Source organism: Dromaius novaehollandiae, chromosome 9, assembly GCF_036370855.1.
Source record: "Dromaius novaehollandiae isolate bDroNov1 chromosome 9, bDroNov1.hap1, whole genome shotgun sequence".
In the NCBI taxonomy this organism is placed as follows: domain Eukaryota; kingdom Metazoa; phylum Chordata; class Aves; order Casuariiformes; family Dromaiidae; genus Dromaius; species Dromaius novaehollandiae.
This window is the reverse complement of record NC_088106.1, coordinates 7221730-7785328: the sequence shown is the minus strand read 5'-3', so window position 1 is coordinate 7785328 and position 563599 is coordinate 7221730. Positions and strand designations below refer to the sequence as shown.

At 40.9% G+C, this 563599-nt stretch overlaps 6 protein-coding genes and 2 long non-coding RNA genes across 18 annotated transcripts; 4 read left to right on the top strand and 4 right to left on the bottom strand.

The window, feature by feature from the left end:
• Positions 1-140400: 140400 nt before the first annotated feature.
• On the top strand, positions 140401-220370 carry SPATA16 (spermatogenesis associated 16). Its single transcript, XM_026105774.2, has 10 exons — positions 140401-141018; positions 155342-155487; positions 166919-167008; positions 177136-177220; positions 190608-190755; positions 193672-193818; positions 194036-194148; positions 201171-201335; positions 205726-205809; positions 219053-220370. Exons 1-10 carry the CDS (start codon positions 140401-140403, stop codon positions 219173-219175), a joined length of 1719 nt encoding a protein of 572 aa, XP_025961559.2. The 3' UTR covers positions 219176-220370.
• Positions 220371-231149: 10779 nt separating this feature from the next.
• ECT2 (epithelial cell transforming 2) lies at positions 231150-262746 on the bottom strand. Of its 5 annotated transcripts, none has more exons than XM_026105769.2 (25): positions 262595-262746; positions 259446-259605; positions 258878-258957; positions 258683-258775; positions 257493-257675; positions 256852-256941; positions 255740-255847; positions 254534-254607; positions 254284-254414; positions 253152-253267; positions 252894-252956; positions 252226-252448; positions 250549-250685; positions 249701-249820; positions 247404-247472; positions 246317-246427; positions 245236-245332; positions 244042-244123; positions 242904-242982; positions 242600-242719; positions 240385-240523; positions 239344-239498; positions 237222-237329; positions 235950-236081; positions 231150-232805 (listed from the first exon to the last, which is right to left on the bottom strand). In XM_026105769.2, the coding sequence occupies exons 2-25, from the start codon at positions 259573-259575 to the stop codon at positions 232716-232718; spliced, it is 2730 nt and encodes a 909-aa protein (XP_025961554.2). In that variant the 5' UTR covers positions 259576-259605; positions 262595-262746; the 3' UTR covers positions 231150-232715. The 5 variants fall into 5 exon arrangements, with proteins under 5 accessions (XP_025961554.2, XP_025961555.2, XP_025961556.2 ...); XM_026105770.2 differs by lacking the exon at positions 262595-262746 and adding an exon at positions 261476-261545; XM_026105771.2 differs by lacking the exon at positions 256852-256941.
• A 652-nt stretch (positions 262747-263398) lies between these two features.
• Positions 263399-281176, bottom strand: LOC135329154 (uncharacterized). 3 transcript variants are annotated; one of them, XR_010390451.1, is made up of 6 exons: positions 281053-281176; positions 276960-277088; positions 275033-275181; positions 272828-273484; positions 272174-272331; positions 263399-264262 (listed from the first exon to the last, which is right to left on the bottom strand). It is a non-coding gene; the product is annotated as an uncharacterized LOC135329154 (long non-coding RNA). The 3 variants fall into 3 exon arrangements; XR_010390450.1 differs by lacking the exon at positions 263399-264262 and adding an exon at positions 271506-271723; XR_010390449.1 differs by lacking the exon at positions 263399-264262 and having other exon boundaries at positions 271506-272331.
• Positions 267381-287504, top strand: NCEH1 (neutral cholesterol ester hydrolase 1). Its single transcript, XM_026105752.2, has 5 exons — positions 267381-267804; positions 276234-276462; positions 278434-278503; positions 281072-281243; positions 282615-287504. The coding sequence occupies exons 1-5, from the start codon at positions 267667-267669 to the stop codon at positions 283230-283232; spliced, it is 1227 nt and encodes a 408-aa protein (XP_025961537.1). The 5' UTR covers positions 267381-267666; the 3' UTR covers positions 283233-287504.
• A 66-nt stretch (positions 287505-287570) lies between these two features.
• Positions 287571-291350, bottom strand: LOC135329155 (uncharacterized). Its single transcript, XR_010390452.1, has 3 exons — positions 291202-291350; positions 289709-290170; positions 287571-288122 (listed from the first exon to the last, which is right to left on the bottom strand). It is a non-coding gene; the product is annotated as an uncharacterized LOC135329155 (long non-coding RNA).
• Positions 291351-309972: 18622 nt separating this feature from the next.
• On the top strand, positions 309973-320624 carry TNFSF10 (TNF superfamily member 10). The gene is made up of 5 exons (XM_026105775.2): positions 309973-310191; positions 313775-313927; positions 315601-315643; positions 316480-316596; positions 317316-320624. The coding sequence occupies exons 1-5, from the start codon at positions 310069-310071 to the stop codon at positions 317759-317761; spliced, it is 882 nt and encodes a 293-aa protein (XP_025961560.2). The 5' UTR covers positions 309973-310068; the 3' UTR covers positions 317762-320624.
• Positions 320625-324905: 4281 nt separating this feature from the next.
• Positions 324906-331043, top strand: GHSR (growth hormone secretagogue receptor). The gene is made up of 2 exons (XM_026105765.2): positions 324906-325659; positions 328642-331043. Exons 1-2 carry the CDS (start codon positions 324906-324908, stop codon positions 328944-328946), a joined length of 1059 nt encoding a protein of 352 aa, XP_025961550.2. The 3' UTR covers positions 328947-331043.
• Positions 331044-339158: 8115 nt separating this feature from the next.
• On the bottom strand, positions 339159-563295 carry FNDC3B (fibronectin type III domain containing 3B). Of its 5 annotated transcripts, none has more exons than XM_064516612.1 (26): positions 563079-563295; positions 519200-519338; positions 506185-506260; positions 449629-449705; positions 441446-441689; positions 438188-438496; positions 416893-416951; positions 410684-410841; positions 408370-408429; positions 404668-404806; positions 404278-404331; positions 395510-395634; positions 392698-392872; positions 391794-391880; positions 388292-388430; positions 387605-387676; positions 386715-386833; positions 385707-385812; positions 383801-384006; positions 382345-382458; positions 379695-379844; positions 375718-375998; positions 368759-368971; positions 355135-355301; positions 351946-352073; positions 339159-342625 (listed from the first exon to the last, which is right to left on the bottom strand). In XM_064516612.1, exons 2-26 carry the CDS (start codon positions 519308-519310, stop codon positions 342314-342316), a joined length of 3681 nt encoding a protein of 1226 aa, XP_064372682.1. In that variant the 5' UTR covers positions 519311-519338; positions 563079-563295; the 3' UTR covers positions 339159-342313. The 5 variants fall into 5 exon arrangements, with proteins under 5 accessions (XP_064372682.1, XP_064372684.1, XP_064372685.1 ...); XM_064516614.1 differs by having other exon boundaries at positions 519200-519334; XM_064516615.1 differs by having other exon boundaries at positions 383834-384006; positions 563079-563294.
• Positions 563296-563599: the final 304 nt, after the last annotated feature.

Sequence of the window (563599 nt, the reverse complement as noted above, 5' to 3'; positions counted from 1 at the left end):
ATAAAAAGAAAGTATATAACTGGTAACAGAGATAAGCCTATATAACACGGTTTTGTGTTGTGAGAGGCTGAAAAGGAACACTTGATCCAGATGGAAAAAGTGAGCACGATGTTTCAGACAGACTTTTAATTCACTTTGGATTGTATTGAAACACCAGCATCCTATAAACATCCTGATTATGCTTTATGACTCGTCTCATGGCCATAAATGATCAGCTGAGAAACACTGAGAACATTTCAAAAGGGACTAAATAAAACGCTGTTGAAGAAAACATTGCTACTGTGGCAGGATGTAAAGCTAAATCACCTACAGTTTTCGTTGCTGAGTGTCTTCAGTCAGAGTCCCGTTCTCTCAGGATTCTGAGGATATTTCTTCAGATGAATGGAGAGGGAAAACGAAAAGGTTTTAAGAGAATAATAATATAAGCTGAACGCACAGATCCCAGATTAAGCAACAGATACCTGCGCTCACACACAGCATCCTTTCTTACCAGTTCAGTTCCCTCATGCGTTTCCTCTGCTCGCTTTAAAAGGGCTTGTCAAGACAAATTGTCTTCCAAGCAGAAGAGGTAATTCCTAAATATAATTTCAAAATAAGCATTTCCCAGAGAAATGTAATCAATTCCAGCTTCTCAACCCCTTTCCATTCCACACCCATACTCTTCCTTTCTTTTTCTGCTGTTCATTTCCCAACATACCCTCTCTTGCTGATGTCTGTGCTGTTCAGGCTGCCAGAAGATGAGGGCAGGACCTATTCTATGCTTTTTGTTTTACACTTTCTGGAGTTTCTACAAGAAACATCCAAACAGTTTCTTACTGAAAACCTCTGTTCCTGACACTTTATCAATTGCTCTCCTTGGTTTTATACAACTCTGGTGAAAATCTGACATAGATGCATTCTTCACAGAATCTTCTCAGGCCCCTGTGGTCTATGAAATTATGATCCACAATTTAAAGCCCACATTACATCTCCTGCATCTGGTACTTCATGCATTAGGTTTAAAAAACTCTGTGCAACTCAAATGCATATAAATATGGATGTGCTCATTAGCAATGCTCCTTCTGTAACTAGTATTAGAGCACCTTAGGGAGTAAAATACTTAATGCTAAGTGTTTGGGATGGACAGATTCTCAGTTGTGTTGTTTGAACTTTCTGAAAACAAAGCACTCGTTTCATATGTACAGTGGTCAACCCGCTAACTATAAATTGTAAATGCAAGAAGCAAATCCAGCGCTCAGAAATCCTAAAACTGTTCTGCTGGTAGACTACCTGATCAAGATTTTGCCCTCACTTTTTCTCACCGTCTACCTTAAAGCTGCAACTAGCATGCAAAAAAGAAATTAGCAGTGGCCACCTCTTCCTTATTTGTGGTTTGGCCATGTTTCCATAACTGATGAAACTGGAAGAGCTTGTGATAATTAGAAATAATGATTAAACATGATTGTGGATAATACAGTTCTCACATTCATATGGATAGTATCAATACGTGAGTGAGCAGAACACTGGACGCAGGAAGAGAGAAAAAAAATTCCTGTGCATGCATTTTAGGTTATGCTATTTGCCATAAAAGATGGTATCATGAACCGAAAAGGATTTTATCTGGTTCTGGTCAACACAATGTATTACTGCAATTAAACTAGCTTGGGCATACTGTTCAGCATATAACACCTTGACGGATTAAGATAATGATTCAAAATGGGGCAAACAACGATAAGATCATTTTTCTCATATCTTCTGTGAGTTTGGGGACTCTGAAAAAATTGTAGGTGGATATTATTTGGGAAGAGATATACGAGATGATGCTCATCACATCAATGTTAGCATAAATTGCATCTGATTTATAAAAGAATTTTGCTAGAAGGAATATTTAGAGAAATCATTCAGACTAGCTATCATCCAAAAGAAGATTTATATGCTTTTAAGTTTAGATCATTACACACTGGCAAAACACAATTGTATACAACTTCCAATTTCACCCTCCTTTTTGGACAGTTCTCAGAAAAAGACATACAAAACAGCAATTATTTATCTTTGATTTAAGCACAATTTGATGCCTACTTAATCTATATACAAAATAATTCAGAAGAGAGCAAAATGAATATTTGACAGTTTTCTCAATAATACCAGTGCATATTAATATTTTGACATTTACAGGCATAATTTCAGGGATGGCTATCATGCTAGATGACTTGAAAAAGTCTTGGTGATAATATCTTGTATAAAGATTATTTGTTTATCCAATAGTTTAGTTACAGATTTTTCATGCATTATTTCATATAGTGCTTGCAGGATCATGTCAGTCAGATACTCCGTTATTATTTTACCCATTCAATGCCATTACTATCCTTGAAATGCCAAGAAAATGCTGATTTGCAGAGTTTTTCTACAGAACAGATTGTAATCATTAAAACAGTCTACGGAAACTCTCTGTAAAATATAATTGACTTAACTATGCCCTAGAGAGTAATAGTTAAATAACAACATACATACATAATGTCATTGTTATATTGATTCCTACAGATGTGATCTTACCTAGACTGCATGTGAAGGGAAAAAATGACAACTGTTAATAAAAGGAAAAACTAAGCATGCAATTTATGCAATCAAGAAAAAAAATTAAATGAGAGTTAAACATCATTTATACATTATTCTCAGCCTCACATCTGTGTTTTGAAACATTACTGGAGCCTGCAAGCATTTGATAAATAAAAGAACCAACACACCTCTAGAATATTATACAAGAGCAAACTTCTCGCTAATCACAGCGGGCTTGATTTGACTGGGCCAGAAGAAAGATTTCTCCAGACAAAGCATTCTAAATACAACCCCTTTCCTCTCCAAACCTGCCAGCTGTATTTTTTTTTCTTTTGAACATCCAGATCGTATTTCCACATTGATTCATAATCTGAATCTCTCTCTCTGTTATGATGGAATGGTCAGACAGTAAATACACTTTTGCTCAGATTATGCCCCAGTGTCTTTACTGATTCCTTAATCCATCTACTACATAGGTCTTTAAAGACAATGCTTGGTTGGAAAGGACAGAAAATGAAAATATTAAGGGAGCCATAATGGAAGACATAAATCCTTACCCTCATTTAAATTTAATATTTGATTGCTCCAGTGATATCATTCTGTAAGACTTTTAAGGCATGTGAAATGGGATGAAGACAGAAGGATCGTAACCTTAGAGGAAGAACATAAAAGCCAGAGCTGGATTTTTCTGCACTCTATTCTTATGGAAAATGTAAATATTTTAGAGCTTATGTATCAAACTTACACCTCATTTTCTATGTATGTTAGTATATGTGCAAGATACAACTTCATATACTGTGTCAGATTCTCAGATGGACAAAAATCTTCAGATTATGCAACAGACGAAAATAAGACACCAGCTTCACCTGACTTCATGATGACCAGTGGCCTGAACATGGTAAAATCTAATATAGGTTGGAACACACAGATATAGTAAAACTTAACAACTAAAAAATGTACTTAATCAAATACACCAAAAGAAACACAGCATATATAATCTTAGCATATATAATCTATGTGTTAATACCCAGACAGCTGGGATAAACATTGAAATAGAACACACCAGCCTACACCAGAACAGGTAAATCTCATTATCAATGATAAAATCAAAATCATTAAGGATAGTCAATAAATACTTGTTCCTGGCAGTGTGATACTAGAACTGAACTGTTTCTAGGTTAACTAAAAACAGAGAATGAATCAAGAAGAAGAGAACTTCTAAGGTGAACAGGAATAAAGGCAGATAAAATGACTGTTACATCTTATAAAGTTATGTCGAAAATCTGAAAAATATTGCACAGCATCTGATTTCAATACTTTAGAAGTCAGGCAAAACTATTCTTCAGCAACATTTCCCAAGCACAGATGTCTTGTGGGGTTGGCAAGTAAAGAAGCCCTATTGACTGTATCAAACGTGTTAGTTGGGCAAAGGAAGTCCCACCTCCCTCTGACAAACAGAAGTGAAATCAAAATAGAATAAACATTCATTTTCTCCTGGTTCTAAATCCATCTAACAAGGTAGCACTGTTAATGATATAGCCGTGTAAGGCTATATCCAGGACAGGTCCTACTCAACACCTGGAGGACTTTATTTTAACAGTCAAATTGCAAAAGATGACTGATACTCTCCTTCAAAAGCTGCTATGTTCAGTTGACAGCCGAGATGATTTACAGCAGCCATCAGAAATGTCAGCCTGTGTGTGCTTCTCTAAATATTTTCAGCGCTATTCTTCTAAAGTAAACCAAGCCAAAACAACCTTTGTACCCAGTTAAAAAAACCCTAATACCAAAAACAAGACTTTCTTTCCACTAAAAGCCAAAACAGTATCACTCCCCAACTGATAACATCTGTGAAAGGAAAACATCAAGCAGCATTTAAACGCTATATATCAAGTGGAGACTAGACAGGGATTCCCATCAAGTCCTCCTTGATAGTAAGGAGAAGACCTTCAAAAGAAATTTGATTGGTGATATATTTCTCAGGTTTAGAGGGGTTTCATACTGTGCCCTAATGTATTACCTCAGTTCATCATTTATATGGTTCCACTAAAGCATCAGTCATCCCTAATGGCCAAAGAACTTTCCCATCTTTCACGCAGCATTCATCAGAGCTGGCTCCTTGCAGTGTTATTGTCCCTTTCTGACCACAGTACCAACAGCTATCGAAATTCATTAGCATCAAAATGTGACAGTTACAGTGTTAGTTGTTGAAAAGCAAGATTAGATTCCTGAAAGAAGAATTCTGTTACTTCTCTCCGATTCCAGTGGGGAACTGTGCGCTATCGCACTCGGACTGCAGAGGTCTTCACCCCTCGGACCACGTTTCTGACGCAGTAACAGCTGCTCTGAAACACCACTAGTGCCATTTACTTGCAGCAGTCTTTCCATTTCAAAGCAAAATGCATGAAAACTTTTTAACATACCCCATGCACAAACCCCTCATTGTATTACTCTGGAGAACTGTAAAGGGCTTGCATTGCCAGTCACGCTGGTCTCAAGAAGGGGATAGAGGGACCTAGATAAGGTGTCTGATTCTTCCTTCCATAGCATGAAGACCAGCACAGTACAGCTTTCCAGTTGCTCTTCAGCCTCTTCCACAGTATGCTTCCCTAGAAGCTGCCAGAAGAAATTCTCTTCTGCCTTCTCCAAATCTTTCCCTGCTATAGGCTAGAGTTTTATCACAAAAAATTGACAACTTGTTTTTGGTTGGAATTAGTTTAGTACTGAAAGGAGAGCTTCCTAGCTGTCACTCCAGTCTTTCTGATAATTCCCAAAGAAGCGCACAGGTATTCTTCAGCAATATTTACCAAGCGAGATGTGTTTTATATTGCCAGTATCTGTCCTATGCTTCAATCCAAAGACTAATACCACCATTTTGGTATAATTGGCTTAATACTGAATAATTTGCCATTATAAATCAGAATGTCCTAATGGAGGATGAAAAGGAAAAGAACATTCATGTGACATACGTAATTCCCTGTGCATTTATATTACTATTTTTTGAGAGCTGAAGAGGTATGTGGATGGAGGGTATGAAAAGAGAAGTAAAATAAGGAGCTGTATGATATACTCGCAGGATGTCTGTTCTGAGTGAAGGCAAACTTCTGAAAACTTTTCATAGATCATGGACACTAAAGTTTGCACTGAAAACTTCAGGGTTTTCCTCCCTTTCATGCTGGTCTTACTGAATATGTCCTCCTGCCTGATTTCATGCCATGCCAGAGCTAGTTATTAACTTTCTCGGGCTTGTTGTTACTATTCAAGAATTATGCATGCTTATGATGCAATGTATTACTAATCATTAATTATAATTTACTTCAATTAGCATGACTGCTGACATGAGATATGATGCAGAACTTATCAAAATAATAGTAATAGCAACAACAGGAGTTGTAGCTGTCTGTACAGTAAGGGAGATGGCATCTCTTTTAGGAAAACTTGCTGTTTCTCGGGAGGATTTACTCAGCATGGTAGGAAACCTCCTACAGGACCTGTGAAATTTGAAGTCTGTAGAATCTTTTATTTCCGTGTAATTGTTTTATTTCCTTTCTCCCATGCCATTTTGAAGGCTTTGTTGTCACTAATACCCCATATCAATTTCAGTAATTGAAACCCTTAATTTTACCAAGCTCTAAAAGGGCATTTAAATCATCAATCTCGCCATGACTTTACTGGGAGTCCCATGGACAGAAGCCTTGCTACTGACAGTTTGGGGGCAAGTGTTAAATAATGTAGGAAAATAAATATACTGTGCTTCACAGAAAATGATTGGTGTCACAGAGCCATTACAACATGTGGCATGGCTCTCCCAAGCAAAGGTTGCACTGTGCCATCTTTCTTTTTGAAGGAAATTTAGAAGCAGGTATGTCTGACCCTGCTGTTAACCCACCCCTGGCAATCTCAGGCAGTCTTTCATTTCTCTGCGAAAGGTGAAAGCAACGTGCCCATCTCTACAAATGCTCACATGCAATGAGTTTGGCTTCTTGATCTTCATGCTTTTTAAAGACAGTGCAATGCCACATCTGTAATCACAGCCACAGCAAAATGCCACATAGCAGTTAATGCTCTTTTATAGGCTTCAAACATTCTACTTTTTTTTGCCTGCTAGGATAACGGGATTGTTCACATTTATTACCGGTGAAAGACGAGCAGGTTAATGACAAGACTGTAAAATAAAACTCTGCCTCAAGTCAGAGTAAGCATAGCAGCAAGTACTGGTCTTCTAAAAACTTAAATGAGACTGCCAAAATGGTTACGTATGTAGCAACAGCTGAAAGTAAATCCAAGTCTATGGTCCTAAAGAGTAAGTGTAATCACTATTTTATCTCCATTTAAGTGATACATTAGGACAGAAGGAACACCACTGTGTTGCTAGCTACACAAACATATTTAATAGTGGTAGCATTTTATGCAAACTACCTATTAAGCTACTAGGAAAGGGGCAAAAAATGTAGCAAAGTAATTAAATAATGGACAAGGCCTGAATTTTATCGTAAGCTTTCCAAAGCACAAAAAGTATGCCAAAAGATAGTATAAATTCAGTACAGTTTGAAATTCATTTGTACTCTGGATTCTTGAAGTTCCAGACTCTGATCTACTCTTTATTACTCATCCACAAAACATCTAGTGATTTTTATTACAAGTCCCATCCATTACAGTATTAAACTTAAATTCAATATACACTGCAAGGTCGTGATCCCACTGGTGATGAAAATCTGCGTCTGCTACAGCCTGCTTCATTTAAGGCTTAGATCTCTTGACCTACTAAAAAATGAGACTTATAAAAGGCAGGCTTGGATGTCACAAAGAGTTGGCTTGGCCTCAGAGTGAAAAGTTTACCTAATATCTGCAAATGGTTTAATTGCATGCCGGATTCTATTTGTGAAGCCCTTCTGATCTTAGTGTGCTGGTAGAAACCCCCTCTGTTTATCCGATGTCAAAGTTGAAATTAGTCCTTTGGATCAAATAATGATGACAAACAAATATTTACGCCAAGCTGCATGCACATTATACCTGCCACCAGCTACAGTAAGTCTGTAATCTTTAGAATCACTTCAATTTTACTCAGTATTTGCTAACTTAAGTTGTACTTCAGACTTTGTAGTACTGCACTGGCAGATGTAATAACTTGAATAATAGTACTGTGCAGAAGGTAAATAGCACATTCTAGGCTGAATATGTACTAAGGCTGAGACCAAAGTGCATAGCGTGACATGCAACATTATTAAATTACAGAGGACATCATAGTCTTCATACTTGGAAACAATTAGGTACTTACACAGAAAAGCACTTGATTGTTTAAACACTTTAACATCTTTATCTCACTCTTCTTCATTCTATTTTTTTCCCTCCTCCCATCTTTTGATTTTCTTTTTTAGCATCTGAAAGTTAGTAATTGCTTTATCTCACATACACTGTGATACTTCAGATTGTTTACATTTTCCTTCTGGAGCAAGAAGCTGGAAACAATGTAAAGTACTTTATGTATTCTAGATATATAAGGTTAATTAATAGTTGATATATTAGGTTAATTAATACTAAATGTAGCACCCATGTTATATCACCATCCTTGTCTCTTGCCATGAGTTGTTCAGATAAGGGCTTCGGTGAGACAGCAAATCTAGATTAGTTACATCACCCATCAGAAGGTAGAAAATTGCACAAAACTGTGCAGTTATTGCCTAGCAACAGCATAGCATTGCCTTAGTATTCTGATTTGCTAAGGCAGTTCTTTTTGAGAGCAATAAGCCAAGAAGATGAAGGAAATGCAGTGTATATGGATGCAAATGGACATCCTCCCAGTCCTATGCCCTGGAGTCAGAACAGGTTGACTGTGTTTAGCAGAAATCCTGAAGGTTTACGCAGTTTCTTTGGACTAAATTGCTGCTGAACTCGGGATAGGAATACCCGAGGATAAATAATATAAATTCTCTATACTGTTTTCCTTTCCTGTCTGCACAGCAAGACAATCTTTTTACTTGCCCTCTCACACACACAACTCTCCCAACAGAGGTTTTGGAGTGGGCTAGTAAGACTGACCCTTTCCAGTTTCTACCATCTCCAAAACTCATGAAAAAGAAAGTTGCAATTTAGCATTTAGCAACATTTTTACTGCATTAGACACACAATTTTTCCCTCTCCAGTAGGAAGAATTATTTTCAAGTCAGTCTTCTGTAGCAAGATACCTGCTCATGCATAGCTATCAAGAATGACCATTCCTAATCTGATCTAGTGAACTGATCTAGAATAAGAAATAGAACTAGGCTTTGAGCAAGGACCCTGGGATTTGTAAACCACACTGGCAGTGTAAGGACATATCCTACTAAAACACAGCCACTATTGGTTACATTGCTGTTACCGTGAAAACAATAGTAGCGGCCACTCCATAAATTAAACTAGTGAGGGCATAATGAAGGGTGGAAGCCACATTTTATAAATGAAAACTAAAGAAAAGAATTTTCAAACACTTAGGGACTATATGTGACACTGCCATTGTTAAGGATGGGAGCTGTGCCAAAATGGTTATTCTCAAAGGGAAGAGACAGTTTGGAACTGTTAAATGGAAATATTTTGTACAAAACGTGTAATTAAACTGTGGAATGCTCTTTCATTGTAAAATACTGAGACTAATAGCCTAGAAGGATGTAAAAAAATATCTAGGTATTGTAGATATAAGGACACCTGAAATGCATCATATCCCATTACTCTAAAATAGCATATTAGTCCATATTGATGGCACAGAAAAATACATCTTACTGTTCAAGGTACAGCGTGATCAAATACAGTTGTAAACATTAAGATTGCTCCCTAGAAATACACGTCCACAACTGACAAAGCAAAAAAGAAGTGAGGAGAGTTACACCTTTCCCTGAAACATCAGAAAATGGGCTAGCATGGATCTTGGTATGCAAAGTTGAGTCTCAAGTTCCCATTAAAAGGATGCATTTTCCAAAGAAAGATAAGGAAACCGAGTAAACAGCAAAGTGAGTTAATTCACAGTTCACAGATGGAATCCTTGATTTATTGAGGAAAAACTGATTAAATAATTGGCTACCTAAGCCACTGATGAGAAAAGGAATATGATTTGTAGATGGTTTAAAACTGAGATGCTCTTCCAGAATGAGCAGGCAGACAAGTGACAAACACTGAATAAGCTTTCTATTTCATAGAAATAGATGGGTAGGATAAAAATAACGAAATACTCCATTATGACAATTATTTGGCAGTACAGATTTTTTTGAAGAGAGCGGAAGAAAAACGCAAAGTATAAGAAGGCAGGGAAAGTTTGATTTCTTTTCACCAAAAGAACACAAAGCTTGCCCTTCTCTCATATTAACAGTAGCACAGTGACACCTCATTATTTTGGAAGTCACTACTACAAACGATTCCACCAAACAACAAGGTACTGATGTACCTGCTTCTCTTTTTGCCTTTTTCTCTACAAAAAGCATCAGGCTTAGTATATGCTCTTTAGACTTGTTTCTTTTGTTTTGTCTTATGCCAAAATACCCATTTTCAGGTGAAAAAAATAGCATATCTGAAACATGTAATAGCACTAGCAACAACCATACTGCAGTAATAAAAACTTTCTCTGAGCAAAATGGTAGGTCTGTCTCAGAGTGGTAGGACTGTTGAGTCATCTGTGCAAAGACACCAAAGCAGTTAATCTAATGGTTACTTTAAATAATAAGATATCTTGTTTTCAAATGTTTATTATATTTCATAATGTTGGTTAAAATGGTCTTTCCTTGGATTATGTTCATGATATTTTACAAGGGCAAACAACATCAAGACAATCTCTTCTGAGATTTCAGGTATAAATCTTTTCTGAACACATTCAGCGATATCTCGTGAGAGTGCAGCGGACCGTAGAAAAGCCCAGGTCACTGGTGACATCAGAGTAAATTTTATTTCTCTCTGCTGACAGACCCAACATTGACTATAAAAATTTCATTAAGATCCTCCAGAACCTCAATAGCAGGCACAAAGGAAATTGCACGTGTGAGAGAGATGCCAGTTTTGTGGTATGAGTTAGGCTTTTTGCTTGCTATTGTAGTCAACATCTGTGGCAAAGTATTATAAAATGAGCATAGGCAGCTCTCAGACCCAACAGGGAAAGTTCCACACTCACTTTGCTCCAAAAAAAAGCTCTACATCAGATGAAAGACAGCGGTTAAACTGATCCAAACAGCTGTATGTAAATTGTCCTACTATGAGTGAACTCTGATTTCAATAGGCAGTAAATTTATTTACTGTTATTCCATGATTGTTATTTATAGTTACCAGGCTTAAGAATTATCCAGCGTTGCCTTACGTGACTTTATCTCAATTTCAGCTATAGTTCACATAAGCAAATATTATTTCATGATTTAAGGAGAAGAGCAGGAAAGCCTAATTTGCAACACACTGCACTTTTTCTTGAATAAAAATGAACTGTTGAGAAGAGATTGAATTTCCTTAGAGGCTCCTAAGGATTTAGAAAGTGAGACGTGTATGTATACTCAAAATATTCATTAGATTGTCTTAAGAAAAAATGTGCAAAAATAATGGACTTTACAAAAGTTGCATTTTGAAGGAGTGAGTTTAGGAAAATTGATGTGATTTAAATAGAGTCCAGAAAATCAAGTGTAGTAAAGGAAGGATATTACTAGTTATGCTTGTTCCAATAAAACATCTACAGGATGTGTCACAAATGACAGCAGAAGTTGGTGTGCAAAAGCAAAGGATGAGTAAAATAGTATCAAGGATAAAATGACAGCGTTAAAAGGTAGCAAGGATCTAGAATACAGGAGGATTATGTAAATTATAACAGGAGCCTAAGGCAATCAAAACTACATGAGAAAGCCAAATTGAAAAATGAGCATCAAATAGTGCAAGGCATCGCAACTAATACTAAAAGATATTTTAAGCCTAATTATACACCAAGCAACTGACAGGAGAAAAAGGTGACGGAGTGTAAAGGACCAAGAAGGCTATGCCGCAATTATTCCTGTACCTATCTTTAAAACTGAAGAGGGCAGACGTTTGCCTAAGACTCAACACACAGAAATGATGGTGAGGAATTAAAGAAAAGGTGATAATACCCAAGCTGTCAATTAACTGGATTGTTGTTCTTAAAACTGATAAGAGACCAGAGCCGAACAATGCTCATCTAAAAGTACTACATGAAGGACACACAGAAATTGAAGAAGGTGTAATGAAAATTTATATTTAGTACCATTATTTCAAGAGACTGGCATGGGGCCAAGCAGACACACAGCAAGAAATTACCAGTCAGTTCATTTCCCATTAGTTGTCGAGCAAATCTTAGACAACCATTAAAAGGATCACACTGGGGCTGGGGAGGAAGGGAACATGAAAATTCAGAGCATAATCAAGGATAGCTAATATTGTTTCAGGTCATGCCTCAGTAACTCAGATTTCATTGAGCCTATTACTGCCTCGCCTGGCAAAGGGGTGCAGTAAATGTCAAAGATGTTGGTTATTTAGATTGTCAGAAAACATTTGACAAAGCTCCACATCTAGGAGGAACTTATCCATGTTATAAGCTAACAGACAATAAGCTCTAATGTGTGTCAGCAAGTTTTAAATTTGGTTATTAAGCATGGAGTGGCACTGCAGAGTTCAAGGCGTTAGAAACCAACCTAACAGCAGGCAAAGGAAAATCGACACTAGATCAGGAGTGACTAAAAGACAGGCTACAGCTCCAAAATGCTTCACGGGGGTGAAGAGCTCTTCTGCCAAATCACTCGCGAGGGCAATTTAGAAACAGGGCAATTAATGCTGCATCACCTTGACAGATGAATCCAATTAGTTACAACCAGGATACGGAGGTGAGACACTGGAGAGGACAGTGGCCCTGGAAGGAAAGGGAAGGAATTCAGGTCAAGTTTGCTGTTGTACCTGCACTACCAACAAAGCCCCAGACCTGCCCTTTCTCCTCGGCAGGAGACACATCTGGACACCTCTGCAACGCTGCCCCACGCGCTCCCGCCTCGCGGTAAGGTGGTGGCAGGTGCCCTTGGCGACGGGACAGCGGGTAGTGTCTGTTCTGCAGGACAGTCACTCTCAGACTCCAGTAGATGAGGACTGTTTGCACCTTCGTGTGGTGCTAACGCCTGTTGGCTGCCTCTCCTTTTCTTACCTCATTGTTACGGGGTATTTTAATGCTAGTCATCCAAGAAAAGGACTTCATCCCATAACCAAGCAGAAAAGCCATTTTCCTCTTCACAAAAGGCCTTTACGCATGACCATCTGCATGATCATAAAGATCAGGAATATTTAAATCCCCTTCTTGAGTTTACCAAAGCTCCGGCAAGGCGAATTCAGCAGGGGCACTCCCGGCCCTGGCGCAGAAGCTGCTCCGCAGGCCGCGCGCGGGGAAGGCAGGCGGCCATGGCCTTTCGGCTGCGCCCCTGCTCGTCTCTTCAGCGGCAGCTTGGGAGGCAGCATGTTTTATCCCTCATTCCCACACACGGTCTCCACGGATGCAATTGTGAAGGCGTGGGGTGAGGGACCACAAGCGCTAGCGCGTGAGTCACGCTGCCACACTGACAGGGGCGTCAACAGAACGGGGAAGAAGTCACGCGCTCGCTTCCCTCCACCCTGCTCCGCCTCCGCCTGGTGCTTGACAGGGCTTTCCGCGCTCGCTCGTGCTCCTCGCCCGCTTGCTCGAGGGCAACACGACGTGACTCTTCCTAACCGCGCTGCCAGACGTTTCCCACGGAGCCGGGTGCAGGGCTACGGGGAGACGCGGGAGGGGGACCACGGGGTGTGAGACAGCTGTGGCAAGAGGACGAGGGGAGGGACAGCGGGCAGAGCCCCGGCCTCCAGGGAAAAAGGGATCAAAGACAACGGGGGCTAACCGGCAGAGCTGGCGAAGAGAACAGCCTCCAGAAAAGATTAGCAGAGAACGGTCAAAAAGAAGAGTCTTGGCTCCAACAGGACTGCGCATCTGCCTAATGTGTATGTTGGATCCCGAACTAATGCTGGAGTAATTGCAGTGTTCCTTCAACGCGGGAAGCTGAGGGATTATTTCAAGTAATCATTTAGTCTTTGATGTCCTTCACTCAGCTATTCCTGAAGCTCCCATTTTAGGCAAGAGCAGAACTCTGCTACTGAATAAAACGGCATAGGGCTTGCATATGAGCAGATTAGAACTGGTACCTAAGAGTTAATATTTCTATGTACAAGTCGGTGTGCTTTGTGCATTGTCCCAATTATGGATAATGACTAATCATGACCAGCAGTCACACTGGAATAGCGGAAAGATTACTCGATTTGGATGAGCAGAATTTAAGAAACTGAGCTGATATCGCAGTCCACTGTGTTATCAATGTGTCTAATGCCACATCCAGTTTCTAGGACTGTTTTATTTAGAAACAATCCTTGTGGCAAGAATTGCAAAACACATGCCAAAGAATTTTAGAAAGAGAAACCAGGATAGTTTCAAATAACTCACCAGCTGACAAGGACAAAAAATGAAAGACACAACAGCATTTAAGAGAGTGGGATGGACAGATCTTCAGCTGGAGTCAGTTAATGTAGCATCCTTGATTTCCACTAAATAAAGCAGTTTACAAAAACCAAGCTCCTTGCTCCATATCTTTAAAACATAAGATTTGATGAGCAGTTCTCTTAAACTGTGCTCAACTGCTAAGAAACAGTGATGTGTAATTTGTAATGAATCAGGCCTACACCCTGTGTTAAGGTCTTCTGACATTTTTTATTGTATTTTTCTAAAAGGGCAAGTGAATAACTCAAATCCTGTGACAGGTTTTTTGCAGAAAGAAATGGAAGCAGTTTGCATCATAAACCACTTTTTTTTCCCTTGGAAACTGGTAGAGAACTATAGAAGAGTATTTAAGTCATTTCTGGGCTGAACTGAACAAAAACAACTGTAAGACAGTGTTAAAACAAAACAACCCCTTCCCCCCAACACTATGCATCCAGGTCTTGCTTTTGCAAGATACACTCTTCTATCACCAAAACTCTGTATAGCAGATTGCACTAATAAAATTATTTCACTGGAATGATCTGGTTTACGTAAGAATTCTTAATCTTTTCTTTGCCTTTTCAAAGAATATATGAAAGCAAATTAGGAATTAGTTGCTAGGTTAAAACTGTGGAGTGTGTTGGGAAAATGCAGATGTGTAATCCTGTGAATGTACAATAATTTAACATAAATAATTCTGCAATTAATTAAAGGATTTACAGGTTTGTGTTATGTTCCTTCTGCTGGCTTTTCTTCTTATAGCATGACTCAGAATGATCATCCTACATATATCTGGCTCATGTAGCCATATGAGTGGTTTTAGCACACAGCCATTTTTCAGCAGAATTGCAAATGTTTTGGGGACCTTCCCATATTTTGTGAGGATCCAAGTGCTAACACTTTCTCTTACCTAGCCCTCATGGCTCTGCCATCTTTCTAGGCAAGTGCTGGACAGATCCAAAAAACCTAGCAATTAGCATGGGTCTTTAATTGGCTCGTGAGGATCTTAAGAAATGAGGGGCATTTCTTGTCTCACCGTGAGCAGAATGTATAGATTAGATTCAGAAGTACTGTTAGTCCTTGCCAAATTTTGCGTGTCTAGAGGAAAGGAGAAGAAAAGATGGATTTTTTTTTAATGTTCATAAGATCTGGATGTAATCTTTTGACTGTAGAACAAAAGCAATGCCTCATTCAGCATGATGACAAAAGGTTATTTGGCACCTGGCATCAAGTACACTTCTTGCAAGAACCTGGCATGAAAGCCAAAGTGATAATGAGTAAAATGCCAGCGTCTGTTCAATAAAATCATTGGTGCTGAATGTTAAACAATCATAAACAGAATACTAACCCTTCTAAGAACATTACTGTTCTGTGAACACCCCAAAATTAGGCAAAGCTAAGCTGACAACTTCCCTCATATTAAGAAAATAAACAATCCTACTGTCCCAAGACTTTACCATTACCTTTAATGTCCTAGGACATTAGGTAAACTGTAGGAAACATACACTGTTACTTGTTAATGAATCATACAGGATAGAATGACATCAGCTGAGTTAATGGATACTGTTCTTTGCCAAATCTATGGCTTTAAGTTTAATTATAGTTGAGTTTCATCAGTCATACAGGAAAAGAACATGGTGATGAACACTTGAACTCCAAGGCTAGCCCTTAATCAACACACTTTTGCCTCATACCCACCTAATACACTTGACAATAGAAACCACTTGGGAGAGAAAAGAGAACTGTGGTCCTTGAAGCTTTATAATTAATAGCTGCATTAGAAGGAATCAGTTCTTGTCCTAGAGCCAGCTCCTCCCCACAAACATAGACACAAACCACAATGTTTAGGCTCAGACCCAAGAGTTCTCTGATGTTCTGATTGCTTTACTCCGTTGCTGCTAAGCTATGTCTCCCTGGGACAATCACTTTTGCTCAAGTATCCCATCTGTAAAAAAGTGAATGGTATTGTGCTGCATCTTGATTGTGAGGACTAACATTTATAACACATTTTGCAGACTGAGGGCCACTGAGATGTGTGGAAAAAGTTTTATTCACATCAGTGGTCTGGATTAGCACTTCAGAGAAAAACTGTTCTAATATAACTGTGAAACACCCTTATCTCTATATAAAATTCAGTGGAAGCAAGATTGGGTATTTTCTTTTTCTCCTTTTAAATACCTGGCATGACAGGCAAGGAAATAGAGAAAAAAAATACAGTTTATTAATAGTTGAATGTTATTCATTTAAATATGCAAAATAGCTTCCAGCAGTTTGGTATCATACCATGTGGAGAACAGGTTATCCTTAGATAAAATCTGAGGAATTAAGGACTACCGTTTTTTCCTATAAACCTTGTCTCTGATTCAGCAGTGACCCTAACAGCCATGCTCCTTGAACTTCACAGAGCTTTGAGCAGCAAATATTCAAGATGGAAAATGCTCTAGATGTGACCTGCATCTCCCTCTTCTCCATTCAACAAACACCTGCCAAGTTTCCTATATCCTGCTACTCTCATCAGCTACACATAGAGCAGCAGAGAAACAAAAAACAAGTTTTCTCGACTAAATGTACGTATCCACAGAAATCTACGCATTGCCTACATGCCAGTAAACTAAGAGTACAGTCCTGTCATCAGTACTTAGCCATAAGTTTCTACTAACCACAGGTGACTTACTTGAGTAAGCATGGGATTCATCTCAGGAATACTCTAACGTGCAACCACTTTCAGTAACATGTTTATCTTCTGAGCAGTAGATCTCTTGATATTATTCCCCTTCTTGTATATAATTATGAGCACATTATCTTGATTTTCATAATTACATGTTAAACCAAGAAGTGTCCACTTCCCCATACTTAAACTGTAGTGGAAAATTTAGTGAAAAGAGAGTGTTTTTACTTTCAAAATATATTTGTATTAAAACAGCATATAACATAAATATACATATATATAAACATACTCTCTCCTAAAGACCATTGCTAGATGATTATGCGTTTCAAAAGAAATGATTATCAACTGAGTTAAAAAAATTTTAAAAAGCAGTACTTATGGATGCCACTTCTATCAAACTTCATACTAAGACTGTGTTGTATCTGCAGTGCTAATTAGTAGCTATGATGAATACTATAAATTCGCATATGTTAATTAATCCTATTTTTCCTGAAAAATAAGGCATATTACTGACTTTGCCATAACGGACACTAAGATTTAGAAGCTGTTCTGGGACTGCCCTAGAGGCAGGTGGGCTGAGAGGGGGCTGGAGCATGCTGTATTCTTAGACTAGCTCTTCTCACATCCACACTGTCAGCAAATGCATGACCGCCGACCGGCTGTCTACATCTCTCACATTGTATTACACCAACATGACAAGAGATCTACACTGTCCACGTGGTCTTTGCTTCCTGACCCCATGCCACAGGGGAGCATAACCAAAATCTCCATTCATTCCTTCTACCGAGCCACAGAGGGTGCCCAGAGCCCAGCACGTGCTCATGTCCAAGCAGTCTGCATGCACGGCACGCTTGGGTTGAGCATGCGCAGTGCTAGCACAGCCAGGGATAAATCACTACGTACCCAATATCACTAGAGATCCTGAATCTACAAAAAATGCAGGATTACACCTACAGAGTGCACTTTTGGGACCCAGAGTGACCCTACAAAACACGCCAGCCCCTACATAATATTGTGCCTAATGCAGCACTGATGATGTTTAGTGAACAAGTACTGACAAAATCTCATAGATACCTGTTTCTTTCATGCAACCTTATTATATTCAGAGCGTAAAGTTCATAGTCGAAATTAATCTTAAAATATTGTTTTAATAACTAACACATGATAGTCTCTGGAATACCGATACATTCAAGAGAGGGGGAAGAAAACCAACAAGAATATTGTAAGCTAAGGAAGATCAAAAGGAACGAAGAGTGCAATTAATTTCATCCATTTTTAGAAGTAATTGTCTTTGCACCTTATCCAAAATTTAATGAGCATTATTTCTCCAGCATGTAAAAAAAGCTTTGTTCTTTTGACTTAATTGATTTGTATACTCGGTAGGAAAAGTGTATCTGAAGTTCAGTAACCTTGATAATTGAAAGAAATGGAGCATTCTGTGGGTGTAATACACAAGACGACTGCAAAACTGGGAAATGTAACTATGAAATTGGTTTACTGTTCGCTAAAACTCCCTGGCAGTATACACGCGTTTCACAATTTCAGTTATCTTCCTCATATACTCAAACTCTTCTTATAATTATTATTTAACATCTTTCTTTCCTTCCTCATGATTTAGCTCTTCATTCTCAAGGATTTCATGACATATATACTGTTTCCAGTGAAAACAATAAGAACTGAATGGCTAATGAAAATTTTTCCCACAGACAAAGAGATCAGTATCTTCTGGACAGAAAAACACGACAAAAATCCTTAGGTTACCACTGGCCTGAATTTTATACCTTGCATTGTAGGGAATTAGTTTGAATGTGGTCAAGAGATTATGGGCTCAATGCATCAAAAACACTAAACTAAGCTAGTAGAGGAAAGAAAGGAAAGGCTGTGGCTGCTGTCTGAGATGAAGAAGAAAATTATTTTTAGTGAATATATTAAGCCCAGAAGGAGCCAGGTTTATGTTTCATTTTTGCTCCTTAAGGAAAGATTTAGCTTGGTATTGTTCAGTATGTAAATTCTAGTTACAGTCTAATGAGATTCCTACAAAATATCCTATTAACACTAAAGGTTCTGTTCTGAGATTGTACTTACATATGTCGCTTATCTTTTTCTCATCAGGGTTCTTTTATGTTTCTGGATGAGTTTCTCAGCTGGATCATCCTAAAGCGTACAAATTATGAGATTGCTTACCTGCGCTTTAGGAGATTAACTCACGCAGTCTACAACCACCCACCTAGACTCTGTGGCCATAAAAAAAACACCTTTGTAAGTCAATGAACAAATCCACTTAAGATTTATCAGTGGCCCAAATATAACATGCAGACATGGTATCATGTATAATATCAGTATAAATATCGCCTCCTTGCCCCTCCACTAAATTCTGCAGCATCAAAGCCAGTAGGTCTCTTGGGATAGTTTATAGAGAGGCTGGGGAATAGCATAACCATCTCATATCTGCAGAGCTTTCAAACAGCAGAGGTGTTGTGACATGAGACTTCAAACTGAGCCTCGTGTCCCTGGAGAGAAGTTAGAATTACAGCGTGTGATGCTTCATTACCATGTGTATCACTGTAACGAGAAGGTAGTATATTACTGAACTTGCACTATACAGGATTATATATGCGACACATAGGTGTGCTGTTAATATTAATGTATGCGTATATTCTTGGGTTAGAGATATGCAAAGTTTAGGTATTTATTTTCTTTCCTGATTAACTTTTACTGGTATTTGTACTATAAGCAGAAATGAAAACCAATTTTGAAACATGGCTACTTAATTTAAACTACAAGCATTTCTGTTTTTAAAATTATCATATTTAAAATTCTATGTGATATTATGATTAGTAATGTTAAAATATAAAAGTCTTATAATCTATTAAAATCTTTTAAATAATCATTTAAAAATATACTGAGCCAATAGCGCCTCACAAATCTTAATGAGCTGAAGAATATCTTCTCATTTGGATTGATTCCTTGAATGCTGGAAAAATGACTTTGAGCTGAAAAGCAGGCAGGCTTCCTTTTTCAGCCTATGACAAGAAACTGTTAAGAAAATATGTGATCTATTAATTATAAAATTTGAAAGAAGTGGATCCAGAATATCAAATACTTAGGTAGAGTTCCTGGGATAGTTGTCAGGTGTTTAGCCTTTACTGAATTCATTCCTACTGCTTTGGTCTAATTTGGCTCTTCTGACAACTGCACTTTCATTTTCAGGTATCAAAATACCTTTGAAAATGTTTCACATGATGACTAGAAAAAAAAACTAATTACAATCAATATTTCCTTTCTTAGTAATCAGTCTGTCATCCAAAACATATTTTGAAAATCTTATTTTTTTCTGTTCTTAATGAAATGCACTCCTTGGATGGTTTTCTGCAACTAATTAAAAATGATATTTTGTATATTTTCATCAAATTCCTATCCACATGTAGCATAACAGAATAAAAGCAAAAATTTCATTTAATGGATTAAGACACATTATTCATTATTTTTAACTTCTTAAAATTCAAATAATTTAAGTCACGTTACAAATTTTAAAGTTAAAATTGTGAGTAACTGTATGCTATATCCAAATATATAAATGTGAATACATAGTATGTACTCTTGCCTAAGCAAAAATAAATCCCAAATTTAATATAAAAGTTAGGGCTTTTGGAAGATCACATTTTATTATTGTTCCAATTAATGAGAACAAGCCTTGCTTTAAAAAAATAACTGAAACCTACAAGTGGATTTTTAGTCTATTATTCTAAATTAAAAAATCAGGGATTTAAATCACTTTCATTTAAATAGGTCTTCCCCAATTGTGAACCATTTCAAAATCCACCTCTAGTTCCATCACTCAGATATTGCCTGGACCATACGTTTCTGTCAGAAAGGCAAATCTGAATGTTTTGAATAATGCCTTTTTGGAAGCTGATCCTTGGAAGATGATTAAAGTACATAAAATACTGCATAATCCTGCAGGTTTCATGAGATGTACTTGCTGTTCCCAAAAGAGGTGTTCCTGGCACTTGGCACATCGTGTGGCCCGTTTCACAAAAACCGCAAGGTTTGCCAGTTCATTACGGAATTCACGACGGAGGTGTGGTGGGGAATTTCATTTTGCTGCTCCTGAACAGCTATGTCTTTTGGACTTCTCTTCTTCCTCAGCAATTGGCCAAACTGACTCCTTTGATACCGTTCTCTTCCAAAATGGAAACAGCAAAACAAATCTGTTGCCTAAGCCGGTGCCAAGCCACTGTCTGCTCGTAGCCCCGGAGAGTGCTGGCTGCGATGCCACCCCGCGTCATCACGCAGCTTCCAGCGCAGCTATTTTCAAGGGAACAATCATGCGGGCCTGCGATCTGCATCCGCCGCGCACTCATACCGAAAGAGGAAAAGCATCTCCAACACCAAACTGCATAAATATTTAATGCAATAATTTCATCTGTGCATCTGCAATCTCATTTTATGGAAAGCATCTTTAATCAACAGATTTTTATTCTGTTCCCTTAATTCATCAGATGGGAATTGAATATTGGCATGTTACCTTAGCGTATAGACATTTTGGCTGGTTAGAGAAAAGCAGCTCTGGCATGCTAGCCCTCAGTCCATGGCATTCTTACTACCCCAGTGATGCTCTGCCCATATAGCTTTGGGTAAAAGGCAAAAATCAGTAAAGATGCAAAACTGCATTTCTGAAAGGAAGTTGCTCCTTAGTTCTTTAGCTGCCTTAGTAAGGTGTGGGAGGCAAACTGGCAAGCGAAAAGGGGTGGAAGCTGCAGAAAAATGATGGTTTTAGAATGCAACCAACTCCCCAAGTATTTAGTACACATTTTCCTATATCAAAGCCAATTAATTTGTTCTTTCTAAATTTTCCAGATGCAATAAATATGTTCATTTTCCAGCTACGGCCAATTTCTTTGGTGGAATTTTGTGCCTCGCTACAATTTGTATTGTGCTCCATGTGGTCAAAATAAATATAAGAATTGCTGCTTTCCATATTTGAATGGTATAAGAAAACTGTGCATCAAAAAAAAAAAAAAAAAATTCCACCTAACAGTGAGGTCTAATAGGCTGTGAAACAACCTTCCAGGGAAACGGCATACTTAAAATGAAACCGCAAAAAGCCTAAGCAGCGTAGAACAGAGGGACAGTTCTGAAAAAGATATACAAGATGAATTCGATTGTCTTTTTTATCTCTATACTCAAGTAAAATATCAGTGAGAATAAAGCTTCAATAATTCTGCTCACAAATGTCATGTCATATGCAATACAATTCTTTAATCCCGTTGCATCTAAAATTTAATTGCAGTTTTTCACTGAAATTGGGGGAGGCGGAGCCCTCAGTGTACATATGGATTAGATCCAGTCTCCTCTCAAACAAAGCAGCAAATAAATACGCCATGTGGGTCTCAGTTTAACAGACCATATTAAAAGATAAGCAAGTTTTAAACTGTGAAACTCTAAAGAGTGATTCTGTTTTATTTTTTTCTTTTAGTGAAAAAAAATGCCCCTGGTTATCACTACAGAGTAACTTTTTTTCTTTAAAAAAAAAGCTAATACTTTGGAAATTGTAGATTTGATTTCTGTTTCTCTATAAAGCAATTTTCGTTTCATACATGTCTAGTTAATGCACTTCATTTCCATTTCGTGAATATCTTGTTGTACTATATCACTGTAGCTGGAGTTTTCTTTCAATTTTATCAATGAAAGTACATACCAGTGACGTATCGTCACTGATAAAAACGGCCATCGCTGTGTTAACCTCACTGCAGTAATACTAAAGTACGGCAGTGGTGGACGAGTCCCATAAACTTGTGTTCAAAATGTCAGCAGAAGGCAAAGACATAATCACTACATTTGGATGCATTATCTACCCGAATGATAAACTTCGGATCAGAAACTGTCTACTACTATGGTTTTGCAATGTTGCTAGTGTAGAGGATTTTGGCTGAGGTTTAAGTATTACTGCAGTAAGCAAGCTTTATAATAAAAAAAGCTGATTTTGCTTTTTAATGCTATTGTGATTTTTTGTCTGTGGCACTGCAGAGGCAAGGTAGCAGGATACTACTCTGCGCTAGCATAAGACAGGATACCCACGTGTTTATATTTCTGTCTCAGGGCCTTGGTAGTGCTGTGTACATGTCTTTCCTTCAGAAATCTTAAATATTTCCAAGCAAAATCTTTACTTGTTTGGGCAACACAGATGGACAGAAGGACGTAAGGAAGACAGTTCTCAAGTTCATTGCTTTAAGGCAACTCGGGTTTCCATTAAGAGTTTTGTGCCATGGATGCTTCACTGACATAGCAAAGGCTAAGGCACCACACAGAGCATATCTGGCCTTACAGGGAGAAAAAACAGATGCGTTGCATATTAACTTTCTGTTCAGCGGCCTCTTTCACTGTTGCTATTACTTGCGTTCTTCTGAGACTAATCCATCTACCTTTTTAGCAAGCTGTGTCAATTTTTAAATGGTTTTCTTTCCTTTTCCAAGCCCACAGTCTGCCCATCTTACAGCAAATGGCAAATTTTCCTAGCAGTACGTCCAGCTCTCACTCTACAAATACTCACAATATAATGATATAATAATACAGATAATAGCAAATCTGATTTTTACCATCTCTTTCTCATTCCATTTCTGCAAACAGATAACAGATTCATACCATGGGACAACCAATATAGATTTAAGAAGTTTAAAAATAATCTTAGCTAACATTTAATAAGACGACTTTGGTATAAGAACAGCCTAATAAATGTGCGCACACTCCCTCCTACTCCCAAAATGTATTGTGCAACCACTGCTATATTCTTTTCAAATAAAAGAAGTACTAGTCTTCTTTCCTTGAGATGTTCATAGAAGATTAACAGTCAGACTGGAAACAGATGGTTATTTGACCGCTTCTATGAAAAGGTTAACGGCCAAAATCTACACCTAATTGACTATTTCAGCCAAGAAACACAGTTTGCCAAAAGTCCTGTAGCACAGCCATTCCGCTATGATAGCACTGCATTTTAAAAGGTTGTAACAGCTAATAAAATTATATATTGGACTCTTAAAAATATTTATTTACCTTCAATATTAAAGAAATAGCTCTCTGAAAGACCAAAAGCATTATAAAAATCATGTTATGTCAGCCAATATACGTCAAACTTACAAACTCAGAAATAAAAACTAATACAGCTGGTTATTGAAAGAAGAGATGTACAGCTAAGACCATGTCTTAGCAACTGTCTAAAACCTCTAATTAAAGAGAGCAACCAAGACTTCTTGTTGCTCCCTTTTAAAAGGGAGCAACAATATGAACTTCGGTTGTAAAAAGACCTGGAATCCTTATGTTTATTTAGAAACAGTACGGTATTGAGAACTTAGTGCATTCTGAAGTTACACGACTCGTTTCAAGCTTCACTTTAAGTTCTACTTACAGCCCAGAAAACCTAGACTAAGTCTGCAGCTACAGCAGAAAACTGTTTGGAACGCATCAGCAGTGTGTTCTGCTTAAAATGAACTAAAAATTGCCATTGGAAAGCTTAACGTCGCAAAACATAATTTTCACGGTATGTGCTAACATTAGATTACTCCAATTAAACTAAAAAAAAAAGCTGTAAAAGAAATGTTTCAGGTGTTCCAGCTATTATTCACAAAAATGCAGCGCTTCTGAGCATCATAGCTTATCAAGTATAAACCAGAATCCTACATTTTAAAATGAAATGATGTGTAAAAGTTGCTATCTTTGTGAACACAAGATATTAAAATTTTCAGAGAAGAATGTGTGAATCAATTAGATTCAGCAAAATAGGTTCTTTAGCATCTGAATATTGTGGATACATTGAGGCAACACGTGTCAGAAAACAGTGCTGACAAACACTTTTCTAAATAAAGCACTCAACAGACACCATTTTCACTATGAGATATATAACTTCGTTTATGTTTAAATGTCACAAAACCAAGGATATTTTGATTAATTCGCTATGCAGTCGATTAAATAGCTATGTTGCCTACAAATGTTTGAGTTGATAAAAAAATTGTTATCTAATTCAAAAACCTGTTTTCGTAAATCAGATAAAAGTGTTTTCCTATACATCTTCCCTATGGAAAGTTTGGCTATCATAAATTATTATATTGTTAAAAAGGTCTTGAATAAAACCGAATTATAATATCTCATGCTGCTCATCCTTTGGCTTCTATCCCAGTAGGGGGTCATGGCTCTGTACTGAAAACACAGTGGGATAATAAAACTGCCTGGAGACACTGAAATGGTTGTTGTACAGCAAGGAACTATGTATGATTTCTCCTTAAAAATATCTATTTTGAACTTACTGACAAAGATTCTGCAGATTCAGCCCTCATCTACAGAGAGTAGCACAAAGCTATCAAAGCCATCGGTACTATTACAAGTCAGACTAAGTGATCTGGGTAGAAATGTAAAGTTGCCCTCTTTCTTGGAGGAAAAACAGATCAACTGTCGTGTCACAGATGTGTATGAATAATTTATATATCTGTTAGGGTGAAAAAAATTATGCTAACTAATAGTTTGGAAATAGTATATGAGATAGAGTTACAGGTGCAGAAGTGTTGACATTTGCTCCCAGGTGCTTATTTTTTATACTTTTTAAATATTCTTAATATTATATTTAGGGAAATTATATATAAGAATATTAGATTTAGCAGATAATAAAAATATTTAAGCACAGAGTATACACAGTGAGTTCAGTACTGTCAATAAAGCAGGATTACCATGTGTTAAAATGCGATATTTGCCACTCCACCGCCAAAGGGATGGGCCAAAACTCTCACTCAACAAGAAGCAAAACCGTTGCCTTTGCTGTATTGCCTGTAAGTTGTAAAGAGCTGTAAAGCATGGCAAACCAACCTCCCCCAGCCAGAAAACTGCATTACTCTTCCCGTGGGCTCAAGGCTGCTGGGCCACTAATATCTCAGTGGGATTTGATGGAAACGCATCTGCTGACACGGCCTGCTCAGTACCTCAAAGGTTCAGGTCTTTAGAGGAAGCTGAAAATTTAAAGGCGGTATCGCAAGGAGAAGCGAAGGACTGCTCCGGGCTCCGTGCAGGCTGCGGAGCTGCTCCGGGCAGCCATCCTAGTGCCTACTGCTTTTTTTCAATTCAGGAGTGTCGCGCTTTCCCAAATGAGATCCATGCTCTGTTGAGCACTTGCAAATGAAAGGAGATATATACATGTATTATTTGTGTTGACACCAATCTATTATGAATAAGTATAAGGTACATCCACTTATAATCTGTTTAGGGTGGCAGAGAAGAGAAACAGCATGGAAAGAGTAGCCTACCCTTCCTCAGGGAAATCTCCCAGACAACAACCCGATTGCTAATAATTTTTTAATTTGGTCGGACTCTGTGAGCAGATGTTTAACCTAAATCCCTGCTTTTGCAGAAATTTCACTGACACAGTAACGACACCGCATTATGTTGGTAAGCAGCAACCTAAACAGCTCCAAAAGCAATTAACTAGAGTAGGTGCTAGCGCGGGCGGCTGACACAGACACCAGGTCAGCCTTCCCGAGACTTCTGCTCCACAGCCACACGTTGCTTCTGCTCACACACCTGAGTTTCCTCCATCTGCCTCTGAGCTAGCGGAGATTTGGCTGTTTGCCCCTGACTATGCATCAGCGCAGGGTCCCAGCACGGAGTCAGCGATGTCTCATAAATTTCTTAAGGCTGCAAACTTATGCTTCTCCTCACATCCTCCAAACCAGCTTCACCGCGTCGGTGCCGTTTAGGTAATAACACACTTGTTACTGAGCACGTTCATTAGAAAGGGGCATATGTCTAAAGATCAGGTCTAGGGTCAGATTTCTGAACACCGCGACTGGGACTGGGTTCGGATCCAGGACGCCAATCCTGACAGACGCTAGAGACTAAAAGAGAAGGTAAACGGCACTAACCATTGAGATGAGAACGTGGCTTGCACAAACACAGAAGAAAAGGAGAAGATCCCTCCCTGCTTTTGGCAAAACAAAGGTGGTTGTACTGCTTTACACACTGTCTTTAATTAAACCCTGAAGCATGCTTATTAATAAAAGCACATACTCTCAAAAGTAAACAGTTTTGTATACGAGTCATCCTCTTGCCGTTGACACAGTTCAGCCTGGGAACCTGGGCTTAGATTTAATGATTAAAAAAAAGAAAGGAGAGGGAAAGTGTTTGATGCAATTCTCAAGGTGAATTTTCAGATAGCCTCTATCAATACTGCGCTCAGAGGAAACGTTTTGCATGCAAAAGGCAATTGCTTCACATGGCATTTTAGGGGGCTGTTCTATCTTCTGACATTTAACATTTGCTTCTCACTGGCAGCTGTAATAATTAAATGAGACTGGCAGGTCAAGTAACTTGTCCAAATAATATCAGAGCGGACCCTCCACGTTCTATACTGCTAAGACGACCTCCGCTGCCGGCAATTGTTTGTCAGGATGGAAAGAATTCATTAACTGTGACCCATTAACATTTCACCATTAAAGTTATGTAAAAAAAATCAAAATAGCAGCTTATCTGCTGATCCTGAATGCGATAGTTTTGAACTTGAGAGCATGGGTAGTCATGTGAGTGGCAAGTGAAGTTCTCAACCCCGAAAGGGATACGGGATGCGTTAGTGGATGCTGTGCTGATGAGCCAGAGACACTGCTCAGGGTGACCAGAGGAAAGCCAGGATTTTAATGGATGATGACTGTGACCAAAAATCAAAAGCAAAATCCAATGAGCTCTCTCTAGCCACTTCAGAGAAATCAGAAAAAACCTGCCATCATAATTGCGATATTTTGCAGTGGAAAAGACACTGCTTTTTATGGCTTCAAAGCACTTTAAAATTCTTATTTAAGCCTTGACAATAAATATTAGATGGATGAGAATGCACTAAAAACCCACTAGCTTTTGTCACTCGACGGCCGCAGCCCAGAACACAAATACGTACCCATGAAAAAGTCAGTAAGAATGAGAACAGATGTAGATCTAAATCAGATTTTGGGGTTGCCACGACCCAAGACATACCCAACTACAGAGTGTAGGAACCGTATCATGCCAGACTTGATCGAGGGCACTACAGGATGTACACAGAGTGCTCCCGAAGAGCACTCAGAGACATGTCCAAATCAAAAAAAAAAAAAAAAAAAAAAAAAAAAAAAAGCCAGGTACTGCTATTAAGCTGTATCTTTCCATTTTCTTTGGATAATTTCATATAGGTATTGACTTCTCTCATTCTGTCTGTAAAGCAGAAAAAAAAGAAAAAGTGAGCTTAACTTGTAGGAGATCAAAAAGGCACCGAGTTCCTAAAAAACAAACATCCAAGGATAACCCAGGAGGATTTCTTTCTTTTTTTAAAATTAAAACAAGAACATTAAGTATGTTCTTACAGGAATTTATAACAGCTGCTATTAAAATACGGAGGGAAAAATAGATTCTGTAACAAAATATATACCGAAAGCTAAAAAAAGAATCCATTATTTACTTATTTCTGTTATTATCCCCTCTATCTCAGAAAGCATACTTTGTGTTCCCAGTCACATTAATGTAAGCCCAGCCATTTCATGTTACATACAAATAATGAAGGACAATGATGGATCTATAACAGTAAAGACAGATTATAAGATTTAATACACTAGGTGAACTGAATGACTATTACTTTACATTTTTGGAATTTATTTTACTAGAAATTTTTATAAGAATGAGAAAAAATTAGAATGGCAAATTGTCTTGAGTTACCTTGTTAAACTTGGCACATAAAAGGGGCAAATGTTTATCTTTCATGAAGTATAAGATTGTACATTACTGTTACGGAGAACTAGCATATACTTATGCTTAACTTCTTAGATATTCACTTAGTTGTTAGGTCAATTCCAGTCCTATTATAATTAGGAACAGGCAAAGAAAATATACATCAGAGCATTAAAAATATTTTTAAATGACCCTCAGAGATAATGAATGGAAGTGAGTCGTGAATTTTGATCTAAAGAGAATTTTTCACTGGATGATCTTTCTTGTAAGTCTTTTTGGCAAGAAATAACTTCTTTCATAATGTGACATCTAAAAGAGCAGCCTTAACTAGTAGAATAATAATAATTTAAAAATTGCACTTTAGTAACATTTCTAGTCTTAGGAGCATAAAGAAATTGATTATTATCAATGAAAAGCATTCCACCAACAGACCTAAATAAATAGCTACAATAGTCATAGAATTTTTGCATATGCAGAATATCTTAGCAAGCTGTGCAAATTATATCGCTTTTGCTCTGGCAATAGACTGGATAATAGAACTGCTATCGTTTTGATCACATTTAGGTAATCTTTAATATTTTAAAACTCAGACTGACAGTCTAAACAGAGACACCAACGCACCGTGAAGCTACAAGTGCTTCATGCTTTATTAGCCCCATTTGTCTTCTCGTTGAAATTCTGCTCTGTTGACCAATCCGGTATATAGCTCCATCTGGCACATATGTGCCGCTGAAGCTACCTAGGGTCCCATCCATTAGTGTATTATGCACCGTTTACAAGCATGCGCACATAAAAAGTTCAGGACCCACCCAAAGGGTCGGCATGCTCCAGCTTTACGACACGCACAAGGCTTTTTCCTTCGCACAGCAATAACTCACTTCCGTAACTGCAGGGCAGGTAAACCAAGCAACAAGGGTAGTTTCCACTTGCAGTGTGGATACCTCTAATTTCAAAAGGAAGGAGTTTATTTTTAAAAAATTAAATATCACTTGGCTAAACTCATCTGCGCTGCTACCAAATCTGACAGACTTTCTTCCTAAAAAAGTAAAGGCTCTGATAAAAAAAAAAACAAACAAACATTTGTTATGTTATAGTGATTGACACTGTATTTCCCCTATTTACTGTATCATTATTTGCTCCTTTTGCTTTTAGATTCATAGAAGATAAGATGCATTGTGTGCTGGACCATGATATTTCTGCTACTTTTGAGGTAAAAGCACATGCTCAAAAGCCTGGATACAGTATATTAGAGACTCACCTAAACTTCTTCAGGTTTCTGCTTTCTGGTGCAATTAACGTTAATTAGGGAATATATTTTTTTCTTTATTATTGCATTACAGTTAGTGCATTTTAATGCACAGCCTTTTTATATCTTTTTAAAAGTTTAGGATGAACGTCAATGCTCATGAAACTGCCAAACCGATTCCATGTCCTGATTAGACGAAGTCCTGAACTGCAGTATCCAGGACAAACACAGTCTGGGTCCTGTGTCTAGCAAAGGTTGCTAAGTGTTTGCTTTTTCTACAATAAAGGTAGATAAAAAGCATCTCCCAGGAAAGCCAGGATAGGAAGGCAAACCGGCAGTATTCTCACTGAGGGATTATCTATTTTAAAAAATACAATTTTATACAACAGGTTTTCTTCATGTCTCCCTAACTCTTCCCCCCTCCCTCTCCAAAGTTGTGAAGATTTTCTCTTTTTTAGAATTCGGTAGTAGTCACACAACCTGGATATAATAGGTTTTGCACAGGCGAAGAGTAAGTATAACCCTTTTTGAAAGTTATAATACATTAACCTCCTTTTATCTTCAATGCTTCACAGTTCCTCCGCCACCCCGCTCCTGCCACAGTGGATGAGACTCTCCCACCCTTCGCTGCATAGTCCCTCCTTCCGCATCAAACCACGGACACTGACCAAACATTATTCCTCAACCCACACAGGCGACAGAATCAGGATCAAAGTAAAAGTTCTCACTAAACTAACTGTAACGACTAACTCATCGACACCTGGCAATATATCCGTACATTACAGCCACTGCAGAAACGCATCCTGGCCAGAATGCAAGACCGTCATCACAATTCTCATAGCTTCACTGGCATATGTATGCACAATACCCTTAAGTGCAAAGTAAGGAGGAGCCTTATGTAAGATCACAGAGTGAGCTGGAATGACTTTTGAGCTTTGAATCACTGGAAAAAATATTAAGAACACACCACAAAGGAGCTCAGAGATAACTCTACATGGATGGCAAGGTGTGCGTAACCCATACTAACAGCAAAATTCTCTGTCTTCTCAGGTGCTTCAGGATGGACTAGTGGTGGTACCTTCCTTTCACCTGTTTTGCAAGTTATTTTCTGCCCCAAAGGTTGAGGTGCCCTGACCTAACTTTCTCCCCACTTCTTCCTCATGAGGCAAAGTCTCATAAGATTTCAGGGCTAAAATAAGGAATGCAAAGATTACAAGTAAATGGTATATTCCTAATGATAGCGTCACATCTCTCCAGAAAGGATGGTGAACCAAGTTCTGCAAACATCCATTTCTGACAATGAAAGGCCAGAAACACTTACTCTTCCGAGGAGCTACCACTGAGAGTGAGTTGACCTTACCTTCCTGACAATGACGTGATGCAAAACTCCCAGTAAATTGCCAGCATGTGCTTCTTCCCCAAAATTTCTAGGTAGGCATAGCTTCCTGAAAAGAACTGTTCTTTGAATACAAGATTATATTTCTTCAGCCTAAGTTTATGCTGTATGGTCTTTCTTTCATGATGCTACATTGCATAAATTATGAGTTGAAGATTTGGCTAAGGAATATAAGAATTTATATGAGAGAAAGTAAATTAATGGGAATATCAATCAATATATAGCTGGGTTTTAGCTATTTTACGAGGATTAAGTAAATGTGTATCTATGTGCATGCCTGCTATAAAAATGTTTCAAGTGTTTTGTATACCATAATTTCAATGCTGTGAGCACTAATTATCTTTTAATATGGAAAACTGGAATGATTAATATAGTTTAACGTATTACACAAGACCTTGTTTTTGCAAGACAGCTTGCTTTCTGTTTATTCTCATCTAGATGTTTAATGAAGTGACTGTCATATCACACAAGTAGATGGGTTAAATGAATCAAACACAACATTTTGCCCAATGAGAAGAGTTTACAGAAAGCTTATGTAAAAGGTTAGAATTTTTTAAAACACAAATTTGTAACAGCAAGAATTCACAGGGGTCTGTGTTCCTCAGAAAGTCGAAAATCCTTATGAAAATATAATGATCAAAAGTGTCACACAGACAAACACTTTGTAATTATCAAAAACTTCAATATTGTCTATAAGTCATTACACAGAAAAGCCTAAAACCTGTATCCTTCCATTTTATCACTTCATCTCCAAACAAGTACAATAAAAGAAGACTGAAACTGCTGCCAGAACTGTCTAAAATGGTATGCTACTTCACATGAAAGCGGTAAGCTTTTCCAACGTGCCAACACGTAGCATTTCAGATTTCCTTAGTATAACTACAGCCTGAGAGAGATCATCAGCGTGGCTCCCTTAATGACATTTTCTGTATTATGCAGATCTGAATGTTATCACAGCTTGTAATCTGTGAGTCTGGTGACATCTGGAGTGCTTCCCCATGGGCTACGGTCAGAAGGTATCTAAGACTTGTGTCTACCAGAGGCCTTTGCAGGATGCAAGAGAAACAACCGTCTCTTCTGAACTTTGCTTAAGGCAAAACCTGCTACTTTTTAGCAAAGCAAGCAAACAAATTTATGAACAATTGGAACCATGAACAATGCAATAAATTTGGTGGTTGGGTTTTCTGGGGATCAGAAAGAAGGAAGAGAAAAAACTCTTTTTTAAGAGAAGGGAATAAAGTAACATACTCTAAGGCTAACTGGAAACCAGTTTTAACCAGTTCAGGCTTTTGCCAAGAACAAAAGAAACCTAATTCTAACATAGCTTGGTAATGGTCCAGATCAATCAATTACTGTCGCTAAAAATCAATTTAAAAGATTCACTGACAATAAAAAAAAAATCTGCTGCTTGGGTACAGAAACAGAAGGACTGATCTAGCACCCTCCAACCTGAAATTTGACAGGGCATCATGTCCCTGTGCCCGTATTCCCAGAACTGCTGCAATATCCTCTCCAATCAGGGAAGAGGTGGTTTCAGCTGCTCCTCCTGTGTAAGTGTAGGCCTGGAGTAAAGCTGGCAACTGCATCAGCTGCCTCTAGTTGTAGAGCTTGAGGACTCCAACTCTGCAATAGCATTTCTCAAAAATTCATCAGAAATTTGCAAACTACCTAGAACATAATATATGTTCTGATGGGGGTTTTGGTGGGTACCATGACTATATTAGCCAGAAACCCTTTTAACCTTCTCGGGTCAATGAATTGAAATAGGTGATTTCTCTCCTCTTGCAACTAGAAGCACTTTCAGCTTTCCGTAGAAACATTATGTCATAAAGAAAATATAGCATAGCTAATTACAAAAAAAGTATAATCAACTCTGTGCAATGCTGTGCATTAGGTAAGTACACACTGTAAACAGTAACAGCCTAGAACAATGAGCTAAGTGAAAGTGATTGCCTCTAATTGTAGGTTGACACCAAAATTACTGGCTTCAAGATTGAATTTGGTGATAATGTAAATCACTCCCTGCTAGTCTTTTCTAACAGTCTGTTTTATGACCTGCCTGAAAGAGGATCACTAGGTTCCTCTGTAAAGAAAATTAAGTAAATTCATAGTATTTCTCAGTTTCATTAAGATTTCTGCCATCAGCCTGTGTTAATGGTGTGCATGGTTTGAGGCTTGGTTTCCAACATCCCTGTTGCGATCTTGGTTGTAGATCCAGGCACTTTCATTGGCACAATAAAGGCATGCCTCTGCAGCCTTTCTAGTGGCCTCCTCTGGTGACTTGCTTTTATTACTAGTCCTCCTTTACAGGACAAATATATTTTTTGTAAATCACTGATTACAATTGTCCAGTGCAGTTATGTATCATGACTTATGATTTGGTATAATGACATGCTTTTTTTCCTTCCTTCGAGCTCCATTAGTATCTCTAGGCTCTCTCATGATGAAGCAAATGAGCAGCATCTGTTTTGGAAGACGGGGTGAACTTGCTAAAAAATTCCCTCACTGCAACTTCTATCACAGGAGCTTCTTGTAACCAACCAACAGCCAAACTGGGGTTAACGCAGATCCGATCACAAAGCTGCTGCTTTGTCAGATCTGCCTTCCCTACAAGTAATACAAAACGGAAGGAGAGAAAAGACAGCGGAGATACAGACACAACGGCTGTTTTTATATTCACGTTTTGGCTCAGAGCAGCAGAGCAATTTTGAAGCAAATCCCCTGATCTTCCCCACTTGCTGTAGGCTGGCATGGTTTGTAGAGCAGTTTTGGTGTGTGAACCAGATTTCTTTCAGAGGAGATGAAACGAGTTGCTCCTCTGCAGGTGCACAGCAACTGCACTCCACCCCTAATGAACAAGTGGACATCTGGAGAGCCTCTAATTGCATGACTGGTGGGGACGTTTGGCCTAGGGAACCAAACTAAAAATTTTAAATGGAATTATGCTACATTCAGCATAAGAAAAAGCAGAATCATTCCCAAGATCTCCAAAGCACGTGCATGTGCACGGCACTAAGTCGCTTGGTTCAGTGTTGCTGGCAACCCATAGCGCTTGGGTCCTACGGACCAAGGAATTTATCTGTTGCCACTTTGCTCTCCAGTAATTAGTTACAACGCACCTCAACACAGACCGAGTGCCAGAATACAGCATCTTCGTAATGGGCGGTATTGCGGAGGCATAGAGCCGTTTGGAGATAGCCCAAAAGAGTAATTACTTAATACCCAATTGATCGGAACACGCATGAAATAAACAGCATGGTTTCTGGCAGCGCGATAGCCATTATGAAAAGCACCTTAGTTATTAAACAATCAAATGACACTTATCTAAGGAGCCCACGACACCAGATAAGAGACTGAATAACTAAACACGAAAAGCCACAGGATACAGGCAGAAGCTATTATCTTGTCGGATCTCTATGAGATTTTCTGGAGATAACTTAGAAAACGTTCGGTATTACCCTGTCAAAAAAGTAAATACTTTGGCTGTATGCTATGCTGTGTGACATTGCACCGCAGACAGCAAACACAGTCAGGAAATGCCTACTTCACAGAAAGCTGACTTAATCATAAACCAGACAAAACCCAGTGCATTAATATAACGCTACAATTTACAAATACATAATATAACTTGATTACCAACCTCCTTATCTCTAAAGGTTAGATTAAAATTGGCACTTACATAAGCTACCATCGGGAAAAATTTGGGACAAAATCAGAACCATTCAGCTCAGATTCAAGCTACTTTACTGTGGCTAATATGCGGTGGACTTGAATTTGATTTTTATTCACAGAAGACTATGTTCACAAGTAACTGGATCCGTGCTTTAACAAATTCAAGGCAGCACAGCAAAAAGTTGTGGCCATAGAAATCTAGCCAAATCTATCTGATCAAAGTTGTTACAAAGCAGAGTTTGATCTTGAGAAAGGCTAAACACCTCATAAAAGCTGCTGGGAGACCTCAGCTTCTGTGGAAGTCAAGAGTATTTATAAGCATCTTGCAGCTCAAGCTCTTGGTAGGGCTGCACTTCTCACATCTGAATGTGAGGTATTAACTTTTGTGAAGGTCCATGCTGGCGGAGCTGACCTGTTCCTGGTAGCCTGGCTAGCTCTAAAAGAAACAGTTTCAGGTATCTCTATACTAAACCCTGATACTTTTAAAGTGGGAGTATCACTGTCACATCAGCTTTCGCGTGTTTTCACGTGCTGTGGTTAGTTAACTAATATAAATGAGAAGGAGTAGAAGGCACGGCTCAAACAGAGAAGGTTGCTCTCCTACGGCATAGCTGTAAGGCAGCCCAAAAGCTAGAGGTGGAGACCAGGGCCAGGATGGCTGGATCATGGAGATGTGTCTGTGGGCTCTCCTACTTTTTGGTACGTATGCTCTCAGAAAGTGCAGAAATACTGAATTTGTGACACGTGAAATCAGGGGCAATACTCCACAGCTACCTGCCAGCTGCGATGCATCTTTCTCTAATGCACCTAGGTACAAAGTGATTATCAGACTGGATAACCCATGAAGTTAACCCTGTATAGCAACGTTGACCGTCTAAACACACTGCTATGGCAAAAGTTCCCATTATTCCCTCGACAATGATCACGGATATCCTTCAGAGCAGAGAAAAGAGAAACTCTTTTTTGTGAACATACTTGTTCTGCAGCAGCAGCGGTAGCACTAAACTGTCATCTTCAATTCCCAGAAAAACACTATTATTATCTCTGATATTGAGGCACAAACACAGAAGTTAACAAAGTGCCACATTAACGTGAAGTCACATCAAAAGAGCAGGTGGGAAAAAGCCCAGCAAAGACATAAAGGATAAGTCATAAGAAAGGCTCGAAAGCTTTGCTCTCCAGCTTCTATAAGGCAAAATGGAATAGCATATAAATAAAATACAAATACATTGTACAGAAATACGGCAAAATCCATATAATTCCAGTACACTTGCTAGCTTAACAATTACGCAACATGAAAAGAAAAAAAATTTCTTGGTTTGACTGTTACACTTAATATTGTTAAGGTAAAATAGGAGATTGTGAGGTTTTAAAATAGACACAGACAAAACACCTCTGAAAGCAATACTGAAGATGTTCTTAACAGAAGTACACAAATGCTCTGAAGAAGCTAGGTCATGTAGAGCTATAACCCAACATGTAAAATAGAAACAACTGGCATAGTATCTTTTGCTCCCGTCCTCTCTACCACTTACGATTTTCACACCTCTCTGTCCCAAGTACTCATCAGCTTCACTTTGCCATATCCTGTTCATTATCAGATATACTCCCTCTGAATGAGACTCATGTGTCAACTAACTTAAAAAAAAACACATTTGCAATTTCAGCACAAGCTGGCATATGCCAAACTGAGATCAATCCCGAAGAATTTAAAAATATCACTTCTTTAGATCTACATGATTCTTAAAAATCATGTATATAAGTTTGTATATTCACATGGTGTTTTACAAAAGTGGAATAATACAACCTGCTGTCATGAAATGCTTGCCTGCAAAGGCAGACAAGAGTAACCAACATAAGACAAAACACAGAACGACAGTCAGAACATGCTGAATGAGGAGCGATTACTGGCGCGTTCAGCTAAGGAGGAAAGATTTCTGGCATAACTAGATTTTGAGGAACAGACTGAGGAGAGGTGAACACAAAACTATCACAAGCAGAGGATGGTAAAGATATGTGTATGCAAGCCAGAGAAAAATCATAGTAAGGTGAGATACCTGGAAAAGCCTTTTACATACAGATGGAATTTAGAATTAGCTTCAGCCTCCATTTAAGCAACAAAACGTTCATTTAAAAGCTGCTTCTTGTCAGCAATGAGTAGAGAAGCAGGGAAATGCAAACTGAGTAGAGGTGACACGACGCTACTTCCCGAGTCTGCGGGCAGTTTGAACACCACACTAGAAATGGACTAGTTACCACGTTTACCTCAATGGTGATTAACTCTGAAACCCAAAGATGATCATTTAAATGACACTTTTATTGTTTCAGCAGTGATCGTTTTGGCAGAAACATCTGTACTTCCATCTGTCTTGCTGATCATTTCGGATTACACAACTACAGTATCTGAACGCCCGTGCAGCTACCTGCCGCTCCGGTGGTTGTCTCAACGCCAAAGCTTCGAAACACCACTGTTGCTTCCAACGGGCCCATAGGGTCCTTACCGAAATTTCCAGTTTTGCCTCCGCCCTCTCAAGGTGCAACTATGTACTATCAATACCAGTATCTATGGAACATAGTGAACTGTAAATATAAGGCTAGTGTAAATCCAATGCAAGTTAATCTGAAAATAAAACCAGAGGAGTTACTATTTTAGTCGGACTTTCATTTTCACATTGAATTAATCAGAAACTTCCATTTCAAATTTAACTGGCGCTGTCGCAGAATTTCCCATCTGCCTCACAAGAATGCTGCAGGCTCTAGGAGTTTTGCCACATAAGGTAGCATCAGTTTGCTATGAAGCGTGTGTTTTTGCAGAACGGAAAGCAATTGGTAGTGCAAGAGAGAGCAGGCTCCACTGGAGATTAAACAAGCCCTCAGTACATCAGCTGGGACCGTGGGTGATTTCATTTGATGCAGCACAGGGTTGAGTAGGACAGACTTCTGTAGCAGCTCTTTGGATGGGCTAGGAGAGCATACACTTGGCCGAGGGAGAGAAAGGAAAAATTACAGTAAATAAGCCAAGGCGTAGCCAATATAGTCACGAGGGTTGGTGGTAAATTTATTTTCAAATCCTCGCAGAGATTTAAGTGCATATTCCCTGTTAAATACATCCTGAATTATTAATATCAGACTGGAGAAGGAAAACATTCAGAATATTGTATTTGATAAGTTTCCCATCCATTTTACACTAATGGCACAATTGATGTAAGTCAGTATGAAAATCAATGCTGAATATTTGGCACAGTATAGCAGCACATGGCAGAATCCACTGAGAGCTATTACATTCAAAAAATTAAGAACCTGCAAGGAAATAAATACAAATTATATGGAGGTAAATTACATAAAGGTTTACGGTTTCAATGACAAAAAATGGTGCCATCTGTTAAAATTAAAACAGCCCTTAACAGGACAGGAAATTGCTTTAAAGTCAAACATTATCAGTGGAGAAAACTATAAATGCACATATTTAATCACACAGTAATTTCCTTCTTTATAGTGTCCTCAGAAATATTTCCACGTCCTTAAAACACATTCTCAACTTTGAGCTCTTCAAACAACCAGGAAAAGAGAGAAGCAAGCATGGACAGAGGAAAGAAAAGAAATATTTATGATGAAAAAGATGCACAAAGTTCTACAAAGGGCAGTTTCTCTCACCTCTGTAAGTGCCTAGGTACCAATCTCAGGTAAGAGTAGGCTAGAAAGGAACCGGTTCTTACAGAAGCATTAACATCTTCATTGCACTTGAGCTGGTCTAACCATTCCCCAAAGCACGTCCATTTTTACAGATGAGCAAAGAGGACTGCAAGGACTAAAGATATTTGCGTTAAGATGCAATTATATGTTGAAAAATGAATCTATAAATGGTGTCAGTGAGCTGAATATACATTTTTGCAAGTGACTCCTGATGAAACTTATTTGATTCATAAGCGTGAAGACGGTTTTCTGACTTACAGCCCTAAAATTCTGCCTGAGATCGGAGCATCAAGTTGGGTTGTTTATGGTTCATGCGTCATCGTCCATAATAATGAGTCCACATTTTGGGCTTACTTAATACAGCCAGGTCAGAATCCAGCTCATTCCTTTCCAGAGATGTGGTGGCTCTGCAACGCAAACTGGTGCAAAGAATTTTCCCACTAAAGTCAGCACAAAGACTGAAAATCCACAGGACACAGATCTACTGTCATTTTTTTGCAGTCACTTTTCTGACCACATATATTAAAAACAAAAAAAAAAGAATATTTTTTTCACTCGTAACAGCATTTGCATTCCTTACTCGAGGGGTGTTTTGGCAGAGAACGGAAAATCGTTGGCACGGTTACACTGCATTTTGCAGCATTCTGCTTTTTTGAGGCTTGCTGGTTTAGAAGTGTAAATAATTCTTTTAAGTAATGGTTGATTTAATTTTTCACATTCATAAGTTGATGTCCTCCATTTTGCTTACACAATAATGTTCACATTATTCAAACATCTATGAGCTGTGGAGGGGGAGTGATTAGCCTTTTCTTTCTTTTCTGCTCCCTCCCTTTCCCGTTGTGAAGAGTTTGCCAACTGTGTGATGTTGGGAAGGAATACCTACGAGAAGGCCTTCCTGATGTCTACAGGAAGGCTGCTGATTAGGGGACGAGCTGGAGATATATTACATGCAAAACTTCGAGTTGGACCTGGATTTATGGATAATAACAGCACTTTGTTCTCCCTGCTGCTGGAAGACAGTGATATGGGCAGAGTTACCTCATGCCAAATTGCTGCAGACTGACAGTCTTAATTTTCAGAGGTAGGAAAACTGCCACCTCATTAAGAAGAACACTGTGTTATTAGTTTATTGGCGTGGTACCAGCACTGAAAAATGCAGCATGCATGTCCTTGTGACTAAAGGCAAAAACCTGGAGAAGCTTATAGAAAATTATTTCTTTAGACAGGAAGCGAGGAGTAGTAGCGTTAGACAGACTCGAAACAATAGTTAACTCTAAAGAACTTTCTACTTCTGAACGCATCCCCCAATCCATAATATCATTCTAGTTGGTTCATTTTCACCCACTTCAACTATTTTAAATACTCATGAATTTAAGACAACTGATTGGCATTCTAGCACGGAAACTTTACAGTCCAACAAAAGAGAGGGGGGATCACAAGCGGGTCAAAGCGCACTGCTGCCATAATGCAGATTCCTCTCCGACTCCTCCACCTTCTGCTCTCTAGTGACACATGGGAATACGATTAATAGAAAGAAAAAGCAGCTTTCATTCTAAACAGTCTTTCTGAAAATCAGCATTTCCAGCATTTCAATACTTATTAGCCACAGCAGGAAGCTAATCCTTTAAAAAAACCCAACCCAATCAGCCAACTGAACTGAAAGAATAATAACTTCTTTGAAGTTTTCTTTCATTCCACTGGGAAAATTCAGACACACTTGCTGGGACAGTTCAGATGTCCCAACCTGCACTAATTACAAGACAAGTCCTCCCCATTCATTTTCATTGTTAACTGCAAGAATACAAGGTAGGAGTAGGTTTATAATGAGGCTGCTGTTGATTCTTGCACAGGTATTAGTGTCTAGCCAAGAGCCAATTCTCCATCTGAAACACTTTGTCTTCAGGCTTCTGAAAATTCTCTTTCACTCCTAACGCGCTTTAATTGACATGGAAACGATCATACATCTTGTTTTTCTTTTACATGAAAGATTACTTGCAAATGGAAAGTATCTAAAATGAGAGGCTCTACTTCATCATTGCATACTGCCCTTTGCAGAAGAAACAGCTCGGCTCAGAGACGCATTGTTGCTGTTGGGATTTACGCTGAGCATTGTCCAATTATTCATGATGCGTGATCCATCATACTGCAAACTTCTTCACAGGACTGGCAAAAACAACGTGTTCCAGTCAAGGAAAATTGCTGTAACAGAGCTATCAAGAGCATATTCCATCTTTATAGATCAATGCTTGCAATTCTTTATTAATTTCTTTGGATACTGCACCTGCAGAAGTTCCCCATCTTTTTTAGGGTAATAGAAACTCACAGAATGATGGAAGAGAGAACATCATATGGTTAGCAGAATTAAGTATTGACTGAAAGTATAAAATTTATTTGATCTTTATACTAATAAATGATTTTAATTTTTTTTTCAGTTTGAAACATTATAATCTGCCTTAATTGACCATTCATAATTACAACAGTTGCGGAACTATGCCATTAATGAGTGAAAAATATCCATTAAATATTCCAAACTGACTATGAATAGGTTCAGAAATACCCACTGGTATTAGAAGGCTCAAGAAGCTGCCCCTGATTATAAAGCATTTTACTTTTAGGTCACCTATTAAATATAGGAAAGGTAAATAATGAATGATAGTGTTACCATTAATAGTTGCTTGGGGATATGAGGAAATGAACTTGTTTATGTCTGACCATTTTCCACTCTAGTTATATCCGTGTTTCAACCACAACTCGTGAGTGGATGGCTTTTTATTTGCAGTCTTAACTTTGTAGAGAGATCGTTGTTTGTTTGAGAAATGATATTAAATTCCACCGTCATCCCAGAGGTTCACTCTCTCGATTAGAAACGGCAAAGGGAGGAAACTCGTGTTGTATCTGCACCCAGGGCTGAGTCCTTGCAGTGCCTTCTAGTACTAGTGCAAATCATTTTTACAAAATTATTTCCCATCTATTTGGAGCCATGGCTGGCTGTAATGGATCATAAAGCAGATTGTCAGGCAAATGTTCTCCATATATCCTAAAACAAATGCATCCTTAAGGAAATAATTACCAATTTTGGCCAGTACACCAGAGTTAACACTTCCTCCCTGGCAACAGAAGAGGTGAGGACAGGACTCGGTTGCCTGGACACAGGTGCCTAGTGCCACGTTAGCCACGGTGGGAGAGCCCAGCTTCAGCTGCTGCTTCAGAGGCATGTGAGGGGCTGTAGGTCATCACTTCCACCAGCACTGTGAAGACGTCTTGGACACCCTGGGGCAACTCAAGTGGGCCTGGACATCAAAGTGTGGGCAACTGGATCAATTCCCTATTGTTTTCCTTCTGTTTCTGCTCTTGCTTTCATTTTTCTGCAACACTCTAATGACTCAACAACGAAAAGAGCTAGGTTTCTCCCAGGTTTCCAGCTCCTGAATGGCAAAAATATCATCAACAGAGTGCTCCTACAGGACAAAAGCTTTCAGGGACAGAGTACCATACGTACACTGTGCTCAGTTCACCTTCTTCTGCAGTCTTTAATGAACATGATGCCTGATGCTATCCGCAGCTTTTTTGGGGGGTGGGGGGGAGGGTGGGAAGGAAGAGACACACTGCTGTGCCTAAAGATACACATGTGGCATCCATACGGCTAGCCCCTGCTGCAAGGCTTCCAGAGTCCTTCCTGAAATTTTAAGCATTTCTAACTCCCAAACTCAGAGGTATAACCTCTGTAACTAGGAGTTTCTTGTGTCTCTCCCCACGCAAACTAAGATGCAAAGGCACAGCAACCAGGGCATTCATTGGGAAGTCTGGTTTATGCAGCCAAGCACACAGAATAGTTTTTTCTTCAGCTTGTAAAATTAACGCTGCTTAAACTGAACCACGATTTACATCCCCATTCAATGCTAATGATAAGTAAGAGTTCAAAGTGATTAGAGCATCACCAGCTGCAGGTCTTTCAGGAATTTCAGCAGCAATTTCCATGTTAAAAAAAGAACCCTCTACGCTCATCTCCTCTTCTCATTTCTGTCCTAGAGGTTGTGTTACACCGGCACATTTCCACACCTCTTACAACAGCACTGGGCCACATGCACAAAAAATAATCAAGAAGAGCAAAAAGTCACTTCAAGTTTCTTTTAACCTGTGTTCTAAGATCTGTCATGTTCTGCCTAAGGTACTGTCATTTGTACAGAGTACACTGTGCTAGAGCTTCAATCATGCTATCCAGATACGAGAGGCCTGCAAGCAGCCACAATGAAACTGCTGTCAGGCAGCCTCAGCTCATGCTGGATTCCCGCAGCTTGACATCTTCAAATACACAGGACATCTCTTTATTGCAATTTTGGACATGTGTCCATGTTTCTGACTGAAACTTATGTCTCGGTATCTGTGGTGATTTATTTTTCTTTCTAGCATTTGCAAAATACATGAGAGTACAACCCACCGTGCTGTTTATTTGCCATTTCAGGGAGGTCTGTGCCAGTCCATCAACATTCTTGAGAGCTTGCCCCACTCACTCAGCATCCTGAGCATGAAGAGGCACTATCGGTAATCTCCTGCACAAAAGCTGGCTGTAAATATCTTCTTGAGGATAAATTAAAATCATATCTCTACAGGGACAAATCCCATGCTTGTGCAGGTTACTAGCACAAATTTTCATTCTAGTACAGTCACTCTGAAGCAGAGGAATAGTTCCCAGGTCAGCTGGGTGGGCTTATACAAGCAAGAGAGTGAGCTTCATAGGGTGGGATGGACACTTCCACAGCAAACTTTGGAGGACGAAACCCCCACTACATCACGAGGATAACCATGCAGTGGAACATGTCTGACAACCCAAGAGAGATTTTAGCAATTTAATGGAACTCAGTTAAACATGTCAGGCAGTTTCTAACATAGAGTAAGATTTACCAGTTAAGAAACCCTACTAACTCAGGAAATACGATGCATCAAGGAGAGAAAGAAGGAAGGAAGGAAAAAAAGAAGAAAAGGTGTGCTATGAAAGCACAACGGCACAACAAACAAGACAAAACTGGTAAAATCATAACAGTCCCTAGTCTTTCAGAGTAGTTCGGAGAAACATTTTCATTAAGCAGTGTGCTCTAATCCTACCTTAACGTTTTTCATGGAGTGACAAGAGAATTAGTGCTTTCAGAGCTTCTAGGAAAACATGCTTATCTATCACTTCTCAGTCATCAGTCCAGTATTGGAGCAGGGTTCAAGGAACGATGACTTTCTAGTCCATGAGAACTCTGGGACTCGTCCATCTGCCATCATCATAACTCATGGATTTATAATGGTTTTACAGTCACAGAATTTAAGAGATTGCACTAATTTCCAATAGATCATGTGTTGTGGTTTACTTTATTTATCTGATAGCTACAGATGATTAATATAACCTATTCAGAAACCACATTATAAGATCACGTTGTTCTAGGGAAAGAAACCAGCATAGTGCAGAAAGCATGGCGCACAGAGGGACGCTCCTTTGAACCGTCACCCAGGAGCATGGCAAAAGGCTCATTCCCAGCGCAGGCACAATTAAGAGAGTGCTGTCCCTTTCGGCAAAGAAGTGCCTGCCAGTTTTGACATTTAGGCATAGTGGAACATAAAATTTGAATTATGAATATGAAAACAGAAATGAAAATTTATGCATATTTACATACTTTGCTCTTTGGAGGACTGTTTCTTTGGCCTAGCAATATTGCTAATAACCATTACCCCTTACACTAGGATTAAAAAGTCCAATGCAGTCAGCATTCAAGTTCATGGACTGTTTTGAGGAGTATGATATACTGAATAATCCGTTTACGTGTTTGATCCATACAGGTCTGTGGAAAGAGCTAGAGGCCTAGTTCCCTGCAGAAATCAATAAAGTGACTCAAAATTTATGTATGTGTGATGTTAAGCTTGTAGATTTATATATCAGCATTTTTATTACAATATCTGGTTGTTTTTTAGCATTAAATATTGTTACAACGCACAGGTGCCTAACCACATTCTCCCCTGTTCCTGCCATATAGCCAGTCAGCAACACTGCCCGAGTTGTGAATTTCCAGTACAAGCCTGCTTAAAACATAAAATATATCAGTACGTCAAAATAACTGTGAGGTCAAATAAAAGGGGCATATTAAAAACCATTGTAGAACCCACCTAGTATCTAAACGTTGTGACTGTAATGGAAGGCTTTGATCCTGCAGACAGGCATACACTTCACTTTGAGCCAGGAGGAGCTGGACTTCTTGCAAAAATTAAATTATACATGTGTGCCCTGAGAACTGGGTTCTCCTACATAGTGTTTACTCAAAAAATGAAAGAGTCAGAAAAACGTGCAAGACCTGAGAGAAACAAAGAACAGATTCCTCCTGGAAGTCTTACGTAGCTACCTATGCTAGCACTAGATCAAGTTTAGCTGTTCAATGTTTAGACCCTTGTGTACCACATATCTAAACTGGATTACAACTTGAAAGGGACTAATTACATTTTTCAAGTTTTGTGCTTCTATTGAAGTGCATGCTTATGCTGAACTGGTCCTTAAATATTTATAAATAAGGAATTCTATGGACAACCTTAAATAGACATGTCTTGCAAATCTAGCCAGTCTTTCCTAAAATAGTCAAAATCTTCATATTTACTGAAAATACAAGGAATGAGGATACTAGTATGTTGCAGGAGCTTGCCATAAAGCAATTTCACTTCGAGAACTACCACCTGTTTCCCACCCAATTAAAATACGCCTCATTTCATATTTGATCAATAGAAGATATTTTAATAAACAATTCAGAGACTTCTAATATTAGTAACATGGTTAAAGAAGTCTTACACAAATCATCTATAAGAGATGTCATTATCTTTTGACGAGCTCCTTAAAAAAAAATCTTCAAGGAGGAAAGAATATATCCAGCTTTCTAGCAAATTTCAACCTCTCATACATTGTAAAGGAACTCCTGTGTGAATGCAAGGCTTCCCTGCAGAAGTCACAGCATTAAATACAGATTTTTCCAGACTTCAATTTTAATTCATCAAAAAGGAAAAGAGAAGGAAATCTGGCACGTCTAGTCAGATCTTCATAGTAAGACAACATGCATCTTGGCATGTACAGAATCAAGATAAGGAGACCATATATTTAACTCTCCTCCTGGTTCTAGCAGCTTTACACCCTTGCAGTGCCACCGCCCCCGCGTACACCAGACCAGAAGGCAGCCGAGGCAGGCTCCTCAGCCTCTAAGCCCATCCATGCGCTGCGAAAACCTGCCAGCATCAGCAATGAGATGCAAACAGCCCATGCCGAGACCAAGCTTCTCTAGAAACCAGAAACATTTAGCGCAGGACTAGGCGAGAGCTAATGGACCCTTACTGAGGGTCAGCAAATAATAACCTGGCTTAAGTGGGTGACAACAGCACGGCCCTCAAAATGTTTAGGTCAAAGCTGACTCGCACTGAACTGGCTGTGGGTTGGGGATTTGATGCCTGTCTGCATCCCTGTAGGTAGATATGTCCTTTGGGACAGTACATGTTATCCTCTCTGGGACTTCTGATGGTGGCTGTAGTTTTTTGACTCACAATATACAGGTTTTTTTTCCTTAAAAGCCATCATCGTGGAAAATTATTTCCCTTATCATAGCATTATCACATACAGATTTATCTTTTTATTCTTCTAGGATTTCTACAGCTGCAAGAACTATGAAAATTTGAAATCCAAGGTACCAAGATATAGGTAAGTGTGAAATAACTTCAACCACCCAATCAAAGCAAATGTAATCTTCGAAGAAAATTCTGTGTAGACCAGCCATCTCAAGCTATTCACCCACTGATTGCAATAAATACCTAATTCTTGAATTTCTCCAAAATATATAATGCCTGTATTTGTTGACAATTTAGCCTGTCAACACCAGCCGACAAGCTGTCAGGAGTTAGAGCCATTTATGGTGGGCCCTAAGTGTTATTTTGCTGAATATCTAGGCAGTTTCGTTGGGTTTATTTCATATAGACAATATACAAGAGTATCTCTAAGGCAACAGAGCACTCCTGAGTACAGACCAAAAGGCTTTCACAAGCATATGCTAAGAATAGACAGCTCAAGAAAACACTTTATTCTAAGGCTTATTAGAAAGATCTCTTCCATTCAAATCATTAACAGCCTGCTGTAGACTCGAGAGGCAAGTTTGAATAATTTAGGCCATACTTTTAAAGCATTTGACTTTTCAAGATGCACACAATGAATTCATTTCAACATGAGCTAGGCTTCTAGGCACAACTGAATATATCAGTGGTGTCTAAAGTGAACCTTGAAGCATTTATCATTTACACACATTTCACATATCTCCTTTTGTGGCTAATGAAGTCAGTTGCACCTTGACAGGGTGAAATCAAGCCTCAGGTTTGAAACTACAGCCTTGTTTCAAGGATTGGGTGAGTGATTAAAGCCCAAGTTTGGGTAAGAACCAACACGAGGCATGCCTACAGACAAATATGTTTGTGTTGGGTCGGTCTCCCTACGAAGGCTAATCATATGTGATCAGTTAACAACTTTTCACATGGAAATGCTGAGCGAAATCTTCCCTGTGCAGTTGGGTCCGTCTTAGCAAGGCTGATTTTTTTACTCAGTCCTGTTCCCTTGAATCACATAGACCATTACTTTTCCTACTATGGTGATGGGCCAGCTAATTGTAAAATCTTAATTACAGACTGATAACTTTGAAAAGCCTGAATTCCTTTAGGAGAGAAACATATAAATGACCAGGAAATGAAATTACTCCATTTCCAGATCAAAATACTAAAACTACGAATGTCTTAATAACAGCCATGGTAAACTGTGCTGGTGTACTTTGAAGTGGAAATTCAGAGAATTTTATGAAATTCTGCAAATCTTGAGTCACACTTGGAATGCCTTTCCACTAGGTTATCAGAACTGAGCAGCTACAGTATGAACAGTAATAGGTACAGATAAAGAAAAGCAATAAAATGATTACCACTGTGTGGAAATTATGAAAATGTTTTATTAAAAGTATTCAGCTGGAGAGAAAAAAAAAAAAAAACCTGCTGCATACATTTCAGCTGTGTTATAGGTTTTCCTCCAGGCCCACATTTGAGGATGCTCACATGGATAATACGCCTGCTTGTGCTTTTATTGTTCTTAAGAGAGAAAAGAATATTTCTTTTCTCATTCCTGTGTGAAGCAGACATCTTGACTTGTACACAAAAGAAAAAAAAAACTGCAACAGAGCATTTAACAATACTCCTGCATCAGCTTGTTTGAGCTCACACTTCCACCACTGACAGGTAGAGATTTACGGAAGGTTGAGCTGAGCTGGGCCACTAAGGAGGCTCCAGACCTCCCATTAGTCCCGATCCTTAATCTGCAATAACACTCCAGTACTATATCTTTTTTGTCCCCTAGCTTCACAAATCAAATAGGAAGAGGCAGAAAGACTGCAGAGTCTACACCCTCTGCATGCCTTATCTACAGCCTTGCACTGCTGAGGTCAGCTCCAACTTGTTGAGTGACATGATCTGACTGCACCAACACTGAGGCTTTCAAGAAAGACACCTTGCCTCAGGCCTTCAGAAGGCAAATCATTCCTATAGCTTTGTAGCCTCCCTCCTAATCTCCGGGGTACATAACGTGTATATGTTAAATTTTAGTCACATACCCATAATCCTGAATACTAGGACAAAACTGCAGGCCCCAATTTTCTGTCGGAAACCCATTTGTATTGGTTAAAAAAAAAAAAAAAAAGGATGTTGCTGGCAGTAGACAAATGCACACTAGAGAAAAGAGTCTTGTAAAAGTGAAGCATCGGTAGCAGCTAAGCCTGCTACCTAATCAAACAGTTAAAGCATAAAAGCAACCCTAGACCACTTTGTCATCTAACATACTGGTGGAGCTGCAGGGCAACTCTCGTTCAAAGAACGTATTACACGATGTGGAAAAATCCAAATTTAGTTTAATAGTAAAAATACTAACAGAGTTCTACATAAATTACTCTGAAAACAATGGAATTTAATCTTATCCACTTTTTTTAAACATCCTGGAGAACTCTGCTTAGGATAGCTCATCGACTAGGGCTTTATATTTGGTTTTGCTAAGGGCTATAGGTCTTTCCTTCTTTCTTTTACAAGGTGCTGTGCTCTGCTGGCTTGGAGTGGTCTTTTTGCTCACCAGAGTGCAGGGACTGCACGTGTGGGCGGCTTCTACCAAGGGGGTGGGAGGGGAAAACGTTTACGCTTCCTTGCTTCATGCCCTCATGCCAGGATCCACCACAATCTGGCCCTACAATAACACAACATGGTCACTGAAATGAGCAGAGATTCAATTACAGAATTAATCCTTTGGAGCAGGTGGTTTCTGGTGAATCCACTGCCAGAAACAGACTCCATATCAGGTAAATCCAACTTCTACTGCCAGGGAGTTGATCAAAAAGCTATTACAACTTATTACTTGTCTAATTTGGGGCCTGCAAAGCATTGTAAACATTTTATAGCTATTTATGCAAGTAGCATATCCATTAGCTATGTCCAGATACCAGAACAGATAGATAAATAGACTATTTTGTAATTTAACATATGAATTAATGTGTGTGTGTGTGTGTGTGTGTGTGTGTGTGTGTATGGAGCTCTTTATCACAAAGACTGTTTCTTACATCAGTTGGTATTTTTTCCCACTTTTAAAAAAATGACAAAAACAAGGAACCCTTAAACACAGATCTGTACTCTCCACTATATAAAATGCAATAACTCATATTGACACAACTTTAAATCATGAAGTACAAAAAATAAGGTTCTAATACTGGTGTTAGCTTGCCCTAGTTACACATCATTTTATGGACACAAGAGCTGTCAGAAGGGAGCAGGAAACTCTGGTCAGTTAAATCCAGGATGCTTTCACTGAGGGTGGCTAGAACACAAGTTTTGGAGAAAGAGGACCTTCTATCCTAGCATAATGCACTAAACCAATTATGCTGAACCCAGCAGGTGATTAGCTTCTGCCTTGAAGCATGAGATTTGATTATTCTTATCTTGGTTTGCATACTGTAGCGACAAATATTATTAACGGCCATAAAATCATCCAGCCTTTTAAGAAAACCTGGCCTGGAAGTTTGGTTTGATGACTTCCCTATGTGGCAAATTCCAGAAGGTTTCTTTTATTTAATCTAAATGCTTTAGCTATCCCATGATCACTGGTATTCATTCATTCATATCATATGAGATAATTACAAAACCTAACTATTATCTGTGCCCTTTGCCAATAGTACGTTTGAGCTGCATCACGTCATTCGTGGTAAGGAGGCTCAGCAGAGCTCTAGATGAATAACTGAGCATATAATTTTGCCTGAGATCTTTCAGAGGTAAGTGACCAAAAATGCTTCTTCACAGAAGCACTATAGATGGAAATGTAACATTTTTTCATGAGAATGTCATTATTTAATGGAGAATATAACATCGCCAGAGCCAACAGCGATTCCGAGACAACTGACATCAGTGGGAAATTTTCCACCGATTTCGACAGACTTTGGATGAAGCCTCAGTCGAGCTAAATCACTTTACCTATTTTTAGTTGCAGCTCTAAACAAACTGGTATTGCTTAAACTAAGGGGAACCCACAAGGAACAATTCATAATATCTTTTGAGATTCTTCCCCAGAGAAGCCACAAGCCATAATTTGTCACATTACAGAGTATTTCTACCAATGTGTGTGAATTTACAATTATGCAAATTGGATTTCAAGTACTCTTTTTTCTGCCCAATTACTCTACCTTGATTTTTTCATCATCCTCCAGGTTTTAATATATCACCCTGCACAGAGAAGTGAATTAATGCAGACTCATTTTGTATAAGTAATAAATAATGTCTTTCATGGCACGAACAACAGCTACTGTTCTCTGAATGCTTGGCTGAGAGAAGGTTCTTGGATAAACAGCCTCACTTAGAAAACATATGTGCAAAATCCTTTAAGAAAGTGGAATGTAAACGGCAGTTTCAAATGGTGCTTTAAGAACACTGTACTTGACTCAATACGAGACAGAAAACTTTATATAAAGCCTTCTGATCTAACCTTCTAGATGTCCTTCACGTGACCAGTTAAATCATAATGAATTATTTATTCGCTTTTGGTCTTAGAACGAAAATGAAAGTAAAAACTGAATCAAAGACCAGAAACAAGATCACCTGCATTAAGGACACACTAAGGAGCATCTCTCAAATGTTTCAGGCAGATTGTTTGGTCCACTCCTGACAACCTTTCAGCATCCAAACTTGCAAGCGCAGAGAAGGAATATCTTTGAAAGATGTAACTGCAAAATTTGTAGCTTGAGGGTTGTGATGCACATTTTTAGACTGCCAGAGACAAGGCCTTCCTCTTACTTCAGAGCAGGAAATCTTTCAGTCTTGGAATTCGATAAATGGCTAAAAATTAAATGGACTCTGCAGTTCCCCATGACTTATCTTAAGAGACATTATCTTATCCAGAAGCAATGAAAGTCGTATTGACACTCAAACAGTTTTCCAGGAGAACTTGGAAGGAAAGGAAACCCATCAGGAGATTCGACTGGTGCCGAAGGCCACTTTGTTGCTCTGTCCAAGTCGTTCTCTGCGAGTTCGCTTGAGGACTTTGGTACCCGAGTTCAACATTTGGATACCAGTGAGACCCATATGCCTCTTTTCATCTGCATCCCCTGATACCCTGCCGGCCTGTTTCGGCTGGTAAGCATAGAGATTTACCTAGCACTGCGTTAAAGCACTTCAGGCTAAGACGATTATACTGCTTGATTCCTGATTTCTAAAGTCCAATTAACTGAACTACCAGATTGCTCACAGATTATGCAAATCATTTAATAAGGTAGACATTTCAGGCTGTACTATAGGTAAAATGTATTCTTGAAGCATACTTCTGTAGACTAAGAAGGAATTTGAAATCTAACTTAGTTTGCCATTTAAATCTGGCAGTATAACTTGTAAAATATTGAACTGTAGAAGAATTTCATTTATTCAAAACATGGGATTTATTCCAAACATGGGAAATTAGGAAGACGGCTGTTCACTTCTAAGGCCATAGTAGCAAATAAATTAGTCATTTAGACCTAAATTCATCAGATAAAAGAAAGTCAGGCCACTGTATCGGTTCAGAAATATCTCAGCAGCTACAGTCCTTCTAGCACATGTGGACTCCTGACTAAAATCAATCTCTAATTTTGCCTTGTAATAACTAAGTGCATACATATATACACATACATACCCTAGTAATATGTGCGTGCATGCATATACATACCCGTGCTCTCTATACACACCTCTGTGTATAGGTACCTGTCTTTGGAAATCTTAAGCAGGCAGACTGAATACACTGCCAAATTGCTACAGCTTAATAACTTTGCAGCTCCCCATGAATTGATTTTAGTACTATTACACTGCCTTATCAGCAGAGTCCCCGTCTAAGGAAAGGATTTGTGTGTGCATGTGTCTGTGCATGCACATGCCTGTAAACAACTGAGTTTTACTACAGCAGCAGCAGAACGCACAAATCCACTTTTAAAAGTATTATCTTCAGCATACAGAGATCAGTTTTTATGGCAGTAAGGTTAAGGGAAGAAGGAATATCTTGTGAGTAAGATGGTGGACAAGGACTTCAGATGTTCAGTTTCTCACCCTGCCAGAGGTTTCTTTTGTGCCCCCAGACAACTTGCACAGGCAGTTAAGCAAAGGCTTAAGTCCTCTTTTGTTCGAAGGGTAACATTTCCTTTCTCTCCTTGTTTGTGTGTCCTAGTACATAAGTTACAAAATGCGTTACACCAGGGCTTGGGAGGCGGGGAGGGATGTTTTATGGTTTTTTACTCTGGGTAAACACAGCACCGTGCACAGCTGAGCCCTCATTTCACTTTGCAGCCTATGAATTCCACTGTCACCCAAGTACTTGAATAATAATACTTTACAGATGAAATCTAGACTTGTACTGGAAGACTAAGACTTTCTCCAATGTTGTATCAGACACATTTCAGTTCTCTACAGTCCAAGAGAATATACATTAAAATACAGGATAGATGGACAAAGAAAAAAAAGTGGTAGCACAGAAGAATTAACCTTATCTGTTTTCCTATCAAGTATCACACAGTACTAATGAAAAATACAAATTTAAGGGTCCAGTATGAAAATATAAAATGTATCAACAGTATTATAGCAAATAGAGAATCTGAAGTTAGTTGGAATTGAAGGGGTTTTTTTTTAATATTTTCTTTGCAAGCTGCAAAATATTTGTATAACAACAACCTAGAAGGAAAACAGGCTGGCTATATCAGAATTTGAATGTAATTGATTAAGAGTATTCAGTGCAAAACAAATGCCAGATTGGGCCTACAGATCAACAGTCCAACTACAGCTTTGACTTTAAAATATTTTCCATATGTGGACAGTATTCAACTGCTTACCATTTTTTTCTGCCATTTTGTCCCTTTTTGTTGGTTCTTTCCAACCCTTGAGCTATTACGCAGCTAAGAGGTGGGCAAGCGGCTCCCTCTGGTGCCGATATCAATGCTGCTCTGCAGATTTTACAGATATTGCTGCATTTCAGAGTCTAGAACCTGAGAACGGAAACTCAGTCTGCAGGAGGAGGTTTGTCCGTCTGCAAACCAATTTCTTTTCATGCTTGTAGCATAGTTAAACAGTGAAATTGCGTCTTTACATAGATAGCTCCAAAAACACCACACTAAGCAAGGTGGGGTTATCACATGGTACCTTTTTCACATGTAACCACAGGTAATACATGACTTGGTGCTACTTACACGTTTCCCACTGCATTAAGAATCAGCTTACTTTTTTTAAACATCAGGTATTTTCCGAACTAACGTGCAATTACAAAACAGCAGCTCGAGTATATTACAGACCGAACTTCAAGTAGCTTGCTTCGGTAACACCAGGCACAACTAACCATCTTTAAGACTATTAAGTTTGGCTTACATATTTTTGGTGCTTACATACTTTTGAGTTCTGTTAGAAGTTTCTCTGTTTGCTGAAACCAAGCCACTGTAGTACAATAATTACTACTCCGAATTTCTGAAAGGTTACCTGACCCCAAATAAAAACATTAGGATAGGAAAAGAGCTGCAATAGTTATTATTATAGATGTTTTTATCGAAGTTCTGTGATAGTTAAAGTAAAGTAAAGATAATTTCCATAACAATTTACTAATTATTCAAAACTGTTTTTAAAACATTATGAAGTGCAAACGTGTCACATATAAGTTTCTACCCAGGAGGCAATAATTCTCAGGGGAATAAGTTTATATCCAAATAGAAAAATGAAAATTTAAATGCTTCATTATTACATATTGGAAGTGTAACTGGACACCAACTTCTTACCACAAATGCCAATTTCATTTACAAAAGCCTCAAGATTTTAACCCATCTAACTTTCTATTGAGCAATTTGCCAGCTTTTTAAAAGAAGCAGGCATTTCGCGAATGGGTAGGCCCATCTACATAGTGATGCTTTGTTATTTTGGAAGAAACATCCTTGAAAAGAATTAAATCCCACCATTTCACAAAGGCTGAACAGCGCTCATCACGGGCCCAACAAGATTTCCCCATGTGAAACTCCCGTTGCTTTCAAAGGGAGTTCCCAAGGAGAAGGCTCCAAGAATGGGACCATTCGTCCCACTGCCAGTCTCCGAACAAAGAGCGGATGGCAGAGGAAGAAAGACCTGTGGCTCCCCCATGGAGTTTAATAGGAAGCTTAATAGTTTCCTGCCTCTTCCGCGAGAGCCTTTATACAATTCTCATAACTTTCCAACTACGCAGTGTTATACATAAGGATCTGGGAGGCAGCGCTGTATTTTTCCATCTGCAGTGCACTTTCCAAGCATTCACTACTCCTCACAATAACTCAGTGAAATAGTTCAAGTTGTGGATGGGGAAAAAAAAGAGATTAAGTACTGGATTATATTTTAATGTACATGCCAAGCAAAGGCATGAGGTTGAAAGTGCCACCGGTGTTTCTTTCTCACTCACAGGGAGCAGCTAACGCCTTAGACACGAGCATGCTGGAATAAGGACGAACAGTGTAACCGCCACATCCCAGCCCCGGCAGCTGGGTGAAGAATGGCTGTGGGCCAAGCAAAGACCAGCCTATAGCCTTGGTTCTCCTTCTCCCTTTTGTACTCCAGTAAATGTTCCTAAGTGGTCCAAAAGGAAAGCTGTGGCATCCTTTTAAGATTTTCTCTATCATTAAGATCCCAAATGAAGTTGTTGTTGTATAAAAGTGTCATGAATGACTGAAGCAAATAAAAAGTGAAAAAAATTATCTGGAGGTAGTGATTTTGCTCCAGCACACAGACTAAAATACGAGGATCAAAGTCAACTTTGACCTCAACAGCAATCTACAAAAGCATCAGAGTTGCAAAAGTATAGAATGGTGGAGGTGAATGAAGAGCAGTGAAATCATTAGGTTTTACATTTCCGAAAAAAATTGTTCCATTCTTAAATGTTAGTTGCAGCAAATGTCCCTATACAATAGAGAAGCTCTTTTCTTTAATGGCCACTTTAAAGTAATGTTTCCCATTCAATTCTGTTCAACCTTTGGTTAGACCTTCACTTGCCAAATGGTATGTCTCTCTTGAACGGCTGTTGATTATAGACTAAAAGTCACTCTGTATTTTTACGATCAGAATTAAAGAAAAAACAGGAAAAAAAGCAGTGTTAACTATACATTTTTTATTAATTGATTAAAGCCACAGAAGTGCCTAAGTCAATGTCCAACTAAAAGAAGTGCTTTTACTTCACATACATTTTACTAACTTCATATACATTTGCTGTACATATTAACTCCAATAACTTCACTACAATCCCTGTTTACAGTGAAATTAGAATCAGACCGTGAATAATTCATGTATTTGCATTATCATATTGTAGAGTGCATGTGTATATATCTATATATGCACGTATATTTTTCAACTGAGTCTACCAAAGACAAGAAAAGTTTCCAGATGAATTGCTAGATCTTGTTTTAAAAACTGCCTCCAAATGGTTTTTCCACTGAATACACAGAGACCTGACATTTATTTTTCTGACCACTCTGGTTTTGCATTATATTTCAGTTCTTCAACCATTTACTGTACTTTCATATCCTGTGAACTCAGTGTGACACATGAACTCAGTGTGACTGTGGCAAACTACACAATAAGAACTTCTTGTAGAATGAAGCCTAAACAACTCGGGACACAAAATGTATTTATTTGTACAATTCCTTGCACTACCAGGTGATGGTTTTGACTGACCTCTCTGCTTGTTCCTGGAGTACAGACAATAACAATAAAACCTCAGCACTCAACTCTTGTTCTATAACTTGCCAACTTCTAATTTTCATTTTACTGTGGTATATATTGCTACCTGGCTACATCTTTCAGTAACACTTCATCTGCTTTTAATTTTAATTGTCCAATAAATACTAATTAATTGGAAACAGTCCCAATTTTTCCCAATTCAGGGTTTTTTCTTAATAAATATAGAAGCTAAGTATAACTCAGCTGGAGGTGATGCTTTATTGAAAATAAGAGATGAGCCAGTTCTGCAGAACTGTGAAATAAAAGAAAAGTCAGGAGTTAAAAATAAATGCCTTTAAGCATGTTCCTACTTTCTTAAAATGAACTTTCAGCCTACTGAGTGTTGGTAACTAACGGTATAAACATTAGCAGAATTTCTGCTTTGAGCTGCTCGCTGGCCCCTGGGATGGGAGGCCTCCCAGGCACTGCCAAGGAACAGCACCGCCTCCCGCTTTTCCTTCCTCTGAATGGTAAAGGTCCCCTCAAGAGGAAAAGCATCCAATCCTAAATAAGTAGGTGCATCTGGTATTTCCACAGTCTGTGGAAGTTTTATATTAACTGCTGTTTTGTTGTTCAGGCGCTGGAAAACATCTTATAGTTGGCTTTAAATTAAGCACTTTCTTTCCCAGTGTTTCTCCTCTTTCCTAATCTATGAGGTTAGAAAGCTGATAAACAATATAGCTAATCAACTACATCCTTCTTCTGTAATACAAAGTCCCATTAAGAAGTCCTGTGTTCTCAGCTGACCAACAGTAATGAAGACACCCCAAAAAAGTAAAATCCCAGCTCTCTATGGCTTAACTCCTGTTCTGAGCTAGTAACTCCACTGAAACGGATGAAGTCATGTGCATTGACACAGTGTCATCTCAGGACTGAACTGCTGCTTCTGTTTGCAAGGCAGCTTCACAGATAATGAAGCATTTATTATATTCAATTAGTAGCAATTTATCATCACTCCAAGTTCAGTACATTACCTTTTCTGATCTATGTCTTCCTTCTAGCTTCATTCTTCCTGCTTTCAGTCTCCTAATCGCTCCCACTCCCCTGTTCCCACTGCCCAGACAGCTTGCCTGGCCTACGCTCTTTTTCGGCAGCTGTCATACTAGGCCATGTGCCTCGCCGCTCCACAGAGAAAAGGCATCTGAAAACCTTCCCCAAAATACAGTCCCTCTCCTCAAGCAAGGTGCTTTCTTTTCTGCTGGGGGAATAAGGGGGTGGCCAAGGATTTGTTTCATAGTTTTCACCCTGATACAACTACCACAAAATTTCATTTTTGGAAATATACCTTGAGGTAGATACCTACTTAAAAAAAAATTGTCTTCAAACCATTTATTTTTTTTTCTTGCATTGCAGAAAGATCTCCAGTACACAAGAATCATGTGCGAGTGTTGCCATTTCTTAGAAAGTTGCAGAAATCAACTCAGTGTCCGATTCTAAAGAAGATATGGTCATTTCCATAACTAAAACTATTTTCTGTTCTCTTGTAAAATTGCAAATCCTATTCATGATGAAGGCATAGTCTTAACCATTTGGATACACATCCAATTTCTTGTAGTTGCTCCTCTCCCCGCCCCAGGTACCTCCACAGAGCAGCAGGGAGCTCAAATATTCAGACTCAAAGCCTGGACCACCAACACATGGAACCAAGAAGAAATCTCACCAGCTGTCACCAGTAGTAAACTCTTATCCTATACACTGAAAAGCCATGAAGTGAGTATGTGACATCCAGTTTACATGTTCTGACGTAACAAGTTTGTATGTCCTATATGCAAGGTTGTGCTTATAGCCTGGTCTTCTAAAGCAGTGAGAGCTGCACAACTGTGCTCTGTGTGCACTTCTACTAATTTCTTAATCAGCTGGCTGATTTCAGCCCAACATATCTCAGGAATGGCCACACTTCTTGAAAATAAGTGACAAAACAGACATGAGAAACTGCAAGAATCTGAATACTTCTCTCAACTTTTCGCAACAGAAAAAAGCTGCAAAATATTATTAGACACAAGAAAAATACACATGAGAGAAAGTGCTCTTGCCAGCGTATCATCTGGGGAAAATCTTCATCCAACAAAAGACAAAAACCCTTGGGAAAGCAGGTTTCATCAGTTCTGGCATTCATAAACAAATACAAACGAATATTTAGCAGCCATGACTTCTGCCAACTTTATTGATGTTGTCCTACTGGCTATGACGGGGTTATACGAGGGTAAAAGAAACAGAATTTGGCCACATCTTGCCCTCGAGTGCTCTGAACCTCTCTGCTGCGTCCTGGGGGGAGGTGGCAGTGCGCTGTCACCACGTGGGTTTCACGGCCAGGAGGAGAGGTGACTAAGGGGTCTGAGAGTGACCACATGCCTGAGCAGGTCCTGCCACTCACCATACCGGGGGGTTCATCACCCGGAGGTCTCCTGCTTCGAGCAGACTGACAACCCCCAGCACCTCCCTAGGCATTGAATGAGTGGTGCGTTTAACATCCTGCACCATTTACCGGATTTGTACAAGCTGCTATCAAAAGCAGATAACGGTTGTTATCCGCACCTCCATGTCTTTCAGTTAAGCTTATTTCTAACAGCTATCAAATATTTTGTTTCCTTAAGTATTCATTTTTATTCTTCCTCAGACATGCTTGCAATTCATCTGAAAGTTTCGTACCCATCTAGTGGCTACGGGCTGGAACTGAGACAAAAGGCACACGTGCTGTTCACACTTGCTGCTGAATTGCTGCGTAACCTTAGGTTAGCCACCTGCTCTGAGAGCTTTTCCAATCAGTTAAAAAAAAAAAAAAAAAAAAAAAAAAAAGTAGAATATCGATAGCTTCCCACTACTGAAAAGTACCTTGAGATTTCGAGGTAACAGTTGAAACGTCAAACAGTATTATCAGTAACCATACAGATTTGGATACAACAAATTATTTGATGCTTGAAAGATTGTATCTCTGTTTTTCTATTGCAAATACATACCCCCATCCTGTGGCATTACAGTAATACTATTTATCATGCACAAGAAGCTCATGAAGTTAACTTAAGAAGAAAAACATAGGAAATGTATTGTACCTCTCCCAGAAATAATGGTTGGAGATTTAATCTACAATACACCTTGATCAGCAACGTTGTCTGTCCAACAATGAATTACTATGTTGACCCATGAACTTGAGCATTTGTTTGCAGCTCACTGTCACTTAATTATTATTATTATTATAGCATATGCACCCTGGAATCAAGAATCCTGTTGCAGCAGATTCTATATCAAAAGACAGATAACCATGTTCAAATAAGAAAATAAACAAACTAATGAATAAACAAAGAATTTCTTCAATCAATGACCTGCCAATCCAAGAACTAGATTATGCTCAAATGCACACACACAATATAGAAGATTGTGAACTGTAAAAATGCATATGGAAAGGCCTTTAAATGAATCACCAGTTCATTTTTCTAAATATTCTTGACATTCAGAGGAAAGAAATTAAAAAAGCTCAAACCCAAGTCTGTCTCATTGAATAACTGTTCTTCAGTAAAGCGGGAATGACAGTGGCTGTATGGATGACATGTCAGTAAACACTCTGACCCTTTCCAGCTTGTGAAAATAAACAGGAAACTCAGTAACACTGACAAATTTAAATAAATAGTATTAGCTTCATAGTTACCATCTGAATTGTCTAATTACATAGTTAGAAAATCTCACTGAAACCATCTTCACAGATGGATTCATAAAGTCTATGGAAATTTTTGCTTGAGTAAGAACAGCAGGGCTGAACTCAGGATCTCCAAGATATTTCATGTTAATAAAATTTCTCAAGCTCTAATGAGAAAGTGCTAGAGAAAACAGCTCTGAAAAATCTACCCACATTTCATGAAATAACTTAGAGTTGGATTCAATTAGCCTTACTCACACGCCTTACTCAGTGGTCACAAGGAATTCAATCTTACCAGATCCTGCACATGCATATTCTCTAGAAAAGATGCATGGTAACACATTTATGAAGGGCTCAGCGTATCTATATAATTATATTAGGTTGAGTAGCTAGCAGTCCAATTAATCACATGGAGAATTGAACCTACATCTGTTCAATCCTTGATTAATGCTTTTTCACAGTGAATGATTTGTCAGCAACATTAAATGGAGCTCCAACTGAATACGTGCTGAACTATATGCAGTTCTCATGTAGATGTATACTACTTCTATCACCAGCTACAGATCACCTTAAAGATTATCAAAGGCAGTTGAAAGAAAACTCAGGTAAATGTAAACCCTGTATCTTAACAATTCTTTAAAACTATCAAACTTGATTCTTTTCCTCTGTAAGGACAGAGTTCTTTTTGTTCCAGTCTTTTCTATCCATCCTAACTGTAAATTATGGATCAGTACAAGTGCAGAAGAAGGTGGAAATAAAGCAACAGGAAAAGCTAACATGAAAGAGGAGCTTTCCTCGCAGCACTGCAAGAGCACTACAACACTCTGCTGAAGGGCTGAACTCCACACCTCCTGCCTCTGCCGACGGGACTGGAGCAGCTAATGATAGAATCAGCAAGATTATTAAAAAAAATAAAAAGTTGCTCTGTCTTTTAATCAAAACATGTAATCAGAAGGCCTAAATGATGATTACCTCCTGCTTCCAGCCTACGTCATTGAAACAGCCCGTTCAATGGAGTTTCCCTCTTTCCAGTGCTGAGGACGATGTAGAGCATCGTGTCCCTGAAAAGGCACGTCCATGCTCTACACTTACTTCACAATTTTCTGCTCTCTCCCTGTATTCCTAGACGGCAGCAGACATCTACAGTTCAGACACATTGTAGGAGTTCAGTAAACACGGGACACATGTGAAGAAAGTCACATTTTGGTAATGGCACCTTTATTACTACAAACGTGTTCATAATTGCTGGTGCGATTAATTAACGGGCAGATATGCAATAAAAGACTAAAACTGCCTTTACTGGAGCACGATCCATTCGGGTGATTTACGGAGCTCTTTATTGTCAGCGTCAGTAGGGCTTTTCCAAAACAGGGGAAATCATTGAATCCCATAAAACAGCCTCTCTCCGCAGTTAGCCGGTAATTGATATTCCTGCCCGTGCCGTTTGTATCGCTAAATGCAGCTGATACAACAAAAATGAGCAGAGCACGCTGACGGGCACCAAGCGCCGGGAGCATCCGCGGGGGGAGCGGGCGGAGGCGCGGGGCCCCCCCGCCTCCCGCAGCCCCGAGGCCGCAGCCGAAACGCGGCGCAGCTGCTGCCGGGGGCCGCGCAGCTCGCCTCGGCCTCCCCCGCCCCGGCGGCAGCAAAGGCCGAAACTTTGGGAGGAAGAAGAGGAGGAGGAAGAGGAGGAGGTTGGGGGGGGGGGGGGGACACCGGCCCCCGCAGCGCTGCCCGCACCGGCCCCGAAATCAGCCTCCGCCCCGGGGGGGTTAATTTGCTCTTAATTTGCTTTTAGTGCAGGGAGGACCTGGTCGCTATCCCCCCTCCCTTGCCCGGTTTTCCCCAGCGGGGGGGGGATTTTAACTACTTCTCGCTGCTTTTTTAAATGCAAATAAAAGCTTTTGTGTTGCAGTTTTCCACGGGGCTCTTCAGGAACCCTGCCGAGCGGGGAAAGTGCAAGATAAGAAAGCATTTTTAAACAGAGGATTGGTGGGTTTAAACAGTTACCAAATAACAGCCAAAACATGTGCACAGCTAAGAAACTCCGAAATACAGAGAAGGCAGGGAGGAGGAAGGTATATTTTAGTGCCGGAAAGCAAGCAGGCGTATTATCAAAGACCCAGAAGGGCAGGGGAATAGCACGGAGAATGCAAATAAATCAGCCCGGATTCTGTGGAAAAAGAGAAGCTGCCGGTAAGCCTGAGCAAATGCTGCTGCCTCAAAGATGGAAATAGCTCCCTTACCTTATTACTAATCCTCGCTTGCACCTGCTCTGCAATCATAAATAGTATGAAGCTAAATTGATGGCTGAATTTAAGCAATTTCTTCGTACACCTCTTTTACAGGTTCAAAAGGAGATTTTTAGGATCGTCCTCAGTATCCATTAGCTTCCCAAAGCATTCCGATTTTCTTGAAAAAGAGGCAAAAAACCCCGATATGTCTATGTACAGACGGGCACTGTAATAGATCCAAAAAAACAGGGAGTGGGGGAATCTGAGAGGTGTCACTACAAACTTGGCAAGCCAAACGTATCCTCGGCAGGGACCAGAGAGGGGGGGAAAAAAAAAAAAGCTGCAAAATACGAAATTCCCAGGGAGATTTCGAAGGAGAAGAAGAAAAAAAAAACACACACACACAGACGGAGGAAAGACGTATGCACAGAGCACAAATGGGCTGGCGGGATCTCTCCTAGCTCTCCATCCGTCAGCCAAGTGAGCAAGCGCCTGCCGAGCCGAGCCGAGCCGAGCCGCCGCTGCCACCTCCCCGCTGCGGCCGCTACCTGGGCGCGGACACGCGGCCGCGCACCCGCGCACGCACATGCACACACACACGCATGCACACACATATATAGATATATATATAGATATGTATACATACACACACGCATATATACACACACACACACGGAGCCGGGGCAGGGAGCACCCCAGCGCCGCCGCTCCCCCCGGCGGGCTCGGCCCCGCGGGGATCCCCGGCGTGTGCGGGGTGTGTGTGTGTGTAGTGTGTATATGTGTGTGTAGATGTGTGTGTGTGACTGTGTGTGTGTGTGAGTGCCCGCCCGTCCCCCCCCGGCCCGCACGTCAGATGTGACGCCGAGCCGAGCCGGGGATGCTGGAGCCGCCGCAGCCCCAACCCGCCGCCGCCGAAAGTTTCCCCGGTCTGCGCCCTGCGCCGCTGGGCTTTTTCCCTTTCCTTTTTTCTCCCTTCCTCCTTCTCCCTTTCCCCCCAAGGGCAGCAAGCAGCATGTGCTCGCGGTCTAGTCCCCGCGCTGGGTGTGGGCTTTCCCCGCTGCTGCCTCTCCCCGCTGCAGCATCTTTGCCTCTCCCTCTTCCAACCTCCCCAATTTCCTCGGGCAGCGGCTGCGTGAGGACAGAGGCAGCCCAGAGAAAGGCCACGGGCACAGCAATGTCCCCCTCGGAGCCTCCTCCCTCCAGGTCTGCTGCCTGCCGCCCCCAGACCCCGCCAGCTCCCTGCTGCAGGTCGGGTCCCCCGGCCACCGAGCTGCGTGGGACAGGCAGAGCCACAGACCTTGGCACAGACCCAGCACCTCTCTTCTCTCCCTCCCTCTCTCCCTGACCTGCTATACATTTCATCTGAGACTTTCAAGGACCTTTAATTATTCTATTAATGTAAACCCATAAATCTTCCAGAGCAGCATTTCATTAGACAAACATCAATATATGGAGCACAGAGATATAAACAGAGGCAACAAGGGCTAGAGAGGCAGCAGGTTGCAAACTGAAGCCATAACAAAAGCAAGAGCATAATTGTACAGTTTTGTTTAAGGGTTCTTCTAGGGAAGTTATTCTATCACAAATAATAATTAAAACATTTTCATGGGAACAACTTATGTCAGTAGATTACCAGGTTACTGGAGCAAGCTCCAGTCTACACCGTTATAACAAGTCTCCTGTGAGCTCTCACTGGCTCGCGGCTAGAACAGGAAAGGAAAACAAAATAAAAAGGCCACAGGTTTTCTGTTTTACCTGCTAGTGTTTTACAGCATGATACATTATTTACACGCTTAAACAAAGGAAAAGAAAATTTTTTTAAAACTCATCTTGACGAATTAGGAATCAGAACATGGCTCCCCAAGTGGGAGAAATGAAAGATGGGTCTGTCCAGCCAATGCAGAAAAGATCAAGAGAGGCACCTCGCCGACCACACTTGGGGGGTGATGCCTACACTGTAGAGGCAGTGAGACAATAACTTATTTCGCCTGTCATAAGGCACTTGGAGGTCATGATTAGGGATATGCAAGTGGACGGATGTGGAAGAACCTGAAGAGGAAGAATGGGATTCAAAGCAGGTCCCAGGCACCGGACCAGAGAGGGCAGATGCAAGGAGGTGGTGGCAAAGGATGTGCTGGGGTATCACTAAGCAAAGCGGAAGGGAGTGAAGAGGACAGAGAGGCTGGGAATAAGCTGTTCTGAGCTTCCTCACTGGAAAATATGTTCTGGTGAGGAAGTATTTTACACACTACTTTATAGTGAGGAAATCACAGAATTGCATCCCAGCAATTTGTTACATGCTTGAATTTTGAGGGTTATTGTACAACCAAAGATGTAGGGCCTTAATCTCTCTCAATGGCTTTTTCTCTGACAAAAGAAAAAGGGGGAACAAAATAAGATGAAGGACTGGTTTAGGGCTGAGCCCAGCAAAAATTCATCATAATTCTTGTATCAGACAGGCATGTTTACAGTAAAGGCAAAATATGACTACTGAGAAATTGGTACAATTGGAAGAACAGTTTATCCTTTAATGGTAGTGTAGCATTGTGGAGCAATCTGGAAATCCTGTAGAGTTTCCAAAGGCATCACACATGTGAAATATAATGCATTTTTAAAGCCCTCAAGGCAATGTGACTACAAGGGCTCCAACCCAGAATTCTTCTCCAAAAACTGAGAAGCTCAGTGCGCAAAAATGTTGGGCTCGTTTCTAAGTCAAACATAACCTTGATTTATCCTCTGGAGAAAGGTATGCGACTTTGGAAGATACAATCTCATCTTTAATCACTGTTCTAACGGTTGCAAAGCCAAGGACAGATGTTCCTATGTGCTATGTGGCATTGGGTGGAGCAGAACAAGCCAGTGCCCGCAGAAAGGGATTGGCAGACGCAGCTTCTCTACCACACCTACGAGGGTCTCCGAGAAAGGCAGTCACCTCCCCACCCCTTGCAAACCACTGTACCAAACTAACATATGTGCATACATACACCAACACCACTCGGGTCACAGCAATGGCCACTTTGGGGAATGGGAACCTATGGGGACAAGGGACAGAGCTGGGGAGCAGCTGGCCTGCACAGCGTGGTGCCTTCTGTGATGTGCCATTTTCAGCTGGAAATCTCTGTGGCTCTTTCAGCTTATGAAAAGTGATCAGTCCTTCACCTCCAGTCCCACCAGCAGCATGAGAGGTACCGAAGTGGAACAGGCATGAAGGGAAGAGGAAGACAAATGTAAGGGAGAGCTGTGCATGTCTGGAAGGTAAGTTATATACATTTCTGAAGTCATCAGTCTGGCACCACCACCCACCCTGAGAAACAGATTCAACCTTCTAGCCAGTAAGTTATCTACATAATCCTCACCACTGCAATATCTGTATGCCTTGAGAGCTTTGAACTGGGCAACCAGATAACAAAGTCCAAAGTCTAGGTGTAAGGCTCACCGTTTCAGACTCGCTCGGGTTTTCCTGTGGTAGGAGCTTGAATGCAAGGCAGTTGCACACATCAGTCCTACCTTTCAGCATGTGATTTGTCAGGATTAGCCTCAGGGGTATTTCTAATGCTTTCCCTTTGCTTGTGATGATTAAACAGGATTGAAGACATCTTCTAGTCCCTTCCAGCTTCTACATCTTTTCTTGTGGATTTATATAGGGAAGAGGCTGCAATATAGCTAATAGCTAACACATTTCCCACAGACCACATAAAGTTCCCTTATTAACACAAATTTAGCCCTCCTTGGCTTGTAATCGTAGCTCTCTGTTACCAAGTGGATCTTGCCAGGTTCTTTAACACTCAACCAGAAAAACCTCACTAGAATTTATAAAGAATAATGGAAATTAATTTCCATTATCACTGTCCAAAAGTAGAAGAAAAGATACTTCCATGCTTTGTGTAATCACCTTGGCGCATGTAACACACAGAAAATGAAGGTGCCCTAAACATGACAAACAAAATACATAGAAAAACAGGGGCAAGAGATGCATAATAAAGCTGTCTTTTGTTAACTGTCCAAGGGAGACTGAGGAAGCTGAAAATGAATCACAGCAAGGATAACTTTGAAGAGAAATTGTCAGCTTGCTTTCACAGAGAGTCTTTAGGCAAAAGCTGAACACTGATGCCCAGTAGATATAAGGCAGAGGATAAGACTGTGTGCTTTCTTCCCGTGTGTGTTACTTATTCGCTGTATGACCTTAGCTTAAGTTTCATAACTAAAGGAGTCATATGAATGTGAAGAGAAATACAATTCTGCATGTAAAATATGAATAAGTTATTGGCAAATATAGGACATGGTGCAACTTTAGACTTTCAACTTAATAATAATGGCTTGATTTTCAAGGGTGCTGGAGAGTGCCTGACATCACTGAAATGTGAGGAACATCTTTATCTCAGAAGGAACGCCCAGCATCTTCTTGAAGTACTTACATTTAAACTTTGATTCCATTTTCTCTTTCTTCTGTCTATATCTTTTTTATTTCTTTGAACAGTCCATACCCATTCCTCAGAGAAGTCTTCTAATTAACTCTAGTGGGAGCAGAAGTGGTTACAAAGATATTCTGTGTTCTGCTTGAACAGTATCAAAGATCAGTTTGGAGTAATAACATGGTTGAAATATTAAGGGTTAAAATTTCAAGGAAAATCATACTAGCTAGAAAAATGGAAAAAGTGAACTGCTTTATCCCATTTAGTGTTTGGTTTTTTTTAAACTAAAGCAGATGTTATCAAGAGTTAAATTAACATCTAGAACAAGCTTACAGGGAACCTTAAATAGTCACTGAAACATTATTATAAAGATGCTATAGAAATATAATAGATTATCTAGGGCATTCTATTTCCTATAAGATATTCCTGCATTTAGTTCTTACAGTTTTAACAGTGTCAGGATATTTTCTTCCTTCTTTAGATGTCGAGAGGCCCTTACTGAACGCCAGAAAAGGAATAAATGAAAACATTAAAATAAAGAAAACACAAATGTTCTAGTGTTCAAATCCTAGGGTGCCTTGAGGTGATTTGTCTTTTTCCCCTTACTTCAGGGAGCTCACAATTGCTTTGATTTCCTATGTTAATGTTACGATTCGAAAATGACACAGTGGCACATGATGTATAGTGTCTTCTCCTTGGACTCATGCAACCCATAATATTAAACAACTGTGTTGTCCTTATGTCAGCTGTGTTGCAAAGTCAAGTTTCTTCATAAAATGACAGGCACTGCTAGGAAAAAAGCTCCTGTTTTGGGGATTCTGAGGGCTGATTAGTCTCCTGTGCAAATCAGAGATGACCCTGGTGAAGTTTAACAAGCTGTCCTCATGCGGTTGTCCTCAACCTGACATGATCTGCATTGAAGCCTGGTACACAGATACAGACCTCAAAGATTAGCATGTTGCCAGCAAGTCAAATCGGCACTTCAAGGGATTTTGAAAAGCTTCTAGCTTTGGCCTAGCTTCCACCACAACCACAGGGCACCCCTCTTACACCAAACACAGCTCTGATAGTCCTGGTCAGGCACTAATCATAACTAATTAAAAGATTAGAATCTGCCCCTAGATTTTTAGTGATATATGTAATATACTTACATATAATGATTCAGTTAAAGATATGCTCATCTCTCACATCTCTACAAGCATGACTTGGCACCATGAACATTCATTCATGGGACGTGATCCTGTGAGGGGCTGGTGATCTGCAAATCTGGCTCTCACAAAGGACCCAGAGATGTTAAAACTAGCAAAAGCAGAAGCAAGGCCCAAACTAACCCCACACAATCTTCTGCATCCTGGATTTAGATCAAGCGTCTCAAAATTCATATTGGCTAGTGGCTAAACTTTTCCTTCTTCTTCACTACTGACTAACAACATTAGCTGCACAACAGTGAACACTGTATGGAATAAAGATATTCCAAAACTATGCAAAAGCTCATGGACAGGCGACAGTTTCCTGTCTGCATTTCTTGTGCACACACAGCCATCAAGCACAGTTTAGCCTTAAATACACAGCTAAATTAATGCAGATGTAAATAAATCCCAATCAATACTATAGCCCCCAAAATACCAGATATTAGCTAGATACAACTTTCAGGCAGGCAGTTTGAGGACTTTAAGTTTATGCCTACTCCTGATATTTGAGAGATCTTGATTTTTTTTTTTTTTTTGAAGTAAGGAAGCATTGTTATATATTAAAAAAAACTCTGAAAATCCAGGCACCTTCAAAAGAAAAAGAAGAAACCACAGTGATCATGAGATCATTGCTAAAGATACAGTCATCAGCAGTATGACGAATATAGTACCCCAAAAGAAGAGATGAAATAGCTACCCGGGTTTAAAATATTCTACATCATTCTTTGGCCTTTTTGCACTTTCTCAAACATTTTTAGTTGTCAAAAGTCTTATTTCCATATCTGAGACTGGTAGGTCTAACAGATGTAAAGAAGTCTTGTGATTATCCTTAAAGTGTATCTGACATTGCTATTAACGCTTTAAACTTGCCACCAGTGCATTTTTGCAGTTTCATCCGTTTAGCAGAACTGACACATAAAAGCTTTGAAAATTCAAAGTACTAATCTCCAAAAGCATATGTATAGTGATTACTTAACCAATAGGATGTTATTTTAGTTCCTTTACAAGTTAGCTCAGTAACCGTACAATATTAATAATGCTTTAGCTTACACTTTTATAACCTGCTCTCCATTTCTCCTATCTGTCAATAGACTAAAATTGTGTTTACAGAATCCCTACTCTACCCCCCCTCCCATTTTCTAAGGAGACTACAAAACCCCCAAACCTGAGGCTCAGCTCTGTTTTCAGAGCTGTTGATATAAATGTGAAATAGTTCCACTGATTCGAGAAGTGTTATTTTAACTTCATCCTGTGATGGAGAAGAGAATTTTCTTCTCATTACTATGCCAATATATCCTCTTAGTTCAGTTAACTATCTTTCTCAAAGCTCAAACTTTTAGTACCCTCTTTCTCACAAAGCTACAGCTTGTGGCATCCCTAGTGTCTGTTACATTAGTGGCTGCGTCTACATAAAAAGCAGGTAGTATTTGATGGGGAAAAATGAGCCAAAGGTGATTTTTCATTGTGACCCAAACCCTAGATGAGTCACCTTTGGTGAAGCCCCCTCCGAGAGGCCCGAAGGGTGAGCCGGCAGGGAGTAACCGCTGGTTTTGCCTGTGGCTCCATCAGAAAAGCAAGATCGGTACTTCTTACTCGTGGACGCTATCTACTGCTTTTAGATCGTCTACCAACTTTGATGCCATATCACCCTCCATCCACTGAGACTTCAAAGCTTCAGATAAGTGGTTCGGTAAAGATGGTACTATTTTGCATGGGAATTTCTTTATGGGATAAGAAACTGGGAAAGCTGAGGAGCCTACCCTCCCCAGGACCTGCAGAGCTCGTACTCTCTCCCTAGATGCCAACACCACTGCATGTCACAGGTGGAAGACCCCCATGAAGAAATTAAATCTTCACAAACAGCTCTCAGAGGTATAACTTAAGTCACAGTTTTTGCTTCCATTCAGTAGGCTTGCCTGAGTAAATATTGGCTTAAAAATTGCTCAAGGACCTCAGGATTGGGCCCCCCATCGATGTGTTTATAAATGACTTCATTTACCACTATGTTTTTATGCCAGATTCAATGTCAACAGCCTAACAGTGCATTGGATTTCATTAATAGGATTTGTTAATTTATATCTAATGGACAGTTTCATAAAGCAATTCTGCTGATCACAAGTGTGAGATGTTTGCCATGAGGAGCTGATCCTGCCAGCCTCACTTGCCTGTAGGGCCACTTATATTAAAAGTGACTGAAAACTATTGTACTTTAAAAGCACCAAAACAAGCAAGTTTCAAAACGTTAAGTCTACATGAGGAAAGGAAGTATACCAGCTATTGCAACAAGTTCTGAAGCACGTGTTGTCTCAGCGCTGGTAAGCACAGCTGAGCTTACTGGAAGAGTCTGACTTACAAGAAACACGACATTCGAAGGTGAAGACCACACCTTAGGGCAGAAATCCAAGTAGTGGTGTTTTGGCTTCTTTCTGTTCCCTATGACAAAAACCTTTCTTGTCCCTGTGACAAAAACCCCATTGACTACGACAGGAGCAGAATGAGGTCAAAGCTAAACATCCTAAAAATCTTACCTTATCACTTCAACAAATGTGAAAATTAAAGGAGCAGAACATTTCTTCAGTTATGTACCAGGGAGAACCAAAAAGTTTGGTTTGCTTACTGAAAGATTTTTTTTTTTTTTTAAACTGGTAGGGTTGTTTTCTTCTGATCTTGGAGTTACCCTACAAAGCTTCCATTTATAATTAATTACGTTTAGATGTCTTTTGCTTCGGTGTCTAGAATCTTCCAGCACGCACCAGTTCCCTAAAAACCATTACCAGCATTGTGTTCAGTTTACTTCCAACTCCCCTTCACCCCTCACCCAGCAGTAATTATATTTCTTTTGTGTGTTTCAGAAAACACAGATTGTTTGCCATAAAATTAACTTGACATGATTCAAAAAGAAATGCAAAGCATTTTGGAAGAAGTCTGAGAGCGTGAGAGAGCTGCAATTGTGAGCAGAGTTAAATGGGAACGGGAAAGACTTGTGCTTTCAGCCAGGGGAAGCTTCATTACAAATTAAGTTGTGTTTCCTTTGCTTGCTGCAGCACGGTGACAGCTTTGACAGACATATGGGTTGTTTAGAATCATAAAGGCTTTTTAGTTTAAAGTGCTTCTAGAATATATCTAGCTGCAGTATATGACGTGGGCACTTTTTATTTAGCTGAATTCTGCTGAATGTGGCTTGCAATTGGAACACCTTTCCATATATGCATAGGAAAGCATGCTTCAGTCTACCTCTGCATTGCTGAGCTCCTTATGCAGTGGGTCTTACTAATACCATAATATTATTGTCATTTACTTCTATGGGAACTGGGAGGGGCTTGAGGCTGTCTTGTGCCTGAACAGACAACCAAAACCACAAGGTCTTTCTATCATTTAAACCTTCTTCCAAAGAAAGGGGTCAAAGTCGTTGGGTTTTGGGCTTTGTCTTGTTGCAGTTTAAGACCTGTTGTAATGCTGCAAGGTTTTGCTTGATAATGTCAGATTCTCTGTCACTGTGGGCCCATCGTGCATTGTAGCTCAGTTACCCACAGACACTCTTTGCTTGGTTCAAAACTGAGTTTCTTCAAATGAAAGCCCTGTACATTTTGAGGGGGATTCTGATCTCAGTTACACTATCTAATACCCAGACTGAACCCATTGGCTTGAGTGGATTTACACTAGAAGGATGGCTGAGGTTAGACTGTGGCTGTTCATGGGATCTGCAGACCAAATGGTGATCTTTCTGGCTCATGAATTAGTCACTGCCAGTAAAGATGTTGCAGCTCTAACTCTATTAGTTCAGAATGCAGAAGTAACCCCGTGCTCCAGATAAGAGACCAGGAGACGCTGGACTTGCAAATGCTAAACACCGTTAACTACACCAGGACTGAACTTGGTTTTCTTTATCCAAATATTACTGGTTTTGCTAGTAGAATGTAAAATATATAAAAACAAAGTGATCCACAAAGCAAACAAAATGTCCAAAGGAAATTTCTATGAAGAAAGGTGGCTTTATTTATTTTTAAGAAATAAAAAATGGCCACTCGTTCCTCCTCTTCTGGTATGCATAATCTTACAAACTAATAATAAAGCCTTTCCTTCAGGATGAGGGGGGGGGACAGCACTGCCCCCACCTTATTTGGATGCTACTTCATATCTACCTCCACTCAACTCTGTGACTGTACCTTGGTAGCCAGCTTACTTTACAGTTGTAATCCCACTTGGCTCTGGTGGAAGACTGTCCTCAGTAGCAATTCCTTATAACTGAGTGTTGCTATCATAAGCTGTCCCAGTGCTACTACTGTTTGGAGTGTTTGTACGCCAATGCCATTATCAGGTTTGATTTAGGAGCCTGTATAAAACAGGATTTAAAGGGTCAGCCAGAAGTTTCTCCCCAAGCTACTACAGTGCTTCAACTCTTTTGCTGTGCCCTGGAAAGCCTTGCTAGAACTGGTACTATCCAGTCCAAGGTGAAGGAACAGCTGCCCTATATAGGCATCTGCAACAAATACTTTGTTTGATTTTCAGCAAAGTAACATTATATTGGGGGGTGGGGTGGGAGGAACAGGTAGAAACAGCTCAGCTGTAAGGACATTAGATCCAATAAAGAGGACAGATTCAAAAGCAACTGTAAGAATGAAACAAAAATTACACCCTGACTTTTCTTTTAAAATTTAAAAATATCTTCTGCATGAACAAGAGTCTCCTGGGTGCCAGCTTCAGAAGTCACTTAAAGAAAATTCTCATGTCATTCGTGCTTGATGTAATGTAAGAATTCTTTCTTGCAGTCTTTCAGTGAGATACAGGGTGGAAAACCAGACTCCCACTCAGGCAGAATATTTTCCTTTGCACACTTGTCAAAGAGCCTGTTTTTTCCTCTTAGAACAGCGAGGACCTATTCACGGAAATGCTGCAGGCAGAGCCTCCATCGCACCATCAGTGAAACAAGGGCAACAGCAGTCTAGCACATTTCAAAGATTGATTAATGAGTAGTTATTATATATAGTTATAAACACTGAGTATAAACAAACACATGCAAATCCTGAATTTTATTCTGTAAGGATTATTACAGGGGGTCACACCTCATTAGGTGTTTTTCCAGCAGTTGATTTTTTTTCCCCCCATTAATGGAACTGTCCCGGTTGACCATGTAATTCTGGGTTTGTAATTGAATCTGTACTCAAAGGCAGAAGATCAGATGATCTTGACAATATCCTGCAGTGCCACTGAACTCAATTTTTCCCAAGACTGGCGGGGAAAGGGTGAGGTGCTTTTTTTTTCCCCCCCCAGAAAAATTGCATAAAATACTTGGCAAGTACTTTCGCTAGGGCATGGTTCTCTCCCCATCTCAGTCTTAAGAAACCTTTATATACATCTGAGCTCTGATAACTGATGGAGAGAGAGATATCCTGCTGTTCTTACTCAGCTTAAAATTGCAGAATGTCAGAGAGAGAGCAGGAAGAACATTTGGCTGCTTCTGTCACTCCCAACAAAATCTCTAACATTTTGTTTTATTTAATGGCTTCACTTTTCATGAGATGATTCAAAACCCTATAGGGGACCTACATTAGTCTGCTGACATTTTTCTGCTAGTATAATTATTATGTCCCTCTACAGTCTGCTTCTCAGAATTTTTTCCTTGCACAGAAGAGTTTAACTAAAGACCTCAAGGTGGTAAAGCGGAGAAGCTACCATACCCTCCAACAGAAGGCAAGGTGGAGGGCAACTTATTTAGTATAACTGTGTGTGTGCTGAGATGTCTGGCAGCTGGTGGCATCAAGTAGCAGATGGGCACAATCAAGGCAACCGAGAAGAAAAGAATTTTCTTACACTAAAAAAGAAAAAAGGTTATTGGGATGAGGGGGAAGGTTTGTTTGTCTTTCCTCAACACCTCAGTAAGCAAAATATGTTGCAGGTTTCGGCCAGTTGAACTGTAACGGGAATGTGGGCATTTCTAAGAGTGCATACTGCAACATGTACACAAGTATATATCCCATTAATCACAGGTCATAACGATTGACTTGACTACTTCCACACAGAGACCTAACCTATTGGTTTGTATTCAAAATAAAGAGTTCTTTATTTTTAAAGAAAGAGACTCCATTGAAGTCTACTGTCATTATAACATAAGCCTACTGCTAAATGCTCAGATTGTTTTAGGATAATCATTCCTAGACTCAGCTTTACTTTTAAGCAGAGGCTGCAGCTAGCCCCTTGAACACGTGTCTTTGTTGCTAAGCAGGTGCAGATCTGAAATGAGAATAGAGCACTGGGGATAAAAAGAAAGCAATTCCACCTCCTCAGATTTAAAGACAATATTGCCTTGGTAACAGGTAAGGTAACATGTGAAGTACGTGGTTAATTAAAGCTTCTAGTTATAACAGCGACAAAACAGAAATGAAAATGAGACGCACGGTAGCAAAATATAGACAGTCCTTAATAGTCAGGTAGCTTAAAACAGATTAGTATACATCATTAGACAACTGAATAGACGACTGTGCAGGTCAGATAGAAACTTCATGAGCAAAACTCTAGAAGAAACTCAGTGGATTGGAGTGCTCTCAACAGGACGAAAAAGGAGAACACACTCCCCACGTACTGGTGAGGAAGAGGAAGAGTGAGACAGTGAGAAGATGAAATTGCCTTTAAGTTATTTTAAAGGAAATATTCGATTGCATTCATTGCTTCTAAACTCCGTCCACTGTTGTTATGTACAAGGGTTACATACAAAACTTAATGCACCATCAGTGGTGAACACTCTTCATTCATCCCCTGTTCCTTACTGATAAACTCTGACATCCCCTGCCCCTACGTGGAAAAAGTAGGACATGAGCACAAGGCTAAGCAGTATGAAACTGGAAGAAGTGAAACACTGCCCCTTTTGCATAATAATCAACCACTGACAGCAAGAAATGGAATAGGTAAATAAATAGCAGTATAGAAACAGACTCAGTTTACAGTGGAGCATGCAGCTCACTAAAATTAAAGGCTGAAGAAAAAGCCAGTGATAGTCTTCCATGAATGTTAAAGTGTGGACAGTACTACAATAAAGGAGCTGAAAAATCTAGCAGCATGATTTAAGAGCATGATCAAAACAATTTAGAAGGACATCTAAAAAGGAAGGATCATCTATATACTGGTGGAACTGCAGGATACTGAAACCCCATCATTCATGGAAGACTGATAACTCTGAATCACAATTAGTAACTTTCAACACAGCTGAAATAAGAAGCAACTTTTTAAAGCTCCATCTGATTAAATGGGATGCCTTAAAAGACAAGCAAGAAATACATTCATTTATGATGCACAATGTCTACCCAAAATTGGCACAGGTGAATTGATCTATCTTAAAAACTCTTCCACGTTTCTTTAGCACAGAAGTGCTGAAATCAATTTATGAGATGTATCGCTTACAATAAGTATGAATGCACTCAGGTGCAGAGGACTAACGCTGGGCATATGTACCAGTCCCCTCACATGTCCATTCGTACAGCTCCATTTATACAGCAGAAAGCTGGATCTCATGCCAGGACTGTGTCAACTGACAGATTTAGCCCAGTGTTGACAAGCTGAAGGAAATTATGTGCTTCGATTCCCTGTTTTGGCATGTTTGCTTTCAAATGTTGCATTGACACTTGTGAACAGCGTCCCAATCATGAGCTGAAAGGGGGTTTTTTTGAACATAAAAGATATGTAGCACAGCACAGTCACACAGTGACTTAATCAAGACCCATAGCTATGTGTTTTAATCCAGTTCAGTGGAAGAAAGTCAAAGCAGAGAATGCCTGCAGCACCTAAAATCTAGCCACTTGTGCGCCAAAATATGGAATTAGGTGCCTAAAGATTTGCAGAATTTGACTCGCTCAATGCTTTTGTTATGCTGTAAAAGGGATAACAGTTACCTGATTCACAGAAACGTGAACAAGATTTTTTTACGCAGAGGTCTCTGATAGCTTGTGGTAGCAGGCATTATTCACAGTTGTAGGGCTAAGCTAAATTTGACCCAGTAACCTACAGTTGAAAGGCAGGATCAGTCCAGCTAGTTACAAATCTTTTAAGACAGCCAACTAGTTTCAGATGCTATCAGAGTGCTAAAATATCAGCCATATACTCTTACTTCATATAAGTCTACAGCAGTGCTTTTCAGTAGATACAGAAGTCTAGTTATTGATCACTTGTAATGGTTAATTCAATATTGAGAGGAAATGGCCTATGTTTCACCAATACATTTCATTATAAGACTATTTATTCATTTTGCATTTTGTAAATGCTTTAGCAGAGATACTCAGTGCAAGCTCTTAGGGTAAACTGATGAGTTGGAAGATTTAATACCAGTCTCCAGCAAAATGTGAGCAAAATGATGTTAGTACCCTATAATCTCATAGTGTAATTAATAGAAACATGGAAAAATAGGGAAAGAATAGACAAGGAAAGGTCATCTTGTGCATCTTCTTGCCTTAAGGGAAGCTCAGCTACACTTATGTTGTGTCTGACAAAAGTTTTTTCTAATCCAATCCTTAAAGATCTCTACTGACAACTCTACAGCCGCCTCAGAAAAATCTATTCCAATGCTGCATTATCTGCACCATTAGAAAGTTTTGTTTTGTTTTTTAATATCTCGTCTGAATCTTCCTTGCTGCAGTTTATGCTCGTTACAATCTGTCCTGCCACCTTGGATATGGGAAACAGCTTAAACCCTCCTTTCCTACAAGGTCCTTAAAGCCTTCAGAAACTATGCCTGCAACATCAGTGTTCCCTTTTGTCTTCTAGACTACTTCCACATTGCATCATTCAGTCAGTCTTGATATATCATGTTTACTAGGCTCTAATCATTCTCAGTGCTAGTCTATATCTCGCTTCACATGCCGTGCCCAAAACTGAACACTGTATTTTCAACTGGGGCCTTACAAGTACTTAATTTAAAAAAAAGAGATTAACAGTAAACTGTACATGTCAAAGACTTCACTTTTCTGTTTCTTGTGCAATCTTGGTCACTCAGCATTCAGCTTGTGACCCAGTATAAAACCAGCTGTTCTCCATTTTGAAGCAGACCATTGGTAATAAATCTGAACGCATTTACACAGCTCGTCTCACGCTCCACCCGCTATAGTCCCAGCATTTCCCTACCCAGCTGGTGAGAACACCCCGAAAAGCAGGCTGACCTAAGTGAAGCTTCTGCAGTGTCTGACACCTACAGTGTCTTGCTTACCCACAAAATTTGCTGCTCTGCTGTAAAAGGAAATTAGACTGATTTCATGTGATGTGTTTGCAGTAAACCCATGGTAGGGTTATTCATTTCCTTGCTATTTTAGAGTTGCTTACAAGTATTTCAATTATTTATTCCAAAATTTTTCTGAGAATTCAGGCTGAGCTGCCCAGTCCATCAGTTTTAAAGACAAACACTGCATTTGTTTTTTGACAGTTTTCTGGTGCCTTGTCCACCTTCTACTAGTTCGTTAAGGCTGATAGCTAATGGTCCAATACTGATACGGACCATTTGTTTGTTAGCCTTGAATGAAGTTCAGCAGGCCCAGCTGAGCTGAGAATTTCTAATCTCTTGGATCTATTATATTTTTTACCCTTCTCCCTCCTTCCATTTCCAAGTGAAGGACATCACTTTACAGTTGCAAAGTAAAACTCCCTTTCTTTTTCTTGCCTGGCCTTACTGAACAAGATTCATCCTTTTTATATCAATATACCATCATATGACTTATCCTATCAAGTCTGTTACAGTAAGTCAAAATCTTGATGCGAGTTAAAAATTCTGTTGATTATACATAGATCTTGTGCAGACGGTTAAAAAAATCAGGTGTTCAGACACTAACATAGGACTTGCTAGATCAGATGTAGAATGAAAATAGAGAAACTGAGATGAGCAACGGGCTTGGAAATTGCAGAGTTTACTTAAGACTAGGAAGAACAAAACAACATCTAGTACTTGCAGAATATTGGAATGACATGAGCCATGTTTCACAGCACTGGAGAGAGAGAAATTGTCACTAAATATATACACAGTGTTTGTTATGTTATATGTTATATCTAAAGAGTTTGCAGGGCCCTGTGGACATGTGCCAGCCTAAATATTTAAATGCATCCATAACTACAGCCAATGGGAAAACCTGTATGAAGTTACATATACAACAGATCATCACGAAACTGGAGACTTAACTAACACAGTGTGACATACAGTTATGCCACACAAACATTTATGTAAACTTCTGCTTTAGCTTCTGTTTTCTTGGCATTAACCTCTTAGGTTCTGTATTTGAGAGTTATACAATCATCTTCCATTTAACAGTTCCAGCACAGAGAGACTGTTAATAATTAATTTGCTTTAAAAATCTATTCCATGAGCAGAGAAGTGACGATAACTGTTTTATGCACATACATATGTTTGTAAGCTTAGCCAGAAGCCAGTACAGAACAAGCCCCTGACCAAGGCTGTGTAGAGTCACACATGATTAGGGCCCTTATTTTTTCCCTATAGCTTTTATATTTTATGCCTCTTCCTGTTTTAGTGGTTTAGCTGAAAACTGCCTTGGGACTTTGTCAAAAAACACTATCAGCATTTATATTATTAAAAGCATTGGTGGTTACTGTAAAATTTGTTTACATTGCTATCATCTCTCTCTAAAAGAGAAAATGAATCATGTTCTCAGGCTCACAGTGACTTGAGCATCCAGTCTAGCAAGCTGCGATGGATCAAGCATGGCAGTGAGGCACGCCGGAGGAGGTCGGCCTCCTCTCCTCGCTCTTCCTTGAGGCCAGAGCACAGCGAGTGAGCACCCACGCCGGCAAGGCCAGCACCCTTGTTTGGGGAGGCTGGAAAAGCTGTGTGCTGGTGGATCCATGCAGAGACCTGATCACTACCCTTGCCTGTTGTGCAGCCTATATTCCAAAACACTGCAGCATGTAAATTCCTGTAATTATCTACTTTCATGCACATGTCCTGCTTTTGCAGCACTTGGGTTTCCAGGAGGTCAAGGGATTTTACACTAAATGTACTACTGTTATCAAACTGGTTTCTAAGGAAAAAGCACCATCCCTCACAAAAGCTGCCGCCACCACAGGAACCCACATTAGCTTCATTAGCAGATGAACCCACAAGTTACATGGAAATACGAAAATATAATTATGCTTTTTTCTCTAGCCATACAGCTTGTTGGAACAGGGGAACCTAAGTGAAGGAAGTGACTAAGACTTTGTATTGACAGTCTCATGGCAGTTAAATAAGGGAGGGAGACTGTGGAGCAAATAAGCTTACAAGATCTGAGGTCTTCTGATAAGTCTGTAGGGAGGCAAACTGCCTACAGGTTCATAATACACTGGCACACGCGTATCAAAGTAGTTATATAAGGCATTGGGAAAAGGTGGTGAATATAAGTTATTCTTCAATCTATAACCACATCAGAAAGTAAATGGACATTGCTTTGCTCTGCACTTTTTTTTTTTTTATATTAGTTACCGCAGCCATTTGACCAGTATATGCTTGTGGTTTATCAGCAGTCTCTCTTGTATTTTTTGTTTGGAAAAAACCTAGTAATTGAGAGAAGCATAACAGAGGAAAGTGTCTCCTTTATACCTGAGGTAAGAGCAAGGGGAATAGAGCAGTTAGTCAGCTTCGATTTGTTTGATATCTGGAATCAAATAAATAAAACCTGGCCTACAATTCATTGCTGTTTCTGTTACAACAGAAAAGCTGTATTTTTCCACTTGGAAAGGAAATTGTTGATGTGGCCACTTGCAAGATTTAAAGTCTCTTTCCTGTCAAAAGGCCCAATGTTCCTTCTAGTGAAGTCAATGGCAGAACTGAGAAGCGGCTGTATTCTTGTTTCTCTACCATCTCTTCATCCACGGGGCCAGAGACAAAAGAAAAAGAAAAAACAGCTTCTTTCTGATATTTCTAACCAGAACATAAAATATAAAAAAACTAAACATGATTTAATCGTTTTCTGAATGATTATTTCTGAATTTCTAAGGTTCAGTCTTTCTTCTATACGGGGAAAAAAATGCATCAGAGAAACTACTCACACACTACTCCCAAGTGCTTTTGTTCTGCAGTGGAAGCATGTGCTACTGATTACTAATCACTAGCTGACTTTTATATATTGTCTCCCCTAATCTGAACATGCAACATCTATTGTTGTAGGCTTCAAAGCAAAGGCGGAAGCTGATGAGTGTTAGCACAGTGCAAACAGACAATAATCTCTACTTCTGGCCAGCAGAAGCATCAGGGGAGCTAACTTGTTTTGGAGGATACCAACTGATTACATGCAGTTACCTCTGCATTCATAAAGCCTCATCTTTGTTTCCATTTTGCCAATTTGCTGACGTGATAATCTGCAATTGGAGAGAAGTGTCTATACAAATTTCTGAGTCCTATGCACATTTCTCTACAGAGTACTCAGTTTGGAGATATGCAGGAGGCTTCATCTGCCAGAAAACTTGCCTGCTGTTTTCAACTACTTCATTTAGGCTACTGCTTTTCATTTAGGCTATTACTTTTCCCTAGAGACTTTGCCTGAAAAGAAACCTTGGAAGATGAGAGTCAGAACTTTGACTCCAATCTTTCTTTCAGCAGATGATTTATATTCAGCGAGTTCATGCATTTTAATAATATAGCTCAGATATTAAAAGTGGATTAGGATTTTCCCCGTCTCTTAATTTTGATCCCGTGTGTATTTTTGTATGGTTTTCAAGGGACAGGACTTCATACAAAAATTTGAAACTTCACTGCATTGATTTTTTCGGTGAAGGATTCATTCCAGGAGTCCATTCCACAAATGTCTTAAACCCAGGATTTTTCATAAGCTGAGAAAGTTCTTTATGTATATACCAGAACTGCTAATTTTGAAAAAAAGGAAAATATGGTCTGGATGCTTTTTCTCAGCTCAGAGATTATATTTCAAATGCTGTTCTTATCTGACAATACCACGCATCTATCCAGGCATTAGTTTTCCTGTAGGCATACAAACTCAAAGGCCTCAATGAACCTAAACTTCTTGGATCCTCTGTTCCTGTTTTAAAATTTCAGTATACAAAAAGTTTAATATATGAAAAGGAGCACTATGAGCTTTCCTCAATAGTACAGAAAATGAGGAAAAAAATATAACACTGAAGCAGAATATAGTTTAGAGTTTATATACCCATTGGAACATATGGCAGGATTACACTGTTCTTGAGAAAGTCCTTTTATGAGGAACTGTGAAACATTCTATTATATGCAAAAATATATCATACTTGTTATCTATCTTTTCCTCCTGCTGGAAGAGCTCTTCCACTTTGCCAATAACAAAGGGCTGCTTCATAACCAATTCCTATTTCTCCATTTTTTCCCCCTCCTTTTTGTTGCCAGCAAAGCCCTGCTATCATATTTTCAGAGTCTGCTTTGAGAACACATGTTCGTTATTGGCTGGACTTTTTAAACAAAAAAGACGATGCCTGTGAAAAGCAGTACTGTTTAAAGCACAGGAAGCTGTGGAAGGAAGAAGATGCATAGAACATTTTTTCAACTAGTAGAAAAGTATCCTTCTTTTTACTGAAAACTTACCCCATGAAATTCATTGGTCACTGTTACATGGGAAAAATCAAAGTCAAAATAGTCTCTCTTCACCTTAAAAACCAATCTGTGGCCCAACAAAAAAATACTTGTGAGTTACAGCAAGCCCTGCTACCACCACTAACTCCTTGCTGCATGACTTCTGGTCCATTGTTTGGTGGTCTTCCCTGCTGGCCCATTCATAGCACGAGTGAATGCCTCTGTGCCAAAGCCCGGCTGAGACTTCCACTTTTCAGCCTTTCATGGGGATTCCTCACAACAGCATAAACCATTTTCGGATCAGACTTCAGAAAAGCCCTTTTTGGCGCTTGATCTCATCTGCATCCACAACTGAAGCACTCCTCATCAATTACAAACCCAACGCTTCAATAAGAAATTAAACACATTTACTATTAATTAATTGCTGAGATATAAGTACTGTCCTTTCAGCACACTGGAGAGAGAATACAAGTACAGAACATGCCACAAAGATAAATCACATACCTAACTCAGTAACTTAGATAAAAACAGAAGGTATTTGTGTTCAGATGATAAACTCCCCAGCATGCATTTTTAAGGTATTCAAACTTACGACATTATGACATCAAAGGCAAACTATCACAACTGCAAGGAGAGCAAGCCCAGGGAAGTGACAAAGATTGTCTACAATTCATATTACTTCTAGATAGTACAAGACCAGATTCATTATGGAATCTCAGAAAATAAACAGGTATAGATGTCTGAAAGAATGCATCTTTCCTAACAAGCAGGTACCTAAACTGTCAGGCAGTTGAATAAAAATATGAAGCAAGGGGTCTGATAAATAGTCTTAGAAAAACCCATTACAGATGCATGTATATTTCAGTGATAGACCAAAAATTGGAGAAAAACACAAGCCTACAAATCACATTAAGTATTATTGAATTAGTTTGAGAATTCAAAGGGGGATAAAAATGAAATAAAAAACCAAGCAATGCCTCTTGTTCTGTCCCCTCAGTAACACCCCAGTCCATGAGAAACAGAGCAACCAACGGCTAAAGTTTTTATTCTAGACATATATAGCAGGTACTATTGATTTCCATCAAAAAATTTAAACCTTGTGTCCTTACTGGTGAAATCTGACTCTTTCCTTCATTAGCCATCTGATTCGCACAAGCCCTTGCTCTTCCAAGTCAAGTCACAGATAAACTAAAAAGGAAGGATCACTTGTCTTGGTCTGGTCTTTGGGGAAAAAAAACAGAAAAAGCTTCTGCTGATTCCAGTGTGACATATGGCTCTTCTGCAGGTGTTTGTATGGCAAGGCTGCAACTGGTCGACCTTTTTATGGCTCAGTTGTGACTCTATATACCAGCCTTAAAAAGGGAGGTCAGCCTATTTCACCAGCCAACACAGGAACAATCCCAAGAAACGCTGCTTTTCAGAGACGCACTTTTCCCTTCACTTCTGCCTTCCAGGATTGGGAATAGTTAAGTTGTTTTTGACTCGTATTAGAAAAAAAATTAGTTCCTTCTTGGCACAGAATCAGTTATTCTGTCCAAAAGGAGGTTAGACAGAGCTAAGATTCCTCCTATGCCCTTTAGTGGGAGTATAGCCAGCAGCTTCTCTTGCTTTTTTGCTTTTCATCTGGACCTAAGGAAGTCAAAGGGAGTACAAACACAGGGTCAGTGGAACTGCTGTGGCATTTCCTTTGTGAGTTGTCTGAATTGCAATCAAGGCCAGAAGGAATGAGAAAAGAAAGGTAGAAATGCAATATAATATCAGTCTATTTGCTAGGATATCACCATCCTAGTTTACAGATATAGAGGAAAAGGGCAATACAACATGCATAGTTTAAGAATCAGGGCCTTTAGACTTCAGAACAGAATTCTTAATGCTTAAAATTAAACCTCTCTATGTGTTATAGTGACTGATTTAGCAATGTCTGTTCTTTGCATCAGAAATGATAGGGCCAAATGCACCTAAATGCCAGCCATGTCTTTATACTTATTGTTACCCATTGGCTGTGTTCCTGCAACAGCACACAGCAAGACAATAGGAAACACTAGTTAAAGTGCCCTGAGTGGAATTAGGTTTTATGAGCCTATAAGCCTGATTTTTTTGAAAGCAGCTTATGAAGCTTTGTTATGAACACATGAAGTTATAAACATCACCTGAATCTCTAGATCTCCAGTCTGTATTTCTGAACTGTATTTCAGTTTGACTTCACACAGCCCCAAGTTATAACTAAATCCAGAGTTTCTTCAAACTAAAACTGAACTCAAGCTGCTATGTTTGATTATTGAACGTGTATCAACCTAAAAATGTTTCTAGTTAATGGCTCAAAAAAAAACAATTAGACCAAAAATAGTATCGCCCAAAGCTTTTCTGTTTAGCACAGCAACAGCTTACAATCCTATCCTCCATCAGGCAGCATCACACCACAGCCTCTCCCTCCTCCAGCCCTAACCCCATGACAGGCTCCCCCCCACCTGCTCCAATGAACCACAGCTCCTGAGGGAAAGGGATCAGCCATATCTTCACTTCCTGGCCCTTCTTGAAGACCTCTGCACTGTTACTACTAAAACAGCACCATGTGAGCCTGTGCTTCCCCAGCAGTCCCTCTGACATGCCTTACTGTGCATATGTCTGCACCCATGCCTGCATATTTTTATACCTCTGTGTTTTATATGTACAGATTTACTTGCAGAGGGAGAAGATTAAGATGACTTTGGACATCCTGTCTTCCCCTCCTTGCCACTTTGTCACTGTAGCATCACTGCTGCTCTCCTCTACAGGACTTAGGGAGTTCAAAGAAGTGATGGCATTGAGATGGGCCCACAGCTGGTGCCAGACCTCCAGCAGCCAGGCAACAGACAAGCACTGCAGCCTTCCTCAGCCTTGGCTTTCCTGTTCAATTGAGTTTGCGGTTCCCAGCTGACCATCATTGGCCTAAAGTAAACTGAACCAGATCAGTATCATGACTAAATCCAAAACAAAGCTTAAACCATGCTGGTTAGATTCTCTTGTCACTTAGGAGTGAAGACTAAAGTCTTGCCCATGTGATCTTCACATTTTTTCAAGTGAAGACTCCATCCACTGCTAGAGTGAGGTTTTTCTACAAAAAAGACACTTTATGGATATTCAAAAAATGCTAGCAGTGCTGAATGTTCCTGCAGCAGTATAGGTCAAAACAGAATAAAACAATATTGTACTTTGCTCTTTCAGTTATGTACCCTTGATCAAATAAAGATAATCCTATTCACTTTGCTCATAACAAAATTATTTGGGATATTTGGTGGTTTAATATACCAGCGCAAGTAACAAATTAAAAGGTCACTCTAGAATACCTCATCCTTACCCATACCCCTCCCTTCTCCCAGCACAAATGCGTTTTTGCAATAGTTTTGCTTTCAACAGCATAACTTTAATGATGCTATTCCTAGACACGTATATACATCTCTATAGGCATAGAAGAAAGAAAGATGAGGTGCTGTGTTTGCAAGAGATAAGGCTCTGATTTCAGGCTTGCCTTCAATTTTGAGAGAAATTTGGCTCTCATATGTATGATATGACCACAGAGAACCATGTCTTTCCATTAACATGTGCAGTAGCTTTTAATGAACATATAATAGCCAATAAGGGGCCCACATACAAGACTTCTTAGTATTATGTTGGAGACATGACAGTTCATTGCTAATGCTGCCCATCTGGTTTCTGGAAGGCAAACCTGACTGAGAACAATTGTCTACTTTATTTGAACTGATTTGAGATGAATTTTTACATGTGAGAATGGCTGAAGGGCCATGTCAAAAGGGCCTTTGACAAGGTAATAAATACTGTACCTATAAATAGACTTTGATCCATGAGCAGAGAAAATGTCTCCAACAATTTCTTAGTGCAATGACAGTGAAATAACGAGAATGAAATCCAAGACTGAGCATCATTCAGTATGTTGTTTAACTCCAAGTACTTAAACAATTGCTTGTGAACCAATTTATTCATTATCTATTATGGATAGAGTTGGAAGCAATGAGATAGGTCTGTAAATAATAAGCTGAGTGGGCTTGCTTTCTCTTTCTTATATAGCAGGATAACATTTGTTTTCTACTACTCTGATGGAATTGTTCCAAGACACAGTGATAAATTGAGCATATAGGTGATAGGGCCCTAGTATTACATGAGCAGGCAGTTTAAAAATTTTTTGGAGATACACCAGCAACACATCCCATCAGAGCCTGCTGCTGCCATTTCTACATTTGCATAAGCCAGGCTGTCTCACAAACTGCTGCTCCTGTTCGTACAGCTTTCCCAAGCCAAACTCCTTCAATCTGTTGCAGTTTTGAAGGCCAAACCCCTTCAATCTGTTGGTGCTGTTTCCAAGTGTGGCTGATGCTCCAGCAGTTATCCAAGCCAAGCTCTGGAGTGGTCTTTTGCTGTTTATTCTTAGCTCGCTCAGCTCTGATCCTAGCTAGCTTTAGGCATCTAACAAGAGTCCTAAATTAGGAACCTACTCACCGTAGACCCCTCTCTAGTCAACAGCAAAGAGCAGCTAACCCTAAAGGGTTGTTCAGATCTTAGGTGAACTGAATCAGTGAGGTACCTAAAGGAGTTAGGATGAATCAAAGCCTGAGCCCCTCACTATGAGGATCATCTCTTTCCTACTGAAACATAATCCAAATGAGGATATAATTCCAATAAAATATACCTACTAGAATGATATTTTTGTCTCCCCCTGCCCTTCCTCCACTGCAGGAGGATTTGGAAGAATGAGATACACAGTATTTCCCAGTGTGTCTTGCAATCCCTGTCACATGACAAGGGAGAAGTAGTGCTCCTGCATATCCCTCATATGTACCACAGTCATATCTATCCCCAGGCAGTGCTTTAAAAGATTTGATTAGCCTCATCCACTGGTTTTGTTACCATGCAAAATTTCCCCTCCGGAAATAGCAAGCAAAGGCTTGCTCTAAGAGCTGCAAGAGCCCTTTTCCCTTCATAGCAAAGAGAGAGGCATGAGAGAAAGAAGAAAGTCTTTGCTTTACCTGAGCTAGAGTGGCATTCCAATGACTATTATATTTCCCTTGCCAATTCTAGATTTAAACTCTCTACTGGCTTAGGGCCCATGAAAACAGTGTTGGCTACTTTGAATTACAACAGGTGAGGGCCTAGCCTACAGTAAGTTTGTGTCTTGTTAATATATGCCATGCTAAAAAGAGGCTGGCAACGTCACTCAGCCAGGATTATCTTCTGCAGTTCCAAAAATGTCAGTCATACAAACAACAGCAATCAAAACTGCCGGCACCTGCCCCCTTTTGCTGCATCTCATCCCTGGGAGACCACCATACTGGTCAGCCGCACGGTCTGAGCCAGAAACCAAGATATTAAGACATTTTCCTTTGTATCTTCACTTACTGGATTCTATGTGCACAGTTACTATATTCTGCATCTTGATGAGCACACATCATATTTGAACAAAGAGTTATAAGCAGGTCATGTATTCCACACCAACATGTTCCCATTCCTGTCGGCAAATGCTTGGCAATAGTGTTTATTCTAGCTTTTGTCTGTTACTCTTAGATATGTGCTTTAATGCTCTCTTTTCTGCTGCTTTTCTTATGAGGTTACACAGCCAAGGTAAGCACTCAAACGCAGAGGACATCATTGGGAAGGAAGACATCGGTTTCTGAGGAGCCATTGAAATATTGGCCACAGCTTGAAAATAGTACATGTAAATTGGCAACAGAATCATACTAAAATTATTCCATCTGAAGCACCATGGAGATTAATAGCAGGTATAGCTTTAATGAAAAGGCAGTTTGTGTTTGTCTTGTCCTTCTTCACCACACTAAGTGTCAAATACATATGTAGAAAATGGGCAAAGAAAGGTCTGGGCCTTGAACATTTTTTTTTTTTTTTTTAATTTAAAAGCAGTGTTGTAAATACTGCTACAGATGTGACAAAACAATACCATCTTATTATTGTGAATGTTTATATATCTTTTCTGACCAAAGAACCAGACCTATTTTTCCATCTGCACAAAGCTTTAGAAACAGTACTGAGTAACGATCGATCATTATTTTAATATCAGTAAATATTAAAAATAGCAAATAGCTCTTCCATGCGTTCATTTTTTCCTGAAAAGTTGTTTGTTATGTTGTAATCATCTAGTAGACTATAGTAATCACCTGGTCCTGTATCTTTATCTGTCACATGATGAAAACACATTCAATAACCAAGCATACAACTTTGTTTTATAAATATTTCAGCTATTGAGAAAGATGACTGCTAGAAATCTGTTTCTCTTACTCTAGCTTATTCCATTGTGCCAACCTTCAAAGTGCACACTCTAATCTTAGGAGAATAACTACACAAACACACAAATACACTTTCTACTGGAATTCTACTTTTTTCCCCTCCAAGTTTTCTTCATATTCTCATGCATGGGTCAAATAATATATGACGTTTTCTGTAGGAATAAGTATATCCTGACACAATATTTAATAAATATTCATTTTTATCTGGATCATGAAGAACATGTTTAATCCCCTTAAGACCAAATGCACTATGTAAGATAGAAACCAAAGCTGAACCTAAGGCATACAACACATTAACCTGTACTCATATTCTGAATGATTAATACTCAGAAAAGCAGCAAGTGCTGAATACTGGGAAGTACTTTGATGCAAATGCAAAATACATATGTAAAAACACTGCTAGTATAACTGAAAGTTAATTTATGTTGAGAGGTTCAGAATGCTAAATACCTTTATTGGAGACAAATGATATTTTTTTCTATTCTCTGAGGGTGTATTTTACATCTCTTGTCAAGTTGTTGCTGAGATACCATGTTATCCAAGCACTTATATTGTGATTTATAAAAAGAGAAGACAGACTTCTGCATGTATTATCTTGGATCACCTACCCACTCCTTTGTTACTTGCACCTCTTGTTTACAACGGCTTTCCAGCACAATGAGGTATAGAAGGCGAACATTTCAGTAACTGCATTCGTGTATAGTTAGAAACCGAAATAACAGCAACTGCTTTGATGCTGCATAAGTATTGAGTAACTTCAGTGCAGTTTCACTTATTCAATGTTTTAGAACAAAAAACCAAGTGATACCCCTACAGAAAAGTCACTGTGAAAATTAAATAGTACTACAACAACAAAATAGGGACCACCCAGGACCATTAAAGAAAAGGGAAAAAAAGAAAAAAGGAAGCTCCGCAGCCGAACAACAGTAACGAACAGCTATAAAATTAAATGACTTGTCAGCCAAGATACCATAGTCAGAAACTTAAAAATTCCTTACCCACCCGTTTTTTTTTTAAATCCATGCCAGCATCATAGCCAGAACCTTCCCTTAAACCACCAAAAAATGATGCATTTTGCATCAATCTCAGAAGCTCATTTCAGTCACAGTATTTTGGCAGTTCAGAGGGGAAATTTTTCATATTTAACATATAGCTATGTAGCCCCTACATTTCATAGCGATTTCATAGTAAAGCAGGTGAAATTCTATCTTGTATGCGTGACAAAGATTAGTTGCCTCTATAAGAAACAGGACAAAGACAGTTCCTCACAAGTATCAGTAATATATTTCCATACAATCATTCCCATTACATTGAAATACCTGTCTAAAAATAAACAAGGCAGTTCATAATTTTTAGGAATCAGAGTAGAAAGGCACTACACCTAGCTATAATAAAAGTTAGACTGAAATGGTTTTGTTTGGGAAACAATGATACACCTGTGTCTTGTAACTGCTACTATCTCAAGGGCAAAAATCATGGCATTTCTGAGCTTCAAACAAGCTCTTCAATCATGTATACAGATTGTTAACCCCAAACAATTAATGCCATAAGTTCTGTAATGCCCGCCATATAAACTGTTTTCCTCAAGGGAAATGACTTAAGCATGATATGCTTTACACATAGTGTGCTTCTGATCAAGATCCTGGGGGGTTTTGTTTGTTTGTTTTTGTTTTGTTTTTTAATGACCAGCCCAACACCAAGACCTAGGCTTCTTGCTCAGTGCCATAACTCCAGAAATAGCTCCAGGAATCGGAGGGACAGTTCCTCCTTGCTTCTCAGTCTGTAAATCACTGTGTGCAGGGCAGCTCTCAGGCAGGCAGAGAAGGGAGGGTTCCTGAGGAGTGTTAGACCTGTTGTCTTTAGAAAGGGAGAAGATGCATCAAAGCCCCAAGTCTGGGTGGCCCACACTACAGATGCCAGAAAGAAGAACTTTACTTCTTAATCTATTGTACAGTCATATAGGACAATTACATAAGGACGCATTACAATACTGCTTTTTAACGTTTTACAAAGACTATACAATATTGTCCTCTTGAAAACAAAAGGATCACAGCACTTCAGTCTATCACTTGGAACAAGCAGTGTTAACTACTTCAAAGTTTCTCTCTCTCTCTCTCTCTCTCACACACACACACACACACACACAGAGAGAGAGAGAAACGGGCGAAAAAAGACACCCAAACTAATAGAAAGCAATCCTACTGCCTTAAGGCAGTCTTGGACAACAAGTGCCAGACTGCTGACTAACCACGATCCATATTACATCAACAAAGTTGTGGTAGATATTTAAAATCCATAGTACTTGTCTGAATGGTTTTTTGGGTCGTCAAAAGCAACATGACCCAAGTTGTATTTAATTCTATCTGAATTAATCTGAAAGTGACTTCAATATTTACTGATTTCATTTTTATTGTTTTTGGCCTTTAAGTAGGGCATTATAAAAAAACCATCTTGGATAGCTATTTCTTGTTGCTATTATATGCTACACTCTTACAACTTCTTGCAACTTTTGTCATCTTTTACCACTGCAGAGTCTATTTTATCTAAAATTGTTCAGTTTTACTGATACTTCTTGGCACCACGAATTATAAGGCTTGAATACATTTCCAAATTTGTATCACTGAAAACGAGGAACATTGTACATTTCTGAAGGCCTGATAGCAATTATTACTCATCCCCTTGCTCTAGTGGGTATTGCACTGTAGTCCTTCAAAGAGACAGCAAAGGAGATCTGCTTAAAATGACTACGTCTAAATAAACTAAGAGGAGGTTTCTTTGACAGAGTTAGATTCCCTTTAGTGCACCTCTAAGTCATGCATGTCTCAAGTCCTGAGTATCCTCTGCTATCATTCACTTCAACAGGAGACATTAGGACTTAGCAGGATCCAGCTTATAGTTCTAACAGCAAGTGGCATATCAAGAGCATATTATACTCCATCACTGGGATTTTGAAATGCTGAGCATTTTTTAATACAGCACCCCAGGTATTTGCTGCTTAAAACCTACTCTACATGAGCATCTGCAGATGGCCTGTCAACAGGGAGCCATCTAGATTCAAACGCACTAACATTCACTCTGGGACCTCATGCCGAGGCCCTCAACAAAAAACAATGGATTAGTCTGTATGAAATGTTCTCATGTTAGCAGATACAGGGCCTGGTCCTGCAGTCCTTATGCAGGGAAATTGTTCCAATGAAAATAGAGAAGAGAAGGGCAATTCAAACAGTCTACTCTGAAGGTAACATTCTCCCTGGATAACTCAACCATTCAGTATATGTTAAGTCCAAATCAGATCATTACTAATTGTTTCCATGTATGAAGGACTGATTTTCTTTACAGTATGAAAAATGACTGTGATTGCAGTGCCTCTAAAATGAAGACATAGCACATGATTTGACTGAAACATACTGCACATGACATAGCTACTTTTTGCTTCTTGCCACCCTGGTGGGAAGGAAAAGAGTTCTTTGTTGCATTTTGCAGTTATACTGTATGGCAAAAATTAGGTAAACACTACAGACCCAAAAAAGAGCATCAGGAAGCAAGGAAAAATTACACTGGTACTTCCTGCCACATAAGCTAACTAAAATATTTAGACGATCTAACTCCAGACAGAGATTGTTCAGCCTACAAAAGACTCTTATATGACCAAGAGCATCAAATAGTCACCAACTGCTAGTAACTTACACACAGCCTGTGCAGCCAGAAGACGGCACATGATGAATAAATGGCACATAAATGGAGACCGACATGTGAGCAGAGCACCAATCATATTTGACAGACAAAGATTTGTATCTTGACTGCATTGACTGCATACGGTAAGGTTTATATTCAACGTCTCACCAGAACAAATACAGCACTGTCCTGTATAGATTATGTTGTCTTTCTGAGATAGAGAATTGCAACTACATTAGGGAAAAAAAGTTGCTTTTTTTCAGCTATAGACAAGAGTTTTCTTTATATAACTGCAAAGTGAGCATCAATGGTAGATTTTTGGTTCTCATTTGTCAGTTAAATACACTTAGGAAGAAAAACAGCTCTAGAAATACAAAAAATTTAAATAAAATTAGTTGTTGATTTTCCATAATACCTTAATACAGTCACTTAACAGCATGAAAACATTTCAAACAGAGGACTATTACACTCTGAGATACTCTAGACTGTAAAAGCCATCCTACCAAAGCCATCATCACTTAATTTAATAATAATCTAAAATTAAGACAAATTGACACTAATATTAAAGGTTATTAGAATGAATTGTGATGGAAGAAATCACTTGCAGAAAAAGTGTTTTTAAATAATTTGTATTATTACAGTTCACCTTCAGGAGTTGTTTCATGAAATATCATCTACATATTTCTATCAGAAGTAATTGTTTTATTAACAGCTATCCTGTATTCATTACTCCAAAAAAATGTGGAACATGTTTTTTATATATGAAAATACATAACACTTTAAAAACCAATGACAAAAGCACAAGATATGTCTGAAATATTCCTGAATTGTCAGTGAACAATATTTGGTGTAAACCAATTTGCTCTACCCTTTATCGATTTGCTTTATATAGAATGAAGTCCCAGTATTTTTTCTGTCCCTATATGTTAGCTAGGATTTCAAATTCTCTATGAAGAAAAAAAAAAAAAAAACCACCAAGCAATTACTCTTCCCCTGCCCCCCCCCCCCAAAAAAAAAAAGTGTCTACCACAGAGGACCATTAGTTTATGGGAACTATCATGCCTAGTTTCAACACTATGATTGTCATGTACCATAAAGACTGGCATTAGTCTTACTCTACATGCAAAACCCTTGTTGCACGAGTAATGAATTTAGAATTTGTTGGGAAAACAACTCATTTACTGTCTGTGGGCAACACCTAGTAAAATGTAATTAGAAGCTGAGTTTAGGATTTGCACACTAAGTTATGCTGATATTGAGTAAAAAAATAAGCCTAAAATGTTTTGAAACATGAGTCTGTTCTCAAAATTGACTGTAAAGAATGACAGGGTTAAAAACTGTATTTATTGCCTCTTCATGTATCAGTGATGTCCAATACAGACTAGATGTCTTACATTTACAATACGGTTCTTTTGAGTGCCGGCCCTGTACATGTATTCTAATTCGCCCTTTTGTGCATCATCATACGATTCAGAAGTTTTATGCCGTTCCCGACACCTCTGCAGCACCAAGGGTTTCAGCGGTGTTACTCCTCAGGTAGGCCCAGTCCCTGGGCATGAAAGTGCTGGACGCCTGTAATCTACTAACATGCACTAAGTTAGATAAAAGCTATGCAGAGCACTGGACTGAAACCTTGCTATGACAAAACGGGGGAAAAACAAAAGAAATAACTTTCACACACAAGTTTTCAAGGCTGTCTCCTGGTGGTTCGTAACAGGACAAACTGTACTGTCCCATTCGGTAGTTTTTGTAATTTACTGATGCTATTGAAGATCCAGATTTGCTAAACTTACCCTTGAAACCTAATTTTATTCAGTCTTAATACATAATATACAGAACCTGAAGTAAGAACTACTGAAGCCAGTAGAAAGATTCCTATAAGCTTTCATAGGCTTTGAATCAAGTACATAGAAATCTTGCTTTGCTTTTCTAATTAACCTTGATTATGTGTTAACCTTCCACCATTCAGCAAATTCTTGGAACATAGATATGACCTGCACAATTACTAAAATTACTGGGATGGTCTTATTTCATGATCTGAAGTTACACTGTTTGTTCAAAACAGAGGTGAAGTGCATCTGAGTGGACATTTACTAATTCAATACAATTTTGTTGCAAGTCACTTGAGTTAAATATGCAGAAGAAAGCTTCATTCCACTTTACCAGTCCAATTTCTTCAAACTGTTTAAAAGTTTCAAAGCTAAAAGAATAGATAACATACCATTTCTCAGTCTCCTTTTCTATTTCTCTATGGAAAACAAACAAGTAATAAATCCTAACCAGAAAAAACAAACTCTTAACTTTTTTTTCATACCGTACACACTGTTACCGCTTTTTTTTTAATATATTTAATATAAGTACTGGGACAATTTATTACTTTATTATAATTATACATACTATATAATGCACTAAAATATGGTACTTAATAAAAACTAGCCTGCACTTGCCTTCCATTTGGCTACTGAAACAGCAAATATTCTGACCAGCCTAGATTCTGGGCAAGAATTCTACAGAAAAAGCTCCATAACAAAACTAAATATGGATTCATTATTTCTGATGTGAATATTATATTTAAAGGTTAGTTCAGTGATATTTTAAGATAATTTCTATGCATTTATTGCAAAGTTACTCTATTTCTGTACGATCACATTCTTGATACAAAATAAAAGATCATAATTTTGTATTTCTCATTTAGTCATTTAGTCAAGGTGTACTCCTCCATTCTCAACAATGTAACTGATGAACATATATTAGGACATTAAAATCCTTAACCTGAGAGAAAGTATCATTGGTAATTAAAAGCAGTGAAATCAGATCTTTGTTTTGGGTAACACTGTCTCCATAGTCATTAGCTGAATACATCCTGAACAAGTATAAAGTTATCTTCACAGTAGCCCTGTCTGGGAAAAAGCATATTTTGTAAGCTTCTGTAAGCTAGAGGGGTTTGCAAATATTTTGTTTGTTTTGTTTTGACCTAATAAGTTGAATTGTCTCAAGGATAGGTACAGATAAAGCTACAGCTGGCACCACTTGTGCAGATGCACCTGGAGAGCAATGGTGGAGGAATGAGGATGGAGTAGAAAATGGTATTCCCTTTAGTTGCAGTAAGATTGGCCTGAGCTTATGCAGCAACTTCTAAATGTCACCAATGGAAACCTGAGATAAAGAGCACAAAGAAAAGTCCCAGCTCAAACCAGACTAAGAGGTGAAGTCAAACACACAGTGCCCTTAGAGAGGTACAGTCCTTCTTTGGTCTCCCCTGGACCTTTTGAGAGCATAAAGCCCTTCAGCTAATACTGAGCATAGTTAAAACCAACCACATTTACTTACAGTGAAAGGTATAAGCATCCACTGAGCAAAAATGTACTGAGCTGCACAGTGTACTGCAAGTAAGTGGATATAAAAAATGGCAGCAGCTCTATAACAGTGACATATTTGAGAAGGGTTGGAGAGTTTGAAACATCATTTTCATTTGTCAAAAAAATCACCTCAGCTGCATAATTTGGTCATGATTACTTTTTATTATTTTAAACTGTGCATGCACTTTGAAGTTTGCCAAACAATACTACGAACAAATATTTTCAAGTGTATGCTGCCTTTTGCTTTGAAAGCAGGTTACTGTGGATGATGAAAAATGCTAAGCTACTTTCTAGATAAGGTGTCTCAAGAAAATAGATATTTGTAAGCAAATGGAAAGCTTCTAAATGAAGTGTTCTTGAAAACCCTTCCTAGAGGGACTGAATAGTTTAAAGGAATAACTTAAATTCTATTTTGCTTTTAATTTAGGAGTGCAAATCTAGCCTAAGTTGAGAGTAAAGGCAAACGGCTATTATTTGCTGGCTGCTGGGCAACCTATGCAAAATGAACTGTTAGTTTCAGACCTGTTCCTATAAGATAAATCCTCACTTGGTTTTTGGTTATAGAGGTGATTTTACATTCATCAGTAATCTCAGTGTCCTAGACATACGGAAATAGAGATGCACAGGAACTTATTACTGATGAATTAGTCAGTTCTTCCCTGTCTGTGCAGGAATGGGGTTGCTGCTGATGAACCATATTGCAGTTATGCCTAAAGTATTCCTAAAGTACCTGTGTTTTATCTGGGGCTTTCCACACACCGAGAAACAGTCTTTTCCATTATTTCCCAGTGGGTCCAGATCTAAGTGTAGTAAAGGATTTCACAATTAGTCTGTTTTCTCATGAGATGCAGCCTAAATTTTTCTTCTTTTTAACTCCATCACAGTTTCTTAAGTTAAACTCTTTTTCTGCTCTATATAAATCTTGCCCTTTCTGTTGTCTGAAACTAAGTGTTTAGGAAGTTTATAATAATTCTTCCTTTCTTCTACACTGCAAAACCAAGTGTTTTAGGGTATTCTCTTTTTCTCCTCCCCCTCTATCAAAATCCTCCATGATTGCCATTTCATCCCAACCTCACATCTCACTGGTAGTTCCAAGGATTCACTTCTGATTTGTACCTCTCTTCTTCCCAGACTCCACAAGCCCATGCGATGGAAAGGGACCGCAGACCCAGGAGAGGGATGCCAAGGCCTAGCCAAGGGACTGGCCCCCGTCAGAGGCCACAATCCTAGCTGCAGAGCTGTAACACAACTTCCACTGCAGGACACCAAGAAGCCCAGAGTTAAGACAACGCCGTAAACGTGTGAGATATAGGTGCAACAGCAGGGGAAGGAGGGGAGAAACTGGGCCAGATTCAGATGTGTTCAGCAACAGGAGCAGGAAACTAGTCAAGTGCACTGGGTTGTCCTAGCTTGAGAGGAGACATAGGCCCTTGATGTGCCCTGCTGTTCCTCCTTTTCCTTATGATTTTGCTTGATCACAGCTGTGTTTTAATAGCTTTTTTATTAAGTACCATATTTTAGTGCATTATATAGCGTATATAGTCTAATCGCAGCCTGCGCCATGCCCAAGCGCCAGGACACAAGGACGTCTCCTTGAGCTCCCAAAACTGTTCGAGGCAGCTTTCCCCTCCTCCTCCACCCAGCCACACCTCAGGCACCTAACAAAAACTATCTGGCCCTGATCTGCCAAGGTTTTGCTGGAAATTAAAAACTTCTTTGAGACCCCTTAGGAAGGTAGGAGCACACCACTTTTCTCAAACAGAATTGCTGCCATATTAAAACACAGTGCAGGGGACAGACTGTCAATTATTTTACACCTTCATTTGGGGCAAAGGGCTGTGGAAAAAAGCAGAAGGTGACCTGGAGAGCCTTTTGCTCTTGCTAAGCTCGGGGGTAGCCAGGAGCCTGCTGAACCCCCCACAAGAGGGAGGGTCACTCCTGGGCCATTTGCGTCCACGCCACTTCTGGAAACTTCTGTGACCGCTGCAGCAGTTCCCCCCCGCCCAGCGTCAGAAAGACAAACATACACTGCTCCAGCCTTCAGAAAACTCCCACCTCAGGTCTTTTCTTTCTAATCTCTTCAAAACACATAAAACCAGTGCTGACATTGCTCTTTTCCGGTACCTCTTTAGGGCCAACCCGGCCCGGCCCTCGCGCTGTGCCTGCGCTGCGACGCACCCGCTGTGGTACCGCCTGGGGAGGCTCCGGCTTCCCCCTCTCCTCCTCTTCCACAAATCCTCAGTTTATCCCAAGCCGCCTTTCTCACACAGTCTCTCGGAGCCACGTCCCGTTTGCAGCTCTGCAGGCGCCCGCCCCCCACCAGCCTGGGTGCCCCGGGCAGGGCCTGGCATGGCAGAGCAGCCCCACACTGCCCCGGCTCCCGGCTCCACAGCCCTGCTCTGGCCTCCTGTACCACTTCCTTCCCTTTTTAACCACCTGCCGCCCCTTGTGATTATTTCCTCTCTTCCCAGTGCTGGGGATTTTACTCCTTCCTCTGGGCTGCTCCGCAGCTGCCCCTCCAGGAGAAGCCCACAGCACGGAGCCCCCAAACCCAACAAGCCTCAGCTGACAGCAGACAGCATTAAAGCACATGTATCACAGCACCTAAACCACCAACACGTTAATCAGGCAAAGGGAGGAGGGGAAGCAGCCCGCTCCCCTGGCCACGCTCTCCCTGCCTGGCCACCTCCCTTCGGAGCAGACCTACAGCCTCAGCAGCCGGGAAGGGGACGTTGCTCCCCACTGGCAGCGAAGGCGAGGTGTCCCCAGCCCCAGGCTGTGGCCCTGCAAAGCCCGGTGCCAGTCCCTGGGAGCCTCCCTCCCTTCCCCACGCCTGTACCTTCCTGTTTTCCTGTTCCACTGGCTGGGAGACAGCCCTCCAGTTCCCCCCATGGGCCACTGTCACAGGTTGGAGGTGCCTCCCAAACATCCCAACTCCTTCCCTGGGCAGCTCCTCCAAAGCACTTCTAGAAGACTGACGCTTTGCTGCTTGCCCCAAGGAACTGCTGGCACCCAGCTGGAGGTCGTAGCACGCCCGCGTCTAGAGCCAGCTCCTTTGCTTCCCTCGCACACTTTTTCATTAAAAAAATTTTATATTTAACCTGGCTCAGCAGTTTACAGCATTCTTCATTGCTTTGCACCTTGTGGAGTCCCATCTGTGCGCGTGCAAAATGCTTCCAACTCCAAACGTTAGCGCTCCGCATCGCGGTTTAGCTGCTGGAGTTTGAGGGTTTGTGCTTTGGGGGAACAGGAGGTGCTGTCTGCTTTCCAGAGGGAAGCGCACCGTTTCTGTTCATTAATTTCTCATCTTTCAGTATGAAATTTGATGGATGGAAGGACATGTATGAGATAGTAATATACATCTATATAGAGGAACAGGGAAATACTACTGAAGAAGGAATTAAAACAGCAACAGATGAGTTCATCTGTTCACTGGCATTAACGCAGCAAGGGGCCCGAAGAGAACAATTCAAGCCGTGTCCTTTGCAAGTCTTGTAATAAACAGGAAGCCAACAGCCCCGTTACTACAGACAGTCGCGGTCACACACTTTGGTGTCTGCAGTGCACCCGTTGTATGATTCAGCCCCTACCTCAGCCCACATGGCCCTTGTGCAGGACCTGCATACCTTATCTATCATGGGCCATGCACTGCGGCAGCTGCCTGAAAGCTGCTTTATAAGGTCTTACTGCATATAGCAAATGCAAAGTCAGCTATAACATGACTGACTCCTTGCAACCTTGTAGCACTGGTTCTCCATCTTTAGGTTCTCCTTCTCAGTCTAATTGAAAGGGACATTAGAATCTGACTCTATAATATACTTTTTCATGTAGAGAACAAAAGAAAGGAAAAACAGAAAAATCAAGCAAGCAACATCATTTCAGGACTGGTAGTGTGAGATTTAAGCTCACTGCTGCATTGAACAATGCAGCTTGCAACAACCTCAAGTCTGAAGCTGTCCTCCAGCTACCAGCAGTGTTAATGTTAGTCAGGACCAGCCTGACTATAGGCTGATCAGTCCCATCTCTGAGAGCCACCCTTCCCAGTACTGCTGCTTCAAGAGGGGAATGTACAAAGATGCCCTCAGGCAAAAAGACTTATGGCCTGACAGAGTGAACTGCTTTTAGGGTACTTCGCTCCCCTCTAGCTCAGTCTGAAGTAGTATGTACATAGGATAGAAAACAATGAGTAAAGCATTTTACCCCAAATACTATATTGGGGAAGAGAATTAAGAAAGACTGTTAAACTGTCAGTCAACTTTTTTCAAGCTTAGTATAGAGGCTAGATAAGTTGAATGGTCAGCTGTTGGCTTTTCTTTAAATGTTTCCCTACACACGCTATGGAAGTGCTACACCAACCACCAGCTTCAGCAATTCCAATTCTGTTTAGTAAAGGGAGTTGTATGTGCTCCTTCTAATGAATTAGAATTACGTTCCTCTGAAGAGGAAATCTGGGAATTGCAGAGAATGAGGGGAAATGGATTTACTGGGTCAGTTGTAATTGTTTCAGACTTTAAACTCCAGAGAAAAAGAGTTTTAGTCCGTCGCTTTCCTTATAAAACTAAAGGTTCTTTACTTAAGGCTGATGGAAAATTTCAGAGTGAACTCTACCTGAACTACAGTAATTGTTTGTATGATAGTTAAAATGATGCAATATGGCATATTCTGAGATGTGCATGTAATTTAGATTAATTGCACAACATGTTGACCTTTTACAGCCTGCAGTGAGGTTGTAGCTCTGTGGCAATTTGTAATACAGTGAGGCAAAAGAACCAAGCTGAGGGTTAGTGATTTGAGTTTTCCACCATGTGTGGATACTGCTCCTGACAACAAATATCCTTGGTTCTCACTAATAAGTTGCAAGATCTGTCACTGCTTATCATTCTTTCTTGAGTGAGTCATTTTAGCAGAAGGCTCTGACAAGCCGTTTGGTCCATTCTAAGAGAAGGAACAGTAATAATTAGTCATACTGAACTGAATAAAAATGAAAGCAATTGATGTAAAAGGGGTTTTACAGAACTTACTCTAAAAACTGATAGAGCCAAATCTTCATACTGTGTAAGCAGGCTCCACTGAAGCCAACATATTCACCAAATTAATATAAGCTGACAACTGCCCCATTGAATTTAGTGCAAATTATCTCCTTTCTATAGATCTTTTTCTACTACTCATAATTATAGTTCTCTTTTGAATGCTACAGGATGATTCAATAATCAACTATCTCCTTTAGACCTTTTCTTAGAAATTGTTCAGCCCATAATTTTGGAAAGCAAGTAAGAGATTGATAGCAGCTTTTAGACTAATCGCAAACCGATGATTACTGTTTGTTACTATATGATGTCCAAAAGTTGATGTTCACTCGCAAAGCCATCGGTTCTGGCAATTAGATGGGCAAGCACCGACCCAAGCAGAACTGTGCTGGCAATCAGGGAGGTTCACACAGGTGCAGGAGTCTCATCACATAGCTCAAATTGCATGAGCTACAGTTCTCCCTTTGTCAGCAAGTATCCTTCAATGCCAGCTGAGTTTGTATGGTATGTATTTAAAAGCTGGATAGACTATATTAGAAATGCTTAATGGATAAGCAAGCATGTTGAGAGCTGAAGGAGATTTTGGAGTTTTGTTGCCAATATTGTTTTGGCTGGAATAAAGAATGTTTTGTCCTTTTTTTTTTTATACAGGGAAATTAATTTATTCAGAGATCAAAAAAATTAATTCAGCTGAACTACACTGACCTGCTCAAAGATGACACTTGATTCATTTAAAACAAAATGGTGGAATGTACTTTTAAATGCAAAGTGCACAGAGCGTGGACCCCCAGTACTGTAAGGAATTTCTATAGAATTGACTTTCAGTGGAGTTACAGATAAATTTCTCAAATTTAAAAGAGATTTCTGAAGCTGGTGGGAGTTGCTTTGCAAAGAACTTCAGTGCATTTAAAACACTCTTAAAGACATTAACCTCCCACATTTATGTTACAGTGTTCCCTAGGTAACCTTGGGACAGAAACACCTCATTTTGTAGTACATATTCCTCAAGATGCTGCTACAAAAGAATCACCCCAAGACAGCAATAGTGTTCAGACATCTCCGCTTTGTGTTACAGCCTCACATCTCCAGTTATATTAATGCACCTCTCCTTCAAATAAGGCAAATTACTACTGCTACAAGTTGTTTCACAAAAAAATGGTATTAAAAGAACACAGATAACTTAAAAATATAAACAAACCCCTCAGCAAGCTAAGGATAATTGTGTAGACAGATCAATGGTAAATCCCAGGACACTGGAAGAGTAATTAAAAATAAACAAACAGGAGCTAAAAATAGAACTTAAGCAAAAATATTTTCCCACAAGGGTTATAGAGTAGTCAAGCACCCTATCAAAAACAGCAGGAGAACAACAAATTCCTTTCTATTTTAAGTAAAATTAGATTCATTCGCCTGTAGAAAGCAGCTTGCAACCTCCAATTAAGCCAACTATCAAAACCAGACTAAATTCCATTTTATTTGGAGATTTGTAATTACTCATGATTACTGGAAAATTTCATAGGCATGGCCTGCCTTTGAGTTAGCAAAACTTGTTGGTACGACCCCTGCAATAGACATCAGTCACTATGCCAATGGCAGAAAGACAACCAGAGCAAACGGGGTGCTGAACGCCTTAGCTCAAATTGCTTTGCCTCTGCTCTTTGATGCAAAAAATCAGAATGCAAGTTCAAGTATCTTCTACTTAAATGACAGCCCCTTCAAAATGAGCGAGGGTATACCAGGGCACATCATGAAGTAATATAAACTGGAAACCTTGTTTAATTTTCTTTTCTATTGTACTTGGAAAAGTGCTGTGATCACGAACAGCTGACACAATGACTCAATAATTAACATAACAGACCAGTGAAACAGGCCCTCTAAAGGACACCCTGGCACAGTCCATTAATGATCCTTGTGCATATGGTCTTTATATTTTGTCTTTTGGGAGCAGATGCAATTTCATTTCAAGTGGAAAATTCAGGAAGAAAATAGAGTGAAGAAAACAATAAGGAAAATTCCTTCACAGTTCTTTCTGCTTTTACATATAATTTCTAATACTTAATTATAGATACAATGCTCTCTGCAGTTTTATTTAAATAGCTTTCATTAATGGTACACAGAGTAATTTAGAGTGCTAAGAGATGCTAACTTGTATCTAAAATTATAAAAAACCCAGGGTGCTTTATTTTTTCACTTCAGAAATGACGTATCACGTACTCAAAGCACCTGTAATGCATATGCAGAGGGGACAGACTTGAGTTCAGCATCTGGCATAGCTACCATTAGACTATTTGGCACTATCTAGTTTTATACTAGTATTGTCATAGTTAAACTACAGTTATTACTATTCCCTATCTTAAGTTTAAAATCAGTTTCCTGAGAAATATCCCTGTTCAGCAGCTGTGCTAAAACACTGTATCCCAGGAAGCTTAGATGCACTGTAGTTGAATTTTACATATTGATAGCATCTTTTCTTTCTGGACACTAAGTTATACATGAAGTACACAATAGATCTGCAGAAAGCTCTGAGGTGGAACAGGAACAGCAACAGAGGGCTCTGGACTACAGCTATGAAAAAGACATTTAGGATGGTAACAGCAGAGCCAATTGTAATTCATGATGAACACCTTAATATCCAGGGTTTTCATGTTCTGGTCTGAAAAATTTGCTCAATATATACCGCTTCTCTCTAATAAGATTGGGGCTCTGAGATGAGTCAAACCTACCTATTGCTTAGCTGGCACTGGAACTGCTAAAGTATTTCCTTTAGACTCATACCTACTAAAAGAGTCTTGAAAAGGGCAAATCTTGCTAAGGCCAGGGAATATGATAGGAATACTATAGTCCTATTCCTTAGTTCCAAAGTACACATCCAATCAGTTCTTTCTGTATCAGAGTGATGAAGCACAAATTGTTTCAGAATTGACAGAGGTGGCTTTGCATTAAAAAAGCCCCCAAAAGCCCTAAAAAGCCCAATGGCCCATATTACAAAGAGGCGGCATTTTCAGAAGGGCTCAGTGCTCTGCTCCCATTGAAGACAACCCTGTGGCCTATGAAACTTTTGCATTTTAGCTGGGGCCTCGGAGCAGAAGGCCAGAACCCATGGAGAAGTAAAAGGGCATTTAGATAAGCTAGATGTTTTCAAGTCAGCAGGAACTGATTTAATTTAGCTTAGAGTACCTCAGGGACACCTCATTCCCAGCCTTTAGCAACAGTCTTTGAAAACTTACTGAAGACAGGTGATATCCCCAAGGAAGACAGAAGGGCATGCAGTGATCTAAATAGCAAATGATTAGAAGCTAGACTTGTGATACTGAATGCTTTCTTAAATGAGTACAGAGTTAGCTGTTGCAAATTTTGATTTTTCAATCAATAGCTAAGTTCTCTAGTGACTAAAGGTCAGGATTCTCCTGCAGCAACTCATACTAATTCTATGGCACAGAAGCCTACCAAAAAGGCAGACGTTAACTAGCCATGCTTTTCATGCATTTCAAAAGCAGTCCCTGCTTAGTATGACACTTAAAAACAAAAAAGTGTTAGTGTAAAATAATTACGATACCAACAATCTGGAATTAATGAAAACACCTAAGCACGTGCTGGAATGTGAAACACAAAGGTATATGTAATCTCAGGCTACAAAATTAAGCTAACCTCTCACTCCTGAAGAGAGGAGATGCTTGCTACGTGACTGCTTACTGCAGGATTTGTTGCAGGTCCTCACTTTGTGTGTCGGCTTCTTCAAGAACCAGGGCACTAACAAGTTGATCAGCTATAGCCACTCCAGTGTCCTGTGGATGTTAATGGTCCACAGAAAAGCTCCAGCTGTCTCCTACAGACTCCTTTTTATTAGGGGGTTCTTTTTGGTTTATTTTTTAATGCCACGATGAAATGTTTTCCTGTTGTTTCTTCCAAACTTATACAGACAAGGGAGTGATCAGCAAAACCACTGGTAACTATAATTTACCTTTTTATCTTAACTAGTAGGTACACATAATGTACCTCTCTTCTGTGACCCAGGGAGACACGAGAACTCAAACCAGTGGGCAGGCAGGTGGTTATGCATTTATTTCTTATCATGCAATACTGTCATTTTACCTTTGAATATCTAAGTTATTAGAGAGTATGGATAAAATAAGTATGAAAAAAATACTGCATCATCCAAATCTACGACTGTGCACCTGCTAGCATCAGATACCTTTTCTGACTTAACATGCAGCAGCCCAAAAAGACATGCTTTAAACCTTGGTGTAATATTTCATGTAATCTTTATAAGACACTTGTATACTTGTCAAAGTATGCAGCTATAAATGAACTTGGCAGCATAAGAAAATTGGAGTAACATAGGGCTATATTAAATTATGCATAATACAAGAGCAAGTGGCAGATGGTATTGTAGAGTATGCCGAGATACTGGTATTTATACAATAAGCATTAAAATAAATGTGTCTAGATAAACGAGGTTATTTGCAGGTATGACGCACCTAACGCTGAAATAAATGTTTATTTTCGGGTTGCATGCATCACGCACAGGTTATTTTAGAGGCTGCATCTGTCAGATTGAGAGATTGATGTGACGCAGAAATGCAGACACTACTAAAGGCAGCTCACAGTAGCATGGAGAGGAGAGAGAGATGAGTATGAGGAGACAGACTTCATAAAACACCAGCATGGGACACAAAAAAGCCATCCTGACATCAGGAGAAACAGGAGGGACCAAGGGAGGAGGCAAAATGCTTCAAAATGCTTGAAAAATGAGAACAGGAAGTTGAAAGGGACATGCCTGGGGAATAAATGAAGGACTGAGGTATAAAGGAAGAAGCTACAGACTGTGACAACCATCTAGGAGAGAGGGGATAAAACCTAAGACAAGTTCCCAATGTTCCTTATCTCCCTCCTGCCCTTCACTCTAGTCCCTTTCTAGTGAACGTTGCCAAGAAATGGCAAGACTTAGAAAGATAGGAAATGCCATAACAAATCAGAGCAGTGTCCATCTACTCCAACACTTTTCAGTTCTCACTCCAGAGATGAGAACTCTTTTAAAACACCTAGAAAGGCAGACTGGTGCTCATATCCCATTACAGATGGGAGTTGCTGAGGTGCAGGTCCCACCTGCTGCCTTTCTGAAAAGGTAGTAATATATGACAAAAGCAGTACAAAACAGCTGGGGACAGCAGTGCTTTAAACTGCCTTGACAACACTTTCCAGTGCATCTCAACTGGTTTTTGACCATCTTTTACATTTTTTGCCCTAAATAGATGTCCGTGCCACGTCTGCTTATTAGAGGAGGTAAAGAAGGGCACACAAAAACCTCTCCTATTTTTGCAACAGGAAGCAGGAGCAGGGAGCTTTAGGAGGAGAAAGGGAGGAGACAGATCACATGGTATTCTGTCAAGTTTTGTTTACAAGAAATCCAAGTAATCACATGGGAATAAAATAGTTTGAAGAGAAATGCAGGTGGTGAAAGCTTGGAGAGGATAATTTTGGTGAGACTTGGTTATGAAGAGTATTAACGACAGAGGGAGAATGCAAATATCACAGCTTTGCCTGGAAAGGAAAAGTACCCCTCTGTATCACTCCAGACACACCAACAACCTTGGATGTTTGAACAGTTCTCCAGCCTTTGATCACTTTGTGATAATGTCATTGCTTAGTTTACCAGGCATGTAGCTCAGATCGCTTGGGTGCTAAGAGAGGTGAGGCGTCTACACACAAAATAAGAGTTTTTCTTTAAAAATTATCGGAAATAAAATGAATTTAAGCTCTCATTCCTCTGTTGCATTTAGAAGCTCCTCAAATAGTCTATTCCAATTCTAGAACATCTCTATAAAACAAAATGAATAGCACAAATCCAGCAAATATATCTCCTGCCAAGATGAGCTCTCCTGTTTTAAAATCTTTTATAGCATCTAATGTATTTATTTGCATCAAGAGGGCATTATGCCAGTTAACATCTGTGTTCTCTAGAGTTGGTAATTCTGCCTCCCATAACTAGTCATCAATTCTGCATGAAAATACACAACTGTCTTTCCACTATGGAGTCCATGTACTGCTCAATTTTTCCATGCACATTTGGAGAAATGTTTAGTGAAATACTTCTGCTAAAAAAGCTATAGACAGGAACACATGATTCAGATGTCTTTGGCTTTTTACTCCCCCTCCCTCTGCCGTAGATGTCATCTATGCACCCTTTGGATTCGTGTCAGATATTCCCCTATGAAAAAAAATAAAGACCAAATCTTCTGCTAATATAAATTGACATGGTGTCTTTGAAAAATACAGAAAATTTCCCAGATGTCTATCAGCTGAAGATCTGGTCCTAAAGCCCCAGGGCAGTTCACAGCTTGCAAATTAAGTAAATGCACATAAACTTTGATGCGAATTGAATGACCTCAACTACCAATAAAAATCAAAGCAGGTATCTCCTATTGAAAGACAGAAATACAAATCATAGCAAAGTAAGGAATTTTACCAATTTAAAATAACTTAAAAAACCAGATGCTAGAATTTTAAACACATTTAATGATCTCTCTTCAAATTTAGGTACCTGAACACATTTAATCACCCAGCATTAAATGACCAGGAAGGGAACACATACTTTGATTCTCCTTCATGACTTCTCATAGGCAAAGTCATAGAGACAGAGAGGAGCTGAGATTTGGGCCAAGATCATGAGCAACTGGGGGGATCAAAGGTGAACCACACACCAAGAAAAAACATGCAATTCATTACAGTGCAATGAAAGAGCCAGCTTTGTTTCCAGCATCATCACAAACTTTCCTTCCTCAGATGACGCTCCTGCCAGCCTGACCAGCCACAGGGTGCAATTGGAGAGCAGTACTAACTGGCAGCATCCGTTAAAGTCTGCAAGCTAAAACTCTGCCTAGGTGTCTAACTCTAACCCCAAAAGGTAAAATTCAGTTACTGGGACAAGTGGCTTGCCAATAGCTATACACCCTTTGGATCTGGTTTTATGAGAAAGGCTTACACTAGGAAGAGTACCCACTATAAAGAACTACATTGCCGTTACAAATCTAATCCCTCTTTATATCTATACGGCCATTAAACAGAACCTGCCCGTCTGAGAGCACTGTCAGGTGTCTCTCCTACTAGTTAGTGAAGTAACTATTGCCTAACTAGTAAGTAGTTCATAATTGCCACTTACAAACAGCCTGCACTGTATATATTAGCAGAAGGATGACCACTTTCACTGCTGCATTCAGTATTTGTAATGTACATTTTAGTGCTTGAATAAGCATAAGGCTCCCCCCGCCCTGACCCTTTATGGCTGCATGGTTGGGATCTTGCTTTGGCTTCTCCATAACTTCAGCTGTACAAGAAAATAGCTATATAACACTTCAGCAATCAGAACAAGAGATTTCAGTGCAAGTGCCGCGTGCTCTGAATATCCAGAGAAGAAACATCTTAGAACGATGAGGTCAACAACATGCCCAACTTCTCATCAAGAAAACACATAACAATTTTACTACTTCTTGAGAGGTTTGTGAGCCAAATTATAGTTCCTGTATTATTGTCAAACACAGTACTCAGGTTCCCAGTTTATTAGAGTCAGTCATTTTATTTCAGTTGCAGTGACTGGTTTTTGTTTTGTTTTTTTCTTCAGGTTTCTCTTCAGCTCAGTGTTTTCCCTTGAAATTGTTCATAGTTTGAACGAGAACACGTATTTATTTTCTGTGATATGCTTTCAATTGGTGATATCACAGAAGAAGTAGAAGAATGTGATATAGGTTTCAGGTTATGCGTAAGAGCCAATTTTCTAGGATTAATGTCTCAATTAAGTGGAAGTATAACTTCCATTTTCTTTTTAAAATGTGTATCAAATCACACTTTCTCCTTCCTGGCAAATGCTTTAGTTATTTTACAGACCAGTGAAATTCTGAGAGTCAGGTTTTATTTTGTGTCTGTCACAACAGGGCAGACTTAATTCTCAAGCTTGTATACAGATTTCTTCCAGGAAGATTTATAACAGTCCAACTTCAGTCAATACCTTAGCTAAAGAAACCACAGGACATTCACACTAGCTATAGCAGTAAACTAGCCTTCACCTCACCGATTAACAATTCGATTCATTCTTTTGCCCAGAAACACCACCTTATGCATGGTATTTATGGATGCTTTTCTAACACAGCGGAGTCTTTCAGCCAAGATACCTTTTGCCTTCACTATTGTGATATAACTACTGAAAATGCAGATAGTAACAACAGGCTTTTGTCATTTTCCCCAGAGTCAAAGTGCAAAAACCTTCCACAACTGATTTCTTGCCTTCAAACTTTAGATTCTCCTGGTTATCCTTAGACATAAAATATCACAGAACTATCAAACCACTGAACTTGTCATTCATTTTGTAATTACACATTTCAGCATTTTAGTTTAACAGTAATGAAGCATTTTTTTTCTTCTTTTGAACGATACTTTTTTTTTTTTAAACACTTTGTTGTTAACAAACTGAAGTGTGTTTCTGACTGCCGCACTATAAACAATTCAATTCAGCAAATGTTGTACCTGTCACTCTACGTTTTGTGCATCTCCACACAAGAACAGAAAATTGCCTTGGCGCAAATGTCTCCATTGGTCTGCTTATATCACCAATGCCTTCCTTAAAGTTTATGCTGGCATGCATCAATTCTCCTGAGTTCAATCAGATCATATAGAAAGATCAAGCATTCCAAATTCTGGCCACAGTCTGAGTTATACAGAATTAAATTATTACTTGAACTACATGCTGCAGCATCTGGAAAAAAAATGGCAACTACAATGCAGATTCTTGATGTATATTACTCTACTAGAAAAATCATAGAAGTTGTTTGTATGCATCAAGATCACATATTCTGCCCAAACCGGTAAAATATGATACAGGCTAATTGTTCTATATCTATCTCTCTCTCTATATATATATAGATAGATAGATAGATATCCCTGAATTCCTTCAGCGAAAAGGTCATTAGACATTTGAAATTGTAGTTACACCTGTGTCTATTCACTATCCCCTATGACGTCCCTAATAAGAGAGTTCTGTATCACGCCTCTTAATCTCTTTCATGGACACTGTAACAAGGAATGCAGAAACTTCTTTTTAATTATTTCTACATTTTTTCAAATAAAGTATTATACTTTTTAGATTTGGGTCTTTTATGAACTTTGGATGAGGAAGTGCAATACCTAGTAGCAGAACTATAGAGAACTCCAACAATATTTGTCATTAAGGCACCATTAATCAAACCCCAGTGCACTGATGTGAGTTAAAATAGCTATTACTAACTTCTGTATTTTAGAGATAGGAGGACACAGCAAGGGGCCAGAAGAGTCATCCAAGCCAGAGATATCGCATGATGCTCAGGCCATTAGACTCTGCTTCCTAGATGATGATCAGTTGTTTCATAAAAACAAGATCAGACTACCAACAAGAACAGTGCCAGCCTGGCTGAACTAACCTTTTCTTTTGTCCCTGAAAAGACACTTAATATCAGGTTTAATCATCCAGGATGGTCAAACCCAGGGTTCTCTTATAAAAGCTCCCCTCAGTGAAGGGATATGGAGCATTTTAAAAATCAAAGTCTTTCTACTTCAGATTTCAAATACCTTTTGCTTTTCCTTCTTTTCTGTACCTTTAGTATAAGCTAAAAATATTTTTAATAGTGATTGCCATGGCAATAAGTAAGCTAAGCTCCCAATACTTTAACTGCCAACTACCGCTCGACAGTTCAGTGTTTGCATTGACTCTGATTTATTTATTGCATCCAGTTTAACACAACAAAGTCCACACAACACTGAAGCCCATTGCGACTCCACAGGCCAACACACTGCAGAATTTGGAGCCAGATGGGAAAGAAATGGGGACATACAAAGTATAAATAATTACTTGAAAGCAGCAGTGCCATACTTTTATATAAGGAAAGCCAGCAGCAGTAGCTTCTGCTTTCTGGCAGGAGTCTGAGGAGTGGATGTGGAGGAGTTGCTCTATATTCCTTCCATGGGTGCATCTACCCAACCCTCCTGCTTTGCCTGTTTTTTTCCAGCATAAAGCCTTTTTGCACCTGTGTTTTTGCAGGGGTGATAAATCCTACCCTAAGTGAGGAGGCAGAAGTCTTTGGAAATAGATGTACTGAAAGTGCCTCCGTGCATTTTCATGAAATGTCAGGAAAATGAACTTCCATTGATATCAGAAGAAAACTGTTATCGATAATGCATTAGGAGCAATTTTATCTATCTGCTTTGTTTTTAGTAAAGAAATATGATACTTCTCTTCAAATCACTCTGAAATTTGGCACATGTTTGATTACAGGGGATATAAAAAATGGGTAATCAAAAAACTTCCAATGGTGGTTCCTGCTTGACTTGCAATATAAAGGGCAAGGAGCCCAATTTTATAGACCCTAAAATATAAAAAGGACTTGAAATCCAATATACAGCTTTTTGTTGTTGTTTGCTTCGATAAATCTACATTTTATCTTCTCTGCAGGGCACAACTTTATCTTCCAAACAACGTCCATTTTGAAGATGCACTCATCAACACTGCAGTATAATTTTTTTGTCAAGTGCTGCAGGATTTCTGACTCCTATGGAGTAGGAGTAACAGAATAATATTAAAGATTACTGCTTAAAACAGAAGTGCAGCAGAGCACATTTGCCCTCACCTTTCATACTAGATAGTGCTTTAATACACAGCTGCACAGTTAGAAAATGCACAGCCTTACTCAAATCTGTAAGAAAGAAGTATCAATATCATGCAGGTGTAGATTCATGAGGCATACCAGGTGCACACAAATATGCTGCATTCTGAAACTACACGTAGGTAGTCACCTGTAATTTATAGTTTTCCACTGACTCATAGCTTTGCATCTCTATTTAACTTTCTTCAATTCAACACCCTAGCTCATCATACTGCACATTACCACTAGGACCCATTACCACAGCTTGATCCTTCATTAAGGTATCAATATTCATCCCAGCACTCTTTGCTCCAGAATCACCAATTAAATTACTGCTTTAATTGTCTGCTGTCACTGACAGATAGGTAAGCGCATGTGCATAGTCCACAGCAGCAACTGAAGGTACTTTCCTTGTGCAGAATTTCAGTGCAGATTTAAATGTTCTTTCTTTATGCATAATAAATGGTCATAAATCACTGCTTCAGCACAGTCATTTTCGAATGGTGGGGATTTTTTTTCTTTTTCTTTTTTTTTTTTTTTGAGCTGTGATTCACAGCGTACTTGCCATTGGCCTGATTTGAAAGACAAGGTCACATGCTTTTGGACCTTTCTGATTTCCAACCCCTACCAATACACTCAGACAACCGGTAATCACAATAGTATTTCTCCAGAAACAACTCTTGATTGTAAGTACTAAGGGAAATAACGCAGTAATACTTTAGTAAGTAGCTGTCCATATCCTGAGAATCTGGGAACCCCCTTTCATATTTTAGTGAACACCCAAGAAGGAAGAAAGAGATTGGCATTTATACTTTGAACTTAGAAGAGCAAGATTAGGTGGTAAAAATTGCAAGGCCAGATTCACCAAGTTTCCTAGTAAATAGTACAGTTGCTGTCACACACTAAGCCTGACTGTCCATCATGTGTAGAACAAGACCAACGTGACAGTGGGGAGCAATGGCTTATACCTGCCCGTAGTTTTGGGGACTTCCTGCATTCTTAAATATGACAGTGCCTCCAACCACACAATATTCTTTTTATTCTGTTTTGATTGCTTTGTACTGGATCAGAGATTTAAACTGTGTTGAAGTGGTTTATAGTTCTAGCTAAGTTAAGAGTTGGCATTTTAACGGCCCCTTTGAGGAATTTATATAGGCAAGTCATGTGACCCTGATGTGATCGCTTGAACGTAGCCCTGAGTAATTCAGCCCAGACCCCAAGGGTTCAGGCAAAATCGTAACTCTCTTCCGTCTTTTAAACCATTAAAATTCAGATAGACTGTGAAGCTGACAGCTGTTTACTGTAAGGTTACCTCCTGCCTGCCAAATAAGAGGGCTGCTATTGGCACCCTTCCACCCTCTTAGCTGAGGAGAGACTTCCTCACACTTGGAGCAAAAGCATTACATTCCTCAAACCGGAAAGGTGTATATGTTTAAATAGACTGAAGCAAGTTTGCACTGATCCGTAGCACTGCTTTGGGCCTTTTCACAAAGGAAATTTCATCTCAACATTTGAGAGGAATAAGTGCCAAACTGCAATTCCACCTAGCACTGCTGGAAAATCCATGAGAAGATTAAGACTAACCGCAAGCACTCTTGGGGGCCTTTGGACAAGCTTCTTTCTCGAGGCCACCACATTTCTGTGGAAAGACGGCTAGGCTTCCTGTTTTGCTCCCCTAAGGTGCATACAGAAAAGAAATACTTTCTTCAGTGTCACATGGAAAAAAAGTCACCATTTTGTATCACCAGCTGCCACAAAGATGTATATTAACAATTAAAAAAAAAAAAAGTCATGCTGTGATTGAGAAATCTAGCACAGAAGAGTCAGCAAAATCCTCTCATTAGCATCCAAGCCCTCTCTCCTCTAATCTGGAACTTCCATTTTACCATTTGTAAAACCCTTCTCAGGGCTGATGAAAACAATTCACATTCCACCAGCATTGGCTAAGAACAGAGGGAAAATCTTCTTCCTTTCTGATTTACTTGCTCTCCTTGTGCTCCCTTTTAGGAGCCCCTAGAAGATGGCTCCTAGGAGTTTTCATCCCCTACCACAGGGTCTGCACCTCCCATTGAAGAGGACAGACCCTCCCCAGTTCCCCTCAGAGTCAAGCCACATGCTCAAGAGATGCTGTTTTGAACCACTCAGGCTGAGAACAAACAACTTAAACCTTTCATTTTCAGTGCCCTGCCTTCCAGGAGCTTATACCAAAGGGGTTAACCCTACAACTGGTTCCTCTAGCTGTATTTTAAAACAAAACAAAGAGATATCTGCTCAATTCTTGCAAAGATACAAACAAGGCACCTACCTGCAAGAGCGGCGCTTGGCTTTTGATCCTCAGTGAAGGGAGCTCCCATCCCTCTCTGCTACCCTAGCTCAGGTCCCTGAGGATAGGGAAAGGGTGGAGACCCAAAACACCCCTCCCTTTAGCATTTTCTCTTAATTGGCTCTAATTCAGCCTCTCCTTCAGCTGGTGCCCTGTTCTCGGGCTCTGTGTAAGGGGCCCAGTTCCCAAACTCAGTGCTGTATTTTCTCCTAGTGAGTAGCTGCTACCTGCCCTGTGGGTATTTCAGTGACTGACTAGGCAGCAGTGACGTGCTTACCAACACTTGTAGTTTTTAAGTCCTTTAATACCTGTAAAAATCTTATCTATGTGCTTTGAACAACACCAAATGTCAAGAAAACCAGACTATGATTAAGATACTCCTCGTGAATGGAGAAAGCCCTGTCCTGAATGGGTCATTGAGTGTTTCCACCTTAAAATCAACTGCAGAGCAGAGATTTGCATAGTCATATCATCGAGGCACCGAGCCCAGGCTTAGTGTCGGAGCTAGTGCAGCTCTGATACCAAGGGCTCCAGAGGAGCCTGGCTGGCGGCAGCAGCCCCGTGCTGTTGCATCCCTCTCCGCATTGTCTGGTGGACTTTGCTAGTCTGGGCTGATACGCTCGTGCTCTACAGCATCCATCAGCCGTCCACCACTGTGTTCCAAAAAAAGGCCATCCGCAGCCTTCCTGGGCACTGGGATCAACTGTAATTCTCATTTATTTTACTTGTCATGCTCATTATTATTTACCATTCCTTCCTTGGCTTTCGTATTGTTAGTTTCTCTATTTTCTGCGACAAAGATGGATGTTGAATCCTTTGCAAATGGGACTGTTCAACAGATGGCTGTTCAGTTCATGCTCTGTTGGATATGATTGTGTGGTCTTTTTGTAATTAGATTTTTCTGGTGCTTTGTATTATTTTAATGAATCCTTATTAATGGATTGAGCTAAACAAATAAAGCTTTCCACATGTGAAAAGTCTTTAAATAGTTAAGAGCACGCCTTGTTATATAACAGTAGTTTAAATCATTTTGGCCTGAGAAAACATCTTCCGAATGTCCTAGTGCATGCACATGAAATTGTTCTGGATACCATTATTTTAAAACAATTAATTTTCTTCTAAACTTAGATTATTTTCTTCCTCTAATGAGAGTTATAAAACCTGTCAGGTCTGGAGCTCCTATCTTTCACCATTTCTGGAATTATGCAAGTCCAGAATTTAAAATAGACCACATGGAGGCTAGCTCTTTGACTCAGTCCAAAAATGGCAGAACCAATTCCGTAGAAAGATTTCTCAGATAAAGCAGACTTTGAACTCAACTGCATCATGGAAAATTTTAGCAAAAAGTATATTTTGAGAAGGTATGGGTTGCTTAAAACACTGTGTTGTATCTTAATCTTAACTTTAGCATTTGCTATCAGGAACACTATAATAACATTATAATTATGTATAATATCAGAGAATTTTCTGTTCATCCTACTTAAAGGTAATGCAGTGTGAGTCACTAAAAATTATGAAACTAAATTGCCATTTTAATTCCGGGATATCATTACCTCAATTTGCACGACCCAGATATACCTAACTAAGAGGCAAGTTTTCTTTTATGTATGTGTACATATGTGTATTTACACAGACTGTTGGAAAAATTGACTCAAAAAATTTAGCATCCCCTATTTAAAAAGCGATCTTTCGGATATTATTGTACTGGACATTGAGATTAAGTTACCCTGTGATGCTTCTCTTCCCATCTGCTATTTCTCTCTTTGATTCTTGGCAGTGTTTCCAACTGACAACTCTGTGGTGAAGGTCTGAATCCAGCGATCTGAGTGGGTGATATCCATCAATCTTGTGCCACACGTATGCAATATTGCTAGGCAACAGGTAGCAGCTTGACACCCACATTCTGTAATTTCTTTTCAGTGACTTAGACTTTTACTATATTAATTACACTGAACTTTATTTCATATATTTCAGGCAGTAACTCCTATGGATAATATTTAAAATAATTCTTTGAGCTAAGATTACTTTCTATTGAATATTGAATGAACGAATACTGGCAACTGATAAAGTCATCATGCTAACAATTGTTAGATGTGAATGTGGTACATGAAGCCTTCTAAAATTGCATGTAAGTGGGATATCAGATTATTTTGTGTTGAAGATAACTATGCTATGAGGAACATTTTTTGCAAGGATTTCAAAACAAAAAAGACATAGAAAACATAAAGTGAGGCGATAACTAGAGAGGAAGTTCCTTTTTTCCCTACTTGCTTTCTCAAGCTTTTGCTGGCCTCTCTTATTCAGTGGTCAGGATGCTACAGAGGGAGTTAGCTACAGATTTACTTTTGTGCTCCATTATAGACTTTTTGTGTGACTGCAGGCAGATGAGGCTATGTCGTACTACCGAGAGAACGTAAGTAAGTGAGCTATTCTCACTTTACTTCTCCTGAATTAGCCTAGCCTAGGAAAAATAGCCCGAGCCTCAGCATTATTACACCCTCATAGGCAATGTGTTTTGCTATGGATCTGGGACTGCTGGAAGATGCGTTCCACAGTTATCTAAGCTGCAATAAACTGGGTCATTCTACACATTTAATTTTGAGATAATTTGTCTGTCCTTTCTGAATACACAAAGGAAGTCCCTGAAATGTACTCAGATGGAGCCAGTTTGTTTGTTGTAAAGTGCTTGTGCTAGCCACTGACGAGTAATAATAAGTTCAGCTTTAGTTCACACCCTCAGAGAAACCAGCCAAATCAAATTAACAGCAGCAGCATACTCCTATTCAAAGTTCAGCATGCAGATAGACTGTTGTTTGGGACAGTGCTTGAATTACAACCCAGACTGTCTTTGCAGCAAGACAAGGCTCTGTAAAGGCATGTTCAGATGATCACAAGTGACCAGCAGCAATCAAATTACCATTACTTGCAGAGTTACCATTAATTACTATGTCTCAGATAAAAACCAGTGGTTTAGTATGCCACTATAATCTGTGAGAATTTGAGTAAACTTTAATCTCCTTGGACTTCAAGTTATCACCTGTATCACTTTAGCTCACAGAGTATTTGTGAGCTGCTCATAACCCATGTGTGCAGGTATGTGGTTGCTTCATGGGGAGCATGCAGATACGATGCAATATCAAGGCATGTATTTCCATAACTAGCAGCTTAGTTCTTGCTGTATCAAGATGAAGGGAAAAAGAGCAAAGCACTCCAAATCTTTATGGAAGTTTTGGTCAAGAAGAGGACCACCCTTATATACTGTATTTTGTAACACAACAATTTTTATAAATGAAGTAACTTGTATCATTTTGCATAAGTGGCAATAAATTTTTAAAACTGGTTATATGCAACAGCCAGTGAATATTACTGGCCAGTATGGTGTTAGAATTGGCTCTTAGCAATAGAAGTATGTTTAGAGTTTCCATAGGTATTCCTTGAGTCCCAGTGCACACTAAAGCACATCTCGTGGTTTGATTTCCAAATAGCCATGCCTGTGCTTTGATTATCATACATCAACTAATTTCTCATGGTCTGATTGTGCTCTAATGTTGGTGTAAAGCTGGAAAAACTGCAAAATGAAATTCTTGACTCAAGTGCTTTAATTACATTGAGAAAACAGCTGGTATCATCTGTACATTCTGGTCACAGCCGAGTGATTTCCACTCGGTATGAAACCCAGTTTAGAAGCTACTTTGCTGTTAGTAATTTCTCATCCATTTCATTTCTCCTCGTTTAGGCCATCTCGGTGAGTCTGAACGTCCTCCAGTTCTAACCTCCATAACTGTTACTTATCCTGAGAAAAAAATGGGTATGGACCTTTTGCAGGAGATGAGGACAGAAATAAGTTGGATTTTGATGTCGTTGTAAATGTATATGTGGGACACTGAGTCTCAGTATCATGCAGTTACATTTCTACCTAATGACATTTTGTTTCTGAGACATATTCGCTGCATTTATTCACCAGGTTTTATGTTTCAGATTATATCCATGGCTGGAATGTGCATTCTGTATTGAATTTTTGTCTTTATACAAGGGGAACTTCAGGAATTTGAAATACATGAACAATTTCCTCTTTTCTCATGAAACTCTCCTCTCCTGACATTGGCAGGACACTGCAAAGGGAAGAAAATTCCACGGACGAGGATGAACTATAGGGTTGAACCAGATGGAAGAACTGTAGTTGCATAACTGTGAGGTGTACCAGGAGGAAAACTAGAGAACAGTTGCTTCAGGTGGCACTTTTCCTCTCCATTTAGACTTAAAAATCAACGCTGGGCCAGTACCGCGTGGGCCCCTTTGCTGGGCAGTGCATTAGCACACCTGCATGGCTGGTGGGCTCCAGAAGGAAAGTCCAAGCGCACGCCCTGTCCACCAGCTCGGGGTAGCAGGTCACAAAACAGCCTGTGTTTCCTTTGCTGGACTGCAGCCTGGAAGAGGAGTTGCGATACCTGTTACACATCTGGCTGCAATTAATGAAGTCAGAGAACAAGCTCTTCAGTTACCATATGCCCCTTTTCAACACTGACTCCCACTGGCCTTGCAGAGCTGGGGGAAAAGTGCAGGCTGACAACTGCACATGAAAATCTGGATGTGTTTTTGATTAATTTGTTCCCTCTTGCTGCACATTTTTGTGCCAGACGTGAACCCAGTGAGAGCAGAAAAGCCTGCCATACTTGCAGATATCTGTTGGTAGTCAAATATGAACATGGATTTGAGAGTCAGAATTTATTACTGAAATATACTGTTGTTTAAGCAACAGGACATTCTGGAATGTCTTGTTAGTATTTGGATTTTTTTTAGTTTCTGTTAAAAATTTAGCAGAAAGCATCGAAACCTTTAGCTTGGGGAATTCATAAGCAGGGATATGATTAATATAATTTCAGATGTATTTGTAGAAGATGCAGAACTGGCTGTGGGAAATGATAATTTAATTAGATTCTGGTTTATATGATTCATATACCTAATATTCTGAGTACTATATTAATAAATAAATAGGACTTAATTTTTCATAGGGCATTGCTTTTTTTTGCTATACAGGCAAACACTTGATTACATGGAAAGCACAGCTTCGACTGGCTGTAAAAATTAGGATCTCACTGTACTGTAATGTTTGAAATAGCCTTCAGATACAGCTAACTAAGATAGGCATGTTAATATACATAAATCCCCAAGAAAAATTTTACACCATATTTGGAAATTTTATTTTGAATCTCACAAATCCTACAAAGTTTTGAATACCAGTAACTTAACAGAAAAAAAGACTGTTCTTCATATACTACTTATAAAACACATTTTTTAAAATGTTAACTCAGTTTTGCACCAAAATTTAATGCAATTGGCGTGAGACTTTTAAGCAAACTCTCACGTGTATCTCTATGCTACACATAGTGATCAGCAAAAGTGCTGGCTTTATCATTTTCATAGATATGAGTCAGCTGTAGTTCTGTGGCAGTCAATGAAATTAAACCAGCGAAAATAAGAGAATCAGGCCTACCTTTATTAAGTAGAATAGAAATACTTCTTTATAGGTCCAGAAGACACTTAATGTATGTTTGGATGTATCTGAGATGCAGTTAAAACCAGTCTTCTCCTGGACTGACTGCATAATTTAAAACGTATACACACTGGGTATCTATAAAATTTAATGTAAAACAAGTTTGCTGTATTCGTGGATACCGTGAAGGTCAAAAGGATTTTATAGACTTTTTTCTTGTTTAAACAGTGCTTCAGTGACCAAACTCTGCAGACTTTTGCAACTCTGTAGCTATCTATAACTAAGCAAAATACTTAGAATATATAATAAATACGGCAGCTGAGAATCATAAATCTTGGGGTACAGAAATTTAAGACCTGAAAATCTAAACCAAAGAATTCTTTGGCAGAAGAGACAATATTTATACAGATTCTCTTCTAACCCCATTTCCACATGTTGTCTGTCTTTCTGTCCATCTGCCCTTACTCCTTGGAGCCGAGAGCATTCCACTTTCGGCTGCCCCTGGAAAGCACCCTGTGTGCCACCTATTGCGAACAGGTAGTAATATTTGTTATCATCTTTTAAAACAAATATGGTGCCGTCATCACTGCTGCTGGAGTCTGCCCGAGTCATGGTAGTTTTCTTGCTTGAGGAGAAGCAGTCCCTAGGGTGCAGTTGCAAAAAAAGAACAGTGTGATGAATCTGTCCTTTATTTTCTGAGGAGCCAGATCAGCTGAAAATATTTCTTGCAGCAGGTGTCATGACTTGTCCTTTTAATAGAAAGTTCAATGGGATTCAGTATGTTTATGGTGCATGATTACTTGGTCTTTGGTTTCTTTTTCCAAATACAAGTCTGAGAGCAATATGTTCCTAAAATTTAAAACAGCCTCTATCAGCACAGAAGTATTTTGGCATTGAAAAGACAGCAACATTTAAAGTAGCTTGTTTTTCTTTTGCCCTGCATCTTTTCCCATTCTTTATTCCTCGTCAGAGTGGATGTAGAATGCTACCAGATTGCAGGGATGACATTTTGCTTATGCACAGGGCGATTGAGAATTAAAAAAAGGCAATATGGTGATGTATCGGACGCATGTGGATTTTTTTCCAGTGTTTTACTGTCAGTTCAGCTTCAGAGAGTGATGATTTTTTTCTTTGTTTTTAAAAAGCTAAAATTATCTCGCAGCTATTTAGCCATTATATTTCCTCAGTACATATATGCAAACACAGAAAATATAACTAGAAGACAATGAAAAGATTGGCACAGCTTGATTTCTTATTCCTGTTGTTGAATTGTTTCAAGTTTTCTTCTTGGAGGAAGATGTGCTTCTAATAGTTCCAGTTGGAATATACAAAGCTAATCATTTACATTGCTAATGTACAAAACAGATTTCCTATTACAAGAAGGCTTAGACAGTAAACATATAATGAATCCGCAGGTAATTTCTCAGTGAAAGCTAATAGTTCCAGAGTCCTTGACCTAACTGTGGGGTTTTTTTGGTTTTTTTTTGTTTTTTTTTTTTGGTCAAGATAGCCAAAACCATTGCAAGTACATAAATTTGAAGAAGGGCATAATGGCTATATCAATACATCCAGCAAACAATTCAGACTCACGAACACAATCTATAGTAAGATCAGCCAAGGTTATCACCAGATGTTTCTTGTCCCACATGCCACAGATTGATTGTATAGTAATTAATTCAGCTGAAAACTCTTTCTGCAAGAACTGTGTCTTCAGCACAATTTCAAGCTTGATTTCAAATACCAGAAAGCATTTTAGATTTCTTAAAACATCCTAGACAAATGTGAAACTCTGCACCTAGTGTATGCCAAAAAGTCCTTACAGAAATAGAATTTAAACAGGAGTAAACGGATATTCTCAAAGCAGTTATAATTAAAACTACATCTTTTTAGTTCAGAGATTTGTGCACATATTGCACAAAGGCTTAGGCCAGATTCAATGAACTATTTGCCCTAGGCCATACCGCGAGTTCAGAGGTACAACAGAAACTAGAACTCAGGTTTCTGCACCAAACCATGCTAGTATTTGTCTGGTTATCCATCCAAAATATGAATGAACAACAAAATCTGTATTTCCCAAGATATGTTAGAATTTGTCCTCCATTTCCTTATGGCATATCAGACCAAATACCTACCACATTCTTGTTGTGAAGAAATTATGCTTTTAATTATTTAAAGTTTGAGGTCCATTTTAAAATAAATTGGATTAGAATCAGAATGAATGGCATGGAAGTAAGATATAAATAAAACAAAACATACTTTATTGCAATATACCCCTTCATTTTCAGGAGATAGTTGCAGAAGGAACACACAGAAATTTACTTCCAAACTACTCTAAACCTATTTCTGGACAATACAAGCCTGAGAAAAAACAGAAGATACAATAAAAATTATGGTTCTGGCTTTCAGAGATACTGACCATATTTAACTTCAGGTAGAATTTTGTTTAGTGTATCTGAAAACTGGGCACTAAATTAATAATAAGTGTTTTCACCCAGGTAACATCTCTTAAAGTACCACCCACGAATTATAGAGTTCTAGTTCTTCCCGTAGGAAAACTGTCTTTTGGATTATTTTAAGATAAAAGCGCAGACCAGTGTCAGCCCTCTTACAAGCTGCGTACTAATGGAACAAGGGGAAGCAAGGATTTATTTGGAATCTCCTAATTGACCTCAGAGGAATTGGGCTTGGAACCATTAAAACATTTATGAAAAGCAGTTACGGAGCATGAATAGTACCCAATCTAAAACATTAATGTCTAGGTAATATTAAAAGTAATTTGTTTAAAAATAGCAGGCAAGGGAGAGGAAGGAGCCTGGCTGTATTAAAGACTAAAATCCTCCAACTTTCTACCAGTCTTTTTTATTATTTTTTTACAGTTGTTGAGAGAGGATTTGCTTTTTTTCCTGAGGCTTCTCTTTCCCCAGCACCAGCCTGAGTGTTAGCGATACCCCTGAATTTCACTTCAGTCCTGCACTAACCTTATTTTAGAAAAAACACTGCTTTGACCTTTCTCAGGAATGATGTAGGCAGCTAAAGGCATTAAAACAAAGATGCCTCCAAAACTAATGTGGTTTGGAGGAAGCTGGAAGTGGGTCCTGGGGGAATCAAAAGCCAGAGGGTATCCCCTCTCCAAAAAAGGGAGATTCAGTTCCCGGGTGTCACTAAATGTTCGCCATCACTGCAGCATGGCAGAAACCTTTCCTTAATGCTATGAGAGATGCTACTACATATGCCACTTTCTCGGAGTAGTGGATATGGGAACTTGCAACTCTACCAATAACACAAGAGTCTATGCTTCATGGAGGGCACAGCTCCGAGAGAGGGAACTGCCTCCCTAAGGATTTAACATTAGCTGCGTAACTCCATGAAGTCTTCAATATGAGCCTCTGTTCATGTTCCTTAGTCTTGGTAAGAGAGGGGCCTACCTCCAGTAAATATCCTGATGCTAGGCCTCCTACGGCAGTGTTTCAGCTGCCTTCCAAAAAAATGCTGTTGCTTAGTTAATTTATGAGCTGGATCTAACACACACCTTCATGAAAGTCACCCAGGAAAAGATAGCCCAGTTAGGAATGAGAAGTTTCAGGTTAGAAAGCAAAAGTGAACCTACCAAATCACTACCTACAAATCATTGCCAAAAGTGGTTGGTAGGAACCGTCTGCAACCTTCTCCATCCAGTCTATCCTCTTTCCTGTTCCCAAAGCCCTGAGTACTCCTGTGATCTTTTAGGAATTATTTCCAGAACCTCCTCAAATGAACAAGGGCCATGTGGACATTTACCTTTGAACGCATGAAATACTGCATTGCATCTTTTCAAAAGTGGATAAGCCAGCCAAGAACCATAAAAATATTCTTTAACTTAATAATGTAGCAGCCCAGCTTTTGACAAGAAAAGATCTGCGAGTGTGTGTGAAGCCAACGCTGATGTCCTGTACTTCATTTAGCAGTCCCAGTTTGCAAATCACCTCGTGAGTGAGGAGCAGGACCTTCACGCTCTCCGCACACCCCTGGAGTATGTGAAAGCATCCTGGCTGACAAAGCCCCAGATGAAACATCAGCCCTTTGAGAGCATCTCTGTTGGAAAGGGGGGGTGGAGGGATGTCACAGCAATGTGACCGAGTCGTCTCACTGACTACCAGGGCTGTGACTGCTGTGGTCCACAGGCTGCTCATGCTGTAAGGTAACACCTTGCCGTCTGTCCTGGACACTCGCAGGGAGCTGGGCACACTCAGCACGGTGCTCCCCTGCCTACCCATGGCTACCTGCAAAAGCTGGTTTGATCGAATTGCTTCATTTTAGATGGACTCTTAACACTATCCTTTCAAAACAGTTTCCCAGCAGAGCTTAGTATGAGGCTCTGCTTGCCTCCTTTTCTGGTGCTGCATCAGGTACAACCTGGTCAGGAAATGAGGAAGATATTTTCTTTTCTCCAAAGAAGACAGAATATTTTTTCAGATGAAAATTTTCAATTTTTCATGGAAGTATTTAAGACAAAGCATCTTAGAGGTGAAAAGCTAAGATTTGATTTGGAAATTTTGCTTTAATGTCTCATGAAAGCTGCAGTTTGAATGCTTCATGTTCTTGTGCCTAATTTGTTCTCCCTGCTTGGGCTCGATCTCACAGAGACCACCACAGCCTGTTTCTCAGACCAGTCACGTTTCAGTCAAACACAACTACTCTATTTTCTTGTTTACTTTTCAGCAAAAAAGAATCCTTTTTTGGGAGGAGGGAGATGCATATTTTTTTGTGAAGAAACAAAAATCTCCACTAAAAAATACCTGACAAACATTTTCCACCTAGGCCTACTTTTTATTTTTTAAGGTCTGTTCCTAGTAAGGAATCTTTGATGTAGTCAGCAAGACTTTTCTTCTGCCTAGAAGCCCTGTTGATATATAGCCAAACAAAGAGCAGAGAAAAAAAGCCCACTCTTGTATGTCACTGGACTCTTAATCTATTTTATGAGCCTTAAACACTACAACTCTTTGCACAGTAGAAATTTCAAAAGGTCTAAAAACCCAATTTTTTTCTCCTTATGTGGCTTTTCTACGCCTGAAGTTTTACCTTTCATGAATATTTTTAACCAGCACAAACATTTTTAGGCTTTCCTTGCATCTATCCTCTGTCAGGGAAGAAAGAAGCAATCTCGTGAATCAGATCCCACGTGTATAATCACACAACTATACGAACTAATCGCATCCATAAACAGCATTTGGTTCCAACATTGCCATATAGGGAATGCTTATCCTTAAAAATTATGCTGTTTGTACTGGCAACTTGGAATACATCCTATGAGCAATCCATCTGTACTAGTACTTTTTTTCTAACTTAAATCAGGGGACATGGGCAACCTGAAGTGTCTGTACCAAGCATGCTGATTACTTCACCTTTTGTACTACTTTCTTCTCCTTTTGTTTCATATTTCTGTTTTTAAGATGCGCCTGGCCTAAGTAGTAGTAGTAGTAATAATAATAATAGTAATAATAATAATAATAAAAGGATCAGATCACAACTGACGACTAGGACGTTTAGAATAGTAACCTCGCCCAAATTGTCCGCGGGGACTCCGGGCACGGCGACGCCGGAATGTCGTCTTTCAAACCCCGTCGCATTCCAGGTCCCACGGCGCGGCCAGCCGACACGGGCGCCGTCGACGTGCAGACCCTGCCCGGTAAGCGCCCGCTGAGAAGGGCTCCCGACCGCCTCCTTGCCCTAGGCAGAAGAGGTCCACGTTGGGTCTGGGTTAGGAAGTCTGGGGCTTTTCCCTCTGAGTAACGCCAGCGTGTTTGTCTGTTGCTTTTCCTGAGCTGGCTGTCGCTTTTGTGCTTGCTGGGGAGGAGAGGCCTGAGAGGAAACAGCAAGGGCTCTTGGCCATACCAGAGGAGAACCGTGTCTCCTCCTCTGTTATCTTCACAATAACGGGGTAATTCATAGTAATGGGGTGGAGATTAATGAGGGAACAGTATGGAGCTATTTAGGCACCTATCTCAACCCCTCTTCATCCAGTCGCTCTCCATCCAGAGCTTTTCCTCCCATCAGTCACTTAGGTTTAAAAAGTTCAGCCTTGAACATCTAGGTGGAGGAGGGCTTTCTACTTTTTTGTTTCACTTTTGCTTCCATTTTGCAAATTCCTTCCATTTCCATTTCATTCTGACTAGAGCTTTTTTTTTTTTTTCTGAGAAAAACAATTAAAATTATTGTGTGTCCGGATCTATCTGGTCCCTGTCTCCAAATAACAACCCCCTAAATAGACACTAGGAAAATTCACATGAGAGAGGGAGAGAGACACGGAGTGCTCCAGCCATGGGGAAAGCTTCGTTCAGAGCTTGCACACTGCGAGACCCTGGAGAGCCCAGCTACAAAGGCACAGCAAACTCGCTTTCATTAGTTCTGCTGGTCATCCAGCTACGTGTTTCATACTCCTGTCACCTCCCATTCTTATCTTTTATATTTCAAAAAGTCTTCCTCAAGTCTTCTATGTTTTGCCACTCTAACTGAATCCCTAAATACTCCCGTTTTATTTCTTCCTTCTTGTTGCTTCAGCCCTGCTGCACTTTGCCCCCTATCACTGTTTTGCTCTGCTCTGCTCTTTTGAGCCAGTCGAACGGTAAGTGCGGATAGGACGCAATGATCCATACGTCTGGGTCTCACCTCAACTGCACAGCTAAAGTAGGAGAATTTGGGTGCCGTATCTAAGTTGCACCTGGGGAAGCAGGCACCCAGAGGAAGCATTAGGGCTGAAGCTGCTGCACAAAACAAATCTGGCTTGAGAGTAAATTTATTCGTTTATCTGCAGAATGACATTTTGTAGCAACATGGTGCATGTGTTCTGTTTGGAGATTTTTGGTATCTTTGTTACTTGACTAATTGCTCTGATTCTGTTTGCAGTTTCTTACTCCCTTGTCTCCCTCTGGTCATGGGATTCTGTAGTCCTCAGCGCTTAAGAGCATAGCTTGGCACCAGGGTCAGGTTGATGTCTGTGAGGTTTATGTCACTTTCTACTCTATTCTGAAACGCCCGTTGAACCCTCGTGGTGCTCCAAGTTGTCTGTGTGACTTCGGTGAGTCTTTCTGCATCAGCTCTGTTTTGTGGTCTGCACTTAGAAGGATTATTTCTTGGAAGTAGAGGTAGCAGAGACTTCATATTTTACCATGTTTTCTAAATGCATTTGCAGAATTTCTATAGAGTAAGATTAACAAGTTGCTCTCATTTAAATGTGTTCAGCAATTTAACCTCTTGACAAGTGTATAAGGACCTTATTCAAAACCCTATTTCAAACGTATTTTAGAATTTTCTTTTTTTTATCGTGTATAGTTAATGAGCTCAGGTGGTGATCAGCATGAAGGTCTCTCCTCCAGCGGGCCAGCATGGGGAGAGACCTCTGCTTATACTCAACGGTCTGAGGTGCAATCGGCAGGAGCAGGGTTGTGTGGATATAGATTTATTTCCCCTCCGGTGTTACATATGAATAAGACACACTCCATCATGTTCAGTTTCCTCCATTTTCAAAGCACTGGGCCTAAAGCAGGCACAAAGAGGTGAGGAAGAGCTGAGCCTGACTTACGAAGCTGGGCTGACCTGAAGAGCATGAAGCCCCATTTGTCCCTGCTGCATCCATGGCCCTTGTGCAGTCCCGAGGCTGAGCTGGCCTCTGAGCACCGCTTGCGTGCCTTCAGCGTGGACGTGGGGCAGGTCTGCTCTGGACCTTCCCGACGCTTCCCGACAGGGCTGGTTCCTCAAGAGCCCCGGAGACAGGTAAGAGTGGGCTGAGCTGGTTCGGCAACGTTTTTAGATTGGCCTTAGAGAGGACAACTGGCCTTGCAATTACTGTTTAACGGGAACACAGAAAGTGGGAAGTCAGTTCCTATATATGTCCTGGATCTCCTGTGTGTCTCTGAGTAAGATTAATTTCTCTGTGCCTCGTTTTCTTATCCCCGTTTGACTGCAAAGGACACTTCTTTCCTCTGCTCAGTCTATTTAAAAATGTCTTGTACTACAAATAAGTACTAGTACAACAGGGCCCTGATTTCAGATGGCACTATCTAATTGTATTGCAATCATAATAATAAATGGACTAAGCACAAACAGTGTCCTCAATGTGGAAATAGATTTAATACATTTAACTGGATTTTGAAATTGGTTCTTTCTGAACGGATACCTGCTCTTGTTCAGATCAGAAGTGGCATCTCAGATGCTGCTTTGGAAGATGACAGACTACCTGTCATCCTCATACCAGGATAAAGAGCAGAAGGAATATTAGATTTCCACTCCAGGCCTGTGAAAATAATTTTTTTTTCAGATACTTTGATTTTATTTCATTATGTTTCTTTTTCTTCATATAATTTAATAATATGTTCCAAATCTATTTATCCAAAAGCATCTGTTTAATACTTGGGGAAATACAATCTGAAAAGAAAATGTAACTTTTTTCCAGTAAAGTTTAAAGAATGGAAGGCAACTAATTTTAAAATATTGCCACTTAATGTCATCTTGTTTGCTGATAAAATACATCCTAAAGCCTTTTCAGTAATCACTTCTGGAAACTAAACAGAGCTTTCCTGAGGTAATGAATGGAGATACATTTATTTATTTATAGGACTTTCATCATTTTAATTCCTTTGTGTTTCACAAATATTAGTAAGTTGATCCATGCAATACTGAAAAGGAGAAAGGAAGACTTATTAGCTCTGCGAGGCAGAGAAATCACATGATCTGCCCACACTTACCAGAAAGATGCATGTAAAGCATAATTAGAATGAAAAAAAATATTTTTCTTTGCTCTTATTCTAATACCTGAGCAATAAAAACCTCCCTCTGCCATTCAATATTGCTAACCTTAAACATTAAACATCCTCAGGCAGGTACCTAGGTTCATCTCAGCAGATAAAAGTGATTTTTTATATTGTTACAAATAACATTCTTTGATTTCTTTTGTTTCCTGAGCCTTTACATGATCCTTGAGTTATATTTCCAAGCTTTTTCCTGCAGCCATGAGAGTTAGAAACATTACTTTAAAACAAACACTGAAATTGTCCTCTAATTGCATACCTTCCAGGAGGCGGGTGGTAAGCAGCATGCTAAATAAGAGGAGGTTTGTTGCATTGCAAGGTGGCCATGCTGCTCATTCTGTAGTTGCGCCGTTTATAGGAATTATAGTACTGTAATACATTACATTAAAAATCAATAAATGAAGTATTTTATTAGATATGTTCCCCTTATGGCTCCTACTCTTTAAAAGCTCTTTAGTTTTATCTGCGCAAGTTGGTGGTATTGCCAGGATACCCATACCACAGCTTGCAAAACTGTTTAGAAAATATAGATGAAATACTGTGGTAATATTATTCAAACGCAGCCCCTGACAAATTTTTATGGACAATCTCCAGACACATGTAAGAGTGAATCCTTTTAAAATGTTTAGCGTTGGTTTATCTTTGCTCTGACAAAATCAGTGAGGCTTTTACCAACTGCCTGAAATAGTAAGTCTGGCCAACAATGAGGAAACTCTACCTATCATCACTGTTTTGGAAGAATATGCAGAAAATGCAGTGTAAAATGTTTTGCTGCATTGCCACGTTTCTTCACTATCAATATAGGCCCTAGCTCTGTAACTGCTTGTTTGCATGTCTAACGTTACACGCCTCGGCGAGACTACTCACTGCCACAAAATTAGGATGCTGCATGTGTGTGTTTGCAGGACCGTGACCATCGGGAATACTTGCTCAATGTACTAACTACCAGTTGAAAAACAAAATAAGAATCAACTCTAATTGTGCCCATTTTAATTCCAACATTGAAAAATAGTTTAAATATGGTATTTCAGAATGTAGAATTCATAAGAAGGCTGAAGATTTTAGGATTCTGTCAGCTCTTTAATCCCTCTGTAACTGGGCTATTACATAGCATCACTCAGATGGATGTTGAAAATAATGCAGCTGCAAGAGCAGCTGCAGCAAGAATTTACAGAAGCCAGGATGCAAAGCTGGCTCTGCTTAAAGTCCCTGGCTTTAGCTTTAATTTTTCTTTCTGCTTATTTATTAGCTTAATTCCAGCATCCTCTAAAATTATGCTCTATCCAAGTTGGAAACAACAAAAGGTTAAAGCTGTAATGGCTTTATTTAGCCTCGCAAATGAAAAACCTGGAATTTACTGTCTTCTGCAAACCACAGTCACTCTGACAGCAGCAAATGCTGTTTTTAAAAATGAACAATTCAGGGATTTTCAACATTAAGACAGTAACAGTCACGGAAAAAAACAGTATCGAAAAGGAGGAAAGATACTTCTCAGCTAGGTATACAGATATACAATTGCATCTTTATGGTTTTGGTTTTTAAATGATGGTTATAGCCCTGGGCAGCAGCTGACTAACTCGAGGACTGCTGCCCTGAAACATTTCTCTGTTCTGTGGCTTACAGGCGGTTCTGAAGGAAGGTGAGGACCAGCACCCATCTCTGTGTTCCCCTTTTTTAACGACATACAGAGGGGGACAGGTATGAATCGTGTCAGCAGAGTGCAGGGCCCTGGTTAAACCCAAATTTTGCTAATCCGAAAGGAATTTGCCACTGTCCTTGACCCTTTCCTAACTCTTAAGCTCAGGAAAGATACCTGAAAATTGGGTTCAATATTAATTCCTCCATGGACATGTTGATGTTAGGGAAAACAACGCTAAGGAATTTTTGTAGCAAATCTGTACGTATGACTAGAAGGCAGCGTGACTAAGTCACATTGCTCAGTCTTCCCAAGCTACCTTGTAAGACCTTCAGAAGAACCATACCAGGGTGATTTACAGAAAAGGACAATGCAATGAAGCGAAACATCATTCATTACCAAATCTGAAAGTACAGTGCTCTATTAATTCAATAGGTTGGGTTACTGGCCAAAAGTGACCTGTATTTCTAATTCAGGATGCACAGCAATTGCACCTGCTCCTCTTTAAACCTAAATAACAGAGCGAACAGAACAGCTTGGGAGAGCTCTGCTAATGGAAAAGGTCTTGCTGTGGCAACAGCCGCGATGTTTGCATCCCAGGTACGGCCGTGCCTTACACGGCAGGTTTCTCCTGGCAAAATCAGCTGAACGAGGGAGCTGGCGCAGTTCTCTTTCCACTGATGCAACACATCAGTCACGTTATTACAAGTTAATATTCAGGTTGCAATATCCTGCATCCATTGGAGCTTTGCGGAATTTTCTCAGGAAGGTGATAAAATAAAACATTAGAGTAGTATAACTTAAAGGTTACAAAAGCATGGACTACAGAATCAGCATTAGTTTGTGGCAGCGTTGGCTTCATTCCAGATGTCGTTTATAGGAAATAAAGGCAAGGACCAACAGTACACTGAATAAAATGAACAAAAAGACAGTAGAATCGACTGCTAGATCGGATCTTTTTTTGTTGCTTTGCAGTGGCTCACAACTGCCACTGCTGTCACTGCTCCTAAAAAGTTGTGTCGCTGCACATAAGCATATTGAAGACCATGTTCACTAGCAAGTCCTGAAAGGGAGATTTGCCCCCACAGAAGTTGTGCCAGGTGCCTTCCTCCTGAGCAAGAGAAGAAAGAAAGGTTTCGCTAGTGTTCTTGTGACACTTCAAGGTTAAAATTCATATTGACAAAAATAATGTAGCAGAGGTAATAAACATTCAGAGAGATTAAAATAATTGCACAAAAGCAATTTCTTCACTGGAAAATGAAGACACTGATCTAAAAGAAGAAATTGAAACCAGAAGACATACTAAGAAACTAAGAAGCTGCTGAAGTAGAAGGACTGCCTTGAATGTTAATCTGAGCTATTTCAGATGGTTCTTTTTCACAACCTTTTATTTCCTGCTAACTTTTATGTTACAGGCCTATTGGCCTCATGAGGTTGTAGAGTTGAGGCTGTACCTGTCAGATGTCATCTGTGCATGGTTTAGCTCTCAGTTGTTACTGGATTTGCTTTAGCTGCCACTGTTAAAATGTTGTGTGACAAACTAGAAACCAATTAAGGGTGAAATGCATAGTTGTAATTCGAGGGTTAAAAAACCACCAGAAACCCTAAATGTAAATTTTCTGGGTTTGTTGTGATGGCTTTATAAAGTAGTAATGTAGCTTTTTAATGAGTATAATCCCTAAAATATTGACATGTGCTTCTCTTGGTGCCACATAAGTTTTTTTAATCTTTCTGCCTTTGTCTTCTTCCTTCCAGGTTTTTTTTGCCTAGGAATACAAAAAAGTCATTATTCCACGCTGTGTGAAATGGAATAATCATAACTTGAGTATTTGCTAAAGCAGCAAGTGAAATCAGGAGGTGGATAGATAAACTATTAAAATGCCTTATCATATATTCTAACGCTTGAGTTTTGCCTAGCTCTGGGCAACACTACCACTAAAATACCGACGGCAACGCTCGGAGGAATACCGTTAACCTAAGGCACCGGGAGTGCTGGTCTGGAGAAGATAAGCGAGTCTAGAGGGTCGGTCAGCGATAGCTGCCGCTGCTCCGCGGCAAGGAGGGGCCATGAGTGGCTAGGGCTAAATCGCTTAATATCTGTGCTTAATATCTCTGCCTCCCAGTGGGACCCATAACACTTAATTACATATCTAATGGCAAATTCAGCCTCACCCTGTGAGTTACTGTGCTGCCTTGGCTTCTCTTATGCTGTGAAGCACAGCACTCCACAGGATTGGGCCTGCCACGAAAATTAAGTAGTTTATGCCTGAACAAGGCTTTCAAAGTACAGATTATTCTGTATGACAAAGAAGTATTAGATAGCAGACCAAGTTATTCAATTGAATTGCGGAGTCATAAGAAAATCGTCGCCTTTTATTTTTAATCAAGCAGACTCCAGGCCAGATCAGTCCCTGCTGCTGCTGCTCTGGCTGTTTCAACAGGGCTTACTGCCGCCGGAAAAGTTCCTCCCTCTTTTCTCATCTGTGTACCCCTGGAGTTTTCACTGGTATTTAACCTGCTCAGTAAAACTAGCACTAAGGTTCAGGTTAGCCCTTACCTTTTCATCCCAACCGTGAGCAGTGATTGCTAGACAGCCTGGTGCAAGTGCACGGAAAGCCCTGGTGCTTTGGAAACAAACCTCCCCCCTTTACTGCATTTGTTTCTTACATAAATGTCGTGTTCAGCTGTCACTCACTGCAGGGACATCGGAGTCCAGAAACGGGTCTGAAAGTTTCACAGAGTTAAGCACCCGCATTTCTGCATTTCCTTTCACGGCATCAGAAAAGTCTCAGCTTGTAGGTGTGCATCTGATCTCGTATGCATGAGCACTTCGGTGCCCTCCCACCGGTCATCAGGCTCTTATTAACCCGTATAACCCGAGCAGAAGAATCCCAATACCGCCCTTAAGGGTCGCTTGAGCAGGAGCTTTGAGACAAATTGTATTGCTGGGGGCACAGAAATTCGGTACCGAACTTTGCAAAAGACAACTTTGTTTTGCTGGCTGCCGTGCAGAGCTGCCAGACACACCGTTTGCCTGCTCGTCTCTGCAAGGATGAATTTCTGATCATAGGAAATGATTTGTGCTCGAAAGCATCACCAGCTTCCCTATCTCCAGACGCACAAAATCTTTGCGATAGGTCAGTGTTAATTTATACTAGCAGAAGATCTGGTCTAGCTCGCTAAGATTTCCCAGTTCTCATTTAGGCTGTGGTCTCCATGGACCCTCCTTGCAAAAGCATCCTCATTACCAGGAGCGCGGGAGGGACTTGCCGGCACTTATTGTCTGCTGCATTGTTCTCTCACCCTGGATTTTACTCTACTGTTTTTACTCTTTTTCTTCCATTTATTGCTCTTACATTGGAAATCAGATACAACAGTCATAAAAAACAACAGCAACAAAGAAATAAAAGCCACAACAATAAAACATCAGAAAAAGGAATTCCAGTTAACGACATCTAGCTAGGGAGACCTGCGCAGGGAAACAGAGCCATATGGAAGGACATTCAGGAGAAGGACTATCCCTCAATCCACTTAAATTCACTTTTTATCGCAATGCGATGGCCATGCTGCGGTGGCCTTTTTAATCCTTTTCATAGTTTCTCAGACCCCTACTTCTGATTTCCTTTTCCTTTTTCCCTTCTCCTTCCACTTTTCCTTCTTCTTCCCATTCTCATGCCTTTCTTTTCTCCCTGTTTGTTCTTTTGGGTGTCTGTTGATTTGTGGAGCTTTTTGTGGTATTACCATAGCAAAGAATTAAGCTCACCAAGGTATTATATTTTTGTCCTAGCGGACGATAAAATTACTGCCTTAGGAAGCTCTAGCGCTTGTTTGCCAAGCTTCAAAATACCCCAATTTCATTCAGAAAGTCCATTTTAATTACATAGTACAGCTAAAAGAAAGGATATGCACAAAGTCTGTCTGCCTTTCCTTTGGCAAAATCAGAGCGTCCTCCTGAAGAGTCTGGGTGCTGGGGCTAACGTTTCCCCAAATCCAACATCACAGGGGACTGCGAGTTTTGTGTTTGGTCAACCCCAACATCAGCAGCTGAAGAGGTAGGTATCTTCTAACGCGGCTCCTTTTGATTAATGTGAGCTGAGGAGCAGAAGTGAGGGGACGGTAAGGGGAAACCCCTCCTGGGGTAACCTATTTGTCTGGTATAGCTGGAGCAAGAAAAGGAGCCGTATCCCTGGCCCACATCCCTCTAGCTGTGCGTTTGATCTAAATGCCGTGCTGGATATCAGGCACCTTCTTTGCCGTGGATCTGACAGCTGATATGTTTTGTGCGCTGTGCAATAGGTAATGGAACTGGTTATAGGCCTGCTAATGTCTCCTTTAGATTTGGGCTTTCCTGGGGCTCACTCCCACAGGAATGTGATTATTTTGTGAAGTGAAAGAGCTGTCTTTGTGTAGCGAGCTCTCATTGAATTCCTGCGTTATCCTGGAAGCAGGGCTGTCCAGAGCAGCTCGGAGATGCAGACCTCCTAATAACGTGTTGGCAGGTCTAATCAAGCCCCCAGCACAGTCTGCAGCAACCCTGCTACACCAAACTCTGCCCCTCTGCACTCCTCCTTTAGAAGTACTCAGCTCCCACCATTTCAAAGCAATCTTTTCAGAAAATCAATAGTTCTTCATCTCCTTCTGAACGAGAGCAAGTAGGACACTTGGACGTTTGCTTTGTAATCTCTTCAAAAATTGCTTTCTTGTCTTCCCAACAGAATTAGGAAATATTGCAGTAGCAAAAAAAAAAAAAAAAAAAAAAAAAAAAAAGCGCTTTTTCAGCACACCATCTCAGTTCTAGGACCAGTCTTTGCCTTGCTTTTCATTTAGAGATTACCTTAAGCTTACTGGTCTGTTTATACCTTAGGCACATGCATACGTCCTTGTTGATCAAACAGAGGAATTATCTGTTCTCACAGCTCCACATTTCAGGACTCTGCTGTAGAAATCTTTACCATTTTAAAATTTCCGTTTTTCCTTTCTTTTTTTTTTTTTTCCTCCCTTCTCTTTCTCTCTTTCCTTTCAGTGTCCCTTTAGCTATGGAAATGAACCACTCTGCTCCTGCAGGGCTGAGCTGCTGAATCCAATCTAGGAAGGCTGGCCGGGCTTCACATCCCCGTCAGACACAGCGGTGACCTTTTTTTCCTAATTGACAATGCTGGTCTTTGTGCTAACAGGATGACATCATTACGCAGAGCTCAAATGCTTTCCCTGCTGGCTCTTGTGTTTCTCAGTATTTTTCTCCCACACTTTCGGAGGAAATATTTCACTAGCAGGCAATGAAGGAAGACAGTTACACAGTGCCTAAAAAAACTTAGGCAGAAAACATCCTTAATTTGTCTCTCTTAATTTTTCTTTGGTCACATTAGCTACCAAGCACCCACTCTGAGTTCTCACAATGTACTATATCTGCCTTTTCCTTCCTCCAGATTGCAGTCATTGATGTTTCTCTTTTGTATTTGCTCTCCCTAAGTAGTCTGAGATAGGCTACTGGGGAGATTCTGCTTTCTTCTTGATTTTGAATTTTGAATTATTATTGTAGTTGTTAGTTTACTGTCCTTTTGCAGTTCTAATTTTATTCAAATAGCATGTTAATAAAACTCTTGTCTGTAATTCTAGGTCTGTAATTTCGTGTCATACTGTTGACAGTTAACTTCCGTTGCCATACTCAATAAAATTAAGTTTTAAAATAGCATTTTAAAGACTACATGGAGGGAAAGAACCCCCAAAAGAAATGTTAAATATTAAGGTCTTTGTTTTAACTCTGTCCCGAGATTTGGCTAACCTGTTTCAGTGAGTACTATAACTTTTTAAGATGCTGCCTTGAAGATATATATATATATATAAAAAAAAACTTAAGGATGGTTATTGATTCACAGCAATGTGGCAAAGCATGAAGTCTTTGCTAAGCCGAGCTACTAACCAAATAAATACACATGCCCTATTGGGTTTTACTGGAGGGGACGGAGAGAGAGCAGGAATTTTCTAGCCTTGCCTATTCCCTTCCCTTCCTCTCCTGCCCTGTGGTTGACATATTGGGTGCTCCTAGCTGCTGATATGTGTTTCCAGCCTGCTTCAGTGCCTAATGAAGTGGATTAGCTCAGATCACAGGTACTTCTGTGAATATATTTACCCAAAGCTGTATTAATTTGTGCTGAAATGGACTGGAAGCACTCATACTAGCAGTTAAAGAAAAGGGTAGTATTGACCAGCTGGGAGAAGCAGCCTCTTAAATCACTCAAGCTAGCTCTACAAGAGCATGGCTGCCTATAGCCTTATTTAAAGAAAAGCAAAAGAGAAAGATAAGAGAGAGGGAAAAATTGGGTGAGGAAGGAAAAAGATTCATGAGAGAGGGGAAACAGGCTCAGTCACTATTGAAGATCCAAAGTTGGTGGGAATGGGGATTTATCTTCTTCCCTTTTTTTGGCCAGTCAATGCCCAAAGCTTTTATGTAAGACTCCCAGATGCCTCGACATGTGACAGTGATCTTCACGCCTTCCTTTCCCTCTTGACTGACTGATTGCACTCACTGCAGCCTGACTATTCAAGCAGGGGATGACAACCACATTAATAACACACCTTGTCGAAACTTTTCTTGATTATTTCGATTGTATTTCCCATATATTTCTGCCCATTATCCTTAAAGACACACTAAGTATTTTAACCAGAACTTGCTGCTTGCATTGTGATTGTTTCTGTCAAATAACTTCGCCTTTAGATAAATTTCATAAGCTATTGTGTACAATAGAAATTGGACTTGTGTTATTTTGAACAGTAAGCCTAAGCCTCGGCATAAGAGCGCCTAGTGATCTAGCTGTCTGATAACTGAAGAATAATTGTTAGTACAGTTTAGTATTTCTCTTATGCCTATAGGCTAATGAGATTAGTGTCCTGTTGTACTTGGCACTGTACATACGACTAATTATGAGTTACAGCCTCAAAGAGCAATTAGGATAATATGGTTAAATCCCTGCAAACTACTTTAAGAAAACCACCATTTCCCATGCCAAATTTTAGCCCGGAGCCCAATTTATTATTATTATTTTTATAAACAGGTTAAATATAGTGAGTGAAAATAGTGTTTAGGGTGGAATTACTGCCAAAACCTTTACTGCAGAAACGTGGACAATGCCAATGGCAAGTGTGCCCTTATCACAGCAAGAAAAATGTAAGGAGTTCTGATTTCGCACTGAATGAGCCATTACTTATGTCTATCACAAAGAAATAAGAGTACCTGAACAAAAAAAGATACATTAAGGGTTTTTTTTCCAAAAGAAAACTAAAAATAAAAAAGATCAGATGTGACTCAGGCTTTCAAACAATAAAAATAGCAAGATAAAAGAACTAGGTTGCCTCATTGCCTAAAGAAATGGCTAGAATCTTAAAAAGTCTGAAACCTGATTGTGAGAGACTCACTTTATGGGCTGCTAAGAAGGTGCTGACCTTCGTCATCAATAGATTGTCTGAGCCTTTGTGGTGTTCAGCAGTAAAGGAAATGCCTAAAAGTCATCCCATTGAAAGATGGACTGGAAAAATCTCCGGTTCAAATCTCAACATAGCTGTTGTCTGTGCACATGCTCATTCAGAAAGTCTGGCTGTAAATCTAATACAGATAAATCTTGCTTCATTTCTAAGTGATAAAACTGGAGCATCCTCACCTTCAAGATGGATCAGGATATCTGGAATTCAGTATAAATGAAATTATTATAGAGGGCACCTAAGGGCCTGTCTGCTGTGGGGCTTTGGATATTTTGCTATAGTAATATATTTATCTGTCTGTACTAGAGGAAGAAACCGCTGGCAATTGAAGAAGTACACTTGTGCAAGTACCCATGGTATAATTTCCTTATTCTTATTTCATTGTTTTGGATGCAGTTTTGCCTGTTTTCACATTGGGAGTGAAATGAACTGTAGCTGATGACTGCCCTGTGACTTCAAATGGCCTTCTGGGAGGACAAGTCTATCACAGCTGAAAGAGTCAGCTCTTATAACTTTCTGGAAAAGTCCTGTCATTGTCTGCGTCTATACTCTAGGAGTATACTCATATGGCAGTTGTCATTAAATGTATCTTCTAGCGGTGCAAACTAGCCTGGGTGGGTATCAGGCTAACGTAACTTCACTGCCTCCGGTACACAAATGAGCTCGTTGAAAGACAGATACAGCCGTACCCTGGCTGCAAAACCTTGTGATGGTACCCTCTGGAAACTGTGCAGCAGCGAACAGTCGCAGAAAGGTGTTTTACCTCTCGGTAGTGCCGTGACGAGATCAGTACAAGAGTGCTGAGTACTGCGTCATGGTGTGCAAGACCGTAAAGGTCCCACCAGATCATATCATTTGACCTCCTGTGTATCACACGCTGCCGAATTTCACTCGCACACTTTTCTGTTGAGCACAATGAGTTTAAATCAAAGTATTTCCATTCTTGGGAGTTTTAACCGCCCTGTGGCACAGCAGAGAGCACAAAAGGACCACTAATGACTAGCTGCTGGGACGGCAGATGAGGTATAACCAGATTATCCTGAGCAGGCAGCTCATACCTTATGCTGCAGAGGAAGGGAAAACAAAACAAAACAAGAAGAAGAAGAAGAAGAAGAAGAAGAAGAAGAAATCTCTGCCTTTCTGACCAGGGGATGGGGTGGGGATTATGTTCATCTCCAAATCTGGTGACTAATCTGTCTCTGAGTTTTAGCAAGGCATTTATGGGGTGTGTTCAGTGTCAGAGCAGGGATCCGCTTTGATTGCTGCCAAACCGTCAGGGCCAGGAAGCTGGTTCAGAGGAATGAACTTAATCCTCGAGTCCCCTTCTTCCTTGCTGCTATACCATACTCTTAAACCTCCAAACCACGCAAGCGCATGATCCCGCAGGCCATCAAACCAAGACTGGGGAATCAGCGAGCTGGACCACTGCTGCTTACTCCTCGCCTGAAGCTGTGCTCCGTGCCATCCTCCAGCTACAGTGATACAGCTTAAGCTTATTCTGCAGAGATCCCTTTGGGATGAAATCCTTCCCTGAGATTGCTTCTTCCTCCACAGCCTCTGCCTTAAATGGCAGCTGTGAGCCCCAGAAAAAACTACTCGTGTTGTCAGCTGAAAGATTTTACTGAGATCAGGAAACAGACCTTTTTCTGAAGCCCGGCCACCCAGAATTCATGTCCAAAACAACTATTAACAACAATGTAATCGCCCAGTTTCGAGGCAGCTTAATCCCTTTTGAGAATAACTAGAGCACATTCCTCTCTCCTATCCTTGGACCAAAATCAATGCTGAATGCAGCCCCTTGTTCCTGCCCCACTGTATGTAGATGCAGGAGGACAGCAGACTCGTACGCTTGGAAAGGGTCCGCTTCACAACTATAAGGGCAAAAGCTTTTTTTTTGGTTGAAATCAAAGTTTAGATTCTGAAGAAAAAAGAGTTCGTCAAAGAACTGGCAGAAAAATTTAACAACGAGGTGCCAGCCAAAGTGCCAGTGTGATTTATCAGCAGGTTCTTTTTTAATCTGATCTGAGATAATAGGAGAAGGTGTTGAAAGCAGCATCAAACTAGATACAGAACAAAAAGCGTCAGTAATAGGGTTCATAAGATCCATGCACATAAGGAAGTTGACATTACCTAGCAGGCAGGCAGACCCCTGAGAAGAGGTTTCTTAGCTATATGGGGAAATCAACAGACAAAACCAGATTTTAAAAAGATAAATGATCTTATACTTTTCCTTTTGCATATCTTTTTCTTTTCCTGTAAGCTTCTCTGTTTGAAGAGATGTTGTTTCCCTAGTGATAGGCTCAACAAAACGCTTAGCCGTAGGACCTGGTAGTTCTGTGGACAGAGGTCTCTTGGCAAAGATTAACCCTTAAATACACGGAGACCTGGACTTTCTTGTAGTTGTTGAGGAAGATCATTCTAGAGAGCTCATAAATTGAGAGTAGTTGTCTTCTGACGACAGTGCTAAATTGTCTATCTATATTCCCCTGTATAGTGATTCATTAGAAGCATTTTACAGTAAATGCTTCCAAAATAGAAAAAATAGACATTTTAACAAAAGTCTCAGAAAAATACTTAACTGACAAAGATAATGATTTTCTAAAAGCTTTTCCCTAGAAGTGTTTTTTTATTGAGACAGTGATTAAAGCATAGCCTGCCTGAGTTATAACGTGCTTCCATTGTACAACCCTAAGTCATGTTAATCAGTTTGAACACCTAAAAGTACAACAGAAGCAGTATAAAAAAATCCGCTTGACACAGCAAAGTTCATTTCAGGTGCTGGTCCAGTGGAGAAATGTCTGTGGGTGATTAAGGAGTTATTGGTCTGTGTTTCACAGTTTGTGCTCTGCTTTTTTTATTCCATAATAAATTATTTTAAACTTGCTAGGACAATATCCTGGCAATGGCTTTAGTCCAGCCGTTCCCATTACGGGATAGCCGTACGGTGCAGGGCCACGTGGCGCTGCACCACAGGCCCCATATGTGACACTGATGTTGGCCTGACACGGCATCAGGATTAATAATCCCAGCCCCTCAGCTGGGTCTGGAGCATCCCTGCTCCACCACGCAATGAAGATGTATCATCATTTCCTAAATTACTGAGTGCTGAGGCCAGCACCAAAAAATTAGGCTTCCAGTCTTTAGGCTATGCCATAGTATGTTTTAAAAAGGGATTGAGTGTCCTACAAACAGGTAAAATTGCTGCCAGATCTAAGTACATTAGCCTTTTCCAGCTGCTTTACTGCTGCCATTCAAAATAGTTTGCTATAAATATGAATCCTTTGAGCTCTATTCTGACAAGTGCGGAGCACTATCCGAGCAGGGCCAGCGGTTTCTGTCCCCATTGAACTCCGTAGGAGTGGTGATTGCACAGCACATCGTTGAAGAAAGTCCTCTGAAGTTACCTTAAATCACGCGATTATCGCCTCACCTCTCACGCCGTCTGTTGCATCCATGGCAGCACGAGTAAGTTACTCCACAGGCACGTCTGCTGGAGCAAAGTTTTCAGCCTGAAGGATGCGAACAAATGTCAGAATCAAAAGGTTGCCTGTCCCAGGGCTAGTGGCTGGGTCCTGCTCACCATCTGCCTTAGCCTGGGGCAGCTGGACCAGGGTAAAAGCATGGCAAAGGCTTGAAACCCCATGTACACAGAAATTCATTTATCAGTGCCTCATATGGCCTAAAATGCCGCGACCCCTTTTGTTTACCCATTTTTTTCCTGTCTCTTCCCCATTGTCTAATGCCGATTGCCCTAAACGGTAACGATGCTTCACTGTATCGTATTCTGGCACATATTCTGGTAGCTTTTAGGATTCTGTAGCTTTGGTGAGTTCAATAACGCACAGTTCAGGCCTTTGCTAAAACTCAACGAAGTTGTAGTTTAAATCTGTTTATGACTACGCAAAACATTGCATTGTTATGTATCTTTCCTGTATACGATCTGCACCGTAGTTAAGCAAATTACACTGGTGATAAATGCGTGGAGGTCCGCTAAACGACAGCACAAGGTTAAAGGCTGACTCCTAAAGCTTAACAAACCACTCTGAAAGACGGTCATCACTAAAGCTATTTACAATTAAACTTTTCATAATTAATGGGAAAACTAAGAGGAAAATGACTGTGCCTCCCATCACTTCACAGGGAAGCCCGCAGAGGCAGATGGGACTCGGAAATGCCACTGAACCTGAGCTCTGGTACGGGTCTACAGTGCAGGCTGAGTCGCCTTTCCCTGTGCAAGGAAACTGGTGTTGAGATGAGGCTTGTGAACTTGATTCTGCCTCTTGATTTACAACTTTGAAGCCACTATGATTTCCCCAAATTAGAACAGAGAACTGGGCTGTTAACTACCGGGGGGTGCTTCTTAATGGCGATACTACAGCGTCCTTTGCAGACACTTTGTAAGAAATGGTTTTGAAAGCCAAACCCAGACCCGAATTTTCTGGAATGCAGCTCAGCCCGGGGTCCCACCTTGAGCTCGTGCCCCTTCGGCACACATATACCCCGCCGGACTTTCAAACAGCCCTCCCTGACCGCGGTGACGGTGCTCAGCGGCTCTTGAAAATCAGGCTACAGTGATTTTCCGCAGCCCGTAACAACGTACAATGCGAGTCAATCGGTCACAGGGTTATTGTTTGTTTTGGTTGTCTTTTTCCCATTAAAAGCCAGATTCTTCCCTTCTTGTTTCAGATATAACAGACTAACATTCTGGCATTACTCTAAATAAACAATCTTTATCAAGAGCTATCAAAAATATTTAAGCTACCTTAAATCTTTACACAAAAAAGAGAAAGTAACTGTGGTGAGTCTGATATTCTATGTAGTAGCTATTGAAGAGTTTTCGTTTATAACAGTGCCAACTATAGGTCTAGTGGAGACAGCTTTTACACACTTTTTTGGCTTTGCAGCATTTGAGAATTCTTAACTTTTCTGCATTTTCTCCTAGGACTTTTTTTGCTCAAGTTATGGAATCAGCGAGCAACACAGACTTCCAAAAAAATCTCATAAACATGGGTGGCCAGAATGATACCTCTCAGCAAATAAATACTAGCAAGGAGTCAAATGCAGCAGCAAGCAAATTGAATGATATTCCAGAAGCATGGCAAGAGGTTAAAAAGCACCTTGGGGATAAAGAAGGAGAAAACATAATGGAGAGAACAAAAATGGCAGAGAAAAAGAAGAGAAAACAAAGTAATGATGCAGTCAGAGCAAGCTCTAAATGGAAATTAGAAAATGAAGGAAAGCTAGCTGGGAAAAAAGCAGCAACAATGTTGGAGACTGACAATCAGTTAATCCCAGTGCCTCTATCTCATATTCCTCTGACAAGCTTAATGGATGTGGAAATAAAGTTGGTCTATATTGATGAGGAGGACATTACCTACGAGTTTGCAGAGCCTTTGGTGCCTACAAGTACACAATCAGCATGTCATAATTCCAAAAAAGCAGATGTTCTGAGTGCACCTAATTCCAGCTTTTTGCCACAGATTGACAAATGCCTTCAGGTAACCTTAAAGGATGCCAGCACTTGCTACAGGCAAAAGAAGTACGCGGTAGCGGCGGGGCAGTTCAGGACAGCACTCGAGGTACGAGACTAAAGATGTACGATCACCATAGCAGAGAAAATGGGAGGTTGTAATTGCACTGAGTGGGGATAACAGTATCAAAATGAACAAGGAGCACAAAATTGGAATGTGTATGATTTAACAAAATTCCTGAGATGCAATTTCATGTGAAATCTGAAAATTAGCAGCTATAAATAAATTGGGGGAGGAGGAGGGGAGGACGCCCTGGGCAGAACAAAAAACAACCTCTGGTGATTTGTGATGGGAGCACTGGGCAGAACAAAAAACATCTCAGGTGATTTGTGATTTTTCTCTAAGTCTTCAACTGTATTTATACTTTATGGAGAAAATTGCAGACACCTAGTATGAAAAAAAATGTTCTTCTTTTTAATCCCAGCTCTATCAGGAAAAACTGTCAATAATCAAGAGAGTTCCCATTCTACCCCCATTGTCCATGTGCTACTGGCTGAATTGTTTAGCTCTTCTGTGCCTTGGTTTTCTATATGCCACTGGGGAAAAAGAGGGAGAAAGAAGTATTTCCCTCTCTCAAAGGGATATACATACAGATAGCTCCAAGTATAGCAGGGACTATGTAATACTTATAAATACTGATCTTTGTTTATTGCCCTTATTTTCATAGCCATTGTCTTTACAAGATGCTTGTTGAGTTTATTATCTTTTGCATAATGTGACATGCAAACGCTGGGGGAATTTCCACTGCCTACTAGGCCTTGCTCAGGATCTCTGAATCCTCTTTGAAATACAGATATAGGACCAAAACACACTGTTTTTGCTGAATTCTATGATGCAAGGCAAAAATAATTTTAGTACTTCTACTCTATATTCTCCCTTCTATATAACCAAGGATCACTTTAAATCTGTTATTCACAGCATTGCATGGACAGTTCACATTGAAAAATACCAAAATAAATACTGCAAAATGAATGAGCTCCAAAACAGTCTCCCCTCCAGTAGCTCCTCTCTGAACTCCTCAGCCCCTCATGTATCAGTTTTAGCATTTCTACTGGGACTAGAAAAGGTACAAGCTGCCCTCTGTTGAGGTCTGCTTTGCTCTCTTTTTTTCTGTACTGCAGTGTCCCTCCACTTTTTCTTTAAGCCAGAAGATGACCGCTGCATCTGTGTAGAGATCCTTTTCTTTCTGTGTGAGAAAGAGCAGAACCACTAGTGAGCAAATTTCTCTGGACACAGTCCACTTTTTCTTAAGCAGCTAAGAGTCCAAAGTCTCAGGTTCTTTGTGGAAAGAAGCATCTCTTGCCTACTTCTCATACTAAAGAAATAGTATGACCTTGGCTATGATCTTTGAAACTGATCTGTGATTTTCATGACTTTCCATCTTTAAGTGCTCAAGCTTGAGCTGTCTTAAATAGATCTGTTCTCCGATAAGTGAAAAGCAGAGCCCTTTCTGGTTTCAGGCTGAGCCCCCAAAAAGGAGGTACCGCAAGACCTTTGACATTTTTGAAAAACTTGGCCAGCCTTGAGTTTCATCAGTATAATGTCAAACACTGAGAAGTGTAAAAGGAGTTTCTAGGACTCTGGCAAGGTTGCAATTAATTCCATGAGCAGGGAAAAAAAGAGAGAGGAGATGCAGGGAGCCGCAGCAGGTAGGTCACAGCTACACCCCCAAGCCTCCTGTTTCCTGGAAGTCAGAGCCACCAGCATTTACAGTAAAACTGATCGTTCAAAGTTGTGCCATTATTCCCAGATTTCTCTAGTGCTGCTAATCTCAGTTAATTGTATTGGAAATCCCTGGTATTATGACCATGTAGTTCATATTGTGCCAGTAGAAGTCATGGTTCATAATAATCACATAATGGGCAAGGACTTAGACGTAATCAGATTTTAGTTACCCTGTCGTGTTTCCATAATGCTGCTATAAAACTGACATAATCACAAAAAAGCACCAGTTATTTAAACATTTTTATCAGATTGACATACAGTATCTTTCTCTCTCTCTCTTTTTTTTAAAAACAATGTAAGATAACAAAAATTGGATTAGAATTGCTGGGAACAGACTATGATAAACTGTTTGCTTGTGTGCAGAATGAAATTTAACAGCAGCATCAGTCTCTCAATTTTTAGCAATGCTAAACCTGTTAAATAGTAGCACTCAGCAGCCAAAGGCTGCATTCGAAGAGGTAGCGTTAGAGCATTTTGAAAACAGCCTCTCCAAAAGCATAGCTGTCTTAAAAACCTTGGAAGATGCCCTACGGCCTCACAATTAACCCAGCTGCTAACATTTATTGTGCAGATGAGGGCTTGACTTTTTCCATGATAAATAATGCAAAAATTCACTCTTTGGTAACTATAAGGATTTTAAGGCCGGTGCCCGTTTCTTCAAGAGAGACAGTTTCCACTTGGCAGCAATATGGCAGGTGATTAAGAAATGAGCTGAAAACAGAAAACACTTTTCACTTAAGAGAAGAGGAGTACTTGTCCACTCCTAAGAGGAAATGAAAAGACTAGCTAATAGACATCCTGGTGAAAGAACGAGTAGAGATTAAATAATTTCTTCCTGGGATTGGGGGCAGGGTGCTTGGGAAACCACAGACCTGTAGGGCTGGGGATTCCTAAGCAGTTCTGAATCCAGCTCTGTACAGAAGCAAAACAAGTACACTCAGAATATCCCTGAAAGATGCTTATGTACTCTGTTTCCAGAAGTCTCCAGTGAGGGACTTCACATGTATTTTAGCTTTTAAGAAAGCTGACGGAAAGTTTTCCCAAACCTTCCATGCTGCAAAAGCGCCTGTAACTTCTTGCTGCATCCTTGTTTGACATGGAAAGCAATTAACCGCCCTCTCTCTCTTTGTATTTGCAGCCTCTTCGAATGTCTCTTTTCAGTCTTCTCTAAATTAAATATATGCAGTTCTTTTAATCTTTCCTCCCAGGTCATATTTTCTAGATCTCTGTGTCATTTTTGTTGCTTCTCTCTGCATCGTCTCCAATTTGTCTATTTGTTCACAGATAGACAAATTGGAGACGATGCAGAGAAAACCAAAAAACTTAAGATACGGAGACTGGAATTGCGATTGCTTCAACCATTGCTTTTTGAAGAAATACACAAAAAGTCCTCAGTATTTCATGTGGGTGAACAGAAGCTTGATATGTAACAAGCTCAAGGGTCAGGAAATTCAAAGTTATGGTTTCTGCGAGGTGAAAAATGTTTACAGACATTTTTCAGACATAAGGAAATTAAGATTTTATTCTGACATTAAAATGTGTTGAGGTGGAGACCCTGAACCAGAAAAGAATAAGCATAGCTTTAAATTTGAATAGGATCATTAAAATTAGTGCTATGTTACATATTGCAAATATCACAGGTTTCTCTGCTATTTTTTGTCAAAATGTCTTTCCTAAACCCATCTATATATTCATGTGGTATTACCGTTCTTTAGATCATGTTGTTTTTCAGATATGCAAATAACATGCAGTTCTGACAGTCTAGCTCTGAAATTATTGGATTTGAAAAAAAGGAAAATTATTTGTCAGAAAGGAAAATTGAAACACTTGTTTAATTTAGAGACCTTTATATGTTGGACAGCATGCTGCTGATTACCGCAGACATCAGGAAGGTGCTGTTATCAAGAGAAGAAGTGGTGGTTTCTCACTCTTTCTGCACTATTTAGCTACCATTAAAATAATCAGGAGGGACTTAGTGCTAGTCAGCTGCATTATAGGTAGCCTGAGATAGAAAAAAATAATGCTTCCTTGGAGGACTTTCGCTATCAGAGCTTACGCTATTAAGTACTTTGTGGTGCTAGCAAAGAAAATAGCTGAAGAAATTGGGGCAATAGTCCATTGCCTTCTACCTTGTAGCACAGTAATACAGTATAATATATATGCACTCTATTGAGAGAGAAACACTAATTTTCCCTAAATTTTTGGCATCCATCTGGTGGAACATAGCAAAATAGGGCTAGAGCATCTGGACTGGGATATGAAGGGTATAAGAAATGACTCTTTAGCTTAAAACCTCAGTGGAAACCATACACACATATCTATAAAATCTCGAGCCAATTATTAACAGCTCAGCTACAAAATGACATTAAAACTTTATGAGGATCAAAAGTTCTGGTCTCAGACTAATCTAATATCAGAGAGTGTAAAATACTTCAGAAACATCAGCCTGTTTAAAAACTGCACAGTTTTAAATTTCAGGCTCTGTTGTCCTGAAAATAATCTTCCCTGGTGATTAAAAAACAAACGAGGAAGGTTCATGACTGCTGTGCACAGAAAGAACTGCACAGTATCTCAGCATACAGTGTTCAGTGTAGGATATCTCAGCGGTACGAAATGCATCCCACGTGCGAGGTGAAGGCCTCGGATAGAGTGTGATTAATTCACAGGAGGGCCGTTGTGGTCCTTTCCACAAGCTGGAATATTTCCATTTTCCACAGATGGCTATTACGGGCACCATTCCTACGCCAGCGCGATAAACGCTAGTGCCATCTTTTTAGTGTACCTTCAGTTTTTAGATTAACCTTTCCTGGGGCTCATTGCCTTGTGATTCACTGCTTGGAAAGAAGGCTTTGACAAGACCATGCTCCCTCTTCCAGGCAACAATATCCATGAAAAGCAAACATTTTGAAAGAGGCCATGGCATCAGTGTACTGTGGACATAACAACACACCAACATAGCTAGACAGCATGGTTCAACCAAGCCTTCAATCAATGTCTTAGTATTTCTATTCAGCACAAGACGAGAAGCAAAAATGCGTATTTCCTATATCAATGCCTACATGAAAAGAGAGGCCCATCTTTAGTGCTCCGTTCACTGGTGGTGTGCATTGATAAGGCACAGGTGGCTTTCTTTGAGTCCTAGGAGACATAAAGCTCCCAGGATGTGATGGCCAAGCAGTGTGTCTGGGATGTTTGGTTATGGTCCCCGTTGCGGCCATTCAACCCGTGCCAGCTGCCGCAGAAAGATGGGGGTACAGCCAGTTCCTGCCCCCCTCCGCAGGATTGTCTCTCCTTTCAGATGGGTCTTGAGATCCAAGAATCACCATCAACATATAAATCCCTTGTTTTAAGGAGCACAGAGACTGGAGTATTGGTCATCCACACACCGGGATGGAAAGGAAAGAGAAGGCACCTCCATATCGTTTTCCCTACCGCTCTCACAGAGAAGGGCTGTACAAGGACTAGACACAGTTTAACACCAGGAAACCTGCACCCTCAAGGGCTAGCATGTGAAAGGCTAAATATTTTTAGCACTGGCTTTCTGGAGCTAAAAATCAGATCCATAAGTTATCAGGTGATAAGGATAGCCTGATCATCATCACAGGTCCTCTAGAAACCTCTTCCTGGGAGTATGCTAGATCTCAGAGAGAGAGCAACAAAGAAGAGAGTCACTGATCCCCAAAGCCTGAGCCTGAGATGCTGAGTTTATTCTTCAGAAATATTCTTTAGACCTCTAATAACAAAGTAGTTTCCTCAATATGACTGATGCATTTAACTCGCTTAAAAAAAGAAAAGAAGGAAAAGCCTGATAATCAGCAGTTTTTCTCTCCCTATAGTACCATCACTATATTTTTAGGCTGCAAAGCCAAGAAATTGATTTTTTTCTACTAATACTTATTGTCTTTTATGGCTGCAGAAGATTTTAGATCAGGAACATGAAGCTTACAGATGGCTCAAACCTGGCTTGTGGGATAGAGTGGGAATCTGTTATAATGATCCATTTGGGCATACTCCCATCTTTTGATCACTGAATTTGAATCTATTAATCTTCTAGGCATTTCCAGCATGCGCATCACTATGAAATAAAGCTGAAGTCCTACACAGCTATTTGTCCAGATGGAGTCATACCCCATTCTTCTTGCCCAAACTACTGTTACTTATCTGGCTCACAAAGTGCTTTTTCTCAAAGGAATACTACGTGTTGACCCATAAAACAACATGTTTCCTCAATCATGTGTGTATACAAGAGCAAAATCACTATTGCGAGAAGAACAGACCATATTTTCCAATCATTTCAGTGCCAACACACATCAGTCAATTTCTAATTAACTCTAATTGGCTTCCTCACTTGCTATTAAATTATTTACCTGGAGGTGATGGGTGCTCAAAAGCACAAAATATTTTCTTCGTACTTTGTAAATGTTAAGCAATAACATAGCTGATTTAAAAAAAAAAAAAAACCCACCACTTGTCACTTACAGTCAAAAGCCTCATTGATCAAAACGTGTGCAAACGACATGCATTACAACCACTGAAAAACTCAGGCTGGGCCCATACAGCCAATTCCTCAGTATGTAAAACAGGAGAGGGGAGGGAAAAAAAAAAGAAAGAAAATAAAGAGAGGTTGGGGTAGCCAGGGAGGAGGCACTAGCTCTGTCTTCAGAGCCGTGGGCTCAGCCCTTTGCTCACCCACCCACGACACATGTGGCTCAGGGCACATCACTTGTGGCTGCATGCATAAAGGTCTTTGCTAAGCTTTGGGCAGCTAAATATAAATAAATAATTCAATATAAGCAAGCTACGTAGGCCCCACAGCTCCCCACGTGTGTCACAGCGTTGTGGTACCAGATGGCAGATAAACACAAAAGCGTGATACTACCCCGTGTTTCTTGATGCAAAGCGATGCCTTAGAGCCCTGCTTGAAGTGGTGGTTCTGTTATATTATTCGGTGTCCTAAGTTTCTGGAGGCGGTTTTCCTGAGCTTCCCGGCTGCCATCTGCTCCTGGAAAGGATGTTACGGGAAGGCAGAGGGCACAGCAATTTGTGTTTAATTTGTGGCTCTGGGCTCTTCCCGGCCAGAGTCAATGCAGGGTGAAAACGCAATGACTGTCAGCTTAATTTGCAAGGAGAAAATCAGGCAAGTTAGGAGACGGTCCAAACACCGAAAGCAAGTACGGCACGTGATGGTCACAGAAGGTGTGCCGCTAATGTATTTTCTGTGGGAGGTGTCTTTAAGTCATATTGCTGCATGCCTACGTGGACACCACGGAGAGGAGAGACAAGGATGAGGGCCGAAGGGGGCACCGAACTGGAAAGTGTTCACGGACTGATTTGAGAGCAACTTTATCCATGAGGACAGTTTAGAGAAAAAGTATTATTAAAGTACTTTATTTCCATTTAGAGATTCACACAGGCATACACAGACAGTAGGTGGTGACAGCTGCTACCAGAACCATTTGTTATCTTACTCCTGCTCAGCTTTTGACAGTGTAAAATGAATATAAATGCTGGAAAGCTTTACAGAGGTGAACCAAACAATGAAAGGTGTGGGGGAATGAGTTCTGGTTAGGTTACTTTAGGGAAGAGCTTTATTTCTCTTTATTCCTAAGGCATACATGCGTGTCGTGTTTCTGATGCTGACAATAATGTTTAGGAGATTCTTGGTGGAGTTCACCAAACCCACAGATTCCTGATGTGGGGAAAGAGCAGCCCTGCAGCTAACTTTAACATCACATCCAGGAATGGCATGAAAATAAGGCTTCGGCAAATTATTGCTTTTCCCTAATAATCCTGTCCATCAAAATGAAGTGAACCTTTCGCACAGTTTGCCGTAATAAAAGTGCTGGTCAGATATCTCTGTGTTTGGATTTAGCAGCAGCAAATCTCTTGGCATCAAAGGGATTAAATTAGTTGGCCTGAAATTATATTGCTTTTTCCAAGCAATCATGACAGCTCTCAAAATCTAGCAACAATATAGTCATATCACACCAGCTGACAGCTCCCTCCAAAACAGAATTCATTTTGGCCGGCTCTTCCTGCAGACGCTAACAACAGACCGACACTCCTGCTTCAATGTCCTGTAGGTACCTTGAACTACAAATGGATCAAGAAAAGGTACTGGCATCGGTTTTGATTTTTGTCCGATTGATTTGTTTGCCCATGGAATATTTACACCATCCTTGGTTTGGCTTCATTTTGGAGGGACTCAGAGTAGGGGACCAACAAGTTTTGTATTGCAAAGGCAATCTATAAAGGAGATTTCAGTATTTTTGTGCAGAGTATAAAGTTTCTTGGAAACTGTTGTAGTATATTGATTCCACAATATATGTTTCATTAGAGGGCTTCGGGGTTTTTGCTTCTCTGACTACTCCTCTCGCCCTGGCAATACTGATAAAGGGAACACTCCATAAAACAGCAAATGGTAATGAGAGGCGCAGATTTATAATGCAGCACACAGGTTAAGCTGAAGTCAAATGGATGACATTTCCCTGAATTCTTTGTTCCTGATTTAATGCTTCTGAAGCAAATTATCTACCAGACGAGAATGAGACCCCTAAGTTTGTTCCAGGGGGAGGTAAAGCCTTAATCTGAAGTTGGGCCAATAAACTGTAATGATTTAGGTCTGGTAGTGCTGCAGGGAATGTAGTTATCTTCCATGGGAGGGAAAGAATCACATCAGGCTTATTTTTATAAAGCAGAAACCACCTGGAAATGAGTACAAACTAAAATGCTGTATCCTCTGAATTTTGTGGGCACTTGAAATCAATTTTGCAGAGAGCTCTTGTCTCCAAAAAAAGCTGAAACAGTGACAGAAACCCAAAGCCTTTCAGCCTTTGGAAAGCTTAAAAGCCAGGTCTGAACTTCTTTAAAGTTCTGCCCCACCCAGACACTAAATCCCTTTCATGCACCTCTGGTTACTGAGGAGACACCTGCAAAAAGGCTGGCTAACACTAAAAAAAAATTAATGTAAGGCTAGACAGAGACAGGGCTCAATATAAACCCAATAGAAATGTGGAGAGAAGGGACTGAATCCCACTCCACATCGGCTGTCATGGTGAGGACAGGCTGAGGCACAAACCCCGTTGTGTTCATCTGGTATGCCTGTACTCCTAGATTCATGCTTTTCTGGCAAATACTGTTTTTCTGAATAGAAATAGGGATTATCTCTTCATATCTGAGGTATATTTGGCTCTCTGCCATTATCATGTGATAAACAATGTCCTCAGTGATGGACAATGTCCTGAACACATACTACTGTCTTCAGAATCCTGTGCTGACTTTGCATAAAGCAGCTAATATGCCCAAAATGTCGTATGTACCTGTTATTTGAAATACCCATGGTAGATTGCACACATTCCTGCACATTGCAGGAAGCCAAGTAAATTCAGCTCTTATCTAACATTTGCATACAGATTTGACTGAATTATATAATATTTGCAATATGCTTTTTAGAAAGTTATTTACACAAATCTTATTAACAATAAAGACAGGGCTCTTGCACAGAATTCCTGCTCTGCTGACTGACGTGACACACTGAGATACCAGTATGACTTTGAATAGAAGCTGGAAAGTTATGCTGTATGCAATCATATTGAGAGAAAAGCCTTTCTCTTTTTACTCTTCATAGCAATTTTTTCCACAGAGACAATACCATTATTAACTGGCTCTTTGCTATCCTGCTTTTCTGCCATGTTTTTGATAGTGCCTAATAGCTGTAAGAACCGGAATACACTGCAATACACAAAAGGCAGTTTCCTATCAGCCCAACGTGGATGAACCTCTAACAGCAGTGCTTGCTATCAGGTTTTGAAAGCTGTTTTTTGCAGTAGCCTTCCTTAGCAGGCATTTTCTGGGATGCGGTTAGTGGAGAACTTGCCAGTTGCCTGATGTGCAGTGCAATGCCGCTTCTAGACTGAGCTCTTGGACCGCTCTGCAATGAAAGCGCCTGGGTAGGGCTGTTGGCGAGTCAGAAGGAAAGATGCTAACTGAATATATCTTGCCTCTTCAGGTTTGTCCCTCTGCTTAGTCACTCTGAAATCACTTCAGGGAAAACCACAAAGTTATCTTTAAAACTGAGAGGCACAATTAAACATTCCTCTGCTAATCAAAAAAAAAAAAAAAAAAAAAAAAAAAGCAAAGCAATGAACTCCAGCAAGGCTACCAGGTTATTGCTGTGGTCAGACTGGCAGAGGAAAGTGTAACTGATCTTGAAAGTGCCCAAAAATTCGCTCATTGAAACATACCATTTGACCCCATCTACTTGCTTTTCCAAGCACTTTCCTAGCTAGATTTGCTACCAGATGTATTATCTGCATCCACGCACGTAGATAGGTAGACAGACATCTACTCATCCTACTCTTAAAGGCAAAATGTTAAAATCAGGAATATGTCTACCAAATCTGTAGCAGTGATTAGTAACCTGTTACCATCACTGCTTTCTTACAGCCGAATCTTGCATTTTGCTGTCAGTCAAAACAGTTCTGGCAGACAAGCCAAACACCCCAACATATAGAGCATCAAGCTCTAATTTTATTCTTCCAAATACCAGGTGCTAACTAGGAAGCTAGCTTATGTATTAGCATTCCCACTGGTCTTTTATCAAAGCCAAGGTGGGTTTGTGGGGGGTCTTTTCCGCTCTTACTAGCTAATGCCTGGGAGGTCTTTATTCATAAAACTTCCTTACTTGCTACTGCCAAAATTAAAGCCTTAATATCACCAACAAGATCTATGCTAAGTTCAGAGCATCACAGACTTCCCTCCGTGACCTTTGACAAACCACTTTATCACTAGCATTTATATGACTATGGTTTCATTAATATATTAATAGGCTCATACACATTGTAAGAGATACCTCCTTTATCAGTAAAAGTACAATATAATTAATGCCTACACATCTCGGTTCCCTTCTTGCAAAATTGGAGGTAACACTTTGATTACACTTCATCTATATGCATAATAACTCTTGAGTGTGATAATTCAGGAGTCTTCTGTATTTTGCATACTACATGGATACAAAAGCTACAGTTGTAACAAGGGTCTCTACCAAAAAATAATATATTGTGGTATTTTTAACATTAAATATTATTGCCAAAAAAAATTCCCATCCACCCACAGGTAAGTACTCTTAGGTAGACTAAGGCTGAAAGCAAAAATACTGTTATATTTGCTAGCGATGGTAAAGAACATAAAACGATAAATTTCAGCTTTTTAACCCCAGATTGGCTGTAAAGCTTCAACTGTTCTAAATTGTTTTCTTCAGCTTCATAGTATCCATAAACTTTTAGACATCAGCAATATTTCTGTGGACCCAAAAGTGCTCTGAAGTCTTAGGTAAGATGTACCCCCAAATTTCCCAGTTTGATATTGAAATCAAGTTTTGTAACAGTTCTGTGAAAAGAAACCCTCAACGGTACAAGATATAACTACCTCTCTCCAAGATCACATCTCTGTCTCAGTGTCCTTGTGATAAGACCTTAAGGCAGTCCGAGCAGTGCAATGGAGCTGCTTCCACCTTGCACTTAAAGCAAGCACTCCAAAAAACACCAAGAGCCCGTTTGATCTTCAAAGGTACCATTATTGGACTGCAGACTACAGCAAGATAAAGAAAACTCAGTTCTGCTGGGCGAGACGTGAAAATTGCAAACAAATCTCCTCCCTGCTCATTATGTCTGTGCGTGGCACTCCCTTTCTTCCCTCTCGCTCGGTCTAGCAGGGTTTCCCCAGCTGCAACAATCTTTACCCACACACTTCCCTCTGGATCCCTAGGAATTTTTCCTTTTTCTCTTCCCCTTTGAAACTCAGATGCGAGTCTTTCTGCAGCTCTTTTGTTCATCTGTGCTGCACAGTCCCAGCCTACTGCCTCCCTCCCGCCCAAATCCTCCCTGGGGAGCTCCCCAAGGGAGCCTTCTCAGCAGCTTCCAGGTGCTGTCTCTGCCTCACCCCCCAAAAAGTCTCCATCTGACTCAATGTCCAGCAGCAGGCAGGACAACACCAGGGAACAGCCTGTCTCCTGCCACGTAGCCAAGTCCTTTTGTCAGAAAGGACAGCAAAACACAATAAAGGGTGAAGAAACATAAAATGCATCTCCATCAGAGGTTGGAGAATAACAGCAGGCTTGCTGGACTGCACCGGGATGGTTTGCCCAATGCAAACCTTTTGCAGTGGTTATATTGCTACCAAAAAGAGTTCCTCATAATGATGATATTACCAATAAGTACATTTAATTTATTGTGCATCTCATTAATATGATTTATACTTGGACGATTTTGTATATGCATAACAGTTCTGCTAAGTATAGAAGGAGCCAGTCCTGTAAGATTAAGTTCAAGCTTGCTTTTGGTGCATGTTGTTTGTATGGAACTAGTGTGAAGGGGACCAAATCAAACCCACTGATCCACTGGAGACCGGCTGCACAAAATTAGTAAGAGATCGTTCATGACCTAAAAAATATACAACTTAGATGTCAAAAAGACTAGAAAAAACCCTAAAACATTAAGCTGACGTTGTGAGATTAAAGAGTGAATTATTACTTGTCACTTTGAGACTGTTACTCCAAGATCACATGGAGAAGTTCTGATAGAACCAGGTCTTCACTGTATTTAAATATATTTGTTGAATCCTTATCTCTTTAGATATGGTTTTGAGACTTGTCCTTTGTCAAAGATAACTGAGAGGTTGTGCAGTTCTCAACATAACTCTTCACATCAGCCCTAAGATCTGTGGAAACTGTGAATGGTGACATTTTATTGAAGGGATCCCTAAACAATTCTTTTCTTCTCACAATCATTCAAGAACTTGGAAGTCTGGGGAGTAGCCTCTAACCTCCAGTTCCCATAAATTTAACAGAGGTCACAGCATGGCCAATTCAGCTGGAAAGTATTATTACAGAAAAACTTAATGATACTTTTATGTTCACTGATGTGAACATAATTCTCTGGGTCTTTTAGCTGCACATAGCATGTCTTACCCATAGAGACACTTCAGCAGATATATATGGTACCATGAGCACAGTTAAAAGTGATGAATCCTCTGATTTATAACTTCTACTGATAACAAGATGATGGAAAATTTTAAATGTATGGATGTTATTACATACACTGTGCAACTCCTCTTAGAGACGGGATGTGAAAGGGAAGCAATTTATCACACCTGGACTAGGGGGACACCACTGAATGACCCTTGTTGCCTGCAAAGAATTGAGCTGATCTCTAACCAACATGCAAAATGTTAAAGATGGGCTAGCTTTGTAGGTGTTAAGTGTGGATGTGGGTCTATAATCCCTCCCTGCTCTTTAGGGAGAAAGAACTGTATACAGAAGAGCTGTTTTCTTGACAGATTTAATCTTTCAAAGAAATCTCAAAATGCTGATGTGACACTGCACCTCCTAAAGATCAAACACTGCATCATAACCAAGTCGTAACAGGGAACTGGTGTTAGTAGTGAAGAACTAGACAAGCAAGGTGAATCCTCCTCCTTCCATTTTAAAGCCTGGCAAAACCCAACTGCAGTGAGACTTCCTTGGTTATACCCTGTTTAAAGCAGAGGCTGGGTTCATCCCTAAGGGATTGCTGTTGTGAGCCAGTGCTGTGAGGGTCCTCAGCACCGATCTCGGCAAGATCTCAGAGTTTAAGCATACAGCTAGATAAATATTAATCAGAAATCTACATTTAAAGTTGATTTGCAATGAATGTAGTTATCTTAAAGACTCTTGAACTTAATCAATACATGGTTTACAGTAGAGTTTTCTTACAAAATAAGAGCTAATTATTATTAGTCAGCATTACAAAATCAGGTCACCTGTCACTGCATAAGGACTTGAGGACTAACCTGCTGGGTCAGACCCAAGGCAATCCTGGCAGCTACTCTAGCTCTAACAGTGCTGAGGGCTCTCTGAAAACCTAAGGAGCTGGGTATTATCTAATTCTAGTGATGCATGCTATAAACTAGCCAGCAAATTTCCGATTAAATAGTTTTCTGTGATGAAAAGCAGGTGCTTTGTCTGTCCAACAGGAACAAATATTTTTTTTAAATGCAGAAAATATGATAGCTATTAAACTCTATATGGTTTGAGAAGATGGGAAAGATGGCTCATTCCATTCTGGTTACTTTCTACTGTAGTCTTCTGAAGGACAAGCCCTTGCAGTAAATGAGGGTGAGCGTTTCTCTTGGATTGCCTCATGCGGTATCTCTCTCTCTCTCCGCTTTCCTAACTGCAGGACAAAGGCAGTATCCTAAGGCAGAGGTCACCTACTGGCTGTGCTGAAATATATAAATAGCCATCTAAGACTACTCTTCCTTGGACCTTGATCTCAAGATACCCACTGATCCTGGGAGCTTGGAACTGAGCCTTTATTTTTGGAAATGGGGAAAAGATATGATTTCTTTCCTAGCAGTGTTTTTTAAGTTCTTAGCTTACTATCTGCTCTCTTGAATATCCCTTACAGAAAATACTGCACAATGGAAGAAGACATTGCATTTTATATTATATTCACATGTATTTGTATTGATCGTTGTTGTAGTGGTAACTGTAGCTAAAGTCTGGGTATATTTTACTTAGAAGTCTGTTTTCTTCTTTCAGTTATAAAAAGCATTTCTAACAAGAAGTATATTATAACATTAGTAAATAATTTTTCTGTTTCTTGTAAAGCTTTGCAGTAAAGGTGCTGCTATGGGCAAACCCTTTGATTCATCTCCGCATGATATTTCCAGTATTGCCAGTTTTATTGAGACAAAGCTTGCAACCTGCTACTTAAAAATGAGGAAGCCTGAGCTTGCTCTGAATCATTCACACAGGTAAAGATAAATATTGATTAGATACTCTGCTAAGACTGGAATCAAAAATTAAACAAAGACTATGAATACATTTTGTGCAGGAAGAATCTGTCTAATAATGAGAAAAGAGGAATCAATAACCCACCACTTGCACACAGCACTGATGTTTAGGACAAATTCTCAAAATTTGAGACATTAAGCCACAATAGCCATATATACATTTCCTGCTTTGATAATGCAGTAGGTGAGGATATGTGGGTGAGTCATGTAGCTACACTCCAGGGCATCTTTAAGATTAAAGCTAGATGAATATAAACATAGCTGGTCTCGTGTGACATTAATGACATTTTGTGCTCTTGATCTTTAGCTCTTGTTCAATGCTGGATTTGGTCATGGATGACTTCAAATTATTTTCAATTAGATAATTCCTTCATGGGCTCAGTTGTGACCCATGTCACAAAGACCACTAATGCACAAAGGAGTCATCAGCAGAACTCAAAAATGAATGGGAATTTCACCTCCACCATACGCAAATGAGTTAGGATCTTGCTGGGCTTCTGCTGCCTTTAGTTAACATTTGGGCATAATGATATTTTGTGTTAAGCGCATACCTTGCTGCAGATGACACACCAGTACTGAGGTCTCTGTTTTCCCCTCTGTATGAATATGGAAACTGCAATTACTGCAGGCTGAAGGTTTTTCCATAAAATCATGTCAAATGAATGTAACCAGAGAAGAGTGGTCACACCAAAAGCATAAGCATATCTTATGCCTAACATGCAGGAGATGGTGGTGAAGAGCAACACATCACTATAGAAATGTGATGCCATCATGGCAGGAGCTTTATTTGGTTATGGGCAAACTAAGTCACAGAAAAGTCTGAGAGTCCAGACTTCGTGAAAAGATTGTTGCCTCTTGTCCCTACTGACCCCCCACCCCTCTCTCAAGAGCTTTTTCTCCATAAAGCTATTCTTCCATGGGCCTAGGCACATTGGGGGTGCCCATCCTTCAGACTAGTTCCAGGTACCGTTCTGGTTTTATGGCCCAAATGTCCTTTAGTTTGGAGCACGTTAGGTGTGCTCCTGGGGCACCTCTAACAGGTAGGTAAATTGTATTCCTTCCAGGTGGAGCACTCATGTAATGCATGGGATGCAAAGCATCCAAAGCATCCGATGTGGGATAGATTGAGACACTCGCATAAAAAAAATGCCGTCCCACTCCAAACTGAAAACAACCAAATTTCTTCATGGCTTCTGAAAGACCAGCTTAGGAAAATAATATCTGAAGTCTGACTGGACTCCAGGTTTTGGAAAAATGGTAATGATCTTTCTCTTATGCCAACTGTTATTTCCAAGAATGCTAAAATAAAAAGGAAGCTATTTGGACAGTATAAATACAATTAGAATGAGAAAGATTTCTCTTTATCTCCTTTAAATTATATTGATTTCAAAATAGGAGTATGTAGTTAGCTCAGTGCTCTGGAAACTAAAGCCTATGCAGAACCTCTTTGGTTTCAATTGTCTTGAAACAGAAACCATGACCTACAGAGAAAGCAAATGCAGTCAAATTAGGATCACTGGAAAACTGAAAAAGGAAAAAAATTCTTCTCTTCTTTCTGTTATATAGTTATAACAATTTATTCTTTAACCCCTTTAGTCACATAGCACAAAGAAAAGCAGCAATAAATAATGCCTGTTTTCAATTGAATTCATCTAATAACATGCAGAATATGAATAAACCTACTGGCCATGATTGTTGCATTGTAAAGTGTGGAACATTATACATAATACACCACTAGAAAAATATTCTGAGATGCAATTAATATAAAGAGAACCTGAAATATAATCAGCAGCTATATTTTTCAAAATGGATAAATAAATTACTCTGATCTCTCCTACTAAAAATAACTTACTGCCATCAGTTAACCAGTGCACAAGGAATTTTTATTCCTATCGAGTTTTTATGCCATTACCACATTGTGATGGTTTGCTAGTAATCCTTTGGCATTAATCATGAATCAAAATTAAAATATTCATTTCTGCATTTATTTGCATTTACTAGACTATTCTTTCTTTGATTTCATGTAAATTTCATAGCTCCTGCATTCATTTTTGAAGCCTTATTAACCAAAAATCAGCTTTACTATCCTTTTACATCGTTGTACAAAGTATATAAGTATCTTTTGCTTGGAAGGAATCTTGCAAAGTATCACAACTAAACAGAGAGGAATTCCAGCAGCTACGTTTTATAAGTGTTCAAGAATAGGCATCTGCAGGGGAACAGCTTTCCCATTCTTAAGAAAGGAAAGGGAGTACATTTTCTATCAGCAGCTTTAGATCTGGTATCAGAAGCAAAGTCTGGGTCCTCTTGAAGACTGGAAATTGTATTCTCTGGTTTCTGAATATCAAGATCTGAGGCTGCCTTTAGCATTACTGGTAAAATGGAGGACACTGATTAGTTCTGGTCATTTGTCAGGCTGATATAAGAGATGTACCCTTTGTGATGAAACACTATTAAAAACATTTCTCATCCGTCACAGCCCTGAATAAGTGTGCCATACGTTGACCTAGCCAAACAACATCTGCAGTAACCTGCTTGACCACCACTTTTCATCCTAAGGTAGCCATCAAAATCATTCCTAACTTGCAGTCCGAAGCTATAAAACAAATCACAATATTTACATGCCCTCTGGTCCTTCTGGCCCAGGCATTATGGCATACCAGGGTATAATGATCTTAATAACCCCATATGGCTTGCTGAGAAATTAGATTTTCCCTTTGGTTGCAGAAGGCAATTTTCAATTATAGCAGATGGCAAAACAGTGAAGGTCTGAGAAGTCAAGAACTGACTAAGAAACCTCAGAATAGTACTTAGGCCTTATGTTGTTCAACCTAACATCAACAGTTGAATTTTTACCCCAAATTAAAGTAATCTTGAAGCAGAACACAGTATTTCAGCAGAGCAGTCCCTCAATTAAGTCTGCTCTTTAGAGGGTCAGGCCCAACAGAGAAATCCATAAAGCAGCAGTCACATGTGGAAAAACAACCCACAGTGCATCATGCACACAGCACTGCAACTGTTAAGATTCAATTTTGTTCGAAATCGTAGAGAGGGTTTTGTTCAAAATCTGAGAGAGGGATGCTGAACTCCAGGATAATTGAAGATGGAGGATCTTTCAGAACATGATACACATGACTCTCTCAGTGAGATCCTATATCCCTTTACAGTTTTTGTTTATTTTGCTTTTGCCTCCAAGTAAGCTAAGATAAATCTATATTGACACTGCGTGACTTGCCGTTTGCACAGGGGAAGATAACTCAGAACCTCTCTATTGGAAATGTATTTTTCCCCACTGCATTTATGCTTTCTCTGTTATTATGGTCCTCATGATGCACAAGAGGTGAAGAATGACAGACAAGTGGCTTTACTCAGTTACCTAAACATAGGCAGCTTGCAGCATTCGAGAGGCTTTCAGGTGCGATGCCTAGCAGATACTGCCAGTCTGGAAGAGCTTAGGTCACCTATCAGTTTAATGCTGTATTTCTCAGCCCCTTTTAAATAGTGAAATCTCAGCAGGAGAACATAGCTACCTGCCACATGGGTGAAAAGTAGTATCTCATCTCAGTAGGATTGCTGTTACTCAACAGAAAGCCCACCGCTGCTGGTGTGAGGTACGTTGGGAGATACCACCTGGAAGGAGGTTTACCACCTCCCTCCTCCCAGAGCAGCACTGGGCTTTGTCCTCCTTCCAGCAAACCTGGACTGGAAATTATGGACATAAGGGCCAGGAGAGGAAGAGGAATCAGACATCACGGTGTGTTTCTCTAACATTACCTCTAAGCAATGCCTGAAAAATATGTTAACTACCAAGGCCATCATGAGAGCTGCTGAGCCGAGCTATTCTGCAGTCTTTGGGAGTTAGCAAAGATCTTCCAGTGTCCTTTCATGCTCTACTCTGCGGGCATCACCCTCGGCTAATTCTGTCCCTCCCTGCCAGAAAGGCAATGCATAGAGAACGTAATAAATCTGTAAAGCCTCTTCTGCTATGCCTTTTTATGCGTTCAGTGGAAGGCAGGGCTCTCTGTAATGCCTCCTGCACAATTTATAGGGAGACACATGAAGTAGAAAATAGCACCTCTGTTAAGTAGTACAAGATTGCTTTAGAGATGACTTAACAGAGGGAATCTCTTATGGAGACACAGCAGAAAAAACCCTAAAACAGCTGAAGCCTTACAGATTCAACTCTAAATCCTCTGCGTTTTTCCCCCAATGACTTCTTAACACTTACAGAAGGTTTAAAATAATAACCAATGATCAAGCCTTATGCAGTATCTGTCATACACAGGCATCTCATCAGTGCATTATAGACAGGATAAATCAGGACTCTCTAATCCAGATTAATTCAGTGCTTTCAGACTAAAGATTCAATATTCAGCTACTTGTTTATTCCCCAATTTCCTTACTCGGCATCTTTAAAATAGAACTATACTAAAGTTGAACAATGGAATTCTAGTGAAATATTACTTAATCAAAAAAATCATGCAACGATGCTATGATATCAAGTCATCGGTGGGCATTAAAAAGGAGAGAGAAAAGCCTAGATCTCAAGATGAGAACAGAATTTTGGATAAAAGCAGAAAAAGTAAGACGTAATGGCTGGTGCTGCTAATCTGTGGGAGGCCTGTAACGTAAGGTATACTTTCCTCTAAACTACCCTCCTAATCACTTTACCTTCTCAAAAAAAGGGAAGAAAAAGAGAAGAATTAGTGTAATCTAATTACTTCAGCAATTGTTAGGCATATTGCAATATACATAATAGATGAGATATTATTAATACAAAGCTATTCCATCGAGATGTTCCGGATAATATAAACCAGAAGTGCTCTTAAAAATAATTTCTTTGCACACAGCATTTTGAATATTTCTCTGTACTTCAACTTTTTATTATTTTTTAATGAGAAACATTTTTTCTGAATTCTGATTCTCAGCTCCAAGTTGTACGTTATTTCCAGGTCAGTATATCTATGACATTTTTCCTATCTTATGGGCCACGCTTTCCTCCACTGAGGTCAAAGACTATATTCCCCTTGATTTTGATGATGCTGATATTATGAAAATGTTTTATCTATGCAGTGTATGAAGGGATCCAATACAAGAATCTTATAAAAAGACAACTTCCGAGATACACACAGTTCCTCTTAGGAAGAGGAGACTGGCAATGTCAAACTGTTTTATAGTGGCTGAGATACATAGGTCAGAGTTCTAAAGACATCACTAAAATTTGGTGGTCAAGAAACTGGTAGCTGCACAGCTGGAGAGTCAGCTGGCAGTACATTATGCAAACAAGACAGGGAATGCAGAATCTCTCCACGTACATCAAGACATTTTGCAAGCTCTGAAACAAGATCTTCCTGAATAGCTTTTCATTCAGGACAGGGGAACATTCTCCTTTTTTCCCCTCTTTCACAGCTGAGGAATCAAGACCTGTATAGCACATTTATCTCATGCTTGCAATTCAAAGCAAATTGCTGCTGCAAAACCTTTTAGCATAGCAGTTATATTTCACTTTATTGGCAGAGAAAAGGTGTGTGTGCAAAAGCTTTATTGGGAGCCCTTATTTCCTCCCTTTCTATCTGTTTAGATAAGAAAGCTTCAGGAGATGGTTTCTTCTGTGCAGTGAAGGTCCTCTCCCATAGATACCCTTACTGCACTTTGTTCTTCTAGGCTGTACTGCACCAAGACAAGTCAGTTCTCCTTCACCATGAAAGGATTTGGTGCTTGATCCACCTTCAGTTTGGGAGCAGTTTTTGTCTGTTACTGTTGGTTTGGTTTAGCAGTGACAATTTTATTAGAAGGAATTCTTAGTAAATTATCAGATTACCACAAAGAGACACCACTCTTCTCTGCCAGATAGTCCTCAACAAGCAGCCTTTGGTACAGCTACTACTGTGGTTACATCTACTGAGTGGTCCTGGGCTGTTTGCCCTCCAGCTTTTTCCCCTCTGTATAGAAAAAACATTGCCTAATTTTCCATGTCACTTCTCCAAAAGGGAGCAGCCAGGTCAGGAGGACCCTCTGGAGGGAAGGGTGCTCTTTCTCTCAGGAACCAAGCAGCTCACACAGAGGAAAGAGGTCCCTGAGCGCAGGGCTGGGTGGGCACAGAGTCGTAGCCAGGCATCAGTGTGATAGAAGAACCTCCCCAGGGACCAACAGGATCCCAGCCCCTGGAGTTTGGCTACTAAGAGACTGAAACCAAGCTTGGAAGAAGGGCTCTACCTCTTGCATTCCTCCACATGGCCATCTTCACTAGACCTCTCTGTAATTATTAATGTGCAGCAGCATTAAAACCACCACACTCTTGCCTGCTGGAAGCAAGTGCTTCTGCACACGTGTGTTTAACAGCCCCACCAAATATTTCAAACAGCTTGTTGCAATGGAACATTTTTCTCTCTTCAGAGCAGCAGATTTGGTAAACTCTCACGTATGGCAAGCAAGCAAGCATGTGGGTTTTTGCATTCTGAAACATACCTCTCAATTCTTTAAAACAGCACCAAGGGCCAACCTCACTTAGAATATGAAGCTGGCTGCAAGGAAACATACCACCACGTGCTCCCCAAATAGGACTTCCAGAATCATAATGTAGCTGCACACGCAGATTGCTAGAAAATACAATGAGGCTGATTGCTGGTACCATAAGGTTCAGGAGGAGTTCAACTGCCTTTAGTAGAGCTGTGCTCTCTTAAACCAGCTGGTGATACAGCCCTTGGGACTAAGATAGATCATGACAGAGTCAAACCGATGCAAGAACCGTACTACAACTTCAGATAATAAGCTACCTGCCATACAGATGGAACAAAGGGGGGAAAAAAATGAAGTTGAGGTTAAATCTAGTTGTATAGCAACAAGGATTTGCCAGGTTCCTCCAAGCATAGATTGGGGCTGTATTGCCAGCTGTACTGATTGACAGTTTTCCCTGAAGATAAAAGCATTGTATCAGTTTACAGCAGTTTGCCGTTACAGCTGCATCTGCTGAACGTTAGTTGACACATTACTTGCGCTGACATGGTATTTAATGTTGCGGTGAATAACACTTCAGCGACTACATTTGTACAGTCGTCCTGCGCCAGCGATGTGTGGATGTGCTAGCGTAGCGCACTGCCATACCTACCAGCTCTTTTTACCTCTTTCCACAGCCAATGCAGATACACATCTCTCTGGCACTGCATTTTTACTTCTGAGAAATCACTTATTTCCTCTCCAATAGTTGATAATAATTGTCTATTAAAATAAGTTTGCACAAAAGGACAAGGCTATATTATAGGCAGGCAGACAAGTGGGATACAGAAAAAGCTTCTGTCCCTGTAAGTAAGGAAATAACTCTATTTACCTCCAGGAGCAAGCTAGCATTTACTCACAGTACTAGCAAGAAATATGAGTTCATCTGCTTTAATACTGAAGTATACTTCTTTTTTTACTGGTTTCATGTATAGAATCATCTCATTAACTTTTTCTTGGCCTATAAAGGCCAAACAGTGACATGCTGAAGAGTGGCTGAGGCACTTTTTGCATCAGTCAGATCAGTAAAATTAAATCCCCATTGCATTTGGAAAGAACTTAAATAGAAGATTTACACCTTAGAGAAAAGGCAACATGACTTCTGACCGCCAGTTTTTATGTGGCAATCCAAGTTTCTTGCTACACCCATTTCCTTAATGCTGGACAGTAAGATTGAAAGAAAAGCTGACGAGAGAAAAACAGGGTAACGCATGCATCTTTGATTCACGTACTCAGATTGCTGTGATGGGAAGAGTGTTGATACCTTCCTCCCCTCTCTTTAGACTTTGAAGAAAGATAATAGGACAAACACTGTATTATTTTTAAGATAAGATGTCAAGATGAAAAAGTGAAAATGTCAAAAAAGAGGCTGATATACAGTATTACTTAAGGACTGTTTTGTCGAGAAAAACTGACCAAATGATTTACGAAAGGCTTTTAACGGGGCAGTCTTTGGATTACACCAAAGATGAAAAATAAATGAAAATCTATTTCAAGTTTACTTTAGCCTAGTCATTTGACAGATGGGGGCAAAACCTGGCAACAACACAAGTTTTAATCTTCAGACAAAGCGACTCTCTTTGCAGTTTTGTGGATTAGAAGTTCTCTGTGCAAAATAAGAAATCCATCTGAAGATGTTTTCCGTTGAAACTCCTTTCTCTACCTGAAGCTCCCACAAGAAGCAGATGAGCAAGACGACAAAGGAAAAGCCGCTAGACCTCATGACGCAGATCACCATGCACAGAGCTTGTCCAGCCTGCGTTGCAGCCAGCGTGCCCACCACTTTCTCCCCTTCATTTCTCTTCCTTCAAGGCACCATCTTGAAACACATCCCCCCCAGTTACTGGAGTAACCAGCTTCGCTTCAAGACTGCCCATGGCTGGAGGTGCATCTTGGAGCATGGGCTTGCTCTCAGCGTGCACAGCCTGGCCAGTTTCTGCTCAGCCAGATGGGTCCTCCATCTGCTCTTGTTTGAGGGATTACTTCCCAGAGTTAGGGTTTTCCTCTTAACCTCCGCTTATATCATTCCTTCGCTTCTGCTGTTCACCCAGTCTTTTCCTTTTCACCAAAGGTGCCTGCAATGCATCAGAAGTGGATATAAAGCCCAAAGGAACAGCTCCGCACAGTTTTAGTGAGCACATGGCATTAGTTAACACTGTTCTACATAAAGCCTACTAAACTGGAACGGTATCAGCTACTTTTGGGTAGAGTAGCACAGAGCAGCAGTTTTTTTCCTAAGGTATAGACTACAGAGAGCCCAGCAGCATTAAACCAGACTGGCAGATAGTCAAAAGTAGCTTTCTGATGTTTACTCATGACAGGAGATATTTGTTCAAAGTATTAGGGAATTCTATAGTATTTTTTGGTATGGAATTTATAGATTGAGAGAAGGAGTTGATCTTTTTAAGACTACTAAGGAATCAAGATGACAAGTGAAGAGCTGATATCTAATTCTTTGAAAATCTGCTACAGTCCTGTATTTATTATAAACCTATCACAGCACATCCTGCTCTAAGACTTACAGAAAATGTCTTGCTAACTACCAGGAAATTATTGATTTTTTTTAATCCCCCCCCCACACACACACACAGAGTGATATTGCTTGACTGTGGCAGAACCAATAACTTCAGGAGGGAGAGGAAAAATAAATAAATAACAAAAAGAATCAATAATACTATTATCAATTGTTGACTACAGTTTACAGCAGCAATAACATCCTTTAAAATAGCTTGCAGAAGTACCAGTTGTCATCCAAGTAAGGTATTAATGCCTTGGTCAAATCATTAAATGCTGATAGTATTTGATCTTTTGATGATTTCTTTTTGGCTAAATCAAGTTTTGGTGGCCATCAGTATTGTTTGAATTTCAGACTTGACCACGTTTGGCTGATAACTGCAGTGTTTGCTGTTAACATTATCTTTTTGTTACTGATAGGAGTTATTAGTCCCCCCCCATTAACAGCACCTATATTTTAACACCTATTACTGTTTTGTATGCTGAATTTTAATTCAGTGCCTCCCATCACCGATGTCTGCGATTCCTCCAGTAATACATTAAGCTATCACAACCATCACTTGTGGGTGTTTTTCTCCTCTACATCCTCTTCCCAGAAAGACGGTTCATGCAGGGTAATGCTTTGTTTCAATACAGTTCTACTTCTGAGCATTTTGTCCAGATGCTGGGCTGGAAAAGCATAGTTTTGTGACAGTTCCTAGTTCCTGGACTATCCTAGGATGGTCTTCAGCAGAGGTGAGCTCCCAGCACAGAGCAGTTCCACTCATACAGCATTAAGTTTTACTGTGCCAGAAGATCGACTCTGGCACTCAAACAGATTGATTTCAGAGAAAACTACTTGCAAGGTCTACTTCAGCTATGCACAAGATTCAATTAGCACCCAATGAAGACATGGGAATCCAGACCAACAACTGGCCCTCAAGACAGCTTTGAGCAATATACATAAGGACACCTGGTCCAGGGGACAAGACTAGTCTGAAATAAAAGCCCAAGCTGCCTATGATATAGATGTAGGGTCCTCAACATCAGCTTCTTTGGCCTGCTGATCCACTCATACACCAAACTACTTGCCATTGTGGACACAACCATTCAGAGCTCTAGGCCTTCATTTCTGTGCCTCAGAGAAAGAGCGTGTGAATTTGATTCATGAGTCTACAACATGTTGTAGATATTTCTTGGTTTTAACTGTTAGTCCTAAGGCTCCTTCTGAAGGTCACAGATGTATAGTCCATGAGTGCTGAACACAAAGACAGCTAGCAGTCTTCCAAAAAGCATAGGCTATTTGTATAAATCTGTTTCTATAGATGAGCTAACATATTCTCCACGCTTTCATCTGTATTTATACCAGTTTCAAAAAAATTAATAAGCTTTAGTAAATGATTTAGCTATGAAAAGGATTAGTTCTGGGGTTGCTAGTCAACTGGAATCACAAGAGCAGTAGTTAATCCTAACACGATATCCAAAACTTTTGGTGAGAAAAGAAAATAAAAACACTTGATAAATTTTCTTTCCAATAGAATGTAGTGTTAAGCTCTTTATTCATTTGATAAGCTACTACTAAATACTTTATAAAACATGTATGCAATAACAAATATGGAACTGCACACCCTAAAATGTGCTTTATGTACCTTTTCTCCATACAATGGGAAAACTGTTGACCAGAGAAGCAAGTCACTTGTTGGAGATCTCACAAGCAGAGCTAATTAGATGCAGAATGAGATGTCATGCTTGCCTTTCCCCTGCTTGTATCAGAAGGATAGCCGACCTGCCAATCTAACAGCTTAGCTTACAATACTTCTTCCTTGCATCTTTTACAGATATCGACTTAAAGCCTTTAATCTGTTATACTCTGAACTGCATTTGTTAAAGTTAAGGGTCTAAGGAACATGCCAAGGTCCACCCACATAGATCCAACCACTTACGTAAGAAGTATTTTAAGGCCCTCCAAGTTAACATTAAAATGCATTCTAGATGCACAGTTTTTCTAGGTAATGGTGTAAGACAACTGCTATTCATGTTTCTGGAGCTAGGGGTTAGCCAGAAGTAGAACTGTAGCATCTTTGTTTATGGTATGTGCAAGCTACAGGCAGTATAACATTACCACTGGAGCTTTTAGTAGGGGTTTCTGAAACAATACACAAAACTATAATGAAACTGCATTTATGGTATAACTTCAAAAGAAAATTTAATAATACTTGTTCATGCATCTCAGCTGTCAAGAAAGTGATAACTCATATTACATTTGGGGTACACAGTGTATCTGTTGAATTGTGTAGAAAAAGTGTATACAGTGTGCATCTCAGTCACAGTTTCATGTTAGTGGTCTTCTAATGAAGCAAGAACTTTACATTTAAACTTGTCTATCTTATTTTATCTTTCAAAGGAGCATTATTCTGAACCCCGCTTATTTCCGGAATCACCTGCGTCAAGCTGCTGTGTTTAGGTGTTTAGAGAGATACTCTGAAGCCGCAAGGTACTGTGGCCTATGTCACACACGGTAGTACTCCAGCCCCTCCAGTCTATCATGAATAGTCCCAACTACATCAACCGGTGCAATTTGCCTAATGCATGTCATGCACTCAGTCGTGAGGTGCGGAGCTGTGCCCTGGTCGGGTCCCAGCATCCCAAAGACCAAAAGACCCAACAGGCAGCAGCAGTTTTTACCACTGCACATGCTTAAAATGAAAGGAGGAGTGCATGGAGAAGTGTAGTGGTAACTCCTTATGGATCATTACCACCAGTAGTTCTAGGCACTTACAGATGACTGTTCAGCTGAGGACCACAAGGTATATCGCAAAATATTTCACAAATCATTAGCTAACTAATGGCAGACCAGTCGGTGCAAATTAGGCAAGAGACTGAAAAGGTCACTTTGCTCATCATTTAAGACGGGTGCTAGTGATAGAGCTCTGGAGCTATTAGAATAGCAACAAAACATTTTTTATTGGGGGCAGGGGGAAGAAAGCAGGGGTGGAAGATGACATTACCCAAGCAAAATTGCAGGGTGGATTTGGGAAGATGGTCTCCCATTTTCTGTGCTGAACTTCAGCCAAAAAACCCTGGGATGAACACTAACCTCCGTGGGACATAACTTTAGTGACATGATTTCACTTGTACCAGCTCCATTAGAGCTGTGCACAGCAGGAGCAGGAGAAAAAAATCTAAAACATTTTCCAAATTTTTTAGAAATATGAATTCAGATAAACCTAGAATGTTTCACTTGACTGTAAACATTTCTTCATTTTTCTTTTTGAATGCATCTGACTTTTCAGAAAACAGAGTTGTTTCAAACAGAGAAATTGAAAAGAGTTGTTCAAAAACCCTGAAGTGTTGTGATGTTTCCCAATCGCCTTTTGAGAGAGCAATTCCCTAGCGTAATCTGAATGGACAGATTCTTCAGAGCTCCATTTCAGCAGCATTATATAGAAAAATACATATTTACTTATAAAGCAAGTGCCAGACAGCTCTAACCACAGAAGCTAGCTTTTATATCTCACTGGTAATGGTCTCTTCTGCCTAAAATCTTGTTGCGATTTTGATTTGGACAGAAGTTGTTACCTCCTGGATCACCAACAGCTGATGTCCACCAAGCAGGCAGACACTTTAATGCTGTGTTAGGAGACTATGTTGCTCTGACAGGTATCAAATACAATACTTTCAAACCCACAAGCCACTGGCACCCCACCAAGAGGTGAAATGACACAAGGATTTTTTTTTTTTTTCTTCAAGTTAAATTGAAGACTAAAACACACCTTCAGGAACTAATATTTCCTAAAAAGCAATACATAAGTGCCCATATTTAAGAGAGTATGATCCAAGGTATTCATAAATATGATTTCAAAAATAATAAAATAGTCATTGTGTTACTGCAGATAAGCAATCAGCAAGTTTACTACATCAGCAGGCAAGAGTGAATTGCATCAGCCTTTTTTGCTCCTCTGCAACATTCAGCAGCTTTCATGAAACTGGATGATTTTAAATGAGATTTTTTTTTTGTAGATGAGGGCAACACTGACAGACTGAATCCAGAGTGGTTCCAAAACCAGTGACTCTAGCAGGATTCAGTTTAGCCTGTTTAACAGTGTTAACAGCTGCATAGAGCTTTCACCACAGATTGTGTTAAACCAAGCTTAGCACCACTTCCGTCACCTCACTGGAGTCATTGGTCTTAGTCGAACCCCATTAGTGGCACAAATGCACTCTGCCTGTTACAGACCGAGTGCAGCACCCAGACATTTTGTTGTAGTTTTCAGAAATATGAGCTTGGTTTTGGTAGCATGAGCTGTCATTTATTTCTGCTTGCTTTATGCCTATGAATGAGATCACTGTATATCTCTATCCACTTCTAAAATACCCCTCAGCTTCCTACCCTACCACGCACTTCAGACTTACATTGTCTGTTAAATACACCCAGAACACTATGGATCTGTGAACAGGAAAGGTTGGCTGTGAGCAGTACTGCTTGGCACAAGCAGCGCAGATAGTCCAACTTAAATTTGACAACCTGTGGAGCTGGGATCTCCTGCAATTTTCTGAGGACACACCAGACCAAATTCTTTCCAATAAGTTCTGGTTCCAGTTCTAAGATTTTTTTTTTTTTTTTTTTAAGTCATAAGGTAAAGCAGAGTAGGGTCAACTGGAATTTAAACATTTCCAAGTTTGTGTGCAATTTTCACTAGTACTTGTTGGCCCAGTATCTGTAGAGCAAGTGTATGGAGCAGACTGAATATCAGGACGCCTAGGTCAGTGTGGGGAGTCCAATATACCCATATCAGTATTGCTTCCAGGTTTTGTCAGCTGCATAGCAATTCCCTCAGGGTAGCACTGTGATAGGCTGCCACCATGTAAAGTGCAGCCCAAGGCCATTTGGCATTGTAAAGCAATCCTTGAAACGCCACTGAAGGGTCAGAGCATCTGCAAGTGATGAATTCCAAAGTGCCGCAACCACTTTCACTAAGATGTCAGCAAGTAAATATATTTCTCCTCCATCAGTATCTCTGATGTTAGGAGGCTGCTCTTGACAAACACAGTCAAGATTTAAGCCTCAAAAGGGAGAAAACCTATTTCAGTCAAAAGACCATCTTAGCCCTTGAACAAATGCGCATAAACACATTATACATAAATTTAGCCTGGGAGTTACATGGGAGTTTTCTAGAAGAACGAGGCTTGGGATCAGCCTCCAATAATAGCCACTAAAAGCATCCTGACATACAAGACCTGGTCACAGCTGATCAAAAGATCGCTTGATAAGCAGACATGAAAGTTGAGGAGAGGATCCTGGACTTGCTTCTATCATGAAGCTGAGAAAATGCTCTTGGGGGAGGCCCAGGAGAACCGTGCCTTCCTGGGAAGGCAAGGACTGCAACTGATGCCTTAGGGAAGGGCAAGATAAAGGACACAAGGGATGCATATGTGCAAGGGTATACATAAGCTACGCAAGATCCCAGGTGCCCAAGGGCAAGGCTGCCAAACCACGGGCTCCCACTGCTGAGGGCCAACGTGCTAGGAAGGGCACATGTACCCTAGGGGCGAGCCTGGCAACTCCAGAGCAAGGATGCACCTGGAGCCAGAGTCCCCAGATCCAACAGACCATGACCCCAGCGCTGCCTGATACGTATCAGCAGAAGGACTGACCAGATGAACAATAAGATATGAAAGCATTTTTTTTTCTCCTTACTCCAATAGCATAGGCTATTGCTGATGTTGAGGAACCTTGAATCAGTAGTAATGCGAAAACTTGTAATTTATAGAAAAATCCAATTTCCTATTTAGTTCAAAACTGAAGTTTAAAGTACAGGAGGGATTTTTACCCCCCTTTTTAAAATCATTAAGTGATACAGATCTCATCTTTCTGCTAATGAAAACACTGCTGATTTAACAGTGTCACTGCGTTCTGTGAAAACGCTTAAGATAGCTCTTTTATCACCAGCAAGAACAGTAGTGGCTTGAAACTAGCTGCATGCATGTAGGGGAAAACAGACTGTCTGTCCCTCTGCCAGAACTAACAGCTCATATTCATCTGACTGCATCAAGCAGGGGTGACCAGTCCTTAAGAAGGAAGGAGTCTTAGGACCTTAATAGCTCCAGTATGGCTGACTCAGCATTTTGACATTCCTATTAAAAAAATAAAGGCGGGGGGAGCAGCAAGCACTAGATAATCCCATCAGCTGTATATCAAGCTAGGTCTGCAAGTACTAAACCTCAGCCCTTTATACATACTCCAGATCTGTGTCATGTTTTAGCTAGAGGCTCAGAATTAGAACTGTAGTGGGCGAGAGCTAGGTGAATAGCTTGGGTTTATTGGTATTTAAAAAAGCAACAACAAAAAAACCCCAGCAGTTACTCTAAGGAAAGAGATACAAATACTGGACCAGGGCAGGGGGGAGATACCAGCTCAGAGAGTCACCAGCTGATGCTCTTTCACATGTACCTGCACCAGTGCTACCTGCCTTTCGATCCTGTCTGGGTTTTCTCAGGGAGAGGGGAAGTTTTGTATTCTTCTCTCCTAATTGTTTCAGTTTCCCCAAATGACATTAAAAAAATCCCTCAGTTGTCATGGAAACAGAGCCCCCCCAACACCAAGATCTCCCCCAGGGCTCACCACCACCACACGGATGTCCCCACCCAGGGGCCAAAAGGGCCCCACTGCCCCCTCACTTCCCAAGCGCGCGTTCCCAGCCAGGGTCACTGGGCTGAGGAGCGGGGAGCCCTCCCTCCGCTGGCAAATGTGTTGCACGGGGATGACAAATTGCCTGGGACCAGGGAAGAAAACGGTTCTGTCTTCCTGCAAGAAGAGACAGGGGAGCTCCTGCCACTTGCGTGGCCCCCACCCTCCCCGGAGCAACGCCGCGGAAGGAGCGCGCCATAAAACGGATCGGGGAAGGCAGCTTTGGCAGGTGCCGGGATCAGTCACAGCCCAGAGGAGAGGCCACACCACCTATTACTTAACTTGACACCAACACATAATGCCAGCCTGTGTCCAAAATTACTGGCTGTTATTTCTGCGCTACACACATTATCCTTTATTGCTCCAGATTGCCCAAGCATCAAACAACAGTTTGCTCCAGCAGGGTCATGCCCAAGACTAAGATGAGCCTTCGATACTTAAATCCCCTCCGCCCTTGCCAGAAGTAAATACAAATATCGACAGCACAAGTTATGTCCTTAACGCAGGGCATGTTAGGTGCATCGGAGATGGGAGAGAGCAGAGGAGGTACCAGCTATAGCCAGGAACGAGTGTAGCTTCAGAAAATTTCATTACATTGTCATTATTAACCAGTTCATCCCAGTTACGCATCCTTTCTCCAACAGCAAAGCTGCTAAGCCAATGGAGGCATCAGGACCTTCCACAGCCCTTGGGAGCGGGGCAGGCTGCTGCTGTCTTGGCACCAGGGCACGGAGAGCCAAAGAGGCTGCTGGGCTCGGGGACCTCTTTTCCTGAGCATCCCCCATCATTTTGAAAGACCTGTCCTTTCCCCTCAACTCACAGCTGCAAGGAATTCTCTTTTTCCTTACATGGGAGTTGCCATTAAACAAGGAACATTTTTATCACCTTATAGCCACTCTCAATGCAATGCACAAAGTTGGTACCTACATGCAGCCACAAGACAGATTCTTTAAAGAAAGAAAAGCCTTCTGTATAATAAGCATATTTTAAATACAGGTGCCTTCTTCCTCACAGGAAACAATGAATTAATGACCCAGAAGCAGCAATTTCAAGGACAGAAGGCTTATCCCATCACAGACTTGGGCAGCAAACAAGAGTTTTCCCAAGGCTTTGCAATGTATTTGGAGTTCACCAATGCTCCAAAGGGAGTTTTAGCTAGTTCTCTGCAGCAATTAGGTATTAAGCACAGACAAAAAACAAGGGAGTGCCACAACACCTTTCCCCACATTTTGGGGCTAGCCTACCCATAAGGAAATCCTGAGTTTAGTAATTTTATTCCTGCTCAGTATTCCAGAGTTCTGCTTACCCTTCCTTATCCAATGGTTTTCACATACCTTCATAAACCTCAGTATAATGAGAGCTCACATTTACTCAGAGTATATGGAAGATGTTTAGAAATTAACTGCTATTATTTTGTTCACTTTTCAAAGGGAATAATTACATTAAGAATGACTGCCTCCTACTTGTTCCAGTTATAAATATCATCTTCCTTTTCTAATCTCCAAAGAAAATAAGAAAGGTCACACAGAAGAGAGCAGCAGTTTATTTTGTACCCTCTATCTCAGACTCAGTAGTGGGAAAGTAAGCTAAAAATCACAAGAGGCCTCAAACACCCAGGTGTCTGCATCAGAAACAATATAAATAGGAATAGTAAAGGTCCTGTTAAACCAAAAAAAAAAAAACCCCAGAGATACACTTACCCCTCCAGCACTGCAGACCTGCACACTGCTAATACCCTGTGGCCTTGGCTGAGGCCTCCTATTTGTACCACTTACTGCAGGTCCAGGTGAGATCACTTGACGTGGGGAGGAAAGGTAATTTTCTGCCACTTATCAGCCTTCTTATCTGAGCAGCAATTGGGGCTGAATAGTGTAGAAGAGAGAAAGTTACTCTAATGTGCATAGGCTGTGATTATTCCTAAGGCTCTGCCGTCTGCAGGGAGATAAATACTCCTCTTGCTCAGGGTTTCTCTCCTCTCCATGCTGCTGAAGGGACCTAAGCAGCCGGCCTTGGGTCTTGCCCTTGTGTTTTCTGGTGTTTGCAGTGGTAAATGAACACAGAACCGTTTAGTAACAGTACCGGTATAACGGTTTGGCACATTGCAGAAAACACGGCGCGTTCCTCATAGCTGCCCCTTCCACGTGCTGCCACGCGCGCGGTTGCCGCGGTGGGCTTGGCTGCACGCTCGCTGCTCGTGTCCGCAGCTGCCGCGCAGCAAAAGCCACCTTTGACTCTCTTATTGCCAGTTCTTTAAATTTCTGCAGACGGCCTGAGGAAGGCAGAGTTCAGGATCCGTAGCGCGTTCTTCGGTCGTATATAAATATACCTTATTGTTCTGCACCACCAAGTGGCCGGATTGAGCAGATATTGCAGGACACTTTGATCTAGGCTTACTTCGGTCACACAGATGGGTTTGGTTATGTTGTGGAAGTCCACTCCAGCCCTGCTGGTAAAAAACATTTAAATTTAACACCTCCCGTCCTGAAAGATCAAAGTGCCGAGCAAATCCCCCAGGAGCTGCCCTAAAAGCCCCTGCTTGCTGCTTCACCTACCCTGTGGATTCAAACCCTGCTATGTTTGTATGTCTTCTTTAAGAGACTTCTGTTTTCTGCTCTTCCCAAAACACTGATAGGGACTGGAATTAACGCTACAACACATCCTCTTCTGTAAATAAAGAATAAAATAAAGAAGGCCCCTCCAAATAGAGAAGTAAATCTCCAAACAGCCATATCCCTGAAGGAAGGACTGTCAGCTTTGCTGCAATACCTTTAGACATGAAGCCTTAAAGAAGAGGTAAAAGCAAGTGTGGTGTCTTGAGATATATGCACAAGATGATAAGCTTTCACTCTAACGAGGGAGAAAGAAAAAGATGTTAATGAGTTTTGTCACTGGCTGAGAATCTTAAATAATAATTTCATAAACAATATTTTCTTAAATAATATTTTATCTAAGTTCCATTTTCAGAGAGCCTCATGGGCTCATAAGTCTCTAACCGAAAGTCATTGTTACTTTGATTTCTAAAGGCCAGATTCTCCAGGATATTTAGATGTGATAGGTACTCACTGGGACTTAGGGACCCAACTCGGTGCTTTGTGCCTTCATGTATTTCAATGGAAGTCAGGCTTTTAATTTGCCTAGATGTCTCAGTGGGTACTTTGGTTCCTATCTGAATGTTTAGGTCCCTAAATATTTTTGAGCGCCAGCCCTATAACCATATTCAGATAGCATAAATTTCACCTAAGTTTAGGCACATTTGGAGTTGGACATAGACCATCTGCGTATAGCTTTAATGCCTGTTTTGAAAGTGGAATTTTTAAGTCCCACATAAGTGACGAGGTCACAGGAGCAAGCATCAGCCCTGATCTGTATGTGCTCCCTGATGACCAAGAAAATGAAAAGTAAAATAGGGATGGAGGCACTCTTAAAGGCTCTGAGGGTTTTTACATTTCTGCCTTGCCATTCGTGATATACTGCAAAATGGTACAAGAGAAATCTAGCAGGGACAAAAGCAGACATTGAAAAACTAAGTACATGTGCTTAAAATATAAGTGTGAGTCTGATTATTCAAATAAGAACAAATTAAGAAGGAAGAATAAAGAGGAAAGGAGTTTGTCTGAAGTGCCGCGGTACCTAGAGACCTCTGCCATGATCAGAGTGCCATTGTGCTGAGCACTCTGATAAGAATTAGCAAAAGATAGTTTGTGCCAGGAGAATTCGCACACCAAATAGGTAAATCAGTCGAATATGATTGCCCTCATTTTACAGTTGATGCTAGGAAACAGCAAAAGATGAAGTGACTTGTCTAGGAATAGATTCCAGATTCATCCAGGGCTCTATGCACATCTCCGCCTCTGGAAGCAACGTGAAGCTGGGAGAAGAAAGTGCTACCGCAAGCGAATGAGAGGTCACAAGCTGAATGCCACGCTGTACCGTCAGCAGGACGGATCCTCATTTTGCCAGATGACGGACTGTGGCGTGCAGCAGGGATGGCAAAGCAAGCGGCTTGTGTCTGTGCATCCAGCTGATTGCGTTCGACCCATGGCAGCCCTGCTCTGAGACGGTCCCACAGCAATGGACAGTATGGGACAATGATGGGGTGACACCTGGGGTTAAGGACTGGCCAGATTTAATCTTTGAAATGACAGCAATTTGGGGGCATTACATCTATATGATGCCAAAATGCAAACGACCACTGGAAATTGTCCTTTGGCTCCAAATATACCAGGCTTCAGTACTTGAGAATTGCTCTAAATTCAGATTAATAATCTCTTTTTTCTTATGAGCTGGCCGCAGGAGTGCACCATCACTCAAACTCGCTATTAGTGACTGCAGTACTAGTTATTGCCATTGTCAAAGGAGCTGAAAGCTTTGTAGGCAACCTCTACTAGACCAAACACACAATAATATAGAATAATGTGACAGATTCATTCAAAGTCTTCTCCCACTTTTGTGCCACATTCTTATTTCCCTTTCGGGTCTCAGACACAGCAAACATCTCTTCTTAAAACTACGGTTTACAGTGGTCCTCAGGGTCAAGCAGGTAGTGTTGGAGACCTCTGCCTCATCCAGAGGTTACTTGCTACTTATGTCATTTTTAGGATTAAATCCTGGCACCATTTGGAGTCAACGAGAGTTCTGCCAATGAGGATTTCATCCTTTGTTCACCCTGTATTGGCTGGGCTGAAAATGTTCAATTAGAAACTGCTCTTTGTTCTATTGCAGTCAAGAGGGTTTTTGCCAATGATTTGAATGAGAGTTGGATAAGGCTTAGGGCTAAATCCAGTCCTTATGCAGAAAACTGTGGTCCTATTGAATTCCTTTTCTCCCGGTGAAATTAATGGGAGCTGTATGCAAACATCTAAGGGCAGATTTAGTTCCTGTTTGTAACAATATGTTGCCCCCTGATACCGGGTCTGCTTTGAAATGTTTGTTGTTAAATCCTTGTATTTTTGGTTATATCTCATTAAGAACATAATACAGCCTTGGAAAATACATTCTGAAAGGGTATTACAACAGGATTGGGATTACTGTTTGTAAGACACTTTTAACTAGGGGGAAATTTCAAATTCAATTTACAGTAATGTCAAAGCACAATTAATATATAGGCAATGATAAGGGAAACATGCAGAAGCACACATTGATAGCACTACATCAACAAATAAACTTTTGGTGCTGGTAATTAGGTACACAAGATTATTATATGTTTAATTGACTAAAGTGACAATTTGGAATTACATCTAGTCACATTTAATTGGATTTGGACTCTCTAGAGGAAAGGAAATGGAGAGCAGCGTGGAGAAGCAGCCATAAAAGCAAACCGATTTTCTAAAGTCTGTCAAGACTCTGCATTAATATCCATTGTACAATAGTTTTTAATATCCCCCACTCTAGAAAGAGTAATGCAATGGTTGTAACAGACAGTGGGAGTACTAAAGCATACTCAATTAGGTACAAAGATAGCTGATTGTTTTGGGTTTTTGAGTGGTTTTTTTAAGATACAGTTTAATCAAAGCTGAACCGTGTCTGAATTTGCCATAGATGGTGATACTCTTAGACTGACAAACTACAGGCTGCCATACATTTTGATGCTGTCCTAGAAGAAATTTACTTATATTTAGTCTATTCCACATGCAAATAGCGTAAAGCAAAAAAAGAAAAGCCGAACCAAAATATTCTTGAGCAGTCATTAAATATTTCCTCTCAATAAAACATGGAAAAGCCATCAAAGAGAAAAATGTAGGGTTGTTTGCTTCCACATAGTTTAGCTATCTAAAAATGCTTACTAATGTTTGTCTTAAAATTGGACAAAGATTGTTATGTGTAATCTTTTGATAGAAACTTCATGTTACAATCTTGTAATATTATCTCCTTTAAACATGGCTATATGCATCCTTCCCTCCCTATACACTCATTTATTCTGCTTTTGTCACCAGGAGCGCCATGATTGCTGACTATATGTACTGGCTGTCGGGAGGCACTGAGCAGCATATAAGCAAGCTCATCAAACTGTATTGGCAGGTAAAAATTGATAGCCCAACTAGGAAGGAGGTGCCCATCTCACTATTAAGACCAAAATGAAGGATTGCTGCTTAAAAGACTGCCGACAAAGGTAGCTCTTGGGCATATCAATCAACAGGACACTATATAGTACTACTGTATTTATAATGAAGTAGATTTTCTTGGACTAATTTTAAGGGCAAAATTCAAGGTTGTTAACCCTTGGCTCATACTTCAATTTTATAGACTGCTATAAAATTTAATTCTGGAAACTGTATAGTCCCCAAAGCTATTTTTTGTGAAGCCTTCCTACCTTAGTGACATTCTTCTTTTGCAATTTGCATGATAGGAACCCTCTGACACCTTTCCAAACTCTTCAGCTGGAAGGAGGGGGGAGGGAAGACCATAACAAATGGTCTCAGAGAAACCTAAAGTGCTCTGTGAAGGATGACTAGTTAAGACCCCAGTTCTACAACGATTACTTATGTGGGGAGTAGACCACTGACTTCCATGAGACTTGTCTCTTGAGTGATACTTTCTCATCTGAGGTAGCGGTTCAGCCACATCAGCACAAATTGAGTTTAAGAGTACCTCCTGCTGCTCTGAGGGGAGTTCTCACACACTCGAGGGTAAATGGATGCTAAATCCTTTGCTGGCAGTGGCTTATTGCTACAGGAGCTTATCGCTCCAGCTTGTGTCCCAGCCTTCACAAACCCAGTGCTGATGCAACCAAAGTCCATTTCAGAGGGGCCTCAGATGGTGGAAGACCTTTCTGCCCCACAGAGGGGGCCTAGGCTTGCCTTGTGGCAGTGACAGCTGGCACCCAGGAAAAAAAAGCTATTACCTTGGACCAAACCAACTCATGGGCTGTCCTTACGCTCTCTGGGGAGCTCACTTCTACTTGTGGCCCTACCCAGAGCTAATTTTGGCTCGTACAGCCTTCCCACAGGCTTTGCCTTACAACTGGCACGGTTCTCAAGGGATAATTTCATGGACTGCTCTCTGTGATTAGGAGGAGGAGGAGGCCAAGCACAAGTTACTTTGGTAACTTGGTAAAAATGTTTGATAAAAATACAGTAACAGAAATAATACATGTCCTTTGTGATAAAATGTCGGAGTCTGATTCTGATCCCACTTATTTTGGGTTTAACCTGTGAGAACATCCCTGACAGCAAGAGGGTTCGTCCTTGTTGTACTGCGGTATGTGAAGTAGTGCAAAATAGGTCTGAGATAAGCCAGAGTAATAAAGATCAGAATCTGGTCTTTTACTTTTGCACAGAAAATTCTTCTTTTGAACTATTATTAGTTGCATTCTTATTGGTAAAATGGAATAAATCTCAGGGCTGGGAGCTGCTGAATTTCAGTACTGCTGTGAGTGCAAAGTGCATCTCATTCAGAGAATTACCCACTGGGCTAGTGTTTGCAGTGCCTGTGAACTTTCTTATATGCTTTCCAGCAGAGAATTTCTTCTGTACAGAATAGTTTGATTTTTTTTTCCCCCACTGGGTCAGACTCATTTAAAATCTGGAGTTCACAAACAGGTTTTATGAAGGTGTCATTTCTTCGAATGGAATATCTTTTTTTGTCTCTTAACACTGGTCTCCATTGATTCCCCTTCTTGATGTCATGGCCATGAAGCTTCAAAGACTGAACCTGTAAAGAAGGAGCTGTCACCACTATCCTCTCACCCAGGGGTTCAGCGTGTCCTCCCATGCAACAGGGACCAGAAAAACAGTGTGAAGGACAAGATTCATGAAGATGCCTTCTCACAGGATCTGAACCAGAAGCCGTGGGGCTGGAACCAGAAGCTACAATGGGAACGACCCAGACCAGATGAAATGTTAGTACTAAATCACTTCCAGCCATTTGCATCAACTCATAGATAGAAAGGGCCAAAGGATTTTGAAAGTGATAGGCCTCTGGTTAATCTCTGCTCCAGTCCAGAGCTCATTCTGTTCCTGGTGGAGAGGGCATGCATGGGCCTCCCTGCACCTCCATGGTACCAACAGGCACCACTGTGCTGTTTGTGTCCCCTCTTACCACTTCTTTTCCTCCTTTCACCTGAACCTGAATTGCAGCCTTTGTCTGCAGAAGCTTTGAAATGTCAGTAGAGATCTAACCATTTGTTTGATCCCCCACTGTGCTTGATTTTCACTGGGAGATAGAGATTGCTCTGCAATTTTGTGCCTTTTATGCGTATGCTTGAGCGTGGGCTAGGCTAAGGATTCAGCGATATCTATATGCTGACACACACGCAGTACAGGCAGCTGGGTGCCCAGTACTGCTCCCACTCAAATTAATAGCTAGCACTTAAGAGACACTGCTCATGAAGATATCTCCCAGCACCAGTAACAACCTTTTCCTTCCCGAGTTGATGAATTCTGTACATTCAGCATCAAGGGCGACTTCAATGTCATTAGTGCACACAGCAACAATTATGCAGTATGACAGAGAACGTGACACTGCACTGGGACTTTCCACCACAGAGAGACCAAGCAGAGATAACATAAACTTTTTTATTAATATTCTCTCTATTTCACTGCGTAAAGCTGAAAATAACTTGTCACGACCATGCATGCTCATGTGCCTTTGTAACCAAAGCAACAGCTATTGATGCACGCTCTTCTTGCTAACTACTCCTCTTCCCCAGAGCTCTGCAAGGTTGCCTCACAAGCAGAAGCTACATTTTCTGAGGAGGAAGGGAATAGTTGCTGAACAGGACAGTTTGTTTTTCACTTTTATGAAGAAAGATTTTTAGATGAGGAAAACTTAAAGATCTGTCAGTCTTTGCTTTGATCAGTCGGTCACATATATAATCTCCTTGGGTGTCACTGACTACCTTTTTTATGTGCTTTTTTTCCCTGCTAGAAGAGGCTTTTCCTCCTCACAAGCTTGTGTTTTAGTTCTCTGATAGCTTCAAAACGTTGTACAGACCACTTGAGTCCTTCCACTGACTTCCCTACTGCATAAAATTCAGGCTCTTAATTCACATCTGCAAAGCTCTTTATTATTTATTTATCCTACTTCTAGATCATTGTCTTTCTCTCTTGATCTATTCCTTATGCTCAGAGCAGTCTTATATCCCTTTATCTTATATCTGCCTTTGTTTCCTTCTTCTGATATGCATTTTGTACTTTCCTTCTATCCCTGACATCAACTGCTGAGAATCCTCTTTCTTAAAACTCTTGTTAAAACATCCTCAAATCTTTTTCTCTGCCCTCCTCATTATTAACTCTTACACATTTCTTCTTCTTCAGTAGTCATCTATTCCATGTGATTGTTTATCTCCTCTTAGATGCACTGCAAGATTTGAACTGCCATAGAATTTTAAGGCCAGATGGGCTCATAATGATGAATGATCTGACTTCCTGCATAAAAACGCCACAGAATTTCACCCTTGCCTTCCTGCATCAGTACCAATAAATAAGAGGTGAAGCCGAGAGTGTCTTTGAGAAAGTTATCCAATCTCCATTTAAACAGTTTAATAATAGAGTATCTACCATATCCCTTCCAGAAGATGATTTGATGCATGGTTGTCCCTGTTTCTCCTTCCCAGTTAACAAATTGGGATCATACTTGTCCAGTACTAACTTCCAGCAATTTATATTATGCTTTCATCTTTGAAAGCTTAAAGATCCTGTAGTACTTGTTATCTTCTCCTCAAATACCTACCTATGGATTATGATCAAGGTACCTTTAAATATTCTTTTTGATTAGCTTTTTGATTAGCTTTCTTTGATTATCCCCTTTAAAGTAAATCATCTATTTCTGGAACTTCTGTATAGTGATATGTAATATCTGATGCCCTGTGTTGTTTTTGAATATTAATACACGCCTTCCATTCCATTCTGAGATAAAGGTATAATGTTGATGAGAGCTGAAAAAGTAATTTGCAATGGATAATGTTATTCAATAAGTTAGGCCTTTTCCTCTGTTCACTGAGCATCTTTTCAAATATTTTATTCCATGGGTTGAAAATATACATTTCAAATTAACATATAATCAGATGGATGAGTTTTTTTCACAACCCACTATGGAATATGCACTGGGTGATTTGTGTATTGGCTGTAGGATTAAAAATAGGCCAGTTAAATAGAATTCATCACATGAAATAATAATGTGAAAGTTATTAAATGTATCATGGTGCACATTTACAGAGTTGTAGCAGCAAGACAAAAGTTTAACCCTGTTTATTACGATTGTCAGGTAAGCCTTCTGGCATTAATTGTCAGCCTTTCTCAGCTGGAAACAGCAAAACAAACAATAGACTTGAGGCATTTCACGTTTTATTCTATTAATAAAAGTTATATCACTCCCATACTACAATATTGCCAAATGCATAATGTCACCAAAAATGAACTTTGCCAATATCTTGAATATCACAGCCTGACTTCACTAATATCTGATAGAGACATTTTAGTAGCAAGCGCCTTTATTACCTAGTTTATAAACATCTCAAGCCTGACTCATTAGCACACTACAAGTTTAATTGCTTTTATTATTTCATTACGAAAACCATGTGGCCTATTTCGTACTAAAGGTTCTGCACCAGAGTCCCTTCTGCAGTTATACCCAAAGTCATTCACAGCTTTCCGAAGTCTTACGCTAATTGCTTTTGCCCCAGCAATGTATATACTGTGAAAAATAACAGAATCTCAGGCAGGCATTTCGAAAGCTTTTAGGTTTCTATCTGTACACCTCCATAACAATTTATGCTAAAAGCTGTAATTCCTTAATGTAGCCAATATGTATTTGCTACAGCTGACATGGAGACCTTTAATTTCCTTTGGAGCAAACTGGGCTTTTAGCTTTAGAGATTTCCAGTTCAACCCTAGTGTTTTGGCCAAGATCGCAGCCACTGTATTGTTGCTCTTAGCACATTTAAAATATCGGCTCTGTGAGCACATGGAGCTCACAAACTTGCATTTCTGAGAATATTTCTGTCAGCTAAACTCAGCGTAGCAGAGAAAGCTGCCAGGAGGCACATGCACTGGCTGACGTGGAGGATTTAAGTATTCAGACATTTGTTTTGCTCTCTTGCTGCTATTATGAACATCAGGTGTTTCCAGTTCAAAAATCTGGGCTCTTTGAAGCACAGAATAACATACATATTGCGCAGGAAAGCAAATTATAACCCAGCCCTGCGAGGTGACTGAACACCTACGGTGCGGTGACAAATGCTGTCAACGTCTTCAGCCTTCAACTTTACCTTGCACCTTGCAGGGTCACGATCCCGGGCACAAAGTTAAAGGAAAAATACTGTTGGTGGTAAGAACATCCTCCACAGTCCCAGCCCATGACGAGGCCCGCCGGCAGCCCCGCGTGCGCTGCTTGACCCATGTCCTGGCACAGAGCGTCAGGTTTCCAAGCCGGCAACACCGTAGATGGTTTGCAGCCCTCCTGATGGGATGACTGATAGGAGCTGACAGGCGGCTGCTCCAGATAGCCTGGCCATCATATCAGTAAGAAAATACATTTCTCATCAATTCTTGAGGCTATTTCAGCATATCACGCTGTGCCACACTTCACTGCAGAAAAGTCCCTCCCTTAATCAAACCTGGGGGCAAATCCCCATTGAGGTCAATGACTGCTACATGCACAGGCAGAAGTGAATGCCTTAGTCCGCATCGTCTCAGAGGTTTGTGGAGTTTGTTACTGCCTTAAGAATTAATTTTAATTTTTCTCACGTCAGAAAAGAGATAATATTTCTCATACCCCTCTTCATAAAAACCAACAGGTACTCCTCCTTCTGTGACCATTTTGAAGGACACCACTTGCTTTGATGCACTGAGCTTTTCATTTTCTGGTGGAAAATTGGGATGTAAATCTTTTCCTCTTGTCTTGCACATTGCAAGAACAAAAAGATTTTGGCCCATAATGAGGAAATTGAATTTGTTCTTAAGGAACGGCATTGGTACCTAGATGACCTTAGCGCAGTCCTGACCAGTTCATGGATTTCCTGTGCTCTCTCTGTATCATGGCTGAAGTGACTTGTTAAAGTCAGATGAAGTCCTTTCTTTAATGCTTTTTCAGAGCAGAATGGGCTTCTTCCTCGGTCTGCCATTCAGGCACTCATACTGCTCTGCCTTGGGAGCTGCCAAACCCCTCACAAGCGGTAACATTTCTCTTGCAACAACTTCCCTGTGAAGCAAGAAAAGGCTTCCATCCATTTCTAACACCTCGGGGACGGAGAACACAAGGCACTGAATAACTCATGCAAGACTTAGCACAGAGACTGGGTCAAACGAGGAATTAAACCGGATCTCCCATAACCCCCACTCCAGGATCCACTCATCTTTCACAGGGACTAGTTTCCACCATCCCACGCCACCACCATCCCAGGGCTGACTGGAGCTCCCCACAATGTCTGCAGTGCACTGTAAGACATAACTCCCAGCTCCAAAAATACGCGTAATTCTACTCTCAGATACACTAGTAAAAATGTGCAGTAATTGAAAACCGGATTGATAAGGCAAATAACATAACAGAGAGTTTCTATCATGCTGATGCTGATTTGGGAGCTTTTTATTGCTGTTGTTATTGCTGGTATTTTCATTCCAGAAATAATTCTGTATGTTCAAAACCAAAGAATTTAACATTTTTCTTAGGCCACTTCTTCTTTAATAGCATCTACCTCCACATATTTTCTACCTTCTGCTATTTTTCCAGGACTAGATCATTCATAGTAAAATTAGTGTTGCTTGAATCATACATGTATTTACATACTAAGAAAAGTTATTAGTTTAAATGTCACGCTTATTAAAACAGATGGGTTAATTGTCCCTAATTTCAAGAGAGATGGATTTATTCAATACCAGCTGAATGCAATAGGCAATATGTATCTCGGTTGTAGTCGGTAGCTGTTGAAATCCCAATATGAAGCATAAAACCAATCCAATTAAAGTTTTAACTGTTAACAGAGGCCCATAAATCACGCCTCAAAGATGCTCGACGGGAACAACCCTGGTGAGCAAAGCTCCATACCAGTTAAAAAAAAAACATAGGGTAGCTCAAAAGTAATGTGCAAATTTCAGGAGTAGAATTTGGCTTTTACTGGATTGCGAAGCAGAGCTTTAAGATTTACAGAGGGAACCTGAGGAATCAGTATAGAAAACCAGCCATTTTGTGCCGTTCTCAGGCCTTTCTTGTCCACTGAAGTCGCACATTCATTATCCTCTTCCCTTTCTTTGTACCATCTCCTTTCTCCGGGGAGATGAAACTGCAGACAGGAATTTGTGCCGTACCAGGATCATTACTGCCTATGTGGTTTCCCATTTGGACACCCGCTCTTAAAGAGCTATAGAGGACATCACACAAAAAGAGATAAAGTCACTGTTCAAAAACATCTCTATATACAGTCAGGTTGTCTTCTACTAAATTAGCAGCCATTCAGCCACATAAAGTAGTTTGCTATTGCAACGACTCAGGCATGATTTTTCGCTGCCCCTTTGAACAGTGCTGTCCGTTTTACGGGCTAACCACATCAGTCACAATCTCTGGCTGTCTGATTCATCTCTTCACATTTAAGTTGAGTTCCCAAAAGACGTTGAGCTCGGTGCTAAGAAGGACTGACATCTTGTTCAGTCAGTTAGTACATTTTGGTTTCTTTTTTTTTTCTTTCTTTTTTTTTCTGTCTTTCTTTTTTTCTTTCTTCCTTCCTTTGGCGCTAAAAGCCCTGAAAAGCCCCTAAAGCAAATATTCCCCACTTCTCCTAGGAGTATTCCCTTGCCAGTGTCACGCCGTGTCTCTCAAATGCATGCCCAAATCGTGGGATGGGTTCAGATGCCAGGTTTTGGCCAGTGGGTATAATTGCATTCCCATGAAGCACTCAGCGACGCTTGACCTTTAGCTCTGCCTGTCTGAGTCAAGAAGTCTTTCCAAGTCCAGACTACCAAAGCTGTTTGACTGAGCACAGTTTATAATCCCCCTTTGTGAAAAAAGCCGGTGTTTAAGCTGTGACGGGTTCCTGACGCAGTGGGAGCAGCGTGGAGCTGGCCAAAGACCCGCAGAGCACTTGTGTTTGGTGAAAGGCGTCTCCCGGAGCGAGCCGGGCAGCCCTGCCGCTCCGAACAAAGCCTCCGCAGATTGCCTTACTGGAATTAAGGTGTTTCTCACTATGGAAACTCTTATCCTGCAGAAAGGGCTGGTATTAACAAAGCTGGTTGAAAGCTGTCTTTTTTGGCTAATGTCTGCCCACGGAGGATAACTGGCATGTTCGAGAGGGCTGTTCTTTGATTTTTGCATCCACTGACCCACTTCCCCACTGCAGATTTACAACTCCGTGTTGTTCTGCCAAGCAAGCCTGTCTACACGGCAGCTAGCAGGGTGGTACAAGCGGCCTGTGCCATCCCTCGCTCCCGCTGGCCACCAAAGGGCACCCGGCCCCCCTCGCCGGGCTGACCCTCGCGTTGCGGCATCGCCAGCAGGGAGACTCCGGATCAGCCCGTCACCGTAGTTAAGAAAAACTGCAGTCCTTCACATTCCCTCCTGCAGCGAGACGGAAAGGGAAGATCCTCAGCTGGTGGTAGGTGACACGAGAGCTGAGGACTCCCACAGCACGGTTCATGCAAGTTGGTTTGCGGGACCGAGGACGGCGAGCGTCCTCAAGCTAGAATTGCATTTCTGCATCTGTGCTGGGTGCCCACTTTCCCAGGTGCTGGCAGCACCTACAGGGACTTTCACTGGCAGCCTCCAGATAATCCTTTTCCTTAACCCATTTATTCCGGATGCACTTCTTTAATGAACAGTGATTGCTTTGGAAGGATATAAAGCATGGATTTCTTTTCTCCCAAACATAAAGAGATTCGTATTGAAATATCAATAGATCTTGAAGTTTAAGGTAACCCATCTGGAGTGTGTCTGCTTCTGCCTTTTACAGCTCAGCAGAATACATGGGTCTATCTCTGTGCTGCTCTGCAAATCTGCTTTTAAAAATATACAGCATACAAAATAACTGGCAAAGACTTAAATACATTAATAACTTAAGAACCCAAATAAGCTGATATTTGATGTGGCCTACATTAATGGGGAGGCATTACATGGCAGATAAGCAGAAAGTTCTCATCTATTGTATAATACATGATTTATTCGTTCCATAAACATATTGAGAAAAGGATGTGCTCTGGCATTCTGTCTACTTACTTTTCCCACAGAAAAAAATAAAAATAGTGTAAGAAGATCATGCTGGTGAGAAGATATTCATATCACAATAGCAACAGACTTAGTGGCAGAGCTGCCAGATATATCTCTATGGTTGGCAAGATATAGCGAAAAGCGCATAGGTTGCACCACAGTGCACTCGTAATTCTACCTACGAGCCTAAGAGTGGAAGCAGTTCATAGAAGAGGCTAATGGCTCTACCCTCACTGATGTCATTACATTAATAAAAATCATCAATAAAAGCATCAATTCCTGCTGTAATGCAAATGAGGCAGTGGCTGAGCGTGCGCTGCAGCTGCAAGATAAGGCACTAGAAAGATATCTAAATTTTGGGCTAATTCTAGATGTCAAGATAATTGGATTTTCCAAATTAAACCTTTCTGTAGTTAAAGAGGATTAAGGTTAGGGACTGTAGCAGAGAAAGCTACTGTCACTGTTATGAAGAATTTGCAGCTAGTGTGCCATTTTTCTTCTTCTGTATCTGCTATAAGTGAGGCAAAATGGCAAAAGCTTCATAAAAATATTGCAGTAGTTATATCATTTGCCATCAAAAGTTGGCATAGAAAAACTCTGTTTCCTGTGCATCTACCTATTCATTTTATGAGCTCTTAACAGAATTTTAGTGGGCATTAAAGGGACAATATAAGATTGTTTAGGCTGAAGTTTAGGGTTTATTAAAAGGTCTAGGAAATGTAATATTACTAGATATGGTAGAGTATAACGATATTGCAGAACCAAGGTGCTCAGAGCAGAGGGATATGTGGATTTAGTTCAAATTAAGGAATGTCTACTCAAACCCTTCATCAAAACAAAGTTTTGTTTAGGAATTTTTTTTGGCTTTTTAATTGTCACAATAGCAATATACGTTCCTCGTAAACCTTGTGAATGATTCTGTTTCATGAAAGAATTAACTGATATTTCAGTAGAAGTGCTGACAACTTAAATACTCCTTGAGACACTTTGCTTCCAGATGGTTTCTCTGTAGGCTTTCTCTGATTCCACACACTTCCGAAACAGAGATGTAAACCTCCTGACGTGGCAGGGCATGAGTCAAACCCGTAACTACAGAAAGAAGTCTTCCCTATGATCAAATTATTCTGCAACTTCTTCTCATAAGAGCTTTTTTTTTTCTTCCCTGAAGCAATAGACTTGGCCTACTGCTGAGAGGAACCACCTCATTGGATGAACTTGTATGATCAATGATACTCCTTATGTTACTGTATGTTGCCAAAGAAGGTCTTTCCTGTGGTTTAAGGGCATCTTAAGGCCTTAGGTTTTTTTCAGACTCTTTTGGGGTTGAAGTCTGGAGTGTTACACCACCTGATGAGATAGCACTGCAGATCTCACTTGCAAGAAACGTGGAAACCATCATCTTTATCTTTCTTCATAACTGGCGCCCAGAGATAAGTTTTCCTGCCACCTTCATACTCAAGAAGGAGCCTGGCAATTCCTCCACTCTGAGACTGTAACAGCAACATCCCCCACGTATCGGAGAGCAGCTTGCAGACATAACGCTTCTGGTGGAAAGACACCAAAACACATGAAAATGGAAAAAAAACCAGTTGTTCTATCTGCTCTCAAAAGACTCTTGTGAAAGTCCAGTGGAGCCCTTGCAATTCTCTCCACAGTCTGACTGTATCTTGAATATCTGAATGGTGTATGCCATGCCGGACATAATGTTCTGTATTCCCGTTTCCTAGACACATTGGCAGATATTTCTCTGTGGGTATGGACTTCAGTACATAAAGGCTTAAGCAGAAAAATCTTCAGGGATTTCATCGTATAAAGTTTTCTGCTCCAAAGTTTTTATGGGCTGAAGTTTTATATCCTCAAAGACTTTAGCCCATAAAAATCCAAGAGGATAATAAAACAAATAGCATCTATGTCCAGGGTCAGTAGCTTCGGGGAAAAAATGCTCTTGGGTAATAATACCTTCACCAGCAATATTGACCAGAAACTCCAGATCTGTTCCCCCCTCCCTTTACCTGACATTTTACCGTTATTGCCCTCTGAGCCAGTCACTATTTGCATGCTGTGCGGCGTATCTCTGGGTACCTGGCAATGCGAAGATATTATAGGCATGACTTTGAACTGCTCTCAAGGATGATGAATCCAAAAATGAACTTTGCAGGCAAATGCCAGGAAAGCTATTCCCCAACACCCACAGAAAACGTCTGGTACAGCCGCCCACCTCTTTGTCTCGCTGCCTCACTCCATATATTTCACATCTGAAGTGTATGGATACACCCAGAGATATACTCACATTAATTCAGATTAGAAAATGGCTGCTGAGCTATAGAAGGTCAGCTGAAAACCCAGTATCTTACACAAAATCTGATTTGGTGCCTATATTTACACATGAAATTGAGTAGCTACATCTTTGACTAGGCCTCTGGTTTTCTTAAAATTTACCTTGGAAAGCTTTATTGGTGCCATCGTTTTGTTACTTATCCTGTAAGAGCCCTGAATGATAGGCAAATTAAAGTCCATCGAAATACAGAAACTCCGAATCACTTTCCTATGAATCAGCGTAGGCTGCTGAGTATTTCTGGAGGGAAGGACAGGCCCAGCTCCATTCACGGGTCCCTGAACTCTTGGCAGGTAGACACACTTGCTATTTTCTGGTCTGATACCTCCAGATCTGTGGAGCTAGCCATGGATAGCGGGGATGTGTCCATGGAAAGCTGTAATTCCTTCTCATCCGAGGGGACATTACTACCACCCCAGGTGGTCATGGTACTATTACACACATTTTAAGCTTGTTATTTGTCCAGGGCCAAATACTGTCCACTTCAGACTGCTTCCACCTCAGTAAATGGGCAGTAACGGGCAAGTGAAATGCAGTGATGTAGAACACAACCATATCCCCAGTGTTGCCCTGGACGTCCTGGCAGAGCACCCAGTGTGACGGCGGCACGCGGGGAGCCCCCGTGGCAGCCTCTCCCAACATCTGCACGGAGCAACCGTGCCGTTGCTAGCGTATTTCTGCACCCCCCATGCCTATAAACAATAATATAACAATATCATGAACAATATCAGGCCATATCAGATGGCCTGTTGTCCAAAGCCATTAAAGAGAAGGACATGCTTAACTCCTGGGTACTTTCAGCTTTCCACTTTGGCTTAGCAGCTGTCAGCTGAACAAATGACTCAGAGGTGCACGTTATTCCTTGGATCATTTTACCTAGGTGGAGAATGAATTTGAGAACACAAGTGAGGACTTGTCAATAAAACACCTAGCTAGTCCCGTAACGAACCTTTCCGAGAATCGCTGCAGTGTAGAAGGTGATACAGGAGACTCAGACTCCCTGTTAAAATATGCATATCTTTCCCCTTCATGCTTTTCTGATTGTCTCTATTAACCTTGCGCCACGGGAATGTTTACGCTTTTGCCCAGATAAACTTGTGAAGTCCCACAGTTCCCCGAGTCTCCCGAAAGGACCGTCCACACTGGGAAGACAAAAACGTTTTTCAGCAACAGATGCAGCTGAAGCCGTGCCGGACACGGCCGTACGGAAACCGCAACCCAGAAGCAATCGCAGCCGAACCTCCCCCTTGCGCTGATGAACAGCGGCACGGAGCGAGGCGGTTTCCAGCCCGGTGGTTGCTCGAGCACTCGCGGCACCAGTTCATTTGGGTCCACTGAGTGTGAAATTCACCTCTCTACATAAGGCCGGCATAATGCATCATTTGAGTCATTTTTAAGGGATGACAAGGTTCATAAGCTTCATGTTGCCCTCTGCACAGGAGTGAATTTTACTCTTAATGCAAATGGTGTTTAAATGCAATATTTTAAGACTAATATTCCATACAGTGTCTGATTCATGCCAACCCAAGGGGTAATAGGAATGCTTAGTATTCTTTAACTAGCTCCCGAGGACTGAATAAAACCCTCAGATGAAAGACATGACCTTCAGAGAGCATGGAATCACTTTTTCTTTTCATCTAAAAGATAATTTGTCTAATATCTTTGTCCCCATTGAAGACATAGGCTTGCTGCACTGAAAACTGTTTACAAATGTTCTAGCTCCATTAAATTGATTTTCTGAGTATAGATAGGCAATGTTTTCTGGAACTAATTTAAATTCCCCTCTAATTAATATTCAAGACCAAAATATGTTATCTTTGCATGACTGTGCAATTATTAAAGGGAAAAATATAATCTGTGAAAGTAATTATTTTTCTCCTTTTTTTTATTTTAACTAGCCATCAACTGACATGAAATGTATCATTTCTTTGCCTTTTTTAGGCTATGATTGAAGAAGCCATCACTAGAGAAGAATCTTTTTCGGTTATGTACACACCATTAGCGACAAAAGCCAAGGCTGACAAAATAGACAAGATGAAGGACATTTTTGCTAAAAAGCACCCTGATTATGTACAGCACATATATACAGGTAACAGGAGATTTCACATGTTCTTAAGCACTGTGTATTGTTTGCATGAGTGCGACTGACCTAAAAGGAGATTGAGAGCTTGAGCCTTTACATTTCTACGCTTCCATGGGGTAAAATCAGCTTCTGAGATCTGCTATATATGATTGCACACGAATTAGGAAATCAAATCTGCACTGAGGCAAAGCACGGACTTGATACTGCTCATCCCCACAAAGATGATTTTTATCCATGAAGCCTCATGTTTCCTTTGCTGATTGTCATTATTGCAGCAATTGTCATCATTCGCAGGTGCTTTTGCAGTGTCTTGTGGAGACAGCGTGGCCCGCGTTCGTTCCCATCGCTGTGGATTTCCACAGGTCACTGGCCCTTCGGCAGGACCTTTGGTTTCCAGAAATATCCTCCCATAAATAAGCGCTAACGGACTGACTGCCACCTTTGAGAGCATCTCAGTTGCAGGGATGCGACTGCACAGCCAGTTTCCCCCAGGCTGTTCAAAACAAGTAGGATCCCGAGCGAGCAAGGACTTTATGGAGCCCGCCGCTGCCTCCTGGCAGCGTAGCATCTCCCGGAGCAAACACACGCTTAAATTCTCGTGACCACAGCTCTATTTCAAGAGGAATGGGCATGACATTTTGGAATAAGGCAGGGGGCTGGAAGGCATTTCTTACGCTCGTTAACCTGCTGACTTGGAACATAGTTGACTCTGATAATGCTTGGCTCTGAGCTGATGAGTGAGAAGTGTAAAGGGAAAAGCGCATTTCTCAGGTCAGATACTGGGAGGCCTCTGTGTTCATCACGCCAGCTAGCCCCGGAGCTCGCCCTCGCTGACACTTGCGGCGGGGTGGTCCGTAAGGCTGACGGGCTGTCACCTTCCTGCAAGAGTTACACCTGGCTCGCAGCTGAAAGGCTTATTTGTTACAGCACCTGCTAAGCCGCGGCACTTTCCAGATAAATAAGGCTTCCAAAACAATAGATATTGCATCTTTTAGGAGGAAAAGAAAATCTATTTGAAAAACACAAACAAACAGGAATTAGGAAAACAAGTGTTTACAACAAAACTGTGCAAATATTTATCCCCAGCAAGCTTGTTTTGTTCATTTCTTTTTGCTTTAGGAAATCATTATAAAACTAGATCATGTTTTGCAAGTTGTAGAACATGGCTATATTGGGGGTTTGGCAGTTTTTGGTTGGTTTGTTTGTTTAAAGAGGGAAAACAGGGACTCATGTATCATAGAGGTTTTGAAGTCCGTGTCTTTGGTTTACTTGCTGATGTGACTTTGTGGAGAACTTCCAGGAATAAAAGTATTGGCATTAAAAGGAGAATAATATAAAACTTCCTGAATCTGACTGGAAAGAAAGAGAAATTCCTATTTCACATATGCTCCTCAATTTATAGCAAGGGTGAGACTTTCAAAAGCACGTAAGCAGCAAAAGTGTGTAAGATTTGCACTGAAACACAGTAAGATTTGTATTCATAAATCAGGTGTTTTTGAAGATGTCACCAGCTACCCAAGAAGAAAAAGGAAGAAGGAAAAGAAGGGATGAAGGATAGGACCTGGTCCTATAGCACTTTAATCAGTTAAAAACAAATTGAATGGAGCCACTTCTGCTCTCAGAGATGTTTGTTTACAAAAATCCGTTGGTTAGAAGAACTGCTTCAGTTTTACACAAATTTTCCTGAGTGCAGATTTTAGGATCACTGAAGTTTCTAGGAATTAAATTGGGTAGCCACGATCATAAGCAAGCACGTTGCACGCAGGTTTCAGAGCAGGGTAACTCAGGCAGGATCTCTCGACCAGCCATCGCTATCAGCAAACGTAACTCATTTTCAGTGTGGGACCACTGAACATTTGACCTGCAGGTCCGTATCTCACGTAGGAGAAATTTAAAATACGAGCTAAGCCCCATTTTAGCAGTGGGTTTGAAATACCAGACATCTCATGAACATACTACTTAAAATAACCTTCCTACTCAATAGCAAGCAATCATCCGATCTTTGTTCAAGTTTTGGTATAACGTAAGGACTGTATTGGTTGCAAAGCTTTCCCTTATTGCCGAGGAAGAGAAGCAGATACACGCTGAAATCAAAGCGTACGATGCAGTTTGTTTCCAAATTGAGAATCTATCAGAAGCAGAACGCGCGCTAAGAGAAATATCAGGTCCGCTCTGCGTGATTTATGGGGGGGGAAGCCTGGGGAGCTCTGAACGGGGTTCTCCATTTGTCACCGCGACCATGCAGCCTGGCATCTTAAAAGCAGAGCTCACCGAGAACAGAGCACTCCTCTGTGAGAAGTGACACCGACGTTCAATCTGGGTTTATTTTCTGCAGGGCGAGGGGAGGGAGGAAAGGGCTGGTCGGGCAGGGCGGGCGACTCGGCTGTTACACACACGCTTTGGCAGCAGCGGTCACCAACTCTGGACTAGCCAGGGCACGTGCTATTGCCTGCCAGCTGGGTGTTTCAGAAAGGACGTGCGGGAAACCGAGGGTTAAGGTGGCGGTGATGGTAAAAAAAAAACCCCAAATCTGTAGGAAATCAGACTTTGCAATTTCATGGAACAACTGCAGCTCGTCTTTTAATAAAAAAATAAGGATGGTATGTTACTGAAGTGTTATGTTAATAATGCTTTGGATGATCAGCTCTGAAAAGAGCATAAATGGAAAGAACGTATTTCATCTTTTGTGTCAGCAAAATTTAAAATGTTGATGAAAAACATTGCAAAGTTTGGAATTTCAAAACCCAGTTCCAGCTGGAGGGGTTTGCTTGGTAGCTTTTATTTTGGCAAGCTTTTCCAGGTTACATTTCATTCCTTCTTTAGACTTTTAAGACTTCCTATTTTTTTCCTCCAGGAAAGTAACTTATATTGCGACTGAAAAGAAACGTGATAGCAAAAGATGCTTTCGTTGTCCTATTCCAGATCCTCATGGACTTCATATCTTGCCACAGACAGCTGACTGGTCTTCCCTGCCTCCTCCGCAGTATTTACTGACTCTGGGCTTCAGAAACAAAGACGTTGGAAGATTCTTGGAAAAGATGTCAAGTAGAAAGTTGACAATCTTTTCAGGTACGCTGACTTGCTTAATAGCTCTGAGAGATCAGGGATTAGCTCCGTTATCCTTGCTTTCTGAGCGAGGCGGGCAGGAGGGTTTCTCACCTCCCCGTGCCTGCAGCCCTCCCCATCCATTTCGCTCTTCCCCAGTTTACCTGTAACCTTGCTGTATCCTCTATACAAAACGTAGGTGAACAAACACAACATAGAGGTTTGTGGTTTCATTTCTTAGAATACAAAGCACCTTTTAGTCTTCTCACAAAAGAAGAATCAAGACGACATTTGGAGACCGTTGGGAAAAAGATCTTGCCAATAATGGATTTCATAAGAAGCACCAAATTAACTGTGGGTATAGAATTTGCTTAATCGTTTCTAGTGAACGTAGCATTAGAAGTCTGTGCGAGTGTGAACGAGTGTGCTGCTCTGTGCACAGGTCATCCTGCACGTTCTCCTTCTGTGGCAAGAAATGCTCAGCTAATTGCACGAGGAACTGGGTTAGACTGCGTTCCAGATGCTTTTAAAAAGAAGCACTAACTACTGTTAACAGAGTGCCCAGTTTACTTAACATCGCTTTGCCCATGATTTTCTCAAGCCTTTATAGCCTATTACATTATATTCCTACCTCAAATAACCACCAAAACTACGTGCTCTCTTTAAAACGCCTACTATTCTACACAGATCACAAAGCTCCCCATCAAGAGTTAATAATTGCTACTTGAAGTGTTTCTAGTGGTTTAGATCCTGATCCCTACACAGTGAAGTATGTGAAATAACCTTCAAATCTGTTACAGCCATATTGAAGGTATACTAGTTAATTCTACTCCATACTTTTTGCAATAATGTACACAGCTTTTTAGCACCGTGGCTTTTGATTAGCACAAAAGGTCAAAAATCAAATTTGCATGTAGACTAGACTATTTTAATGCAATTCTTAAATTATTCTCCAGAAAATAAGTGGAAGAAGCCTCTCCTCCCCAGACTGTAAATGCTAATGCTAACGCTTTTTTTCCCTAGCAATAACAGTTTTTTAGTTTCCTGTGTGTTGAAAGAACCAGAGCCATTTCCTCATCAGGGGTGTCTTAGCAAATCACAGGATTTATATTCTTAGGTTTTGCTAGCAGATAGGAGGTTGACAAAAACTGCTACTTAGCAACCCCTAGCAAGGGAGAAACATTAGCTAGGTATTTGGAGAAGCGACGTCTTCTTTACCCTCGGAGAGCAGCCGTTGCGACAACAGTAAGTGTTTGATCCCACACGCTTAGTGGGAGGTAAAGGTGCTCAGCGCTTCGCCAAAACGGGCGCTCCTAAAGCATTTGCTTCGGCATGAAGCAGCCCGAGGGCAGGCATCGCCTGGGAGATTTTACTCTTTTACTGAGGTGTGCGTTGTGCTCCCAACACGACGGGAACTGGAAGGCTAAACAGGCATTGGGCTGGATGGTGGATGCAGAATAAACCCCCAGTCCTCCTGAAAGCCCTGGTAAAACACCAATTTTAGGGGTTTTTTTTGGACCCTACAATTCCCTCTTTTGCTATCATATAGAGATTTTTAGAGGTAAGGTTTAACTGCTGCATTTTTTCAGTCTCTGAATAGTAGCAGGAAGAGAAGATTTTTGAAATTTCTGTTTTTTTCCTTTGAAATTTCAAAATCGAAATATCTTTTGTTTTCCCCATAACTGTCCCCTTCTGGAAACGAATTTGGAGGAACAGGACTGCATGGTTCAAACAGAGATGGATGATATCTAGTACCAAGAGTGTCAGGGGAAGGAAACAAACTGATAATTCAAGAGATGAGATGGGAGTGGTGTGTTAGGATTGCTCAAACCTGTCCCCACCAGCTGCATGAATTTACACTGCTTCTACACAGTAATATTTTCTACCAGCTCTAGACCTCACCTTGTACGTTTAGATATTCTTGCTGAAACCGAAGAGGGCTCCCACGAAGGCAGGGTGAAATGCCAGCACCAATGAAGTCAGCATCAAACTTGCGTTTTTCCAGGGAGGTTGGCACGGTGTCCACACGGTTTAGACTAGGTCTACCTGAGTGGCACCTCCAGGAGCAGCAAGACCCGGGTGAAAACAGGCCTGAATCATGTTCCTACTGACTTCTAACCCATTACCATGGGGTCACCATGGGAGCTTTGGTAGCAAAGAGAAAAACCCCAAGATGCAACAAATTATTACTGAGTTAGCACAAAACGGCTGCCAATCCGGCAGATAAGAACGAAGAGCCATGCACCCATTATTGGCGGAAACATACTCACTTTCCCTTCAGTTTTTATGGCATTGAATGATCCATGCAAGACAGAGCCTCCGACCCAAGGAGCAAGTGACAGATTGTACCTGATGATACGGAGAGGCATGGAGCCAGAACTGCTCTGCCACTGGTGATTAAAGCCTTTTTATGGGCCTGGCAGAGATTTGGCTACTTTTGCTTGCTTGAAAGTATTCCAAAATTCTCTTCAAGCTAGAAATAAGATTCCAACTGTTATCTATCACATACAAACTAAAGTAAATACTTCTGCAAGAGAAAGTTGTTGTATAGGTCACTCCTCTTCACATACAGGCACGAGGTTACAGCTTACTTTAAGAAGATAAGGGAATATATTTATTTTTAATAAGGCAAACATTCCTTATTTTTAATAAGGCAAACATTCCTTTCTACCTCTACATCTTCTTCATTTGCAAGTGCAAACGTACAATCCCAAATGCTTGTCTTAATCATATTTTTCTGATGAAAACATCTCAGTGCTAGAGCAGAGCTTATTAAGCCATGGCAACACACTTAATATAAGTCAATTCTGCCACCTCAGTTTTGCAACCATGCAACTTATGGTTGATCATATATTTTATACACACCTGACCGTTGGCAAGACAAGTCGTCAATGATTAAAGAAAATGGAGAGTATTTTTTATTGGACTCCATTCTTCATAGAAGACAGCCAGTTCTATTTAAATCAGAGACATTTTTGTATTGTAAAGAGCCATGTGAGTGAGGACATGACAGTCCACCCCCTAAAGCAGTATCACCTGCTGCTGATGGTGAAGTTCCATAAACCTGATCTGCCCACAAACACCTACCACAACACAAAGCTTATCTTATTTGCCTTACCGAAAAAAAGAAAAAGAAAAGAAAGAAAAATCAGTCAGACCTGAGGCTGCTCATATCCCAAGCAAGATTACCAGCACCAACAAGCAGTTACTCTGTCAAGTCTCTTCATTGGGGTAATTTCCGCCGCTTTCTACATATCAAGTTTGCCTTTCTCCTGTTGCAGTCCCATGGCGATTGCACGTGATGCTACTTAACAGGTGGAACAGTGGCCAGAGCAGGATTTATTAAACTGTTTGTATTATAAAGGTGAACCAAACTACCATATGGTTCACAGCACGCTCTGTACTTTTACAGATCCAATTGTTTTGCTGTCTATTTTTTCAGCTTAGGGAAAGTGTTTACTACATCCAGATTTCAGCATACACATTTTCTGGAGGATACCAAGGGCATTAAAGAAACATAATGATGGATTTTTCTGCTTGTTATTGCAATACACAACTGAGCTGCTTGCAAGGTATAGCTTCATTCAGATTTTGAGCTGAAAAATAGCGGTAAAGGCTCAACAACAGTAAAGAAGAACTACTGCAGGGCATTCCAGACCTTTGCAAAGTGGTGCTCTTAAAGCCAACGGTTAAACATGCCACATGCATTTGATGTGACAGATCCTGCTTTAAATCCAAGCTGACTTGCTTTATTTTTCTTTTTCCTTAGCACTCCTAGCACTCAGCAATTAAACCGCATTTGCAAACAGAGGTGGCATAAGAATGACTCCGTTCCTGAGTATAGGGAAAAGCAAGAAGCAGGGATGCCATCCCAAAATTCTCAATAATACTGATGCATGCAGGACATTGAGGGGACATGTGATTGCACCCTTCTCACAGGCTCTCCAGCTTCTTTTTGTAATGAAAGCCTGTCCTGTCTTTGCTTTGGGGTTAGTGCTGGATGGTTAGTTCCATCTAGAACAGACTGGTCTGCTTTTTATGGATGTTCTTCCATCTGAAAGACCGAGGAATGAAGGTCCCCCAGGGCTAATCCTTGGGCATCAGGACCTTATTGCTGTCTCTCCTAGCAGGTCTTCAAAGAGGCCTCTGGGGATAAATACCTATCTTTTCTAGTTTGAAGGGAATTAGGGGAAAGGGAATAGTTTAGCAATAAGCTTTCTGGGGAAAGCTTCTTCTTGGGAGGGTCCCCGACTCAGGTGGGAATGCCTGTTATGAGGAAGGTCATCAAAATAAAGGTCATCAGTTGTTCATTTTCACATTTTTTTTCTTTAAGATCTCCTTGGGAGACCAGATACTGAAGGTGGGGCCCATCTACAAAGGAACAGCATTATAATTTAGTTCCTTAACATATTACTGTGCTACCGCATTTCTAACTGAGGTGCAAATTTTACTCTACACACTGCATTTCTTGGTTACTTTGCTACCTGGTTTCTCAAACATATATCACTTTTCATTATTAAATGAGCCAGCTCTTTTCCACCGAAGTCTCCATTTAGGTTTGCTCTTTACTTAACCTTCACTGTACCTATCTGCGATGATTTCATCTTCATCTGATTCGCTGGCCAGTTTATTATGTTTTTTACTGCAGCTTAGTAGGCTCTCGAATTCTGCTATAGTTCATGTAATTCTCATCATGTGGTTCAGTTCCCCAAGGAATTTTTTCTCCTGCCAGCAGCAGTTATTTACTCTCTCTTCCTGCATTTTTCATTGTCACTGAAACACCACCTCTGACAATGTTCAACCTCCTCTAATCCCTTTAAAAATAAACCCTGCTGTCGGTTATTTATTTATTTATTTACTTCGAACCTACTATAAGCTTAAATAGCATTGCTATGTCCACAGAGTGCACGCTGGCACAGATGCCCAGTTTGTTTCCCTTAGCTACGTGGCATGTTCTCTCATTTTTCTGGAGAGTCAAGCAAAGAAAGAATTTTTTCTTTGCCTTTCCTTTCTTAATCATTGGAGAAGCCCCCAGCAGACACAGCATGATGAGAGAGGATTTTTACCTGCTTTATTAGCTGATGAGTCAATATATTCATTCCTTAGTGCTTGCACAAAAAAAAGAGTTTTGGGTGGCTTTCAAGAATAGCAGGGAAGAACCTTTTGCTGTATCTAAAATGTTGCGTGACTATTTCATGTTGATAAGAGCTCTCCTTCTCTCATTAACTGATTGCTCCTCCTTATTTTAATGAGCACAGATGTATCTGGGGACACAGCTCTCAGGCTTTTGAACACTGATGATTAGCTGGAGAAGGGGACCCATTTTGTTCCTTGCTCCTGTGCCATACTAACTAGACTGCGTCAGACTTACAACTCCACGTATCAGAGGTCACAGAAATCTTTTTTCTTTCTGGTCTCTCATACTAGGTCAGGTCCCCAGAAAACAGCTTTTCATTTGATAAAAGTAGTTCATAAAAAGGTTGTCTTGGTCTCCCCTCTAAGAGTTGGTTCAGCAGAACGTAGGACCAGAAGGGCTGTCCTGGCTTCTCAAGTTAAATCACCTCCTATTGTACACCCTTATGTCATATAACATCCTATTCATAACAGAGAAAAATGGAGTGGTTATGCTTTCTGTCATTTCGACTTTCGCTGCAACACATTTCAGATGCTCAAGAAACAGAATTGCCAGCCCAGTCTTATTTGCACCTATTTATACACAGTGATCCTTCTGTTATCATTGTCCTTTATCTCTCTCCTTCCCTCTTCAATTGCTTGTTCTTTTTGGAATTTAGCCCTTAGTGTATTTATTGAGATGACTAATAAGCTCTTGGCATTTTCATTAATAGACTAATCAAACCACAATTCTCTCAAAAGAGGTAGTCTTCCACCACGCTGGCATCTCTGCTCCATAATGCTTTGGTTTAAATTAACCTCTCCAAACACAGCTGACTGTGGGAGTACATGCAATATTGCAGAGAACTGCTTCCCATACCTTCTCATCTCTATGCAAGTGCATGGGGTCTTTCCCTCAGCAGATAGAAATTGGCTCGGGTCTTTCTTCTTTGGTTGTTTTCACATCTGGACTGCCCAGATTATACCCGAATTCCTGCTTTTGGTCCTCAGAGGCCTTTTATTTTGGGCTATTAAAATGGGTAAAATTAGCTCTACCATGATTATTTGTATTTTTTAGGGTTAAAAGAAAACTAATTTTCTTTTTTGTGATGATTCACGAGGTATAGAGAACAGTAACAGCATTGTTATCAAATTCTTAGATTAAATATATGAATTATTTTTATGCTCATTTTGATAATTTCCATAAACATTTGATGGTATTTTTGTAGTGCAAATTTTTGCAAAACCAAGAAAGGCTAAGGTCAAGGTCTTTGTAAAGAAAAGTCCATTTTAAAAATAGGACACACTTTACTGAAAAATAAATTTCATTTGAAACTTTCCATCCATGCTGTTCAATGTATGATTGGATTTAGAATCGTCTACCTAGGAACCAAAATGGATGTAAATTGCAGCCTGAGCTTGCCACTATATGTAACTGCCAGAACAAAGGTCTGCTAAAAATACTGGAAGTGGTTTTGAAAATCTATGCCAATATTTGGAATTTCAGGCATTGAAAACCCTGATTAAATGAATGGAAATTTCGCTCAGAAGGGTCGAACATTCGGATACGCGATGGCTACATCTCTTTGAGAATCTAGGCCAAATTGCTTTTGAAAATCTCAGTAGGGTGCTCATTTGCATTTTTGGCATCAGAAGACTTTTGAAAATATGGTACTAAGGCTGCCATCCATCAAATACTCCAGCAGGTGCTGAGATTTTATGCAAGCACTTGGCCAAGCTTCTGTATTTGTATGCTTAAAATTAACCATGCGCCTAGCTGCCTAGAGGATCAGAGACCACCTCTGCAAGTTTTAGTACACCAAGGTTATATATTTGAACACTTTGGCTGTCCCTAGTCTGCAAACAAACCATAGGTTTACATATTGCACAGCTGCCGTAACCTCTTCACTAAAACTTTAAAAGCAATCCATAAAAGTCAGATAATATTTAACAGAGGGGATTACAGAAAAGCCATTTCCAAATGAAAACATTGCATTCGTGTTTGTTATCTGCTGTCTCTCCTCCATATATATTATAACTGTGTATTTATTTCTCTAGTACTACTAGAGAGATTGTGCAAAGAAAGCCTTTTTTTCCTCTTTATAATTGTCAGAAGCACTATCTTAAAGGTGCTGGATGCCATATTGCTTGTAGCATTACCAGCACATATATATTTGATGATAAGCCTCAAGGCATAAGACTCAAAGGATAAGTGTGTTTGCTGTGACTCTCTTCTAACCCGCTTGCTTTTGCCGAGAGAACAGGACAGCTCCTGTGCGTGCTCACACGTGATAGAGAAGTTGCAGTACGCCAGCCTCCTTGGTTGCTTGCAGCAAGTCACGGAAGAGTCCCAGGTGATTAATCAAGCGATGGCTGAGCTAGCATCCATCCCCTACCTGCAGGACGTCACTCAGCAGGATGCTGAATTGGTAAGCATTTGTTTCTAAGCCTTGTTCTGGCCTCCGCAGGCAGGAAGCCAAGGAGGAAAGGTTTGGGGCAAAATATTGCACTGTTATTTGCTCTAAAAGTGAGTTTTGAGTGTGTGGACCGGGAATGGTTTTAAAATCCTGCTGCAGTGCCTTGTCGGAGGAGCTGCTCATCACCTGCAAGGATAACTTTCATAGAACCAGCATGACTCATCTGTGCGCATATATTTAAAGCCTCCTCTTTCCCCCCAAACCTCTCCAGATCAGTCTGGAAAAATGATTGCAATTATTCAGATCGTGCTACTTTAAGGTACGTGACATTGCAGGCCACCTGCAGCAAAAGAGGCAGAATCTCGTGGTTAAAAGCAGAGGAGTGGGGAGTAAGGAGAGAAAAGATTTTCACTCCTGGCTCCATTACGACTTGCTCCCTGTCTCCGAGTAAATCCGTATAATACCTTCTGTGCTTTTGTTTTTCCTTCGTAAAATTAGGACAGTGATATTAGCAGGGCTGTCGTGAGGCTGGAGTCATAAATATCTTGACACTATATTGATAACCTGCAAGCAGAAAGTGATGTAATTGTATGGTTATTCTTCCACGTGACTGTTGGGTTTTCTGATGGGGGGGGGAAAAGAGCTCAAGCACATGCAAGTTTTAAACATTTCACGCCAGCAAAAAAAAATTTCTCCACAGCCCCTTCATTTATATGCAGCCCAGCTTTGATGATCCAAGTGCAGTGCACTAAAAACTCCTGCTTTCCCCAAGCCGGTCCCTTGACGTTTGTTTGCAGTCCTGCAAAGCTTCCGAGCTCTGCAGAGTTACGGCTTCGCAGGGGCACTTTGCTTTAGGGAAGACGAGCAGCGGCTGCAACTGCGGGAGGGAGTTGCCAGACTTTGAAGTCTCGGCCAGGATAAGGGGAAACCACGTTGCGGAGAAACTGTTGTTAAAAGACATTCTCCTTTTGATGCAAGTCTTCTACCATTAAACTTCAGCAGTCCCACATTTCAAGGCTGACTGAAGGGTCTTGAGTTATTGGTACATATTTCAGTTAGAGGTTTTCTCCAGGGTACGATATTTTCAGTGCATCGCAGCTTTGGCACGGGCTATTACGCTACTCCCTATATCTTGTCATGTAGTAATCATAAGCCTGACCTCTCGGAAACCTTTTTGGGAGAAGGCTCTAGGCCACCTAATACAAAGGTCTTTAGTCTCTTAGGGGTAGGATTTGGCAGAACGAGGATCTGTTCTGGGATATTTCAGTGACGGATTGTAAATCTTTCAATGGGGACACTCATGCACGGTTTATTGGTAAAAATGATTTTTAAAGGAAAAAGGCAGAAAGTCTCTGCCAGCTATGCTGTCCACAGCATTAAAATGCATTAATTCAACATTCATTTATTTTCCTTTGTCTTTTCATCCTCCTGTAAACTGAATCTTTAATCCGTGTGTGTGAAAATCGAGGCTGGGACGCTTCGTAGCTGGGATGTTGTAGCAAACCTCAGGCCCCACGGTGTTGAGGCACAACGCTGCAAGCAAGAGCTCGCACAGTGGATTTGCCAGGGGTGATTAACGGGCTTTAACCTTCTCCTAGCACTAACCGGCCCAGCACATGCTTCTCTCCACGCCACTCCGGGCTCTTTCCCCAGCCGCACTGCAGTTGCACCAAGCCCAAGCATTGCTGCCCATAGCGGGTTCAGCACACCCAAGTCATCCGAGGAGCGAGCAAAAAAAATCCCTGTTGTTTGGCCAACGAGCCATCCTCCTCTTTTCATGGACATCCAGGCAGGAGCAACGATCTGCCGGAGGGGGCTGCACTGGCGTGATTCAATACTGCCCCTCGATAGACGGTGCAGCGGCGGCTTCCCCAGCATCCGTGGGGAAGGGAATCACCGCACAAGCACCGAGTCCACTTGTCTCTCATCCTTCAGTAACATTTCTAAAAGATATCGAAATACTTTGCAAGGTATTTTTCCATGAAGGAAGCAGAGCAGGCCAGATTTTAATCTCTTGTACTAATATAAATTTAAGTAATTCCTCTGAGGTCATTCTGAATTTAAATTGGTAAAACTGAGATAAGACTTTATGACCACACAAGCCCATTAAATTGTCTGGTTAGAAAATGCTAAAGATGCCAGATGTTTATTATCACATACAGTATAAGTTGTATAAAGTTTAAAACATGCTGAATTTATAACAGTGCAATTTGCACTGATACAGCATGAATCCCAAAGGCATTTCAGTTATAAACTCTCCTCTGTAAATGTCTTCCTGCAACTAAATAAATAGAGTCCTAATCTATGGCAACAAGAATCTCAGCTGAGGGCTTTTTAGGTTAGTATTTATTCATAGATCCTGGGAGAATAAAGATTTCAGTTAGTCTGAACAGTCGGATATAAGTGGTGGGGAAAACCTCAACAAAATCTTTCCAAGGTTTACGAGTGCCATGTCACCATGTTTGTACACCATAAAATCAAGATGAAAGATTGTTAAAAAACAGAAATCTACTCCAGCTTAAAATTGAATGACGACAAGACGTAAAAGAGAATGTAGCATTTTTGCTTGGAAGAGATTTTCCAGAAAAGATCAGCTTTAGGAGAATTACTGTGCCAACTGTCCTGCTCTTGAGCATTCACATATTCTGCCAGCAAAGCCGGTCAAAAATAGTGATAGAAATTAAAAGCAAAATACACACTGGGCACTTTGCACTGGGACATATCGATTTCAGCAAAACTTTAACTGGAAGGTTTTCTTCTGTTTCAACTTTTTGCCCAGAGCAGTGAACTCTCCACACTGGCCCTCGGGGGCGACAGACCCACGTCCTAGTCCCGGCTCCTGCTTCCCTGAACAGCTCCAAACCGCTCCGAAAAAAAGGCGCCGAGAAAACTCCCCTTCCCCTGACCAGCTCCTGCTCTGGCTGGCTCGAAGCAGGATTTGTGCTCTGCCCTTCTGCCCTTAATACCCTTAATCTCTGGGCTGTGTCTATTCTGGATTCATAGGAGATTATCTGTCATAAAAGTAGTCTGATGGAAAATTTCTGGCAGGTTCTTGACTCCTTTAAAGTCAATGGCAGAAATTTGCATTTTGTTTTTCATGAATACTGATGCGCAAGTCTTCAAAACAAATGTTTTCATCAAATGCTTGGACCAACGAGATTTAATTCAATGGCGGCACATGCACAGCGAACGCAAGCTGGAACCGACCGTAGCAAGCTTATTTAGAGATTCAAAAGAATTTTATTCATGCATGCTCTACCTGGTGTTGGGACATAGAGGAGGAATTTTATCTTGAAAACCCCCAACGTGAAGGTAAAATTACAGAAATACAGAGCTGCTCCTTCAGTCACAAGGCAACGTTTTTGTGCCTTGCTCAGATGAGCCTAAACACTGATATTTTACGTTTCGTCGTCTCGTGTGCTTGTATTAGACTGCTGCCCCATCTAGGTACAGGAGGAAGAACAACAGACGATTTCTGCGTGAATGCTTCAGCTCGTACTGTCCGGTCTATCCAGACTCGTAAAGACTAACAAATTCGGGAGGAGACAGCTGAACATTGCAGAAGAGACCTAATACAGCATAATATAGTATCACACGCATTAAATACAAGTTCCTCTAGTTTTTTGATGGTATTAGCCGCTGCCGAGCCGGGCTCCCCACGGGGACGGACAGACTGGATCCTACCCACCTCTCCGTGTTACCGAATTAAGTGCAACCAAAACAGCATTTAGGAAGCGTGCTGGCGTGAGGCAATACTACCACTAACCTGAATTTTAGGCCTTTCCCTCTAGCACTGATTAGCGTGTATTTTTCTACAGCTTCTTTTTATAGTTTGCACTAGAAATCATCAGCCCTGTTTTTATGCTCTGTTATGCTGAACGACGAGAGGGAGGGGGCTCTGTCAAAGAAAAGGATACTAAAAAGAGGGGAAATGAGCTAGATACTTTCAGCTACAGTAAAAGCTCCTCAGCATTAGTGTTGTCCTCTTGTGAGGTTTTACATGCTGCCTTAAATTATGATACATTAGCCTTGGGAGAAAATACTAAAAGGCATTCATGTACTACACAGAATATCCCAGAGAGCTAAATAATGAAATATGGAACCTTTATTCTTTACAACCCAAGTCCTCCTTTGCTAAATATGAACATTTACTGCATTAAAACCTATAGGCTCAAATACAAATTTTCCAGAGGATTTTTTTCCCATTGTTAAGTATTTTATAACCACCATAATACAGTGTAACGGCTGAAGCAAAGATGAGGTGGCAGTGCTCATTGTGTGAAAGATGAGTAATAAAATCATCAGCGTACAAATGATTTTTTAATTAGGTTTTAATCTGTGTATTTAGAGAAGTTATTTCTGTGTGAATTCCACACTGATAATTTTTATCTTGCTACCACAGCTGCAGTCGCTAATGGCAGATGCCATGGACACCCTTGAAGGAAGAAGAAGTGATAAAGAACGTGTGTGGAATAAAATTCAGAAGGTAAAACCTGCAGCTAAGGGCAGAGGAGTATATTGTTCCTTGGGGAGTAAATGTCCATCTGAGTCGTATCTGTTCAAAAGGTAGAGAAGAAAGTAGGTGCCATTTTAAACCAGACTGTATGTCTCGAACTCTGTTAGCACTCGGGCACTTACCACAAGTACGTACTTATTTCTTGCTTTAACTCCCGTGGTTGATCTTTTTCTATGTTAATAGTCTCATATGGTTATCAAATGGGAAATCCGAATAGCTTAGTTTTGGCTGATACTTCTACTTCTCTTCCATCTTTGTCATATGGGATCGTGCACTAATTGTCGGTGTGGGAGGGCGCGTCGTTAAGGAATAAAATTCAGGCCGGCAAATTAAGGCCCTTCCTGGAGCTCAAATGAGGCTTCAGCGATGTGAAATGTAGAAGACAGGCAAATGCCTTTCTGGAGTCTCTGCACAGCAACCGGTCTATTTAATTCTTAAAGGATTTGGGAAGTGCGGGGAGCCTTATGTTGGTTCTCCATACAGATGGATTTGACCTGATGTAATGAATAACGGCTCAGGCTGGGATGTAATAAGAGTATCTTACATTTTCCCAGAGCCTTTCAAACCAAAGCACTTCACAACTCTGGGCATTCAATGCCACTGACATTCAGCCACTTCTGAGAAAAAGGATAGCAACACATCACCAGGAAGGGAAAATTTTGCTAAAGGCTCAAAACATTGCTCTTACACTAATTCTTATGGCTCTGTCAGAGCCCAACCAGACACGCGCTCAGTCTGTATCGCAGCTCTCCCGGAAGACTGAACAGAGGATTTGGATTTAAAACCTGATAGGACTTGAAATGGGCCTTCTTTGGCATTTCGGGTTTGCAGACAGACCTCGGGGAAATTTCTGAAAATCCAAACTCTGACCGCACTGAGTCAGCATGAGTAGGATGAGTGGAAGGCAGACTGACACTGCTGCACTGAAATGAAACACGGCCCTGCTTATTCTGCGTGAGAAATCCAGGTCCCCATAGATACGTAAAAGAAATTCTGGAATCGATGGGCTGAACATCCCATGTCCTCTCAACCCACGAGATGTACCGTGATCATCGGTGCCACCAACGCGGGGCACTGCAAAACGCCCCTTGCTCAAGCCTCAGTAACCCCGCCTGCTTGCCAGCTGCTATTTGGCACTCTGGATCTATTCTTTTATCATTATTTTAAACAGTCTGAACTTTTCTAGATAAAGCAAATATGACAGAGGTGTCCGAAACAATTCAATTACAACAGCTGAGGGCCAAGGTACCTTCAGAATCAATATTTACAAGTCATTTGAATTAAAGTTTTGAGAAGGCAATGTGTCTGCGATGGAGTCTAACTAGGTGTAATGTCTTGTTGAGATGTCAGATCCGTGGCTCATAATAAAGTTTTCAAAGTACCGATTGTTTTTAGAAACTAACTAAAACCTAAATGCCCAAAATAACACACAGATTTGGTTTCATCCTGGAATGCTCATGAGGCAGAACAAATGATAAATGTGGATACCACTCTTGCATAGCACTCAAAGATTTTCTAAATCTCTCACACCTGCCCACAGATTGCATGAGAATCTTTTGTCACACATCCACTACATATGATATACAATCATATATATTTATACAATTTTACATGTATTTCTTGCCATGCTTGATAAACTTTGATAGCAATAAAAATGCAAAGAGCAAGTGACATATTTACAAATATCCAATCCCCTGTTCTCCTCTAACAGTTATCTTCCCCATTCTCAGAGCATGGACTTACGTACCAGAGACAAATTTTTTCCAAAATTTCTATCTAAAGTAAGTATTTCAATCCATCGTTAGGTGTTTAAATAACCCACCTGATTTCCAGACCTCTGAACAGCCACAGTCCAATAGGAGCTGCTGAGAAGGGAACATGGCTGAAAGCTAGACCAAGTAAACAGATATCTAAATATTTATTAACAGCTCGTTGAAAGCTTGTTGCTGGTACTAAAAAGATTCCCACATATTTCAACAGACACTAGCTAATATGTCATTTTAATTTTAGTAAAACTTCAAAATATTTTCATTCAGTGTATTTATGTGTATGTATGTATGTACGTTCTTTATATTTTTCTGGCTACTCTTACTTTCAGTGTAATCTTAACTGAAATCAAGCTAACATTTACAAATCGACTGGCATCCCATATTATGCCACATGAATTTGTGCAAAATTCCATATTTAGTAATAAAATTTACTGAAGCCCTGAAAATCTGCTCTCTGCCACTTTCAAATGTGGTGCTTAACAATTTGTTTGCAGTCTGAACATAGCTTTGCATTTCGTTTTTGACAATTGAATAACTGTACTTGACACAAGGCTTCACGTTCCAAGTGGAACTTACTGTTTGTTTCATACTATAAAAATATATTTCTATGTTATTTCAGAATAAAGAAATGAAAAGCATCATCAAATACTTCTTTTTTATTTTACTTTTCTTCCAAAATTTTAATTTCAGCATGTGCTCAGAGAAATTTTCTCTTTTAACAGAAGAGGAAGGAAAATGTTCTGGGAGCTTTCTCCACCAGCTCTAATTAAGGATGTTAGGCTAGGTTGAAGAACCCTAATAAGCAACTGAGAAAGAGGATTAAGGCAGATGATGAAAAGCTGATGTGGCATGGATTACAGCGTGTAACTTCTACGTGCTAGAACTATTTAGAAAAGCTCAGAATTTCTCAGTTCCTTCCTCATGTGACACTGATTGCAGGACCCTACAAAGGACCTTCACACAGATCTAGTTACAAGGTAGTTATTTGTATTTATGCTATTGAATTAATTTACATACATTGGAAAGAGAAAAAGAATATAAAAGGGTTTATGCAAGTAGCTATAAATGCTAAACTCCTGAAAAGCTGACAGCTACGCTACCACCAATGAAGTCTGGCTTTTGCAGTAGAAACAGCTGTTGCGCCTAATGAAAGCACTCAAAAATTTTCTCTGATGCAGCAGAATTATAGCTGTGCCTATTTTCCAAATGGTTAAAGGGTCTGTCAGAATTCCCATTACAAAACACTGTTTTCAGATCTCTATTTTCTAAGTCAGCCATAAAAAAATTCATTTAGGCTGAAGTGTGACACACAAGGGCACAAAGCCTGACATCCAAGCGCTACTCCTTTTGTCGGAGCAGAGGGCTTATCAAATTAGTTTGAAATTAATCTGGGCAATTTTGAATTTACAGGAGTGACAAAGCAGTAATGTATGTGCAGTTTCAAGTGTTTTGGGTGCTGCACTGCTCATCCAATCCACTGACAAATATATGTTTTTAAGTGAACTGCTTTGTCAAATGGGCTAATTATTTCTGGACGTTTTCAATACAAAGAAAAGAAAAATGGCCTAGTAGTTAGCCTGAGAAAAGCAAATGGCACTGGAAAGGAGATGCCTTTCTCAGCATTAGCAGGATACAGACTTTCCAACCACAAGGAGGACTGACCTAGGAGAGCCTGGATTACCTTGGGAGATTACGAAAAATCCACTTTACGCACGAGTTAGACGGATATCCCTGAAGAACACCCAGAGGCAGGCTCTCAAAACCCCTTTCACGTCTGTTCTCCAGGATTTCAAGGGCACTTTTCCTTCCAGCCCCCTGGCTAAAATTTGAGCGCAGGCTGTTGAGCCGCATGAGAAAGCCGTCAGCGGTCCGTGTCACCAAGGCCTGTCACCGGCGCTTCCAGCGAGATGGACGGGTTCGGAGGGACAAGTGACAGCTTGCCATGCCCTGCCTGGTTTCCCCCCTTTTCCCCAGCTTGTGTAGGTGGCCACGAAGAGTTTAGCTCTCCCATCTGTACAAGCAGTCTCATACTCTTTGACACATACTACAACACTTAACTGCCCTCCGTGCAGTGACTCTAGGGCAGGTCTCCTGCACAGACACCTGGATGTAAAGACCTTTCAATTAATTAAAGGAGGGACTGAGTCTCAGCTGACTTTGCTGGAAAAGAGGAGCAAGTGCATTCATGAAATGTATTTTACCTCCTTCCTTCTTTTCATAGTTGTCAGAAAATCTCAAATTAAACTTGTCACTTTCTAGACTGCTGGGCTTACAGAGGATTTAAGGCACCATAATAGGATGCCTAGGAATTTGTTTTTAGTTGCTGGCTCTGTCCAATTTGTGTTACGAGCTGAGTCGCAAAAGGACTTAAATATTGCACTATCAGAATTCCTTAAGAACAGTCTTCTCTGAAACCACCAATAGGAATGGGAAGCCCACATAAAATAGTCAATAGGAAATGCTATGGGAAAGAGCGCAGACCAAATCCCATCTTTTAAAGAGGCTCAAGTCTTCACCAGTGGATGGAGGCAGAAACGTATTTTTGCTTACCTCTCCTTAACTGATGATAAATTACATCTGAATTTATTAATATAGAGAGACTGACTTAGCCCAGTGGTTTGGGCAATAAGCTCAGACGCACAGTGCTCTGCAGTAATGAACAGGAGACTTCCAAGAGACACTGATGGGAACTCATTTGATAATTAGACTCTGTCCCAGAAGAGTTCTCCAGCCACTGGAGAGTTACGTACGATTAAAGTGAAACATGCAGTGAACAAAACACCGACATTAGCAGTAGAGCTCGACCCCGAGTAACTCAGAGAATCAAATCTCTGCACGGCCATTGCAGAAACATAGGCACCTCATAACTTTATAACAACTACAAGTAGAAGGGTTTAGAGGATCAGCCCTAAGGCTGCTCCTTTCCTTTATGGAGCCTTCATTTCTCTTCAGTTTTGTAAGAGAAAGAAAGAAAGGAGCGATTACTTTTCTATCCTATAAGAATAAATTCATTAATACTAATGAAGTCCCTCAATATCGTTACAGAGAGAGGCATGTCATTAAATAAATAGACACTTTAGAGCCTATCAACCAGAAATTTGACATCGAAAGAGGAGAGTCAAATAAGGCAGCGAGTGCCAGTATGGCTCTGCTTCCTTTATGAAGATAATAATGTAGTTCTACTTCTCTCCTCCATTTAGCCCCTAGGACTTCACAGTGGTTTCATAGGATCCTCTTAACATCATTTGAGCAGCCACAGGATAGACATGAGTTGGCAAATAAACACTTTCCTGCACTTCTACATGTGAGACACTTCATAAAACCTTCACATCTGAGTTTACCTCAAGGGCATCACATACTTTGCAATTTAGATAAGTTATTATGCCCATCATTTGCTGAGCTCAGTGGAATGTCTGTTTCATAAATCTGAAAGCAGAGCAAACATGGGTGAGTGAATAAAAGAACAGATGTAACTTACATAAGGATAAGTATATAACAAAAGCTGCACTAATATATGTGAATACGAAATGAAGTAAAATTAGTCTAACATATTATATAATCTTTTAGCCAGGCAAACAGATTTTCAATAGTTAACCTCTGCTTACTACATCTCTGCCTTTTGCAACAGCAGGGGAACACTATCTGATGAACTGTGCTCTTCACTGACATTATCTCTTAATTGAAAATCAAGCCATGGAAAAGGGCCATAGACTAGCTAGTCTTTAGGTCAGCCGGAGAAACAAGAAGGGAGATTCATAGGATGTTGACGGAAAGTGGACGTGTTGCTGAGGTTGGCTACTACAACAGTTATTTGATGTATATGACATTGAAAGGTCCTGTAAAGTCATCCAGGCCCGTGCCACAGCCGCTGAACGACTCAGCTTGCTCATGCGCACTCTGTGCTGAGAAGCTGCAGACTTCCAAACCTGACTGGGTTTTGGTGCCCTCTCATGAGCTGGCTTGGCTATCCCTAAACTGATAGAGGGAAACCAGTTCCTGGTCTGTTCTGCTCCAGGGGCCGCGTTACAACTGGATGTTCCACGAACGCTCACATCCATTGTGAAAAGGGAGGGAAAAAGGAAAGGATGGTGAAGGAGAGAAAAAGTGAATTTGCAGGAATAGCAGTGGAAGTCTATTCAAGTTCTTCAATGGAGAGAGAGGTGTGAAAATACAAGAGGAAAATAATATTAGTGGCATTGATACAGGTAGACTGATAGTGAAGGCAAGGAAGAGCAGAGCTACCAGGGAGAGGAGAAGAGCTAAACTTTTGATAAGAGTTGGCCAAAAATCAGCTTCTTGATAAAGCTGGAGAACACGTTAAGACATTCCATAAAGAATTAACTCATAATTAGTGACATCCTTGAGAGGGACAAGAAGTAACTGTAGCAAAGAGGTTTTTTAACCTTGCAGTGAGTGAAGTTCTCAGAACAGATGAAGTTAGAAGAGTGCTTGAGTAGAACAGATCTGCGCCGTTGAATCTGAGGTGATACAGGAGAATGGCGATAGAAAGGCAACACAAGAATCCCATTAATAAATTCAGCACCACTTTGGGGAGAGTAAAAGCATACGATAGAGTCCACAGAACTATTTGTGTAAGAGAGGTGACAATGGGATTTCATGTGTTATCAGTATTCCTGGCCCCTAAAATCAGACCCTGTGGGTCTTTGGTTTTATCCGTCTCACATACAAGAGAAGTAAAGACGTCGCAATGCCACGGCAGCATGACTGTCAGCTGCCTCCTCTCTGTGACCTCGGCAAGATGCTGAAAGTGTCCCCAGCTGCATGGGGAGAAGCAATTGCACCCTGCCTGGTTTCCCACCTCCAGGCACCAATATCTAACATAAATACGAGCTTCAGAAGTGACATCATACACTATACATTTTTACAAACAGCCGTACTTCCAGATCACTGATAGACTAGCAATATGAGATAAAAAACATAGGATGCTACTACTAAGAAACTTTGAGCTTTCAGGCATGGAAGCTTTTATTCAGGTCTGAAGTAGACACTGCAAGTTTCAAGTTTGCTGTTCTAGACCACAAGGAAAATTTGTATATGTAAAAGCCTGTCTTGTTTTCTCCAGCTAAATCAGTTGGTCTAAAAACAGATATCATCTTTACCCATAATTCTTACGCCATTACAGCTACAGCATAAGTACGGTGTACAGAGAAAAGGTTTTGCTATGAGAAAGGCCTTGCTCTGTTGCACCAAGCTATAGGATAACCTAGCTCACTGGAATCGTTTTAAAGAGCAGCAAATATGGCAATCGAGCAGTAAATGTCTTAAACGTTGGAATAATGTAGCTGGCTGTAGCTGCCAGGCAGTTAAATCACAGGATGCTGGGCATTAACAATCCCTGCGTAGGGATTTAGATAAATATTTCCCCAGCCCTTGCTAATCATGCTGTCAGTTATAAATGAGCAGTCTGCTTACCTGCTGCCCTCTACTAGAGAAGGTCTCCAGCCCTATAAACACTTGCTACTAGGTTTTCTTACTGCTGTTAAAAATAGCACGAGTCAACAAGACTGCTCATAGTAAGCACTGAGCTTTATAGTGATTTCAGGAGAGCTCATAAAGTAAAAAGGGACTTTTTCAGTTGTAAGGTGGTTACTGTATGTAATTCTTTACCATCATCGTTATTATTATTATTGTTATTCAGTTCCTCCTCAACAAACACTCTCTTTCCTCCATCTGCTTTTAGCATTGGCTGTTCGCTAATGTGCTATCCTCTTTCCTATAGGTAAACACTGGTTTTCAGTATTTCACTAAATTCAGTCCTTTCAGATGGAAACGTGCGACAGAGCTGTCTGTCATACTCCCTTCATTAGAGAAAGGCAGTGCATACAAACCAGGCGCGTGAAATTACAAAAATAGAGCATGAGGGGCAGTGTATTTATCTTTGGCATCAGCATCTAAAACCATGAAGATTTCCAAAAGCAAGTCCAAGGCAAGAATTGTGCAGATATTTGGATTACATTGCCAAACAAATGTAGCACAACGATTTTGGCCTCGCTACGGTAGCTAAGACGACCATGGGGCACTGTGCAAACCTGTCCCCTTCCAAAAGCAACTCTAACAGCTCAGATGTGCTTCACTTAACACACAAACAATAAAACCATGATTTTTTCCAGACACTGAGCAACCTTTGTTCTAATCAACCTTATTGGAAGGCACAGATGAGGACTTAATTTTTAATAAAAATCAGTAGTTCTTCCTCAAGCATCTACTCAACTTTCCTCCACACTCCATACAGTCATCCCTGCTTACTCTAAGCCCTTTAAGTACTGCTCTTTTGGTTACATTCACTCCAAGGAGTGCTTTAGTAAGTAGCTCTAGGAGACAAAGGAAAATGTTGAGAGGTACTTCATATTTAAAGGCAGCTCATTTGCTTTCTATTACTCATAGCTCCCAAGTAAAAAAAGATTCTGTATGCCAGAAGATCATTTTTGCCATTGCATGTTATTTATAGCTCCTGCAGACATTTTCAAAAGCTCCTATTACCTATTCGAGACTAACACCCCTAATTGCTTTTGGGATTTAGGAAGCTTGGATGTTTAGGCACTCTAGAAAACCTATATGCATGCCTTTACATGAAACATACTTTTACAGTTTTACCCTATTAATCCTATAACACTGGGAATGAGTCTGCTTGCTGCATATCCATCTACTTTTTTCTCTAAACAAAGTAAGCACTTTTCCTTCATCGGTTTGTCCTGATGGGGCATGGGCTCCTTCATTCATGCTATCCTAAACTCTAGCAGCTACTATAACTGACATTTTGTATTTCTATCCAGATTTATGCTGATCTTCTAAAAAACACATGTGCATTCAAAGTTAGTCTGTGACCAGAATGGCTTCCCCATGTTTTGGCTAAATCATGAAGCTTCCTTTGGACCATTAGTAAGTCATCGAACATGGACATCTATTCCTTGCAACAGAGTCCTTGCAGTAAAAATTGACACATTTAATGACATCTCTGATGCATCAGAACTTGCACCACCCTGAGAGATGGATAGTATCTCGGTTTCTTTCATTACAGTTGGTGCATATCACATAATTAAGAACCATATGCGGGATGTCTTATCCAAGGGAGCACACAGACAGGGCAAAGAATATACTAGTGCTGTGCACGTTCCAGGGCAAAGCTAGCTGCATGCAGGCAAATTCAGAAGTGACTGACTGGGCATTACCAGAAATGCAGTAACTTCTAGCAGCAAAGGAGGTGGTAACTTCCCATAAAGCCCTACTTTGAAGAGGAGGTTGGTCTAGGTGACCTCCAGAGGTCCCTTACACTGAAATCTTTCTATAATTGTAATTCAGCTGCAGCCAGCAAGTGCTGCTTATATATCCCTCCATGCCGCAAGAGAATCAATCAGGGTGACGTCCAGAGAGCAGAGCTGAACGGTCAAAGCAGCGAGGTGTCAGGGATTCGGGAGCAGTCGCTGCACTGTACCGCGAGCCCTCCTCCTCTGTCTTCCCTTTGTCTGTCCCTGGGCAACGTGTGCATGAGGGCAGGATTAGAAGTATTTTTATATGCTTCAAACAAGGCCTGTACTGTTCCTTATCTTTGTGTGAAATCCTATGTAATGTTGCTTTCAAAAAAAATCCCGTAGTTCTGAATCAAATGCTAAGCCAAAGAGAAACCATGTATTGCCTTGCCTGATGAGACCTTCTGCAGCTCGCCCTTCAAGCTAATCCTGCTACATTTCCTGTTATCAAAAGAATTCCAGATTTTCACTGCATGCATAAACCACATTAGATAAATGTGCCAAAAGTGCAAGCATTTACAGATTCTGCACAGCCTTAGAGAGCTAAGTAAACCCATTTCAGTTAAGAATGAGCTGATCACCTCAGCATCCACACGAACCACGGATCATTTTCATTTCCTAGTGAATTCAGAACTCGACTCTAGAGCAGACTAATTGACTTATAGCCCATCCAGTCACTTCTGGGGCCTTAATTATGCTTTTCACCTTCTCACTCCGTGTCAGAATGAAAATGCCTTAATGTGTGGCAGGGAGGGAAGGCAGACACAACCTCTCTCATTCAACCAATTTTCTTTGAGAATAAAAGAACAAGGAAATACTTTTTAAACGTACTCTGTCAGTGCTGCAGCTCTATGCCGGTGTCTCGGCAGCAGAGCAAAGGCTGTGCCATCGAGGTTGGCAGCTTATCGATCAGAGGGCATACGCTCCTCTCCAACACACGCGGAGGTTTTGTCCTTCCCAGGCATTGCTGGGAGCAACTGCACTGGCAAATACTTGGGATGTCTTGAAAGTGAGATGACATGGTAGCAGAGGACTAAAAACAGGCTGAAGTCCAAATTGGCTTTATAAGCTCTCTAGTCAGCAAGCGATGAAGAAATTACACTGAGCAAAAAGACCGTAAAGACCCTGCATACCTGGTTATGCTGGAGAACGGCATTTCACATGTCCAGGAGAGCTTTTGAGGGACTTCCCTCCAAGAAGGCCAACCAGGTGGCACGGCTGCTCGCGGTGCCTACGTGCAGCCCGCGCGGGACAGGCCCGACGCTGCCGACCGACTCCCGAGCGCGCACTGCGGCACGCGTTGGCACTGCGCTGACGGTGGGAGCGAGAGGGAGAGAAAGTCCCAGCACAAAGGCTGCGAGGGCCTGATCCAGCTTTGCTGATCCCTACGCGGTGTGGGATCGGACATGCAAGGAGCCTCCCGCGGGTCATGGGCAGCATGGATGCTCCACTGTGGATCAAATCCTGCGTTGCTCTTCACGTTGACTTCAGCACAGCTCTTGCCTGAGCAGTGGCTGAAGGGTTTGGCTATACCACTCTGAGCTTTGGCGTCAGCATCAGTCTGTGGTTAACTATTGCTTTGTCTAGGAATAAGTCACAAGCCTTTTCCAAGGAAATCCACTTCCCTCCAACAGCCGTGCTTCTAAGAGCAATCACTTTGGGGCTGGTTACGAACTATGTCCTTCAGCTCACTCCCATCCACACGGATTCCTTTTCAAACAGTTATTGGGAAAAAAAAGTGACACTATTGATTTAAAAAAATTTGCATTTCCCAATGAGAGCCACAGAGGTGGCTCACTGCAGTCCAACAGCAGAGGAGCGGGCACAGGGAGCTTCTAAATCACGGCGAAAAGGCAGAACATAATGCTTCCAATTTACTTTCTTAAAATGAAATGTGCAAGCAAAAAAGCCATGAATAAGCACTACTGAACATTGCAGCCACTGAAAAGACATTTTTAAACCATCCCCCCCCCCCAATCCTTTATCTTGTCAAGCGACTGTATTTTCATTGTGCTCGTATGGTAATTTAAATCGTGCTAGGGTTCAGAGCATACAGTGTAATTGTAAGTCAGCTAGGGTTTGAATGCCATCACTGCTGTGTAAATAACATCATCAGCTCATCAGCTGAGTCAGTAGCATTGCAATTATGTAAGCAACCATTATTTCCACCCTTGATATGCCATATTAGAACTTATTTTGGGGGCTGGAGTTGACAGGTAGTCTATAAATACAAAACGCACATAACAGCAGACAAGCTGTGACTTGGGGTATGAACATAATTCCGCCCAGAGCTTCCTGATGACATCACTCACCGTGTGGCCGCCGGTGTGTTGTCACTAAGGGAGCGACTGTAAAAATTTGTTCCTTGCCTTGTGCCTCTTTTCCACATCCCCCGCACCAGCCCCCACCTGCCCAACACGGGTGCTGCCCAGGGAGACTTTTCTGAGCAAGATTTCCAGAAAGAAGCAGGCAGGAGATCTCCAGCATCCCAGAAAATCCCCCCAGCAATGAAGGTCGCTTGCTCCCAGTAGCTGGAAAATACGAATGTTTTTGTTGTTTTTCTTTAAACACGGCTAAGGCCACGGACTGGAGCCTGGCACCAAGTGATTAGTCTTTCTCAGACTTCCTGTGTGCTTTTGGCCAGATCAATGATTTCCTAAGCTTTTATTTCAGCTTCTTAAAAATGAGGATAGCATAATGATTCCTCTCTCTAATCCGCCGCATGTTTGTATTGTGAGCACATCATACCAGAGCTAGCCTGCTAGGCTATCTTTAGCGAGCCCCAACCTCCGGATGTTCCTGCTGCCGAGGATCTCTTGGCAACGGAGGAGCTAAAGCCCACGAGCAAGTGCCCATCAGGTCCGTGAGCGCAGCAAGAAACTCTCCTCCGCGGCCTCACGCACAGCGCTGTGCAAAGCCGATCCACTGACCCTCCAAGCTTGGTGGGGACCAGGAGGTGGAGAATTCCTCTCCCAAATTTGTACGTTTTGCCCTCAGCGAGTCAGAAGCAATTGTCCATCATCTTTTGCGCCTGCATGGTTTTCTCCCTCTCCTATCAGACACACATCCCTCACCAACGCCAGCCATGACCAGAGTGCCCAGCACTGCCTCAGGTTCAAGCTTGAGGAGCGCTTTAGCAACAGCTCAATATATGAATAAATACAATAGTAAGCCACGCTCAGATTAATTCATAGTCAGCTGTTCTGTGTTGTGACTAAAGAAGCAACGCTCCACCGAATGTGTGTCAGAATGATAGATTAGGACTTTTTTTTTAAAGATTGCAGCTTAGAACGCAATTGGAAGATTGATTCTTTAGATCCTTGTATTATATAGGGTCTAGGTCTTGCGTATAACTCAGTGTGAAGGGAGATGATTCTCATCTTCAGCTTGCAGAAGTGCTGCACGTTGCAAAAGCTGACAAAGCGTATGAATAAAGGTAAGGTATGAAGACATAGCCATGAAATTATGAATGCCTGGTATTTACAGAATACCTATACACCGTACCATTACTATACATATTTAAGATTGTTTTGAAATCACCACTGCAAGGAAGATGCATATCTATCTGAATGTACTCTTGATTAGAATAATTATGTTTTTATTTTGGAAGGAGACTGAGGTTGTCTATAGGAATTATCATTCAGCATCTTTTATTCTTTTGCTGTATTCTCTAGTGAATTATATTTCATGGGAAAACATATTTATTCAGAACTTCATTTTGATTTAATAGAAAAATGGTTCTTGCCACGGCAACGTGAAATACTCATTTTTCTCCGTGTGTTGATTTTTGGCATATAAATGCCAGAAGCCTCTGTTCCCTTTCCTTATCAAGAAAAACTTGCCTGAGATTAATTTCCTCATCATCCCCTCCTTTTAAGGTGGCTGTTTTTCAATGCCATTTAAAGACAGAGTTGTGATAAATTCCTGTTTTCAATGTACAGATATCAATGAAAGAAGTCTATTCCACAGCAGTAAAGTAATTGAATCCAAATGGAAAGGGACAAAAAAAATTCATGAAATCATGTACTGTTACTCCAGCCGGTCGTATGACAGGTGCCTTCATGCCCTTTTCTTTCTAAAGACAATTAGTTTTGAAATAAACTAATTGCAAGAGTTTTTAATGTTTTTATACAGGGGAAGGGACATACTTCTGACACCGCTTCTTTATAATTGCAGGTTGGAATAATTGAAGACTTCTTATACCAAACAGAAGACAGTTTCTTAAAGAACAAAAAGCTTAGAATAGCAAGGAGGCAGAAAATGAAAATGAAGAAGCTTCAGAGCGCACAGCAACATTAGAGCCTAGGAAACAGAAAACTGTCCCCCACCAGCCCCAAAGACATGGCCACAAAGAGAACAAGAAAATCAACGCTGTAGATATTTGATAGATAGGTCAACAAAAGCCACCTTTCAACTTAATGAGCCTTCCCCCCACGATGGGGTACCTTTAGCAAGATATTCCTGCACTTCATTAGTCTTAACTGGCTGGAATAAACGTCCACAAAAGACTTAGCTTGATTCTTCTTGCAGATTGTCTTGTTTATTTAAATAGTAAACCCAGCAGCGCGCTTTTCTCTCCACCTCCATGAGGAAGAAGCTGGGGAGATACGGGTAGCATCAGACAACTGCTTGGGGTTGTAACTTCAGCTACCTGCTCATTTGGGGAAGCACCTTTGCACGAAGATTTACAGAACTGTGTGGGTGCATATAGCTGAAAGGGCTTAGATTTTTAGAGAAAGCCCATCTACTTCAAAAGGGGCTTATATTTTTCTGGCCTAAGAATAGTCTGTAGCCTAATTCTCCATAAAATCCTTGTGGCTTGATCACCACGCAAGAAGCAGTGAAGACAGGGATCCCTCCATGCTCAGCTGACAGGAGTTCAGCCTCACGTTGCCTACTTTCTAGATTAGTGCCTTACACTACAGATATCGCTACAAGTACAAGACACAACACTAGAAAAAGAGAAAGCAAAAACAGAGCCCAATTTCTGCCCTGTGGTTAAGAGTATGAAATCCCTTGTTCTAGCGTGTGCCATAAGAATGGTTTTCCCCCCTCCAGCAGACAGTGATCGTTTTTAAAAAAGGCACAAACAGTCCAGGGAGAATAAGCGCATCTGCCTTTTGCCAGTGCAAATCTCAGCAGCGTCTTGCACTCCGATGGCAGGAACCTGCAGGGCAGGCACACCTTATGTCCCTTTGGCCTTCAAGGGAAGACATTCCCACATCGCCTGGGACCTGTCATCAATGAGCACAGCAATGCCTGCTTTTACTAGTATTGACCTACTTTTCGATAGAGATCACCTTGTCAGATGATGCCTGACAGGCATCCTCAGCCGACACGTGCAATCTCTTCTGCGGTTGGCATTTCCTTTTCATTTACCTTGTTTACAAGAAAATAACCTCATCCCATAAAAAGAGAATTCAGTTCATTGCAATTTCTCATTCAAGAGTGACTTCCAAACAAAAAGATAGAAAGAAAGGAAGAATCCACCACCACCCCCCCCCCCCCCCCCGCCCAGCTTTAAGACTTAAGTAAAAATTCAGGACCTCAAAGGTATTTAGCCACTTAATTCCCAGTATCTATTTGTCGCAGATAGGAATCTAAACCCGACAGATTTTCAGCTGCTAGAGACCATCCTCCTAGGCTCTCAACAACGAACAAAGGACCATCAAAGCTTTAGCACTTTCTTTCTTAGTTCTCAAAAATCTTTTTTTTAACAGAATAAGTATAAAGAAATCTTTTTGAGAAAATCTGAGCCATCTAGAGCTCCTTAAACATGTGGGACACAGAAACAAAGAATTATTGCCCTTTGGAGACAGCATTATTTTGCTACGGAGTTGGTTTTGTCAGACGAAGTTTTATGACACATAGTGGCAATCATCCATCTTTGATGAGCAGACACACACTAAATCAGGAAGACTGCTCCCCACGGATCACCAAGTCACAGTGAACATACAGTTTGGTATATCATCAGCACGTTAAGCAAATACTCTTAATTTGATGTAAGCTGGCTTACGATTCTGCAATATTTAATGCAAACTGATGTGTTTTTACCTAGAATGATGAAAAAGAATTAAACACAAAGAAAACAGATGATCTTTGGGAACAAACAAGCAACACTGCCAGTGAGAAGGCAGTAGCCTGTGTAACATGGAAAAGCCGATACCAGCGTGCTGACAAAGTTGTAACAGCCTCAATGCAGGACTCTGTGAGCGACCCAGATCCTAGACGTGATCAAGGCATCACTGAGAGACAAGACCACAGCCCAAATCTACTGGATGTCTAAAACATCTAGGCCAACACCTAGCCACAGAGCCCCTTAACCTCCAGAAAGCCAGAGAATAAAACTGCCGTCAGAGGAAGAAATGAACTGAGAAACAACACAAAGCAAACGTGAAAGGAGCCTCTGTCGTGGAGAAATGGGTTGCCGTCTTCCCTAAAACAAAACATCCACAATGCACAGATTTCCAGGCCTAAATCTGCGGTAAGTATTTTACTTGAGACTCTTTGAGAATAAAAGCCTCTTATCAAATCACTGTCTGTTCTAGGAAGGGAGAACTTGTCATAACAAAGCAAGCAAGCAGTCTAGAAAATGCCGTGCCTGTTTTGGATAGGACACTCTAGAGAAAGACGCAAGAAAACATTCATTGACTTTACTCTATTCACACCCTTCATTTTGGCTGGACAATGGGGAAGGAGAGGGGGAATTTCTGGTGCTTGCTGCATGCAATATAGTTCCTAAAGTAGGAGATTCACTAGGCTCACCTACAAAATTAAAAAAAAAAAAAAATTAACTTGCCTTTTGAAGAAATTTAATAACTGTATTATATTGATTCCTGGCCTCTTAGCTGGGGAATTCCATAGGATGATGATATACACTGCAGCTCCTCTCATTCAATAAATATTATTAAAAGTTTGGATTCTACACTTTTTCCTCCTTTTTTTGAGAAAACATTAAAAATTGTCTGGCCTGTGGTTGCTGTGGCTATTTTAGTCATGTACACAAGGACACCTCTGAGACCACTCCCCTAGAGCTCCACTTTCAGGTCACTTTTGTTGCAAAGACTAGTTTCCAAATGAATGATGGGGGTTTTGCTTCCCTCCATCACATCATTCTTTTGTCACAAAAAAGATTTATCTGTTGACAGCTAGGTTCACTGGCCCCAGGCAACTGATGTCAGTTGAAACCACTCAATGAGAAACAGAGAACACTATACCAATTTAAAGGGGGGAAAAAAAAAAGATATAAATATCCATCTCCCCTAAGACTACCTCATAACTCTTTTGCTTGCTGTTGCAATCATTGCTTCCTTGTAAATGCCAGAATTTCTGTACTAAGCCCTGGAAGGGACAACAAACACAAGAAGAGTGAGCTTTTTCAGGTATTAGGTGTATTTGTCTGGCTACAACACTGATTATGGCTTAGAGAAGATACAGTATTTGAACTTAATAAACATTTTTCACTCTCCTTATTTGTAAAGTCTCTCTGTCAAAGGTGTTGCATATAAACACTTGGAAAATATAAGGTTGTGGTTCAGAATGGTAGTGAACAGCTCCACAGCTGAAGTAATAAACGAAATGCCTCACCAGCGGAAAAAACAGGAGATGCACTCGTGACATCCAGCGGAAGGGACTAGCCTAGGAGATGCGCTATTGACAGCTGCTGCTAAGGATTAAATCAGAGGTCTGCTGTTGCTAATGTCCCTCCATTGTCCCTGAGAGGGAGAGCGGTCCAGAAAATAATTCAGAGCACTTCAGTCACTCTCCTGCAAGCATCTCCCTCCACTTAAACTTCACACGGAAGACAAGAGAAAGAAGGGTTGCATCAAGTTTTCTTTGAAATTTGTCTAGACAGATTGCAAGCTCCTGAGAACAAGGACTGTCAACACATTTGCTCAGGGAAGCCCCCATCCTAGGCAACCTTTGTAGGAATTAGTGTGTTAATACCTTTAAACAAAATACCATTTAAAGAGATGTCTAATGTTAAGAAATCTATAATCGATCATGAGTTTAGCAATACGAAAGATGTAGAGATATTAGACAGCAAGCAGTATTTCCAAAACAAAGTCCATGTCTAAAATAAGAAACGAATCTTTATACACATACACACCGTATCATATTCGAATCCAACTGGGAAGTCATACAACTGTTGCTTATTCAGTGGCCCTCTCAGTGGCTACACGTAATCACACAGCTTTAATCTGAAAGCACAGAACGACAGCGGGCCACGATTCTACATTCCTCTATTTGAACTACAATCATTGTCACAAGAGCCAATTTCACACGGGGCTGTTTCTTGTCCTTGTTGCAATTCATCACGGGGAGACACGAGATCCAAGATACCTCAGCAAGGCATAGTCCATGAATAATACAGCGCGTTCGTTTGACCTTTTCAGTTCGCTTTGTAGTGCGATTGGCCAACCGTTCCTGTCCTCCCCTGTTAACCAGCCCATTAACCTGCGAGGAAAAGGTGGAACGGACAGACAATTATCCGGCAGAATACTAAAAAGGTTAACGTTGAACTGCACAGTCCTGGCTTTCTTGAGCTTTAATGGGTATTAAGAGTCTGCAGTCGCTTTCCTCTTTCAAAGCCTGCAGTGAAAAGTAAGAAACCACACAAGATGAACTTTGTTCTCATTGCAGATTATAATCATGTAGTTCCTTTCAGATGTCACACTTGGATGATTCCAGCTTATGCATGAATAAACCGAGAAGAATGTTTATTTTTACCCCTCTCATTATGGAGAATATTCAATTAGAGCAGTGAACTTTTTCTTTGAAGCTGGTCATTCATTGAAGAAAGCAGAGGCAAAAAGCTCCATATCGCAGTTGTCTTTAAAAAGGTCAATACTTGCTACACCAGCTCCCCTAGCTGAATCATTCTAGCCATTTCCTGGTCAAAAAGAGGAAATGGTGGCATTTTTCCATCCTGCGGGCTGCCAGCTGCAGAAAGCTTTCTCCCAGTGTTCACCAAGACTATCGGGGCAGGCAGACCTCACATTTCTCAGGCATGTAGAGAAACTGAGGCACAGTAGTTTGGGCACAGAAGTTTCGAAAGCAGCTGGTGAAAGCAGCTGCCCCATTTCCCTTGAGTATCCATAGATGTTTGCAAAAATCTTCCAGTTTTCTTCCAAAGATCACATCAGCATGAAAAATATTGAGTTACCTCAGCAAGTGTCAGAAAATGTTTTCAAGAAATCTTGTAGTCCAAGAAGTTGATATCAAGATTTCACATGATCTCTGCTTGTAAAGATTTTAAAAGCTTTCCTCTGGCACCCATGCCACACCAATAACATCTTGTGGTTCAGTTATGATCTCGGATAGTTTGTTTTTCAGATGCTGTCACACTTCTTTCTACAAAAGCTTTACTTTGAGTTGCTATTAATAGCAATGCTATTAAATACTTATTTTAGATGGAAGAAGCGGTGGCAAGAGGGGGGACCTTACCACTACCCATTAGAACTCCAAATGCTACATTTATTACAAGTATTGATGGCAATAATGCAGACTCTTTTTATTATCTCATAGTAATAATATAATCCCTATTTTGCTTCAGGTGAACAGTGATATTGAGACAGGAAGAATTACTAACAAAGAAAAGATAAAGCTTTAAGTTATAAAAATAACTTTCTTGGTTTCTCTCTTTAATACATTTTAAGGCCAGAAGGGACCATTATGATCATCTATATACCAGGAATTTTAACATTATGCTTTTTGATAGATGGGATCCCAAATAAATACCATTTCTCTTTACTATTGTATTTGAGTGACGGACTCACATAAACTATGTACTGAAATATTGGCACACTTAGGGGCATGCTCACAAACTACGACAGATTAGAGAAGCACAATTTTTTTCCAGAGGTACAGTGCGTCTTTTAAGGATAAAATTTTAGTGTATTTTTGTAAAGCTTTCAGTGGCCGAAATCAGCACAAAGTAAAGTTTATCAGGCCTCAACATCTTTAATGTGTCAATTTGGGAAGATTTGTAGCAATTTTAACAAGCCCTTGTTCTTGATTAAGTCTGGAACTGAACTGCATATTACCAGACATTTAGTGAGAAAACTGCTCTTCTGGCAGAGCTATATCCAGAGTTGACCAGCTGCCCATATTTCTACCCGTTACCATCGAGGACTAGAGGGAAAACGCCACAACGAGTTTTACAGATTGCTTTCACAAGTTCAGACGTATCACTCATTAGGAGAGTAGTAAAACTGTAAAGAGCCAGATTAAATTCCAACTACGTTGAACAGAACAGACAAGTGAAGAGAAAGAAAACGGAAGGAAATCCATTCCCACATTTGTTCTAGTGTCCAGGTGACCTAGCAGGTACCTATGGCAGTGAATGAATTCTCCTATCCTGCAGAAAAAGGGCTAAAAACCCTACTGTTCTTCGTGCTTGCTGAATGATGGCTGAGGCGATCCATAAGAGGATGGGAAGGAAACACGCTGAGTCCTTACGCTGCCTGCAACAGCTTCTCGCCAAACCCTCCTTTATAAGCTACACAGTAGTAACTTCATTTTTGCAATACACTTATCCACCACCACTGTTAAACGTGCCCTAAGAATTTTTGTTTTCCAGGGGAATGAGACCATCAGCTTTTACATACCAACAAACAAGCAGAGAAAAAGCTTTTTTTTGTTAAGATACAGAGTGTCACTTTTTCACAGGGGTAAGAGCTGGAGGTGCAGAAAACTGAATTCTACCATTTAATTAGCAATCAGCAATGATCTATCAGTCAGAGTTACTGTAATTCATGAACTGTTAAGTCAAAGCAGAAATGGCAAGTAATTAGACTGTATCCATTAGAGCTTCACTAGCACTCCCTCATACAGCTAGGGTTTCAATCCAAGGAAGAAATGGATGTGTGAAACTCCTTAATATATTCAGCTTTTTAATTAGCAATCAGTGCTGATTTGTCAGCCATACCAACTGTAATGCGCAAGCCATTGAAACACAGAAAAAAGGCACATTTTCAAAATCAGTTATGCTTATATTTACATTCCCTCCAGGCTGAAACATTGGAAAAACTCCTGAAATATCATCTTTGCCATCACAGAGCAGCAGAAAGCATGTAGGAGCTTGCAATCCAACATAGCCAATAAATTATTTGCTATTTGGGTAAAGATAGAAGTTGAATATTTATGAGAACATTGATGCTAAGAGGTAGTTAGTATCTCCAAACAGCAACAAATAAACATGACCGTTTTTAACTGTACATGAAACAAAATCTCCAAGAGAACAGGTAATACAATATTCCAGTCAATCCCATTTTAAAAGAATCGCTAAATAGAGCAATAGTGCACTTACCGGCTGTTATGCCTTCTCCATCTCTGGATGGGTGAGGAGGTGGTGGAAGAGCACTCCAAAAGGTCATTCTTCACCCAACAATCACAGGTGTCAGTGAGCCCTGAGCTCCCTTCTGGCCTCCAGCGTAGACCCAGCCCTCTCCTGAGCTTTGATGGACACAAGATGCGACTCCTCCTAAAGCAGGACGGGCTCTGCAGTGCTCCTGGTGGGCTGAGGAACAAAGATGTGGGCTTTCCACATCTCTGCCCAAAAGCCAGTCCCTCCTTCCACAACCCCCCAAGAAACTGGGGTGCTGGAGGGAGAGGGGGAACAAGAGGTACGAGGGTTCTCCTCCATCTCCCAGCATGAGCTCTGCTGGTTCTGCCCACCCCACTTCTGTTTGTCCTCTAGTCTGCAGATTCCTATATAAAGTGTGGGAAAGTGTCTAAAAGAGATATGTGAAAATAGGAAAGACCACTGAATCTTCTGAGTTTGTTAAAGAAAAGATATGAGGCAACTTAAGTTATCAATCTGCCCAAGCCAACTCAGCATACACAGGCCTTTGGGCTAAACTCATGAATGCTATGCAGTTTGTGCCTTTAGTATAAGTATCATAATTTTAACTGCTTCCAGTTAGGCCTCCAAAACTCTCCCTGTGTACGATAAATGGGTAAGAATGTTTCACACTTCATTGTAAGAATATTCTTTATGTCTTTATACATAACAGGCATCCCATTACTTTCTTCAAGATCAGAGGGTAGCTGCCATTACAGTGGGGTTCTGCACTTAGTCAGTCAGTGTTTGGATCACCTGATAAAGGCACTGAGACAGCTTGAACTAATTACGACTTGCAGGTAGAGAGGTAATTGTACTCCTACCTGCCTAAATTAGGCAAACAAATGCCTGGCTGCAGGTGTAGGGAGGGGGATAAGATACTTTGTGCCAGCTGAAAATTCAGCCCTAAGTAGGGGTAATGTTCTTGTCTAGAAATGACTTTTGTTTGCCTAATGTCTGACAGAGTTAAATCTACTTCACTAGATATTTAATTAGTTTGTTTTCGTGGCATTCTCATTTCCATTTTGGCTTTCGTTACTGTTGGGGAGAGAGCAGGTTTCTGACTACGTGCTTAAAACTGGTTCGAAGGCAAAGAACATGGCATTGGTTTGCCTTAACCCCTCCAATGTCAGCTGCATGGAGCATCCAGCCAATATTTTTAGCTCTCAGCAGCTTTTGTGTTTTTAAAGCGCGTTCCAGCTAGCCCCTGTTTTGTCTCTGATGACTGGCTTTCAGAGGCTGTAAACATCCATCTCACAGCGGAGTTTTCAGTTCCTATTTTTGAAACAGCAACTATTTTACTGCAAAATACAGGTCAAGCCGTCCTGTTGAATCTACAGCAGATTCACAAGCAGGTGCTCTCAAGCAGCTGTAATCTCTCCACCGTTTCTCTTTGAACAAAAACCTATAAAAGATTAATCATTTTAGTCCATAAATGCTTTAATAGCTTGCAGTGAGCAGACGTTTGTGAATTGTAGGTATAGGTTTTATGAATGGCTGGACCATGTAAGCCCAGGAAAAGCTGGGAAAGAACCTAAGAAAGGAAGTTTACCTGATTCAGATAAATGAGAAGAGAAGAGTTCAACTCCCACCTGTGTTCCAGACTTCTGTGGGCTCTCGGACAGTTACCTGCTTTTCCAGTATCTCAGTGGTAGATACTGGAGATGCTGGAGAAGCAAGGAAACTACTGCTTCCTCATATCTCATCCTACTAGAGCTCAAGCTTTAGGGTAAGTCTACCTACCCTCTCCAAACTACTACATAATACCAGTACACTGTAATATAAACAAACCTCTGAACACTATTACTTATTTTAACTTGTAACAAAGGTAGGTTGACAACATGATCCGGTTTTCTCAAAATGTCGAAGTAAACACCTGAACAAGCTCCAAGACAATGGGCAGGTAACGTACCTATGCCAAGAAATTTTCCTCTTAGAGTGCTAGTTCCCAGAACTTTAATGTATAGATACCTACAGGAGAAGAGAGCAAGCATGCAGTTAGAAGACTACATTTGCTTTGAAAGTTTGGATGAATAGCACAGAGTACTGAAACATCCCCACCAAACAACACCCTCACAACTGAAGACCCTTTCCTTTGATAGCTGTTCTTCTGTTTTAAAAGGCACCGATTTAGGACAATGGTTAAAAGTAAACATTCTTCGATCGATGACCACCAGCCCAAAAATGGAAAAATGAAATCTTACATGTTTTATCAGAAAGTTATTCCAAGTTACTCACAGAACTAGAAGGTTTAACTGGAGATTTCAATTTTTAAATAGAACTTCTTGATTTTGTACAGTCTGTAAGAAAAAAAGATTGTGTTTTAAATGAAGATAATCTTTTGACCTCCTCTTCAAATAGTTCCAGTCTTTCTGAATGAAAAAAATTCCTTTGTATGCTGAATGTGCACTGGCTAACTCTTTAGCAGAGCAGTAAGCGAATGAGTGAGGTTAAAAAGAAATATTCTCGTTATTCCAAGGCCTGATCCTTAAAGAGGTGCAGAGCGGCTCCTCTAGTTTCGAATGCTAGAAATCTCAGCATAAAGACTTAAGAAATCATACTTAATTCAACTAAACTCTCTGAAATGAATTAAAGTTTAAAAACTTCTTCAGGAGTTTCAAATTGTCCGTAACATGATTGGAGATAGGTGCTTTACAAAACCAGGTGACTACTGTTGCTCAACAGGGCAGCCCATAGAGGCTGAACAGTAAAAGCACTATTATTTAAAATTTGGGGGGCCAGGCACACCTAACATTTAAAAGAAGACCAACCAAAAAAACCCTCAAAAATACATACTTGCTTTAATGCCACATGTGCATATAATATTGAAAATGGAAAAGATAGGGGAGAAAAACCTCTGATCTGTACAACTTTCTTATTTTTCCTTGTTTCTGTTACTCTCTGTACTTCTCTAACTTAGAAAGCTTGGTGCTAACTGTAATCCTGTTCTGTCATGTTCTCAAAGTTTCTTGCAGCTTTGTGACAGCCGTCAAATTAATAAGCCCACTCTCCACTTCATTATCTGCTTAGTCAACAGAAACACTGAACAGACCCCCATGGAGCCCCACTCAATATGACCACGGAGGAGACTAATAAGATTTGTTTTCTAAGGGGTAGAAAGATCGGCTAGTTTTTATTCACCCACTAGTAGTTCCGTTTCTGCTACCAAACTTGCAAAAATGTCATATGCCTTACTAAAATCAGGTCACATGATACTTATTCCTATCTCCAGTATCCAAAAGGCTTGTTACACTGCTATAGGAAATTAGACTGAGACAAGCTGTCAAATCAACAAAACCTATATAAACTATTACTTACCATATAAAACCATTATATAAACTATTACTTGTTATTTTAAATCAAAATCCCACTAAATGTTTTCCCTTCCCTTTACCTCTCTGAAAAACTTCTAGTTCTCTTACAGCCAGAAGCAGAAAACTGGATAAGGACTTTCAGCACAGTCCTGAGATACACAGTGGCAGCTACTCTCACCAGTTTGGGACCAAACATGCCTTCAATTAATTGCTGCTAACGTGCATCACTCTGGAGTATAGTCAAAAAACAGTACCCAGAGATAATGAATACATCAGCTGTTTTAAATTATCTCACTTAATGATGATAAAGAGACACAGCTACCATTTTATCTTAGCCCTAACTCAGATTTTTTTTTAGAGCTGCCTTATAATAAAAATAGATGAAGTCATCTCAGGCTGAAACTAACAGGTTAAGATAATGATGTAATCAGAACACAGAAGAGGGCACAGTTGTTCAGGCAGCAGACAGTTTTCCTCATTTTTCTCTTTCTTAAAATGTTAGCAAGCCTGAGCCAACTAGTTCCTCCATTTGGAAGTGACATGCATTGAATGAAGAACCTCAGGACTCAGCCCTCTGAGCAACCATTTGCTATTCACCTAGCAACGACAGAGCTGGGCCATAGCAGTAATGGCAAGATTAGGCAACAGAAATACACCAGAAGTTGGATTGGTTTTGAGTGCAAGCGAACTTGAGATAGAAGTCAAACATGAATAATTTGGAAGTTAAAGGGGATCAGAGTAATAATGACAGGGTGATACTATCCTATGCTTGCTTGGAGAGGTAGCACAGGCAGTGCATGGAGGGGAGATGGTGTAGTTCAAGTTTTCAACTTTCATTTTTTAATGACATAGACAAATGGATTTATAAGAGGCACTTCCACAAATGAAAATCTCCCTTCCTCTGATACAATCCTCTGAGAACAGACTTTTGAGCAGCAGGTTTCAGCATATTTATTTTCAGATTTAAAAAAATAAAATAAAAAAACAACACAGAGAGTGGAAGAATTTTATTGCATGAACAAGCCTTTTTTAAGAAGGTAGTTAAAACTTACTTCCAGTTCTGAATTTCTAATAACGTTTAAGCTGCTTTTGCTTGAAGAAGCTTGCTGTATTACACCCTGATACTATAAACAAATTGCAAGGCTTGCTCCCTGCCACCCTTTTCCTTGCCCTCCCTCCCCCAAAAGCTAAAGCTACACCACAATCAGCTAGTTTACTTCTCCAAACCCTCATTCCATTTTTGGGTTATGTACCTATTGGAGGTCACTGAACCAGTTCAACTATCATTGTAGCAGTTTATTCATATTTTGAAATGAGAACAGTCTTCACAGTAGTTTGTTTAGTTAGGACTATACTTTAGAAGACTAACAGCAGCACCATCACCTATATTCACACACTAAGTAAAGCGTTACAATACAGAAGTGTTTTTGCAGCACAAGAAGAGTCATTTAGACCTTATGCCAAAAGTGAGTGCATGTACAATTATGTTGTGGGAAAGGGTATTAGAAGTTAAAGAGAAGCTCAAAAAAAGAGAAAAGAAATTTTGCAAGAACCTGTTTATCCTGGAGTTTACCAGGTTCCATTAAATAAATAAATAAAAATCCAACAGCTATAGTTGATTTTTCAGGATAATATTTATTAAACAATTTATTTCCTACAGCCACTTCATGGTTCCTTATTTGATAAACTTCAGTGCATATTTAACTCAGACGTTTGCTTCGAGTGGATAAGGACAAAAAGCCCCCCATATCCATATTTTTGTGGGGGTTAGGAGCAGGGCGGAGGTGAGGAGAACAATGCATATATAAAAAGAACAATGATCAGTTTTGGTAGATTTTGTCTGCTAGCTTATATATTACTAACTATAGCTATATGGCTAGCCAGAATACATTTGTAGGCTATAGCCCAACACAATATTTTTATAAAAAAAGTGGACTTTTATAAAAGTCTGTTTAGCAAAACTACAAGCAGTGTTATTTTAAACAGTTTATTTACATTGCTTGGACTGACAAAAAAAGCTATATAAAAACAGTTAACAGACAAAATATGACACACTGGGAAGCATCACTAATTACATATAGACATAAGACAGCGTTGTGGTGGTTAAAAAAAAAGAAAAAAAAAAAAAGAAGCAGAAGTTGAGAACTCCTAATACAAACAGACAGTTAAACCGTTAATGAAATGCAGAAATATACATATCTAGATGATTCCCGAGATAGTGTTGGATCATAGTGTCTGTTGAGAGGAGATGAAAGAAAAACATGGGTGTGCATGAAGACGTTAATATATGAGCAACTTGGGTAAAAGCCTTAGTAGTACTACACCTAAAATTTAACACACCAAAACCAGGCCCTCAAGTTTCAACTCCCCACCAATAATCTCATGTATTAAATGAAGAACTGTTAGCTATTTGGAGGTTCCTTTTTGTTATGGCTGTTTAGGGAGGGAGAGAGGGAGAGAAGAAACACCACACACAACAGCACAACAGAGCATAATTATTTTTCTTGGACTTCCACTTCAAAGAACTGAATTGTCCTGAATCACTTTGGGTGGTCAAAGCTAGTCCTGGCCTTTAAACTTACTGTTCAAATAAACCTAAATTACTTACCACTGTGTTACAGTGAGACTGCAGAAGACTATAATCGAGTCACTCAAATAAGAATATTTCTTTATAAACAGCTACATTTACAAAATATCCAGAATAAGCAGCTGTACAACAGGTCAACTGTCATACTTAAAAGGTCAGGTATTTCATAACGCATCTCCACTGAAGACATCAACAGCTCAGGTATTCGAGTGCTCAGCCAATTGATGACGTAAGGCAAGCACAAGCGTCATCCAAAACAGTGGTATGTTACATGAACATCATCTTCATTTCAAAATCTGACAAACTAGTTTATTGCCTAGAGGGGACAGTTTAATGAAAGAAAATGCTTCCATTATGCTGGTGAGAAAACAGATTTGTGCAAGAGAACTTTGTCTTAAACAAAGACCAAGTTGCTTGTTCCACTGATTAGCTGATCTGCTTCAATATGACTAAAACACCTTGTGATTAACTTAGTGTTATCTAACATTTTGCTAAGTGCTAATGACTAAGGTACCATTAATGTCAGTAACAGGTCATTCGAACAGCCAGCTGCTTGTCAGTCACTACAATATGGCATTGTATTTTAAAACTGCTTCATATCAAGTGGGTTGTTGATCGACTTAATGTGTGACTCCTTTTTTCAAAGATTGAAGGAAGGCTGACCAACGAAGGAGAAGGAACACCCTGTTGAGGAAAAATAAAGTTATTTGGTCACATATTATCAGCGTCAATAGTGCAGCAGTCATCCCTCAACCTTGAGACATAGCGTAAGGAACATATCAGTACAGAAGAAATTTAAGACTGGCAACTTTTGAAATTAATGATTCAGCATTTCTGAATTTTGAACAGCACCAAACCAGTAGAATGCATAGATTCAAAAATTTTAAAGAAAGATTTTCCTCGTGATCAGTCTGTTGAGAGAGATGCAGAATGCAAGAATGTTTTTGAAAAGTAGCCATTAATTAAACACTAATGCACATCTTGCATCATACTTTTTGCAATAATAGTCTCCTTCCATATTTAAAGCAAGGTATGTTACAGTATTTTCTTAGAAAAACAGAGCTCCCCTCAGATCCTGCAAGTTTCTATATTCTTACCAGATCTGAGCCCCAAACTAGATGCTGAACACGTGTCTTCTTGGCAACACAGAGTGATAGACTACATCACAACAACTTGTCAAAAGCTTGCTTTAGCTGTGCCTGTTTAGGTTAGGAAGCTAGGCAAAAGGCTGACTTTTCTAATGCTAGGAGTATTGGCTACTTCTGGGACTTACAATTACAGTGAAATTAATGCATCGGTGTGAAGCATTAAACATTAACCTCTTGGAACCAACTCAAATTTTATATTCATTTTACATTAGTCCTTAAAGTACTTTAACAAGCAATCTTCTGTTGCTCCTTATACCACAGCCAAGCTCTTCCAAGTATAAACAGGTCATGGTAGTTAGGTAGCTTGCTGCACCTGCATGCTTGAAGAACCTGTTAAATAGAGATATTCTGAGCAGGTAAGGGTATGCTGCTTCATCGTGAAGTCTAATATCTGTTTATGGCATATCTTTTATTTGCAGTCATTAGGCAATATTTCAAAGTTAAATCCTAAGCTTCTCTTTATATAGCAGTTCTCATTAGACTCTCCAGTACTGCATAAAGGTGATTTTTTTTGCTTTAGAGAGAAGGGAACAAAGTTAAAACACAGGTGAAACTAGTTGCTCAAGACCACCCAACAATCAAGACTTTAAAGTTCTGAGAACTCAGGCCAGCGAGACACACTGCAGCTTGGACACAAAGAACACCACCGTACTTTGCTGTTTGCACTGAACTGAAACAAGAAGTAATTCAATCATATAGAAATTAAGAAAAAAACTTGCAAAGAAACTAAAGAAATATCTGTGAAAGAATTTTGCACTCTGAACCACAAATAGCACCAGACCAATTATATGAGTGTTGACTCCAACCCTGCGCATCAGAACAAGTCAAAGGAAAATCCAGCACCAATTAACACATTGTTGATTCTGTGTTTTCTATAATTGTACCATTTTATCCTTGTTTATGCTACGTAGGATGTTTTATGCTCACTTCATGCAACGTGGACATTAACGGTCAGGATTTGGTGAATGGCAAAACCCCACACCACACAAGTGCTGTGCCAGAGTATTATTTAAACAGAACAATGTCTGAATAACAACTTTGACTCTCTCAATGGACTCACTCAGGCAGGTTTCTTGCAGCTTTAGTTTCTTACTCAAGACTGAATTAATTCACCAGCTTAAGGGGCTGAAATCCAAGCCTCACTTTTTCGCCGTGGAAACCAATATACATACTTAAGTCTTGAACCCATTCCCATTTCCTGTTTATTATGCATTATAATGGCCTGTACATAATGTGTAAAACTGCAGGTTTTTGAAGATACATTTCTGCTCTGACCCAATCTTATGATTCACTCAAAAGGGGTTTTATGCAAGTTCAGTAGAGTGGGACAGTATGAGTGTGGAGAGAGGAGAAGGGAAGAAAAAAGAAAAAAAAAAGAAAGAAAAAACCCAAACAACAACCATCAATACATGCCCTGCTGCTAAGCTATAGCTTACTACCTCAGAGGTCCTCCAGGAAGAATTTGTGAAATTTAATGGAAAAACAGTCTTTACTACAACCTCAGAGTACCTATCATTATGGGAAAAAGTAGTACATAACAGGGTGGAGATGGGTGGGAGGGAAAGTATGACTGGCATTTTCATGAGATACAGATACAGTGCTGTATCAGAACGAGGACAGAACAGTATGGTTCAAAAACAATTGCTGGGACAACTTTAACTGAAGAAAGAAAACCTCTAGAGAGAACTGGGTTATAACCACTCACATAGTTGTTTGTTTGTCCCCCCTGCCCCCCCTTAAAGCCAGGGGATCTACTGCGATACTTCTCTCAGCCCCTCTTATTAATTCATATTTGCGCAAGCCTACCTCAAGTGGGAGACCAGGGCAACATCTTTATGTTGTACCAATCTAATAATGGCAACTCAAGCACACCAAATCATCTCTGTATTAAGGTACTGACAATGTCAGGCAGTTAGAGAAAAATACACAGGACAAAGGCCCAAGAGCAAGATGTCCTATAAACTACAGGCTTAAGAATATATGTTTACTCAGCATACTGTTTACTCAAATATTAGGAGTGAAAGGGAAGATGATGAAAAATCCCTCCGGGTCTAGTCTGCTATACTAGACTGTACTAGGAAGTTGGGTTTGGGAGAATGTAGCAGAGAAGAGCTGCAATCAGTAGCATGGCACAGGAGAAGGATTGCAGTACATAGAACAATACATTCTTTTACTAGATTTTCTTAAATGCATATAGAGGACATAATTCACTTGCATTTTACAAGATTCTTAGGCTGCAGCATCCCTATTTTTCTACCCTTTCTTCACAGTTTGTTCAGTGTCATCTCACTGCTTTCATTGATGTTTTCACCATACTATTTGAAGTTTGTACACCACATCCGTGTGCACTGTCCTAAGATAAAAATCATGAACCACTTCTAAGACTGCATGTTGGGAGTTTCTCACTTGCTCAGAAGAGGAGGATACCTACGTCTGACAAACTTCCAATTCCACTGTACAAGTAACTACTGGTTTCTAGTATTTACAGCAGGTTTTTCTGTATTTTCAGCATGTTAAACCTTCTCATTAAATGACATTACTCAAAGTAACAAATGTCTACAAATCTAGTTAAAAAAATTCACTGTGGATCTTGAGACTGTTAGAATAAGATCTGCATCAGGCATTAAAACGATTGTGATCTTAAGGTTACTTATTTGGCCTGCTCAGCCAAATCACTTACCGCTAATGACGAGCTGCCTATATAACTCTCGTTAGTTGAGCAGGGACTTCGTCCTTCTGTTGTACTGTGTGTCATCAAAGCCCTTCGAAGAGCCCTCTTTGGTGTCTTGGTGAAAGAAAACGCTCTTGTAACCTGAGAAGTTTGACAAGCATTGTTATACATTGACAAAAGACAGGCTACAATAGCTACCACAATAGACTACTATTCAAATTTTAAACATTTGTAGGACAGGACCTGCGTCAGGAGCATTTGGTACCTCTTCCTTAATATGACCGTATCAAAAATAAAAATCATAATCCCTTGCGGGTTCTAGTTTTTGGGCTCCCCATCACCCCTTCTTTTTGGACACTTCTGTCCAAATACAAAGACAACGTTTGGAAAAATAAAACTCAGGGAGAAGTAAAAATGAGGTTGGATTTTGCAAAGTCAGGTCCCTTCCACTACATTGCTCTCAGTTCAGTCTTCTGCAGATTCCAGACTACAGCAGCCTCTGCAGTTTTCTCTAGGAAATAGTATTATTATCTTGAACATAGTGAGCTTTCTGGAAGGCTGCCAAGAAGGATGGGGAGCAGATTTCTTCCTTGCTGTGTCATACTCAGTCACCCCTTCTCACATCCATAGGCTTTACTGAACCTGACTCAGAGCTCAGCCAAGGCGACAGAGCAGACAGGCAACCCTACTCTCACCTCCCCAGGCAGACCCTTCCAGCAGAATAGGGTGCACTTCTCTGGTCAGGTACTCAAGAACAGATAAGCCACATGCAAAGGAGTGTATACTTCCACAGACAGAGACCAACATTCTGCACTTTCTTCATGGCATCGTAGAAATCTATTTTATTACCCAGGACATGCACTGTCTACATCAGTCCTACCTTTGAAGACATTTACAATTAGGTAATTGTGTATAGTTTTAAGATTTTAACTCATTCAATATGCTAAAAGCAGTTAGAGCTGAGGTCAGTTTTATATTTAAAAAATTCAAAATATTCCACTGAAAATAAGTTCCGTAACAGACTCGGGAACAACTACATATTACTTATGACCATAATACATAATACTTAGGACTATATACATGTACTCCAAAACTACTCAGTCAAAACCCCAAACACTCCCCCCTGCTTTCTTTAAGGAGCTTATACTTAGAGTTTTAGCTCAGATTAAGTTTTTCCTGTCACTGCCATAAGTCCTACAAAATTCCTGAAACAGGAACACTAACACAGTTCTCCGACTATAGCAGGTTTTACTGAGAAATACAGTCTTTGGAGTATCTTACCTTTTTTGACGTTTTCTTTATTGCTCTGGATGCTCTGCTTAATGTACTGTCCATATCTTTAGTATTTACTTCAATTGAATCAGGATCAACTGTATAAATGAGGTTTTCCTATAGACAAAGATCACCTTAATAATGGTCCACAAAAGTGCCAGCTCTTGTCAAAATATCATTCTCTAGCTCATTAGCGCAAATTTAGAGGTTTTTAATTGTCATATTCCTCCCTTGTTAACTCCTAATATACAGTTAAGCTGCTTTTCGCTTTCATGACATTTCATAAGATTAGCTACTGGTGCAGTCAGTTTATGGAAACACTTCATCCATCAGTTTTATGTTTGGTTTGACTCAGTTTCAAATGCAGGGTTGACCAAAATAAAGGTAACAGCTCTCAAGTGTGCCTGAGGGGTTTCATAACATACATATCCCTTTACCCCTCTAGCACACCTTTGGCTCTTTCAAAATGAAATCTTGATAGCTCCAGTTGTCAAATATTATGACTAAAACTTTCAGGTTAAGACCAGCAGATGTTTCAGAATACCCACAAGTTTTTCCATGCCTCATTCTTAAACTCTAGCATGTCCAAAGCAATCTCTGGCTAGCTATTTACAAGAAAGATGGGGGTGGGGGGGTTGGGGGGGAGAACAGAGGAAGCAATAGGGGTGGGAAGTTGCTGGGGGCCATGCTGAGTTTTTTATTTTAAGGAAAGATAGTTCACCTCAAAAATTGCTTTGAAATCATAAGCCTACCAGAGAGCAAGCTGTATGGTTCTTCCTAGTACGGACGGAACCAAGCAGCAGAGTTAAAGCCTTTACTGCCACCATGTGGTAGTCAATTAACCTCTCTGGCTCTTGCATGGTAACACAGACTTCTTGAAACATCCCTAAAAACTGGGGGGCAGGGAGGGGGCATGCTTTAACTGAAGTTTAATTTAATATTTAAATCCGTAGGAATGAAGTACAATATAGTTGCTATGAAGAGGCAGTTACAGAAATCATAATTAGAGGGACTGAGCATAGTACATTACAATCTATCAGCATGTGATTCTGAATGTGCTGGCGCGAGAGGGAATAGATACACACGCATTATATAGAGACTGAATTTTTATCAGAAAAATCATCTTCCACTCTTTTCTGTTGTTATACTTATCAAAATGGAGAGACTGAAGACAGGTGATTGAGCCAGACTGAAGTAAATTAGCACTTCTGTATCAATACTTTTTCCCCTTGCTATTTAAAAGGCAAAGGAAGAGCAAAATGCCAAGCTTCTTATTCACGAGTTCCTAGATGAGATCTAAACAAAATAAAACTAAGAAGCTATTTTAATATCTTAACTACCTCTCTTGAAATGAGTGTGTGTTTAAAAACCCAGACAGCCAAATATTGTACACTAAGACTATAGAGTGGAACATAAGCATTTCTGTCTTAAACACAAGTTGTTCCAGCTGCATGTACTGCACTTATATTCTGCAAATTTAGATGACTGATATACGTACATCCTGGCCTAATTAAAACATTAACTGAAAGTCTCTTGACCTAATTGGAGGGGAATCTATACTTCAGATAAGTAGTTTTCTGGCTGTAGAAACATACCAAGCTTCTAAAATGCATGGAGGCCAGTGCCTCCTTTATTTCCCTGTTTAAGGTTGTAGACCTCCATTTATAGGAGGAAAATGCTCCATGTCTCTTACATTAGGGAGCCCAGACAGATAAGGTGTAAAACAGAGTTCAACCTAATACAAAAAGAGATAAACCAAAATATGTAATTCTTAATGGTGGGATGGTAGAGTGCAATAAAACAGTGCAAGAAGCAAGCTGAAGGCAATTCTGTTTAGACCTGCTCTACCGAAGATCTGCAGTGCAGAGCTTAAATTATAAATAAACTTGTTTGTGGTAGGGGAGGGTGTGATTCCTGATTTCATTTTAAGTACTTATTAGCTTCTGCAGAAGCTAACTTCCAGCCTGTTTCCTATTCCACTTTAACTACTCAGCTGCAGACATGCTAGAGTAAAATGTTCTCTGCTCTATTTCTCCTGGAGCACATCCACTATTAACAAGTTCTTTAACTTTCTGCATTTCAAGCAAAACAGCGCAAAACATTTTCAATGATATGGTTCTAGAGCACTTACTGCATCTGCTTTACAAATTGTGTTAGCCACGTGCCGACACAACGTCTTCAACCAGTCTTCTTTAGGAGGTTCTTCAGCTGTCATCTGGAAACTGAGTAGCTTGTTGTTCTGTTCTGTAGGTGGCCGCACAACCAAGGCAAAAGCTTTGTGGCAATCTACAGTTTAAAGACATGGCAAGAAGTGAAGACAAAGAAGAATCAAATTTCATATAAACCTAGAAATAAAAAGCTTTGGAAGAGTTATCCCTCCATCTGCCTGTGACTAGAGAGGCAATACAACCTGGTGCAAGGATTTATCTTTATTTGCACAACAGCGCTGTCAGTGATACAACAGCTATGTGTTCTGTCTACATCCTTCACGTATTAAGAGGCTGCAATCAGCTGTTCAGACAACTTTAATCACCAAGTAGTTTGCATGCTATAGTTTGCAGACTAGTCAATACTACTGGATGTAACAGTAAACATCAATCTCATTTTATAATTTATGAAATGTCAGACAGATTATTTCTTTACCGACAGAAAACAAGGTGAGCAACATTTACCTATTTTGCAAGACAGGAATAAACAACAAAGAAGTCGGTATTAAGTATGACATATGAAAGTACTCAAGTTACAATGATTTTATTGTTTAAATCTGCCAAATGTTGCTCACTTCATAGTAGAAAATTAATCCACCACTGATACTCCTCTATAGCAGGCACAGTTGAAGTGTGCCGAGAAGAGAAATGAGATGGCACCATCTCCATTTCAGAAAAGATGTATCAGAAAAGCAATCCCATAAGAGGAAATAGCTGACCTCTCCCGAGATTTTCGTATACTCAAGCTCGTAACAATCAGTAAGTGGTATGCTGTAACTGGTTCCCATTGCCCAAGTCTCAAAGTAAAACTATTATACTGTAACAAGAACAAAACAAAAACACCCCACCCACGTAAATTACAATACAATTATACCTTAATTCTCTCCCATGACAGCCAACCTTCATCCTTTATACTCCGAACCACAGTTTTCAATAGCTACCATGGTACTTCAAAGCATACAAACCTTCCGTCTCCCTGATATCTAGCACTTTCTTGATCTGGGAGAGAGGCATGAGAACAACATGCTTGAGACACGCAGGAGGCCTGGTGTGGCCATGAGGACTCTTGAAAGCACCGATAACTTTATGCCGTTTCCTTGCAATCTGCGGTTAAGCAGAAGACAAAGAGGTTAAAGTTAGGCATATTGCTAATGCCTTGTTTCCCTTCTATCCTCTCATTTTTTAGTACATGGGAACACATAGGAAGCCTTGTTACAGAAAAATACTCTAAAGAGGTTACATTATCCCATCACATAAGTCTTCATAGAGCTCACTAACCTCACTACTATCTACAGTCTTCAAGTGGCCCAAAAGTACTTGTTACTTAGCATCAATACCCTCACCTCTGAAAAGAGTCAGAGGCAAAGCAATTTTGCATCATAAGCCTCAATTCTACCCTGCAGAACAAGGAAATGCCTTTTGAAACCTACCACAAGGCAGCCTAGATTTAAACAAAGAGGAATGTCTACGCGCATGAACCAATTTAGGCTGTGTTGTGTCCCAGAAGAACCACTTGCTGCTGTCTGCGCATACAGCCCTTTTTAATACAGGAAACAGCATGTGTTTTTCTGTGCAGGAATTACTGCAGGCTTTAACAAAAACAGTACATTTTTTACAAAAGGATGTACTAACAGGAGCACAGTAATCCTATTCAGAAAGGACATGTGACAGTTGCATAACGTACAGCAGAGAGCATGGTGTTCCAAAGAGGAATTCAGAACAAGCATCGAGAGATGATGACTGTAGGCTTGCCAGAAGATAAGCATAAGATGGAGATGAGCCAATTCACAGGACAGACCTAGCCTGAATATCTTTTTAAAAAAAGTTGTTACATGCAAAATAGCTATTATTTTAAAAAATACTTTTTGAACAGTATGCTGCAGCAGCAAATCAGACTTTTATTTATAACGGTATTGCAATCTCAATAGAATTACCCTCCTTCAAGTCAGTTACTTAGCAATGTAGACCTCTATGGCAAGGAAGACTGGAACAACCACAACCAGATGTCATGCAATAATTGTATCAAGTTGTGCGGGTTTTGCTTGGGTTGGGCAGCAGAGGCCTGTTGGTCAGTTTTTACTTTACCATGGCTATCTTCCTCAACTTATATCTTATACAGGAGCTAAGCTGAGAAGCTGTATTAAAAGCGTTTTCATTTTCCCTTCCTTCCTTTAGGAAGGAATGGAAACCGCACCAGTTCAACTCGCAGGAAGAGTTCATCACTAGTTAGAACAATAAGCTATTTTATCTTTAAGTTATGCTTAAACCACTGATTTCAGATTATTTTAGAGCGGTCTTCTACAAATCCCCAAAAGCATGTCCACCCAACATTCTTTACTGCTGGAGACGATAGGTGCTTTACCAGTATCCTTTACAACCTCAGTTTCCTCCACTTAAGTCTCCAAAACCCAGTTAGATTACTCTTCCTCCTAGTTCTTCCTAACAGCAATTACTGGCATACTGCTGCTGCAGACATTTTATATGTGCCTTCTATTATTTTTTGTAATCTAAGCACAAGCAGATAGGCCTACCTCAGAGGCCCAATATCACATTACTTTTAAATTTACTCATATTAAATACAAATAAACCTCAAAAAGACTAACATGCTGCTGAGGCAGGGACTCCAACACTCTTTTTATCCACTGGTAGTACTCAAAGTCCAATTCAGATAAGCAGTTTAATACTTTGAGAATTAAATATTCTGCTCTAAACAGAGCAAGAAAGCATACAAATACTTAATTTCTATTGTTCAGAGAAGAGTGGACACTAGCATACAATGCAGAAATGCTACTCTTGCCTTTACCTATGCAAAAAAAGTTTAGTGACTGGCAAGACAAGCATCAGTCATCTATGATGCCAGTTTTCAGAACAACATATTAGAATTACTAGTCTTATTTCCAGGAAGCAATGTTAATTCCCTTTTCTAGACAAGAATGCCTTTCATTGCCCTTCAATATCAACTTTTTGATCTGTCTGCAAGACAGCCATCCAGAACTGACTAGCTACTTGTGTTGGCTTATACAATAGCTACTATAAACATAACATCAGTGTGAATTGTACTATCAGATTGCCCTCACTTAACTAAGCTTCACAATGCTTCTAAATTTTACTCGTTTATACTGTTTAGCATCAAGCATTTTGTAATTCAATTTACGAGATGTACTTACATAGTAATCTTACCTCTAGGCAATCATTAAACAGAAAGAGTGTGACCTGCTCTCCCCTGTCACAGAGGTCATCACCAAGTGCAACAGTTTCCAAACGCTGAACTAAGCTTCGGTGAGAGGACAAGAGATTGGCCTAGGTGATAGAAGCAAAAAAGCTCATTAAGCATTTAATACAAGGGCTGGATTACCACTTGCAACTTAACACTGGCAATCTCTTTAAACATTACCATTGCCTTTTAACCTTAAGTACTTCTGCAAAGGGAGCAAACTAGTGCTCAATCATTTTACAGGTCCACAGCTTCAGAGAATTTACTTACTGGACATCCATCAACTTCATAGACAACATCAAAGATCTGCCTTTGTGCTTCTGTTTTTCTTTTGTCTTCATTAATGTGTCTGAGGGAAGCATATTACATTTATTTTCAGTACCAAGCAACAGTAAATGAATGCACTGTATTTAGGATGTATAAAAGTAATGAAGTTGAACATTAAGAGTTCAGTAACAGAAAACGCAAAAAATCAACTACACTTGATCATTTAGAAAGAAATGCCCAAACACCATATGCTAAGTATATAGGAAACTTCTAATCTAGAAAAACACTCTTTTGCATGTTATCAGTAGCTAATATATCATTTGGTTAATACGTAATTTTTTACAGACAGATTTTGAACTAGGGCCCAATCCAATACAATTCTTGACATCCTGTAGTTTTCCCCAAGCCAGGGCTACAGCTCACTGAGCTCAAGGATCAAGTACAAGCATAGTTACTATATTAAAAAAGTTTCGTTTTTAAAATTAAACGAACATTGGCCAGATAACAAAGGATGTCTCATTGATGGAAGCACACGCCACACTTCAAAGGAGGTGAGACTTATCTAACTAGCTTAAAGCTGAAGCTATTTAACTGGTGGAGTGATGCCAGGAGTAGCTAAGAAAGGACCACAAAAAAGACTAATCTTCCACCAGTAGTGTGTCCTTTCAGTGGAAACATGCATATACCTCAAGATTTAAAGACAATAATATTTCTTCCACTATGGAGGGAACATACAGAAATAAAAGGGCTGCAACAGAACAGAGAAGACTCAAAAATTTAACTTCATGCTGAGCCAGGGAGTCAGCAGTTGTTCAGGCAGAAGTACTGGATAACAATGCCACAGACTCCTTCAAAAGCTCTGGTACAGAATAAGCACGACAGCAGCAAGAGGGAGACTGGTCCGGTAAAGCACAGATATAGTTTAAACCTTTCATATTCTGTTTCCCCTCCACCCATTCTTCTGAAGGGGAATCCTGTAACAATCATGGTAGTCACCACACTCTGAAGAGCACGTACAGTTATGTATACTTATATGGAGACTATATGTACAGCAAAAATATGCTCCGAGTTACAGCAATATAGAAAGACCTGATAAATCTACACATATAGCAGTATGTTCAATAGAATGAATATCACTTACGTCATCACTTCCTTTAATGATTCAATAGCTCTCTCTAGAGTTACTTTGTCTGGGTTTTCTTCTGCTGTATGCTTCTTAAGATCTACAATTTGAGAAAGAATAGCATTATAAGTTTTCAGGCCCTTAAAAACTAATGATCTTGAGAATATAGAAAAGTAAACATAGGAAGACAGTTTGCTTTGAAGTTAACAAAATTTCACACTTAAAACCTATTTCATCCCCATGAATTACCACTGCAGCCCACTAAAGGTCAGTTTAGAGTGTTCTTCAAAAGTCACACACATGTTCAATTACTTATGCACAACTGTATTTGTAGGTTGATGCCGAACACTTTTTGTATCCAGTCTCCAGCTATGAATTTAGCCGGATATTAAGTGTACCATAATCGACCAACGAAGATGACCCTCTATAGGCATTATTACTCACCGAGACTTGCCTCTTACAGTCAGCATTATCTTCACAGCCCCAACACTATTCCCCCGTTTCCCCGCCCCACTCCCATCTCAAAAGAAACATGGAAAATTTCAGTTTAGCCCGTAAGGCAAAGGAGATAACTGAAGAAGTTACTGCTATCTTGGAGTTCAGATAGTCTTGATTAAGTGGTGAAGCAGGCTAAGCAGCAATTGTCCATGTATCTTATTAGAAAATCCCCTCCCATACACACACCCACCACTCAACTCCCAAACTATTAACAACAAAAAAAAAAAAAAAAAAAAACCACACACAAACACACAGACTATGTCCTGTTTTTCCTGAAGTGAGAAGACAGACACAGAAACCTTTTTCTAACTAAAACAAAAGGTTTTTAAGATTTTTTTTTAATAGATAATCACTATTATAGCAAGTGATTCATACCAAGTGGGACACGAAGTTGTAGCCTTGTCTCTAGTTTATGCTAGCTGCATTTGAATTTAAATTATATTCATATTTGAAAAGACAAGACTGTTATCAGAGCACACTTTTCCTCTACCTGCATGCTGCAGTCAAATATATGAACAACTGAAATTTAGCCAAAAGTATGCTTTACTCAGTAATTGGTCTTGTTGACTGTCACTTAGCACAGTTAACTCTCAGCATCAGACTTGTTTTAGGGAGGAAAAGCCATTCCTAATTATGAAAAAAGCAGCCATTTCCTTAGTCTTAACACCTTCATAGACAGACTAATGCAAAAAATACACAATTTCATTAGATTACCATTTAGAAGCAGAGCAACACTAGGCAGCCTCTGAACGGGACGGATAAGAAGTTCAGCTAGGCTTTGACGGCCACATTCTGGTTTAGCTTGGTTTATCTGTGGGAGAAGAAAGAGGAGAAAGCAAATAATTCTCATTTTTTTTTCCAAATGAAAAACAGGAGAAAAGTTGTTTTCCTTGAAACTGGTATTGTGTTACAAATTTGGGGGAATTGCTCAACACAGACGCTTTCGATGCTCAGTCACTAACAGATCACGTTAAAAAACACATTGTATTCAAATTTACACAGTATTTCTAGTATTCATCCCTTTATGTTCTCAGAATATCTAGTTTTAAACTGTCCACATTATCATCCCCTCACAGTCTGTATTCCAGATGCTGATGCTAAGGTCTGGGGGATGGGGAGCGTTCTCATTCACTTCCCCATCTTTTAGTTATCAATATTTGGATGTAATCCCCTGTATCTCAGAAAAAAAGGAAATTAAATTAGCCAGTTTGATTACCCCATTATTTGACAGACACTCGTCAGATACTAAAGAGGAATTTAAGTCCTATTGCACTATTAATGAACTTTACATATTTATAGATGAGGATCATCTTTTTCCCCTAGATCTCCACTGCTATGCTCCTATTCATTAGTCACAAGAATGTTGATAGATTCTACCTCCCTGAAACTTTACAGCTGATGAAGGTAAGTTAAGTTACTTTAAGAAACGTAGGTCATGAAGAGGGACCAATAAAAGAGAAGCAACTATCTTTACAGAAAAGTGAAGCATCTATTTGGCAGAGTATAATCAGAATCTACTTTTTCATTAATAGATTCATATAATCAAACTAGTTTGGAAGCTGCATAATTGGGGGGGGGGGGGGGAGGAGGGAGACTTGGACCTTTTAAGAAAAATGTCTTCTGAAGAGCTTGAGGGATTGGAGTTCAAATCCCTTCCTTTTTCCATCTTGCCAATACATGTTCACATTCCTCCAAGCTTTCTCAGTTCTACAGTCTTCTACCTTTTGCATTAAGTAGTTTACTTGGTGATGAGTCTCTACATTCTATTTAAAAACTTAGTTTTGCAGACACTTACTTTTAGGAAAGCGTGAAACCTTGGCTTCTGTTTTTCACATCTTGTAATAGTTTCCTTGCTCATTTCAAAGAAATTCACAAATGGAGGGTATGTTTTCAACAAGTCTTTTGACTGAAAGATAAACAACTGTTATGGCTCTTCTTTACATATCATACAGCATTGTACATATATTCATATGCCCTGAACTATACAAAGCTACTCAAAGGCACAGTTTAATAAAAAAAAAAAAAAGTAATAAAAAAGGCAAGCTCACAAAACAAGTTAGATATTTTTACATGCCAGATGCCCAAGATTTAGTGCTGTTGATTAAATGCAGACAGCTCTAAAGGAAAAGTCAAGTACTTATGATGTGACAAAAATTGCTGAGCAGCTCTCAAGGAAAAGGCAGGTCCTCACCTAGCAAGATATTTTTGGCAAGAATTTTGGAAGTTGCATACAGATATTTTCCCCATGACATATTATCATCTTCAAAACATTAGACCATCACAAGCAATGCTTAAGACTGAGAACTTTTGAAAGTGAAGCACCGTTTGCCCCAATATGATCAAGTCAGTGAAAGCACAAGATGTCTAGCAGACATATCTTAAAATGCATTGCAGTCCCAGACCTAGTTTCCCTGTTCTGCACATTCTGTAATGTGGAAAACAAGGCGTCCTTATGCACTTTTAATATTTCAACACTTGAAAGAGAAATGCAAGGCACTCCTGTGAAAAGCAGTTTTTCCAAGGTCTTTACTATTGATCAGAAGCAACAGACAGCTAAATTTATAGGAAGATTCCTTCTTAACATCTGAGGGAAAAGCATGTCTGTACTGTTTTGAATTAAAGTTCTCAAACCACATCTACTACAAGTGTACAGGTATATACATTTCAGCTTGATTGCGTAAGCTTGGATTACCTCTACAAGCTAACTGTATCATCTAACTTATAACTAATAATTCTAAACAGAAAACTCAGCGAGATAAACTAGTACTGTCTCACTCAGCAGTGCTTTAATTTTGTTCACCAGTTCCTACAAATAGATTATTTATCTATGAAAGATAATAGTTTATAACAGATCTAATGCATAAAATAAGAAACAAACTTACATATTTAAGAATGATATCACCAATACTTCTGCTTTCAGTCCAATTCATCATAAGATCTTCCAGGTCTTCCTAAAAATGTATGCAGAGGTGGGGAAAGAAAATATGAGCCATTCAACCAACCAAAACAGTTATCACAAGCCTCTGCACATATTTATGTACTATGGGATAGTTTGCATGCCATTCTAACTGCCACACTTTGCTTGCTACATAGAAGAGAACTCTTGAGTATAGTTATGCTGGGCAAGTAGACATTTACTACTCTTAACAGATATATCTGATCGACAGCTTGTCAAGTCCTCTTGACCAGACCTCTCCAGTTGAGTTTCTTCTCTACTTGTAACTCAAAATAAAATTTAAGTTACAACCAGAGTTATGAGACAGGAAACATGAACATGGAGAACTAATTTAGAAGAATATTTATCTGTAGGATACTGTTGCTAGGAACACTATAAATAAGGAGTGTAAAGTAAAGATATTGAATTATTAAATACTCTTATTACCAGAGGAGCCAAATAGTACTTGTTAGCATATGTAGAGTTAAAATAGTAATAAATAATAGTAATAAAAAATACCAGCATTCCAGATCTCTAACACTGCTCCATTTACTGCATATCTTAACCTTGCTAGAATGTGAACTCCATAAAGCTGTAAGATGGGACCAGTGTTCTGCCAAGTATATAGTCAGCATGGAAACATACAGCTAATAAAACAGGCAATCCTAAAATCTACACAACTTCAGATTAAGCCTCTTAGGCTGATGACAAAAGACCTCTGTCGAACGAAGCATACAGCTTTGAAGCAATGCAAGCAGAGCGTAGCAGTGCATCAGCACTAGCCAGCTCTGCCACAAGACAACACCATGTCCACTAAACTACTCAACACATCCCAAGTGAAATTTAAAAAAAGAAAAGTATATGCAGACTACATGCAGAGTTGAATTAATTGTAATTAGAAGAGTGCTAAACTAGTATCGGATCCCAAGTCCGTAACAGAAGGCAGGATTGAAGCAGAGCTAGCACAGATTTCCCTCACTTGCTGCACCAGGGTGTCAAGGAAAGTGAGATCAAGCTGTTAAGTTTGTACCATCTTAATAAGGATCAAGCTTATTCACTGTCAGCTTATAACAGGGCCACAAGGGCACAACTGAAGTCCAGGATTCACCTTAAGTGAAGAGGATCCATCATTAACATTGGTTTGTTTCTGCCATCTATCCTCTTATCTTAATCACACTGAGGAGGAAGGAAAGCACACAGTGACCACATCCAAGCAACTTTGTCTGCAGTGCATGCTGTACAATCCTAGCTGTCACAGGAGCAAACATGCTCTGCTTTCCTCTCCTTATCTCTGTGGGTACATATCAATAGCTATCAGTGATTAACTAGACACGATCCCAAGAATTAAAAAACAAAAAGCCCACTTTGGGTTACAAGCATCAGTCCGCAAGCCCCTTTATTTTAAGGGCCTATTGTTAAATGCAGACAGGAACAGACATATGCCACTATTTAACAGAGATTTTGACTTCATATTCAACGAACACCAGTAATGTAATCGGCTGTGAGACCTAGTGGTGGTTTCTTGCTTACAAGCCAAATCAAAACTTATTTTAAAAGAAATTAAGAGAACTCAAGAATATAATCTGATAGGGAACTTTAGTCAGCACTTAATAGGCTTCGGTGCCAGGTCAACATCTTTAGAGGTAGAAATCTAAGCCAATTTCAAGGAGCTGGTAATTTTTGAAAAATGGCTCAAAATCCTTTAAAGAAGAGTAAGTTTTTCCTACTAAGTGATAAAAGCCAATTTTATTTAACATAAAGACTTCTTACAGGAACATCTCTAGAGCACAAAAAAAAAAAAAAAAAAAATTTCTTTTTTAATTCCAGAGTTTTAGCTATTCTTGCAAGAGTCCTTGCTTTTTGCTTTAGTAGAAACACACATGTTAAAAGCACTGTGAGATTCAGCTTCCCATTTGAGACCACTGGCTCTTTTGACGAACTTTGCATCAGCTATGGAAGACCTCTTATTGGAAAAGGTAATGAAATGGGAATAGGACAAGCCAGGTCATGAATGGTGATATTAGTTACATGCAAAATACTCAAGATTCCAGCTCATATTTGTAAATAAGTGTTAAATCCTAAAATGCATTTTGGATTCATGCATAACTCCATAGGTTGAACAGTATGCAACACTACTACGTGAATTTATATCCATTCAGCAGATATGACTTAAAGCATGCAGATAACATTCTGAGTCAGTGTAAAAACTTCCCCTACAGAGGGGTTGTTACAGAAAAAGCTTGCCTTGATTTTAGTATGCACATCAAGAATATCTGGAATGCTGCCAAATATGGTCTTGATCTCTTCCTGTGCAAGGATTGGTCCTCCAAGTTGTCCTTCCTTTTCCAGCGGTACTTGAAACAACTGATGAATTAGAAGATGGGGGGGGGGGGGGGGGGGAAGGGATGGGGGGAGGATGAGAAAGAGAAAGAGATATAGTCATTTACTAATTTCTCTTCTCCCTCCCATCCTTCCCTTACTGGGTTAGGAATAGTTGTGAAAGTAGCGTTTTTCTTCCAGATCACACTTTTCTGCACAACCTTGAGGCATTCTGCACCCACTCAGCAAGACTGTTATGGAGGAGGGGTTTTAAGATACAAGCACTCTGTTCTACACGTTACTACAGCACAACCTCCTTTCATCTCTTTTTTCTACTCAGACACATTTTAACTCATCCTTTAGGTATTTGATCAGCTGCAGCGAAATGAACTTCCCAGAGCTGAAGCTTTTCATCTAAGCTGTTTGCTATTCTGATCTTCTTGGACTAATCTTAAAAACTAGCCCTTCACTAATAGCTTAAAAACCATAAAGGTACTATTTTCTTGAAGTTTGGTATTTCTGTACAAACTGCAAACCCCACTGCAGATCCGAAGTTATACGTTCAGCCTTTTTGATTTAGACAATAAATGTTTTTAACATGTCATTTACTGACATGAAACTTACTTTCCACTATCGTCTTCTATGCACCTTTGAAACACCCAAACCCTCAAAAGGCTGAAGATTACAGGTTGGGGACGGAAGGGGAAAAATACCCTAAAACACTAGACGTCTTATTGCAACTGAAGACTGTACCTGCTTTAAAACCAGCTTACCTGAATGATTGTTGTTAGAATATCAACATAGTTACTTTCTGTCTGATATAATTCCTTTGCAACCTGCCATCTTGCAGACTGCTTCAGTGGCAGAGGAGTTGAGTTTTTAGAAGGCCTTGCACAGGATTTGGGTGTTTCTGATGAGGAGATATTAGCAAAAGAGAGTAGAGTTCCATTACAATATAGCCCCTATAAAGCTCACCCTTAAAGACAGAAACCTTCAAAATTCTCAGGGGAAGAGATCTTCTTTATCAAGGCTATTCTGTAGGTTATTCTGCAGATAACAGAAGTCTTTAGAGAATTACTTTATTACAGCCATATTGTAGAATAGCAACAATAATGTATTATTCTTAAAAATTAATCTTAAACTTGTAGACCATTTATTGGTCATGCAATCACTTAATGTTGTCATGTTACATAGAAACTGGGGGTTAGATGCTGAACATTATTTATACGTATAGTATGTACATACGTATTTTTCTATTATCAATTTGCCATGTAAGCAATTATCTTTCAGCTGCCAACTACCCTTGCATTAAGTATGTAGCTCAAAGCCATTTATTACAATCAGTCTTTCCTTCCAAATTTACAATGTTTTATCCTATTAGAAAAAAATTAGAAACATGAGTCATTTTCTCTTAAAGCTAAAGCTGATGGGCACCTGGGGGACTCTGTTAGTTTTTAATACTTACATGTGTATTTGATAGCAGAGAACTTCACTCAATCATTCTGATGTCAAAGTTCATTACTATCACAGTTAGTCTGAAATAAGTACCTTACCTGCTGTTTTCAAAATAGCAATCTTTCTGAAACTGCCTGCTGATGTTGTACTAGAAGAAACTTCCGTGTCAGGGGATACAAGAGCATTAGCATTATCTAAGAAAGCTGGTCTTTGAGAGTAGGCTGATCCTTACTGCATTCCTTCCGAATTATCATTTACAGGCCGTGCCTCATCGAGATTACTTATTTGAGCTGTACAGTTTTCTATCAGCAGTAACTCTCGATACCTTCTCTGTATGATGGAACTGGGACTTCTTTTTAAAACACTCAGGTACTAGCTTTTGACTAATCCATGATTTTGCAGTTTCCTCTCTTCCACAAGAACTACGTATAAAAACGTTAAAAGCTCTTTGCCAATTAACTGATCAAAATAAGATGGTGACATATTCTTGTGAAGTTTTAAACGTAACAGTTTGTTGGCATAAATAGCGTTACCTCAACAGGACATTTCAAAGGTCCAGAAGGAGTGGGCTTTGCAGGAATTTTCCCTTTAGTTCCTTTAGGAAAGGATCCTTTGTCCTCTTTTCTTTGAGTATCCTACTGGAGGGGTTTTTACATTGCTTATTTGCTGCAGATTTTCAGCAGAGTATTCCAAGCATTTTTGAGTAACACTGTCCTGTGCTTTCTATTTATCAACTGCAAATCTTTTTCTTGTTTTCCTTCAGATCTGAATATGCTTATTACGATAACAGGAGGCAGCCTGGCCTCTGTGTCTGAATTCCTCACTCACTCTTATTTTGCTTTCTGCACACTTTGAAAAGGAGAAAGCCTGGAATTACTCAGGAAACCTGTAGCAGAACCTGTAAGACTTCCCCCACCACTACCATTATGACTTGTACAACTTGCAGCAAGCTCTTAATCATTGCAAACGTGTCTGAATGAAGGTTTTAGCTCTACCTCCATTGGTAGCGCTTGACTCTGGAGTGTTAGAAATATCCAGCAAGGACCCAATAGAAAGGGAATGTTCAGCTGATGGGCGTTTCCGAGGAGGGAATGGCGACATGTCAGTTTCTCTGGTCAGTTGGGCAAGAGTCTCTTTCAAACGCCGTCTTTTACGGTTGCTGTTTGGAGTATTCAGAGAAAGTAGCGACACTGACTTTTTGAGGCCCGGACTCTCCGACTGTAGAGTAAAAGAAGAAAGTTTAGCTTCATATTTTTTACTCGCTGTTTCCAGCTCAACTCAGTGCAGAGATGAGGGGTTAGTTTTAGAGATGAGTACGCAAAACTCTTCTTAGGGAAGTTTAGGGAATCCAGACAAAGCCCTTACTTTTAATTAGAAGCTACCCTAATATTTGGTAGAATAATAAGTTTGACCTTTGGGAAGCAGGAAAGAGGTTTTCCATTGCTGGCAAGTTCCACATGGCAAGCATAAGAGAACCACATATTAGCTGCTAAGTCAGGAGCAGACAGGCAGGCCATTTACATTCTTCAAATTAGCACGTTAGGTATAAAATTTATAATGGCTTATCTGGAATTTAAATGTTGCTTTAAAAAGTTAAATCTCTGACTCCTATCGCAAATGCTAATTTTATGAACTCCTTATGGCGTGAGAGAATGTAACATACCTTTTCAAATAAATACATGGACTCCCCAGCTCTGGCATCCATTTGAATGCTTCCCCAGAACCACTGAAGAAGGAAGAAAATAAACCCAACATATTATAGGGCTTCACACGAAGTTAAGAACATTCAAAATAATGTATTTAAATTAGGATAGCTTGCATACCAATACGCAGATATGTGGCTTATTCTGAAAAAGGTAGATTAGTCTCACATACTGGATAGTATATGGAAATATTCTTTTAAGAATTTATTAATACTTACCTCTTGCTTTACAACATAAAGCTTTTTTAAAGGTTGAAATGGGAGATCTTTTACTGTATTTTCTTCAACCACTAAGTGTGTGCACCTTTCATCACCAACTGGTAAATAACACCCCCCTAGATAAAGGAAATAAGATGAATTAGCAGAACTTCAGAAGATTACATTTAGAAATTAGTATCTTACTTAATAGTTCTGTGACACGTAGCATTAGTGGGAGAAGAACCAAGGAGAGATGAACTCTTTTGTGTACCAATCAGTTGCCGGGCTTACATTACACCCCTGATCCTAAAAGCTGTCTACTGTTGGTAGTAAGTAGGACGCAGCATGAAATAGTGAAGTACACATTGAAAAGCCAAGAGAACCTGGAGTTCAGAGGGCTTTAAAACCGCTCTACTGGTAAATCCAGCATTCATCTGAAAAGCTTTTCGTGTTTCTTAGAAGAGCAAGCCAGGAATAGTCACACTAACTATATCCACAAGCTAGACATACACAACCTGTGTATGTCACAACTTTATAAGTAGCTTCAGTAAAGGAGGTCAGGAAGAAAAGCAAAACCAGCCAACTTTCATATGTTTTGAGGAAGCCTTGCTGTTACAAGCTTGCTCTATTCCCATTTCCGCAGTTCTATTTGTACACTTTAGAAATACAAGACTGGAGACCATCAGTGATCTGTTAGGTCATTACTGTCAATAAGATTCTTTGTACTACACTACCTAAATAAGAAAATCTTCCAGTGAAGCGCTTTACCAGTGATGCTTCATATCAAAATTGTAAACGTTTTATAATTCACAGAAAGCATGTACAAAGTTACTTGCCACGAAACTGATGAGAACTTAAGCAGAAAATACATGGTATGTACCAGATTTTCCAGAATAACTTCAAGCATCCTGTAATTATTTCTTTTTTAAATTGTGTAGTTTCATTCAGACTTGGAAGTCTTTAATATTTACAGGAACTTATGCTCACACTGAAATCTAAAAAGCAATTTGGCTTTCAATGTTGAAGATTCTTCATTAAAACTTCAGGATTCGTGATCCAGCATTTTAGCATCAGTGAAATACTTGTACTAGTGAAATATTTATCAGATATAAACGCCATTCTTTTCCACAGGTTAACTTTCATAAACAATAACCTTGCATTTCTGTCATTTCTTCCATGTTAGCTTTCTCTTCATCAGAGAACCCAAGGAAACTTAACATGCAGTCCTGGAAGGGGGGAACCTTGAACTGATTTCTAAAGTCATCATCAGCTGCACAGAAATCACTGAAAAGAGATGCACAAAAAGAGTCACCAAGTCAATGGTATGTCACTATTTAAACACAAATTTACAACACCACTAATAAATAGAGTGTAAGTTTGAGGGAGGGAAAGCAAACACCTACATGTCATTTCTTCTCTCCCAAGCCTTATAAATCCACTCAGCTTTCATGATAGGAGTACCTAGACTCACCGCAATCTACAAAACAGGAAGGTACAAGCTGTAACAAATGAATTGTCCATTTAATTCCTTTCCATATCAAGAAAAATCCATAGCATTATTCTTGAAAGAATATATTCATCTTTTGCAGTATTTGTCTTGAAAAGTAAAGGTAATGTTTGACAGTACTTTTACAGTTAAAAGTTAGAATATATTAACTCTTCAGTGACTAAGAGATATTATCAATAGCTATTTCAACATTTACGCAGAAGTGCATTGTAACCCTGATATCCTTCCTCACTCACAAAAATGCAAAACCAAATCCCAGTTCCACTGGAGCACAGGATCTGTTCTTCTTCTTTCTATACTTTGTACAAAGACAAGCAGCCCAGCCTGCTTTCACTAAAGAGAAGGCAACTATTCCAAAGGTGACTTCCATGACTACTTGAGAAAGATTGTTTTTGTTTTGAGTTGGCAGAAAGGAATGTTTGAACAGAGTTAGAAAGTAGGTCTCCTCCTTCAACTGGAAGATTAGAAAGACAAGCTAGGAAAAAAGCAACAGCTGACGAACAATTCAAACAAGAGGGAGAGTCAAGAGAGGTTACACTGGCATTGCCACGCCCACTCATCTATGGTGCAAACTGCAAATTAACTTGTATTCACTACTTAACTGAAGATGTCCTGAAGGATGCCATTTGGTATTGTCAGCAGTTAGAAAAAAAAAGCAGTATTTAAGCTTTCAAGTCTTTCTTAATATAAGAAGTAAAAATATTTTTTAAAAGAAGATGCACAAAAATTGGGTTAAGTGTTTCACAAGTAACTTTGAAGCTTATTGCTTGGACAGGCAAACAAAGCAGGCATATTGTAATATAAACACTTTTTGGTTGATGCGAAGATAATATCAGTGCTTAAGCATTTTGGTTCTTGTTATTTACTATATTGGTCTATTATAAACTTTCCTGCATTCAAGCAATTTGTATTATTTGGAACAATATTAGAGACAAAAAGATGTCAAAGCTCAACACCAGATGGAGATAAGCTTACAATTACAATTCATTGCTGTTAGTACAGAAAAAGCAGTAACCTAGAAGCTGAAGTATAATTTACAGACTCAATCTACAGGAGCTGTATTCTGAAAGTTTCCATGAAGAATCAACTCAAGATTACATACTCTGAATTTGTCCCCTTGTGTTGAGTTAGCCACCAGATGTGTAACTTTTGAGCTAAAGTCTCTTCGAATAATTCCACCCATATGATGAACCAAGGTCACTAGCTTAACCTGAAAGGTAAAGGTGAAAAATTTTCAGTACACCTTTTGAAGTATATAGTGCAGAGTGAAAGAGGTACAAGCATGGCTTACAATGTCACTCACAGAAGGTTACACTAAATGACTAAGAATGAAATGCTCCATTTTGTTCTGGAGTTAAAACGAATTGTTAGGAAGATATAGCTGGTACACCAGAAGAACTATTGACTCCTTTCTTAACATTTTATACAGCCTTGCTATGCAGCTTGAGGAAGACCACCCAAGCCGCCACTATTCTCATGATCATCATACATAATGCCTTTGCCTTTTCACACACTAGAAAGGACAGTCACGTTATCCATCACCGATATGGCCAATTCTACCTGAAACAATCACCAAAAGTTTAAATAAATTAAAAAAAAAAAAAAAAAAAAGAAAGCAATCTGTCCAGTTTGAATCCAGCTAATCAAACCTAACTACTAGCCCTAACACTAGGGATAGTTTTCATACATCTTCTTGTCCAGATGAAGATGTACAGATTCCCAGGTGCCCAATATGGAAAGTAAGTGCCAACTGCATCACTGAAACAGACAAGCAAAGTGCTACAGTATCAAACCACTTAGTATTCAGATAATGCCAAGACAAATACAAGACAGCATGGCTGTAAGTGCTCTGAATAGAACTCCAAAGTTTTACTCAACCGCACTATTGTCTGTACAAGTAAGAGGATGTTATTGGGTAACTATCTTATCTGAAGTTTACACTGACAAATCTTTAAGCCCTGTTGAATTTCAACCATTTAATGGCATTCAAAAGCCATATCACAGGACCTGGACAAGGAATCAGTTCTGTTCACACCCTCAGAGATCACTGCTTTTGGGAAAAACAAAAAACCCAGACGCAACTCATTCCTCCATAGGACCTCTAGTCATGGTTAAACCCTAGGTGATAGATCCAAAGAGCGTTTTGAAAATTAGTTAAACATAGTTTTGCCAACCCAAAACAAAGGGGGGAGGGGAAAAAAAAAGAAATCTTACTAATTCATCTTTCTTTCTGAATCCTGTAAAGCACAGTACCAAGTTCAACATACTTGCACAGTACAGTGGACGACATGAGAAAGGTAAAGGCTGAAACAGAAGTAGTTGGTTTGTTAGTAAAAAGCATGCAGCTTCCAATAAAATTTTAACATCATCTTTAATATAGTTCTTTTGTTCCTAGTCTGAAAACACATTATACACTAGTTCAAGTCTGTGGACTCAATTAGGCTTCAGACTTGCCAGCATTTTGATAAATTAACTAGAGCATCCTCAAGTCCCAAAGGCAGTGCTCCATCTTTTTCCTTCCCCAACCCACCTCTTTCTATGCATAAAGGGTCTGCTAGACCATCATTTGCATGCTGCCTTTCATAATGGCATAATCCCAACTGTTCAATAACTTCCACAACTACAGCAGTAGTTGTAGTCTTACAACTTAGTTGTAGTCCACCTGTCCTTTCTCACTCAGTACTTTAACACAGTACTCTAAAACGGTATGAGAAATCTGCTTTCCTCAAAATTCTCTTCCTGAGAATAGTCGTGACTGGCAAAGCAAAACATACAAAGATTTTGTTTTGAACACTTAATATTTAGAACTCACTGTATGAGAGAACTACTCAGCTGATTCCACAAAAAGCACATACCTCTCCTTTCTGTGCACACTGCAATACTACTGGAGGTCCAACAACACGGCAATCTGCTTTGCAGAGGTTGTTAAAGATAGAATCTTGGAAGTCTGTTACAACGAACACTGTCTCAAGCTCTGGGGAATCAGAATCTCCAAGCTCTTCTATTGTGTCCATCTTTATGTAGGGCACCTTAATTTCCTTGATTTATAGAGGTTGGGGAAGGAAGGGAAGCATCGTTCAAGCAACATAGTTAAAGTAGCATTGTAATTCAACTCATTTTTATTTTGGACCATCAGAGAGGAAAAAAGCAAAGAAAAAAGGTAAATGCAAAGACAGTTCAGATTTCACTGACAGCCTCTGAAGATGTATTTGTCAAAGGTAGACGAGTTGCATCATTCCTTAGCATAAGAATAGCTATGAACCGCACTAAAAACATTCTTAAACTAATTCCTACTTTTGAAGAACAAAAATTGTAGTTATTTTAGCAGTTTAAGTATCAGTTCATACGGGCAACATAGTACTGGCAAAAATCTATACACTGAGGGTGGGGGAGAACTCCAGCTAAGTAAGCATGCTTAACGAAATTTCTCCTTCCAGATTGTCAGAGCAGCTTAAGGTACTTCTGGATGCTATTATCAACTACAGTTTAATAAGGAGAGCTTGCAGAAGCAAGCCTCATGCTGCATAAGATCTAAGGTACAGAAGTCAATTTAGTTCATCTCTTGATATTTCTAAAGGGCTCAAAAAAAGTTTGGTCTGTTCCAATTCAATCATTACTTCCAAATTTTATTTTCTAGGTTTTTCACATCAAGAAACAGAGAACCACTTCTCACACTTAATTTTAAGTGCAGCTCTCAACTGAAATAGAGAGGTCAATTAACCAATTATGAAGCCAGTTCATAGCAAAAACTTATGAAAGTGTTGATTGAATATAAGCATGCATCTGAATGCCTCCTTTGATCTTGTTATCCCCTTGTTAGAAGACACAGCTAATTAAGAGCTGCAGATATTACTTCCATAGTTGAGAAAATGTTAAAAAAAAAGTGCCAATTTTGACATGAGCTTCAAATGACACCATCAGAAACATTAGCTTATTTTGTGACCACTATGCCCAGTTAATAGAAAATAAACATATCTGCACATTTCAGTCCCAGTGAAGTGCAACATGCTGCATGCAATCACATGTGCTTAATTGCATGACATACCATAAGAATAATACTTTTTATTAGTTTTTCTTCTGATTTACCAGGACTAGTTTCCTTTATCTTTATAACTGGTACTTCCATTATCTTAATGGTCTGTGGAAGAGGAGAACTTTAGTACAAAATCAGCAAGTTACTAGGAGAGTCTAAAACTGTACCGTCTCATTGTGGTGACTGTTTTATGTTAGACCTACATACCTCCAAGGCTTTCAGAAGCTCTTCACGTTTCCCTGCTTCTTGAACCAGAATCACTCTTGTTTCTATCTGAGGCATTTCTTCTGTTTAGAGAAAACAAAGATAATATCCATACTTCAATAGACAAATCCATCTTAGTTCTAAATCAAGCAATAATGTAAAGAAAAGGTTGATTGTATCCTGTCAAAATACCTTTTTTTTTAATCAGGAATAAGCTAGACCTTAAAAATAAATGTTGCCCTAAGAAACCTGTCCTTTTGTTTAGGCAAACCTAACTGATCATACAGCCCAACTTTTAGAAGTGAAGTTAAATATCTTGTGCTTTTTCTCCCTTTATTGATACAGCTTTCAAAAATCTGAGGAGGAAGGGACAAGTGCTGCCTCCGTGCCCTTTACACCAGAAAAGGGCCACTGGATTTTGGCTACTGCATTACAGGCCAATAGAAATACTTTAGTTGCACTACATACAATTCTGTAGTTAAGCAAAACACCTTCAGTTTTCCAAAACTACTAAATATCTACAAAGTTACTGTAAAAATATAACAGTATTAAAACTGACTTCTCCCATTACCTTCAACATCTGAAACAGACCCAGGAAATATGTTCTCTTTTGAGTTTTCTATAATTTTTGAATCTAGAACAGAAGAATCAGCCAAGAGACTCCTCCCAGTTTCAGACATCAGTGTACTGTTGTCGGCCATGATTAAGTCTTAAGTCTCTCTCTTCAGTGCCTAGAAGACAGATGCAATAATTTAAGTTTCAACTGCAAAAAGCTCATTAATAAGAGTGCTATGAATAAGGCAATCTGAAGCAACTTTAGACTTCTGAAAAAACATTTAGACTCTTATTAAAATCCCACTCACACTGATAAAGTAGTTCTGAAAGAATACGAGGAGTCAAAATTGGTAGAAAGGACTGACAACAAACCTATTACAGAAGAAGTTTTAGGCAGGCTGCTCACCACAGAAATTATTCATTTGTACAGAAAGCTGCACAGAGGAGTTACTTGAACAGAGGAGCATGGAAACAAGGAGTCTAGTATTCATTTAAAAAGCATTTCATCATAAAACACTGACAAGGTGAAATCATTTGTTTGCTTCAGTGATAAAATTCATTATGAGCATGATATGAGACCAAGATTAGCACTGTTCATCTAGAACATTAGTAGAAGAATTAGGGTACATAAAGCATCTTGCAAAAATTTCAATTTTTAGGTGAACTGGGCAGGATTACTTTAGTTTAATATTGGAGTCAATGAAAATGACCACCCAGGGAGTATAAGCAGCAGACCTTAAACATAGAAATACTAGGTTCCTCAAAAGTAATGGAAGTCCCTACAGAGTTAATAAGCATATATATAGGTCTAGGTGTATGATCTATTGTACTGTCCTACATTAACTATAACAGAAGTACCCATTCACCATCAGATAAAGAGGTTCTACCTTCTCACAAATAGAATATAGCTGTGCCCTTCCTGCCCAAATAAATTTGCTGCACACTGGAAAATCTTAATCCTTTCATATTTTGTACCGGTAGCTATCTGAATCTTGTACCAGAAGATTTGTTCCAAGACATCTGCCCAAAATGTAGCACATTTTCTTCTATGCATCCAAAAGTATGCACTTCCTGTGACTCAGTCATGCAAGTTTAAATATTTGCACAGTGACAGCAATATCTGGAATACCCTCTGTATCTGAACTGCTGTAGTGAAATAACTCCTGTATTTCTTTCACAGAAGGAGCTCTCCTTACAACTGTAAATGCACTTTTAAAAACTCATCCCCAAAATAATACATTGAAGCATTGCCTGAAAGAGGACTGCTGGGGCAGTAAAACCCCAGGAGAGCAGCATGCACCATTTTTCCAAGTGTTGTAATGCCTGTCCAATTAGGCAGAAGAGGAAGACTGAAAATTGGGAGCTTTGCCATGACGGCAGTATAGGAAAAAAAAAAAAAATATATATATATATATATATTCTAGAGTTCAGGAGATCACATCAGAGACTTTGGATAGGATACATAATGTCTCCATACCACATGAGACAAGCTCCTGGCATTGCATTGAGCAATATGCCAATACTACAAACCTATCATAAGCCTAGGCATATTCAACTATAAAAATTGCCATCTTTGTTGCAATTATAATGTCACACACAGCTCTGCGTAGTACGGTCGTCTCTTCTGCCTATCTTCTCTCCACATCTGCAAGAATACCACAGGCACTACAATAATGAGGGAAAAAGGGAAGATGGAAGAGAAGGATAACTAAGAATAGGCTGGGAAGAGCTGAAGCAAAACAGAGCAGCATTCAGGCATTGAAGCAGTGGATCCCTGAAGAACATATGACAAAGAAGTTGCACTGCATCCAGGATCCCAAACCCTTAAAGGAGGAGGAAGTCCTCGTTTCTCCACAGCTACCTTGTCTTGCAGGCTCTATGGAACCAAATTTCCTAGCAGTAGGTCCTGGCCACAGAGCTAAATTTTATCTTTTCTAGAGGAGAGACCTAGCAAGAGGAGAAAGTAACCTCATCCAGAAAAGGTCTTTAGGCAATCACCTGTCCAGAGGGTTATAAAGATACTACCAGTAACAGTTATATATTTACCTTTTTATTTTGGCAATGTGGACAAGGGATTATCTCAGAAGATTCCACATTGTTAGTCATTATTACAAGAAAGGCAATTTCATGTGAAATTAGACAAACAACAAAAAAAAAAAACACAGAAGAGGTTCCAGTTAAGGGTGCAATTGAATTAAAATCCTACAAGCTCTTAACAAAAAAAAAAAGTCTGTCACAAAGGAGCACAGATATGATTCCCATTATGCTGCTGCTGTTATACATAATGTCTCGTACTCGAGCATGGACTTTAAAGAACTGTATAGTATATCAGGAAGAAGCCCATACTGTGGTCTGCACACAGATTTTTTTTTGAATGGCTTTTCCAATTTTTTTTTTTTTTACAATCCCTTATTACAGTGGTCACAGCCAACTTTTTTTTTTTTTTACTACTCTCTATTACAGCTGTCACAGATTAAATAATGACATAATACTACAAGTCACTAGCCTCCAACATTGACAGTTCCAAGAAGTGGAAGAGAACAAACAGCCCCCACAGAAGCTATGCACAACACATTTCCCCCTCACGTAAAAGGCAGCAAGAGGCACCATCACTACAGACATCAGGTAGTCCACCAACGCACTTACGAATGACACCCCAGTCACCTGGGGAATGCCTGAAGCTTACAAACACCCACATCCCCAAATACGTGTTTTTAAGCAAAGAGACAATATTAGTCTTTCCCTGCTGTTTGTTTCCCTCCAGAGGAGCCACCCAGTAGCGTGACCAGGCTGTCGTGGTGTTGGGAGGCTGCAGGCCAGGTTAGATGCCGCCACCCACTCCAAGGTTATGAAGCTAGCAGGTGCAGGGAGAGCCCGCTGCCGGCCCGCGGAGACCCTGGAGCGGCGCTGAGCAGCGGAGCTCCCCCCGAGGGCCTAGGCTTCGCAAGGGGCCCTACACGCACCCCACCCTACTCCCGGCCCACCTCAGCCTGCCCCAGCCCAGGCCGCCCGCAGCCCAGCCCAGCCCAGCGCCGCCCCCCTCGGGCTTGGGCTCAGCCTCCCCCAGCCCCGTCCCGTCCCGTCCCGTCCCAGCCACACCGCTCCACGTCCCTATGCCAAACCCGCCCGCTCCCCAGCACCGGCCCCCCCCCGCCAGCCACCAACCGCAAAGACAGCCTCCGCCATGAGCGGCCGCCGACACCAATTCAAAAAGCGAGCCGGCGCACTAAGCGCGCCGCGCATTGGCTGCCCGCCGCGCCGCGCGGCCGCCCCTCTGTAAGCCGCCACCTCATTCGGCTTCACCTCGAGATGTCCCGCCCCCTTTACCTGCTCTTTTTGGCAGCCGCTTCGGCTTTTGCGCTCTCGGATTGGCTGTTGCCCCTGCCGCTCGTTCCCACGCGGTCTCCCATTGGTGGGCGGAAGTTTCCTGGGTAAATGAACAGGCCTTGTTGTGGTGCCTGGGAGCAAGTTGCTCAAAGGCGGGGAAGGGGGTGGTGCTTTGCCCTGATTGGTCGATGGAGGGTTTCGAACGCTTCCAACGGCCGGGGCAGAGAGGCCCGGATGGAGGGAGCGGTAGTGGCCGGGCCGGGCCGGGTGGCGCTGTGGGACCGCGGGCCGGGGAGGGGCGGCCCCGCAGCGGGCTCGGGGCGCGTAGAGCGGGCCTGTCCCGCGGCTGTACGCACTCGCGCTGCAGACGTGTTACCTCCCTCGCCGTTACGCCCGGGTCGGCCTCCGGGACAGCGCGGAGGCGGCGGTTACCGGCCGCCGCGGCCCTCCCTGCCGCCGCTCTGGTTACCGCGTTGTAATTAACACCGTAATGTGGGATCATCAGGGCAGGCGGTTTGTAATTGTTCTTCCAACCGCCTTTAGGCAAACATAAAAGGGATGATAAATAATTATTCTGGCCATCACGAAAGTATTAATTTTATTAATAACCTCTGCCTTGCCGAGGATATTAGTGTCAATATATCACGCTGAGCCTCAGAATAATTAATTAAAAGCAAACAAGGGGGGAGAGAGCTGATGCATGAAAATGTAACAGGTTGACATGAAAGTCAACCAGCTGACTCAATGACACCAACCCCCACAACAAATTAATTACACCAAATGCTTTCTCTGGTCTCTTCTCTTTAATTTTATCTAACACTAAAACTTTCAGATCTGGAAAAGAATCCCCTGGCAGGTACTCAGCATCTCTGAAATCTGATTTAGTGTAATGCCTCACTGAATCAATGTAAAAAGAATATGAGTGATATAAAGAGTAATTTTGCACTACTTTCTATTACATGCTAAAGTCTTACATGCCAAATTAAGTTACTGGGTATTACTAAATTTTCTATTACAAATTTTAACTAGTACACGTATTTTCATGACTGATCCAGCACCCCTTAGTGTCAGTAAGAGTCTATTGACTTTTCGTGATTTGTAAGAAAAACAGAAATAGGAAAAAGCAGATCAAGATGATAGCTGATACTGTTTATGTGACTAAAGATTTGCTTGGTGAGGTACATATAAATTGGGATTACTTTCTTGAGGAAAAGATTCCAGAATAGCCTGGAAATCAAGGAGGTCATTTCAATTTTGACACTTGCATCAGCCAATTATTATACAGTCATATAAATACTGCATTTTGCACAGTAATTGCAACAGCGATAGTCAAAATAGAACCTTCTGTCCAACGTTCACTGACTTTTTCCCATCCTCCTCTTCGGCTGCACACTCGTCAGCTTGGTCTTCAGGCTCTCTCACATCCTGAGCCAAAGAACACATTTCTTCTAGGTTTGGAACAAGTTCTGCTTTAATGGAATCCATGTTGTTTCTGCATTGTAGTTTCTGGAAAAGAAATGAGTGATTAGACTTGCGCAGAAGAGCCATATAAAATGTTCTACCTGCAAAGGGAGGGAAGCATGTTCCAAAGCTGAATGGGATGCTGAGGTTTAACATGCAGTATATGCATCACTTCTCTGTTAAAAGTTTACATAAACTGTAAGTGATATATAAATTATCAGTATATAAACAATACAGGCTTACTATGCATATGAAAGGCAGCAGGGGCATTAGCCATTTTTTTGAATATATTTGAAAAACTAGAATTACAGTCTCATTAAAGTACTAGGTTATTCTGATGAAACACAACTTAAGCTATCCTTCCTGAGACTGACAGAACATAGCCAAATCTTAAGTAGCAATCACTTAAGAAAAGTGCATTTATTCCCACTGAAGATTCAATCAGAACTGACAACGACAAATAATTACTAATCTTTATACATGTAACATTTAAAAATTGAAATGCTTTTTTAAAAGTCTCTGAAGTACAAACACCTGTTATTTTTCGTTGTGCAGAATGTAACATGTAGATGAAACTTGCCGTTCCTTCTAGTTATCACATGAATATAACATGTATTTAATATCTAAATAGCTTCCTCTTGCGATAAAACCCACAGGGAGAAAATTCCAGGAGATTAATAAATGATTAAATGAATCCTGTCACATCATCTTCATGAGAGCAGAGATCCAATACCTTGTGGAAAAAGACCGTATGGCCACATTAGAAAAGCTTAGAGAACCCACAGAGGCCTGAGGAAAACTTTGGTTCCCTACATTGTCTCTGTAAGTTGGCTGTCTAGCAACTGCCTCAGATTTTCTTGGCTTCTGAGTGTGAGTTTACATAGGTAGACAACTTTTCCTCTAGTTATTTTGCAAGCATTCAGTTCTCGGGTTTGTTTTTAAATTACTTTTTTAAAAAAAAAAAAAATCTTTCTCTGACTGACATCTTTTATTTTCAACTGACTTCTTCATGAGTGCTTGGAAAAAAATGGAGTTCTCAAAGAACAATTGATTCTGTTTAGGCAGAGTAGTAGTTTTCAAGATGGGGGGAAGGAGGGAGATCAAGTACACTATGTATGTGGGGGTGCAGGGGTCAGCGGGAGCATGAGAATCCTCAGAAAAATTTCATCCAGCCTTTATCTCTTCTTCCTCCTTTCCCTGCCTTTGTTCTCTCTCTTCTCCCCATAAACATCCCCGCTCAACAGACATTGGAGAAAGTATATTATAAGAGATAAATAGATGGGAGATAAGTTTCAATTTATTACACTCAAGGATCCTGGAAACAGAGTTTAGGATGTAGATGCTTGGGAAAGCAAGAGAATGGGAGTATGCCTGGGAGGCAGGGGAGGAGGACACAAGATAAAAGAGGCTACTGGGAGCACAAAGTATTACAGAAAAGGAGGGCTCAATATGAAAAGCTTGAGAAGCCATGAATATCATCTTGTTCTGCTTTCTTGACAAAGCCCAATTCCTAGCAACCCTTTCACATTCATAGTTAGCTCAATAACCTGTCGCTGAAAACAATTATAGAAATTCAATCTGCTGTTGTTGTGGAAAAGATTTTAAGGTTAAGATGTCTGGGATGTCTATTTCCTCAAAAATTCCAGAAACTTTCTTCTGTTGCCTTCAGAATTGGTGGCGTTTTACTTCGGTTCCCATAAAGCTGGCTTAAAAGCTGACCTTTCACTCCTTATGAACTTATTTTTCTCTTATTACCATTTCATGACAATTTTAAAAGGAAGCTGGTCCTTTGTAGGATTCTGTTTAAATTTCAATGTGACTTTTTAATATTAGGAATTAGTTTTTAAAAACAAGGTTACTGTTAAAATCAGTGCTCACTCTTTTATCTGTATTAGATTAATAAAGCATCTGTATCTAGCCATTAAAATATTTGAATTTGCTGAGGATAGCTCTGTGACTGAGTTTAAGTATTAAATAGCCATTTAATTTGTGTCCACACTGAACATGATAGTATTTGTTGTGTTTCCTGCATGACGCAAAGAGAAGGTCTTTTTCTGAGAAGACAGTGCTTATGGGGATGAAAAAAGACCTATTTAGGAATTTTTGTTTTAGGTATGAGAAATCTTCCTGCTTTAAAACAAAATTTGTGTTATTGGCCTAGGGGAAAAAAAAACCCTAAGTTTTCAGCCCCAAAATAAATTGTACCCTTCCTTTTTTTAAAAACATCTCCTTCTGAGAATTGTTATTTGTTAAAAGGGTAACAGGAAAGTTTCTTCAGATTAAAATAAAGGTTTCCCCAGGTTCCTCTCAAAGGACATTAATTGGAATCAATTCCAATTATAGCCTTCATTTCTTCTTCATAGTCTGTCTGGTACTCAGTGGAGAAGGTTACATTTGCTGTCTGGACATTGGTGTTTCTATTCCCTCTGTTAAGAGAGAACTCCCACTCTGCTCATTTTCTGGTGTTACAAGCTCTGAAAGAGAAAAACCTGCATTTTGTGTGTCGCGTTCGCTGTCAGTTGGTCAAGCCCCATACAGCAACACAGATCACAGAGTGCAGCCACCCTCACGGTGAAGAGATGCTTTGTTGTGTTTAAGTGGAATTTCCTGCGTTTCAGTTTGTGCCCATTGCCTCTTGTCCCATCACTGGGCACCACTAAGAAGAGCCTGGCCCTGTCCTCTTGACACCCTCCCTCGGATGTTTATACACAGCGTTAAGATCCCCTGGAGCCTTCTCTTCTCCAGGCTGCACAGCCCCAGCTGTCGCAACCTCTCATGAGATGCTCCAGGCCCTTCCGCATCTCTGTGGCCCTTCGCTGAACTTGCTGTGGTAAATCCACGTCTCTCTTGCGCTGGGGAGCCCAGAATTGGACACCCATGCTTTGGCCAGAGAAAGGCAGGCTAGGGAAGCGGGCCTGGCCGCGGGGTGTTAACGGACAAGGGGCACTGCTGCCTTTGGTGGCGTCGGTTGGCCTAACGCGCACCGGCACAACCCCGCCATCGCGCAACGCCTCGGCCCCTCCGAGGCGCCGGACCCCTCTGCTCGTGCAGGGAGGCGACGACGGTGCGCGGCCGCTGCCGCAGGCTGCGACACCCCCGCCGCGGCTGCGGGCTGAGGCGAGGCCGGCCCGGCCCGGGCCTCTCCTTTAACCCTTCCCCTGAGGGACGCGCGGGCGGGCCGGGACCCCCCTCCCCGCGGCGGACAGGCGGAGCGGGGCCAGCAGCCGGCCGGGTCCGCAGCGCCGCGGCCTGCCGGCGGGCGGGGCGGCGGCTGCGCGGGCGCGGAGGCGGCGCGCAGAAAAGGCCGCTGCCACCGCCGCCGCCCCGCGCTGGCCCGCGGCCGCCGGGGAGGGAGGGAGAGAGGCAGGGAGGGAGGCGGCGGCACTTCCTCCGCGGCAGCCCGGAGGCGGCGCGCTGCGCTGCGCTCCCCGCGGGGAGCCGCGGCCGGCATGAGGGCCGCCTGGGTGCTGCTGACGGCGCTGGCCGCCCTGGCCGCCTACTACGTGTACGTGCCGCTGCCCGGCGCCGTGTCGGAGCCCTGGAAGCTGATGCTGCTGGACGCCACCTTCCGCGCGGCGCAGCAGGCGGTAAGGGGAGCGCGGCCCTGCGCCCCGGCGGCCGCTCACCCGCCGCGGGGAGCTCGCACGTGCGGTGCGCTTTGCATTCCGGCTGGGGAAGAGCCTTTGGCTTAACAAAAATAAAAGGGCGGGGGGAAGAGATGGTTATTCTGCTGCAGTAATGCCCCAGGGCGAGAAGGCATGGGGGGGGGTCTCTCAAATCCTGTCAGTGTAGCGTTGAAATTGGGTTATTGAACAGGATTCTCCTTCTGAATGCTCGAGCGCTGTCGTTAGATGTACGTGACAGTTCTGATCTCCTCCTTGTTTTCTAACAGTGTCTTATGGTGACATAAATTAGGTCAGAGATCACCAAAACTTTGTGATAATTGGCCTTAGGTGCCAGGACGGACTGATCTCCTGCAAGGACTGATTGGTCGTCATCAGGCCTGACTTTACCTATGACCTGTGTTAGAGTACTTCAGAAAACCGCTTTTCCTGACAGCGTTTCACTCGTGTTCTGAAACAGATGTGTGTTTCAAAACCACACTTTAAGCAGATGAGCCTCTTGGCAGAGTCCGGAAGGAGTGAGACGAATTAGCGCAGAGTGGGCCCATACACGGACACCAGAAGGGCCGGGTGAGGGGGAGCCTCTGATGTTCCTGACGCAGGACCTGTGGATGCGGGGAAGCAGGAGGAGACTTGCGTGCTCTCCCCAAATAGCTTCTCTGTCGGGCTGGACGGGCCATCTGAGCCGCCGGGCATGTTCTCACAGTCCAAACATACCACCGAGTCCAGCCTCTGGAGTGAAAGAATAAAATGCGTGCTTGCATAATCTGCCTTCAGGGGATGATACCTTGTGTGTGGTATGAAAACTATGCAAGCACGGCTACAGTTTGACATTCATTTGTTTTGTGTTGCTAACGAAAGCAGCAGGGCTGCAAGCTCCCACCTCAGCCAAACTCAGTGATAGTATGACCAGAAGGGCCGTGATGGGTACCCAGTGCACTGCCTGCAAAGCATCGTAATACTTCATCCAGGAACACCTGAATCGAGTCCATAACCTCTAGCTGAAGGAGACCTATCTTTAGAAAATCATATGACCATGACTATATATATGTATATTGTTACTGGCTTATGTACACGTTCTGTTCATTGATATGGTATGTTAGGGCACAGTCAGATGAATACTGATGTCTTTAGCTTTGGAGGCTGACAGATATCCCCTTTCGGATCTTCACTAGAGATCGTAATCCCAAGATTAGTTAGCAGAGCAAAGCCTACCTTTGTGGCGGTTTAAGCTAAACTGGCAGGCTGCGAGGTCCGTGCATCAGTCCCAGCTCCATGGGGTTGGGGAGGCCTCTGGTCAGAGGGGAGTGGGGATTTCTTAGACAGTTGTCTACATCTCTGGCTTTACAAATAAACTTGCGTAATGAGGACAGTTACTAACCAAGTAACAGTCCCTGCCGTGTGTCCTTTAAAGGCAGGAACAAGTGAGTGTTACACAGAAGGAGGACAAAGCAGAGCGAGGCATTAGAGGTGTCCTGAATCACAGAACAGGTAAGCCCTGGGGCATTTCTTTCAGGAGAGACAGACAAGGTGCTTTTTAAGTGTTCAGAAGTCTTTCCACCACTTAGAGGTAGCACAAAGTCAGGAATAAATGACTGCCATTAAGAGGGAACTGTGTGAACTGAAGCTAGGATTGTGAAAGTTAAGCTGGAGTACTTAGTTTGTTAGAAAGTTGGGGGGGTTGTGTGTGTATTTTTATAATAAAGTATATGTCCTTCTGAAGAGCTAAGCATCCCCTTTCTTTTGCAAGTGGCTATTGCCAGACCAAATGGTTTAGGATTTCTCTAAGTGTGACTGCTGAACTTTCCCCTACTTCTGAATGTATTTTCAGCTTGCTATTTATTCCTTTCCTTTGCAGGTGTGATTGCAGACAGAAGAAATATTTCTGACTATTTTTATTTTAAAATCTCTGAAGTGTACTGTAATCTTTTTCTTCTAAGATTGTAAAACAAACTTCAGGTGCCTCACGTGCAATTAACTGTCTTTTGCTTATTCTGAGATAGATTTGTAGAAATTTTGACAGTTAAGCATTACAGTTTCTTGTTAGGGATAATGTGTTTATTTTCTCAGTATATTAATAATCACTACCAATATAATATACTACGGCTGTCTTTGTCCCAGTCAGTTGCAGAGTATTTTACAAGCTTGGGACTCAGTGCTGTGGCTCAGGGCAAGACACACTTCAAGTGTTTTAAGTGTAATCACATGATTAAAAATACCTAACTCCTATGGGACGCTTTCTGTCAGTAGGCCTGAAAGCATGTGACAAAAGGGGACTGGACTCATTATCCTAATCTTACTTTGGGGGGGAACAGCAATGAAGAGACAAAATATCTTATTTGAGGTCACCTGAAATACCAGTGGCAAAGCTGGAAACTGAGCTTGTTTTTCTCAGCCTTGTTGCTGTACTCTGCTGATTATACCGTGCTGCCTCAGAATGAAAACAGAAACTTAGATTACGATAATTTAGGTTGGGACTGCACACATACACATACACGCACAGAACTTGGATTCGCTGAAATTTGGGCAACCACAGTAAACTATGCCGGATTATAGGACTGAGCCATAGGTTAAACCACAGGTATTGTTTTACCTAGTATCTCTATCAACAAATGTCTAAAGAAATATTTATAGCTATACAGCTAAGAGCGAGGTTAATGCAGGCATTTTTCCTGTCTTTGTCTAACCACTCTCCACCATCAGAGTTTAGAGGACAGCATATGCTTATTGAATGATCGCTTCAAAATAGGCTATTTTTGAACACCGCTGTTCAGAGACTTTCTATTCTGATGCATGGGAAGGAAGGGCTGAATTTTGGAACTGGGACACCTGTTACAGAGGTTAGGGAGGACAAATGGGTCGGCATAGAGGCCATCAGATAGGCTTATATGGCAGAAGTTAGGCAGCTGTACAGGGCACAAAAGTATCCTCATATTTCTCCTCATCAGCAAAGCAAGTCCTTCCTGCTTCCCTGCTACTCGTTTCCTTTCGGAATAAAATCTAGGGCCTGTGACATAAACAAATCAGGATCAGAGAAAACAGCAATTAGTGCTGTGTCTAACACCTTAATATCTAGTCTATTTACCCATCTATTTTAGGGTGTGTGACTGCCAGACAGATGTAAATCATAGTTGTAGCCAGCCAAATTGTTAATATTTTTGTATGCAAGAACACTGCCTTAGAATTGGCTTACATTAATCCTCTGTAAACTACTAGGTGTGGCAGATAAATTTCACTGAAGTGGCGCCTACGAAGAAACCGGGTGGCACTGCTCGTCTTATTTGCAATAGAGCCAAAAGCTATTAGTTACCCAGTATAAAAGCTCATCATGAATGAAAAGGTTTATGTACAAAACTTTAGATGTAATCCAGTTGTTGCTTCTAACTAATAGACTCTCTGTAAAAGGCTTTTCTTATTTTGTTAGCTCTAAAGGAAATTAATGAAGCTTAGTGCACTTCTCTTGAGTCCTAGAGGAATATCTTTATAACACAGTGTGGAAAAAGCCCATTTTAACATATTCTGTACTATGCAGTAATGCACCTGCATTAAGAAATAGTACCATAAAGTAAAAGAAGAGATTCACCTTTAAACATGATAAACTGTTTGAAATGCAGTCAAAACAAAATATTTTGCATGCAGCCAAATGGGAAAATCATCCTGTTTATTTTTAGTCAGTCTCAATTATTGAAAAAGATACTGTAGTTGGCATTTTAGACTCTAATGCTATACAAATGCATTCTGCAGAAGGATGCCAGAGCTGAAGACAGTGGCACTCAGGAGTACCTCCACCTCCTTTTAAGAGAGGAACTTCGTCTCAGAAGGTTCAGTTGCCAAGTTTCAAAGACTTTCCTCATTTGAGTCCTGAGTGGGACATGGCTCAGTCCTGAATAACGTTGTAGGTGAAGGAGAGAGTTAGCTGTTTGCTTAATTCCCTATCCTATCTAAGGCCTGGAAGGTCAGGGCAGAGCCTTGAGGCTGACCGGCTGGAAAGGCAGCCAGGGAGGCAGCTGGTGTGTCCCGCTCGCCTTTAGAGGCATGCTGCCTTTGTGTACCAGCTGAATGCAACCTGCTGCAAGAATTTTGTGACTAAAGGTCACAGATACGTGGCGTAGGACCGTTTATGTGGCACTTAGTATAGTGCCTGCTACGGGAGTCACATGAGGACAAAGACTCCCAAATGTTCTGAGTACTGTTAGAGAGTAATAGAAATCAGCAACAGAAATAAACTTTAAGTGTTTTTTTTTTTCCTAATATGGACTACCTGACTGGGTACAGGTCCATGTAGGAGGTAAGCATAGGAGCAGTGAGTATTTGGCATTCTTTATATAATCACCAGCTGAGGAGCCGATAGAAGAATCCTGACAGTTTAGGGACAGATGCTGATGATCAAAGGTGGTCACATTTGCCTCGCTCCTGGCTAGTCTTCCTCTGCCGGGGTCCTCCGGCTCATCCTGCTCCATCTCGCTCCGTGGGCAGCTGAGGTCTTTCAACCTGTTAATGCAGTGAAGTTCACTGACCACATTTCCCCAGAGATCTCAGTTTAGAAAACAAAAATATGTTTGTTAAGACTGATGCATAAAAATGCAGTTGTTATAAGGGATTGACTCAAACTGAATTATGTTCTCTACCTGTAGATGGCAGAGGAATTTTGGGTAAAGTGCAGACAGGGCTTTCATCTTTATACTATCTCCTTTTTTTCTGTAAATTTGTCACCTTTACTTTTCCTGCAGTCCCTTAACTCTGTAACTTCCCCCTTTTCCTCGTGTTTTCTCTTCCTTTTCACTGTCTGTTATTATTACAGTGCTGTGGTTTTGCCATAGAATATCACTCTTTCAATCTCCTGCGCATGCAAGCGCACACACACACACACACACACACACACATATATATAAACTACCATTCATGTCCATTCTATATTTGATAGCCTGCAACAGTCCTGTGTAGTGCCATAGGAAGAAAAAAAAATATCATGTAAAATCATGAATACCTGCAAAGATCAAAGCAGTTGTTGCTTGCATGTCATGTCTGGATACAATTTTTATGATTGACTTAATCCATCCCAGCTGTGGACTGCTGCCAAAAGGCTTTTGCTTGCTCCCTCTTCCCTTCCCTGAGTCATCAGCAGCACAGTGAGCTGGCTGAAGTTTGTTTTTCTGTGTTTTTGCTGAGTTCATATTCAGCTGACTCGGGGAGCTGATACTCCGAGGCTTCGTGTTCGTTAGTGCCAACAAAAGAGAGGTGTCAGGGGAGCGCGGTCAGCGGCAGAGCTCAGGCAGGCCTGCCCCTTGGGTGGCAACGCCATCCCAGGTGAGCTTGAGCCAAGCATTAAACACATCCTCTGCTGCCAGTAGTGGGATAACAGGGCACAGTAGTGATTTTGCTTCCAAAACCTTTGGACAAGACTGACTCTTTACCAGTGGAGAGTGAAATCCTGATGCCTAATAAATGACAAGGTACACAAGTTAGATGTATTTCCAAAGAATCTGGTTGATATGTGCTTGGCAAAAAAATTGCCTGGATCTAACAAATACTATTTCTGTTCCTTTTGTGCGCTGCTGTACAAGGCATCTCTTCCTGGGTGTCCTGTGATTCCTGGAAAGGGTGGTCTCCAACCACCCTTTTGATCCTTGGAAAGGGTGGTCCACTGTAGGGGGGAAAAGCCTGCAATAAGCAGATGGCCACACTGCTCTGCCACTTAAAAAACAGGGCAAAACACATCTCGGTAAACAACAGTAACTAACCTTGAAACTAAAACGTTTCTGACTGCAGGGAATGTGTGGTAATCCTGCGCACAACGAATGTGAACTAAAGTGGGAGAAAACTAAAATGGAATGGCTATTGCAGCCCAAAGTCAGGCCGAAAAATCTCACAGAACCACTTTTTCCTGGCAGTATTTTGGCAATTGAATCTAAATGGTTATCCTCCCTGAGAACCTCCCAGGGACACAGAGGACCAGATCTTCAGCTGGGTCAGCTGGTGGCAATCCCATAGATTCAGTGCCAAACTATTAATAGATGTATTGCTCTTCATATTCTAAAAAGTTGGGGCATTTCTTTTTATCTACACGTCTTTGCTTTTCTGCTAATATGAAATGTTTGAGGACCTCCAGTTTTCAAGCTTGAACTGGGTTTTCCTGTAGGAATTTTTAAAGAACAGCGGGAGAAAAGCATGATCTGAAATACAAAGATACAAACTGTCTTGTGAATTCATCATTTCTTGCTGCTGGCTGGATACTTTCTGCATTTTTCTTATAGGGAACGACCTTGTGCTATGAAGAAACTATTTAATCTGTAAAGTAGCAAACATTTTAAAAGTTTGATTCCCACCAAACTATCTCAACAGGGTGACATTATCACAAGCTAAGTGGGATAGGAAAGTCATTTTTGTAAATTCTCCTTGTTTTGGAAGCGCATTCCTCTCCCCACTCGCATGCAGGTCCATCGTACTTGGCATTCATAAAACTTTTAGGAAAGTGTCAAAGCATGTGTTTCTACATAAAACTGCAGTGGAAGTGGGGCTGTGCCAGCTTTTTTTTTTATACAGCACCTGACTGAAAGGTAATTTTTCCTTTTTTTTTTGTATTCAAACAAATTATTGCAGATCAAAGTACTGCATGTCTAAGGAAACATTTTTGGCATGGATACTGCAGAATGCAGAAAGTCTCTCAATCACCAGGGAGCGCTTCAAAATTTGCTTTCCCCCGGGGGGTTTTATTCATGGGAGTGCTGTGTCTCTGTTAGCTGTTCCTTCTCTCTTAGACAACTTTCCTAGGAGAGAAGCTGAAACTTGGCACTAGAAAGTGACTGTGGAGAATGATAGTGCAGAGGTATGGCAAAGAAAATGAAATCAAGAAAATGAAATAGCTATCCTTAAGGTAATAAAAACCAGAAAGACTGTAACATTCTTATATCCAAAATGTGGATATAAATGTGTATAATATGTTATATATGTCACTAAGCAACCTATACCTCGTGCTCCTCAGTAAGACTGGCTTCCACTCAGGCCTTGTACAGGTCAGACTGTGGCAGCTACCTATTCTTTGCAATGTGGGTGCAGCTAGACCAGTACCCAGATGCCCTCTCTCTCTCTGGCATCTTTAATTCATACTAGCAGGTTTGCACTGCAATAGCAATAATTTATTTTACATTCCAACTCCATTGCCTTGACCCAGAAGGTTTCACAAAAGGCTTACCTGGTTGCCCAATTTCTAGCCTTCCTCAGCAGCGTAGAGATTAACTTTGCAAATGGGGGAAAGACCCCTACTTCTTTTTTAATGGCCATTCTCAACACTGTAGTCCCAGCAATCCTTTGGCAGACCCTTTGCAGCCCCTTTTGCACCATCTAGGAAATGGGAACAAACAGTCATCGTTAGTCATGCATGGGGAGTTGACCATAACCATTCGTGCTAAAGGAATGCCTTAGCTCCTACCAGCCCTTGCTGATAGCAACATATTTTCATCTACTCAGAGCAAAGTTTTTTTAAAAAAAAATCTGGATAGCAGAAGGGGATAAAGTGTCTATCTTTCTAGCATAAAGTGATACGCTAGGTCATTCCTTATTTTCAGTGTTACATATGCATGCGAAGCAACCCCTTTTTAGTCTCTAGGGTTGGGAAAAAAAATCCCTCCCCTACTATGCTTCTTGGATATCACCTTAGATCCTTTCTGATTCAGTGGGCAAATGCAGGACAAGCAAATAAACAAGGACTATATTTCTTTGAGACCATTCCTGTTTTCCTATTCTTGGCAGCTATTGAGACCTTTCCTAATCTGGAAGTGGAAAGAATTATACTTTGGGGTAGAACAAGAGAAATGCTTTGCGTTCACGATACCTTCCCCACCACAAGAATTTTAGAGCTTTTTAACACCTCACAGTCATTGCTCCCTTGAGGAAAGTGTTACTCTAATCAATGTAGATAAAAGTAAACTGAGGCAGGCACTGAATAAGTGAGCCCAGGGAATGATCCCGTTTGTTTTTGTGTTATGAGCATGTAAAAATGACTGTGTATCACTGCCCTCTACTGGAAATGTTCTGAGAAGTTTCCAAGTCCAATAGTAGAAGCTCCTGGTGAGAGTCCTCTCCTTCCAGAGGTGTCTTTCAAGAGGAAATATCTGAATTCTCCTTCAGAGTTGTCTTGATCCACATAATGCTCGTGATTTGATTTAGTATGACAACAGAGAATCTTTTATGGACAGGGTTTTGTTTTAATACAACTTTAAAAGCTTTAGAGGTCTTTGATAATCATATTCATTTTCTGGTGACTGTTCAAGAATCCATATTCGTTTTTCTATAGGCACTGCCTTTTGAAAACTGTTGCATTAAACATCAATGCAGTATCATACGATATGCTCTGAAGTAAAACAAATCTCTCTTTTTTTTTTTCCTTCTCCTAGTGCCACCTGATTCACTACCTGAGACTCAGCCATCACTTGGTAGTTCTGAATTATTTGATTGGTACTTTTGACAAGCTGAAGTCCGTCTCTTCTGAACACATTAACATAACGGATGCTGTTTTTGATGGCGTGGAAGTCAGAGTGTTTGAACCTCCTGCAAAGCAAGATGAAACGCTGAAGCGCAGTGTTGTTTATATCCACGGAGGGGGCTGGGCCTTGGCAAGCGCAAGTATGTGTCTGTCAGTAATTAAATAGAATTCAGGTCTGTTTTCTTCACAGCAGGAGAAACCAAAAGCTGCTTTCCCTGCTAGGGATGACAATTTTGCTAAGACATATCTGCTTTCACTGGTAACTGTCTCGACTCCCTCTGGTAGATCAAATGCAAGGAGGGAGGGAAAAATACCACAGCACACAGTAGAAATGCATATCTCATCAGGATGTGAGCTGTAAAAGGACCAACAGCTTATTTTCATTATATCCTGAGAGGACAAAATAGCTTGTTTAAATTGCTGGCACTCCTGGATGAACATGCTGTATGGGCCAGTCCCTGCTGTCTGCGATAACTGTTATGGCACTGTGTAAATATTGATCCTTGGTGATCAGGAACCAGTGACTGGGTAGGGTTTTGCCCCATTTTCACATAAGAATTCCCAGAAGAATGTGCTGAAGTTGTTCAGAATTGCATGTGACAGCATTGCTAATGTTCAGCTCCTAAATAACACTTACCTGGGAATGCATGCTGCTGCTTACAGGATATATGGGCAGCATGATGAAGGAAGCTGGTAGAGGTGGGTACCAGTCGCTCTGTCTGGCCTGCTCCCTTCAGGAACCACTCCAGTCACTTGCAGAAGTTACCTTGGAAATGAATACTATTTATGACAGAATTCATTTAGAAGCCACAAACATAATCAGAGAAAGTAATTTATAGCTACAGACAATAAGATAGCCATTGATCCTTCCACATTGTACAGAATGAGAAAAGTTTGGGAAGAGAAAGGGTGTGCAGTTCTCACAGCTGTCTCGAGATGACGATCAAATAGGAGATGTGTCCCTTTTCCTTCCGCATGGCTCCTGACATATCACAAAGCCAGTACAGCACAGATGTATTCTGAAGTACCTGTGGCCTGATCTATAGAGAAAGAACATTCTGAAATATTTTAAGAACAAAATCCCTATTGATTGGGATCAGTGCAGTTGGACTGTACACGTATAAGTCCCTTAGACCATGATTTAAATGAGATTTAGGTTCCTAAATACTTTTAAAATCTGGCTTTCAGGTGCCTTTGGAAATCCTAGTCTCTTTGTCCTATAGCTGCTAAATAGCAATTAGAAATATTGCTTGTCATCCTCTTCCTTCAGAGGAATTAAGATTGGGGTTTGAGATGGATTTTCTTAGACCTAGCTAAGGGATGTTTGCTAGAGCTCTGCCCTTCATTTATTTACAAACTTCATTTGTTCTGTAATAATCTGCATAAGACTGTAGCTCTGCAAGAAGTTTATATTACTGTGCTTTTTTGGATGACTGTAACACAGCTATGTCAGACACTGTTCTCTCTTCCAAGATACAAAAGTTAATGGCACAAACATTACTGCTAAACAATAAATTCTAAGACTATAGATACTTTAGAAAACGCTTAACGCTGTACTATATTTGATAGTACCAGGAAACAACGATTAAGTGACTGGAAAGGAATAAAATTACAGAAAATCAGTCCCCTGATAAATAGGATAACTGTGATTAATTGTCCCTTAAATGAGTAGTTCAGTTGACATTAATAGGGCAACTCATTTGAATCAAAGCAATTTTGAGTCCAATGTACATGCTATAATAAAATGAACAACACACAGTGACTCATACAATAACAGCGTCTGGATACTAATGCCCCCAGGCCACTGGGTAGCTTAAGTTTTGCCTAAGTGGGAGAACGGTAATAGGTGGATGAAATGACATGCCCTGCGTTGCTGAGAAACAGATGAGAAAGGAAGTATTAAGACTGCAGGACTTTGGGACTTCTCAAGGCATGAATTATGTTCCTTCTGCTAGAATATGTATTTGGAACTTGATTGCCAGCTGGCCTCATTTACTTTGCTTATATTTGTATGATATATTTATATTTTTTGAGAATGCTTCCCTACAGCTTTGTGAAATACTGACATAAATGGACTAATATGTCATTAACACTATGTCATTTCATTCCAGGAACAAGCCTTTATAACAATCTCTGCAGAATTATGGCTGAGTCTCTCAACGCTGTAGTTGTCTCAGTTGAGTGAGTAATTTAACATTGATAAGTAATTTTAAGGTATTTAGTTGTAATTTAGTTCTTTTAGCTATTTGCCTTTTTCCTTTGTTACTCACTTGTATATAAGGTTTTAACTTGGAAAATAACTTTCTTTACCAATATGGTATTTTTATCCTTTTAAAATGACAACAAATCAAAATGGTATCAAAAGCTAATTTGTATTTTTAATTATTGTAGAGGTCATTTTACAAGGCAGAAATGTGGAAAAGGGCAATAGCATTTTAATCAGTTGGACAAATAATAAAATGCAAATCTTAGTGCATCTTGCAAATGTAGCTACATACAAGGAGTGCTGCTAAAACCTGAGATCACTCAAGTGACTTAAGTTACAATTCTATAAATACTTATCAACATAAAAAAACCATATGCACTAGGACATTATATATACCTGAAAGAAGGCTGAACTACATCTGTCTTAATCTCCCCATGCAGCAAGAGGGACTTTTACCCTCCTCAGTGGCCACTCTTACTGCTACAAGGTATATTCATTATAAAATACCTCAAGTCTGTCTATAAACCAGAGTTTCTAAGTCATATTGAGGAAGGGTCTGCAACATAAAAATTAGCAAGTGATTTTACCACTGCTCGTTAACCAATAGTAACTGCAACAGTGGAGTTGAACAGTTTCCTGCTGTTTTCTCAGTCGCACACTGTTCCAGTGAATTTAACCTGTGTAATCTAATTTAACCCATGTACTCTACTCAAGAGCAGAGGACAACAAGAGGTGCCAGACAGCACAGAAACAGGACTGCTTTTTTGACTAGCTAAACGATTCCAAGGTAAAAAAAAAAAAAAAAAAAACCTTCTTAGCTAGCTAACTACATTACCTGGATCACTCCAACTTGATTGATACTTTTCTCATCCTTATTGTCAACTTTAATATTTTAATTCACAAAAGCAATCACTTGATACAACTACTCAAGTTTCCCACTTACAGTTGATTACATACCAAGTTCTGTGATCAAATTACAACTTAATTATATGGAGTTGATGTTACTGCTTCAAAACTCATTCTAGTATACTTTAAGGGGTAGTTTGTTTTTTTTTTTCCTTCTTTGGTGTTTATCAGTAGAAACAATAAAAAGTAAAAAGCAGATGTTGGCCATTCCAGACAAGCAGTGATCGCAATATTGAGAAGTTCTTTATTATTCCTTTTTTTGTTTATGGCAGTATAATTCTGCCAGTTTTTCAGAGTTGTTATTGTTTGTCTCTTCTCCTTTGCCATTATATCTCTCAATCAAGGCTTTTGTACTCAATTAGTGAAGTCTAATTTGATTTCTCATTGGTTTAATTGTACATCTCACTTTCATGATCTATACACAATCTGTTATGCAGTTTTGCAACGAGTTCCCAAAGGCCTGTCTCATATTCCTTTGGAGTTGATGCTATACATAGATTGCTTCCTGAAAGCAGGACAGAGTTAGCGTTTGAAACACTTGTTATTTAACTTAAGTCTGAAATTTATTTTGCGTATGGGATTTTGTTAGCTTAGATTTCTAAAGATGAAATATTTAAACCAGAAAGTTGGATTTTGTTTTGCTTCAGGAATAATGGAAAACAAAACATTTTTGACAAAAACTTTCTTCATTTGAACGAAGAAACACTAGCCTGTGTAAAGATTTGTTTTCCGTCAAGCTGACAATAAAAAGTATTTTGTCATAATATTCTTAATCAGCCCCACTGAGAATATGTAAAGTCCATTAAGAATATAAAAGGCCACAAACAGAAAAGTGTGCTTGGCATCATTATGCCCAACAACAATTCTTATGTTACATATGATCCAGTAAATATGAACTGACTTCTCCTGCACTGTTATTTAGAAACTGAAAAAGTCTAGTGAATGGGACTCAGGAGATGTGGTTCTTGGCTGCTGGCTGTTCTTGGGCAGACAGTTTTATCTAGCTGCACTTCAGTTTCTCTGCCTATGAACTGGGTATATTTCTGCTTGTCTCCTTGATAAAGGAGTAGAGTTATTGAATGTGTTGCATTAGGGCAAATCGGTATTACTTCAGTTCCTGGCTATTGTTCCTTTCATGGTATATAGGCATACCATTGCTGAGCCTCTACTGAGTGTACGTAAAATTTGGGAAACAGAGAACTGCTTAGGTACATGATGTCTCAGTTGAATCTGTTGGGTGTATATGACTTACTCTCCCTCAGGCTGGTTAAGATGGGGATTTGGGATTGAAAACACGATGATTGCAATGACTCCTTTGCCAAGGGTGTTTTAAATATTCATTCATTTTTTGTAACATGATGAAATCCTCTACTGGGAAATCCTAGGAAAGTGCTGCACGATTTTATACTATCTCAGTGTTATTCATATCTAGTTGGTTAGTATTAATCTTTCAGAATTAGAACGTTAATTATAAGATCAAGTCTTACACTGGTGTTACATGTCTCATATTTTTCCCGTAGAACCTATCCTAATGAAATAGCGATTAGTCATTAAGCTATACCTGGTAGTATATTAATCCTGATAGAGAGGTATATTCATTGTAATGATTGTCTCTCACCTCTTTTCTTCCTTTGTAGGTACAGGCTGGTACCAGAGGTGTGCTTCCCTGAGCAATTCCATGATGCTCTGCGTGCTACCAAGCATTTTTTGCATCCTGATGTCTTAGCTGAATATTCGGTTGACCCGAGTCGAGTTGCAATTTCCGGTGACAGCGCAGGAGGAAATTTGGCTGCTGCTGTATGTCAGCAGGTAACATGTAGTGTCTGATACGTATTACACTACAACAGTCCCTAACTCAGTGATGCGTATAGGTTGACAGGTTATTTGTGCTGCATTATCACAAGGTGATGTGCCAACTTGAGACAAAACCGTAATGCTTGCTATTCAAAGTCAGCATCTAGATATTTTACAAAAGAAAGATGAGTCAATTATATATGAATTAAGCGGCTTTGCAATGTATTACTGGAGTTATGAGTTGTTGTGGGCCAAATTTTAAGTGAGTAGCTAAATGACTTTTTTTTATCCTGTTTGCTGGTGAATTCTATATTTGCCTGAACAGGTAACTAGATGCATAATACATAGATGCATAATTTATCAATTTATTTTCCTATTTTGCAGATGCTTGTCTTTGAAAGTATGTTCTTATTTCTTTCAAATACAAATGAAGGACAAAAAATATAATAAATGAAGCCAACTCTTCTGTTAAATTGCCTTCCTATAGCATTTTGCAATTTTAAGGAAAGTTCTTTCATGTATCTCTAGTTTGAATGTAATCTCAATTTAATCTAGTAAAGAAAGATTTGAAAGGCAGCCTGGGGCAAATAATAATATTTTCATGGCTGAGTGAAATACTATTATTAGCTTTTTCATATCATCATTAACCATTGGTGATAAGAAAGCTGATATCATGTGCAGGCAACTAATTATCATGACAACCTTGCAATATTGAATTAGGATGAAAAAAATTAATAAGGGACAATTACACTAAAAGTTTCAATCTTGAGGAGTGATAAACATGATAGAACCATGTTTTGGAAACAGCATTCCTAATTTCTTTGTCTGATGCATAATACTTTTTAAATCAATGCTATAGGATTGTTTCAGGGAAAGATTACATAAGCTAAGAATCTTCAGCCTGAAGGAGAGCCAAAACTGGGTATGATAGAGAGATCTAGAAATCTCATACAGAAGGTGAAGAGAAACAAGTGTTTGCTGACTCTTCCACTAAAAGAATTAGGGTGCGTCAAATGTATAATTGGCAAGTTCAAATCAAAAACAGACACAAGAAGTCCCTCAGTTGCAAATTGTTAAACTGGGGAAGTGTATTAGAGGAATATCACTACGTGCTTTTTCTGTTTTAATACTCTTCCGTAAGCATCTGCCACTGATTTCTGTTGGAGACAGGATACTGGATGTGTCCGAAATGGCCATCATTACAGTAGAAGAAAAAGGTCAGGTTGCTCATATTTCAGCCAAAAGAGCAGCATCTGCCAGTGGTGTTGTATCAGAGCAGAATTTGGCCTAAAATTTGTGAAATGATTGCTTGTATAAAGATCAAGGTTGGTAGTGTAATGTCAGTTTTCTTTATAATCTCAGTTCTGACCTATATTCTTCCTGCAGCTTAGCAAAGATGAGCATGTGACCATCAGACCAAAACTGCAGGCCTTAATTTATCCAGTCCTTCAGGCATTTGACTTTAATACACCTTCGTATCAGCAGAACATGAATATGCCTGTTCTTCCTCGTTACGTCATGATAAACTATTGGATAGACTATTTCAACGGTAACTATGACTTGGCTCACTCGCTGCTGATCAACAATCACACTGCTCTTGACGTAAGCCAAGCTCTGTCTTTCAGAGGACGTCTGAACTGGACATCTCTACTGCCTTCATCATTCAGAAAGAACTACAAGCCTGTAATACAAACTACAGGCAAGGCTGAAATCGTCCAGAAGATACCAGCACTGCTTGATGTACGAGCAGTCCCACTGCTTGCAGAAAATGAAACTTTGCAGCTACAACCAAAAACTTACATCCTGACTTGCGAGAATGATGTCCTGAGAGATGATGGGGTGATGTACGCAAAACGATTGGAGAACGCGGGTGTGGCAGTCACCCTTGACCACTTTGATGACTGCTTTCATGGCTGTATGATATTCACGATATGGCCTACTGATTTCTCTGCAGGAATTCAGACCAGAAACAGCTATATAAAATGGCTGGATGAAAACCTCTGAGGAGAGAGTCTCTACAAGAGCCAGGCTGTGCAGCTCTAGTGTCCATTGTTGCAAAGGAACAAACAACAGAAAAGTGCACTTTTCTAAATTCTGACTTCCTCCGTTCAGCTGCACTTCCTGGGGGTTACAGACCACTAACTACAACATTCACTAGCTTATTGGCCTTGCCCAGGAAAGTATTTTGTGAAATACTTTTTCAAACTTCTGTTTTTGTTCTTTTCCCTTCAGATGACACAAGCTATTGCCAAACATGAACAAATGTTGAGCAAGGAGATCAGCATTCCTAAAAGATTCTTAACTGGCTGAGTCTTTAGAGCTTCAACCCCTTAATATGAGGCCCAAAGGCCACGATTTTCAAATGATGTGATATAAAGTCAAACACCTACAGCCACATTTGGATATGTAAAAAAATGAGAACTCATTTTCAACAGTGTTGAGCACTTGATGTCAAAGAAAGTGTGAGCATGCTCACCTTTGTCAGCAGAGCCGTGCCTCTGGTTGTTAAGCATGGATTTAGGTGTTGGTTTTTAGGCACATAGACAAAGAGAATTTTAAATTAAAAAAAATAGTTGTCACTTCTAGGCAGTTAAGATGATGCTAGACAAGTCTCTCGGCCGAACATGTGATTCAGCTTTGGAATTTGGTCTTTATTGCCTTTTGGTTATTTATATTTAAAATAAGCACAGGACTAAATGTATTTTCCAAAAACATATTATAGCATACCTACAGATATGTAGTATGAAGTATTATGTGTAGCAGCAAAACCCAGCTTGCTTATGTGAGCTTCAAAATTGACCACTTATTTGGCTAAAGAATGTGACTTTAAAGCATCAGTTTTATGACCTCCTTAGAGAAAATATTGAGCGTACTAAAAATAATTTGCTGTGTGGTTTGCACTAATGTTTGTAATTAATATTAGAAGTTTTTGTTCATTGGCTTTCTTCTGTGTTCGTAGTGTTTAATTCATTATATTTCATGCTTCCTGGAAGGAAGCAAGCAAGCAAATAGAAGTGGGCTTTAACCTACACTGAAGATTTAAATCTGAACTTTGTGGCTATACCACGTCTCTCTTGTAGAGTGAACCTAAATGCTAGGTAAGATGATCTGGCTATTATGCAGCACATCTTTGCAGTTTGAGCCGGTCTCTAAAATTAAGACAAGCAGGACAGGGAAGTGAAATGACTTGCGACAGGGCATATTGTCCAGGATGTTTACCATGCAAAAACGAAGGTTGTGTCAAAAGCCCCGTGTTTCTAGGCAAAGCGGAAAGAACGGCAGTCCCATGATTAAACTAGGAGATTAAACTCACCCTCAGCTTTACCACAGACTTCCTGTAGGACCCCAGGAAAACAGCGTGATCTCCTTGTGCCACGCTTTCTTCTTCTGCAAGAGAGGGAGTAGTCATTTCCTACCTCACGAAGGAGTTGTGAAGATAAATGCGCAGACATTAATGAAGCACACTGATACTACAGTAACTGGCAGGCACTGAACAGATCCCTTAGCCTCTGACTTTTCATCATTCTTTAATACCTGGCTCAGAACAGCTTGCCCCGTGACAGATGGTGCTGTTGGACTGCTTGTTCTCTTAGGATGTTAATTAATTTCTGGCCTGGCTCATCTGAAAGGACACTAAGGTGGGGCTTTTTAGCTGTTGTGACATCATGATGAAGGCAATTTTGTTGGAGCATTTCCTGTGGCAGGGTTCTGAAAATCCTTTAAAAATGCACTGGTAGATCAAACTAGCTTCTGTAATTTAAAATACTTATAGAGAAATCCACTCTCACTGGCAGACAAATAAGAAAATGGCTTTGCTGAATCATTGCTTCCTAGAAATATCAGGATGTTAATATGGTTGTCTGCATTAAGAAAGGGTATTAATGGGACAAGGCCTCAATGTAGACTTGCTTGTGCAGGCTGAAACCAATTTCTGAGCATGGGTTCACATGGAGGTCACAAGCTACAGCTTTTTCACCAGCGGCCTCAATTCTTCTCCCATTTAAATCATTACAAAGACGCAATGGGATTAGATCAACTGAATGACAATCTAAATCAGAACGAATTTTGGCCAAGATATCCAAATAACTTATGCTGTGGAAGAATTTAAACTCTTTTCTGGATTTAACCCTCTTTCTTCCCTTCCACTATAAATGCACCTTCAGTAGATAAAATTTACACTTAAAACAAACACCAGCCAAAGTTACGTCCTCTCAAAAGACAGATTGCTAGTCTTAAAATACGGCCTGTTCCAAAGCTCATCTCACTGCATGGAAACAGTTCCATTTACCTGGCTTTAGACTGCGACTTCTAGGGTCAGAAATTATTTTTACACTGAGTTGTAACAATAGGCTTCCCATTGGTTCTCCCACTTAAAGAATAAAGCAATGTCAAAAAAAAAAGTGTAATTTATATGCACCTGCAGTCATTAAAAGATAGTAGTAATTGTAGGACCGGGAAAGAAAAACCCAAGTGGTTAATATTGCTATCAATTCTATAATAATTAAGTTTTCCTGAGAGCTGCCTGCAAAGCTTTAGATCAGCATTTGTTTATGGCTAAGTTATAAATATCTGCTATAAAACTATAATATAATTACTGCTGTGGTTTTTTTTGAGCGAAATGAAATGGAGAGGTGGAATATATATTCCCGGTGTTGGCTGTAAATTTCATTCATGCACTGAAGCACATTAAAGTCTCGGCACAAGAAGTGGTAGTAAGTCTGTAACTGGATTGAATGTATATACTAAGTCATCACCAGCTTGAAGTGACACTCAAGATGGCAGCACAACTTGGATGAGATGTTACAGTACAAACTTGTGTATCAAAATATCTGGACTACTTTTATCGTGCAGCTATACAGTTTAAGTACACGATAGTTGGAAAGATGTGTGACATAGCCTATAACAGAAGAAAGGAGGTCTGAGTTACAGCTATAAAAAGACCTTGTTCTATATAGCAGCACAAGACACTTGCTTCAAATTCCGTGTAAACCTTGAAATAAGCCTTAGTCACATTCGCATGGTTACTCCTACTTTTCCTTGTTCTCTTTTGTGCACACGGTCCCAGTGACCAAAGTTCAAAGTTTATCATTATTTTCCAGTTGAACTGCTGTAAGCTCCCAGAAAGGGAGCACTAACTCAACTGAGCTCAATTTGGCCTGACAGGCATTGTTACACAAATCCCATATCTGCTAGGAAAAGATTAGGATTAATGCATGTTACAGTACCTCAGTCTGTTCTTTTTCTAAATGATCCTCGTTCAAACAAAGTCCCACATCTTCTGAAGTGTTTACTTGGGCATACGTAGCACCTTCATTCCTCAGTGATTTTCAAAAATAGTTTAGGGCACTCGGCACACTGTAGGATCGGCTCAAGTATCTGTAACAGAGAACATTTCACATGTGCATATTTACCTTAAAAAGAAGTCTTCTAGAAGAAGATACTCAATAATTCATCTGTTTAATTTTTGTTAAATCAGTAAGTATGAAGAAAGTAGTAAAGCAGAAAGTACCTTTTGACAATAGCTTTCTTTTTTTCCTCCTACTCCTACGATTAGACTTCATCCATCCATAGCAAACATATTTTGTTCTTGATGGCCTTGAAAGCAAAAAAAAAAGTTCACATAACAGAACCAATAGTCATTTGAATCCTACTTTCACAGATTTGGGAACTACATTAGCAATTCCACAGTGATTTGGCCAGTATTTGCTGAAATAAATGGAGATTTTGTTTGTCTAGCTTAGAACCTCTTTAAGGATGGGTGTGCATAAAAAAAATCACTAATAACTTGAAATGGCTAGTCTTCATCTATGTAGTTGCAAAATTATATCCCTAGCTAAAGCAGAAAGGCCATTGTGGGTTTTAAGACGTACAAACTAAAAAGAAATGCTTTATCTTTTAAAAACTGTTTTGTAGTGTTTGGGCCTTTCTGTGTTTTTCTAATTAGGTGCTTTGTGGGTATACTTTTTAATCTTCTACTAAACTTTATTAACAACTTTTTCCAATTAAAAAAAATGGATTAAACTAGTTTAAACCTTTTAAGCTGCTATGATCCTCAAGTAATGATGCTGTTAAAATCCCCGCTGCTTTAATGTTCTCTTATTTATGAAAATGCTTGAGAACCCAAAGAACAACATACATGAATGCATTCAGTATCTTACACGACTGGTTTTTTTTGCTGCTTTCCCAATGCAGGGGAAGATCTTGTAAGATATAATGAGCAAGTGTTATTTAGGCATGCTATGCAAAACAAAGAACAAATAAATAAAGTGAAATATGTCTGTGAACTTTTTTTTTCCAGGAACTTTTTTTTTTTTTTAGATGTTCAACGTGGTGTTTCCAATTTGAAATGGAGTTTTCACTTAGCGGAGGCCAATGTAGCAAAACATTGTCTCAGGAGACCTCAGAGTTCCTAAAGAAATGCTGAATCAAAGCCAAAGTAAGTGTTTGTTTTCAAAGCAGGAAACCTCGCGTGTGTGTCAGTGTGCTGTTAGGGTGACCATCTCTTCCATGATTTCTGTCAAATGATTAATATTGATTACATTTGCTTGTGTTGGATAATGGCCCATAAATGCACCAGCGCTGTTCCCTCTCTCCAGATAGACAGCAGGTCTTGAGTTCTCCACTCTGGTCTATAAATTGAGAGGGGTTTGTGTTTTTTAGCATGTGCGTAGATTTTTTTTTTTCCATGAAATAAATTGCAGGTGGCTGAAATCCTAGTTGCATTTCCATTCGCATTTACCTCCCTTCCATATTATTTATTTGTGAACTCTTACCCATTTTCCCATGTTCTCATTTATTAATGGTCATAGCAGCATTACTTTTGAAGTATCTTAATGCATGGGATTAGCTTTTTGTCCAGCAGGGTACTGTGACTTTCAGTACAAACCTTTTTCCCTGAAAAAAAAAAAAAAAGTGTAGGAGAAAAAAAGCTTCAAGTGCCTTATAAGCCTATTTTAAATCAGCAGGAGTCATTCATATATATATATATATATATATATATATACACACATATATATATACACAAACACACCTATATATATATATAAAAAAAAGTTGATCTGTGTGTTAAACTAAAGCTAGGCCCTATAAAACTTTTTTTCCCAGTAATTTTTTCTAGATTTAATAAAAAGCCTTGCTGTCAGGCTTGGCGGGGCTGATGTGACGTGCGGTGCAGCTGAGCACGCGGGACCCTTCTGCCCCTCCAGCGAGCAGTGCGGCTCCGGGAAGGGTTGGGGGAACCACGCTGCCGTCTGCGCCACGCTCGCACAAGCCCTGAGCAGACACCCAAGGGTCAACAAAACACTGGGTGCAAAATACTCACCACTACCTGCAAATTGTAGTAGATGAATACATGGCACAACTTAATTTGAGCACTGACACAGTTCATAAATAAGAAACAATTGGAAAAAAAAATCTGACCTATAGTTGGAACTTCTTATTGTCCTGAAGCACTTGAGTCTAAAAACCTGACCACAGGTATTCACAGACTTAAAATTGAGAATGTAATTAATTAAATCATCGTCCATCCCCAGGAGAGGCAAAAATGTTCTGCTTGCTTTTAGTTCTGTTTTTTCTGGCATTTCTCTCTTTCATAAAAGGTGTTTAAAAAGCGGGCAGCACATCATTAACATCTCTTAAGACTAAGTTTTACTCCTAATATAAATTGTGTAAATTTAATAATTTTTCACCGTGATTTCCTGCAGTATTTTAAACTGTTTGTCAGCTATTCAACAAGAGAGGGAAAAATAAAACCAAAATGAAACTCTGCAGTGGTTCCCCTAAAACTGTTGTTACAGAAGCTTATATTTTTGATAACTCTTTCTGGCTTTAAACAGTAGAAAATCAAGTATTTCCATCATAACCACTTGTTCTTTTCTCAGGCATGATTTCTACAAACCACAGCACTTCCAAATATAAGACAGTCTAGGGATACAGGAGAAGGAAGGTTTGTCAGGAGAGAAAGACTATACTTTATATCAAGAGTTTTAAAACAGCAATAATAAATAATTGGGGTAATTAATAGAAAATTACCTTGCCTGCAAACACTGTGACCATAGGTGGTCGTACGTGCAATATACTCAGTGCAATTGAGATGTGGGCTTCAGAGTACGGTGAAGCAAAAAAAGGGATTTTTTTTTTTTAAACCATTAACCCAGTAATTTTATTGCAATTGAATTTTAGTCTCAGGCTTTCAATTAAAAAATAATAATGCCCAGAATTGCCAGCAGAGGGAGCGTTCAAAACAAAGACGGACTTGAAAAAGATCCAGTCTGTTTCTAAAAAGCCAATATAATAATGAAAGCATTATGGAGGCACTGCACCGAAACATCTGGGGCAGCTCAGTCCCTGACTCCTGAATTCATGCGTGGACAAAGCATAACAATTCATGCTAATCTGGGATTAGTCTGAGATTTCTTGCAAAAAAAAAAGCAGAGACAGCTTTTCAGTTCAGCATGATTCACTTTCTCTCCTTGGCGTACCATAAGGGTTTTTTTCAGGCGTGCCAGTCGCTGTCGGTGGGGTTTTGCAGACTGCTCAGGGTGCGGGCACTGAGCTGGGGCTCGCTCTCGCCTGCTGAGGGCATCTGCACATGCTTCTGCTCTGCCGATGAGTAGGTATGTCCATGAGCGCTGCGGCCGTCCCGGCCCTGCATTTCTGCTCCTTTATGGTGGGCCGGGCAACTCGGGAACTAAAAAGTGACTTTTGCGAGGGCACGGGCACGCTGCTGCCGTACGCGGGGAGGACGAGGCTTTCCCCAGCAGCCGCGGGGCGAAGCTCCATCCTGCTCGCGCCGCTCGCGGCCCGTGGAAGGCAGCCTTACCTGTCACAGCCTGGAGTTGAGGTCTGGGTCGTTTTAGGCACAGATGAGTTACCTCCGATGTTTTTTGCATCCTGCCACGTGCCCACAGTCTGCCCTGTTGTCTGCTCCAGCTCCTTCATCCCTGCAATACAAATGCAGTTTGGGGTGTGAAACTCTGGAAAATGGGGAAAGCTCAGCAAAGAAACAGCTGTATACTTTGGAGGGCTTTTTTTTCTTCCTTTCTTTCTTTTTTTCTTCCAAAACCTGTTTCTTGGGGTAAAAGCATGCTGAAAAGCATGCAAGAGCGGGATGCAGAAATGCCCTCTCTCCTCTGTGCGCTGCAGGGAGATGCTGGGGGGGGGGGGGGGTTCAGAGGCTGCGCCCAGCATCCTGCTGCACCTCATGGTACTGAAAACTTCTGCATTTCCATTCTGCATCTCCACTTGCTTAGCAGAAGGGGCACAAAGCTCACCGGACTGCCAAAATACCACGCCAGGTCATCTAAAACCCTGCTTTTGTCCACAGTGTGGGCGCAAGGGGAGGGCAGACAGCAGTTGTCGTTACACAGTCATCGTAATGACTTGAGCGAGCAGTTGCTTCACTCACGTCCCTGGACAACCTACTCGGGCTTCAGGCAACCAGACTGCACGCTGCATATTTTTATTTAGCAGTTAAACCACCCTGCGCTTAGCGCACGCGCACAGGGCGTCCCGGGAAACCTCCCCAGCTGCAAACGGGCTGCTCGCATATCTGCTGTCCGGGGCGATTAGGGTAGGTGCCCAGAGGAGGGTGACTAATGCGGGGCTGAACTAAACAGAAATAACAACCCCGCTCCTTGCTCTCACTTTCAATTCTCCACGCGAAAAGCATTGAAACTTCCTGACAAACAAGCTGAGACTCGGTGATTTCATTATGTTTGTTCTCTGCCTCTGCCCACCTTTGACGGTGCCCTCCTGTCCCTTGCCCACGCTAGAGACTGTTGTAAGACCCGGAATCAGCGGAGTTACGATATAGCTTGGTCTTTAATACGAGGTGGGCACAAAACCTTGAATAAAATGCACCCCTTGCCCTTGTTATAAAGCTATGCACACATATAGATGTACATACACACATGCATGTACGTGGTGCAGCAGTGCAAGTCTCGAACCACGTCGTTAAGGACTACGGACTCACGCTAGGTTCCTGATGTTCCTCTCACTCGGAGTAACATGATGCTGCTGGCAGGGATTTGGGCACTGGCCTCAATTCTAACGAGTGTCACATTCTGCTTTCCGGGCTGGCGATCTTCTCATGCGACTGAGTTTCCAAGGGAGTGTCCGAGTTTAACTAAAATTTAAAAAATGTGTTAGCCTGTCACTTGGAGCAGATACACCAAGAGCAGACACCCACCCGCCCCACCTCTTTGGGCCTTCACTTCCAAACGTAAACTCTAGCTTGAAGCTGCTTTTCAGCATCACTTTGAAACGCGACTGCATCCTGCTCAGCGCTGGCTCAAGGCCAGCGGGTTACGCGTTAACCCCGCGTTAGCCCCGCGTGGGTGCTTTTCCTCCCAAAACACGGGACGAGCGCGGCGTGTCTGGGAGGGCAGGGGAGCCCAAAGCCCCGAGGCGCAGCGGGGCCGCGCGCGCCCAGGCAGGGCCGGGGGTTTCCACCGCGCCGGGTGCCAAGGCCGCCCCGGCCGTGGGACGGGGCGAGCGGGGCCTTCCCGCGCCCAGCCCTGCAGGAAGAGATTATGCAGTTAATGAAAACAGCCGGGGCAGCCCGTCCCCGGGTCCCGCCGGAGCAAGCCAAGACCTGGATTCGCAGCCAGTTTAACACCCAGCTGCACTCGTTTTACTGAAAACACGTGATTTCCACAGCCCCCCCCCCTGCCACACCGCTCTTCCAAGGGACGACACCCTCGAGCAGCTCAACCGCGTGCAAGCGACGCACAAGTGCACAGCGCTAAACCCGTGCTCGCACACGGCTTTGCCCCCGCGAGCTCCGCGACTCCGCACGGCTCCCGCGGGATGCGTTGCGCAGGGCTGGGCCCAGCCGCTGCCGCCGGCCCGTCCGCTGCGCTCCGCGACGGCCCCCGGGACGCCAGCGCCGGGAAACGCAGCCGGCAGAGCGGGCGCAAAGGAGGCGCCTAGAAATCGGTCCTAGAGAGTAATTAAAGCGTGGACAATGTTATGAACTGGCCTAAATCAGCACGGTTTTGCTAAAAGCAAAGGTATCCAGAGAGGTATCCAGAGTTCAGCCAAAAAATGAAATCCTTTGCAACTAAGCACGAGGTTTCTCTTACGTGTCCTAAGTTTCATTTTCCCCGAATGTAGAAAGTTTTCCTTATGTTTTTGCTCTGACTCACCTTGAGCAATAACCATTAAACGAAATGAGTCCAACTGGGCAAAACCGCCTGGTGTTACACAGCCGATTTACCATCCTTATCAGGAGCAGCAAGAACAGGTAAAAGGTTGCAGCCAAACAACAGCCAGAGGTATCGCCGCTCCGGACACCACTGCTCTTGGTGACGCCTGTGATTTCAAGCTTTCATTAAACTGTTTTGTTATCGTTGGGTTTCGTGGCGCGAGAAAGCAGCCTGCCCACCTCGCAGCACCGAACCGGGGACGCGGATGTGTCGACAGGGAACGGACGTCCCTCAGCTGCAGGTGCCGGGAACCTCGCTGAGGCCCGAGCAACCCCGGCTCACCAGCAAGGGCAGGTCTCTCTTGCAACAGGGGGTTTCCACCAAAACGCGAGAGACAAGAGATGTCTTTTGTGGTTGTTTTGTGAGCAACTCGCAGGACTCCCCAATATATATACACCCTCACAGCAAAGCAAGCCGGGAAGCACAGCGGTTTTAGGCGCGTTAGCACGAGGCCTTCTTGGACTCTCAGCCTCACAGATGAAGTGAGTTTGCAGGGTTAATATAATCCGAGTCTTTTTCTTTTTTTTTTTTCTTTTTTTCCAAAATATCTTCACAGGGAAACAGCCACAGGAATCTGAGCGCCTTGTGCAAGAACAGCACATTTCCTGGCTTTTTGACTTACTGTAACTCGGTTCGACGTAAGAATTTTGCTGCTTCTTTTTTTCTCTTTTTTTTTTTTATCTTGGGAATGAAGAGGAAGGCAGGTTTGCACCCCTCCTTACCTAGGTTTGCTTTTTGGACTATGCCCTCAGCGTGGCTCACAAGTCCACGCTTCCTGCTGCAGCGCAGAGCTGCGGTGCGGCAGGAATCCAGCCGGATCACCGTCCCTGGGATCTCCCGGGGCTGCGCGGGAGGCGACCCGCTGCCCTCGGCTCCCACGGGCACCGCCAGCCCCACGCGCTCCTCAGCCCCCGGCCAGTGTGTACTTTTCATCACAGCTGAAGACACCTTTGTTTACAGGCAGTAATTTCCATGGCTTACCAAGCCAAACTGGTTTATCTAAAAACATTACATGGTCCAGGTATCTGCAAACATTTTGGAGCTCGAACAATGTTTGCTGCTGCATTTCCAGTTCAGACCATATTCACCAAGAAAAGTCACGTGAGGATTTCCAGCGTGGCGACATCTTCCTTTTCTTTCCTTATGTAATTAGGCATGCAACTTGCTCCTTCCAATCAATTTAGTCTTTCAAGAAAAATAAAATTCATATATGAAATCTAATAGCACAGGTAGATCTGTAGGGATTAACAATATGAAGGAGAACATTGTCAAGCATATAATGATATTTTGTGGTATGTTTGCTACAGCTAATGCTCTTAATTGCATTTTCCAGTTTAATTCTAGTAGCCAAAGGCTCAATGCACAAGGCAAATAAAAGACAGGATAATTGGCATGCCCAAGTGCCTCTTTTCAACATAAATCAGGCAGACAGCAAATATGAGTTGAGCAAGGAGATCACTCTGTTGCCGTTTAATTCACTCAAGATTTTGCCAAAATTAATTTCACACTGCAAGATGGAAAAAACAGGCCCGGGAAATGAAGTCGAAACGTCAGGAGGGACCGGCGCCACGGCATCCCCTTCCACATTAACATTTCAAACAAGGGCGAGGAGGCTCATTTGCAGACACATCAAGGAGGAATAGGGCCAGACACAGCTGGATCCGCAGGTACCTCTTCCCTGCATGTGTCCGAAGTTGCTCTGGAGTTTGCATTCCTGAAAGATCCCTCCGGGACAACGGGCGAGATTAGCAGGGGGCTCCTGGGGCAGAAAGGCCTTGCTGCCACTCACAGGGCAGCGATGGGGCTTGCTAGTCCTGCCCGGCTTTCAAGACATCGGGCCAGCAAATTCATGCAGAGGGGAACTACCACGCCATTTCAATAGGTGCTTTGCAGCAGTTTGTATGCATGCAAGAAGTTGCGCAGTAACGTTTTAGAGCGTAAATCCTCTAGGGCAAAGATTATCTTTATAGGCTTAGACACACAAACACATTACCAAAGCTTTGCTCTTAATCCATCAATCAATCAGAGTTGCAAGGTAAAATAAATAAAAAGGTAAGTATTTTTCACTGAGTTTTAAGCCAAGGTGCTTCATCTTTCAGTTGATCTAAAAGCATTGCTTGATTAACTAACTTTGAAACTGCTAACATTCGTTAAGGCGTTGTAATTCTGACTCTTACACTTTTTTTTGTTTGACGATAGAGTAAATAGGTATTTCTACTTATCGAGGCTACAGAGATCACAGAGTTTCTTTGGAGGAATCTTGTTTCTCTGGGGCTTTACGTATCAGCGACTGAGATGCAGCTGGTCGGACTCTCTAACAGCGTTATCTGCGTTTCACCAACAGACAGCTGACCCTACGGCTTGTGCATTATGCTTGGACTTCCAGCAGCTTGGCAGCTGCTCAACAGTTATTTAAGCGTTTTTATTAACTGTAAAGAAAACATGTCTGTATTTGGCCTCTCGACAGATTATTTGGCCGTCTAACCTAACAAAACACTACAGTAATGTTGTCAATCACAGCCAGTTTTGGAAAGCCGCACTGTGCTTAGTACAGTATTTCCAGGCTGCGAGCCACAAAACGAGCCTGTTCCTGCCGCAGTTCATGGGACTTTTGCTGTTAACTGCAACAGGATCAAAGCCAACGCACGGTCCAAAGACACTCGCAGGGATTTCAAACCCAGAAATCGTCGTCTGTGAAAACAGAGCAGTTGTGGGAAATCCAGGCTGGGAGCAAACAGCCAGAAAACTGTTCGCTCTGCAAATATGTGGAGGTAGTTTCCTTCCTGCTTCGTTCCGCGAACTGGTGCACGGCAAGGACGGCGAGGGCTCGTTCAAGGAAAACCGTGTGAGCAAGCAGCCGAGAGCAAAGGGCATCCCCCTCCCAGCACCAACAAGCCACTAGTTTGACTTAACCTGAGCATGAGGTTGCACCCTAACATTACAGGGCTTGTTTTGCTATATCCCTCGCTATATTATCAACGACCTGTTCCTGCAAGGCATGACGTTTCTGAGCAGCTTGAAGATAATCTCATTATCTGGGTGAAAGTCTCTAAGCGCACAACTTGCCTCTGCCTCAGTTCTGCACTTTTTGTGGAGATAGATAGTCATTGCAGCGAAGCCTTTGCGCATTTACCTGCCTCCGTCTTAAGTGCAGACGGAGATATTTTTATATCCTTGTAGGCTGAGTTTACAGTCTTCCATTCAGATCTGCGTTGCTGTGAGCGCTCCTTCTTTACAGCCAAAAAAAAGTGGTGTTTGAAGGATGAAATCCAGATGTTCCCTGTTTACCCAGTATCAGTGATTTCATAACACTTAGCCTGCAAGTCATGACTAGATTATTTCAGCTGCCAGCACCGTGGGCCAGGAATCGAGCAGCTCCTTCTGCTCTGGGCGTTCGCAACGCTGAACCGAGGCGCGGGGACGGCTACACTATCACAACGGGGAACGAACGCTTCTTAAATAGGTATCTGGCCTTTAGAAACGCAGACTTCACCCATGGATAACACACACTTTAAAAATGCTTCTCAGGGTACGAACGTCCAGCCCGGTGCTGGCGGATGAGCGAGGCATGATGCTGACCCCCCGCTGCCCTGTCTGCCGAGCCCCCGAGCCGGGATGAAACGCAGGTCCTTCTGCCCCTGCACGGACTCGGCAATATCAATACCGTTAGATTAATGCTTGATGTATGAAGCTGAACACGACCTAGGGTCTCTCTTTTTACTTGTGCTAATGCTATCTTCACTTGACATTCCTGTTGAGAAGACATTTCTAGTCCCAGATCGCCCAACGCTTAAAAACCGTTCACTTTGTCCTACCTGTACTAGATGTTTGCGCTCTGCACTAACCTTTGAGACTCCAAAAAAGAGCGGAAATCAGGTGAGAGTTTTTGGAAGCCAGGCTGGATATTATATCTTCTATCTACATGGATATGATAAAAAGAAAAAAAGTGAATACAGCAGATTTTGCAAGGACTGCAAATTCTACAGGTCAGCAGAAGTCCACATTAAACATACATCAAAGCTCCACTGCAGGCTATGAAATGGAAAAAGAAATGGCAAAGTAACCTCACTGGGATTTTGGAGACATACATGCTCACCAAATGCTGATCTACATCTGTTTTAAAATATATTGTCTATGTTAAGAAACTTTGATTCCATAAATCTCATATGCAAAACAGACAAAAAAAAGTTCTGGCTCACTACAGTAGCACCACATCTGGAGATGAATTTCACCCAGAGAATTCAAACTGCAGTAAACAAAGATTTGTTAGATGAAGCAAAGCTAAAGATTATTGCACGCTGGTAACAATTACACAGGCTCTGTGCAGTTATTAAAATACATGTGTTTTTAGAGATAGTTGTGTACATTCATACATACTGCTCTATGTCTATGCAGACATGGAGATTTTTAAGTCTGGGGCACCACCATGTGCAAGGATTATCTGATTAGTAGAGTTTTTAAGTAATCTGTTCCTCATGACATTCCTTCCCTGTGCGAAAAAAGCAGAGGTTTCTCAAGGCATCAATAATTCAGTCTTAAAACTCGATTCTCACAAAGTGCTCTGTGGGCATGAATTCTTCATAATCTGCCCGTGGGGGAGATGGGTCTTGAAACTTCTTCCCCTCGACTGCCCCCCTGAAGACAGGGACATGCTGTGGAAGAAAAGGTGAAGAAATCTGATGAGAGCCCAGAGGAGTCCTGGGCTCACCGTCCTGTCCCTGGACCACACGCCTCAGACCGGTTTGGTGCCATTTGGTGACCACAGAAACAACAGCTCCTAGAGGCAGGTGAATGACCAAGCACCAATTAATAAAAACATACTCGTTAAAACAAAAGCAAGTTTCCAGCCCTCGCAGCTGCAGTGAGAAGTCCAGAGCTCAGAGACCCAAAAGCAGAGCAAAGGAACTGCAGATGTTTTTTCTTCAAACCTGTGTCAGACTTTGGAGACCTGGCAGCTTGTGACTCCTTGGATGACATGGCCTTACTCAGTGTCATGCCTTCAGCCAGGTCTAGACATAAAATCGTAAGCATAGAGGGAAAATTTTTGGCTCTCTGCGCACTCCATCACCAGCCATGACAAGAGCTGGAGCACTCTGGAGGCTCGTTTCATTTAACACGTTACACCCAGACTGGCTAAGCAGGGGATGAACAGAACCAATAGTACACTGACTTTTTAATAGCAGGATCCAGGCATGCACAGGAAGCTTAAACGCCAAACTGAAGACACGTACAGCTCCCGCTCCTGCTAAGCTTACAAGTCTTGCCTTCATCTGAAGCAAGCATTGAGCCGCTTTGTTCAGCTCTAAGTCTCTAGATTTAAAACTGCTGCGCGGCCATGAGGATCAGACACGCTCTGAGTCAGGCAGACAGCAAACCAGTATAACAAATGAGGAATGTGATTTACCCTTTGGGCTCTTGTTTTGATTCACAAAGTGCAAAAGAAGCAGAAGTTATTGCTTTTTCCAACAATCCTTGCCTTGGGAGCATTTATAAAATTCTGGAGACTTCCTGTGTTGCATTTTAAGAACCATAATCCAAAGCCACTGGCAGGCATCTGACTGGCAATATTACCTTCGTCTGCTCGAAGCAGAGATTTCCAAAAGAACTCTATTCCAATTCGCAAAAGGTTCTTTTCCGCATGAGGCAACGATGCTTTTGTGAATTCCCTGACTCTAATCTTCAGAAAGATTCAGCACTTAAGAAAACTGAGGGACTCCCAACACAAACTTAAAATCCAAAACAATGTGTTGGGTCATTGTACCAGGTTCTCACAGTTCTTTTTCCACAGTGCAGACTGGAGGTTAAAATTCCCAAAGACAACAGAATCGCCCTTATTCTGGCAACTCTTTGTGTTGCTCTTCCTGCAAATCTGCTTGTGATTGCAGGAATTAGATGCAGGCGCCGTGCACGTGAAAGGCATGCCTTCCATCGCTAAGCAGAGATGAAGCATTACTAATCTGCGTGGTGGCTGGTGTCTACACGGGTCCTCATTAACTAGGAGCTACATAACGTACAGCTGGAGTCTGCGGTAGAAAAGTGGGTGCTCGTATGGTGGGGGAACGGGGGCTCCTCTGCACCCCTGGTCAGACGCAGCCCCGAAACTCCCTTCAGGACCTGCAGCCGAGCAAATGCTGCGCCTTGAGCCAGCTCTTTCAAAACAACACCGTATCTAATCTAGGGGTAGGAAGCAGCGCTTGAGAAAGGGAGTTTTCACAAACAAAGCACACACATCTGCTTTCCCCCTTATCAAAACTTCCCGCTTGTCAGCTTCCATCTCCTTCCCTCCTGCTCCGCAGCCCCCTCCGGCTCCGACTGCGTCTCCTCCCTAGCTCTTTGTGCACGTTCCCGCGCCTCAGTTAACCCAGGGATGTTGAACTCTAGCAGGAAAACTCGAAAGTGCTTGGCTGCACTGTCTGGGTAGTGATTTGTAAACACAGCGTGCGTAATCTCTGCTATCCCTGCCCAGCTATTGTGCTCCCTTTGGAATAAATCCTTACATAACCAGGGAACAAACCCAGACAAGCGCAGCAAAAAAACAGCTCACGATTACAACTCCATGCTTCTCTTGATGATTTTTAGGCTAGAAATACAGACACATACACAACATACGTGTGCCTCTACCACAGGCACATATGCAGTCAGACACTTGCAGGATCCATCTGATTTGCCATACCTCTACACGTCAACTTTTTGAGGAGCATGTGAAGCACAGCCAACACTTTCCCAAAGAATTTGACTCATTCTGAGTGTGGACTTACGTGGCAAATCTGAGATTTCTGCATGCATGACAGGCTGGTAAGAGCTACTGCGCGTGCTCAGCGACATCCTCAAAGCAACCTTGGGGAATATTTCTGAAAGAAGAAAGAGGATATGACTGGGAAAACCCAGGCTGTGTACGGACGTTTGTAAAATACTTCCAACTTCCACCCTCTGAACATCTTGTAGAGAGGAGGAAATTACTATTTAATAATAGGCTCCATAGACCAGCTGCTGTAAAAGCGCTCTGAACAAGTACCCACTGCATGTGATAAGTTTTAACTGATACAAGATTAGAAATAGCACCTCTTCCTTGCCACAGAGTGGCAGTGGTGATAAACATGTCCTAAAACAGCTAAGAAGTGGTGATGTGCACATCAGAGCACTCTGCGGCTCTCCCCTCCGGACAAGAGTCTCCAGCGTATTCCCTCCTCTTGGGCAACGCTGATAGGGACAACCCAGATAACCCTCCTGCCTAGATCTGTAACAGCAACTCATTGTTCTCTGGTATCCTTTAATTAAAATAAAATCTGTATATCCATCAGCTATCAGCAGCATACTAGCCCTGGCAAACAGGCTGGGCCATATAGTAGTCTTGCTGCTCAAATTACACAGTTATTTCACCTCCCCGCTTCTACTCTTTCTGCTGATAACAGTGAGTTCAAACGTTCTGTGGCTCCTATTTCAAGAGCTAAGCTGTGGTTTCAAAAGCTCTCTTTATTTAAAACACTTAACCCTCCCATGATATTCACAATTAAGCCCCGAGGTACACTCTTCCCAGCTCCACTTTCTATCTTTCTCTCTACAATGTGTTGGCAGGGGGGAGCAGTGCCTTTATTTCCCTAAATAAGGCAAATAAGGCTGGGTATCAGCATGGAATAACTGCAGGGTAGTTTAAAGCCAGCTCTAAGCCAGCTGGTCCAATGCTGCAAGGAGTCTGACTGTGGTGGCAAGAAGTGTTGAGTGGCCAACCTTCGTTGCCAAGCCGGGCTTCGATCAACGGGGAGCTGTGGTCACAGCAGTGCATGAAGGGCTTCTCGCCCGCACTGCAGCATGCTGCTTCTTAAATACAGCAAAACCGAGTTGCATGGTGGTACGGATGGACACCTACTTCCTAGGAGGCTCCTCAAAATGTAGCTGGCTGCAACAGCAAAAAGGTGTTTTGACTGAGTTTTGTATTGACCGCTTCCTTTCTGGAAAAACATCACTAAGTCCAAAACTGCTAGTAACAATGAAAATGAAAATGTAACTTAAAAAAAAAATCCTTCTGAAGGAAATAAGTGTTCACCATCTCCTAAGCAGCAGCTCTTCTCCAAAATGAATGACCTGTTAGAGATTAATATCAGGCAGATTCCCCCCCACCCCATTCATCTGAAAGGTGAGTTTCAGCAGCCTGAAAATTATGTATAACAATCTACAATATGGGTGATAAAAAAGCCATTCACAGAGTCTTTTTTTTCTCCGAAAAGCATCAACCTAAAAGAAACCAGAGTCGTGAGCCAGACCCAACCTCTGCACTAGCAAGGAGGCACAGGAATAACGAGGGGGGCAGCTGAGTGAGCGGGGACCCCCCCAACAGCAAAGGACGGGGAAGACCTCGCTCCCGAGCACCAGCCATGCTCCCCGCTGAGCCAGCTCAAGCCACTCACCCAGAAGAGATCTAGTCGGCTTTTCGGCTGGGTTGATGGGCTGTGTTGGCTCTGCTCAGCACCAGAGCTGATCCAAGATCAACAGCAAGACCACGTGGCCAGGAGCAGAAGAAACAAAGCTGTCCTCTTGTCCTCTTGGAGCAGGGGAAAAAGGCTTGGACACCTCCCCGTGTTTCTTGCAACCACAGGTCAACATCCAAGCTGCACGCTGGGGAACCTGGCACTGGTGAGAGAAGCACAAATCTTTTATCAGGGCTATGAACTGAACAGACTCTGCTAATGCCCTTTCCTCCAAGGACGGTGAGCAACAGAGCCGTCCGGGGTCCATCCCCGCAGCTCGTGTGGCACAGGCGTAGCAGAGGACCTCACAGCTGCCTCTGATGTCAAACAGAAGTAAAACTAAGTGCTTCATATGTATATATAGGTATCAGATCACATCTGATCCCCACATCATAACCCTGCCACTGAAGCCAACAGCACTTCGTTGAAAAGGGAGCAGTTATTTCTGTGATGTTGTTTCGTTGTCTCCTGGTGTTTTTCTCTTACAAAATCCCATCTTTGACGTTCAGGTCCACTTTTTAAAATGACGCCCTTGAGTCACTCTCTTGTACATGAGACCACTCTGTCTCAGTGTTCCTGTCTGCTACCAGAATACTTTTGGTGCTATAAATGGCCCTCTGCTGAGAGAGATGTTTTTATATAGTGATATTTCTTTTCTAGGTGATTAAGGACCTAATTGTCTCAAATACATGATAGAACTATAGCCTTGTAGTAGCCAAGGAAATCAAGTTCAACTGCCTCCAAAATGCATAGAAAGGAACATATTATTTTAAGCCACAGCAAACCCTAAATAATTGTTTTAAGTCAGTCAGTCATGGAGGTAATTTTACAACCTAACTGTGCTGAAGAACTATTTCACAAGCAGATTGCAGTCATCAAGTATTTTTCAAGTGCCTTCTTGTGACATTGCTTCCTAGTTATAAAGAAATCACTTTTATATTTAATTTTTCCACATCAACATTCTGTTGCAACACATTCAAATTCTTCTTCCCCCAAACTCCACAATTCCTTAACCAGCTTAACCAGTACAAATTCACAATCCAAAATTCTCCCAAAGAGGAGACTAAAGCAGTGTAACCTTTTACCCAGGTAGAAGCACTGACAAGAACTACTAAATAATGCCATATTCCTTGGCCTTGCACGTTTTGCCGTAACTACACGCTTTTGCAGCCTTTACTGTTGCGCTGAGCCCATACTTACTAGCCCAGCTACAGCCTTATAGTAACACATCTCAGTGGCTCCTGTAAGACCTGTCTCACATCTTGCCAACTTAGACATCATGCTGAGCTCCTCCATATCTGTCTATGTATGTCCATCTGTCTTTAATAAGGTCACAAGCATCCTCTGCAGACTCCTCTGTGACAATCTCAAGTACTGATTCTGCCAACCCCAAAACATTTACTCATTAATTTTTCAAAAATCATTAGCAAAAAAAGTCTTCGATTTGCAAATCGAAGTCTACTCTTGCAAAACATATTACAGGCAAGTCTGGGTTCCTTTGATACCTAGTTTTATGTTTGAGCCCCCAGGATATGCCTAGACTGTGCTTCCAATCTTCCCTCCTCCACATTAAAACCTAAAAAAATTCCTTCCTTTTTTTATATACCCTTTTTCTAATGAAATCTGAGACCCTTGTTCAACTCAAGGAACAAGGCCTTGAAAGAGGTCATCTATATCAAGATGATGTCATTATATGAACACTTTATTTGGCAGAAAGACGGTTTTAAGAGGTTCCTCCCATCCCTTGCTGCCCTTCAGTGTGCTCCCAGTGGTGTCCCTGCTCTAAGTCACATCACAGAGCAACCAGAACCAAAACAAACTTTTAGAAAGTGGGGAGCTTTTTTTCTTTTCCACTCATTTCTGTGATCTCTCTTCAGATGGTGGCCCCGCCGACAGTCACTCGGCTCAGCTCCCGCGCAGTGACCACCTCCACCCAGCTGTGAAGGAAACCCTGGTGAGACGAGTGACGCCGGGGAGGTCCGTGAGGTCCCTCTCAGCTCCTGCGCAGCTGCAGGGAGGGGGCTCACGGCTATGTCCAGCTTTAGGAAAACTCAGCAACCCTAGACATCCTCTTGGAAACCCCACCTGAAAGCATACGGCTTCCTGAAAACTGCCCACTCTGGTCTGAGGAGAAACCTGGGATAAAGCCGTTTGATAGGACTTAGAGTGACACTCGTCTTTGTGCAGCACTTTGCTTCCAAGTGCTGACTTCTTAAATATTATTTTCAGATGGGCTTTATTTGCATTACCTGAATAAACCCTTCCAGTTAATAAATTACTTAGCAACTCTGAGTGACCAGAGTAGTAGTTAATCTATCAATAATGTGACATTTTTTCAGAGAAACAAAAGTAAGAGGCAGTGACTGGCTGAAGCTGAAAGCCCAAGCTGGGAATCTTTTGCTTGCTGACATCTGAAAAAGTGTCCGGGATCTGCTTGGTGGACTCAAATCTCAGGGCCAGCTAAAAGTTAATGGGGAAAAACAAGTGCTGCAGTTTATTTAAAATGAAGTCCTGGGCTGCATTTAGCAATCACTGGTGTTGTCACAACTCTAAACCACTGATTTTTTTTTAAATACTTTGTTCTCCACTTTAAGATTTTTTACATTAGATATTTATTGTCAGGATTCTTTTCCAGCTTCCTTCCCAAGTAAATAAGGAAATCCTGCTCAAAAGAAACCAGGGAAGTGTTTGCTATACTTTTTTTTTTTATTCCCAGACATTGAAGTTCTTGTTTTGCAAAGCGATGTCAGCTTGAGTTTAAGTTCAACGACTTGAGTAATGAAAAGAGAAAAACTTAGCCACAAGAGTAAATACACTGCAGCTTAGTGAAGTATACTGCAGTTTACTTTTAGTTAAATATTGTTATAGTTATAAATGTTTTTCAGTTAAATATTACACAATTTTGGAGTAGAAACGATGAAAACAGAAAGCACGTTGACCCAAGAGACAGCTTCCCTTTCAATTCTTCCTCCTGCCTTTTCTGTTTACTGAATTTCAGGGCAGCACAAGCCCAACAAAACATCTTACACCTGGCAAGACTTGCCGTCTGTAAACAGCGCTTGGCCAGGCTCCCATGGGCCCGGCCTCGCTCAGTCCCCTCCCTTCAGCCATCGGGCCACGGGGCTGTTTTAATACGCTGTTTGCCTCTAGCTATGGGGAACTGCTGCTCCCAACTATAGGATGACCCATTTTTCAGGACAAAAGGGAAGCATCTTCGCTGGCTAAGGTCACCAGAAACACAAAGTGGCTGCAAGATCCTGACACACATGAATGTAAAGGCAGTGCTGTAACTCTCTTATGGTATTTCCATGATATTTGTACCATAAATATAACAAAAGTTTGCCTATTTTTTATCATTCATTGATATTCAATGAAGATTTCTTTGGCATCTTTACTGAGTCCAATGTCTCTTTCCAGGTTTGCTTGAGCTCATTCATAACTCAGCAGTGTGCACAAATAATTCAAGATTTCCTCCCACTCTGCACAGTCTCATACTCACGCCGTCTGCCATGTGCGTCCTACCCACCCACCTCCGAAGGTCCCCTCTGATGCTCTGCGTGGTCTTGCCCAGCCCCGGCAAACCCGAGCAGCCTCTTGCAGCCCTCCCTGGGTTCACAGCTGTCAATCGGACATGGACCACATCAGAGATGGAGCAGGTACCACCAAACTGGAGGATTTAGGTGAGTATTTCTTGAGCAGGAGAACCACCATAGCCCACTCCCAGAAAGTCTTTCGTGTCCCACACTCAAGGCTAAATAGCTGGAATATTCACGGCCAGATTCTCCTCGTTATTGCTCTCCAGCCCCTGCGCTGGAGCTAACGCAGAGACCAGCATAGGCACTGCCACTTCACCCTCTGCCAAAATCACGCCAGAACTAAGCGGCCACCAAGCAGCCCCAAAACCTCCACAGTGGTGTGACACAGGGAAAAAACGCAGAAAGGGTATATGCAGCACTGGTATGTCCCGAAGCGACGTGATCCTCCTGCTACACAAGCATTTAAGCAGGTGTAAATACAAACAAAGCTATTGCCCACTGCCATTACTATGTCCTTTTGATGGTTGCACTGGTATAAACACAGATACATTAGGCCAGGCCAAACTGAGACTGCAGGAAAACTAAGATTCTGCTGGACAGAGCTGAGCGTTTCGCTTCACCACAGGTTTTTAGTCACAAGATATAAAGCAACCCATACAACTAATGTAGTACAAATATATTGTCCAGTCCATTTTGCTCTTTTTTTCTAGTTACAGGAATAAGAAAGGCTTTTCATGCAAGTGAGAACGGTCCCCAATGGCTTGTTCTGTCTCCTCGGCACCCACAGCATTTGGTGGCACCCTAGGAGAACATGTCCTAGCGGGAGCCGCAGCCGCGCTGCGAGCAGCCCTCGAGAGTACAAACGGCGGTTCCCCTTAGCGAGGCAGCAGAAATCTCATTAAAATCTCTATCAACTTGTGTATTGCTTTTAATCTGTCCCAGGAGGTAACTATATCCCAGGCAAAGTCAGACCGATACATGACAGATGCTTTACCGTGAAGAAGCTTCTGAAAAGAATATCTTTTTTTTTTTTTTTTTTGCATACGTATCTGGCACCCTAAAGAGAAATATTTATCTTCCATTTTCAATGGAGGTTAAAGGCACTCATCTATGATAAAGATAATCAAATTTCATGCTTCAGGGCTTAAGCAGATTGCTTAGCAGGGCTTCGCTATATGCCAGAAAGAATTCTTCCTCTTGTAAAATGTTACAGAGGCAGCTAGGTATGTTATGGATCTTGCCCTGGCTTCCTCTGGAGCTGAGGCTGCAATGAACCTGTTTCAACATTATCACTTTGTTAATATAATACAGAGACTGACTGACAAGCAGCTGTAAACATCCCTTTTGTTTGCATAGCCAGGGGCCTTCAGCGTTGTCTGGTGCTTCACGCAACCCAGTCCTGTAATAGCTGCACGGCTGTATCCAGCCTTGGCATCGCCAGCTGAAGTGAACTGAATCAACCTAAGTGATCTCAAGGGACATACAGGTAGATATAGCTATATAGCCCTTACAATGGAGTCATCATTCAAAGTCATTTCAGCTACTCCAAAATTAAATTTCTGGACTTCTTCTTTGACCAAAATCTTTCAAACAGAAATTCGGAAATGCAAGACTTTCCTGAAGCCCTGAGCTGCTATCAGCTCTACCAGTAATATCTGAAAGAATGACATATAAAACATCTACATGATAACACAAGAAAACAACAAGCAATCTCGAGCTAAGGCATGCCTGTGAAAGCAATTGCACTGACTCATTAAGCTACGTCCACGTGTTTTGCCAGACTGTGCCCAGTGCATGTGGCTCAGGCCGATGGAGCACCTGGGCTTCAGTACTGCACATGCAGTAGTGCCCCATTTACGGGAGCTTTACCAAAACTCACGGGAAAGTCCAGCCCACTGCATCAAAAAGATGTGTTCTTTCCCCTTTACGCCACGGTGATCCAATAAACTGGCTTGGTGGCCCAGGACAGTGTAAAGCACAAGGGAGTTGAGGTTCTGGAGATGCTGCAGACAAATTTCAAACCCACAGTTAATGATCTTGTGAGGACTTACAAAACCGGAGAATATTGCTTCCAGTATTCCTGGCAATTCTCAGTGAGGGAATTACCATCCAGCACATGCGCTCCCTTGTATGAATATATCTGCTCTTGCAGTGCAGACTGAGCAAAAGAAGTCCCTTCATTTTCTGTCCTAGAATAGTACTGTTATTGCAGATTTAAAAGTGCTTATGTTCTACTCAAGAACTGACTTTCTAAGCATAAACTTTTTGGAGCAGGCTAATGAAGCACTATTCACTTAAAGATGAAGAGCACTCACAAAGGGAGGTATGCTAGTGAAAGTACCCCTATATAACTGACATAATTAATGACAAAGCCTAAAACCTAAACAGTACATGAAGAGACAAAAGGTTAAGTATTTTGTCAACTAAAAATGAAAGACCTGAAGTCAGATCTAAAATGTTAATGCTAGGGCATTACTGGAGGTTAGCGTGGTATGTGTACACACGCGTATTCCCTGCTCTATCGATCAAATCCACTGCTTGGGGCGCTGGAAGACAGACGTGCCAGTACCAAAGCCCAAACCTCCAGAAACATCCAGGTGCCTCTCGATGGGAATCCAAAGTTAGGAGCTAGCTGGTGAAGGAAGGATTTACGTAGCCCAAACATCTGGGCCATGCTCCCAGGAGATGGAAAGCTACAGCCTGACAGCGTGGCCATCAGTCTGTCCTCATCTCCAGAGCAGCTAAATTCCCTCTTTCCAACCACAGCAACACAATTGCACGCTTCGATACCTGTGACGGAAAACATAACCTTTGCTGCTAAGCAGAAAGGCTGGTGCCGAGAACTTCTGCTTCCTATAAAGTTTACTCCCTTTCCCAGACTTCGACCCCTGGCAGAGTCCTGTGCCGTGGTTTGGGCTCACAGACAGTGATAGGAGTGATACTAACGTTTATCGTCTTCATGACTAGGAGGACATAAACACACCTGAACCTCTGCCCCGCTGTGCAAACACCTGCATTGCCCCATCGCTGCAATCAGTGAGGAAACAGAACTATGGACTTTTTCGAGACACCCCTTCATTCTCTTCTGAAATGCAAAACCCCATTTTCACACGTTTTTAGAGCTCTTAGAGATTCCCACTAGCCGGTCTGCTGGGGAAGAACTAGTCTCAGATATCGCAGGTGTAGGACCAGAGGGTTTTCTTTATATGCCAATTAACACAAGTCCCAAGCCCTCAGATTTCCTGCATTACCCTGGCACGGGACAGAGATTAAGGCTTATATCTAATTAAACGGTTCACTGGGCAAGCTTTAATGGGATGAAGGAGCCAGGAAGAATCGGAGGTTTTGCTAGTGAGCTACTTCCGTGTGGCACTGCACCGATGCAAGGAACTTTCTTTTTAATGGAAGCTAATGACATTCCTTCCCGCTGGTGTCATGACCCTGAAATGTTACTGCAGTGAAGTTTCACCAAAACAGTAATCTGATACTCTCAGAAACTTTGAAACAAAATATTTTCAGCATAAGCTCACATTTCTTAGAGACAAAATTTGAAGGCAGAAATTCAAATATTAAAAGCAGCAACATTTTTAAGTATATTTTACAGTGAAAACAGTCGGAATTTCACTCTCATATTACCCCACATTGGGGTGGAAAACCCATAAACATATTATCATTGTACAATGATATTTTAAGATCTGAAGAATTAAAACTGAAGTGTGACATGCTTGTTTTTGGAAGGGATATTTGGGCATGTTTTTCCCCATTTACCCCATTGTTCTTTTCAAAATAGACTTCATTAATTTAGTCTTAAAACACTGACAGTAACTAAACAAGTATTAAATCAGAAATAAAGAATATCCATGGAGGGTTTCAAAAGAAGAGCAAGGGGACCATGGACCATGTCTTGTAGATGCCTACGAGCTGAGTTTATGGTTCTGGAAAATCTGATGTGAACGGGTAGATTTACACACACAAACAGTTCTGTTATGGTTATAGGTTGGGGAGAAAACTATGGGGAGAAAAAGGCTATGGACAGTCACAGACTGAGGACTAAAAACAAATACTAAGAGTGCTCCATAACTTAGGAGTGTCCTGGCTTACTTTCACTTTTATTTCTATTCTTTTTGTAGAGTAAACACTAAATGGAAAGCTTTGTTTCTTCCAAATGAGATAAGATCTTCCTAACCGTTTGGAATGAAAATCTGCCGAAACCTTATTCGGGATGCAGAACTCTTTCTCCAAGACGCTCAACCAACAGTTAAATCAACTTTTTACAGGAATCTCTTGGATGAAATTTCTTTCTTATGAATTTATGAACCATGATAAACGAAGTGGGAAGGAAGCCATTTTTTTGGTAAGATTCTATTGGGTATGTGTTAAAATCTATTAGAAACTTCTGTTGTGGAGATCATGTGAAGAGAAACTTTGCATTAAATAAAAACAAATGGAGGTTCCTCTAGTGCTGCCCAGTAAGGGGCTGGGATGCTGCAAGCCAGACAAGCCCAGAAGGTCACACTGACTCTGCTGAGAAGTCGTAGGAGGAGATCATGAGCTCACTTTCAAGAAAACATTAATCCTCTCCATTTGATACATGCTTTGGAGTTGCACAAATTTGAATTGCTTTGGCACACAGATTAAATGCTACTCAGAGTCAGACAAATTGCCTGTTGCCACATTAAACAGGAATCCAGGGATCATTTTGCTATGGAAGTTTACGGTGGAAGACCAGACAATTAATTTCCCTGTAAATGGTTCAATGCAATGCATTTACATCTTCTAAAGATTATGCAGACAGCCATGAGAGGTGAAAAAAAGAGCTCTTTGTTTTAGTTTTGCCCTGGAAAGCTACTGAGGATTCCCATCTGGAAGCTGCCCACGTCCTAATGCTCAGGTTAGGATGTCCAGGCAGGGGCCATAATTGCATCCTGGCAGGCAGCAACAGCAAGAAAGTGAATCTAAGTCTCTGTGTTTGGATTTGAAACGTCCATTTCCTAGGGCTGCACTGTCAGCAGATCCATAGCGGTGCTACCTCTAAAGATTTTGAAGCATCCACAGCTAATTATGAAGCTGGTGCTAATCTAAAGGCCCCCAAACCCTACTGAAAGTCAACAGGAGCATGTCCTACACCACACCGGTGCCTTTGGGAACCTTCCAGTTGGGGTAGGTAGCGTGGAGGAGAGCTTGCGAGCAGGAACCGCAGAGGTTTGAAAACAAACACGTAAACAAACACGTAAACAAACAAAACCCCCCAAAAGCGACCTCAGGTGAAGGCTGTACCCGGTTCCAGCACCTCGCGACCGGGGCGAGAGGCCGTGCTCTCCGGGCACCCGCAGCACTGGCTTGGGAGCTAACCGCAAAGGTGCGGGGTGTCGTCCCAGGGGCACCGCGGCTGGACCCACCAGCGGTAGGAGAGAAGCTAGAAGAGAGGAAGGCGCAGGTGGCAGCCAGGAAGCCCTGGGGACGTGCGCACCCTCCAGCGAAGCCTCAGCAGGGGCCGCTCCCGGGCGCGGGGCGGTGCGGGGCGGGCCGGGCTGTCCCGGCGGCCGGTCCCTCCCTCCCTGCCCGCCTCGCTGCCTGCTCTCGGGCGGCTGCACAGCGGCGGCAGGAGCGCGGAGGTTGCGCCCGGGCCGCGATGCTGCCCGCCGCCGGCCCCAGCGCCGCGCAGACGTGCGCGCTGGTGCTGGGAGCCGCCGTGCTGCTGCAGTCCCTCTGCGTGGCCGTCACCTTCCTCTACTTCACCAACGAGCTCAAGCAGGTGGGTGGCAGCGCGGGGGGGGGGGGGGGGGGGCCGGGAAGAGCAGCTCAAAAGTTTGCTCGGTTCCAGAAGTTGCACTTTTTCTTCCAACGTGCAAGCTCCCAGCTTGCTCTCGCATCACATTACAGCGCTTTGCCGGCGCTGCGGAAACCTCCACAGCCCTGGGAGGACTAGAGGGGTAACCTCCGTGAACTGGGTATTCCTATAGAGACAGCAGGTGAAAGAGGCGGCCGGGGAGGAATACTTCTTTCTTTTAAATGCCTCCTCCAGGAAAATACACGGTTTTAAGACCCTGACTAATCCCAAAGGAATTTCAAGCAGACAGCAAACAGCACTGAATTTCTCCTGACGACTTGTAAAGCACCCTTTGCATCGTCTAGTTGCTTTGGGTTTCCCGCAGCCAACCTTTAAGTCTACTAGCTGCTTCTTAACTCTTTCCTTTCCTGCAAAAAATCGTTTGCATTCCATGAAGTTTGCACTTGGTTTATATTCACGTGAGCCTTTATGTGTGCAGTCCTACTTTATACAGACACCCCCCCCCCCCCCCCGGCCCCAGCATTCAGGGTTTCCCTAAGGGTCCTGACTAAAATTCACTACTCTGCTGTACACTGGTGCCAGCATGCTGCTCTCTCTGGGGCACAAAGATGCCTGACTGCAGGTAAGGGGGTTATGGCTATACAGATCCAGGAAGCATTGCACAAATGCAAACTATTATTTGTTCCCCGTGCATTTGCCCCACAGCAAATTCAATCGAAGTGGGAGCCTTTTGAGAAGTGAAAATCATTTGTGAAGCAAATGTTAGAGGGTATACAGTATTCTGCAGTCAGTGCTCATATTTTTGAAGTGTACAAGATAGAGATTTTTCTGCTGAGTTTTAGACCTGTGATGCTTCCATATTTTGCAAAACTGGGGAATCACAGACATATAATCGTTTCATGAAGCCAGATTACCTAATATCAGTAATGAAGAAAAAATACATACCATCATCTCTTCATGCTAACCAACTTGCCAGTCTTAAGTAAGGAGTAGTCACACTTACCTTTCACTGAAATATGTACACCTGAAACAGAACCACATCTAAAAATACTTGCCCAAAATATAACTATTTCTGAAGAATAATATGTCTGCATTTGGTGTGACAGACTAAATCTGCTCATGCTGAAGTTCTGCTGGGCTGCAAGGTAACCTTGCTGGCTCTGTGGTATATGGTGTACCTTAAGCACATATTCTTCAATGCTTCACCTGGTGCATGATAAAGATGTAAAAAGCTTATCTAGAGCTACAGAGTGCTACCCCACATCCTCGTCGTGCACGTGGAATAAATCTCCACACATATACTGTGATTTTTGTCTGCTCATTTTTCTCCTCTTTGTTCACAATATCTGTCTTTCTACACCTTCACCAGATTACTATGGCTGCACAGATGCAGATATTTTTATCTTTACAAAAAAGAAAATATGTATAACTAGCAGTTTTTCTCTCTACAGCTGTAGCCATGTGAGTCGAACTACGACTATGACCATTTGTTCCACCGTTTTGCTATGGGAGGAAGTGCTGAGACGTGAGCACAATAAAGTTCATTATGCTTCAGGATACAGGGCTGAAAAGCAAATATCCTCAGACTTCCTTCATTTTTAAAAACAGTCTGTGTAGTAGTCCTAGAATAGGAGGAGCAGCTTTACAAGTATCCAGATTCTGTTAGCATTCCTGCAGGACTTTCCATCGCAGAAATTTCAGTGCTGTGGATAAGCCTTGCAGCACCCCGGTGCCTTGCTTTCTACTTGTAGACCAGTAATACCAGTCCCTCTGTACCAGGTGGCAGTGGTACAAGGTTGCATTCCCTGCAGAGCTCAAAATGGGTGCAAAATACTGTTCCAGGGACAGTACAATAAAGCTGTTTTGGGGAAAAGTATGACTAGTAAGCAAAAGGCAGACGTGCAGTACTGTTTGCTTCCAGACGAGAGGGCAAAGCTCAGAGGAGAGCTTTGCCAGATCTGGTAAGAGAATAAACAGCAATGTCTGGTCTGCACACTATTTTTTCCAACTATTTTGTTACAGAACTGAGCATAGCTAAATCCATCAAAGTCCTTAACTTTAAGTGCAGTTGCACCTTAATAAGTGCATAATTTTCATCACTTTGAGTGATGAAACCTTACTTAAAAATACCACTGCCTTCTTCAGCAAAGTCACAGAAATCTCCATGAACGCTCTTTGTGGTGGCATCATTTTGCATGGAGGACTACAAAGGACAGAAGTCTTTTCCACTATTAGATTAAGCTCCGTGGAGTCTGCTCTCCAAATCGAAGGCTTGCTGTTAAACAGGATAAGAACTGCAGTGTAATCTGGGCGAATTCTCCTAATCCTCCCTGAGTGTGAAATCTCCTCCTGAATGCCTTTGTTTCCTAACAGGCAGGAAAAGAATGAAGTGTGGAGGAGGAGGAGGAGGAGGAGGCTCTTATTTGTTGCTTTCAATACCCCAGGCTTAAGGACAGCTGAAACTGGTACATGTTGAGTTAACGCAGAGCAAACCAAACCAAACCAAACTTCGTTAACGCAAGAACAGTGAAATTTAAATATCAAAACAAGAATTCGGCTTGAGTGCACTGCGTGTTCAGTGCCGGGTGCTGTCTTTCCGAAGTTTAAGCAGTACTTCGCTTGCATAACGAGTCCTATCAGCCTTTACAGCTGAGGCAGCACCACCGAGTTCAAAGCAAACAGGAGTTCATAGTCCGCCGGCATTTACTCCCGGGCGGTTTAGCTTATGTGCTCTTAGGTTAAACAACAGCGCCAGCTTGAGTCGTGTGCACTGCCTAGCCCCGCACGCGCGGCAGAGCTTGGGAAAGCTCTTCCACTATCCTTTAAATGCTTTCAGTTAGATCTCCTCGAAGTCAACGAGGATTTTGCCACTCTACAAACTCGTTTCTCTTTATCCGTTGGAAAAAAAGTGCTTTCCCTCTACCCAGAGGGCACAGACATTGGCCCAGGTCACAGGCATGCAGCTTTCCAGTTCGATCTGAACCCACACGTCTGTGTTGTCTGGACTCTGCTCTGGACCGTTAGGTCAAACAGAGGTCCAGGTTGCTACGGAGCGACCCCAAACTGCTCCGGGTATGTTCCAGGGAAAGCCTGGAGCAGAAGGGGCATTTTCTGAACAGACAGAACGGAAAACACTTTTAAGGCCTGATACTTGCTTTCATCCTCAATAATTTGCAAAGAAAAATCCATTGTGCAAAAGAGAGATTTTAATGCAGAATCAGAGAAACTAAAGCATTCACAAGGTTATGATTTAGGCATTGAATTTCCCAGAAAGCTTATTTAGTTGAGTGCTGTATACCGAATTTGTGTCCATAGAGATGGTGTAAGGGTTTCTTTGCGTATTAGGCATCTCATTGTAATTAAATAAAGATGCAAAATGAGGATGCATTACTCATTCTGCCTGTACAGTCATAGCTTGTACCGTACGAGTGAGCGCTGCTCCGAAAAGCAAGCGTCTTCCTAAGCGTGGTGAATTAGCCATGTACCACAGCTGAAAGTGTGCAAGCACACCGTAAGCGAAAAATTCTGGTTTTCCCTTCTGACGCAGCTCCGGGAGACGTACTCAAAGAGCGGCATTGCTTGTCTCACCGGGGAGGAGCTCGGGAATTTCATACAGAACTTGGACGTGGTGGAGACGGAGGAGCGAGAGGCCGATCCCTGCTGGCAAGTGAAGTGGCAACTGGGGAAGCTAATCAAAAAGGTATTTGGGACCCCGCACGTTGATTGAGCTGTGGGGCTTGACCATATTAAGGCTCAAAAGACCAAGTTGCCGATAGCGAGGCCGCTTTAGCGCAGAGCAGTCGCCAAGCCGCGGCTGCAGCCGGAGAGGAGCTGCGCTGGCGGTGAAACCCTGCTGAGGGGACCATGACAGCGGTCCCGCTGCAGTCAGGCAATAATAAAGCAAAGACAAGCAGGTTTGCCTAGGCTGGTCTCGGTGACGGCTTTGTATACATCTTTTTGGGGTGTCTCAGCCTGGAAGCATCCAGGCTCCTCTCTCCCTGCTCCTGCCGGGTGGAGGTGAAGGGACTAAACGCCCCTACTCAGACCGGGACAAACCATCAGGAGGTCCATTGCCGTTACAGACAACACGCCAACCGTGAGACAGAAGTGCTGTTCACAGTCCTTCAGAAGAAAGTCCCCTTTTGGCCCTGCTGTGCAAACAGGAGCCGTGTTTGACTCACCCCAGCGTTTGTTTTCGACCTGCCCGTACGGCCGCAGGGCTGGGAGAGATGCCGCTCCCTGTTCGAAAAACGTGTGCTGCCACGAGCAAACGAGCTAAAACGCGGCGGGACGGGAAGCAGGAAGGTGCCCGAGCAATGGTCCCGCCGGGAGCCGCATAACGTGTCGGGGGACGGGGCGAGCGAGCGAGAGCGTAGAGCCGGGCACCGCGTCTTCCACCAGCCTGGCGCCCCACACCTGTAATTCTGGCTGCAGGGAAGAAGTTGTGCCTGGCTTAAAACTGAAAGGGCTGAAATCTCCTGGAACGCTTCTCAAAAATCCCATCTCCGGCATATAAAAACCTCATCCATAAAAGTTCGCTTCAGGCTGAGACTTACCCTGTAAATTCTGCATCCCGAAACAGGCGCCGTATTTAATGTGTGCTCAAAGATCTCAGTTACTTCAGTGCAAGTTCTGCCAGTGTCATTCTGCATGAAGAAAACATTGTTTTATTTCACGGCCATTTACGTATCCAATATATCTAATATCTAATATATATCTAATATATCTGCTAGCTCCCTCCTTGCTCAGAAAAGCCAGCATGGGTGCAAGAAACAGCCCAGCAGTGGCAGGGCAGAGCCCAGCAGTAAATTGCAATATCGGGGCTGTGTTTATCAGCAAGGTAAATCACCTCAAGAGCATGCTTGCCGCAGCTGTCCCGCCCGTAGTAACTGAACTGCTTCATTTAAAAGCAGTCGGCAAACAGTTATAAAAAAGGGAGACGTAGGAAGTAAGATATGCTGGCTTAAAAACTATGGATAGATAGAGATATAAAAATAAACCGAATTTAATTTCCCAGAGCTAAACTCCCACAGAAGTGCAGCGCTGCGAGGTATTATTCTGCGAGTGGCAACGGATGCTGGTACACTCCATCTCCTCCTCTTGAAGAAGAGCATGAGGGTCACATTTTCCAGAGGAGCAAAAACTCAGATGGCTGAGCACTCTTGAAAATGTTTTCCCGGAGATTTAGTTACATGAAAATTGCAGATGTGGAAATACTTTATTACCAAGAATTAATGATACAGGCTTTTTTGATTTGCTTCATGGTCAAATTCATAATGCCATTTATTCATGAGTCTGAGAAAAGAGTGTCTATTTCCTGCATCTATTGCTGCTGCTGACAAACTAATTATTTTTCTCTGTGTTTGTTGGCAGATGATGTCAAGAAGCTATGAGGAAAACATATCTGCAGTCAACGGTATTACAGTAATTTTATTAACTGCAGCAAAAAGAGGCTGCTAATGGGGTGTGATGTGTCATGATTCAGGCAATTTTTTTTTTTAAGTGCAGAAAACAGTGACTTAAAATTTTGCCCCGTTTTCCGATTCTTCCGCGGCAAGTCTTGGGAAAAGGGTAACGCATCACTAAAAGGCGGTTTTTCAGGAGCCAGAATTAAGGCCGAGTGGCTCGAGCTGGGGGGCGGCGAGGCTGGGGGGCTCCTGCGCGGCAGTGCCCGCTCCGCCAGCCCCGCTCAGCGCTGAGCTCCCGGCACCCCGGCTAATGCGGGGAGAGCTCTGCTCAAGTCCACACGGCTTTAGGCACCTGTAGCAGGGAGCGTTATGCCCTGAAAGTGCAAGTTCTGAGTCAAGACTATGACCGCTTAAAAGATGCTCAGCAGGAGCATGCGGATTTGTTACACGGGGGTTGTTTTAAGTTCTTGTCTATCGGTAGTTTGGGGAGGGGAGAAGGAAGAAGGAAAGCAGAGAGGCATATAAAGACATTCATATGCCTTCATAAAGACATTTCAAAGGGAGCAAGAGAGAAAGAGAAGTTTGAGCCTTATTATCCAAAACCATCTCCTCTATGCTGCAGTCAACTAAAAAAATGGCACATGCATTCCTTAAAATAAGCTCAAAGAGAAAGAGAAGTTTGAGCCTTATTCAAAACCATCTCCTCTATGCTGCAGTCAACTAAAAAAATGGCACATGCATTCCTTAAAATAAGCTCAAATGAGACGGACGCGTTCACGAGGCGCTAGGCGCTTTCTGACGTCGCTGATCCTAACCTGAGGTTGTTTCTCTCGCCCTCGTTTAGCTGAAAGAGCCCTAACGTTTTCCAACGGCAACGAGCAGCCGCCGCAGAATCCCGCCTACCGAATAGCAGCGCATCTAACCGGGAACAGCAACAAGAAGAGCTCTGTAGCCCCACACAGTAAGGAAAACAGTGCTTAAAACCAGACAGAGGTCATGGCATTTCTGCCCTCCTTGGCTAGCTTGGTGCTTACCTCCACTTCTTTATGCTTGCATTGAGTTAATAATAAGGAACCAACCGCCAAAACGCCCTCTCGTCCCGTTCAGAACATTTTCCTTTTTTTTTCAGCTCATTCCTGTAGCACAGGAGAAGCCCTGCTCGCTCCAGTTGCCTCACCAACTTTTCTTCTGGAACCTTCATTTAAAAATAATAATAAGTAAAATCCCTCCTGCTAATGCTAAGCTCTCCTCTTTGCTTTCCTTTAATTTCCTTCTGTTAGCCGTATGAGTGCCAGCTGCTATGGCGACAGACCTATTAGAAATGCAAGACATGGGCAGGAAAGACTTGACATTCAAGCCGTATTAATGAACGGCTTGGTGGGGTTTCTACATCTTTGGCGGGTACCAGCCACAAATGGCTATTTTAGCTATGTTACTAAGTAACTGCATGATGATGTGCACTTACTCGGGAGGGCAAGAATTACGAATAAAAATAGTGAATTCCCATGTAGTACTAAAAGCAGCTTACTTATGGCCCTCCAAATTATTTTGACGGAATGGGCCCAATGAACTGCCCTTCGAAACCAGCGGGAACAGCCAATTTCCCTACTTGATTTTGGAAAGCAGACTCCCAAACACCAGGCTTTTAACTTTACGCCTTCTCTCTTCTTTCTCAAATAGACTCCTCGCCCAGAAGAGGCAGTGGCCAAAAAATAAGCAGCTGGGAGTCGTCGCGGAAAGGCCATTCCTTCCTCTACAACGTGGAGCTGAGGAACGGCGAGTTAGTGGTACCCAAAACGGGCTTCTACTACATCTACTCACAAACTTATTTTCGGTTCCGCGAAAACGAGAACGAAGATTCAGATTTACTGGCGCAAATCCGAAACCCTAAACAGCTGGTCCAGTACGTTTACAAACTGACTAATTATCCAGAGCCCATTTTGCTCATGAAAAGCGCAAGGACAAGCTGCTGGTCTAAAAAGGCAGAGTATGGACTTTACTCCATCTACCAGGGGGGTGTTTTCCAGCTGAAGAGGGACGACAGGATTTTTGTCTCCGTCAGCAACGGGGATATAGTTGACATGGACAAAGAAGCAAGTTTTTTTGGAGCCTTTTTGATCAGTTAAAAAGGTTGAAACCATGCTCCAAAGGAGCCCGTTTGCATAGTTAGGACCAGCTTAAAATTCTGTAAAATCGGGGGTAAAACGCAAACAGTACCGACAATACCGGACTCCCCATTCCCAGGCGTGACAGTGCCAAAACACGCTCCGACGAGCCGGTCCGGAGGAATAGCGGGTGGCTGCACGTTTGCAGGAGCGGACACCTCAGCTCGCTTCCCAGCGGGTTTTGGGGAAGAGCAAGGCTTTAGCGCGTCCGGATGCCACCTCGGGCGAGAGCCCGGCCACGCGCAGGTAAGCGCTGCCCAAGCATCGCCGCCAAGACGTCCCCGACGGGCCCCGCTGCGGCACGCTGGACGCCAGCTCAGCAGAGCTGCACGGCGGCTGCTCACGTCTAGTTACTTCAGGTGGGGACTGGAAATCAAACCTCACCTGTGGTTTGCATTTGGACCCTGTCTCGAGCATCTCGGCTCCTCTAAGGAGCCTTCGCCAGTGCTGGATGCCACTGGAGTTACCCGAAGGACTTAGCTCGCATTTGAACCTCAGTTTTACAGAAGTGAAAGGCCACCAGAAAGCCAAAACACGCATCTTTGCCTAATCCAACGAAGCACTTAAGCGCCTAATTAATTTTAAGCACATGCACAGTCTGACCAAAAGGGTGGTATTTATGTGCTTGAAATTAAATATGTGCTTAAGCATTTTTCAGGATCATGCCTTGAATAAACACGAGTCCATCTTAATCAGTATGTTGTACATAAAAGAAAAAGAAATCCAGCTGCTGAAATAGCACAGAAAAGGTTTTGAAATCAATCAGTATTTTGAGATCACAGCACATTATGATCGTGCCTATCTACTTAATTGATACACCACAAAGATTTCACCAGGCCGGCGATGGGTTCGGTAACGCAATTGCTGCTACACTGCCGTGATGCAGAGGAAGTTTTTTTCCTTGAAACACTGAATTCTGTTAGACATCTGCCACAAATTGAGCATAACACGGTGCTTCCATGTTTCCTTGGACTGGCCTGTTATCGGTAGGGAGCAAGGCAGAATACACCCTGATGACTAGTGTTTTAAGGAAAACGTACACAGCTATCTCTGCTTAAACATGAGCTGCAATTTAGGTAATGCCGTTTTGATTTTGTTTTATTTGCCGGAACGGGTGGACTTTTTTTGTAATTTTTTTTTTTTTAACTTACACTGGCCACTGCATTTGTCAACTGTATGAATAGGACTATTTTGTGTATATATATATGTATAAAAAAGAATAATTTGCTAGTGTAAGCTCTGTGAGCCAGATCCCCAGGATAAGTCGGCTAGCATAAATCAGCACCTCCGTGATACCAGCAGCAGAGCGATGCCGAATTGCACCATGCATGCGTTTTGACAAGATTTGGTGAAAACAGTGTGGAGAAGAAGGCGAAAGTGAAAAAACCACGGTGGGGGAAGGAAGAGAGCTGCTCTGCAAGCGTTACGTGAAGTCAACAGAACGATGTCAGGAGAAAAAATCTAGTAGTCTATCTTTTAATAAATTAAGGTTGCCTTGGGAACCTTCAAATTACGGTAATGAACAAATCACTGTACAGCCCCTGCATATGGGCCTCGGGAGTAAACACATGCCTCATTCATCTCCCTACTTCGTTTCTCAACGAGAGGAAACCAGCTGCCACAACCACTTATTTTGTCGCCCAGAAAAGCAGGTACCTTGGTTGTTCACTTAAACACCTGTGTGGGAGCAGCAGCAGCAGGACTTCAGAAATACCTTTTTCTTCACAGAGCAAAGAAACGCACGCTGGCTTCAACCCCAAATTACGACTCCGACAAGCGTTTGCTGCATTAACACAGAGCTGAATTTTGCTGCTTTCGATGGTAGTCAGATATGTGAATTTCTCCATCATTTACCGGAATACTTTGGTTTGGCTCATTCGCAAATCATCTACTTCAGCACAGAACTGAAAATATTCCTACAAAACTTTTTTCCTATTCTCTTCTGTACTTAATTCAGAAATTGTCTTCCCACTACAAAAAGCTAGATAGTACAAAACTGTTCCCTACATAAGCCAATGCCTCCTCTGTTGGTGAGCAGACTTTGGCAGCTGCTTAGCTTTACAAAACAGCCCAGGCTTTACATCTAAGCACAGGATTGACTCATGTCATCAAACTCCCTCGCAATTTAGTCTATTAAGAAGTTAGAATTGTTTAAAAAAAAAAAAGTTATTTTAAGTGCTTATTTGAAAGAAAAAAACATTTTAACTGTGGAAAATAAAATCAGATTTATTGGTGGCAGCTTAGGATGAGAAGCCTCCGTATGGCTAAGAAATGATTTATATCACCCGGTAGTCAGGCTCTGCTAAAAAGGACTGGAAGGAAACTGTGGAAGTGGGGGAAACTACACAAACTGAGAGCTGACGTTAAGACAAACTGCCTATTACACACAGCTTTTTTTGCTTCATGTCACTCTTCAACTCCCAATATGTAGTATCACGCTGACTCGTCTAGGGAATGCTTCTGGGCATTATCTTCTTTCTTATCTAAATATACATATTCTTGGTCTCTGCATGCAGAGTGTAGCCCAACTGGGATCATACTGAATAATCATATTTTATTTCTGAATAATCCAAAGCCATGCTTGCCAGATATTATCCTGGGGAGAGACCATAAAGCAGTATCAGACAGGGCACATTTGAAGATGGATAGAAAGACAGATCAACTTCCATTGGTAGATTTGCACCCGGAATCATCCTTTTCCTCTCACTTCTTTATGCCGAATGGTCAATGTAGCAAATTTTTATTCATGGGTGTAGGTTGCAGTAGCATACAAATGTTGTAATTTTTGTACTTGCATTTTATATAAAACATTTTTACTAAATAATTCTTTAGTCTTGTAGTGATTACTGGTGTCATTCTGTGGCTCCTGTAACAACAACCCCGTCTGACTGTTTCCTCTGACAAGGGGTTGGTATCAGATACAACCCATTAAATGCCACGAGGGGGACCGCAAAGGGCATAACACCAGCACTTGTGCCACGTTAGCTCAGGCACAGGTGACTTCTGACTTCCTGACCTCGCCGGTGAGCAGCGTCTGGAAGCGGCGCGCTGGAGAAGGTGCGGAGAACGATTTCACCATCGGAGACTACACAGCGTTGCCCACTTCCCTCGAGGTCTCCTCATGTTTCTCGGCTTTGGTAACAATTCAAGCAAGGGAAAATCTATTTAGTACGGAAACATCTCATCCTCACCATTACCGAGCTATAGCAGAGGATATACCGAGTTCATAGGCATGATGACCACTTAGGTACATCTTGTGAAGTGGGAGTAAACTGGAGGTCCCACGTTGCTGGTTTAAGCACTGCACGTACATACGTTTATCAAAGGGACAGTTGCCTCCCTAATGGGCATGTAATTCAAACACATTTACCCCTGTGCTCGTGTTAGGTTTAGTTTGGAATAGGTGGGCACGTCTCGAGCCGCAGCAAGCAGACGAGTAGGTCCGTGCACGCAGCTCTCCGCGCCCGTGGGAACCGGCGTGCCGTCGGCTGGGGGGACCGGCCCCGTAGTCCTTTCCCATAGGGTGCTTTTATTGCAGCACATGGGGTCTCTTTCCTGGTGTTTCCATGGGAAAGAGGGCATATCAGCCGACTTGCTTTTATTGTACCTTTCACTACTTCATAGAAACAGGTTTCTATTTTTTTATTTTCTTCGTAAACATCATTATTATTGTTTGTAGCAGTATTTGCTTGCCCAGACAGGATCAGGGATGTATTTTGCTGTACACTAGCTAAAGAGCCTGATCTAGGCACGTATTTTCAGATTCACATTTTTAGGTTTCGGCTGACATCTAAACCTTAGGATTTAAGAAAGGCTAAACGTAATGATCAATAAAACAGAAAAAAGCATACTGAGACAAGATCTGCGTTCATCCCTCCACTGGATCTTGCTCCCTTCAGTATCAGAAATGGCAGATAGATTTGGATGATCTTTAGGTCTGACCTGAATTTTCCTAGGTTGGGGGGTTTTATACCTTGTTACACCAAAGTCTATAACCTTTTCATCAGAGTTATCCACTCTGCTGTTCTCCAGAACTTTTCTCCTTTCCCTCATATTAAAAGACCGAAATTACACGCTATGTTATGTGTTAAAAATCGTACACTGTCCTCTGATGAACAGGGCACCGTGGTTAATTGCTTGGCCACCGCAAACGCAGCTGCCTTGTAATACCAGGGTGTTTCCTGAGACATTTGTAACCAGAAGCTACAGAGGCATTCCCACTAATTTCTTCTGAAAGTTTTAGGGGTGGCATCCAGTTGGGCCACGGGGCCACGGCAGGAACGCTGTAGACGGAGCTGCAGCTTAGGGCAGAAGCCTGTCGTTTAAGCAGTTTCCCGTTTTTGCGAGCTTTTCTATCACAGCTAACTAATAAAACTCAAACTCCTTGTCTTTGGCGCACGTAATCCTCTCGCACCGAACACATGATGCAGATAATGCTTGGAGCATTAGCAAACATTAGGGAAGCCAAAGTTGTTCAAACTGCCTTTTAGAAACCAGCAATCTGAACCCAAGACACAAATTCCTCTTTAAGATACTTTTAGTTTCATCTGATACGACTTCTTCAGCTCATGTTATTCTCAATTGCTATTGAGTCATCCGCATTTATCCCGTACAACTACAGGGTGAAGACAAAGTGGATTAACTGCCGATTTGCTGGCGAATTCAGCCAAGTGAACGCTTCCCATTTAACCCTGGAGACAGAAGCATCAAAAAGAAAACACGAGCAGGAATAATTGCTTATCCAACCCCATCCCGCGTGTTCTGGCGCTAGCACAACTCAAATCATCAGCAACACTAGTAAATACACACAAGTCGGGTGAACATCTCCACCCCTTGTTGGCGTAACTCTTCCGTTACAAAGTCTGTTGACCTGAGAATCACCGTAAAGGTGTCTGCTGCCTCCAGGACCACAGTCAGGGTGACGTTAGGTCTGAAACCGCAGATCTCATGTAGCAAGAACGTCCAATGACATTCAAAAAAACGCAGAATACACCTTCTACTACTCTCATGCTATAAATTACTTAATAAACTCTACGTACTTCTAACTGAGAGCAAACCTATCTGTGACCACCGAACCATGCTCTCTCTCTGCTTAACGAACAGGTAACGAAGCGAGAAGTTAATGCAATGGTGCAACCTGGTAGCATAACAGACTGAAACGGGGTGAAAAGGTAAATCTAAGATGGATGCCTCTTCGCATTAGCAGTGTTAGAGCAAAGCCTCGCCGATTAATTAACTAACACTATTTTGAAGTCTGCTTGCAGATATTTACTTCCATATAAACAACTGCGATGTGACTTGAGCACATTCTGTTTTTTAGATTAAGTTAGATTACCACTATTTCATCAGCAGTATTCACTTGTGATACTTATTGAACTGTAACCTTTGAAAGCGTACACCAGATGCTACCTTCTGTTCTTAAAATACATCATTTGTAATAAAAGTTGAAACATCTTCTGCCCCTGGATATAATCAAATAATTGCATTTGCTGTTCTGCGAATTGTGGGCGATGCATCATTTTTACAGGGGAGATCTCTCCCTTGAAGTCTGTTTTCCACTTCCTCCATCTCCCCACAATAATAAAACCATGATCATTCTATATTCAAACCTTTCAGCTATTTCCATGACAACAAACAACAATGTAAACAAGAATTAAAACTTTATTGGATGAAAGAAAATGGAAAGAGCGGAACAACGGCGAGATATTTCAAAACACTGTAAACAGAAACGCTCTTCAGCCTTATCTCTTCATGCTCAATAGAGCATCGCTGTTGCACAAGAGAAGCCGGCGCTCGTATAAAAAGCGCGGTGAAAGCGCTCATCGAGAACAGGCACAGGCAGAGGTACAGGCAGAGCAACACCGCATCGTGTCACACCACGCTTATGCACAGTCCATGAATAAAGCTCGGCAACTATCAGACAGCAACACTAGCAGACGGCGCGTGCACGTATGTGAGAGCACCCATCCTCTGCAAAGAGGCAGCAGAAAGCTCTGGGTCCCAGCTGGGCGAAGCCAGATGCCCACAGAGGTTCAGCACGGGGCAAGGGAGCAGGACCGTCCCTCCGGGTACGACGGCAGCAGGGAAAAAAAAGACTGCCATACCTTTAACCCTCTTGCGGGGAAAGAAAATGAAAGACCCCCCCCCCCCCTTTACAGGTGTTTTGGGCATCACGTCACCGTCCCAGAGCTCCCATCTTAGCTAACGCTTCTAGGGCACAACGTTATCCAGCGGCAGCAGGTCGGAGCCTGCGGCTGGGGAAACGGGCAGCTCCGGCGGACACAGCTGGAAAGGGCAGAGCGCAGGGCGGCAGAAGCATAATGGAACAAAATTTAATTGTGGGTAAATCACAGAGAAGAGGGCGATTACTGCAGCTTCGCTGGAGCGTAGCCTCGCCGTGCTCTTGGGTACGCCTGCCAAGAGCCAAGGGCAGAGCAAAGACAGGGAAAGGGGAGGGACAGCGACTGCAGCTGCCCTTACATCCCTACACCCATCACTAAGTTTCCAAGCGTCCTGCAGGACTGCGCGTCCCCGAAGATCCCAACGCGCTTCCGATATTTACGGCTTTAGGGAGAGCGAGCGAGCGCAGAGCTCGGTCACCAGTGAGATGAAGTCGCGGCTGCTCGGAGAGCGCAACCACCCCCCGCACCCCCCGAGGGCGACGAGCGGGGCGCAGCCCTGCGCGGGGCGGCCAGCGCCGAGGCATTAGGGCGACGAGGCGTCTGCGGGGCTCCGCTCGCGCGGAGAGAAACGCCCGGCCGCGGAGAGGAAACCCTGCCCGCCGACGGCCGCCGCGGAAACTTCGGGCGAGAAGAGCTGCCGCGGCTCCCGCCCCCCCGGCGCTGCTCTATGGGGCGGGCGGCTTAGGGCGAACTCGCTGCGCGCCCCCCGCTCCGCGCCCGCGCCGCCGCCCCCCGGCCCTCCCCGCGCAGAGGCGGAGCGGGGCCGCGCCGCTCCGCTCCGCGCCCGCCGCCGCCGCTGCCCCGGCAGCGCAGCGCAGCACCGGGCGGGCGGGCGGCTGCGCGGGGGCGGCCGCTGCGCGGGGGCGCGGGGCGGGCTCGTCCGCGGGCGCGCCGGGCGGTGATGCGCAGCCCGCGGCGGCAGGATGCGGGAGGGGAGCGCGGGCGGCCGCGGCGCCGAGAACCGCACGGGCCCCGAGCCCCCGCTGCACCTCTTCCCCGCGCCCGTGCTCACCGGCATCACCGTGGCCTGCGTCCTCCTCTTCGTCATCGGGATCGTCGGCAACCTCATGACCATGCTGGTGGTGTCGCGGTTCCGGGACATGCGGACCACCACCAACTTCTACCTGTCCAGCATGGCCTTCTCCGACCTGCTCATCTTCCTCTGCATGCCCCTGGACCTCTTCCGCCTCTGGCAGTACCGGCCCTGGAACTTGGGGAACCTCCTCTGCAAGCTCTTCCAGTTCGTCAGCGAGAGCTGCACCTACTCCACCATCCTCAACATCACCGCCCTCAGCGTGGAGCGGTACGTCGCCATCTGCTTCCCCCTCCGAGCTAAGGTGATCATCACCAAAGGGAAGGTCAAGCTGGTCATCCTCTTCCTCTGGGCTGTCTCCTTCATTAGCGCCGGACCCATCTTCGTCTTGGTCGGGGTCGAGCACGAGAACGGCACCAACCCGCTGAGCACCAACGAGTGCCGAGCCACGGAGTACGCCATCCGCTCGGGGCTTCTCACCATCATGGTCTGGACCTCCAGCATCTTCTTTTTCCTCCCCGTGTTTTGCCTGACCGTGCTGTACAGCCTGATCGGGAGGAAGCTCTGGAGGAGAAAGAGGAAGAACATTGGTCCAAACACTGCCATCAGGGATCAGAACAACAAGCAAACTGTGAAGATGTTAGGTACGGCTCTTCTTGCTCTGTTTTTGTAGAGTATGTGTGTGTGAGTGTGTGAGAGAGAGAGACGCAGAGATGGAAAGACTGAGGAAAAACACCAGCAGTTCATTATAATTGCTTCTAAAGGAAAGCATTTGTTGAAAATTTTTCACACGAAGGGCTACAATTTAAGGTATCGGTAGAATAACACTCCTCCCTCTTTAGATTTATTTCCCTGTGGTTTGAGCTGGGGGCTGTGAAACGGTTAAGCAGATGTTAATAGCAATTACTGACAAGGACAAATACTGCGGATACAATTAGTTATTGCCCTGGCGATCTTTGAACGTTTTGCTCTTTGGTCGTGGATACCATGGTTATTTAGAGAAGGATGGTTTATTTGATTTTTAAACAAAGCTGAACACTTGCAGAGCTACGAAGTTTAGCTGCAAACCAAGTGAACAGGATACGATGTACTCTTAGTTTTAAATGAAAGGATCATGGGAGATTATTTACAAGCATTTATAAGCTTATGAAAGCTCATCTGCATTTTTGTATTAGAACAACACCAGCACGTGCTTAACAGGGAGCAATTTGCCTCCTTCGGGGTCTGTGATCCTATAAAATTCTCACTGACGTTAAGAAAACAGGACCGAGCCGACAGGCTCTGTCATTCCTAATGTGCTAGGCAGAGTCGGTGCATTCGGTGGGAGCTCGATGCTCAAAACAAGAAGTTGAGGGGCTGACGGCTGTAGGAGCCCTGCTCCGGTGCGAGCTTCAGTTGAGCACAGGCTCTGCACCGGTGAGTCACCGCATTGATTTTAGCGGGTCTGTTCGCAGCGGTGAGATTTCTTTACGCGAAGCTTTCAGCCATTCGGCTGTGCTCATTTCGGCTGAGCTGAAGTTGCCGGGCTAATGGGCCCGATGAAGAGGTGGCAGCGGGTCCTAACTATCTTAATCATTGCATGGGAGCCCAACTGATTTCTTTGTTCCTGCGCTGTTTTATGATTATGCAACGGCTGCAAGAGTAATAAAACCTGCAGCATTCTTTGTGCCCTTTCAGTTACAGTTTATGATCAATAAAATTACTTCAGTCTGGTAAGTGTGACCTTGGAAGTAATTCATCATTTTACACTTCTAGAGCCTCAGAATTATGAACCTGTACTTATTATAACAAAACTGCTAGCATGTATTACTCCCATGTTTATATTTCTGAACACTTAACCATAAAGAACTTCGGAACAATAACTGATTATTTCTGCACTGAAGTATTGCCACAAGCATTAATATTTCAAACACCTTTTTGCTGTTACAAGGTCACAGAGCAGCAAGATGATGACAAGGCTGTCCTTTGACAGAGAAACAATAGTCTCTAAATAACAATAGCCTGATGTTGGATGGAAAGAAAAGTAGTTCATAAAGGCCCAATGCTAGCAGGTGCACCATGCATTCTGCTCTCACTGATTTAGGCTTTCTGCTTAAGATTTAGAAGGCAATTTCTAAGTCCTTAGCAAGTCTTGGAGCACCCGGTAAGTGGGATTAACAGCAACACTTCTTTTAGATTGTAAAGTAAGGTTATGCTTCTAGGTCCATAACTGAACCCCTAAATACACAGCCTAACTTTCAAGGTAGCTATCATGCACCATTCCTCTTGAAATCAATGTCATTCTGCACCTGTGAAGATCAAACTGTATCTTTAACTGTGGATATACATGCCCACATGTGAAAATATTGGCTATGCTTAAAATGCTGTTTATAATAATAGCAATGTTACATGGGTTTAACTCCAGAGCACCCTTATTAGCTCAGGAAACATGACCTGAATTTTGCAGGGGGAGGAAACTGAGGAAAAAAATGGAAGTGGTTGGCTCAAGAAGATGCAGAGTTGGAAATTAGATGCTCTGAATCCCAGCTCTGTGTTTATAGCCCACCATGAGTCCTCCATAAATAGTCATTTAAATTTGGAATCTTTTTCATGAAGTTTTTAAGGAAAGTTGCCACTAATCATCCTGCCTAGCTCTTTGAATTTCATTTCTGCTATGACCTGACATGGTCTGAAATCCTGCCCCACAGAATTCAGGGGGAAACTCTAATTCATTGCAACGGGGTTTGGATTAATACAAGCAGGACTGTTAACAAGACAGAAGAGATAACTGGTAAAAATTATTTAAGACTGTCCAAAAGCCCTGTCTTGAGTTTTCTTTCTTTCTGGTATATTAATAGGTTCGTTCAAAGCAATGTGAAAAATACTACAGGTCAAGAGCACACAGTGAACCAACAGAAAAAGTTCCCCTTTCTCTAGGATGGATATTCAAAGGGGCCAGTGTCCAAAGATGCACACATTCCTGTGATTACATATATGTGTTATTATGTATGTATCAATATCACAGTGCTAGTACACTATTACAGGAATAACACACAATAGTATAATTATATTGAGCTTTACTTTTCTTGAAGTAACTCATATTCCAAAAAACAAACAAACCAGAGGCGTGGAGTGTGCTATGGTCTGCTGGTACCTTGCAACACGTTCTCTACAGATCTGGCGCCTGTTGCTTTATTTCTCTTTGAGCCCTTACCTTAAATCATTTTGCTTCCCAGTTGTTGTGTTCTTCATGATGAACCGCAGGGTTGAGTCTGTCACATGACACGTAACTTGCTTGTGTTAAACGCTGCACGTGATAGACTGTGCTGATGCTTTTTTATCACCGTGCTGATTCTTTCATTCTCTCTTTTTATGGAAACCTGAGTTTATATAGTTCAAAAGTGTGCTATGTCAAGTTAGCGATGCAGTAAATATACAGCCTGTTTAAATACGATCCGTGTGTATTAAATATAGCTAATTTAAACTGTCAGAAAATGTATTTGAGAGAGACAAAACCGAAAAAGAAGTAGGACGTGTTTTCACACGTCGAGATCAATGTGTAAAAGGAATAGAAATATATTTGGTTTAAATCAGCCGTAGTTCAACAGCCATACTTAACTCCATTTCTTTTGCTGTTTTTGTTTTAGTTGTGGTGGTATTTGCTTTCATACTCTGCTGGTTGCCTTTTCACGTAGGACGATACTTATTTTCCAAGTCCTTCGAAGCGGGGTCCTTGGAGATAGCGGTGATCAGCCAGTACTGCAACCTGGTGTCCTTTGTGCTCTTCTACCTTAGCGCAGCCATCAACCCCATTCTCTACAACATCATGTCCAGGAAGTACCGCGTCGCCGCGTGCCGCCTCTTCGGGCTGAAGCCGCTTCCAAAGAAAAGACTCTCCAGCACCAAGCAGGAAAGCTCCCGCGCGTGGACAGAGCCGAGCGTCATCACATGACAGGCGGGCGCGAGCATCACGCGCCGGCGTGACCCAGAGAGCCACCACGGAAGAGGAACGGGACAAGAAACTCCGGGCGACATGGAAAGCTGCGCTCCCGCCATCGGCTGCGTTTGCTGAAAGTTGTAACGTAGGCAGTCAGCGATTAAAAAAAAATCTAAACTTTGAGCGTCTGGAAGGAGGCACACGGTTACAGAATTCAGCAACACTCAAATGTTGTTTCTCAGCTGCTTTTACCCATATGGTTTCTTTTTAATGCGGCTTTACCACTCGGAGCAGGCAAACGCGGCCCCGGCCGCTCGAGCGCTTGCGCGACTTCGAGCAGCAGCTAATTCGAGCTGAATTTTTTCCAGAGTTCACGTTAGTTTTGCTAAGAATTTTGCTAGTGTATAATCAGACCCTAAAGAGAGAAAATTAAATTGCCTTTCTGGTGCAGTAAACATGGAATTTGATATACTTTTCTTAATCCTGATTTTTTAAAAAAGCAAATTTTTCCTCGTTTAGAGAAAAATGATGTCTTAAAAAAGAGAGAAATAAAAACAGATAATTTCTAAACACACGACTAAAAATAAACGACCTTCATATCTTGCCTGAATAGGAAGGAAATGAAAAAATACCTTCATAGAAATGGCTCAGAACACAGCTCGTACAGAAATATTTTTTTTAAGTGAATATCAGTGGGACAAGGACAGTGCTGACTTCAGAGCCGCAGTGATGCTGTAAAGATACGGAATGTAATCTCCCACCAAAGCGATTTTTTACTAGCTAAATCATCCGTACTCGTTCTGTTCAGCTTGGCTGCGAACAACTTGATGTGTTTGAACTTGAAAGCTTTTAGTTGTTTCAGTGTCGTAATGCCTCCGCGACTGCCTGTCCCTTTGCTGTGCACCGCGGTCCCCCGAAAGGTCCTTAGCAATGGGGGTCTCCGGCCTGCAAACACCCTCCTCTTCGCTGAAGAGCTATCGGTTTGCCGGCACCGCGTCGGCCGCGCGGGCGGGAGTTTGGGTTGCCCCCAGCACGCCACAGCGTACGGTCGCACCAGCTCGCTGCGGTATTAATTTCAAAATCACGCTCACTGACTTTTGGGAACATCTGTAGCAAACGTGACCTGAGAAAGTAATGGAAAAATCTGCATTAAGACACAGAGGCAGAGACGTCCTCGTCCTTGATCCATAAAAATCTCAGATTCAGTTGATTTTTGTAACTCAAATATCCTATTTAAAAGGAATAAACAAGCCTTTCCATCCTGTGTGCTAACGTGTATGTCCTATATTGCATCCGTTGTCATATCAACATGTAGATTTTGTGGTCCAGCTAGTACAGCTTCTGAGCATGCATGTGCAATAGCAGCTTTCTATTTATTTTGTCCTAGTATTTATTACCAGCTGGTCCACAACTGATTCTACATAATGAATTGTCCATCATCAAAAATTTCCTACTGCCTTGAAGCTCCTGTCAGCGACGATGGGCCATATTCCGCCTGTTGCACCTTCAGCTAACGGCGCTGCTCAGGTATAACTAAAAAGTGAATTTGGCCTATTCTGTATATACCGTCTCTTTTGTATCACATTTTGCTGTGTTAGGGCTACAGATTTGGATTGCTTCTCTTTGACGTGGCACCTGAATTGGTTTTGCTCCCCAACGATGAGGTTTTTGAACGCAAACATACGATTTAAGGGACAAAGCATAAGAATAGCTGGGGAAGCCACGACCGATCAGAGATGCAAAGGGTCGAACTAACGAGACCGCGCTGGCGTGAACCTCGGGAGCGAAGCGAGCCCCGGGCTGGTGGGGCGTTGGTAGGAGAGCCGTGGCGCTGCTGCAATCATCTCCCCTTCGGTCTCTAACACCACTTCTGCTTTTTTATCCTTTTCGTTCTTTCATTCCTTGTTGACGGACAAACAGATCTGGCGGCAGATACCACGCAACTCAGGGAAACAAGAAATTTGAGGATCTTGAAAAGGTGGTGAAGATGCAAGCTCACGAACCACGCCGCTGTGTAAATGAGTTGAATGTACGCCTAACATCACCTCGGTGTTTCAGATTTCGGCTGTGTCTATGGTATTAAATGTGAACAGAAAATCAAATAAAGTTATGAGAACCTTTATAATCCTACCGTTTGCAGTATTTGTGGCGGCGCAGGGATGGGTACGCTGGCACGCAGGGCGGAAAGCAGGTCTTGGTCGGATTCGTTCTGGTCTTTCCTGGCCGAACGGCAGCCGGACACGGCCCCAGGCGCGGGGAGGTGACAGGGGACAGGCTCTCGCCTGCCACAGTGGGGCTGGAGACCGCAGCCATATAGGTCGTGTCTATATGGAAACGTCAAAGCCAGTGGAGCTGCACTTACCGGCACTCGTGACCTGCAGATGGTGAATGGGGTCTGCTCCTTCAAACCATCACTCGTGTACGGTGCTGCTCTTCTGTGGAAAACACGAAAAAAAACACCTGGATAACCTGCACTTCTGCTTCAAAAAAAAAATCACACGTTGTCAGATACCTCTAGGAAGATAGATCCCCTGCCCCGCCGCCACCACTGAAGTAGCTGCACGTGGAATTGCTCGCCTCGCGAGTAAGTTGTTGCCTAAGTTGTGACGGTTCAATTATTTCTTCATTCAAACAAATGTGTAATCGAGATTTTGAGAGCTAGCTTCCTGCAAAAGCTGGGTAGAAAAAAATGCATTTTCTACCTAGGCAGAGAGAACTGCAGTCAATCCCAGGTGGATATAAAGAATTTGTCCCAGGTAGCACCGTCAGGAAAGGTGATGAGCAGGTTTCTCTGTCCCCCGGGGCATTTCTGCAGCCCCTCAGCCTCCTGGCACCTCCCCAAAGCCTCCTCTACCTGAAATAACTTTTTGCTTGTTGTGTTTCTGTGGGTTTTTTCTGCCAGGCGTTCAAACGGGGCTTTGGAGATCCGTTTTACGGAGACCGGAGCACTTGCAGCTGCTCTGCTATGCTGCAAGCGCGGCGAGCAGGGCGGCTCAGCAGGACAACTTCTTACAGGCTGCTGAGCCACTGGCCACCCTTCTGGAGCCTCATCCACGTGGGAAAAAACTTTGCCAGCTCTGATAGGGGGAATAATAATTAAAAAAAAAAAAAAAGAAAAAAAGGATAGGGGCTTTGTGAGCCAAAATTTTGCCGTGTTCTCACTGCCCTGTGTGAGAAAACCCCATATTGGGAATAATTTGTCTGCTACGCTGGAGGTTCATTCATTAAACAGTTCACATCTTAAAGGCTTTTTCTAGCTCTACATTTTGTATCTCAGCTTCTCAAATAAACAGGAACAATCTGGCTGTGTTTTATTTCTTGGCCATGTGTTAAATAGGTGATGAATTAGGTCAGAAGCACTGCACCAGAAAGCTTCGTTCATTTTAGAAAAGTACCTTTGATGGAGGCATGCGCAAGGTAGAAAATCGTGTCCTATTGTACTTCTTGCCAAAAATAAAATATTCTGGAAAAATAGCATTTACATGTCAAATTTTGACTTAATAGATACTCAGAATTTATGTAAGTTTGTCTCAAATAATATTTGCATAAGCCCTATTTAAAGCAGCAGCAGTTAGATACCTAAATACCCACAAGAAGCTCTCCAGCATTGATCTCTGTAGCAGTGAAGCTGCAGCTAAGTCGCTCCAGCCTCACCTGCTGCTGGGCGATCACATTGCCGTGCGGTGCGGGCTTTCAGCTTAGCCAAAGCTCACGCAAAAATTAGTGTTTGCAGCTCGGGTATTGTTGGCATCCCCTTACTAAAACCTTTCAAAGGTAGTTTCATGTGGCCAGCAGTGATGAGGTTGGTGTAAATACATCAGCCAGTTCTGAGAAGCAAATGTAGGAATAGGCAGTGGAATATGTATATATAAATAGTATAATATATAATAATATATAATAAAATATACCATATATATATATATGTATAAATAAGGCAGTGGCTTTATACAGTATCCCATTCTGCCCCCCCCCCCCCCCAAACACCTGGTGTGACGCATTTCGTCCCCAGTCTCCTTTAGTCTTTCCCGTTTTCCTGGGCATGTCTGGACTCGGACCTGTGCCCTGCAGGGACGTGCGGTCGGCTCAGAAAAGGCGCCTGCGGTCGGATCACAGCCTGGCCTGGAGCAGGGCTCCTCCTCCCCAGGGGTTTGTCCTCCTGCAGAGCTGTCTAAGGCGCGTTTTGGCCGCTAACACATCTGTTTGAAAGCCTCCAGGCTGCTTCTCTGGATGTACCTGGGAATACAGTATTTGGTAATGAGGGCTTTTGAGTGCTTTCCATGCTGCATTTCCCTCATTGGGAGGGGAATGAAGGTTTGGTGGCGTGATCTGTGCGAGTCCATAAGGTGAAAATAACTCTTGGAGATGAATTACCCCACACTCAACCTCACGGGCTTGCTCTGAGGGCATAGGAGATCCTCAGTCAGCACTTGGCCCCATTTTGAGTAACACCAGGCCAAAAAAGCTCATTACCCTTTCCTTTCCCTCATATTCTGAGTGATTTTCACACGATTACAGTGCTGCACATGAGCAAGCAAAGGCTCGGTGGTTTCCAAGCCTTCATTCACGTTGTTCTGCTCTGCACAACCTCCTTCGCACAAGCTGCCCCGCGCTGCAGACGAGTCTTCATTAGGGAAGGCAGGTGGGGAGCCCAACACCACGGGCCTCGCCGGCAGCAAGCCCAGAGATTTAAATAGCTTTAACACTCTGGTATTGCAAAAGGGAGCAAACTCGTACGACGAATTCTCACCACAAGTTAAGCCAATAGCCGTGATGACACGCAGCCACATATGCTGTCCAGTCAATAACATCCTAGCATTTCTATCAAGCAGCGACAACGTGATTGACTTTTATAAAATGTGCTGTGCTGTACCAGGGCACCAGCATGCGGATGCAAAGGTGCAATCTTTTAAGCTATTTTCGTTAACGTATGCTGTACTTTGGCGAGTTTTGCAGCGTGTGGCCGTTTGGAGGCAACCGCGTGCCCAGCAGAAGCGAGAGATGCTCACGATGCTGGTGCAGGGCTGGGTCCTTGGAGAAGGGGTGGCCGTGGGCGCTCTCTGAGCATCTCCGGTCTAGAGCTGCTGCAAAAGGGAGCAACACAGTTTCAGAGATACTCAGATAACAGCGCTTTGCTCGTAAGAAACCCCCCAACCTGCAAGGCGTTGCATAGCTTCTGCCCCTCGCGGTGCGGCCACAGCAGGTTACGCCAGCCCGCGGTGTGCAAAGTCCCCTCGGCACGGGTGCTCCTGCTGCAGCGTCAGCAAAACACCAGCACCTCGCACTCACCTGCTCCCTCAAAGTTTTACCCCTGGAAAACCGCCCGGTTTCCCACGCCGCGGCGCGGTTTGGAGTCTGTCGGTCGCGGGAGGAGCCCTGCTGCTGCTGGGAGGCCGGAGCAAACTCCCCTTCCCGCAGCAGCGGCCGAGCGAGCCGGGGGAAGGCGCGGGCCCCCTCGCTGCCCGTGCCAGGCTCGTTCAGAGGATACCCGGAGGTTTGTACCGTTACGGCACCTTTGATTTCCAAACACTGAAGTCAGCCACGTTCTACTTTAAACGAGGAGGACGGGGGGGACGTCCAAGACAGAGCTATGAGGTGCAGCAGAAACTCCTAAACCACATGCTGGAGTGAAGGTAAAGACAGGAGCAGCAGCAGCTTGCACTCACAATTTTAAACTGAGAACTACGCCCAGCGCAGCCCAAAGCCCACACTGCAGCATCCACAGCAGTGTTAAACCCAGCTGAGCCCAGAGACCCACTTTTTCCCCATCGTGCATCTACCCCGACAGGGTCCCGCGATCGCTCAGCACGTGCTTGTGCCCGGGGTGCAGCACCACTGCTAAGCCATAACTCACAACTCCAAATCCAGCAGCGTTATCGCGAGTGGCGTTTGCCCAGGACACGGTGACATTGGAATAGGTAATACTGGATAGTCATCCGAGTCGAGAATACTGTGACCAGCTCACAAGCATTTTGTGGAAAGGAAGGGTATTTGAGCTATGAATTAATGATAAATACACTATTTGCTCTGGATTACGGTGAATTTCTCAGCTCTGTTCACATATTAATCTGCACAAGGCTTTTAAGTCTCCACACTGTTTGCTCTGCTTTACTTGTGGAGAATAACATCTTTCATGCAACAGAAAGTGAGGCAGATGGGCTAATAAGATTACCAAGAAATCACATCCACTGCACACATCGACCCGAGGAGCTATTCATTAACAAAACACTAGTAGACCTAAAAGTAATTTTGTTTGCATGCAGTACCATTCATGCTGGCAATTAGTACAAAAAAGTAACTTTTCAAACTAATAGCAGCACATTCATCTAACTAACAGCAGAAAGCAGCCTAGCCCTTGTGCTTGAAAGCATCCTGTGAAACCACAGACTCCTTTTATTATTTTACTCAGCCAAGAACCTGCACATGTGAGAGAGCAATTGTCAAGAGCAGAAACACATGCAATCGTTTAAAACTTATTAAATGTAACGCTGATAAAATGGCCTTTTTGAAGGATCTCATCTGGCTTTCTGCTCACCCATAAAAATATTGAAACAAAACGTCCATATCCTCCTTTCTACTTAATTGTGGTTCTCAGCTCTGAGGAGAATGAGAGATGACATTTATATCTTCACTCTAAGGCAGGTGAATATTAAGGGCATAGAATGTAATTTCTCCAGTTCCTCAGTAAATCATAATATATCATGAATTCTGCAATAATTCAATAACTTCTAGAAAAGATTTGTACAGGAAATACAATTTACGCAACATTTCCACCATAATTTCTGTATAGCTTTTCTCTAATACCTTCGGGCACAGACAGGTCTAGCAAAACCACCAGGTTCACGTAGCTGTCACGGATGCTGGGGGCAATCACTGCATGTCCCTAACCCATAAAATCCCCAAGCTTCACTCAGATCTCAAAGGGCTCTGTGCTTTTAAACTTCAGCACAGGGTCCTGAGCATCCTTCCCCTCAGCCCCGTTCCCTGCCCCACGCAGGGGGAGGAGGAACTGCTCTTTCCTTGGGGATATGAAGTACAGCGCAACTGTGTTCTTCCGCAGAGCTTCCACCATCCCTATAGGACTCTGTGTAGAAAGTGTCACCTTCCCTCCGTTCAGAGAGGAGCAGCATTTCCCAGGAAACACTTCTCGGGTTCCAAATCCATAAGTGATAAGAGGCATCAAACAACGAGAAGAACAGGACCTGCGAAAGCCCTGACCCCATGCAATGAGCAGCTTGGGTGGTGCTGCTCTACTCAGGATCCCTGGGAGGTCTCCCAGCCGCAGTTCCCAAAGTATTTCATTTTCAGGGGTATTTTCAAGCATCTCTACTAAGTTTCAGGAGAGGAGAGGCCAAAGAGCCTCAGTCCCCTGATACGGGGGCTGGAGGTGAGACCTACCTCTCGACAAGCAAGTGCTTTCTCATTGGAAAAGAGCTCCTTATAGGAAGCTAAATTTGAGCTTCCTAAAATCCAATCACTTGGTGAGTCCAGCAGGAAAAGCTCCACGGGAGGTGAACGAGCTGCTGTGGTGGACTGACACCACCTCCCGATCCGGTTTGCCTTCCCATTTGCCCCAGGCGCTGTGCGGCTCAGACCGCTCCCGTCCTGCCGCACCGTGTTTCGGTGCAGCGGTTTCTCATGCGGACAACCCCCTCCCTGAGCAGGGCTCGCCTCTCTGCCACCGAACTCGTAAGCGGGCTCCAAACTTACGGTAACGACCGAAGCCAAAAGCAAAACAGATTTTGCCTGTTTCATTTTCCCAACAGGCTCTTTGATCGCGGGGACGAGAGGGAATTGCTGCTGCTATAGAAACGGCAGTCGCTTGCCCTGGTGGCCGCGCTCTGCTGCGAGCGGGTCTGCAGGCTGCTCAGCTGCGAGACGCGACACGGCCTGCTGCCCACCTCCAGCAACACGGACAAGCCTGGGGACCGCTCATAAGGCCAGAAAAGTACCTCAAAGTCTGAGCCCCAGCTCTGCTTCAAAACTTTAACCAGCTTTCCTTCCCCCCAACCCCAAAGAGCACGCAAGAGAAGTCGTTTTATACGATACTGTCCAAGCACGGTTACAGCTTGGTCTGTATTTCTTGACAAAGTCCACGTGAAACTCACTGCTACTTAACCCACCTCCATAGCCTGGGCCTGCAAAGAGGACCCAGGACGACTGCACCAACCTCGCAGCCTGTAACGTTGCTCGTACCGAGCTCAGAGGTCCTCTGCCACGAACACGCAACTCCTGCTTCACCATGGCGGCCTTGCCGGGCAAGAGCTTTCGCTGCTCCCTGGCACCTCTGCAACTGCTTAGGACAACGGCGTAAACCAAGGAGTGTTAAAAAAAAATTAGACATCTCTTCAGATAACAAAGCAGTGATTATTATTCTACAGGCCTCTTTAAAAGATAGTTAGAGACTGTTTTGGCAAGCACCATTTAAAGTGGAAAAAAACAGCTGAGCAGCCAAATGAGAAAGATTACACTTCCTTAGGAAAAAAACCACTCGCATTGTAAATTGCGGTAATTAAAGAAGTGTATTTATGCAATGATTTGAGCAAGAAAGGCAGAGTGAAAACACAAACGTGTTTGCCAACAAACACGTATATCAAGATGCAAAATATTAGATGAATTCTTCGTGATAAGCAATTGCATTCATTTTACATAATTAGGGAATAAGTGCAAAGTTCTGTATTTCAAGTGTTTAACTACAAATAGAGAACAATCCAGATGTATTTTTAATGCTACATTTTCACACAAGCTAATTAAAAAAGTCATTGAAGTACCTCAGAAACTTGACTTTAAAGTTATTTCTACCAACCACTGATTATCGCAAATCAGAACTGCTAAAGGAAAGTGAGCTGCTGGTGGGCTCCAGACCTCACTGCCGCAGTTAACACTGCCCACGGTCTAGTTGGGCTTTTGAGAGAGGACTGACATTTCACATGGACAAGGACACGAAGGGCTGGCCGTATCACAGCCACGAATACCCTGTGTTACTTTCCCGATTTCACACAAGGAAAATTTTCCTCCCAAGCAAGCTATTCCCCAGCTGGTTCCTGCAGTCCTCCCTGTGATTGCAGATTAAGCCTCTATTTTCAAATGGGGATTTTGGAAATAAACACTGATGACGAAAGTGCCACAAGCACGACAAGTCTGATTTAAGTCAAAGACCCAGAAGAGCCAAGATTATAGTCAGGATTAATCCCCCCATCATCCCAACTCATCAGCCCATTGGTTTCATCAGGAACACTTGATGGTTTTTAGCCAACAGCCGGCAGTTAAGAACACAATAAAATGCTGTAATTTCTTAACTGCCAAATTAGAGTTTAGGCCTCTGCTGCGAGTATACTTTGCCCAAATCCCGATTTGCCCTCTATGAAAACCAGCTCATATCAGGAGGACTCCCGGCCTTCATGTGAAGGATTTTTGGCTGAACATGGTAGTAGCCTCCAGTTGCCTGGTACAGGCTACAGCCTCATTCAGAGAACAAGCAAACCTTAGCTTTCCCATGGGTAGACTAGGAAGCAGCAGTGTATTTAGTTCAGTCTAAGAAAAGATTGAGCCATAAATCTCTGGAATGCAAATGGCAACTTGGTTGCTCAGTCATGCAGAGATCATAAGCCGTTCAACTTCCCTGGAAATCTTCTACCAAGGTCTCTGAACCAATTCTGTGAAGAGCTACATGGAAAAAAACAGCCTCTTGTCAAACAGGCTCCTTGTCACTGCACAGCAATTCATACTTGCACTGAAATTTATTTTGTTATTATTATATATTTTTAGGAGACCCACAAGCTGACCGAGGTTGGAAACCTGCAGGTCGAAGCTGTGGTTGCGCAAGGTCAGCCAAGGGGACAGCGCTGCCGGCTGCTGCAACACTACAGCAACTGCACCAAGCAATGGCAGAGCTAGCAAACCGGCCAAGATGCTCATCCCTATCTTGGTGAAACTATCTAACTCAGAGCTGAAAGTTGATGATTCGTGGACTGCGGCTTGGCTGCAGCACCGTAACGGGCACCGCAAACCATGAACCCACCTTCCCCTGCGCTCCGCTGGCACCACGGCTCTGCCACGGCCCTTCGGCGGCCGGCGGTGCTGAGCTGCAAATCTCCCAAATCGGCAACATCCCGCATCAAATGTGGGGCCACCGCTCCTGCTTTACATCGCCGTAACGCTCCTGACGGACTAGGAGGAGGCCACTGCACACAGACGGAAACGCCTGTTTTAAGAAAACTTCTGGTAATATCAGAAAGAATTAAAACATTTATTGGGCATAAATATATTACATATACACTACAGATACAGTTAAGTCTTACATACATAGTGTAGTATTTGCAAAATCTATACATTAAAATTGATATGGCAGTTTTAATACAATGCATATGAAATAGTCTAAAATTTACAATACAAGAAAACTTATGATTATTTTTCTCTTAAAGTTGAAAAGCTTGGAATGTATGTTCCCATAGTGAGGTAAAAACATTTTATTTTTTCAATTTAAAGAACTGTGCAAGGATAAGGTTCATACACATTCAGTTAGGGCACTTCTCCATTGTGACACTGAATACTGAACTACTGTAGCCAACAAACAGAATTAGAAAACAACGTATCGAGTTCATAAAGAAAAAGGCAGAATAATATAAAAACATCTCTCTCCTTAAGTTTTTAAATATTTAGTGTTTCACTCTACTTTTTTGTTCATAATTTCTTTGAGAGCAGAGAGTTCTCCGATTCGATTCAATGCCTGATACTACTGGATCAAAGGGCATAAAGGTACATGGAGAAAGACAAGACGTCACTAAATGGTAGTATTCAGCGGTGATGGAAATCAAAACAGGAATGGTTTAAGATCTGTGATGCTTTATTTTTTTTTTTTTGTTAATAAATGAATTACAATCAAATCGCTATGGCAGAATATACAAACTAAAATAACGTCAAATTAACTTATTTAGGGCCTGTGCCAACTCCTCCAGAACACTTCCACTGTTAACCTCAGAGCTGGACTCGGCTTTTTCATCAGCATGATAAGGGACACCAAACAAATTAGCAATGACAGAAATGCTTAAAGTGTAACTAACAAATTGCTTTTCTTACACTTCTGCTTGCTGCTTGCAGTATCATTTTTTTTTAATTTCAAACACTCAGAAGCGACCAAATTATCTAAAGCACTTTTTTTTATTAAAACTTTTTTTTTTAAAAAAGGTGTCAAGCTTGGATTTCATAGCAGCACTGCTGAAAAAATATTCAAAAAATAAAAAAGGGAATTCTTCAAATTTCTGGGTTTCCAAACTAGCTGTCTTCTCATTGTTTTTAAAAATACACTCTTTTCCCCTCCATTGAAAACCGCTGTATGTTTTGCTCAGAAAATACAGATGCAAAGTCACAAAGTTTCATATCACAAATAAATTTAAATAAGATGTAAATAAATTTGACAAGCCATGACTTTGGCAAAAAAACAAAAAAATATATATTTAGCTCAATGCCATTAGTTTGCAAGGCTAAATTAAACTAATTATAGTCAATAACAAAATACAGAACATTTCTAATATTTGCTACATCTAGAGAGGCACACAGAATAATTCATTGATCTTAGCACTTTTTTCCAGAGATGATTATGTTTTTGGATACATGTAAACGTTTGAATCACTGATAATGTTTTTTTGGCATTTAATGTACTAGATGCTCCCATCTTCAAAAACACAAGAAAATGTAAGAAGATTAATAATACTAGGAATGCTGCCAGGTAAAAAGTTGACCTAAAGTACAACAGTATAAAACAGACAAAATATAACATGCTACAGGGAGGGCGGGGAAGGGGATTAGTACATAAGTACACTTTTTATTTTTTATTTTTTTTTACAATAAATAAAAAGATTGCACTGTAATTGGTATTTAAAGTACTGTATGCAGTATATAGTATAAATAAACCTAAAACAAAAATAATGTTGTTTTTCCCCATTACTTTGGTTAAGGGAATATTATGCTAGTACAGGACACTGAATCTTAGACAATGGAGACAGAGCACAAGAGAGCTAGGACAAAAGCAAAACCAAGTAGCAAAAATATACAAAAACAGTAGGCAGGGAAATACACTGTGTCTGTTGCACCCTTTTGGAATCTATTTGCACCTCCAGCTCATTAATGTCCCTGAGGTACTTGCACAACGTTGACTTAATATAAATAATCCAATCACGAGTTAAAAAACGAGCATCTCGATGGATTAAAATGTGTGTCTGGGAAGGGGCAGTCAGGAGGCGGGCGGGAGCACGGCCGTAAGAGCAAGCACTACCCATCTGCAGGACCCTCGGCCGAGCTTCGCAATGTACCAAGTATTTTATTTAGCCCTGTGGTAAGAATTACGCAGCCACCCACGTAAGGTGCTTAGAACAAACGGATCTCCTTTCCGATACCTCCGAGAAAGCTGTATAAAACGGATACCCCTCCAAAAAAATGATCAACTGACAGTAAAGTTTGCTTGCGTTGAGTGTAAAACTTACCTAATTCAGTAGAGGCAGTAGGCTGTCACCAGCTCTAATCATATAAATCAGGCTGAACATAATAGAATAATATCTAGTAGTAGATTAAGAATAGTTATATACAGTGACAAACAAGTTAAAGCAGCTTTTAAATAGCTGAACATGGGAATAACTAACTATTGCACAATGCCCTCTTACTTAAAATTACTGCTAGGAATCAAAATGGTAAAAAAAATCTATAATGCTTCATAATTTATACGCAGTTTGGTTATTTGATTTCTTATACAGGCAGTTCATAGTGTTGTAACTGTAAAAGTGACAGATAATTAAAAAGGTTTTTAGACTGCAGGATATTTTTTCGATTTAAACGCACTAAACAGTTAAAATAACAGTGTACATTTTATCTGGAAAAAATGGGGCAAAAGTATTGTAGTGAATAAATCATAGGCAACATTGATAATACTGTTCAATGAAAACCTGGTACTGTTGACTAACACTGTATTCTAGTCTTACCACTATACACACTTGTGACTAACGTTTAAGAGAAAAAGAAGAAAAAAAAAAGTGACTGATGATTAAAATTTCCTAAATAGTAACGTAAGAGACTGCAAAGACTTCAGTGAAAAAACAAAACAATGAAAAGGCAAATTGGTGACAATTTTCAAACTGTGAAGGAAAAAAAAAATCTTGCTTTTGGTATCTGGTTTGCCTATTTCTCCAGTTTGACCACTTCCTAGTTTTGAATTTCAAAAAGGTGCATCAAAACACTGATTTATCTTTCTTCAAGCTAGAACTGTAAAAACAAGAGAAGTATATAAAATGTATGGTAGAACAAAGGCTTTTGAAAAGGAATATCTGAATAAATGTGTGGATTATAATGCGTAGCATTAGTTAAATTTATATCTCAAACTTCCATTGAATTCTCTACTTCATAAAGAAGTATTGTAATATACAGGCAAATATAATTGACAAACTTGCAAAGCCAAGCACAATGAGAGCTGCAAACTGTTCATCAGTAGGAATCATGCTCTTGATCTTAGGGTCATCTAAGCTTCCCACTTCTCCTGCGAGCATGATCTCACTTCGCTGGAGCATGAAGGCAACGGAGGGGCTGAAAGGGCCGCTAAGCTCCTGTGAGGTATCCAAGCACCGGCGACACACGCACACACGAAATCGATAGTCTGTGTTGACTTGAAGGCCTGAGATTTGGAACGTCGTCTCATCTCCCTTGTACACCTTCAAAACAAAAGAGCAAACGCAGTTGAAAACAAAAAGCCGTCCCAAGCAATCCCTTCCTGTTCTCAATAACGTGTCAGAACAATTTAAACAAGTCTTAGATGAAACATTCTTGAGTGCAAAACGAGTGTAAATACTCCTTTCTGAACGGAGGTACAAGAAACCTAGACGTGAAAGGATTCTGCATTTCACATATAGCCACAAGTTGCAATAAATTTGGAAGCAGCGCGATTCTGCAGGGATTTGGGACAGAACGTTGTTAGGTCAAATCTGCACCTTGTGAGGAAACATTTCTGCAGTCCTCGAGGGAAGGAGCTCACCATGTCAGTGAAGTCTTCAGAAAAATACCACCGTAGAGAGGGTTGTATGAGAGAAGCCCAGCTGTGACACTTCTCGGTCTCAAGTGTTCAACAAACTGAACACACGCAAAGACAGACAAAGCTTCAGACAATAAATCAAACACAGGATGAAAAAGAAGTTTTGTGGGTGTGATAAATATTTCTGTACTGTTAAAATGCGACTGTACGCCTCAAACAGGTCAAAGACGTAAGCACCATATTTGGTCCTAAAATGGTGAAAACCTGCAAACTAAGGTTATTAGAAGACATTCACTGCATAATCCTAAAATTGGCTACACATCTTAATGTACTTTCTTCAGATTTCTCTCAAAAGTCAACAGTTATGTCAGAAATTACACTTTTAGAATGGTGGAAACAATCAAATATTAACTGAAGTATAGAAAGCTCCTCTTGGTTGCACCGTATTTGGTTTTTTTAAACACTAAGTCACGTACCTACGCTAATAAAATGTAGGTAATGCATGACTCAAGAGAGCATGAGTCACAATATGAGAAAGAAGAGATAACTGAGTATCTAAGAGACAGTTTTGTGATTTAAATGGAAAAAGACCACTGGAACCATTTACGAACTCTGAAAACAAATAACCAGTCAACAATTTATATAACAGAGAATTGTTGAAACTGGTATTTTATGAAATGAAAAACAATGTGTCACAAAGTGCTTGCATCTCCTGGAAAAAAAAAAACCTGAAAAGTTCACTTCACATTTTTCTTTCTTTGCTCATTTAAACGGCTTCCTTTTCTCCTCGCCGTGGGAATGGGAGGTGGTAATAGCAGCTCCACTGCCTTGAAGGTAAGAATTCTGACTTGGAAAAGGGTAACAAGAGAGAAATCACAACTGAGCTCATAGGGGATTTCATGCGTCTTGCTCTAGAATAAGAAATATAGCGAGACAAAAAAATCAAAATAAGCAACATGCTCAGGTAAACACCACTTAAAGAATCCAACTGTCTTGCCCATGATGACCCCTGAGACTTGTTCCTCAGTTAGGAAGCCAGTTTCTGACTGCTTGAGAAGATCTGGGACAAAAGACTAAGGTTTTTCTTTCATTCTTTTTTCCATCCTCCTTTCAAACTTATCTAGATTTTTCATGGTTTTTCCAAATAAAGTTCAAGTGATGGTTATTTTAAGTTTCCAGATCAGCTAGACCTCAGCTAACTAGACTTACGTTTCTTGGCCCCAGGATATAAATCCAGAAGAAACATGTAAACAAAATTATTTCACCTTCAGTAAAGTATGCTCAACATTCACAGGAAGCTCACTTAAACTCAAGTTACAGAGGAATACATCATACTCCTGCTCTAAGTATCTGTGTTTAACCATAGCTATGCCCTGTCGTCTGCCTTGTAATCTTTCCTTGTCTGTCCAAAGCTAATGAGAACTGAGAACTAGGGTTAAAGTAATAGATCTCAGGAAACAGAAAATTAGGAGTGCTGTAGCTGTCCATAGCAATAACATGAAGGTTGAAATATTTGTGAAGTGTACGTCAGTTCTACTTCCAGTACCAAGAAAGTCACTGCCGCTGTATTTTCAGATGGCAAGTCCATTTCTGGTGCCCACCTGTTGTGGGTAACTCTCCTCCTCTTACTCCTAAGCTACATCGTTTAGGCAGTTAGTACTTCATTATACTCTCAAATACAAACTGTCATGCAATGAAAATGCATAAGTTTGAAGTGTAAATGTAGTTTTGAGGAGTAATTAAAAAGGTGCATGTTTCCACAATACCAAACTCTCAGGATCCCTCTACTCTGAGGACTTATCTAACTTCCATTTCTTTCAGCTCTGAGACATCACAACTCTAAGAATTTATCCTTACAACACAGCTGCAGGCAAGGTATATTTTGCAGTGGCTGTTGTAATTATTCATTTCATTTTCAAAATGTACCAAAAGAACTTTAGATGTCTTTGCCACACACAAAATCCTTTGCAGGCAACATCACTACTTCTAAAACAAATAAAAAAATCCAATAAAATCCATATAATGAAATTTAATAAATTTACAATCTAAACTTTATAAATTACATTTACCAAATACTACGGATGGGATATATACAAGCTGTCTTGTATTAAAAAACCCATCCAGTTAATTGGTTTTGTTACTTCTTTCTTCTGTCAGGGTGGTGAATACCAGTGTAACTGGAGGCTAAGTTTTGCTAAATCAAAGACGTGTATCTTCATTACAGTCTAATAAACACAGATGACCGAGTTCACTTAAGCCAGCCAGTCAACAGCACTTCGAAAAAGGCCAGACGGTCTAGTGAGAGAAGAGTGCATCTTTAAATAAAGTTTGAAAAATAGTCCAAAGTCCGTATTAATTCAATCAAGCTCAAGAATGATGAAGACAAAACATTTCTTGTACTAGAGATAGGAAGGTGGTATAAGACATCCCGGTTTCAACGGCTGGATGAATATTTAGCAGTAATGGAGCTACATCCTGCCTCAATGACAGGCAAGCAATCCTCGTGCTCAGTCATCGTTCCCTTTTGGCAGCAGCTGCTGCATCGCCGGCTGCGGCGAGGACCCCGGAGCGCCTCTTTTCCAGTGGGAAATGTGCTGAGCTGAGCTGAATTTTGCCAGCACTCGTGTCTCCAGGACCACGAGGAGCCAGCACAGGACGCCACTAGTACAAAGATAGATGCTTGGGTGTGAATGTAGTTATGCTCTATGAACGGGCTTCACGTACAAAACAGAAAAAATAATTTAATTTGACAATTATCTCAAAGGTCTCTGAATTTGCTAAACAAATGTTAAACCAAATATCATTTTATAACGCAGATTTTTTCAGATGTAGCACAGTATGCTTCAGTGGCAAATAAGTCAGAGTAAAGAGGCTATCTAATTTATGACTTTCGGATCCTAAAAACAGCTCTTTTGTTTTAGGCACCTGAGAATATAATAAAAACATGATGAGCTTTTTTGCTGGCTCCCTTGGTGAAAATAATCATCACCAGTCATACACTGCTGCTGAAGCCTCTTATGGCATCTGATACTATTGATCAAATTAGACAGCTCAGAGAATGCCTGTAGGCAAGTGTTTCTCAATTTCACAGACATCATTAAAGAATTCAAAAAAATCCTCAATCTTTTCAAAATAACAAAAATGACAGCTACAATTGCTCTATAAGCAACACACTGGAAAGCGGAAGATAACCTTACCTGGTTGTTGCACTCCAATTGCAATGACCAGTGTATTTAACAATTAATAAAAGCCTATTTTGTATGGCGATAAGAAGATCAAGAATCAGAGGCGGGCTTCAATCTATTTAGAAAACATGCCCACTGGAAAGGTTTTATTTCTTCTAAGTCATCTGACAGATTTCTCTTTAAGAAACTGGCTGGGATTATTATTTTATCCAGACTCAATCAGCTTCACTCACTCCACTGCTGAGATGATCATAAACCCTTAAGAGGTCTGTGGACAGCCTTGTCTCCTAAACAAAGCACAGGAGAGTCGCTCAGATAACCTGCCAGGAGATGGGCTGCACTTAACGACTCTAATAAAAATCAATTATTCGTTCCATTTCATTACACAACACTGGCATCAGGAGGCAGAGAAAATACTCAGAGCAGGTTGCACCAATAATACAATGCCAATGCATGGTGCACAATTGTATCATATACTGGCATGACCCTAACATAAGTGCCTTTGACTTGAAAAAATCTTTTTTTTTTTTAGTTGAGCTTTACACAAACTAACATTGCACTGAATGTGTTTCAGAGAGGTGTATACAGAGTCTGAAACAAATAAACAACAATAATAAAAATCAGAGCTTGGTAATAAAACTGGGATCTCCGAGACACGCACCTCTCGGTGCAGGACGTACCCTCCGTCTCCAGCAGGCCTTGGACTGCATCCTCTGGAGACTTTTACGCACCTGATGGATCTACCCATGTGTTTTCTTCTTTCAGAATGCATTCTGGGACAGCTGTCTCCCAGAACAGCTGTGGCAGAAGCTGATCAAACACCATCCCTTCCATAATTCCCAGAAATTTTAAAGGTAAAGCATTCCGTCTTAATGACAAACAATTTAAGGGTTAAGAGGCTCTAATTTATCTATCTCACTTCCTATAAACAGCTCTTATTATGAGCTGGCTCCTTAGTGACTAGATCCTGAGACCCGTTGAAGTAGAAAACTAAAATTTTGGCTTTGAATTTTAAAAATATTATCCCAAGTTTCAAGCGCTGCTAGCACTACAGAATCCAGACAGTTCTGCAAACTCAAAGTTAAAACTACACAAAGCTAGGAATGATTTTAACACAAGTGAAAGCTAAGTTCTGAGTAAGTTTTGTTAGACAAAATGGCAAGAAATAGGAAAAAAAACAGGCCACTGGTTCCCAGAGTGTGCAGTGATTTACTTCTTGATTTGTCAATAAAAGACAATTCAATATGCGATTTCCTAAAAAGAAATGTCATGTCTCATGCTATTGTTCTTTGAAGCATACAAATACATAAAGTCCACAAAAATACAAAAAGGAACAGGGCACTCAAGAAACAGAAAAAGGAATATTTCACTTTTCTAACATGGCTTTTAGGTAGCTAAACTGTTATCCGTTTCACTTCAGTAAATCAAATTCTTCGCACACAATTCTTAGCAGAGAAATATTTGCATGTGTTCCCCCAAAGAGAGCAGGAACAGCTACAGCCCCAGTCTGAGAGGACTGTTGACTACCTCGACGTCACCTCTGCTATGTCAAATGGTGGAAAATGGTGGCTTACGTGATGCAGCGAGCTTCCTCTATGGGGCTACAGCCCTCCAGCAGCTCAGGTGCTGATGACGTAGAAATGACAGCCATACACCAAAGCATGTCAATAGCTAAAGCTGCAGCAGGGGAAAGAGAAGCTAAAGCAACATAGCTTATAAGTTAATAAGGATGGCTATTTTATGTGATTTGAATGTGTTTCTTCAATGTAAGAGAGGAATAAATACAGTAAGGTGGGCTGCTCCGAGACGTTCTTAGGAATGTCTCTGGAGAGAGCTTCCTCCAAGATGTACATACATAGCAATAGCTTCTAGTCAGCACCCACACCGGGGAGAAGTCTGAAAGATCTCAAACTTGAAGGAGTCAGCAAATGCCAATGTGACATAGTTTTCTCGTATTTATGTTTTGCTTCATAATGAGCTTGCTGTATTTATTCATTTTAGATACAAAACACACTAGACAGGAGTTGTGATGTCCTGCTTATGCAGAAAAATCAGCGTGGTTATTTCCAGAGTAAAGAGCTACTCCCTATGAATAAGAGAAGTGAAAAATGGCCACTTATTTCAGTTTCTACCCTACTCTGCCAGAATACAGCGTAAAGGGTAAAGCAGACTTTATGCTTAGTGAGCACAAAGTGCCCAGGCGGATTCACTCTTTGAAACTGGATTATGCTCTGTGATGTAAAAATCTTCCAGATACAGGAACCGAGTGCCACAACTGTGCAGCTTGGGTGACGCGTTGCACGAGCAAGTTCAAGGCGGCTGCATGCTCGATACCTCTCCACTCCATGTGCACAGCTGGCTCCCTGAACAGACACATGATTTAGCTGCGTTTTGAAAGGTCAAACATAAATCATCATTAAAAAGTTCTAATCAGCTTTCCTGAGGACAGGATTTTTCTTTTCCAAGCACATATTTGAATGAAAAGATTCAAATCTATTATGTAAAGCATACAACATTCTTATCAAAAAACCCCACCAGCCTAAAACACCTAACACAGTATGAATGCTAGCTAGCCCTGTATCATAAAAGGCACATTGACATTTTCACAATACGCTTGCCAGAATAGCAATATCTTTGTGAAACTTCTTAGGAGAGAAACATAGACATATATCAAACATTCTCCCACCTAACATACAAAAAAGAGATTCACATGCCTCATCATCTTGATTTCTATTTTCCACAGCTGTTATTGCTTTACAATCTATTTGGCTTGTTCTGCTCCAGAAGCAGATACCTGTGCATGAACTTATATTCATAAGCTTTTATTCCTCTTTTAAACACTGAAAGCAAGAATTAGAGCTTTAAGTTAAAATGAAAAAATTTGCTTCGATCAACTCTTAGTTATATTCATCTGAAGTAAACCATCAGGCAGCAGGCAGGGAGATGTGGTTCCATAGATTTACAGCAGGTTTTCCTAGTTAAACTTCTTAAGACCTTGCCATGAAATAGTTGCCTTTAAATTACTGCAAATAGAGTGATCTGGCTATTGACAGCATTACTGACTTGTCACAGAGAAACAGCTTTATATATGCATTAGTTGAAAAGTTTCCTTTCTAAGATCGTTTTAAAGAGTGGATTTTTGTTCTATATGTGTGTATGTCCAGTGATCTTGACTAGATAATGGCATTCCCAAGTGAAAACTAAGCAGAAGGCAAAAAAAATGAACATGGACTCTACTGAAACGCATTCTACTGGCTGCGAAAGCAGCTCCGCTAAGCAGCCATCCTGCAGCAAGGTCTCCTCCTTCTTTTCACCACCGAGCCTGGCCTCTCATTCAGGGATTTCTCACCTGAGGACAGGTCTCAGTAGACACAGGCTCAATAGGCCACGTCGCTCCAGCACAAATCTTCCTAGCTCTCAAACAGCCACACTGGGAGCGCAGCTGGAATTCTGCTGTCCTTGGACAGTCGTCACCTGACGGCTACCATGAAAGACAGAAGAGCATAGCTCAAACTCTTCTCATTGTGGCTTGGGCTGCTGCAAAGCAAGTCCCAGATCAGGGGAATCACAATTGCCTTCAAGAGGCTGTGGGAAGGTGAAAGAGTCTGAGGATGAGCAACCCTGACTGTGACATGAATGAAGTCCTGCACAGCCTGTGAATAACTTGACATAGCTATAACGATAGATCAGTAACAACCAGAAACAAAATATGTGCTCTCTTGCATTTATTTTCATGTCAAGGGGCCACAAAAACCTATTTCATGCAGCTACTTATCTCTTTCTTATTCAGCTATATTATCTATGGTTCTTGGAAAACCCACTTGCAATAGCTATAGAAACTCCAGTCACTCAGGCACTGATCCTTCTGGGGGGTGTATTTAATAGTCTAAAATTCTATAATATTTCTCACTTATGGAAACCTTCAAAACAGTTCATAAAACTTTTCTAATATCATATGCCCCCTGAGACACATATGCAAAACATGTACATCACCTGCAGAGAACAGATTTTAAAAGTAAATTTAGGACTTGCACTTAAAATACAGTTAACCTATCACTTAAAATTACTTTTTCAGCTAACTAGTAGCAAGTGACCAAAGACATTCTTATGCCACAGAAAATGTAAAGTGAAATTAACCAGAAAATCACCAAAAAAGGTATTTCATCTAAGTTCAGAGCATGCACATAGCTACTGCAGCTCAGCTATATGTACAGTAACTCAGTCATGTGCCCAAGTGTCTGGAAGACACACACATTTGTGATGAAGAAAAACTATTTAGATCAGTAAAACTGATGTCTGAGACAGTAAATTGTGGCATTCACCTCTTTTCCATGGGTTATTATTAGCCAGTCCAACTACTGAATTTGAAGGGTCAGCTTTGAGAACCATTGCCAGGAGCTTTTCCAAGTGAGTCACTTGTGAAAACACAAGCTAAATACCTCTCAGCAGGGTCATGCTTCATGTGTACTTACAAGAAATGAAAACCTTTGATATAAAATCTTGAAGGTACCTTTTAATTTCCTTTATTGCTGTTCTTTTTCACACCACAGTTTCTTGATTACAAAGATTAAGTCATCACCTACATGCAGCCATGCCCAGTTCCCCAGAAGGATGGCCTTCTGGATTCTGAAAGGCTGGAGCTACATTTACTAAAGCTGCATATGAAGGCTACACGTTTAGGCTACTGTGTAAAGCAGGCAACAGCACAATGGGTCCACTTATCCACTTACCACTGACATTAACAGGAGAGCACAATACACATGGCTGTTCTAACAGCTACACTAGTGCCCAGAATGTTTCCCGAAAAAAACCACCTAGGTTTCTATCTTTAACACCAATTGAATTGCTTTGTACTTACGTGTATGTTTTTTCTGAAAATTCTTTAATTTGCAGTAACTCTCAAAAAAGGACTTACAAGGAACAAAGGCATAGTAGCAAAGAAAGTACCACCTTATTCACATTTTAAGAATTTCATTTCCTATTCCCTATTTCATTTCCTATGCTCATTCTCTATTTTGGATTTGTCTGGAATCCACATGATAATGAAAGAAAGAACAGGGAGAAAACAGGGCAGAGATGAAGTGCATTGTAAATAAAACATATATGTGATATATGATACAAAGGATTTAGCTATGAATGAGTGCACTGTTTCAACTGCTCTGGGAAAATGCCCACTTGTGATCTCTAATCAACATAGAAAATGAAAGAAGGATCAGCCATATCATTTATTTCATGGTTCCACAGTGCAAGAAAGTACACACCATTTCTGTGGGGCAGTAGGTGTGCAGTAAACTTGCCCTGGGTAACACATTCAAGCATCTAAACCCCAAACAGGAATGGAATACCTGAAGCAACCAATTTAAACATGTGTTTGACTGAAATCCTTGATGGGAGGTCTTGAGAGCTACCCTGGAAATACAGGAACTGGCTTAGGAAATAGGAAGATCCATCCAGTCCATCCTCTGATCTTCAAACAGCAGTCAGCACCAGCCAGTTCAGAAGAAAACATAAGCAGAAGAAGAAATGGTGGGCAGACCGAATTCTGACTTTTCAAAGGTTAGTTCAGTTACAAATAGTGATTAACTATGGACAGAGCAGAAACCACTCCAATAACATAACAATGTTCTATATACTCTCTCAGCAGAGAAAACAACATATTAGAGCCCTTAATTTTGACTTGGCCTTTACCAAGGCTCACCTGATGCACCAGCATAGGGTGTAATTCAATTCAGCGGAAAAAAGCAGCAAAGAGCATGTTCAAAAACACTTCCATTTTACCATTGGTTTAGCAGTACTAAAAAGCAGATCATTTTCCTACCTGCTTATATTCGGATTCTCTTCCAACCAGTACCTGCACGATGTAACCAACAGGATCTCCCTTCATAGGTGGGACCATTTCCCAGGTGATTTCACAGGCATTTCCTTCCAACTGGGTCACTCGAGGGGCTACAATAAAAAATAAACGTGTTAGTCTTTAATATGAAGACACCATTGATGCGTTCTTCACTCTACACACACTGCAACACGTAACAGAACACTTAAAAGAGAATTTCAGGACATCACAGGGTTTAGTAGCAGACAATCTGCAATTAAGTAGCCAAAAATCAAATCACCATTAGAACTGAGTGGAAGTAGTAAAATTGGGGCTGGATTCTTAAATTACTCAAAACTTCCATTTATTTCAAGGCAGTCTTGCCTGATTAAGTAGATCAGGATTCTTGTGGTATCACACTATAGCAAACACTATGTACAGAAAATTGGACACAATTTAGACCCGATTAACACAAGTGTAGCAAGTTTACTGCAGAACATAGTTCACTTTGGCAGAACTAAAGTGATCTGGCTGTAGAGTATCTCTTATCTGTCAGCTGTGTAAACTGGAAAGGGGATGTGGTAAAAACCTTGAACTTTAAAAATCCAATTGCAACATCATGCACTAATTTTTTCCAAGCAGAAGCAGAAACTTCACTGAGTTCTGAGCAAACACCTGCACCCACGGAGATGTCTGTCCCATGTTTTAAAGCAGCTGGCTACATGCCACTGAAAGAAAGCACTAAAATCAAACTTCTCATTCAAGGAAGAGATGGGAGAAGGGATGAGAGAAGGGAAGCTAAATCATGTTCTATATTAGAGATGAAGCCCAGCCTGGGAGCTAGAGGTACAAGCATAATTTTAAATACTTGCACTCGTACCTAATTTTGAGCCTTAAATTCAGACGAGCAGACCTGATTTTTGCCTATTTTCAGTGAGTGCTTTCACTAAAAACGCAGGAGTACAACGCGTCAGACGTAGCAATGCTGCCTTCCTCGTGGAGGCATCTCTGGCCAGCTGAGGGCCAGAAGACCCCGCGCTCTGCCCGACTGCAGGACCGCAGCCGCCGCAGGCAGGCACCAAAAGCACGCGACTGAAAAATGAAACTGTGGGTATCGATGGTGCTGAACGCTTCACCGAGCGGTTAACGTGCGCACGTGCAAGGACACGAGCTCGTTACAGGCAACACGGCTTCGCAGCCCCGTCAGCTCCGGCGACAGACAGAGGCTGTCGAAGAAACAAGCACTGCTGCCGCCCCATACGTTACACGAGTTTCAGACTAATTCGCTGCCACCCAAGAGGAACACAGGAATTACATGCAGACCCAAATGAAATCAATATCCATTTGCTTCTCCCTGCACATCTGCCAGTGTTGAGAGACCGATAACAGAAGCCTTCATCGCAGCTGACAGCCTCCTCCGCTGCTCTGCCTCCTCCCTCCATGCCTCACCCGGCCGCGCTTGGGCTCGTCTGACGTGTACAAACGCTGCCATTAACGATAATGCTGTCTTAGGGCCGGCATCAGTACACAAATAATTATGATACTTTGTAAAAGAATAAACATGTGCTTATGATACATGGAAATCTGCGCAAAGTTTATATGGCTCTAAACACGGAAGGTAATCAACGCAATTATTTTGCTGTCTCCCTCAACAGATCTCTGCTCCCCCGGCATTACTTTCTCGCAGCAGCGATCGCTAATGCAGCTTTTGCTGTGCCTTTTTCTCTGATACAGCTGGTGGTTCATGTAACTACGGTCCCATCCCACACACGACCCAGGATTTGCACACCGTATCTTTTTACTGCTTGATATTTAGTCCAGAGCATGAGTCATATCAAAACAGGCACTAAAAACTCAAGCAGGAAGGGAGCTCAAAACAAAGTCAGAATCTAAATGAGATCTGAGCCCACTAAACTGGATTTGCACCCAGCAGAACAAGGACGCAAGCACAGCGCACACTGGCATCCCTGCGCTAGCTTTGCCCACTTAGGGCAGGTACGAGAAGTGATGAGATAACGGTTACGCTAACTTAGCACGTGCTAGGGACACGAACATGTGTCCGGGCTCTCTGACCAAAACATCTGCTCAAGCTGGGAGGCACAGCTTCACTGCTAGCATCGCCTCCGTGAGCCTGCTTCACCTGGCCGGAGCCCCTCCGCTTGCTGGGTAGGCAAATCCCACGCCAGACGGCGGGCAGTAGCGATGCAGAAACGAAGGTGGGATGCTCACGCACGCCGACTCCAGCGTGGCGAGGCCAGACCTCCCCGCGCCCAGGACGAGACGTGCTCTCGAGGGCGGCTCAGAGCAGCTCGCTCCGGGGCCAGGGAAACTCCCCGCTGGCAGCGGTTTCCGCTCCCTAAATCCCCCAAACCCAAATGGCGTCACAACCACCAAAATCAGGTTTTAAATATAGCAGAGCAAATGAAAACTCTGACAAACGTTAACGGCTGCTATTTCACACAGCGCACGGTGCTGTTTGACGAACGGGTTTAAAGCGCACAGGAAGAACAGGGCAGTGTGGTATCTGATTTCAGCTCTCTCTATTTGACAGCCAATACAGCAAATCTGCTGCCTTCATAATAATTTTTTGTGACAGGACTTGTACTTAGGGCAGACTTTACACAAAATAAAAGGTTTCATTATAGAACTCCATTTTAATTAGGTCTTTTCTTCTTCTAGTGGAAGACATACTAAATGGGATAATCTGCTGTTTTATGCGTATGAAATATCAGTGATTTTATAAATTGAAGAAACAGACTCTGAAGCGCTAACCTGAACATTATCTACACACTTAAAACAAGACGCAACTTTACTAGCGCTTAAGTTGGTATGTACACATATATACTATAGACTTATATCCCTTATTAAGTGTTCCACTAATCCATAGCAATAGACCAATCCCCTGGGAAACATTATTGTTAGTGGTAGGATTTTTTAAACACCTCCTGTAGAACAGCAGTGGTTTGTACAACATTTATGTTGTTCATCTGAGATTTTCTTCGGTGATAATTGAGCTTCCCACCATAACGTAGTTTCACTACTCGCAGCAATATGCAAATAGCGTACACCAATCTCTTATGCACATTATTGTATACCTAGGTATGTCCTTACAAACTTATTACATACTTAATAATTACTTAAAAAATTACATCATTCTTGTGTACGTAATAGGTAAAAAAAAAATCCACTACCTACCTTTGATTGCAGGTGGGACTGACTTAGTTGTGCAGAAGGTGCATACTTCTGAGAAAGGCCCTTCCCCAGCATCATTGACAGCCTGTATTCGAAACGAGTAACAAGTGGATTCTGTCAGCCTTTGTATCTTGTACGTATGACTCGGTCCCCTGTAAATTGGAATAAACCTGGAAACAATGAAAATGAGAAAACAAGTTACACTGGAGCAGCAGTGACGTTTCTGGCTATTACGTAGAGTGGATTGAGGTATCCAGACTCTGAAAATTGGCCCAACAGGCTTTGCAAAGCTATTCAACTTAAGTATAAAAATGGCATGTTATTAATATATAAGCAATGATTATTAGATTAGGGAAATGAGGAGTTCATTGTCTCTTTTGCAACTAAAACTTATCTTGCAAAATGATTACATGAATTATGTGGAAAGCCTTCCACCAACGCATTTCCTACTACCTAGTAATCAAAATGGATTAACTGTGTTCTGCTACAACACACTGAGAATGCTGCTAGTTTAAAATATTTTTTAAAAAAGATTAAAACTTCAACTCTTATATCGCTTGACTTGGTTCTTACTCACAAGCTAAGATCCACACCAGATCTTACTGTCATCCATGTCATCTTAAAGCCAGAGTAACTTCATGTAAATCATCACGTAGGGACTGGGGTTAATATACTATACACTTTCAGTTTGGAGAGTTTACAGACTGAAGACAGACAAACAACAGCTGAGACAAACGGATTCAGAGGAAACACACTGTGGATTATGAGGGCAAAGGAACAGGAAGAGCACAATTACAGAGAAGGGGTAGGCAGGCTGGAAAGAGGGTGCCAGCTGATGGGATTTGGGAGACAACTGTAGTGAGGGGCTGCTCGAGAGCAGGCTAAGAGGAGCAGAAAGGTAAAGCACTAAGGAAGCGGCTGCCCAAACACTTCCTTGGACAGTGCCAGACATCACCATGCACCATCATTTCCAAAAATATAATGCAGAACAAAAAAATCAATGCCACTTAAACTATAAGAAAAAAGTTGCTAGAGAATCTGACTTCTGTTTTCAATTGCTCTGCTCAGATAAATGTTTTTCATTAAGTCATATGTTAACCAGCAATTTCTAACCATTTCTTCTCTCTGAGACCCTGGTACCCACAAGTGCTGAGCAGAATGGGAATGAGGGTTAACACGGAGGAAGCACTCAGCATCCTGCATCAAACCACTTAGCCTCTGCTCGGGAACAAGGTCTTACTTGCAAGAGTCCTGAATCTGGAGAATATAAAATTCACCACGCAGGATGACAGTTTTCTGATGATTTAGTACACCTATTCAAATATCCTAACTACTTCAGCTGATTCGAAATCACCAGGAAGCCAATGAAGTGATTTGTTTTTGACCTCCCTATCTAGGCGCTAGCTCTGTCCTGGATAATAAGTCCTGATCCCTTTGGCTTCGCACAAGATGTACAGTATGACCAATTTGAGCATTTCAGAGAAACTGGGACTGTCATTAGCTCTCAGGGTCAGAAATCAATTCATATTAAATTATGATTGAAATCCACAGAAGTACAAATAGAGAGATCAGGAATCATCTGTAATAAAAAGAAATGTTCAGGTAATTTAAATCACTGAAAATGTACTCTGAGGACTAATTTGACTTGCTACCCCCACCGAGTTTTAGTTAGCCCCTCACTTTGACTACAAATCAAAGGTCAACATCAACAAATTTTTAACAGCAGATTTTAAAGCCTATTCCCAAAGGAGAATTTTTCCAGCTGTACGCCTGCGCAGTTTCAAGTAGGGTTGCCTGCCAGCCCACGTTTTGGAGGTTCACATAAGCAGCAACGGCAAGTTGCAAAAGACTTGACAGCAGGTCTGGTGCAGGAGTGAGATTTCTTGGGATTCACCGCATGATGAGCAAACCATGAGCATTTCGGATAGCCTTAAGGCTGGAAATAAGACTGCTCAACTCCTTTTCTCTCTCTCCCTCTTTGCTTTTTGTCGATCACACAACTGGCTCAGAAACCACCGCAGTACTCACAGAAGTGCAGAGCCTTGTCTCTTACCCTCATCTAGGGCTGTAGATGACAAAATAGACGCAATGCAATATTTTAGATTGACATTGTCCTTGTTATCATCCGTGAAGCTAGGTAAGCACGGGAGGATAAATATACCTTGCCAGCTAACAGCCACGTACACTTCTACCCCATTTCAGGCTGATGGTGCCCTTCCTGGACACATTGATAGAGCGAACAGCAATGAATGTTAGTTCTCTAATTAGAGTTTCACCTTTCAAATACGATCAACCAAGGTTTCATAACACTGAAAAAGTGATCTGGCAAAGCACTTCAGCTCCTCCTGCCATTTGGGAATTGGAATAATATTCCCATCCACTCTCCATCTCCACCTCTTTTTACTTTTATATCTCTCTCTCAAGGCACATCCATAATGAAAGCAAAAAGCATTCCTGAAAAGCTCGCATCCATGTTCAGTACACAAGACTAATAAAAGCACATTCAGCCACCCTTCTTCAGAAGATGACTGTTCCAATGTTAGAAGAAGAAAGGCTGATTATTAAGTCAAATTCAATTGCTTCTAGGTTGTTCCATGACGATATTACTTTATAATGATGTTTGAAGATCCATATCATGATGTAGGAAATGTAATGCAGGCGAAACATTTCAACTTCAAAATGCAAGTGATTTTTTGGTAATAATACAGTAGTTTCTTCAAGTCTAAAGTAGGCACTTCATAATGCTCCAGAGTTATTTCTGTTATTTTGAAAAGCAGCATAGTTCCCATTTGATGCAGCCTGCTATAGAATCGGAAGAATACATTTATCATCTTCTTTCAGTCTCCCAAGTTTTCACCTGAAGGACTGCAGTGAACTTAACACAGAAGCAGTGCGATTGCTTGTGATTGCAATGTCAGCATACGTTACAAACTGTTACAAGAAAGATAATTTGTTCAAATTCTTGCAATTTGATCTTTTTTAAAACTAAAGACAACTTAAACATGCACATTTAAGTCTCAGCTTTCTGCATCTTTGCCTCCTTGGCAAGTCTCACGTTGTTTGTTGCGTTCCAAACTCTTATCCATTCTTTTCACTTCTCTAACAGAGCTCTTTATGATTCATAAATTGAACGTGAGCAGAGCGAACAGAAGCCACACACTCCACACAGCTAACACCACAGCTTATACATTCAGCCACGAGAGATGGGAAGCTTGTACCAGAATTAAGCGCAGAGGCCAGCGGAGCCCTTCCCAGCCGTTCCCGATGCGTGGCTAAGCTGGAGTTATGGGGACGGGCACATAGCCAGAAGCGACGGAAATACTGCAGCCTTACAAATTACCACTTGTTGCCTCCTCTGCCTAAATGGCAGAGCTATTTAGCCTCTTAGCTAGCTGAACTGCAATGTTCAAGAAGTTTAAACTTCAGCGAAATAGTGCCAAATACTAATGCAGATGTTCGAGGCACACTCCCCGCCGGAGGTGTGCTAGCTGAGCCTGCCCCAGCCTCCGCGAGCTGGCAGTTCCCAGCGTTGTGCTGCTCCTGCGGTGCACCTATTTACAGGGCTAAATGGTGATCTAGATTAGAGAACTGATATGGATTAAAGAGCTACATAAATAGGTTACTTTTATATTGGATTAGTTCCCTAGCCTGGTTCACTGTTAGGCTAAAACAGTTGCATTGGTACAACTTTGGGGATAGTATGGGGACACAAGTGGTTTAAACAAGTGCTGCTTCCAAAAGTGCTCCTGGCCTAAGAAATACGGGTGCGTTTGCTTTGGTTTCTTATTTGTTTGTCACTCCCCCCCACCCCCCCCCAAAGGGGGAGGAAAACAAAACAGGGAGTGTGCTTGGGTGCATCTCGGCCAAGCACGCGTTGTCTGACCACTGGCTGCTCAGACCACCCGCGCAAATCCCAGAAACGCGCTGACAAGCACCACGAAATTTGCAGTTCTAAAACGCTTGCCCATTCAAAAGACAATAGGCTGCACAGCTAAAACCGGCAATTTTTAGTTTGAAAAAAACCCAGCTTTACTGATGGATGGAATTCTCAATAGTTGCTTTTTTTTAAAAAAAAAAAAAAAGTTTGCACACCCACAAGTAAAGTAAGCCTCTACTTTCAAAATTTAATACGCTGCAATATTGCTCCTCTCCACTTAAGTGACAGCAAAAACTGAAAAGAAAGCAACTTTCTCTAGGGAAGCAGGCACTCCCCAGAGCATACTTCCCCTCTCATCTCACTTTAGCGAGCTGAATTACTCTTTCCCAGCCATTCTCATGTCAGACACAGATCATTCATTTACTTGCACACAGTGGAAGAGAACACAATGTCCTAGAATGATTGTTTGGGAGATACCACTGCTGTTATTTTATCCATCAATACCTTTTTATTCTCAATCAAGATCTTCTTGGAAATGTTTTACATGTTGTAGCTATTTTGTTTCCTCCACTTCAGTCACTCCCAGTCAAGCAGAGCATTATGAATGTACTCACTCTGCCTTCATTCATTAGTTCGCAGCACATTTTAATCAGCAGGTTCCTTTTCAAGCTCTTTGGTTTTGTTCATAGTTTAGTAACACACTTGTTCTTACAATTCAATTTGAAAGAAAATCTAATGTACAGCACCGAAGAGCAATTTGAAACCAAGTACAATAGCTGAAATAGCAACCTGAGTGGTTCTTTTACCGTCTCCCAGAAAAATGTGGTGATCTGCTGCAATTTTGGCTGCAGAGAAATCATTAATATACCAATGATCTAACCTCTTGACCTGAGGCTTCTTTTCAGAATATGCAGGCAACCGCATAATTTCAAACCAAAGTACACGAATTTCACAAATCAACAGCTACTTTAATATTATCACAACAGTAAGAAACATCCCCGTTTTCTGCACACGTACAGCCCCCATCTACTCTTTAGACTGCTCCTCTATTTAGTTTAAAGAACGTTATCAAGCCCTTGCTGGCTTATGTGATTTTTTTCCCCCCTACCAGCAGTTCCCCACACTAGGAGGTGGCACCCAGGAAAGCAGAAGCTTCAAAACAAAAACATCTAATTCACCATGAGGAACAGAGAACATTCAGTTCTTTGCAGCACAACTAAAAAAAAATAGTCCAGATCCTCCGCCGAGCGTAGCTTCACCGAAGTTCATGCATCTGCACTGCATTTCACAAGCTCGGCGCAGATCACGGAGCTCAGCGCTCTACATGCGCCTGGATCTGAAGACACCAGCGGAGCAAACACTTGCTTATTAATGCTCTGCATATTGAAACTTGCCTGCATCCAAATCATCGCCAGCCACAGCTGGTCAGCAGGTTTAACACCTATCAGCCTTCAAATGAAGTTTGCAAGATGGAAGAAAGCATCATTTAATTTCTACTAAACCTAGATGCCAGAATTTAATTATCTTCTTAAAAGGCAAATGATACCGAGAAGAACTTTTGGTGGACGTCAAAAGAGAGGTACCCTTTCAGTTTTTCAAGCTAGGCTGTAGAGGAGCCCTGAAGCCAAGAGCTAAGTAGAAAATATGATGAATTAATATTGCTTACAATTTGGTAGTCATCTCCTTCGCCAGCTGGTATGAGCCATAAGCACTTGGAAATCTCTCTCTCGACCACATGTTAAAGGTAGAGAGTGGGCTTTTATTCTGCTTACTGGCAGAGACACACGTGCAGAAGTCAACACACAAATTTTCCCATTCTATTTTGTTTTAAAGTTTTCAGCTCCTGGAGAAAAGCTTGAAGTCAGCAGCAGCCCCCACCCCCAAATCCATTAATATAACTTAATATACCAATACTAAGACCAATCTTTTCAGTGCTGCTGGATAAATGCCAGCTTTGGGGCACCTTTCTGAGCCACCCTTTGGCATTTTCTTCTGCAGGTAGGTGCTGAGGGAAGGGAAAAACCCGTGTGGAAGCTCCTGAAACGGTTTCATACCCAGTGACTTCCCCCGGGCCTGCCTTCCCATCCTACCGTCAGGTCAGGATGGAGCCGTGGAGCACACAGACAGGACACCTTGGTCTCTCTGACCTGAAGACATGGTTTCTGAAAGGTACCTTAAAATGTGTATTTGTTTACGACATGTCTAGAAACTAACCTCCTCAGTACACTTTCAATCTAATTTTTGACTGACAGGCATAACAACATGACCCACTGAAGGAGATGACTCTTCCTTCCTTATACTTAGGAGAGCAAAACTAAGTGGAGAGAGGAAAAAGGCAAGAAGAGAAGAGGTAACAGGTGGGAGGAGTTGTTTCCTACGCTTATCTAGCACATTGTATGCATTGAGAGGATACGCTGGACGTCCCAATCCACAAGGCTAGACAAACAGCACATGCAGTCAAAAACTGATTTTTTGCTTGCTTCTACTAGATCATCCTTTCACCTACAGCTGAGTTTGACCACGCAATCCATATTTACCATAGATAGTCACTTGTCAGATGTCTGGAATTATTGAAAAAAGAGATACCTGAACCTGCAGAAGCTCCCACATAGCAAGAAAAATTTTTGGAAGGATGAATTACTAACATCTTCCCCCTTGAAGTTTAATACTGTTGAGAGCAGCTTGGATTTATAGCTTGTGACTTTATAAGTCTCTCATACAGAGACCAGGAGATGACCGAGCCAAAGCATTAGCCATCTTCCTCCGTCATGCTGCTTTGCCCTGGAAGGGTTTTAGGACTGCTCTGCTCCTGATGGATTGCCAGAGAGGAGAAGGCTGCAGCTCCTTTTGGTTGCTGTCCTTTTATTCCCAAGGCAGGCTGCCAGGCTGAAGCCCTGTGCAATCTGTTAGACTTTCTGGAAGTTGGCAAAGAAGTTGCATGGAGCCTACATAAACTCTGCTGTTTTATACAGGTGGGAGATGGGACACACACTAAGGAAGAAAGGCAACTAAGCACCTTGAAAAATCAACTTTTGTGGATGAGCTAGAGATGGAGAACAATGTTTAACAGTGAGTTCAGCGAGTCCTGAGAAAAAACACATAGTAAAATCTCAACAGTTTCGGGGCACATTCAGTAAAAAAACCAAAGACAGATCAGTGAAGTGTCTGACACACAATTCCTGCATGGAACCACACGACAGACCACGGAACAGATGGGAAAAAACTAACACTCAGCACAAGCTGATGAGAATTAGCAGCATTCGATTGAAAGATTCAAGGGAAATGAGGAGAGCATCCAGTGGCCTATAACATCTATATAGTCAAAAAGAAAAAGATTACAAATTAGGCAGCAAACAATACCATGGTTTATAATGGCAATATATTAATAATTAACTAGACAAATAAGAGCAGGCTTAATAAAGCTAAAGCCAAAACAGAAAAAAAAACAGTTCAGTGGTGGCAAATCAATGCTCTTATACTCATATGCTTTTTTTATCTTTCTTTTGCAGCATTGCAACCCACTTTGCAGATAGGGCAACAATTAATAATTTCTAATCAACCTTATAATGAACATTCATAATTATTTACCAAGATAACATTATTAGTCATCTGGATTGATAAAACTCAGCAAGGAAACAAAGTCTAGTCTCTAGTTCATCAGCTTTAGCAAATCAAGTTGGAAGCTAGAGATGTTCCCTCTAAGGAAAATCGGCTAACGCGCTCCTCGCTGTAAACCAGACCCCATTAGCCCTTCAGAATTTAAGTAGTGATCATACTGACAAGGCATTACTTTTCTTATGAGGCTGTTACAAATGCGTAGACCTAGCTTTCATTACAGTGACAGTCTTTGGTCCTGACTGTGTTCTTATATATGATGAATATTCAGCTACACCAGTGAAGTCTGAGGTTGCAACAGGTGTATACTGATGAAAATGTAAGAGAAAATTGGTCCAACGGGTTTTACTCTATATTACTGACTACCAAATTTCCCAACTTTGAATTTGCTTATTGAAAGGCATTTAATTGTGTCTCACTAGTCCTAATATCCTAAACAAACTTACCTCAGACCTTCAACACGCTTTTCTCACACCTCGCTTTGTCTCAGAAGGTGAGGTGACTCATTCTTACTAAAAATGTTGTTTTATTCCTGTTTCTAGGAACAAGCTGAAATGCATTTACAAGTTTTTTTAAACAGTCCCTTGGAAGAGTTCTTCCCCTTTTTCATTTGCCCAGCACTCACTGCAAAACCCCAAGTATCTGATCACAATGTTCTTACTATAACCACTACTACTATTAATAGCAATACTCACCTACATGCAACGCTATCCAAGTAAACATAGGCTATTTTAAAGGCTTTTCTGAATGTTAACTTTACTCTGTAAGCCTAGCTAAACAAACTGTGGCATGCCATATGTCTTGGTGCTAATTGCTAATCTCCTCTCATCATTGCTTTACCCAATATGAAAATTACTTTTCCTGCAGGTTTTTGCAAGGATATGTCAATGTATCTAATTTTATATTTTAATAGAATTTTACAAGCCAGTAGGCCAGATACATATCCGTAATTGCTGCTAAAATGGGTGCAAATTGTCTTGATCAAATCATGAGTGTAAACAATTTTCTAATTAGACTGCTTGAAATTTGCAGTAATGAGATAATGATTATGCTAGTCATCAGACAGAGAATGTTTAGCGATTTATCTCTGTGTTTCTATTCTGCCTCCCTGTTAATGCAAGGCAAACATACATGTCAAGGCTGGTACACAGCAGAAGAAAAAGGACCATTTCCCATAGAGACTGTGCTTGCTACTAATCTTTCTGCAAAAGCTGCTCCTTAGACCAAACCATCGGATATGATATTCCACCTCTACAGCCAAGAAAGCTGCACTCAATGCTCTGATGAGCAGTAGCTGTTTTATTTTGGGGTTCTCTGGTGTTTGTTATATTTCTTTAAGGAGCAAGTAGGTCAGGCAAACTGCTCTGGAAGGACGAGAAAAATAGTTTCTTCTGTTACATACAACTCAGCATGCTTGCAGGAGAGATTTCCAATACCATTGGGTGAGGAAGGCAGATGAAAGGGTGAGAGAATCATAGGAAGGAGCTAGCAGCTTATGAACGCTGAGCCCCTCTGCAGAAAAATGAGCCCATCACATTGCATCTTTGCTGTGGCTCTGTCGTTTATTGTTCAAAGCACATGTTTTAATTTTTCTTGGAAACCACCAAGTGCTTTCTGGTTCCTCTCACTTTGGAAATTAAGGGCATAGATTTTTATAATATGATACTTTTTCTCTCTTTCTTATAGACTTTCTATAAAACAGTTCACCACGCAATTGAGAAAGACGGTACTTCTGGGAGCATCATTAACATCTGGGCTAGCAGGCACTGAAATGAATGGAACAGTACCTCTCCCTCAGATCCTGTGAAAAACTTGCACGTCTCCACTCTTTATACTCAAGCTTTAACGTCTCTACTCCACTTCTGCCAAACAGGAACGAGGAAAGACAACCTGAGCCACTGGAAGGTAACTGAGAGGCTATCGAGCTTACAGCTCAGATGTCCTCTGCTGCCTGCACCAGGGTAACAGAGCACTCCGTGGCGAGGAACGTTACGGGTGATGCCTCCTGAAACAAATGAAACAGCCTTCAAAAATGACTCTGTAAAAGAGCTGGGCTGTGGCAGTGCTCAGCTTTCTGAAATTGTCAATCTGCTGTTTTGTTAGGTGGAATAAAAGGCTGCAAGAGCTCTCTGCCTACCAACCCGCATACCGAATTACTACTACTGCTTTACAAATCTCACTGCTGAAGTTTTGTCAGTGCTTTTGGTTAGACAAGGCACAGCTCCGTAAGAAAACATCACTGGGAAAAATGCCTGGCCTGCTGGAGTTAATGGGTAAACTCCAAATGATTCAATGATGCAGGATTTCACCTTAATATAAACTAGGGCATTAAGTCATTAGTCTCTTCTGTTCAAATAAAAGCATTTGGCAAACTCAAGGCAAGAGCCTGCAGGAATTGCTTCAGAGCAACCATCCCAAAAAGGAATTGCTATGTTCGGGAAAAGTTCACCCTCTATTCACACTTAGGTAAAATTGCCCAAGTAGAAAGAAATAATTCAAGGTGTTATATCAGCTGGTTGCAACTTGTTTTCCCTCCTTGGAGTAGTTAGACTTTTCCAGGGCTACCTGTGTTGGGGTATCAAGTCATAACTCATTTATCCATTAAGTAACAAGAAAAGCATTTACAGTTTAGAATACCAGTAAAACGTCACCTCCTACGATCCATTTGCAAAAGCAGCCTTCTAAAGCATAGAGATCCTTCACTGATATTTTTAAAGAGTATGTTTAAATTATTTCTTACCCAACATCACCAAGGATTCTCTCTTAAAATACAGTTATACATATTCTTATCTGGACTTCTATATACACATAAAATCACAGAACTATCTCAACTGCAATATATATTAGTCTAAAAGAAACACAAGCAAATGATGAATGACCCACTAATAACGTACTTGCTAATTCTCCTTTCGAGACTGGATATTGTAAGCATTTCAAGACACTAAGTAGTATAATTAGTTGTAGGAACAACTAATTACCAGTGCAGGGGGGGAAAAAAGCATTACTATAATTAGGCTCATTTGTTTCACTTGGAGAGGAAAAACCCACAGTAATCTGGAAAACAGTGCAATCTGATTAACGTTATTTTCTTGACATTACTAAGTTAGGAAATGAAGTCACAACTGATAGTTTATTTAAAAAAGAAAGAAATTTTACAGTCCTCTTTACGTAAAGGTCAACTGCTCCCAACTAACGTTCCCATGTACCGGGCTTTCTAGAAACAGATTCTTCTTCATTTCCACTTAATGCTACACATAATTGAAAGGACAAGAGATGCTAATTTGATCTTCCTAAATGTCACACACTGAAGAACAAATGAGGGATAAAGCAGGTGCATTTCTGAACTGCACACCTTTTCCAGCCCCTACATTAATCAGTGCCAGGAGATTTCCAAGTATTCTGTTTCACAAGGTCTTGCAATCAATGAAACATTAAGTCTGCAACGACCTGCCTGTTATACCTCATTATGGCATGGAAGAGTTAAAAACAATTCTTAATGACCAAGACACATTCACGAACACTGGCTATCACTGCATAAAATAAGGATTGTACCTCTAGGAAAAGGCTATCAAAGCTATCAGGCTTGAAATTTGACTTACTGTTGATTCTCTTTTCCAAAAAGGATTTGCTCGCTTTTGTAATTCTCTATTTGTAAATGGCAATTTAAAAGCCAATGGCATTTAAAAATTAGCTTATATTTTAACCCTTATGAGTAAGCAACCTTACAATATGTGAACTGCATGCACAGATTCACTGCAGAAGGGAAACTTGTACCCTGAATGGAGGGATTTCAGATGGCTCCTCCCAGAGAGTAAGAACATCTTCCGAACAACTAGGGATATGACAGAGGTTAATCCTCTGGCTCAATGGATTTGAGTTATCCACAACCTCTTCCCAAAAGTCAGATGCTATCTCTTCTGTAAACAGAGGAGACACCATGAAAGCTTTCTACACCTCATTCAACACCCTGAAAGATCCCAAAACACCCTTCCACATCCTTTACTGTGTGTCATTTTTTACTAGAGACTGGCCTTATATTATTCCATTAGACATCCACAGTTTACCTGCTTTGACCTGCTATGGCATTGCACCATTAGATAGGCCAGTGATGTACTCCAGTATTTTTCACAGGCACACACACGACTGAGTAACTGCTCAGCTGTGAAGGGCTTTATTTTATGGATATGATTTAAGAGCGGACTCCTATCACCGTAACTAACTGCTGTTTCTACCAGTTCACACGTGGGCTGGCCCTCTCTGTTCATTAGGAATGACAGCTCTCCAGCACGTACAAACTTCTCTGCCGGATCCTTTAGCAATATCTCTCACTGTGATAGATGCACACGACACGGACTGCAGAGAGCGAACAAAAAATGGGTCTTACTGCCAACACCTGCCATCTGCAACTGTTCTCAAGCAGGGCACCTCTCAAAGGTAACAGCACACCAAAGCTGCTCATATGCTGTGCCCGCACTGGTGTGCAGTTGCTCAGCCTGAGGGCTCAGGCTCATTGCAGATATTAATTGAACTAATTGCCACAATCACAACCACCAAAAGAAACCATTTTATGCAAGGACTCCATTCAAACCAAAGGAAACAATCAGTGCAATATAGTTGAAATCGAGTAATTTCTGTGCATCTTTGGGGACTCACGTGTACTATAACCCAAATCAAAAGCCTGGAAGACCTAGCAGAAGGACAAGTGCAAGGAGCTGTAACTGCTCCTAATTAACAATTCTTGTGAGACCATTTGCAGTTGGAAAAGTTTGTGCAAAAGCAAATGGTGATGCTAGAAAAAGCTCTCATTCTCTGCTGCCAGGTAACATAACACATTTTATTCTTACAAGGAAACTTCTTATTATTTCTCCAACATAAAAACAGGTTTAAAACAATTTACGGTTCCTCACCATCCTACCTGCAGTGCTACGTGAAAGCAAACAAAAGCAGCCTGCTGGATGTTTCTTTAGAGCTGACTTGATCACATGCTGCTGCAGATGATGGGCTCCTGCCAAGCATCATTGCACTCTGAAGAAACTGTTTTATCAGTCAGACTTTCAAATGGGCATTTATATTCATTGAACACCTCTCAGTATTAATACAAGGGAGAATGTTCCCTCTCTGCATCTCTCCCAGTTGAGAGACTGGGAGGTATTTAGGCATTATTCATGGTGGTTTTATTACTTACAATTAGAGCTGTTGGGCCAGACCTTCAGCTGGCATAAACTCAGCACAGCTCTATTTAAATTAAAGAAATCATGCTAATTTACACCAAATTATGATCTGTACTAAAGGTCCCTAAAGATTATCTACTTGATACATCAATTATTTTATGTAATTAAACTAGCTGAGAGTGAGTGTTTCTTAGTAAATTATGACCAACTATGATATTTATTCATTGAAGGGATCAGACTGTTAAGCAACATTCACATTGTCTTTTTTTTTTTTTTTTTCTTCCCCTCCTTCTCTCTCTCACAACTTTGGAGCTTCTTTATCAAATCTGTTTGCATGGAAAGAACTTCTTGCAATGTCCAATTCTGTATTTCTTGCACACTCAAAACTCTCATGGCTTTGAAGAAAATTTTAGGGAAGGAAGACATGGCAGATGAGTCCTCCTGCATTCTTACTTTGCAATTATTGCATAGTTACCAAGCTGATGCTGAGCTCCTGTTTTGCTAATGCTCCAAAAGGGTTTAGGTGTAAAATCCTGACCACCATGCTGCCCAAAGGAACTTATTTTGCTGAATCTTGTCTTAGACTTGCAACTTCGTGAGCAGTTGCTTTATTAATATACACAGTACACTGGGAGCAATATCTCTGTTTTGTGTATTCCAAAGGGCAAAGTAGTTATGATGTTGAAACTCAGTATACAGGCAGAGGGGCGAGTGTTTTGCTACAATTTCAACAGTACAGCATGAATTTCAGTTGTTCTATAATATGTTTAACAGCTTTGTTATTTGCTTGGTCTGACTACAGGCACAGAATCCCTGTTAAAACTATGTTTTTTTTTTTTTTAATAGTTTGTAGGTATAAAATAACCAGGAAAACAACTTTTTTCTTACTATGACTCACAAATACTTTCTGAGGAATCAGAATCCATTTTCATTAACACAATGAAAAGAATTATGCATCTCTTACCTTTTATTTCTGTCTTCTATCTGCAAGATATAGACCATGTCATCGGTAGCATGAAGTTTGGAACTGCTGTCTCCCCATTTCAACTTCAGGCTCTGAGGACCTGCTGCAGCACACTCTAACCGAGGAGGTAATGGTGGTAACGGCCTAGTTTTTGCTTTAATAAAGTGGCTAAATGGTCCAGCTCCAATTTCATTGACAGCCTGGATCCTGATCCTAAAGTAAACAACAAAAAAAGGTAAGTGTTAAATAAGGTGCTTTCACAAGGTTCTTGACATAGAAAAGTCTCAAGAAACAAAACAGCTTTCTGGATCTGACTGGTCCATCATTAAATACTGCATCCACTCCCAACGATCAGCATCTTGCTCTGGCAAAGTGAAAGGCTTTGTAACATAACAAGTATTATCATCCTGTTTATACTGTAAGAACAGCAAAGAAGATACCAAGCAATGCAATCAGGCAGAGGCAGGAAGATCTGTCAAAGCAACCTCCAAGCCTGATGGCAGTCCCTTTGATGACATGAACAAGTGCTCTGGACATCGTGAGGTTACCTTTTATCATCCTAAGTCTGGTGCAATGTTAAAGTAATATCTCATGCTGTGAGCAATTGTGTTTCCTCGATGGTACCACTGGTGCCATGAGTTACCACTTAAAGTGGATGAGAACCTAGCCGGGGGATTGCAAAGTATGCAACACCGGCAGCTCTCAAAACAGACCACCTCTTTGCAGTCATGGAAGATGACAGGGAGAACTGCTCATTAATTATCCTCACCGCAAGAGACAGAGGCACGGATACAAGGGAGGGCTGGAGAACATTACATGTGTAATTATGAATACATAAAATGTGAAAGGGGCTTGTGCTTTTCTAACACTGGTCATTACAACAAGCTGTGAGTTAATTCAGGGAAAATCATCAATTGAAAACACAAGTGTAGCTGCCACAAAACCCAGCTCCAGGTTGGTAAATATCTCTGAAGACCAGCGAATAGTATTATTTCAGCATCTGTAATGTCTTACAAAACACACGATTTGAGCACAAGAAATTCTACTGGGAAGAGCTAACCCCAGAAGGTTAAATCCACAACCCTTCCATACATTGCTATGAGCAGACAGTTAGCTCATGCACTCTTACACAAACTGGATATAGTCATCATCAATGAATTACACATTAGATCAAATAAAAATTGGACTCGAGTCACTCCCACACAATGGACAGAAGCTCCTTAAGCCATTTGAATCAAATTAAGTGTATTTATAAGAGGAAACCAGCCCACCTATGTAGTCATAGAAGTTTTAATCTGGAAACGTTCCTAAAATTGAGCTAGTTTTCTAAATTTTATTTAGCTCTTAAGGTAATGACCCCTGGCTTCTACTATTTTGTCACTCTTGCTTATCTCTCTGCACCATAGTTTAATAATTTGCACAATGTGAACCTGCTTATAGGAACGAGTGAAGAGTGGTAGTCTTTTTCTATGGTAACATCAGCAGCAACATCATAAAAAAAATGTAAAATACACATTTGGAAAGAGCTTTGAGGGGTTTAGCTAGGAGATTCTGCGTAAACAGAAGTATTGATACAGATGAGCCTGAAAGGTTTCAAACGTTTGTTAAATCAAAGCAGAAATAAGAGACAATGGCCTGGGAAAACTAATTAGCTTTTTAGACAGTACAGCCCAGTTCAGATAGCTGGACAGATGCCACTGACTTTGAAAATCCTGTGCACAGCAGCCTATTATTTTCTCATGGGAAAAGACTCTCTACAAGAAGTGTTGCTGCTTCTCAAAATTATCAGCCACCAAGAAGCCAGGAACTCCCTGGCGAAGGTGGTAGGGGGAGAAGGGAGAAAATCTGGTATGCCATTACCACTACCTACTTCAGAGAAAGCAGAAGATAAATGGAACTATCTTGGGAGAGCATAGCTACTTATTTTGATTAAAGAACACGTATAAATAGCATATTAACAATTACTTTACTTTGAAGAGTAAGTCTCTAGCTCTACCATTAGAAAAAGGTTATGTAGAACTAATAAAAGGGAAAAAAAACCCCTAGCAAAGATCCCTCTCCCTTTAATAAATATTAAGTATGCTAAAAACACTCTTCAGCATTCTAAATAAATCTCTAGGTAAGAACAACCCATTTGACTATTAAAAAAAAAGTGTCAAATTCTGTCCTCAAATTCATGCTCAGAATACTCTTGTCTCATTCAGAGTTGTCACAAGGGCTGAATTTGGCTTGGAGAGTTTTCCTTTACAATGTCATAGGATCGCTGCTGGAAAGAACGCGTGAAGGAGTCATGTGAGGCAACGATTCACGCGACAGGCAATATAGACATTTCACACAAGAAGGAATCACCTGGGGAAAACTGGTGAAGTGAGAACTAAGCCCTAAAGTCTGTATAATTCAACAGCAGCCACTCTTACGACAGTTTTGCATTCAAAGATGCAATAAAACATTTCTAAGCCAGAAAATAAAAACAGGATTTAAAATATAGTAGGAAAAAAAAGGCTTATAAAAGCAACTGAAGTAAAAAGAACAGACTGCTTCTCTAATATTATAAGCAGCGTAATTAATATTGACATTGATCTTATTTTATATTATTGGTTTGCTTCAGGTTGAAAAGTCATTACATTAATATGTAATTGCTTTTCCAGCTTAAAAAAAAAGTGAAAATAGTCTGAATTTTCCCTGGGATTCTGGCAACTCATCAGTTACTAAGTGCACATGAACAGCGACACCCGAATTACAAAATGCTACTTGTCTTTTGCAGACTGGTTAGAGCAACAGGCTCTAGAGCACACGCTAGACTTTGGTGTTTGATTTTGTATGATCCAACCTCTCAACAACAATAAAACCGCTCCTGTCCTCAAGCTGAGTGGCTCTCTCTCATTTCCAATGGTAGTCATCACTTTTGAAAACAAGTAATGGTTGAAATGGATCTCTCTTAAATCGCACATCACATTTCTTAAGTATATGCTGACGGATGTGCTTTTTAGACACGTGCACGAACATACACGTATATTCACGTATCTTCCCTATGCCAGCTATAGGCACCTGGTAGAAATTAATCTCTTCCTCTTCTCCTGCTTGCTGTTGCTCTCATCTGTTCTGCTGTTCCTGCTCTCACCTCCCGGCACACGCACGTATTCCCAGAAACTCACCCACTGCTTCTGAATCAGGAGAACAGCAGAGCTGACGAGCACTCTTGAGCCTTAAAATAGAGAAAGGCGTCTTTCCGGAGGAATGATGATGCTGAGAACGCAATAACTCCTATATTTGAATCTAAGCTAGCTGGACAGGGTTAGCTTGTCAAAATACAAATAGTAAATTTAGGTATAGTACCTGCGGGCCCTGGACAATATTACTTCTATTTAATCTCACATTTTCCCACTACTTGTTTTCAACATTAAAAAATATATATATATCAGACTAGACAAATTTAGAAACCATTCAATGACCTTTCATAGACCATCATATCTTATAAGATTCTTGACCCAGAAAAATAAACACGCTAAACAGGATGCTATTTTCAGTTCAGTCATAAAGTCCTTTGTATGGCATTCCAGCAAACTGAAAAATCACTGCTGAATTAATCTTACATTGTTTGACATGGGAACTGGTGAATCAAACTCTTCTCATAAGACTGATGCAACTGGTGGCACTCTAAGTACATGCGCCTGCAAAAACCTCTTTGAGTTAAGAGGCTGCAGACTTCAAAAGGGAGGAGAAGCAGTACAGCCACCTCCCTCCATCTGCCTGAACGCAATGGTTGACAATTACTCAGCCTCACCAGTCCCCACCAGGTAACACTTTCGGGGCTGGGATGAGACTTAGTTTCCCCCTCCAGAGCATAAATTCTGTTTTCCGACCCACGTAAGCGCTGCTGACTTGAGCCTCCACGTGCACTCTTTGCATCTTGAAAGATCTTTCCCTCAACAGAGTTTAGAAATTAAGAAGATTTGCTTTCAAGTTCTGGGCTCCCACAAACTAAAACACTGACAGTGAGATTCAAATGAAACTAAAACATAAAAACCTTTTGCTAATTTACTTGAAATTTTGCTGAAGCTTTGGCAAGATATTTCAGAGTCTCAGTAACAGTAGCGTTTGGCTTGTTTAGTCTAGGAAAAACAAAGCCTGGAAGAAAACATGTTTGCTGCTTTTAAACACAGCAGGGAACAAGCACTTGAGAGAGAAGAGCTAGTTTTGTTAAACAAAGTTGACACAAAAACTGTTGGTGAACAAATTTAGAGAATGAGATCAGCGCAGTTCTGAAATACCCTTCCGATTAGAATGGGAGGACGGAAAAGGAGGAACTGGGAGGACAGAAAACCCCAGCGTATTTTAAAACATAGCTTAATAAATGCACTGAAAGGAAATACACGGTGTCCTGACTCCAAGAGCAGTTGCCTGGAGCTGCTCGTGACGAAGAGCCTCCTTCCAGGCCCGGCTTTCGAAAGCCTTCCACCTTTGCTTTTGTAAAAGCGCAGAATTATCAGCAGCTTCCCATGTTCTTACTGTACCATTTCACTCCCTTTTCTGCAACAGTATTTCCACTTCAGAGTAACTCAAGGAAACCATTCATGGCGGTTAATCAAAACTAACAATATTCTTAGGCTTACGGGGCCCTTGGTGCCTGAAACAGCACAGACGACTAGAGAGTGTGTGTGTAAAGGGATGTGTTTATTTATGGACACATTTATATGGGCACAGATGTTCCCAGATAAAAACTGGTGTACACAAGCTTAAAGAAGAAATACAAATCAAGGAGTTAACAATCAATCCAGTAACAAAAATATTTCTTCAATGTGTCTATTTTTATTAGCACAAAAATATTTCAAACTGCAGTCGGTGCTACACGAGGTGCTTCTGCAACTCTGCTTCAGTCGCTTGGCTTCCCTGACAGACACAAGACGCAGTATTTGGAGTTTGTTTTTCTTATTTTATTAAAGAAAAAAGCTTTCATATATTATCACTCCTGATTGGTCATCTACTGGTTTGTGCTCTTACCATCGTTTTTAGGAACTTAGTCCTACGAAAACATTTAGAACAGTTAAGAGTTAACGCCTGTGCTTTTGCCCTTTCCTTCAGATCAGAGACAAGACGACTCCCAGACTAAAACCACGTAATCTAATAGGGCGCCTTTTACAAACTAAGGAAATCAGAATGCAGTAGGAGCTCCGCAAAACAATACTTCCTACGGTAGCAGGAGTGGGAACTGCAGGATGAATCGCGGTATGGCTAGAAAGCAGCCTAACATCCCATCTATCCTTTCATTCCAGATTTCCACTTCTAGACTCTGGAGACAAGGACATTTGCCAAAAGGAAGCTGTAGACAAGCAGGAATCAGCTAAAGAAACAGAGAGCTGCAATTCAGATGCTCCCTTCTGGCTGTCTGGAGCGGGTTGCTCAAAGCTCTCATCTTGCTTTAGCCCTCGACTGGACAGCGAGCAGCAGACTGCCCAATGATGGTGCAGCTCCTCAGCTGCGTAGCTCAGTCAATAGCCAAACTCATCAGTTGTATTAGGTTTTGATTAGTCTTCAACCAGTTGAGCTCCCTGATCTGGCTTAGAGGAAGATCACATAAGCACCAGTGCGGGTGCAAGGGAGAGTGGGAGAAACACGTGAAAACGTGGAGGCAGAGGCAGGTCAGCAGCATGACAGCAGCTAGAGGAGGTGCTTCTGCTCTCTCGCCCCTTTATCAAGTGGAAAACATGGCTAGTTTTCAACAGGATGAGTTTTCCCAGTCTGGAATGCTGCAAGAAAGCTTTGGTGGCACAAAACAGGGGACAATACATGATGAGCAGGAACAAGAGAGCAGGACTGCTTTTCTTTTTCTTTTTTTTTTTTTTGACAATAATGCTAGCTTAAACTTATCACAAAATTAGGATCTTAAAAAAACCAAAAACAAACAAAAAACCACAAAGACTAAAATCTACTTTTTTTTTTTTTTTTTGAACTACATGGCTTTACAACCTAGATATTCTAGGCAAAGATCTGGACCCACTGTGCTAGGCACTGTAAGGACACAAAATGAAAGCATGTCCCTCGCTTTAAATAACTTTTAGCAGGTATATTTGTATTCTACATGCTACAGGAAGTTCTCTTTTTAGGGTACATGATAAAAATTGAGAACTGAACTTCTTATTTAAATTTTACAAGATTTGTAGGATTGTGACCCTTGAATACAAAGAAAAAAAGAAAAATTTTACTGTAGGTCTGTGCCATGGCTAATTTTAGAGCTGTGCAATCAGATTTCAGTATTTATTAGAATAGCACTCAAAATAGAATTTCTCCTGACAGGACTTCTGCTGTATTGCTGTTCATTGCCTGCAATCATTTAATTTGTGTTTTAGTTAGCAGGCAGGGGAAAAAATATATATAGAAGTCTGAACAGTAAAGTAGCAATAAAAATTTTGCAATGCCATTTAGAAGTAAAATTTAGAATCTGGACTATTATGAAGAAATTGGTTTTAAACTCAGATGTTCCCTTCTTCAATTTTTCATATGCTAAAAATAAGAAATATAGCTATTCAAAACCACACAAATAAAAGTTCATAGCATGCAAATTGCTATCCACACACAGTCATCAATATAGTTAATATTAATAAAACAGACCCTTGGAATTTTATCGATTAGCACCTGAGAAAGTGTGATGCTGCAGTCTAATCTTAGTTATCCTAGTTTGGGAATGAATTTACCTACCAGAGTAGCCTTACCTTAGTAAAGCAACATTAAAAAAGAAGAGAGATAAGGGAAGGAGAGGGGAGAGAGTGAAAAGGGAAGAAAGACCTTGTATTTGAACCTTCCATAGAGGAACTATGCTAGACTGATGGCTCACTTTTTTTTTTTTTTTTTTTTTTTTAAATACCCTCTATAGCCCATAATCATTTCCCATGTAAAATTAAGCTGTACGATCTCATTCTGAGTTTCTGCACCACGCCAAAAAAAAAAAAACCTCCACTAACCGGTACGAGGTTTCTGGCAGCAAATCACCGATAACGTAAGTTGTAACATTTCCCACTGGGATGCTGATGTCGCCAAGGTCAATGTTGTACGAAGTGATCTCAGCGCCGTTATTGCATGGTTCCTCCCAGCTCAGTACAAGGCACACAGAGGGGGATATCTGAGAGGCATCCACGGGCTCATCCTCCAGCACGGAGAGGGTAGAGACTGCATCAGGTACAGACGCAGGGAGTTTGCAGGTTACTGGATCGCTGTAGGGTCCAGCTCCTGCCTGGTTAACAGCCTGTGAGTCAAAACAGAATTTTTAGAGGAGAAATATTCTATTTTACATGTCAGTCAAGCTTGTAATAGTGAACTCTGCGGTCGATTCTTTAGAGAAGAAGCAACATTTGAATGATTCATGCCCTCTATATTTGAGCAACTAATATTTTCCTTTGTCATTCAGAAGCATCACTCAGACAAATTTGAGAATATTTATCTTTGTCCTAACAGCTGTTTAATCAAACTTAACAGTAACCTTTTTAGCAGCAGCAAACTTTGTTTGGTAAGAGAAAATGTCACAGTCATCATGCTGTCAGTGACAGCTGGCATCGTGCTGTCCAACAAACTGGCTACCCAAGTTGCCATGCTGTCCTGTATACAAGAACTCAGTCTCCTGCAGTCTTCTGCAGAGTCCAACAGTAGATACTTTATGCGAGCAGAGTACCCCAAATGTAAAGGGCATGTGGCTTGCTAACAGCTACACTTGTTCCTAACTTACATAATTAATAGCTAATTTCAACCAAAACTTTCTGATAAAAGAAAATATTAACTCAGCATGGTGTTAAATCGATGACTTAGACTTCCCCTGAAGTCACAAATCACTAGCAAGCTACCAAAGCACGTAGCTCAATGTTTTCCACAAGAGTGCAGAGCAACCAGGTTATCAAGCTTCTCACCTAGATTCATAGATCCCCAAGTTTCAAAATCTGGCCTGCTTCTACTCACTAATTACAGAGCCTGATGTCTTTCCAAGCTCAGCTCTGCACAGTTGTACAGACCTGTTTTTTATCGGTTGTTTCTCTGGATGTTGTAAATGCTGTATATGTTGCACTGAAATGGCACAGGAAATGCCCAACATTACCTTCTCATGCTTATGATACACGCTTGTGTGCAGAACCATAGAATCATGCAGGTTGGCAGGGACCTTGGGACATCCCATATTCCAGCCTGCTATGCCGAGCAGGGTCAGCACTGAGTACCAACCAGGTTGCTCAGGGTTTTGTCCAGTTGCATCTTGAAAACTTCCAAGGTTGGAGAACTCACAACCCCTTTGGGCCAGTGTTACAATCATTAATTACTCTCACAGTGGCAACTTTTTCTTCTTTGTATCTTGTCTGAATCTGTTCCAGTCTTTCTCTGGAGTGAAATCGGACACAGTATTCCAGATACTAACGAGTGGCAAAGTACAGGGAAGAATAGCTTCCCTTGATCTAACACCTCTGCTCATCCTGATAGAGCCCATATGCTGTTGGCCAACACGGTACATAGAAAGCTTGTGATCGGATATTACGGTACAGTCTGCACTACGCCAGAGAAACGCAGAAGATACAGGCCTCCAAAAGGAGCCTCCCCAGCATCGTCCACCACACTTGCCTCCTTGGCAGCTGGAAAAGTGAGCCCACGTTCTCCCAGTGGAACACGACTGACCCAGAAAACTGGGGTTTACCATCTTTCCCGTGGGACTAGAATGGTGAGGAAAGGACCCGTCAGACAATCGTTTGGTTTCTGGCTCACGCTTAGCTGCAGTGAATAATTCTGTCTGCCATGCACAGCACAAACAGATAGCCTTGGTTCGTTTTTCCAGGAGGCGTTTGTTCAATTGAAGAAAGAGATAATAAAGTTAGATTTGTCAGCCCTTTAAAAAGCCCTTCAAAACAAACCCTGCTCCAGGGACATCTTCTATTTAGTGAAGCGCTTCTGGAGCTGTTAAGAAGTGAGCCTTGTTTTGTGGTCTGCCAATGATATTATTTGTCTTGCCTCTAAACCAGTGTTTGGCAATCTGTATGTTGCTCCAAGCAATGCATTTTTAGTGGTGCTTTTAACTGTTTTATTGGACAACCTCATCATCATAACTGATGGGAATTTCATTCTTCCTTGCTTCCTAGATATTCCCCCTCCCGAAATGGCACAATATTTCCCTTTATAGGAGCCATAATTGTGTTCAGGAACATTCATTACAGGGAAAAAATTGAGCAACAGTGAAGACAAATTGTATTCCCTGCAGTTATATATGCCTGATTCCTTGATTTTCTCTTTTTATTGAGTTACTGTAGATTGAGATAACAATGTTGTGTTTATTAGAAGTCAGAGTAAAAGTTAGGGGAATCTTTATTTTTAAAAAGTAAAAGAAAGACTTTGTTAAAGCTGCTAACAGATAAGGAATATCATCCTCTCCATTAAAAAACAGAAACCCCCCCCAAAAACTAAGATTTCTGAAAGTAGTGAACTTTTCTCCTTTGTCCGCAACTCATATTTTGATTTTTTTTCTTACAATTGTTTAAATGTTACAGTGTATCTTATAACATGGATTCTCAAATGCCTCTGTATACAACACAAAGATCAGATTTACAGGATGAAGCCCTCTAGAAGATACTGCATGGACCATTAATGGGCTTCATTAAAATATTTTCATGGTATCACGTATTTCATTTACCTTTGGCCTACACATGAAATTATAGTTGATGTGTTAATACCTGGGTAGCTTGGTGGAACTTCTTTTAAATTACCTACCACAAATATCTGTCCCCTCTCAAATCAAAGATACTATACCGCTGGCTGTTACCATTTTTAACATTAACACCTCCAGGTCCCCACCATTTACCACAGAAGTGGCTCTGTGGTCTCCTCCCTGCCCAGGGCGTTTTCAATGCTGTCCTTCTCGCGGAAGCAGAAGGCAATTGCTGGCTCGCGCTTCAGTCCACTCACACATGCTCGTTCAACTAGTTTCCCCCAGCATTGCCAGGACAAGGTTGCCAGTTGTGACAAAGGCAGAAAATACAACTGAGCACACTTACAAGTGTGAGGTCCTAGCTCCTTGGCTTCTGGCCAACTGCTAGAAAGCCACTTTATAAAAAAAATTGAGTGATCTGTTTAAAAAAATTTAAGATGACAACACTTGACAAAAGCATGCTGTCTCTGATCAAAGAAATGACCCTGGGTGGTCCACGTGTTGCCAGCTGGGTGGGTACGTGAACTTTTGGTTGGATTTACTGGTGGTATTCTGTCTTAGCATACAAATAAATTTTGTGGAAAAGAATACAAGAGTATCTTGTGCAAAAATGTTTTTACTTCATTTCCATTTACTCCCCATTACTTCCTGTCTACTTTTTTCAGGGGACATGAAGGAGAAAAACACATTTTACATTTTACAACAAACATTTTACAAATCTAAGAGACAAAATGGTAAAGATGAGGACTACACTTTCTGGCAGCTGCAGCTAGGTACATAGCAACCTACTAACTGGTTTGCTTTATTTGATAAATGAAACAGATGTTGGAAGGTATTATTTAAGTTAGAGGAATCTTCAACATCCTGTGAAAAGTAGGAGGTAGCTGCTGTTCATGTAATACTTCCTAGAAAAAAAATTTTTCTGGAAAGAGTCTAGAACATTGTAATTTTATTTTAATATCAGAGGACAGTGCATCACTGGCTGTTAACAGCAGTATTCACTGAAGATAAAGCACATGATATATGAAAGCAATTTTTGAGAGCTAAAAGTTGTATCAACCATCTCGTTTATAACTTTGAATTGTTTGTTTATATAGATAACAGCAGTCAGCATTATTTAAAAAAAGGTACACTGCTTGTGACTTGCAGAGCACTTAATTTCCTAGTGGTTAATAATGAAAATAAAAACACAGCAGAAGAAAATTGTGTGTACATCTTAAATTGCAACGCATGCAAAAATTCACAGACAAAAATTCACAAAATCCATACCTGTAGCCTACAGCAGTACTGTGCTGCCGCTGACAGCTCACTTATTTCAAAACAGGTATCTGTGCCATTATATACGAGTTCTAGAGATTCCTCATCTTCTCCCCACTCTAATCTGTATTCAGAAATGTCAGCACCAGAACATTCGGGACTCTGCAACACAAATAGTTATGTGGTTCAACTCAGAAACGGACACTTCAGATCGCTGTGTTTCACTGGATAAGGAATAAAGTCCCTTATTATTACATTAATGAACAATTACGTCTGCAAATGGACACACGCTGAATTAGTGTTCTATAATAGGTTACTGAAACAGGCCAATTTTGCACAAAAATTACCTGAAAGAAATTCACAGAAATGAGAATGTGTATGACGGTTACACAGCATTACTTTGCTTTTCATCAGGACACTCGGTAATAAATTGTCTCTCCACTGGCTTGGCAGAAGCACAACATGGAGACACAAACCCCATCAATCTAGTCCAGCCTAGCCTGGTCTGGAGATCAAAGGCACGACTGGAAGAGCTCGCCTCCAAAACCCTTAAGGAGTTCCTCATGTTACCGGGAAAAGAAAAACCTCAGCAAATGAGGAGCTTGAAGGAGGCTTCCAGTGAAAGTCAGCCATCAAGCCAATGGTCAAAGTATGGAAATATGGAAACGGGGATCTGTGTACCTTAATGTCCACAAAACAATTCCTACAGGATCCGTATATCCCCAGCAATTCCTTTCTCATTCTGAAGTCTACAGGAACATGGAATCTACACCTGAATTTGCTAGAGATGCGCTTGAGCAGGCATAACGGCATGGTTCTCCAAAAGACCCAAGTATCCTGTACCTTCACCAGGACTGTTTAGTGCTGTACTGTGTGGACTGGGGAATCTCTGCTCTATGGGCAGTTTAAAACGTGTGCTCTAGCAAAGGACAAATGTTTTGTGATTACAGCATGCGACAAGCTCTCTTCTCCTTCCCTCCACTGGGGACTCAGAAAGCAATGTAAGTACGCATGTAAATCTATCTGGCTCAACATCCTGCCCCTCCCCAAAAAACAAAGTAATAACTGTGAGAAAATTAAATAAACAGTCATCCAGTAGAGCAACTGCAAATTTGTCAGCATGGCTATTTGTTACTTGGAAAAGGACGACGAATGGTGGGCTCAACAGAGGAGCACATCAACCTTCCACCGTAGGGAGTCTAATTTCCAATAAAAGGATATAGAGCATCATTACACATCATAACGACCACCCTGAAAAAATACCCAGCGTTCGCTAGCGGTGCCTCAGAGCTTCCAGCTATTTAAGTAGGAACATTCAGAACTGCTAAACTGGGAAACATGAGAGGAACCCCTTGCGCCATTTGTAACTTTCTCTAATAAAAGTGCGACCACCTTAACTGAAATATAACCTAAAAGCCATAGTTTTAAACCAGTGTGCAAAAAAGGCATAGCAGGCTGCATGGTAGGCACCATGGTGTGCTCTCTTCATAATTTTGCAGCCAGAACAAACGGTCCTCAAAAACTCAGTCCTCTGCTGTTTTTCATTTTTAATCTGATCAGCTAAAAAGTAAGTAACAGGCCCTTTAAGAAAACCTAACCATTGCAAACCGTATCATTCCTTCCAAAGCTACTTTTTTAGTTAGAATAAACAAATGTATCCTGCATATAAATACAGAGCATGCCAGGATCAATGCAGCATTCACTCATGGCTGGGGACAGCAAATATCTGTTCCTGCACTCATTTTAAAGGTAACATTAAAAAGCTTAGCACGACTTGACTTAGCTTAGCTTCACAAAATGCTGCAAGAAATATTAACAAACTCCCCCAAAACTGCACAAAATGTGCCTGTTGCATTATAAAATTAAACTCAGATTATGCTTGTGTCTAGATATGCTGGCAGCACAAATCAATATATTCAAGTATCTCACTAACATTGGTAGCTTCTTTCTCAATGCTGCCCATGTTACGAGCCAACCTTTTGTAGCTGACACAGCTGCAAGGTTTTCACAGAAAGTCTCTGGCACAATCACAGCACATTGCTCCATACCAGAGCTTTATTTATGACAACATCCTTTCTTTTCTGCCTTAATTACTTAAGGCACTTTCTTTTAATGACACCAATGAACCCTTCAGTGTTTCAGCTACGATTTATTTTAAAAAAAATCCTAAGTCTAAAATCCTGGAGGATGGAAAGGGAACACACACAAACTTAAATCAAAGTAAATATTTGGGGAAGAGACAAACAATTTCTGAGGAAAAACTGAAACATAAGCATCTGTGCAGAGTTAATTTCATATCAGAGACTCTAGCTTCATCCAAAAATCAAATATTTGGCTTCATAATTCCAGCCCAGAACATTTTGACACACTAAAAGCCTGCAGAGAGCGTACTTCTAAACAGACCAACGGTCTACCGTTTGGTGCCGACGTAGGTGGTCTTGTGTCTGTATCCCAGGTCTGGATGACTCATGATCAACTTTACAATTCTTTAAAGAGCAAAGTGGAGATGATTTTCTACAATAGAAGAGTTTGTGCATATGGTTTTCTTCTAAAAAAAATTCTAAACTAGTTAATAGCTCTTGAGCTGGCTTTCAAGTGTGCAATGACCAAATTGGGTTGGATAAGCAAGTTAGAAATTAAACATTCAGGGTACCTGACTTACCTCCCAGCTTACAAGTACACTTGTGTCAGACAGAAAGGAGAGGGAAGGTGCTCTGCACTGGCTGGGTGGTCCCGCTGCTGTGGTGATTTCTGTGGCTTCAGAATATGGCCCATACTAGGGGGGAACAAAGTACCTATACATTAATACATAAACACACACATCTCTCGCTCCTTAAAGACTTTAAGAACAGCATATAGAAACTTTCTTAATGAAAAAAAACCCTCTCAAAGATAAACTGGGCTTCCAATGCTCAAGGCCAGTCATCGAAGTTCAGTATTAGACTGTGGACACAGAAGTTTTTGCAAAGTGTGAGGTAAGGTGTGAACAGACAGCACAACAGCTGCTCCAGCACTCATGTCCATGCTCCTGTGCCGTGGTGAGCGCAAGCAAAAGTGTAAGTCACCTCCAATTTACTGAGGAGTAAAAAATGTGCACTCCAAAATAGTTTGTCAACTGACAAAGAAGGTGGACTAGAAATACTTTGCAACTTTGGAAGAAACTGTGTTCAACAAGTCAAGATACCAGATATGCAAAGTTGCCAGGTAGGCAATTACTTCCATTCCGGCAAGCAAATCCAACCTCTACATGTATGTGTATGTAATTCATTTTTCACAAAAACAGAAAAATGGAAATCTTTAAGACAGAACAATTTAAGAGTCCTGCATATTTTCCTAACACCTAAATGAAGTTTTAAGAGATTTTCTCTTGGTGGTTGAATTACTTAAAAGTTTTATGTTATGTTCATCATGAAGACTTCCTAGGAACAAACCCATCAATATGCCACTTGCTGTTGCTGGAACCGCCTTTATAAAAAACAAACAAACAAAAAAAACCCCAAACCCTCAGAATGACGCTCTCACAAAGGCAAGCAGGACCAACCCAGACCTCACTGAATCAACAGGCATTTTTCAGTAGATTTCAGTAGTCATCAGATCAGAATTTCTGATGAATGTGGGAAGGCACATCTTTCAAGGAAATCATAAGAACAAAAACCTTTCTATTTGAAAGTGTACATTTTTTCAAATTAAAACAAAAATATTCATTAACAATGCAAACATTCCTCGAAATATATCAATATCTTACTGAAATTTCAGTGTTTGCTTTTATACAATAAAGATTTTTAAAAACTGGAGGGATGTAATGAAAGAGGAATAGAGATCTCTCCTGGTAAGCAGATACGACTATCAGTAGAGATTCAGCATATTTTGGTCCAGGTGATTTTGGCCAGCCAAGCCACTTAAAAAAAAAAAAATTGGACTCAAAATTGCACATCTTCCTCTAAAGTTTCTTTAAGAATTTCTCTCTATTTCTTTTTTCTCTATTTCCTTTAAGAATTTCTCTGTTTGTCTACCCCCACCTTCATCTTTCTGTTCATCAGCACTATCACATTCAAGTATCACGTCTCAGGCACGCCACAACCTCCAGTGCGAGAAAGGCAAACCACACTCGAGCACACCTGCTCTGGCGGTGCACAGCACACCGAACATACCCCGCCATCGTTCAGAGCCCTCACTCTGAACCGGTACGTCGTGCCAGGAAGGAGGTTGCTGACTGTGCACTCCAGATCAGGACCATGATACACTTCAGAAATGACTTCCTCGGGTTCTGTCATTTCTACGCTGTACTCGGAGACGGGACAGCCACTTTCTGACGGAGGGGCATCTAGAAAGAAGTGATATGATTCATTAACAACATAAGGACATATGCAGGGAAGACTGATTCTTCACATATCACAGGTACATATGCTATCAGCAGTTACTTTCCCCTTTGATAGGTGTCTTACCCACAATATATCAGCCATGCATACGATTGAGATTTTTAAAGCAAATGAGTAAAATTTTAACCTAAGTATTCACATGGTCAGACCCATGGCTTGGGAGATCCCCAAGGCAATGATCTCCCTCTGAATGAGTGAGAAGCACTACTGGATACCAAAAATCCCTAATTACTTGAGTAGGACACAGCAGCTGCTCCTCCTCTGCTGATGAACAGCGTCTTCCTATATGAAAGGTGGTGTTGTGTGCAACCCCTCCCCAAAACTTGGGGTACATGTTGGTCAGTAAGGCAAAAGAGAGAAAGCATACTGAGAACCGCTCAAAGAATGGGACTGGTGCTCAATATATTCTTTCTGGATCAGAGAGAAATTATGAGGCACATGGTGGCTGTCTGATCTAATCTTGGCTGCTGGCTTCGATTGGACACAGGTTAATACAGGTCATGTACCCTCCAAAACTACTGCTTAAACGTGAGCTTTCTGTTAAGGCACCAATAACACCTAATAAAGATACCAGCAACTGCCATCCTCAAAATTTATTAGTCACTCCGCAATAAAATACCACAAAGCATTTATGAGGATCCAAATCTCTACACAATGATGTAAGTCCTGAACTTCAGTTGGAATAATAGCTTTCTGGGAAACTGAAATTTTTTTGTGCCCATACCTGGTTCTTTGTGGACACTTTGCTCACCATGAAAACAATGTTTCTGGTAATATTTTTATATTAGATCTTAAGCCAGTACCACAGAACCAACCCCACGTGGAGTTCTGAAAAACAGTGATGCACCCAAAGATACGATCTTCTAGGAAACAATATGAAATATTGAATGCACAACACAACTGAATTTTTACACTGGAAGCAGATATATTTGTCAGTTAGAAATAGCGCTGCTCTAGACAGATACTTTCAATAATTAATTTAACAGATGATGCCACAAAGAACCTTGGATGCTGCAAGTTTATCATAGTGATCGAAGAATCTGTTGCATACTGCCATGTACCCTGTATTTGGAAAAACGTGCATTTTGATGGTTAAGTGTCATGTCTACTGTCCATGTACTTTTCAAAATTACAAGCTTCCAGGGATTTTTTTGGTGTTATTTCATGGATCAGGGTTTAAATACCACTCAAGATTGTTTCAGCATGCTCTGACTCAAATTTCTGAAAGTAGTCTTAAATTGGAAGTAGTAAAATGCTTCTAAGTCAGTACTGCAAAGGAATAAAAAGAATCTTGAATCACACAGTGTTTTTGAGATAAAAGGATAGATATTTTAGTATAGTGTCTATTTTATAGTCTTGACAGAGATAGGTCCTAATTAACAACAGTGGGAGCACAGTTCCAGGCCCAAAGGGCAACTGAAGGACAACTGAGTTCAGAGAGCTCAATACAGAGCCAGAGAAGCTGATGAAGAGTTTTATTTCTGACTTGCACAGACTTTACTGGAGTTGGGATTATACTTCCAAGCTGGCATAACACGCTGCAATTTCTCATAAAATCCAGCAGTAGAAATAAAAGCTAATGAAGGTTTAGCAACTAACAATCTAAAACAAAGCTATTGCCTAGGGACATGCTTCAGTCGCTTACCCCATTGTAGCTGAACTTCTTTGTGCTTCGGCTTCCCTAAAATCCTTGGTGGCCGGCAGGGACCTGGTGCAACACTTAGCGTACGGACAGGTAAACTTTCAGAACACTGGAAAAAAACAGCGGCTGAAGTTAGCGCTCCAGGAAGATTAGCTACATGCCTACAAGGTAAGGCATGAATTAGAAAGTGATACAAAAAATTACTTCCTACCACTGCCATTTCTAAAATACTATACTGGCACATTAGAAATTTACATAAACAATGAAGGATAAGAGATACTCTCAAACATATTATTTACAAATACAATTAACAGAGTTATTTCATTAGCACAACTGAAAATTTCAGCTGAGGAAAATTTGTTGGACAATTGTGTGTGGCTCTATATTTTAATTTTCATTGCTTGTTAAGTAATACCAAGCACTGAAGAACTCATCAATTTATCATAAAAAGCCATATCCAGAGGAATAAAAATGTAGGTACTAAAATGCTTTTAACTCAAAAAAAAGAATGCCAAGAATCAGTGCCTGGAAAATAGAACTAAAAAATGTTAAGAAGAATTCAACCACATAAAAGGTGATTAACTATTACAACAAGCTACGCATACTACATCTTCCGGTATCACCAAATTAGGTCAGTACAGGCATACAGTAGATGAGGTTCTACAGCCTTTCTCAAGCAAGCAGTCAGATCAGATAAACATTATGGTCTTTTCTACCCTAAATCTAAATATCTACAGATTGCTTTTGAGGAAACTAAGCCTCACTAAATTGCAATTTGCCCAGAAAAAGCAAACAAAAAAAAACAAACACAGAAGTAAAGAAGTCTTCCAAAATACAGTAACTTGCAAGACATGATTAACTGAAACTACTGTGGCTTTACTGCATTCAAAGACTAAATTTGAGGAAAAATCTTCACCTACTTTTAAAAGCAGAAATGATTTAGCAAATCTAACAGATAAATCTCTGAAAAATACAAAAAACCAAGAGTTATTACTGTTAAATAATACCTACCTGACTGTGTCCACCTGTGCTGATACAGCATGCCCGGAGTTTATACAAAGTGCCTGGTTTCAAGTGAGTACAGGTATATTCTGTAGCTGATCCGCTATATGCCACTTCCCATTGATTTGCTAGAAAAAGAGGTATATCCACATTTAGACAAGTAAAATACAACAGCATATGACTACTACTGTCTAGGAGGAAAGAAAATTTTTAATGAGGTTTCCCACAAATTATTTCAGGAAAATCATTAGTGTTTATATTACTAATATTCCTGCTTAAAGACATACACATATAAAATATGTTTCTGTGTATAAATATACATATATATATATACACACACACACACAAAATCATACAGTAATTTCAGTCCTACGGTCCAAATTTCCACCTGTCTTAAAGGAGAATAAAAAAATAAATACTTACCTCCCCCCTCCCTTCCCCAATGCAAACTCTCCCAGGAACCCTGGAAATTTTAAGGCTGCAAGTGCATACCTGTGTTTTACTCAAATCTGTAGCACTAGTATATTAGTGACAATAATACATTATAATTTGTAGTGTTTAACTTACTAAGCAGTATGAGGTTCAGCTTTCTGGTTAAGTTGTGTCCAGGGAACTCTAATTTTTGCTATTATGACTTAGGATGTGAAGGTTTTTTTTCTTTCCTTCCATCAATGTTTCAACAAAATTTTAGTTTTCTATTTCATATTTGGTGAAATTCATAGAGTACTGGGAAGATGCCAAACTACATAGCTGAAAATACCACCTAAGATATTTGATACAATCATTTCTCAAAAATAATAATGTAAAAATAACGTAAGAAATGATAATAGTCAGAAAGGTCATTACTCCCTTATAGCAGTCATTATGAGTTGAAGTGGATAAAACCATGTCAAACCTACCTTCTGAATTTCCGTGAGAAATCTCTAATAGGTATTTTAGAATTTCTGAACCACCATTATCCTGTGGAGGATCTGAAAAACAAGGAAACTCATCAGTACCTCATATTAGGAATAAAATATAAGATAAAGTTTACAAAAGCTGTTTCTGATTCTGCTCCTTCTCCCTCACAAACTAACTCCACCACACTGACTACAGCAGGGAATTGTTACAGCAGAAGTTGGCAGCGCAGGTTATTTTTTAGAATGAGTCAAAATAAGGTGGCTGGATAACATCTCAGAAAGATGAAAAGAAAATGCTAGTAAAAGCATTGAAAAAGATACAGATATTTGTGCTAAGCATGGAGGTTTGCATCACTGATACAGGAAGCAGATGGAATGATAAGTAGCGTGCATGTGAAACAGGACATGAAATGGAAGGTGAAAAGCCTGAACATGGCACTCAAGTGAAAGTACAAATTAATTAATAAAAGCAAACAACGTTTTTGACTCTGCAAACAAGTGCTTTTACACATCTCTCAAGTAGTCAAACAACTACAGCTGTGAAGCTCTCCAAACACATTCAACTCCGAACTGAGAAGCTGCATGAAAAATCTGAGTTATAATATGCGTCTACACAATCTTCTTTGAATTCAGTAATGTATACTATGACCTGCAAAAGCTGTAGTGTGATAAATTGGATTGGCTTACCCCATTTAACACTAAAGCCATGAGATGTTATTGGCCCTTTAATAGTGGGTCTGGTTGGAGGTCCTGGCCTGTCTGGGCTTGTTGTACAGACCAAAATTTCACTCGGAGAACTCTTTCCTTCCACATTAGAAGCAAACAACTGAAAGAAAAACACAATAAAGATAACATGATTTCCTTTTCTGATAGCTTTACATAAGACTTCCCTTAACAGTTGCACAAATATCATTAAAAGGAAGCATGTCAGATCCCAAAGAGTGAGGATTTCTAATAATACATATCGGATTGTCATGCTGGTTCTTCAGAAACCACACGGAATTTGCTAGTGCTCCACTAGCACTAGATCTTGGTAAGTCTGGATAAGAGAATTACAGTTTTTCCCCCTTTAAAAAGTCACATGCCAACCTGTAGTTATGTAGTCATAGAAGATGAAAATAATGAGAGCATCTATGTTATTTTTATTTTAGAGGTATCTCAAACAGCTATTTAAAAGAAATTACTTAAGAATATCAGTATCGCATAATCAAAAACTTAAGCAGAATTGCAGATAAATAACAAGTGCTTACTCTGTGGTTACTGAAACTAGCAGGATGCACACAAAAATATTCTAAGCCAAATCTTTTGTATCTAGAATATTTTCTGTTGACTTCACTGAGAACAGTGCTAAGCAAGAGAAGACATTAGGACCTGGCCACGAGACTGAGCAGATCCCAGTCATACTAGAAACCCAAATGGTCTTACTATGGCTGTTGGGAGTCGTATTAGTTCATACTAGTCTCTGCAACTTAAATTCGCTGCCAAGGAAGTGAGTAATGAAATATTTATTATAATTACTAATCGTGAATATAAACTAGCAGGAACCTTCCCACTTGCAAAGCTCTATCACAGTCATTTCTATCATCTCTTCTAACAAAACAATTTAAGGCCAGAAAAAGTCATTGAGGTTCTCTAGTCCACACTCCTGCTTTAAAAAGCCATTAAAGCCTGTATTAACTTCTGTATGAACTAGGACATACCTTTTACATTTGTATCTCATCTCAACATTAAAAAATGCCAGCAAAAAAGAACCAAAAAATCATTACCATCCCTGTGTTTCTCCTGAAACACCGGAATTTGCCTGGCTTATAATTTTCTGCAAACGGAAATTAATACTTTTGGCCTGCTAAACTGAAAAGCCAGTTATTAAAGTTTCATCCACACTGGAGATCCTCTTCTACCTGCTAAATTAAATTAATTGAGGTTGTGGCATTTTTTTTTTAATGGCATAATTTCTAGTCATTTCTTCATCTCTTGGTTCTTCTCTGAGTATTCTCCAATTTAAGAAACCCTAACATGAACACCAGATACAGGAGCTAGCCAAACATCCAAGTAACAGCACTAGGGATGAGTGCCAGATACAGATGTAATATAACATTATTTTTTAATTTATAAACTATCTTATTTACATAGCTAAAGATTGTACTAGCCTGGTAGGAACTGAAAATTCATATTAAACTGATTGTTCAAACCAGGACATTCAGCACTTTTTCAGAGCCACTGCTCCCCAACCTAGAGTCCTCCATCCTGTCACCAGAAATAAAACTGTTTCCTTCCACGCTGCTGGTAAAAGTATGAAATAGCGTACAGCAGCGCTGGCCACTGTGGAAGCTCACTGGGAACAGTCACTAGTCATTCCTTTTTATGCTGACATTTCAAATATTTCAGAGAATGAAATTTCTGCACCTTCCCAGGTTAAGCTTTGTATCATTTACCCTGCTTTGTCAAACCCTCACTCGATACTAAACGAACCACTTTACAAAGGTGTAATATACTTCCATTACGACTGTAATGAACCAAACTTTATTTTCATCAAAAATGCTAGCTTAGCAGGATGCATCTTCTGTAAGCATGCATGAATTGGCAGGAATTAAATTTCCCCATTAATTCTTTATTAGCCCAAGTCCCATATTAGTCAACCTACTATTTTGCCAAGGTTCAAAGACAAGCCCAGAACCAGCCAGTTTAAAAATACTGCTGTGATATTACTTCTTTTACAGTTTGGGGGCTCCTTATCCAAGTTCTATGGCTATTTAATGTAATGCTGCTCCCTACCCTGGTCTGCACACCACGAGTGAACATCTCAGTGCTGTCAGGTCAGGGCTGTGCTTGTGGCCAGTGACAGGAGGAAGAAATCCAGTTCACTGCAATATCGACCCAGCTTTGACAAATGCATTTTTACTTTCAAAGTAAAATCGAAGAAAAGCACTATTCATCCTCTTCCCTTAGACAATCACAGGAGCTTTTGCAATGCTAAATTAAAATATGCTTTTATTTTCATCTCCTAGTGCTACCTTGACAGCTTTATGATTCTTTAGCTAGTTCTTCATACAATTTTACAAGGTCTTCTGTCCCACAAAGCAGTTTATGCAAAGTTGTTTTTAAAGCTTTAAACAATTCTGTGTGAAACTTCTGTTGCTACTCAAATTCTGTTGCTACTGTTGTTGAAATTCTGTTGCTACTCAACACATTAAGACCGAGGAAAGACAAGTATTCCTGAGCTGATACAAGCCTATCACATCCTGCTCTCACTGTGCCACTTGCAAGTGACAAAAAGCTGTTTCCAGACACCTGTTTTGTTTGGCAACACTGACGTGTGGCAAGCACAGCGATCAGCAGCTTTACAGAGAGCTCCTTGCCAGCTAGGGAGCAAACCCGGGGCTACGTACTGCGTGGCGGATCGCCATCTCGTGGAGCAGCGCTCGGTTTACCGCCCCGGCTTTGCAAATGCTGCCACAGGAGCCAGCCTTGCTGCAGAACATCTGATTTCGTAAAAATCACACTTTTTTTAGTTGATTACAGCAATTGGCACCTCTACTGTGCTTGAGGAGTTCAAGGGTAGCTGGGCAGATTTCTGACTTTTGCATCTGCAGAAGAAGATTTCAAAGCATCTCTTTGGGAGGCCTGTATACTTTGGAGCCCTCACAGAGCAGGAGACACTAACACCTGCTAAAAAGACAAACCAAGACAGCTACGCACACCTAAGAGCCATCTCTTTTAAGGAAAAGCTTTGTTTTCTGCATGCCAGGTGAAGACGATACCCTGAGTCAGGAAGCTGTCTTTGCTGGGCTCCTTTCAGCGTCCTTCTCAATTGTAAGGATGTGGAATTGGTTCTGCAACCACAGACCAGCCATTTGGGGGAGAAATGCAGCTGACTGGAATCACTTCCAAGATCACCCTGGACCTGAAGTCATATTTTTACAAGATCGTACTCTATAGTATATGGTAGCAAGAACTGTGCCTGTTTCAGAAAGGCTGAGCAATGAGGAGCTTCTACAGTAAAAATAGGGCTAACATTTTAATCTATCAGGTCTTAAAACAAAATAATTGCTTATATCATAAGTAGAATTTGTATTTGATGCCTCAGTTTTGCAGGCAGTAATAAAGGGTCTCTACAGCACCTGGAAAAAAACCCAACATGCAAAATACTACGCAATGACAAGAGGAAAGAGACGACCTCTAAATTTACCCTAAATTTATACTGTGTGCTTCTTCTGAGATTCTTCACAGTACAGGCTTGCTCCTCTCCAGTGTACTTTGGGTGAAACACAGTATCCTAGAAAAAAACAAAACCAAACACATTTCTATAACTAAGAAGTTTGAGTAAGTGTTCTCTGTATTATGGCGTGCAGCTAGATCACGTTATATCGAAAGGGCTTTAAAGTGGAGTAGCCTTTTTTCTTTTGTAATTTATAGGTCACAATAATTTTCTTTAAAAGTGTCAGAATTGCAGAAAGCAAGCATACCACATAGACGGGAGTATAACATGACAGACTGAACTCGTTAAGGACAAACTGCCCTGTATCTCATGGACTCTTGTGTGGCTTTGCAAGGGAATCCTGGATGACAATATAGATTTTTAGGCAGTTTAGCTAAGGAGTCCAATTGCCAATATGGAGCAGAAGTTGTCACACAGCTCCCTCCTGCCAAGTAGTGAGTGCCTCTAAAAGGGTGTGGGTGTCCTCCTCCTCTTCCAGCTGCTTTCAGAGGAGGGGAAAAATGGGGAGAACAGAGAAAGTTCAGCAGCTCTCAGGACCATACCCTAACCATTTCTGGAAAAACATCTATTCAATGGAACCAGAAACATGAAATGTATTTAGAAATGACAAATCGTGAAAAATGGAAGAGCATTTCATTTAAGCAACGCACCCCAATATATGTGACTTAACTTCAGATTCTGTCTTTTGTAAGGCATTTTATTAAAATATCTTTTCTATTGGATAAAGTTTTAAGGAGTCCTCATATAATCTTTATAAAAATAATAAAAATGGCTCTCTACAATAGCAACCCATAGTCTTCTCAACAAACTTGAAATAATAAACGAAAACCCAATCTGAGCCGCTCTGTACACTTAATAGTAACACAGTACTTACATTATCTTCTTCCTGAATTTCCAGGGTGTAGGAAATCACTTCCTCTGGCGTACATCCTTCTACTTTATTCCATTGCAATGTGATCCATGTGACACCAGCTCGAACAAGTCTTGGCGCAGAAGGTGTCTGAGGAATATTACCTGCAGTGTAGCAGACCACTTCCTGGCTGTAGCCACTGGAGGGAGGGAGGAATATTAAAAAAAATGTATTTAGATATATATTTAATATTTTTAAAAGGTCTAAAAAGTTTTAAAATTGCCCAGGCAGAAAAGACAAGCACTCAAAGTCAGGAAATGCCAGAACCAAGAATGGAAATGAATACAGGATTACCTGTGTCCTCACAGTCATCTTTACAGATCTCATCACAATAATATTCAAAAATACAGTATTTGATTGTCTCAAAAATATTAACTATTAATCGTGAGGTAGAGTGATATCTCCACTTTACAAAGGGAAACTAAAACATAAAGCCTAAGTCATCATCTTTTAGATGTTGAACTTGAGATGCACAGACTTCTCTGGCAGTTTCTGCCTTTTATAAACTCAAAATGTAAGTTCTGTTTAAGTTACAGCTGTGAAAGTTGAGTGTTTCAGCAAATTCAGTCCCACATATTTCAGATATTTCCCTCCAAAAAAAGCCAGGAAAACTTAGCCAGTCGTGACCACACATGCTCAGCACCACACAGGAGTTCCCTGGTGCACGGACAGGTAGCTCCCAACTCTCCACACTGGCTCTCCACATATCCAGCTTTCCCTGCCCAAATTCCTTTGCATTTGAAGCTGAGCATAAAGTTGTTCTTCCTTCATACCAGCTTGAACCAGAGAGAACCATTTACAGCAGAGGAGAGGTACACTCTTCTCTCTCTCTCTTTTTTTTTTTTTTTTAATTTCCTCACAAAATGCCTTGAAACGTCTTAGGCAGTTGCATTGAACCAAGTGCAGGAAGATTTCTCCCAAGACTCCAGGCTGACTGTGTTATGCAAAACTGAAACTTGACAATAAAACTTAAAACAGATTGATTTTGGTGAATTTTCAGGGACACATCAGACCTCTCAACTTTATATAAACTTTCTTGCAATTTTCAAATCTGTTTCTAAAGCATAAATGTACTTTCTTTCTTAATAAAGAAGTTGTATGAATTTAATACACATGAAAAGCCACATCTCATTGTTCCTACTCTTCTCTCTTCTTCAAAAAACCCCAAGTATCTTGGTTGAAATGTTTTCATAGTTTAAGAAAGATCTACCTATAGCCTACATATAACAATCTAACAAAAATCTACCTATAACAGACAGCTGAACAAGAAAACATCTCAAATGGTTAGTCCATGAACATTACAAACAAACAAAAACACCTGACGACACAAAGTGGTAGATGATGTTTTCATGTCATAATTTTGAATGCTCCCTATAAAAACAAACCATGTCTTGCTAGTGCTTATCTCAGGTTAACACACAGCAACTGCCCATGAATGCAGTTCTTAGCCCACTCCCTCCTCAATCGCTTGAGCAAAGGGCAGAGGTAAGGCGGGGGAAAGGTGTTGCAGCACGCTTGAAGATATCTAAAAAACATTTGGGATCTGGTAAAGGGAAGAGATTCCAAACCTGGGAACTCTGCAGACCCCATTACCAGGTGGTCCCCTTCCATTTAGGCTAAGCAGCTCCAGCTCAAGCCTCTCTCTAGCCTACAGTTCAAAGATTATTTGAATAGGGAGAGAGGTGATCTTGGAAGAAGTCACCAAAAGGGATTCTGTGCACACATGGACCGTCCCAGAACATCTCAGAGGGAAAACACAGGAACATGAGTAGAGTAACTTTTTAAAGCTATATATTGTCAGGAGTTTGATCTTGGGGAAAAAATAGATATACCAGTAGCATTTCTTTTCCTTCCCATTGTGCAATAATTTATTACTAGATCCTGTTTAGCTAAGGACAATAAATGTGTATAGAAAAGCACTGGATGTTTCGAAAAGTACTTCAGCTTCTTCACAGCTAAACTTCCTTACCTATATCCTTACCTATATTCTTTCAGTGAATACAGAAGTGTACACCCCTGCTGCAAGAAGAGTTTTTTGGGTATGCTTTGGTCCTTAGCTCTGTAACATTTCAGCCCAGTGCTACCTACAACACTATGCCAAATCCGTGAAGATTGGAATAAATCCGATTTCTCATCATTTTCATATGAATGTATCTGTTTATGTTCAGAGGAAAGTGCAAACAAGGTATAAAGAATCAGGGCCCTTGTGCTGTGCGTGTCCTATCTCAGTCCTGGCTCTTACACCCTTCTTCCCCATCCTACTTGCCAGCCCTGCCAGTCCTGCTGGAGAAGGAAGAGACTGTGCTGCTGAAAAAAAGACAGAGGGACATTGATTTAAAATAGAAAAATAAATATATCAAAATTCCTTTCAAAATCTGTAACTCAACTTCCTCTTGCTTGTTTTTCTTGGTTCACAGAGGTCCCTAGCGGGAGTTTTACATAACAGATGTATTCTTCCTGCATTAGAAACAGACCACGAAACAGCATTTGACACCTCAAAAGGAGCCTATCTGCTTAGCCTAACCTCTGCACTCTCAAAGTACCTTGCAGTTCCCTGCGAGGTGAGTGACACCACCAGGGCAGGTGTGACCTACTCTAGAGCATTAATAATGAAACAATAAAACTTCAGATACTTAACTCAGAGCCATGAAGAGGGAGGGGAAAAAAAAAAAAAAAAAAGAAAAACCAGAAGTCCCTCTTTACATTGCCATTGAGAGTTAAAACTTTTTGACTGTCACTTCTTCCCAATGAAATATATAGCTTCGGAATAACTTACCTAGTACCAATGTCATTTTGGGCTGCTAATCGGAAGGTGTATCCCAAAGCTGGGCAAAGCTTAGTCAACTTGCAATGCTTCTGGCTTCCGAAGTAACATTCTCTGAAACCACTGTTTCTTTTTCCCTAGAAAGAGAACGATCCATAATTGGATAGCTATGAAACGAAAGCATGCATTGCTTATTTTATTTCTTCCCTTTAAAAAGAACTTTCAAATGATATTAGAATTCAATACTTTTATAAAAGCACTGTGCAAAGATGTGCAAGTCACTGACAGAATTGCTACGTTCTTTAAAATGATACGTATCAACACAATCAGTCTGCTGTTAGATTTATTTTCCTGCCAGACTCCTATCTTCATGAGATGTATTTCAGCTCCTGTCCTTTCACTTGAATTGCAATTCATCCTACTTATTAACCAAAAAGCGTATAAGTTAAATGTGAAATTCATCTCTGAAACAATCGTGTCACAGGACCACAGAAAACCTGCAACCAACATTTCTTGGAAGTGCAACCACCCGTACCGCAAATTCTATGGAAACCCTTCAAAAACGCCTTCTCCCACAAGAGGGCTCTCGCTGCCCACGGTCGGCCCATAACCAACTCCAGCTACTCCCATCTGCGAAGGGCAAGCACGGGTGCAGGGTTTGGCTCCGTACGGCACAGCACGCAGAATTACGCCCTGAAGGGCAAAACAGGTTTACTCACCCCAGAGGAGCATTTAAGGGTGCCGGGTTCTGCACCCATCTGATTGTTCAGAGCAAGCGGCACGTGACAAGCAGGGAGGATATGTTAGAGAGCGTTATACTTTGTTAAGAAACTTGGCTTTCAAAGAGACACTGTTTGTGGGAGCTTCACGTTAATTTGACCTGGAGCTATTATGAGCTCTGACAAAGCCAAGATAATGCAAGAGCAAAGATGGTATCAAGACACCTCTGTAACTCCCAAGTCCTTCCGAAGGTACATCAAGTACAAACCCAGCACAGCTGAGAACAGGAACATCCAAAAGGTCTCTCCCTCCCCTCCACATTTGACATGAAATAAAACCCTTTTCAACCCAGCCCAACTCCGTATATTCTATTCAGGGTCAGAACAAGGCTGAGCTTTCTGCAGATGTCGAAGAGTAATCAGCAGCCTCATTCTGTGTCACACTGCTCACGCTTGGGAAATAATCGCTTTGAAATCTTTTGGGACTGAATGCTAAGAATAGGCCTGAATTTCTCAATTCTGTGTAAAGACATCTACCTGAACTGAGGTAGTTTTAAGGAGCCTCTAATTTCAAAACTTAAATGAAAAAGTAGCAGACAATAACATAATGAAGTAGAAGTACCCAAAAGCAGAACAGAAGAGAAACCTACTCAACAAAGAACCACCACATGCTCAAATTGGCCCATAAGAGTAAAATAATGGTCATCTCTACAACTTCTTCTGATGTGAGAAGCTCTGCTATGCCATTTTTGGCACCTATCTCTACAGGTTGTGGTTTATCTTGGTAAGACTCACATCTGTCCTGAGAGCCTAGACAAGATGATGTATTTCATGTGACACACTGGGCTGGCAGAAGACTCCACGTTTTCTAAGCTGACTACCAGGAGAACTATTTATCAAGGTCTCCCTACCTGCAGCTAGCAGCCTGACATGCCGATGCCTCCCTGAACACTGTCTTGCTCCCGTGCACCATACCATGCGCAATACGTCACTTCATCTTTAAAGATTTCAAAACTGCACGAGTAGGGCACATTTTTTGTTGGCCCACTCTTCAGCCCCTATCCATTTCCACCTCTTTTCATTCAGATTGCAACACAGAAGCAAGAATTTCACAAAAAGTTTGTAGTAAATCTCCAAAATGTGTTTACCTAGCTAGAAACAATCATTCACACCTCCTGCACTGCACAACAATTTGGAGGCACCTCAGGGACATTTAGTACGCTGGCAAACAGCCATAACTTACTTGTATTCATACGGTGATAGCCTACATTTGTTCTAGAATTTGTTTTTATACGCAGTCTTGGAAATTCATGCACCTGGTCTGGTTGTGACACTGCTGTACGGTGCAACTAAATTAAGCTGTAAAACTGGAAGAGAATCATTAATCCTAGAATGAAAGTTCTCTATATATGGGAAGGCATTTATCAGATTTTAAACCCTGGATACACAGTTATTTAATAGAAATCCTTTTGGACAAAAGTAATAATAGGTGACAGCATTCCCCAGTTAAGAGGTAATATATTTAATATCCAGGTTATACAAAACCTGATTACCAATCCAATCTTTTAGTAAAATATCCACTGATCAGTGCATGACTACTATTTTTTCCTACATAAGCTCTCTCTCATAGATTTAGATGCCTTGAATTATTTTTTCCTTAACTCTTTAAAATCATCCTTACTTCATTATTTTTAAAGCATTTGAAAACAAAGGTTTTCATCTTTCTGTTTTCTGCTTAAAAACGTATTTATATTTGATCATTTTCCTATGCTTTTCCCCCCCAGTGAATGAAGGTGACCAAAGGCTAAGCGTGTGGATTGATAAACAGATGCACTGTGACGGCTGGCTAAAGAGCACAGTCACGGGAAAGCATCACCTGTAGCACACAGGCTGCAACGCCTGAAATACAAGCAACGGGCCAAGGAAATTCCAGTTTCTCAAACTGGTGGGTTAAATCTTTGCAAAGGCTCCCAAACATTTATGTTATCTTCAGCTTTACAATAATAATAATAAAAAAATCTGTTATATCTATTTTTCTTCGAGAGCTGGTATTGTACGTTCCCCAGACCTGCTCAGAGACCGACTGGTATTCCAATTACTCAGACTGGCTGGTATTTCAGATTCTATTGGCACTAATTGGAGAGGCTGGCCGATATTTCTAATTATCCTGGCATTAATAGCCTGGAAATAGTTTCTCCACTCCTTCCCTCCCAAGATTTATGAAAGCTCTAATGCTGGCATAATTATAGACAAGAACAACTGGCAGGCTGGTACTGGCTGCCACCCAAGAGTCTTACAGCTTTCCCAGAATCCTTCTCTTATTCTTTGTATACTCAGCATCCAAGTTTTAATCCTTCAAATAATGTTTCGTAAGGTGCTTAAAATATACTTTATCATTTCCTCAAATATTTCTAATCCTCAAGTTTCAAATGGAAAGCAGACACTGTCTGCCTTCTTCACTAGTCCTGCTTTTTCCAGTTCTATGGTCTTGATGATACTCCAGATACTGCGATGATAATCAGGACCTGCCCAACGAAACAAGAACAATTCGGCTCCACAAATCCATTAGAATTTGCACAATACTATAATACTGCATAAACAAAAGTGTCTTGCCTGCCATTGCATTTCTATTTAAAATTACATACTCACTTAAAGCAGGGTGCTTAAGTCTCTCCTGGAGATAGAGTCTAAAAGCATATTAAGATAGTGGTCATGAGATCTTAAACAGATTCTGCTGACTGTACTGCATACAGCAGGCAAAGCAGTAAACACGAAATAAAGAATAAGCCATTGCAGGTAGAGTGGATACAGAAACAGAGCACTGTTCCTCACCAGACCTCTCTGCAAAAGAGGGAACAAAAGGTGCCAGCACCAGAACCGTGAGCGTAAGGCCAGGTGGTAATCTGTTCCAGTCCATGCTAGCATTACCTTCTTCTGTTTCATTCATACTGGCAATAAAAAGCTACAGACTGATATTCAATCTGACACAGAGCTGTGAAACAAATTGCCAATGGTTATTATAAAGCACCTTAATATCACTGCAAAACATTTACTGTGCAGTGTTTTTTTTTTTTTTTTTAAACACAAATGACTAAATTTTCTATATATACAGAAAACAGAACAGGACCTATGAGACACCCCGAGGCATTAACTATAACCCAAGACTTCCCTCTCGCATGTCTAACACCAGTGGCACAGCCAGAGAACAGACCCAGAGGGCAAGACGGCAGACAAACACAAGCCCGAGCATGAGAGTGGAACTCAGCGTATGGGAGTTATGACGGATCATCACGAAGATGCATGGACCAGACTGTCAGCTAGTATAAGTTAACATCTCTGCTAGCCTCAAGGAATTTAAAACTTTTTAATCTCCATTTATCAATATATAAACTTAACAATTAACTTTTCACCACCAAACCATTAAATTCTCTGGTAACGTATCTGCAGCTATCTTGTGCAAATCAAAGTGAATGTTTGTCACATCAGAATTAAAGCTGCTTTTGAGTTGTATACAAACAGAGAAAACTGTATGAGATAGATGTCCTTGTCTCTGGCTCAGGAGCAGTTCTCCACTTTCTCATAGAAAATGAATAGGATACTCATTGTGTGTTCATGCAGGAGAAACCTTTATTTACTACCACTTAACCACAGAAAAATCATTTCATATCTAATTAGGAACAAAGGCCTGATTCTTACAGCAACGCCAGGGGCAGTTGTTCAATACAGTCATAAGCCACTGATTTTGATGAACATGGCAATCAGGACAAAGCACCACATCCTTTACAGTGATGTTTTCTGTTAGGTATTTTTTAATATAATTTTTTCCAATCAGCCTTTTGTTTGTCCTGATTGATCAACACTGGCACAAAGCCACCAACTGCCTACCTCTGACTTCTAACTTCAAAGAGAAACACGTGCAAAAAGGAGAGAGTCACAAGGTGAAGATTTCCTTAATTGCTACTTTTAAGTGATTCTGCTGCCGGCTGTACTACTGCTAACCACTTGAGGTGCAGGCATTTCCGATCCCACTGAACTCCAAAATACCTGAGAAGAGGGGCTGTTTCTAAATCCTTTGAAGTCAATGAAAACTTTGATACTGTACATCGAATCTAACTGAATGACAGGTCACCAAACTGATCTTTTACTCTGCTGTTAAACATCATTCACTGCAGTTCTTTTGGCAGTTTAAGCTAAAACAGTTTTTTAGCAAGGCCTTAGAACAATAATTCAAGGACCTACTTTGGTCTTGAGAAAGCAAGTAATCTTTGCATCTTCTAAATAAAACCTAACACTAGTCACATTACAAGCAACTTAATCCAGATTGGGAGGAGAGATGGCAGAAGAGCAGGAATAGCTTTGCCTATCTAATGCTGTTTTCCAGAGTCTGTAGGTCAGGGGAAAAAAACAAAACAAACAAACTAGGACCAAACTGAAGAACAAAAAGGAGCTGGGTAAAACCGGCACAACGAAACAATGCAACGTTCTCTTCATCAAAACTAGATCAGAATATGAAGACATTAGTTCCAATAAAGAAACAAATGCAACTCATGTGCGTTTCAGCTAAAGCTCATCTAATGAGGGGAACGAGGATTTTTAGCATATCTACAGAGGGGAAATAAAACCCTAACAAACTCCAGAAGCCAAGCAAACCAATTACTTGCGGAGATAATTCAAGCCTTATCACCAGTAAATGCCAAGGGGAAATGTTGTGACATGAAACCCGTCTCTCTCGCTGACGGGCATCCCGTTCCCAGCCTCCGCGACTGCCACGAGCAGGCTGTTCAGATTTCAGACCCTGAACGGGCTCCTGAAACGCCCGTTGAAATGAAGAGCCAAGTGGGCCTTTTACACAGTACTGCACATACTCTCAGTGCATTACAGTAAAATAAAACAACATGCAGTAGATGCACTGATCAGTTCTTCTTGGAAGACCGTCCTGCCGCTCTTTGAGCGGCTCGAGCACATGGCGTGTGCACCCGTCCCGTAGCAAGGCACCCGCTGAGGAATGCGCTGCAGCAAAGTCCTAACGATATCCCCTAATGACAAGCTGGAATTTTAAATACCTCAGCCCTGGAGGTTTTAGCAACTGCAGCCACGAAGAGATTAGACACTGTCCTCTTGCTACAGTTTACAACCTAACCTAATCCAATGGCTGTAAAATGACATGCCGCTTCTGCCGTCCTTCTGCAGCAATGCTAGTTTTCTGCATATGAAAGAAATGCTATCTACAGTCCCAGACTCATTTTAGTTGCTATAAACTACAACTTTGTAAAACCACGCAGCACTAGTCAAGATACTGTTTTAGCATTGGGCACGCTCCAAGACAGAGCATCACCGTGTGTCGCGGGCAGCAAGGAAGCGCTAAGAGGCTGCGACCACGGCTGGCACAAGCAGACCGCACGTCCTCAGCGGAGCGGGCGCCGGGGCAATCCTCCACCGCTTTGCCTGAGATACAAACCCTCGACATTCATTGCTCATTTTCACTGCTCTGCCACCTCTCTTGCCCGATGCCAATTTTGTTTCCCTAGTTGGAGGCTGCAGCCTTTGCGGGACAGCTTTCCAGCAGTTGTGTAGCTTCTGTGTTGCGATGGCTTTCCATGGTTCATGCTCACGCTATCCTTCATCATGAAGGGACTCAACATTTTCACAGTAGTCTGCTGTTCTTAGGGTGTTGTGTAACTTTATTATTGGATAGCTTTCTTGTTCTCCACTCCTGCAAAGCTCCCTCTGCTTTGCAGGCACAATTTAATTTCCTTCTGATCACCGATTTTCCTGTGTTTATATTTTATCCTGTGCCCTGTAGCTAATGAATGTTGCTCTAGCTGAGACCTGGCTGAGCTTTCAGTGTTGCCTGGCAGGCGTTCTCCTCCCTGATGTATTCTTTTCTTGATTTCACCAGGACACGCTGTTGCATCGTAACAAAGTTTGTGCTTTTGCTTATACAGATTTTTACATAACCAAGTTGGAGGGCATAGGACATGACAATTGAATGCTCCTTTCTGCTCGGATGCTCTAACTTCAGTTACTTGGGCAGTCACCACACAGTGGAGACACAACTGATAATGTCACATGAAAAAGCGAGTGGAGCAGGTTGCCCATCGGAAAGAGTCAGCTAGAACAGGGGCCTGCCGAAACAGTCCTCTTGCCTCTCCAACCTGGACTTCCAGACTTCTTTCTTTAATTAGTCCTAATATCAAGTTTTAAGTCATTAACTCAAAAAGTGCATTTCTGTCTCACATCAGAGTAAAAATTTCTTCAGACAAGCTACAACTGTGGCCTCTTCATTACCTATCTCATGATTGGACAATTACCTTTCAATCCAGAGCTGTCATGTCAAATCACTGGAGATGTACCAAATAAATTTGCGTAGGGCCTTTATTCTTTCATCTTTGCTAGCTAGCTATCCACTAGGAGCTCAAATTTTAGGACTGTTACTGAGAAAACAAGGTAATTAAAATAGCTAGACTGAGGACCTGGGAACCAAGATTTCCCCCTGCTGCCATAGGTACATGGGGTAGCCTAAAACAAATTACTTTTACCTTATAAAAACAGATATAACAACAACTCTTTCAGAAGATGAAACTCTAGGTATATATTAAGTATGAAAGGCTTGATAGGACAACAGCATTTTAGAATCGTGTTACATAAACTCAGCATTTTGACTGGGTTGCAAGTGGACAAAATTAACATCCAAAGTACGTGCACTGCGTTAATGGTTTGTTATTGGTCTTTCTTCTGACAGGACCTTCTGTTAATTCCCTTCTCTTTGCAGTTTGGGTTATTTGCACGTTTTCACTACTTCATTCCTCTTTGGTATTATGTTCCAGTGGAAATTATGCAGGCCTTGCAAGACAAAATACTGCACAATCTAGATGCCACAAAAGGTATTATAGGTTTCAATACTCATGTCTCTAGTTATCTTGGCCTATTCTTTTGGAGATTTTCTTTTTCCCCCCTCCAAGATCTCCTATTCCATCATTTTTTCTTTTTCATTGATGACCTTTCATTCCATTATTCAGACCAGGGCAGCAGGCCATTCTTAAGCTGTTGTCTGATTTTAGTTCAGTTCAGTGGGTTTCTCGTCATGTAGGTCCCACTTGCTGTGATACTGCATGTGACCAGTGTTCGCACAGCGTGCAGTTCCGAATGTCAAACATGCAGCAGAATGACCCGGGAACCTGTTACTAGTGAAATGATGGAAAACTATTCATAACATAAACTCCTCTTAAAATATTATTCTGAAAAATACTAAAAACCTCAGGAGAGGTTTATCAGACTGTACAACTAAACACCCTTTCACACTTTTTTTTTTCTTTTTAAACATGTTGCTCAAGGCTGTTCTGTCATCCAATACATATTTTTTCATTCAAACACAATATTCACTGACTCATGCTTTCCACAGAAATACAGCTTGTGCAATGGAAAGGAGGTATAAGGGAAACAGGGGAAGAAGAGGGGACTCATAGGCAAAACTCATCTCCAGCAAGCAACACTCCCCACATTTCTTGCTTTTGGCACTCTCCCCAGCTCCATGCTGCTTATTAACAGTGCAAGATCTTTGGGGCAAAGAACTTATTTAGCTTTGTGTCTGTAAAAGGACTAGCTGCCTATACGTAAAGGACAACAATTTTTTGACCACAAGTGCATTTTCTATAAGAAGAGCTGCAAGATCATGCCTCCTCTCCTTTGAGGCAGGAACAGTGCTTTATTCTGTGCTTATACAGCATCCAGAAAGAGAGCATGAACAGCATTCTAAGATCCATCACAATGCGAGTAACTGCACAATAAGTAATGCTAATTAACAAATTAACTACACCAAATGAGCAATAAAAGTTGTTTCAATTGTACAGATGCAGAATATTGTCTCTGCATGAAACACACTGGATGAAAAGCATTCCCCTCACTGTCCCTTTTGCCCTGCCAGATCTCTACCTAATGTCATCAGGATTTCATTTTCTTACTCCTAGTTTTCCCTGCATTTAATTATTTTTCTTTACCCGTCACCTTGTCCAGTCTGAGTGCCATTTATTTACGTATTTATTTCAACTAGTTACTACTTACCTCATCCCATTCTAGAAGGTAGCTGGTGATTTTTGAACCATTATCAATGGGTGCCTATGAACAAAAATAAACAAAAGGCGATTTTGGGAATAAGAGAAAACTACTTCCCCCTCAGGCAAATGACTACAGTCTGAACTGAAACCAAAGCTTGGGGTTTGCACACAGCTTGGCAACCTTTTAACGAATAACGGGAAGAAGCTGACTTTAATGAAACACATACATTTTAAAAGTCATGTGTTAAGCCAGTGCATAGGAAGGTATTCAGAGTACAGCAAGTTCACGTCTCTTCTACGGAAAAATGGCTGTCTCAGCTTTCAATTATTTTCAGTGCTTATGCCAGCAAACTGTTTCTCCCTCCTTTCTTGGGTGCCTGGTTCAAGCGATACCTACCTTCCATTGTAAGGTTAAGGAGCTTTTGGTCCTGTGCGAGGGTTTGGGTGGGAAGGGACACTCTGGTGCGCAGCTGTGAGTGGTGAAGCTTGCTGGCTCCGAGCAGGATCCCTTCACCGAGTTGTATATTGCGTATACCCTGGGAAAGGACACATCCACACGGGTTATAAATCTGCTGACGGTTACAAGATGAGAGCGCGCTGCCTCAGGCACAGTATCTGACTCCCAAAGCATCCGCGATACCATCCCCTAATGATAGATTTCTCACAAACCAGTGGCTATCGCTGTTCTATTTCACTCGGTACAAGTATGCAAAACACCAAATTCACAGCAGACGATCATTACAGTGTTTTGTGCAATGACTCCCATAGGCAGCTGAGTTACCATCATCTTTTCTTTTGACCACAAGAAGTCTGTGCCACTCTTTCCGTGGCTCTTGGCAGCACGTCACGCACTGTGCTCAAGTCCTCCACGGCACACAAGAGAACACTTGAGCTCACGAGGAAAAGGTGTGAACATTAACGCCCTTCTTAAAATTGATTTGCATATACCATTTTCAGTGACCGTTATTGCTGCCTTCCTTCCACAGGTACAAGTTTCTCCTACACTCAAGTGCCGATACTCAGGAGAGTCCTGTGAACTAACACTATAATAGGAATAGCTCGAAAACATTGCTTTGATAAACTAAAAATCTTCAAAGCAAATTTGATTTCAAGCAAATCCTCCACATACCAGCAAAAAAAGGGGATATACTGCAAACTAACGTGGGAAAACAAGTACAATCTATTTGAGCACCTCCTCATCAGGTGCTTTTCTCTGAAAAATTAATGATGTTATTTTTCCTGCCACATTTTCTGCGCAGCAAAAGAAAAGTGCAAGTTGCAAGTCTTCTACTCACAAAACATTCAAACTGTGACCAGACAGTGACCTCGGGGCTGGCTGCAGCTATTGTGTACTTGAATGTAGAGTTTAAGAAAGGGCAATTTCTAATTTGTTTTCAGTAGATAAGAGTAATTTATGTGCAATGGCCACCTACATAGAATTAAACCTTTGGGGGGAATTCACAAGAGCTGCTTGCCCTCAGTGGAAATACCATGTAGTGCTGCTTTCTATATCTCCTGTTAGCAGTCAAGAGTGAAAACAAATGCAATTAATTAATTGAGTCTGCATCTGGCAATTGGATACACCGCATGCATGTGTCCCGGAAATCAGGGTAGCTAAGAGTCAAAGACACATCGCTGGGGAATAGAAACACATAAAAATGAGTTTAACAAGAACATCTTCTGCAAGTCAAGGGAAAATTGCATTTTTGCTTGTGCCAGTTGGAAGTTGCCATGGTACCTGAGGTTTGCTTGTCAATGTTCATTACTGTAACTCTACTGCCTACTACGGGGTGTAATATAAACTCTGAAAAATGAAAGAAAACAAGTGTCCTGGAAATAAGCGGCTCCGGAATTCCTACGGCAGAGTTCTCCGTGCGACAGGGGCCTCTCGCAAGATTAAAGGTTTAAGCGTAAAAGGGATTGACAGGCCCTCAAAAAGGTGAGCGCAGTCATCTTTGCAACCACCAAAAATAATAGCTTGAAGCAGCGTAGGATGTAGATTCATAGTGAAACAGGTTGTTCTAAGGGTCCAGGGCCTAATACAGCAGCAACAAGCTCAAGCAGTTTATCTGTGCGAAAAAAGAAGCCCTCAGAGATGCTGCCAAGATTGAAGAGACCCAAGATGATCTGCTGAGTAACTGCTGGTCACATAAATTTCTTTCCTTAACGGATTTATTTCGTCAGAGTTTTTAATACAAAATGCAGTTTCAACAGAGGGGAAAAAAGTAGCAGAAAACATATTGTCTGCTTTAAATGTTGGTTTCTCCCACCACAAATGTGTGCTGCTGCTTTTAAGTCTGACTTTCATATCTGGCAGCCACTTATTCTTTCTAAACAAAAGTTACTGCTAACTGCTCACAAATGATTTATAATTTGGCAAACATGCAGAAAAACACAGAGAACTGTAGGTAGACAGAATGAGCTGATCTGGAAGTTAGCCAGGATATAGGGCAAATACCCTGAGCACCATTAAAAATTGCATGGGATCTCAACAGCACACCTTACATGACTGCCACTTTACTGTTTGAAGTTTGCTGTGGAAATCAAGCTCGATTGCTTACAGCGGGAAGCTCAGCAGTGTTGTACAACTTCCTCGCTTGAATGTGAATGCTTTACTTAGACGTTACTTATGGTCTTGAGCTTCTCCTTGAAAAGTGTATTTTAGGGCACCATTACAAAATGTCCTTAAAAAGAAGCTATGATATCAGAGAATGTAAGGTTTTTTTTTTTCTTTAAGAGCTCAGAAGCAAAGTGTTTGTTTTCCAAAGTTTTACAAACAGTAGCAGCCTTGATGAGAAAATGTATGCCAAACTTAGCTCTTGTCTGGAAAAACAGAAGGAAACAATAGACAGGAGTGAAAGGAATTTTTTAAAGGCTATTGAGCATAAGTGAACAGGATGTGAATTTGAAGCCTTGGTTCATAGGCAAAAATCTTTCAAAAATGCAACAAAACCAGATACTAAAAAGCTGGTATTAAAAATATCAAGGTTCAAAATTGAGAATGTGTTAATAGCTAATAGTTGTGTACTGAACACAATTTTAGAGACCAAGAGAAATATGTTCTAACACCTGAACTCTCCTTGGTAGTACTGCTGCACTCGAAGGAGATGTGTTCCTCCAAAAAAAGTCTTTACAAGATCCAGTCAGCTTTGTAAAACAGAGATCAGCTGCAACCCAGCCTCACTGCTCGCCTTGCTCCTGCCATTCGTGACTGATAGCACATGAAGGCTCTGGCACTCTAGTATTAGCTAAGCAGTACTTTCCATTTATAAATAGGACTACTGCAAACAAGCAACAAAGCTAGTTCGTTTCAGTGGAATTTACATATGAAGAGTCACATTTTTAATAGATTCTCCGCCTAAAATTCTGTGATTTCGGGTGCCACTTTACACATCTAGGTTTTTGCTAATTTTTCTCTTCACCCTAACATCCCACTGAGCTTTTATCCCAATCTCTCTCTTTCCACATATGACTTTCAGTTGTCATTCTCTCTACAACACTACAATCCAGAGAGATCTTAATGTTAGAAAACGCTGGCTGAAAATACCAAGACAGACCAGTGTGAATCTAATTCTTAGAAGACAGTAAATGCTGAAATTACTATAGCTGGATGGATTTGTCATCAGATTTACTTCACAAAGCAAGGGGTATTTATGAAAAAACACACAGGAACACTTTCAGTTCTTCTAGTAAATATATGTTACAATAAAGTGGATAAATGCTAGTGCTCTGTTCAAATGAGCAGGCTTGAAGTATCCTATGCTCTCATACCCAAGCACCTCAAGACTTGTTATATTTATATACATATATATGTATATAGATAGGCAGAAATATAGGTAGAGACAGATGTCTTTTTACTCTTACTTTAGCAATAACAACAATATGACCGAAAAGTTCATGTTCAAAAAGCATTCTCGTAACTTTGAGTCTAAGATGAAACGGAACAAAGAACACGTGGGAGGCAGGAAAGCAATCCTGCAGAGGTGACCACAAAATTCTTGAGTTGCACAACATATAGTTAGATAAAAAATACCCATGTTTATTCTCACATAATTGAACAGACTATATTTAAGTGAGATTCAGAGTCACACTGACTCACCTGACATGATAATCTGTTGCTGGCCTAAGGTCTTTCAGGTTATATTCTAGTTCTTCTCCACTGCAGAAAGAAACCATAAACAAATCATGAAAAGCAGTATCATATTTAGCGTAGCTATTGATTTGCCAGCGACCAGGGATTCCCACATATTACGACTTGAAAGAAGAAAAAAAAAAATCCATCACAGAAAAATAATAGTAAGGAATACAGGACCGATCTGTCAAGATACTTCAGGTTTCTTGAGAGCCTTATAAAGCCTGAACAGGAGAGTAGCTATGATCCCAATTTATAAAGTCAACTAACTATATGGGTGCTATCCTTACATCTCTTGATATTCATATAAAGCTTATTGTGTTTTTCAACCCTCTCAGAGTTGAAGGGAGCTGAATCAATACAACATTACTCTTGTACTTTTTGCACAGCTAAAACTTCAAACTACTTTAGAAAAAGTGAGAATCCAACTTCACAGGTAAAAAGTAGTTCCTTGCACAACTGTTGCACTTGTGATCATTTGCTGTGATGACTATGGCAAAGAGACAGGCAATTAACCCTCTAACAGCCGGACCCGGACCTCTTCCAGCAGCAGGAAAAGCAGAACTGGTTTTCAGACGTTCTAGGAAGCACTAGCACATAATTTATTAATTTCAAATGTAGCCAACACTGTCAGGGATGTTCTTTTTCCTTTCAGCTTGTCTGCTGCTTAATAAAGACTAGACTGACTTGTGCATTGCTGCTGCTGTGACAGTTATGGTATGGGTCAGTGCTTAATAAAGCAATAACCATCTCATGTATCTGCTTGGTTTAGTCGTTATTTTACTGATATATGGGAAACAACAACAATCTCAGTTTAGCATGAAGAGATATTTTAGATAGATGGCCAAGTATAGGGAGATGTCTCAAAAACAAGAGACCAAAATCAGCATTATTTCAACCAAAAAGCACACACCTGCTGGGTTGACAGAAATCCAGCAAAAACTCTTCATTTTCCATACAGTCCAATTCTCCAAAAATTCAGAGGCCCCCCCCCCCGCCCCCAGCATGAGTGCATTTCTTTCCAAAGAGAACATATTTAACATACTGCAGGACTACTGTTTTGTTTGTTTTTGCCTGCAGTAATAATTACTGTTGCTTATGAAAGTGCATATCACACCAAACTAACGGCTGTACTCTGGCCAGGAGCAGGAGACCGATTACTACTTGCAGCTTTAGAACAGGAGCACAACATTTCATAGCCGGGAGAAAATGTGCTGCCCTTACAGCAGCAAGCACCAAAGGTGCATCAAAGCACCCTTCCTGTTTTAAGGGCCCAGAAAGATTGCCTGTTCAGCACAATGTATTAACATATAGCAATACACTCACTGGCTCACAAGCGGCTAATGTGAATATCAAAAAAAAAAAAAAAAACATAGCTGTATTGCAGTGACATTCCCCTGGTTAATATTCTCTGTTAACATTACCCAAGACTGTTTGTGCAGAGCTGCCTCAAGCATCCAGGAGGAATACCCTAATTCACAGGGCACCTCAGCAGACAGTTTGGTCACATACATAAATACCGTACCACCCGGACTCTACTGAATGAGATTTGTGAAGGATCTGCTGTTTCACTATAGCCAAGGTCATGTCTCAATTTTCTATGCTAGATGTCATTAGAGGAGAAAAAAAGAAAGGTCTAATACCATATGTACTTGATCACAAAATAAGCTCAGATGATCACTGAAATAAGAGACAGAGAAATCTCTCAAGAAATTTTACTCAAGACTGTTAACAGCCAAGTATTCAAGATTTTTCTGTGGAGCTTATTATACAGTCTACTAGTGGGCATGCCCCCTCCTCTGCCGACCAAAGGCGATCTGAAGCAGTAGAGCCCTCACCTACTCCTCTTCAGCTCAAAAAGAACTGGGTTTAATGTTCTTAATAATGGAAGCCCACAATAAAACACAGTCCGTGAGGAAGGCAGCCATCCTACCTGTATGGTGTACACGAAAGGGTTTTGATATTTAGCACAAGAGAAACCGTAACCGTTTCACTGCTAATAGGAGATGCAGCAACTTATGTAGGACGCATAGCGGGCTAAGGAGGCAGGAGGGGGAAGGCAACCAGAGGCCCTGTGCCAGGCATGCAGCTAGCTCACTGCAAGTTCCTTCGGGCCAGAGGATCCGAGGGGAAAAGCGGAAGGAATTACAGGCAGCTGGGACCCGTGCTTTCTTTGTGCAGCTGATGGGGATGCCCACACAGGCCCTGAAAAGCTAAGAGAGATTATTTCTAATGAAGACACAAATTGAGAGTAACACAAGTGTAAAAGTGATGCCCTTACCTGTAAATTATCTTGTATTTTCCATCCCTCCCTTTATCTGATAAGGCAACCTCATAAGTACAGGTGTAAGGCAAACCATTGCTGTGTCTCTCTGCATTTAAAAGGCCGGCGGGAGGTGACCACGTAAGTAAAGCTGTTCTTGCTTGAATATTTGTAACCTAAAAAAAAAGTTAGTTACTCCAATTTCAAGAACAAGGTTGTCTTCTAAATATTTGCTTTTTGCTTGAATCTTCGCAATCAATTTCTTATAAACAGCAAGAAATGTAAGAGCTAGAGATGAAAAGTAAAATTAGAAATGGTCATCATCAAAACACACAAAAATACTGATTCACAGAATAAGCTAACATCTAACAAATGAGGACTACAAAGAGACATATCCCCACAGGGAGCCAGCTACTTATTGCCTGAGGTTTGTTCAAGTATTCCTTGCACCATTTTTAAAGCACCCTGCTGTTGTGGCCATTATCGGAAAGCAAGTGGAAATAAGAGGAACGAAGGCTTCATTCTATAGATTTTCTTGTCTGCACTTATTTTTCTAAAGCTTCTGTTAGTGAGATTCTCAAAAAAAACAGCAATGGCATTTTTAGCCATCCTGTTCCTTCTTGTAACTCAAAGCTACAATAATTCAAGTACCTGCAAAGTTACACTGACTCAAAAGCCTGGGGAAGGATCACATTAAAAGTCTGACTTACGATTAAAAATTAAATCCCAAATCAACCACTTTACGCCCTGACAGAAAGAGGGTATTTATGATCCACAGTCACCACTGGGTGCAGCTCTGCAGGGGAATCTAAACAGCAGATGGGCCAGAATTCCCTTCGGGTAAAACACTGAAAGAGCCTCAAGCCCCATCACCAAAACCGCTTCATCACGGCCAGCAGCGCAGCCATATTCTTCTGGAAACACAGCTCCAAATAACTCTAGACTGACAGAGCTTAAACCCAGCGTAGCTGGGTGTGCGGAGCAGCAGCCTCCAGGAGAACGGGCTTCTGCTTTCAGCCAAGAAAGAAAAAGCTCTTCCCCCCACTTACTGCTTCAAAAGAAAAAACAAAAAAACCCTGTTGTTACTTTGGCTGTCATGGAAAGACAGTGCAGAATTTTTATGCAAGTCTTCTGAAAAAAATCCAGAGAATATTCTGCAGCCCCAAGCACTCTGCCACAGACTGTTCAGCTTTCATAATGAAAGTCACTACTAAAAAAGAAATGGAGTGTCAAGTGTAGCTTTTTTAGATAGCCTCCATGAGGAGAAACAAAATCATGAGGTATTAGATTCTTTATTAATTTCTTCTACGTACAAAATTACACTGGTTTTACCATTTTAACAGATTTCTCCAAACACAAAGCAAAACCTTGTCCTTTTGTAGGTGCAAGAGGGTAAGGGAGAATGACACAGGTGCTTCACTATACATTTCCACTATTTCCTTGAGGGATCTGAAAGACCTTACCACTAATGAGTTAGTGGTGGCATTTTAGCATTTGTTTGCTACGTAACTGTGCTCAGAATGAAATTGTTAAGGTTCAGTTTGGGATTCGGTAAGACCACAGCCTAGCAATGGGCTGGAATATCAGATTTTAAGGCCTGCTCGCTTACAAGTCAGACTTCTGGATATCTTTAAATGTATACACTGCAGAATATCTAGCTTCTCATGTGAAAACACATTGCTTCCAGCTGAAAAGCACTCCAACTGTTGTATGTGATACCAATATATCAAACATATGCTTTCTAAGCAAGTCATAGATCTGCGTTTTTAACATAATGACAAGGAGGTGAAACCACAAAGTGTCTCATCTTAACTTCAACATTGTACTCTCAAAAGTTAAAGATTTTTATTTATTGCAGCACACTTAGTCTTGCCAAAAAGAAAACTTCTGTTCAACATAATATGAAAAACAAGTTGTAAAACAAGAAGTAGTAGCAACTATTTTTCATTAAAAATATGAACATGCAAATTCTCATACACATATTCAGTGGATTTTTTGCTCTAGTCACGTTTTTCTGCTGCTAGGAAACCAATGTTTCCTTCAAAACTTGGACCAGCAAAACCTGACCTTAGATTAGAGATCTATAAAAATTCTGAATGCTTCAAATAAGACAAGAAGTTAATCATCATTCTTATATATATATATATATGAATGCAGTTGTGACAAAGATATTTAGAGCTAAAAATCTACATTTTATACAATGTATTGAATAGGTCAGAGAACTGGGTAATAAAAAGATCAAAATTGGAATTTTCTTTTAGCATACGTTACTACTATTTACCAGCTCAACCCATGAACACGCAGTTTCTTTTATTATTATGGAAATTCGCTTGCATAATTGTTTTTCATAACTTCGGACGGACTTGGAACTCGAGGCTTGCTCTCCTGCCAATGTCCTACTGCGCTGTTTTTCTCTCCGACTACTCACAAGGACACACGTATGTATATTCTGCATACGGCAAAAACCCTGGCCTTTCGTGAACTCCAGCAAGCTGCAAAAGGTCTTTTATCGTTTCTTAAACTAAGACTAGGAAGCCCTAGAAAGCGGTAGGCTGGCATTCTAAGTTGGTGCATAATCTGCACACAGGGGCTAAAAGTCAGAAACAGCTCCTAAGCGCAGCGTTTCCCTACCTGCCCCGTTGAGCTGTTACTGATAGAGGGTTCAGAGTTACTGCTGGCCCATTCTGGTGGTATTATGTACATAGTAACTGCTGATGCAGTCTTTAAAATAAACACAAAAGATCACAAAATACAGTTCTTAGCTGTACTGAGCACACGAACGAAGCGCAGCAGCAAGCGAGGGTGAGCCTGTACGAGAGAGTCAGGAAACACAAAGCTACACGTGCGCTAAGCGCCGAGCAGAAAGCTAGAGCAGCACTGGGCATGGCAGGGCAACAACAGATTTATCCGTATGACTGGAGATACGCACATCTGCTGCTCACGGACTAAGAGGCTCTATGTCATACCGCGCTTACCAGAGGCATCTCTCTTCAATAACTTATTTCATGGCCAAGCAACCACTTAGCTGTACTAAGTAATTTCGACATGGAGCAGAAAACGCTCGCTTTGCAATGAAAGAGGGCACATTCAGTGCATGGGATTACGATGCACTGAAAACAACAAGCAAAAACTCACAAAACGGCTCCGTGCCGTCAACTCGAGGTGGTCTCCTCAAGCCTGGGAAAGCGGGCACCTTTGGAAAGGTGCTAGGCAGCTGGGCAGCCACGCAGCAGCACCCCTTCCGAATTTTCAATACAGCAAAGAGCAGGACAGCTAAAGTCACCACAGTAGGTTTAATGTCACACTTGTTGACTCAGATGCCGTTACTCATTCGGGGTATCATTCAAGCCAACTTTAAGCTATTAAGATTTTACTCTAAATAAGAAACAGTTTATTGTTCGTTAACGCCGCCCTCTTTCTATGCTACCGACCCAACTAAGCAGAGAGCTTCCTCGCGGGCCGGGGAGGCAAAGCTCTGGGCTCTTTTCCAGGTAACACAACCTCACTCATCCCGCCGTAGAATTACTGCGTCTGATTTCAACGGGGCTGGCTTCTCCGTGCGGCCAAGGGCTAACAAAAGACTCTCCCACAAGGAGGTTTGTGTGTCTGCTCAAAAGCACAGTTAATTAGTTTCTGAAAACTTCTCAGTTTACGCAGTAAATGCCTGCCTTATACAGTACCAAAACCCGGTGGTGTAAATAATTATTTTATAAAAGCCCCTGGGAAAGAATCCCAGCTCCTCCGCGACTTTAATAAGGTTACAAGGCTGATGAATATCAGTCCTCCCAGGCATTCAGGTGCCGAACAATGTTTCTGCACAACTTTCATTATCTTTTAAATTCCGGGTTAGCGTTCACAGGCATCGGGCCGGCTGGAGCCGCATTGTGTGTGTGAGAACTACACTGAAAGCAACATTCATTGACTCCCTCGGGGGCAACGCCTGAAAGACTCGCGGGTCAAACGAATTCATGGCGATTACTAGGTCAAGATTTCACTTTTCAACTCCGGGTCTAATCCTGCAGTTTTAGGCAAAAATCCCAGCGATTAAACAGGAGTTTCGCCTCCGATCGCACCAGCGGGAGCGGGCCTTTTTGCAAAGCGAGAGCCGGCACACCTGCAGCGCGTCCCGCCCAGCGCTGCTGCCCGCGGGAGACGACGTCCTCCCGAGCTGCTCCGCGGCCACCCAGCCTGCTGCAACCACCCTGCTCTGGCCGTTCCCGAGACGCAGCTTCGAGCGTCTCTTCCCTCGTGGAGGTATTCGCTTTAGAGAACGCTTACTTTGTCTGTGATGCTGAGCACTGAAGTCTCAGTTTAAATAAAAACACACACAAAAAAAATCAGCTTCTTTTAGTTTCCCTCCTCTTTGCCACTAACTTACTGTTCTGTGCCCATTTTTTAAACTCCGTCACTTCTTTCCATGCAAGTGTTTTTCTAGATATTGCTTTACTTCTTTCATGTACACATAAGGCTCACCGAAAACATGGCCCAGTTGACTACTTATACATATGTATTTCCATCATATATAATACAAAAAACCCACGCACAATTACTGAAAGCAGTCAGTGGTGTACAATACTCATACGAGTTTAATCACAAATGTCAAAGTTACAGGAGGAGTAACAGAAAATCCCCCACAACATCTCCTTAAATGTCATTACCATTTAACCAGCACTTGTCACAGTCTAGATTTTTTTTTTTCTTTTAAGGTTCCTATAAGAGCTACTTCTGAAATGGTGCAAGGAAATGCATTTTTTTTTCTACTGGTATTTTTTGCTCCCTTCTGCTTTAAGCACCCTGGTTACCAGGAATCTACTTGTGCAGAGCTCTGAATCCTGCAAAGCTAAAATAGCTCCTCTTCTTACCTCTCTAGGCATAAACGTGAACTATCACATTTTTCATGTCAGCTCTCTGGATCTTTGTAACAGGTATCGGGCTGTGGCATTTGACAAGCTGAGAAACATTCAGGTAGTCCCCAACACGAAACGCTGTTACCCACTGCACAATAAAGTGCCATAGCTCTGTGCCGACTGTATTTTCTTAGCCTTCTGATCTCTCCAAGCAAGCCTTTTCTAAGGTCTTCAGCTTTACACTGTCACTTGTCTCTAAATGAAATAAAGCCATTTTCCTACTTGCCAATAGAAACTTGGGCTGCAGCCCTCTAGTATTTATCATCTCTGTAAGTCTGACTTAGGTCTGGCTGGCCTGGCTTAAAACAGACACTTTCATAAGCAATGACAACAGAACCCAACAACTGAACATCTTTCTGATTTATTCACAATGAAAGCATTTAAGAAAACAGATCCTAAAAATAAAACCTCAGCCTCTGCTCATGCGTGCCTCTCCCTCAGGTATGCCTCTTCTGCATCTCAGCCATCACCACTTCTTCAGACTTCCACTGCACAACTTCTTTCTGTCAGCTCTTCAGTTGCTACTGAACTCAGTCCTTATAAGGGTGTTTTAAATATTCAACTGTTTATTTGTTTATTTGTTCCCTAGCCTTCCAGCCTAACAGAAAAAGCCCTGCATGCTTTCAGAGCAAAGGCCAGAGACTCTCAAAGTTTCTCCCACTGTCTCACAATTGCTTCTTCGAGTGGTTGTTTGGACCACTTACTTAGATCCACAGTACCCTCCCGGTTTTGTTTTTGACACAAACTAGAAAAACATCACACACAAAGGCCTTATAACCAGATTTATTAATAACCTTGCTTGACTAGGGTCACGCCCAACATTAAGGTTACTGCACAGTGATTGAATTCCCATTACAATTCACGTGCTTTCTTTTGCTTAAGACAAACTTGAATATAGCAATTGCCATTGAATAACAGAATTAGCTTAATTTAATCATGATAACAGACATAAATTGCTTATGACAAATAAAATTAAACCCAGGGGGAAGGGGAGAGGAGCTATGTAAATCATCACAGCTACACAGCGCTGGGGTCCTCATTACACTATCAATACCAAGAGTCCCTTCCTGTAAACAGATGACTGCTGCAATTCTTGCAGTGGGTAGAGGCCATACCTTCCCACAAGCACAGAATAAGCCTAGAATTTATGCCCACTGACTATATCCCTGCAACGTGAATTAGATAAAAATATACACAGGCAACAATCTGGCAAGTAAAAATTCAGAGATGTTCCCTTGTGAAATCCCCAGTAGATTGTGACAGAATGTACTCATCATATTTGCTATTTTTTCTTGTATGTGGTAATTCTGGATCACATACCTGTGGTTTCTCCATTCCAGAAAGAATGTCTTGAACCCTTTTTGTTTCTGAATCATATTCTGTAAAATAGAGAATGTGGAAATAGGAAGAAAAATAAATTACCACCATTAAACAAAAATGTCACCTATATCAATATTCCTTCAGGAAGTTGTAAACAGGAGAGATACTGATTATCTGTACATGAGCACCAACTGGTTTGCTCTTGTGAATTTAATGTATGCAGTTACATAAATTCATAGTAAAAGACTGTAACACAGAACAAAGAGGTAACGAAATGACACAGAACTGCAGCCATTCAGAAAGGTGGGATTATCTGCAGAGGTGTCCTCCACAAACAGTGTTATTGGCTAAGATGTGGTTTGACAGAGCAGAAATATCCTAGTTCCAAAGATCGACCGTGGAAGAGGCCCAGGGGTTTCTACAGCTCAATTACTGCTGAATCTAATCCTGGTTTGTTAACTAAATATATCCTTACTCCATCAGCTGTAAAGCTTGGCTATCTGCCCGCCCACTGGAGCACCAGGCTACCGGAGAAGATAAACATACTTCTTGCACCCATGCCGAGTAACCACTGGCCAGCTGAGCAGGGTGTCCATCCTGGGCGCTGAGATTTCGGGCATGCAGGAATAGCTACACAGCAGCTCACTAGCCATACAGCTATCTGTCTTTAAATGGCATTATCATTTAATGGTCAAGGCTCTTGTAACAGCCTCTCAGCTTTCAAAGTAGTAATTTCTTGCCAGGCTAATTCTGTTGCTGGACAAGCCGTAATCACCTACTCCCTCCCTGACCCCTCTGCCTGGTGTAGCAGCTCTTACAGGGGTCTACGCACAGCGTTATTAAAGAACAGGGTGTGAAATAGTTTGCAAAAATTAGCTGGATTCTTTAGAGCACGAGTGCTACAAAAGTGATCAGCTGAGCAGTGGAATCAGACTAACCCCCTTCCCAAAATGTCTTAAGGTAAAACATGAGCTTAGAGTAATGAGGTGACACAGAGCAGCTTTATCCCTTTTGGACCACAGCACAGAGAGAGGCCTCATTTTCCACTAGAGTATTCTTTAATGGAAAACTAGGAACATTTTTTGTCTTTTAATCATGATATAAAAAAAAGTTTGCTAGCCAAAGCAGATGAATACAACAAGCATGCACCTAAAACAAAATAAGCAGGATCTCTTTTTTTTTTAAAAAAAATAAAATTTTGGCACAGGATGCAAAAAATATTAATAAAGAAAAACTGGCAAGATCAGATCAACAGCATTCCCAAATGATCCCCCCAAAGCCTGGCCTACTTCTTGTAGCTGAAGAACGTGTCTTTATTTTCGTCTGTGACCTGCTTTTAAAAAAGTATCCCTAGTATTTAAAAATTCCATGTGCTAGGATGCCAAAAAATAAAGCTGGCTGAATGCTGATGGCAAAACCCCAGTGTAAATGCCCATCTCTCCCTAAAGGAATGCACCTTGGTGCACGGGGGGAATGGAATGGCAGATCTCCCTGCTTCACGCATTCCTGAGTGCCTTCGCTCTCAGCCACTCTGAAAAGGAAAAAGCAGTAATAACTCTGAGCGAGAGGACTGCATGACTCTTTCCACAGTAGATAACCCTTAGAGTGCATTAATAAAGTGTATAAATCAGCAGGATTCAGCCAGTGTAAGATAAAACTGACTTGAACAGTGCACAGATGGACCCAAATTGCTAAGGAAAACATTGAGATGCTGATCCAAATAAAAATGTCATCGAAGTTTAGGGGGTTTCAGAATTCAGGGTTCCCCTCGGTATTATGAGAGAAGCAGAACTGAGCCACAAAAGCTTGGATCCAGACCTGGAAATTCTGGAGGTCTCGCAAGCTTATCTCGAAGGGATGTTAATAAGCAGCAGCTTCTGCAGCTACAGAGCGTAACAAAATGCTGCTGCTATTCTATTGAAAGTTTATGGTTATTATGTCACCCCTAATTACAACCCCCAGAAGCTGAGCATGAATCATTCTCAACCTAAAATCCCAAACATGTGGACTGAATTTGCTCTCCTCCCTCTGCTTTCTAGCAAGGATGCTGTCTGTGTCACACTAAGTAAGAGAGGAAAATAAACGCTGAAGCCCAAAGCAATCTCACTTCCCTCTCCTGTGAAAAACGATCACTTGGTACAGTAACTGAGCCCTCCGACCCTTACAGGTCAGGGATGAAGGTTCAAACCATTGCAATACTGGAACTGACTTTAAGACCTAAGGGAGTAGGGTATCCCCAGCAAATAAATTTAAAAAATGCACAGGAATCAAGAGTCCTAGCACGGAGATTTTTGTTATTAGATCCTCAAGTTCATAACATGCTCAGAGGGTAAGGCTTTGAGTATCAAATAGACTGTAGTCTTGAGTTATGACCATTTATGACCACAAGAGTTCATACAGATAAACTGAGGCTGGAAGACAACTGAGATGGTTTCTTCAAAGATTATGGGGGGAGGCAGAGGGTAGAGAGGTGATGGGACACCCACAGAGCTAAGGTGACAGTGTGAATACTTTAAGAAGAAAAATTAATATCTGAAAGATATTATTAAAATTAATAACAATTTAATTAGAAAGAAAAATTAATAACTGAATTTAAATTTGATCCTCATGGCCTAGACAGCTTGACACATAAATGATGACTACAACACCACACATGGATGGGCTTTGCATCACACTTTCTCAATAATAAGACCTATCAGATGATGTACATATGCTGACCAACTATGTCAGATGTCCCCCATGTTGAACCTCCTGTGTGTTCACAGGTGAAACTGGACAGGCACAATTGATCGTTCGTTCCTTCATTGCATTCACTGCACATATACCTACCACTTAAAAGGTATAGACCAGCTGCATCTTGTGTTGCTGACCTGCATGATATACCACGGATCATATTACAAAAACAAAGAAAAACAACATATTTTATGTTAAGAAGCATCTTTTACCACAAGCTTTGAAATCACTGCACCACACAAAGGACAGCATGTGCCTTTGAGCCCTATACTGAATTAAAATAAAAAACCTAAATAATAGGTAGTGCACTGTGAAAATAGAGCAAGTATAAAATATTGAATTAAACATCAGACTCAATGAATGACATGTATAGCTGAATCAGAGAATAATTCAGGTTGAAAGGAAACACCAGGAGGTCACCTAGCCCAACCTCTTGCTCAAGCAAAAAAAAAAAAAAAAAAAAAAAAAAAAAAAAAAGTGCAGCACTGTCCCATGGAAAAGCTTGTTAACAAAACTGATGCCGTCAGTTTTGAGAGAGAAAGTAGCTCACAGAATTATTACATTCTTACAGTATTTGACACTTTTACTTTCCCATTTCACAAGCCATAAGGAATTCTGAGGCTTCTAAGGACACTTGATCTCCTTTCAGTAAAAAAAAAAAAAAACAAAAAAAACAAAAAAACAAAAAAAAACAAAAAAAAAACATAATTATTCACAGTCCTGAGTTAGACTAACCTACAGAGAACTAGACTTGTCATGAATCCTTCCCCCCATAGAAAGGTGGTCTTACCTGCCAACCTCTCTCGTGATATATTAAGCATGAAGCTCAATGTCCTTCTCCCAAGCCAGTGTGGAACAGAAGTCCTTTTGAAACAGAAAATGATAGGGAGAAAAAAGCACCTTATGTGCTCTACACTGATAACAGAGTTGGTGAAAAGCTTCTTCTCTTCCAATAATGCCTAGCTCATGACTGTTGTTAAACATCACCCACAGAGGGCTGTCCTGCTAGATTAGCTCACCAGCACATTTAGGGATGAGGAGCATATGCACCTCACAGATGTCACCGATGTGGTGGTGCACAGGTAGAGAAGAACGGGACAAGGAAAGAGGAAGCCCTGATTTAAAACAGAGGACAATTTAGAAAAATTACCTACAACTGCTTGGGAAAAGGGGTAGGTGGGGGTGATTCACTCACTTAGCACTCCCCTTGACTAATAGACATCTGATTTAACCTCTGCCTCCCTCTTTCTCAGCTAACTGAGCACTGAGCATCTGATACTAACCAATAAAAGCTTTGTATATCTCTCTCCCTCCACACTAACAGTGAAACTCGTAGAGACAAGCAGCCAGCGTGAGCTGCTTTCCATATCTAACACTGGGAACAGAAGTTCAGTCATGTCAAGGAAGAACCCAACTAACACTTCAGGTCATTGTCCCTTCTTAGCTTTTCCCCCTAACATCTGGTCCCTGCATTTGCCAGGGCAAAACTTTTTCATCCTAGGAGGAAGCTGGGGGTGGGGATAAATTCCTTGTGAACGCTCAATGGAGTCCTCCAAGGGACAGTACAAAAATCTGAGTTATCCTGCATTTCTGAGATATTATAGCTGTCCCAAACTAAAAAATTAGGTTCTCATTCCCAAGCTGTGGGTTATTTGGATCCAATGTTTTGGGTTAACCTTTTGTAGCAGAGAAGTCAGCTGTAAGACCTAGACCACATCTAAACTTGTGTTATGATCATCATCATCTCCCCACCTCAAGTTTTTGGGTCATAACCAAAACTCCACAGATACCATCAAGAGTAAATGCCCCTGAAAAATAAGAAATACTTTCCCAGCAGCTGTTCGGTACTAACAAAGTTTCAGTGTTAATTCTTGCTGAACTAAAGCCTTTTTTTTTTATATGCTTCTGTTAGCCTATGTCTATGTTCCTTCCTGCACGTACAGTACAAATAAATTTTCAGACCTGTCCAACAATACTTTTGAAAACCAAAAACAGCTTTAAAAAACAGAAAAAAATACTTGTCATTTCAAGGTAAGTTTGAAGTTTCCATGAATAGTCTTCATGTTTGCATGAACAGCAGCTGTGTATGTAAATGGTTTGAAATAGCTACAAGCTCTAAACTAATTAAGATTTTCCCATTGCAAATACAGATTTTAGGTTTGTTCTGCATTCTTTCCTCCACAGAAAGGAAGAGGTCCAGCTCGATACTTAGCTTCTGGCCACAGACAGTATTTACTGTTTCAACGGCCTTCCCATTCCAAGGGAGTGACATCAGCACTGGTGCTTTGCAAACTTTAAGTCTAATTCTCAAGCAGAGCTCCATGCTAACAGATATGCCAGTCATAACATAACATGCTTTCTCAGAATTTATTCCAGATTTACTGGGGCTGGGACCAGCTTTTATGCTAGGAGAGATCTTTTATCAGTCACGTACAGCACAACCTACAATTTGCAAAAGCCATACACTTCAGTACACAGTACATCTCTGTCAAGTGCCTATTGCTGTCAAAGTTTCAGACAAAAAAAGGACACGTAGACTTTTTCATTTCAGCTGATTTTAGAAATACACATTAAAAAAATCCTCATGCAAGAATGAATCTAAAACTCAGGATGCCACGTGCAACTGAGTCACAGAAAACAAAACTAGAGGGGATGTCACAAGGTCATCGAGTCTATACCCCTACCAGAAAACAAGATCATGTTTGATCTCCTTCTGATCCATTCCTTAAAAATAGTAATAAAAAGCCCACGGCCATGGCAATCTTGCAACCTTCCTAGGCTAGGCAATCTATCTCAACACCTAACTATCCTCACCATTTCCGCTCAAGTTTCCCTGCTGCAACTCAAAATGCAATACATCCTTCCTGTACATCCACTGGATGTTTGTCACCACCTCCTTTTTGGGCAACCTTTCACATATTTGGAGACATCTTTCTTTTCAAGGGGAACAAGTCCATTTTTCACAGACTGTATATACCAGATCGCAGATCACAGTCTGCTGTCCTGCAGCTGCCTTTTTTTAGTTTGTTTTTAATTGGTCTACACACTTCTGCAGACATGGTACCAGCACCGGTGTCAGTGCTCCAGCTGAGGCCTTACCACCACCCAGGGAGGGGAGACATACCTGTTCACGTAGTTCATTCAGAGGTTTCATTCTCTCATCGTGAACAGGACAACTTGATTCATATTTATTTAGTGGTCTACTATATCCCTCAGCACTACCATGCATAGTAAAAAAGCAGGTTTGAGAATGACCAGCTAAAATGCAGTATTTTGCCCTCATCTAGATCAAACTGTTCTTTGTTTGTTTCTTTAGGGCTTGTTTTGTTTGTTTGCTTGTTTTGGTCAAGGCCATTTGACCATCGTGTCCTCCTTCCCTTGCCCCTTTCCACCAAGCACTCTCAACCCTATCAGAGCCTGATATAGGCTGTAATTTAATAAGAATCAATTTCTATTCCATTCTTCAAGTTCTTAATGAAAATATTGAATAAAATCAGACTGAGGACAGATTCATGCCTAATCTAATCTGACGCAGCTGTCCAGGAGGTAGTCCCACACCAGACAGGGCAGGGATGAGCAGCAAGGAGATGTGCTGCCTAACAGGCGTAACATGGAGCAAGAGCAAAGTCCAGTGCAAACCCGGACACACAGTGCTTTATGAACCTCTGCTCTGCTCCTTTTTTGCAACAGGCAAAACATGGGAGCCCTTTATAATCAAAAACTTTCGAAAGAAATATTTATCTTCAAAAAAGTCAGTAACACCACGCTAAAGTATAATACCCCAAGGAAGATCCCTAATTAAGCCTACAAATGCCTGCATGAGTTTTCAGTTCTAAATACTAAATATTTCAAATTTCTGCTAAAGACACGAAAGCTAATAAAAACATTAGAAATAAAACATGACTGCAGCTCCCACATTCAAGCTAGGGAGCTGAAAGTTTTCCTGCTTTGAGAAAAGATCCAACCACTGAAACATGTTCTAATTCTTGAAAATAAACAAATAAATGTTGTGCATGAGCACCTCCCATAAGTCTTCTGTTTCTAAGAAATTTCCCACTGTTGCTGTCTTAATCCTCTTGCTAAAATGCCTCACTCGATATCTATGAGCTTATCTTTCAGCATTCTGCTTTAAAAACTAAAACATCCAAAACCAAGTCCCTCCCTAAATAATTGAAGTCATAAACAAATCAAAAACCCAGCACAAGAAACAAATACATATTTTCAGATGTCAATAATAATAATAAATCCTTAGCCAGGGAGGTATGCTTACAATCCTGACTCATTGGGAAGGCAAAGGATAACTGAAGCGTGTACCTCAGCACCCTTGTAATTTAGGCATGAATTCAATCACGTGTTTCAAAGATTTTCTGGGCCATAGTGCATATCTATTAACTCAGTAGTTTAACTCCTACTGCTTTCCCACTATCAGTGGGGAAAAATATCTGTAGTACAAATGCACTTTATCTGGCTTGTCCCTCCGTTTCAAGTCAGCGTTCTGCATCTATCTGCCATCGCATGGCCAAATATCACATGTTTTCACATCATGCAAACGTGGAAGCACCCAGATGTATGTAATGAAGTCACTTCTGCTAAAATTTGTTTTAAAAATAAGCACAAGTTCATTCAATTCTCCCTCTCTCCCAATTTTATTTTGACATAGGTTTTTTTCATTGGAACAGAGCGAGGAGAATAAGATCAGTTGCACTGAGAAGGGAAACGAAATGCTGGATGCAAGGGACAAACGGAGTGCAAGTGACATGTTGGTTTGGGCTTTTTCTACTTCTTTGTTGCTACTGCTGGAACACAGCAGTAACAACTCCTACTTTACTGGCTACAGATCTGAGTGAATCCCTGCTGTGAACACGCAGTGGGTCCATTAGAAGGCAGAAAAGGGCTTTCTCACTAAAAATATAGTATCCCCATCTATATCAGATACATTTTATATCTTAAGGAAGTGCTTTGTACCTTTTACAAAGCAGATAACAGATGCAGCATACTACATATGGCTGCAGCTGGCTGTTTTTGAAGGAACACCAAATTAAACAGAAACAGAGAAAGTGCAAGTTAAATTTGCTAGAACAGGAGACTGCGCTTACACACAGGAATGCCTCTGGAGAGCTCTCACTTGTATTTTTGACTTGCTTTAGCTTATTTACTGTGTCGAAATAATTTTTATATTTTAGGCAGCTTCCCTTGTGCTGGCACGTAGCAGAAGCCTGTGTGCTACTGGGGTTTGAAAGCACAGAGACATCTCTGCAGATGAACACAGGCCGACGACACAGGCTGCCACATGCAGCGGCCACCACTCTTTCTTCTTCTAAAGCAAGCTTTTAAAAACGGCACAGCTATCATACAGAAGTAGCTAACCAAGAACAGCTATTTGAAGTTGTGTTGATTTTTTATTAGCATAATCTAAATGCTACAGGCTACAGTTTCAAAGAGCTCTTCTAAGCTGTGCTGGCACAGGCAAAAGCATCTGAGCAGGTGGGCAAGCAAGCATCCACATGTGCGAGACAGGTAACGATACGCTATGTGCTAAAGCCTCTCCGCACCCATGAATAGTTGTGTGTGTGACAGCTGTTAGTAAGGTTGAACAAAGGAGCTTGTAAAAATCCGAGTTTCTCACCTTTTGGCCAAGGAGGGGACACAGAGCATTGCTCCATGCGTGACACGCTGAACTGGCACAAGAGCAAACGTCGGCTCAGTGCCAGGACTCACCACAGTCAGCTTGGGCTGGGGGCAGATTTTGAAACAAGTTTTTTCCCCCCTTAGTGTTGCCACTTCTGTAGAAGCATTAGATATTGTCACACTGGGTGGCATTAGAGTTTACCAAGGATAATATTATGAGATTGAAGTAAATGGAAATAAAAAATGATACACAATCATTCCTTTGCAGTTAAGGAATGATTTTAGGCATTGTCCCTTCCTGCACCTTGCCTGATTTGACTGATGAGACCAGTTACAATGTAACACAAGGGTTTATTCGGGTTTCTTCCTTTTAAATAAGCATTAATTCTTTATCTTCCTTCTGGTTTCTATCAACTTCCTTTCTCTTCTGTGTCATTTCTGATTTGGTTGGATTTATGAGTTACACGTTTTTGACACATCTGTGTAAAACATTCTTCTACCTCTTCTTTCAGGTGTTTATAAGTCTATTCGGAATTGCCACTGATGCTGCTCAGTTTGCAGAACAATAATATTTTTGCTTTGACAATGAGACTGAAAGGTCGTCTTAAAATTTTCCCAGAGCTCCCGACTCCCACTCTTGGGGTAAAAAAGCCTAATGCTCCATCTCAGCCGCAAGCTTTGCTAGTACTTGGTAACCTTTCTCTAGATGCAACGAAGTTCTCCAAATATCTTATGATTTCCTATGATAGTTGGAATGTGTGGCATTGCTTTATCCTTAATTCCTTTCATTTGTGTACCGCTTCATGCTTTCCTTCTCTCAGTTCTCCTTATTTCCTGTCACTTTAATCTGCGGCTGCCTGTCTGTCTCTCCTTCGTTAGTATTCAGGAGTCATGGTATGATCTGGCAAGACAGCCCCAGGCAGCCCTCCAAGTCTGATGAACTGAGCGGTCATTCAAAAGGAGAAGTAACTTCTGCAAAGATCATGAAGTTACGATTATTATTACTACAGGCTGCCACAAATGACATGGACATAAAAGCCCTACAGGTTTCTGCAGTCCAGGTCAGGAGGAGGAGGAGGGGAGAGCCAACTGAATGGCTAAGATACCCAAAACACGAAAGGCCCCAGCAGCGACGCCCAAGGATGTCGCAGTGATGCCAGCTGTGAAGTGATGTTATCTGGGATTTACAGATGCAAGATTTCCTCTCTGAAATAAAAGGTTCCCTTCAACCACAGCAACTGACTTCTCAGCTGCTGGGCAAAGGCAGAGCCTGAAAAATCACACCTCCAAACAACGAAAGGAGGTGTCTCTACTTTTCCTCCCAACTGAGTTCTATGTTGATGAAAAGCAGCACAAGTTTGACAGCACCAGAAATTACAGCCCGCTCTTGACAAGCACGTCGCAGACAGCTCCCTCGCATCTCACTGCGAGCTTGAGCAGCAGCCGACAGCAAGCGCGGGGCTCTGTCTCTATTGCCATTTCCCTCTTCAGCCTTCCCACCGAGACTGCCAGTCTCGGAGGTGATCCTTGCACCCTCTAGGAACCGAATGGAAACCAACAGCTCCTCTAAACCACAGGCTCTTGCAAGTCCCCACTGTCACCAGCCGTGGTGGCATTCAAGCCTGGATCCAAAGGGGGAAAGGCTTTTGTATTCTACAGCTACTGCCCCATGCCAAACGGGAAACATTTTTCTCTGAAACACTATCTCCAAGGCGGGGAGACAATGGCATCTGTATTGAACCTGACATAAAACTCACTTCTTTCTCAGTCTTCGAAAACACAAGCATGCAATAAACGGCCAAAGAAAGCCTTTGATAATCTGCCCATTCTACAAAATAGCATTTTTCTGATCAAACAAAAAATGAGCAAACCAACCTGCAAATCTGCATATTTGCACAGGAACACAATCAGACAGCACAGCTGAAGTGAATGCCATAGGAGCTCCAAACTTGGTCTGGATTAAACTGAGCTCGGCAGCCAAAATTAACAACCTCCTTGGCAATGAACCTCGTACAGCCATTGAGTTTGCTGCAACAATATGAAGGCAGGGGAGCACTTCCCTAATGCAAACGCATGAGGCTGCCCAGTATAGTCTAAGAAACTTTAAGAAAATAACCACAGGCTAAATTTTGCCCTCAGTCACAACTACTCAGCCTCACTTGAGGCAAAGAAGAAATTAAGGGAGATATGTCTCTTTAAATCTTACTAGGGGAATGAAAAGTGCTTTGGAATGCTAGAATTTACCAATAACCACTATTTCACTCTCCAAAACAGAGAGCGAGTGAGTTATTAGTCCTTCCAGAGAAAGTAAGCATGCAGAACTTTCTCTAAAGCAGGACCAAAGCACAAAACTGTCATCTTTACCACTAACTTTAACATTTATATTAAGTTGAAATATTTCTATGCACTATTTATAGTATCTGCATGTTTTTAAAAGAAGTTATATCCCACTGGAAAAATCTGTTTTTAAGAAAAATTCACTCCAAATTATAAGTCTTGGAAGATTGAGTCTGTTCATGGAACCAGTACCGGGGTTTTTCACTGTCAGCCTAGATGAAGGGCTACAGAGTTGCACTATTTTTGAATGAACCCTATCTTTGCTTTTCTGTTAAACTGCAGTAAATTATCTACCTCTTTTTCCAGATGCAAACTAGGAGATAGATCGCAGCAAGCAGGCAGACATCACAGTAATTTGAGAAAAGAACAGTATTTTCATTAGTCAGCCCAGCCACACCTCAGAGATGGGGAAGACGAAGAGCTGCCTCTTTAACCCAAGCCAGACACCTCTAAATTTAGAGCAGAACAGAAACGAACCATCTTTCTCATGAGAAGAGACAATCAATGTAGTCAAATAACCCCAGGCCAAATTATTCTGCAATCAAATGTGAATGATGAACTACGACTACCTGCCTTAGCATTTTATTAAGCAGACTGTATCGCGAGGAACTTGCGTGACAAGAATTATGATCCCAGGAGGAGCAAGACAAGGTTGTAAGGAAGCAAATGGGTTTTGTGCAGGTGTTGGTTATGGCTGGGCTCAGCTCCGAATCTGTGGGCACCCAGCTGCTCCCCAGCTGTGCCCGCTCATCCCCTCCAACAGCTCCAGCACATCGCAGCATGAGCCCCTGGCACTCCTCAAAACCTCACGGCACATTCGCTACTAGGACTGGTGTTTGAACCCGTGTCTCTGGTGAATTCAGAATCAATCACTTTCACTGATAGGTGTCAACTTCCTACAATACAAAATTAAGAAAAGTTGACATGTTATCAGTGCCTCCCATTTCTGTGCCACGAAGAGTACGCTCAAGATAACGCTGAAGGAACCGATCTGTGTCTACACCAATCCACCATAACCGAGGCAGAATGGCCCGTGCAATTTGCACTACCAGATGGGAAGAGGACAATATGCGACCTCCAACATTTACACAATCAGCTTCACCACTGAGAATCTTTCCAAATACTTAAAATAGCTTACAGAAATATCCACCTGCTACAACTCACTGGGAAGGCTTCAATGAAGCTGCAGGAATTTCAGCTTGATCTGGATTTCATTGCTGAGATGAAATTCAGACAAAAGTCACATGGATCACAGTAAATGAAAGCAGCTGCTTTCAGCACAGCTCCTTACAGGAAAAAAAAATAAACAAAAAAGACAAACCAAGCTTCAGGACAAAATCTTATATAATAAACCTAGGAGAAAACGGAAATGGCCACTTCGTTTAAAAGAAAGTTTTACCCATTTTGTTCATTGCAATACTCAAAACATCTCCCTGCCTAAAACAACAGGCTGCATTTTTAAAATAAAGTTTCCCTCTCTCCCCAAATAAAAGATACTGAAGATCACAAACTTTTGAAATCAAATTCTATCCTTCCTCTGAAAAGAGAAGGAAATAACGGGTTTTGCAGCACAGCCTAAGAGAGCCAGGTAAACAAATCCCATTAACTTCAGCGGGACACGAAATTTCAATTCATCGCCTTTGTAAATTCAGACGAATATACAAATAGACACTCTTCAGAACACCTGGGTATACAAATCCCTATTTGTTGCTCATTAAATTGTTCAACTTGAAGGTGTTTCATTTTTTATACTCTGCAGGGAGGAAACGTTCTACCTTTTTACTATAAATACACTCTCCCTCCTGGCTCAACATCCCAGATATTTCCAGACAAGGAAAGCATCTCTGCCTCCCTCTGTATGTAATCGTCGGTGGTCCACGTTATCTCCTACTAAATGGTCAGAATACACTGTTTATCTTGTTCTGAGGCTCTGAGACCTTTGTGTAACTTTTCTCCCCGGCACAGGGATTTATTTAAGCAGGATGAAAGCGTACTTGATTGTCTTTCCTGTTGGTTGAGTATCTATAAATTACGTCAACTCCTAGGAAAAATACTCGGACTCAGATTTCGGTCTTTTGGATTTGACTGTCGGTTCCAGCAGAAGCTGGAAATTCTTGAGATAATATGAAGATCCTCTGGGGGAAGAGGCTGTGCCTTACGTCATTCAGAACCCACTTCTCGATAAATCATGGGACAGATAGCTTATCCAGTTCTCTCCAGCCAGAGAGGCTGTGCTGGCAACATGAGACAAGTGAGGGATGAAAGCAGATGAGAAAAATATGAGAAGCTACATGGGGTTGATCAGGACTGTGAAGAACAGCCTTGGGGAAAAAAATCCTTTCAAGTGCATCTGGAGTTTAAGTCAGTGATAGTATCAAATGAGAACTCTGGATCTAGATTTCCCTACTCTTTACCGCACATTCCCTACACTTTCCTGGATGGACTCTGACCTGTCTCTTTAACAGGCTAGCACACTTACTAACATTAGGGAGCTCCACCTGAGGTTTACTTTGTCTGACCTTCTGCGACAAGACTGAAAAACGTAACCAGAGTCATGGGCACTCGTTCTGTCCCATCTGCACCTCAGACCTGCGGGACCCGGGGAGACCAGCTCTCGAGCAGCTTCTAATCGTGCCAAATCACGACTTTATGCATATCCACTGCTAGATGTTTTGTTTATATTTTTCAGTTACAGAAAGCTTGGATGAATCCAAATTTGACTTATTTATGGTCACCTTTTAAAAAAGCTGAGATTCAAGATGAGAGTATTGTGAAACTAAATCAAAAGACTAGCTATGCTCCTATTCAGGTGATGAAGTGAACCTCTACCAACAACTTCCAGCGCCTAAGTTCGGAAGCTGATTCCTTGGTCTTCCAAGATAAGGGCATAAAAATAGAGTGTGAACATCTATCTCCTCCTCTCCTTTTTCCAGCCCCCCAGTTTGCAGGCTTCTGTGCTAATGAAGTACAAAACAGCTTTCTGCTAGGAAAAAGGAAACATGAAGGTAGGATTGTAATGTTATTCTGACTTCTAATAGACTTTTTGTTCCTGCAGTAAGTATGGATACTGTATAAAAATACCTCCATGCTCCCAGTGTTTCACATGAAGACAAACTTTCATAGGCCTGAAAATCCCTGGAAATTATTCTGTGTGCAGTGGACCTCTGGGGAAAAAGTCGGTCATGGTAAGATGCACTACAAGGAACTACTCATAGGCAGCTCAAATCAAAACACTGCTGTTCTTGAAGCCGGGCAAAGCAAGGGCTGAGGGAGGGAGTATGTTAGCACTGAGCATGGACCAGTTTTTCAGTATTGCTGGTTTACTTGCGATATTTATGCTCTTAGTTTTCTCCAGCAGAGCCTCACAGTGCAAGTCAGCTTCCAGACAGCAGAGGAAATGGAGACCCATTTCTCTCCCTCAGTACAGTACCTTTCTCAGTGATACTGGATAAACTTCTTAGCAATTCTGTTGGCTGAAGAAAAGCCATAAATTAAACCTGATCTGGATACATTCTTGCACGCATACAGATTGACATGAACTTGGGAATGCACTTTGCTTGAACTCTGCGTAACGTCAATATGTTCCTAATATGTTCATCAGTCTATATGAGCCCACTTAAGTGGGCTCACTTAATTTACATGATTATTATGTAAGTATTCTTTGCTAAAGAATCTGTGTGGTCCAGCTAATGGAGTCGACTCTGGTACACAACGATGCATTCTCAGTCTGTTAAGATTAGAAGTGTCTGAAAAAAACATTTTGTCTCCTGCATAGATAAACAATCACACAGCCTACTATTTTAGAGAAAATATGAGAGATAAAGAATGTTTAACAAGCAGACATATATCCAAACAAAAACAAACACAGGCAAAGCAAAAACACAAGCTCTGTAATGATGTAAGAGTTAAGGTAGATACACAAGAATATCATACTGGAAATACCCTGGTATCACAAGTTAACTGTGGTTTCTGAAGTTCAGACTAGTGCCTAATTAATGCATCATATTTTCTTTCATTTATTGAAACTTAAAACAGTATGCACCCAACACATAGAATATAAATTTCTAGTTAGATATAAGACTAAGTAATTCAGTCAGGTAGTATTTGCTGAAACTGTAAAAAAGCAGTAGGAATAGTAATACGACTTCATATTTCCTATATAATGCTAATCTATACTCACTAGATTCAACATGTCTCTCTGTTTTGAGGAAATCCATTTGAGATTTCATTACTCAGGGTAATAGTAGAAGTCACATTTATTGACAAATGTATTTTAGTCTGCAGAGTGTTTTTTCCCCCCCCCACACACTTCTAATAAAAATCGCTGTCAGTTTTGACAGTTTGTCGTCTTTGCTTTTATAGAAGCAAATACATTAAGGGAAACAAGGGAAGTGGCACTTACACCAGGGATATTTTATACACTAGCAGAAGAACCATTTATGACTAGTTTTGTTCATGGATCATTTTTGCATTGGTATAATAAAGGTCCTTATTAGTATGTACTAAATCTTCAGTTCCTGGCTCAGAGAACATAAACATTACATATCCTAATGTTTCTCAGCCCATCTTCTTAAATGGGCCACAATTAAGCTTTTAGATCTATAGAATATACAGAATACAAATAACGCAGACATATATGTACACACACAAGGACTTTAAGAAGAGCTCAGCTCTTCTGACTTTCCTTCACTGCAAGCCCTTTAAAGCCTGAATGACACAGCTCTTACAAACGTACCAAGGAGGCAGCTGCGTACAAATCCATGATAAACATTAAGATGAGATTTGTCTCTGTCTGGGCTTGCTGAAAACACTACAGAACCGTGCACAGCCCAATATACATGCACAGCCCAATATACTTGCAAAGCAGACTCAGGACCAGAGCTGAACAGCTCTGGCAGGCCCTAGAACGAGTAAGGAGGCTTGCTGAGATGAGCTCTGGCTAGCATCAGCCCAGGCTAACACCACTTGCCAACTCTAATCCTGTGTCAGCAGCTGAACGACCTGGAACGAAAGATTTCCTATATGGAAATGGCAGTCCCTCAGTTCAGACATATAGGCAAAAAGAAAAACTATATCCAGGAAGCAAGAAAAGAGGTAAGATCAGTAGCAAGAAAGACTCATCTCAGAACTTTTGTCTCGCTGAGTTCAGTAATTTTTAAAATGCTTTCAAAGTAAAGCTGCCCTAGTTGGAAAGCTCTTTTGCTAAGCCTGTGCTCCGTGCCTCGCCCGCACGTCCACCTCCAAGAAACGAGCACGTACAGCCAGGCAGAGCTCTGGAGCAGCGTGTGTTGGCAGTGCCCGCAGGAACTGAAGCACAAGAGGTAACGGCTTGGGCCCTTGGGAATGTCTGAAGGCTGCTTCATGCACAAAACTAAGTTTACAAAACCTCAACTAGAAGAACACAACATCTTTGAGTTTTAAGCGGGTTGCGCACTCATGGTGCACTCATACTGCAAAAGTTAATGAACCATCTATAGCCAAAAACTACTCTTTGAACTACTAAATCACATTCTCATCTTTTTCTCTCCTCTCTAACCCTTACCCAAGGCACACTGGTGCTACCTGCAACAAGCCAGCTGCTCGGAGGGGCGACGCGCACGCCTAGGCAGGCCTGCTTGCTCTGGCAGCCGGACGGCAAGCCTGCTTCAGTCGTCTCCAGCTCAGGAAGAGGCCAACGGCACCATTAGCCGGTGCAAAAAAAGGATTAGACATGCTTACAGACAACAGGTCTGCAAACTGCTACCAAAAGGACCAGGACAGGATCCTGTAACCCGCGTGATGCGGCGGAGCAGACGGGCTCACGCAAGCTCCCCGAGCGGCTGCGAGGGCCGGCTGTGGTGCGGGACGGACCGAAAAGGGGCATTCTGTTCCCAAAGCGTGTGGCGAGATGTCAGTAACCCACCACCCACGTAACGCTTCCATGAGCCAGGTGTGGGCAACGTGCCCTGGGCCTGGGAACCCACCGCCCACCCCACGCGACACCCCATTGCTCTGGCCTCCGGTTTCCAGCACCCACCCAGGCCATGGACAAGGACGGACGTAACAACTCCATTTCCTGATTGCGACTTTTATTCATTTTGAGTGTTTTGGTTTTGGCTATATTTGGTTCTTAAAGCTTCAGTTGAGGGGGGAGGGATTTTATCTGAGAGGGAAAAAAAGTTTTATTAACGAACAGGCAAAAGCATTTTAAGCATTCTCAAAACTGCTTGTGTTCCCACACTATCCGCAGTCACACACACAACTTCTCAAACTACATCACTCCATGACCAACAAGTGAACCACTGAGGGCACGAGAAGGAAGTGACTCAGACCGAAATTCATAAAGGACAGCATGAATGGGACAGGATTTCCCCTCGCAGCTCCTTTTAAATGGCGAGGCTTCTTTATAAATAATAAAGAAAAGAAAGAAAGAAAAAACATTGATCCCTTCTCTCCATTCAATTTTTAAAACAGCTCTGCAGAAAAGCTGCAGTACGGAGCTGAAAACCAGAATCCCTGCATACATCTATGCCCACGGCATATGCCTAGGTCTGCCTGTACAAGACCGCATCCTACCTACCACCACAACAGCTCAGAGCAGCTGTTAACTTAAGATATAAGTCATCAGTATTTCTTCCTTTTTTACCTTAAAATGTCATATTTCCAGCATCTAGCATAAGGTAGAAGTGTTGATTTACAAGTGCACTTCCCACCATGAAGACTCCATGCTGTTAATGCAGAAGGCCAGAGGCAGTGGACTTTCATCCCCAAACCAAAATTGTCATTTCCATGCTAAAAACACATCATGATGCTATGCTACAGGGCCAGCTTGGGATAAGGGTTTATAACAGAAGCACTAACATGTTTTTAAATGTACCATCACACCCTGTTTAGAGCACATATTCTGTATAGAGCGCAGAGTAGGATGAAGGAGCGTGTGGTGGATCTGCTGTTGCTGAGGTGAGCAAACCAAAAACACTCCAACACCACTTACTCACTCTATCTCAGTACTATTGGTGATGCTACCAACCCATTTTTACCACCAGTACTGAATCAGCAGCTTGGAAAAGCCTCGACTCTTTCACCATTAGAAGGAGGCAGTAAGTTATTGACACAAGGCAGAATTTTCCCACAGCACTTATAGTTTCATGGGCATAATACATTTATAATGAACAAGTGCGTTGTTACCTTAATATCTCATGTCCTGTGATCTGTGTCATACCTTTTCAAGAAAAAGAGTAAAGCTGTCCTTGTATTGTATAATGAACATTTTCTTCAGTATTCTTACAGTACTATATAATAATCTCACTACTGCAGTCATAACAGAGATTGCTAGGCATTGCAAAGGTGCTTAGTAAGAGGCAACACCCTCCCCAAAGAATTTACCACCAAGGAACAGGGAACAGGACAATCATTTTATTTTTGCTTTAATTCTTACCACACTGGTAACAGAACCAAGAATAGAAATGCCTGTCTTCCATGTCCCAGTCACAAACGCTACTGTGCAGATCATACTCCTCTACTGATAAAAACAGGCACCCGAATTATCTTTCAAAAGCACTGGCTTAGCAGTGGCAGCCACGCTGCCCAAGTGCTGGGCTAGGCAAAGCCCAACGCCTGCCTGCTGACGCTGCCCAGCCTGGGTAGAGACCGGGGTGAATGCAAAGGCAACAGAAAACCTTGAATCCCCAGTGCAGAACGCTGCTTTGCTTCTGCAAAGCCAGTCCTTAAGGCAAGCAATTACTCCGTCATGCAGTTTAATACACACTGAACCACGGTATGTTCCACTGAACTGCAGCCCCTGGAATTTAGGACCTGCGCGTTTCCGCACCAGTTATGTATAGGAATCCTAAAGCACCATTCCCCGGCAGCCAGCACGGCAACGCGACTGCTTCGGCGACAGCAGCCTGCCTGCCAAAGTCGCAGGAGCTGGCTCGCCGCACGGCCCCGGTATCCCCGAGCAGCGTGCCAGCCGCCCTGCCACCAACACGTGCATCAACAGATACGAAAGGATATGCTACAAAATAGACCACAACGCAGAGTAGTAAATTCATGTAAACGAACCCATCTCACCCAGTTCTCCCTCACCCTAGTTTTCCTCTAAGTCTGTACACACCTATTTGCCTCTTAAAATTTTTTTTGGTGCAAGTCTGGTTTTCTAAATCAAGACTCTTATTCTTTGCATATTATATACACTTTATAGTTTTTCCAGGATATTCTGCAGTTTTGGAAGCAGCAGTACATTGTCAGCAAATTTTTAACTGTTAGCAGACTTAAAATCTATACACCTACACAGAGAGTTGAAGGTTTAAATAGCTTTGCTACTTCTGACAGCCCTAACTATTCTAAACAGACAACCATCGTAATGTGAACCAAAATTACCAGATGTTACCAGCTTGCTTTTCACTCTCATCCCAGCTACCTCCAGGGCCCTCTTAAGCAGGTATAATAAATCCTCAAACAATTCAAGTAGAAACAGATAATGTAAATATAAAATAGCAGCTGTGATTGTAAGCCCATAAATAGCAAGTAGGAACCTATTTTAGGGCTCTGTTCACTGGAAGTCATTACAAAGTCTCTGTGACAACCTTTCTGCAGAAATCTGTGCTTTGGTATAAAGTATGCATGCATGGATACTCCTAATAAACAGACTTTGATGTGAAAAAGTTTGCGTTGCAGTGCACGGTATTATTTTTAGTATTCCTATTCCTCCTTTCGACACTATAAGCATACTTTGGACATGGACAGGCTGCGATGATTGATACTTATTTACAGGGTCTCCTGCTATGGATTTTTCTACAGTTTGGTGGAGGACTCCATCATTTGGCCCGTTCCCACTTTTCGGGCACGCTCTGGGCGACAGAGCAGACGTTCCACGGCCCTGATGTCGCTCGTTGTCTTGGGCATGTTGAGGGCAGCCGGGCTCCTCAGCTGGAGCAGGGCACGCTACTCCAAGAAAACACTGGAGTCAAACACAAGGGTTGCAGAAAGCCCTTATTGTAGATACTCTTAGAAGCAGTTTATTTTAAAACTGAGCATCCAGGCAGATTTAGCACCCACTGAAGCTACGTGGCAGTTTAAATGCCAAGACTATACTTTTTTCCAGGTCTTTCATTCAGATGCTTCATCCTCAACAACTCCACAACAGAGTAGGGACACAAAAGAGCGCCCAGCCGTGAGCACCAGTATTAGAGGTGCTATGAACTGATTTGACAAGAAATAATTACGAAGTTCTACCCTCTGCATCAGAGGAAACGCAACTTGTAGTTAGTCAAGGCTTCACTTACAGCTGTTTGGGCAGATCTCACATACAATATCTGAAAACAGAACAAGGCAAAGGGGCACCTCCCAAGATATAAGCATGAATTAAAAAAAAACAAAAACACCCCCCCCCCCCCCCAACACCACTAGGGTTTACAATAATGAAGTGATTCCTGAGTACCCAGGCTCAGGTGCCACTTTCCTGTTTCCACGTTAGATAGGAGTACTGGGCCTTTGCTCCATTCTTGAAATTCCTGGTCCAAGACAAACACTAAACTTTGCTCCTCATGTGAAGACTTTCAACTTAATTTTCTTGGATTAAAATATTCCTAAATACAGCTCTCCGCTAATCCTAAGGAATCTGAAACATGGTTGGGTATCCTCATTCCTTGGTACACTATGGGCAATTTTTCCTTCTTTCAGCTATTCAGGAGGTTACTTTTCCTGAGCATTTCTTGCAGTTATTTCTCATGAGTAAAAGTATACAGCCAAATAAGCGTAGACAATATTTAGATAATGGAAAACCTATGTTGTCTGCATAAATCCACATAACAGATCTCAGAGTGCACTATACTACATTATAAAGATTTTAGACTAAGCTTGTTATTAGGTTGCTTACTGCATAAAAGTTTCTTCAGCCAATTGAAGCCATAACAATCAGAAAGGAGACAGGAAGAAAACAGAATGGATGAAAGGTACAATTGATTAAAACAAGTTATTGAGCTAAATTTAGGTAGAAAAGGCTATACGTGGAATGGCTGGTGGTAAACAAGAGATTTGATTATATGAATGATCTAATGTTTACCAAAAGCTTTCAAATTTTTTATGATAAGCCCCCAGAAATGTTGAAGAAAATTATTCCTCTAGTAGCCATGTTTAGCTAACCACAAATCCCAATTGCTAAGATTAAGCATTTTTTTCTTGAATTTCTTCTGACTCAATCAGTTTAATACATTCACATAGGAGATACAAAGTAGCCCTACTTACTACTCAGGTTTTGGTTATAGCTCAAATTTACAAAGAGATTTTTGTGAAGCATCAAGATGCCTGTGCGAAAAGAAAAACAAAACCAAGAACTTGGCCATAAAATGCAATTATTTTTCAAACAGCTAAGAAGAAAACGATGCTGCAGCTACCAGGGAATAATCATGAAAGATAGGGAGGTAACGGGTTCCTCTTACAAAACAAATACAGTATAGCAAGCTCAACATTTATATTTAAGTTCACACTGTATTAACACTGTCTTTATGTGTGGGTGGTAGTGTTTTTTGGCATAGTTACTAGATCCATATACAGGCGGTTGTAAGCCGGAAAGGTGCAATAAAAAGGAATTAAAAATAAATAAAACTGTCTTTACCATGTGGGTCTTGTTCATTTGACTTTGGGCTGCTTCTTGCTCTGCGCTCTGGTTTCTTTACTCCTGGTGCTCCCCCGCCGCCACCACCACCACCTCCTCCTCCTCCACTGCTCGCTCCGTTGTGACTCTTTGCATAACCATTATATACAGTCGTGCAGCTGCCTATATGGCTTTTGTAGATGGATGAAGGAGGGCTATTCAGGCGGTTTTGGCGATCAATCTGCCTGTCTTTGAGTTTTTTGTGCTGTGGTTTGCCGTACTGATCTTCCCGGGTGATGTAGCTGGACATTCCATATAGTGGTATGATTTCTGAAACGAAAGATTTCACCCACGTTAACACAGAACAACAACAACCACCACTGAAATGTCTCAGAAAACCAAGTTCCTGACCATCTTGAAATGAAATTGTGCCAGATTTTTCTAGAGATGAATTTCTACGACAAACCTGTTTCTTCTCCTTTTCCTAAGGAAGCTTTTCTGCGGGGCTGGTGGATTTTTTGCCGTAAGCGTGCTTGTTTACGGTTTCAGATCCCAGAACTCTTTGGAGGAATGTGTATGAACAAGTTAAATACAGCAATGAAGCCTATAGTTTTTTCCCCCTCCTTCTCAATCTGTTTCACAGACCCAGGTTTCAAGGGAAAATACCAGGAAAAAGTTTTCCCAAGTTCATAGCAATCTAGCAGCTTCTTCCCCAGAACGTGATGGAGAGTAAGCTGCAATGCACTGCTTTCGAGCTGCCATTACTGGCTATGTCCAGCCTCACTTTCCCGTATAAACAGACTTTGCAATGGTCTCAACAGTGCCTGCCTAAGGAGAGAAGCGATAGTTCAGCATGAAGTCGAGGGTCTGGGTTTTATAACAGGAGCTAAAAAGAAACACTGTCTAAGAAAGCTTGAAAAATATCCTAAGAAAACTGTTTCCTAGGGCCGTATACACTTCAGATAAACTTCATTAAACAACACCTCCCTCCTCCAAGAACGACCATCTCAAAATTAAGGCAGGTCAGCTTGAAGGAATCTGAAAAGTCTCTGCTTTTCTCTACAGTTCAACCCTTTTTTGCACTTGCTTTGAGTTTGAAGTTTGAACAAATTCACACTCAACACAATAAAAACCCCTACCAGTTTTGCCTTTGTTAGCAAAATACCAATCAATATCCAATATATTCTCTACACTTTTTCTAAATCCATTCAGAAGTCATCTTAGAAACTTCCAAAGCAAACAACCATCCTAGCCAGCTGCCGGAAGCCTTGTTTTCAAGTTGAGACTGCCATACCGCATTACAATCTTCCAAATTGTTTCAACTAGCTAGATTTTCTTTCCTTTTCTCTTTCCATGGTGTCTTTTCTTTTATCTTTCTTTCTCTAGGTATATGATCGTATTTAGATTCACGCATCAACTAACAGCCTAAAAACAGCATGCCACAAATACATGCAATTTTTGTTACTTTGGATGTGAAAGGACACGTCTGAGATGGAAGGAGTTGCAATCAGTGCTTGTTAGGAAAGAAAAATACTCAGACTAATTGTTCTATTTAAAGTATTAGCCATTGTGCAGCAAACGGGCAGAGGTGAAATAACATTCATCAGTACAATATTCATTATTTAATTCTTTCTGCATTACAAGTGCAGGTCATTCCAATAAGGCAACCAAAGAAATGGTTTTTCCTCAAGTTGAATCACCATCTTGCTATCTCCAGGCTATAGAAATATTCAACATCTACTTAGCTAGCAGCTGAAAGCCTCCACGTTTGCTTAACACGCTACAATATTTGCACACAACACTTTGTTAAGCAACCTGACAAACTGTACTGCTTGCTTTTCAAGAGAAAAATTTCTAACCTGGTTATCTGATTGGCTATACTGTCCTGCTAGTTTTCTTATACTTACATATACGACAGCATAGTATTTTAAACAAACATTTCAAAACACGTTTTTACATAAACTAGAACCACTGGCAGTTTCCCAGTAATTTGTAAAGTTTCAGTATGATTACTGTCTCATGCTAAAGGGCTTTCATCTTGCCAGCATTTTCCTGATGAAAAATTGAAACATGTCTTCACGTTCAAGTGGACTCAATATTAATCGACATTTTTTGCTTGACCAGGGCAATTTTTTTTTTTTTTACACTTAAGTTTTTTGGATGTGGTACAGGTTAGAAAAAAAAACACTACTAAAACAGACTGCAGAGATTCTTCTCCACTTCCTTTCCACTCCTGCCCCCTCCCAATACAATTAAGTTAAATGTCAGCTGCAGTGGTCCATTCTTCATCAGAAAATGAAGTCTGCTGGTCAACAGAAACTTAAAAAGTAGCATAAATAGAGACCTTTCTTTTTCTGCCTCTTCTCTCCCCACTCTAACCACCCCCCCCCCCCCCCCTTTCTGGTGATATAGCTTAAATTCTTTAGAAAGGGCATGAATTCTAGGAAGTTTCACAGTTTGGCAGTAAAAAAACCAGGAATCCTGACCTGATTTCCATGCTAAACACCTCAAGCAGGTCTGCTGATTATTTCTTTGGTTAATGGCCTCTTTCAGAATATACCAAGACTTATCTCAAGGGTGAAGCAGACACAGCAATGCATAGTTCAGACAGAAACATGCTGCTTTCCCTCCTTTTACTGCAATTATTTACTTAGGGTCTGATTAGGGTTGCCATGCTACCCTTTGGTATCAGACAATGCTTTTCAATGACTTTGTGCACAATCTTAACCAAAATAACAAACTGAAAATGCCTGTTATTTCTTAGAAAACCACCCTAGCTATAAGCTGCGAGGGGGCAAAAGCACATTATTGCCAACAGGAAGCTAGTATTCAGCTTCTCCTACTGGAAATGACTGCAGTGAGACTTGCTCAGATCTGGCCCTCCTCCCAAGCCCTTATCCATCCGCATTCCCAAGCCAGGATTGACAAATTTCATCTTCTGGTTTTCTGTACAATGCTGCATCATGATGCAGCAAGAACGACGAGCATGACTCACACCTCTCATTCAGAACACAGGAGGAGAAAATTCTTCCCTTTATAATTACAAATTAAAACTGTTTTTGCATCTGCAACCTAGAGTTACAGCCTATGATGTCTTGAGCTCTTGCACTCTGGATGGTCCCCGACACTCCTCTGCTCTGGCAATTAAAGCAGAAGGCTCCATTCGCTTGGGAAAAGCCATTCTACAAATTCTCTAATTCAGCTGCCGTTCTTGGTTTCACTACCCCTTAAAGCCTGCCGAACACAGAAGTGAAACGGCAGCACTTTCTTTCAGCTCACCTTGTTCTCCATATATTGTAGGGGGAAGATGATGCTGTGGGAAAAACTGTGGTGGCATGTCCCCAGGTCCAGTGACAGGAGGATAAAAAGCTGTATGAGAGTTGTGAATAAAATGGGGATGGTGCGCCAGGTACGGAGGTAAGTGGTGGGTTGGAGAGATGGCCGAAGGGTAACTAGGAGGGTAACACTCTGGAGACTGGGGAGTAACCACCACCCTCCGAACGCCTGTGTTGTCTTCTATCACCTAGAAGAGAAGGCAAGGAAATGAGCACATTACACAGCATTTGAATCAGACATTTTTAAAGCAGCACTGTTTACAGTTTCTTCTTCCATTAGGAAACGGATGGTCCTAAATTTTATTCATAAACACATTTCTAAAATTAATATCAGCACAAGTAATCCTAGTGGTCATGTGGCTTTTCTTGGAAACTCAGATAGCCACACTAATCACTGAAAGACTTACTATTGCTAGTGACAGCTCTGTGGCCAAGGAACAAAATAAATATCCTGTGTTTAGAGAATAAAACAATTAAGAAAGGAGCAGAAAGCATCAAAATAAGGGTACTCATTAGGACCAATCTCACCTTGCCCACATAAAATTTATACCAATTTTGACAGTGCTATTCGAGTGAGTACAGATTTAGTAACACTTGGAAATTAACTGACATTGCTACTGTGGAAAAGCCTGCGCGTGTGAACATAAAGAAATGTTTTCTGCAGGAATCTATTTTGTTGACATCCTTTTTTTCAAAGTAATTGCTCTGTTCACAAAAGGTATGTGCTAAAAACAAACTATAGGGCAGAAGTATTTTTCTGCTACATCCTGGTCTATATGTCCATGCAAATCAACTCTGAAATATGCATAACTTGGCCCCAAATACCATAGTCAGAGCATGTAAAAACAGATGTAGGAAGGTGGAAATGTGCTTAGGCCGAAAAAAAAAATTTTCAGCTTATAATTTTTCCAGAGTTGTATTTCTGGAGAAGAGTCAACCTTTCAAATTTCAGTTCAGGCTTAAGAGCCAAACTTTTCTCTAAGCTTATGCAGAAAACTTCTTCCATTTTGGGAAACTGAAAATACAACCACATATGAACAGTTAATATTCCGTAAGTTCTGTATGTAAAAGGGCGTAAGATAGAAAAGCATATAGGAAGCATAGTTTAGTTTCATACAACAAACAGGCTGTTACAGAGACTTGTATTTCTAACCTGACTGAGGACCCACCAGAGGAAAACAACGTAAGCGATGGATGTGTTCTGTGCGATAAGCGCATGTGCCAATGCATGGCCCAAGTGAAAGGAAAAACAAGTCTGCTTACTTACGGACTAAGATACGCCATCCATTTTACCTTTAAGCTACTCCTATGGTGGCTGTAGGAGTTTTTGCTGCTTTGCATTCAGAACATACTCACCTCAGAGCTACCGTTTTTGGCAGATACAGTCTAATTTAAGCGTCTGCCATAAGATACTGCCACTCTCAGCTGCTTGCCACCATTTGCTGGAGATATCTACTTCCCATGGCAGCATCAGCAGAAAAGATCTTGCTAAGGATTCCCATGCTCCAGCTGCTCTAGTAACATCATGGCATCTTAGCCTAAGCCATAAAGAAAAATTTGCTAATGCTAATATACACTGAACTGCAGCAATCGTGGCATGGGCACACAGTTGTTCATGCTGATGCTGCTGCAGAGTGACAAGCTTTGTCCAAGAAGCAAAGCCAAAGAGCCATGAGAGGTAATGCTACCAGGCAAACACCAGCCCATGCTCAAGGCATCACCTGAGCAAGTTATCGCAGGGTAAAATTTAACCAGTATTAGTGGATTCATTCTTAACTCATTGGTGTCCTAGGCTTATCTGAAATTAATCTTAGCTACGGGCTAAGACCATGGACATGTACAATTTCTGTGAGTCAGCTGACTTGCTAGAGAAGATGATTTTCTATAAAAAGTAATTCAGTCACAAACTGATGTTTTATGCTAAAAAAAAAAATGCATCTCTTGCTATGCTGAATAACCAGAAGAGAAATCATTTAACTCAATGTATTTGTTCCTAACCTTTAATCTCACACTCTAAGTTAGCAATTTGTTATCTGCCAGCTTTAAATTTCAAAGACTTTACAGGGTCCTCAAAAGACAGCTGAACCTCAGAGACTTAGGATATCGCATCATTTCAACCCCCGTATTTTCAGGCCTCCAATCTCTGTTACTAAGTTTTATTCAACTTTCACAACTGCTCTTACCCTTGCATCAGCTCTGAAACATATACTTAGAAATCTGGAGAAGAGGAAAATCTTTTTCCAATTAACACATACTTAAAAAGCAGAATTACTCATTTAAGACTGTGTGGAGAAATGCTGGACTTACTCCCTTAGACTTGGATCATGTTCTAATCTGAGATAGTAAGTTCCTAAATTTTGATGTGAGAAGTTTTCACCATGACTTTACCTAGGCCAAGCCTGAAAGACAATTTTGGTATTTTTCCAGATCGGTACAAGCTCTTATCTGTACTGTTAGACCAGACTACAGATGCATTTTTATGGCTTAGATGTTTCAACAAGCAGATTCGGACAGAAAGACTGCACTCTGTAGCAGCACGTAATGTAAACTGCAAGTTAAATTATTAGCACTTCTCTTCTGGAGAGCCGGGAGGAAAGCTCAAAGTCCTTTTGAAGGTCTGATGCAATTCTACGGCTAGATGAAACTATACAGTATCAGCAACAGCGAGAGAGAAGGGAGAGAGCGGGGACAAGACAGCCTTCCAAACACCTTCTGTCAAAAAGCTCAGACTACCTTTCTTTCGCTTCCTCCCAGTCCACAGATGCTTACAACAGACTTGTTACTACACATCCATATGTTCCCAATGACACAAAGAATCAGGCAAACAATTATTTTACTTCCTCGCCTACAGGATATTTCCTCTCCAAATGAGGATTTACAGATATATATGTAAATTTCTGAAGCTGTACATACAGTCTTTAAACATGATATTCTGTCTCTAACAGAACAGAAAATTGATAATCAAATGTGCTCTATGTATTGTGTAACTATAAAAACAGGAGTGGCTAAACTGCAAGTGTCTCTGATTTCTAAAATTTGCAGGGGGTGTATTTTAGTAGTGCCATTCTGGGAGATGACATTTATCAATTTGTCAAAGACAGAGGGAATCAGCTTTGATCCATTACTATAAAAAGCATAACTCAGCAGAGAGGTTAAACTTTGCTATTTAAAAAAATCTGCAGTTCCTCGTGTCTGCTTAGAACTGCTTGTTGTGAAGATCACCAGTTCTTTAGGTAACGCACTGTCTGCTGAACTGCCTCCAGTCCAGCGCCCAGAGCAACGGAGCCCTAACCCCTGCTGCAGTCCCGAGATGCAACTGGAATATTAAAAGCAATTACTAATTTTAGCAGTTTATAGTCATAGAAAAATATCCCTGGCCATTTGACACTTAGAGGCAAACTTTTATTATTTCGTGTTTTTCAAACAGTTACTAGTTAAATTGCCTTCTGCTGTTATTTTTTAGTGCTTGCTGGTATAATTGGCACACTGCCTCAATAACAATATTATTATAGCAGTTTTGTGTATTTTTTCATATTTTAGGGAGCTTAATTACTAAGTGGGGTAGATGATCTTTCAGGAGAGTTTGGATGAACATAACTCATACACAATAAAATTACCTCCCACATCGGTTGCAACATTTTGAGAATAGCATTTTCATGCCTTCTGTTTGTTTTACATTAAAGATATTGTAGAAATGTCAACTCTAACTGAGAATTCACATATTCAAAATAAGTGACTACTCCATGTTCTCTGTTTTTCTCCACCAAAATATAATCCTACACTTCAGGAAAAATAAAAACATTCATTTTGTACAGGCATACTGTATCTATATTTTGTAAGTTCCAGTTAAAGAAATACAATTACTCTTATCTGTAACACGCAGGTTTACTGAATGGGCATAATCTGTTAAAATGGAAATAATTTCCATTCTCTTTCGAAAAGATATTCTTATTTAATTTAAGCCTAGCGTGCTGGGTTCTGCAAGGACATCTGGAGCTCGGCCATTGGGTGGGCCATAACCGACACTTTGGGAATTTCATAAACTAATTTGAAACTTCATTCATAAATCAATCTGTACCAGAAAACAGTACAAAATGAGCTCACCCACAACAAACTCTGATGTCAACATTTTATTTATTCATTTAATTTATTAAGGATGCCAATGCAAGTTCAGGCCAGCCCTGACAAGTTTAGCATCATTCTCTTTGCCATCCATTACTTACAAACACTAGTACGAAATCTGTACCTCAAACTTGGCATATAGACAGGATGAGTATCTATAATATTGGCAAGAACGTGGTGATATTTTACATCCAGAATGATATAGGTCTTTAGGGCGAACGCTCGTGAACTAAAAAGGTTCATCACTTTATAGTTTGCTCCACATGAGTGTGAGATCTAGAAAATCTGGCTTGCGTTGAGCGTGTTAGGGAGGATCATCCTGTTAAAGGATGACTCGATTGATCACAGTCTATAACATACAAAGGAAGCTCTGTGAGCGGCAAACCATACAAAACCAGAGAATCTGTGCCTAAAAGCTTACGCTAGACAAAATGAATCCAGAGGAGAACACATCCTTCAGCGCAGACAATTTATGCAAGAACAAAATCCTGCTCAAGGATGTGGCAGATTTTCTACCACTTAAAATATCATCTAAAGACTTTTCTCTTTCTAAAGGTTTGTTCCAGTTCCATGAAACGCTATGTGCTCGACAGAGGCACTACCGAAACGCAGGGCTATGGCTCGTGCTGCGTGGTCCCCACTGCACGACCCCCGCGTTCCCTCCCGACAGGCCAGGTCTCAGCAGCGGCATGCATACTTCATGCTCAAATTAATAAATTAGTCCTTTAGCCTTAAAATATCTGTGGCAGAGAGTGAACATTGACAACTCTGTAAATAAAACCAAAAGAGGAGTTTCATGCCAGATTTTGTTCTCACTGATGTCCAACTACATATGAGTAATTCTTCAAACTCTGGTGGAATTACTCCAGATTTAAGTGAGAGCAGTCTTCAGCCAATAGCCATAAGAAGACAAGTTCAAAACCACATTTTTTGATATTTGCATTTTTCAAATCTTGGTCACTAGAACACCTCAGTTCCTCCTCCCTTCCTCCCAAAAAATACAACGTAAAATGCAAAAACAGCATGCCATGAAGACATCCCCAAATGTCACAGTCTAACACCCAAATCACGATTTTTCATCCTCAGCTTATGCTCTGGGAGCTCGGAGGAGGCATCACAGCTGCTCAGAGGGGAGGCAGACTCACATCAACACCTCTAACATGCCCAGCAGCCCTCACATAACACCAACAAACCCAGTTTCTAGTCGTGACTACCAATGTGGTCCTTGAAGTCTAGAAATAGTCAAACTATTTTCTGCTAACTGCCGTCAGAGCTGATCCCACGGGGCACAACACGTCCTGCCAACTCCCTTTTGCTGATCATTTCCCCAGTACCAAAGAGGTAATGAAGCATCATTTTAATCCAGGGCTGCAGGCACTAGATAGCTAATGTAATGTTTGAGGCTAATGCTCACAGCTCCAAAAGGCTTGGCATAACAAAATGGAAAAAAGATTTCATGGCTTTTCTTAATAGGCACTGTTACTCCTCCACAGGGGTATCTGCTTTCTGCCTCACTCCTAGATGTGCACTTTGGGGCAAATCAAACCAAAAATCAAATGTGGTTTCCTTCACTTCTCAGAAAGAATTAATTTGCCTTACAGCCTTGCCCCTGCCATTCTACATTTAGTTTTCTCAGGGTTTATCATGAAACAGAGCTATTAATTGTGAGACAACAGAGCAAAGGCAAGAGCAAGTAGGGACAGTCGTTGCAATAAGAGCTAATTTGAGTACTGCACACTTGCAAGTATTATTTCATATCGCGTAATCTGAAAGGCAAAAACGCTCACTCTCCACACGGCAGAACAAACATCCTGCTGCTGAAAAGCACTGGATACATAGTTTTTCCCTGAAACCTTACAACACATTTCCAGCTGCTTGGCAAGTTTTCTTCAGAGGAGGGTTTTTTTTTTTTTTTTTTTTAAATAAAGAAACTACTTAAAGGCTTCTTTAGCAGCATTATTATGGTACCCCACAAAAATCCTTGCAAAGCAGAGAGGAGGAACTGGGTTCAGACAGAGGTACAACTGGACGACTTTCATCACTCAGTTTTGGAAAGCACTTCAATTACACACTGCCATTTATCTTAGTACAGGGGCTGGTCGGTATAAGCAGTTTAATAGTAAAAAGGTGTCAAAGCTATTTCAAAGGAAAAGTAAATCTTTTAAAAATAAAGCCAAATGGGGTTTTCATTATTAAAATACAAAAAACAGACATCAGCCCATCATAACAGTCCTACATGCTTTAAGTGTACCTTTCAGAGACCACGGAAAACCATGAGCTATGAAACATGCGCTGGAAGTGGACACGTTTTCATTCTTGCACCAAATGGAAGAGAGAGGCTGGTCTGAAAAAACACAAGCCTCTCATTGAAACTATTCCCTCAGTTTCTCACATTAATCGAAACTGGAGGGCATCAAAGCACTTTGGGATGTCTAGGATGTTATTTGTACCAAGAATGCAGTCAGGGCATATCACAAACATCAGCATAAACAGTCCTCTCAGTGGAACATGGATTTCTGATGATTGCCTCCAAACATCTACCTTTGATACGATGTCTACCAGAGCTCAAATCTCAAAGCAATAATGCCTGGATAAATAAAGCATGGTCCTTCGGCTTACTAGCTACTGAGGAAAATAAAATTAAGTTTCATTCTCAGGGATGCCACGTGAGCATCCAGGAGCAGCCAAGATATAGGACAGTTCCCAAAATGCCATCAAAAGGTGGTGCACTCTGGGAATCCTGCAAAGGTTTTCACCAGTTCCAAAGCTTTTCTCATACTATGGTCTACTTTTGGAGATTCCTCTGCATGATATGGGCCAGCCTCTTAAAATTTGGTGGGCCCATAAGGAGTACTAAAAAGCATTTCAAATGCTATCTCAAAGTACATCTCAACGCCCACCTAAGGCATTGGACAGAAGCTGGAACCAAACACCTTGTTGTTCTTCGTACTCCCTCCTAGGCCAGGAGGGCAGCCTTCAGTCAAGTCTTTCGGGCAGGTCCTTTCACGAGACAGAAGCATAATGCCCTCTGTATTTGAGGCACGCTTTCACTGTATTCAGAAGCTAAAATACCACAGAGCGATTGCAGTATTTTGTAGGATGTAAGTATGATACCATCAACGGTTTCTCAAAATTACACAAATTCACATTTGCTGGAAAGTGAAAGGGATTCCAGGACATCATACATTTTACACTTAATATTAACAAGATGTATCTCATGATATATGTATCAGAAGTCCTTATGTTATCCATTAATGATATTTGAAATACTTTGTATACTCTTAATGAAGCTTTCAATCCAGTACAGGTCTTGATTAAATCAGATTTATTGTATTGTTCACAGTAACTTTGCCTTAAATCAATATTCTTTCTAATTTCAAAAGTTACATATGCTTTGCAGAAGATGGAAGGAAAACAAATAATCAGGTAAACATAAATGGGTTGTTTACATAAGAGAATGGTAGATGTTCAGGAGTCCTAAAACCTAATAGCTTTGTGAAAGGCTTTTTCTATAAATACAAATTTGAAAATTAAATCATGCTTCTTAAAAACAAAATCAAAAACCTCCAGTCCTCGATATGTTGCAGGATTCCTACTGGGATTATGCTCAGGAGCAGCAGCATATTTCATAGCTACAGTGGCTCCTTCGCTCACTTCCAGACTCCTACCTCTTGTGATTGCCATGCTGAAGCTTAAGGCATCACCTAACAACGTGGACTGCTCACAGCAGTAGCAAAGTTGCACGTATAAACTCAGCTTCTGTGCATAGCTTTTATTAGCATTAAAAAACTTGGTATACACACCACAGTTTGTGAAGGTGCACACGCATGTTCACATGGGCACATGTGTAGGTACTATCAGTAAAAGAGGTGAGAGATGAAAAGGCATTACAATTTTCATTTTCAGCAATATTTCTAAAATGCAGAACACTCCAGACAAGCAGACTTTTCCACATAAATCAATGCTATTGCTTCTATAGGCGTTTCAATTCTTGAAGAAGCATACCTGTGAGATATAACCTGGAGGCACATGTATAGGGGGAATGGATCCATTGGGTGACATCATAGGAACCTCTGCTGGTCCTAGCAGAAACAGAGAGAGGGAATTTTTTCAGTTAAAAAAAAAGTTTCACAGTTGCTGAGACAAGGATAAAAACAGCTTTATTTTAGAAGCCTACAAAAACAAAGTCAGCAGCTCCAGTAATTTCAGGTGTACGGATAATGCTTTGTGCCCTCACATTCAGAGTAAGATCACTGTTGAATGACTTTAACATATATTTTGTTGAAATAATATTTTCATCATAGAACAGCTAAAGCATAAGCTTTATGTTACCCACTGATCAACTCATACAGCATTAGGCAGTAACCTAATATGTCCTTTAGCAGCCCACAATTCCTATACTGAAATCTGGTTAAGTTATTCTTGTCGAAGGCAGGGGAGAACTGAACAAAGCAGAAACTGTGCAGCCTGCAACTCGGCACCTCCCAAGAAAAGCATCCAATTGTACCAAAAATCACATATGCGAAAAACTATCTATCTATTTAAGAATGCACAAAGACCAAACTCATTATCTCAGCTATTCAGACTAACCTTGGAATGTGGTTATATAAGCAAGAAGCTTATGGTTTCCACTCTGAAATCCAGCCCTGAACATACCAGTTCCATTTGGAGGCACTGAGTACAAGTATAACAAAGTAAGTGCCATAATCATTAGATTTTTGCAAACAGAGCCACACAGCTAAAAGAAAGTGTCTAGATAAAATGGAAATTGTTCGCTCAGTAGCTCATTGATATAGCCATTAAAACCAGGAATATCACGCAGGAGAGTCAATTAAAAAAAACAAAAAACACACACAGACATCAGGCAGATGCTTGCAATGAAAATTTACTGCTTTGAAAAATGAAAATTAATTTAATTACTTTCTTATTGGATATGAAAATGTTTACACTAACCTTTTTTTTATTTAGTATTTGCCATGGGCTAAAAAAATATTTATTGTCAGTTCCTGGAGCTAAGCTGATATGTGACAACTTAAACCCGCGTAACTCAAACCCGTGACTGAGCTATGATAGACATAAGGTAATAAATATTACCTTGCCTTTTTGAAAGAGGCCACTATATTTAAAATGCTGGATAAGAGTTTGGAGAGAACTCTGCACTTCATTACTGCAAACTGAATGTTACCAATAATACAAAAGATCACTTCATAGCCTTCTCTGATGGAGAAGTCACTTTACACCTCCGCCCAGTATTGCATGCAAGGAAAGGGAGCTAAAACTAATCCGTATGGAGATCCACCGCAGGCAGATGGGATGTAACAGCCTAAGCTGGCCTCTGCCCATCAGCACAGGAGCGACTGCTCGTAAATTTAAGACAAGTTCAATGAAACTTCCAACAATGTGAAGTGAGCCAGAGTTTATTTTTCTAATATCAACAAAACAGCAAGAGCAGTCCACTTTATTAAAAAAATTGTTCTCTATCCACCGACATTTTTATACCCTTCAGACTACTTATCCTACAATAAGCAGGCCTTCTCACTGTCTCCAAACGCAGGTTATACACATGAATTCACCTGAGTTATTTCCATCTCCTCTGATCTTGGTTCACTTTTCCCATCCAGTTATTCATAGTCTAATCAACTTGTATGGTTTTTACCAGTCACATCCAGATTTGAAATATGACCAATTGCCAAGCTTATTAAGTACATGAAGACTCCTAAAGTTGAAATTTCTATTATTTCAGAAGTTATTTTAAAAGTGTGTGTTTCTGTTGCTCTTCATACTTTTCTGTACTTAACTAGCTAGGGAACTTTACCTATAGCATATTCCCACTAAGAAAAAAAAGCTCAACTACTTATTATTCAACTCGTGGGTTTTTCTTCCCATCTCATCCTATCGCTCTTTCACCATTCTTTTCCTCCTCAGAAAAAGATCACATGGTGAACAATTTTAGTGGGAATGGAAAAAAAAAATCAGCATGAGCAGCAGGCAGTTACTGTGGAAGGAGAGCCGTCATCTGCGTGCTTCTCTAAGCCTGTCAAACACAGGAAGCGACCATTAGTTCAGAGGAGGGGTTTCTTAAGAGCTTTAGAGCAAATGCATTCTTCCTAGCAAAATATCCTTGTAAATTTTTTTCTTGAAAAATATATTTTTCATTTCTCTCTGAATCTACTTTAGTTTATATACGTGGCCAAGTTTCACAACAGTTAGTTGGACAGTATCTGGCTGTAGATAACAGCCAGTGCAGCTAAGCACACAATGGTACTTTGTTGTGGGAATTCAATCCACACTTGATTATCAAGTGTTGTTCAGTTTTGCAGGATGAAACATCTGAGAATAGATAAGATTAATAATTATTAATTATGTGACTCGCTTCTTGTTGGTAGCTTTTCAAATCTGAAAAACTTCAGGAAAAAAAAACTATCAAATGAAAATTTCTGAATGCAGTCTTTAAGTAGACAATGCTGCAAGTGAATGTTGCTTAACAAAATAAAGCTTTAATCTGTTTCAACCCTCAACAAAATGGTATCTACTTATATTCACAGTGGCCCAGCTAGTCTTTCTCCAAAATACGTACACTGACTAGGAATTAAATTTGATCCATGTTTTAAACACAGATCAGATGGTCGCTATACCACAACCAAGAGAGAGACTCCACTCAGCACGCCTCATCATCCGTCCTTCTAACCCGTTTGCCAGTTGCTCATATGGAGTAGCAATCTTCTTGCAGGAAGAAATCAAACTCCCACACAGATGCTGTTGACTGTAACACTTCCATTTCAATAAAAAAAGAGATTGTGTTTTATCATCAAAACGTGCACCATGCAAGAAGATTCTTAACCTTGGATATGACCCACAAACTGTTAAAGTCATTTGGATAACAGGTTTTAAAAGAATGACAGCTTAGTGATTTGCAGCTAGATTTTGTTTCCAGGGCTTTGATTTCAAGGCTAGCCAAATGACTTTAGCATACATTATTTCATCTCTCTCATCACTGTTATCAAAACAACTTCAAGTGGTAGTGAGTAACACACAGAGCACATCTCCGCAGCATGACGAGGCCCAGGAATTAAAGCCTATTCTTGCAGTGAAACCACTCCCCATTTAACACAAACAAAACAAAAGCTTTTTCTTCCTTTTTTTGCTGTATTTTTAGTTATGGCTAATATTTTTGAGCTGTTAAAAAGTTATTTACAGAATAATGTTCTTCAGTTACTGACATCTAGCTTATATTCACATCTTATCTAAAGGATTAGAATCTTCCAAGTTTAAATGAAGCTTCTGTTTCAATACAAAATTTGACCTAATTGCAAAAAAAATTCAGTCCGTTTCAACATGGCTGCTGCAACACCGAAACGAGCTTGTTTTAATACTTTTTGAACCTGTTAACAAATGAGGAACGTCTCCTGAGTTTGTACTGAAACAAAGCCAGAAGAGATTTGGCCACCTCTACTAAAAAAACAATAGGCCAAATTCCACTCCGGGTTCCAGCATCATAAATCCAGCGCACCTCTCTCGGCTCCTGGAGGTTTGCCTCGAAATGCTGGGGACGAGTCCGCTCAAAATGCAGGTGCAAAGAAATGATTCCTCCTCATCTAACGTCGGCGGAAAAGCGGAAGAGCCAGCCCCTCGCAGGCTGGAGACTCTGAAGTTTACCCAGGAAAGTGAAAGGATACTGGAGAAAAATTGGGAAGACTTTCCCAGTTTTGTTGCCTTTAAAACATCCGCATATCCACTATAACAAACATGGCAACACTTATTCTAGTCCTACTTGTATTACTGTAGGTTATGTGAAGCTGCAGATTAAAAAAGTTTAATTAAAAAAATTCTTTGCTCCATTTCCACTCCCAAGTCATCCACTTCTGTCATGAAAAGATCATCAGCTCTTTTGTCCATCTTATTCTTTCAGGAACCATGTCACAACCCTCCAAGGAACTGCTGTCCCGCAGCTGTAAAGGCTAATTACAGCCTCAGACTCTGCCTATGACACTTCTACAATTCTTGTAGAAAAACAATTTTGCAAGAAGTGTTTTTCTGTTCCCGAGTAACCTTTTTAAGCATAAATTAAAACTCCCCTTAGTCAAACTAGTTTTCTTCCTTAAACTGCAGAAGTCAAATCTGGCATTTCAGTTCTCTGGCTGTTTTCTTTTTCTCTCTTTCTTTCCACAAAGCATCACAGGGGAAAGAGGCCACTGCACAGTATCACTAACTTATTTTCCTTCCTCCACTGTTCTATTTAAATACATTGCTTTTCTCTTCTTCATGTAAATGATGCCCACTGGGGAATATTATTCACATCCAGAACGTGGGCATGTGTTTTACTGTGTGTTTCCACTGATCATTTTACATGGCTTATTAGTAAGCCTCAAAACCCACCCGGCTTCGTTATAAACTTTACGTTCTGACCAGAGCCACTGAGAACTGGGCTGAAGGCCCTGAATTTCTCCGAAGAATCGCAGCCCTGCTCCTAACCAACCGGTGCTGATTTACAGTTTCACACTGCAATACTTGCATTAGCTGAGAAACAAAATTCAGTGATTTTGGCAGGTTTGCTTTGAAGAATCCTATAAATTTTAACAACATGAACCTACTGCACTGGCTAAATAGAAAATGAAATCCAGCCAGGTAAATCCATCATATTTTATAAAGCTTAACAGTTATAACTGGTCCAGGAAAAAACGCTATGCCTCCCTCTCATTCACCGTAAAACTGGTATTGCATCTTCCAAAACACAGGCCGCTGCTCAGGAAGTATACGGACCAAGCGAGAGGTGCGACCAAATGAAAAGGAAAGATAATTCAAGGGCAAATTGGCCTGTCACATATAACTGCTTTGCTAAAACAAACAGCCCAGGCCTCGCCGACCTTGGCAGGGGCCCAGCGGGTTGCGTTTGCATGTGGATGAGCAGCTGCTCCATAACCATCTCCTCCATGAAACAGGCACAAACAGGCTCCCTCTCACCATCAGGCACACACATCTTCTTTCCACTTCGGTATTCTCACACCAACTTATGGACCAAATAAGGTGATGACACAGGGGAAAAACCACAAAACCACCCAACACACGCACACACAGAACCAGAGGTTTCCATGCGTGTTCGTTGCTTTGCAGCGGAGGTGTGGATGGCATCCTTCCTCACCTTTTGGTGAAGAGCTTCCTGCTAGCACAAGCTTGCCATGACATATAAAACTGTTCTGACACTCATGCATTTTATAAAATCCTAATCCTTTAAAATAGGATCTAAATAGTTTTCACAAATAAAAATTGCCGCAATTTGGAGGTGCAAACTCTCCCAGACAAGAGCTAATTCAGATGCTCCAGATTTTATTTGGAAGCTATTGATCATGATCCTCGAAAAACCTGTGTGCTCTCCAGCCTTGATAGAACTGTTCTCCTCCGTGAAAATAGGTACAATACATTTTACAAAAACAGTGTGCTTTTTTTTTAAAAAAAAAAAAAAAAAAAAAAAAAAAAAAAAAAACAACCTTACTCCACTCACATATGGTAAAGGCAGTGGAAGACTAAAGTCCTGTGTGTCTCATGTTACTAAGACACAGGAACCTAAAAAGACATTGATCTTTTAGAGTTTCAGTGCATCATCATCAACATGAATCAGTAAATCATGCAAACCTGAATCACTTGTTCACTACTTGGATCTTAACAGAAATAGGCCCTACAGTAATACTGAGTCCAGAGTCTAGGTTTGACTGATATTTTGAACATGTGGAGACAAACTTACTCAAACACATATCAAATCAAAAGACCTGAAATTTGTGCCAAGGGTATCAGGCAGACAGTTCCTACAGCATTTTCTGGCTTGTTTGTACGAGAGTGCCTTTGCTGTATACACTAGAGACTCTCGACAACTGTTTATTTTACCTGTGTTGCTACTTGACCTTCCTGCACGCAGCGGGAGGCTCAAGTACATTCGATTTGTAGCTAAACAATAGCACTCTGCAGGAGCTGGCTCTTTAAAGCAAGAATCAAGAGGTTCCTGTTCAGTAGCATGCTATTTGCAATGTGTGTCTCCCAGAAGTAGTACTCTAGTTTGGGGCATATTCTAGAAATAATAAAATATAACCTGCAACAACAGGAAATTAACTGAAATACATCAGCTGCATGAGCATTCTCTGTCCAGAGGTATCATGACACAACACAGGCAGCATTACATTTAAATTTGAAGAGGAAGCTGGTTTAAATGTTCATTTTTATCCCCCATGCAAGACAAGATTTTGGAAGGCAAAAGATGAAGCATGTAAGTGGTTGCCCTAGACAGGGCAGAGAACAGCAACACCCTGCAATGGGGGTGGGACACCCTGCTCACTCCTGGAAGCTCCCCGGGTGCCACACTGTCATGGCCAGGAATCAGCTCCTTCCCTCCCCCAGATTTGGGAAGGGTTGGGTTTCCTTCAGAGGAAAGCCCGGCACATCGGTCCCCTAAGCACCAACAGCATCTCCTCCTGCCACGGGGCTAGAACATGAGCAGGCCGCGCGGCGACAGGGACCCGGGCCAGAGCCACCCTATACCAGCTGCAGCAGAGAGAAGCTCCAAGAGCACCAGTAATGGTAATTTGCATCACTGACAGCTAACTTTATATATGAGGAGAAACTTTCACAGTATGAAGAGCATTAAAATACTTAGAAAAGGTTAAAAATAGACAAGTATACTTCTTCAAGCACAGAGAACGGAGATGGACCCGATGAATCCTTCAGGTCCCTTACTACCTGACATTCCCAAGGGGTTTCTTGGTTTACTTTCTAAAAAAAAAAAAAAAAAAAAAACCACAAATTTAAAAGCAAATGAATATTTTTTGGAATGGAAACTTTTTTTTAATAGAAATGAAATATTTTTTGCCCTAATCCGAATGAAGAAGTTAGACACTTTTGCTAAAACAATCCTTTTCTGATTGTTGGCTCATCAGCTGCTACTGCAAAAACACTCGCAGAGAGTATGTTGCAATACTTCAAGCACTGAAAATAAGCATATCCCCATGGCAATTCACCAGATGGGTTACAGATTGTAAATCATAGATGTCTAGACCAAAACACAAGAGACAAACATCTGTCTAAAACCAGTTAACTTGACTGGCAAATACTGTTAAATAAATTAGGACTACTCTGGAAACAAAGAAGAAACAACTACACTGAAAACATCTGAAATTAATCCATTTGCACATAAGCCACAACACAGTAACCTGAAATCGTAGAGGCATTAATTATGGGATGAATCTTAGCCTGAGATGATGCTCTGACTTCTGAAGTAGGAACACGAAAGTATTCCTATGCCCCAGCAGCAAGAAGCCTCACAAGGACTCATGAATAGGTCCCCCTAACATCTGCGTGGAACGGAGTCATGAGCCTCGCTTGACAAATAAAACTGAGACACAAAAAAATGAAATGACTGATGCAGGGTCCCACAGGAAGTTCTTGGGAACATAACTGGACACAAACCCAAAATACAGTTTAAGTCACAAGACAACACATAAGACCAAATAAATTTTCAGACTTTTGAAGACCTGCTGGATATCTCATAGAAAAAGAATTCTATTTAGAAAAAACAAATTCCTCTTGTATCTGCTGCCTTCCACTACAGCTTGGCATAACCATTTGCTTTATGATAGAAATACTCCAGGAAAACAGTGGGTGAAAAGACAGGATGGCACTGTCAAGAAAGGTGAGAGAAGTGAAGTTAATAGCAAACCGCAGCCTGCCCATGGTAGAGGGCTCTGAAATGAAGGGAAAGACAGCAGAAAGCAAGCTGAATTTAGAAACAGGAGGAATTCACCACCTAACTATTGCCCCACAAAAGACAGAGCTCTTTAACAGCATCATGCTTCAGTCTAGAATCAAAAAAATCTCACATATTAAGTTTTTACACTGCTAAAGCTCTGAACAGCAGCAGAAGTATCAGGATTCCCCACGTGTGTTACCAGTGCTCCAACGCTGCACGCTAGCTCTCATGAGAGCTCTTTGATTTTTACACCAGAGAGCAGCAGCATTATAATGTACATTTTATAAAACACTATCTGGCTGACATCAGGAGGGACTATCTATCCGTAGAAAGACAAACACCAAGACACGAGAACATCGTAGGGAATGGAAGTTCACTCATGGACACTTTTTTTTGCCTTTGCAATTTCAAAACAGCTCTTCAACACATACTAATGAGGTACATGGTTTTGGGGGTGGGGGTGTGAGCCTTCTGGTGCCTTTGTAACATGGCACCTGCTTGTAAAGGTTTGGCTTTCCATAACAGGTTTATACAACTGCTCAACAATCAGCTTTGAGCACAACTTTCATTAAAGATAGCCATAATTATACAACACCAATTTTCTGCAGGAGTAACAGAAAAATGCTCCAATTATTCATAATATAATTATTACGTAACCATGGCAACACCAAAATGACTCTACGATCAGCAACAGCTACAACACGAAGCCAACAGTAAAGTTATACGTTATATTCTCCTCCAGCCCAAGCGAGGCAATGACTGCGCGATGGCCAGTCTCTGCACTCGCCCACCCACGCGAGAACTGCCGTACGGACCACGGGAACCAAAGCAAGCTTTCAGCCCTACAGCCTGGCTGGCTCTGACGAAACAGCACCGCCGATAATCGCGACGGGGTCGGACAAGCTGGGATCCCAGACTTCAGTGGATCAATTAAAATTCCTATACCTGAACTTACTCATCAGAAATAGAGCAAATAACAGTTACCCGTCCCAAACGGCATTCCTTATTATTTGGCGGGGAGGGGAGCAGAATCAACGCCTTGGATGACCGATAACACGCGAGTCCCGACAAGCGGCAAGCGACCAGCACGGCGTCGGGGAAGGCGTGAAGCCAGGCCAGGCGGCAGCCCGCGCGCGCCCGGAGCTCCATGGCTAGCCGTGCTCTCTAGGAAAGCCTGATCACACCACCTTCAACTCACTGCCTCTGCCCACGAGAGCAGCCCCGTCCCTTTCCGTGTTCAGGTCCGTGTCAGAAACACAAGTCCCAGCCAGATCGTGATCAAGTTCTCAGCAGTCTGTTCTGCAGGGTATAGGAAACCATTAGCATTCATATCTGCTATTTAACACCAAGAAGCACTAGTACAGCTGCCGTGGTAAGCTGCCATCTCCCCAAGGTAGGAGCACACTTTTAGTATTTACTAATATATATTCTCTAAGTATTAAAAGCAAGTTTCAAAATATCATTTAATATTGTGTCACACTCTGCTGTGGGGTTTATTGAAGTGTTGTACTTACAACATAATTTGGGGGGGAAAACCCCACAAGTTTAGAGTGTAATAACCAGTCCAGCGTTCCAGATAGCAAGTGCCCTCTGCAAAGCCCATGGCTTTCACAGCTGAGCCTTCACTTCCTGGTAAGGACCTTTTTCCCCTTTGCTCACAATAGTTCAGTAATTGCTGCAGACACTGAAGCAGCTCGTTAAGAATTAAAATGAAGCTGCATCTGAAGTACAGACGCCTCAGCTAGAAGATCATGCCTCTGCCACAGCCACATGCTGGGTGCTGAGCACAGGCATGAAACACCTCCCTGACCCGGGGAGCTCCAAGGCAGGCAGGTCTCCGCTGCCCAAGGCTGTCACCTATACTTAAGCCACTCCTGACAGATGTTTGTCACATCTGTTCTTAACACTTTCCAATGACGGAAACTCCACAACGTCCTCAGACAGCGTATTCCCATTCTACCTGCCTTGGCACTGGAAGTTTGTCCAAGTCCAGTTTCTTTTCTCTAAAATTTTGCAGTCAATACAGGAGCATCCTATTATTTTCTTTCCAACAACTGTTCATAAAAGTGTCCCCTCCTCACCCCAGTTTCACTGTATCTCCTTGAGCCTTCTCCCTTCCCAGAAGAAACAAAACCAATTTTTCAAGCTTTTCACATTTACAGACTCCTGATTCTTCTTGCTGCTCTACCCTGAACTCCTTCCAATCAGACCAAATTAAAAGGAAGGTGCTTAAAGCACTGCATAAAGCTGATCAGAGCTACCTTAATCCCAGCAAGGCAGAAAGCTGCTTGCATTAACTTTTATTTGTCCTTACACTTCTGCTCTGGCAGGCTCTCCCCTCTGCAGCTGTCTTCACTGCACACTGGGTTTCCCAGGAAAGGCACCAACTCCCTTTATCACAGTCCACTTCCATTTGAAAGAAATCAGTGCAGGGGGAAGGATGTGACTCGCCAGGTTATGTTTGGCATTCCTTGTCATCCTCCCCTTATTCTTGCTAGCTTTTGTATTCCACTTCTCGGATTTCCAAGCTGAGCCACCGAGATAAGGATGTTAGTTGAGCAGTGTTTTGAAACATGCTTCTTGGCTCATGACAGCATTACACCCTTCAAAAAATGAGCATTAGCATAAACCATATGTTCTTGTTTTCCTCTGTCCCCAGATAAGCAATCCTGATGACACCACATGAGATAACAGGGCAACATTTGACTCATGTTCTATATAGATTAACTGCTCAGGAAAAACAAGTACTGTATAATTAACTAAATTCTTCTAATTATCAAAGTAACAATTCTAGATTAAAAACATGAATCTAGGGTATAACCTCTAAAATATTTTAAGTTTTCAAATCCAGTAAAGGGAGTTTCTCACTGGTTATACGAACTGTGAAGTTGATTTACCATCTAAAACGTTTATCGTGTAGTTTGACAAGATAACAAATTGTATCCTCCAGAGAATAAGTATTTCTGCAACTACATATGAACTGGCCATCCTTCTTCAGAGATTTACTGCCGAGGAGTTTTTAGGGGAACACAACGCAGTCTGGTACTTCTCTTGGGTAAAACAGAATGCAGAGGTTATTTTAAAAGTTTTAAAACATTTGAGCAAAAAGCAATCCATTCGGTGGTTTTATAATAAGATCTTCAATTTGTTCACTTTCAAAGACCCTCCTCGCGTGAGAACCTGCTGGTGGGGCTCACACTGCTCAGGAGGTTTCATGGGTGCCGCTCCACGGGAAGAGTGCACTGACGGGACCTTGCCAGGCTGGGCAGGTCCCCAGACAGACTATCCTCTGCACATCAGCGTCAGCGAGGACAACCAGGTGAGCGGGGTCTGGAGAGAAGGGATTGATCCACTTTGCAGCTATTCAAGGAATGCTCTTGATTTCCTCTTAACAACCTTAGGTTGAAAAACTATCCACTTAATGGTATGAATTTCTTGGTACTCCTCACTGTTAAGATCTAACATCTCAGTTATTGGAGTAAATGAACAGTCTCAATTCTACATTATAGCATTTCTCCTTGGGGGTGGGTGGAAGTGGCTTAGAATACATACAAAGTGTTATTTTAAAAGAATAAAATTTAAAGAAAGCAAAATTATGAATCATAATTTAGGTCCTTGAGGCTGCACAAGTGCCTGTGCTAGCAAGGTCAAGGAATGTGCAACCAGATGGGTATGGGGAGCACAGCAGTCTTGACTTCAACTGACAGATTAAACACAAACCTCACCCCATTTTATTTAAATTTAAAAAAAGAAAGCCTTCTAGCATTTCCATACCTAAACACTTATCAAACATTCACATGCTAAGGCAAAAACCATCATTTCTTTCCAAAATCTCTCAAGTTTGGATCATGTTACTGTGCTCCTAAGATTGCATGGAGACCAACTCATGCACTGCCACCCTCAACAGAAGGGTTTCTCTATTAAAGAGGGAAGCAACCCACAGGCATATTCTTACTTGCTTTCCCCTCATCTCAGCTCAAGCTATCACTGGAAAGCTCATCCAACTCAGCCAAGGGACAAAAGGATGACAAGCTTAAAAAAATCCATCTGAATGTCACACCTCTACGCTACATCCCGTGCTAACACCCTGGCTGCGCGGGGCAGGAGCATGCAGCTGCAGTCGTTCACCTCCAGAACGGACCGTAGCTATAGCTCTAGGACGCTTATGCCTCAATTAGACATCTTGTTGCCTTTGGCAGAAACACCAGCTCAAGGTATTCCTTCGCCCAAACGCCAGCCCCGTGCACCGTTCATTGCTGCCTCCTTGCCATCTCTTCAGCTGGTCCAAAACAAACTGCTTACAATGTCAAGCAGTGAACTGGATCTTTTTTTTTTTTTTAATTTCTAAATCATTTTACTGAACCAGTCAATCAGGCAGCACTGCCAAAAACTGCAGCAGCATCGAGGGGACAGGAACACCTGAAGCCAAAATCACTGCACATTTCATAGGATTTGTGCAACAGTGAGCAAAACAACTCATCGGGTCACGCAATTTTGTGCACTAGCCCTCCCGGCACACAATTGAAAAAAAAAAGATGAAAACAATTTGCACGGGGTGGCTCAGAATCCCCATCATTTGAAGAAAGCTCTGCTTCTGTAACAGCACATCATTGTTACTCCAAACCATTTGCACGGGTCTCAAGGGCTCGTGACACAACCCCTTTCCTCAGTATTTGCTTCTGCAATTACCCATCAAGAAGTTACTGAAATTTGTATGCTTCGCAGCATACAGTTTGGCTGAAAAGCAAATGAACTGGAGAAATGACATGATCATCTAAGAATATAAAAAAATTAATATTTTCATTTTCCTTGGAAGACTGCAGAAGTTACAACCCATCAACCTTTCTCATTAAAGACTTCATTTTTTAAACACAAACCTTTCTAACGTTAAAACTGCAAACAAGTCCCGAAACTGTTCTGGAAATATCCAAGAAAAGCATCCTGCAGAAACACCTCCTGTGCACCAGCCACTTCATTTTCTTAGAGGATTTAACTGATCAGCTTGATTATGTTAAACTTGGAGCACTTTTTTTTGTCAACATGTACTTCACTTCTAAGATTGCTGCTTCTTCCAGACCTAAAAATGGGTTTCTGCCCCAGAACGATGATACGTTCAGAAAAAATACTTCACACCACTAACATTGTCGTCCTTGTACAAGCATGTGCAGCACCCTTGAAGGTCTGATGAAACGATTTTTCAAAAGAAAAAAAAATTCAATTTTTGACTATGAGCATTTCAACTACGAAGGATTCTGTTGAAAAAATCAGATGGCCATGGATGTTTCTACTGTGTACCTTATTTATCACACTGCTGCACTGAAAAGATGACTCAAAATTTTGCATCTAACATTTTGCATCACAGAACCCAGCCTTGGAAGGCAGGTTAGCCTCTGATTTTAGGCAACAACACTGTCCCACCCACCAGTATTTTTAGCCTCAGGGAAATTGAATGTAGGACATGAAATATTTTACGCTGAACCCCAGATGAGAGCTAGCAGAACAGCCTAGAACAACAGAATTTGCAGTCACCTCATTTATTTCTGGGGAGAAAGCTTGCAACAAAAAAATTACATTTGTACTTCACAGCATGCAAGAACCCTTAAACCCCACTCCTCACAACCTAGTAAGTTATAGTACCCCCTTAATGGAAGTGGACAGTGAAGAGGAGAAACAATCAGATACCACCACATCACCAGTGAGAAAGAGCCAGTAAAAGAAACACAGATATACTGCGATGCTCAGCTCGCTAACCACTGAACCACTCTCCCTCAGTACTTAAGATGCAGTAAGTAACGTAACCTTCCCCACCCCAAATCAAAGGAAAACAGCTTAACAAAAAATTCCCTGAACAACGTGGTTTATCACTGTGCAGATTGCTCTGCATCTGAGTTATATTAAATGAATACAGTTTTCATTGGAGAAATTATCTTTTCTAAATCTTTGCTATGTCAGCATAATAGGAATATTATTCCATACCATCTGTTTTAAGGACTTCCATCCTCTAATTTATGTGTGCACACAGATATACATGCATCTGTGATATATATATAGGCATATACGAGAAAAAATAATCCGAAAAATAACAATGAGATTTTTACCCATAAATCTGTGTTCATAAAAGATGTCATTTATTGCATGCAACAATAATCTAGCCACAGTAAAGTGCAGTTTTGAGGAATGTAAAGTGCCCTACAATCATATCCATAGAAGATTAATTTTTATAGTGAGTGGATGCTCAGTGAAATTATTTAACATTCATCCAAAGGATACTGCTATTTCAAATTGGTAAGTGGAGCTGGTTGAAAGTTTTCCAATGAAAATTTTCTCATAGAAAATACCAGTTTGACAGAATCAAAACATGTCAAATGAAAATTCTGATGACATTCTGTTGAAAACGATACAGGTTTTCAAGCAACGCTCACCTACCAACTCTCCCAGCGGCTTCCAGACCAGGAGCTGCAAAGACCTGAGGAGCTAAAGAAACTCTCCAGGATTCTCGTGCATCTGCTCTAGGAAACGTGTGGCCACCGACGGGAAGCCCGTTGCTTTCTGCAGGCTAAGGTGGGCTGCACCGCCCCATGGCTATGAGTTCTCTGAAAATCTATTATATTCTACAATGACAAATGGAGGGCGAAAAAAAAGACATCAAAACTTTCTACAACATGTGATATTACAGTTCTTATGGCTCGCACTACTGGTACGTAACGCAGAAGCCATAGCTAGATTCTGTAATGTTGTCCGGTTCTGTAAATATTATCTGACTTTACAAGATATATGGTGACAAATCACAAACGTGAAGGCTCAGGCTTCAAGCTGAGCCCATTTTTTCAACAAAGGCCATGTTCAAACGAGATTTCAGTCAGATATGGCTGTAACTAAACTCTTCTAGATTTCTCTTCCTTAAAATTAGATTTCTGATTACTCAGACATATGTAAGATAAGGGATCATCTTGTAAAATTGCTAATGCAATTCAACTGCTCCTGCTTTAAGATAAATAGAAATTTCTTGAAACTGTGCACTTATGGATACTTTATAGCCCAATATGCTATACTGCATGCATTAATCAAGGCCATTTACAGGTATTTTACAGAACTGTGCGCTACATGAAAATATTTTATCAGCATTTTACAGTGCAGCAAGCTATTCAAACCGCAGAAAATGAATTCACTTTCAGCAACAATTTATAATAAACTGTGAAGAGTTTTTAAGCACTCTGGTGTGGTTCAGTTTTTCTTTTAAATTTTCTAACCGTAAACAATTGAGTATAGCTTATGTCAATACCCTGCTCAGAATCACTTGTAACTATAGAAACATTGGAGCTATGACAGCAGTGACTTCCCTCCATACAAAAGCTCGGTAACAAATGCTTCCTTGTTGTTATTTCTTAGATAGCGTAGCAAATTCTGAGCAGAGCTTCAGCAGTTCAGGATTTTCTACTTGCTTTTAAAATGCATGTCTGACTTTCAGCAACTCAAGCACTTCGCAGTAGCTCTTCCTTCCCTATAAAAATACTTCTAACTTTGGAATTGCAAAATTGTTTGTGAATCATTTTGAAGTCAAAAATAGATGAGCAGTGCACTTAAAAGAATCATAAGCCACGTTTATTTAGGTTAGATATAAATATAGTTACAGAATGGAAGAACCTTTTTGGGTGGAGAGAAGGGAATGAGGATGAAATTTTAGTTTTGTTGGAAAGAGTCAGAAGTTATCAATCACTGCAGATTACTACAATTTTCAGGTCAACTTACCAAAATCATCTCAAGCCTGTCAACAACTTATCTGCACTATTCAACTTGATACCAGTTGCACAAAGTTAAGCTCTCATAAAATCCTCTAAGACCAGATGAACTTGCCCAGGTAACAGAATAGTCCATGTAAATACTTGGGGAGAAGCATGCGTTACTACAGTAAGTTTCCAGGGGAGAAGTATGTTTACAGGCTACAGCCCAAGGCTCAGAAGAGAAAAAGAATTATTTTACACACACTATTTCAGTCTCTTTAAAAAGAAAGATGATTAACTTGCTAGTAAAAGCAAGCATTCTTTCCCAAAATAAATGCAATATGTTGAAAATCTGCATTTACAATTTTTTTTTTTTTTTTTTTTTTTTTTTTTTTTTTTTTGCAAGGAGAAGTTATAAGTATAGCAATGTTTTCTTCATTAAAAAAAAAAAGTTAAATCTACAACTCTGGCAACAAAGGGTAAAAATCCTGTCCCTTCCTTTTAGCTTCCTTCCCTTCCTGAACCCCTGCAACAAGAACCAAAGGCAATATTCTGATACGGTCACTAAAGGTGAGGGTTTTTTTTTTTCTTCTTCAAAATTGCAAAAGGCTGAAAGAAATATTTCTCTCCCCCTTGTATTCAGAAAGCCCGAACACAAGAGGAGCCATTCAAGCCACGCTGGAGTGCCTCACAGAGCCGGCAATATGCTCCCAGTTGGCAAACACGGCTCTGTTTGGACAGCGAGCGCAGCCGCGCGCTCCGCAAACATCGGCATTCCTCCGGCTCCGCGGCGAGGGGAACGGGGGCCTTCGCGCGGCTCCAGCGGCCGCTCAGGTTGGGTCTCCCGAACAAAAATGCCTTTGTGCGACGCTCACAATGCAACAGGCCCGACAGCTTTGAAAAGCTCTCTCTCATCGCTAGGCATGAGATTTGGATCCGAGAGTTATTACAGAGCTGAAAAACAGACAGGAAATACCACGGAATTATATTTAAGTATCTTCGGTAGCTTAAACTTTTGGACAATATTAAGAATCTGTCTCTGGGTACTTATCTGGTCCCAAACACCACAGCTTTTTGAATGCTTCAAAAACAACAAATAAAAATCTCCAAGCGTCGATCAGGCTGGAAAGTACTAGCGTTACTGCACATCAGCAGTGGATACGAAAAACTAAAACATCACCCGCAGCCAAAGCGACAGCAGGCTTTAGCTTTCATGCAGCATTACGAGCCACTTTTGGAAGCCTCCTCCAAGACTTGCAAACGTACCTAAAGCTTCTGCCTCTCCCGATCCCACCTGCTTTGCAATCGAGCACGCAGGAGTTCACCCGCAGCCCTCAGCCCACCCTCTGCCGCGCTCCCATCGCCCGGCGGGCCCGAGCTAGCTTTCTGGCATGGTGCTCAGAGCCAGAATACGTTTTCCTTCTGGGCTTTTTCCTCTTCACAGTAGACCTCCAACTTGTTGTGTTCATACAGAGATGAACCAGAACTTGAGCCTGGTTCATTTGGGGTTATAAAGCCAGCTCCAGGCACAAGGAACTGAACTGAAAAGTCTCCGTAACACAGAGAACTCCATCTTAACGATGGCTATTTTGCACTTGCTAGAATTCATTAACACAAACCCTAACAGAGAGGCTTAGAGCTCCCCTATATGCCTAACCAAAGATCCTATTTCAAATACTGAATCTGAAACTGTATGAATGTATGAGAAATAAAAAGAAAATTACAAAATTACATAAGAAAAGCCTTATTTGAACATACTATGCTACGTTACGAAATCAAACAGGCATGCTCCTCGCCTCTCCTCACTCCCACCTGCCGTCCCAAGCCTGATGCTTGGCCTCAGTGCACTTAGTAACTAGGCTAGAGGCAGCGGGGTTGGGTTGCTTTGTGGGTATTTTGTTTGTTTTTTGGAGGGGAGGGGTAGGGAAGGAGGATTAAAATCAGAGAGAAGATACTCTGATATACTCCAGCTGAGGAACAGCAACAAAGCCTGACACAACTAATCTTGGTCCTTCAGCCAATGTCATATGGCTTAAACAACCAAGATTATCCTTTGTCTGAAATCTCTAAATTTATGAACCTGAGTTTGCTCCTCCGTTCTAGCTGGGCACTATTAAAACAGCCTTCTGCTCTCGCTTCCAGGCCTCAGCCCTGGTCTCAGCCCACTGCTAGTTTTCAGGAGCTGTGACCAAAGTGAGAAAAGCCTGCTCATCTTGCGTAGCCTTTGGCCGGAGCACGCTGCGCACGCACAGTCGTTGGGGAATAAGGAGCTCCCCACGGGTGTACGTGCTTAACGCTCCCCCCGCTCCGTGGTCTGAGTCAGATCCTGCACTGCACTGTGCCAGAGGTACGTAACAGGGAAGGAAAGCAGGGAAAAGCAGCATGGAGAACGGACCACAGAATTGAAGAGGGCACAGAGGTAGGCTCTGCAAAGGAGGAGGAAGAGAGACTTGCGGGGGGGTGGCGGGGGGGGGAGATCTAACAGAAGCAAAGCGGTCTCACAGATGCACACACTGTTTTGTGTACCTTCTAATGCGCTCCTTGAAGCACTCATTCAATGAAGAGGGGCGAATTCCTTCTCTAAAGCTTCAAAAGGTGTCATGCAGGCCAAAGAGCAGCGGAAGGAAAAGGCTAAGTGGAAACCCTTAAACTCATGGAATTTTTTCACTTGTCTCCCGATTTCCCAGGTTGCAGACTGGCCATGCTGCTTCTCTCAGGTACAGGCCTCCTCCACCCTGCCCGGGGGGGACCTCAGCAGAGCTGCAGGACCAGCGCGAGAGCTCTCTGCCCTGTACGCACACTGCAGTAATACACCTCTCGCCATAAGCCTAGAAATGAATCCCAGCTCAAGGGCTCTCTCTAAATGATGGGGAGGTCCATTTTTAAACATAAAGTGCAACAAAAATATTTCCACAGAAACTCTGGAACATTATTCAAGCCATCCACATGAATAAAATACCCCACCTTTGCCAAGTTTTCTTCAAGCTGACTTCAGCTTTCTGCTTAAACAAACCTCAGGCCATACTGACATCATATGTAGCAGAGGCAGCATTTTATTTAAACTTGCAGTCTGAGGGTGTTGGGTAGATTACCAAATAAAGAGCTAATTTTTTCATCTACAGAATCTTAAATGACCTGACTTCAAAGGCTGGATTTAGACTTACTAAGCCAACGGAAAACAAACATCTTTAATCTCCATACTGACATTAGACTGGAACAGAAAATAATTATGGGAAAAGCCCTTTATCCTCAGACTACCACATAAAAATAGGAGAAAGGTGGAAAAAATCCAAATGATTCTACATAAATAACCTGCCTCACAGGCAAGGTTACTTAGTCCCTTTCTTCCTGCTGTCTTTTTCCAACCCATCTTACTCACTTCTTTTATAAATGTTAAGTTATGCAAGGCATTGAGCCTAAATAAACATACCTGAATGCTAAGAATTTACTCTAGGGCAAATCTGGGCATTTGGGTATATATGCAAACACCTAATTATCAGTTTTCTGCACCTAGGTGCTACCACACTTTAAATAACTAAGAAAGAAGCTTGCACATGAAAGAAAAAGATCTCTGGCAGCACTAAGTGATCATTTTTGGCTCTGGAGATATCAAGATACTGGACCTCAAACCTTGTTCTAATACAGGTTTCAACACCGTCTGTTCCTTACCTTTGAAAACATACCAGAAGACTAGCAATCGTATGCCTTGTTAAAAGGACATGGCGAGACCAATCGTCATCTTCCCCACCTCCAAACCAGCAGCTTTCAACAACCGCTCAGAAGCCCAAAATACGTATGTCCCAAAAGAAGAGAGAGGGCAGAAGAGGCAGCCATATCCCTTACCATACAAATCCTGCCACCAAGTGATGTGTGGTCCAGGCATCTGTATGACAAGCTACCATTGAGATCAAACCGTTTCTGGGTTTAAAGGCAGAAGCTGTTAAACAATGAACAATAGGAAAACAACATTCAAGGCAGGAGAAACCATAAACTGTTTGAAATCACTAGATGAAATTTATTTGGGAGAATTCCAATATACAATCCAAAAGAGCATATATGTCCTTTATTCAGGCGCTATAAGGTAAATGATCTAAAGAAAGATGTTGCAAGCTGCACAACTCAGACTTACAAAAACATACCCACAAGTAATAACACATCGTCACATTTCTTTTTTAAACAAAATCATTGCCCTTCTTTTGAAAAGGAATATAAAGTTTCCTGCTGAATAAATCAAGAGAGCCTCATTATTTTTAGTATGCTAAGTGAACCTGTCAATCTACTTACATAAATATATACAATTAGTCTGATCCAGCGAGATGCTTAACACGTGTAATTCCCAGACTTTAGAAACCTGAACGACTCAGGGCACACTTAATATCTTGCAAGTAAGGTGCTATATGTACTGACTGTAGCATAAAAGTAACAGAAATACAGCATTAAATCTGGAAGCCCAAGTTATTCCTTTGTACTTCGGCCCTGAAGCATACATAAAGTTCAGGTTTATCACTCCTGTGTCGTTGATCTACGTACATGAAGTCACACATTTTACATGTGTTGATGGGCAAAACTAGTTTAGCCACAAAGCGTGGAGCACAAGGCAATGCTTTTCACATGCGGTTTTCTACTGGTAACTTCACGTTACTAAACCTCAAAGCAAAGCTGTGTCAACAAGCTGGGCTCTATACGCGCACTGTGAAACTGGCTCCTGTGCAGAAGATGGGAACGAGCCCTGGGGAGCCAAGTGGCACACAGGCCACAAAGCTGAACTTTATCCCTAGTTCTGCATCTTTCAGATGTGAACTATAGATTAATTCAGTTTGATTTCAAGAGAACCTATCATTCTTTTAAAGTACGTGGTCAGTGAAGCTGCGGAAACTTTCTTGAAATTCCTCTTCCACAGCAATGAGTAAGAGTTTCCACAGGGCAGGAGAACACCAAAAAGCCTTTAATTATCACAGGCAACTTACTCAAAGCAACACAGTAACGCACTGGGGAGGGTTCCTTAGCAACCCACCACCAAAAGCTGCTGCTGGATCAATGTATTAATTTAATCTGCAGGCTCCTGGACAATTCTGAGTAGGTGTCTCAATCTGAGTTGCCAAAATAACGACTTGAGAACACAAAATAAAATGCACAATACTTCGATAGGTGGAAAGAGTTAAAAATATTTCTGAGAAGAACTTTTGAACATTTAGTAAGCTTTGGATATTTATGGACAGAAATAGATCAGCTACAACTGCAGTGGAAAGCCACCTAGATTCTAACCTCATCCTTTAAAACATCAAGCTGGAAAGTTGTGTGTAATTTCAGAAGGTCCTTCAACAAAATACAGCCTAAGATTTAATTACAAACAGTGCCTTTGTCCAGAGATGTAAAATAGTAATGGATTTTCCTTTAAATACAAAAGCTATGGAGAATACTGAGGGTACGGAGAAAATGGAGCCTTTCCACGGTGCCTTTTGAGGTACCCGAAAAGGTTCGTCTTTTCAGAAGTGCACAGTGACAGCAGTGGCACGGACACAGCCTGGAACTTGGGAAAGTCCAATCAGATGCACTGATTTTATTTATTTTAAACCAGGAGGGTGATCAAATATGAGAACAGGCTGCCAAAGTAGCAGAGAAGTTGTGGAATCTCTGTCCTTGGAGGTGTTCAAGATTCAGCTGATGTCCCTGAACAAACTAATCACAGTAGACTGGTTTTGGGCAGCGGGAGGTTGGACAAGATGACCTTTGGAAGTGCCTTCTAACCTGAATTATTCCATGATTTATCTATAGAGTAGAAATCTTTTAGTTTTAATACTGAACATAAGCCTTGGAAGTTCTATCTATAAAGTAGTCTTAAAAATATTTAAAAAAATAAAGGCATCCAAATAATATGGAATGCATCATAATAACTAATCCACAAAGAGATAACGTTTACATAAGACATGTTTCTGCTCATGACTGTTAAGTGAGTTATGGTCTGTTCATTTCTCCACTTCACAGCAGCAGTTTTATAAATCCACCAAGCATGAAAAGAATGCAAAGAATATCAGGTAGAAAACACCTGGAAATTTCTTCTGGTTGTAATTTGTTTCAACACTTTATTAACAGTGAGTAAATTATTTACAGAAAAAGATAGAAACCCATAAGAGTACTAAGCAAACTCTTGTAAGAATTTGAAACATTTCATTTTTGGAAGCTTAATTCTGCTACCTATTTGTTTTCTCCCATGTAGGCAATACCAAGGGTAAAGCAGCTTTTCTCTTGAAAGTGTGGTTTTTAAATACTTGATGTCATTAGCAAAAACTTCTAGATCTGGCACGTCACTCTTGATATGATCAAACACCACACAATTATTTAACAAAGTCCATTGGATGGACTTCACCCAATCCATTACCCTGCCTACACTCATCTTTGAACAGTGAAATTGTTTTTGTGTTATTAGATTTTAAGACTGGCATTAAGAAAGCCTATTAAGAGAGAGCTTTTTAAGTGCTCAACAGTCTAGCTGGATACTTTGTAGCACTGCTACTCATGATCAGCATTAAAGTGGTTATAATCAGATAAGTTCAGGGCTTTAGGGAACCATGCTCTGCCATCCGGGGCCTGACTATGCTGGAGTAAATCAGAAGCAACTTCCTTGATGTTGAAGGAGTTAGTATTATAAAACTTCCTAAACTGATCTTACAGGCTATATTTTGCTATCGACTAATTTAAAAATACACCAGGTGGTTTTATTTTCCAATAACTAACATGGGCCAAATTATGAAATAGTTTTTAAACAAGCAATAGTCCATTACCAGTGGCAGTAACAACACAACCAAAGTTGCATACCATGCCCGTGCCAGTTGAGGGTCTTCACCAAAGAGTTCTGCCAGTTCGGGTAAGCACCTACGCATGCCGTGCCCACCCATCCGTCTGAGCACTTTGCTGCAGTGCAGCAACATCACCAACGCGCTTGCATCCCAGGCAGTCCGCTACAGAAATTCACCTGCTAGGTTTGGAAACAGTGGGCCCTTCCTAAGATTCCCCAGCGAACCTTTGTTCAGGGGTTTTTATAAAAATGCCACATAGTTTAGAATTAATTTCTGCCCTCCCAAAGAAGAGGATTTTTTTTTGGTTTGTCAGCGTCACACAAATATTTGATGTTATTCAGAAATATTTTGCTGGTCACGGAGGCTCTCAACAATTGCATGAACCAAAAGTAGACCGACAATCTGCACGACAAGAAAAATGTGATTTCACGAGAAAGAACAGGGAAGACTCAGAGATCCAGAGGGTTCAAGAATTTGGCACTACCAAATAGCTGTAAAACCAACTACCTTCAGATTGATCCAGAAAACAGTTGTTAGGTCACTCTCATACATAAAGAGGCAGCATCTTCCCACAACCAGGTTTCCAACTTGGAAAATACAAGTTCAGCCCAGTGGAATGATGTGTTAATTACCCTCAACTGACATTTCTTGAAGTTTACTTCTGTGATAACACTGTGACCATTCAGAGTCGCTGCAGATAACCAAGACATGAGAAGAGCCACATTCGAGGTGATTCCAAGCTTCAAAAACAAATTCCAAATTTAGAAAGTGCACAGATTTGACTGAGGCACCTTCTATTCTACAGAAAACATTAAGGTCTCAGCTTTATTAGGCAGCACATGCACATACTGCTTAAGCCCAAAGAAAACAGGCATGCGTATGCCTCATCTGAGTACTGCAGATCTTCAGTATGTCAGCAGTCACTAAATAAATGAAGCACGTCGACTTCCAGCCACGCTGACAAGCTAACCAAGTTCTCAAAGATCAAGAAGTCACTGCAGCTCAGAACAAATGCAGAAATCAGTCTCTGATCAGTAGTCTCTCTCAGAATTTAAGACTATCCTATTGTGTGTCTATGGCCAAGATAAGAGTCTCATTTCTCTGTGTTAACCTAAAGAAATTATCCAAATCACTGTTCCATGAGTGTACTATTTTGCAGGTAATGCCGTTTCTTTTAATGATGGATCATGAAAGCATACAAAGTTACCAGCGCCACTGGCTTTACTGGTTTACCACTACTCATCTTTCAAGATTCATCGCTACACAGCAATGCATTCGTTGTCTAACCATTTGCTTCCCCAACCCACCTAGAGGAGCAGTGTAAACAAACAGTTCCTGCACTCAACAAAATTTAGTGCCTTTCAGAAAACAATCACGTTCTTTTAGTATTTATTAAATTTGTATAGTACTTACCATCTTTCCAATTTTGATTCAGAATCTGCAACTGTAATGTATACATATTTTCCAATCCAAAATGAGATGTTTCTCTACATCACACAGAAGCTACAGCAGCACCAGACTGACATAAGTTTCAAACTTGCATACAGATTTTCTAAATCAAGAGTTCAATTTTGTATTGTTCCTTATTTTGTATTGGGGGATGTAAGAGCCATTTCACAGGCTTTTCATAATGGAACAACAACAGAAGCTGTGAACACACACACACACTTGCCTAAATACATGAGCAAAATCAAAAGCAGACGATGTTAGCACAGTCCCATACAAGATGTGCAAGTTCCTAAAACATTCCAGGAATCTCAGGTACACACACACTCTTTCTTTTTCCACAGTTCACACCAGTATTTCTACTCAAATATTCTAAAGTTTTCACATGACTAGAATAAATTCTAGAGCTACTTAATGCTTTTAAAATGATGGCCATTTTTTAATCATCAAAATTTTGTATGTATTTATAATCTTTCCATCATGCATTTGCTACACAAGTGAAAGACACTTACGTTAGTCTCCTGGATTTAGAGAGACATCTAAGATAATGATTTTCGACACTCTTGCACATGCAGTAGCAAGCACGTTTCCAAAACAAACTACCAAAGCATGATATAAAAAGACCTGAAATCAGGGGAGTTGTGGAAGCTATCAGACACTGGAGTCAGCTTTGCAATAAAGACACCTGCAGCTAGTAAGACAGAAGGGCGGAAAAATGTGCAAGCGCAGCTTTAGGATACGGCTGCCGAAAGGGCGATCCTGCCACCCTGCCTTTGGCAGGACATTTTTGGTTCTCCGGCAGCTCACCCGCCCAGCAGCCCCGCAGTCCTCCCAGGGCAGCCCACCGCCCCCTCGGTGGCACAGAACCACATCCTCCAAATTCGGGCTAGCCACATTCAATATACTGTAATATTTTATTACAGTATAATTTAATTACAGAATAATTTTATTATTCTAAAATATTATAAAATGCATTACTATAGAATGTGTCTGTGTGCACATGTAAATATATATATACATACCTATGTATATACACACACACACAAATAGAAGTGAGATTACCAATATATACACCTGCTTATGCTGATAATGAACCAGATAACCAACAATCCTTGAAATCTCACTTGTCAATTCAAAGAAAAAAATAAATTAAACAGTAGCTATATTTATCCTCAACTTCCCTGCCTGTTTCTAAAGATGCCCAATTTTGAACTTTTTAATGTTTCTCTTTTCTACTCTTAGATAAAAGATACACTAGAAAAACCCACAATGAATCACCTAAGAAACTATCCAGTTTAAACTAATTACACTTAAAAAAAAATTGCAAAACAACCAGCTTGATTTTCACTCCGTTCCTCCTAACCAATACTCTTTCTACAAGTGGCAAGGAATATGTAAACTGTACTTTCAAACAGGAAAATGATTTAGAATTAAATTATTCCTTTAAAACCAAAATTAAACTAAATCATTGTCATTTTGTAAAAATGAGAATAAATTGGTAAACACTTTTAGGCAGATGAGCATTTTCTTTAGCACGTACACATGCAGGGGAAAAATGATCTATAGGTTTTTAAAAAAGCCTCTTTCAAAGGGTTTCTTCCCTTGTGTTTAAAAATTAATCTTGTTTATTAATTGTTGCCTTCTGAATGAGCAAAGCTTTTAGTTATGTCAAACCTATTAACAGTGACAGCTGTGCATTAAGCAAATTAAATATTCAGCGGTCTCGTTCCAAAGTATTTCTGTAACACTGCATTTACCAAGTGCCTTTTCTTTTGTAAATAAAATGGTATATCTGTGGGGTTTTTTTTTAAAGCTAACTCATTTTTACATTTCAGTAAAAGTTTTATACAAATATTTATGATAATTATGTAAATATCAAGTGAATTTTTGCTGTAACAGAAAATAATGACAGGAATATTCAGTTCCTAGGGCTTGTACCTACTCAGTGTTTAGAATTCCTGGAATTCCCGAGCACCATCATTTCGGCATCAGGGCAACAGTAAGGACAACCCCCACCACCGCTGGCCAAAGCCTCCTGCAAGAATAATGGTATGCAGCACTCGGGCAGATAAAAGCGCTAAGGAATAAGGATGGTCGGCAAGGCTTTCAAATCAACAGATTCCACTTCACACCATTAAAAAAAAAAACAAATAAAATTAAGTTAAAAGCTCTACTAATAAAAGCTCGAGTCTGCATTAATGCTCACATTTGCTGTCAATAATGTGGAAAGACTGCATCTATCTTATTTTTCCATTGTGATCAGTGACCCATCTGGAAACAGGAATGAAAAATGCCCTGCATTTTACTCTTGCATGCGTTTTCTTGGTTTGGTAGATCTGTTAAAGATTGCCTTTTGATTTAGTCAGCATAATTTTTTCATGTTATGTTCTAAATAAAAGCTGTGCATATACATACTAAACATGTAAGCACACACTTAATATGTAACAATTTATATATAAAATTGCAGAATGAGAAAAAGACAAGCACTGTTCCAAAAACAAAAATACCATGACGTGAAGAAAAGTTATAAAAATCCTGCTACATGCAGAATTACAAAGCCAACGGGGGGGAGGGGGGAGCATGCTGTCTCACATGGTGTTTCTGGGTTACACAGTTTTTGAACAATCAGTAGATAAAAATAACACTTTAGTGGTACAAGTCAGGTTAATAATCAATCTGAATTTCAGATAATGCAGAACAGCCTTCTAACATATCCTTGCAGCATGTCATGCAAAATATACCCATTTAAAGAGGTGCAGTTGGACACAGGTTTTTGTTTGACTTCTCTATCTGCTCACAAAAGGTGAGCTGTGAGCTGCATTTTCAACCTGTTAGACCTGTGCAAGCCTGCAACGTCTCCTACACCAGCACTGCGGACAGAAAAGCAGATAGGGGTTTCAGTATGCAGATGGGATAAGCGTACTATTTCTGGAGTCATCCAAAGTATACACAAATAAGTGTAATTTTAGAAAGAATTCCCCCAGTGATGGCTGTGACACAACGGGTAAATAGCAGAGACACTTCAGGCTCGTTTCTCACAGTAAGAGATTTGAAAGCAAGAGTACAGTTCTATAAAAATAGTGCAGTCACAAAACTCAAAGAACAGCCTGAGATTTACATCAGATTCAAAGATTAAGAAAATGAAAAAGATTATTAAAAAAAGAGAAGTGGAGAACAAGCCATTGAAAGCTTTATTACTTTTTGCGAAGTATTTTTAGTTAAAAACCTTGTATAATTAAGAAATAGTTGAATACTCGTACAGATTCTTCCTCAAAGAGTTTATGCATAGATCTAGCAACTTCTCATTTAAGCTCAGAGCATTACTGAAGCAGAAGGGTTACATACACGAATGACGGTTGTAAATCTTTCACTTATGCAAATAGGAAGCTCCAAACACATGTGTTTCCCCTCCATCGGGGGCTGAACCCCTAGAGGCATCAAAACCATTTGGCACAAGTCTAAGCAAACGGGTAATGCTTTTTCATACAATGATTAGAGCTTGTGACACTGAAACCCTAACTAGCATAACGTATAATATTCATGCACAGTGTTTATGTATATATACATACATAAATATACACACACAAAAAAACCTATATAATAAAAAGATACCTTTTTTTGCCTAAAAAAATTATGAAGCATCTTAACACAACATCCATTTTCTGCATTATCAACTGTTCCAGAGGAAACGGAACTCTAAAAACCAAGGTTTGTTACAAGTCTGTTACATCGACTGACTCAGTTCATTAAAAAGAGATCTTATGCCTAGGTGACCCCACACACATCTGCAATAGACCTTGTGGCACGCTCGTCTGCCCACCACATCCTGCAGGCAAAACATTACAGATGTTGCTATAGTCTCTCTTTTTAGCCTTTAGTCCCAAAACACTACAAGAAATCTTGAAAATCTTTTTTGTGCAGAACCAAGTAAAGGATGAACTGAGAAAGTGCCAAGGGGCTGCTTGTTCCTTTTCTAGCCTATTGCTCTAACAGTTGGGGTCAGTCTCTAACAGAAAGTATTTGTTGGCACATAGCTGTGAAGTTTTTTTTTTCTTTTTCTTTCTTTTTTTTTTTTTTTTTTTTTTTAAAAGGTTAACACAAGCTTCCTGAAGGAAAAGAAAAATCAAAGGTGCAAATAAAACCACAAATGGTAAGTGAATGTCTGGTATTCTGAAATTGGACTTGATAGAGTGCGTTTTTCCTCCAATGTAAACCATGATCCTTGATTTCTAATAACTTGCATGAATCTGGAATTGTGCAATTGAAGTTTCCACCTTTTATCCCAAATTGATTACATGTCAGAGACAGGATTGTGCTATGAGGATATCGACTCAAGAAGAAATGAAGGAGTTGTAGAAATCAGCTTCACTGAACTTTTTAAAACAAGAAAGTAATTTCTGAGGGGGATTTAAGGAATTCCACGTTCTTAACATCGCGTAAGGAAACACCAGTCAAATAATAATAGAAAAAGAGTTAAATGTCGCAGTCTAATTACATTAGTTTTTAATATCATTTTGTCATTAAACAGTCTCATTACTAGCTTAAGCACTAAGGCAAGCAACTGGTTTTGTTTACATTTTTTACACTATTCTTTAAGAGGAAATGAAAATAAAGTTTGGCAGAAAAATAAAGTAAAACCTACATGTTCTAGCTCAGACCTACACCCAGGAAGATCTCCCAGCTGTGCCCTTCCAAACCATCGTTCTAGCACAGCCAAGAGAAAGCCCGAGCTAAACAAGCATCTGGTAAGACTGAGACAGAGCACAGGCAACAGGTAAAACCCTAACGGGGTCTCAAAAAGCCCATGGAAGAAAGAGCTAAGCTTTTAAAGAAAACTAAAGGGTCCAAGATCCCACGGACTCTCATGGATAACAACTTATCAGTAAGAACTGAACTCCATGAAGCGTGGATTGGGAGAAGCTTCTTACAAATTAATAGATGTGGTTATAGTCAGTCAGTCCCAAGAATCAGGAAAAGCTAAAGAAAAAGGAAAGAACCATCTCACAACACACACTGATATGTATGAGTTTATTGACCTAAATCACCAGGAAAAAACAGAAGGGGGGGGGGAAGAGAGAAAACAGATGAGCATTATCCTATAGACAACCATAACTATGCCCTTATTTACATGAGCTAGACATGAGAAAAGTACTGAAACATCACAGACATGCTGCTTTCCAATCGTACGCGCTCTCCAATCGAGGTTTACGATAAATTCAAAATTGTTGACACCACTGTTAAGGAGGGAAGCTCTGAAAGAAATGTGTTAATCCAGACACCTCAGTGAATGCTGGATACTGGCAATAGTATGTATTTACCAAGACAGCTGGCCCAGCCTGCTCATATTCCTTCCTGAAGACATAGGTCGCACAACCAAAATATAAAAGACAACAGAACACCTGAAGATGCTCCCTGCTGTCTTCTGCCAATTTTAGAATGAATGGTTTGTGTATTTGCCTTTTCCTTTTTTGAAACAAAATACCGTGTCCCCAGTTGTGTTTATGAAGCCTAGGTTCAATTAACAACTTTGAAGTATATATTTTAACTGCATTACTGAAGTAATGCAGCAAGTTTTCCTGGTAACATAAACATTCAATAATTAACAATTTAAATTATAAAACCTTCAAGCAGGAATAACCACACACTATCACATAATTTTGCTTCCAAGTATCAAGTGAGGTTTTCCTAATAAGAAATATCTGAATTATTAAAACTTTATTAACATCTGCTGAAAAAGTTCAAGGATAGGGAAAAATGAGTGGTCTGAAAGACGGTTTCTCTCAACCTTCCTTCTAACAAGGCTTTCGGCATCCCTTTGTTTGGCCCACAATATTAGCCAACTGTACATCTGACTAACGATAGCTATCTTTGCTGCTGCGATGAAAGAAAGCATTGCATTTGATCTGCTGAGAGTTTTGCCGAAGTACCGTCCTATTGGATCTAATTTGAGTCACTGAAGTAGTTACACTACTAATTCCCCAGAGTCCACCACTTTCCCAGGAATCATTTGCCGGTTGCAACATGACTCCAAGTCTCTTCTGCCTGAAACCACCTTCTTTGTAACCAGAATATAAATGCTTCAGCAAGAGCAGAGCTGCCAAAAAGTCCATAAAATTATCACCTTGTGACACAAAAATGTTTTCTCCTTAACTGTATTACACTCTACCGACAGGGTATCATGGACATACCTTTAATACTCAAGAAAATAAAGTATCTGTTTTCAAAACAGGCAATCAACAAGTAGCAACTGCATGTGCTTCCAAAAATGCTTAGTCAGGCAGCGTTCCTCAACCCTGTCCAAGAACAGCCAAAACTGGAGGAATAGAGCAAAGACCAAGCATCTCAACCAACTTCACAGCAACCAGGTCACAGTAAAGACCTTAATCCAGATTCATCCCCATCTAACTTTAGCTGCCCAGAGTCTCAGGTAGTCTAGAGTACCTGCTGGGATGCCTTTGTCATTACAGAGAGAACCAAGGTTACCAGACTTCTAGCTTGGTCACCTCAAGCATCTGAAGTTACATGAGATCAGTATAAGCCTTTGGTCATTCACCAAACTAACAAGTGAATTAGAAGCAAAATTGTCTCCTTAACAAATTGTCCATATGTCAGTTATTCCATTTTAGGCTTCCTGAAACCCACAGGATTTTTCAGATTCTTAAGACTCCTTATCTTCTGTCCTCCTAATTCCTCTCCCACAGATACACTTCCAGTAAAGCTCTTAGTGACAACTAGTGGTAGGCTAGCACAGAAACACCATTTTTTAAGTTATTTACCTCAATGTCTTTTTTTTTTTTTTTTTTTTTTTTAAAGGCATGAAGACCAAATATCTGAAAAATCTCTCCAAAAGCAAACATATGAAAAATTGAGCAAGTTTCAGCTTGTTAGTCAACTGAAAAAACGTTACCTCAGGGATACTGGAAATGAAATTGTCTCTACTCTTTGATGTTCAGATATTCTTTTATTTTCTAAAAAGTAATTTTGATCATATTCTGCTATTTGGTGCCTTGCATTTCAACAAGGAAGACTTATTTAAAAATAAAGTAGAGCATCTGTTTCTGAAGTGTCTGAAGACACGTGCCTTTTCCAGTTCCCAACAGTCCCTACTCCATCTCTCTCTCTCTCCTTTCCTCTTACTTCAAAGACCAAATGACTTCCCGAAGGCAGTATTCTTTCCAATTCTATTTAATATATTTACCTGGTCTCTATTATATACTAGTTTTATCATACAAAAGTTACTGTAATCACAGGATCTTCTACTAAGAAATTAAGTATGGAATAATAAATTGACTTATGTAGGTAGAGCGAGAAGGAAAACGAATTCTAATTTTCCAGATCCTTGCACTACTTTGCTGTACAGTATGCATTTTCCCCCATCGGCAAGCAAAATGGCAGTTACACATTTAGAGAGAACCTAGGAGGTGTAGAATGAATCCTTTATCGTCTGTCTAATAACAGACAAAAATCAAGGAATTTTATTTAGATGTGCTTGGTGCATGTTGGGAAGCTAAGATGCATTTGCATCCACAAAACATTATTATTAAGTAATGAACAATAACAAGGCAGAAATGTTTGCTTTCAAATTATTAAAATTTTCGAGCTGATATATCACTATTAGTCACAACATAGCTATTCCATCATACAGTTAAATAAATGCATCCATTCTTGAAGATTATATGGCAACACCACACCTACAAGCCTACAGGAGCATTACATGACCCACAGATGTTGGCAATATGGGGGTGGGAGAAGGCAATCTACTCTACACATCTGTTATTGTGGGAAAAATCCATGTTGGTGTTTTGTCAAGTTGTCTCTATTAGTAATGAATACAGCTGTTTTGCATCGGATAATCTGTGTTGCAACACTTCACTGAGTAAAGTGACTCTACACAAAACTATGCCCTGCTGTTCATGCTCAGCTGTAATTCTGATTGTCAAGGGAGATGCCACTGTGCTTTAAAAAAAAAAAGTGTTGAATGCAGCTGTTTCTGCTTCAAGTAATGTCAAAAGAAGTCATTTCTCCCTTCCATGTATGTATTTTTCACTGTAAATTAAAATGCGTTCTGGCACTAACACAATTGCCCACTGGCAAAACACAAAGAAATGCCAAGCATTTATTCAGCCTAAGCTAAGCGGTTAAGGGCTTGCAGTAGACTAGCGGTGACCTAGGTTTTAGCAAAAAGACATGCAGGACTGAGAAGTTATCACCTCTACCTACATCAACTTCAGCCCTTGGAAAAGCAAACTGTATTAAAGCCCCCTCCTGCCCTTGTAAGTTCCTGCATGGAAAGAAACCATTATCAGTACTCACATTGAGAGAGAAAGATCCCATTACTCTCTCACTGAGAAAGATCTCAGTGCTCTAGGTTATAGTTTTCACTTACTATCCTCTTGGCACTTCCATGAGTGAAGTTACACCAAATATGTTCCCTCTCCAGAAGTCATTTAAAACAAGAAATACTAAGCCCTGAACCTACTGTGATGGTAAGTATATAACGACTTCTTCAACCCGTTGGCGGGGGGACCTCTCAGTCTTTGAAATACCAGAGTTACAATCAGAACATGGAATTTTTGTGTATTTTCCTCAGAGCTCAGTTTTCAAACTTTGTAAAGGTAGCAAAAAAAACAAAACAAAAAAACCCCCACACACCTGAGCACAGACAGAAACCCTTTGTATGAGAGTTCCAGGTGGATCTCTCTGTCCTGCTGCTGGCAGACATCCCCAAAGAGCCTCTTTCTTTGGCTAAGGGCAACAAAAATCTCATCTTCCAGCAGATACAGTAGTTAACACTGTAGCAAGTCATTTGCACCAGCAAAACAGAGCTGATGTCAATATTTTATATTAAAAATACCATTAGTTTCAAAAAGATGCTAATAGGCCAGTGAAAAGATTTCAGGTTTTCAGGTAGTGGTATAAATGTAAAAAGGGGAAAGAGCTAACTGGAAAGTGAAACAAAATCCAGAGATAAGCAAAATTTCTATTTGGAAGTGTATGTGTATTTTTCAGGCTCTTTATTCACAGTCATAATTCAAAGAAGAATAAAAAAATATCAGATGGACAAAATTTCACCTTTACAAGTGGAAACACAGTCCTGGGGAAAAATTCATACATGCACTGATAGTATGCGCGTTCAAAGAAACATTTACTTGTTCCCTGCCTCTCACACAGACCAACAAAAAGGCAGACTCACCTTCTTCATGTCCATTTACCATCCTCAAAAGCATTCAGCTTCTGAAGCTTTGCATTGGCAAGCACAAACCCAACAGGGGCACAGATGTGGACACACACGCAAGCGAGAAGTCATCTATCACAGCTTGTTCATTGCAAGATTTAGCCTAATAAGCACGGTTGCTGTAAGCATACTTCAGCATATAGCCACAGCATTACGAACAAGCTGTGGTCTTCCCTGTTCCTCAGGAAGCAACCGAGTCTTCAGTGCAAAAAACCTTGTCCTTACTGTTAGGCATCGCTCTTCTACACAGATACTGATAGATCAATAAATAAGGGGTCTGTTACAAATGATTCTACTTCCTTTAAGACAGCAGAGCAAGATTTGGATGCAAACCTTGGGGATTTTTTTTAGAGCACAAGCATATGAATGTGGGAGTAGATGCATGGCTTTTTTTTTTCCCTTTTTTTTTGTTTGAAAGCTAGATAGGATACTTAAGGTAAGAAAGGTTTTGTGAACATTCATGCAGCACCTACATTAGCATCAGACTGAGCCTTTAACATTCTAATATACGAATGATTTACCAAGCAGAGGTAATTCAAGTCAGTTTGCATACAATACACATGTCTTTCCTAAGATGAATACACAGGCGAAGAAGTTTCCAAAGCCTTTTAAGTCATGGAAAGATAGGGCAAGAATACTTAGCAAGTGTATTGAAAACATGCGGGAAAGAACTCCAAAGAACAAGAAAGATGTTTTTAAAAAAGCTCAGAATCACACTCACACCTGTAGCTCCAGCTTTTGGCTATGGATCTTTTTATTAAATGTGCATCAGGATTTAGTTGCACATGTTGCATAGAAAGCATTAAAAACCAGATAGTTATTTTAATTAAAAAAAAATTTTTGGCTCTCCTAAAGAAATGAGCATAAGTAAATGCATTGTTTTCTTTTTGTCCCAAGAACTACAGAATCTCAGAAAAGGTTGGAAGGGCCTCCAGATGTCATCTGGTTCAACCACCCTCTCAAACCAGGGCCAACTTCAAAAGATAAAATCAGGTTGCTCAGGACCTGGTCCAGTCAAGTTCTGACTATTACCAAGGATGGATATTGTACAGCATCTCTAGACAACCTGTGCAAGTGCTTCACCACTCATGGAATAGAGTTTTTTTTCTTATGTACCTTTTTTGCAACTTGTGACCATTGCACCTCTTGTCCTTTTCTACAGTAGTCTGAGCAGAGCTTGACTGTGTCTTCCATACTCCCAACTGAACAGTGCAAGATACACATTAGATTTTCCCTTAGCCTTCATGAAGCTCCTGACAGCCCATTTCTCCAGCTTGCCAAGGTCCCCTCTGAATAGCAGCCCTGCTGTCCAACATGTGAACCACTCCTCCCAGTTTGCTGACATCTACAAACTTGCTGAGGATGCATTTCATCCCCTCACCCTGGTCACTGATGAAGATGTTAGACCACAGTAATCTCAGTATCGACTCTATGAACACCATTTTTAACCAGCTGCCAGTTAGACTTTTGATTGTAGACTACTTGGATCTGAAGGTCAAGTCAGCTTTTCACCCTGTAGTCCACATCTCTCTAATATGAAATGTTACCAACCTATGAAGTAAATATTTTTCTTTGAAGATGTGGATATATATTAATTTTATAGAAAAAAGAAATTTCCTCCCCAATAGACCAAACAATTATTTTGGCAAACTAAATATGCAGAGGCCCTGCCTCAACCAACAGTGGCTTAAGACACATTTATCCTATTTCCATCCCAGTTGAGCTAAAGCAAGATATCCTTCTTTAGCTCCTTTACCCTTTAAAGCACCAGGTTTTAATCTAGATCCCCTATAGCAAGACAGAACAGGACATGTATTACTCACTGACCATATACTGTAGAGGTAAGTTTACAGTCTTCGAGCGTTTGGCTTGCGTGTATTTTATTTCCAGCCACTCAAGAGCTACAAAACAGCCCCAGCAAACCAAGCACCAGATCTAGATAATTCTCCAACAGGAAAGTTATCAGGATTAAATTAATCATTTGAGGGGCATGCTGATCACCATGAAGCAGACCAAGTACCTTATTTCTTGAACTTGTGGGGAGGGGAAAAAAAAAAAAAAAAAAAAGCTAAAAAGCATTTGGTAGAACTAGTTCTGATTTTATCAAGACTTAAGGCTGCTAACTGGCAATGAAACTTATTATAATAAGAAAGCTGTATGGATGATCAGCAGTCATCTGACTCTTCAGGAAAAACAGTTTAGAGAACCATTAAAAAAAAATTACTGTTTCTCAGTAAACAAAATGGGCTTTAAGGAAATTACTACACAAAGTTTAATTGCTCCTTGTGAAAAGCATCAGTTCAGAAAGATGATGCCAAGTACCATCTGACTGTGGTGAAAAGCTGGCTATTGCAAGAAGCTTTGGAGGCTGCCCAGAAACAATCATGTCTTTAGGAAAAGCAGTACACAGTCAGTTCCTTTGCCTGCAACTCCATCAATTATATAGGTGTAGGTGACCACTTTACAAAACAAACGGAAAAGCCCTCACTCTTCTGGCATCTCAAGAGTCCTAAAAATTCTAATATTTGAACTGATCAGAGAAATTTCTGCTTGTTGAACTTCAGCCACAGCATGATGAAGAGCTCAGAAATTAAAGACACACCATCCAAAATACTGAAGACATTTTCCTAAACTAAATGGGCTACTGTCACTTACAGCTGCCAGTCAAAGTGGCAGCCTGTTGACTCTTAGGGTGGAAAAATACCACCAGTACAGAAGTCATTAGTGTTTCCCATGGAGTGGATGTACTGAAGCAATGAAATACAGAACATACAAATCAAGTTGGAAACGAGTCAGAAAGACCAAGAGCAGGGGTAACTGCCGTTCCCTTTCTGAACTTGAAGTAAGAGGTGCCAAGCCCTCTCAAGTCCAAAACAAGCCGTTACTCTCCTGGTATTTGGATAGAAGAACAAAACAAACAATAGAAATAGAGACTACTGCTTGCAAACTCAAGAATTTATATTGCTCTGAAATTAAGGAGGAATTTTCTCTCAGCGCAACATTGTTCCGTGTAAAGAATTCCTGAAACGGGGCTGGGAAGGTGGGGATGGAGCAGGGCCGCCAGGGAAGACCTCTTTGCACGCTCTTTAGAAGTTACTGGTCCATGACAAGTCTGTTCAACATCTCTTGAAAATAAATTAAATGGTTCCCAGATAAATCAAAGAAAAAGCACAGTTCTGCCAGTAGTTCTCAATACCGCCAAAGTGACAGCTGCCTGCCTGGTACCTCCTTTGCTAAAGTTCCTCTTCGGCATTTGAAATTTCCACTTTTTCCTGGGCAGTTTAGCAAGCGTTCAATAAGGTTCACAACAGAAAGAAGGCTGAGGTTACCTCCAGTATAATTGATGCTTTCTTTACGGGCAGAGTTCCAAAAGCTCACACTGAGAGTGCATGCAAGAAATAATAAAAAGGAGCTGAAACACAGGCGGGTCCCAGGCAGCTGCTCTTGCTGCGAGGAACGGGGGTCTGTGCGCTGACAGCTTACACACAGCCCCAGTGAGCAGCCAGATCTGGAATACATGCACGCAACAAGCAACATAAGCAAGCACTTAAGAACATATATGCTAAACTAGAGAATCCAGCATACAGCTTTCTTGCATTCAAGACTCTTTAATGCACAGCTCGTATTCCTAACCCACGTTATTTCCTACTGGGGGGCACATTAACAACAACAGGTAAACCGGCTTCTGGGCAAGTGCCACCAACGTGGCAGTCTCACTCTCCTCTCTTCCTCCTCACCATACTTCCCTGAACTGCGGGAGCTGTTTGAGGGGACTTAACAGCAGAACAACTATTCTTTTTTTGTAGGATCAGTATTCCCTGAACAGGCTAACTGCAGGCCAGGCAACTACCAGCAAGAGGCAAAGGAAACAGTGGGACCATGAGACAAGGGGTGAAGAGGACATCAGAAGGTCGTGTCTTCCAGCAGCAGCTATCCATCAAGTCAGATCAGCTGTAGCATGCCGCAGCTTTTACTGAGCCTGAAACAACTGCCACTTCTATCAGTATAGACTTGCTCTCTTCCACTCATGCAAAAAGGTCAAGGATGAGAACTGCCACAGCAGAACAGCATTGGTGGATGCCAGCAAACAAAATAAAGTGATAAAACAAGCAAAGAAGGAATAAAATACAATTTTCACTGTCACCTCTGTCCAGAGATGCAGCATAGGAAAATACACTTAAAGTTTTCAAGCATGATCCTCCACAACCTTTTATCTTTTTAGCAAGCTACTTCTGTAGAGAACAGACACAAAGGAACAGAGCTGTCTAAAATTAGCAGTATTTTGTTTCTCCTATCTGCTCAGAAATGCTTTTTTAGAAAGTGACAATTCAGAGCAAGAGGCTAAATTACATGCTCCAAAACTCCTTCTGCAGGGGACAAATTAGCACCGCTGGCTGTTCAGGAAGAGCAGGGACACTGGCCTCCCTAAAGTTAGGTACAGACGCTCGCGCTGCTTCGTGCCCTACTACCCCGGCCACGTCGCACAGGCTTTTCTCCTCCGGGAGAGGTACTAGCTGTCTCCGGGGGGGCTGAAATGTCACTTCCAGACACAGCAGCTACCAACATGCATGAAGAGTTATTTTTTTACTGGGGTGGAAGGAGATGACATGTGGGGAGAGAAACCTCTGCTACAAAACTGTTGAAAATATGAACAGCTTTGATGACAGCAACATGCAAGCATGTGCTGTTAAAGACAGAGAGAGAGAGAGACAGACAGACACAAGTATACATATTCCTTATCAGCAGCATTGCATGGTGTATGCTCTTAAGGGCTATATAGTTTGAAAAGCAAGTGTTTAGTCTCTATCTATACTTAAATCAGAATTACTGGTGCTTTAATTAATCTCTTTTTACAGCTTAAATTATAAATGTTCCATTCAAAAATACCTAGACATTTGCAGAAACTGTGTTTAGCAATTCATTAAACCTGAGCAGGAAAGATTGACCACTACGCCTGCTTGGCACATCAATCTTTAAAGAAAAACATATTAAGAAAAATAATGACTCAAAGTAGACACTCAAAACTGGTCATTGCAATATATTATCTAAAATACACCAAGGGCTTAAAAAAAGGTACAAGCAGAGGAGATGGAGTATTGAGAGAGCACTGCAACTACACAGCTTGGGGTTAGAAAATAACTACAGTTCTATTCTTAGCATAGCAGCTGGCTCAAATAACTGGTTAATTCACTTAACTCATTTTGTGCATTTTTCTTACTATATGTAGAATGGAAATAACTATGTAAATGAGCAGCACTTGGTAACTGGTAAATGCCAGATATCTGCCACAGACCTCTTCAGTTTTGTGTATATTATGCAATACAAAACAGTTTACCCAAGTTTGATGCTCAGGTACCTGGGATGGCCTTAAAACTGAAATTCAGTTTAATTCACTTAATTTGCTGTGCTTGGCAACAAAACAATTTTATTCTCAGATGCACCTTGAGGAAAACGTAAACTTAGGCTGAGTGTATAAAAGGAGACAGTTCAATGGACAGGTGGCATCAATAAGGAAAGCAGGGCCCATTCCCCAAAGCCTCTGAACACATCCTGCCTTTTTGAGGAGTTAGCCCTAGCTGCAGGGAAACTGCTGAAGGGCAGAGAAGGAGAAAATTCAACTTATGACAGCACAGCTGAGACGCTGGGTTTTTTCTAAACACATGGCTTACACTAAAACACACTCAGGATGCTTCCATATGTTCTGCATGACAAATATTTCTGCTTGACTGGAGCTACTGTAACACTATTAACACAGAAGCATAATTATTATGTCTACCACTTCCACATGCCTCCCTGCAAGATCTTCTTTCTGTTTAATATCCTTCCACGTTGTGGTAACTAAGTGTCCTAAGACAATTCTAGGCTTAGGGTTTAATAAGAGCTCCATACTGCTTGGATGCTGCGAAGCAGCATGCTGTGGTGATACCTGCCAAAGCCAAGGGTTTTGCACTGCAAGTTTCTAGTCATAAATAAAGAAATCCATTTGCGCACAGCCACCAACACACACAACCACTTTAGCCTCAGAGACAGTTACCCTCAGAAGTGTTTATCGTTAAAATGGGTTTCTAAATAGCATCATGTTAGCTGTTTAACATGGTATTTACAAACAGCCCATCATGAAATGGGCTAAATTTGGAAACCAGTCAGCATTTCACTGCTAGGTAAGTAGTAAGACAGACATTTTTGTTTAAATGAGGTCTTAACCAGCATATTAATTAATTCAGCAGTTAAAATAGTTTGAAGGAAATGTATCAGAATGCCCTATATGCAGGAAGGGCAGAAACCCTCCCAAAAAGCATTTGCAAGCTGAGATTTCTTGTCTGGGAAAGCATCGGGAAAGCTTTTCACCCCATCCTAAATAACGTCACTGCTCAATGGGGGACACCAGCTTGCTAAGGAGCCTACCAGCGAGGCTACTTTTGTAGGTGTATCCTAATTAAACACAAACTGAACTCTAGTACCTTGGAAGACTAGAGAGTTTAGAGAAATGCAAATAATCATAAAAACGACACTGAACATCCCTTCAAAATGTTCTGACAATTTTGTGTTAACACTCCTACCCAGTCTGTGCTGACGTACTAGTTTCCAAGCAGCTCATAAGAACAAAGAGTATCCCAGAAGGGAATCTCAGGAGAAGCTTAATTAAATATCTGATTATTCTTGATGTTTAAAAAAAAAATAAACACACACACAAGCATTTCCATGTGACAAGATCCCAAGGGGAAATTTTGTAAAATAAGCATAGTCTTTACTTAAATCAGAGAAACAATTAAACCATTAAGAACAGATCAAAGCAGGCATTACTAATTATCCCTTAATTGAATGCACTCACAGTAGTGACATGCAAACCGCAACAATAGCAGGTTTGTTACATACTAATTTTTTCCTGACCTGAGCACACTGCACAAATCCATCGGCTCATCAGCAATACCTGTTCAATAAAATGCAAATTTAAAAGAGCCAGTCCATAACAGCTCCTTTTTTTTTTTTTTTTTTTTACAAAGCTTTTTTCATCTACAAGCATAGAGATGTCTGTGATCTTAAGATCTTTTTAATGTGCTAAATTTTACTTAAATATAAATACATGAAGTTACTCAATGATTTCTTTTTCTACTTCACATGACATAATATGTAATGGAAAATAAGAACCTAATCACAATATTCATCTACTCTAATTACAGCCATTTGTTCACTCAAATACACATTCCAAAGAAAAAGAGGTTTGATTACTAGTATAAAAATAAGTCATGTGTTCAAGGGCAGGGGAAAATACTGAGAAGGGAAGGGTGGAAAGGACAATATGGACAAGACTGTAAAACCTAACAGTATTTCTCAGTGAATCCTCATCCCTTTTTTCAGGCCCAATTTCTTCAATCTGATCTATATGAACATTTATTCAAATCTGTACATTGTTAAGTTACAGGCAGAGTCCTGCACGGGCACAAGAACGGGCCTGCAACAATCACAAGGGCAATGAAAACTGCAGCAGGATCTTTTTTTCTCCTTAATCACACAAAAAGGACAGTGTTGGTCATTAAAAAAAAAAAGCTGAAAGCCACACAGTTGTATTTAATCATTTTAAAGAGAAGAAAAGTATGACCTTCCTATAATAAAAAAAACAAAGACAGCCAAAAACCTTTCCCACAACTTGTTCATTTTTTTAAATATTCCCTTACATGGCTTTTACAGTAGTTGCTGACTTGCCCAAAGGCAACAGCAAAATAAATATCCCAGTATGATAACAGATAACTTATTATTAAAGATGTTTTTATAAGGCTGTCTGTGCAGTTATTCTATCACAAGTGAAACCAGGTCAAAAAAGGTAAAATCGAATGGAAAGAATCAAGGGAAGATACAGGTTGCTACAAAAAAGTGGTGTCAACAGTTCAGGAGACTTCACTGCACCTTTCCAGCCTCTCGTGGGAGATACCCCACGGGTCATGTTCAGGGGTTAGCACACAAATTTTTGGTGACATCTGTTTTTTTAGGAGAAAATGTGCATTTAACATCCCAACTGCCTGCAGGTTTAAGTGTCCTCACAATCCGTGACAAACACCACCAAGCAGCCCAAAGCCTTCATCCTTCCTTAGCTTGATGATGGGAGGAATGGGGTCCAGACAAGAGGCAGTAATAGAGAAACCATCTCAGAAGCTGAGTTCCCAGCAGAAATAGGGCTTCCAACCAGACTTATAAAATAGGGTCTTTTACAAAGTCTGCAAAAATTACATTAAGCATGACCACAATAAAATAGCTATAACGCACAAGTTCGAGCAACTTTTCCAGTCAACAGCAGTTTCACCTACTATGTGCTACGACGGGAGTAAACAAAGTAATTTTATAATTATTTTGGTACTAACTGCAGAAGGCACCACCTGACAGGAAGTTAGTCTGCTCCAACTATATTAAAATAGAAAAGGAGCAGGCAAAGCACCTAGTCTCCAAGAAAATTACAATATGATACTCTTAATTATACTAATTGTGTTTCCTGGTATTGAGGCAGGATTAATATAGTATTTCTTATGATAGATTTCATAAACACAATTGGTTTCAGCTCAACTCTTCTTCATAATTGTATTTCACAGTTCTTTCAACCAATTAGCCACCAATTATGCTCATTCCATTTTGCAGATGGCTGATAAACATTCAAAATATCAGAATTCTCCCCCAAGGGAGGCAAATTACTTCTTACTTGTTAAGTAATCTTAATGAACCCTTAGTGAAAATCCTGTAGGCAAATCGCCCAGAGCTCGCTTACTATTTCTATGCTATTACCAAAGACAAGAAAACCTCTACCCAGGGGGAGAACCACTCTCAATTAACAGCTCTTGAACTAGCATGTGAGAGCAACAGCCTGAAGAGTAAGGAAATGACCATATGTAAGCATGTACATATACACACACAGAAACATTTGTTTTAGAAATTACCAAAGTATCTGAGACAGAAGCAAGTCTCGAGACAACAGGTGCTGGGAGCTGTACTAGAAAGATCTGCTTTGTCTCTCACTCCCACCCTACTCATCGAAGTCCTTTCACCAGACTCAAAGCTTTTGCCTCATACAAAGGAGAATGACTGGCATTGTGTCTCTGTTCCCTCTCCAGGCACAGCTCCAACACTCACAACAATTCAGCTAGCAATGTTCAAAAATGTTATTATGAGATAGTATCTTCTGCTGAAATAAAAATAATATTGTATACTGTTATGCCAAGCTCATCTGTAGGGACCTAGCTAAGATGACATTTGAAGAGAGTGATCCTTAACAGAGATAGAGGTGATAATCAAAAGTTTACAGTTTCCTGAGCATTTTTGGCTGGATTTTATCAATAGCAAAGTCTAGCCATGCTGAAGATGTACCGCACTTGAAATACGACATTTGCATAAACACCCTATAGGCAGCTAAAGGCACATTCTGTAACTCATGCAACTTCGCCTGGAAGCTCTATGGACATAGAAAGGAGTATCTTGAGCACCCTAAAAAAAAGTAAACAGAGGCAAAAAACACACAAAGTAAAAGGAAATGGAGATTCTTGATTAGCAAGCATTGGCAATAGTGAAGTTTTCCTATAAAACAACAATAGGAAAATTTTTGCAAATTCTTAGCAGTGGTTCTCTAAGAGTTACTTAGGTTTCTCCTTCAATACCTGCAGGGTCACAAACCCTTCATGTGCCAGCAGGAGAAAAGATAAACCTTGCTGGTGAATAACTTGTCATAGTAAATGTGCATAACATTTTTTTCTGTGCTTCTAAATATTTTTTTAAAACCTCCTATGGATGGAATTTGCAGAGAATTAACAGCAACCCAGAGGACAACTGGGAAGGACCAAATAGAGGACATGTGGCTTCTAATAAACGTTATATACCAAAATTTCCCCCCCCCCCAATAGAAGCAAGAGGAATCCACTTACCCAAAAACAAACAAAAAAACAACAAAACCCCAAAACACATTCCACCAAAAATGTTAATGATATAATCAAGGAGTTACAACCAATGACCAGAGACAGCTTACAAAGTATTTGCAGACGCCTGCAAGTTTTCTGCTTTACAAACACACACAGGGTACATTAAATAAAAAAATTGCACAAATTAAGACCCAGAATTTGGTCTCACACTGAACACCAACAAACAAACAAAAAACTCACTTATCTCCAGGAGTAGCTTCAATTTTAAATAGCATTTGATGGCCTCTGACCCATAAAGTGTTTTATGTTTGTTTTTTTAAACAGGTATTTAAGATAAACAAAGTAACATTCAAGAAATGGGCATACTGCTCCAGAAGAAGATGAAAGTCAGTCTGAACTTCTTCACATTTAATGAAGCTGTTTAACATAGCATTCCCCAAAGCCTATTCAGCTATTTGGTGGGTTAATTTTACAAAGATAAACTTTCAAACTTCTGAAGTCCTTTTGTCTAAGGAAATTATAAAACCCTGCTCTAGCTCTGCTCTCCTTTTTTAAGTCATCCTGTCATGCTGCAGCTATGTAGTCTGCACTGCAAAGTAAAACATGAATTTAAAATGAGTAAATCCCAGTGTAAATTTGTTCATTAATTTGAACCTTAACTATTTTAGAATACAAATTCAGATTCCAGATTTACTTTTTAGTCAGATATTACCAATGCTTCTGGATGGCATTCTACTGTCTTTAAGGTTGTCCAGAGTTACACCATTTCAAACTGATTTTATTTTATTTTTTAAAAAAAGTCAGTGATGTTTTCATCACAAAGTTGACTCAATGGTTTGTTTCTTAACAAATGACTTGTTAACAAATAGTGACTTAATATGTAATGAAAATGTTTTTGACATAGAAAATGATCTTTTGATGTTACAGGCAGACAGATTGATGTCAGAGGCAGAAAATCCATACATAGCATTGCAGTGACTATGCATAAACGTTGCTGCAGAAGAAAAATAAGACTTCTAAGGGTATGATGACACACAGTATATCCAAGTACACAGTTCAGATTTTTCAGAGAGTGAAAGCCATCCAACCAAGCCAGAAATTAGACACAGTTAAATTTCAACACCAGCATCGCCAGTTGCAGCAAATACAGCTTTCAACACCAAGCACGGATTTCTTTATAGGGGACATAAATAAAACTTAAAATTCAGCAAAACCAACAAACTTACATTCTTTACCATCAAGATATTTAAAGTCAATTCAATTAACACACCATTGCCCAAAGGCATTGCTTAGTCAATTTTTAATTAGAACATAAGAAATTTTGCAATAATAAAAAATCCTGTAATTTTGCTGAGTGACAGTATGCTTTATCCACATTCCCCAATCCCCATCTCCTACCTTAATTTCACAATATATCGATAGAGGATCTGCCTGGCTGCCACAGAAGAGAATCTAATATCCTCAGCCTCCCTCAGGGAGGGAATTTCATCAGCAATTCTAAAAGGAAGCTCCAGGTATAAGTATTTGGAAATTGCTAGCAAGTTTGTTTCAGTTTCCCCTTTATTGCTGAAATGGGCCGCTCAGAAAAAGTCTGCATTTCAATCTGCCACTTCATGTCTGGTTTGGGGGTTACATTTCAATCTGCCACTTCATGTCTGGTTTGGGGGTTAACAATCTGACTACATAGAAGGAAATGGCTGCCTTAGCCATTTTATAATTATCATAAAAATATTCGCTATGCCAGTTTCAGACGGTCACAATGGAGCACATGAAGTTAATAAAAGTTATAAAACTGGCAGAACTTGTTTTGTGGAGAATATAAAGTTTCATTCCTACAAGGAAATAGTTAGCATATTGTCAGAGCCAGGAGAAGCAATGTCTTGTACAGTATTATCATTTCCCAGTCCCAGACAGTCATGTTCAAAGAACTCATTTGCCAAATAGAGACAGAGTCCTTAGAAGGCAGTAGAATCTGGGGAAAACACATGATCAAACCAAGATAATGCCTTCTCCGCTGGAAAGTGTGAACAGAAGAGTAGATTAAATACACCACGTAGGCTACTGTCCTTAGCTATTTATACCACTCCCAACTTGAGCTCTTTCCTCGCAGTGATTTGGAGATGTTAAGTTTATTCAAGTGGACAGCCAGCAACACGCTGCACAAGCTTTGTAGAAGGAGCCCATGACAGAGCTGACAAGGAGAGTTAGTTATTCCTTGAATTGGATATAATGTTCTCTTCAAATCAAGGCTAACACCAGTTGCACAACAGTTACTTCTGATGGTTTTGGCAAGAGGAACAGAGAGGACTTCACTTACGAGCATTTTATCCCCAACCCATTAACAGCAATGTCACCCTGAACAACTCATGAGGACTTTGACCAGATTTGGTATCTGAGACAAGCATCACACTGAAGAAAAAAAAAAAATTAAAAAAAAAATCAGGACATCTGTACATTTGCTGCCCTTCTTGATATTCTACTTCCTCCTTCCTCCTCTATTTTTTTTTCCCTCTCCAGGAGGCCAAAAGACTGGGTAAGACTTTTCCTATAAAATTATACAAAGAACTATTTCTGGTTACAACAGCTCATGCCAGACTGCTTAAGGTCTAACTAATATTTATCTAACACTACAGGTGGTGTTGCACCCTGAAAAGTTTTGATTTATATATGTCTGTCTACACACACCAAACATGACTTTAAGTCAAAAGGACAAAGAATAAAGAGTATTGGAAACCAAAAATTTGTCTGTGAGAAGTAGTGGAATTTAACAATCTGATAGAATCATTTCTTGACTTTTCTGGCCAACAAATATAATTGTTTCAGATTAGGAAGGTTGAGTATAATTGCTTTATTAACTTAGAACTATAGCTGTATTAATAAACTTTAAAAGGATTAAAAACACTGACTAATGTGTTTGCAATGTCTGTAGACCGAGTAAAGAATGTGGATCTTGGATTTTAAAATACTGACACCATTGATTGGAATGTGCCGGCTCTACAGTTGAAGGATTATTTTCATTTGAGCAGGTCCTACATAGACAATTCAAGCATTCCTGAGGAGCTGGGTCTGTTTTTATCTATAAAAATCACATAGATTCTCCATATTTTGGAGAGAGATCCATAGATACCGGGATACATTTAGAAACTGATGATATGAGAATGCTGATGAGACACTGACTCTCAAAGCATCCCTTCAAATGAGTTTGAAGGCATCACACTTGCTGATCCTTTCAGGCATATGGCTGTGCAAATAAAATAAGTAAACATGCAAACCCCAAACACAAGTCCTGCATATTTACAAACCCGAAGAACTCTGAAAGTTAAAGACATAGAACATATGCTCTGTGTCTTTAAAGTCTGCCAGCCTAATTCTAGAGATAAATGCATTTCCCAGCAGTAGACTCTCTGGCATTCAAAAATAAAAAAAATTCTTCATTGCACCCAAGGACAAACATTTTACATGAACAGCTTCTCTGCTCAGTTGTGTTATTCTGCTGTGAAGCAGGACGTCTCGTTTTTATATACTTGTAAACTCGAATAGTTCGCGTTTGACTCTTAATTTATTTCTCCTCCTGCTGATGATTCATCCTTTGCCCCTCTCCCCCCCAACACACTGAAGCTCCTCTGTTCGGCTCCTCTTGTGGGAGGCCACGTCAGCAGGAAACGCGCTCGCTGCCAGCTCGCATTCAGGACTGTCTGGAGCAGACAGCGTGCAGCAGTGCACAGGCCATCGCTCCGGCGCGCGCAGGGAGGAGCGCTCAGCCTGGAAAAAGACCATCCCCCTGTCCAGTCACATCACCATAAAGGCGCAGGATTTCCTATCTTACCGTGTGCTTAGAGTTTCCACATTTCAAAGGGTTTCAAGACTACTTCCAGTTGCAGCAATGTTTCCCTTTTTTTCCTCTTAGTGTATAACACATTCAGACTTGAAGATTTGGAAAGGATTAATATAAGCCAAATCAAATTTCAGTTACACATTGAGTATTTTTTCCTGTTTAAAGTTCTGTATCAAGGGAATTATACAAAATAATAGATACTAATTCACCATATTTTAATCGCAATGGATTTTTAAAGTAGTGGACAGAGTATTTTATAAATTAAATCTATTCTATATCTATCTAAAACTATTGCAAATGCATCCTATTCAACATTTATTCCACGCACATGTAAAAAGAAATTATGAATATTCTTAGTGTTATCAGATTTAAACTGGAAAAGCTATCCTCACAGCAAACAAAGCATCCTATTGTGTACTGTTGGCTTATTACACAGCTTCCTATACTTTATCCTAGCGTGCTAAAACAAAATCTATGAGAAGAAAGGAGATTTGTACTACAGCCTCAATGACAATAAAAAGGAAAAAAAAACCCTGTTCTGATTGAGTTAGCATTTCTTGCCTCTCCTTTCCCATGGAGGATTTCAACACAAGTTTCACAAAGGTATGGAAACGTGAAAGTTAATCCACGTAGAAGGAATGAAGGATGCACAACCAGGACCTTAGTTTTCCAAGATGAGCAAATACTAAATGACTGAAGTGTCCACTAACTACATCTATCTGAAATAGGGGTAGAATAACTGCAAAGAACTACACTGTGCACTACATAACAGGGAGGGAGAACAACAACTGAACCCAGAACGTGGGGAGATGCCAATGCTACAAATGTGAGCTTACCAAAACCCTGAAGCCAGCCAAGCTAGAAGATGGGCAGCAATACTCTAAAGAATGACATTGACCCTGTAGATAGAAGAGACTTATTTTGGCTAATACAGCAAAGACTGTTTGGATAGGAATTAAAAACAATAGTCTTGTGATTCTTCCAAACCATAGTCCTCCACAACAGTTTTGTTCTGAAGGATATTGTGCAGATAATCCATCTTTTCCCAATAACAGAAGGGACCTTAATAAACCAAAAACTTTTTTGTGTCTGTTGATACACCAAGGAGGACAATGGGTACCAGAGATCTGAACTCTCCATCAAATACTACATCTAAACGCCAAATATCACAAGTTCAGATGTTGCAAATGAAGAATTGTGTTTTCAGACATCATATTAGGGTGAAAAAGGCCCTTACTGTAAGGTCAAAAACCAAAAATAAAGAAAACAAACAAAAGCTGCGTAACACCATAACAAGAACTGTATTTAAAGCACCACCACATGTTGAAGCAAAACAAAGACAGTTTTACTCCAGATCCTACACAATCCATGCAATCTGAATGCTGTAACTACAGAATGATACTACATTTCCTATAGAAAGATTTTGATACTCTGTATGGAGTCTGCACACTGACTTCCAAGCCATAGCCAAACTGTGTCTACCCAGGTGACTCTCTCCCGCTGCCAGCACCTCCTCCAGGCACCTTCTCCATACCTCATGAGTGCCTCATTTTGTGCAGCCAGCCAACCAGCACTGCATACAAAAAGGCAGACATGCTACAGATGACATTGCTAGTTCCTGCTCTGCAGAAAATCTGTGTTCTGATTAGGGCAATGCTTTGCAACATATTCTGAAAGCACTCATAACTGGAGTCCAAGACTTTCTTGAAACTTCACTGAGGATCAAGTTCTGAGAATCCAGTAGGCACTACAGAAAGAGGAAGCAAAAAAAAAAAAAGTGCCAGACAGGACTTCAAAATTCAACCAAATTGCCTACCTGAACACTGGCAGATGGAGCTTTTCTTTTCCCTTTTCCTTTCTTTTCTTTTTTTTTTTTGGGGGGGGGGAAGGGGGAAGGTACGATGACAGGGAGAGACAGGACAACAGTATCCCCTTTCTTCAAAGCCTTTGTGCACTGCTAGTTAATTGACCCCTGCCAGTTTGGGCCTCCGTGCGCGCAGGTGCTGCATACCTCTGTGCTGCCGCACGTTCCAGGTGCGCGCCTGCTCTGCCGAGGTTTCAGAGGAATGCAAAGCCAACAGCCACACCAAAGTGTTCAAGATAGCTTTACACCCATGAATGCAATGGGTTACACGCCTATTAGAGGTGTATTTGCAGCCTTCAAAAAGCCTCCAAAGCAGCACGATTTCAGGTGCTGCTGCTATCCCATTTTAGAGTGACAGTGACCAAGGCAGGTGTGCTGATCAGCAGCCCATCAGCTAGCAGTGCACCTGAACAGCAGTGGAAATGTGTTTGGGAGCTAATGAAAGAGGTGCATTGATTCTCAGAGTATACTCAGAGTATTCGCTACACTTTAAAAACAGACAACTATCTATTTTTTGTTCTCTCCCTGAGACTTCTTTCATCCCAGATCTGTGACCCCACATCCAAGTCCCTTGCGCATTCCCTTCACTGCTCTAATCTTCGCCTCCTCTTGTCTCCACCCAGAAACACACCAGTTATCAGTCATTTGCTTACATGATATCCCATCTATTTTCAACTCTTTCCTTCCCTCCAAGAAACTGAGTCACTTCCTTTGTTTCCAATCTCACACTAAAAGGAAAAAAGAATTTTGTTTTGCTTCAACTATACTGAACACTAACAGCCTTACTTCACACACACCCCTTCCTATATACATCCATAGCTATTTAGCTTCTAAGAAAATTATTTCTTTGCATTGTCATGAGATCTGCTAGTGAAAGTCTTTTTTTTTTTTTTTTAAACAAAATTTTTACAAAGTATTAGCACAGACCATCATTTATTTGGAACCCCTCCCCTTCCCTAATTAAGGGAATAACAACTCCAGAATATACTAAAGAAACCAATACAGGATGTTTTAGCATATATCTCGCTTTCCCCCAAGTTACTCACTTATAGAGGCAGAGAAATTTAATTCATGCATTCTTTGTCTTACAAGAAAAAGAAGCAAGGACTCTGTAGTGCTTCAAGTTCAACACCAATGGCAAAACACTGGAAAATATCAGCTGAAGAGAATGCTGATATTACTAAGTTGGGTATGTTTATTACCCTGTTTTCATTTCAAACTGTAACCCCACCACACACACCCCCAAAAGCAATTCAGGCTGCTATTACACAAATATTCATGCTTAAAAACATAGCTGAAACCCTACCGTGCCATAGCACATTTTCGTCTCGTCCTTGAAAACATCAAAAACAAACAAAAACTTAATGCAGACTCTTGTTGACCTGTGCAATGCAAGGATTAAAGCATATCTTCCTTTTCCTCTTTGCACACAGTAATTTTGTGCTTCACTATTCCAAGTCTAGGGCAGAGATACCAAACAATCAAAGACTAGAGATAAGTTTCAAGAACATTTTCAAAAGCACAGTCTAGACACAATACACCCAATCTGAATTTTTATCACACCAGGTGCTCTTCTGCTACTTCTTGCATCCTTTCTTCTAATTTTTGTTGCAGGCTTTTCACATGCTAAATTTCTCTAGAGAAAATTAGAAACCAGAAAACTTTCAGTCTGGTTTGTTTGTACCAGAAAAGTAAGACCTAGCTTGACTATAATTTATATTGGTGGCAATGTAAAAATACATTTAGCAATAATTGAATGATTGTGTGTGATCAATGGATAAAAGTTGTTTACAGTCTGCCTCCAAGTCTCTGTACATATGCAATTTCAGCATGGGGATGACGACCAAGTTCAAATTGCACCAGAATAATTATTTTCTCCCTATTATTCACACTGCAGTGCACATGACAACCTGGCATTACTGGCTTCCAGGATGAAAGAGCACTGAGCAGATGTTTGAGTGCAGTTCCACTGCCTCAAACTATTCTCAAACACTACCGTGTTTTTAAGTAATTTAGTACCTGACATGATTCTGATACAATAATAAAAATGCCTACCAAAGATCCTAAGCTATTGACTAAAAACATCAGTCTTGAATCAGTCACTAGGGGAAGGGAATTTGCTGAACAGATCGGATTCATCCAGAAATGTAACCCAACACGAACCTATTTATTCTCTGATTCAGAAGACAGACTAATTGTTTTTCAAACACAGGGAGTTTGTTTTGGTTCTGTTCTGCAGCTAATGAGATACATGCTCTCCCTCTCTCCCATATTTCACTCTCTGATCACACTAAAAGCAATCTCTATACCAAGAAGGGTGCAAGATCTACAGCTATAGCTGAGCAAAGCAGGAGGAGATCCTGCTTGGCCTTGTCCGTCTTCTCTTTGCAGAGCTAGCAACAATCTAGTCCTGAGAGAGCCTGTGGAAAAGCAAGCGTAAAAAATGCAAGTAAATGAAGTATTTAAATCATTTATGATCTAACAAAACTACCTAAAAAGGTAAAGTATTACAGAGCAGCTCTTATGCTGGTAATACAGTGTATATATACTCATTTTATTTTATGAAAGTATTGAACTCAAATCAGTCTGATTCAGTCAGATGCTGAATTGGAGAAAGTAGGGGTGGAAGGGCCAGGGGAAAGAGCTGGCAGATGCTGCTCTTCAAAGCCAAGTTCTGCCAATCATGTAATCAGGCATATTTTGCCCAAAGGAGGCAGCCGCCCACACTAAGTTTCAGACCTGGTGGCAGTAAGAGCCACCACCTCTCACAGATGCTTCTTTCTCTGCAGATGCTGCAGCTCGCAGCCCCGGACCGCTTCCAGGCACGCGGCACGCTGTGTAAAGCCTGCCTCTCTGGTCTTTTGGCACTCGGCCCGTAAGTTCCTGACTCAAACGGACACTGGGTGCTACAAGAAGGGTGAAGACACATGTGCCTTAACTTCAGGCAATTAGAAATATTTCATGAACACTGAAGTTTGGTGTTCAAATCTCTGTGTAAGCAAAGACTTGAGCTAAGCTTCAGAGGTGCTAAGCACGTGCAGCTTCCAGGGATTTCAGAGCAGCATGAACAAGGCTTTCCTTCCCCTCTCCCCAGGATTACCACTATTTTTGGAGGAAGTATACTAATACTTTGTTATTAATACACACACGCCTTAAAAGGAACAGTCAGTGATTGGTCCTCCAATAGCACACAAATAATGTGCTTTATGCTCATACTTTGTAAGATTTAATTCAGGCCAGGTGGCCAGTCTCAATTTTCAGCAAGCATTCGAATGCTTCCCAGGCCTAGATAGGCAGGACAGCACGCCTTCTGGCTGCATAGATAACATCAAGTCTCAGTACTTTAGCCATTTCAACCTTTAGGAAGTATTAAAAAAAAAAAAAAAAAAAAAAAAAAAAAAAAAAAAAAAAAAGATTCCTTTCAATCAATCCCTAACATAACCTTTCTTTATTCCTTTTTCTGGTTGTTGTTATAAAGGTTACAAGAGATTTGCTATCTCTCCGTAATCCCTCCACTCCTCAATTTCACAAGCAGGAACTTGATGTCACTGTTTCATATCACAACTTTTCAATCACCAAGCGTCAGAGTTTTTATTCCCCTTTGTTAGCAGTAGTCTGAGCTTGGATAAACTTCATAAAAGGACAACAAATTTTGCTCTAAATACAATGAGAGTGGAAACAGACCTTTGCAGAAGAGGTACGCTCAGATGTCCCTAAGAAGAAGAGATCCTGACAGCAGCCAGCCCTCAAAAGCAAACATCTGATGACAATTGTGGAAAATTATTTTCAATTTAATGTCTTCCTTATAAAAGGAATAGAGATCTTGTTTGGCATTACAGAATGGATTAAACAAACAATTCCCAACCTTTACAGCCCAGTGGGGCAGACGGACTGTTTTTATGACAAGTCATACAGCACAGCCTCTCTTATTACGTGAGATGAACTGAAGAGGCCATTAGAAAGTCAGCTGATGAGAAAAGTCAGTGAGATCACCTGGAACAGGTCAGAAGCTCCCCTAAATAATCAGATGTGCCCCCTGTGCCGTACAGGCCTCTACTCAGGGCCATATTTCTCTGAAAGACCAGATTTATCACTCTCTCGAAATCTGGCCTTTCCAGGCAACATCAGACACCCTTCACATCCACTGTCTGGACTAACTTTCGCCAGTCACCATCTTTCCTGTGAGCCGCTTCATTCCCCCGCTCAGGGGACTTACTGCACTGAGAAGCTGGATGTCTGGAACAAGGCACCCATGGGTACCCAGACAGACAGCCAGGAACGAAGACAACACTTGCTACGACATGTCCAGTGTTCAATTAAAAGTACATGATTATTCCAGTTTTATAGCATTTTAGAAGGTGGTTTTCTCAGGGTTTTGGTGTCATTGTTGTGTTTTCTTTTCAAGTTTTCATCAGTTATCTAACTGGTCAAACCGTAAGGAATTGGAAAAAGCTGTTAGATTCAGAATGTGTCAACTATTCCAAAACCGTGGAGACCTCCAAATGTGCATCTCCTTTTTATTTTAAACAGAGATTATTTGATCAGTCAAGAATTACATTTCAGGATGCTTAAAACAGAGAAAGTTCGAGAAGCATGAAGATGATTTTCCCCAAACAAATATTTTTCTTCCAACCTTTAGAAGAAGTGTAGATTCATTAAGTCTTCTTCTGTGCTCATGTGATGTCAGTCCTCCTAAACATCCCTATCCATCCCCAAACATGCCGTGACTTGACCACAGAGCCAAATGTAATCCTGGGTATATAAATCGGTGGTTCCCAGGACACTTCTCCGGTATTGCTCAAAGAGTGAGACCAAAACAGGCTCCAGGAGCTCAAACTGAAGATTTCAGACCTCTCAGAAAGTAATATAAAAACAATTCACTAAGATAAAAATCACTCTATATAAGCAAAGTTAGCTGCAGAATGGCTACATGACAAAGTAAAGAGAAGCTTTCACGTACCCTGAAGGATTTAATGTAGCTAAATTATGACAGCTCAAACTTTTAAGAAAACTGTTCGCTCCCTAAACTCAGAAGAATCACACAATTTATTATAAAGTAGTCCTGCATATTGTGAATATGAACATATCATATTTACAAGGGTATCTTAGATCATAACATTGAGGCAGTAAGGAAACAAAGTATTTTCCATTCAATAGGGAGCTACCAGGCCAGGCATCCACACCCTCTAAATAAGAGACTTTCACACTGCCTTAACACACTGTTAAATTTATTCCCTAAGTTGCCAGTCATAGTATAATATGGTAGCAAAAGATAACATTATTATAACATAAACCTAGCCTGAGTAGAGAGAATATATTAGCTTTAAATAGACAGAATACTGCAACACAGGAAAAAGTCAAAACACATTAAGTTTTGGGGAGCAAGAGGATATGCGATCTCCAGAAACATTATATTATAATTTTGTCTTTTACTTTAACCGCAGAGCACAGGAAAAAACGGCATCATCAAGATTCATAACCTTACTGTATTTGCTAGCCAATTAACAATTTTTTTTTCAGTGACTGATCACTGTTAGTATTATTTTAAGATTCACAATTCCACTGTGAAAACTGCTCAACCAAAAGGGGTGGGGGCAGGCAGAAAACAGTGGGATGCTCATCCATCTTTGAAGCATATACTTACTTCAGCAATATAAGTATTTTGCAATAAAATACGAGTTGAAACTCTGGCCTGGAGAGAACATCAGAATTTTCAAACAGAACTTAAACAAAGCACATATATATACAGTGTGTGTGCATGCATGCACACGCATGCACGTATCCATACACAGGTATCAAAGACATTGCTGAGTACCAGCCAAACACTGTTGGCACTAATATGTTAAATTACTGAGAATACAGAACAAGAAGGTTCCAAATTGCATTCATTTTAACAGTCTGTCTGAACAACACTTTGAACATGAAAAATGATAAATAAATGCTGTCATAATTAGGCCTCTAATGGAAAAATTTAATATATTAACCAATATAAGAGAGTTCATTTCAAATAAAAGGAGTAGACAGCTTTATTGCTCTGTTAATTGCCCTGTGGACCAACTCCTTACCACACACTGTGTCAGGTATAAATTTTGACAAGAAGTTTTAAATTGCTGCTTTTATTGCACATCAAGACTGAATAATCCTGGATGGTGTTTGGAGAAGCTTCTGTAATTCCTAACTCAAACAATTATTAATTTCTTATTTCTATGAAGATGAAATTTTAAACAAAAACATCCAACTCTTCGGTACATAGCTCACAGATACGTGGGTCCTCTTTACTTGAGTGACGTTTACCTGAAAAATCTTACCTGATCAAAGCACTAAGCCTTTTCTCGACCCATGTTGAAAGCAGCTCTTGGACAACCAAAGGAAAAAATTCACTTCATATTTACTTTTACATTTTCAACTCTCAAACTCCTGAAACATAGGTAGGATGTTTTTCAGCTTTTTTTTTTTTTTTTTTTTTTTTTTAAACTAGGATTGTCCTACCAACCATTAAGGTCATAACATTAATGTTTTGTAGAAATGTATTTCAACTTTTAGACACAAACTGTCAATCTTTATGCTGCCACATAGATGCAGACATGCATTCTATACCAAACTGAAGCAAGGGCCATTAAGATGGTCGGGAAACTGAAGCATACAACCTACAAAGACGGGCTGAAGGAACTGATTCCTTCTATTTTGAAGAAAAGACTTAAGAGAAGGATAACAACTACACTTTTCCACTACTTAAACAATACAAGATGGGAAATTTCAAATAGATATTTGGGGGTGGGAACATTTTCCTCATAAGAGCAGTGAAGCACTAGAACAGTTTGCCCAAAGACAAATTTCCATCCTCAAAGCTATCCAAAATTCAACTGGCAAGCTTGTGGACAACCTGACGGGAGCAGGAGGTTGGATAAGGTGATATCCAGAGGTCTCTTCTAACTTAAGAAAAATAATTATCCTTGAGCAGTATGATCTGACTGTATGAACTATATTTAATACGGTTCAAGAAATGGTTTCGTTTGTGTAGATTTCAGTTCCACAATCAAAATACAGCAGTAATTCACTAGCTATACAATTGCTATTATATTGACTATTTTCCACTTTTACTATTTTTTAGGAAAGATTTCTGAATGTGTAGGCTACTAAGACTGCTTATTTAATGGCATAAATATCAAGAAAGGATGGGGGAGGCAACACTACTTTAAAGTTTGCCTCTCCCCCTACCTCCCAAGAAGAGCAAAAATAGTGGCATGAGCCCCCCCCAAAAAATCACACTGAAAACAGCATTTGCAGTATGGCTATGCAAAATCTATTCCCTTTAAGTTTTGATTTAACCTTCCTATATTTACAATAGTGTTATACCTATGAAAATACATGCATCTCTTCAAAGCTTTGTCTGCTCCTAGCTGGAAACCTTGCTTTATAATATTTAATATACAATCTGAAAGGTCTTCTGTGTTTCAGTCGCTTCTCCCTTCAGACTTGTTAAAATCTTTGATGGTCTGTGTATTATTAAAAAAAGCAAGTGCTATTTATCATACTCAGTTTTACCAAAAGGTAAGACACCAAAAGACTGCTTACATACTTCTATTCAAGTTAGTTAATTCGCTCTGCTTCTAAAGAGCTGGTAAAAAAACTGTTCAAAACCAATCTGACTTCTCTAACATTCTATGTGTCTGTACTACTTTTTATTCATTTTTCACTCCTAATACTTGCATGAAGAAAAAAATCCTAGACATCCATTTGATTGTTACTTGTCTGACTCATGACCCCATTTGTGTTACCATTTGGTTAGAAGGAAAAAAACCCATAGATATATAGATAAATGACTGCAAAGAAAAGATTTCCTAGACTTGCAAGAAATTCATGTCTCATTCTGAGATATGAGAAAAAAGTCCTGCAACACAGAGTAGTCATGTCTACAACTTCTCACCAAGTGTGTCACTATTTTCAGAACTACATGTCACATTTCTGAAGAAATTAGAGTTTAAGTTTTTCATACTGGAAATAATGCTTGTCTGCATACTCCTGTGTACTCTTACCTTGAATGCACTGCAGAGTTCCATCCTCAGCCCTTATTGTAAAGGTTTCACCTGGATTAACTTGAACCAAAAAGACCTGCCAAAAGAAAACACACGTTTCACTCTAATCTTCAAATATTAAATTTGTTCAACCCATCACATTACCAATATTTTGAAGAAGGTTAAAAAAAAACCAAAACCACACAACCAACCACACACAGACCAGTGTACTACATCTTTGGGTACCAGCAGGGTCTAGGAGTCAATACAGATTTAAAGATTTTGCCCACGCATCTAAATTTTAAGAGCTGAAACAAAGATTTAACTGAGCAGTTGCATGTAGGTGAGAATTATGGTTTCAGGTTCCACCACCAATGACAGGGTATTTAGTTTGGCCAGATGCTGACAGCTAAGGAGATAGATCTTTGGACCACAGGTACCTTTGAGCAGACAGTACATAAACTCCGGCGTCAAATATCAAGTCATACAGTGCTTCCAATTTCACAGGAATAAAAATTCCCTGCAGTAACAATGGGAGTTTTATCATTACCTTTTTCAAAAGTTTATCACACAGTCCTAGACATAACAGATCCCAGTAAAGCAAAATCCAAAGACAAACACAGTTTTAGAGTTACAAACAGAACTTGTAATAAAATACATAGTATGGAGAACGGAGGAAAAAAAAAAAAAAAAAAAAAAAAAAACCTCACTCCTAGTCTCCCACTGCTCAATTCTGCAGACGATGGGAATGCCACGAAGTCCAGAAAGTGCCAAAGATGCATTCCACACTCCCCCTTTATTGCAAATTAGATGTTGTTTCAAAAAAAGCATTTTGCATTTACCCATCTTACTTGTTTCCTGGCTCAAGGAGGGGGTTAGGTTAGAAGAAGCTATTTTTAGTGAGACTGAACAAGAATGTTTACACTACAGGAGTTCATAAGCAGCTATATCCTGATGACAAGGCAAGGCTGGCTGTGCTTATTTTAAGCCAGCATCTAGCAGGGGCCTGATCCTGACAGCACACTGTGTGCAGAGCACTCGCCCCTTCAGGGGAGCTGCCCCAGAGCAGCCGCGTGGCTGGACACCAGAGCAACGTTAGGGCACCCCATACCTTCACGGTTCTCAGCCAAAACGCCTTTTGGAGTCCACTTACCGAGTACAGCGTAAAGCTCAGACAGCATGACGTGCACCGACCTTTACTGAAGATTCACAATTGACAATCTTTATTGACAATAAATTGATAATACAGATGGATATCTTATAGTGAGAACTCTCTCAAAACTTAGCTCTAGTCTTTACATTTTGGGACATGTGCCTGCAGAATTTTTAATCGTGCAATCTGGAATGAGAGAATTTGAATTATTGTTGCGTTTCTGGAATCCCTAAGTTAAATGCATATGCTAATTATTGCCTCTGTGAACTTTTCAATTATAGTAATCCTGCCGAAACCCATTGTCACGGCTACATTTTCAACACACAAGTTGGAAATCAGAAGAGTGACAAATACGAGCCAGTATTTGGCCTCCAACAATAGCTTCTCAGAGAGCGCTGAACCGAGGGGATCTGATCCAGCACACACAGACCACAAGAAATGGCTCCAAAAAGCTAAGAGCTCCAGAGCCATGCAGCCATAACCTCTGAGCAATCAGCACGTAAGTGACATTGCTCTTCTGCTTTGAACAGGCACGAATTACTGACGACAGGAGACATGCATCTTGTCAAAAGAAGTGCCGAGCAAGCCAGTGCCATCCAGCTTTAAGGAAACAGCAGCCTGGACACAGAGTCAGAGGCAAATACTCATAAAAATACTTGATTGCCTCATTGGCATTGTCCATTTAAAACAACAGCTCTTGAGCTGGTTACTTTTCAATGTGATTGATTAAAGTAAACCAGATGCTAGGACTATCACACCTTTAGAAGGACTTAGTCCAACTCTTCAGAGTGCATCCAGTAAACAGATTGACTTCTCATGTCTGAAAAAATCTTAGTCTTTTCCCCAAACAGCGTAGACCACGGAAATCAAATCCATTCCCAAAAGCAAAAACCAGCCTATAGCTTGCCTGTCCCTGTGCCTCTCACTGCTGCGTCTAGGCTCTGAATGACCACGGTATCTAGTGTCGACAATCACATACATTAACTGCTAAGTTCGACAGCAGATAAGCATCAACGTAAGAGAGATTCCTGTTACTACATGATTCACATTACTACCGCACTTATGAGAATGACATAGTTTATAAATTCCTTTTAAAGGAATCATTTGTAAAGGTCAGTCACTAGTCCAAATGTCTGTATAACATGTCTGCAATTGTGTTTCAAGAATTATTTCGAGTTTTCCAGATTAAAAAAAAAAAAAAAAAAAAAGCAGCAATTCTCCAACTTTAAATCTTTATTTCCCACAGACACCAACTGCTGCTGGGTTGCTCTGGTTACAGACCTAGTAGGTCACCTCCAGATCCCAGCCCAGCTTTGCACCATACCCATGGTCAGATGTGTTTAACAAATGCTAAACTCAGGGCCACCCATTCACCTTAGAGCAAAACTGTCAGTGAAAGATGCTTATTGTTACTATGAGGGAGGGTGGTTACCACAGCTGCAATGTGAAGCAGAAAAGGGGGTAGGAGTAAAAAACAACCTGGAAGATGCTGGGGCTTTTAGGTCGGGCTTAAGCTAAGCATTAAGGTGAGGGGGTTTTTTTGTTTTTGTTCTTTTTGGGGGGACGTATGACATATAGCATCCCTGTTCAGGACAAGCTGCTTCTCTACCACCGACTACTGCTCTCTGCAAATTCGGAAGAGCAAACAGCATTTCTCAACACTCACGGGGCTCAGAGACATATCTTGCCCTGCCTCCTGCCTGCACAGACATTATTTGAGATAAACATCAGAGAATGAAGTCACAGGTATAGAACCACAAAATATATAATTTCTTTTACAATTATATATATTTTACCAACTTGTTTGAAATTTGGCAACTACAGTAGCATCTGTTAAAGTTTTGTATGTCTGGAAATAATTTCTCATTCACAGTTCCCAGTATACAGCAACTTAAGGCTTTCACATTTACTTTTAAGACATCTTCAGCGTTAATTACTATTACAAAACACATGCGACTAAGTTTGCTAAAAAAGCTAAGACTCCCATTATTTACTGGACAGTAACAACAGTCAACTCTTGTACTCGGCCTGTCTTGAGTACGGACTATAGCATTTTGCCCAAATATGAACTGCTGCCCAATAAAGACCAGAGGCCAAAAATATTTTCACTTGGGATCTTATTTTGAGGTTAAGGATCAAACACATTAAAAGGATAACCATTTTCAACTATTAACTGTGCAATTACAGCACTGCAAAGATGCTGATTTTAAAATAACCATGTTACAGAATAGGATCTCCAATTCCCTGAACGGGCCCTTAGTAAAGGGAAACAGAGGGGAACAAAGCTGTAGGATTCAAGTTGCTTTCCTTTGCTTACAACCACCTAGCACTCGAACACCCCCAGAGCACTCTTTTGCTACATACCCAACTGCTAGAATAAACAAGGCTCAGCTCAAACGCATTTCTGAAGTTGCTGGAAACCAGGAGAGAGATTAAAAGACCTTTATGAAGTACATGCACAGCCCGCAACGAGTGGCTTCGGACCTGGAGCTCGTGGGTACTTTAGACTGCTCACAGCCTTCCTCCCTAATGAACTCTGAATTTCTGTTTTACATTTCTGTGATTTGGGTTGTTTGTGCACGTTACTACTTGTTCTCCCTGGTCAGTGTTTTGTTAAACCCACCTCTAAACTGCCTTTTCGCTCACCACAAGCTTTAGCAGACAAGGCACCTTGTACTCTTTCCTCAAGCATTTGACGACTCCTCTCCAACTACAAGAGGTCACTGCTAAAGAGGAAAGCAGGGTTTTCCTGCTAGAGCTCATTTTCCCCTGTAGCTTCCAATACAATCATTTAAAAATAGAAAAATTTCCCTCCTCCTACCACTTCTTCCCCTTTCAATAAGACAGTTACTGTCATCTTTGCAGCCAACGGCAAGGGTCATTGCTAATGATAAAGCCTTGGAGAGTTTGTTACAATCTCTCAGTGTGAAATTTTGTGGAATTTCTTAAATATAACCCCTTGGAAAAAAGGCATGTATTTAATTACACTCACATATGCAAAATATTCATGTTACTTCTATTATCCACCTGCATAGGTTGGGTTGGTGGGGTTTTTTTGTTTTGTTTTGTTTTAAACAAGACTTTTTAAATTGTCCTGCCGCTAGGGAGAACAGTGTGCTTTGTTCTGTTGAGCAGTGACTTGCAGTAAGTTCCATCATGTTTTTCAATTAAAATCTAGTAAATCAAATCTTGATTTCCTGGGCTTTAAGTTTCTTAGCATCAGTGTTAATAAAATTATATTTGTGAATGCGTACCATTTGTACCATCTCATCTCCAAACACTTAATAAAGCTGAAAGCCACAATGTACCTGTTTTTATTAGTATTTAGGCATTTAAATACATATACAAGCACAAAGATTTTCAAAGGAGGTCCTGGAGCTTGAGCTGTATTAAACAAGATACAACTTCTGCAAAAAACAATGGCAATCCCACTAGGTCTGCACTTTCAGAGTAGTGTTTTTCTTATGCTATAGATGAAGAAACATCAACATATTATAAATTTTTTCGCTTCAATGAAACCGCAGAAAAGTTAAGAGCCAAGGACCAAGAACAGAACCCAAGATACTCAACAGCCAAGCCTTTGCATACAACTGAAAAGGCCATTTCTTCTCAGCAGTTTCCAAAAAGATCAGTTATGCAGGATTTCCCAAAATAACGACAAAAGCAACCTCCAGGTACAGTGGTACAGAAAAACACGCGTTAAAAATAATAATGGTGAGTGCACATATGGACTTAAAGTTATACCGTTGGCAAGAAAAACTACATTATAATAAAAATACTGCAGCTGCCATTTTCTAAGAGACAAAATAACCCTAAGTTCTGAAGATACTAGACATCCTTACGCTCTGGTGTTCAAATTGATCAGCCACCTTTGCAGCGCAAGAAGAAACCCTCATGGCCCTGTTGCTGGGGCAAGGCAGCTGTACTGAGAGCAAACAGGAATAATCTCCATGTGACTGAGATGAGCTCTCGTGTAGACCAACACCAGGAGGAGGTCTGGATACCCGGGAAGCGTGGCCAGCACACGATTACACACAGCAGAGCTGGCCTCCGAGCGAGCTCAGGCACAGGGTCTCAATCAGCATGGGACGGTGGAGCTGCTCCTCCCTGGGCAAGACCCGAGCTTTGCCCCAGCCCCTTGCAGCAGGTGCTGCAGCAGCTCTTGTCCACCCAGCCCCAGCTTCTCCTCTCCTCGGGCCCAACAACAGCGACAATTCCCAGCTCTGCACCAGAGGTTTTCCTGCACAGACAGTGACCTGCAGCACTGCAGACCACAGCTACTTCCACACAGCTGCTCCTTGTCCCCTTCGGACTACACGCTGCAGATGCGGACGCTAGATTCACCACGAGATTTCCACCCCGCCAGGCAAACCACATGCAACAGCCCGAGCGCTTGCAATCTCACAACACAGACTGACGCACTGCAGAGTTCAGGTCACCCCATTGGAGACAGCATACGCTGAATATTACAGCTCCAGATGTTAAGTTGTTAATCAGAAACCGACTAATTTAGACAGGCACGTATACACGACAACGCATCAAACAATTTGTCAAAAACCTACCACGACTCTTTCCTAAGCACGGGGGTGGGCAGCGGGCTGCTCCCCCGCTTCCCTTATTTAGTAGGGCTTCCAAGTTCTCTAACTGACACTGTTCCCTGCAGACAGCCAAGGAAGACGTGAAGCACATTTTCCAGCCAACGCCCCCTGACTCTCCCCCACCACTCCAATCACACAGGAATAAAGTAAGATTCTCTGCGTGCCTCCAGCTCGCAGCTCGCTTGTGCACCATGACATCAGTGCTGCAGAAGGAGCCAAGTTCAGAGCTCCATCTGGGACAAATAATATCCAGGCACATTGTGACTTCTTTTGTTTATACACACAGACTAAGTATGCCTTGGTGGTAAATGAACTAATTCAAAGATTTATTTCTCCCAAGTCCTCCTAAACAACAAAACAATGTTCTGCATTCTGCAACACCACTTTTCTATTCCAGCTTTCTTTCTACACAAGGGATCTTCAAGAGAATGCATTGTTTATGACACTTTTATTATTTTGCTCAGATTTTAATTATAAGTGTCTAAGGATTACATCTCTATTTTAAAGTAAACAAACACAGAGGATCTTTAATTGCTATGTGGCTCTTCCAAAATGTATCATCCTGAATAAGAACTTTTAATTTATGAGATACTTCCTCTTTCAGCAAGAGCAGAGATAACTTGAAGAGTCCGTCTGAACCGAAGTTGCTGCTGGGCGCCCTTGCTGCTGACCCGGCTGCATCGCCAAGGGTGGGGTCTGCTGCGAGCTAAGCCGAATTTCGGTCTCATGGCTCCCTTCACATCTAGCTCACACGTGAAAAACTGGAGTTTGTGACAGCTGTGAGTAGAGTGTCAGCAACACAACCCCAACCCCTCCATCCCCCAAAGACGGAAAAACCACCCTCAGGTTGTCACCTTAGCAGGTTAATACACTCACTGTTGAAGCCTGGACTTACCTGCCGCGCTCTCAGGGAAAGCTGGCCATCTTCATAACACGCTTTGACACTGCATTTATTTTGCATTTAAGAATGCTGTTATACTTTAAATAGTTGTATTTGTTAGAACTCTGATTAGCGTTACTAAGTTACATAGTTAACATAAATATTTACACTCACACACACACCCAGTTTGGCAGTAACTGCTCTGTGTCCAGACCAAGCTTTCAGGACAGGCCAATGAGTTTCGCTCACGTCCCCCTCATTCCGACCGACCGATGCTTGTGCCTGTGGGGAGCGGGGGGAAGAGACGAGTCATCCTGCCAGGGTCTCGCAGAGGCTTCAAGCCCAGGTTTGGGAATATAAACCTCATTTACACTGTGAGTAAACAGTTGTATACAAAAGATAGAAAATGCTACCTGGTAAGGACCCTGGATGTGTACCTTATCCATCTGGTATAGTATCTGTTTACTTACACAAGTGGTTTTTAAGCACACATGACAAAATTCACATTCAAACATCTGCTAGATGTCTGGCTGCAGATCACCTGTGAATGCAGGCATAGCAGCAAGCAGGAAAACATGCAGCCCCATACATGTGATGCAATGCAATGCTTAGTTTAAAAAAATTTCTGCTCTTATGAGAATCTCTTCCCTGTTAAGGCCAAACAGCCTCTTACCCAGGCCACATATTAAGCCCTCTGTTATCCAATGTGGGGGATCTGCCCTTCCCTTTATAGGCATGCCATGTGTTTCATGCAGCTTGTGGGCATGTCACAGGCCTTATCCAGGATACAGGCCACAGGTTCTTCTAAACTGCTTTATGTACTACTAAATCTACTGTGTTCACAATTTATAAGTTGCATAAACTTTGGAATATATTGAATCTTTGAAAAAAAATGTAACAATCAGACAGGCTCATTCTTATTTCTACTTTAAAATACTGTGTCCCAGCTACTACGAACTACCAGCTCTGGTGCCCGGGAAGGACCAAGGTATTCAAACTATTCCGTATGGAATACTCTTTCCAGGAACGCATTCCTTTTCAACGACACAAAAGCAGGTAGGATAAATACTCTCAACATCACTTTAGAAAGAAAAAAAAAATCAGATAACATACTACTACTTAAGCAATTACTTCCATAAGTTAATACCCTGATAATGTTTAAGCCGAATTATCTGCTTTTTTCTGTACAACAGAAAAAAGCGGCATGGGGGAAGTGAGCTCGCCCTGAACGCTGACAGCAAAGCTCAAAAGCAAGTGCCAAATCCTGAACCCCATGATTTATCTCAGGTTAAACAGGCTCTCAAACCACCAATAAAAGATTCAGGACATCTGTGTAACAAATTACTCTGATAAGCAAGTAATTTTAAGCCTCATGAAGTTTTAATGAAATCCACGTGTTGCCATTCTTGCATTCACAGAGAAGTTTCTTTGCGAGAGCAGTCTTAGAGATCACCCATGGACATCCTTGGGTTAAAATCCCACCTTCTTCACCTCAGTAGCCAATGCCTCTAAAAAGTTCACTCTAGAGACTTCCTAGGGAGCAAACACTGTTCAACTTTGTAACACTACTTGACTGTTGCAAGTGCTCTTCTAAATACCTTCTCTAATATGTACTGTAGCTGCTTTAAAAAAAAAATCAGTGTATTTAAACAGAAGGAAATTCAGTCATGCTTTACATTATAGCCATTTTTCATGGTCTGATGCTTAACTCAGATAACTTAGACTCGTCCAAATTATAGAACTTTTCCTGTTGAAACATACCCCCTTCCCCTGTATAAGAGCATTTTCGCAATTGTATTTAGAATATATGTTTCAGACAACAAACAGGAGTAACTTACTATATAAACCTTCTTATGTCAATTGCTCTCTACTCTTCATACAAGCAAAGGTAATTTATAAACAGTAATTTACCAACACAAAGCCAGAACATGGGTAGTAGAAGCAGCTAGAAAAAGGGCAAGAAATAAGGAGGTCAAACAGCATTAGAATGGAGAAGAGGATGTAGAGGTGACTAGAAACGCTCTTCTGAATTTGTATCAACAGTTTCTATTTAAAAGTTTAAGTGCAAAAAGACAACCTGTTCCAAATATTTTCTGCAAAGTATCAGTCTGCTGCATACAGCTTGACAGCGACAGGATGCTGAAAAGCAATTTAACTCATGCTTCACATCTTTTCAGTATTGTTGACCTTGATCTATTTAAGAACAAAACACAGAAGCAACTCAAAACTGTATCTTGATCCAAGCTACTTTATCGGAGTTCATTCACTCCAACCAGACTGCAGAAACGTGCACAAGAGTCCAGATGCCCCGTTCAGGCACAGTAAAAACGCAGCCAGGTAAAGGCTTTCGCCTTCTTGCAAGGTGCACAGATCTGTTGCGCTACAGAGAGCTAGCAAATTTTGTTCCACATTTGGATGCACTCTAACCTCCCGTATCCAAAGCTTATGACCCTAGAAGGCAAGAACAGGCACATGCAGGTGCTATATACAGCGCCTGCTCTCAAGTCCAGCAGTGATAAAGAGGAACATGAATACAAAACTTGCTACACAATTGCAAATCCACTGATCTAACCAGGTCAAAATAAAACATCCCAAAATAAACCACACAGTATTCCGCACAGACACGCTATGGCACAACCACCTGCCCCTCCACCTTTACACTCCAAGACTTTCAGAGCGTGCAGTGGAGCAGCTACCAGAAACCAGTGAAATTCTTGGACCAAAAGTCTAATTATAGCTCCCAGAATCCCCACAGGAGTTACAAGTGGATTAGAAAGAGAAACAGAGTAAGCAGCAGCTCTGGAACAGACATGAAAGCACTAAACACAGTCAGCTGTAGTGGAAATTAAGTGTGGGAAACTAAAAAAAGTTCATAATGCAAATGCCATTTTGGGTAATCTAGAGAAGAGGGATTACTGTCAAGAAGGCAGAGAGACATTCTTAGTTCTGCCCTGTATTGCTACATAACACTTATCCCCAGGAAGACGAAAAACATTAAATACCTTTATGCACTTGTCTTGTAATACAGCACTTTGCTTACTGGCAGTCTTCCCTTTTGCAGCACTGGCTGCTGGTAAAAGCTAAGCGATTTTACCAGCTTCAGTACAATTGCCCACAATACGAGAATACCATTGGCAGGTCAAGCTTTTCTTGCCTGCATCTTTTCTCAGTCAGGCTTTAAGCAAATAAGGGCTCATGAGAGATTAGAGAGGCGGCTGGGAACAAGCGCCATGCTGTCCTGACTGTTTCGGGCACCGCTACCCATCATTTTGTTCCTGGGACTGACAACGGCACTGCCCCGCGAAGCGGCAGTCCTGCTTCTCAGGGAATACGCAGGTAGCACAACTATATCCAGAGTTCCCATCAAAATCCTCTGGGAGCTGCTGCACTGACCAGCTGCAGCTGTGCCACCTCTTCTCTTGAACTCCAAAATCTTTCTGTTGACATCTGCACTCCAACAACTTTCTCCAGAGTGAAACGCGCTTCAGAGACTACCGTGAAGTTCGAAGCATTGCAAAGCTCCACAAGAAGCAAAGGGTGTTACAAAAACCCTCGCTTAGTACTGCAGAGGGCCGTTCCCTACTGGTTTACGTGCATAAACTACATTCAATCAAGGTGATTCCAAAGCAAAGGAAAGCACAGCCAAAAGCCAGGCATAAAGCAGTATTGTTCTGAGATACCACACTGAAGAGAATCAGCAAGGCAGATTAACTGACAACGTATTTGCATGCATCTTAAAGGAAAATGTTTACAGTCTGGCAGTGTTACTCTTGCTACAAGGATGACTACATACCTCATTCTAGACACCAAGCCAGGGGTTTAAAAGCATTTCTCTATGAATCCAAGGCATCTTTATACTACTGAGAACTCCTGTACTGTCATCACAGAGAACAAAGCTGTTACCCACAGCAGGAAAGCAGCTCTGAGGTTCAGCTCATGGGAACATGGGTTCAGGTGTCTTAATCTCTCTCTTCTGGCTCATCTCTTTCAAAAGCCCGGGTGTTCAAAGAATACTACTGCATTTGTGCTATTCGGAATTTAATTCAGGAGAAAAGTATGTAGAATGCAGCAGCCAGAAAGTGGGACAAGTAGTTAGAGGCAGGTGGCACTGAGTACTCCTTTGTACGTAAATAAAAACTTGTTTTTTGGGAAGAATCCTTTCTCTGGAGCTGAGTGTTCCTGGTTACAGTTTGCAGCACAGCTCGCCAAACAGCCAAGCTGGCATGGCTGAGGCTGTGTGCATCTGATAAAGCCCAAGTGTGAGCAACAGCAAGTGTACCTAGAGCGTCTCAGCAGAAACAACATACTGTCAGCTTCAGAGCCTGACATACTGGTTTGCACATGGGCCATACTGCAGTCTAGAAAACTCAGCATGCTCACTCTCACGAACGGAGCTATGAGGGTGTTTAAAACAAAAAAACACTAGCAGAGATTAATTAGGACCTAGAAAAGCAAATGTCTTTATAAAACTTGCACCTATTTATGGAGGAATAAAAAGCATCTTTGTCAAGGAAGCCATTCTCGTATGGAACGAATCTGAAGGCTCTTACTGCCTTACAAACAGCTAAGATAAAACTCTTAAACATGTAACATTTGCCTGTACATTAGACAAGAAATCATGTTAAGCGCAATTAATATTGCGGCAGCAATATGCAAAGATCAAGCAAAGCACTTTAACTTCATTCAGTTTTAGAACTACACTTTTTTAAAAAGTGAAAATACTAATTAAAGCTTCAGAAATAGGATGAAAGTGATAAAGCATCAAGGCAGCTGAGCCATGCTGCATATGACGGCACATCCAGACCAGAGGGAGAAAGAGTCTCACAAAACACATGTATTCCAGCTACAAGTATTTAAAGAGATGAAGTGATAAGTTATTCTCATTTAAGGTCAAGCATTACCCGACAAACATTCACGCAGAAAAGCGATCTGACTCAGAACCGTTCTGCTGAGTCACGTTTGCTCAGCACAGCAGAAGCAAGGAGTAATGCACTTTCACCGCATCAGCACGTTTTTACTCCAAGACATTAGATGAGAAGCTGATTTACAGGCAATAGAGCTATCTGCCAAGCAAGGCTACTGAATCATCACTGATGGGGAAATTCAAGGGTTGACTTCGAACTCCACCTCAAAGGAGTGCTCAGAATACTTAATTTATCCTTTCTGTAATACAGAGAGACCCACTGGACATTCTAGCTTGATAAATGGTTTCCAGCAAGGAGGAACGGGCCTATTTAAGGAACAATTATGCTTTCAAATACCAATAAGCTTGTTCCTTCACTTAAGCATATCAATATTGGACTTCACACACAGAGCCATTAAAAGCTTCCCCCCCCCCCCGCCTTTTCCTTTGTTAAAGTTACAATGCACTATGTAGAAACAGACTTTTAAAAAATCACAGCAATGCAGTCTTGTATTATACCAAGAATCTGGATAAGCAAGCAGACTTAAAAGCTTACAAGAAAAGGGGAAATCATTCTTCCTCCTGTGGCTGCTGTAGCTCAAAACAGCTTGGAGAGAGGAACAAAAGATCAAGGGAATGAGAAGAAACTGAAAGACGTTTTATTGATTCATGAAGGAGAGCTTATTTCTACCTTGGTTAAAGTACTTCACTGAAATGCTCAAACAAGCAGGGAACCAAATAAAGTAATACAGAAAAATTGCTAGGATAGATGTCCTACAGAAAGAAAGACTAACTCAAGATGACAGGTTTGGGAATCTACCAGCTATGAAGTTGAACCTTCAGGCTCCATCATGACATAAAGGCATCTCTATAGTCTTGTTCTACCTCTGATCAGGCTTGCTAGAGAATACCTTCCAGAAAAAATTGAAAGCAACTTTGCCTTCCTTCAAATGCTCGCTCAAAATTCACTTCTGCCCCTCTAAGGTTTATAATAAAGCATAGGGTGATACATAGGTCTGCTGTGATGTGTACACTTAACTAAGTTAAGAACAACAGACATCATAGGATACTTGTCTTCCATTGTCTGTATCTCTCTTCTCTCCCCCCTTCCACAGTCTAGTCTCTAAACATTAGAGTATTTAAAATCTATCATTACAGATACTAGGCAAGAGGTCTGGACAACAATTAGCACAAGTAAACCAAGAGACTATGACTTTCTACAAAATCTTTAGATACTCAACATTTGCAGCTGTCTTTATCCTGTCATTTCAACTTCAGTGTATATATTTGCAAATAGTCGCATTGAATTGATTGGTACATTTAAAGCACTGCTTTGGAAGTTGTTCCCATGAAAAAGCAAATTTCTACTTTCTATAAAAAACCCTGCCCTCCCTGGTACTAGGGGAAACCAAAGCCTTCTCCCCCCGCCCCCATCCTCAAAATCCCTTGATGGCCCAGTAGCAGTTTAGTGAAGCCAGTCGCCCTCTGCAAAGCTTACTGACCTGCTGTGATCCATCGCCATTCACTATGTGAGGCATCATGGCTACCTCCCCGTTCAGCAACGGCGGCAGCTCCAGCGGAATTTGGTCGGTCATCATCATTGTGACGTACATTCATGGAGAATTTTCCTCAACGGGCTTCCTGCAAGAGATGCATCAGTTAAAGACTCCGAGAAACCCATTTGCACTTTAGCAAGACATTGGCATCCACGCAGATTTTGCCGTTAAGGTGACAACGGAACAGTATACCTGCTTTTGCGATAGTCTGCGCACAGGAACGTGGGGCACTGAACAGAGCAGTGGGTTTTAACTGCCGAAGCAACATCATGGATAAGCCAAGTTTTCGTGCGAGATTTCAGAAAACAAACTTGACTGCTTTGTACCACAGTTCTTAAAAATACACAAAGCGCTAGCTACGCAGATGGCTAGTTTCACTCATAAAACCCACAATTCAAAACCAAATGCCAACTGGTGCCTAAAACGCAGAGAACAGCACCTGACTTTGCCTTACCGTTATCCAAAAGAGAAACGTTTCTACTGGAGTGGGAGGGACAGCACATCCCCACACACTGAACACCTTGTATAGAGGACAGCTATATGCAGAAGACAGCAGACCACAATGAAAGATCTCAAGAATTTGTAATGAATTATACAGCATTTTCAGCACAACTCCCCTTAACAGCCAATTGTTTGAAGTGTTACGTAAGTACCACTCCCCATAAAACTAGGGGGAGGTTGCTTCGTAAAAAGTCTTAATTCAATATTAATAGTACCATCACACTGTTTTATGGGGCAGCAATCCAATTCTTTAATGAGCAGGATGGATGAACCAGTCACATAGTTCATCCAGACTTCAGCACATGAACTCCTAAGCAAACCAACTTTACAGGCTTAACACTGATCAAATAACCTACTTAGCACCTTTCATGCCAGGGAATCCCAAAGTGCTCCCAAATAATTTTATATGCATCACAAACTCAAGGAAGAAAAAAAGAAATAACAAAAAAAACCCACGCTGTGACTTGGGTGGACAGTAATAGCCAGGGAAATCATTTGGTAAAATGCAAAATACACAGTAGGGAATTTCTGTGAAAGAGCAACAGGGAAGACCTTGCTCATGAGGGAAGTATTACGAGAGCTAGCATTTAGATGGAGCTCTTTAAAGCAGTAGTCACAGAGCCGTAAAGCACCAACCGTGGGCCTGAATCCCTGCCCCGCGGCGGCGGCAAGGGGCTAAGCTGCCCTCGCTAAGATTAGACCACGCGGTTCCACAGAGTCTGCATACTGCAAACCCAATACCCTGATAGCTAATCTACCCCCAAGTGCTGCTGGGGTTTAATTTTAGATTTTAAAGTATCTGTTTAACAACTAAGTTGGGAAACATACTGACATATGCTCGTTTCATTTTTATCCACTTCAGTTGCTTAGACCATCTGAAAATGAGCTTTTCCAGAGCTCATCACAACCCTGTCACCTGCAGAGCAGCCTAATAATCTGGAAAATCAGGCAGGCCAGTAGCCAGCATCCCAATCAGCAAGGAGAAGCGCTGGCGTGATTAACGGTGACTACAGGGCCCATTTATAACTGCACACTCCTCCTTTCCTCCTTATCACGCTGACCTCCTTTAAACGTAAGTAGTAACAGAAGACTAAAAGTGCATTTGTTCTTCAGAAGACGTGCAAACTTCGTCCTGTTATCTGCAGCTGTACCTCTAAACACTATTTTAATTTAGCTTGGTACCAAACTTAGCATCAGAAAGCTGTGAAGAGTCATTCTCTTGTTAGTGTGAAATCACTGCTTTTCCAATTGTCACTTCACTGAGATATAAATAGAGGCCATCTACTCTCATCTGTCTTTCAGTGAAATTTCTCCTTTTACTTGAGGCTTAATTACAGGACAGAAATTCTCAGAAAGCTTGAGAAGCAGCGTTAACATTAAAAAAGACAATATATTCATAATTGTGTTCAAGAAGTCTCATCTGATGCCTGCATTAATCATTTTGCCAGACAGAGCCTGGCAGTATTTCAGGCCTCACAGTATCATCACCTTGATGAACTTGTCCGATAGCGCCTACAACCACAGAAAAAGGAGCTGGGAATACTAAATTCTCCCTCTGCACGTAGGATCAAGTTCTCTGAACTGTCACTAGTCTACCACTGACAAAAGTCTCTCTGGCTCGGTAATTCATACCTCTCAGCTGCTAAAACTGCCACGTCTCAGACCCATCTGCTACAAGGGCTACAGAAATCTGCCCAAGGACCCAGAAACTTGCTCAACCCATTCCCCCCGCCCCCTTAGGTTTCACAGTATTTGCAGGTTTTTTCCCTAAACCTTTTGGACTTCACTACCTAAAAGTCTCAGCTTTAATTTTGAGAAAGATCCACAAGAGTCATAGAACACTTTTGAGGGGGAGGTAGCGGGTGGGAAGGGAAACGTGCTTCCCACACACACACACTCCTTAATGACAGGGAAGAAAATGGGAATTTCAGAATCATTTCTTAAATGCCTGGGATTCACAAAAGCATGGAAAAAGTCCAAGACAGACCTCAACACCGAGGCAAGCGTACGACTGAGCAGTGTTCAAAGGAAGTAGATATATTCAGTCAATAGTTGTACCTCTGCCTACATTTGTAATATATAAAATTATATACCTATAACTTACAATGATTTTAAAGGAATGCAAAGTTCATAGGACCTATTATAAACTCATGAAACACCCTCCCCCCCAGTGGCACATTCATCCAATCTGAATCCGAAAGCCTCAGCTTTTACAGACTTCAAGCGTCACGCCAATTCTATTTTCTTAAGGAAAAAAAGCCAGACTGTAGCTTGAAGCTACATATTTTCCTAGTAATATTTCCATTCCAGGCACAACAACCAATATGTTGACATTTATTTGCTATATGTCATTATTTGAAGTTTTACAGCTGCATTCCTTTCGCTTTATTAATGGTTTCTCACTACGGCCATGTCTACACTTGCCTCTTTAAAGGGGAAAGGGGGGAAAAAAGAGAGTTTCCATTATTTGTCAGGACTGGTACAGCTCCACCAGCAGTAGTAATGCCAGCAACGGTACCGGCCACAGGCATTTTTTTAACAGTACGTCATGTAGATGTACTGCGTGCACTGTTAGATGAGACAGGGTTAAAACATCTACCCAGGACTGGCAGACTTCACACCAAAGCCAAAAGCTTTGGAAGATGCTTCACACTTTTTTTTTTTTTTAAATTTATTTTCTCATCCATCCTATTTAAAATATAAATTAGGAAGGAAAACAAGCTTATTCACGAGGAATTCACACTCCTCCTAAAAAATCAAAGTTCCCCCTACCTGAGGGGATGCCTCATTAATACAAAGAATATGAGAGGTTTGAATGCAAGCATTTTTTTTCCCCTGTAAATTCAAACGCATCGCTGGAAGAAAACACTAGACAAGGACTGAAAGAGCTAGGTCACATTTCAGGATATGAGAACTCTTCCTCAGTTAAAATATGAGCTGCCAAATACTAACCCACAGCTTTTTTTCAGGTACTAACTCAAATTTGGGGTTTTGTCTAGAAAGCTGACTATATTTAAATTTTAAAAAGATATTTCCTGTGCGTCTACATTCCCTAGGCTTGGCTGGGACAGACCACAAAAATGCCAGTACTCTCTGAGAGGCTGCATTTCCCTGTCTAGCTACCTCCAGGAATACTGGAAATCTCAGTGTTTCCAGTCTTGCTCCTACTGCAAGGAAGTAGAAACAAACAGCCAAGTTTTTGGATGTTTCTCTACCCAAACCAAACTTCTAAACCTTTTGGTGTTTGCAAGTTACTGTTACAAGTCTGATTTTCAATTCAATACTGCAGTCTTCTACTGATCACCAAGATGACTCTAACTTTCCCTAAATTAATTCAATATGTGAATTAGTAATACATAAATTAGTTGCATATGGCAACAGAGAAAAAATTCAAAAGCACAGAAGAACAAAGTGTAACCATCTAAAACCAATGTCCATGTATGGCGAATTACTATGACCTAGCATGGGAAGTCAGAGTTCTCCTGAAATTCCAAAAGCTGCCTGAACCACATTAAGATAACCAAGTGCAAGTTTTCCTAGAAGGTTTTACCCGTGCTATTAATGGAGGTATAAGCCAAGAACATTTTTTGTGTGTGTTTTTTTTTCCTCCCCCACCTTGTCTTCTACAAAGCCAAGAAACCTCTTCCAGCTAAGGCAGACAATTTCAGAAAATCTGGCAAAAGCAAGAGTTCTTCTAAACAGTTAGCCCTGTGACTGCTTTCTCTGCAGGCTAAGTTTTTATTTGGCAGTAACAAATGATTAAAAGCTACTGAGTAAGATGTTCTGCTTTTAATCAGAATCACCTGAAATCATAAAAGTTCTTGTACTAGAGATGGCAGTCACCTCTTCAATACCTAGTAGAGCTGCATATCCTGGTTTATTTAAGATACAAAACTCAGCAGTAAGTGCACCTTTGCGCTGCTGCAGCACTCAGGGTTATTCAGTCTTATTAAAAAAAGGACATAGTGCATTGAGCAGCCCTGAGGCACACCATCTCCAGTTCTGGTGCCACTAGAGAGATGATTTGAAACACACAGTATAAAGCTTTAAATCGAACAGTTCCCTTTAAAAGGGACAGGTAGGTCTTTCCAGCCTAAATAACCTGACAAAGCCCAAAACGTGTGCACGCAGCTATTTAGAAATAAGCAAACAAGAACTACTCAGATTTTCTACTAGATCTGTACTCAGTCATGACAAGTGATTTTGTCCATGGCCAGCTACCTACTGACACAGATCTGAACACAACACTTCTGGCTGCCGGTGCCGCTACTGAACTAGACCACGCTGCTCTCAAACAGCTTCCCAGGAGCGCAAGACCAAATGCTACTCGGCAATGGCAACAGTCACGGAGAAGATGGGGCTGACTGCTGCTCGGCTCTCCCTCCCTAAATGAGAGATAAATACATAATTGTCATAATCAGTAATCATAAACTATCCTGTCTTTATAACAAAACCTAACAGCTACATTGGATTAGCGTGTATGATATACAGCTGTCGATCCATCCCCTCTTCCCCTCCCGGAGCAAAAGACTTAGGCATTGAGAGTGGCTTCAAAGAGGAGAGAATCTATTACCCAACACAAAATAACTTTCTGACTAAATGTTCAAAGTCCTAAAACACACACCACGGAGATCGGAGAGGGAGGGAGAGGCTTGTGTTAGAACCATGCTTTGTTCCAAACATCAGGTCTAATCTGAACCCCTCCCTTTCAAACACCTCCTCTCCCATTCCCCACACAATAGCGGGCCTCTCCTCTGGGGCCAGGATTGGTGCACTGGTCAGAAAAGTAACCCAAAACAACAGGGACTTCCTCAGTAGTTCATAGAGAAAGGGGAAAAACTAGTTTAGGTGTCAGCTCAGAAGACAGTCTTTTGATGGTACGCCTGGCCAAAGGGCTCCTCCGTACCAGCTGTTTTGGCCTGGCCTTTCCCATCTACCCGTCCCAGGGCAAATCAGATCCCGAAACCAGCACATTCAGCAACTGGCACTGCTCTGACCACAGAAGGAAAGTATTTCTGATACCTTATCTGTACCCGCAAAGCTGAATCCAACAACACAACCAGCCCAACTTCTCCACCTTCAATTGCACAGTCATTTTCAATAGAGACAGATCCCCCAACCCACTGCTACATTGACTCACAAATACACCCTATTGCTGTAACCAGAGAAAGAGGGAGCAGGAATTGCTTAAGACTGCTTTGCCATGGGGAGGAAGAAAAACAAACCAAAACAAAAAAAACCCACACATATGCAAGCAGAGCCTAACGTCAGAGGGAATCCTACTTTAGCACCATAGAAGCAAACACTGCTTCATGAAAACACTGATAATCAAAACTCGCGTATTTCCAGAAGAAATCTCACTTAAGGAAAAAAAGTGAAATGTAATGAGAATAAGAAAATTCTTTCATATCCAGAGCAGTCTTTACCTGCAGCACAGATTATTCTTCCATAAAAAGAATAATTCACAGTACCATTTACTATTTTCTAGAAGTCTGTATATGGAATTGAAAAATCATATCAAAGTCTAGTATGTCAAATCATGTCACTCCTGATCACTATAGAATTTTTAAAAACTGTTTTTTTCCAGAGACATTTTGAGCTACCTCCACCAGAGAAAAATAACTATGAAGAGACCTGCATGCGTCTATATGTACAAACAATATATATATACACACACTATTAAGATGTATGTAATAGTACGCATACACCCATAAGCTTATCTGTATACATACACACACACACAATCTGAAACGAGTGTGTGAGCCCCTAGAAGGCTCCTAGGGGGAAGAGCTTTTTGTGCACATTATCATTAATGCTGGTGCTTGCATGCAAGAGGGAAAAGCTTACGCAGAGCCCAGTTTCCCTACTGTCATATTTTGTGCAACACATGTCTCTATATAATCTTAATTAAAACATGCATAACGCAATTATATTTTCACTGGAAAGCAACGGATGTACCTCAATGGTAAATATAGCCGCTTTCAAGAAACTCTTGCCATGGCTTGCCACTCGAATTCAAAAAGGAGTGGTAATAATTGCTCATGTAGAAAAGCCTCTTGAGACATGAGCAGTACCTGGAGGTATGCACACAGATGGTTGGTCAAGGCACAAACAGTCTGGAATTTGTCTTGTCTGCTGTGTGTTCATTAGTTTAGTTAAATCACATCCGTCTGAAGAACGACTTAAACCTAAAAGCATTCTTTCTGCGTTTAATTGCAAACACAGTAGATTAATCCGAAAGCATCCAAACAGACAGGTTTATTCGTAACAATCTTAAAATATATGCAGTTTTAAAAAACTGTTATGATAGAGAAAATAGATCAGAAGGAATACATATATGAAAAGCTACTTGGCATTTTAGAAAAAGATTATAAAATGACTGCCACTTGTTCACTATACCATGTCACAGACAGCAAGGCTACCAGTAGCTTTATCCTATCTTCACTAAGCCAAAAAAAGATCTGAAACTCCATTATTTTAAGAACCACCATTTTCTAATCAATTCAATCAGTAACAAACTCCTCATAGAATATTTTTGTAATTTAGGAATGAACTATAAAAATGGATCTTACCTCAACTTTGGGATGAAATGGAGTAACCAACCCGCCTTAACCATTATGTGCCGTCTCATCCATAAGCTAAGTAGGCAGGCCCTTTCTCACTTTGAGACGGTATTTACATGCATGGTCAGATTATAGTCCAACAAAAGCACAAGTTGTGTGCAGTCTCATTTTTCCGATTCTGTTTTTCCTGCCTAACGCATTTCCCTGTTTTGATTTGTCATAATAAATAGCAAGGAAAAAAAAAAAAGAGATTCAGTCAGCCCATTAAAAAACCTATTACTAGAAGAGAAGACACAGAGACCATGCTAACTGTCTACAAATATTAGGACTTCAAACATATCACAAGTGAATGCTAGGAATGAGGCAATTAGGTTAAACAGCATTATGCAGGAGTGTCTTATTTCATAAGGCAAGTAAAACTAATCAACATATAACAGCGCTGATGAAATACCAGAATAAAGTAAGCTAATGCACAAAGGAGTCTTTTACCAAAGAAAAATGTCATGCCACAGTTTTTTCCCCGTTTTTCCAGAGGGGAATCTTGCAAAACTTCTCAACGGAAAGCCAGCTCACGCTCTCCCTATGGGATGTATGGCCCTGCAATACTAACATGCCCTGAGACCATCACATTCAGAGAAAAATATAATGGTGCTAAATTTAGATGAAATATACCAGAAATGAAGTGAGCTTAACAAAATTACTGGAGATTTTTATTAGACACATCTGAACAGAAAGCCACAAGCATACAAGCTAATCCAAATATTTCACAGCATTCTCATTTCTGTAAATAGTATTATAACACCAAATTAAACTGCCACTCCGAATAAATTCTAAAACATACCAACACTCAAATGGCTACAGCTTCTACCACCGACGTAAGAGTCAGGCAACAATAAAGAAAACCTTTACACGTCTCTCCTACCATCTGGATTTCTCTGTGCCTTTTCTTCAAGCTAAAACTTAACAATTAGTCACCTTTGCTATTTACATTCCTTCTTCAAAGTGTTCACACCTGTCTTCCCTCATCTTCCTCTGTATTGATCACAACAGATAACTGGGACTCACAATTTTTTTTAATTGGACCAACTGATACAGTCACAAAAACAGACAACTTTTCAGGCACAAGTCTCACAGGATTTCACACCATTTCTCTTTAGCAGCAGTATCTGAGGTTAATTCTTCCATAACAGCGTCCACTGGTGTTATTCACATTTTCAAATGGCAGATTTTAAAACGCCTGAATATGAAGTTTGTTCCAGCCCAATTTGCCTCATTCAGCAACTACTTGGAACAATTGTCTTTTCGTTTTGCTTTCAAGGGAAATTAATCTTTGCAAATCCAAAAATACAAGCAATATCAGCATTTCAAGCAAGCTAATCTGTTCCTGCTTGTCCACCTTCGCAGAAACTTTGTATTTCGTATATGAAGGGTGTTCTGGGAGCTGGTCAACAGGCAGACGAACAGAAGGAGAAGGGCACTGCCCTGTGAACGGCACTCAGCATCCCTGCGCTTTTCCAGCCCATGAGCTGCAGAAGAAAAGAGAGGCATGAAGCAGGACCTTGCGCTGTCACTGGCACCCTCCTCTCAACTAGCTTGCCACAGAGGACGGACTTCTCCCTTTGCTGGCCCAGCGGCTGTGGTCGGTGCCTCCACGCACCAAGGCGCACAGGAAAGCGAGGAGCAGAGAAGACAGTGCCCCGACAGCTTTCCTGCCCCCGGGCTGACCTGGTACCCTAATGGCATGGAGCAGTTTTGTGCAATAGAGACAACACTGCATGTTTCCCAATTAAAATATAATTGGGACTGTTCACAGATTTGAAAAACTGTGTTCCAGTATTTCCATTTGCCAAACCCCTTCCCCCCAACCTGATGATACTCTTTCGCAGGTCACCTCCAGTCTGTAGCATTGCCTCATTTTTCTGACGAAAATAATTCATAAGTGAGATAGACATTCAGTAAGCTGAAACACTGTTCCAAATAAACACTAAGTTATTTCAGCTATCTGCTTTAGGAGGAACAAATCCCTTAAATCCAGACCTTCCCCTGTCCACAATCTGGGCCCCAATCCTGCAAACATTCGCACTAAGGTATACCTTTATGAACTGTTGATGGTTTCCCTGGCAGCATCAGCACTATACTTAAGTACTTAACGCCACAGGCTCAGGGCTCTCATCCTGTGCGCGTGCACAGGACCACGTGCAAAGCCTCCAAAAGTGTAGAGGCTCTTGCATAAAGGTGCGAACCGGGTAAGGTATATGCTTCATCCATTTGCTTTCTTCCCACATTTAATAGTCAAAGCGATAATCACGGTTACAGGTTGATAAGCATACTAGGTTAGTGATAAGTATCCTCCCCTTCGGCTTTGCTTTCTCAAAGCAAGAATATCACAAAAACCTGGTTATCTCCTCTACAATTCCTATTTCATATAAAACTTTAAAGAATCTACTTAAACCAATGGGTTTTAAAGCACTAATTAAGCTAAGAAGAAAAAAGGATATCTACCACATGAATCTGCAGCACTTGAAAGCAAGCATACCAAATTTCGTTTACAGCAAGGCTTCAGCACACCTTTATGCAATGCAAACTTTGTTTTAGCTGTACGCTGTTAACCTGACTCCGAGCTGATGTGGTGCTGACAAAGTAGCTCATTGTATTATTGTGGGAAACCACTTCATACGGATCTCCCATTCGACCCAGGATTCGAGAACAGGCATTCACACAGAGCGCGCCCCGCGAGAGCACCTCTGCCGAGCTGCCGCAGGAGTGTCCGATACATGGGGAAAGCAGAACCCATTATTGTCACGCTCACAGGATCTAAATGCTTAAAGAACAAAACACAAACAAGCAAAACGAGGAGAAAAAAAAAAAAAAACAGCCCACAGAGCACATACCACTCACCATCAGCACCAGGAGAAAAGAAGTTGTAAGTTGTGTTTCACCACCCTTCAGTTTCACAAACTACAAAGTAAATTTCGTGAGGGTTCTTTGATTTTCTGAATTGCTTCATGGAAACTAAACAAAAACAGTATGCTACCTAAGAAGGTCTCTTAGTTTGAAATAGATAGGAATTAAACAGCAAAAAACAAAACCCACAAAAAAACAGAATACTTATCAAATCACTGCTGTATTTTCAACCAAATAATTCAGGTATCCAGCACCTTAGAAACAAGAAACCCCTTCTCCCCCAGTTATCTGATTTTCCCTTAATGGTAATAAAGCATCAAACAACCCAAAACACCGAAGCTTTAGATGTGACAAAATAGTAGGGGTTTGTTTGGTTGTGGGGGGTTGGGTTTTTTTTTTTTGGGGGGGGGGGGGGGGGTAAGGTGGGAATAAATAGGGTCTGTATTTACCTCTAATCAGTTCTACTGCAGCTAGAAATAAAGAAATAACTTACCACATGCTGAGGGAAAAGTGCCCCTACCTCCTTTTCAGACCAAAATGGAGCTAAAACCCACTTGACGTATTTCCTCCATGGAAAAATACACTACTAGTGAACCGAATGATGCACATCCAGAAGATACAGCACGACTGCAGACAAAAGCTTTAAGCAAGAGAGTCTGGGACCTCGAGGCAATCCACAGCAGAAACTGGAGCTCGCGCAATTAGAAACCATTAGTTGGCAAAAGACAGATTACATAACATACTAGAGATTCGGCAGTATATGTCAACTGATGCTACTGCAAAGCTCAAGTTATCCATGAAATTATTTAAATAGGAAATGCTTTGATTTTTGGTTACCTGCCTAAATGGGGGACACAACTTTTAGTGCAGAGGGACACAACCTTTAGTGCAGACTGGAGGGGAAACACTGTTCTGCTGATGGAGTAGGAGACAGGCTGGTGGGGTTACACGAACGGGAAACAGCGCTCACCAGCACTCCAGCCATCCTCATATAACTGAATCCCGAATCTCCACCCTTCTTACAAATTGAATTCACACCCTCTCCAAAAAAGCCGATTCACCCAGACAACGGAAGTCTGAAATTTATTTAGGCTGAAAGTTATTGTCAAGCAGCATAAGTCAGGATCCTTCTTGGATAACAGGCGATGCAGTGAAGCACCGGGCAACTTCAGCAGCGAAGCTGGGAACCAGCAGCACCTGGGAGCACCGCAGAGCGGCAGCCCCGATGGGAGAGCAGCCGCGGGGCACGGCACCACGGCCACGGACGCGCCTCCCTCAGCACATCTGTACGCACTCGCAGGGCAGCAGTGCCAATCAGTAGGGGCTACTAGTGAATGAGCTGTGAACAAGTCTGTGTTAATTAAGACTTCATAGTATTTCAACTTTTGACTTCACCATTACCGCTTTCAGTGCTAGCGGAACACAAAGAGCAAAAAAACATCTTAAAGCTGCAGCTAAGGACTAGTTACACACCTTATACTAGTTATTTTTCACATTACAAAAAATTTCTGAAGATAGTAGAGAACTTCAGTTCTAGCACAACAAATATACACCTTCCAATTCACAGCTTGCTTCTAGTCATATTCTTTTGAAAATAACCCTTTAAAGGCAAGTTTAAATACAACTTTAAGTTAAGCCTTCTGCATCCCTAAACACAATTAAACTGTCCCTTGACACAATTCTACTTAGGCAAGCAAATTAAATAGACAACAAGTAGAAAGCAAAACTTAAGCTTCATGCAACAACATATAATGCTAATTTTAATTTTTTACAGGTATAATAAGGAAAAACAATTTACATATCAGTGCACAAACTGCAGGGGTGCAAGAGTCTACAGTCAATAAAGAAAAAAAAAATCTACACAAGTGAAGAAGTTGTGCTCTTTAGAAGTAAACCACGAAGTCTTACAGGACAGGAAGTACTCAGGACTCCTTACTCAACACCAATGGTTTTTTGGTCAAAGGAACAAAAGGGTGATTGAGGAGGTACTACATCCTTATTTCTGTTCTGCCTATGAGACACTCAAGTACCGCCTGATTTTAATTCCATCCTTCCCCTATCCTCAGCTCATATAGCTTCATAATGTCACCTCCAGTAATGTCATTGCAAAGTAATATCCTAATGAAACAGCAGGGAATCATAAACTTCCTGGCTTTCATACTGCTGAGAGAACGCTGCTGTCAAACCTCATGCTGAGAGGCCTTTCAGACCGAAACCAGGCTAAGAGCCATACAGTCTGTTTGCACCAGGAACATTTTACCAATACGCTACCTTTACTGACCAAGCAAGGCTCCACAACACAGCAGCAAGGGCCGACGTGGCGCTGCCCAGCGGGGCCATGTTTCGCAATCTTACAAAAAAGGTAAGCAGTCTTGGAGGCTTGGTGAGTAAGTATTAATAATACACAGTTCACACAGAGAATTTCAATAAACAGATGAGAACAGAGCATGCAAGTCCTTCAGATGCAAGGAAATCCCCTCGCAACTCTAGTCAGAAGCATCCCAGCTGGAAAAAGACAAGGGACATCAAGAGGTGCCACTGACTGAAACTACAAGAAAGGCTAAATCTTTTACATGTTTTCTATACTATCTTGCATAAAGGTAAACCGTTTTTCTTTATCACCACATATGCTGACACTTCAGCATTCAGTTTTTCCTTGACATGTGCCTCACTTTGCTTATCTCAAAAGAAATCTAGGCAAACCCTGATGAAGCAAAGGATCTCACTCTAAGTTTATGTCCTTTTAGAATGACTTCCAAATTAAGTAAACATACAGCATATACATAATATATATTATATTTAAAGGGGAGTTGATAATAACTTATCCTTGAGAAGAAAAGCAGGAACTTCAAAACACCAGCAAAAACAGGGTGCTCCATAGGAGTTAGTCTGCAGAATTATGAAGGCAGTCATAGGATGGAGGTAGTAACACGACGGAGTTAGCATAAAACTCGGCTGCGGGGCAAGCTTTCCCACTGACACGCTGGAATTCAGTTGTGCCAATTTTACCCAAATAATGCCACTAACATATAACCCAACAAAATTTTATTCCACTACTTTAGCAGCCAGAGGAGCATTATCAAGGCACATTTCATTTGAACAAGCTGGACCCCCCAGATGCTATTACTGAAAGAACGGTGTAGCCTTGGTTTTCCAGTATGCACTTTCTGACCCAATTCAATGACATTTTGGCAGCACACAGCAGGAGGCCACATGGATATCTACCTTAAAAATATATTATACAGTTCATCAGTGACAAAAGCCTACCAACTGAGATGAGATGCTCTTCTTGCCAAAAGGCTCACAGGTCTCTCTTCCATTAAGTAGCATCATTTGACATGCTAGCATCTAGTAAAAAAAGTCATCTAAGTGATATTATTCATATTATTCACTACCTGTACCATATTGTATTCCTAATAAATCACTTGATGACAAGTGTAGATCTGTATTATAGAAGATCTGATCTGACGTTCAGTGCACAACGTTAAACTGCACTCAATGTGACAGGGAGGAGGGGATCTCAGGTCTATGCAGCAATTTTAATAAAGACTCAATACCAACCAGTTTACACAGGAAAAAAGCCCTCCCACTCTCTCACATATACTATTCCTCCCCCCCACTCTCTCTGTACATGTATATTTTTCCCATAAATATAACCCCAGGATAGCACAGAAATGTAGTCTGTTTTCCTGCTTTGGTTTAAACTCCTGAGGACTACGTAAGCAACGGAGAGTGTTGCAGGCAAATCCTCCAAGACTCAGACAGCTGTACAGCATCTCATCCTCCTCCTAATGTTCACTAAGGAAATTCCCTCATCCTTAATGAATTCTGACCATTTTTTTCCGCTGCCCAAGATGAAGCTTTGGCCATAAGATTTTTCCCTAATCTTATTGTGTGTTCCTAGGCATTGCTTTAATCAAGCTCCCATTACAAATAACCTAAATCAGAGATGCACTGATTAAATAAGTCAATTATTAACTTTTCTTACTTGTGACAAGCTCCAATGGGTTGAACCTCTTATTTGACAAGTATCTAGAAAGCACTTACTCTAACAATAAACAGAGAGAAACTTTTAGTACAGTCACCAACTGCATTCTAGTTTTACCATGAATGCAGAACTGCAGTTAGAGGATTAGAAATTCTTCAAGATTAAGAGCGGACTGATCAAAAACGCAAAGTCCTGGTGCTGTCTAACAGCAGAGCTACTAAGCTGGTAAAAGAGCAGAATTTTTAGATGAGGCAGTAGACTAGAAACCTCCTATCCCAAGTCACCCTTTCCTCTCTAGTAAGAATCAAGATGGAAAGAGCATGATTCAGTGGCAGTGTAGTGTAACATTGTGCACTGAGTATCAGATCAGTTCTTCTATAATACAGATCTACAGTTGTCATCAAGTGATCTATTAGTACTCCAGCAGCCCTCAGAAGTGGGTAACATAGAAACAAAGCAAGAGAGGTCCCTGCCCAAAATATTTAAACAGGTATGGCAGACACAAGGACGAAGATTATAGTAAACAGAGCCTATAAAAAAAACACTATGCTATATAATGCCACATTATTTTTAAGTTATTTACTGTGATATTCTCTTTCTCTTAGACTTTAACAGGCAAATATATAAGGCAGAGGCAACAAAAAGATGTTTAGAACACATATAAGAACCACCAGTGAAGAGGAGATAAAAAGAGGTATAACAGGTGCATAAAATTCACTGCTAGATCCAGCCAAGGTAACTACTTTTACAGCTTCTCTTGGCAATGTAATCTGCCCATAGCCTACATTTAGGAACTTACTCCCCCCTTATCTAATCACAGGGGTCTGAGATCATATAAGTCATTGTGCTCCTGAATCAATAGCTCTCCTTGCATCCGCAAGCACTGAGTCACTGCTTGACTTGAAGTATGTTCATTAATGAGAATACAGCTTTACACACACAATCTGTATTTATCTACATAATGAGTACAATTACCTTGTTTTAATTGCAAGATTCTTAGAAGGCTTAAACCACATTCAGAAATGAGAGAGTTCAAAGAATTATTAAAAGTCAGAAAGCAATGCATTAAGAGAAAAATCCTTATTTTCCCTCTTATTTTCCTGGCTGTAATCTGCTACAGAAATCTGTAGCCTGACAGGGTGTCTTTCAGTCGTAAAGGAAAACATGCCTGTACACCAAAACCTTACACAGCACTCGCTTCAGAAGACTGAATGTACGGGAGGATTCAGCTCTTGCCACTGGCACATACCAAAGATTCCAAACCATTTTTACACCACTACTAAAATGTCTTCATCAGTGCTGGTTTTCTGTTTTAACATGTCCAATCTAAAAACAATCTCAGAGTGGTAAATTCAATGTTGTTTCAGAAAGATTTTTCTTGGGTGCTGGTTATGGAGAGAAAATAGGGTAAGAAGCTTAACACACACACGCAACAATCCTCCTATTTCCAAAAACAAAGCCCAGCTATAAACTCAAAACACTCCACACACCTACCAAATTCCTCTCTCCATTTATCAGCATAAGATAGGAAGGGGGGCACTTTGTTAATGCCTCACCTCTTGATTACATTGGCTTCTTTCTGTAAATTTTACCAGATGGCTAAATGTATGTTGCAAACTTTCAGACATGTGTACAGGCAAAAGAATCCTTTATGAAAATACTTGTTGCTAGAAACAAAAACCAAAAGGAAAAATTGCAGTAAACAACACGTTCTTGTTGCATTCAATAGCTGCAGGTCTTTGTTAGGAACGGCTATCCCAGAATATGCAGCCACATTCATGAGACCAAGTGAATTCTATCTGAAGTTTACAGAAGGAAGCATATACAAACAGTCTCACAAAGGTATTTTCATGGCAGGAAGCTGCAAGCACTTCTCCGCTGCCACAGCACCCGGCCCCACCGCGCTGCGAGTGAACCACGCGCCCGACGGGGAGCAGACAGCGAGGGCAGAAGCGGCAATGCAACACGCACTTCAGCTTCGCTAAAGGATTAAACAGGTCACAAATCACCAATTAAGCACTGCTTTATGATTTAGGCTTTAATTTATTACAAGACAAAGGCAAAATATGCAACAGACCCTGGAAGTTAGTCAGGAATGTCTTGCACCAGCTATTCCCCTCCCAAGGCTTGGGCTTTGGAAGTAACCTCCCTCTTCACAGCTGCGCTCAGGAGTTTCCTTTTCTAAAGGACCTAACAGTTAACTGCTGTACGTTATTGGCAATGATAAATACAAACCGCTGGCTATTCAATACGCACATCAGGCATGCTGATGGTTTACAGCTACATAAGAAGTCTATATTTTTCAGTTTTTCAGTGCTTTCCTATTTCTTCACTTAACAAATGACGGGAAGACTACAGAAAGAAACTCACCATCTTCCACCTTAGTGAGCTTAATGTGCAAGTTCCCCCCCGCCTCTATTTTCTGGATTTTTTCTTTGCCGATAATATTGTTAAAAACAATTTCTTGTGGACAGGAAATCTCCTGAGCAGAGGATATCCAGCTTACAATACTTAAGGTATTATGCATTTTTCCTCACCTGTCATTCCACAGGCCAGTTTCCAACATGCGCGCAAGCACGTAACGCGGACAGAAAGGGCCATTTTCCCCAGGCACGTTCCACTGCACCACAGCGGTGGCCAATGCCTTACGCTTCCACTTAAAACGGCTCTTTAAGATCTCCCTTTCCACCATACTCACCACCAGTCGTTGCCTTACAGACCAAACGAGAGAAGCTCCAACTGATGGCAGCTAGCAAGAGAACATCCTTCCCAATCTCTCCTTGCTACACTGGCTGCCCAGACCATAAGCACCACATGGTATTATAACTTCGGCTCACAATCCTTGTCTTCATGGTCTAATCTTATACAGGTGGCTTGGCCTTTCAAGTGATCCCTTCACTCAATTTCCTCAACAACTGCACTCCACAAAAACAAACATCCTGACAATTTTAAGAGCCAAATCCACAGTTGTCACAGGCAGCTCTTGGCAACCAAGGCAGCGGGAGGGAGGGGAAAAGCCGCACAGCCCCAGGGGGTCCCGGGCAGGGTGGCGCAGAGCCCCACTGACTGCAGGCTTCACTGCTCTACTTCATTCACTGGAAGGAACCAGAAATTATGGTAACAGGCACTTCGTTGTAAAAAGAAAATTTGTCTGACAAATCTTAAAACGGTTTGCAGGGTATTCACACGCAGTTTCTAGTGGCTAGTTCGCATGGCTAATTTAGGCTCCCTGTATAAGCAGCTAGTAGGCAAATGAAGGCGTTCAGAATTGCCCTTTTGGGGACACTGACTGTACAGAAATTGTAAGCTTTTACTGAAGTCATCTAAATTACACAACTTAGATACCGGGGAATAGTCATGCTATAACTCACTACCCAACTTTTCCCCGCTTGACCATTTTCAAGCCCCAGTGAAACAATATCCATGCTGATGATTCATGTTAAATACTTTCCCAGTAGCTTATGTTTCTTAACAGCCGAATAATCTTCACATCATTCATATTAAAATCAACATTAGATCCCTTTAAGGCACTCTGACTCTTAAGTAGCTTGCTCTCTCTTCCTGTGATGAGGAAAACCAAAATCCACACAGCTAAATGTGGAAGAGCAGTTGAGGTAAAGCCTAAGATGCCACCTTTGGAAAGAGGTGGACTGAAACGTTGCTACCCTTGTATTTTAAAAAAAGCAAAGCAGAAATTCTGACAGTACAGAATTGCAGCCATAAAGCTTGGTTCTTTTTAAAGACACTTCTCTAAATGTTCTAAAGTGTCACTTATTATTCTTCTATTAAAAAAGACATCCAGATTTTTGGTATTAGTAATATACAGTACTTCTACTTCCTATGTTTGCTATTCTGTTTAAATATCCCCTATCTTTAAAGGAATATGGTTCATTATTCATGATTTCACTACAGACAACTAATGCTTCATTTGTAAAACACTTCAAAAACATCTGCTACTATTTTTAGTACTCCATAAACAATCCTGCTTTTTAAAGTGTTTCAGTATAGCCTTAACCAAAGGATATTTTCATTTTAGTCAGTCATACTTGCAACAGCTGACAAGCTTATGGGTAAATACATTACAAGGTAACGTTCCCCATACACTGATGCTTGTGCCCTGATTATACATATACATTAATGCACTCTCACAACCCAGGCTGATCTAGTGCATTGCAGAAGTCACCACTCTGTCTCCTCCAACTCTGCTAATTACTATGCAAAATGGAAAAGCAGCCCAAGTTCTCTGAAGTTACTTACAAGGGGCTCCCACTACATTCACTTGTCTTTTTCTCTGGAATCAAAATATCCCCATTTTACCAGCTTAGGCCCAAGGCAGAAACTGGTGTGCGAGTGTGCATGTGTGCACCATCATCATCAACAAATGTGACACAAAGTCACTGGGAAACTCTTTCATCTCCGCAATAGCACGCTATATGCTATGAAGCTTCTCGCTAATGGTCATCACCAGAACCAGGTGTGAACCCTCTGAACTGCCCCATGCATAGACCCCCCTCGGACCACCGCTGTCCTGTGAACCTCCCTGAGCATCACAAGGTGCTGCAATGGCTAAAAAGCAGGATACCCAGCAACCACCACAAAATCCAAGCCCTTTGTCCACAAGATACCTTAAAATCACATGAGTAAATAAGAGAGGATTTAATTAATACAGTCCAAATAATAAACATACAGTTATAGTTGTAAACAGCTACATAGGATCAAAGAGGGAAATTATCATTTTCCTAAGGGAAGCCTCTTGCAACTCCTCTTATAACAGGGCACACCTCCCAGCTGTCAAACATTCACCCAACTACCGCCACAGATCCAGTTTTTAGAAGAGGCTTTTTCTCTGAAAGCAAAGCAAGAACAGAGAATAGTTTGTTCTCCTGCCACCAACACTCCTGATACCCACATAAGCCTTACACCTAAGGCCAGACTTGACTCCACTCACTGAACTCTCTCCTCCTCCCTGTCCCCAAATCTCTGCAAACCAAATCCAGCCCGGTTGTGGATTCCACCCTCCCCCCCCCCCCCCCCCCCGAAAATTAGGTGGCCTTTTCTCCACCAGATGGGAAACAGACTTGTTACCAACTGCTCCAGTGCCTAATTTACAGTAACACAATGCTTGGACTATTCTGTGTTCCTCACAATGGATTATTTCACAGTCCTATCAGTGCCCGGATCCAGTTTGCCACACAGAGCCCTGCGAGCACAATGAAAAGAGCAAAGCAGGGGAGAGAGTGAACTGTCAGAAAGTCACTCCAGTTGCACTTAGCCATGCTAGTGCCATTGTCCAGGGAGCTGTGTTGTGACCTGAATCAATGGTCTCATCTAGGTTAGAAACAAGCCCTTTCTGGAAGGGTGTCCAGATCAGCGGGCTGATCTAGCTCGCAGCGTGACCACACCAACAGCTGCGGGAGCTCAGGAGCAGGAACAAGCAGCTAGAGCTTCTTAAACCTACCCCTGCCAAAACCCCCATATTGTGAAACTATCCCCTCTGCATAGAAAGGAGCAATTCACCGAACGCTGGCTATCATCTCCGAGTACTTATGAAACGCACGCAAATGAGATTAATGCAGCCGATTCATTGCCAACTCGCAGTTACCATCGGGTAATGACTCAAATGCCTTGGAGCAATAGTGAATTTGGGATGTACAACTGTCAAAATCTAGCTTTACGATACACTACAGCATGAAGCTTATGAGACATGGTAGGATTTATACTTCTCCCTGTGAACAGGTAAATTCTCCAAGATATAAGAATATCCAACTTTTACTCACAAGATGAATGGAAATGAAGTGATAATGATACTACATTTACTGGCACAGAAAAAGAAACAAAAACAAAAGACAGCACACTTGCCAAAGGCATTTTTATTCTCAAGTGAGTCTGAAATATGCTCCAAAAAAAGTAAGATCTTACCAGCACCTAAGGCTTCTGACAATAAGAACAGTCACCCTCTGAGGTTTGAGAAGCTCCTCTTTTCACCCGAGGTGATCAGTTTTCTCCTGACACACAGAATCCCATCAGTCTTATTCTAATTTCATATGAAATAGTCAATGATATTGAGATGCCCTCAATAATTTTGAGGTCAATGCATTTCCTCATGTAATAAACCTGACAAATGGATACAGACATTCAAAACTTTTGTCCTCTTAGCTGTCAGTTTGTTTTGTTCTCAAACAGGCATTTGCAGCAAAACCCCCACCAACTTCAACAGATCCAAGGTTGGGTTTCCTATTCCTCAGTTATTTCTAGAAGGTAGGTCCTGCCAAGCAACAGCTCTAGCTGTTAAGCTTTTTGCTGTCTTTGTACACCAAAATTCACTTCCTCAGAACTGATTCACTCTTACAATGGAAGCGTTAAGTATTTTTTTCAATAGTAGCATTCCCTTTGAAAGGCAGCTCTACGTAAAACAACTATCCTCTCCAAAAAGGAGATGCTTCTACACACTCAGGCTTCGGTCAACACTGCAACAACAGAAGTAAAACTTTAGTGCCTTTTATTCTGATGTACGTTTACCTCACCTTGTTATTGTCACTGGTGAACATCTATTTTAGATATTGGTCAACGAGCTTTGACTAGACTCAAAATTCTGCTCCTCTCTTCTGCAGAGTGCAACATCCGCTCTTACACGTTTGCCCAAGGGGCACGGGGAGGGGAGAGAGCCAGCAACGCAAGCAGAGAAGATTTTGTCCTTAGGTGACCCTGAGGCTATCCGTACATGCCAAAATTGTTGTGTAATTAGTATGTTCTCAATTTGGTACCCTTAGAGAAGCTATACAAGTGTATTTAATCAACTGAAAATAAAGTAGTCCAAAAAAAAAGCAGTTGAAGCAACTAATTAGTTAAAAGATGTCAAATGGAAACAAAATGAAGTGGCTAATTATGTAGTATAATGCTGAAGTGTTCAACAGAACACAGACCTATTAAAAAACTATTTCCTAATTTACTCAAAACAATTCAATTAAGCACTACTGCTGAGTAACATGAAAGAGAAAGTAATTTTCCAGTTACTTAAGAAGCTATAACAATAGTTAAAACCTTTCTGGAAAGGTCTAATAAGGTCTTTTCAATCCACAGACCATGTATATCTAATAAGCAAATATCACGATTTTGGAAAAAAAAATTAACTCCATTGAAGTTAACTGGCAAGCTTGAATCAAATTCAACAGCTTCATCCCTAGTATCTAAAAGACAATTTTAAATGAATTTTGTTGAGTAAAGATGAAAATATAACATTTTTATTTTTCCTTCAATATCCTTATAAACTGCATACTCTCCTGTATCTTCAGCTTTTATTCTCACAGCAGCATCTAAGTCTTCAGACATAACCGCAAAGCCTATTGAGAGTCTAGTGTTGACAGGTATTAATTCAGCAGGGAAAAAGTTCCTTTAAAAACCTCAAATCCTATTATTCCATTCTTTATCCATCAAATGGTTCTATGATGCTATAGGTTATGAGAATTTTAGCCTTGTTTATCTATTGCCTTTATCAGAACAAGTCAAAACTGGTTTTTCTTCCTTGCTTGGAAGGTAAACCTTCAGTATATGTCTGATAGGTGGCAGACAAAGTTCATTTTTAAGCATATAGAGGAAAGAAAATTTCCACGGGGAATTAAACTAACATAAGGGAGACTCTCCGCTAATACAAAGTTCCTCTCTACACAGGCACGGTCATCACCGGAGCCTGGTGTCCTCGCTAGGCAAGGAAGGACATTCTGCTAGACTATTTCTGCTCTTTATTTTAGATTCAAGTTGAGCAAAAAAAGAGAATGAGGAAAAAGAATGCATTATTAGAAAATATACTGTTCCAACTTTAATAAAATTCCTGAACTTTAAGTATTTAGAAGATATAGATGATGTGCTCTCTAAAACTATTCTAGGACATTACTGAGCTCTCTCTCTCTCTCACACACATTATCAATCAGGAACATACAATCTAAACCAAAACAACTAACTGAAGGTTATCAGATTTCCGACAATGTCATTTTAATAGCTTAAAGTGTAACAATTTTAGGGACACATATATTGAAAACAATGAAGCCATACTGATCTTCATCAGAGGCTAGCTACATGCTTGTCAAATTCTTGTTTTTATTATAAACTGAATAATTGCTACTGAAAATAAGCAACAAGATGATGATGAGGGAAAGACAAAAGCTAATGGAACATTTCAGACCTCAGAATATAAAGTCTCCTTAGAAGTTATTCCAAGTTCAGTTTCGCAGAACTTAAATGCCAAATATAATAGATGGTTCTGACTTCCCTTTCCAGGAATTCCACTCCCAACAATTTTTTTTTGATAGAAAATAAACCATAACACTGGTCGATAACAAAAAGGGAACATCCAAAAATCCTTCTGTGTGTCCTGGAAATAGCAGCGGTACATTCTGCAGAGGAATGCAGCGTTGGCAAATATTGTCCACATATATTTTCCTTATGAAATCAAACCAATTAAAAAAAAATTCTAGCACTGAATACCAAGCACAGTAAAATTCTGTCCTTGTGTAAAAAAAAGTAAGTCTCGCTGAATCAGATGAAATCTCTTTTTCATTAGGACTAAAATAGATTCAATGCTGGAGTATTTGCTAGTATTATCAGTAGTTCCATGAAAATAAAGGCCAGAGACTGGACTTTTGGAAGTTGTTTTGTCTTAAGTACAATTATTTACGATTCAAGAAGGTTTGGGGCAAGGATTTACAAAAGAGTTTTTAGAAATAGTTAGCTAAGAAACCTTAGCTGAAGTACATGCAAGTTCCCATCACAGAGGCTATCCTAACAATACGGGGGGGGGGGGGGGGGGGGGGGAAGGTACTCAGAATTGTTTCAACATTACAGGTACCTTCCCGTTCTGACGTTGAGCATCCCAGTTCTGTTCATGGCTACATTTAAGCCCCTCCGTCCACCCTTCTGCAAGACACTCAACTGCTGAAAGCAAGTCTCAGGTGACGTAAGCGACAGAACACCAGCAAGTGCGAGTGCAGCAATAGCGTAGGTAAGCCTACATAAACTCAGCTGAAACCAATTAAGTTAAGCCCACCACCTTCAGGGTAGACCTCTCTCTCTACACTGAGAGGGAAATGTGACCTAAGGGCTACATTCTTAGGAGAGAAAAACAAACAAACAGACTTCATTAAGTGTTGCTCTGTTTCTCAGCATGTTTCCTTTTGGATGGGTTCTCGTATTTGAGACTGCTAACAAAAAATACTATTAAAGGAGACATTATTAATAATTCTCACAGTTCTGTACACTACCTGGAACCTAACGTATGAATACAGATCTCTATTACAGATACCTTTCTATTATTTGATGGTAACTTGGTCGCTCTGTTTTAGCAATAGAGCTGTACCTGCACTTCAATGCATGCTCTTCTTCCCCTTGGAAGGGCAGAAGTCAAACATCCAAGTACAGTCATTTTAAGTCAAACATACCTATCCTTCACTATTTCAGGCTTTAACATAAGCCGACTACAGTTCAACTGCGTTCAGTCTAAACTTCTGTCCATCTCTGACAAAAGAGACACATTAATTAACAAGCAGTGACCAACCTTTATCTATAAAACTTCTCTTACGGCTGAAGTTCAACTTCTTTAAGCAGTTGTTAAATGCCAAACATGAGCAGTGAATAATCAGGAGGTGTTCTTACCACAGTGTTAAAATGCATATTTTACAGCCACATCTGAACGATCCAGGACAATGCAAACAGCACAACGGCCTCTCTCCTGCACCCCTAGCTTCTGCAAAGTTCAAAGAACGCAAACGAAACAAGTTGTGCGGGCTGCCAGAGAAACACCGTCCACAAGAGAAGTCTAGATGCAGAAAACCTCTGCATGTTGGTGAGTGCTACTAGAGATCCTAATTATTTGTGCTTTTGCAGTACACACTGTTCCAGCGAAGCCGAGGTCACTACTATTCAGTGCAACGCACTTTGCATTGAGTAAATATAAAGGAAGACAAGGTCTCCACCTCAAGCTGTTGAGAAGAAAAAGAAAAAAAAAAAAAAAAAGAAAGGAGAGAGATCTTTTTAAGGCTCTTTCTTACAGAGGACATAATAGCCCTTTACTTTGAATATGAAAAACAGAGCAGAGAGTTTCAACATATGAAGAAATGAAGATATTGAAATGAAGGACAGGTAGCTAAAATATTAAAAAAAACACTAAAGGAGAACAAAATTTAAATCTAAATAGGTTATGAAACTGTTCTTTAAATCAGTGTATCACTTACTAAGGTGTACTACGGGAACTCTCAATTCAAGAGAAAGTTCTACACTTCTGTGCACAGCAGAACATTGAGGAGTCCAAGAGTGTAAAACTTCTGCATTCACCTTTTCTTAACTCTTTTTATTTAGGGTAGGATATGGTGGTTAGTGGAAGAGACTAGTGGACAGGGAGAACAGTCACTGACATTTAGATTTGTAACAGTAGTAGTATTTAAATATTAACAATAAAAAAAACAAAAAAAGCACCATACACATCATCACTTCTCCACTTAAGGCTGTTGTTGCCCATTTCCATTCTTACCTATCCAGGAATATTCTTCCCCTCCATTGGAAAGGTACATAAGTAATTATTTCAGTTGTGGAACAGGTTTGGAATCAGAAAGTCGCTTTTCACTTTATTAGTGAAAAGCAGGGAAATGCTGCAAGGTCAGTATGTCCATTTAGCACACAGTGTCCCACCTGGACACTCCTTGCCTGTACAACAGGAGTAGAGGAGGAGAGTGTCACAACTTAGAGTTAGCTTAGCTTGAAAACAACAAACCAGTTGTTTGAGAGCACCGTTTCAGGAAAGGTTCAAGCAAGCCTGTGACAAGGCTACTACTAGAAGGTACAGTCATAACCCTGATCTCCTGCTACTGACTATCTTATCAAGAGAGAGTTAGCATCTAAGCAACAGCAGGACTAGTCTGTGAATTATCTTCCTACAAAGGAAGTTTTCAGGCAGATCAACTGATTGCACTAAAACAAGTGATAGGAATAAGTACAGTTGGAGGTAGGACAAGGTGCTTTCAAAGCAGCAACACTGACTTGGAACTGTTCAATGTGGCTACGAATGTGCACTGCAGAGAGCATCTGCAGAGCTTTAGCTGTTGATACACAGAGTTGGATTACACCACCTCCATCTCTAACTAGTTGCACATCATGATATTAAAGGAGATAATCTGCCAAGTACTTACAAAACAGTATCCTTCCCCCACTGCTTAAAAAAAACCTACCTGAAAAATTATTTGATTACATTCACAGAAGAGAATTCAAAACATAACAAAAGCTTCCCTACACTATACACATATATTTAATACATGTTAAGAAAGAACATTTTCCTATCCTTCAGTTTCAGCACATGAAACACTCAACAACTGGAAGTTTCATCTTCAGAGAACTGGTCAGAATCATCCCGTGAGAGCTTCTGAAGCACTACAGCAATCAAATCTTCAAATAATAATAATAATTAAAATTCAAAGATGGAAATTAACTCGAGCTAATAACATGCAGTTTATATTTAAAACAACAAAACGTTAATTTCCCAAGACTGATGAGGATTGAGAGGAAGAACTGACTGGAAAGAAAACTTTGAAGTACATTACAATTGTGAGCCCACTTAAAAAATTTAAATAAAGAAGTCTATGAAAGAGAAAGTGTGATCTTCTCACTCAAGAAGGAGGGAATCTTTGGCTAAAAGCCTGATTCAGCAGCTAAAAGAAAAAATATAATGCAGTATAAAAAGGGGTGAAGGGAAGAAGGAAGAACAGACAATGATCAATATGCATTAGAGCTACAGAAAAACAGTAAGCGAAACCAAGGCTGTTACCTGGAGTCAAGGCAAACCAAACAAAACAAAGAAGAGATGATTGTAGGACAATGGAGAACAAGTTGGTTTTTAGAATACATACAGAAGGAGTGAAATCTAATAGTGGTATAAGCCCACTGCAAAACAGAAGTGAAAACATGGCTAATGTTGAATGGAAGCACTTAAATGCTTTTTGGGCAACATTTCAAAAGAAGCAAAAAAATGCACTTGTATCAAACTGAACGAGTTACCTGAGTGACTAAAGAGATCCAAAGGTCTTCCAACCAAAAGTACCACCCGAGGCAATGCCCTGCCTGCTCCCAGTGACGACGCACACGGATGCAGTGGGAAGCAGGGCAGAACACGCTCATTCACTGCCATTAGCTACCAAGGCAGCAGGCCGACCAGCGCAATGACGTGCCATTCGTAGGACACAGCCTTCAGACAAAACAGTCGAAAAGCAGTGTAGGATTCCAGTCATAAAGAATCCAAAAATATGAACATAATCAATAAAGTTGTACTATGCAAAACAGGTCCTGTTAAACAAATCCTACCACACTGTTTGACGAGATTACGCATCAGGTTGATAGGGAGAGCTGTGCTAGCTCATGTATATCCTTTAGCCAGCACTTGACTTCGTACCATGCAACATTCTGATAACAGATTTAGCACTGTACAAACTGAAATATCTTAAGTGTATTAAGAACTGGCTAGCTAACAGACTGAGTTAATCTGTGGGCTGATTACACTGCCTGTGAATCAACCATGCTATGCGTGCAGGTGTACCCAGATGGCTTGATGTGTGGCTACCAACAGCATTTCTAAGCACTATACGAGATTCATTTATAACTGTCCCAGGGCCAGCATGGACCAGACATTAAAGAACAGTAAGAACCAGTGGGCAGAAGCCAGGCAAATTAGAGGTGGGCCCAACATTAAAAACAAAGCAAAAAGATGAGTCACTGGAGTAGACAGGATCAATCCAGACAGGCGAACAGTATTTCTTCTTCTGATGGTTCTGAATCCAAGAAGTATGACTTTGCATGTACTAGCCAGAAATGTAAGTTAAGATAAGCCAAGATAACTGCATAAACTTTAAGTGCTTGCCCCTTTTGAAAGGAAAAAAAAAAAAAAAAAAAAAAACTATAACCTTACTAAATTAAGCATATGCTTTACTGCCTGCTGACAATGTTATTAACTTGCAAAAACTTAGTTGGCATTTGTAAGAAACCTGTTTTTGTCCCACTTACCATAACACGTTAGTCTTTTGTAAATATTTCCTACAGATAGCTTGCAAAATCCTAGCCAGGAGGTACTAAGGATTGCCCTCTTGCCACATGAAGGTGTCAGCATTCCTCAGCAGGGAGAGACTTTCAGAGGTACTTTGAAACCACACATAGGCACTTCAGGGAGGCTTGTCAAGTCTCATCTCAGAAAGGGAAACCCCCAGACACATGCAGACCACTAATAAGATTTCCAGTCCAGCCTTAACAAGCAAGTATCTCCAGTTATTTCACCTTGGTGTTTCGTTTTCTCAGGTGTAAGATAGGAATAATGCAGCCCATCTTCTCTGTTAAGCGCTCCGTATCTACCAAGACCAAAGTAATGATCATACTGATTATTCACCAATGTTTAGGTAATGATTTGCTAATGGAATTGACAGTCTGTCCCAGCCAGTAACAGTAATTAAAATCCTCAGTTCACAGTGTCTATTTGGTGGTCCACGTTACAACTTTGTACCACAAATTCTTCATACAGAGAACATCCCAAATTTGGAAGTGCTTAGCAGATAGTGGGTGGCACCAAAACTAAATCTGGCTAGACCATACATGTACAGGCAGCCATTAAAAAAATCCCACGGATCACTGTCACTGCCCAGGTTTGAGGCCTTATTTAATTCAGCAGCACTATTTCATCTAGCAGGGCACCTCCTGCCCACACCACGGAGCTCCGTGAGCAGGGCAGGAAGCCCCTGTCCACCTCACCTCTGCTCTTCCCCAGCTGCCGGGCTGTGTTCCTCCAGCTCCTCCCTTCCTGCTCTCCCACCAACACTTTAATCTCCTGAAGCTGGCTTAATTTCCAGTGCCCAAATTAACTCCTCCCTTGCCATACGGGGTTAAAATCCCATCAAGACAACAAAAGCAATTTCAACATATTTAGCACCAAGCAAACCATTATTGAGCAAGAGCAGCCACAATGCTAGATGCCGTTCCAGTTGTTTCATTAACTTCCCAGTCAGACTTCCCCCCCCCCCTTTAAAACTTTAAATGCACTGGCTTATTGTAATTTTTTAATTAGTGACAGCATTTCAGATAGTGCACACCCAACCCCCAAAAAGGGGACCAAAAAAGAAAAAAAGTATGGATATGTTTGTGAAACCATTGTTCCTTTGTCAATACAGCTCGTATTAAAACCAATGTTAATTCTAAGCTGCCCATTCACACAGCTTTAAAAGTTAACAGCTGGACATTTCATAACACAGGACAACCTGCAAGCTAATTCTTATTCAGCTGGCAAGAGTCTCAGCGAGAGTGCTGATCCCACCGGTACTGTTTCTGCCACGCTGTACCGTTTCACCTTCTTCATTTAAGCAAATATGAACGAAGACAAAGTCTGCACTTATAAACAAGGAAGACAGCTGTTTTGTAAGTGGTTAAATGGCAGAAAGGCAGGCATACTTAATTATGTCTGTTGGTGGCTGGTATCCAGAATCTGCCACCATCTGGAAGTTTGCTTGGCTTTTGTTTTAAGTCTCTAGCACTGACGGATGAAAACAAGCTCCCAGTTCTTGTGCATTAACATAAAGACAATTAAAACATTTTTCCCCCAAGTAGCTCATAAATGAAAGCACATCAGATATATCATCAACACTGTCTCATTTAAAGTCAAACCTGACTATTTGGAACAGAAAAACAAAAACTCAGTTCAATCAGAGAAAACAGCTTTGTCAACAAGTTCCTGTGACTCCTTGTTGTAAGAGGAAAACAGTCAGATGAAAGCATGCACAAGCACTCATTGCACGCTCCTCTCTCCAAGAAACATTAACTGCTCCCTGACAAAAGCATTTCTGCTGAGAAAGAACACCACAGGCTGGTATTAAAGCAATTTCAGTGTAGCTACCAAGCAATTAACTAGATAATACCTTCACTACATGCTGATTTTTCCTTTTGCAGAGTACTGATGCAAACATAAAAAGCAATTTGTTGTGTGCACAACCACTTCTGAAGTTGCAGGTGACCCAATTTAGATTCCCTCTCCTTCTTGTACCACTAAAAATATTTCTCTCTTTGGCATTTCACACCCATTCACAAGTTTATTGCACTTTTTTTTAAAACTTCAACACTGTATTTCAGGATAATAACTTCCATCTTCCAGCAAAAATAAATTCAGACATTTTGATCATTAAATATTTAACATCACATTTCTGAAACACTGATTACACTTTTTTTTTTTAAAAAAAAAAAAAAAAAGTTTATCTTGTAGTCTGCTTCTGAAGTTTGTGATCATCTTGGAGTTAGTGTGCTCCTTCCTACAGGTTAGAGCAAAAGTTTGGATACAAACCTCCATGCTTTACTCCAGTAAGTGATCCAGGGATTTCACAATCTTGGAAGGGAGCTTTGTCTCCCCTGGTGCTCAAAGCTCTTTGAAAGCTACCTATCTTCTTTTCTGAAGTTACATTACATCAGGATTTTCTACCAGGATACAAATATCAGTAAGAGGACATAGGAATGAAATTTCACCACGATCACAGCCATATCAAAGCTTCAGCACCAAGACTGTACAGCTCTGTATGTACATACCTTCCTGTATAAGCAAATGTCCCCAGGAAAGGCAAACACAGTTGTACGTGTCTGGGGTTGACTGGGGAAGGACGTGTTTCCACTTCATCAGTAGACTTGTGTAAGACAGACATGTTATCTAAACAAAGGAGTCTTTGGCATAAAGACCTTATCTGTTTTAATATTAAAACTGATTATTGGCATAAAAACTTGAAAAAAGTGATTTTTATCATAATTTTGGTTTACTAAAATAGAGATCAGTATAAATTCACTGTTGCAATAAATGCCTAAAGTGTTTCCATTACACAGTATTCAAGGACAGAAGGTCCCTTTCTGTCCTCCCACTTCACTGAAGCCAGACTTCCACTTGTATGCTGTTTATTCATATACAACACTATTAATGCCACATATTCTTTTATAGACTTGCTGAAAGCTCTGCCTTATAACTAGTCACATCCTTCTGCTTGCCATAAAGTGTCTCCTATTTGGAAGGCTAGCCTGATTTTGGATTAAGCTATTTGATCAAATTCCGCAAAAAAAGGAATTATTGACAGCTTGCATCCATTTGTTCTTCTGCTAACACTGGCGTTCAGCTTAAACAGTCCTTTTTGCCTTTGCAGTGTTTACACCCTGATGGATTTACAGATAGTAATCATTCTTTCTTGGCACTTTTTCCTGCCAAATGTTTTTCCATCCCCTTTCATAAGAAAGGCTTTCTATACTTCCACTCATGATTGAACCCCTCTTCTGTAACTCTACCACTTCAAATTTATCTTTTGTAACCATAGGTGATCAGAATATAGGTATTTCTCAAATGAAGTCCCACAAGGACTGGTAAAATAGCATTAATCCTTTCTTATCTCTTAAAAAAAAAAAAAATCCTATTCCAGATATTGTCTGTATTTTTCATAGCTATACCACCAACAGAACATATGCCACGGTCAAGCAGTAAAAGTAGTTGCATGGCTAAGTCTCTAAACCTGCTTTAAAAACAAAGAAAGAGCCCTCAGTGTTAGTATCAAACACAAAGGTAGGGAAAAGATGTTGGCAAGAAAAAAAGACACATACAACACGTTAAATCTTTGCCTAATATAACTAGAAGAGAATAGATAAAAATAGTATTTCTCTATTTCTTCCTCTCAACTGCTTGTGTATATCACTGTGAAGAGAGATAGTTTCAGTTGTTTCCCCACTTCCACCAGTCAAATTAAATTGTTTTCTTCAAAAATACACAGGTTTGTGTCATGAGAAGCCTTTTCTGAGGAAAAATAGGGATATGCAAAAAAAACACTACAGATATACAGTATTTTACATACCTAACAAACTAAAGAACAGTCCAGTACTCTCGAATATTTGTATGAAGTGGCAGCTTGCAGGAGGTTCTTCATTTAAATTGCCTGAACTTTGAATATAGCTCCCTCAAATTGCCTTGCATTTGCCACGCGGTAAGATGAGACACGCAGACAGAGCAGACAGCCAACGCGGTCGCTCGCTGCCCCGCGCTGAGCCCTGGGTAAGCTTCACGAGCCAGCTGAGAAGCGCTCCAGGCAGGACAGCAACCCTGGAGGCAGCACCACGCACTCGGCTTTCCGTGGAAAGCATTAGAAGATAATTAAGCCTCACTTACAGAGCCAGGACAGCAATACATAATTTTGAGCTGTACAAACAAGACAATCATTTTTTATATAATTAATGGAAAATAACTCTCCTGAGGACAGAATAAGAGGGAGGTTGACAGGTCCGATCTGCCATCCCCATATACTTTCTGACTTGAGTGCAAAATCTCTTCTGACCATCTGGAGCTACTCTAGGCACCGGGCCAAAGCTTTGCATTTCCCTCCCAAAGTAAAACGACAGATTTCTAACTGCCACGTTGCTAACCTACAGCCAGAAAAAAAAGCACCTCGTACTCTATCCAACAATCCTCACAGTTTTACAGTTGCAATAAGAGCCCATCACTTTTTGTAATGAGGATATATCAAATTTGCTCAAAGGTGGTATTATCACTGATGAAGTAAACCCAATATATTTATGTATATATCATTTATAGATTACCAGAGAATCTTAAGTAATGGCAGGAACACAAATAATATGCTCAATCTATTTGCAAACTATTCCCTTCATCTTTATTTCCAGTGTCTTTGGTCTTCCGTATTTTCTACCTTCTCAGTTTCAAGTTTCAGAGTATACTAGAACCATTCACCCACCTCACTTTTGTCCCCTTACACTACCCCAACAATTCAGGATGCACTGAAAAGATTAAGTTGTATCAAAAAAAAAAAAAAATCTAAGAAAGGAAGAAAGGAAAGAACAGACAAATGAAGAGATATTAAGACAGTTGATTAAAGTCTGAGATCTGCCACTAGAGAAAACACTACAATAGTCTACATGATCTGAGAAACTGGAAAACTTTTTACAGCTACATTTTGGAGCATACAATCATCCTGTTGGACTACAGGATCAAGAAATGCCAAAAGGAAGTGAAACTGTTGATGTCTAATTCCAATGTTTTATGTATACAAATATGGTCTTTACAGTAACATAGCAGCTCTCACCTATGCACTACAGGAACCTATTTAGACACAAAAACCAGTATGTAGCCACCTTGTATGTTAAAGAGATTGTTACAGAAGGATCTGAATGACCTGACTTGGGTTTTGTCCAGAAGAGATTGCTGCTGTGAAAAAGATCAGAGATCCTTTCAGTTATATCAGACATAGAGCTTCTTGCCCCTGCTCAGTATGGTTGCACAATTTCCACTAATATAACCATTTCCTGTCCACCGAGCAAAGCAGCTTAGAAATCTAGACAACACTGTCCGGCTCTGCTTGGTGGAGAGAGGAAATGGTAAAAGATATAACAGATGAAACATTGTTCACGTGAAAGCCTGAAGTAATAAAATAAAATAGGGTAGCAAAACCATTTCTCTCCATTTCAGGAATTCCAGCAAGCAGTCACCGCAAACAGCTGTCATTTGCAATACCTATCCACATGACAAATGGACTTCAAATGAGTAACAACAAATTTGCTCTGCATGTCCAAAGAAGTCAAAGACAGAGGATGTTTATCTTCTGAGTAGTCATTAAAAGCACCAATGAACTTAATCAGCAGTAATAAAGCTCTGTTAGAGCAGCATGTGGAGTAGCAAAAATAAATACGTGCAAAGCTGAATCCAACAAGCTAACTTTGCCACAAGCTGACTTACAAGACATAATTATTAAGACTGATTTTATGTAAGCATGAGCAGTGTTAACAATTCTGATCACTTTTGTCCTCCTTTACATCAAGTTTTGTACAGGTTTTGCTTAATTGCAAGCCTTGGAATGACTTTTTCTCTTGCTCCATAAAATTTCTTACTGTGTACAGCTTATGGTCAACTATCAATAACCTAATCCAGGTATCCCATACCGGATGCTCTAAGAGAGTGATTCTAGACTTATTCATGAATCAAAAATTGAAATACGTTACATAGTAGAAAAAACTGCACACAAAATACCACTGAACAAGCCATTGGCTACTACTTTGTGCTAGGATGGTAAATCAACAGTAACTGCTGACTGTAGTACAGTACTACGTAAGAAGGATTCAACAAGACATTACCTATGTCACCGTGGCTAAATCCATAGGATAGTTATAATTTCTGGTCTTAAAACACTTACCTCCACAATAGCTGAAGTTAACCAGAACATGATATATGAAGTCATTTTGGTTTTCCTTTTTTTTTTTTTTTTGAGGTTTCACTGAACTAAAATGAATTTTGTTTTTAATAACAAATAAACCCCAAGGACAACACACGAATAGAAAATTACATAATAAAGCAACACAGGTATGAGCTACCTACCTCTTCCAGTACATGTGAAACTCAGAAGTATACTATAACTCAGAAAATTATGCTTGGCTTTTCTTTTATTCTGAGAACAGTTACTTTCATAAGGATTATCTGAGACCAGCAGAACATCTATGGTAATCTAAATCAATAATTTCTAGTTTGGACACAGTGAGAAAACTACTATGCCAAACAACCCAGAATCATGGCTGTATCAATACACTTACTCAATCCCTCTAAAATTAACCAACCATTTACCCTCAAACTATCCAAAGTATATTTTCTGCCAGCATAAAATAGGCTTGAGCTTATTGGAACGAGCTGAAAGCATGCAGGGTCATGGAGCATACAGTGACTGGTGGATCATTCTTTCAATTATCAAGTCATTTTGCATTGATCCAGAATCGTAAGTGTTGCTAAGCTCCACAATTTATTTTGTGGATTCTCTGCAATAGTGATGCCCCCCCCCCCAAACCATATAACATCACTCATTTAAAGAGGAAGCATTGTATACATGCTCCACTCTTAACACATAAACATAGCGAAAGCATTGTTCTTTATCAGACTGACAAGTTAAACAGACTGAAAGTTACAATTTATTTTGACTAAGTTTTTTTGCTTTCCCTTTCTCTTACCCATAGAGAATATACCACTAACCCTCCAACAAATCAGACCACTTCCAAGTTTTTCTCCAAGGTTAAACTCTTTTTCCACCTGTGTAAGTCGCATCTAATTTTGCTCCTCCTTCCTTCATTAAATCTCTGTTCATGTATTTTTCCTCTGACTTGCTGCCATTCAGTCAGCCCATACTGATGATTGATTACAGCCATGATTAGTGAAATATCCCACTTTCTTTGGCTCTTATCATCTTCCATCAAATACATTAATTTTCCTGATATTACTGTCTTTTTACCAGTTATGCTGTTCTCACCGCTGCCTTTTTCACCACATTAAAGTCCCAGTCTTTAGCCCGAAAGCTATTCACAACTTCACTCCTTCCAATGCGCCCAGCTCTGTCTTAATGCATTACCTCTTACACATGACTTTCAAAAACACGGAGCCACTTTGCTACATTCCTAACTTCTCGTTTTCTTTTGTATCACTCTTCATACATTAATATCCTTAGCAAACAAGCCAGAAAAGCCTCTGATCCATTTCTCTAATCCCACTTCCAACAGATGCCTATGGACTCTCTTGCTGTGCATTAAGGGTTGGTAGGTAAGGACTACTACCAGTGATGCAATCTAAAAGCTGTGCCCGATGGTCCTGCCAGATGAGGCCACTTGGAGTCTTATGCAAGTACTTAAGGACCATATACCACACCTATCCTTTGTCATTGGTACCCACTTCAGAGCCCAGACAGGGCCACCTTCGCCAGGTGACTGGGTGCATGCCCACTATGCGTGTGGAAGAACACATTTCCTCCAAAAGCCTAGCATATACACGCTTGTGTTTGTAGTCACGCAAAGGCCACGTGTCACACCCATTGCAGGAATAAACACACGAAGCAAAGGGGAAGAGGGCAGGGAGGAATGCACAGCATGCCACAAAAACAAGTCTGCAGTCCATTCTTTGCCCACATCTGAAATACTGAAGAAAAAAGCCAGCAGAGAGCAAACATCAGGGCAAGTTAAGTGTTCTGCATCTCCTCTTCTCAGCTTCCTGTATTGCCAGATATGCTTGCTGTTAGATCGTATGAGCTGCTCAGGAAGGACCTTTGTTTCTTAAACTTTCAGTACTACACCCAGAGTCTCTGGTCTGGAGGACAACACAAATAACCTCACTGCGTTACTAAGGATGACTTTTCAACAACTGTGCAGCCAACAGAAGAACATAAATCACCCTGAGATAGAATTAAACAAACCCAGTATCTTAGTATTAGAAATCACAGTTAGCTAATGAACAAGCTTGCTAAAGAAATGATAGGCAAGTGGTACACTGAAAAGAGCCTATGAACAGAGAAAGCTCATTAGCAGAAGCAGATTTGGTAAAAATACAGAATAAGGAACAGTTGTTCCATTTGTTTTTCTTCATGATGCCATATCTCCTAACACTTTCCAGCATTAGAAAATAAAGACTTGTAACCCTCCTCTTCCCAAGGCAGGCTTTGAAAACAAATTTCCTAGTCAACCTGCCAATGCAGAAGACTTGACAACAGCTAACAGTGCCCCCCTACCGAACTCGGGGGATGACTCAGTGGAAACTCGCACTCAGAAAGCTTGTTGTCTTCCTTCAGCTAGTGCAACAGCGTAAGAGCAGGTTTCTCACCTTTGTTAAAACCCATAGCTTTCAAGGCACCACAGTTAAAGGCAGCATTGTGTGCTAGAGCAACAGCTCCAACACATTTTGTTGAAGAATGACAGTGAACCTTCTGCCCTTTTTTCCAATTTTGAATGATTAATAAAAAGGTGTCTACTGGCTATAGACTATAAAAGCCTCTCTTTGAAATTTCAGAGTATCTGACAAAACAACAGGATATTAATACATGTCAAGTAAAGTGGATTAAGAACCGGGAAAAACAAGCCTAACAGTTTTACTGTTCAAGCTAAAGAAACACATACACAATCAAAGCACAAGAGAAAACAAAACTGATCTGATCTGGCAACGTGACTATGCCTCTACTACAAGAGCAGAATGAGCACGTGCAATTAATTCATGGCATCTCAAATTTGTTTTTGGTTGAACTAGTTTAAAATAGATCTAGAAGAATCACATACAAAGTCCAATTTGCATTATCTTGTTATGAAAGCAGAAATTTTTCCCTTGTTATTAGCTGTACTGGTGCGGTTCATGCATGTTTATTTACAGAGGCTTATTTTGACCTGAAAAGCAATACTACAGTTACCCAGTTCACATCAGTTGCTTCATTTAGCGAAGTTCATTCACATGTAAACGCTTCAATATTTAAAACACATTTATAAAAGACAGCTATGAGAATCACAGCAAGCCAAAGCTGTCCTCTCAATAAGGCAACTGTTTTAGGGAAGACAAAATAGATGGTCCAAACAAAAGTCAGTGCCATGGAAAACAGTTACTTTGCTGTTGGGAACACTTGGGGGGGGATCACTTTTCAGAAGAGTTTGAAAAAAAGCTCCTCACAACCCAACACAGCTACTGTGGCAAGTAAGGGCCTCAACAACTGTTGTGATTTGGGTGACAGCAACATGCTTAACATGGCTTAACAAACATTTCACTTTAAAAGTTTTTAGCGTTTTGGCTGCATTATACTGCTTTGTTGCTTCGGCTAAAGTAAGGCCCTTATACCCAAGCACAGCCTGGGAGAAGAAAGGATGAACACTGTAAGTGAAGACATCTCCAGAAGAAAACACATTCAGCAGCTCTCACAGATCAGTAAATTGCCTCTGTCATGTTTACTTGCTTAATCTGTAGTTTTTCGGCAGTCACACTTTACAATCCAGTCTACCTCAAATTGTTAACAACATGAGCCTGGAGGTCTACAATGGGAAAGAAGGATTAAAGAAGGATTTTCTGGGTCCCAAAAGGGGGTACTAGTCTCCTCATCATCACAACACATCAAAACACTGTGTACAACGGATTTTACAATTTCTCCTTTGATTTTTTTTTTTTTAATTAGAATGAGACCCTTTTGAAATGTAGGTTAACTGCCAGAAGATATATTAAGGAGGAAGTTCTGTAGACCAGCATCTCTAGTCAAGGAAGTGTGTTTGCTTTAGAAGTTCCAAACCTGCCTACCTAGATTGGAGCAACTTGCAACAGTAATAATAGGCGAGTATGAACAAAATATACACACATCGTGTTTTAGCTGTATTATTGGTAACATAAGATGACTTTCCTTCAGACTGCCTTTACGAGAAGAGGAGCTCCACGGGCGTGCAACGTACAAGCCGAGAACACCGGTGGGACCTTGTGACTGTAGCTGAGCACTGATGCAAGGAAACGCAAGAGGCTCCTGTGAGAGCACAGCAAGGCCACCGGGATCACTTCACAGACCCGAGTGTAAGCTGTACTTCCAGTTTCTGACCTTGTCCAGCCACGGCTTAAGGACAAAAGAAGGGAAGACTGTTCATATCCTGAAACGTAAACCAAGGCCAGATACACTGCCTATGAATCAAGTCTTTTCTACCAAGCCTAAAAGAATCTAGAGTTGGAAGGATTTATAAAATTCTCCCAAATACATTTCTTTGGCACACCAAACCAAATATATTTACAAATTGGCATGTGTGACTCTCAGCTGTTGTAATTAATGCAGAGGTGATGTACAGTCCACTGAAAAACAGCACATGTATTTTTATTTTCAAATTACTCATTCTCTTTCCCTTTAAAAAGGGAAATCAAAAAGTATTTATTACTGATTTCCAGTTCAGTATTACCAAGAGTAAGCTTTTGAAATCATGAGTCCAACTGTAAAGATCATGAAATTCACTTTAAAAAGATGCAAAAACTTAGAAGCAACATATTGGATTTTCTTTATTTGCTTTTTTATATGGGACTTTAATATTTTCTACTTGTCACCTCTTTGTTCAAGTCTAAGCTATTATTCCTGATGCTGCTAAAATTTCAAATAAAAACAAAAAAGCCAAGTTGCAAGATAAAGCAATGCGTTTCATGACATAAGTCAAGCCCAAGTTGTGCTTCTACTCTTCACCCTTACCACCTCTATCTGTGCTTACGGACAAAAAACAGTATTCAGGCATCCACATCCAGAATCCAGGACCTTTATTCTTTTGGTTGTATCACTTCTGCTCTATTAATTTATTCTAATAAGGGGAAATTTTTTTTTGCCATACACATTGAAAACAATTCTCTTCTGTAAGTTTACATTACATTATTCTGCAGTAAATCAGACTCACCAGAAGGAAACCTATTTAATGCTCTCACATATCAACAAGTGTTGTCATCTTTTTCTTTTCTGTTGCATTACACCCCATCAGAAAATAAACAAACAGGGGGAAAAAAAATGCATAGTACTCACTAACATACCTACATCAGCCCAACAAGCATAAAGTCCCTCATCACATTATATAGGCATATACTTCCGCAGTAAAGGCAACATAAAATGTGGAATAAATTCCAACAGCTAACTAAACTTATACTAAAAGCAGAAAAATGATAAAGTGATCCTGAAACAAATCAGAACTCCCCTCTCCCACGCTGTTTCTGTTACTAAGGTTCAAAAAAAAAAAAAAAAAAAAAAAAATCTCTCTCTCTATCATACCATCATACTTCATTACAGAGTTCAGCTTGACTAGAGTTCTCACAAAAATATTTGGAGTACAAGATAACACAGAGATTTGAATTACTATACAGAATTTTAGCATTTTATTATTGGATGGGTGGGGAATGGAGAGCAACCATATAAAAGTCAATAGCACTATGCCCCGAGAACTAGCTGCAGACTAAGCAGAACATGTTTGAGTTTTGCTAGCTGGATTAAAAGCATGAGGAAGTCTGTCCAGGACATTCCAAGGACCTTTCAGGCTGGTAAGGGTCATCTAAAATTGCTGCTTATTGAAGTTTTTATTAACAGCCTCTTGAGAACAGTTTCTTTTTTCTCTTTTAAAACATTCCATATGAAATATTTCTAAAAGGATGAAGTACACTATATATATATTCTATTATTAGACTTCTTTGCAAGAAACTAATAATAGTAATGCTCATAATTACGTATAAGGCAGTTACAAGGGAGTTGCACATAAAGCATGCTGCAAGAATGTGCTGTGCACTGCTGCCACAGAACAGTTATACCCTCAGCGCAGAGAAAGCAAACCAGCCTATCACCTGCAATCCCAGAGAACTCAAGTTTTGTTTAAGTTATCCTAAACCGAGACCGTAGTGCCAGAAACCCCACACACAGATTCCCTCTTGAACTCTTGTCATTCAGGGAAACTAGTTTCCCCTCGAGAAACTGTAAAGCAGTCTCTACAACAAACAAATATCACACATCAGTCTTAGTTACAATCTTTGCTCTCTTAAAAAAAAAAAAAGAGAGAGAAAATATTATACTTAAATATTTAGGAATTTTTTGTTGCTTCATCTTACATGAATAAGAACATTATAAACAGCTCCAGTTTAGTAAACAGAGTGTCCAAATGGTAACCTCAGTATATATCACCATTATAAACTGTCACAACTGAAAATACAAATAAGGAATGTTTCTTATACTGTTGCTGTAGTAGCTGGCTTTTTGTCCATTATTAAGGGATAAACAGGAAGGGCATGTATGTGCATCTCAGACTGCAGTTATCATAAACCAGTAACACAAAACTTTATCATTACATGGCATTGCCATGTGGTGTTTCTAGCTTATTTGATAATTCAATAATGACAATAAAAATGAAATTCAGCAATTATTTTTACAGAATCAGTAATCCAAACTGATAATCTTTCCAGCTTCTAAGCTGACCCCTTAAACCAGTTCTGGCTGTATCTGAGATCTGTCTGAAGAAGATCAATTCCATCCTACACATGTCGAGGAGCAAGTCCTGAAAAAAAAAAAAAAAAAAAAAAAAAACTTTTCCATTGTTACCCAAGGTAAATTCCCATGGTATTCAAATCACAAGTGAGCCAACCAGGTAAAGTATTGAGCAAAACTTAAGAAATTCAGTGTCTGACCTTGTGGCATTAAAAGTAAACAGTATTCTACCTGTAAGTAGAACTTGAGTAATTGGATAATTAACACCACATATGTGCACACAGTTCTGACAACATTCTGACAAACTGTAACCACCAGAATACTGAACTACCTATGTTCAAATTAAAAAGCATATTAAACAAACCCGCATGATCTTCTAACACCATACTCAAATTAGCATATTGCTACTTAAATATCACAGACACAAATCTTGTTTTAACATTATTACTTCTATTTATTTAGTATATGAGGATTTTAGAGACAAAATAAGCTTCATTCACAACACAGTTTACTTATAAAGAAAGGATTCACTAGAGCAAATACAGAAAGCATGTCACTTGAGAAGTGGTTTGTTTTAACCTCTACACCTTTTGATACCACAAGGCAATCCATCCTTTCACGAATAAAAGCAATACAAATATTCTTACAAAGCCACATTACCTGGAACCTCTAGGGAAATTCCACTTCTGAACAAAAATATTGAGACTATACTTTCCTCGTGAGCTTGCTAAACAGCACTATAGCTTTTCATCCAGAGCAGAGCACAGATTTAACATCTGTAGCAGCATGTTCTGAAAGGCAACTAACCTCTCCAGTGCTGTTACAAATTCCACAATAAATCACGTTTAATTAGTTTGTGTTTCTTTCTGTCTGTCTGTAGTCCAATAAGAGTGGGCTTTTAACTTTTATTTTGCAGAGAAGTGTTTGGACTAAATTGGGAAAAACGCTAACCACCACATCTCAACTGGAAAATGTTTAAAGAGTTATCTGTTGTCAAACACACAAACATTCCTGCCTGTAGATGGCCTGTTACCGTTGTGTATCTATCGTCTCCTATTTCGACTGTGTTGTTTGAAGAACTTCCCTCTTCCCACATACCTTCCATCTCCAGGGGCAGATCACACAGTGACACTAAACCTTGGCCGTAAACAAAATAACTTTTGATATTCTTGTTTCTAAAGGATTCCCCACTGCTCAAGTGCTGCTGTTTAGCAGTGCAGAAGAGATCACCTATGCACAAGTTAGCTGCTGCTTTGAGAAATTCTGCCTCACTGGCATCTTGCACAGCTGAGATTTACATACACTTCTGCCGGCTTCTTCTACTATTACTTCATTTGCTGTACGCTGAAGTCACATGTGTTTACAATAGTCATTAATAACTTGCAGCATGTTCCACAAAGCCATTGTGATATATTGGTACACTTGATTTCCAGACTTAATGCCTGCTACCAAGGCATTCTTGGTTGAGAGACTGGGATTTTCTTCCAGGACAGCCTGAACTGCCAGCCCTTCCATTTCTCAAGAATTATTCCATTTTTCCCCTCACACTTCTGCTCTGTTGAGAGGAGTGCCCAACTGTATTGAGAAGAAAAGTACTGTTGAAAGTCATTTGTTTTATTCAGCTATCTATAGTTCCTGAAACTTTTATGTAATTATAGATATTTGGTAAGAATTAAGATCCTCATACTGAAAACATTTATTCATACTGTAAACTTTGCTTACGTGTTAGCATTCACCAGACTGATGCCTTCCATTTTTGAGGAAAAAGCCAATTAAACTAATCAGGAATTTCACAAATATAGCCACACACATACAGAATTTTGCTGTACGATTTGTATGTATTTTCTTGCACAAATTTATGAGTTGCAGACATGTCCCCTCACTGCTCCCCTCTCTCTCCCCTTAGAGCATGTAGTGGAATCTATAAAGCGAAAAGAAAAAGAGAAAATTCTATGCTAGGAAAGGGGTAGCGTGCAAGAATCTTCTTTAGGTCCACCAAACACCACACAGAGAAGACAAGTGCCAGAATAAATGCACTTCAGACTGGACGTTACAAACTTTGCTGCGAGTAAAGATAAACTGCTTGCAGTATTAAGTTACAAGCCCAGCCTTCTCAGCTATAACAGAATACCAGCTTATACTGGATGCTAACTTTATTCACTTCTTACACTTCAGTCAACTATAGGATAACAGCATAAAAAAAAAAAAAAATCTCACTGCTGTCCCAGCAGTGACCTCAAACCAAAATCAGATGAATCCCAATGGTAAAAAAAAAAAAACTTCCATGCAGACTCATCCCGAGCTACATCATGACCACAAACAAGCTACAAGATCCAAAACTGGGAAGAACAATATATGACGCTTCTGGGGAAGAAGATCCTTCTGCCACAGCAGAGTCCTGTTAAAATCACAAAGCACACCTGCTTTAAAGCTAATGAGAAGGAACCACAGAGTGCTGAAGATCAGGAGAAGAGCACTAAGAGACTGCTTCTGTGCAAGACCCTAAGTGACCCCAGGAACACAGCCAAGAACCATTTTCTTATTGGTAACACCAGTAGCATATTCTCTTACTGCTGATAAGAGGATACAGGTGGCACAAAATGACAGGGTGAGATAAGTGAGATGCTCCTGATATGAAGAGACTGCCCAGCTCCGATTCCTGAGGTTTATGAAACGATGCATTTCTGCGTCTAGGAGGGCTTCTAGCCAAACACACACTGTGTCCGTGCCCAGACCAGCGGCTCCCCATCAGAGGCGCAGAGCCCCTCCTTGCTCTGCCAAACGAGCACAGGCACCAAGATACTCTGCAAGATCTGGAAACTCCAACCTTTTTAAGCGAGCTCAGCTGCAAAAGGGTTGGGAAACAGCGATCTAGGCTCAAACATGGGCATGTTTGAAATCCCATTACCTCGCACATTGTTAAACTCAAGTTAGATGGGTTTAACACCTTTCGGAAATGGACTAGTTACTTCTGTTCAGTCCTAGGCTCTGCGGGGTAAATAGGGAATACAGCAAATGTGGTTAGGGCACAGGGAACTGAGAAATTCAAATTCTGCTCTTAAAGTTCTCACACTGAGCTCTCTCTCTTACACACACACACAAAACAAGAAACGTAAACTTTTCCATATCTCCATTTCCCCATCTGTGCAGGGGTAACTATCACTTTAAAGAAGCAGGCAAGTACTTTTAGGTACCCAGACAAAGAAACACAAGTGAAAAAATTATTAACAGGGTGAGAGAAGCTTGGATCCCCCCCACCCTTATTCTACAAATACAGACGGGATAAAGGGTTTATTACACGAAATTCCAAGCCGCAAAACCTTAGCCAAAACCTTACTTAAATAGAACATTTCTGAGAAGTGGGGAGGGGGGGAAGAGAAGGGAGGGATGCAGATGCAGAGCTTGATCTGAGAGGTTAGGCTTTTTAGAAGGTTTTTTTTTTTCCCTTCTTTTTTCACTCCTGGCAGCTTGCCATTTTAAAAAGGTGGCCGGCAAGCAAAATTAAAAAAAAAAAGTTTCCAGGGTTTTCCTTCGCAAAGCGGTGCCGGCGCGGAAGCCCTGGGGGCAGCCGGGGGGGCGGGGGGCTGCCGGCGCCGCTCCCCTCACCGAGCCCCGGTGCCCCGCGAAGGCGCCGCGGGCCCCGGCGGCCCCACCTGCGACAGCCGAGAGGGGGGAAAGCACGAGCCTCTTCCAAGTTGAGAGCGGATTTTTCCGCCCCATCCCGAATCCTCCCGGGCGGCGCGGGGCAGCGCACGGCGGCGGCGCTGACAGGAAGCGCCGGGGCTGCCGCGGGCACCGGCGGCCGCCCTGCCCTGCCCTGCCCTGCCCTGCCCGGCGCTTCCCCGGAGCCCCCCCGAGGCGAAACCGCCCCCCGCCCCAGCGCGGAGGGAGACCCGCCCGCCCGACCCGCCGCGCGGCGCCGCCGAGAGCGAGAAACTTTCCGCCAACCGCCGCCGCGGCCCCGAACAAAAGGGCCGCCGGGGCCGGGGGGGGTGCGGCGCCCCCGCCGTCCCGCGGGGGGCTCCCGCCCGCTCCCCGTCTGCACCAGCCGCGGCGGAGGGGCGCCCCGGGCGCGGCGCCCTTACCTTGGCGGGGCGGCGCGGGGAGGCGAGGCGAGGCGAGGCGAGCCCAGCCCGGGCGCGGCGGGCGGCGGTGAGTGGCGGCTAGCTGGAGCGGCGGCCGGGCGGGCTTGGTGGGGATTCCGCCATGTCAGTGATGTCGGCACCACATGGGGACTCGCGCCCGGCCCACACTACCGCGCACTCTGGAGTAGAAGCTCCCGCGGAAAAAAAAAAAAAAGCCGGGGGGGGGGGACGGCTGAGGCGGGCGGCGGGGCGCGCGCGCCCTCCTGCCCCCGCCCCCCCTCCTCCCTCCCGCCCAACGGCCGCGCGCGCGCTGAGGAGCCGCCCCGCCCCGTCCCGCGGCGGCCGTTGGGGCCGCCCGCCGCCTCCCGCGCGGCCGCGGGGCACCGAGGCGGGGCTCGGGCGGGGCGGGCGGCCTAGGGCAGCCCCCGGCTGCGGGCGGGCCGCGGCTCCTCGCTGCTGTGCTTTCGGAGGGCGCTGGCAGAAAGGGCGCCGTGCCCGCGCAGACGCGAGCTCGCTGCCTC

Excerpts from the sequence above, each read along its gene's own strand:
- SPATA16 (XM_026105774.2), top strand. The coding sequence starts at position 140,401 with ATGGAATCAGCGAGCAACACAGACTTCCAAAAAAATCTCATAAACATG. Across the intron at positions 190,756-193,671 it reads TGTACAGCACATATATACAG|ATCCTCATGGACTTCATATC; the intron begins GTAACAGGAGAT and ends GTCCTATTCCAG. Across the intron at positions 201,336-205,725 it reads CTCAGCAGGATGCTGAATTG|CTGCAGTCGCTAATGGCAGA; the intron begins GTAAGCATTTGT and ends TTGCTACCACAG.
- ECT2 (XM_026105769.2), bottom strand. The coding sequence starts at position 259,575 with ATGGCCGACAACAGTACACTGATGTCTGAAACTGGGAGGAGTCTCTTG. Across the intron at positions 257,676-258,682 it reads TAAAAAGTATTATTCTTATG|GAAATTAAGGTGCCCTACAT; the intron begins GTATGTCATGCA and ends CTATAAATCAAG. Across the intron at positions 255,848-256,851 it reads TCAGAAAGAAAGATGAATTA|GTTAAGCTAGTGACCTTGGT; the intron begins GTAAGATTTCTT and ends TTTACCTTTCAG.
- NCEH1 (XM_026105752.2), top strand. The coding sequence starts at position 267,667 with ATGAGGGCCGCCTGGGTGCTGCTGACGGCGCTGGCCGCCCTGGCCGCC. Across the intron at positions 276,463-278,433 it reads CTGGGCCTTGGCAAGCGCAA|GAACAAGCCTTTATAACAAT; the intron begins GTATGTGTCTGT and ends ATTTCATTCCAG. Across the intron at positions 281,244-282,614 it reads CTGCTGCTGTATGTCAGCAG|CTTAGCAAAGATGAGCATGT; the intron begins GTAACATGTAGT and ends TTCTTCCTGCAG.
- TNFSF10 (XM_026105775.2), top strand. The coding sequence starts at position 310,069 with ATGCTGCCCGCCGCCGGCCCCAGCGCCGCGCAGACGTGCGCGCTGGTG. Across the intron at positions 310,192-313,774 it reads TCACCAACGAGCTCAAGCAG|CTCCGGGAGACGTACTCAAA; the intron begins GTGGGTGGCAGC and ends CTTCTGACGCAG. Across the intron at positions 313,928-315,600 it reads TGGGGAAGCTAATCAAAAAG|ATGATGTCAAGAAGCTATGA; the intron begins GTATTTGGGACC and ends GTTTGTTGGCAG.
- GHSR (XM_026105765.2), top strand. The coding sequence starts at position 324,906 with ATGCGGGAGGGGAGCGCGGGCGGCCGCGGCGCCGAGAACCGCACGGGC. Across the intron at positions 325,660-328,641 it reads GCAAACTGTGAAGATGTTAG|TTGTGGTGGTATTTGCTTTC; the intron begins GTACGGCTCTTC and ends TTTTTGTTTTAG.
- FNDC3B (XM_064516612.1), bottom strand. The coding sequence starts at position 519,310 with ATGTACGTCACAATGATGATGACCGACCAAATTCCGCTGGAGCTGCCG. Across the intron at positions 382,459-383,800 it reads GCTGTGCACCGCCAGAGCAG|TATGGGCCATATTCTGAAGC; the intron begins GTGTGCTCGAGT and ends GTTCCCCCCTAG. Across the intron at positions 375,999-379,694 it reads AGTACTGCTGTAGGCTACAG|GCTGTTAACCAGGCAGGAGC; the intron begins GTATGGATTTTG and ends TTTGACTCACAG.